We start from the raw sequence: 576,716 nt of genomic DNA, 5'->3' as shown, positions 1-576,716 counted from the left end.
CCAACCCTTAATAATTTTCCACACCTCTGTTAAGTTTCCTTTTAACATCCTTTGCTCCAATTAGAACAACTTCCCAACCCACCGTCTCCTCATTTAATATGTCCCTCTTCCCCTCTTGTCATTCTTATAAATGTCCTTTGAACCTTCAAGGCCTTGACCCTAAAAAGTGCTGCCCAGAATTGCCCATATTGTTCCTCACTGTTGTCTGTGAGATCCCTGGTATTATAACTAGTTTATTATCTGTCCAGTATGATAAATAAAATCAACCGACTCTACCCTAAAGACAATGCTATATCAAAAAAAAAGCTCCAGTGTTGATCTTGGATTGTTGGCTTCATGCATCACCTACACTTGTTTGTGTTTTTCAAATAAAGTTTATCTTGAGGGACAGAGTGCCAGCATAGCGGGTTGGCCACTTGTGAAGAAGGGAAATGTCTTCACTCAGAGGAATCCTTGGAATTCTCTGTCCTGGAGACGCTGTACAGGACCAGTTATTGCAGATATTCAAGACTGAGATCGCTAGATATTTTGTACTCTCACAGAATGGAAGGGAACAGGGATCGGGCAATAAAGCAGAGAATTGGCCATTATCTTATTGAATAGCAGAGTAGGATCGAGGGGCCAAGTGGCCTACTCCACCTTTATTTGCAGAATGATCTTAAATGTGACTTTCTTTGCTTTTCAGAAAAGAGAGTGCATTCTGTGATGGGGATTCATACGACCATATTAAACTGACTTTGGTGAGTAATCATTGTGTCATTTCTATAAATAAGATTACTACAGTAAGACTGAAAACAGAATATTGAATAATTCAGCAGTAACCCAAGCCACCACTGACTGTGTCACTGAGATTCTGCTCTACGGAGGCACATATTCCAATATCAAAATCAAATATTCCGATAGAACACAAACCCTGTTTCCAGCTCCGCAAATGATACCTGACCACCTGAGTATTTGAAGTAATTTTCGTTTTATTTTGGATTTCTACTAGTATTTTTCTTTGGTATGAAAGCAAAGAAGTGGTGTTGAAAATTTATAAACTTCTGGTTAAGTCTCGCCTCAGGTTTTTTGGCTAATTCAGATACTACACCGAAGGAAGGGCAGAAAAGCATGAGCCAGGGTGCGGAGTGTTACCACACTGGGTACAGAATATCTATAGAAATAGGTTACCGGTGATGGGTGGCGTGCAGTTGTTCTCCTTGGAAACTGAATTCCTCAATATTTGGAAGGGTTCTTATAAAAGTACCTAGGGAGAAACTGCTTACGACTGTGAAAGGAGTTGTTCCTTTATGAGTGAGTTGTTATGATCTGCTTGAAAAGACATTCTGAAGGGAACTGGATTTAAACTTTAAAAAAAGGAGGAAGTAAATTGCAAGGCCATGAGGAAAGAACAGGGGAGAGGTGCAAATTTGTATAACTGTCAAAGAGACAGCGCACATTCAGTGGTTGAATAATTTCTATCTGTGCCCTACACTGCTCTGCCATTTGAGCTTAGATTGTCATCAGAAACAAACCAGAGAGTGGTTTATTAGTGGAGTGAATCTTTAATTGAATCCAAACTAGAAAGAAGACTAACTCTAGAAATCCCCTGTCACAGAATGTAGACTGGAATATCAACCTCATCTGATTTGCGATTTTAGCACTTTTATTTCTGCCTGCACTTTAAACATGGGCTGTTGTTGTGAAGGGCTATTTGAGAAAGAGAGACTTAAATTACACAACAGCTTTCACAATCTCATACACCCAGATCATTAAACTGCTGGTGAAATAACTCCTAAGTTTAATACACCTCCAGAAGAATGTGAAAGATCCCACAATACTATTTGAAGAAGAGGAGTCTGCCTGGCACCCCAGCCAAGACTTATTCCCCAATCAATATCACTAAAGCAGATTCCTGGGCATGAGCTTGTTTTTCTTATAGGGTCATTGATTCATAGAGTTATACAGCACAGAAGCAGACCCTTTGGCCCACTGGGTCTGCATCGACCACTAATACCAATCCTACACTAATCCTTTTCATTCTCCCACATTCCCATCAACTCCCCGCAGATTCTACCACTCACCTACACAATAGGGGCAATTTACAGCAGCCAATTAATCTACCATCAATTACACGATCTTGATCAGCAAACAATCTGCTGGAGGAACTCAGCATTTGTGGGAGGAAAGGAATTGTCAATATTTCGGGTCAAAACCCTGCATCAGGACCCTGCTCATGTCAGGATCTTGCTGAATCTAAAGTGGCTACCACATTTCCGACATTAAATTGGTTTATTACGTACCACCAGGCTCAAGGACAGCTTCTATCCCACTGTGATAAGACTATTGAATGGTTCCCTTATATGATGAGATGGACTCTTGAGCTCACAATCTATCTTGTTTGACCTTGCACCTTATTGTCTACCTGCAATGCACATCCCTGTAGCTGTGACACTTTACTCTGTATTCTGTTATTGTTTTTACCCTGCACTACCTCAATGCACTCTGTACTAGCTCAATGTATCTGCACTGCGTAATGAATCGATCTGTAAGAACAGTATGCAAGACAAGTTTTTCACTGTACCTCGGGTACAAGTGACAATAATAAACCAATACTAAAACCAATATTGTCACTTTTCAAGGTACAGTCAAAAACTTTGTTTTGCATGCCATCCATACAGATCATTTCATACAACAGTGCATTGAGGTAGTACAAGGGAAAACAATAACAGAATGCAGAATAAAGTGTAACAGTTACAGAGAAAGTGCAGGCAGACAGTAAGGTGCAAGGCCATTACAATGTTGTCCCTGTTTAAAAAGGGCTTATTTTTCTGCAAAGTGGTTTGGAAGACCTGTCTTAAACGCAATGACGAATAAACATCAGCAAGAGATGCCATTGGTAAAGGAAACTAGTTCCAAATGGGGCTAGCCAATCAGCAACCAGAATAATTTTCTATTGTGGGATGTAAACTGGATTAACAACAAGCTATCTGCAATACTCCTGGTGACCAGCCTCACTCACTGGACATTACCTCTGGGCAGGATTTAAATCATTAATGAATTGACCAGTTTAAGAGACAATTAAGAGCAAATTGGTTTGAAGGTAATGATCTCAAGACGTTGCTGCACATCTACATCCTCAAACCATGTGGGAATGGAATTTGTTGCCAGGGACTTTCAGTGTTGCTAGGGCCCTTCAGGGTCCAATTATTACTCTCTTGAAAGAAGTGCAGGAAGAAAGCAAAATGCTGCATGTGCTACAAGACAAAAGGAAAATTAAGCTTTGGGTGCACTTGGCAGGTCTTTGAGTCTCTCCAGGGAGATTGCGTGGGTCAAAGTTTCAGGTATTCAGATTTCTGAATGTTCCATGAACACCACCTCGTTATTCCTTTTTATTTTGCACTATTTAATTATTTTTGTAACTTACAGTAGTTTTATGTCTTTGCAGTGTACTGCTGCCACCAAACAACAAATTTCACATCATCTGTCAGCAATAATAAATCTGATTCTGTCTGAACTCCAGTTAAACGTACCTACTGAATTTTAAATAGTTCTTCCCTCCACCCAAAGATACTGATGGATTGGCTTACTAATAGCACTTTTGCCTTACAGTCACTCAAAGCACTCGGGTATATATTGTAGACAACCCTGCCACACTTGCACAAGTACAGTTTATTTGATTGTGTATCTGATGCTCTGTACCTGCAATGCTGCTGCAAGTAAGTTTTTCATTGCACCTGTGCATGCATGTACTTGGTGCATGTAACAATAAACTTGACCTTGACCTTTTTTAAACAGACTTAAGGGATTGTTCACTGGATTTACATTGGTTGCAATGTTAAACTGAGGCCTCAACTCGCCTCTCAGACCAATGTAAAATTTCCCATTATGTTGTTGGGAGACAAGCAGTCTTCTCCATTTATCCAGATCAACCAAGTAGATTTATTCTTCTGCCTGTGGGAGCTTGCTATGCACAACTGGTGGCTGCATTTTCTGCACTGCAACAGTGATTATCATTCAAATGTATTTAATTGAGTCTCCAGTGGTTTGAATGGCACCATATGAATTTTATTTGTTCAAGTAGCAGTAGACAAGTGGCATCCCTGTAGCTTTATCCATAACCTCTGTTTTCTGACCGATGGCTCGGTAATTAGCAGCTGCAGACAATGAATTATTTAGGCTATGCCAGTCGTTGACCTGAGCTAAAAGTCTCTGCCACGGAATAACTGGAGCAACACAATTATGAATCATCGCATGAAGAAAACTTTTCTGGGTAGATTAAAAGCAAATTCAAGAATTCCCTTTTCTAAGTCCAGGCTGCTGAATCTGCCTTGTTTGTTGTTGAAAGAATTTGGCATAACTAGATTTCGGTTGGCAACATAAATTCAGTTGGCTGACCACAAATTTTGCAACAGCACTTTACACAGCTGCACATCCCACATTTACTCTGTAGGTTCCTTCAACATTGCTGTGAAAGTCGGGCGCAGATGTAGTACATTGCAGATCTTTGTGTTTTTGCCTGGTTGTGCTCTCCTCTCTGCGTCTGGTTAGAACAACATGGAGGGGGCCCGTCAGCTCATTGGACTGTGGGTGCTTTTTATAACAGCAGTCCAGTTAACCCTATTCCTTGGAGACACAAGAGCCTGCAGAATCTGGAGCGACACACAAAGCGCTGGAGGAACTCAGCGGGTCAGACAGCATCTGTGAAGGGAAATTGGGCAGTTGACGTTTCACGTTGAGACCATCACTGTGGCTGGCTGGATCTCCCGGTGGCCAGCTATTGTAATTCTCCTTCCCATTTCCACACCGACGTGTCTGTCCTCGGCCTCCTCTACTGCCAAGTTGAGGCTAAGTGCAAATTACAGGAACAGCACAATAGAGGCGTTCAAGAGGCTCTTAGATAAGCACGTGAATGTGCAGGAAATGGATATTGAGTAGGCAGAAATGATTAGTTTAGTTGGGTATTTGATTACTAATTTAGTTCGGCACAACATCGTGGGCTGAAGGGCCTGTACCTGTGCTGTACTGTTCTATGTTCTAACACCTCATATTCCACCTGGGCTGTCTCCAACCTGGCAGCATGAACATTGAATTCTCAAATGTCCACTAACCACTTCCCCTCGATCCCTTTTTCCTTCTCTTTCTCCTCCTGATTCACCTGGCCCCCATCAGCCTATCTTTCCCCTCCCCATCTGCCCATTACCCACACACTCCTCCCACTGGTTCCCCTCCCCACCTCCCTCCCTTTATTCCGTGCCCCACCATCCTCCCCTATCAGATCCCAGCCCTTTGTCACTTCCACCTATCATCTCCGAGCTTCTGACATCACTCCCACTCTCCTCTCTCCCTTATCTGCCACTCCCCCTCCCCCTCACCTGGATCCACCTGTTACCCTCCAGCTCTTGCTCCACCCCTTCCCTCCATCTCTTTATACTGGCCATTTCAGTCTGACTATCTCCCCTCTATCTATCAGTCCAAACGAAGGGGTCTGGACCCGAAATGTCGACTGTCCATTTCCCTCCATAGATGCTGCCTGACCTGCTGAGTTCCTCCAGCACTTTGTGTGTTGACCTTATTCCTTGGCTGTTTACCTATAACTCTGCAATATTTTTAATGTTCAGAATCCTTTTTCAAAGCCACTATTGAATCGGTTTCCATCCTTCTGGTTGTATATTCCAGATCTTACCTCCTGACTGCATGGTAAAGGCATTGGTTCTTTTGCCAGTCAACTTAAATCCACATCCTCTCGTACACAAATCTTCCCCATAGGAACAACTTTCTCTTTGTTTAGAATTTTCAGTTGCTTCATTTCTTTTGAATACTTCTATCAAATCCTCTCTCGATCTCAAAGCAGAGAAGAACAACTCCAGTCTGCAACATATCTGAAGTCCCTCTGGGTCAGTGACCCAGGTGTGATCCTGAGCTCCGGTGCTGTCTATGTGGAGTCTGCACATTCTACCTGTCACTGTGTGGGTTTCCTCTGAGTGCTCCAGTTCCCTCCCACATCCCAAAGATGTGCTGGGTGTTTAATTAGCCACTGTAAATTGCCCCACATATAGGCAGAGGGCAAAAGAACTTGGGGGAGATGATGGGTATGTGCAAGAGAGGACTACAGGGAAATCAGTGGGGGAATGGGACTGATGGGATTGCTCTGCGAGCTGGCATAGTCTCGATGGGCTGAATAGCCTCCTATTATACCATAAAGAAATATGAAATCCAGGAGCCTCTCTAATGAAGAATTTCTGCACCATCTCTCAGTCATTATCTTTTGGAATGGGAGACAGTGCCCCAGCTGTAGTCCACAGGTGCTTGATACAAATTTAATGTAACTCCCTTGCTTTTACACTCTACGCTTCTGTTGCAAAGACCAGGATCTTGTTTTTCAATCCGTACTGCTGCCTTCAAACATTTGTCCATCTGCAGGTCAAGATCTCTTGAAATCTCTCTCAAGTTTCTCTTTAGATTCTATTGTTCTTCCTGCACATGGTGGGTTTGAGTCCCACCCCAGATACCAGTACCAACATTTGGGTGAGCACTCCAGGGCAGGACTGAGGGGTTGCTACATGGTTCAAGGTGCCATTAAACCAAGGCCTTGTTTGTGGTCTCAGATGAACGTAAAAGAAATAAAAACGGAAAATGCTGGAAGCGTTCAGCAGATCAGGCAGTATGTCTGGTCGTTGGCTTTTGCTTCTCTTTCCACAGTTACTGTCTTAGCTGCTGAGTGTTTCTGATACGTTTTTGGGTCAGGTTACAGCATCTGTAGTTTTTATGACTTTGGATGTGAAAGAACGTGTCTTTCGTTCTATGAAGAAATAAATTCAGCGAAGAATGGAGAAGTTCTCCCCAGTGCCCTGGCTGGTGTTAATCACTGGATCAGATTATCTGGGCAGCTTGCTGCGTGCAAACTGCTTTTCTGCTTTACAGCTGAAAAGGAACTTTTAATTTCAAATACGTACTTTACTCATAAAATACAATTAATACATTGTAATCCAGCATTTTCCATCTTTATTTCTTTTACATTCATATGAGACCGCAAACAAGGTTTTGGTTTAAGGTTGCATCTGAAAAATGCCACGTGAATGATAGAGGAATGGAGGGCTATGTGGGAGGGAAGGGTTAGATAGATCTTAGAGCAGGATGAAATGTTGGCACAACATCGTGGGCTGAAGGGCCTGTACTGTGCTATGTACATGTCATTCCTTACATTCATTGTACCATCGAATCAATACCTTCCATTTACATGAATACCACCCATGATTTCTTTCTAAACAATAGCCCTACATAAAACATAGAACTCTACAGAATCAGAATACAGCACAGGAACAGGCCCTTCGGCCCACAATGTCTGTGCAAGCACAACGCCGAATTAAACTAAATCTCTTCTGCCTGCACAGAAGGTCCATATCCCTCCATTTCCTGCATATTCATGTGTCTTTCTTCAATAGGTGTAAAGCACATTAGAACATCAATGAATTGATCTGTATGAACGGTATGCAAGATAAGTTTTTTGGCACCTCAGTACGTGACAATAATAAACCAATACCAATTCCTGAAAAGAACTGAAAGGTGCCACTGAAGTTCAAATCTTCCTTTCCCTTTTAACACATTTAGTTTAAGAATTAACACAGTTTTAATTAGTTTAAGAATTTCACACATTCATTTAAGAATAATCCGTAAATCTCACAATGAAAAAAAACTGCACCTGCATTGGGCAGTATTGGTCATTAATTAGGTCTTCTTTAAAAGTTGCTCGATTTCCCTGCATGTTTAAGTTTCATTTGTGTTTAATTATTGAAGCAGTTTCATTAGCATTTGAATCTTGAAGGCAATTTAACAGCAGCAGCCAATAATATCCAGACTGATCGAAAAGTACTGCATGTGTGTTGGCACGGTGAGGTAGAATGGTGCCAGTGAGGCAGGACAAATGATCTGGAGAACATGCATTCAAATCCCGCTTTGGGAGTCTGTGGTTTTGAGATTAGCTTTTAAATATCTGGAAACGAGAAGCTAGTATCAGTAAAAGATGTGGGAATCTCATAAATCCCAATTGGTTCACTGTTGTCAGGTTTCCTTCCCTGAAGGACAACCGTCAATTCCAGGCCCACACCAATATGTTTCTTACTATCATTCAGGAAGGCTCCCCATGATATTACAAGGCAACAATAGATGGGCTTGTCAGAACTGCCCACGCCCCAAGAATGAAGACATAAAATGCTCTGTGGAGTTGGACTGATTAATTTAGTTGAATACCACCAAAGTAAGCATGTTATAAGACTATTGAACAGTTCCCTAGTACGATAACATGGACTCTTGACCTCACAATCCACCTGGTTATGACCTTGTGCCTTGCCTGCCTGCACTGCACTTTCTCTGTAACTGTAACACTTTATTCTGCATTCTGTTATTTTACCTGGTACTACCTCAATGCACTGTGTAATGAGTTGATCTGTACGAACGGTATGCAAGACAAGTTTTTCACTGTACCTCGGTACAAGTGACAATAATAAACCAATTCCAATTCTATGTTCTGAAGACAGAAGAGGCTGCAGATGCTGGAATCTGGAGGAAAAACTGAACTGCTGGAGGAACTCAATGGGCCAGGCAGTGTCTGTGGAGGAAAATGGACAGTCAACGTTTCAGGTCGAGACTCTTCAGCTGGTCTCCCGATCAAGACTGTGCATTTCCCTCCACAGATGCTGCCTGATCCATTTTAAGCAAGTTTTGAATCTTGGCACATTTAAAGAGCTAGTGACAAGATTTTCCTCAGCTTGCCCCCCACCACTGGTCAGGCAAGATTTGAGATTCCCACTGAGACCCCAGCCTTATTTCCTACATCAACGCCCTGAAGGAAAAAACATTGTGCGAGAAACGGCCTGAAGGATAATTAAAGGGGGCCACAAAGATCCAATGGAGAAAAGACTTGGGTTTGTAAAATGCCTTTCACAGCCTCAGTGTAAGAACATTAGGACCAGGAAAAGGAGCAGGCTGTACTGCCCCTCGCACCTCCTTTTGTCATTCAATGAGATCTTCTATATTAACCACTTCCCCACATTATCCTCATGTGCTAAATGCTCTATATATCCAAAAATCATGGCCTTGGTTATATCCACAGCTCGTAGAGAATTCCAAAGATTCACAGCACTCTGAGCAAATTTGTTTCCCTGTTCCAAACAACTGTCCGTTTATCCTAAGAACCTTATGGGAATTCAAGTCGTCCAGTTTATTGTCACTTGCACAAGTATGTGTATGCATGGGTGCAATGAAAAGCTTACTTGCAGCAGCATCACAGGCACAGAGCATTAGAGGCACAACATGCAGAAGAAAAACATAAATTATACATGAATTATACAAGAATTGTACAAGAAAGAACACAACTTGAACCAAAAACTAAACATAGTTTGTTGTAGTGATCAAAGTGGTCATTATGTCACTATACTGAGGGAGTGATTAGGGTTGTGCCAGTTAGTTCAAGAACCGAATGGTAGAAGGGAAGTAGCTGTTCCTGAACCTGGTGGTGTGGGACTTCGGGCTTCTGTACCTTCTGCCCGATGGTAGCTGCCAGAAGATGGCATGGCCTGGATGGTGGGGATCTTTGATGATGGATGTTGCCTTCTTGAGGCAGCGCCTCCTGTAGATGAAACCGATAGTGGGGAGGGATGTGCCCGTGATGTATCGGGGTGACTCCCCTACCCTCTGCAGCTTTATACATTCCTGCACATTCAAATTGCCTTACCAGACCATGATGCAACCAGTCAGGGTACTTTATATATTTTGTATATTTTCAGTAGGGTCACCCAACCTCCCATTCTACCCTGTCAAATCACTTTAGCACAGAGATTAATCTAACCAAGCTTTGTTACATCTTCTGTAAGGCATACTTATTTCTCCTTGGGTAAGAAGACCAAACGAGCAGGCAGGACTTCAGGTGTGGTATCACCAAGCCTTTACAAGTACAACTAAGATAAGATATCTTTATTAGTCACATGTTCATCGAAACACACAGTGAAATGCATCTTTTGCATAGGGTGTTCTGGGGGCAGCCCACAAGTGTCGCCACGCTTCCCGCGCCAACATAGCATGCCCACAACTTCCTAACCCGTATGTCTTTGGAATGTGGGAGGAAACCGGAGCACCCAGAGGAAACCCAAGCAGACACGGGGAGAATGTACAAACTCCTTACAGACAGCGGCCGGAATTGAACCTGGGTTGCTGGTGCTGTAATAGCGTTACACTAACCGCTACACTACCGTGCCTGCCCTAGATTCCCTCACTCAATGTACCAAACCCCTTTGAATAATGGGAAGCATACCATTTGCCTTTCTAATTCACAGTGAAGATTTCAGTTGCCGAATATCTTAATGGACTAATGTAACTACGGCTTTCCACTAATTTATTTATTGCTTCTGGTACGTCAAAAGGATTTGACAGTTGTATGTCTCCTCATGAAACACTACCAGCTGAGAGCAGGTCTAAGTGACTCACTGTCTTAAAAATAGATAATCAGCAACACTTGGAAGAGGCAGACTAATGCCAACACCAGCCGTCTGTTTCTGGCCTGGTCTGGCTCCCTGCCAGCACACGCAGTCCCAGAGTTGCAGACTGTTCTTTTGTTTGAAGGTGCCTGCGAGTCACGTAGTGCCTGTACTCTGAACGTGAGCTTCTGAAGAGAGGCTCTTCCCCTGCTCTATTAATAGAACTGCGTGTCTCACCCCACAACCCATTTATCCCCGCAAAAAAAATCCCTCCCCAGCTCACACTCAGCACAGGAAGTTACCCAATCTGGAGGCCTTAATCGTTCTGCATGGGTGTGTGCCTGCCTACTTGCACGCTTGTTTGATTTACTTTATTATTACCAGCGACAGCTAAGGGAGCGCTCCGTCTGTATCTGACTGTTCAGCTGTCTGCTGGGGAGAGCCGCGCCCAGCACAGAGAGAACGGCTTGCGATAGCAGCACACGGTGCTGGGATTCGTAAACAGGAGGGAGGGTGGGGAAAGGCTGCCTGTCACTCTAATGGCTGGATGATCAGCCAGGCAGATGGACCGCCTTCACATATCACAGCCCATCAGTTAATCACAATGGGAGGGTCAGGGAGCCGTGGATTAGAGGAAGCACATTTTTTTGTTGTTTTGCTTTGAACCCGAGCCAGAGAAGAGGAGTTTCTGCACTCCCTCTGTGTTTATTTCCAGATTCATTCCGCCGCCTATATAGATAATTTATTTTTTTGTGGGGGGCTATTCTAGAATTCGGCCATGAAGATCCAGGAACCTCCGAGCCAAAGCGACGTGGCCAGAACACCGAGGACTCCCGAAGCAGCCACGGCAGAAGGCAGCAGCGCACTGGAGATCCCTCGCCTGGATCTGACTGGCTTGTCAGAGGACAAGGAGCTGGGAGGTAACCTTTCCATGTGTGTGGCTCTAAGCCATAGGCAGATGCTTCCTGAACAGGGGGGTTTGCAAAATCGTTCGATTAGCTGCCTTCTAGAAGTAATAACAACTCGAGTGATATTTTGTGGGATTTATCTTGCTTCTTGCACTCGGGTTACTGTTCATTTCTCCTTGTCTAGTGAGTTGTTGGAAGGCATGCATGTACAATGGTGTGGCTAGAGCCTGCTTAACTGCTAGATTTGTTTAAATTAAGGGGCTGGAATTGCAGAATGCCTTAGCATTCCCGGCGTGCAGTAACTTCGGCTTTTTTAGAAACAATTTTTGAGTGGAAGATATTTTGATTGAGAGAGAGAGATCGGAGCTTCTTGCCTGGAAAATTGTATTGAATTATGAATGCTGGGGTGTACCTTTGAGAATTTTGCGTGCTGGATGTACTGTACCTGTGCTTCATTTCAATAAGTCTCTACATAGACTGAGGTGACAGTTAAATAATTGTATATTAATAGACACAAAACACCCAGGAAAACCCACCCGTTGCAGAGATATAAGCACAAGTAACTGGGGTAAATACAGTGTTATATTTATAGGGATAAACTTACAGATGTGGATATTACAAATGCACACATGTAAGCAAATACACAAAAACACAATAATATTCACATACAAAACCACGTACAGATAAACACAATATGAGCATGTATGCATTCAGAGGTAAACTTGCACGCACCATACACAAGCACTAAGCATGCAGTTAATCATGCACACAAACACACGTAATGTGAACAAACGGGTAAACCTATGTGTAGAAACACGAGCACATAAACACGCATATAAAAACAGCTAAACCTCAACCTTCACACAAAATGCTGGAGGAACTCAGCAGGTCAGGCAGCATCTATGGAGAGAAATAAACAGTCGACGTTTCAGGTCGAGACCCTTCATAGAGTCCTGATGAAGGGTCTCGACCCAAAACATGGACTGTTTATTTCCCTCCGTGGATGCTGCCTGACCTGAGTTCCCCCAGCATTTTGTGTGTGTTGCTCCAGATTCCAGCATCTGCAGAATCTCTCCTGCTGCTCTTTCCATCTCTTTCCCTTCTTTCCTCCCCTCTTTCTTCCTCTCCCTCTCACTACTCCCCTCTTCCCCTCCCCTTTCTCTCTTTTCTCCTCTCTCTGTCTCTCTCCCCCTCTTTCTCTCTTTTTTCTTTCTCTCTCTCTCATTTCCCTCGACATTTATCTTTCCATTTTTCCATCTGTCCATCCACACTTTCCTCGCTCTCCCTTTCTCTCCCATCTTTCAGCACCCACCATTTCTCTCTCTCACTATTTCTCTCCATCCTCCTCGTTCTCTCTCTCGCGCGCGCGCACACACACACGCGCCAGATCTTTCTCTAAGTGCTTTGGGATCTTGTGATCGGTGCTATATAAAGGCAGCTCTTTACCAAATAACATACATAAGCTAAAACGTCAGAGGCCTGGAGAGGCTGACATTGGGAAATGAGTCACACCACTCTGCATCCCTCCTTCCCTCCCACCACACTCACCTCATAAAGGAATGTGAATTTGGGGGCATGGGGGGCACTTTCGTGTCGTTGAGGAACTGCTGGCTCTGACTAGGCGTAGAAACGAGGAGACAGCATGGCGTCGGAGTCACTTCAGATTGGGAGAACTACCATTCCAGTTCTTCCTCTGTACGTTTACCAGCCCAGTTACACACTGGTTATACATAAGTGTAATCCCAACCCACCGACCACACTCTGGGGACCTACCTACTGTTACTACCAGACCAGCCTCACCTCCCTCCCATGCTGCCTTTTCACACACCTATATCCCAGGCACCTGCTGTTCCCGGGGTCCGTAGATTTGTAATACAGAAACACCTGTATTTTGGCAACTGGATTCCAGGGGCTTCACTACCAGAGGTCTGGCATGGAGGGAAACCAGGTCTAGCCCAGGGTGGATGTATGTGTTGAGCCTGCGTGAGGGACTACGGTTTCAGGCAAGGTGACAGGCAGTGGTCACGTGTTCTGCCGTGACAGCAGGAGCTTTAACCCTTGAAATATTATTTATTTATTTGTCACATGTACATCGAAACACACAGTGAAATGCGTCTTTTTGCGTTACTGAGAACGTGCTGGGGGGCAGCCCGCAAGTGCCGCCACTCTTCTGGCGCCAGCATAGCATGCCCACAGCTCCTAACCTGCACGTCTTTTTGGAATGTGGGAGGAAACTGGAGCACCCGGAGAAAACCCACGCAGACACGGGGAGAACGTACAAGCTCCTTACAGGCAGCGGCGGGAATTGAACCTGGGTCGCTGACACTGTAATAACGTTACGCTAACCGCTGCGCCACAAAACCAGATCAATTAAAACCTCACCTGGAAAAAAACGACATCAACTCAAGGCCCAACTGCAAGGCTCTAGAGTTCACCTGCCTCAAAAAGACGGACAGTTTTACAGAGGATCCCAAGTAACGTGACCAGTTCACCCATAGTGGCAAATCAAACCATCCCCAGACCATGAATGTGGAATCTGTTTCATTTAACGTAACTTTCTCACCTTTAAATTCAATGGACTTAAACTGGGTTGTTATCGTTGCAGAGCCTGTCCCGGCGCTCCAGATGTGGAAGAGCCCAGATGCAGAGTCTGAGGAAGCTCACCTGTCACCCCAGGCAGGCCGGTTAATCCGACAGCTCCTGGAGGAGGACTCCGACCCCATGCTGTCTCCTCGTTTCTACGCCTACGGTCAGAGCCAGCAGTTCCTCAACGACACAGAAGTGCCCCCCTCGCCCCCTAATTCACATTCCTTTATGAGGTGAGTGTGGTGGGAGGGAGAGATGCAGAGTGGTGTCACTCACTTCCCAGTGTCAGCCTCTCCCGGCCCCTGACATCTTGGCTTATGTACTTTATTTGGTAAAAAGCTGCCTTTGTATAGCACCGATCACTCGCTGCTAAGTGATTTGGGATCATGTAACAAGAACCCGAATCACTTAGATACATGAACCCGAATCACTTAGCAGCAGGTGCGGTGCTATAGACCTGTGGTCGCTGTAGGAATTTGTGCACAGCAAGCTTCCACAACTGGCCCTGTACTGATGACCAGATAGCGTTACCTCAGGAAGGTGGCATCTGTCATCGAGGATCCCCACCATCCGGGTCATGCCCTCTTCTCACCGCTGCTGTCGGGCAGGAGTTACAGAAACCTTAAGTTCCACACCACCAAGTTCAGAAACCTTCTTCAGTCCTGACCCGAAACGTTAACTGCCTGCTTTTCTCCATGGATGCCGCCTGGCCTGCTGAGTTCCTCCAGCATCATCGTGTCTTTCGTCTGGATTCCAGCATCTGCAGTCCTCTGTTTCTCAGGTTCAGAAACAGCTACTTTCCTACAACTATCTGGTTCTTGAACCAACTGGCACAACCCCAACTCTACCTCATCAATGGAACACTACGGACCACCTCTTGCACTACTATTAACTTGTCTCTGTGTCTTTTTTGCACTAACGTCTTATTTTTGCACAGTCTTTGTTTCTTCTCTTCGCTGTCTTGTATAATTTATACGATGTTAGAAACTGCTCAATGCCTTGCCTGTCAGCATTTAGGGTTGAGAAAATGTTTGTTTATTATTTTAGGTTAGTGATATTAGACTAAGCTTGGGGCACAGCAGTGCAGCTAGCAGAACAGAAAATGTTGGCAATGTTCAACAGGCCAGGCAGCATCCGTGGAGAGAGAAACAAGTTTGCGTATTAGTCAATGATTCTTCATCAGAACTGGATAAATAAGAAAGCAATCAAGTTTTAAGTTACAGAGAGTGGGGAGGGTTGGAGGGAACAGAAAGAATGTGTGAGATCGGGTAACTGTATATGCTCAATACAAGAGGGCATGGCTTTAAAGTAATGGGTGGGAAGTTCAAGGGAGATATCAGAGGTTTTTTACCCAGAGAGTGGTTGGGCATGGAATGCACTGCCTGGGGCGGTGGTGGAGGCAGGTACGTTGGTCGAATTCAAGAGATTACTAGATAAGCATATGGAGGAATTTAAAATAGAGGGATATGTGGGAGGACGGGGTTAGATAGTCTTAGGCGAGGAACCGTGGGTGACGAGAGAGGTGGAACGACTTGTTAGGGAGAAGAAGGTAGCGTACATGAGGTATAAGCAGCAAGGTTCAGACAGGGCCCGTGAGGAATATAGGGTAGCGAGGAAGTAACTTAAGAAAGGGCTGAGGAGAGCTAGAAGGGGACATGAAAAGGCTTTGGCTAGTAGGGTTAAGGAAAATCCCAAGGCCTTTTTCAAGTACGTGAAGGGTAGGAGGATGGCTAGGGTGAAGGTAGGTCCGATTAAGGACAAAGGTGGGAGAATTTGCCTGTAGGCGGCGGAAGTGGGAGAAGTTCTTAATGAGTACTTCTCTTCGGTATTCACCAGGGAGAGGGGTCTTGATGACGCGGAAGGGAGTGCTGGTAGGGGTAATGTTCTCAAGGTTGTAGATATCAAGAGAGAGTATCTGTTGAAGTTGTTAAATAATATTAAGGCAGATAAATCTCCGGGGCCTGACGGGATTTTCCCCAGGCTGCTTCGAGAGGCTAGGGAGGAGATTGCTGAACCACTGGTAAGGATCTTTGAGTCCTTGTTGTCCACGGGGATGGTGCCAGAGGATTGGAGGGTTGCGAATGTTGTCCCCTTGTTCAAAAAAGGTAATAAGGATAGGCCAGGGAATTATAGACCGGTGAGTCTCACGTCTGTGGTGGGTAAGCTGTTAGAAAGGATTCTAAGGGATAGGATTTATGAACACCTAGAGAATCATGGCTTTGTGAAGGGAAGATCTTGCCTCACAAGCCTGATAGAGTTCTTTGAGGAGGTGACCAGGAAGATTGATGAGGGCAGTGCGGTGGATGTGGCTTACATGGATTTTAGTAAGGCGTTTGATAAGGTTCCTCATGGTAGGCTTCTTCAGAAGGTCAGAGGCCAAGGTATCCAAGGAAGCTTGGCTGTGTGGATTAGGAATTGGCTTGCATGTAGAAAGGGTTGTGGTAGAAGGAGTGCCCTCGGATTGGAAGGCAGTGACTAGTGGTGTCCCGCAGGGATCGGTTCTGGGACCTCTACTTTTTGTGATATTTATAGATGACTTAGATGAGGGGGTGGAGGGCTGTCGGAGCTTACAGAGGGTTATTGATAGGATGCAGAGCTGGGCTGACAAGTGGCAGATGGAGTTCAATCCGGAGAAGTGTGAGGGCAAACTCCAGGGCAGAGTACTGGGTGAATGGCAAGGTACTTGGCAGTGTGGAGGAGCAGAGGGATCTGGGGGTTCATATTCACAGTTCATTGTAAGTTGCCTCACAGGTGGAAAGAGCAGTTAAGAAGGCCAATGGGATGTTGGCTTTCATAAATCGCGGGATTGAGTTTAAGAGCCGCGAGGTGATGATGCAGCTTTACAAAACTCTAGTTAGGCCACATTTAGAGTACTGTGTTCAGTTCTGGTCGCCTCATTATAGGAAGGATGTGGAGGCGTTGGAGAGGGTGCAGAGGAGATTTACCAGGATGCTGCCTGGATTAGAGAGTATTGAATATGAGGAGAGGCTTAAGGTGCTAGGGCTTTATTCACTGGAAAGGAGGAGGATGAGAGGAGACATGATAGAGGTATATAAAATATTGAGAGGAATAGATAGAGTAGACAGTCAGCGCCTCCTTCCCAGGGCACCAGTGCTCAAGACGAGAGGGCATGGTTTTAAGGTTATGGGTGGGAGGTTCAGGGGAGATGTGAGGGGGAGATTTTTCAGCCAGAGAATGGTTGGTGCATGGAATGCACTGCCTGGGGTGGTGGTGGAGGCAGATACATTGGACAGGTTCAAGAGCTTGTTGGATCGGCATATGGAGGAGTGTGGGATGGGGGGATATGCGGGAGGAAGGGGTTAGGTAGTGTGAGGGTGGTTTGATGGACGGCACAACATGGTGGGCCGAAGGGCCTGTTTTGTGCTGTATGGTTCTATGGTATTAAAGGTCGGCATGACATAGTGGGCCAAAGGGCCTGTATTGTGCTGTACTGTTCTATGTTCTCTGTGTTGTCTGAACCTACGTGTCTATGATGCTGCAGCAAGCAAGTTTTTCATTGTACCTGTACCTCACCGTACATGTGTGTATGACAATAAATGACATTGTCCAGGACCCTAAGCTAGCCCCTCTGTTATCCTCAAAATGTTGCCTGGGATCTTTACACCCTCAATTTAACACTTAACCGAAAGACAACACCTCCAACAGCACAGTGCTCCCTCCATACTGCAGTGGAGTGTGCACCTTGTATTTTGCGCACCTTTCATCAGGACTTGCTGTGTTTCCATCCCCATGTATGCTGTCTGGCCTGTGAATGTTTTGTAGTATCTTCTCTCTCCATTTCTGATTCCCAACATCCATGCTATTTTGCTCCTTGTGAGACTCCTCCTTTAAAAGGTCAATCCTATAATGTCCAGAGCTTCCCAACTGAAGTTGAGGAGAATCCATACTATCAAAGGCTGCACCAACAAGCCCAGCAGAACACTTCCAGAAGAAGTCACTGGAATGGCAAAGATTGCAGAAATGGGATTGAAATCCCCAAGGCTAATTCTGCCGGTGTGTACAGGATATACATACAGTGCTTAAAAATGGCTCAATGATGCTGAGTCTTACCAGTGGAACATCTGGCAGCTCCTGCTCTTTGACACTGCAGCAGGAGTCTTCTGATGTTGAATTTCTAGCACTGCAACAGGCCAGTCAATGCCTGTCATTACTTGTCCCAGGATCTTCTGCCGCACCCAATCCTGATTTCCTCACATTCACATCCACAGTTAAAGGAGAGTTAAATGTGAGGAAAGGACGTGCTAATCAGGATTGGGTGGGGCAGAAGATTCTGGGACAATTAATGACAGGCATTGACTGACCTGTTGCAGTGCTAGAAATTCCCACATATAACTATTCCGTGTTGTACACAGTTTCTCATGCTTTTCGTTCTCTTGGGTTTCTCCTGAATTTCCAATCAGATTTTAAAAGTCAAAAAGTCGAGTTTATTGCTACATGCACAGGTGCAATGAAAAACTTGTTTGCAGCAGCATCACAGGCACATAGCAGTAGAAACACAACATTCACAAAGAAAACATAAATTATACAAAGGAAAACACAATTAGGACAAAAAAAAAGCAAAGTCTATTATAGTGCACTTAAGTGACCATTTTGCGAGTTTTCACTAAACTGCACTGTAACATTACTTCATCTTTTGAATGCCTTCTGCTTACATCACCAGTGAATAGAGCTCCATCCTTCATAGCTGTCCCTGATGGTAATAATCCAGAATCCACTGATTTAATGCTTGCAGTGTGTGCATTTTGTTAGTCTTTATTCTCAGAGGTAGTTTTAACATATTTAACTAAATTGAGACCAAGAATTAAATCTGCACCCTTCATCAGCTTCACAGCCTGGTACCACTTAGGGCTTAACCCACAGAGACTAGTCCCTATTTTTATTCCCAAATCATGAACCTGTGGATAAACATCTGCCGTATCTTAAATCTTTCTTGTCTGATTAATGACCCTCCTGCCAATAGGGACAGCGTCTTCTCCTTTTGAAGATTTCCTGTTTCTGCTTCAGGGAGAGCACCAGCCCGTCCATGTCCATCATTTCATCCATCCTGCTTCCTCACCCTGGCCAATGACTTGCTTGGAGATAGAGCAACTGTGCTTAGTCAAGGCTGCTGGGAACTGGTCCTGATCACATACCTCGGGTCGACATTCCATTACGGAGCTATTTTTACCAGAGTGTTATAGACAAGCTATCTTAAGATAATTGATGAGTGAGCCAAAGGCAAGATGGGAAGATTTCTCTTTTTAACACAGCAAGTTGCGATGTCCTGTGGCAGCAGATTCAGTAGAGATATCCAAAAGAGAATTTGATAAATGCTTAAAGAGAAAAGAAAGTGCAGGACTTTGGGGATAAGGATAGAAAGTTGGACTGATTAGACAGCTCAATAAAAACAGGAAAAGTTGGAAATGTTTATTAAGGAAAAAGAAGCAGAAATAATATTTAAGGTTGGAGACCCTTCGATGGTTAGGTCTCTGACCTGAAGCATGAACTCTGTTTCTCTTTCCATAGATGCTGCCTGACCTGCTAACTATTCACACCATTTTCTGATTCTTGCTCATTTCAAGACGCTAGCACAGGCATAATGATCTCCTTCCTGACTCACCTGTTAAAAGCCGTTGGTAAATTGGTTTATTATTGTCACATGTACTGAGGTACAGTGAAAAACTTTGTTTTACATGCCATCCATACAGATCATTTCATTAGAACAGTGCATTGAGGTAGTACAAGGGAAAACAATAACAGAATGCAGAATATAATGTTATAGTTACAGAGGAAGTGCAGACATAAGGTGCAAGGCCATAATGAGGTAGATTGTGAGGTCAAGAGTCCATCTTATCATACAAGGGGACTGCTCAATCGTCTTATAAACATACCCTATTGAAATACTTAGTGAATATTTATTTGGTATATACATTTGTGGCAATGCTCTTTATCTGGTGGCTGGTTTAAATGCAGAGAGTCGGTGCCATGTAGCCAGATTTCTTGCTCTCTCATTGGCAGGCCTCGTAGCTCGTCCCTTGGTTCCTATGACGACGAGAGGGAAGAACTGACCCCAGCACAGATGACCCGGAGAATCCAGAACTTGAAGAAGAAAATCAGGAGGTTTGAGCAGAAATTCGAGGAAGAGAGGAGATATCGCGTAAGTCCTGTCAAAAGGCTGGAGAGAATGATGGAAGCCTTGTTCTGCTTTGTCTTGTCACAGAGTAGTACAGCATAGAAACAGGTCCTTTGGCCCATCGTATCCATGTCAACCATCAAATACCCATCCTGTTTAGCAGCAGTTGTCTTCCATGACCTTTTATACAGTCTTTCTTAGTTATTGTTGTGACGTAGGATACATGCATTCAATGGAGTGTTGACTGATGCTCCTCTTGGCATTTATTTTAGCAAGTGTGATAACACACTTCTGGATTTTTATTCATTTACATAATACAGTCAGCATTTGTTGTCCATTCCTTGAGTAGGAGGTAGAGCCAGCGCCTTGAACCGCTGGTGAAGGTGCTGTTGAGTTCCAGGATTTAGACAGCGGCAATAAAAGAACAGTGTTATATTTCCAAGAAGGCATGGTGTGTAACCTGGAGGGTACCCTGCAAGGAGTGGTGTTCCCATGTGTCTGCTGCCCTTGTCCTCAGAGCTGGTGGAGGTCACGGATTTGGAGGTGCTGTCGAAGAAGCCTTAGTTGTTTGCTGCAGTGCTCTTTAAAAATGGCACACACTGCGGCCACAGTGCAGAGAGAAAAATGTTGAATAGAGGTGGATGGGGTTTACCAAGCAAGGGGCTGCTATATCAAGCCTATGAATGAGTTGTATCAGACCAGGCGGGTGGAAAGTATCCTATCATGCTCCACACTTGCCTTGCAGATGGAAGGATGTTGGGGATCAGGAGGGTAATTGGTTTATTATTGTCACATGTACTGAGATACAGTGAAAAACTTTGTTTTGCATGCCATCCATACAGATCACTCCAAACGTAAGTACATTGAGGTAGTGCAAATGGAAAAGCAATAATGCAGAATATAGTGCTACAGTTACAGAGAAAGCGCAGTACAAGTAGACAAATAAGATGCAAGGGCCATGACGAGGTAGATTGAGAGATAAGGAGTTTTGTCCTGCGTGGTTTAAAATAAAAACAGAAAATGTCGGAAATATGACATAACTATTTCTCTTCCCAAAGAGCGGTCTGACCTGCTGAATATTTCCAGCATTTTCTGGTTTTAGTTTAGATTTCCAGCATTTCTGCTTGTTCACTTTTGTCCTTGGTGCCTTGATAAAATCAGCAGGTTCAGTGTGAGGTGTTGGGCCCGCTGATTGTGCAGGTCTCACTAAACCTCTCCTCTGGCTCCTTAAACTGCTGTCATTTTGCGTTCATTTGTCAGAGCCCAGGCTGATGGACTTCCAGCAAACAGTGAGGTGTTTCTTCTTGTCCTGACGTTTTCCCCAATCTCTAAACCAGCAATGTTTTATTCCTTCAACTCCTCAGCCTTCACACAGTGACAAAGCCACAAACCCCGAAGTGCTAAAATGGATGAATGAACTCGCCAAACTTCGCAAGCAACTGAAAGGTAATATGGCCTCCAGAGCCATTCCCCTCGATCTCTCTGCAACCAACCATTTTAACCGTGCCGTGTCCCCAAGACTCCTTTGGCTCAATTTATCGGGCACTCAGGGTAAGGCACCTTGGGACATTTTTCTCACATTGCAGGAGTGGAAGGTGATTTCTAAAATATTTCTCCACTGAAGCACCTGGAACCATTTCTTCACTTGCCCCAACCATCTCAAATAGCCATCCAGCACCTCAATTTTCCTTCCTCACCCTACCCCCTGCACCATCCTGTACTGTGGTCAGAAATACCTCTGTTAAGTAGCCTATTACGGAGACACCCAAATATTTTACACTCAGTCCACATTATCCACCAGTTTCTAATCCACAGATCCACATACGCATGAGGTCTGCTCCAGCCCCATCTTGAGATTTTTGAATATAGAGTCAAAGACATCATCATAGAATTGTACAGCATAGAAACAGGCCCTTTGGCCCACAGCATCTATGCACACCATCATGCCTCTCTATACCAATCCCACCTGCCTGCATTAATTCCATTTCCCTCTCTGCCTTGTCAGATGTGTCTCAAATGTTGTTATTGTTCCTGCTTCCTCCACCTCCTCTGGCAACTCAATATATATGAATGCATGTCCACATTGAGGAACCAATCATTGTCTGTATAAATATAATGATTAATGCCCATACCACTTGTGTCAAGTGACTCCCCACTGTGCACTGTTCTAATAGAGAGCAGTCTTTATTAAGACAACTTGCACCAGTGATTTCAAAACCCATCATTACTTGTCAGCTTCAATGGATATAGTTTGTGAGCTAATAACCTTTTTAAGTATTTAAAGTGTTTATTGATTTAATGCTTTTAGAACATTACAAGGGCATATTTATGTTTATTTGAGGGGTGTGTTGGATACAAAGAAGTGTCCATGTGTTTTCCTACCTGTGGGAAGTTCGTTCCCCTTTCTCTCATAGATAACGAGGACTTGATGTATTCTGCTGAATCCCATCAGGTTCCCTCCGCCATCAGATTTCTGAATGGTTTATGAACACTACCTCGTTATTCCTTTATTTTGCACTATTTATTTATTTTGTAATTTATAGTAATTTTATGTCCTTGCACTGTACTGCTGCCGCAAAACATCAAGTTTCACGTCAGGTAAGTCGGTGATAATAAGTCTGATTCTGATTTCCCCCTCCTCCCTCACTCACCAGAAACTGAATGGAGAGCAAGCCACTTTTGGTTTTCTGTTGGGCTAAAGAAGCTGGGGCTGTTCTCCTTGAAACAAAGCAGGAGAGAGGAGATTTGATCCGAGTGGACAAGCTTGTGATAGGTTTAGAGAAAGTGAACAGAGTGAAGCCACAAGACTCAAGAAGCATGGGGGCAGGTGTAAAATTTTGGGTAAAAAGGTCGAGGGATAATATGAGGAAAAATTCTAAGTGAAGAACAGTTATGATCTGGAACTCAATTCCCGTCTGGGTACTGGAAACAGAATCAAGTTGAGACTTCAAGGGGGAATTGGAGGGGAATTTGAAGACAAAATATTTTGCAGCAATATGTGGAAAGATAAGATATCTTTATTAGTCACATGTACACTGAAACACACAGTGAAATGCATCTTTTGCGTAGAGTGTTCTGGGGGCAGCCCGCAAGTTTCGCCACGCTTCCGGCACCAACATAGCATGCCCACAATTTCCTAACCTGTACACCTTTGAAATGTGGGAGGAAACCGGAGCACCCAGAGGAAACACACACAAGCACGGGGAGAACATACAAACTCCTTACAGCGGCGGGAACTGAACTTGGTCGCTGGCACTGTAAAGCGTTGCGCTAACCGCTACACTACTGTGCCTGCAAGGAATTGGCCTGGTGAAGTCGCTCTCGTCTGAGCTAGCATACACTCAATGGGATGAATGGTCTTCATCAGTCTGTAATGAACACATCGTGTTGCTTAGTTTGGTGAACCCCCTGCCCAATCACGTTCCCACTCTGCACCCGGGATTAATCAGCTGATTATTTCTCCAAAGCATATCCTTGTCCGAGATCTTCTGCACATTGGTCGCTGTTCAGTTTCAATCATTTTTCTTGTGTTGTGCGTCTGCGGCAGACACGAAGCTGAAGGTGTCCGAGGAAGACGTCATCCCCCAGATGAGGCAGCGCAGCAACACCCTGCCCAAGAGCTTCGGGTCGCAGCTGGAGAGGGGTCCGGAGAAGGAGCAGGACAAGAAGCAGGAGGTGGCGGAGAAGGTGCAGAGGCCCTCAGTGGAGACGACACTCGACACCATCCTGAAGAAGCTGCAGGAGAAACGTGCCGAGGTGAACCGCCCTGAAGATATAAAGGTAACCAATGAGTCATAACCATCTCCACAGTGCCCCGCTGCCAATAACAACCCAGTGTTGCACACTCCGTTTTTCATGATGGACTGGGCTGCGTTCACAACTCTCTGCAATTTCTTGCAGTCTTGGGCAGAGCAGTCGGCATACTGAGTTGTGATGCATTCGGATAGCTTTATTCCTCCTTTACTTTCATTCCTTCTGGTTACATTACAGCCAGTGAAATATGTTTGGCAGTACGGCCACTATAGGACACAAAAAAAGTGTTGTATAAATTGCAGGCTTGTTCTCCCTGACTTGTCGGATGGTCAGGGCAGGAGGCAATTACTGTGGCAACCAACATCGATAATGATCAGTTGACTAGAAAGTTTCCATGGTAACTTCTGACCCCATAGGAACGATTGTCCGAGTTAAAAGTTTTGTAACCATGTCTCCTTCCCTCTTTCTGTCTGCTACCTCACTACCCCAGCTGCTATGCTAGTCCCCTGTTCTACAGTAAGACTTGGTCTTCAATATTGTGCCAACGAGGAGGGGCATTAAAGTTGAGTTTCCACTGGGCAATGGGAAGCAGGTGCAGATAGTGAACTGACCACCATAGTGTTGGTAAATTGGTATATTATTGTCCCATGCACCGAGGTACAGTGAAAAGTTTGTCTTGCATACGTTCATACAGATCAATTCATTACACAGTGCACTGAGGTAGTACAGGGTAAAAACAATAACAGAATACAGAATAAACTGTAACAGCTTCAGAGAAAGTGCAGTGCAGGCAGGCAATAAGGTGCAAGGTCATAACGAGGTAGATTGTGAGGTCAAGGGTCCATCTTATCGTACTAGGGGACTGTTCAATAACAGTGGGATAGAAGCTGTCCTTGAGCCTGGTGGTACGTGCTTTCAGGCTTTTGTATCTTCTGCCTGATGGGAGAAGAGAGAATGTCTGGGGTGGGAGGGGTCTTTGATTATGCTGGCTGCTTTACCAAGGCAGCGAGAAATGTAGACAGAGTCCATGGAGGGGAGGAGAGGCCATTTAACACTACCGCAAGTTTCCTTTCCTGTTGAAATGTCAGCAGAACTGAAAACTGCAAACAGTGGACAATGGGGGAGCCATTTCTTCGTCACTGCTTTTGGCATTCCTCCCGTGTACTCAGCTCAGTCAGCTGGTTGGTGGTTCAGATAGGACGTTGCTCGTGTGCATTCACCAAGGTGTCTGTCTCCCTGAACAGGACATGACCCGAGACGAGATAGCTAACGAGAAGGTCGCCCTCCAGAAGGGGCTTCTGTACTACGAGAGCATCCACGGGAGACCGGTAGGTGTTTTCTGCACATTACTTGCCACATGGAGATGGGCCATTCAGCCCATCTGATCCCTACCTCTGCTTAAGCATTGTTCTTCCAGCCACACCTCACCTGACCCTGCTGACGTTCTTTCACCTCCAGCTTCCCCTTGCAAGTATCTTTGCCGGGCACTCCAACCCCCGCTGTGGGAGCGACTTCCATCTTCTCACCACCTTCTCCTGAATTCCCATTGCATTTATCCAAGATTAACAGCTCCTTGTTTTGGACTCAACAAATGGATATATTTTTACCTCTTCTCTGATGATCCCTTGATGACTTTCAAAAAGAAAAGTGCCCTAATGTCTCAACTCGAACTATTCAATTGTGGCATCGAGCTCTTAACAATGCTTTTTGCAACTTCAGCAGCCCTCGACATTGTATTCATCACGGGGCACCAGAGTTGGGTACAGTTTTCTTGACCAAGATTCTGTGCACCGTGCATTTAGCACCTCCCATGTCACACCAGATCAACAGGAAGCCAGGCTGGGGAGATGGCTCCAGGCCACACGGGCATATAGGTGGAAGAAGCTCAGCCCATGTTCCATCTCCTGCGATCTGCCGCAGGGCTCCTGACTTTCTAATTATGACAGGATTGGAGTCCGGAAGTATAAATGTCTCACTGCAGTTTTACAGGGACTTGCTGAGATTGCAGCTGGAGCCTTGTGCACAGTTTTGGTTTCCCTACCTAAAACAGGCTATTCCTGACATCGAGGGAAAGCAGTGATGTTTCACGAGACTGTTTCCAGGGACACGTGAGGAGAGATTGTGTGGATTAGGCCAGAATTTAGAAGAATGGGAAGAGATCTCACTGAAACTGTAATAATAAGAAAAATCTTAAAAGGGCTGAACAGGGTAGATGGAGAGAGACTTTCCCCTGACTGAGGAGCATGGAACACCAATCAAGGTATCAAGAGTAAGTGGTAGGTGTTCAGGACTGAGATGAGGAGAAATTTCTTCATTCGGAGGGCAGCGGATCTTTAAATTATCTAGTCTGCAGTCATTGAGTTAATTCAAAACAGATCGACAGATTTCTGTACATCAAAGGGAATCAAGAGATTTGGGGATTGTGCAGGAAAATGAAGCTGAGGTTAGATCAGCCAGGATTTTGGTGAATAGTGGAGTCGGCTCGAAGGACCAAACGGTCTCCTGCTCCTGTTTCCCATGTTCTTCGTCTGACACATGGCAACAGCTTCTCTGGTCTGCCCAAAACTTGTTGATCTTCCAACACAGCCAGATGTCCGTAAGGGAATGCCGCTGACTGGGGGATGCACTGGAGCTCGGTGCAGCCAACGCAAAGTTTCTGTGAGGAAGGACGACAGTCTAGGCTCCTTCCACTGATGGACACTGAGTGGCTGAATCCGGTGGAGAAGCCCCTTAAACAGCAGAAGGGTGTATCACCCCAGGGGGCCACATGAGTGGCAGTGGTGCTTTGTTTAAAAATGCGTTAACACGACTGAATGCATTGACCCAATGATACTAAGATTGTAAAGAGTTTTACACCATGTTTATTCTTTAGTATATTTTTTTTATTATTCATAAAGTTTATTTTTGAAATTTAAAAAAAACACCTCCGAGGTTGAAGGCTTTAGTTGGTGCTGATTCTATCACTCCCTGGAGCGTCAGAGGCTGAGGCATGACCTTACAGAGATTTATAAAATCATGAGGGGAATAGATAAGGTGGATGGTCACGTTTTTTTTCCCAGGGTGAGGAGAGTCTAAAACTAGAGGGCATAGGTTTAAGGTGAGAGGGGAAAGATTTAAAAGGGATCTCGGGCAACCTTTTCTACACATAAGGTGGTGGGTATATGGAATGAGCTGCCAGAGGAAGCTGTAGAGGCAGGTATGATTACAATATTTAAAAGACATTTAAATAGATACCTAGATTAGAGGGATATGGGCCAAATACAGGCAAATGGGACTAGCTTAGGTAGACAACTTGGTCGGCATGGACAAGTTGGGCCGAAGGACCTTTTCTCCGTGCTGTATAACTCTGACTCTAATTGGCTTTTGGCATCACAGCCCAACAATGTTTCTAATGATGCTATTTCCCATTGACACTAATCAGTTAATTCCCCAAAGTCTTTGCTCCTTTCTTTGAAGCATTTCCTGAATTCTGGAAGTTGAAAGTTTTTTGAACCATCTTTTGCATTTTAGTTAATCAGGTGATAAACTCACCAGATGACAGTTGCCTCTTGTTTGGTGTTTTGGTATTGGTTTATTATTGTCACTTGTACCGAGGTACAGTGAAAAACTTGTCTTGCATACCGATCGTACAGGTCAATTCATTACACAGTGCAGTTACATTGGGTTAGTACAGAGTGCATTGAGGTAGTACAGGTAAAAACAATAACAGTACAGAGTAAAGTGTCACAGCTACAGAGAAAGTGCAGTGCAATAAGGTGCAAGGTCACAACAAGGTAGACCGTGAGGTCATAGTCCATCTCATCGTATAGGGGAACTGTTCAATAGTCTTATCACAGTGGGGTGGAAGCTGTCCTTAAGCCTGGTGATTCATGCCCTCAGGCTCCTGTATCTTCTACCTGATGGGAGAGGAGAGAAGAGAGAATGTCCCAGGTGGGTGGGGTCTTTGATTATCCTGGCTGCTTCACCAAGACAGCGAGAGGTAAAGACAGAGTCCAAGGAGGGGAGGCTGGTGTCCATGAGGCTGGTTTGCTTGTCAAGTCCTGACTCGTGATGCAGTCCCGACTAGAAACCTGACATCCCGACTTATTTACAGGTCACAAAGGTGGAGAGACAGATAATGATGCCGCTTTACGATCGATACCGTCTGGTGAAGCAGATTCTGTCCCGGGCAAACACCATCCCTGTCATTGTAAGTAAACGTGTGAGGGTCGCAGAAGTTGCCGTGGGTGATGGGCCTGGCACTTAGCCCCGGACCAACGGACAGAAGTCTGGTCCAGAGGCTGACAGCCATGACATCTGGTTGGGAGAGGGGAGGGAGGGGGGTGACAGGTGTGGTATCAGGCCTCAGGAGTGGACTGGTGTGGAGTCCTTCCTAGGGACGACAGGTCTAGGAGCCAGTCTGTTTTTTTATTGAAGTTACAGCTATGAAATGAATTCAAACTACAGGTTGAATCTCTATAACAATGTGTTTTATAATTTTACCACGGTGTTTTGACAGTGATGTTATGTTTTGACTGTAAATCACAAATGAGGGATCCGTTCAGATTCTCCCCTGGTGTGACCTTGCCTCTTCCCATATCTGCTCCCAGAGACTCATTCTGTGACCTGTTGCTCCTTATAAGGATGAAACCTTGGAAAGTCCCTTCAGGAAGCCTGTAAACCTGCAGTTTTCCCGCCCCGCGATTTCACTGAGCAGGAATCCAGGGGTCTTATGATTGTCCCCAGAACACTCTTCAATCCCAGCTACTGGATTCCCAAGCTGATAATTCTGTGCCTTGCCTTGACATTTTTAGTTGGTGGAAGGATTAGGGGTGTGGCCAGATACCCATATTTGGACTGCTTGGACCAAGCGACAGAGTTTAGAACTGATCTCCTTCCATGCAATCTGGTCCTTGGATCCCAGTCAATGCAGAACCTTTTGTAACTTGTATTTGCTGTTGCATCCTGTTTGATTTTTGATGGCCCCATGAGCTTCCTGGTAAGTTGGATATTCTCGTCCCTATTGCCTGTGTACACAGGGACACTAGGTGGCCATTCTACCCATTAAGCCTATTCTACAACTGGATCATGGCATATCTGTATCTTAAGTCCATCTGTCTGCCTGGCTCGTAACCCAGTGTGTTATGCACGTTGGGTGCTTAAAGGATGTCTCGTACCTTGAGAAGTTGGCAAAATAGCTGGGGAATTGAAACGTGAAAAGAAGCTCCTCTCAAATCAAAGCTGGGATATCCTGATTCAGCATCGTAGGGTCTGAGGGCTGACAGTCTTATGGGTGTGGTGAGTGGGGTCTCGTGCCTGGTTATGGGTAACAAGTGCTTTCAGCAAATGGATTTACACTTCTTTCATTGCCACTCGCTTTGTTGTCTGTCAGGAGTGGGAGCTGACTGGGTGAGCAGAATTGCGAGGTTTCTAGAGGTGACCATGTAAAGCAAGAAATTATGCTCACTCCCTCCCTCCTCGACCCCCGCGCCCCCCAAAAGCAAACAGATGTTTCCTTTTGTTCTTTTCATACTACCATGTTTCCTTATGACAAAGTAGGAGACCATTTGGCCCATCGAGTCTATGCCAGCTGACAAGGCAATCCCATTCCCCCACTAATTTTTCCTGTAACCTATTCTCCTGATATTCCTATCAACTCCCACCCCCTCCGGATTTTACCACTTGCCTCTGCACGAGGGACAATTTACAGCGTCAGTTGACCTCCCAACCCACACAACTTGGCGACATGGGAAGAAACTAGAGCACCCGGAGGAAGCCCGCACTGTCACGGGGGAGCATGCAAACTCTACACAGGCAACACTGAAGGTCAGGATTGAACCCAAGTCGCTGGAGCTGTAAGGCAGCAACTCTTCTGGCTGCCGTCATTTCATCTCCCATCCCCTTCCCTTTTTACTTTTCCCTTCGTCTGTATCCATTTCACCTTGAACGTAAGCTGGTCCTGGTGAGGGCTTGCAGCAGACCCACTGCCCCTCCCTCTCTCTGCTGAGGCTGGTTGTGGTGTGACAAATGAGCTACAGATGGGACGGGCGCTAGGGTCTGGTGTCGACCTGAACAAATATAACCTGCCTGTTAACACCCACCACAGGGTTCCCCTTCGAGCAAGCGGCGAAGCCCTTTGCTGCAGCCAATAATCGAGGGCGAAACAGCTTCCTTCTTCGAGGACTTAAAGGTGAAACCCTCCCTCCCAACCCACCCCAACCGCTGACTAATCACTGATTTCTGCAGTTGCAATCCCGTTGATTTCCTTGATTGTTATCATGCTGAATGATTGTGTGTTCTGCCTGCCAGTAAATACTGAGAATCATTAATAGCGATGAGCAGGCTCTAACCTGATCTGATTTTGCGATGGCTTAATGACACCCTAATCAAAAGCACAGGCATGAAGTGATGCTGATTTGATGCTTCCTGAAAGGATGGTTTTGGACTGAAGATAGCAGGAAGAGATTGCTAGCTCCAGCAAGACTCCCACTCCCTTGCCCTCCTTATGCCTAGAAACTTATCTCTGGTAGACACAAGGGACTGCAGATGCTGGAATCCAGAGCAAAATATAAAATTCTGGATTAACTCAACGGATCAGGCAGCGTCCGTGGAGAGAAATGCACAGTTGATGAGCTTGAGTCGACATTCAGGAGCTCCTGGTTATCAGCCATTTTAATTCCCCTCCCTGTCCCCACACCGACCTGCCTGTCCTCGGCCTCCTCCACTGCCAGGGTGAGGCTAAACGTAAACTAGAGGAACAGCACCTCATATTCCACCTGGGTAGTCTACAACCCGACGGCATGAACATAGAATTCTCCAACTTTAGGTAACCTGTTCCCCCGCCTCCTGATCTATCCAGTTCTTCTTGCAGCCCCTCCCCCACTGTTCCCATCTGCCCTCCCCACCTCCCTTATTCGGTTCCATGCTCCACCTTCCTCTCCTACCAGATCCCATCATCTGTTGCCTCCCCCATCACCTCCCAGCTTCTGGCATTATTTCGACTCTTCCCTCTTCCATCTGCTTCGTCTGTCCCCCTCACCTGGATCCACCTATCACCCGCCAGCTCTTGCTACACTCCTTCCCCTCACCTCTTTGTACTGGCCATCTCTATTTCTCAATCCAGATGAAGGGTCTCGACCCGAAACGTCAACTGTCCGTTCCCCTTCACAGGGATATTTAAGAGACTCTTAGATAGACACATGAATGATAGAAAAATAAGGGGCTATGTGGGAGGGAAGGGTTAGATAGATCTTAGAGCAGGATAAAATGTCTGCACAACATTGTGGGCCGAAAGGCCTGTACTGTACTGTAGTGTTCTATGTCTATGTCTAGATGCTGCCTGACCCGCTGAGTTCCTCCAGCATCTTGTTTTTCGAACTTATCTCTAGTAGTCATGCTAAACACACTTTTTGATAGCAGTGTATTCTGCCTGGGAAATTTGGTTCTATTGAAGGATATTTAGCTCGAGTGACTAGCAATAAATTTCTAGGCACTTTGTTTTCAGAATAATTGGCAGTAGCTGCCATAGCACCCTATATGATATAAAGTTATTATTGCTGGAATATGTATAAACCTTTGGTTCTTTCAATTAATGTCAATGCTTGCTTAAGGACAGTGATTTTGCAATAAGAAACTGATGCTGTTGGCCATGTGACCAGCAGGATATCATCCCTAAGGTGAGGTAATCCAGACAATAGAGAAGAAAAAAACGTGTAGGAACTCCCAAAGCACCAGTGATGTACCTTTTTATGAAATGAAATTCTAATGTTGGACCATGCATACCATAACCTACCATGAAATATTTCAAGAGGTTTTTTATTTCTTGGTATAAAATAATAAATGTGTTGTAGTTGAGTAAAAAATTAATAATTTGGCACATTGACTGAATATTAAAGCCTTTGGAGAACAGAAGGAAACAGAATAGGGCACAAACCCCTCAAACCTACTCCACCATTCAATAAAGTGACACTGGCACTTGGTCCCTGCATCATTGCAAAGTGTAGGATTTCCCAGATATGCACCTGCCTGAAATCATCCTCGGTCTCCTCTATTTAACACACACTGCAGTAGCCCCTGCTCATCGCAGTTGCTGCCACAATTCAGTGCCACTAACTTAATGGAAGCCAATTTTGGGAGCAGAGTTCAGTGTCCATCTGCTTGACAGTATGTTTGGAACAAGTGACTGAGGACAAATAACTATCCAATACTTAAGAGCTGTCCCCTTCTGAGCTGTAATCATAGAGCCATACAGCACCAAAATAGGCTCTTCAGCCCATTATGTCCATGTTGACCAAGTATCTGTCTATTCTAATTCCATTTACTAGCACTTAGTCCACAGCGTCAATGCCTTGGAAATGCAAGTGTTCATGCAGATATGTTTTAAATGCCTCTAGCTGCCTCCACCACCACCTCAGCCAGTGCATATGAGATTCCAGCCATCCTCTTGGTGAAAAAAAATTCTTCTTCGGATCTACCCCTGTTGAACCACTGTTTCCTCAAACCTAAGCCCTCTTTAGACGTCTCTGCATTGGGAAACATTTCTCACTGTCCACCCTGTCTGTGCCCCTTGTAATTTTGTATATCACTGTCAGCTCTGCCTCCTCTGCTCCAAGGAAAACAAACCCAGCATCTCCAGTCTCACTAACACTACATCCCAGGCAACATCCTGGTGAATCTTCCCTGCACCCTCCCCAGTGCAATCACATCCATCTATAAGCAGAGTTGTTGGCACAGGACCTGACACGGTCAGTCGTCCAGATGTGGCTTGTAAGAGAGCAGAGTCTCTCATCTCCCCATTCATCCCACATACCCCAACCCCTCCACACAAATCCCACACAACTTTGCCAAGAGGGAGAATGTTGATTTTTGTTTTCCATTTTATCCTGCTTAATTTGCTTAGCCTGCTGCCCCTCCCCACCAAAAACACCTGCCAAGTCCAAACTTTTCTTGCCTTTCATTTGCGGTTGGTGATTCTGCAGGGAACAATGCACGGGCTCTGCTAAAACCAGTCTTAGGCAGTGTGCAGTGTTCTTGCCAGAGCAGCTTGCTGAAGCCCTTGTGTGTGCGGTTTGAAGATTTCCCGAACACGAGAGTGTTGCTGGTTACAGCCAACTAGATCAAGATCTTTATTAGTCACGTGTTCATCGAAACACACAGTTAAAACATCTTTTGCATAGAGTGTTCTAGGGGGCAGCCCGCAAGTGTCGCCACGCTTCCGGCGCCAACATAGCATGCCCACAACTTCCTAACCTGTACGTCTTTGGAACGTGGGAGGAAACTGGAGCACCCGGAGGAAACCCACGCGGTCACGGGGAGAACGTACAAACTCCTTGCAGACAGTGGCCGGAATTGAACCCGGGTCACTGGCACTGTAAAGCATTACGCTAACCACTACACTACCATGCCTGCCAGTCGAGCAGACGGTGACTTCAGTAACCACCGATACTCTCCAGTTAGCTACTGAGCGACAGGCAGAAGTACTGATCAGAATGCTGGCTCTAATCAACTAAATACAAGAGCAGAAAATGCTGGAAACACTCTGCAGGTCAGTCAGCAGCTGTGGAAAGAGAAACAAATTTAACATTCTGGCTTGGAGACTTGACCTGAAATGTTTCTCTTTCCACAGATGCTGCCTGACCTGCTGAGTGTTTCCAGCATTTTCTGTTTTTATTCTGGATTTTCACCATCTGCTGTCCTTTTGATTTTGAATAGCCTATCATCTCCTTTGTCAGGCTTACTAAATGCACTCTCGGTGTGGTTACCATGTGGTAATGATGTCAAGACCGTGAAGTTTCAATTAGCCAGCTGAATAATAGTTTTGACTAAATGCTAAATGTTGGTATCAAATAGGTTACTTATCTGTAAAAAAAAATACACATCCATTAATATCCACTCAATAAAATCACTTCATTGTGATTGCAGATGTGTGAACAGCACAAAGAAAAAGAATCATCAAGCTTTTTAAAGAGAATGCTCTATTTGGATATTGTTTCATCTGTTTTTAAACTACATTAGTAATGTCTGTAGCAGAAGCTCAAAGAGGGCCCTCCCCTCCGTCAAACTCTGAGGTAACAGCTGTGCCTCGGATCGCTTTTGAATCAGGAGGTCATGGGTGTGAGTGCTGCCCTGGGTCCTAAGGTCCGCACTGGCAGTGCCAGCACAGCGTGGAGGCTGGTGTGTCAACCATCAGATGAAACGGTAACCTGAGGCCTCATCTAGCTCTCTCACATGGATGTAAAAGACCTCCTGGTGCTTGGAGAAAAGAACAATGGGGGGATGATGCCATCTCAATTTTCATTCACTGAAGTCACCAAGACTGGTCATGTATCGCTTTGTCAAATGAATGTTGGAGCTGCCAGTATCTATCCTGATTCCCAGTCAAAGGTGATTCTCATTCCAGTAGCGAGTCAACTGGGCTGTGCCAAGATTTTCAGGTGCATCTGAACTGCCGAATGGTAGGAGGCCTTTAAAACCCATAATATCTATCATTATTTTTATCCATAAGAGTCGTACAGCACGGAAACACTCTCTTAGGCCCAACTGGTGCCCATCCAAGCTAGTTCCATTTGGACCATAACCTTCTAACCCTTTCCTATCCAAGTACCTGTGCAACTGTCTTTTAAAAGTTGTTATTGTACGTGCCTCAACCACTTCCTCTGGCAGCTCACTCCACATACGTTCTATGTGTTTTAAAAAAAAAGCTGCCCCTCAAGTTGCTCGGAAATCTCTCCTCTCACCTTAAACCTATGCCCTCTAGTTCTTGATTTCCCCAACCCTGGGAAAAAAGCCTGAGTGCACTCGCCCTATCTATGCCCCTCGTGATTTTATATATCTCTGTAAGGTCACCTCCTACACTCCAAGGAAAGTCCTAGCCTATCTAACCTCTCCCTATAACTCAATCCCTCGAGTCTTGACAACATCTATAGAACAGGGAAAATCAATACAAAGCAGCAAACATCATTTGTTGCTCCAGATTCCAGCATCTGCGGTCTCTTTTAACCTTGAGCTCTGAGCAGACAATTCAGGGAGTCAGGGACTCCAGTAGATGTGGATCAAAGGAGAAAGGTGATCCAAGTCTCAAAGCCTACATGGTGATGGGGAGTCCAGGCAAGGCTTGGGGCCTGGAGATAGTTTCCCCGATGAGGCAGAAACAAGGGTCTCCTGGTTACTAGGCTGGTCTTCCCCACAGTCACAACCCCACTCTCAGACCTTAACCCACTACCAGATCCATATTAGAGGGATCTGAATCTCATTTGCTTATCTGGAAACTTGGGACGGGGGGAATGATGGGCAGCTGACCTCGGGCCGATTTTACCGGACATGTCGAACTTGCAAACTAACTGCAGTGGAGAAGTTTGCCGCTTCTGGCAATTCAGCCAATTTGCATAGAGGTACGTGTAAAGTGACCACGTCTCCTTCTACTGATTTTTGTTGCTTTATAAGAATTGTACTAATTGGTTTTGTTTTGTTTTGTTCTTTCCCCGTGATTGGAGATTGCTCAGATTCCAAGAATCAGAATCAATTAAAAATTTGGGGGAGCGTGCCTTTAATGCTCGTGTCATCAGTGCGCGTGAGGGTTGGTCGTATGACCCAGCAATAAAACCAACATGTTGTGGAATTGGCCAGTGGGCGTTGCACCTACTCCCCTTGGGTCAACAGCCAGAGAACAGTGCTCCAGCCCCATGTTACATATCGACGCCTGATTGTCCCTTTGGAATGACAGCAGTGATGGCAACACAGGCCACTCAGCAGTCCTGCAGAAGTCCTGGCGGAATTCGACGACTCCCTCCAGCGAATCCCACCCCCTACTGGTCACATGATGCCCTCCACCCCCCCCCCCCCACCCCAATGCCACTGATGGCATCACACACCCCCCTGAAAACTGGCACTTCAGATTCATTGCAGAAAGCCAGGAGTACCCCAAGGAATTGCCTTTGTTGTGAATAAGGCTGGTTTATTTGGTAGTGGGAAGGGGGGGTGGTCTCAGGATGTAGTTGTGATGGTAACACCAGCATTTGTTTCACATCCCAAATCACCCTGGAACTAAGGGCCTTTCTGGGCCACTTGAGAGACAGGAGTCCCTCACACTCTTGTGGGCCACATACAGCTCAGATTTGGTAAGAAGTACAAATTCCTTCATGACTCTGATGGATTTTCCTTTGTAAATGAGATTTTTTTAAGTAGCAGTACCATAGTTTCTCTGATCATTACCAGCTTCTTATTCTGGATTTATCTAAGTTCCCCATGCTGTAGCGGGGTTTAAATTGATCACCCCCAGATCATTAGTTCAAGGACTTTGGATGGTTATCTTTATGGTCCCAGTTCCCTGTGGTTATCAGTATTCGTTTGATGTTTAGAATCAAATCTGCTGTGAAGTGGGACTTACAGGCTGCAACCTCTGGTGTCCCAGGAAGTTTTCAGTGAAAGGTTTTTCCAAGGTGAGAATTGAGCTCCAGGTCTCACAATGTAACATCGGAGGTTATTTGGAACACTGGGTCTGAGCCAGAGTGTTGTGCCCAGTCCTTAGGAGATGAGCACGCCTCAGCAGATCAAAAGGCAACCACGTTATACGCAGTGGGCACCAGAATGGCTGCCGAGACTCGTACTGATAAGATTGCCAATGTGTACTGTGGTGCTTCCAGTCTGTCGGAGTCAAGCTGCAAAGAAATTTCTATACACAGAGCATTGTGAGTCTTTTGAAATACTCTTGCCTGGGAGAATATCGGATGTTTAGTAGATGAGTAGATTGAAAGCTTTTGAACACTGAACGAATTGGAGGAATATAGGAATCTAGTGGGAAAGTGGATCGGGATGGGAATAGCCATGATGTTCAGTGGCAGAGCAGGCTCGAGGGGCCAAATGGCCTACTATTCTTTTTTTCTCTCATTATTGTCTCAGGCAAGAGCCTCATTCTAACCTCACTGTCTCTGCCAATCATCCTATTTTAGTTTTAGACCCTGTGGGATTTTTTTTGTCATATCTCTCTTCTTCACAGGCCTTTTCTCTTTCAGCGCACTCTTCGCCCCTGAGGGCTGTCACTCTCCCAGTTGTGGAAGACTCTGGTCACTTTGGCCCATGCCCTGCCTCTGGTCTCGGCCCTGGGTCGCAGACAGCAGCAAGCAGTGGGGCACTGCAGGGGAGCGCGCGGTGCTGCAGAAGAAGCCAGCCGTGCTAATAGATCCCCCGCCCCGCTGAGGCTTGTAGGGCCGGTTTGCGTTGTCGTAACCATAGCGATGTGCTTCTGCTGTTCAGGAGGAGGAAGATGGCACCGAAGATGATGGCAATCCCAAAATGGACTTCGCGGTGACAGCAAAGCCGGGTTTCACCATCCGCAGTTTCCTGGACCAACTGGACGACAGCAGTGATGGTTTCACGTCACCGATGGACGAAAGGACACCAACCCGATGCAGCCTTGATCTGCGGCTCTCAAACCTGCATTCTGCCTCCATGTGAGTATTACAGAAGAGCCTCTCCAGTAACACGTGACGCAGCGATCACCGTCTCACACATCAGCGCACTCACTACTACATGACAAGCAGTGGGGAGTTATGTCAGAGGTACTCCCTAATTATTAAGTAAGAAAGAGAAGACATGGAGCTTCGTTCAAGGGGAACTTGCATTGGTGATGCTTTCTGAGATGGAACATGGAACAGTACAGCACAAGAACAGGCCCTTCAGCCCACGATGTTGTGCTGAACTAATTAAACTCGTAATTAAATGCCTAACTAAACTAATCCCTTCTGCCTACTCAAGGTCCATATCCCTCCATTCCCTGCATGTTCATGTGCCTCTCTAAGAGTATCTCAAAAACCTCTATTGTATTTGCCTCTACCACACCCCTGGCAGTGCATTCCAGGCACCCACTACTCTCTGTGTATATAAAAAACTTGCCCTTGAACTTTCCCTCTCTTACCTTAAATGCATGCCCTCCAGTACTGGACATTTCGACACTGGGACAAAGGTACCTGCTGTCTACCCTACCTATGCCTCTCATAATCTTATAAACGTCTATCAGGTCTCCCCTCAGCCTCCGCTGCTCCAGAGAAAACAACCCAAGTTTGTCCAACCTCTCCTTGTACTATATGACCTCTAATCCAGGCTGCATCCTGGTAAACCTCTTCTGCACCCTCTCCAAAGCCTCCACATCCTTCCTATAAATGGGGCGACCAAAATTAAATGCAATACTCCAGATGAGGCCCAACCAGAGTTTTATAAAGTTGCAACTTAACTTCCTGACACTTGAACTCAATGCCTCGACTAGTAAAGGCAAGCATGTAATACGCCTTCTTTACCACTCTGTCAACTTCTGCAGCTCCTTATGGGGAGCTAGGAATCATCTCAGAAATATTTTTAAAAAATAATTTTCCTCCATTGGATGATCAGTATCTAAACCCCATTCAGTGGAAAATCAATGGCTTCTCAATCATCAGGCTCTATGCATTCCTGCTACCAATTCTTGGCAAATCCAGTCTTATCTTGGGTTCAGCTGGAGCTAACAGGCTTCAGCTACACCCTGAATCAAACACCCGACCCAAGGTCCACAGCTGCTCTCTCGATACAAATTCTCTCGGTGTTGTTTACTCCAAGTCAGAATGTCCTCCAGAGATTTGATCACAATATTCTTGGCTGATATTCCAGTGTATCTGGCAGTTAAAATTGTGTTTTTTTTTAAATATTTCAACACAATGTAATGATTCTGGACTGACACTTCTTTAACCTGCCATTCTAGGCCTGAACTGCTGGAGCAGCTGCAAGAAGCAAGAGCTGACAAAAAGCGGCTCCGCAAAACCCTGAGGGACTTCGAAGACACTTTTTTCCAGGAAAATGGAAGGTTGGTTAATTTTTCATTTGAACTTTATGGGGATGATATTTACAGGCTATGAATTGTTTGTTAAAACAAATTAACCTTGGTAGAATATTCATTTTTCTTTAGCTGTTTGTTGATCAAACGACAGCTAAAATCTCGGATCAGCTACTTGTAGGAATTTTAGGAGCCAATCATTGTGGCACTCCAGAAATAGATCAAGATCAAAACGAGAGGCTGGAACTCTGTTCAGTGAACCAGAATGTACTTGGGATTTCTTCTGATTTGATGCAACAGATACAATAAATTTACTGGGGCAAGAAACCAGCTGCTGGACGAACTCAGCGGGTCAGACTGCATCTGTGGAAGAAAGTGGACAGTCGGAATTTTGGGTCAGGACTATTTGGACTTGTTTTTTGCTCCAGATTCCAACATATTTGCTATCCCTTGTGTCTTCGATAAGGTCTATTAGGTCCCTAGTGCACTGTAGATGTCGTCAGTGCATCTGATGGCATGGATGCACTGTATCACTCAATATCACACTTATATGTATAGATATTGGTTCATTACTGTTACTTGTACCGAGGTACAGTGAAAAACTTGTCTTGCATACCGATCGTACAGGTCAGTTCATTACACGGTGCAGTTACATCGGGTTAGTACAGAGTGCATTGATGTAGTACAGGTAAAAACAATAACAGTACAGAGTAAAGTGTCACAGCTACAGAGAAAGTGCAGTGCAATAAGGTGCAAGGTCACAACAAGGTAGATCGTGAGGTCAGAGTCCATCTCATCGTATAAGGGTATGGGGTAGAAGCTGTCGTTAGGTCTGGTGGCACATGCCCTCGGGCTCCTGTATCTTCTACCTGATGGAAGAGGAGAGAATAGAGAATGACCCAGGTGGGTGGGGTCTTTGATTATGCTGGCTGCTTCACCAAGATAGCGAGAGGATAAGACAGAGTCCAAGGAGGGGAGGCTGGTTTCCGTGATACGCTGGGCTGTGTCCACAACTCTCTGCAGTTTCTTGCAGTCTTGGGCAGAGCAGTTGCCATACCAAGCCGTGATGCATCCAGATAGGATGCTTTCTATGGTGCATCAATAAAAGTTGGTAAGTGTCAAAAGGGACAAACCGAATTTCTTTAGCTTCCTGAGGAAGTAGAAGCGTTGGTGAGCTTTCTTGGCTGTGGCATCTACGTGATTTGACCAGGACAGGCTGTTGGTGATGTTCACTCCCAGGAACTTGAAGCTCTCAACCCTCTCGACCTCAGCACCATTGATGTAGACGGGTGCATGTACACCGCCCCCTTTCCTTGAAGTTAATGACCAGCTCTTTTGTTTTGCTGACATTGAGGGCAAGGTTGTTGTCATGACACCATGTCACTAAGCTCTCTATCTCCTTCCTGTCCTCTGACTCATTGCTGTTTGAGATACGGCCTTCAACAGTGGTATCATCTGCAAACTTGTATGCCTGGTGAAGCTCCAGACTAAGGGTCTTGGGGACAAATACTAACGTCCTCGTGTGTGTTTCAGCTCAAGGTGACTGGAGCCTTATTCACTGGTTTATTCACCTTGCGTCAGAGTTTAAAATAACTGACAGTACAAACGGAAGTTCACCTCGGTGCATCCTCTGAAAGAAAGTATATCTAATAGTGCAGTGGAAATAATGAGTAGATCATCTAGTGGTTAGTGATAGATAAAGGTTGGTGAGGACTTCCTCTTCAGATGGGGCTGGAGATTATTTATATCCACCTGACAGGCCAAGGCACCTTAATATCTCATCCTATATGCAGCACTCCCTCATTATTGCTCAGAGGGCATCAGCCGAGGTTTTGTTTTGAAGTGTCTGGAGTGGGTGTTGAACCTACCTCTTTCTGACTGAGGTGGACACACTGGACATTAAACCACAGCCAACGCATTGGTCATGAGTGTAGTAGAAATAAGCTAATGTCACCCTAACCGTCCTGGGAAATGGTTGCACCAGAAAAGGATTGGGTTTCCTCCATGATGAGGTTCCATAATGGAAGAACTGTCCACACGAACTCCTGGTTGTATTTGCATAGGGCTGGAGATCAGGTTCCTTAGAATGAATGCCAATTTAGTCATTACCTAGTGAAAATGAGCTTCAAAGTAGATGTTGTCAATTTCACTGATGGCCTTTATCTGCTTTAGAGAGAGAGAGGCCATACTCGTCCCAACTACCTGCACTCCCCACTGACCTCCATTTAAGATAGATAAGATATCTTTATTAGTCACATGTATCTCAAAGTACACAGTGAAGTACATCTTTTTGGGTAGTGTTCTGGGGGCAGCCCGCAAGTGTCGCCACACGTCTGGCACCAACATAGCATGCCTACAACTTCCTAACCCGTACGTCTTTGGAATGTGGGAGGAAACCCACGCAGACATGGGGAGAACGTACAAACTCCTTACAGACAGTGGCCAGATTTGAACCCACGTCGCTGGCGCCGTAAAGCGTTACGCTAACTGCTACACTACCGTTTCTTTGGTTGTGCAGGAAAAGATTATAGAAGATGGGTCCAGAAAACAAATGCTACCCTGTTGCAATTTCTCTGATCTGTAATTTCAACAGCCTCCATAGAAGGGGGCACAGGAGACTGCAGATGCTGGAATCTAAAGCAACAAACAAGATGCTGGAGGAACTCAGCGGGTCAGGCAGCATCTGCAGAGGGAAATGGACAGTCAAGGTTTTGGGCCAAGACCCTTTATCTGGACGTGTGGACATAGAAGCCCCCATTTACTGATGAAGGTCGTCAACCTGAAATGTTGACTGATTTCTCTTTCTGAGTTCTTCCAGAATTTCTGGTTTTATCTCAGATTCAAGCACTTGCAGTTGTTTCTGTCTCCCATTACCTCATGCTTTTTGCATCCCTGAGCATCCCAAAGCATTTTACAGCCAGCTTTTCAATCGCTGCTGTAATGTAGGAAATTTGCAGCTAACATACACACAAGAAGCTAGCACAAATGTCAATGTGATAACGACCTCAAGAGTGAAGGACTCTAGGTGAGCAATCATAGTATATGAAGGACCTCAACAAACATGATGTTTGGGGACCTCAGTATCAGGCTATTCAGCAGGGGACATTGATTGGTGGCATTCTTATGGGCTTGAACAGTGGGACTATTAAGAGACAGGGAGAATTGGAGTAATTGTACGAAATAGCACACTTCACTCGTGAGCCCATGCTCCTGCAATCTTATTCCCAGAAGCCAAATAACAGCTTGCACTTATGCAGAATATTTCCCCCTCAGATCTGATTCTCCTGTCATTCTTAACACAGGAAAATGTTCCAAGGTGATCCATTGAAGCAAAATATGACACAAGGGAAAGACAGAGAAAGTAAAAGGGGTACAGATTCCACTTTATAAATGAAAACTTCCATGCATTGCTGAGAACCTGGAAAAACAAACAAGTTAGCCTGAGGGGGTGGTGGAAGCCGAATGACTGATAGCATTTAGGAAGTGTCCAAGCGAGCATTCGAACCGGCTAGGCACAGAAGGCTACAGGCCAAGTGCTGGCAGATGGGGTTGATACAGAAGGGTGCCCGCTGGTTGGTGTGGATGTGATGGACAGAATGGCCTGTTTCCATGCTGTCTGACTCTAACTCACATTCAGAATAATGACCAGAAAGTGTCTGTGAAGCACTTTGGGCAGGTGTGAAGGATGAAGGATAAGCTCTTTTTGCCTACAGTGGCATCAGAATAGAAGAGGTAAGACGTGGGGAGTGCTAGAATTGTAAAATGTTCCCTTCCTGTTCCTTCAAACTACTCTTTTTATTTTGGATAGAAATGTGCAGAAGGAAGATCGAGCCCCCATGGCTGAGGAATATGGTGAATACAAGCACGTCAAGGCCAAATTGAGACTACTGGAAGTGCTCATAAGCAAGCAAGATTCGTCAAAGGTCATATGAATGTTCAAGGACGCCATGGTAACTCTTCATTGCCTCTGTTATCTAGCGGGAGGTCCTACCATGATATCAAGGGGATGTGCTGGCTTCTCTCCGGTTTTCACAGTGAAAGATGTCCAGAGGCAGCGAGACAGTGACCAAGAGGAACTGCCACACCACCACCACCTGTGCTTCTAGGGAAAGGTTTATCTGAAGGGATCCATCTCATCCTTCCTGGAGCATGAATAAAATCAATTCCCCAAACCATTGATCGCCCTTCTGTATTGCAAACCTCTAATCCCAGAATGAATTCTGACCTCCAGCTGATTATGTTAGACTGTGCCTATGCCTTGAGGCCAACAAAGTCGACTTTATGACCACACGGATTGAGCGTGGCCTGGATAAAGAATGATGCAAGAACCCAGCGGCTGGTTCCCAACGTCTTTAAAAGCATGAAAGAATTACGTGTGGCTGCAGGAACTGGACAGCTCTCAAGAGATATTATTGAACTGAATTTATAGGCGACATTTATCAAGTCTCCATTAAAAGGGGATTTTTTTTGCTCTGTGGGATGTTTTAATAACACTTACCAAAAAGACAATCAATTGAATGAATAGTGGATTGAGTCCCGATTTGTGTGTGCGGCTTTTATTTTGGAAGAAATGGCACCTGCATTCTTTGCTTTTTAGATACCAACTGATCGTGTGCGTTTGTGGAAATCATAGATTAAAGTGCTGGGGTTTGGGGTGGAGACAGGAGTTACATATTTTCCAGAGAACTTGGGTGTTTGATAATAATTGAAGGTAGGGAGCTTTAAGTTAACAACCTACCCTACAGGCGAAGCAGGGATAATTGTGAGATGCAGTGGCTTTTTAACCTGTTACTGACACAGAGAACTAAGTATGGAAGGTCCAAGCATCCATCTCATTGCCGATCCTCTGACAATATAAAATTGCCTCAGCTTAACACAGTTAACACTCTCAAAACTTTTCTTGTCGGTTAGAGGTAGAAATAATTTTTGAGACAATAACTACATTGTTCTCATTGTATTTTACTCATACACTAATCCCTCCAAAGAATGATTAAAATTGTTATGCATCCAGTGGACATCATCCTTTTTAGCCAAGAACTTACTCCCCATGTAACCACTGCTATCCACCTTCCAAGCTTATCAGTACCTAAAGCTTTGCAAAGAGGGCTGCTAAATTTGGTAAGAATCAGCTATCTTTAGAGTCAAGAGTGAAGAAGAGCATGTTGCCTGCTGAACCTGTCTCTCCAGTCAGTCTGGTTTTGTAATGTACACAAGAGAGTTCCACATCCAAAGCACAGAGGTAGAGACTTGCTCTTGATTCTTCCCGGTAGCAGCATTCCTCCGAAGCTAATGGAGCTGAATTTCAGAAGCAGAGTACCACGCTCGGTTACTGCTGGTTTGCATTTTAACAAGGGTGACTGAGTCCATGAATTTTCCATCTCGGGGCACTGGGGGAACATCGTACGCAAGTAACCACCTTGGGCTGACGGAGAGCACTGGGAGCCGCAATCTGAGAATACAAAATCTCAGGTGAGATTTTGGGTCGATGGAGAGCTCCGGGAGCCCCGATCTGAGGTGATTGTAGGAAGGTGAGTGAAGCCAAACACTGCAGTGTAGATGTGTTGAATCAGTACTCTGTTCACAGGGATCCAAGAAAGGGGTTGGAGAGCCCTTGGTTTTTCCCCACATTCTCTCAGTTAATTCCAATGCCCTTGGTCCTAAAATCTAACCCCTGTGTAATCTACATTGGGTAACACCCCAGTCCATCCAAAAACACATTGTTCTTCCCACTCGTGGTAGCCACAATATAGATACGTGTGTCAATACCTCAGCGGGTTTGCAGATGCTAATTGTGCTACGTAACTGAAAGCTGTTGCTTTTTCACACACGTTCAGCATCAGTTTACAAAAACTTTGGGTTACGTAGCAAATAAAAATAAAATTGAGGAGCTGCAGTCAGGAACATTGTACTTGCAGATCCTGGTTGAATTGTCTCCACTTGGCTCTCATTAATCTTCATTGACACATCTGACCATCCTCAACAGAGACATGAACATTGTCAGGTACCTGTAGCTGTCGCTGACTGAGAGACGTGGGAAGTGTCATTAGAAGCTCAGTGACATCAGAAATTTCCCTGTTGTCCTCCTGGCTATTTGAGATTGGAGCTTTGTGTGGCTCGCTGGAAGGTTTCAGACAGTCTAGGCAAGCCTGAATTCAGTGGAACAAGCATTTACTTGCATCGGTGTGCAGTAAGATGAGGGTTTGGGTTTTATTTAACATCAGAGAATCAGATCTGGTATTTTTGGTGCAATGTATCGAGCAAATCTCTTAAAGTAGTAAATGTTCGAAACCTTTAGCACATCAGGATGAAATTCCCCTTTCTGGTTGTTTTGTGGAAAATGCATCAGTGTCTATTGAAATGGTAGTAGGAACAATTTCATGTGCTTCTAAGTGTGAACTTGTATGAGTTTTCACAGACACAAGGGTTCGGTAATGGGAGCTCTAACAGTGCAGATCTTCTGTAGTTGCTACATGGTCAAAGCAGGCAATTTGGAATTCCTTTCCAGGCAAATCAGTTGATAAGTTCGTATTACTTGTATCTCAAGTTTATTAGTGCATTCCGAAAAAACCTAATTCTGTGAGATTAAAACACATAGTCAACCAGTATTTGAACTGGCCCATTCTGGGCAGGTTGGATAGCCTTTTGGTGACAACTCACAATGAACTAAGTCATTGATAAAGGAACCAGACATCCAAAGAGTTAAAGGGCGAGGGAAACACTTAGATATCCCACTGAAGTGAATGACAACGAACTGATGTACATCTGATCTCTGCAATGCACGTCTGGTGAGATTTCATTCGTAGGGTGTTGCACCTTCCCTCTCTATCCTCTCTGTGGCTAATTAAATAGATAGGGGACAGAGAATCTAATTCACTTCCAGTCGTAGGATTATAAACTCTGCTCAGTACAGCCTTGTATGACGTTTATCTCCGGACTAAAGCAGCACAAACCCTGCTGAGAGAACGTCCTTGTATAGGCTACTCAGTGCCAGACCTACTCATAATCAAAATTGCCACTTCTGGCATACAGAATAGAGAGCTGGGGTATGGGCATCTGACCTACCAATGCCCATACTTCTATGAACCTACCCACCATCTCTGCTAGGAGGGCACATTCACATATCCGTTCCCATCCCTGAATGAGGGACATGGACACATCTGACAATCCTCAACAGAGATGTGGGCAGTGTCAGGTATATAAAGCTGTACCTGACTGAGAGACCTGGACAGTCAGGTGTCTATAGATGTCTGTGAGAGATATGGACAGTGTCAGGTATCTGTAGATGTCCCTGAAAGACATGGATAGTCAGGTGTCCCTGACTGAGAGACATGGACAGTGTCAGGTATCTGTAGCGGTCTCTGAGGGACATCAACTCTGTCAGATACCTAACCATTCCCTGACAGAGGGACGTTGTTCAAGTTGTGGATGATTGGCTGAATTACCGATGCCCCGTCCTGTAAAGCTTTAAGAATGTTCTTAGGAAGAAAGCTTCTCAACCCCACCTCGTCCTAATGATCACCTTATTCTATAAGGTGCAACCTATCTTTTTTACAATTAATAGAGACAATTGCAACAGTGGTTTTAAAAGTTCTTTTTACATATGTGGAATCCTTTGAAATTACAGAAACATTGCTTATGTAGTGGGAATAGCTCATGTAGGCAACTTGGCTGGCATGCACGAGTTGGGCTAAAGGGCCTGTTGCCCTGCTGTATAACTCTTACGATTCTCGTGAAATCAGTAACTCTTCCTGTGCATGCTGGATCCTGGGGGAGTTTGGGGAGAACAACTGAAATTTTCTAAAGGGAGAATTTCACTGGTAAAATGACCAAGATGGAGAAAAGATGGATGGATGGAGGTGAGGTGCTGGTATCTGTGACCTAAGGAAGGTGGAACAGACTTGAAGGACCGAAGGGTCTCTTCTGACTTGTGCACAACTCTGTGAAGACATTAAAAGCTACTGCTCCCCACAGTAAGAAAATCCTTTCCCAAGCATGTACTTTCTATTCTCTTCCCCCCCCCCCCCCCCCTTTTATAATTTCCTGTGTCCGTTTATAACAGGAACTTCAGGTTACATCATGGTAATGTTTAACCCTTTCTGTACGCTGATGGGAGGTTGTAGTTTCAGTGTTTTACTAATGTAGTTTCAGTGTTTTACTAACAGTTTCAGTGATGCCTTGCAGTAATCGTAATTTTAATGAAAATATATTAAAGTTAGGGCAAAATGTGAAGCTTTAAATAGGGGACAGAATCACATTCACACTTTGGTCTAGATATCCACTCTCCCTAATCCCACCTTAAAATGATGCATGCGTTCACCCCCTCTCACTGGATAAGAACAAGTCTGCATAATGTTGCTGGGTACAACAGGGAGAGGCAAACCCTGCAGGAAATTCCACTAAAAAGTGCACATTCAGTCATTACTCCTCAGAGAGGTCTTCTGCTTCCAAGCCTGAAACCTTAGATTGTAATGGTTGACTTAAAGCTTGCAGTGTTCGAGGAGTTTCTGCAGGATCATTCTAAATAAACAGCACGTGACAAAGCAATCAAATTCAGCCCTGGGCTAAAATAAACTAGAGATGCCATAAAATTTTGGACCCAGCTGGCACTAAATGTAAGACTGTGTGGAATATGATTGTTAGCTTCCTTGTACTCTGCTTGTGTGAATAACATTAATGGCCTTTGCATGCTTCTGTTGGTCTCTCTGGCTCAACTTTGCTCACTTGAGCTGTTGTGTGTGTGTTCGTGCTCACTGCGACTCACAGAAAGACCGTCCCAGTCTGCAAGATGGCCTTGGCACTGGGTCAATGCTTATGGGAAGAAACATTAATAAAACAGACTTTGCTGGTGTTAATGTTGATCTTTGAATGTAGACACTGAGAATGGAAAACTATAGATATGTACATTTTTGTACATGAAAGTGATTGTATTTTATATAACACAGAAAATATAATATTTTTGCTGCAAGTAGTGGCATCATTTTATTTCTTTCTGACTTAGCAAGAACAGAATGTCAAAGAAAATTATATATTATAGCCCATGAGTGCTTAGAGCACTCGGGAATTGCCAATATGTTCTGTCGCTTCAGATTTCTGGTTCAACAGAGAAATCTTGTGTTTTTATCATGAAGTCATAAGGTCGTACATCACCAGGTACATCCCAACCTCCTTGCCCAACCTACACTAATCCCATTTGCCCCATCCTTCTATACCTTGCCTATTTCTATCTAAATCCCTCTTAATTGTGGCTCGAGTTTAGATCTGGATCAATTCCATGGTTTTAACCGTACCCCAATCCCTACTCCAACTAAGCAGTACTTGCAACAAGTCACCAAGGTAACTCGAGGCTTGCTACTCAGCTACATGGTGACTCAAAGCCTGATACTCAGCTACGTAGTCCTACCCTTATTCTGCATTCTCTGCCCAAACAAAATCCTTGTATTGAAAATAAAACTGCAGATGCTGGAAATCTGAAACGAGAAAGGAAAATGCAGGAAAAACTCAGCAGGTCAGGCAGCATCTGTGGAAAGAGAAGCCAGTGTTTTGGGGTCAGTGACCCGTTAAGTCAGAATTCACCGACTGAAGGGTGGTAGAAATGTTGGCTGTTTCTCCTTCCGCAGATGCTGCCTGACCCGCTGAGAAAATCCACACATTCATTTCCCAACAAAAGTCAGCAGAGTTGAAGCTTGGTGGAGCTTGCCTCTCCTGTGGTAGCAAGCCATGATTTGTTTCTGAATGTACTGATGGGATGGAATCTGTCAACTTAATGTAGCAGAGCAACTAGGAGTTGTACTATTTTGCTGAGAAAACACCCTCCAACCACGATGATGCTGGAGCAACTCAGCAGGCCAGGCAGCATCCGTGGAGAAAAGCAGGCAGTCAACCTTTCAGGTCAGTACCCTTCTTCAGGTCCTGACCCGAAATATTGACTGCCTGCTTTTCTCCACGGATGCTGCCTGACCTGCTGAGTTCCTCCAGCATCATTGTGTTTTTCATCTAGATTCCAGCATCTGCAGTCCTTTGTTTCTATAGTATTACCCTCCAACCACCACCATCAACAACTGTGGTCATGCTACCAGTAACCCAGATCTTTAGCCCAATGACATAGACATGCAAGTTCAAATCCCACCATGACACCTGCGCAATTTAAATTCAAGTAAACGAATGCATCAGAAAAGTGGTGCAGATAAGTAGATCTGCTGTCTCACCGCTCCAGTGGCCCAGGTTCAATGCTGATCTCCGGTGCTACCTGGGTGGAGTTTGCACATTCTCACTGTGACTGCGTGGGTTTCCCCTAGGTCCTCAGGTTTCCTCCCATATCTCAAAGATGTGCATGGCGGTAGGTTAAATGCTGCGGTGAATTGACCCTGGTGTGATGAAAGGTTGGATCTGGGGGTTGCAGTTGAGGGGAATGTGGAAAGAAAAAAATTGGGTTTGGTCGAAATGAATTCCTGATAGTTGGCACGGATTTGGTGGGCAGAAGGGCCAGTTCTCTTTTGTATGACTCAGTGAAACTACTGGATTGCTGCAGAGGACTGATCTAAGATATTTTTATTAGTCACATGTATATCCAAACACACAGTAAAATGCATTTTTTGCAAAGAGTGTGCTGGGGGCAGCCTGCAAGTGTCGCCACCCTTCTGGCACCAACATAGCATGCCCACAACTTCCTAACCCGTACGTCTTTGGAATGTGGGAGGAAACTGGAGCACCTGGAAGAAACCCACGCAGTCAATGGGGAGAACATGCAAACTCCTTACAGACAGCGGCCGGAATTGAACCTAGTTTGGAAGAGATCCATTGTTCTTATGTGAGCCCGCATATTTGTGACTTCAGACTCAGCACTGTCGTTGGCCCATAATTGCCTTCCAATTGGCAAAACATGCCGCTCAGTCTGGGGGAAATGGGGGGGGGGGGGGCAATAAATACAGTTCCCCACACTGAATTGTTGTTTAAAAAACTACCTCATGTTCTACAAGTGTGCCAACAAAACTTGCCTATCAGGAGGTCCTATAATACTTAACATCAAATAAGAGGCAGCCAACTTACACACAGCAAGTCCCCAGAAAAGGCACAGTGATAATGGTCTTACAGATGGTTAGGGACAAATATTTGTGCTCTCCTTACATCCTCCATCTGCAGTGCTGCCACAGTTCCCCCTCTGACAGGAGGCTGTAATTGCGGCGTGACATGTTTACATGAGCAGTTTCCATACTAAGAAGTTGACATAGACATGGAATCTCAAAACGTGCGACTTTGAACTGGGAACTGAATCACTTTCACTTAAATATACGATGAATTCTTGTGCCTTGACTTGTCAGTGAAACATTTCCCAGGAAAATAAAAATCCAACAGATGAAATATATGTAGAAAACCAAGCAATAAACCTTCTGGCTTTATTTATCTTTTAAAAAGTCTGACATCATTTTAAAAAAGTACACACAGACAGCCAGATTTTAATCAGGAGCTTTATCTTGTGGAAAATCAGAAAGTAGAAAGAAACAGTAACCGATCTGGCCATGAAGGTTAGAAAAAGGTCACAATTCTGCCCAGGTCCTCTCTAAATAGAAGATCTGTACAAGCACTGCACCATACTTTGGAAAGCATTCAGTGAGACCGTAATCAGATGCATCAGATATCATCTCATTTTAGAATAGGACAGAGTGTTCCCTACATGCTCTTAATGCAGCAGTTAGGTTGTGCCCAGCAAGCATTTGTTACACCATGAAAACAGAGTAAAGGCAGCTTATTATATTGTGATCACATTCAGATATTTTCCCTTTACAATTAAGTATTCCACAGCGCTTAGTTAAAAGCTGCACTTTAAATGCAACAGCTAGTAATCCTTAGATGGACAGTGCAGTACATGGGGAATGGAGTCTGTCTTTGGAGACTGAGTGCAGTGGATGATTGGAAATCACTGAGGCGATACTAGGGAGGGGAAGCCGACCTCTTTTCCTGGCAGATTTTCTTTATCGCTCTGTGCCCTGACACTGGGTGTGGTGCAGGGATGAGAAGTGGCAACTCCCTGAGACATCCCTGCACCACATTCCTGGGACCACCAATGCCCAAGTTCAGATTTCGTGTGGCTACAAATAAAAACACTCTCACCCTAAGGCGACCCTCCTACCCGGGCAGGTGAACCCAAGGTGCTCTCAAGACTGGGCCTGCAACTGAGCTGCACTCCCCTGAGATATCAGAGGCAGGAGTTGCATAAGTCAACAAAGGACTGGGAGCTCGAGGTGGTGAAGGTGCATGTTAGTGATGAACAGGGGTGTGGAAGTAGTCAGTGGGAATGCATGCAAGATCTATCCTGTATCCAGATGTATCCAGGATCTATCCTGGGCCCAACACATTGATGCAATCACGAAGAAGGCATGCCAGCGGCTCTACTTCGTTAGGAGTTTGAGGAGATTTGGTATGTCACCAAAGACTCTTATAAATTTCTATAGATGTACAGTGGAGAGCATCCTGACTGGTTGCATCACAGTCTGGTGTGAAGCCTCCAATGCACAGGATCACAAGAGGCTGCAAAGGGTCATAGACTCAGCCAACTCCATCATGGACACAACCCTCCCCACCATCAAGGACATCTTCAAGAGCTGGTGCCTCAAGAAGGCAGCATCTATCATTAAGGACCCTCAACATCGGGGACATGCCCTCTTCTCGCTACTACCATCAGGGAGGTGGTACAGGAACCTGAAGACCCACACTCAACAATCCAGGAACAGCTTCTTCCCCTCCGCCATCAGATTTCTGAACGGTCCATGAACCCATGAACACTACCTCATTATTCCCTTTTTTTTACACTATTTATTTAGTTTTGTAATTTGTAGATTTTATGTCTTTGCACTGTACTGCTGTCGCAGAACAACAAATTTCATGTCATCTAAGTCAGTGATAATAAATCTGATTCCGAGGGAGGGGCAGCTCAGTCCCGCTTCATGTTCAGTTCAGCATTTGTCTAACCAAGTTGTTGACAGCAGCCTCCAGTGATGGCTAAGGTCGGCCTCATTCCCTGCCCACTTCAAGACAACCCAATGTTGTTGAGCGGGAGGATCTCAAAAATGCATTTCAATCCATCTGCGTAGCGCCTAACTACCACTGGTTTTCAAGCACGGTCCCTGGACACCTATATTTTGGCCCATGGAGACACAAGAGACTGCAGATGCTGGAATCTGGAGCAACACACAAAAAGCTGGAGGGACTCAGCAGGTCAGGCAGCATCTAGGGTGGAAAATGGACAACGTTTCAGGTCGAATGGCTACTTCCCAAATCATTCAGTCCAAGTGAAGGGTCTCAATCCAAAACGTCGACTGTCCATTTCCCTCCATAGATACTGCCTGACCCGCTGGGTTCCTCCAGCGCTTTGTGTACTTTTGCCCATACCAAATGCATTTTTGACTTGTAACAAAGTGTTCAGAGCCCTGAAAAAGTAGACAAGTGCCAATAACATTCAAGGCCATTCTTTGGTTGCGTACCACTTTAGAGAGGCCGACAAGTCAAGGGAGCATCAGTAAAACCTGCAGGGACTGATAAGCCAAGCGTCCAATCAATTCTCCTCATTCAGAACACCGAGTAAGACCAGTAAGATTCCAGCTGAAACTAATGCAGAAAATATATTCTGCAGCAGTGAAAAAGAGGTGTTTAAAACATTCCCTATGGTTCAGACTTACTGCCAAATGATGATATAATAAAATAATCTTTTAAAACAAGAAGGAATGAGACTGAATTTTGCAAAATAGTCTCTAATAATAATAAAGTGCTTATTGAATCGATATATACCCTTGTACTGAAAAGGAAAATAAAGAGTTCATCTCATACCAAGCTAAAACCTTCATGATGGTCTATAGCCTGAGTGAGTTTGGTGCTCAGTATCGCTTTACTCTGGTACTTGGGGAGATCCAGGAGGTTGTAGCACGTATGAGCCACCGGTAGGTAGCGCTCCCCTCCGGCCGTTGGCTGAATGGTCATCCGGATACTTGCCATGCCATAAATGGGAATGCGGTCACTGCCGGTCAGAAACACTACAGGGAGAAAGAGAGAGATCCATAAGATATAGGAGCAGAATTAGGCCATTCGACCCATCGAGTCTGCTCCACCATTCAATCATGTCTGATTTTTTTTTCAACCATCCTCTCTCACCTTCTCCCCATAACCCTTAACCCCCCTCCCTTACCAATTGTTATGAGCCCAGGTTGCTACTTGATAAATGTTCCTTTAAGATGCCTGAATGGTAGGGTGTGTGGCTTTGTCTGACTGCTACAAGTGGGAGATTCTGCAACTGGAATGCTGCAGCTGTCTGAAGGAGGATTCACTGAAGTGCTGGCAACTGCAGGCACAGACAGACTGAGAGAGAGAGAGAGAGACGTGAGAGTTGGTAGCACTGACTGCCAGCCTCTATATCTAGGGGAGAAGCACAATCATTGTGACTGCCACTTTACAATCCATGTGTGGATTTTTGGAGCAATCTGTGGAGTCCACTTTGTCATTAACCTGTACTGGAACGCAGGTATATCTATGGGCGGCCACGTATCGAGTGCCCTCGGTGTGGCAGATACTTCGGAACAAAGCAAATGGAGATCTTCGGTGATTGTGGTGTCGTATTGGTTCCATCGTGGAACTTGTGGATTTCGTAAACTCCTTCTCTCTATATTCTACTCTGCATTCTACTGTGGTTTTCAGAAGCCTTTGCTCATCGTTCTACTTCATGACTTGCTGAACTGAACTGGTTTGCCATCATAAAACCTTGAGAACTATTCCTAGACTGGATGGTTTTGGAACTAGCCATACACACGCTTTGGTTTATTTTGATCAATATCTAATATCTAATGGTTTCTCTTCTCTTATTATTACAAGCAGTTATTAATAAATAGATTTTAACGTGGAAACCTGGCTCGTTGGGTTTCTACTGTTGTTGGTACATAACACAATCAAGAACCTATCAATCTCTGCCTTAAATACACCCAGTGACTTGGCCTCCACGGCCCTCTGTGGTAACAAATTCCACAGATTCACCACCCTCTGGCTGAAGAAATTCCTCCTCATCACAGTACTAAGGGCCGACCCTTTACTCTGAGGCTGTGCCCTCGGATCCTAGCCTCTCCTACTGATGGAAACATCGTCTCCACGTCCACTATATCCATGCCTTCAGCTATCTTGGTATCGTCCCTCCACCTATCTTGGTATTGTCTGCAAACTTGGCCACAATGCCATTAGTTCCTTCATCCAGATCATTAACAGATAAAAAAGTTCAGGTTAAAGCATATGAAATAGAAATCACAAAGGACCCCACCACCCCCCCCCCCCCCCCCCCAAGTACAGAAGCAGATGGACACTGGACAGCACAGTGGAACAGCTGGTGAAGTCATCACCTCACAGCTGCAGAGAGCCAGGTTCAATCCTGACCTCGGGTACTGTCTACGTGGACCTTGCTTGTTCTTCCTGTGACTGCATCATTTCCTCCCGCATCCCAAAGACGTGCGGGTTGGAAGGTTAATTAGCCATTGTAAATTGCCCCTAGTGTGTAGGTGAGGGGTAGAATCCAGGGTGAGTTGATGGGAATGTGGGAGAATAAAAGAAAGGATTAGTAATGGAAATGGGTTGGTTGACAGACTCAGTAGGTTGGTAATTGGTTCATTATTGTCAAATGTACCGAGATACAGTGAAAAACTTCTGTTTGCATGCTATCCAGACAGATCATTTCATATGCAAGTACTTCAAGGAAATACAAAAGAAAAAGAAAACAGAATGCAGAATATAGTGTTACAGTTACAGAAAAGGTGCAGTGCAGGTAGACAAATAAAGTGCAAGGGCCATGACGAGGTAGATAGAGAGATCAGGAGTTCATCTTTACCATATAAGAGGTCCGTTCAAGAGTCTTATAACAGTGGGATAGAAGCTGTCCTTGAGCCCATGCTGTGTCACCTTATGACTCTATGACTTTAAGTATTTTCCATAAAGACAATTGAGAAGACCAGCCAGAAGATCGAGAGCCAAAGTGTTAGCCTTGGCTCAGTTGTCATCAATCTCATCTCTGACTTATAAGGCTTTGGGATGAAATCCCATTTCAAAGACCTGAGCCCAGATATCCCGGCAGACCTGAACCTCCTACCATCCTCTCAGGTGGACCTAAAGATCTCACAGCACTAATGACCAGGTATCCAGGCCGACGCTCAATCAACACCATGGGAACAAAATCAGATCTCAGACTGCTGTTTGTGGGATATTGGTGATAACACTTCCAACTACCTCACTGACTGTAAAGTGCTTTAAGATATCCTGATGTGAGAGTTGAATGTTAAGAGATTACAAGGTTAAAACCATGATGTTTGGGAAAGACAAAATGAAGGTTATAAGGTTTTGGTAAGGAGGCAGATCTTTTTGAAGCCTTAACCAATATATTTTATCAGAAAGGTTCCCAAATGAGCACTCCAGGATTGAAGGATTGGTGATTAAAACATAGAACTAATACCAGGGGGCATGCATTTAAGATGAGAGGGGGTAAGTTCAAAGGAGATGTGTCGGGCAAATTTTTTACACAGAGTGGGGGGATGCCTGGAATGCAAGGCCAGGGTTGGTAGTGAAAGCAAATACGATAGAGGTGTTTAAGAGGCTCTTAGATGGGCACAATATGCAGAGAATGGATATGGTCTTGTGTAGGCTGAAGGCAATAGTTATTTAGGCTTTTAATTACTAGTTTAATTAGTTCGCCACAACATCGTAGGCTGAAGGGCCTGTTCCTGTGCTGTACTGTTCTATGTTCTATGTTCTACAAATCCACAGATGCCGGAGATCTGAAATACAAAGAAAAAGCACTCAGCAGATCAGGCGGCGTCTGTGAACAGGGGAACAAAGGAACCCATGCTCCTACACAGGGGTACTCAAAGACCCTACCAGAGATGATGGCCTGTAGCATGATGGTACCTTCCATTAGACCCTCAGCACTCAGGAGGCTATTTGGAGAGGTGGGGGGAAGGTGGCGGGAAAGAACTGGGCTGGGCTGTAGTGGTTCAGGACCTTCTACCTGATTCATACTGCAGTGGCCAAGGTGTTGGTGGTGAGCCTGTGCTCAGATGCCTCTCAGACCCTCACCGGTTAGGAGGAGGACTGAAGCTTCTGACTTTCTTCACCCATAAGCACAGAGTCACAGTCCACAACATAGAAACAGACCCTTCAGTCCATCTCATCCATGCTGACCATGGTGCCATCCTATTGCCAGCATATGGCCCATATCCCTTTAAGCCTTTCCTATACATGTAACAGTCCAAATGTCTTTTGAACTTTGTAATTGTACCTGCCTCTACCACTTCCTCTGGCAGCTCGTTCCACATACCACCTTCTGTGTGAAAAACTTGTCCCTCACGTTTCCATTAAGTTTTTCCCCCTCACCTTAAACCTATGCCCTCAAGTTTTAGACTCCCCTACCCTGAAAAAAAGACCTATGACCATTCACCTTATCTATCCCTCTCATGATTTTATATACCTCTATAAGGTCACCCCTTCATTTCCCATGCTCCAGGGAAAACAGCCCCAGTCTTATCCTATAACTTAAGCCCTCCAGTCCCAGTAACATCTTTGTGAATCTTTCCTGCACACTTTCCAGCTGTATGACATCCCTCCTACAGCTAGCTGACCAGAACTGCACACAATACCCCAGGTGTGGTCTCACCAACGTCTTATTACAGCTGTTACAAGACGCCCCAACCAGAGAGTCTCTGGGCCTCCCCACTGCTGATTGTGAACCCCGAGATTCCAAGGGCAGTGACCAGGCCTCAGAGACACATAAATAAAAATCACAAAAATGCAGATACTGAAAATCTGGAGTGAAAACAGAAAATACTGAAATAAGTTTTTCAATTCTGATGTAGAGTCCTGGACCTGGAAGACTAAATCTCTTTCTCTTTCCACAGATGCTGCCTGACCTGCTGAGTCTTCCCTGCATTTTCTGTTTTTATCTGGAAGCCCTGTACCTGCCTCAATAGTTTTGGAACTTGGCCCAGGTCACGTGAATGATTCAGCACACCAGAACTGACTGATCAGACATAATAAGTATATTTCAATGTGGGAAGAAAATCCCACCTTCCTAATCATTCAGCCATCAAAATGCCAATGTTGTAGTGAAATGGTTAATACTCAACAAGATCATGTTTACATCAGAAGATCCACACTTACACAGAAAAAGCTTCTTTTTTTCCAATGGAAACTCGTGGAAAACCTCCCAAAATATTTTTATAGTCGGATGTGCAGGATGGTAATCGGCTTTGTATATTGCACTCTGGCAAAAGAAAAACAATTTACTAAAACAAAATATTTCATGAGTAAATTGTAGACCTCAGAGATATCTCTCACGCACGCACACACACACACACACACACACTCACATACATACATACTGTACATACACACACTCATTAACACACGCATACATAATCACACACATATAGACACACCCACACCCACACATGCATACACACACTCAAAGACACACAATCACAAACATATAGACACACACACTCACTCACACACATACATACACACACTCATAGAAACACACACACACACACATACATACACACTCATAGACATACACACACACAATCACACACATATAGACACATACACACACATATAGGTACACACATACAGATATGTATCTGGTACTGCTGTTGAAACACTCATCCAAACCTTGACACCTTTAGACTTGCCCATCCAAATGTTCTCCAGACCCGCCTCCCTCGTTTCACCCTCTCTAATTTTGAGATCCCCCAAAACTAACACTGTCCCATTCATCTCACAGCCCTATGATTGGTGACCTCCACTGAGTCCTGGTTGACCAATACCTTGAGATTAAAATTCTCATCCTCCACAGTTCCCCACCTCTGCAACCTCCTCCCGCCCTCTAATTGTACCAGGTCTCAGCATTCCACCAATTTTAGTTGCCAATTCAAGGCAAAACCGCCAATAGTAGAACTCAAATTTTAACCATTCAACCAGCATTGATGGCTGTGCCTACAACGGCCAAGGCCCTAAACTCTGAAATTTAAATACTCTGCAAAGCCCCTGTAGTTCTCTGCACTAATAACTCCTTTTGCTTGACACATTTGTTTGTTAATAGCACTATGAAGTACCCTGAAACATCTGTCGCATTAAATGCATTATGGAAATACACGATGTTAATATTGTACACAGATACAAACAGCAATACACATACTTTGCTGGAGGAACTGGATAGTGGTTTGTGACTATTTGTTGCAGTTAAATAGACACGTTTATTATAAAGACAACTTTAAGAGTACATCACATAATAGGTGGTTTGGGACATCTGATTTGCATTTATCCCATTTCCCTTCATGGTCATTTCTCACCCTGGATACATTTTACTGTCAAGACTCAACATACCATAAAGCTTTCCATCACCATCTAGTGGTTGGCTGGTTAATAAAACCACTGGAAACAAGAGACCAAAACAGAATAAGCAGAACTGGCTTTTTATATAAAGCCCCTTTTAATTTTTCAGCAGATATAGGCAGTGGGCTTGGAGGCTGCTTTTCTCCCCAAGAGGTTGTAGACTTGGGCTTTTTGAACAGACTGCAAAATGACTGCCTGGTACCACTCTGTTTGACTTGAGGCTTTGCTGGAGCCTTTCCCTTGCTTGACCCATTTGATTAGGTTGTGTTCATGTACCTCTTCCTATGTAAAGGGACAGAGTTCCTGCCACATTGCCACAACATGTTGGTTTCCAGTTCCCGAAAGCATGAAGGTGAGCCACCTTCTTTGTGCTCGTTTTCGACGGAATTATGTTTCTCACTAGACCTAGCCATCTCTGAGCCGCCAATAACCTACATTTCCAAGGTGAACTTCTCCTTAATAAAATCTAAACCTCCCCTCTCTCCTTTCTGCTCCTGACCAGGGTTGGTGTTTGACACAGGGACACTCTATGAAATGCCAGAGAAGGAAGCTAACCTCTGTGGTCATTGAGAGTTCTTACCATCTCCAACTCCTTCCAGTTGTAGCTAGTGTTTCCCACCACCATGGCCATCAGCTCACTGGGCTGGAAGAGTTGTAGAACCTTCCCTCCACAGACCTTTAGGAAACCGCTGGAGAAAGCCGAGAACAGCTCCTGGACGGAGGTGTTGAAGATGTAGTCCACATAGGCCTGAACAAATTCCTTCCTGAGGACCAATAGGAGAAGTTACTAAGAAGGATTAAAAGTGAACAACAAACAATCTGCTGGAGGAACTCAGAGGGTCAAGCAGCGCTTGTGGGGGGGAAGGAACGGTCAATGTTTCGGGTCGAAACCCTGCATCAGGACTGAAATGTCCCAGCAAAAGTTGGCATAGAGCAGAGGGGCCTGATATAAAGTGCATCCAGATCCTCAACTCAGCATGTTACAGACCACCAGCTAAAAATCTGTCCCAGCAAAAGTTGGCACAGAGTAGAGGGGCCTGATATAAAGTGCATCCAGATCCTCAACTCAGCATGTTACAGACCACCAACTAAAAATCTGTACAATCCAGTCCAACACATAAGACCATAAGACAAAGGAGCAGAAGTCGGCCATTCGGCCCATCGAGTCTGCTCCGCCATTCTATCATGAGCTGATCCATTCTCCCATTTAGCCCTACTCCCCCGCCTTCTCACCATAACCTTTGATGCCCTGGCTACTCAGATACCTATCAATCTCTGTCTTAAATACACCCAATGACTTTGCCTCCACAGCCGCCCGTGGCAACAAATTCCACAGATTCACCACTCTCTGGCTAAAGAAATTTCTAAAGAAACATCCTTTCATTCCTTTCTCCTTAATATACTGGAATAGCTTCCCCGTAAATGTATCTATGTTGATCACTTTGACTACCCCATGCGATGGCATGTTACACATTCTCACCACACTGAGTGAATTCTGTACTGGAAAAATCATAAAATTGCAGATACTGGAAATCTAAAACAGAATCAGAAAATGGCAGGAACACTCATAGAGTCATAGAGCACACCATGTCCATGCCAACATTTTTGATAATCTACACTGGTCCCACTGTCATATCCTTCCAAGTCTTGCCTATTTAGTGTTTGTCTGAATGCATCTTAAGTGCAGTACTCATGTGGATTTTGCACTTGGCACCAGTACTCGTGGGAAGAGGTACGCGTGGATCTGGATGCACTTTAAATAGAACATAGAACATAGAAAAACTACAGCACAATTCAGGCTCTTCGGTCCACAAAGCTGTGCCAAACATGTCCCTACCCCTCCGCTTTTATCTGGCCCTCCGCTTTTATGCCAATATTCTGATGAAGGGTCCTGGACCAGAAATGTTAACTGTTTCTCTTTCCACAGACACTGCCTGACCCACTGAGTGTTTTCTGTTTGGATTTATTGTGACCATTTTGTATTTATGACGTATTCTTGGACTTTCCAACAAGTTCTCTGTGCCTCTCCCATCAAGCCCATCATTAGGTTAAAGACTTCAAGCAGGTCTTCCCTCACTGTCCTCACCTCCAGAACCTCCGCCCACTCAGCAAAAGCAGAGCCAGTATTTTCACCCAGTCAGTGTCAGTTCCATTTCCAGACTTTGGTCATTGAGGGAGGTGTGCTATATCAACCAGAAAAGTAAACAAGCTCCACAATTTATCGGTCCGACAGAACTCTCCAAAGACTGATGAAGACTCACCTGTTCTGTTTCTTCACAGGTAGCTCTTACCTCCTGGGACCAATTCCTGCAGCTCTGCTACTCCATAGTTTTCTCGAAGAATCTGACCATTTCAACAGGGAAAAAGAAGTTAGTTAAAACTGGTGTAGAGAGTGATGAGGCCACAGACAGTGATTCTCAGCCTGCTCCCTGTGTTTACAAGACATTGCCTAGAACATGTTTGTGACCCAATCTTATTTCTCAAAACCGAAAAAGAAGTGGGTGAGAGGACATTGTAATGAATCCATCCAGAAAAAATGGATACATTAACCTCTCAAACCAGGAGCCTCAAACGTCTAGATACAAGGAGAAACAAGGGAAGACTGCCACCTTCAAGTTCTCCTCCAAGTCAGACATAGAACATACAACAGTACAGCACAGGGACAGACCCTTTGGCCCACTATCTCTGTGCCGAACACGATGCCAAATTAAACTAAATCTCTTCTGCCTGCACGTGATCCATATCCCTCCATTCTCTGCATATTCATGACTCTACCTAACAGTCACTATTGTACTGCTGCCACCACTACCCCTGTCAGCCCGTTCCAGGCACCCACCACTCTCTGTGTAAAAAAACTTGCCCCACATATCTCCTTTAAACTTTCCCCCATCTCACCTTAAATGCCTCCCCTCTTTGGTCCACCTATCACCACTCTGTTTTTTCCTCCCTATATATTGGGCTTCCCCTTTTCCTATCTTCAGTCCTGAAGAAGAGTCCTGACCTGAAATGTTGACCATCTGTTTTTCTCCACGGATGCTGCCTGGCCTGCTGAGTTCCTCCAGCCTCTTGTTGTATTTTTCAACCTATAGGGTTCTATGAATTTGGACCCCAAGATCCCTCTGTCCCCTCCACACTGCTAAGAATCCTGCCATTAAACCTGTACTCTGCTTCAAGTTCGATCTTCCAAAGTGTATCACTTCACACTTTTCTGGATTGAACTCCATCTGCCACTTCTCCGCCTAACTCTTCATCCTGTCTATATCCCATTGTAACCTACGACAGACGACCTTCTACACTATCCACACCACCTCCAACCTTCGTGTCATCTGCCAACTTACTTTCTTCATTGTCACTGGGTCACTGGGTCAAAAAAGCTGCTCCCCAGTGGCCCTATGGAAGAACCTTCACCACTTGGACCACAGCACTTCAAGAGAACACTTTACCACCAGGACATTTAGGATGAGCTTTAAATGCTGGCTTTGTCTCTGAGTAAAAAAAGTTTCTAAGACCCTTATTCAAAAATTATAGCCTTCTATTCTTTATTAAATCACTGCATTGACTTTGCCTCCACTAGCCTAAATTGACATTCACTCTTGAGGTTGATCTCTTTAAGTTGTAAGGCTTCCTTACAATCAGTTCCAATCTTCAGTTTGAGCCCGTGGTCCACCTGTAAGCGCTGCACAATTTAATTTGAGGTAACACTCTGAATTACTGCTTCCCTTTCCCTCTCACAGTTCATCTCTCAAATGCACAGTTTTCTCACTGAGAAGCCCATGCCTTTTCAGTCTTTTCTCATTACTGTGACCAACACCTCTGGGATTAGCAAACTAGCCCTGCACTATCTCCAGCACTTCAATGCCTCATATTTTACAGAAGCCAAAAGGAGAATCTGTGAGCTGACCTCAGCACCACAAGGTTTGCATGTTATCTCCTCCGATTTGGCTGCTGAAGCTAATGACCAATTAGGTTTGGGCAATTGGATTTGCAACCTCCCAGATCTTGACTGGACTCACCAGGAATTAATATTAATCTCCAGGTCGGTGCTCTGGGAAAAAACTCAGGAGAAAAATCAGAGGAGCATTTTTTTACAACTCCATCACCCTCAACCCTCCAAAACCATGTTCTTTCAATACTTTTGATCATTAGTTGCAAAAGGATTGGAGATGGGCTGATAGTCAAGGATCACCCAACAGGTTACTGAAGAATCTTCTGGTTTTCCAATTGGTAAGGGCCTCTTTTGTCCAATGAGGATGTCCATGCTGGGCGACCAATAGCAGAGGTGACAGATTGGAAAGGGGGTGGTGGATGAAAGCCATTTGATAAAATCTCCAAAGATAGATGGAGACAGAGCGAAATTGTCTCTAGCATAATGCTTTACAGCGCCAGAGACCCAGGTTCAATTCCGGCCGCTGTCTGTAAGGAGTTTGTATGTTCTCCCGTGTCTGCATGGGTTTCCTCCGGGTGCTCCCACATTCTAAAGACATACGGATTATGAAGTTGTGGGCATGCTATGTTGGTGCCAGAAGCATGGTGACACTTGCGGGCTGCCCCCAGAGCATTCTACGCAAAATATGCATTTCACTGTGTGTTTTGATGTACATGTGACTAATGAAGATACCTTATCTCTTATCTTGGTGGAAGGGTTGGGAACCTGAGGACATAGACCCAAGATGATTGGCAAAAGAATCCCATGTGACATGAGGAAAAACTTCTCACATAGTGCAATCTGGAATTCACTGCCAGCCAGAGTGGTGAAAGCAAATTCAATAAATTGAAGAGGGAATTGGATAGATGACTGTGGGAGAAAATATCACAAGGCTATGGTGAAAAAGCTAGTAATGGGAAAGACTTGATTGCTCTTCAAAGACTCAGCAGGGCTCAATGGGGTACATATGCAATCCAACTGGCTGACTAAACCCAACAGAACCTGTTTTGGAAAGTAATGACGTGGTAAATTAAAGCAAACAGCCCCCCCAGTTACACTCCCACCGTTTAGCAAATCTTCCCAAGATAAGGTGTTGAGGCAACATAGCCCTTACCGCAAATGTAAGACAGAAAGTTTCTTCAACATCATCACCAGGGTAATCCAAAAGTTCTTGCAAGCTCCTTAAAGAGAAGTTTCCTGATCAGACAACTAAACTGAATAGATTTATGAAAATTATTACTCCATGTAAACTCTGCAATTGTATGTTTTGGTGCTTAGATCAAGTAAATGAAAGGCAGGAAGAGCTTGGTATGATCTGCTTTTAAAGTCGAATGTGTTGTTAGCAACCTTTCAGCCCTCATGCACTGGTCACATGGTTTATCTTTTCTCAGGACACCTAGGAGGACATTGACTAATTCTGAATAAGAAAACGTAAGAAGTAGGAGCAGGAAAACAGTATTTACCCCTTGTGCTTTCTCTACCATTCAATAAACCCATGGCTGATCATTTTCCTGCACTAACCCCATCTCTCTCGATTCTGTTAATCGTCAAAAATCTATTAATCTTTGCCTTGGGTATATTTAGCAAGTGAGCCTCCACAGTCCTTGGGAAACAAGTCACTACCCTCTGAGTGAAGAAATTTCTTCTCATCTCAGTCCAGAGTGGCCAACCCCCTTTCTATACGGTGATTAGGTTCTGACATTCTTCCTTTTCTGATATTCCCTCCCTCAAACCAAATCCCGGGTACGTGGCCATCTTACACTCCCCCCCCCCCCCCCCACCAGAGTTTCCGAAATTAAACTATGTTCCACATGGTAGGCTTCTTCAGAAGGTCAGAGGGCAAGGGATCCAGGGAGGCTTGGTCGTGTGGATTCAGAATTGGCTTGCCTGTTGAAAGCAGAGGATTGTGGTGGAGGGAGTGCATACCGATTGGAGGGCTGTGACTAGTGGTGTTCCACAGGGATCGGTTCTGGGACCTCTACTTTTCGTGATTTTTATTAATGACTTGGATGAGGGGGTGGAAGGGTGGGTTAGCAAGTTTGCAAATGACACAAAGGTCGGTGGTGTCGTGGATAGTGCAGAGGGCTGTCGAAGCTTACAGAGGGATATTGATAGGTTGCAGAGCTGGGCTGAGAAGTGGCAGATGGAGCTCAATCCAGAGAAGTGTGAGGTGGTACACTTTGGAAGGACAAACTCCAAGGCAGAGTACAAGGTTAATAGCAGGATTCTGGGTAGTGTGGAGGAGCAGAGGGATCTGGGGGTACATATCACAGGTGGATAGGGTAGTTAAGAAAGCTTAGGGGATGTCAGCTATCATAAATTGTGGGATTGAGTTTAAGAGCCGCGAGGTAATGATGCAGCTCTACAAAACTCTAGTTAGACCACACTTGGAGTACTGTGTCCAATTCTGGTCGCCTCATTATAGGAGGGATGTAGAAGCATTGGAAAGGGTGCAGACGAGATTTACCAGGATGCTGCCTGGATTAGAGAGTATGGATTATGAGGAGAGACTAAAGGAGCTAAGGCTTTACTCATTGGAGAGAAGGAGTATGAGGGGAGACATGATAGAGGTATACAAAATATTAAGAGGAATAGATAGAGTTGACAGCCAGCGCCTCTTTCCCAGGGCACCAATGCTCAATACAAGAGGGCATGGCTTTAAAGTGATGGGTGGGAAGTTCAAGGGAGATGTCAGAGGAAGGTTTTTTTACCCAGAGAGTGGTTGGGGCATGGAATGCGCTGCCTGGGGTGGTGGTGGAGGCTGATACGTTGGGCAAGTTCAAGAGATTGTTAGATAAGCATATGGAGGAATTTAAAATAGAGGGATATGTGGGAGGAAGGGGTTAGGTGTCTTAGGTGTGGTTTAAAGGTCGGCACAACATGGTGGGCCGAACGGCCTGCAATGTGCTGTATTGTTCTATGTTCTTAAAAAAAATATGCTAAAAGACAGTCCTGCACCTCTCTAACCTTTGTCCCCACCACCTCAAGACTGCTCTCTGAGGAGTTTCTGCTAAAATTTTGTTCATTTACAGAAAACCACAAGAAAATAGGAGCAGGAGTAGGCCACTCAGCCCCTCAAGACTGCCCTGCCACTCGATGTGATAGTGCCTGATCTACCCCATGCCTCAACTCCACTTTATAGGCCCACAATTCTCTCAAATTTAGACAGATCACTTGTTAACAAAGGAATAGATCAGCCTTTAAAAGTTTTATTTACTACGTACAAGTCGACCCCAGGTTATGGGCATCCAACTTATGGACACCCACACATATAATCGAGCTCCCAAAATATTATGAAATTCAGAAGTCCAACGTACAGTCCTATGTTCATTCCTATGTACATCAGAACTAGTTTCCTCCCTCTCTCCACTTTTAGTAATTGTTGTCTCTTATCAGTTTTATGTGCCTTTGACGCCATTCATTACAACGCTGTGGAGATATGGTTACCGTATCGAGTGATTTTTGTGTATTTTCCTACTTATGGACAAAATCGACTGTAAAAATGGAAAGCATTCATTACCTGGGGATGTCTTGTATCTGACTGTTGTCCACCATTACATTACCTGAAAATGCTCCTTCATAATGTACCAAATTCATCTGCATCAACTTTATATCAGCAATGATGAAACAAAAACCTTCTGGTGGTTTCCTCAAACTGCATTGTTAAATATAATCAAAAACATATGTCGAAGCAACATTTTATTCATTTAAACATTTGTTTTTAACAAGATGCCCAATTCCACTGGTTCATGCTGGATTTTACGTTTGGGCAAAAGAAAAAGTGAAACTTTCTTCCAAAGACCGCAACTGTACCCAAGGCGAAAATTCTACCCCGGGCCCCTTGCCACACCATGGGTTAGGAATGCAAGACTTAAGCATGAGACTCACCTGCCTTCTGTGGGGGAGAGCTCTTTAAGGTCCTCCAGGGAAGGTGGCACATTCAGCAGTTTTTTGTACAGCACAAGTGGAAAGTGAAGATCCACCACTGTGAAATTATATATGGCCAGGCCGCACAGGATCCCAATCAGGTGGAACCAGTTCAACTCCACAAACGTCTGGGGTTTGGGAAAGGGGAGGAATTGGTAATTGGTTTATTATTGTCATGTCCACTGAGATACAGTGAAAAGGTTTCGTTTGCATGCCATCTAGACAGATCATTCCACATACATAAGTAAATTGAGGTAGTACAAAATGAAAATAAAACAGAATGTAGAATATAGTGTTACAGTTACAGAGAAAGGGCAGTGCAGGGAGACAATAAGGTGCAAGGCCCATGACAAGGTAGATTCAGAGATAAAGAGTTCATTTTATCATATAAGAGATCCATTCAGGAGTCTTATAACTGATGAATGAACACAGATCAGTGATGAATTCAGCGAAAGGTAGAAAAGGTTTGAGAGACTGACTGCCAGAATGGATTTGAAGGGCTGAACAGCCTACATATGTTCCGACATTCCACAGGATCAGAACGTGAAAGAAAGGCTCAACACAGATCCAGGTGTCCTAAAAGGCAAGAGAGCAATGAAGTCACTCACTTTTTCTGAGAACCACAGAAGTCTGGACTGCTCGTAGTAGGTGAACATTCCATATTTGGGATCCAGCAGTTCCTTGAGGAGCAGCAGGAAGAATTCCTTTGTCACCCCTCCATCATCCACTGCTTCCTCACCCAGAAACACCACCTGCACCAGCAACAAGTCAACAGGATCAGATCCAGGCACATTCACTCTCCCTCCCCTGCCGTCCTTCCTAACTACCCCACCAAAAGGTCTGAAGGCAGAAGTTATATTTTAGGTTTCAGATTAATTTACTGTCATATACACCAGGGTGCAATGAAATTCCTTGCTCGTATGAAGCTCTTAGAGTAAACAGTGTACATGGTAATAAACATGAGTGCAAAAGAATAGAATGGTGCAAAGTACGGTAGTGCAAACTGAGATAATGCAAAAATACTAAAGGGACAATAATGGAAGAGGTAGAATTAAGGGTTCAAGAAAGTGGCAGCACCACTGAGAAGGGGATGTGAAAGAGAAGATTGGCTCAGAAGTCACAGCAGTGAGGGAGAAGCTGTTCCTGAGTCTGGTCATCTGGGCTTTTAACCTCCTGTATCCAACACATGACGGGCACATCTCACCCCACCATCGGAAGTATCTACAGGAGGCACTGCCTCAAGAAGGCAACATCTCTCATCAACTTAATAAAACTTTGGTTAGGCCATAGCCGGAGTATTGTGTGCAGTTCTAGTCACCACACTATGGATTGGACCTGACATCACTGGAGAGGGTGCAGAGGAGATTCACCAGGATGTTGCCTTCGATGGAGTGTTTCAGTTATGAGGAGAGACTCAGGATGAGAGTTTCAGTTATAGGCTGAGTTTGTTTTTCTTGGAGCAGAGGAGGTTGAAGGGAGACCTGATGGAGGTATACAAAATTATGAGAGACATAGATTGGGTGGATAGAGAGAAACTTTTCCCCATAGCAGAAGGATCTGTTGTAAATATCCTGACTGGTTGCATCATGGTCTGGTACGGCAATTCGAATGCACAGGAATGTTTGAAGCTTCAGAGAGTAGTGGACTCATCGCAATACATCACGGGCACATCCCTCCCCACCATCTGTAGTATCTACATGAGGCACTAGTCTCAAGAAGGCAACATCTATCATCAAAGATCCTCACCATCCAGGCCATGCCAGCTTCTCGCAGCTACCATTGGGCAGGAGGTACAGAAGCCTTCTAAGTCCCACACCACCAGGTTCAAGAACAGTTACTTCTCTTCAGCCATTCAGTTCTTGAACCAACCTGTACAACCCTAATCATTACCTCAGTACAGCAACACTATGACCACTTTGCACTACAATGGACTTTGTTATTTTTTTGTTCTAATTGTGTTCTTTTTTGAATAATTTTGTGTAATTTATGCTTAATTTATGTTTTTGAGTTTGTATGTTCTCCCCATGACTGCGTGGGTTTCCTCCGGATGCTCCAGTTTCCTCCTACATTCCAAAGACATACGGGTTAGTGGGTTAACATGGCTGTAGTTGGGAGGCGTGGGCTCGTTGGGCTGGAAGGGCCTGTTACCGTGCTGTATAAATAAAGTTTTAAAACAAGTTTTTCTTGTGAATGTTGAGTCTTTAATGCAATGTTCATGTGATGCTGCTGCAAATAAGTTTTTCAACGTACTTGTGCATATGACAACAAACTTGACTTTGACTTTTGACTTTGACTTCTCCTAGACAGTACAAGACAGAAGAGGAAATGGCTGGGGTGGCAGGCATACTTGATAATACTACAAGCTATCTTGATGCAACACACCATGAAGACAGACTGGATGGAAGTGACGAGCCTGTGATGGACTGGGCTGCGTTTACCACTCTCTGCAGGTTCCGATAGTCCACGGCAGAGCCATTGCCATATCAGGCTGAGATGCAACCTGTCAGGTTTACCTTTAAACACTTCCACTCTGACCTTTCTGTCCATGACCTCCTGCACTGTAGAGGTGAGGCTCAGCACAAACAGCATCTCATCCTCTGCATGGGCACATTGCAGCCTACAGGACTCAATATGCAATTCTCCAGCTTTCAGGTGACTCACACTCTCTTTCTGTCTGTGTCAGAACTGGCCATTTCTGCCTGTCATCCATCAGTGAGCTCAGCTCAGTTTTCCTCTCTCCATTAGTATAGCCTGACCTGTTGGGTATGCCCCACAGCCCTGCTATTAGCACCAGGTAACACAGACAAAGAAGCCTAATCTGCCTCTTAACCCACCACATTAACACGTTTGGTCTCATCCTATCAGAGATATTCCCTTTGTTCTACCCATCTCTCCCCCACCTTTCTACTGAAAGCTAACTCTCAGGGAGGCTGAAAGAACACAAGAACATGTGAATACAAGAAAATTGACCCAACAGGCCCCTCAACCTTGCCCCACCATTCAATATGACCTTGGCTGATCTATCCTTCTCTGTGCCAATTCCCCAGAACCCTCAATCTTTCAATCACTTATTTATCTCCACCTTAAATATTTCTGATGATCTGGACTCCACCAACCTCAAGGCAAACAATTCCAGACATTCACTACCCCACTGTGATAAGACTATTGAACGGTTCCCTTATACAATGAGATGGACTATGACCTCACGAGCTACCTTGTGACCTTGCACCTTATTGCATTGCACTTTCTCTGCAGCTGTGACACTTTACTCTGTATTGTTATTGTTTTTACCTGTACTACCTCAATGCACTCTGTACTAACTCAATGTAACTGCACTGTGTAATGAATTGACCTGTACGATCGGTATGCAAGACAAGTTTTTCCGCTGTACCTTGGTACAAGTGACAATAATAAACCAATACCAATACCCTCTGAGAGAAGAAGTTTCTATGCATCTCAGTCTTAAATGACCAACCCCTTCTGGTAACTACGTCCTGTCATTCACGTCTCTCCCAAGAGTTAAAACATGTCACAATCTTCTATGTTTGAGTGAGGTGATCCCTCATTCTTCTAACCTGCAGGAATACAGCCCCAAACTGTCGAGCCTTTCTTGACAGCACAGTTCAAATTTCTGTGTGGAGAACAACTAACAGTTAGCTGACTCTAGCTTCAGAGTCAGCGGTGCTGGAAGAAACATTGATATAACTCAGGTCAAGTCAGCCACACAGGAAAACATGAGGTGCTCCTTATTCTCTGTTGTTATGCAAATTGCTTTAAAGCTTATAAGAAAATAGACCATAGTTTTGCATCCAGTCCTATCTCTCCAAATATTTTTTTCAGTCCATCTTCACAAGCTATGAATGAATCCAAATCACCACAAGTACAATGTCTTGTGACTTGCACTCATGACCTTCTGCCTTGGAGGTGAGAGTGATAATGACTAAAGCTGCCGACAGGACACAAAGGAGCTGACAGATCACGTGCTACCAACCCAACTGCTTCAATAATAATTTAATGCGCAGTAATCCAAGCCCTTTGCTGTGCCAACAGCAGTAATCCTCTTACCTTTAAAGGCTTTTTCAAATCCACGTCTGAATGAATGCTCAGCTCCCTCAGTGCATCACTGACCAGGTTAGCCCGCTGAACATGCAGGACGAGGAAGGGGCTGCTAGTCAGGAATGGCCCCAGTGTGAGCAGCATGAAGATATTCTCCAGACTGGTCCTGTTCACTGCTATCTATAAGAAGAGGCACAGTTAGGATCCTTTACCATGATCCACCAAAGATACAAAAGCTTGAAAGCACTTACCACCAAACTCAAGGACAGCTTCTATCCCACTGTTAGCAGACTCTTAAACGGGCCTCTCATACGCTAAAGATGAATTCTTGATCTCCCAACCTACCTCGTCGTGGACCTTGCATTTTGTTTGTTTACCATCACGGCACTTCTTCTGTAGCTGCAACTCTATATTTTATGTTCTTTCTTTTACTACCTCAATATCATTACATGTGGCATGATCTGTCTGGATGGCACGCAAACCAAAGCTTTTCACTGTATCTTGGTACACATGACAATAATAAACCAATACCATCTTAACTCTCCACCAGCCCCACAACTTTCTAAAGGTTTTATATTTCTGTAACTCCGCTTGCTAAAGCATCTCTTGATCCTTCAGCCCATCACTCAGCCACACTTGCAGCCAGCAAGAAAGTTTCCTCCAAACTAACCCATTCCAAAATCAATGCACCCAACACTCAAGTACTTATTAATCTATATTGGTTCTTGATGTATCCATTTAAACATTCTATGTGAAGATTCAAATTCATGAGTCTCTCTGTAGCTGCCTCTGGCCTACAACCCTCCCAGAACTCTTTGTTTCTCTAACTTTAATCATCTGCCTATCTCCACACCAATCCACACCCGCACTGGCTGGCGCAGAGTTCCCACTAGAGATCCTGATGAAAAGGCAGACCTTTCAGCCCCTCTTATCTTGCTCCATCACTCAGTGCTGTACCCTCAATGACTACTTTTGTTCCATATTCCTTGATACTCATTACAAAAATCCATCAGCAAGACCTGAAAATTTCAAAGCTTCCTCTATCACAAGCTATTTGTGAGACAGAATTTTAGACATCAGGAGCAAAATGAGGAAACATCCTTTCAGATCTCCTGTCATCTGAAAGGATGTTTCCTCATTTTGCTCCTGAGTGGTCTGACTTAAATAATGAGATCAAGTTCAAATTCAAGTTTATTGTTGTCATAAGCATACATACCCAAGGTATAAGAGCCATGAGAATTAGCTTTTTGCAGCACCAGCACAGTGCATTACAAAACAAGGACAAACATAAGTTAATATAAACTTAAATTAACATTGCACTTCACTGGAGTCCTATTCTCAAAACCGCTCCAAACAGACAAAAAGCAAATAAGAATGCAACTGCAGGACATCTGAGATAAAGGTAACTGGTCCTGGGAACACTCAGGAAGAGGGAACAAGAAATGAAAATTTCATGTGCAGAACCTTCCCTAGAATGTTTCTATCACTTTCTGCCTCACTTCGAGAACTCCCTGGTGATATTCTATTTCCCATTCCCGTTCCATGCACTAATATGTAGGAAATACAACATTTACACCCAATGAGTTCTCAAAAGACAACCACAGGTGCACACTGTTCAGTTTTCAACAAGTACCTGGCCTGCATCCTGGACGTATGGAGCACAGGAGGGGGCCATTCATCTGTTGTGCCTGTGCAACCTCAATGAAAAGCCAACTTGCATGGCTCTGCAAATGTTTCCTTTTCAAATATTTATTCAATTCTCCACTGGAAGTCTCAAACCACATGCCGCACCACCTTCTCAGACCAGACACTCCGGATCAAAACAATTCACTGCGTATAAGCAATTCTCATCTGGATCTTATACGGATATCTTAACTGGTTGCCATTTCAGGTCAAGACCCTGCATCAGGCCCAGTAACTATCTACCTCTGACTTAAAAAGATTCAAAAACGCTGGTTCCATGACCCTCTGAGAGAAAAAAAAAGTGGTTCATCTGTGTCTTAAATAGGTGATTCCTTATTTTTAAACAGTGATCCCGCGTTCTAGATTCTCCCACAAGAAAAAACATCCTCTCCACACATATCCTGTCAAGATCTTACATATTTCAATCAAGTCACCTCTCACTCTTTCTAAACTCCAGTGGACCTGTCACTCACTTTCCTAAGCATCAGCCATCATCTCAGATTCCAGACTTGGAGAGCTGATACCACCTTTTACTGCTCAATCTCGGGGGATCAGGTTCTAGAACTTGGAAAGGGGATAAATAATCCAGGTGTGAAGGTTTGTATTCAAACGATTAACCCACTCACATCCAATAGTCTCGTCCAATATTTTAATGCTAAGTTAAAGGATTCTGCTGGAAAGGGGAACAAGTGGGTCGTCCACTTCAATATTAATTGGGCTGGCTCAACATGCAAGAGCAAGTTACTTGCCATGGAAGAAATGGAACTAAATGTGATGGTAACAAAGGGAGGATCTGGTTAGTAAAGGGCATCATGCAAAGGGATCGTTGACATGAGGCATTTGGGTGTGAGGCCGTAAATTGATCTATTTACATATTTCCATTCGACATAGGAGGAGGCCATTAAGCCCAACAAGTCTATGTCTGCACACAGAGTGATCCTATTCCCCCTTATTTCCCCCACATTCCCATTAATTCTGTCACCCAACGACACGAGGGGCAATTTCTAATGGTCTGTTAACCTACCCAAATGGACATTTTTGGGATGTGGGAGGAAACCAAAGCACCCAGAGGAAAAACGTGACACAGGCAGCACCAGAGCCAGGACCGAACCTGGGTCACTGGAGCCTTGAGGGAGCAGCTCTACTAGTTGCATCACTGTGCACCTCCTAACCGAGCAAAAACGTAGCTGAAGGCTTGGTTTGGTTTAGAGACCTGTGAAAATATTTTGGTAAATGTTGTACTGTGTTGTATGCAACACCCCATTACACTTCACCACCAATCTCCACACAACATACCTGCATCTGTAAGGCAGCATCAGTCTGTAACATCTTTGTCTTTGCTTGGGCGTTCAAAACGAAAGGATAGGTGCAGAAAGCAACAGGGACCTGGAACAGATCAGGCAACACACCTTAAGGCAAAACAGCAACCTTACAAACCCTCATGTGTCTTAAAAATGGGAGAAACATGAGCCTCAGCTTTAGTTCAGTGACGGCATTCTCCTTTCTGGGTGAGAAATCACAGGAACAAGACCCTACTTTGGCTCACAGTCTAACCTGATGCCTCACGTTATGTACAGAGATGCTAATTTGGGGTCTTGATCTGCTCTCTGGGGAAGATTCAAGTAACTCCATGACATGGGGCATAGTTAAGACAGTGGTTATGTTAATGTTTTACAGTCAAGACTTCTGGACCAATGATCTACAGATGAGAGTTTAAATCCCACCATGGCCAGATTGGAATTCATGTACATTCATGTAATTAGATTCATAGTCATGGAGTTATATAGCATGGAAACAGACCCTTTCAACCCAACTCCTCCATGTTGTCGACCTGAGCTAGTCCCATTTGCCCGTGTTTGGCCCATATCCCGCTAAACCCTTCCTATCCATAGAGCTGTCTAAATGACTCTTAAATGTTGTAAGTGTACCTGCCTCTACCACCTCCTCTGGCAGCTCATTCCACATACCCACCACCCTCTGTGTGAAAAACGTGTCCCCCAGATCCCCTTTAAATCCTTCCCCTCTCACCTTAAACCTATGCCCTCGAGTTTTAGACTCCCCTACCCTGGAGAAAACACTGTGTATAAATCTGGAATTAAAGCTTGCCTCAGTAATGATAACCAAGAAACTAGTGATTGTTTATAATAACCCAGCTGGTTCACTGCTGTCCTACAGGAGAGGAAACCTGTCCTTACCCAACCTGGCTTACACGTGACTCCAGTCTCACCAAAATGGTTGATTTTTAATGCCTCCATAGTTCGAGGGCAACTAGGGAACGGACCATAAATGCGGGCATTGCCAGTGACATCCGCGTCCCTTAAAGGAGTTAAAATGAACAAGGAACTCTCGGTTGGACAAACCACTGAACAAAGACTGGTCACTCACACGAGATCTTGCTCTGCACAAACTAGTCTGTACGAGTGTGGTGTACTGCAAGCAAGCTGCCACATCCTGGGAATGTGATTGGCTGCTTTATACAAATGCAAGGTTTTTGATTTAAATACCAACCAAGTTGACCAAAATTTAAAAAGAATTGTATGATGTTTGCCTACCTCTGCAATAGCTGGTTGGATTTTCTGTAAGATAAAAACAGTCATGTTAATCACCAAGAAGTAGGAAAGAGAATTAAGCACCTGCTCCAACCTACAAAAGGGTAGCAGATTCAAAAGTGGTGTACTTACAACTCCAGCATGTTGGGATGCCCAGTATAGATAATCCGATTCAATGTTGACCAAGTTGTTGAGTTCATGGATGTAAAACGCATCATAGTCAACGTGGTTAGCGATTGTATTAACCTGTGCAGTGACGAAGAGGGAGAGATTAGTTCAGATATGCAATTGCAACTAACAGGAGTATTGTGCACTGCTTATATTTATCCAAAGAATCGTTAGGAGTTTGAGGAGATTCGGTATGTCACCAAAGACTCCTACAAATTTCTATAGATGTATGGTGGAAAGCATTCTGACCAGTTACATCACCGCCTGGTACAGAGGCTCCAATGCACAGGATCGCAAGAGGCTGCAGAGGGCTGTAGACTCAGCCAGCTCCATCAAAGACACAACCCTCCCCACCTTTGAGGACATCTTCAAGAGGTGGTGCCTCAAGAAGGCGGCATCCATCACTATCCGGGACATGCCCTCTGCTCATTACTACCATCGGGGAGGAGGTACAGGAGCCTGAAGACTCACACTCAATGATTCAGAAACAGCTTCTTCCCCTCCACCATCAGATTTCTGAATGGTCCATGAACCCATGCATAACCTCGTTATGCCTTTTTGTTTTGCACTATTTATTTATTTTTGTAATTTATAGTAATTTTTTTCTTTGCACAGTACTGCTGCCACAAAACAACAAATTTCACATCATCTAAGTCAGTGATAATAAATCTGATTCTGATTCTGAAAATTAAAATGCAATGAGCAATAATTTCAACCCAACACATCTGAACTGCTGGGCTTGGAGTCAATTGGTTATTACTTTCATCTGTTTCCCGCACCAGGTGACCAGGACACCTTTCTAAGGCCAGCAGAGTCCTATTTAATATACTGTATATGTACACGTCAGGTCTGAATGTCATAATTGAGACCCAACTACATGTTAAATCCTAAAGCAGCTTTTTGTTTTAAATCGGTCAGGAATACCTACAAAGCACTTGGAAAGTTAATGTTATCTTGTTGCTTAATTTAGGGAGTCATATCCCTGAGTGTTCAGGTCTCCTTCTCCCAATTGCAAAGCCCACAAGCATCAACCACTGGGCTTTGCAATTTTCCAATGCTTTCCCACACAAAACAGACTGGGCTTCATTTTTTAAGAACAGTGCAAGTTTCTAACTCACGCTGGTGCTGACTCTGTGGGAGATTAACAAAATTGTCCCCACTATCATGTTCATTTTAACAGGTGGCCAAGATCCCTTCCATAACAACTTCAGAACTGACTACAGTTTGATTAACAGAAACAACTTGCACTTCACATAAAGAAATGCCAAAACATGACAAAAGCAACTAAATTTGGCTCTGAGGCACCTAAAGAGATATGAGGGATTGATGACCAAAGGCTTGGTTAAAAAGGTAGATTTTAAGGAGTATCTTAAAGGAGGGATAAAAAAGTTTAGGGAGGAAATTCTAGAACTTCGGGCCTAGGTAGCTAATGGAGCAATTAAAATCAAGAATGCACAACAGAATGGAATAGGAGGATCATAGGAATCTCCACTGAGTTGTGGTGAGGGATTACAGAGATAAGGAGGGGTAAGGCCAGGGAAGAATTTGGAAAGAAAAAAGGGTTTAAATAAAAACAGTACCTGATAGATAAATGACGATGTCAAGTGTTCTGTTGAGAGCAGAATACTGCGGGCACTGCCGAATTGAAATGTTAGAAAAACTGGGAAGGGTAGAAAGACAACTATTTTTTTCTGGTGAGGTGACTAGCTGGTCCAATATAAAACTGAGTGAGCCACACCATCAACACCAGGCAGGTCAAGAAGTTATGTTGCCAAACAGCAATTCTAACTATTCCCCATGCTATATTAGTGGTTCACATTTTATTAACTGGAAAGCACACCGGGAAAGAAAGATGTTATATAAATGCAAATTAATTTTTCTACTTTTAATGGCAAGGTGCAGCACTCCCAATAGAAAGCTGCATCCTTTAAATATTCCCTGGCTCCCACCACCTCCACTTTCGGAGACATAAATACTTCTCAAAGAGGACAGTAAATTTCTGCCGTCAGTCATTCCTGTCAGATACCTTGTGCAGCTTTTCCAAAACTCGAAGAGCGTCCTTGATGTAATGGCTGAATACAGGAGCCAACAGGGCAGTCTTCATTCTGGTCAGCAGGTACACCACCGCATCTTTATAAAGTTCTACCAATCGGCTAAAATAACCAGCACTCACCCAACACCACCAGTTATCTGGAAGGAGAAAAGACATGTTAGTTTATCCATGAGTTTGTCCAAAGAATATCAGGAATCCTTCCTCAGGGTGATCTGCTAGAGTGGATCGTCAGCCACTGTGGGACCTATCGCTGCACTCAATGACCCCTCATCCACAATTTTTCTCAGTCGCTCTGAGTTCACTTCTGCCCTCTTTAAATTGCTCCCTCTACATAAACACTTTCATCCAAGTGCATCTCACTAATCTTTAATACCTCACGGTAGTGTAGGGGCAGGCACGGTAGTGTAGGGCCAGACACGGTAGTGTAGCGGTTAGTGTCTATTACAGCGCCAGCAACCCGGGTTCAATTCCGGCCGCTGTCTGTAAGGAGTTTGTACGTTCTCCCCGTGTCTGCGTGGGTTTCCTCCGGGTGCTCCGGTTTTCTTCCACATTCCAAAGACGTACGGGTTAGGATGTTGTGGGCATTCTATGTTTGCGCCGGAAGAGTGGCGAAACTTGCAGGCTGCCCCCAGAACACTCTACGCAAAAGATGTATTTCACTGTGTGTTTCGATGTACACATGACTAATAAAGATACCTTATCTAAAAAAAAGATTTACTAGAATGTTGCCTGGACTTGGGGTCCTGAGTTACAAGGAGAGGTTGCCTAGACTAGGACTTTATTCCCTGGAACGTAAGAGATTGAGGGGTGACCTGATATACAGGATTGTGAGGGGCATAGACAGGGTTAAAGCACATAGTCTTTTCCCCAGGGAGGGGGTGCTAAAAACAAGAGGGCAGAGGTTTAAGATCAGAAGCGAGAGATTTAAAAGGGACATCAGGGGCAGCTTCTTCATGCAAAGGGTGGTGCATATTTGGAATGAGCTACAAGAAATAGTGGCTGAGGCAGGCACATTAGCAACATTTAAAAGCCATCTAGATAAGTACATGGATAGGAGAGGTTCAGAGAGATATGGGCCAAACGTGGGCAGATGGGACTAGCTCACTGGGCAGCACAGTCAGCATGGAAGAGTTGGGCAGAAGGGCCTGCTTCCATGCTATATGACTCTATGACTCGAGACACAGAGCCCTCCACCTGCCTCAGTCCACTGGCAGCGAGTTCCGTTCACCACAATACTTCTGCAACTTTTAACTCACTTCCATCTTGAATACAAAAGCTTGAGAGCAGGTAACACCAGACTCAAGGACAGCTTCTATCTCGCTGTTGTCAGACTCTTGAACAGACCTGTCACATGGTCAAAATGAACTCTTGATCTCCCAGTCTACCACGTTGTGGCCCTTGCACTTTCTCTGTAACTGTAACACTACATTCTGCATTCTGTTTTCCTTTTTACTATCTCAATGCACTTATGTATGCATGATCTGTCTGGATGGGACACAAACAAAAGCTTTTCACTGTATTTCAGTACATGTAACAATAATAAACCAATACGAATATCCTACGAGGTCTTTCCCATTGCTTTTCGTCTCATCACTCCCCAACCATGGTTTCTGGTTGACCTAGACAACTTGAACTTCCCCTTCCTAGTCACATAATTTCCTTCCATCACTAATGAGTTCCTCATCACAATATGGGTCACATCTGGTCTGAAGAGCAATACAAGATATTAACAACGGTACCAGATGATTAAATGTCAGGCACTGGGTTTACTGGAAAATTTATTATGTTACCGTGTAACATCTAACAAAAAGAATTAAAGCTGTGTTGGGATATCAATAGGAGTAAAATCCAATAATCCAGTAAATCTACCAGTCGCCACCCTCAAAGGATGACAGATTATCAGAGTTTTACTGTAGATTCGCTTTGTTATGGAGTCATAGCACAGAAACAGGCCCTTCAGCCCAACTCATCCATGCCAACAAAGATGTCTATCTGAGCTAGTCCCATTTTCCTGCATTTGCCCATATCCCTCTAGGCCTTTTCTATTCATGTACCTGTCTAAATGTCTTTTAAACATTGCAATTGTACCCACTACCACTTCCTCTGGCAGCTCGTTCCACATACCCACCACCCTCTGCATGAAAAAGTTGCCCTTCAGGTGCCTTTTAAATATTTCCCCCCTCACCTTAAATCTATGCCCTCTAGATTTAGACTCCCCTCACCCTGGGATAAAGACCGTGACCATCCACCTTATCTACTCCCCTCATGAGTTTATAAACCTCTGCAAGGTCACCCCTCAACTCCTACGTTCCAGGAGAAAAAAAAATCCTAACCTATCCAGCCTCTCCTTATAACTCAAGCCCTCCAGTCCCATCTTCTCTGCGCCCTTTCCAGCTTAATGACATCCTTCCTATAGCCAGACAATAACAGGCATGCATTATTTTTCTTTTGAACGTAATACACCAGCTCAAAAGACTTTTTTTTCCTACTGAACAGAGCAGGGCAATCAATGAAGGTGACAAAATTTTAGCCATCATTGTCAATTACTGGACTCTCCAATGCCCGCTGGACAATTAGAGATGGGCTCTGCCAGCGAATCCCAAACTCACAAAAAAGCAGTCGTGCTGGGAGTCTGCTTTACTGTTCAAGTTTTATCTTTAACATGCTACTAACCGACTAATTAATACCAAAACCGGGCTTGGTGCATTATCGGGCTGTCCCCAGAACATTCGACGCCAAAGATGCATTTCACTGTGTGTTTCGATGTACATGTGACGAATAAAGATATCATGGGCAGCATGGTAGTGCAACTAGTGGAAATGCTGCCTCACAGTTCAAGAGAAAGGGTTCAATCCTAATCTCCAGTGCTGTCACCATCGGGGAGGAGGTACAGGAGCCTGAAGATCCACACTCAAGGATTCAGAAACAGCTTCTTCCCCTCCGCCATCAGATTTCTCAACAGTCCACGAACCCGTAAGCACTACCTCATTATTCCTTTTTTTTTGCACTGTTTATTTTGTAATTTATAGTAAGTTTATGTCTCTGCACTGTATTGCTGCCACAAAACAACAAATTTCACGTCATAAGACAATGATAATAAACCTGATTCTGATTCTGTCTGTATGGAGTTTGCACATTCTCCCTGTGACTGCATGGGTTTCCTCTGGGTGCTCCAATCTCCTCCCACACCCAATGACATGTGGATTGGGAGGTTAATTGGCCGCTGTAAATTGCCCCTATAGCATAGTGAATCGAATTGATGGAAATGTGGGGAGAATATAATTGGTAATTGGTTTATTATTGTCACATGTACCAAGATGACTCTTTTCATCCCTCCCACGATCTATTTGTCCTACTGCCGTCTGGTAAGCAGTACCGGAGCATCCGGGCCAGAACTACTAGCCTGTACAACAGTTTTTTCCCCTCAGGCTGTCAGGCTCCTGAATACCCTGGAGACAGTTTCAGATAAATGCTGCATCAAAAGCCCTGGTTTGCACAACGGCGTATAAGAACTTTGGCTGCTGCTGAACATGTTTATACAATTAGTGCAACACACTGAGTTCTGTATTTTCTTCGTCCAACTCGGTTTGCACTAACTCTGCACTAAATTTGTATTCTGTATATACAGTTTTTTGCATTATTTATACGTGCACAATTTTTTGTCTGCGGTTACTATATGTCTTCTGTTTTATGTATGTCCTCTGTTAAGTGATCTGGGGGAAACGACATTTCGTTCCTCCATGTGTTTTCATAGCATATGGGTGAATGACAATAAAGTAACTTGAACTTGATACAGTGAAAAACTTTTGTTTGCATACCATCCTGACAGATCATTCAATACATCGAGGTAGTACAAAAGGAAAACAAAATGCAGAACGTTACAGTTAAAGAGAGGTGCAGTGCAGGTAGACAAATAAAGTGCAAGGACCATGAACAGGTAGATTGGGAGATCAAGAGTTAATCTTTGGGGTATAATGGGGAAATGGTTCTTAATGGTTGGTACGGATTTGGTGGGCCACAGGACTTATTTCCATGCAGTATGACTCTATGATTTCCAGACAAGCTCAGTACCTACCCAACACTTTGCTTGGGTTGGCATCCAGGTGGAGAATGGCAGCAGCAAAAGGCAGTGCAAAGGTCAAATAACTCTTGGAGTCTTGGAAAAGAGGAAATGCTGGTAATATCAAAAAGGCTCTCATAGCCTCAACATCAGGTGGTGAAGTCGGTAACTGGGAGATGAGATGATTCTCTACAGCCGCAGATGCCTGTAAAAAGTAAGGAAATCCCAGAGGACAGGTCAGTAGGGTTGCATTGATGAAACTTAACAGAGGAGTCTAAAACCAAGCGTCACAGTCCCAGAACAAGGGATGGATCACTGAGCAGTGAGGTGGGGAGAAATTGCTTCACTTGGGGAAGTTTATCTTTGGAATTTCCTACACTGGAGGGCAACAGAGACTCTGTTTTGACTTAACTCAATGACTAAGCGCACCTGATTTCTGGATATTAATTCAGAGATCTGAGGTTTGAGCAGGAAAATGGTGCTGAGATACAGAATGAGCCAAGACCTTGATGTTTGGAAGGGCAGACCAGAGGATCCAGGTGGCCTTCTCCTGCTTCTAATTCAAGTTCTAACCTCACGTCGGTGGCCTTACGCCAACTGGACCTGGAAAGTGTCCTTCTCAACCCAAAGATTAGGGAGAAACAGGTAATATCAGGGTTTTCTCACATTATAAATTATTTCAAATTTTTAATGATTTGTTTTTAATGTAATAATTTTTATAAAATAATATTTTTAATTATTTAAAGCAACATTGACCATTAAAAATGACTTACAAAAGCCTAACTGACAGGAGCTGTGGCTCCAACTTCAGCCTTGTCTCTTGTCAACATGTTCTGGGGGCAGGGGTTTGAGTGGGACACCAGCTGACACTGAGTTGTAGCTGAGGTTTCACTCCACCAAGCCCACTTCCCTCACTCCGGGATCAGGTTGCCCTGGGTGATCAGACCCATGCATCCGTACCAAGTTAGTACAGAGAGGAGGAGATGGGCAGATCAAATCAAACACCATTCAGCCCAAAGTAATGTTTGAGCCACAGCACCGAGACAATTCCAAATGTCTTATGTAAAAGTCTGACTTGCTCATTCTCTCAAAAGCAAAGCAGACAAGCTCCAAGCCCTGCAATGTTAATGGTTCACCTGTTGGAGTAACTTGCAATACGGAGACTTCACCATGTTCTCAAAAAATAACCTGACTGCATTCAAGTCAATGCCAGGGTTTCGAGGGCTGGTTTTGAAATGCTCATCATTTCTGCAGCAGGAAACAAGAAGTATACTTTTATTCATGTGTTACAATCTTTGCATTAGTCCCAAAAATAAATCCAATATTTTGGGTTCCTAGGTAGTGTAGAGGTTAGCATAATGCTTTACAGCGCCAGCGACCCGGGTTCAATTCCCTCCGCTGTCTGTAAGGAGTTTGTACATTCTCCCTGTGTCTGAGTGGGTTTCCTCCGGGTGCTCCGGTTTCCTCCCACATTCCAAAGATGTACGGGTTAGTAAGTTGTGGGCATGCTATGTTGGTGCCAGAAGCGTGGTGACACTTGCAGGCTGCCCCCAGAACACCCTACACAAAAGATGCATTTCACTGTGTGTTTCAAAGTACATGTGACTAATAAAGATATCTTATTTACAGAGATGGCATCAAATAGTTTGACAATACCCTCTTTGTGTGTTAGTATTCACATGGTTAGCAACTCAGAATTTATCCACACCTGATGTAGAACCAAATTTATGGGATTTGATAATCTGCTGATCATTGGAGATTTGGGAGGATGGAGAACAGGTTTTGAAAATGATTTGATTGGTCTAATCCAGCTGCAACCGGACTATCTAATCGCAAATTGCTTTACTGTACCTTGGCAGAATTTCCAACATATAGGCAGCAGCAGAAACTCGTCCTCTGTGCAGTGAACTCAGTGGATACGAAAGTCAGCAGGCAAACAGCCATCCATTCCAATAACCCCCCCCCAACCCCCCATATTGCCCACTCCCTCCTCCTATCACCCAAATTAGAAGCTCCATCATACTCTCAGGACAGGAAGAATGAGCAACAAACATAGACCTGACAGCATTGTCCACATCTTGAAATGGGTCTCAGAGTTACTAATATTCTCTGGGTGGTCTCTCTTCTCCCCCCTCCCATCGGGCAGAAAATACAAAAGCCTGAAAGCATGAAACATCATGCTCAAGGATAGTTTCTATCCTGCTGTTAGAGGATTATTGAATGGTCCCCTAGTACAATAAGATGGATTCTTGACCTCACAATCTACCTCATACCTTGTGCCTTATTGTTTGCCTGAAGTACACTTTCTCTGTAACTGTAACACTTTATTCTGCATTCTGTTATTGTTTTCCCTTGTACTACCTCAATGCACTGATGTAATGAAATGATCTGTATGGATGGCATGCAAAACAAAGTTTTTCACTGTATATTGGTACATGTGACAATAATAAACCAATTTACCAATTTACACTTCCATTGTGGCCTGGCTGTTGAGTTTAATGATGGTTTGTGCTCTAATGATGCGTCAGGGAATATAGAAGGGCTCAGTGATTCCAATCATTCTCTCATGCTGAAGTGAGCATTGATCATTTTGGAAGTTCACATTTTATCTCTGACCATTGTCTTATTGAAAAGTGGAGCAGGCTTCAAGGGGCCAAATCTCTGTAAACTCCATGGGACAAGGAATTTTCATTGCACACTGGTGTATATGACAATAAACTAATCTAATTTAGATAAATGGCCTAATCTTGATGTGTTTCTTCTGTGCTCTTAACTTCTTACTGTCAGGGTTACTCATTGTTTAGACGGAAGGTAATGGGCTCAAGTTTCACTTGAAGAGAAATATGCAGTGCACTACTGAGGGATAGCTGCACTGTCAGAGGTGTGGGCTTTAGATCAGATGTTAAACCAACACCACATCTACTCTTTCAGGCAAATGTAGAAGATCTCATGGCATTAGTTCAAAGACAACAGGGAAGAGATTCCCAGCGATTTGGTGGATTCCTATCCTTCAACCACATTGTTAATACAGGGCATCTCACTGCTGTATATTAAGCTTCTAGTGTACAAACTGGCTAAAGCTTTTCCCACATCACACAGTGATTACATTTCAGAAGTACTCCATTAGCTGTAAATGAAAAGCCCTTTGGATGACCATGAGGCTGTGACAGGCACTATAGAAATTTGAAGTCCTTCTTAGATTCACATTATAAGTAGATTAACTGCACTTACTGGTGGTTAAGAAAACAGCCATTCAAAACATCCAGGTGAAGAAAAATATCACGTTCAATTCACTGTAAAAAATATTGTGGACAAGGAAAATGAAAACAGGTAAATAGGTTAAATATACAATCTGCACTTGAAATACCTCTCCTCCTAATTAATCTAGCCACTGGCCTGCCTTTCAGTCAACAGTTTAATGAAAGTTCTGTATTCAACTAAATTATAAACCCATCCCAGATCTGGATATAATGGAATAAAAACAAGCAATGCTAGAAACACTCAGCAGGTCGGGCAGCATCTGTGGAGAAATGGAATTAACGTTTCAGGTCAAAGACCCTTCGACCTGAAAGACAAACTCTGTTTCTCTTTCCACAGCATTTTCTGCTTCAGATGTCCAACCTTTGCATTTTTTTTCAGTTTCTGGACATGATGGAACTGATATTTCAGTCGGTATCTGCGTGTGTTCAAGAATGTGTGTTCAAGGGCAGGCACGGTAGTGTAGCGGTTAGCGTAACGCTTTATAGCGCCAGCGACCCGGGTTCAATTCCGGCTGTTGTCTGTAAGGAGTTTGTACATTGTCCCCATGTCTGCGTGGGTTTCCTCCAAGTGCTCCGGTTTCCTCCCACATTCCAAAGACGTACTGGTTAGAAAGTTGTGGGCATGCTATGTTGGCACCGGAAGCGTGGTGACACTTGCAGGCTGCCCCCAGGACACTCTACACAAAAGATGCATTTTACTGTGTGTTTTGATGTACATGTGACCAATAAGATATCTTATTTCATGTTGCTGGAACAGCCAATCCCTGCCTCAGGGCTGTTCAGGGTGAACCTTGCAATCAGTCATCTATCTCTGCTTCCACCTGCCAATCAGGCTTCTGCAGCTAGTTATACAATCACATTTCCCAACCACAAATGGACCACATAGACTCCACCCACTCCTGAGTGCCCAATCAGTTCTTAAAAGTGCTGCACCTGAAGTAATGGTTTTTAGCCAGGGTAACTTTCTGGTAGTAGAATGCAGCTCTGGATGCTGACTACTACTGAGGTAGCCCCTGGGAAAATCTCCCCTTTACAAAGAAAAACTTTACACTGCCTGCTGATAACATAAGTGCAGCACATCATGAGGAAAGTTTTTTTTTATTTTACAAACATTTATTCGCAAAAGCACTACAAAAGGACATTCAGTGTCAGGACTACTACAACTACACAAGAAAGTAAAACTATGCAAACTGCATAACCACAGCAATAATGCTAAATAACACCCACTAAACGCACACACAATATGCGATGAGAATCACATTCACACCGTCCATGACACACGCGATCCCCTGAGAGGCCCACTGATCGCAGAACTCAACCAGGGTGGGAAATTTGTTTAACCATCAGTGCAAAATACAGAAATCTGACAGGTTTAATTCTTCATAGATGTTAACAGATCAGGATGGGGGAGGGGCAAGATGGGGAAGGGGTAAAAAGGGGGCAGGGATCAAAGTGGGGAGGGGGATGGAGTGTGGAAGGAGAGGTGGGGAAGTCCTGAGACACCAAGGATTTGAATGATGGCCCAACCAATGTTTCTTGAATGTAAACCCTCGTCTAGTATCTACATGAGGTGCTGCCTCAAGAAGACATCTATCACCAAAGATCCCCACCATCCGGGCCATGCCATCTTCTCACAGCTACCATCGGGCAGGAAGTACAGAAGCCTGAAGTCCCACACCACCAGGTCTTGAAGCAATGGAGACACAAGAGACTGCTGATGCTGGGTTTTGACCCGAAATATCGACAATTTCTTTCCTCTCACAGATGCTGCTTGACCCACTGAGTTCTTCCAGCGGTCTGTTTGTGGCTCTTGAACCAATCTGCACAACCCTAGTCACTACCTCAGTACAGCAACACTATGACCACTTTGACCACTTTGCACTACAACGGACTTTATTCTTTTTGTTTTAATTATGTTCTTGTAAAAATTTTGTTCAATTTGTGTTTTTCTTGTGAAATTTGCATATCGGATGCTATGTGCCTGTGACACTGCTTCACCGGGGACTGCAAGAAACTGCAGAGAGATGTGGACACAGCCCAGCACATCACGGAAACCTCCCCTCCGTGGACTCTGCCTATACTTCTCGCTGCCTCAGTAAAGCAGCCAGCATAATCAAAGACCCCACCCACCCTGGACATTCTCTCTTCTCCCCTCTCCCCTCTCCTGCAATATTAGTGATAGTGTGGGAGGGGGAGTTGAAGTGACTGGCAACGGGGAGATGCAGGTTGCGGTTACGGACGAAGCGCCGGTGTTCTGCGAAACAGTCACCTAGTTATGTCTCTTTCTTAATTATGTCTTCTTCTTAGGCAGTCCCTCAGGATCAAGGATGACTTGTTTCCAGTTCTGTGGGCCATGCAGTGGTTAATATGGCCAATGTGGGAACCACAATGGGTTAGGAGATAACTAACTGATGAGGCGGGAGGGTGGTTTGTGAAGTTGTATGCACCTTCCACTATTTAAACAGGGTTTCTGTGTGCTCCTGATAAAAGGGATCAAAGTTCTCTGGACCATCCTATATTTTCCTTCTCCACTGGGACTGGGCAAATGGGACTAGCTTAGACTGGCATCTTGGTTAACATGGATGAGTTGGGCCGAAGGGCCTGCTTTCAGGCTGTATTACATTATGACTCTATGGCATCGGTCAAAAATTCCCAAGAGTCACTGCGGAGATTGCTTTTTTTTCCCATCAGGCATCCTGGCATCTTTTCCTCCATCCACCTTTCTGTGCCAGAGTTTTGGTCCAGACGAAAGGGCCTTGAGCCGAAACGTTGACTGTCCATTTCCCTTACGCAGATGCTGCCTGACCCGCTGAATTCCTCCAGCATCATGTTTTTTGCTCCAGATTCCAGCGCCTGCAGTCTCCGTGTTCCCGGAGTGTCGGGAGCCTGGTGTCAGACATGCAGGTGAAGTGGTCTGCTCATGGGAGATGACTGAGTGTAATTAGGGCCTCCATAACAGACATGTTGGCCTGGCAGAGGAGGCGGACATTGGTTCCAGTGAATTGGGAGGATTTTGTGGAGACAACATCCGTCGGGACCAAATGCAGACTAGGTGACCGTTTCGCGGAACACCAGCTCTTCGTCCATAACAGCAATCTGCATCTCCCCGTTGCAAGTCACTTCAACTCCCCCTCCCACACTATCGCGTATGCCAGTCCTCGGCCACCTCCACTGCCAGGAGAATTCCAAGTGCAAACTGGAGGAACAGCACCTCATTTTCTGTCTTGGAACCTTACAGCCTAACGAGATGAATATTGAATTCTCCCACTTTAAGTAATCCCCACACCCTTCCACCACCGCCCCCCCCCCACAACCCCCCAACCCTGCCTCTTCTTTTCTTCCATTTCCTAGCCTCTCTTTTTTCTACCCCCCTTTTCTCATCCTTTCCAGTGACCCATCCCCCCGGGGGATCTGCTCTCCCCTCCTCCCCCACACCTGCCTATCACTGTCTCTTACCTGCATCTACCTATCACCACCCTGTGCCCACCCCACCTCCCCTCTTTTGTCCACCTATCACTGCTCTGCTTTTCCCTCTATATACTGGGCTTCCCACTTTTCCTATCTTCAATCCTGAAGAAGGGTCCCGACCCGAAACGTTGACCGCCTGCTTTTCTTCACGGATGCTGCCTGGCCTGCTGAGTTCCTCCAGCATCATCGTGTTTTTCATCCAGATTCCAGCATCTGCAGTCCTTTGTTTCTCTTTGCTCATATGTCTCCACTGCCTTGAGATGTTGTTCTAGGTGTGCAAAGACAAGCTTCTTATGTGAAGTATGATATTTGGAACAAGAAATTCAAGGGCAGAACACCGATTAAGTGACAGCGAACAATATCCTAAGAACCTTATCACTGAGACAAAGAGTGTGAAAGAATTAGTGTGTAAATCCAAGATAAAGTCTGTTTTGTCAGTGGGAACAAGGCTGATAACGAATAAAACATAAGAAGGAGGATTAAAATGACAAAGGGTGAGATACCTCAGGAGATTGTTAGTTACCACGTGAGATCAAAGAGAAAAAGCATAAAACATATGGTCAAGGAGAAGAATGAGGAAGAGAGAGAGAGAGAGACCGAGAAGAAGTAAACATTCATTTAAATGAACACAGGAGCAAAGAGACCACACCACAGTCACTTAGAAACCTACCAGTGACGCTTTGAGGAACAGATTGTAACTAGTGACACAAGAGATTCTACAGATGCTGGAATCTGGAGCAACACACACAACACACACATCCCTGATGAAGGGTCGCGACCCAAAATATTGACTGTTTATTTACCTCCATAGATGCTGCCTGACCTGCTGAGTTCTTCCAGCACTTTGTGTGAGATTGTAATTCGTGTCTTTATTAAATGTTATCTCTTTGTAATAGATGCAAATAATCTAATAAATATATGGTACTTATAACCAATTTACTGTATCCGCAGTAGATTTGTAGAACTCCTAAACAAATTCCTTGAGTTAGATAAAGTTGAATCCTGAAAGTAGAAAATTGACAAAGACTTACAAAGGAGCAGTTAAACCTGCAATCCTAGGCTTTGTCTCTTGGGATTGTCCCAAGGAATGTCACAAGTCTCCCATGGTGACAGGAGTATAGCAGTGACAGAAGCCTGGGGCAAGGTGAACTCAAGGTGATACAGAAAACCAGAGAAAAGGTCAAACCGACAGGACTTGGAAATGCTTCACAGCAGGAAGCAAGCTATACTCTTGGGCATCTGAGATTAGTGAGTCAAACCTAAAATTCAGATATTTGTCAACTGTAATCAAAGCTGGATCCATGACTTACTTAAGCACATCCTTTCCCGAAAGGCTGAGTAGCCACTTATTATTGCTATTGTTAATAATCCTGACACGCCTTAAAGGATCCAAGCAGCGGAAGTCATCAGGGATTTGCGAGTTCTGTGAAAGAGAAATAAAGCAGTTGAAGGGAGGTTCAGGGAGAATGTGGTTTAAATGACTGGCATTCAAAATAGGACAGAAATCTCCTGTTGTTTTATTGTGGATTTATCGGTTACCAAAAAGGGGAAATTAAGCGAAAACAAAAGAAATTTTTGAGATTTGGCAAAGATGGCAGGCAGTTGACCAATCTCATAAACACTGTGTGTCACACTCACTCTCACACCCACAAACAAACCCAGGCACACAACACTCATGGAGTAAATCAAACTCACACTCATGCAAACACACTCATGCATACTCTCATCATGGAGTAAATCAAACTCACACTCATGCAAACACACTCATGCATACTCTCAAACACACTCATACACTTCCATCCTCACACACACTCTCCCTCACACATAAACATTCACATACACAACACTCATCCATACAAGCAAACGTGGGCACACAGGCACAATCATACACACCTCCGCCCTCATACACACTCACACTACACACATAAACACACTCAAACACACACTCTCACACAATGAGGCAAACAAACACACACACACACACACACACACACACACACACACATGCCCAAACACACCAACACACACAGGTACACAAATGCACTCACACACATTCTCACACACTAAAACACACACACAAACATAGTAACAAACACACAACGCAGTCACACAACAATGATTATACCATTGAGGTCAATGGCACTTTTGGCATACTTGGATTATAATGAGTGGCAAAGTGAAAAGTGTCTATTCATCAGGAGGTCCACGTTTCATTTGCCAAGCTAAATATGAGTGTGCACAGTTCAGCTTTTGGATGTTCATTTGCTTAATATCATGGTCCCAAATAATGCCTGTGTCCATAACCTCATGTTAATCGCTGGGGTAGGGTGAGGGGTGGAGAGTCTCGTGGCTGCTTGCACACTCCCCTGAATCAATCCCTCCCCCACACAACTCTGCATCACAGCTCAGAGAACAGGCCCTTCAGCCCACAATGTCTGTGCTGACCATGATGCCAAATTAAACTAAACCTGTCCACCGACAAACAGACAAATCGGACACAAATTTATCTTACACCTTCAATGCATGATGATAACCCAATACATTTCACATTTAACAGAGCACATTTTTTTTTAAATTTGGTCACTGTTGTTACCTGGATGAGCATGCAAGTCAAATCTGTGCACAGCAAGATCCCACGAATAGCAAATTAGGTATGTTATCGATTAACCAGTCAGTGTTGCAAACAATGATCAAATCACCTAATAATCCACAGAAAGTGAATTCTAATCCCCACCACAAGCAATAGAGAAGTTTTATTGATTATAATATTAAAACATTACATTCGTAGATCCTCTAGAAATCCAAATAACATCGTTTAGGGAAGGAGACCTGCTTCCTTGCTCTGGCAACCTTGTACATGACCATGGCCCCCATCCTATTGTGCCCTGTGGTGTGGTTTAGCAAGCCACCTGGTCAAGGAGACATTGGAATGGGCCTTGACGGTGGTGTTTATTCAACATGCTCCCAAAATCCCCTCCAGCCCTTCTGCCTTCACATCACGGAGCAGCAACGCACTTGAAACATTTTGAAAGTATGCCTTTCCTGGGTCTGGCTCACCTCGTGGTGAAAGAAGAGGGCAAAGCTCTGATCGCCTCCACAGGAGACCTGTTTCAGTACGCAGTAACTTGACTGGTCTGCCAACAGAACAAAGCAAGTCTCAATGTACAATTCTGGTTGTGGTCTATAAAATTGACAGAATTACTAATGCCAGTAGTTTGCTGACTTTACAACTCGCACTCATCGCCTGCCAATAGGTCACTTCAATAGGTACCATGGATGCATTTGCCATTGTCATGGGAAGTTGTGAAAGTCAGGAGTACATCAGAAGGAGCTGTATATCAGAGCTAGCAATGTTCTAGAACACAGACAATCTCCTGGAGGAACTCAGGAGACTGTCGAATGCGGGGTTTCAACCCAAACGTTGACAATTCCTTTCCCCCCACAGATGCTGCTCGACCCACTGAGTTCCCCCAGCAGATTGTTTCTTGCTCCAGATTCCAGCATCTGCAGTCGCTTGTGACCTCTGAACAAATCTCCTGCCCACACAACCCTGCATCATAGCTGGATAGACAGATAGAAAGAACATGTATTCATATTGCACATGAAGTCACCCCAATGGCACTACACAGCTAAACGACAACATTTTTAAGCATGATCATTATTGTTATATGGGTGAGAAGTGCAGCTAGTTAGTGCAAAGCAAGTAATTCCTAGGTTTCTTCACTTGGTAAGGGACTGCGTCTCCAACGATCCCCCAAGTGTTGAGTGACTCCCATCTCCAAAGGTCTTCTCACTTCGTGAGGGACTCTTACCTCCAATCATCTCTTCGCAAAACCAATCTGTTTACTTGGTGAATGACTGTGACTTCCAGTGCTCTCTTTCCATGGCAAATGATTCCCACGTCCAACAGACCCTTCCCTTCCATATGGCCATTTCTCCTTGGGCTGAGACTTAGCAATAACTTCAAGTGAGTGAGCTGTACTGGAAGATACCTACAACACTTTGGTTTAGTAACCAAACACTGGTGTGTCAAAACACTTAAGTAAAAAGACCCAAGTTTATAAATCTGTCCTGATGAGTAATTCTATTTTTGCTTTATTTTCTCTCCTTTTTATTTTGAAGACCGTCACTCATTGAACATAGAACAGGGCGTCAAAGGAACAGCCCTTCAGCCAACAACGCTGCGGCGAACTCATTAAACTAGTAAGTTGGTCCTGCTGACCCAAGTCTTCCTTTCCAAATGTGATGTCAGCCACGGACAATTTAAGCCTCAGGCGTACAACGGCCAAATCAAAACCTGTCCTCACCTGACAATGGCAGGTGGCCACATCCAGCAGAGACTCACCATAGTAATTAGAATCAAGATTAATCCCTCTGGCACAACCCAAACCTCACTACTTATGGTGCTAACAGGTCCAACACAGGATTTTCCTGATTTGTTCAATTCAACCCATCAATGATGACCAAATGGGTCAAGCACTGAGGACTGCAACTGGGTACTAACTTATTAATTAATCATCTAAACTGATGACTAACAGAAGGAGAAATGACTTCTGCTAAAATTAGGCCAAAAATGAATCAAAGCTCACTCGTTGAGCACAGGCAGCATAGCACTCAAACAGAGCACAACTGTGAAGAGGTAGGCTTGCTGTTTGATACTCACCGTTAGGATGCACCTTGTGCTTATGAGTTACCCAGTTTCCAGCCACTCGATATGGAACCTGGGCATTAACCATGCGTCCAGATCCCAGTTGACCTCTGTTGCCACGTCCAAAAGCATAGATTAGCCCAGAAGAAGGGACAAAGGCGAGTGTGTGCTGCCTGAAAGAAGCAAAGGTATGTCAAATGTTATACGCCGAGTTTCATGTGACATTTAAACTAATAAGGTTTAAGCCAATAATTTGTGAAACTTTTTCTAAACTAGATTCATGGTTGAGTTTATCAAACACCCTCTCTTTGCTCGGAGTTTTTAAGACAGACCTGTGGGGATAATTCAGCCATCATTGCATTAAGTGGTTTTAAACATTGCCATTCCTCAGGCAGCAGCTACACCTGGTTCTTGTACAAGGGTGAAGGACAACACCTCAGGTGTGCCTTGAAATGGGTGCATTGTGTTCTGCTAACCAAGAGTTGAAGTCAAAGTCAAAGTTGAGTTTACTGTCATTTGCACAAGTACATTTATGCACAGCTGCAATGAAAAACTTACTTGCAGCAGTATCACAGGCACATAGCAGTAGAGACACAACATTCACAAGGGAAGGGAAGATCACGTCTCACAAGCCTGATAGAGTTCTTTGAGGAGGTGACCAGGAAGATTGATGAGGGTAGTGCAGTAGATGTGGTCTACATAGATTTTAGTAAGGTGTTTGACAAGGTTCCACATGGTAGGCTTCTTCAGAAGGTCAGAGGGCATGGGATTCAGGGAGGCTTAGCCGTGTGGCTTGCCTGTAGAAAGCAGAGGGTTGTGGTGGAGGGAGTGCATTCAGATTGGAGGGCTGAGACTAGTGGTGTCCCACAAGGATCGGTTCTGGGACCTCTACTTTTCGTGATATTTATAAATGACTTGGATGAGGGGGTAGAAGGGTGGGTTAGCAAGTTTGGTCGGTGGTGTTGTGGATAGTACGGAGTTCTGTCGAAGATTGCAAAGGGATATTGATAGGATGCAGAGCTGGGCTGAGAAGTGGCAGATGGAGTTCAATCCGGAGAACTGTGAGGTGGTACTCTTTGGAAGGACAAACTCCAAGGCGGAGTACAAGGTTAATGGCAGGATCCTGGGTAGTGTGGAGGAGCAGAGGGATCTGGGGGTTCATATCCACAGATCCCTGAAAGTTACCTCGCAGGTGGATAGGGTAGTTAAGAAAGCTTATGGAATGTTAGCTTTCATAAGTCGTAGGATCGAGTTTAAGAGCCGCGGGGTAATGATGCAGCTTTACAAAACTCTGGTTAGACCACACTTGGAGTACTGTGTCCATTTCTGGTCGCCTCATTATAAGAAGGATGTGGAAGCATTGGTGCAGAGGAGATTTACCTGGATGCTGCCTGGTTTGGAGAGTATGGATAATGAGGAGAGACTAAGGGAGCTAGGGCTTTACTCTTTGGAGAGAAGGAGGATGAGGGGAGACATGATAGAGGTGTACAAAATATTAAGAGGAATAGATAGAGCAGACAGCCAGCGCCTCTTTCCCAGGGCACCTATGCTCAATACGAGAGGGCATGGCTTTAAAATAATGGGTGGGAGTTCAAGGGAGCTATCAGAGGAAGGTTTTTCACCCAGAGAGTGGTTGGTGCATGCAATGTGCTGCCTGGGGTGGTGGTGGAGGCAGGTACGTTGGTCAAGTTCAAGAGATTGTTAGATAAGCACATGGAGGAATTTAAAATAGGGGGATGTGTGGGAGGAAGGGGTTAGATAGTCTTAGGCGTGGTTTAAAGGTCGGCACAACATGGTGGGCCAACATAGTGGGCCTAAGGGCCTGTATTGTGCTGTATTGTTCTGGGACTTTATTCCTTAGAGCGTAGGAGACTGGGAGGTGATCTTATGGAGGTGTATAAAATCATGAGAGGCATAGACAGGGTGAATGCACTCAGTCTTTTTCCCCCAGAGTTGGGGTATCAAGAATCAGAGGGCATAGGTTCAAGGTGAGAAGGGAAAGATTGAAGAGGAACTTGAAGGGCAACTTTTTTTTACAAAAAGGTGGTCTCTATGTGGAATCAGCTGCCAGAGGAAGTGGTTGAAGCAGATACAATAACTACTTTTAAAAGACAGTTGGACAGGTACATGGATTGGAAAGGTTTAGGTTATGGGCCAAATGCTAGCAAATGGGACTTACTTGGATGGGCATCTGCGTCGACATGAACCAGTTGGGCCAAAGGGTCTGTTTCCGTGCTGTATGGCTCTATGACTCTACCACTCACAAACAGCAATGTGATAAGCTGCTGTAGTGAATCTAACTGAGTAACAAATATTGGCTAGAATGCCAGGGATGCCTCCCTTGACCTTTCTTCAAAATAATGCCTCAGGACCTTTAATGCCTTCCTGAGAATGCAGACAGAAGCTCTGTTTACCACCTGATCTATTGGACATTCTCTCTTCTCCCCTCTCCCATCAGGCAGAAGATACAGAAGCCTGAGAGCACGAACCACCAGATAGCTTCCACCCCGCTGTTATCAGACTCTTGAACGGACCTCTTGTACGCTAAACGATGAACTCTTGATCTCCCAACCTACCTCATCATGGCCCTTGAACTTTATTTGACTGCACTTTCTCTGTAGCTGCAACACTATATTCTACATTCTGTTTTCTTTTTACCACCTTAATGTAACTACGTACGGCACGATCTGTCTGGATGGCACGCAAAACAAAAGCTTTTCACTGTATCTCGGTACATGTGACAATAATAAACCAATACTAATACCAATGATCTGAGAGACTGTACTTCTGACAGTACAGAACTCCCCTAGTACTGCACTGGAGCATCAACCTGGATTATAATGCCCAAACTTCTGGAGTGGGACTTGAACCTCTGACTCAAGGCAAGAGTGCTGCCAAGTGAACCGCAGCTGACATTAGAGGACTCCTTCAAGCAGAGAGTGTCTCAAGTTGGAGGTATTGCATGGCAGAAAAGTCATTGGGTCTCCTGGATTTTGAGCCCTGTGAGGTCATGGGTCACAGAGGCTTTTCCCCAGGTTAGGCATAAACTCTTTCAGGAGATGTTGAAGCACAGAAGAGATCAGACTTAATGGACTGGTTGCTTTTTTTTCCTTCTTTTATTGGATGCAAGTGACACAAAATGTACCACAAAGCATCGATATACAACTGTCATTGTACTATGCCTGCTCACATGGACACACACATCACATTGGAAAGAGAATAATTGGTAAATTGGTTTATTATTGTCACATGTAGCAAGGTACAGTAAAAAACTTGTCCTGCATGCTGTCCATACAGATCAATTCATTACAACAGTGGGACAGGAGTTAACCATTCAGCCCCTCTAGTCTAACCATGGTCAATCTGTACCTTGACTCCACTGATGCAACTTCACTCTGCATCTATTGAACCCATAATTAGTGAAAATACTGCAGTCTTCGCCTTGGGAATTTCAGATACGTTTGCAATTACAGTCTTTAGGGAAGGAGTCCCAGATTGCACTTGCTGGAATCATTCCTTGAACAATTTTGCAGTTATGTTCTCTTGTTCTGAGTTCAATTGCTAGATCTTCTCTCTGCCTCATCTCCCAAGCCCCTTCAACACCATGAACATTAATTAGACCAGCCTGGACCTTCTAAATTTAAGGCAGGATTACGCAACATCATTATTTGACCTTTTAGTTGCTGCTATTTAAACAGGAATCAAAGAAGCATAAAATAAGCAGGGTTACAGTAAGGAATATACCAGCCCCATTTCACAGTTTCTAGACAGTTGACATCAGATCCATGCCCCCAATAATGAACAGAGAAAGTTGACAAATGAAGACAGACTCCTGTGATGGTCAATTTGCATCGTGGACCGCTAACTCAGGATACCAGGTTTCTCAGTCAGTAAGTTAGCATGATAGGAACCAGGCTTGAAATCATCCAGCTCCTTAAATGGACTGATCAGACCTTTACACAATCATCTTTACAATATCAGCTCACTCTTGTCTATACCAACCACCACCCTGAAACCACTGGTGGCAAAGGCGGACTCCTGTTGTACCTGTCAGCAGAATAAAAGTGTAAAATAACAAGTTGTTGGAGAAACTCAATGGGTCAGGGGGCATCTGTGGAGGCAAAGGAATGGTCGACATTTCAGGCGGAGACCCTCCATCAGGACTGAGCGTGCAAGTGGGAGATAGCCAGTATAAAGAGGAGAGGGGGAGGGGGGAAGGGGAAGCCGGCAAGCAATAGGTGGATCCAGGTGAGGAGGGGTTGTTGGGCAGGTGAAGCCATTTGAAGGAGGGAAGAGTGGCGATTGCAACAGAAGCTACACTTGAGGCAACAAAGGACTGTAGATTATGGAATCTGACAAGGAAGGAATGTGATGATTGGAACCAGATAAGGGAGGGGTGGTGGGCAGATGGGAACAGGAGTGCAAGGGGATGGGGGACCCAGTGGGTTGAGTACGTGGGTGATTGGCAGATGGAGCCGGGTGGGGGAGGGGAAAGAAACTCGATAACAGGGGGCTGGGGGCAGAGGATTTGGAAAGAAGGGGGTGTGTTAGAGGACCTGGGAGGATCAGAAGGAAGAGGAGGGGAGCGGGTTACCTGAAATTGGAGAATTCAATGTTCATGCCGTCGGGTTGTAGATTCCCCAGACGGAATATGAGGAGTCGCTCTTCCCATTCCCTCTTCCCTTCCGCCATCAGATTTCTGAACGGTCCATGAACCCATGAACACTGCCTCGTTATTCCTCTTTTGCTCTATTTATTTATTTTTGCAACTTACAGTAACTTTTGTGCATTGCACTGTACTGCTGCCACAAAACAACAAACTTCACGACACATGGCAGTGATAATAAACCTGACTGATTCTAGTTCACATTTAGCCTCACCCTGGCAGTGGAGGAGGCAGTGGAGAAGGTTGAGAGCTTCAAGTTCCAAGGAGCAAACATCACCAATAGCCTGTCCTGGTCCAACCACATAGATGTCATGGCCAAGAAAGCTCACCAGCACCTCTACTTCCTCAGGAGGCTAAAGAAATTTGGCATGACCCCTTTGACACTCACCAACTTTTATTGATGCACTATAGAAAGTATCCTATCTGGATGCATCACGGTTTGGTACGGCAACTGCTCTGCCCAGGACCGCAAGAAACTGCAGAGAGTTGTGGACACAGCTCAGTGCATCACGGAAACCAGCCTCCCCTCCATGGACTCTGTCTATACCTCCTGCTGCCTTGGTGAAGCAGCCAACATAATCAAAGACCCCACCCACCCAGGTCATTCTCTCTTCTCCCCTCTCCCATCAGGCAGAAGATACAGGAGCCTGAGGGCACATACCACCAGGCTCAAGGACAGCTTCTATCCCACTGTTATAATACTATTGAACAGTTCCCTTATAGGATGAGAGGGACTCTTGACCTCACAATCTACCTTGTTATGACCTTGCACCTTATTGTCCACCTGCACTGCACTTCCTCTGTAGCTGTGACACTTTACTCTGTATTCTGTTATTGTTTTTACCCTGCACTACCTCAATGCACTGTGTAATGAATTGATCTGTATGAATGCAAGACAAGTTTTTCACTGTACCTCGATACAAGTGACAATAATAAACCAATACCAATACAGACAGGTCAGTGTGGGAGTGGGGAAGGAAGTTAAAATGGCTGGCAACCGGGACTCAAGATAACCATTGTGGACAGAGTGCAGGTGCTTGGTAAAGCAGTTGCCTGGTCTATGCCTGGTATCACCGATGTAGAGGAGGCCACATCGAGAGCACCGGATTCAGTAGATTTTGGAGGAGGTGAATCTCTGCATCACCTGATTAGGTCCCTGGAGGGTGGTGAGGGAGGAGGTGTAGGGACAGGCGTTGCAGGACGGAAGTGTAGGGGGTTTCCAGCATGCTCACTCACCTGCCGCAGCTTATTTGGGAGACTTCGCTTCCCATCAACTCTTGGACTCTGCGGGGGTTGACCTCATTGTTCCTGAAGTTGTGGCCCAGTTGTCCACAGAGACCAGCTCCGAAAGTAAAAACACCTCCATTCTGAGGAGAGTTTACACACCGCACAGTATTAGCAATCCAGTCACAGAACAACAAGACCTTTCGCCCCCATGGACACCGTACGAGCCAGAAAAGAGCTCGTCCCACCTCCCAGCTCCCAGACCACAGCCCTGCAAGTTATTCAGGCTCTCATCCTGCTGCTTTATGAAGAGGATGAAGGATTCTGCCTTCTCAGGCAGTGAGTTCCAGACCCCCACTGTTCTGCAAGACATTTTGCCGGCTGCATTGCAAGCAAGACATCACTGATGGGTATCAACACGTGATGCACAATTGAAGAGGAATCTGATGTCATATATGCAGTCAGTGCAAAATGAAAAGTTTGGTTTAAAGCTTTGTTAACCACTGGGATGCTGGGCCCAGTTCTGAGGAGCGTAACTCAGGGAGGCCTTGAAGCAGAGAGGAAGAATCGTACCAGGAATGCAGGGATTTCTGTTCTGGGAGGGCTCAGGAGAAGCTGAGGTTACTCTCCTTCGACCAAAGATGATTGACCAGAGATATAACGGAAGTGTTGAGAATACAGAGGGGTCTTCACAGAGTAACCACCATCAGGTAGGCAACAGTAGGAAACAGATCTAAATATTGTTTAAAGGCATTTGCTCTTAGTTTGGTTCATGTGATTGTATTCTCCATTTTCATTTACCTCACCCACTATATTCACTGATAACTTAATTCATTGTTTTAAAATAAGAGGTCACACACATAAAGGCAGAAATAAAGAATTTTTTTTCTCTCTCAGAGGGCGAGACCCTTTGGTACTCTAATTCAGTGGAAACACAGTCTTGGAAGCAGAATTTTTACAACAGGGCTAGCTTGATTCTTGAGGAGCAAGGGGTGAAAGGTTAATGAAGGTAGACAGAAGTGTAGAGTTGAGGTAACAACCACATCAGACATAATGTCATGAAAGGAAGGAGCAGGCTCAAGAGACTGAATTCACCTGTTCATAATGGAACCACTTTCTTTAAAAGATGCACCAGACCCAACTTTCACACAGAATAGTGCTGGAATCTGGAGCAACAAACAAATCTCTGGAGGAACTCAGCAGGTTGAGCAGCATCTGTGGTGGGGCACGGAGGGAGAGGAACTGTCAACGTTTTGGGGAGTCCTGATGCAGGGTTCCTTCCCCCCCCCCCGCCCCCACAGATGCTGCTCAACCCACTGATTTCCTTCAGCAGATTGCTTTGTGCCTAACTAATCATAGTGTCACGGACTCAGTGAAAGTCCCTTTAAGATAGAGAGTGTGTGTGTATGTGTGTGTGGGGCGTGCTTACGTCAATAGAAGATAAAGGACGTAATGACGTTGTTGAAGAAGTTAGAAGAAGAAGAAGGAGAGAGAGAGAGAAGGGAGAGAGACACCAGCCTGCTTGTTTTCTCTATCGATGGATGAGAAACAATAACTGTGTTTGCCACTGAAATCCATGTATGGGAGTTGGAAGTAATCCGGTGGAGTTCACTTTGTTGCTGACCTGTAGAAGGAAACAGGTATTTGTATGTGGACGACCACGGTTCGGATGCTTTTCGGGGTGAGGAAGTCACTACCGAGTAAACACTGGAGTGTCGTTTGGGTTCCATCATGGAACATTTGGATTTCATATGTACTCTCTCTATGTTTTTCTACATCTACATCTTATCTTCAGACAACGGTGGTTGTTGAAGAAGCCCTTGTTCATGTTTCACCTTATGGCTTGCGGAACTGAACTTTAGGAACCATTCTGGAACTGGGAGTTTTGGACTTTGTCACACACACACACAAAGAGTTTAGTTTTTGGGTTAACGTTCGAGGTTTAACATTTTTGAATTCTAACATAATAACATTTTTACTTTTATTTTACGTATTATCATAAGTAGTGATTAATAAAATAGTTTTTAACACTGAATCATGCTCAGTGTGTTTCTTTTGTTGCTGGTTTGTGACAAAATTGGGGGCTCGTCCGGGATAGTTCCCAAGGTTAACGAGTGTCGTCTGGGATCGTTCCCCAGATTGACGAGATTTGTTCGAGATTCAATCCAAAGATTTTTGAGGGAGGTCTGATAAATTCTTTTTAATTGGCTTGTGTGTGTGGAAACCAGCAGCAATGGATATTAAGGCATTTTTGGAGTCACCAACCCAAAAGGGATTGGAGGTGGCGAAAAAGGATGATCTGATAAAGATTGCTACAAGGTTAAACCTTACAGAAGTAAAGCAGTCTATGAGAAAGGCAGATATTCAGAGACTGATAGCTGGCCGTTATGTGGAAAAGAAGGAGAAACAGAGGCAGCATGAGTTACAAATGAAGCGTAAGAGTTTGGAATCTGATTCTGATGATGGTTTTTTCAGCCAGCAGGGAGGTTCGATTAGTCCCTCCGTTTGAGGAAGATCAGGTTGATCAGTATTTCCAACATTTTGAAAAGGTTGCTGTGAGTTCAAACTGGCCAAGGAAAGGATGGGCTCTTATGTTACAGAGTGTAATTAAAGGTAAAGCTCAAAAAAACTTATTCTGCTTTGTCTGCTGAGGATGCAGCTGATTATACCAAGGTAAAACAAGCTATTTTGAAGGCCTATGAATTGGTCCCTGAGGCTTATAGACAAAAATTCAGAGACTTGAGGAAATCTGCAGATCAGACTTATATGGAATTTGCCAATGGAAAGAGAATATGTTTTGAACGATGGTGCCTGGCTAAAAATGTAGATGGGGATTATGATAAATTGACAGAATTGATACTGGTGGAAGACTTTAAAAGATGTGTTCCAGCTGAATTAACAACATATTTAAATGAAAAGGGAGTGGAAACTTTACAAGAAACTGCGAGGTTGGCAGATGATTATGCTTTAACCCATAAATCCAAATGGGGACAACCTAAAACTTTTCAAAAGAGTTACAAAGACAATCCAGGTAAACCGGAGATTAAATTGGGAGGTTATCAAAAAGGGAAGGATGAAAAGAAGCCAGGGCTGGAGAAACCTGTTGAGCGTACTTGTTATTACTGTAGGAAACCTGGCCATGTGATATCTAATTGTGCCCTTTTGAAGAAAAAGAAGGAAGCTGGGCCCAATGCTTGCTTTCAGGCAATTAAAAATCAAAAAGGTTTAGGAGATGCTGTTAAAGACCAGTCCTTGCAAGAGGTAAAAGCGGAAAAGTTGGAGGAGGTGAGAAAAGAATTCCGTTCGTATGTATCAGAGGGTTTCGTTTCACTGAATGATGAGTCACCCCAGGTGCCAGTGAAAATTCTTAGAGATACTGGGGCTAGTCAATCTCTCTTGCTGGACAGTGTTTTAAATTTTGGTGAAGAAAGTGACACTGGTGAGGTAAATCTAGTGCAAGGCATTACAGATGACCCCATGTCTGTCCCTTTTCACAGGGTGATTTTAAAGTCAAAGTTCGTAGAAGGACCAGTCGAGATAGGGATAAGACCTAGTTTGCCAGTGGAAGGAGTTTCTTTGTTATTGGGAAATGACCTTGCAGATGGAGAAAGTGATCCTGTGGTACGGTTAACAACCAAACCAAGGATTGATGAGTCTGAGAATGATCCAGATGTTTACCCATCATGTGTGGTGACTCGAGCTAGAGCTAAAGAATTAGCAAAGACAGACAGTCCGGTGCAGTCTGATGTAGTTCCTTGTGACAGTCCTAAACAGGAAGAAAATTATGATGCCTTATCTGAGACTTTTCTGTCTTCACTGGAGGATCAACATCCTTACAGTGAGCCTGAATTTAAAGATTTGTCTTTGTCGAGGAAGGATTTTATGGTGGAACAGACAAAGGACCCTGAGTTGACAGAATTGAAAGAAAAAGCTCTCTCATGTGAGGAGATTGAAAAAGTGCCAATTGGATACTATGTCAAAAATGGAGTGTTAATGAGGAAATGGAGACCTCCTCATGTTCCTGTTAATGAGGAATGGGAAGTTATTCATCAGGTTTTTGTTCCAAAAGTTTATAGGGATGAGATTTTAAACCTGGCCCACAGTATGCCTTTGGGTGGTCATTTTGGTGTGAATAAAACTGTAGGGAAGATCTTGAAACAATTCTATTGGCCTGGTTTGAGAAAAGATGTGGTGATGTTTTGTCGAACCTGCCACACATGTCAGATGGTAGGTAAACCAAATCAAAAACCCCCTGTGGCTCCTTTGAAGCCAATTCCTGCTTTTGGTGAACCCTTTTCGAAGGTGATTGTGGACTGTGTTGGCCCCTTACCAAAGTCTAAGACTGGAAATCAGTATTTGTTAACCATCATGTGTGCCACTTCTAGATTTCCAGAGGCAATACCCCTTAGAAATATTAAGGCCAAGACGGTGTCAAAGGCTCTTGTAAAATTTTTTACCTTGTTTGGTTTGCCAAAAGAAATCCAATCTGATCAAGGTAGTAATTTAATGTCAAAAATTTTTCAACAAATAGTCTATGAGCTGGGAGCAAAGCAGATTGTATCATCTGCATATCACCCAGAATCTCAAGGAGCTCTGGAGAGATTTCATTCTACTCTCAAAAATATGCTGAAGACTTATTGCTTTGAAAACACAAAGGATTGGGACGAAGGTATCCATTTACTTTTGTTTGCCGTTAGAGAATCGATCCAGGAGTCAATAGGATTTAGTCCGTTTGAGCTTGTATTTGGACAGAGGGTGAGAGGACCTTTGGAATTGTTAAAAGAGCAATGGGTTAATGAGGAAGTTCACTTGAGTCTGTTGGACTATGTCCAAAAATTTAAAACTCGGTTGGAGAGAGTCTGCCAGCTAGCGAGAGAGAATTTGAAAACCAGCCAGATAAGAATGAAGACATATTTTGATAGACGTGCTCGGCCTAGGACATTCGCAGTGGGGCAAAAGGTGTTGGTATTTTTCCCTAGCCAAAATAATCCCTTGCAATCTCGTTTTTCTGGACCCTATGTTATTGAATCTCGAGTGACTGATCTAACATATATAATCAAAACACCAGATAGATGCAAGAAAACACAACTCTGTCATGTAAACATGCTAAAACCTTATTATGAGAGGGATTCAGTTGTGGCCTTGGTGGATGATGTAAAGGTTGTTTCTAGAATGCCTGATGTTGATGTTGAGGAAGGCCAATTTAGACCAAATATTGTTCCATCGAAACTAAAAAACCAAAATATCATGGAGAACCTTGAAACGAAGTTGGACCATTTACAAGTTTCACAAAAACAACAGATGAGAGAATTAATTTTAAAATTTAAAAATTTGTTCCCAGATGTTCCAAACAGAACATCGATAATTACCCATGATGTTGATGTTGGGGATGCAAAACCAATCAAACAACACCCATATCGAATGAATGTGGAAAAAAGTAAACTTGTTGATCAGGGATAAAATACATGTTGGAAAATGATATTATTAGACATTCTACTTCAAATTGGAGTTCGCCCTGTGTTATTGTACCTAAACCTGATGGAACTGTTAGATTTTGCACAGATTACAGGAAAGTGAATGCTGTAACAAAGTCAGATGCTTACCCTATTCCTAGGGTGGATGATTGCATAGACAGAGTGGGAAAGGAAAAATTTCTTACAAAGATTGACCTATTAAAAGGGTACTGGTGTGTTCCATTAACAGATAGAGGAAGGGAGATTTCAGCCTTTGTAACCCCTTCTGGATTGTATGAATACAATGTTTTGCCATTTGGAATGAAAAATGCTCCGGCAACATTTCAGAGAATGATTAATTCAGTGATTCATGGGTTAAAACATACAGATGCCTACATTGACGACTTAGTGACTGGGAATGATACTTGGGAAGATCACATCTCTGCGTTAGAAAGGTTGTTCGAAAGACTTTCCAAGGCTAACCTTACAGTTAACTTGGCTAAAAGTGAATTTGGCCATGCCACTGTGACGTATCTTGGTTATGTTGTAGGTCAAGGCAAGCAAGCTCCTGTTCAGGCAAAAGTTCAAGCAATATCTGAGTTCCCTATTCCCACAGGTATGAGGACTGTTAGAAGATTTTTGGGAATGGTTGGATATTATCGAAAATTTTGTAAAAATTTTGCTGATATTGCTCTTCCCCTAACTAATCTTCTGAAGAAGGGAGTAAAGTTTGTTTGGACAGATTCTTGTCAAGAAGCATTTGATAAGCTGAAAGCCATTTTATGCTACCATCCTGTGCTCAAACCACCTGACTTTGAAAAGCCATTTTCATTAGCAGTAGATGCCAGTGATGAAGCTGCAGGAGCTGTGTTGTTGCAGAAGGGTGACCTTGATGATATTGACCATCCTGTAGCTTACTTTTCAAAAAAATTTAATGAGCATCAAAAGAATTATTCCACCATAGAGAAAGAATTACTGTCGCTTGTTTTAGCCTTGCAACATTTCAGTGTATATGTTTGCACCACTCAGAAACCATTGACTGTATATACAGATCATAACCCATTGGTGTTTCTGAGCCGAGTCAAAAACAAGAACAGAAGGCTGTTAAACTGGAGTTTAATTTTGCAAGAGTTTGATCTCATGATAACTCACATTAAAGGCAAAGATAATGTGATTGCTGATTGTCTTTCCCGATGTTAAATGGGAAACATGTATCTGTACTAATCTGATAGTCTGTAGTTGTGTAGCATGATAATTATTAACATTACTAACTGTATGCGCGGTTAAAATTTTCTTGGGAAAAATTTTTTTTAGGTGGGAGGTGTTACGGACTCAGTGAAAGTCCCTTTAAGATAGAGAGTGTGTGTGTATGTGTGTGTGGGGCGTGCTTACGTCAATAGAAGATAAAGGACGTAATGACGTTGTTGAAGAAGTTAGAAGAAGGAGAGAGAGAGAGAGAAGGGAGAGAGACACCAGCCTGCTTGTTTTCTCTATCGATGGATGAGAAACAATAACTGTGTTTGCCACTGAAATCCATGTATGGAAGTTGGAAGTAATCCGGTGGAGTTCACTTTGTTGCTGACCTGTAGAAGGAAACAGGTATTTGTATGTGGACGACCACGGTTCGGATGCTTTTCGGGGTGAGGAAGTCACTACCGAGTAAGCACTGAAGTGTCGTTTGGGTTCCATCGTGGAACATTTGGATTTCATATGTACTCTCTCTATGTTTTTCTACATCTACATCTTATCTTCAGACAACGGTGGTTGTTGAAGAAGCCCTTGTTCATGTTTCACCTTATGGCTTGCGGAACTGAACTTTAGGAACCATTCTGGAACTGGGAGTTTTGGACTTTGTCACACACACACACAAAGAGTTTAGTTTTTGGGTTAACGTTCGAGGTTTAACATTTTTGAATTCTAACATACTAACATTTTTACTTTTATTTTACGTATTATCATAAGTAGTGATTAATAAAATAGTTTTTAACACTGAATCATGCTCAGTGTGTTTCTTTTGTTGCTGGTTTGTGACAATAGAACATAGAACAGTACAGCACAATACAGGCCCTTTGGCCCACAGTGTCGACCTTTAAACCTCGCCTAAAACTATCTAACCCCTTCCTCCCACATATCCCCCTATTTTAAATTCCTCCATATGCTTATCTAGCAATCTCTTGAATTTGACCAATGTACCTGCCTCCACCACTGCCCCAGACAGCGCATTCCATGCCCCAATCACTCTCTGGGTGAAAAACCTCCCTCTGATGTCTCCCTTGAACTTCCCACCCATTACTTTAAAGCCATGCCCTCTTGTATTGAGTATTGGTGCCCTGGGAAAGAGGCGCTGGCTGTCAACTCTATCTATTCCTTTTAATATTTTGCACACCTCTATCATGTCTCCCCTCATCCTCCTTCTCTCCAATGATTAAAGCCCTAGCTCCCTTAGTCTCTAATATGATTGATTAATTACTAGATTACTGAAGAAGTCAAAATACCTTCACTCATTTCCCCAAACTGAAAGCAGAATTTGCACACGTGGTTGTAAAATATTATTACCTTGGTTAGAGCTGCTGTGTGTTCTTCGCCACAACTAATGTAAACTATTTTCTGGCTCCGCAGGAACTTCACGTGATTGGGGACATCTCGATCTACAAAGACAAATGGCGACCATCAACAGTAGCTTCCAGTACTTCACACAGGCCTCTCACGGATGGAAATACGAAGGCTGAGAAATTCAACATATGAGAAGGATGTGCTTGTTGGAATACAAGCACCAGGAGTGAAATGAAGAAAAAACATTCCAATTTGGGAAGAATACATTAGAATTTCAATTGGAATCTGGGCCAGTTGGTGCCTGTTTTGAGAGACTGACTCATACAGAAGGTCTGACACAAACATATGATCTCTATGATCATAGAACAGTCTCTATGATCTTTGCTCTGGCTTTGATTGTCTGAAAACGATGGAGAGGAATTTTCCAGTGGTTTTTCTTCCTGTTTTTTTCCCTTTTATTCTGCTTTTTCCCTGCTTGAATTATGAGAAGGATGGAAGTGTCTGTTTGATAATCTAGTGGGCTTGGTGCACCAGATGGGCTTTGCCTGTCAATACTCACACAGAGAAGAGACTGCCAGCCTTGAATTAACTGGCTCAAAGTTTGGTTCCCAACTGCACCCCGAGCTCCCCTGCAAACTCGCGCTGCCCTGTTAGGCATCTACCTTTGTCATCACTGAGTCCAAGCTGACCACAGTTGTTCCTGCCCCAACTGAACACAGCACCGGAGAGCGACAGGGTGAAGCTGTGTGTTCCTCCTGTAGCGATCTGAGCCAGGGGAATCCCGGAGAGAGACTTCACACACTGGGGGCTGGACTGGGAGGGAAATCCCTTCCCAAGACCTAGTTGGCCATGGGAGTTCTGGCCCCAGGAAAATAGCTGACTGTCTGGAAAAGAAAACAGGCAAAATTAGCAACCCCATGGAGCTTCTTTTTGTATTAACTGTAAGCTACGAAACAAATACAAAGGCATTAATTATCCAACAGTATGGAAAGATAATATTGACCTTCTAACAATCAGCTGTAAACTATCACTGCACTCAATGTGAGCCTTCTGCCTTTGAAAAGAATGCTTTCTATCTTAACATGTTCAATGTAAAGTCAATGGCCCTGGTGTACAGAATGACTTTTCCTGAAAGTGGCGCCACAGGTAGACAGGGTGGTGAAGAAGACGTTTGGCACGCTGGCCTTCATCAGTCAGGACATTGATTTTAGGAGTTGGGACGTTATGCTGCAGTTGGACAAGATGTTGGTGAGGTTGCACCTGGAGTATTGTGTACAGTTTTGGTCACCCTGTTATGGGAAAGAGGACATTAAGCTGGAAAGAGTGCAAAGAAGATTTACAAGAATGTTACCAGGACTCCAGGGCCTGAGTTATATGAGAGGTTGGGCTGGCTAGGACTTCATTCATTGGAGCGTAGGAGACTGAAGGGTGACCTTATAGAGGTCGATAAAACTATGAGGGGCATAGATAGGGTGAATGTAGACAGTCTTTTTCTCAGGGACAGGAAAACAAAAACTATAGAGCATAGGTGTAAGGTGAGAGGGAAAAGATTTGAAAGGTACCTGAGGGGCAACTTGAGGGCGGTGTGTATATGGAACGAACATAAGAGTACATAGAAGACTACAGCACAGTACAGGCCCTTCGGCCCATGGTGTTGTGCCAACATTTTATCCTGCTCTAAGATCTATCTAATCCTTCCCTCCCACATAGCCCTCCATTTTTCTATCATTCATGTGGCTATCTAAGAGTCTCTTAAATGTCCCTAATGTATCTGTCCCCACAACCTCTGCCGGCAGTGCGTTCCACTCTATTCCAAGCTCTTTCATGAGAAGAGGTCATCATATGGGCAGAGGAAAAGATTTAAGGATATGCTCGAACTCTTCTTGAAAAAAAAATGCAAGCTGGGAATTCCTGGCCATGATCACATAAAGCAGAAAAGAAAGATTTGGGACGGTATGAAGAATCTCACGCCCGTGCATCAGGAGCACACAGTAAAGCCCAGTGTAAACAGCAGAAGGAGCACACCACCTCACGGGCTACCTAATCACCTGCCCTGTCAGGCACCTTCTGCCCCACGTATGGAAGAATCTGCATCATCAGTCACCTCAGAAGCCACAAAACTGGAGAGGAAGCAAACCATCTTTAGCGTCACTATAAGGACAGCTTGTGTTGTTTTCTCTGGAGCGTCGGAGGCTGAGGGGAAACCTGACAGAAGTTTGTAAAATTATGTAAGGAACAGAGAAACAGTCGGAATCTCTTTCCCAGGGTGGAAATGTAAAAAATTAGAGGGCACAACTGTAAATTGAGAGGAGGGCAGCTTAAAGGAGATGTGTGGGGCAAGTTTGTTTTACACAGAGAGTGGCAGGTGCTTGGAATGTACTGCCAGGGGTGGTGGTGGAAGCAGATAGGATGGTGTTGTTTAAGAGGCATTTAGATAGACACATGAACATGAACCGAATGGAGGGATATGGCTTATGTGCAGGCATATGGAATGAGTTTCATTTGGGATCATGGCTGGCACAGACATCATGGGCCGAAGGGCCTGACCCTGTACTGTACTGTCCTATGTGCTATATCTATCCTCGATCCCAAGGGACTGCCCATGAGACTCTGAAAGTTCATAAGAAATGGCCTCACTCTGCCATTTTCCCAGAGACATAATCCCACCAAGTTTACATGTCAATGCCCCCATTAAAAATACTGAAGTAAGAAAGTGTCTGCTCAGAATCTGAACATTCACATAGGGAATTCATGGTCTCAGTGTTTATTTGTGTCATCAATAACCTCATCCACCTTTTAAAGTGCATCAAATAACAGGAGCTGAAGAATTTTCCCTGTTTTTGTGCTTTACAGTGGGAGGAGGAGAACCTCCCACCTCAACCACGACCATCCAAGACCATTCATTCCCAGGTTGCAGAGGAACTTGGGAGCTGGTGGTGTTCCCATGCGCCTCCTGCCCTTTGAGGTGGTGCAGGTCATCGATTGGGGAGGTGCTGATCGAGAGAAGTGGGTGGAAGTAACGCACACATGAGAAGAACTGACGATAGGTTCCTGAGATCACAACTTGTCCGAGACAGGTCAGCAGAATGGGACAAGATCAATGGGAGAAAGAGAAGGGGAGAGAGCAGAAATAAAGAGAACAAGGGGAAGAGAGAGAGAGGAGAGAGAGAGAGAGAGATGCAGAGAAAATTGAATGAAGTTCCTTCCCTTATCTCTACTAACTGAGTTGGGGAATAAAACATAATTCCAATCAAACCAAGCTGGCCAAATTGAAGTGTTCTATCTCCATGAATTGTTACTTTTGGAGCTGCTCAAATGGCAAATCATTTTTTTGTAAATGGAAGAGATCTGTTCAATCATTGTGTCTGAAGTCCTCTGCCATTAACTTCATCAGAAACAGAAGGGTGTTTAACAAATAGCCAAGCTGACATCAGACACACAGAGCATATTAACATAATGGCAGCACTGCATAATAAAGTTTTCATAAAGGTTCGTAAAGAGCCGCTGGCTACACTTTTTACCTGCACAATTTATGTACTAGAATGGCATAGAGGATTGCCACCTTATTACCAAAAACTCTGCGGTATGTCTATCACAGTGGAGTTAAACATACCACCCCCATCACTTCATGCTCCTCCCCATGCATCTCCCAAGCCTGGTTAAGGGTGGGTTACGGGAAGGACAGAGGCTGTGAGAGTTCAGTGCTGCAGCAGGATCAGCATGTTCAGATTATGCTTTCCTACCTTTGGTAAGAGCCAGGCAGTGCCAGCTTCCACAGGTGACCTGGATGACAACGTGTCCACTCAGTGTCCGGACTAACCTGCAACACCAAAGCTCAGGTAAGAATGTGAAAGAGAAAGTGAACAAAATATTGCAAATTTGCCCAGATTCTGCAAAAGAAATGGGAGTGAAGCTAACAGACCACATTCCTGTTCTGGAGTAAATCAGCATTCAAACACACCCTGTTAAGACCGCAAGAAGCTACAGAGAGTTGTGGACACAGCCCAGCGCATCACGGACACCAGCCTCCCCTCCATGGACTCTGTCTTTACCTCTCGTTGTCTTGGCAAAGCAGCCAGCATAATCAAAGACCCCACCCACCGGGCCATTCTCTCTTCTCTCCTCTTCCATCAGGTAGAAGATACAGGAGCCTGAGGGCACGTACCACCAGACTTAAGGACAGCTTCTATCCCACTGTGATAAGACTATTGAACGGTTCCCTTATACAATGAGATGGACTATGACCTCACGAGCTACCTTGTTGTGACCTTGCACCTTATTGCACTGCACTTTCTCTGTAGCTGTGACACCTAACTCTGTACTGTTATTGTTTTTACCTGTACTACATCAATGCACTCTGTACTAACTCAATGTAACTGCACTGTGTAATGAATTGACCTGTACGATCGGTTTGTAAGACAAGCTTTTCACTGTACCTCCGTACAAGTGGCAATAATAAACAAATACCAATACCAATAAACATGGAAGTCCAGAAGTTCTTGTCCAATCTCTATCTACTCCTCCACAAGCTGTGTTACACCAGTATCTCACAAGGATAATTCAAACACATGTAAGGGAGTAAATGTGTTACTTGTTCACTCAACAGCCAGAAATAGTTCAGGTTTGTCCAGTCATAAATCTTTAATTGTAAATTTCTTTTGCACAGTTTTTTTTCCTTCACTGTCTTGTATAATTTATACATAACTTATGTTCTATGTGTTGTCTGAGTCTAAGTGTCTGTGATGGTGCTGCAAGCAAGGTTTTCATTGTAACTGTACCTCGCCGTATTTGTGCAGATAACTATAAACACAACTTGACTGAAAATTCTCTGTTCTCATATTTTTATTTCTTTGGATTTTAATTACTAATAGAGCTTCTATTTTTTTTCTTTTTCTAAAATTGATTTCCAGAATGGGCCATGCATAACGTATAATGGAACTATTCAATAGTCTTATCACAGTGGTGTAGAAGCTGTCCTTAAGTCTGGTGGTACGTGCCCTCAGGCTCCTGTATCTTCTACCTGATGGAAGAGGAGAGAAGAGAGTATGTCCCGGGTGGGTGGGGTCTTTGAATATGCTGGCTGCTTCACAAAGACAGCGAGAGGTAAAGACAGAGTCCAAGGAGGGGAGGCTGGTGTCCATGATGCACTGGGCTGTGTCCACAACTCTCTGCAGCTTCTTGCAGTTCTGGGCGGAGCAGTTGCCATACCAAGCCGCGATACATCCAGATAGGATGCTTTCCATGGTGCATCGGTAAAAATTGGTGAGAGTCAAAGGGGACAAACCAAATTTCTTTAGCCTCCTGAGGAAGCAGAGGCACTGGTGAGCTTAAACTGCAAAGGGTATATAAAGGATTTACGAGGATATTACCGGGACTGGAGGGTTTGAGGTATAAGGAGAGGCCGGGAACATTTTTCCCCTGGAACATAGGAGGCTGAGGAGTGACCTTAACTCTGTTTTATAAAATCATGAGGGGCATAAATAAGGTGAATAGAAAAAGTCTTTTTCCCCAGGGTAGGGAAGTCCAAAACTAGAGGGCATAGGTTTAAAGTGGAAGGGGAAAGATTTAAAAGGGACCTCAGGGGCAGCTTTTTCACACAGAGGGTGGTGAGTATGTGAGACGAGCTGCTGGAGGAAGCAGTAGAAGTGGGTACATTTACGTTTAAGAGACGTTTGGACAGGTATATGGATAGGAAAGGTTTAGAGGGATATGGGCCAAATGCAGGCAAATGGGATTAGCTTAATTAGCATGGACAAGTTGGGCCGAAGGGCCTGTTTCCATGCTGTATAACTTTATAACTCCTGTGAACATCATCATGGGAGAACCCCCACCATATGCACCCATTCTGGGGACAATTACAGATGGGTAAAAAATGCTGACCTCATCAGTAATGCTGACACCCAATATATGAAAAGAATGTTGCATTAAACCCGCCACAGGAAGTTTCTGAATTTCACAATTTCATTTTGAAGACGGTACCTCGGTATCCGGATAGTCTCTTCTGTAGAATTGATCCCCAGCTGACCGTCTTTTCCTGCTCCCCATGCAAAGACCTGACCCTGGTCATTGATAGCCACAGTGTGAGCTTCTCCACAGGCTGTGTGGACGATCGTCTGGGCATCCAGAGCGGTAACCTGTTCTAATAAACAGAGAGGAAAGAGTAAGTGGTGTCATGGCAACAGCTCAATATTAGCGTGGAAACAGTGAAAAGTTCACAAAATTAATGAGCAATAGAGAGGACTCCACTTAAAAACAATTCAAGTCAAGTCAAATCGAGTTTATTGTCATGTACACAAGTACGGTGAGGTACAGGTACAATGAAAAACTTGCTTGCAACAGCATCACAGGCACGTAGGTGCAGACAACACACAGAACATAAATTATACACAAATTTTACATAACTTATACAAGACAATGAAGAAAAAAGACATCAGTGCAAAACAAAAATACAGAGACAAGTGCAAGAGGTAGTCTGTAGTGTTCCACTGCACAATGCAGTGTGCCAAAATGCCTCTGGACACCTCGTGTTAACTCTTTACCCCATTAGAAATTCCTGAATCTACATGTCACCCTGTATTTATTCTTCCTACCACTTATGGCTCTCCACCAGTGCCACAGGATTTGCCACAGGACAGATTTTAGGTTGGCAGTTTCTAGTATAAATTTGGATCTGGGCATTGTAAATGGAAATAGATAACCGAAGGATGGAATAGATGACGTTACAAGGATGACAGAATGGCATTTGCATGACAAGGGCAAGTGAGCCAAGTTTTACATCAGGAGTACAATGGATGGCAAGGACTGATCTTAAATTAACACCCCCCACCCACCCCCCAAGACAGAGAACTGTTGAGGAGCTTAGTTCACCAATTTAACATGTCAACTTGACAATGGAAACTAAAAATCAGCAGTATGTAGAGTAACCAGTTGATTCAGCATACAGTTCAGGTTAATGTTACCTATGTGAATTTAACAGGACCACATAGACTGACCAATATAGTTAAGAGTCTTTATAAGTTCCTGGTTGTGGCTTTTATGTTGTAAGCTTATACAGCAGTTCATTGGAAGGTCAAGCTCAACAGACTGACAGCACAAGGATTTGAAACATCAAATCTTCAACTTTTTCTGAGAGGATCTCAGAACAGAGACCAAAACAAGAACTGGTCTCAAGCTAATAAATATCATACACTAAGGCCAAACACTTCAGATCCCACTAAATGCAGTACAGCCCCATTGTAGGTGTAGAGAACATGGACTCAGTCTCTAAAATCTACACCTTACCATCTCCTAACCTGGCCTATTAGCCACCTAAAACAAATCTATAATAATAGAATATGCTGGAAATATTCAGCAGGTCAGGCAGCATCTATGGAAACAGAAACAGAGTTCACATTTCAGGTCAAAGACCCCTTGCCAGACTTGGGAGAGAATGAAAAAAAATTAGTTTTAAGATGCATAGGGGGTTAAAGAAGGGGAGGACAAAGAGAACATTTTTAATATGTTTACCCTTGCCTTACCCTAAGTTTATTTGGCAATCTCTTCACCCCGTCCCCAACCCACCCCTACAGCTGTGACAGCAATCAGGTATTTTCCTGGAAATCTCATCCCAGGACATCCAGCCAACAGCTCTGCTCCTACTGCCCATGACAACCTGACATGTCCGCCTTCCTATTCCAGTTTGAAAGTCAACAGACTCTTCATTGATTGACTGGGTGGACTTTGTCAAAAACTGAAGATTGACCAAAGCGTGTTTAAGAGAGTCAACAGATTTGATAAAGCCAATGTTTGCTGTGTAAATACTGACTGCTGAAATTGGTTTATTATGGTTATCTCTACTTCAATGTACTTCACAGATTATAAAGCATTTTGGAACAATCTGAAATTAAATAAAGTAGAAATTCAAGCTGTTGATTTCTTATTCCACAAGATGTATTAGCACTATAGCACTATGCACATTGATTTTAGCAAAGAAGACCATCCAAGATATTAGTGCAAATATGCTCAAGTGACATATGTTCAATACATAAATGAGTACAGGAGCTGGGACATCATGTTGCAACTATACAAGATGCTAGTGAGATCACACTTGGAGTATTGTGCTCAGTTCTGGTCGCCTAGCTATAAGAAAGATGTCATTAAGCTGGAAAAGGTGCAGAAAAGATTCACAAGGATGTCACCAAAAATGGAGGGCTTGAGTTATAAGGAGAGGATGGATAGGCTGGGACGTTTTTCCCTGGAGCCTAGGAGGCTGATGAATGACCTTATAGATGTATGTAACATAGAACATAGAACATTACAGCACAATACAGGCCCTTTGGCCCACGATGTTGTGCCAACATTTTATCCTGCTCTGAGATCTATCTAACTCTTCCCTCTCACATAGCCCTCCACTTCTCTATCATTCATGTGTCTATCTAAGAGTCTCTTAAATGTCCCTAATGTATCTGCCCCCACAACCTCTGCCGGCAGTGCGTTCCACGTACCTGCCACTCTCTGTGTAAAAAACTTACCCCTGACATCCCTCTTATATCTTCCACCAATCAACTTAAAATTATGTCCCCTCGTGTTAGCTATTTTCACCCTGGGAAAAAGTCTCTGACTGTCCACTCGATCTATGCCTCATCACCTTGTACACCTCTATCAAGTCACCTCTCATCTTCCTTCTCTCCAAAGAGAAAAGCCCTAGCTCACTCAACCTATCCTCAAAAGACATGTTCTCCAATCCAGGTAGCATCCTGGGAAATCTCCTCTGCATCCTCTCTAAAGCTTCCACATCTTTCCTATAATGAGGCGACCAGAACTGAACACAATACTTCAAGTGTGGTCTGACCAGAGTTCCATAGAGCTGCAACATTACCTTGTGGCTCATGAACTCAATACCCTGACTAGTGAAGGCCAACACACCATACGCCTTCTTAACAACCCTATCAACCTGTGCGGCAACCTTGAGGGATCTATGGACGTGGACCCCAAGATCCCTCTGTTCCTCCACACTGCTGAGAGTCCTGCCATTAACCTTGTATTCTGCCTTCAAATTCGATCTCCCGAAGTGTATCACTTCACACTTGTCCAGGTTGAATTCCATCTGCCATTTCTCAGCCCAGCTCTGCATTCTATCAATATCCTGTTGTAATCTACAGCAACCTTCTACACTATCCACAACACCACCAACCTTTTTATCAGCAGCAAACTTGCTAATCCACCCTTCCACATCCTCATCCAAATCATTTATAAAAATCACAAAGAGCAGGAGTCCCAGAACAGATCCCTGCAGAACATCACTGGTCACCGACCTCCAAGCAAAATACGCTCCATCTACCTTCGCCCTCTGTCTTCTATGAGCGAGCCAATTCTCCAAATGCCCATAAATCCTGTCTCTAAGAATCTTCTCCAGTAATTTGCCCACCACTGAAGTAAGGATCACTGGTCTGTAATTAGCAGGGTTATCCTTACTACCTTTCTTAAACTAAGCAACAAATTTGCCACCCTCCAATCATCTGGCACCACTCCTGTGGCAAGTGAGGATGCAAAGATCATCGCCAAAGGCACAGCAATCTCTTCCCTCGCTTCCTGTAATTAAGCTTCCTGTAATTGTTACAGCATGCCCACAATCTCTGAATCCTCCTACAGCTTTGGTTCAGGTAATGCCTTTCAGGTAATGCCCTCAAATTAGTCTCAGAGTAACTGAAGTTTTCCCAAGGGATACTTCTATTTCTCTGCAATTCCATCTTGAATGCAGCTTAGACAATGGAGAAACTAGATGCAGTGAATGGTTCAAGGACTCCCAAAGATCTCCCATATCAAGACTTTCAGGTAATGCCCTCAAATTAGTCTCAGAGTAACTGAAGTTTTCCCAAGGGATACTTCTATTTCTCTGCAATTCCATCTTGAATGCAGCTTAGACAATGGAGAAACTAGATGCAGTGAATGGTTCAAGGACTCCCAAAGATCTCCCATATCAAGATGAGCACAGATCACTTCCTACCGCTGTAGTGATCATGTTTTAGTTCTAGTTGTTATCACATTTCAACTGGCCTGTCCTGTTTGTGACAGAACTGATTATCCATGTAACAGAAAATGCTGGAAACACTCAGCAGGTCAGGCCACATCCGTGGGAAGAGAAACTGAGTCAACGTTTCAGGGCAAAGACCTTTTGTCAGAACTCGGGTTTTTTAAGGACGGAATTTCAGTTGGAATCCACGTGGGACGAGTTGGAGCCGGAGATAGGTGCCAAGGAAAGAGAGGTGGCCGTGAATGAGGATTATGGTCAACACCTTATCACAGACACGAAGGGAAAGAAACACCATGTAGGGTGAACAAGGCAAGGGACAGAAGGAAATGCCGCCGGAGAGTAGAATAGAACTCCTTCATGTTCAGCATTCCTGGAAGAGAAACGGCAGCGAATTCAACAGATGAAAATCAAACAAAAACTGCAGATCTGACGAAGGATCTCCGATCTGAAATGTTAACTTGTTTCTCTTCCCAGAGATGCAGCCTGACCTGCTATTTCCAGAACTTTCTGTTTTCAGCATCAGCAGTTTTTATGATTCTTGGAATCAGAATCAAAATCAGTATTATCACTGACTTAGATGACGTGAAATGTGTTGCTTTGTGGCAGCAGTACAGTGCAAAGACATAAATTTACTATAAATTACAAAATAAATAAATAGTGCCAAAAATAAATAAGGAAACGAGGTGGTGTTCATGGGTTCATGGACCGTCCAGAAATCTGATGGTGGAGGGGAAGAAGCTGTTTCTGAATCATTGAGTGTGGGTCTTCAGCCTCCCGTACCTCCTCCCCGATGCTAGTAACACAAAGAGGGCATGTCCCGGGTGTAACATTAACTCAGTTTATCACTTTGCACAGACGTTATCTGCTGGATATTCTTAGCATTCTATTTCGTTTTAGAATTCCCGTAACTACCATGTCTACATCTTTCTGCTCCAGTACGTTGTTTTCTCTCTCTCTCTCCTTCCAATGCTCTCATTCATGTCCCACTATTTACACTCCTCCAAGCAGATCAAACACTCATCATCATCACTTAGACAACAACAAAAGCACTTTGATCTCCACCCTATCACAGACATTCCAGTCATTTCTTCACCACCTCTGCCCCTCCTCTCCCTGCAACTTAAACACACTTGTTTTCTCACTTTTCCAGTTACGATGAAAGGTCATCAGCCTGAAATGTAAACCTTGTTTCCTTCTCCACGGATACTGCCTGACCTACTAAGTGTTTCCAGCATTGGGTGTTTTTAATTTCAGAGTTCCAGAATCCAAAGTTTTTACTTTTGCTTTTCCATTACAGACTTTGTTGGGATGTATTTTCGGAATCTTTGAGCAAAAGCCTGTATAGAGGGAGGAAATAAGAAAAACACAATAAGCTTGAAGAAAAGAGGCAAAAGAACATGATGGGGAGGAGGAATGGATTGATGGGATTGGAGACACAAGTGGCTGCAGATGCTGGAATCTAGAGCAATCAAGAGTGACGGGATAGCTCTGAGAGCTGGCACAAACTCAGTGGGCTGAATGGCCTTTTCTATATTGGTTCACCGCATGGATTGTTCTGGTCGCCTCATCATAGAGAGGATGTGGAAGCTTTAGAGAGGGTGCAGAGGAGATTTATCAGGATGTTGCCTGGATTGGAGAGCATGTCTTATGAGGATAGGTTGAGCGAGCTAGGGCTTTTCTCTTTGGAGAGAAGGAGGATGAGAGGTGACTTGATAGAGGTGTACAAGATGATAAGAGGCATAGATCGAGTGGACAGTCAGAGACTTTTTCCCAGGGCGAAAATGGCTAACACGAGGGGGCGTAATTTTAAGGTGATTGGAGGAAGGTATAAGGGGGATGTCAGGGGTAAGTTTTTTTACACAGAGAGCGATGGGTGCGTGGAACGCACTGCCGGCAGAGGTTGTGGGGGCAGATACATTAGGGACATTTAAGAGGCTCTTAGATAGACACATGAATGATAGAAAAATAGGGGCCTATGTGGGAGGGAAGGGTTAGATAGACCTTAGAGCAGGATAAAATGTCGGCACAACATTGTGGGCCGAAGGACCTGTACTGTGCTGTAGTGTTCTATGTTCTATTGTTGCGGCTTAGAATCCTGTGGCTGAAAGGATGGTGGAAGCAGATTCAATAGAAACTTTGAAAAGGGAACATGCAATAGGAAAAGTGATTAGGGGAATGGGGAAATTATACAGAAGTGGAATTAAGTGGATGCCCCTTTCAGAGCTGGTGTAGCTACAATGAACCAAACAGACGCTTTCAGTAGCATATCCATGATATCAAAAATGGAATCTGGACATGTTAATGTTATCAGAATTTCAAACACTGCAACTATAATATACAGCCCTAAAATCCAGAATAACTCCAGGAACTTTCAGCCCACGTGGGAGCAAAGGTAAGGTTCCTGCTCATGCTTGGAGACACAAGAGACTGCAGATACTGGAATCTGGAGCAAAAAACAAACTGCTGAAGGAACTCAGTGGGTCGAGCAGCATCTGTGGAGGGGGAAGGAATTGTCTACGTTTCAAATTGAGATACTGGTATTGGTATTGGTTTATTATTATCACTTGTACAGAGGTACTGTGAAAAACTTGTCTTGGATACCATCCGTACAGATCAATTCATTACACAGTGCATTGAGGTAGTAAGATAAGATATCTTTAATAGTCACATGTACATCGAAACACAGTGAAATGCATCTTTTTGCATGGAGTGTTCCGGGGGCAGCCGCAAGTGTCGCCACACTTCCGGCGCCAACATAGCACGCCCACAACTTCCTAACCTGTATGTCTTTGGAATGTGGGAGGAAACCGGAGCACCCGGAGGAAACCCACGCAGACACAGAGAGAACATACGAACTCCTTACAGACAGTGGCCGGATTTGAACCCAGGTCGCTGGTGCTGTAAAGCGTTACGCCAACCGCTACACTAGAGTCCTGAGGTAATACAAGGTAAAAACAATAACGGAATATAGAGTAAAATGTCATAGCTACAGGGAAGTGCATTGCAGGTAGACAACAAGGTGCAAGGTTAAACATGATACTGCATCAGAACTGATGCAGGGTCTTGACCTGAAATGTCGACAATTCATTTCATTTCCCCACACTGCTCGACCTGCTGAGTTCCTCCAGCAGTTTGTTTGTTGTTCCTGTGCATGCTTGCAGTTTTAAAGGCAAGAGCCATAAATGGGCACTGACCCAGTGTCTGGGCTTTGAATGACATCAGATTGTGAACTGATGCCATTATCGACTGCGTCAGGCTAACAGAATATGGAAGTTCAGCATTACAAAGGAGCCGTGCCAAGGTGATAATTTCATATAGAACGACTGACTTCAAAAGAAAACAAAGGCCATTAAGCAAAGGATATTTCACAAAGGACTTTGTCGGTGGTTTAAATTATTTGCAGTAACTTAGAAGGTGGAAAAGGGCAATTTTGAGAACTGGTAGCAGAAGTGCTGGTTAAAGAAGCTACGAAATTTTCCATCTGAATTGGAATATCAAACACCAAGCGTGATCCCTCCCAATGAGATAGTACATGGATGCACTGAGATACACCAAATGATGTGAATCAATACAGGAAGTACAAAATTAATTTCCAGGCAAGTAGTCTGTCTCAAGAATGAAAAGAGTGGAAGGAAGAATGGCAAATAAATCAGAGCAGACAAAAGTAAAGACGTTCTTGTATCTCATTTGTTGTACAGGGAGAGTTGAAACAAATTGCAATGCCCTCAAAAGAGAACCTGCAGAATGTATCAGAGGATGGTGGGTGCATGGAACGAGCTGCCAGAGGAAGTGGTATAGGTGGGGACAATTAAAAGACATTTAGACAGGTACATGGATAGGAAGGGTTAAGAGATATGTAGGCCAAATGGAGGCAGATAAGGCAGGCAACTTGCACAGCATGGACAAGTTGGGTCAAAGGGCCTGTTTCCGTGCTGTATATTTCCATGCTCTATGACTCTATGACTGATCTCCCTCATTTTTACTGCTATAGTTTCTTTACACACACTGTCAATAGGAGGGGTTTGCTCTAAAAATCAGCTACATGTTGAGGGAGCCCAAACCCAGCAGCCATATATGTGACAGTTGATAGCAATTAGCTATAGGTCTTCAATTTTTAAGTTTAATCTAATCAGAAGCACACAGACCTACTTATAAAACATGTTGTGTTATTACACTGCTAAAATGCTGTGTTGGCAATGTCAGCTGCACATTTTTAAGAACGTAGCTTGCAAAGTGCAGATGTTTGCAAAGACTACTAACTAATCAAATTTGTTTGTGGATAGAGCCGCAAGTCAGTGACGTGATTGAGAACTCAGGGGTGTGGGGGAGAGATGGGAGGTAGTGGTAGTAGAGGGTGGTGGGGAGAAGCAAGCCCAGATGTGTGAAGAACTATACAGCAATGGATGTCGTTGAACGTGCAAGTATTATTTATTGCCATTGCAAATTTAGTTGTGGTTTATTACAGAAACCAAAAGTTGATGTATTTGCCTAAAGGTTTTTTACATAATCAAAAACATTTCTGAGGGACCTGCAAAAGGTCCATTTAAATAGCACAAAGTGGTAAAATCACTCAAAGGCACAAGGCTACTTATAATCTTACATCACTCATTTTGGCTTTACTGGTCCAAACATCTGCATTATGAACGATCCAGGTGTTGGAAACCTTCCAAGGTCAAAATCTTATTGCACAAATTTCCATCAATTAAACAAGTCAGGTACAAACCATGTACCCATAAAGGCAGTTTATTATGGAAACTAAAAGTTAACGTATTTGTCAAAAGACCTCTTACATAAACAAAAATATTTCTTAGGGACCGATGACAGATCCATTTAAATAGTACCTTGAAGTTGTAAAATCATTCAAAAGCAAAAGGCTACTTATATCACTCATATTTACTTCACTGGTCCAAATATCTGCATGACAAATGATCCAGGCATTGTAAACCTTCTAAAATCAAAATCTCATTGCAAAAAATTCCATCAATTAAACAACTGATGTACAAAACAGGTACCCATAAAGATAGTTTATCATGGAAACCAAAAGTTAATGTATTTTCATTACCGGAAATAATGGGTTTTGACCATGCCATGATAACCAAAAACTCATCCCATAAATTAAACAACAATAAAATAATCGAGCTGTAAAGACAGTTAATAATAAATCCAATAAAAACTTATGAAGAAGCTTCTTTACCTAGAGAGTGTTGAGAATGTGGAACTTGGTGCCAGAGGGAGTGGTTGAGGGGATTGATGGCATTAAAGAGAAGCAATGAAGTACATGAGGGAGAAAGGTTCTGTTGAGTGAGATGAGGGACAGGATATATAAGTATTTGGATAGACAGGGTCTGATTAGAGATAGTCAACATGGCTTTGTGCGTGGTACGTCATGTCTAACCAATCTTATAGAGTTTCTTGATGAGTTTACTAAGAAGGTTGATAAAGGAAAGACAGTGAACGTTGTCTACATGGACATTAGCACAGCCTTTGACAAAGCCCCGCATGGGAGTGTGGTCCAGAAGGTTAAGTCACTTGGCATTCAGGATGAAGTAGTCAATTGGATTCAACACTAGCTTAGTCGGAGAAGCCAGAGAGTGGTAGTAGATAGTTGTCTGACTGGAGGCCTGTGACTATTGGTGTGCCACAGGGATCGGTGCTGGGTCTATTGTTTATCATCTATATTAATGACTTAGATGATAATGTGGCAAACTGGATCAGTAAATTTGCAGATGACACCAAGATTGGGGGCATAGTGGACAGTGAGGAAGGCTATCAAAGCTTGCAGCGTGATCTTGACCAGTTAAGTAAATGAGCTGAAAAATGGCAGATGGAATTTAATGCAGACAATTGTGAGGCGTTGCACTTTGAGAGGACAAACCAGGGTAAAACTTTCACAGTGAATGGTAGGGCTCTGAGGTGTGTGGTAGAACAAAGGGACCTGGGAATACAGATCCATAGTTTCTTGAAAGTGGCATCACAGGTAGATTGGGTTGTAAAGAGAGCTTTCGATACTTTGGCCTTCATAAGTCAAGGCATTGAGTACAGGAGTTGGGATGTTACATTGAAGTTGCACAAGGTGTTGGTGAGGCCGAATTTAGAGTATTGTGAGCAGTTCTGGTCACCTACCTACAAGAAAGATATCAATAAGCTTGAAAGAGTGCAGAGAAAATTTACAAGGATGTTGCTGGGACTTGAAGACCTGAGTTATAGGGAAAGGTTAAATAGGTTAGGACTTTATTCCCTGGAGCACAGGAGAATGAGGGGAGATCTTATAGACGTATACAAAATTATGAAGGGTATAGATAGGGTGAATGTATGCAGGCTTTTTCCCCTCAGGTTGGGTGAGACTAGAACGAGAGGTCATAGGTTTAGGGTGAAAGGTGAAATATTTAAGGGGAATCTGAGGGGAAACATCTTCACAGAGTGTGGAACGAACTGCCAGCGGAAGTGGTAGATACAGGTTCAATTGTAACATTTAAGAGAAGTTTGGGTAGGTGCATGGATGGGACGGGTTTGGAGGGATATGGTCTGGGTGCAGGTAGATGGGACTAAGCAGAAGATCAGGTCAGCATGGACTAGGTGGGCTGAAGGGCCTTTTTCTGTGCTGTAGTACTCTATGACTATGAAGTAGGATGGGATTTAGCTCATGAAGCATAAAACAGTGAACACATATAAAAGCAGAAACCATATATTCCAATATAAAAGCTTTCTTAGGGCTACTATCAGAATTTTTTTGCAGCAAGCTATTTTTTGAGAAACTACAAATGGTCCATTCATATAGCACCTTAAAGTAGAAAAACCACTCAAATGCACAAGTCCTACAATCAGATATCTCTCAAGTGCTGGTCAAATAATCCAGTTGTTGCAAACTAAATGCATTCAAATTCACACTGAAACATTGCAGAAACTGCCATGAATTAAACAGTTGAGCTGCAAGTTGGCTACTCAGAATGGACACGGTCACACTGTAATTCATTAAGAAGGCAAACATCTCTCGATAACCTTTGACCCTTTCTATAAAGATTAGTGTGCTCAACGTTTAGGCAGGTTTCTGACTGAGAGGTGTTCAATCAAAATCTCGCGGATGGTAGCCTTGCACCACTGGCTCCTAAGCCAAGCACATACAACTCATTCCACATACTCACCATACTGCGTGAAAAAGTTGCCCCTCAGGTCCTATTAAATTTTTCCCCTCTAACCCTAAATCTATGCCCCCTAGTTTTGGACTCCCCTACCCTGGGGAAAAGGCTGTTACCGTCCATGTTACCTATGCCTCTCCTAATTTTAAACATTTCCATAAGGTTGTCCCTCATTCTCCTACATTCCAAGGATTAAAGACCTAGCCTGGCCAACCTCTCCCTGTAACTCAGGCCCTCTAGTCCTGACAAAATCCTCATAAATCTTTTCTGCACTCTTTCCAGTTTAACTACATCTTTCCTATAACAGGGTGACCAAAACTGTACACAGGACTCCAAGCGTGGCCTCACCAACGACTTATACAACTACAACATAATGTCCCAACTCCTATACTCAATTGCCCTGACTGATGAAGGTCGGCATGCTAAACGCCTTTTTCACCACCCCATCTACCTGTGAGGCCGCTTTCAATGAGCTATGCACTTGTACTCCTAGATCCTTCTGTTTGTACAACACTCCCCTGGGGCCCTACCGTTCACTGTGAAAGTCTTACCCTCATTTGTCTTCGCAAAATGCAACACCTTGCACTTATCCAAGTCGTAGAGTCATACAGAGTGGAAATAGGCCATTCGGCCTACCACGTCCTTGCTGACCAGTGGGCACCTCTCCATTTTAATCCATCTTCCACCATTTGGCCTTCAATGCCTAGGCAATTCAAGTGCATGTTTACACACTTATTAAACACTGTCAGTGTCTCTGCTTCCACCTGTCTCTCAGGCAGTATGTTCCAGGTACTCACCACTCCCTGGGTGAAGAAGATCCCCCTCAGATCCCCTCTAAACCCCTTCCCCTTTACATAAGATGAAGCCAGCTCAGAGTAGGTCTAGAGATGGAATACCCACCCACAAGGCACCCACAGTAATTCCAGGAGCACAGCGCGTGGACTTGAGCGGTCCTTACCTGGACTGTACCCTGACTTCTCATGGCCCAGCTGTCCCCAGATGTTGGAGCCACATGTGTAGACACTTCCGTCTTGCAAAACGAAAGCCGTATGGTATCGCCCGCAGGCCACTTCCCGCACGGTTTTACTGCTGAAGAACGAGGAGGTCCTGGGCTGGGCGACTATGTTTTCATGTCCCTCACCCAAGCCAAGCTGTCCCAAACTAGCATGGCCCCAGCACAACACCTGCACTTTTGAAGCCATGGTGTTCACAGTTCTCCTGCAACGTAGAGAGGAGGGAGAGAAAAGTTAGACATATGTGATACACACAGTCAGTTTTGGAATAAAATTCAAACCCAGGCTGGGGATCAGCCAACTTAAAGCAGCTAACGTCATCAAGGACCCCTCCCACCCCGGACATTCTCTCTCCTCCCCTCTCCTGTTGGGCAGAAGATACAAAGGCTTGGGAACACGTACCACCAGACTGAAACACATCTTCTATCTCGGTGTTATCAGACTCTTGAATGGACCTCTCATATGCTAAATGATGAACTCTTGATTTCCCAATCTACCTTGTTGTGGCCCTTGCACTTTATTTGTCTACCAGTACCGCACTTTCTCTGTAACTGTAGCACGATATTCTGCATTCTGTTTTCTTTTGTACTAGCTCAATGCACTATGTATGGCACGATCTGTCTGACCGGCATGCAAACAAGAGCTTTTCACTGTATTTCAATGCGACAATAATAAACCAATACCAATACCACGTGCAGACTTTCCCTGATAACTACCCAAAGCTGAACCAGACAGATCACAATGGAGACACAAGAGATTGCAGATGCTGGAATCTGGAGCAACAATCTGCTGGAGGAACTCAGCGGGTTCTGATGCAAGGTTTCAACCCGAAACGTCGACAATTCCTTTCCTCCCACAGATGCTGCTCGACCTGCTGAGTCCCTCCAGCAGATCGTTGCTCCAGAGAGATCACAACTTTGGTGTTTGATACCAAGGTGAGTAGCTTACCACCAACAAATCCTCTTTCCATCCAGTGGCAATGCCCAGCTTCACATTGCCTTAGCTCAGCTGCTGCTGAAGCCAGTAGACTTCACTATTCCAATGCTCTCCTAGCTGATGTCTACCCACATGAAACTTGGGCTCATCCAGAGCTTTGCTGCCCATATCCTTTGTCACACATAGTTCCATTCATCCATTAGCCCTTGCTGACCTTCACTGGCTCCTAAATAAGCAATGCCTCAGTTTTAAAGTTCTAGCATTTGTTTTCAAATCTGTCCATGGTCTCAAAGTTCCATATTATCCTGTAGCCCTACAACTCCCCAAGAACTCCAGCTAATACTAGCCTCTTGGGCGTCCCTGATTTTCGTGACCTTGCTTTTAGTTACATTAACCTTAATATGTGAAATTAGTTCAATTTTCATGGCATTTATGTCCTGGCCATGACAATAAATTTTAACTAAATTTTGTACCCAACCAGCTGATGCTTCTTAAAATCCACCTCTTTATCCAGACTTTGAGCCTCAACTAACTTGGTCTCAAATTTTTGTTTGATAACATTGTTGTTAAGAGCATTGTGATATTTTATCTTGTTAAGGTCACTGTATAAGTCCAAATTACTGTTATAACAATTTCATCAGGGATTTCAATGTGTTCTGAAAATATATTGTGCATTACTTAACAGACATTTGAATGGAATCTTGTTCTTTTAAAAATAATTGTACATTGAGACCAGGAAAGAGGAATCTGCATTTACAAAGTTTTTTTTACTAGCATCAGGACATCTCAAAATGACTTATAGCCAACATATAATTTTCAACAGTCTTTTTCCTATTGGGATCAAGAATAACATATCAATTCCAGTTTTATGGGGTCAGTGCTGACTGCGACTGATGAGACCAATTTGGGAACCAGGGAGTCTTGCACAGATGGGACAGGGGGCACCTGATGTTTGGTGGGTGGGGGTTGCAGAGGCAGGTGGGTGGTTTGTGAGATAGTGTGCTCCTTCCCTCACTTATAAAGGGTTTCTGTGTGCTCCTGATCCATGGACTCAATAATATCCCACATAATCCTTCTCTACTTTTTTCAAGGAAACTTTTGAGGACATCCTTGAATCTTTCCCTCCGCCCATTTAGTAATCCTGTCATGTGACAGGGCTCGGAATAGAGCGTCTGTTTTGGAAGTCCAGTGTCGGCCACGATAAAATCAAAAAGGCCAAATCTCAACCAAAAATATCAAGGCCTCAGAAGCAGACGGTTTCCCTAATGAAGTTACAAAACTTGGGGGAGGAATCCACAATCTCATCATCCACATCTGGGAAACCTTAGAGAAACCATGATCATGACAACCTACAAGGAAGGAGGCAAGTCTAGAACATAGAACTACAGTATAGTACAGGCCCTTCAGCCCACAATGTTGTGCCAACATTTTATCCTGCTCTAAGATCTATCGAACCCTTCCCTCCCACATGGCCCCATATCTTTCTATCATTCATGTGCCTATCTAAGAGCCTCTTAAATGTCCCTAATGTATCTGCCCCCACAACCTCTGCAGGCAGTGTGTTCCACGCACCCACCACTCTCTGTGTAAAAAACTTACCCCTGTCATGCCCCTTATACCTTCCTCCAATCACCTTAAAATTATGTCCCCTCGTGTTAGCCATTGTCGCCCTGGGAAAAAGTCTCTGACTGTCCACTCGATGGTGGTAAGTCTGATAAGTGGTAAGTGGTAAGTCCACCAGTCTGATGGTAGTAACCACAGAGAGGCCTCACATGAGGGAAAGTCATCAACATGGTTCTCCTCAACTGCCTCCTCCCAGTATTCAAAGAGCCACTCATCATTCTGTCCGTCTAGAGGCACAGTGAAAGTGATCTTCACCATGCAACAATGCCAAGAGAAATGCAGGGAGCAGCACCTGCCATTATACATGGCCTTTGTCGACTTAAAGCCTTTTGACTCCACCAACTGTGTAGCACTCTCCTTAAATGTGGTTGCCGCCAAAAATTCGCCTCCATCTTACATTGCGCAAGTCATATCATAACTAACTGGGCTACAAAACAGAAGTAATCTCAGTGAAGCCTGGGGTCAAACAAGGCTGAGTCAGTCCCCCAACACTTTCTCCCAGCAATGCTGCACTTCACCTGAAACAGACTTTCCATGAAAGTGCAGCTCAAAAGTAATAGTTCAACCTATGGCCACTATATTACAGAAACAGGGCCATCAGAACCTCAGCAGTTGCGCCGAAGTACGCAGATGACTCTTGCTTTTGCACATGCTCGGAAGGCAATCTCCAAACCAATATCAACTCATTGAGTGAAGCATATGAGAGGACAGATGCTGCTCTTGTGAAGAGCTTCTGTAACTCGATATTGCTCTACATACTTCTCCACTTTGAGCCGTCTTGGGCCAGAGATACGGACCACCTCTTGCACTACCATAGACTTGTCTCTGTTTTTTTTGCACCAATGTCTTGTTTCGCACAATCTTTTTCTTCACTGTCATGTATAGTTTATGTTCTGTTGTCTGACTCTATGTGCGTGTAATGCTACTGCAAGCAAGTTTTTCATTGTACCTGTACCTCACCATACTTGTGCATAATAAACTCAGTGACTTGACTTGATCCCAACGTTCAGGTTCTCGATCAGCCTGCTCCCAATACTTAACATCACCCTCCGCAATAAAGGTTCCTTGCGAGACTCTGGAAAACAAGGACCACCTTTCATATCTTGGGAGCCACCTCCCAGCAAAGGCAGACATCGGTGATGAAACTTAACATCACCTTCAATGTACCAGCACAGTCCTCAGTTGATTGAAGAAAAGGATATTTGAAGATCAAGACCTTGGATCTCAGATCTGTCACAAACCTCATGGTGTACCAGGCCGCAGTGATCCCTGCTTTCTGAGTGCTTCTGATTACCTACATCAGGCACCTCAAGACACCAGAAAGACACTGCCAACACTGTCTCCACAAAACCCTTTCAGTTCACTGGAAGGATAAGCAAACATCATAGTCAATATTGCAGTGTTGGAAACGTGTCTGGGTTATATAGGCGATTTCTAGGGATTGAGTAAGTGAAAAATACTGAGCAAAATACCAGGGTGAAAATCTTTTACATTCACTTGAGAGGGCAGACTATATAAAATATCCAAAACTTTGGCATAAAGCTCATTTTGGAGGATTCTTCATCAAAGATTAGATGCAGGAAAGCACTCATTTTGTTTTAACTATGAGAGGAAATAGGAGTTTGATTCTGCTGAATGGGGTTCGTGTCCTATAGTTCACTAGCCAGGCAATAACTATGAAGCTTGTCCTCTCCTCCCACCAAATGCCTATCCTCCCAACCTAAGCTTCTCGTCATTTGCAGCACTTGACATAGAATGGACCAAACAAGAAAATTATTCCAATTCACTAACTGATTGAGTCCCAATAAAATACTTTTGAGACACAAACCACATAAAAGCGACATTTTAATATCTGCCTTTCCAAGCTTTCCCCAGTTATAACAACTTGTGCTTAAATGGCATTTTACATACAAAGGACAGCACAGTGTTGCAGCAGTTGGACTAACAATCCTTCCTACTGAGAAACAACTCCTTATCATTCTTCCCAAAAATCATTAAAGGCAATGCACTCACACTATTCTTCTCAATTAGGGAAGGCCCCCCTCAAAATTCCAAAATGCAGAATACAAAATACATAGATCCCTCCAAATTAACAGTGCATGCCCTCTGTCACTCTGTACAGTCAGTGCTGAGATCAGTAGACATTGAGGGAGTCAGAAAGTATATGGATTAGGCAGGAACAGGGAGTTGAGACCCAGGATCAGCCATGATCTTACTGCAGTATCAAGCACTGTATCACCCTGAAAAATATCCATTTTTAAAAAAGTTTCTTTACGTTAGCTTTCACCTTAAACATGTGGATGTTCACGTCCTTATCCAGCATGCATTAACATATTTAAAAGTTGTGCTCCTTCCTTCTCTTCCTTGAGTACCTGTTAACGGGATTGGCTGCTCGGCTCGCTGAGGTCATCACAGCCACAGGTGATAGGGACAGGCTTGAATTGATGCCTGACAGCACCAGACATTGGAAAAGAGTGAGATCTCAACACAGACCACTAGATTTTTGTGGCCCACTTTTTTTAAGGTCTAAGCCACTTCACCTCTGTTAAATTCCCAGCTATTTTTTTTCTGTATTTCATTCATCAGTGAAGATAAAGAAAAATAAAAGACACAAAACAAGAAAAAGACTTGCCATTAGATAATGCCATTCATTATCTCAGACTCCATCAGAAAACAGAACACCCAAATTAAATACCCTTAAACACTCGAGAAGCTCAGTACCACACAGGACATAGCAGCCTGCTTGATAGGCACCCCATCCACAACCATTCACTCACTCCACCTCTGACGCACAGCAAGAGCAGCTTGTACCATCTACACTGCAGCAACTCACCAAGACTTCTTAGACAGCAGCTTCTAAACTCACAGGATCTACCAGCCAGAAGGACAAGGGAAGCAAAAGCACGGGGAACAACCACCAGCTGGAAGTCACCCTCCAAGCCACACACCGTCGTGACTTGGAAATATGTTGCCGTTCCTTCACCGTTGCTGGGTCAAAATCCTGGAACATCCCCCCTAACAGTATTGTGTGTATACCCACACCTCAAGGACTGCAGCAGTTTAAGAAGGCAGCTCACCACCACCTTATCAAGGGCAACAAGGGATGGGCAACAAATGCTGGCTTGTCCATTGAATGAATATGAAAAAAAAAGGTCAATCATTGTTGTAAAGTGGCTTTCTTACACCGAACAAGGTCCCATAATGACCAGATATCCCACCTGATGGATTTCCACATCGCAGGATCTAAAGCAAATTTGGTGGGTTGGGATTGCAGAGAGGTGGTGAAAGTGATGAGCAGAAGGTAAAGCTTCCAACTCATTTTAAAAAAATCCTCCTTAGATCACTGCATTAAAACAAATGTGTATCTGATTTAGTGATCCTGGCAATTTCCGTGAACTAGAGAACGTTCTGTTCAGACTGTATGCCAGCTGTGCTTCGGTGAGTCACACTCTTGTTTCTTGAATCAGGAGGTTGTGAGCTTGGGTATTGCTCCTGAGACTTGAGCACAAAGAGCTAAACCAGCACTTCAGTGCAGTGTTGGGGATGCACCACTCTGCCAGAAGTGCTGCCCTTCAGATAAAACCTTCAACCCAGTCTCTGTTTGCTGTCTGAGACAGACATTAAAGACTCCATGGCACTTTCTCACGCATCCCCAATACCGATCCCTCAGACAATACCATTGAAAATATGTTATCTTGTCAACATCACATTGCTCTTTAGGAGAGCTTTCTGTGTCTAAATTGACTGATAGGTTTCCGACATTATACAACAGTGACTTCAGAGTACCTCAGGACCCATATTAATGAAGGTCTTTAACTCAACCATTGGGTCAATCACACTCTAGATGTTGTGCTACAATTGGTGACATGTCAACTGAGACTCTTTCACCAATGAAACACAACTACAAGGAGTGAGGCACATCATGAAGGAGTCATGTAATGAGGCGCAGTAGTGTTTGTGTTATTGAACTCAAGGACACCCAGAGAGATAGTTCAAATCCCACCACAGAAGCAGCCAAGTAAGTAAAATTCAATTAAATAAATCTGGAATAAAAAGCTCAACGTTTCAGAAACAGCTTCTTCCCCTCCATCAGATCTCTGAATGGTCCATGAACCCATGAACACTACCCCATTATTCCTCTTTTGCACTGTTTGTTTACTTTTGCAACTTATAGTATTTTTTATGTTTTTATGTCTTGCATTGTACTGCTGCTGACAAAACAACAAATTTCATGAGATATGTCAGTGACAATAAATCTGATTCTGATTCTGATTCTGATTCTGATCCTGATCAGCAGTGGTGACTGTGACAAAGTCAGATCTGATTCACCACTGTCCCTTAAAGATGGAAATTGGCCCATCCTTTTCACATCTGGTCTCTATGTGATTCCAGACACACAATGATGCAGCTGATTCTTCCAACAGCCACTTAATTCATGAGTCAGCATAAGCAACAAACACTGGCCTTCCAGAGGTACTTACATCCCGTGAATGGACGTGTAAAGATAGGGGTGAGGGTGTCCACTTGTCCCTAACTGGGACACAGCAGTTCTCAGGCCACCAGTCCTGATGTAGGGGTTTTGACCCAAAATGCCAACAATTCCTCCACAGTATGGCATACCTCATTACAGCAACATTATGACCACTTTGCACCTCAATGGACTTCGGGTTTTTTTTTGTTCTAATTTGTGTTCTTTCTTGGATAATTTTGTATAATTTACATTTAATTTGTTTTTCTTGTGAATGTTATGTCTCTGGTGCTATGTGCCTGTGATGCCGCTGCAAGTAAGTTGCTCATTGCACCTGTGCATTCACATACTTGCACAGATGACAATAAACTCAACTTTGACTTTGAGATACACACACAAAATGCTAGAGGAACTCAACGGGTAAGGCAGCATCTATGGAGGGAGGTGAACAGTCAACGTTTCGGGTCGGGAGCCTTCATCAGGACAGAGCATGAGCTGGCGGGTGATAGGTGAATCCAGAAGAGGGGGGAAGGTAGGTCAGTGGGGAACGGTGGGGGCGGGGGAATGAGAATGATGTAAGAAGCCGGGAGGTGATAGGTGGAAGAGGCAAAGGGCTGAAGAAGATGGAACCTGATAGAGGAGAGGACAGTAGACCATGGAATGAGGGAAGGAGGTGGGCAATCTGAGGGAGGGTGATGGGTGATGGGCAGGTCGTGAGGGCAGGTAAGGGGAAAGAAAAGGGGTAAATGGGCCAGATAGATAAGGAAAAACAAAGGGGGGGCTGTTGTTCCTCTAATCTGCGTCTAGCCTTAACTTGGCAGTAGAGGAGGCCATAGACAGACATGTCAGTGTGTAGGAATGGGAAGTGGAATTAAAATGGCTGGCCACTGGGACATCATGGCTGTTATGACAGACGGAGCGAAGGTGCTCTTTGAGATGCTGCCCAACCCACTGAGTTCGTAGCACTATTACAGCGCCAGTAACCCGGGTTCAATTCCAGCCACTGTCTGTAAGGAGTTTGTACATTCTCCCCGTTTCTGCATGGGTTTCCTCCGGGTGCTCCGGTTTCCTCCCACATTCCAAAGACATACAGGCTAGGAAGTTGTGGGCATGCTATGTTGGCGCTGGAAGCATGGCAACACTTGTGGGCTGCCCCCAGAACATTCTACGCAAAAAGATGCATTCACTGTGTGTTTCGATGTACATGTGACTAATAAAGATATCTGATCTTGTCTTACCTGCAGTCTCGTGTCTCAAACTTATCCTGTACTTACTGCTACAGTGAGAATGTGACATGATTATGATATTAAATATTTGCCTCAAATATGTGCTGGATTAAAATTGTGACCCAAGTGAAGATTATTTTGCATTAACTGACGTGTGCCTTCCATTGCCAGGGCTTGAGGGACTGAGTTATAGGGAGAGGTGAGACAGGCTAGGCCTTTACTCTTTAGCATGTAGGAGATTGAGGGGTGATCTCATAGAGGTATATAAAATCATGAGGGGCATAGGTGGGGTGAACACTCTTTTTTCCAGGTTTGGGAAATCTAAAACTAGAGGACATAGTTTTAAGGTTGGAGGTGGAAGGTTTAATAAGAACCTGAGGGACAAACTTTTTTTACACAGCGGGTGGTAGATATATGGAACCAGCTGCCAGAGGAAGTGGGTGAGGCAGGTAGACACATTTAAGAAGTAAGTGGACAGGTCTATGGATGACAGGAGTTTAGAGGGATATGGGCCAAGTGCTGGGAAATGGGATTAAGCTTGTATATACATCTTGGTTGGCGTGGACAAGAATGGACTGAAGGGCCTTTTTCCATGCTCTACGAGGATGAAGTTCTGGCCACAGCTCTGGAAAACAAATTAAAACAGCAATATAATATGCAAGCCTACATTACCCAAGATGTGACTCAGGAAAATTCAGTGAGACCTGCTCTTACATGTTACCTCCACAACCTCAGGACATAGTGACGTAAGAAAAAGGAGTCAGTCATTCAGCTGTTCCAACTTTCAGTGTAATCATGGCTAACCACCTTTCTCAACACCACCTGTCCTATCCCCATATCCAATGATCTCTCCCGTTTGAATTAAATCAACAATTGAGCCTTCACAGCCCTCCAAGGTAGAGAATGCCAAAGGCCCATCACCCTTGAGTGAAGAAATTTCTCCCCATTTGTCCTAAGTGGCCTATGTAGGGGCACCTCAAGGCTGCGTGCTCAGACCCCTGCTCTACTCCCTATACCCACATGACTGTGTGGCTAAGCACAGCTCCTATGCCATATATAAATTCGCCAATAACACCACTGTTGTTGGATGAATCACAGGTGGTGATGGATCAGCATATCGAAGCAAGATAGGACATCTGCTTGAGTGGTGTCACAACAACAACGTCAGTAAAACTAAGGAAATGATTGCTGGCTTCGGGAGGGGAAGAAGGGCAAACAATCGCCAGTCTACATTGGGGGATTGGCGGTGGAGAGGGTCAGCAGCTTTAAATTCCTGGGCGTTAATATATCGGATGACCTGTCCTGGACCAAACACATAGATGCAAACACAAGGAAGGTTGCCAGCATCTTTACTTTCTTAGAAGGTTTCGGAGTTTTGGCATGTCACCAAACATTCCAACAAATTTCAACAGATGTACTGCTGAAAGTATCCTGACTGGTTGCACCATGGTGTGGTATACCAATTCGAATGCACAGGAGTGTAAGAAGCTGCAGAGGCTAGTGGACTCAGCCCAACACATCACAGGAACATCCCTCCCCACCATCAGTAATACTTACATGAGACACTGCCTCAAGGCAGCAAAAATCCATCATTAAAGATTCCCACCATCTGGAACTTCTCAAACCAGGGGACACAGCCTCCCCATATTTATCCTGACAAGCCCGCTAACAATTTTCAATGAGCTTGCCTCTCATTCTTCTACTCTCAGTACAGATTGACTCTATTCAGTCTCTCTGCATATGACAAGAGCTGCCATCACAGGAACCAGTCTGGTGATGTTTGTTGCACTCCTTCTCTAGAACGTAAGGAGTCCAAATTACTCTGGTGTGGTCCGACCAAGGATCTACATAATTGTAGTAAGTTGTACTCTTGTACTCAAATCTTCTGTCAATAAAGGCCAATGTACCACTTATCTCCTAATTGTCTTCTGCAGCAATATTTCCACGCAGTAAGACTCCTATAATCTGTTATCCGATTGTTCGGAAATCCTGATTGTTTGTCATCTGGCTCACTTGGTCCCATGCTTCCTTTGAACTCACAGGGACCCAGACCAATTCACCTTTTAAACTCACCAGTGCTATATTCCCGCACTCCCTTTGAACTCACCAGGTTTTGTTTCCTGCACTCCCGTTAAACTCACCGGGTTGTTCACCGAAAAATTTATTACACTACCGTGTAACATCTGACAAAAAGAATTAAAAGTGTGTTGGGATATCAATAGGAGCAAAATCCAAGAATCTGGAAAATCTACCAGTCACCACCATCAAAGCCCCAATGATGCCAGAATATCAGGGTTTATTGTAGAATAGCATTGTTGTAGAGACATAGAATATCTACAGCACAGAGACAGGTCCTTTGGCCCAACTTTCCCATGCCAACCGAGATGTCTATCCGAGCTAGTCCCATTTGCTTGTGTTTGGCTCATATCCCTGTAAAGCTTTCTTATCCATGTACCTGTCCAAACATCTTTTAAACATTGTAATTATACCCGCTTCTACAGCTTCCTCTGGCAGCTTGTTCCATATACCCACCACCCTCTGTGTGAAAAACTTGCCCCTCAAGTCCCGTTTAAATCTTTCCCCTCTCACCTTAAACTTATGTCCTCTAGTTTCAGACTCCCCTGCCCTGGGGAAAAGAATGTGACCATCCATCTTATCTATGCCCCTGATGACTTTATATAACCCGATAAGATCACCCCTCAGCATCCTAAGCTCCAGGGAAAAAAGTGCCAGTCTCTCCCTATAGCTCAAGTCCTCCAATCTGGGTAATATCCTCGTGGATCTTTTCTGCACCTTTTCCAGCTTAATGATGTCCTTCCTATAGCTGGGTGACCAGAACTGCATGCAATACTCCAAGTGTAGCCTCACCAAAGACTTGTACAAGACGTCCCAACTCCTGACCCATGAAGGCCAGCGTGCCAAACGCCCTCTTCACCATTCTGTCTACCTGTGTCCTCACCTTCAGGGAACTATGTAACTGTACCCCTCAGTCTCTCTGTTCTACAAGAGTCTCCAGGGCTCTACTATTTACTGTGTAATCCCTGCCTGAGTTTAACTTATCAAAGGGCAACACCTCGCACTTGTCCGAGCTAAATTCTATCTGCTATTCTTTGGCCTGCTTCCCCAGATCATCAAGGTCCTGTTGTAATCTCAGACAATCTTGTTCACTGTTAGAAACCTCGAAGATGTTACACCTAGTCCCCTCATTCAAATTGTTTAGATTAATTGTGAATACCTTGGGACCCAAGCAGCGATCATTGTGGCACCCAACTTGCCACTGCCTGCCAACCAAAGAAGGACACATCAACTCCTGCTCTGTCTCTCTGAACGGTTCCCTTATACAATGAGATGGCCTCTGACCTCACGATCTACGTTGTTGTGACCTTGCACCTTATTGCACTGCACTTTCTCTGTAGCTGTGACACTTTACTCTGCACTGTTATTGTTTTTACCTGCACTACCTCAATGCACTCTGTACTAAACCAATGTAACTGCACCGTGTAATGAATTGACCTGTCCGATGGGTATGCAAGACAAGCTTTTCACTGTGCCTCAGTACAATTGACCAATACCAATACCAATCCAACTCCCAATCTACATTAGATTTCTTCTAATTCCAAGTGTTCTAACTTGGTTCAGCAATCTCTGTGCGATCTTAATGACAGCTTTCCAAAAATCCCAATACACCATATCTACTAGTTTCCCCTCACCTCAAATACCTCATCAGTCCCTGTCGGCTCATATTATGACTTTAGATCACCTCCTTCACAATAGATTTCAGCATTTTGCTCACTACTGATGTTAGATGGCAGCTAACTGCCTGTTTTCTCTCTCCTTTTCTTAAGTTGCGAGTCACGGTACGTAACCATCTGACAGCCGGTTTCTTATCAAGTGCTGTCAAGTAGGAAGTGAGGCAGCAATTCGTGGACAGTAATGTCCTACAAACGGCAGTGACACAGTCGACCAGATCGTCTGTTTACAATGTCAGTCGGGGACTGAGTTTTTGATAGGACTTTGGGAAGAGGCCTCTCTTCTTCAGGCACAGGATCTTTCACATACAAATAGGGCCCTCATTTAAAAGGTGGCCCCTCTGACAATGCAGCCCTCCCTCAATGATGCCTTTGGGAGTATCAAACTGCATCAGGGAGCTCGATTTTCTGGAGGGCCGGAATCATCATCCCAGGATCTCCCGACTCGAGGAGTGTTCAGACCCATGACCTTCCAAGAGAAGGCGTTGGTGATGAACGTGTGGCAGAAAATAGAGATTGAACAAGCAGAGCACGCCCTGTATTGTGACAACTTTGCTGCCCCGAAAGCACTGTGTGAGAAAGCAGAGCAGGAAGTGGGTCTGATCATTGCTACAAAGTTACCTGAATGTTGCTGTTTTCTGGTGGCGAATTGTTACCAGCGGGGAGAGCCCGGAGGTGTTTGCAAACACTGCGCCCGCTTCGGAGACGGTGGGCAAAGCTGCCGCCAGCGGCTGCCGGCCGCCTTTGATCCCCGGGGATGAGTGACAGCCCGCACCTGTCAATCACTCGCCCTCGCCCCCCCCCCCTCCCCTCCCCTCCTCGGACGGTCCGTGGGCAACTTTTCGCTTCCAGGTTGGTAGCCTGGCGCCGTGATCGACAGCCTCCCTCCGCCAATCGCAGCCGCCGCTCCCCGCACGGCGCCCAGGCAACGCGGATGTAAGAGGCAGACGTAGGCCTTAAAGGGGCATCCTCCCAAAAAAATCGGGGCAGGAGCAATGCATTCTGTTAAAGGGGCATGCAACTTCCTTGCATGAGCAGGGAATGCATGATGCATTAGCTTGAAGGACGCACCCACTTTCAATTAGCAGGGGCACTGAGTAGTTTTAGAGGGGCATGCACCCACTTCAATGAACAACAAGTGTTGTCTTAAAGGGGCCTGCACTCCAAGGAGCAGAAGCAATGCATTCTCTTTAAGAGACACTAACCCACTTTCAATAGCAGTGTCAATGCATTGCCTTGAGGAGCGAAGCACACCTTCACTGAGTAAAGGCAATGTTTTGTTAATCAAATTCATCCCCATCCCACTTCACATACAGGTTCCCCCATCTGGTTCCAACTGCCATTCACCTCTCCCCTAATGGTTCCCATTCTCTCCTCCTGCACTGATAGCGCTTCGTGTTCCTGCTTATCTCCCTCCAGCAGCTGTCTCCAATCACACTCCCCTCCTCCTACCTTGCTCCATCTTTTTTCCCTTTTTTCCTCTCTCTCTCTTTGTCTGCCTCCATCTATCATTCACCTGCCACTGTCTCCCAACTCCACCCCTGCTCCCCTCCCCCTATCTGGCACCACGTGCCTGTCATCTTACACCCCTCCTCAGTCCACCAATCACCTCGGACTCCTGTCTCACCACTCTCCTCTTTATTCTGGCCAACTCGCCTCTCCACTCTCAGTCCTGATGCGGGGTTTTGATCCGAAATGACAATTCATTCCCTCCCACAGCTGCTGCTCGACCCACTAAGTTCTTCCAGCAGATTGTTTGTTGCTCCAGATTCCAGCATCTGCAGTCTCTTGTGTCTCCAATGCACATACCCTCAATGAACAGTAGCAATGCATTATCCTATGGGGAAAAAATGCTTTCATTAGCCTGGACTCATTTAAGAGCAGGGAGATCATGGTACAACTTAATAAAACTTTGGTTAGCCATAGCTGGAGTATTGTGTGCAGTTCTAGTCACCACACTATGGATTGGACCTGACATCACTGGAGAGGGTGCAGAGGAGAGTCACCAGGATGTTGCCTGGGATGGAATGTTTCAGTTATGAGGAGAGACTGAATAGGCTGAGTTTGTTTTTCTTGGAGCAGAGGAGGCTGAAGGGGGACCTGATGGAGGTATATAAAATGATGAGAGACAGTGAGAAACTTTTCCCCATAGCAGAAGTATCTGTTGTAAATACCCTGACTGGTTGCATCATGGTCTGGTATGGCAATTCGATGTACAGGAACGTAAGAAGCTGCAGACAGTAGTGGACTCAGCCCAATACATCACGGGCACATCCCTCCCCACCATCAGTAGTATGTACACGAGGCACTGCATTGTATATAGTACATGCTGTACATGTGGTTCACTCTCACATGATCATTTTCTTTTCATTCCAAACAAATCCTAATGTAAATACAAATATTTTTCCAGAATTCTAATTTAAAAATCATAAAATGCTGGAAATACTGACCAGGTCAAGCAGAATCGATGAGAGTGAAACAACATTAGTTTTTCGGGTCAATGAGTTTTCACATCAAATAGTGTTTTGTTAATTCCGGTCTTCCTTCCACAGAATGTAGAGACAACAAACTGCCTTGGACATTTTTCATCTTCCTTCATTATCACTGGGATAAGCTCCTTAAAATTTCAACTTTGGAAGCACCAAGGGATATCAGCAGTTCAAAGTAGTCCAATATCACCTTCTCAGGACTTCTAGGGATGGACAGCAAGGGTTGCCTGTCAGATCCAGTTTCTGTGATCAATTTCTGGAGTATTTTTCAGAACAGCAAGTTGTGGGCATGGCTGTCTCTGGTCCACTTCTTATCTCTAGCACAAGCTTTTCCTGAACCCTGACTTTTGATTAAACAAAATAATGCTTTAGCATACGTTTTCCTAGTTCTGACAGATGGGGAATAAAACTACATTAATGATGCTAGCATAATTAATATTAAATTACAGTTAAGTAAAGCTTGGTAATACTGAGATATAATTTTGATCACTTTGCACTAAAATTGGTTTTGTTTTATCTTGTTCCAATTGTGTTCCTTCTTGTAAAAATTGTGTTTATGTTTTTCTTGTGAATGCTGCTTATATGATGCTATGTGCCTGTGATGCTGCTGCAAGTAAGTTTTTCGTTGCACTTGTGCATACCATAGAACCATAGAACACTACAGCACAGAAAACAGGCCATTCAGCCCTTCTAGTCTGTGCCGAAATTTAATTCCGCTAGTCCCATTGACCTGCACCCAGTCCATAACCCTCCAGACCTCTCCCGTCCATGTATCGATCCAATTTATTCTTAAAACTTAAGAGTGAGCCCACATTTACCACGTCAGATGGCAGCCCGTTCCATACTCCCACCAATCTCTGAGTGAAGAAGTTCCCCCTAATGTTCCCCCTAAACCTTTCCCCTTTCACCCTAAAGCCATGTCCTCTCGTACTTATCTCTCCTAATCTAGGTGGAAAGAGCCTACTCGCATTTACTCTGTCTATACCCCTCATAATTTTGTAAAGCTCTATCTCCCCTGTCTGTCTCCCCTCATTCTTCTACGCTCCAAGGAATAAAGTCCTAACCTGTTCAATCTTTCCCTGTAACTCAACTCCTGAAGACTTGGCAACATTCCAGTAAATCTCCTCTGCACTCTTTCAATCTTACTGATATCCTTCCTATAGTTAGGTGACCAGAACTGCACACAATACTCCAAATTTGGCCTCACCAATGTCCTATACAACCTCACCATAACATCCAAACTCCTATACTCAATACTTTGATTTATGAATGCCAGGATGCCAAATGCCTTCTTTACAACCCTGTCTACCTGTGACGCGACTTTCAGGGAATTATGTATCTAAACTCCCAGATCCCTTTGTTCCTCTGCACTCCTCAGTGCCCTGCCATTTACTGTGTATGTCCTGCCTTGATTTGTCCTTCCAAAATGCAATACCTCAGACTTGTCTGCATTAAATTCCATCTGCCATTTTCTGGCCCATTTTTCCAATTGGTCCAAATCCCTCTGCAAGCTTTGAAAGCCTTCCTCGCTGTCTACAATGCCTCCAATCTTAGTGTCATCAGCAAACTTGCTGATCCAATTTACCACATTATCATCTAGATTATTGATATAGACAACAAACAACAATGGACCCAGCACAGATCCCTGAGGCACACCACTAGTCACAGGCCTCCAGTCTGAGAAACAATCATCCACTACCACTCTCTGTCTTCTCCCACACAGCCATGTGCTTGGTGCATATGACAATAAACTCAACTTTGACTTTGAACTGTTTTTTTTAATAGCTTGCAAATGTTTAGACATATCTACAGACATTAAAAAAGGTGAATTTTAAGATCTCAGAGAGCTCTCTGTCTCTCCCTGTTCTTTCTTTTATCAATAATGGTCAGGTTACTTTGTGCATAAACAAGGCTGCTTGTGAACCAGTACCTGACCTCACAAAAGTTTTATCAAACAGTGGCTTTAGAATCATAACTCTTACGAAGCCTAATTCCTCAAAATATCTCAAACAGGTCTCATATTCCTCCAATACCTATAGACCAGGCCCAATATGATGGCAAATATCCCTCAGGAAATGATAGTAGTGAAACAGGCAGAATTTCCTTACAATCTCATATCTAATCGGAACACTTTTGCTGATACTAAATTTTAAGAAATGAATTTATGTTCTCAAAATGTCATGGCAAGATTTAAATTTACTGCTCTCTGTTATCATAGCTGTCTGGATAGGTTTGTCCCATTGAGGCAGGGTAAGGATGGTAGAGTGAAGGAACTGTGGTTGACAAGAGACGTAGAATATCTTGTCAAGAGGAAGAAAGAAGCTTACCTGAGGTTTAGAAAGCATGGATTAGACAGGGCTCTGGAGAGTTACAAGGTAGCCAGGAGGGAGCTTAAGAATGGACTTAGGAGAGCTAGAAGGGGGCATGAGAATTCCTTAGTGAGTAGGATCAAGGAAAACCCCAAGGCATTCTACACATATGTGAAGAATAAGAGGATGACTGGAGTGAGGGTAGGACCGATCAGGGATAAAAGAGGAAACATGTGCCTGGAGTCGGAAGAGGTAGGGGAGGTCCTTAATGAATACTTTGCATCAGTGTTCACCAGTGAGAGGGACCTTGACTCTCGTGAACATGGCGTACAACAGGCATGCTAGGGCATGTTGATGTGAGGAAAAAGGTTATGCTGGAACTTTTGAAAAACATTAGGATAGATAAGTCACCAGAGCCTGCCAGGATATATCCAAGGTTATTAGGGGAAGCGAGGGAAGAGATTGCTGTGCCTTTGGCAGTGATCTTTGCGAACTCACTGGCCACAGGAGTAGTGCCAGATGATTGGAGGGTGGCAAATGTTGTTCCTTTGTTTAAGAAAGGGAGTAGGGATAACCCTGGGAATTACAGACCAGTGAGTCTTACTTTAGTGGTGGGCAAATTACTGGAGAAGATTCTTAGACGCAGGATTTATGGGCACTTGGAGAAGCATAGGCTGATTAGAGACAGTCAGCATGGCTTTGTAAGGGTCAGGTCATGCCTCACGAGCCTGATTGAATTCTCTGAGTATGTGACAAAGCACATTGATGAAGGTAGAGCAGTGGATGTGGTGTACATGGATTTTAGTAAGGCATTTGATAAGGTTCCTCATGGAAGGCTCATTCAGAAAGTCAGGAGGCATGGGATGCAGGGAAACTTGACAGTGTGGATTCAGAATTGACTCGCTCATAGGACACAGAGGGTGGTGGTAGATGGAGTGTATTCTGCCTGGAGGTCAGTGACCAGTGGTGTTCCTCAGGGATCTGTTCTGGGACCCCTGCTCTTTGTTAGACCACACTTGGAGTATTGTGTTCAGTTATGGTTGCTTCATTATAGGAAGGACGTGGAAGCTTTAGAGAGGGTGCAGAGGAGATTTACCAGGATGCTGCCCGGATTGGAGAGCATGTCTTATGAGGATAGGTTGAGCGAGCTAGGGCTTTTCTCTGGAGAGAAGGAGGATGAGAGGTGACTTGATAGAGGTGTACAAGATGATAAGAGGCATAGAATGAGTGGACAGTCAGAGACTTTTTCCCAGGGCGAAAATGGCTAACGCGAGGGGACATCGTTTTAAGGTGATTGGAGGAAGGTATAAGGGGGATGTCAGAGGTAAGTTTTTTACACAGAGAGTGGTGGGTGGGTGGAACACATTGCCGGCAGAGGTTTTGGGGGCAGATACATTAGGGACATTTAAGAGACTCTTAGATAGACACATGAATGATAGAGAAATGGAGGGCTATGTGAGAGGGAAGGGTTAGATAGATCTTAGTGCAGGATAAAGCATCGGCACAACATTGTGGGCCGAAGGGCCTGTTCTGTGCTGTAATGTTCTATGTTCCATGTACTCATCCAGTAAAATAATCAGAGTGCAACAGCACTTCCTTAACTATTCACTTGAGCTGGTAAAAGCCAAATTTTGCAGTGCCTTAAGTTTCAAAAAGTACATAACAAAATTGGCAGGCTATAAAATGATGCCTTTAAGACAAGCAAGGAAGGCACCTTTAGCTATAATGAATGGCCTATTGCTCTCTGCTCCATATTTGCAGGCACTGGGCACATTTAAATAGGGTGGTAATCCATCAGTTGTGACAGGATAATAGAATACAGAACATAGAACAGGACAGCACTGGAACAGGCCCTTCAGCCCACAATATCTGTGCTGAAAATGCAAATTAAACTAAACCTCTTCTGCCTGCACAGGATCCATATCCCTCTATTCCCTGCATACTCATGTGTCTGTCTAAGGGCCTCTTAAACGCCACTATCGTATCTGCTTCCACCCCTACCCCAGCATCCCATTCCAGGAACCCACCACTCTCTGTGTAAAATACTTGCCCCGCACATTTCTTTGAAACTATCCCCCTCTCACCTTAAGTGCATGTCCTCCAGTATTTGACAGTTTATCCTGCAAAAAAAGATACAATGCTATTATATTTTCTGTTTCTTTTGCTTAATTACAGATCCCACATCTGGAATCACTCCTATCCTGGATCTCATCCCCCAAATTTCTGGAAGATCCAATCTTTGCTTTGAAGATGACAAGTCTCAAGTACAGCAAGTCTTCTATTAATCACTCAATCTCACTTCAGATTTTGGGCCATCACCTCAGCCTTTGTTTCACATTTATATAATGAAGTAAATTTATTGAACAATAAATAAGCAAATGATTAACAAAGCAACACAACAATATTTTTACAGACGAAGATTATTCGCTTATGTCTGAGTGGGATATACTAGTGGAAAGTGATGTAAAAAAGTTGCACCTATTTAGGGTAACATCCTAATATCACTCTGATAAAGGTCTTTTCCAATCCATACCTCCAAAGATACCAAAACTGATAAAGGAATAAAGTGCATTCCTTTCCATTTGTTAAGATCACAAGACAAGGGATCAGAAGTAGGTCATTCGGCCCATCGAGTCTGCTCCATGAGCTAAAGAAAAAGAAAAAAAAAGAAAAAGAAAAAAAGCTATTCCTTTCTAGCCCCAATTTCCCGGCCTTATCCCCATATCCCTTGATACCTTGACTAATTAGATACCTATCTATCTCCTCCTTAAATGCCTCCAATGATCGGGCCTCCACTGCTGTACGTGGCAAAGAATTCCATAAATTCACTACCCTCTGGCTAAAGATATTAAACTATGATAATTTTAGATCCAGTGTGGTGGACTCACTACCTTACACACAATCACACACACACATAATTGGTAGTTTTCCCTCTCAAAGGTGAAAGAAAATTGGAGATTGTGATTGCTGTCCATTGTTTTTGGGTTCCAGATTGTTCGTTCTGTTCACGGAAATTCCGTCCAGGGAGTGCATGTCGGGATGTGGGGAGGTTATGAAGGGAAGTACTGGTCGGGACTGATGTCACTTGATTGTCTGATATACAAAGTGAACGTCAAGTTTATTGTCATATGCACAAGTACATGTGTGCACAGGTGCAATGAAAAACCTACTTGCAGCTGCATCACAGGCACATCGCATCAGATAAGCAGCATGTACAAGACAAACATGAGTTAAACATAAACACAATTTTTACAAGAAAGAACACAATCACAGTGGTCATAGTGTTGCTAAACTCTGGTAATTAGGGTTTGCAGGTTGGTTCAAGAACTGAATGATTGAGGAGAAGTAGCTGTTCTTGAACCTGATGGTGTGGGACTTCAGGCTTCTGTACCTCCTGCCCGATGGTAGCTGCGAGAAGATTGTATGGCCCGGATGGTGGGGATCTTTGCTGATGGATGTTGCCTTTACCCATTACCCATATAAATGAAAATTGCCCACCTTCCCTAAACACCCCCCCCCCCACAAACACACACACACACAAACACACACACACACACATAAACACACACACAAAGACACACACACATAAACACACACACACACACACATAAACACACACACAAACACACCCACAAAAACATAAACACACACACAGAAACAGACAGACAGACACACACAAACACACACACATCAACGAGAATCAGAGGGCTGTAACCAACTGCACAGACCCCTACTGATCACACACATCCTCTCCTTTCTCTCTGCTTTAATACCGTAGTGCTGTCAACCCCACTGTGGTCTCTAATGCTCCACCCACTTCACCTATAGATCAGCCATGACTCAGTGGTCGTGCTCTCACATCTGAGTCAGGTGGCTGTGGGCTGAAGTCCTTCTCCAGTCATTCTGAGGAGCTACCTTCCAGATATAACATTACTGCAGCTCCTTCTGTCCTCTCAAACAGATGTGAAAGATGCCACAACACTGTTGAAAGAAGAGTCAACGTCGAGTTTATTGTCATATGCATAAGTACACGTATGCACAGGTGCAATGAACATGCAGAAGCATCACAGGCACAGAGCATCACATTAGCAGCATTCACAAGAAAAAAATAAATTATGCACAATTTTTACAAGAAAAACCACAAACAAAAAAAAGTCCATCTTAGTACAAGGATGCACTCTCCCTTGCTCCCCATGCAGTGGCAGATTATCTGACCATTTTCACATTGACTGCCCTTTTTTACCATATCATCATTTTGACCACATTTCAAATATTTCCTATTGGTTGCAAAGTGCCACATGAACATCCACCAGAAGCACAGAGAGGACCCGCATAAGCAGCAAAAGGAACAAACCATCTCAATAACTATCTAGCCACCCTATCAGGGACTTCTTACCGTATCTATGAAAGATCCTGCAGTTCCCCTGTTGGACTCATTGGTCAACTGAGAACCCAGGGTGGAAGCAAGTCCACAAGTTATCGATGCACCATAGAAAGCATCCTATCTGGATGCATTACGGCTTGGTATGGCAACTGCTCTGCCCAGGACCGCAAGAAACTGCAGAGAGTTATGGACACAGCCCAGCACATCACAGAAACCAGCCTCCCCTCCATGGACTCTTGTCTATACCTCTCGCTGCCTTTGTGAAGCTGCCAGCATAATCAAAGACCCCACCCACCCGTTCATTCTCTCTTCTCCCCTCTCCCATCAGGCAGAAGATACAGGAGCCTGAGGGCATCTACCACCAGGCTCAAGGACAGCTTCTATCCCATGGTGATGACTATCAAACAGTTCCCTTATATGATGAGATGGACTCTTGACCTCACAATCTACCTTGTTATGACCTTGCACCTTATCGTCTACCTGCAATGCACTTCCCTGTAGTTGCGACACTTTACTCTGTACTCTGTTATTGTTTTTACCCTGTACTACCTCAATGCACTGTGTAATGAATTGATCTGTACGATCGGTATGCAAGACAAGTTTTTCACTGTACCTCGGTACGCGACAATAATAAACCAATACCAATACCAAGTCCATAGCTCCCTGAAAGTGGCAACACAAGTGGATAGGGTGGTAAAGAAGGTGTGCCACACACTTGCCTTCATCGGTCAGGACAACAAGTAGAAAAGTCAGGAGGTCATGTTGCAGCTGTATAAAGTTTTGACTATGCCATATTTAGACTATTGTGTGCAGTTCTGGTGGCCACACTGCAGGAAGGATGTGGAGGCTTTGGAGGGGCTGCAGAAGAGGTTCACCGGGATGCTGCCTAGATTGGAGAGTATCAGCAATAAGGAGATGTTAGACAAATTTGGATCATTCTCTCTAGAGCGTCAGAGGGGCAGGCCTGATAGAAGTGTATATAATTATGAGAGGCATAGATAGGGTAGATAGCAGAGTCTTTTTTCCCAGAGTGGAAGTGTCAAATACTAGAGGGCGTAGGTTTAAGGTAAGAGGAAGAAGTTTTAAAGGAGATTTACAAGGCAAGATTTTGGCAGAGGGTGGTAGCTGTCTGGAATGTGGTGGAAGCAGACAGGATGGCAACCTTTGAACAGGCGGGGAATGGAGGGACATAGACCATGTGCAGACAGATCAGATTAGTTTAGATCGGCATCATGGTCAGCACAGACATGCTGGGCCGAAGGGCCTGTTCGTACTGTTCTATATTCTATGGTCAAGTCATCTTAACCCCAAGGAGGGCAACCTGAAGTTGTGAAACGCAAACTGGTCTCAGATGGTCCCAAATGAATTCATGTGGTGAATGATTATTGCCCAGCGTGTGAAGGATCCAATGCTGACCTCTTGCTCCACCCTGATTTTAATTGCGACGGTGCCCACAGCCGCCAAAACCCTAAGCAACACACTCCCCGCCCTGCTCTCTCTACCTCCAGCATACTCCTTCAGAGTTCACTCTCAGACCAAGTGCCCTGCGTTGCGTCAAATTGCGAGCGTTCCTTTGGGACGTTTCGCCACAGTGGGAGGGGCTGCTGACATATAGTAAGGCGGAGACGTGGAGTCAAGTCCGGTACGTCTGATAATGAGACTAGTTCCTTGACTAGATCCCTGTTTCCCAGCGCATTCCCTGAGGCGGAGATAGAGATAACACGCCGGGAGTTAGCAGAGCTCGGGACACACGATGCTGTTCTGCTGGGGAGACGGTGTGCCTGTCCAGGTACCCTTGTTGGACAAGGGGGAACGCGGACTCATTGCAGCGCCGCGTGAGATCCAATGTCTGCGGGACCGGCCGGTGAAAGAAGTTTCATGCGGGGCAGAGCACTCGGTGTTCCTACTGACCGACGGCACCGTGTATAGCTTCGGGAAGAACGATAGCGGGCAACTCGGGAGGAAAACGGGCACGTCTGCCTTGGGTAAGCATTCAAACTGAGCCTAGCGCAGTGTGCAGTGCCAACCAAACACACTGGACAATGAGATCCAGAGTGGACAGTGAGGCGAGAGACCCCGACCTCCCAATGGAGTTTATGTACTTTCAGTCCCAACAGATGCTTTACTAACTCAAACCTCTCCCTTCCCCAGTTCTGACGAAGGGTCGCAGACCCAAACCCTTGACTGTATCCCCATCTACAGATGCTGTCTGACCTGCTGAGTTTTTCCAGCATTTTCTGTTTTTTATTTCAGATTTCCAGCATCTGTTTTATTTTTCCGATGTTGAACATCTTTCCAAGGTGGAGACTCCCGGTGTAACCCAATGACAATTTAATTTAATGCAAAGAAACTGCATTGGTAATTTAATGCACTGTTTTGTTTTAATCTTGCAGACCGCCTCTATCCTCTCTACCCAGCCTGAACGACGCGGTGAAAACAGAAGTTTCGTTTCTCTCTTATCGCTTACAGTGACTTCATGCACAATAGTTTCGATTTCCAGCGTGCGTCAAACGATCTTCACGGTGTTTACTTGAAGCGAGCTTCCAGCTGTACCATCCAGTCACACCCGGGATCCTCTGTAACTGTCATCCTCCGCCTTTCACTTCTCACCACGGACCACGGGAATGGTCATCCCACCCCATCTAATGCCATCAGATGCTATCCCCACACTTTGGTGTGTTCACTCAACATTTCCTTCCAGTTCGCCTCAACTATCCTAGTGTTCAACTGGAAGTTCAAGTCAAGTCAGAGTCTTTTTCCGGGGGGAGGAGGGGTGGGGGGGGGGGGAAGGGGCTGCTAAAAACAAGGGCATAGGTTTAAGATCAGAGGCAAGAGATTTGAAAGGGACATCAGGGGCAACTTCTTCACGCAGAGGATGGTACGTATTTGGAATGAGCTACCAGAAACAGTGGTTGAGGCGGGCACATTTAGATAAGTACGTGGATAGGAGTAGTTTAGAGGGATATGGGCCAAACGCGGGCAAATGGGACTGGCCAACTGGGCAACACAGTCACATGGATGAGTTGGGCTGAAGGGTCTGTTTCCATGCTGTAAGACTATGACTCTATAACTCTCTGACTCTAAGTCAAGTTTATCGTCATGTGCACAAGTACGGTGAGGTACAGGTACAATGAAAAACTTGCAGCAGCATCACAGGCACATAAGTACAGACAACACACAGAATATAAATTATACATAAATTATACAAGACAGCAAAGAGAGAGAGAGAAAAAGACTGTACAAAAACAAGACATTAGTGCAAAAGATACAATCAGAAACTAGTCCAAGATGGTCTGTAGTGTTCTATTGCTGTGGTAGGGTTAGAGTTGTGCAGGTTGGTTTAAGAATCTGATAGTTGTAAAAAATAGCTGTTCATGAACCTGGTGGTGTGGGTTATATTCTCTCTTTGATGGATAAAGCTTCCATTCAGCCAGCGCAGTCCCTTCCCCACCCAGTGCTTCGGTTTCCTCACCGATTGTAATGGACACGTCAATGACATCGTGCACACTGAACCTTGACAAAAGGAGATTTTAGTGCATATTATATGGCTCTCCAGCTGAAGAGGTCTCACTGTGAACAGCAGCATCACAAATATTTTTCATTTTAAAGGCATGAAAGGGGAATCTAACAATGCATGTAAAACATGGGTTGGCCTGCCTCGAGAGGCAATGAAAGCAGAGAATATGGAATTAATTAAGTCTCTGGAGCAACCAGTAACCTTCTGTCTTAGAGTACTACCAACTAAGTCACAGCTAACACAGACTTGACTTGGAGCAAGTGCCCATTGTTGAGAAGGCAGCAGGCATGTGTGAAATTTGGAACTAATCCAATCCCAGTTGCACAGCTACCAAATTATGTCAGTTTGATTTTAATTTGTTCTTTGTTCCACAGTCAATGTAATTTTCGTAGTGAATAATGTTTGCATGTGCTGTTATTTTACAGATGAGGTAATGGCTCTGAATACAGAGACAATTGTCAATGTGGCCTGTGGAAAGCACCATACATTGGCTCTTTGTGAAAATGGATCTGTCTTTGCCTGGGGAGCTGGAACCTATGGTCAACTGGGTAGAGGGGAATACCCAACCGCTGTTTCTCAACCAAGGTATTGACTCTACTACCCAAAGGCAATGTGAATGGCACTTGCTCCATGCTAGCCAAACGTTAGATGGCCTCCTGATGTGTGTTATCACTTTGCACCAATTAAATATCTCTTGTATTATATCATAGTTCTTTGGATATCCTAAGTGCCCATATTACCACATATTTAATCTGATGTAGTATGGTCAAGTTTGCGTATTCAGCATGGTAGTGTAGCGGTTAGCGTAACACTATTACAGCGCCAGCAACCCGGGTTCAATTCCCGCCGCTGTCTATAAGGAGTTTGTACGTTCTCCCATGTCTGCTTGGGTTTCCCCCGGGTGCTCCAGTTTCCTCCCACATTCCAAGGACGTACGGATTAGGAGCTGTGGGCATGTTATGTTGGTGCCGGAAGAGTGGCGACACTTGCGGGCTGCCCCCAGCACGTTCTCAGTAATGCAAAAAGATGCATTTCATTGTGTGTTTCGATGTACATGTGACTAATAAATAAACGTCTTATATTCCATCACTAAATAATAATGCTGATATTTCAAGTGGTATTTTATAATTCCCACATCACTGAGCAGTTAATAATCTTCCCTCTGTGAAACTTGGTGATATCAGGTTGGTACTGGATGGTGAATCAGTCAGTCTTCCTATATGGAGGCTGGCATTTCGGGCCTTGCTTCCCAGTCACAAGGTCCAGGCCAAAAGTGGCCCTTGGAAAGAGCACTAGTTCGGGATTTAAGTTCAGATCTAGTCTCTGAGCATCTGTTCAAGAAATGAAATGGAGTCGCTCAGATATAATGGAAAATCATTCATATGCAAGTTAGTAGAATTTCTAACAGAAACTATAGATAATGTATCCAATGTATGACTAATCTGAGACAGAGTATGTGTTAAGTGTAGCATGTTTGGAGGGCACAGGTAGTTTTGTAAATGATGTATCCAGAGGTTTCCATCTTTGGGGTTTCCTTGCATTATGTCTGTATGTGTTGCAGGCTCATTAATAGTGAATCGTTGGACAGCCATTATCATTGGTAAATACAGATCGTAAATTGGTTTATTATTGTCACATGTACCAAGGTACAGTGAATAACCTTGTTTTGCATACCATCCATACAGATCATTTCATCACATCAGTGCATTGAGGTAGTGCAGGGCAAAAACCATAACAAAATCCAGAATAAAGTGTTAAAGGTACAGAGAAAGTCTAGTGCAGGCAGGCAATAAGGTGCAAAGCCATGACAAGGTAGTTCATGAGGTCAGGAGTCAATCTTATCATACTAGGGACCGTTCAATAGTCATAACAGCAGGATAGAAGCTGTCCTTGAGCCTGGTGGTACGTGCTTTCAGAATTTTGCATCTTCTGCCTGATGGGAGGGGGGAGAAGAGAGAATGTTCGAGGTGGGTGGGATCTTGTATTATGTTGGCTGCTTTACTGAGATAGCGAAAAGTGTAGACAGGCTCCATGGAGGGGAGGCTGGTTTCTGTAATGAGCTGAGCTGTGTCCACAACTGGCAGAATGGTAAAAACCAAATAGCTCCTGTTTTCTTTTTCATCTAACCACTGCACATCTGTGGAGATAAGAAATGGCAGCACAAGACTTACTGCTGACCATTAATAAATCTCAGCTTAGTGGTGGTAAACAGTCAGAACTGGAATAAGTGAAGACTGCTTTCTCCTGTAAAGCCAGCCGAGCCCTTGAAACATCAGCTTTTATGATCCCGGGTGTATTATTAAATCTGATTCTTCCACTACCCTTAATTGATGGAATCTATCATGTGCACACACGCGCACATGCACATGCACACTCATTTTATCGGAGAGTTGGAAAAAATGTTTGTCTTTCACTTGCAGGAAAGTGAATCATCTTGAAGTTCCTACTGTGCAGATTAGATGTGGCCACTACCATTCACTGGCTCTTTCTCGAGGTAACATATTATTACCTGCATAGTTGTTTATTATCTTGTCTGTTCTTGGAATTTCCAAATGAAAACTTTGTTCAATCTCTTTAGATGGGACTGTCTATTCTTGGGGACAGAACACTTACGGGCAACTGGGAAATGGAAAAGACTTGGAAAAGCAGCAACATCCACAGAGAGTGAGAAGTCTGACTGGGATACCAGTGGCTCAGATTGCTGCTGGGGAAAGCCACAGCTTTGCCCTTTCTCTATCAGGGGCAGTGTATGGATGGGGAAGAAATAATCATGGACAACTGGGGCTCAAGGACAGGGAAGGTAAGAACACATTAGAATGGTTTTTTTGCAGATCCAGCAAAGCATGAATGATAACAGAATGGACTTTATGAACAGTAGGGCTGCCACTTTGAATTTGTGTGTGGAAGAAATAGAAGTCAATAGAACTTCAGTCTCCCTGTATGCAAGGATAAAGGAGAGAAAGGGATCAGCATTCCTCCTTTCCTGGTACCAGGTTAGTGGAACTTCACCTGGTGGGACCAAACTTGTGAATGCAGCAGATGCAGCCTAGACTGAACCGCGTAGAGGAGGAATGTTCCAACTATTCCACTTTGTCTGACATCCCAAATTCTAAGTGTTCAAAGAATGTAACTTGCCTTCAAACTCCACCAACCAGAATACTTGCAAGGTTCCAGGGCCAGGACGAAGTGTAGTATGTGTAGAGGTTAGCGTAACGCGATTACAGCGCCAGCGACCCAGGTTCAAATCTGGCTACTGTCTGTAAAGAGTTTGTATGTTTTCCCTGTGTCTGTGTGGGTTTCCTCTGGGTGCTCCAGTTTCCTCCCACATTCCAAAGATGTACGGGTTAGGAAGTTGTGGGCATGCTATGCTGGCACCGGCAGCGTGGCGACACTTGCGGGCTGCCCCCAGAACACTCTACGCAAAAGATGCATTTCACTGTGTGTTTCAATGTACATGAGACTAATAGAGATATCTTACTTTATTTTATCTTATGTGAACTTGCCTTTGGCTTTAGAATTCAACAAAAGATATCAAAAGCAAAGATTCCTGGGGGTGCCCATCTCTATCAGACAGTGGAAGCATTTGCTGTCTGGATACAGTAAAACTCTGATAATCCGGCAGGCTCAGGAACTTAGTGATGCTGGATTAGCATGTTTTCCAGACTATTGGAAGTTACTTCTGTTAATACCTCAACAATTTCCTAATTCACTTTTTAAAGATGTAAGATATCCTGATGAATTTTCCCGTGAGCCTGATAAGTTGAAAGGGAGTGCAGGAACCAGAGCCCCAATGAGTGAAGAGGGAATGAGGCAAACGTTATCCGGTGAACCAGATGCTGAATCATTGGGATTTCTAAATAGTCTGAAAGAGTATTATCGGAGTTTTACTGAGGAACAGCCCCACCATCAGTCAGGCTGCATCTTCAGCAGCCTGGTGCAAGAAATCTGGGAGGTCCTTGGATCACCCTGGATTCATTGCTTCAACCACAACCCATTTGATACATTCATCTGCAGCGGGCTGCTTCTAAATGATATGCCAGTCCTCGGCCTCCTCCACTGCCAGGAGAATTCCAAGTGCAAACTGAAGGAACAGCACCTCATTTTCTGTCTTGGAACCTTGTAGCCTAACGACATGAATATTGAATTTTCCCACTTCAGATAATCCCTACCTCCCCTTCCCCACGAACCCCCCCCCCCCCCCCCCCCCCCCCATGTTTCTTCTCTTCTTCCCTTTCCTGGCCTTTTTTTCCTCTCTCTTCTTACCTTTGACCCATCGCCCAGTGGATCTGCTCTCCCCTCCTCCCCCACACCTGCCCATCACTATCTCTTACCTGTATCTACCTATCACCACCCTGTGCCCACCCCACCTCCCCTCTTTTGTCCACCTATCACTGCTCTGCTTTTCTCTCCTATATATTGGGCTTCCCCTTTTCCTATCTTCAGTCCTGAAGAAGGGCCCTGACCTGGAATGTTGACTGACAGCTTTTCTTCACGGATGCTGCCTGGCCTGCTGAGTTCCTCCAGAATCATCATGTTTTTCATTTGCTTCTAAATCCGTCCGGTCAAGGTGGAGTCTCTGAAAAATCCTTATTGATCTGTTGGTTGTAACTACACCAAATTTCACTCACTATTACACACTTCACCGATGATGAATATACAGTCACTATTTATACCAGTTAAGGGACAATGTAATTGATTCAAAATTAACAATGAATAATATTTAACAAGGTTTATTTCCCCTCCAATCTTTGGATCGCCAGAAAAGTATGACTACTTTCCGCTGGTTGCATGTGAAAAAAAGGTGTGTTTAAAAAATGTATCCCAATTGGCAAATTAAGTACTTAAAACTTCCTTCCTCGTCTCTCTTGTGTTCTGGTGGTTTAATGGGGAAATGACACTATTGTTGTGATTGAAGCATGTTGCTGAGAAGTTTCCCATCTATAGATGGCACAACACACCTCCAGTGCTGAAGCAAGTTCTTTTTTCAATAGATCGAGAAATCCCATGTCATGTGAATCCACTGAAGAGGCTCAATGTTAGTTACATCTCGTGCGGCAACCAGCATTCTGTTGTTCTAACTCAGGTATGTTTTTGGTCATTCTTGTGGTCTACTCCATAGTATATGACTAATTAGAGAGTTTAGAAGTGAAGTGATAAGTTGGCTGCTAATTTATTTTAAAATAGGCAAAGGGTCGTTGATATGTTAGGTAAGGATTCCAGCAATGTTCTTGGATTATAACTTTACCTTTGGCAGTGCAGAGGGGATACTGGTAGAGTGGATGGGGATAATGTTAAAACACAACAGGTGAGGTTAATTGACCTTTTCATTGAAAAGAAATTGTTCCAACACTTCCAGGTAACTGTTGGGAGTTTGGTTTCCTCTTGGAGTTAAGAGACGGGATCCAAGAGGCCTCCACAATTTTTCGTTATCATCTCCCCTCCCATGATGATCACAGTTGCAAGTAGGAATATTGGCACAAAGGAGCAGATGATACTTAAACGAGGCTGACTTGGAGAAATGTTTTGAGGTTGGTACCTGAATGATTTGGGCAATCCCAACTTTCACTTTACCATAAACCCCAACAACAGAGATTAACATCTCCGCCAGGTGCCCCAATGTCTCATAATATTTGCCATGATAATCCACAACATGCTAACATTGTATGAATCATAAAATGCCTCATTGAAGATCTAGTGCATATTTTACCTTGTGCATAAAGAACATTTCTGACACTAAACTATCAATCTTTCCCTTGAGAATATTGGGATGTTCCTCTACCTTAAAGGCATTATTTGTATGTAAATTACATATGTTGTTGGCAGTTTAAGAACATAAGAATAGGAGCAGGAGTAGGCCATTTGGCCCTTGGAGCCTGCACCATCACTCACCAAAGCTGATCTTCTGCTTCCGCACCATTTTCCTGCACTATCCCCAGATGCTTTTGAGTCCCTTAATGTTCAGTTCCCTTAATGTAGTTTAACTGCATATAGTGGAAAGATTCAGTTTCAATGGTGACATGCATAAGATGTTTTCGTCCAGCTGCTGTGTCTTGATGACGTAGTGTCACAAAGTCATGCAGCACGGAAGCAGACCCTTCGGCCCAACTGGCTGACCAAAATGCCCATCTAAGCTAGTCCCATTTGCCTGCATTTGGCCCATATATCTCTAAGCATTTCCTATCCATGTACCTGTCCGAGTGCTTTTTAAATGTTGTTGATGTACCTGCCTTAACCACTTCTTCTGGCAGCTCATTCCATGTATGGACCAGCCTCTGAGTGAGAAAGTTGCCCTTCAGGTTCTTATTAAATCTCTCTCCTCTCACCTTAAACCTATGGCCTCTAGTTCTTGATTTCCCAACCCTGGGAAAAAGACTGCATGCATTCACCCTATCTATGCCCCTCAAGATTATATACACCTCTGTAAGATCACCCCTCATTCTCCTATGCTCCAAGTAATAATATAACTCTGAGAACATCTAATCCTGGGAACTTTTCCCGGGGTCGAAATGTCTAATACTAGAGGGCATGCATTTAAGATGAGAGGGGGTAAGTTCAAAGGAGATGTGTGGGGCAAATTTTTTACACAGAGTGGTGGGTGCCTGGAATGCGCTGCCTGGGGTGGTGGTGGAGGCAGAAATGATATAGAGGTGTTTAAGATCCTCTTAGATAGGCACATGAATGTGCAGAGAATGGAGGGATATGGACATTGTGTAGGCAGAAGGGATTAGTTTAGTTAGGCATTTAATTAGTTCAGCACAATATTGTGGGCCAAAGGGCCAGTTCCTGTGCTGTACTGTTCTATGTTCCAAGTTCAGTGGAGACACAAGAGACTGCAGGTGCTGGGATCTGGAGCAACACACAAGATGCTGGAGGAACTCTGTAGTACAGCCCCACTGTGAAAGGAGTGGTCCCAAAGTACTCTATGGAGTAGTGTTGTGGTGTTTGTATATTAACGTTTCTAATCCAAATCTAATCTGAAGAGCTGGTACATAACATAAGGGATAAATATTTCATGCTTGCAAGTTTCAAATCAGTGAGGATACATAGTTTTGTGAAGGGTGTTGGGAAGGAGCAAGAGGTTCAGAATTCCCTACCTTTTGTGTGAAGATTTCATTCCCAGGATGACCCATTCTAATTTTAACATTGTGTTCCCCCCCTCCCCATTGCAGGATGGAGCTGTATTCACATGTGGAGACGGGAGCTCCGGACAACTGGGCAGGACGGGCAATGTGACTTCTTTTCAAAAGGTGGCGAATATCAAGGACGAGGTTTCCCAGATAGCTTGTGGGAGGTGAGTAACCTCAAGGTTTGAAGTGTGGTCAGCCTTGTTCTTTTCCTTAAAGCTAGAATTGATTCCAGTGCATTCCAATAACTTTGTGTTCAGTTCTGGTCACCTCACTATAGGAAGGATGTAGAAGCTTTAGAGAGGGTGCAGAGGAGATTTCCCAGGATGCTACCTGGATTGGAGAACATGTCTTTTGAGGATAGGTTGAGTGAGCTAGGGCTTTTCTCTTTGGAGAGAAGGAGGATGAGAGGGGACTTGTTAGAGGTGTACAAGATGATAAGAGGCATAGATTGAGTGGACAGTCAGAGACCTTTTCCCAGGATGACATAATTTTAAGGTGATTGGAGGAAGGTATGAGGGGAATGTAAGGGGTAAGTTTTTTTACACAGAGAGTGGTGGGTGCATGGAATGCACTGCTGGCAGAGGTTGTGGGGGCAGATACATTAGGGACATTTAAGAGACTCTTAGATAGACACATGAATGATAGAAAAATAAGGGGCTATGTGGGAGGGAAGGGTTAGATAGATCTTAGAGCAGGATCAAATGTACTGTGTACTGTACTGTGCTGCAGTGTTCTACGTTCTATGTTTAATGATTCATCAACATAGTATGCAACACACTAGTGGAGGAGAAATCCGTCTATAGTTGCTGCTTATGTAATAATTGGCCACCAGTTGTAGTTGCCTCTGCATGCTTGGATCCATAGAAGTTAACTAGGGGCTCAACAGTGTGGTTACTAAGTTACTGGAATGGGAACTAGAGTTCTGAGCCATTGAGAGAAATACATACATTCATATCCTATTAAAGCAGCTGGTGAATTCAAACAGATCTGGAATTTAAAAAATAAGGCTGGTCTCAGTATTGGCAGCTGGGAAACATCTGGAATGTTTAAAAACCCATCTGCTTCCCTCCTTGATAAACACAGTCATTGCATTATTTCATAGATAACACTGGCTTCTTTTTCATTTTACTTTCTGTGGGCAACTGTGGAAAGATGAGCAGAGAGTTCTCTGCTTGTGTTGCTCACTGGACCTCAGTTTCACCATATTTTCCCACTGACCCTTCCTAAACTCATCCAAAACTCACCCTAACCTCCGCTCACTTGAGTTCTCCTGTCAGCCTGTGCTCAGTAACCAACATGGTCTCCTGGGTCAACTGTCTCTCAGATTTTTATCCTTCTGTTCAAATCCCTCCATGGCTTCACCTCTTCCTGTCTCCGTTACCTCCTCCAGGCATTTGTGTTCGTTCAACTCTGAACTCTCCTTTGCATTCCCACCTCCTTCACCTGACCATTGACAGCCAAGCTTATCTCAGAGACTAGGTGGCAGCTCCCAGGGACCTCCTCATGCCTAATCCTTGACCATAACCCCACCAATGATCATCAGGTCACTGTCCCCCATACCATCATAAATCTCTTCACCAGGAGATCTACCCTTCGTCCTGATAGTTCCCCAGTCCCGTACCTCCCGTTCCTATCTCCTACCCAACATTCACAAACAGGACTATCCTGGTAGGCCCATTGTTTCTGCTTGCTCTTGTCCCACTGAACTCACCTTGACTCTGCCTTGTCCAGTCCTTCCGACCTACATCCGGAGCACCTGGCATGCCCTCCACCATTTTAACAACTTCCAATTCCCCGGCCCCTGCCGCCTCATTTCAGATGAAGAGTCTCGACCTGAAACACCGACTGTCCATTTCCCTTCACAGATGCTGCCTGACCCGCTGAGTTCCTCAAGAAGTTTGTTTTTTGCCTTTAACCATCTCAGCCATAAATACCAATCCTGAATCTCTCCACTACCCCTCATATCCTTCTTACTCTCCTCTACGGTGCTTCCTAGAATGGACCTCTTTGGCCAAGTTCTTGGTCACTTGTGCTAGTATGGCCATTTTAGGTTGTGTACCAACTTAGATTGGCTGTGTTCCTGTGGTGCTCCTTGGGGCATTTTTCCAAATTAAAACTATTGAAGAAATTCTCCCTGTTAACTCTCTCATCAGCAGTCAGAGATGCAATAGAAGGGACTAATTCATATGTGCTGCTTCATGGTTTGTCTTTTTGCCACTAACTGGTGTTCCTCCACAGACCAATATAAGTCCAAAGGAGGGGGTGTTGTTGATATTCTTTTTCAACAGTTATGATTACATTTATGGAAATTCTTAAAAATACTATTACAAATCGTATCTTCATGTTTTATGTATCTTTAAATCCAAATCATAGTAAAAGTTATCGTGACGTATAGTTATTCTCAAAACACAGTAACTAACATACCAGATCTTGTAGTGCATGGGATAATCTCCCATTTAAATCCAAGCTCGGAGGTAGCAAAGTTGATTGCATAACACGCACAAGGTGATTTCCATTCCCAGTGGTGCTGCCATGTTCTCGGACTCTTAATCCTAGCCCTCTAAGTTATTCCTTTATAGTTACTTGAGCATTTCTTTTTGCATTACTTCAGATTGCATGACAATCTTTGCACCATTCTGCTACGTTGTGCTTGTCATTGTAGTTATTGCTGTAGGTTATTATTACCATGTTTACTCTGAGCTTCATGCAAACAAGGAATTTGTCAGCAACATACAAAACGCTGGAGGAACTCAGCAGGTCAGGCAGCATCTATGGAGGGAAATGGGCAGTCAATGTTTCAGATTGAGACCCTTCACTGGACCAGAATTTCATTGCACACTGGTGTATATGACAATAAATTAATCTAATCTATTTGTTGACTTGTGTTTTCTAGTTATCACACACTCGCCTACATCCCCTCCTCTGATCTCGTGGTCTCCTTTGGCTTGGCAAACCGGGAAAAAACAGAGAGAGCTTCAACAAGAAACCAAGTTCATTGCGGTAATCAAATGGCAACAACTCACTCCTGACTTTGCGTTTAGTTTTCATCCTGTAATATTTTAACAAATCTGACAAGAACAGATCACTTTTTTCTTCAAGTGAAATTGGCAATCATACAAACATTATTTCTTTGGTTCCTTCTAAGTTCATTCCACACCATTGACAGTGAAATGATTTTAAGTCAGCAGGACTTTGCAGCTGGAAAGTCCTGAAGATGTCAGTTCAATATTGTAATATCTGATTTTCATTCAATTTTTTGGTATCAGTCATGCAGATTCTCAACAGTCCAAATTCCCCAGGGTGCATTTGAGCCCCAGAAAGTGTTGGTACGGGGATCATCAGCTCCAGGGGCTATTACAACTCCAGATACTGGTGAAAGTATGCAAGTGTGAATGTGGCAGGAAAGGTCAAATTCAAGTTTATTATCATCTGCACAAGTACATGTGTGCACAGATGCAACGAAAAACTTACTTGCAGCAGCATCACAGGCATATAAATTGGTTTATTATTGTCATATGTACTGAGGTACAGTGAAAAACTTTGTTTTGCATGCCATCCAAAAGATCATTTCATCACATCAGTGCATTGAGGTAGTAAAAAGGAAAACAATAACAAAATGCAGAATAAAGTGGTACAGATACAGAGAAAGTGCAGTGCAGGCAGGTAATAAGGTGCACGGCCATAACAAGGCAGATTGTGAGGTCAAGAATCCATCTTATCGTACTAGGGAACCATTCAGTAGTCTTATACCCGTGAGATAGAAACTGCCCTTGAGCCTGGTGGTAAGCAGTATTCACAAGAAAAACCTAAACTAAATATTAAATAAATTTAATAATCCTACTTTTGAAGCAAGGGATAATAATGTAGAATGCAGAGCAAAGTTAATATACATGTTTTCATTTAGTAGTCTTGTAGCAGAAGTTTCTTCATTTCATTAAAATCGTTAAAGCAAGGCTCTACCTGGTCTCTCAGGTGGTCAGAATAGACGCCTTTGCAAAATTTTTTGGAAGAGCACAAGAATTATCCATGGCCTTCCAGCTTTCAATAAACCTCACAACAGCAACTTATTTGGTCATTATTACGTTGTTCTATGTGGGAGCTTGCTATGTGCAGTGTGGACACAGTGCACACATCATTAAAGCAGATTTATTTCAGACCTGTTTCAACAAAGTTGACAGCATCATCCCTCTTCCTTTGATTAGAATTGACATAGTTTGCTCCAAAACGATTTCATTGGCTACAAAGTGTTTTGCAATGTGGCAGAAGGGATTTGAAAGGTGCTATAAAAATGCAACTCTTTCTTTTTCCAGTTGAACTTCTTGGGGTATCTCTGGTTTACAAGGTGTGGCACAGTGATGTAGTAGATAATTCTGGAGATACAAGAGACTACAGATTCTGGAATCTAGAGCAACACACAAATAGCTGGAGGAACTCAACAGGTCAGGCAACATCTATGGAGGGAAATGGGCAAAAAAAATTCCAGATGAAGTGTCCCGACCTGAAACGTCGACTGTTAATTTCCCTCCATAGATGCTGCCTAACCCACTGAGTTCCTCCAGCTTTTTATGTGTTGTAGCAGATGGTGCTGTTGTCTCAATGCTTCAGCGACCCAGGTTTGACACTGACCTCTGGAGTCTGCATGCTGTCCCTGTGAACAGGTGCTCTGGTTTCCTCCCACATCCCAAAGACGTGCTGATTGGTTGGTTAACAAGCCGATGAGTGGCAGGAGAATCAAGGGGACGTTGATGGGCATGTGAGCGAGAAAGATTACAGAGAACTAAGTAGGAAAACAGGACCAATGGGATTACTCTGTGAGCTAGCATTGACTAGATGGGGCAAATGGCCTCCTATGTCATGAGGAAACATGAAAAATATGGCTGCATGTGCAAAATGCCAAACGAGACATTGTTTTACCAAATGTGTGTTTCTTTCAGAGTCACAAAGTGCCAAGGTTCACAAGATTTTTGCAGGAGCAAACATCAATTTTATTCAGACTCAGGTAAGCTTCTAGTGGTCTGCAACAGTAGATATCCAAAAACTTCATAGAAAAACTGGACTGATATTTCTTCAATTAAAAAAAAACATTATTATGTCGTCAACTCCGCTCCTCTGCATTCAAGGGTTATTGAAAGGGATCTGAAAAAGGTCAACGACAGTAGATATCAAGTCATGTGGAGTTTATTGCCATGTGCACAAGTACGGCGAGGAGCAGTTACAATGAAAAACTTGCTTGCAGCAGCATCACAGGCACGTAGGTTCAGACAACACACGGAACGTAAGTTATATATAAATTGTACAAGAGAGTGAAGGTAAAATAACTGTGCAAACAAAACAATAGTAGAAGAAAAAATATAATCATAGATAAGTCCATGGTAGTGCAAGGGGTGATCCATAATGTTTTGTTACTGAAGCAGGACTAGGGTTGTGCAGATCAATCCAAGAACCTGAAGGTTGCAGGAGAGTAGCTGTTCCTGAACCTGGTGGTGTGGGACTTCTGTACCTCCAGCCCCATGGTAGCGGACATCCTGAGAGATTGTGACCAACGTATGAAGGAAGTCTGTACCAAGATCTTACTGAACATCAGAAAACCACCATACCAGCAAACTGCATATTTAGAATAAGTAAGTTTATCTCAGAAGTAAAACTAAAACTTCATTAGTGCTAAAACCTGCATGGCACCACTGTGGTTTAGTTGCATTTCCAAACACCCCAAACTTCCTGAGGGTGTTTGCTGGTGATCATGCAAATCAGGGGCACAATGCTGTTGCCAGCATAACCAATCTATTCATGAGAATATCACACTTGGAGTATTGTGTTCAGTTCTGGTCGCCTCATTATAGGAAGGATGTGGAAACTTTAGGGTGGGCATAGAACATAGAACAATCGCAGCACAATTCAGGCCCTTTGGCCCACAAAGCTGTGCCAAACATGTCCCTACCCTAGAAATTACTAGGCTTACCCATAGCCCTCTATTTTACTCAGCTCCATGTAACTATCTAACAGTCTCTTGAAAGACCCTATCGTATCAGCCTCCACCACCGTTTCCGGCAGCCCATTCCATGCACTCACCACTCTCTGAGTAAAAAAACTTACCCCGACACCTCCTCTATACCTACTCCCCCAGCACCTTAAACCTATGTCCTCCTGTGGCCACCAATTCAGCCCTGGGGAAAAGCCTCTGTCTCTGACTCAGAGGAGATTTACCAGGATGCTGCCTGGATTGGTGAACATGTCTTATGAGGATAGGTCGAGAAAGCTAGGGCTTTTCTCTTTGGAGAGAAGGAGGATGAGAGGTGACTTGATAGAGGTGTACAAGATGATAAGAGGCATATTTCGAGTGGACAGTCAGAGATTTTTTCCCAGGGCGAAAATGGCTAACAAAAGGGGGCATAATTTCAAGGTGATTGGAGGAAGGTATAAGGCGTCAGAGGTAAGTTTTTTACACAGAGAGTGGTGGGTGTGTGGAACACACTGCTGGCAGAGGTTGTTGGGGCAGATACATTAGGGCCATTTAAGAGACTCTCAGATAGCCACATGAATGACAGAGAAATGGCAGGGAAGGGTTAACATTTGGGAGGGAAGGGTTAGATAGATAGTAGAGCAGGATAAAATGTCGGCACAGCATTGTGGGCCAAAGGGCCTGTACTGTGCTGTAGTGTTCTGTGTTCTATGAGAATTTGGTCAACAAGTTAGAACAGGGAAACAGTCACTTCCAGGCAGCTGGAATAATGCTTTATATTCATCGGAGCTTGACTTATTTTGCTAGCAGCAACAGACAAGGAAGTAATCTTCTTGGAGACCTTCTTGGAGCTCTGTATGTTTCCATCCATGTGCATTGGTTTTCCTGTTACATTACTGACAAAATCAATGCACAGACAGGGCACGCAGTTGGTACTTTGAAACAGTAGTCTGACACCTCGTGACACCGAGTGGAGATGTGCTGGCAAGAGTCTCCATGACCTGCTGCATGACCTTCTTCTATGTAGTAACGGAAATCTGGATAAAAGGTAGGGAGTTACCATAGAACCAATGTCAAAGCATGATGCTGTAGTTAAAAATTTATAAAGCTTTTGCAGTTCTTTACATTGCTGCAAAAATATTGGAAATCCATCCACGTCCACACTTCAGCGAGGTACACATTAAGGCTGTAGCTTACAAGTAACATTCACAAAGTACTTAAAGCCAGCAGAGCTTCACACAGATCATTCCCACCTATCGTAGCCACAGGGTGTCTGACCAGTTGCTCAGGCACCTTCTGGAACGCAGGCTGACAATTGGATGTCACCTGTAACGTTCCGATAGGGGAAGGATTCCAAGCCAGAACAGACATCTCCAAGGGCCTTGGCTAGGTTATGGTCCATTTGCACAGCCCAAAGCGTGGTCTTCTCACAATTGACAGAACACCATGCAAGACTGAATCACAGTAGAAATCACTGCTGCCATTTATTATTTGGTGGATCAACGTCTTGATGTAAAATACCTCTCTGTTATTTTTTTGAAAGATTAACTATCAAATAAGTTCATCAACTAGAACTTTAAGCCTTGGACTTGCAGGAACCCCGCTTGCACATGTTGGGTTAAAATACCAATAAAAGTACGTTACACTTGTGGTTGAAGTAGAATACTTGGTTATGACACTTGAAAGCAGATTAATCACATGTATGATCAAGATCCCTTCCATTCTGGATCTCATTCATGACAAGAATGTTAGAAATAAAAGCAAAAGACTGCTGAACCATTCAATGAAAATGTGGCCCATACCTCTTCCACTTCTCTGCATTATCCTCCAATCCCTCAGTGTTCAAAAAACTGTCTCGGTCTTGACTATTCTTAATGACTGAGCATCCAAAGTCATCCTGAAGCAGAGAATTCCAAAGTTTCCCTGCCCTCCAAGTACAGAAATTTCTTGTTATCTCTGGGTTGAATTGCGATCCCTCCTCCTGAGACAATATCCCCTTGATCTAGACTCTCCTGGAGGTGGAAATGACCTGTTGCTATTGGTATTGGTTCATTATTGTCACTTGTACTGAGGTACAGTGAAAAACTTGTCTTGCATACCGATTGTACAGGTCAATTCATTACACAGTGCAGTTACATTGGGTTGTCATCTCTCAATTCCCTTGAGAATCTTGTGTTTCAAAGGGACCTTCTAGAATTAGCCCCTTGTTCCAGATCTTCCTGTTAATGGCTTGCTATTACATCTTCTCTCCATTTAAGTAAGGTCTCTCAGTTGAATTAACTTGCAGAAGTTTGATGTCTGATTCATTTATTTACCTTATTTTTCTTTCAGCTCCCAATACCTGCAGTTGACCTTCGCCACAGAGACAGTAAAGAGCAGATGCTCACATTTGATGCAACCGTTGTTAAGAAATGGATCAGCACTGATGAATGCAGCAATGAAAGAATTAATGCAAAAAAGTTAGCACTGTTTATATCAGTTATTTGATTTCTGTCCAATGCCTTAAGATAAGTCTTTGCACCCATTGCAACTGAGAATATTTGTGATCTTGTGTGAATTCTCATCAGTGAGTCACACCAGCCAAAGTTTGTTGGAGAACCTACCACTTGTGCCATGGGGAAGCAATATAATAGACCTATAATGTACAGATGATAACTACTCAATTTATTGAACCTATGCCAGCCCAGTCTTTGATCTGTTCAATTAGTCCTACTTCCATCCCCATTAATTAATAACATTTTCCTCTTCAAGTACACCGATTTGTAAATCAATGCTGTTTCTATCAACCTGTGATAATGGAACTAGGAGTGCACCTCTTTAGCTGGGATATCCCGACGTAGTGACTTTGCAATCTTGGTGGTAGTAATGGAGCTAATTTGCCAATAAGGAAGAAGATGTAGTTCAATCCATACAACCACATCAGATTTCGAGCAGTGCTGGTTCCTGGAAGTCTCCTAGTTGGATAAAGAGATGGCTCATAATCATCTGTGGAAGTGATTAACTGAATGTTCCCATCACTGAATTACTTTCAACCAAAAACTTTGATTGATCCATGTTATATTTTTTATGTTTAATTCCCTGTTTAAATTACAATATTGTGGACCTCTTGATAGCAGGCCTCTACCCCAATGGGTTTGACCATTCATCCCACACTCTGGAAGCTCAGCATTTTTCCTGCTCCCAGGGTCTCTGTTGACTTTTGCAAATTACTGCAGTCGACAAGAAGTAAAAGCACTTTTCCACAATTTTGTCTGGGTGGCCTGCAATTCAGCTGCAGTTCTTTGAAGGAAGAAGAGAATGCAGATCCCAGAATCTGCAGGCCTACAAACACTGTGCCGGAGGAACTCAGCATGTCCCGCAGCAAATGTGGGGGCAAAGGAATTGTCGACCTTTTAGGTTGAAACCCTGCATCAAGACTGGTCAACAACTCCTCCCCCCTCCCCAAAGATGCTACTTGAGCCACTGAGTTCCTCCAGCAGATTGGTTGTTTCAATTCTTTGAATTTCATTCCAAAATTTAGAAAAAAGCATTATTTATGTCAGATTTTTCTTTGCTAGAAATTTGTAAGAAGGTATCATAGTATTAATTGAGCAATTTAACACTTTTTGTCTTTCATACCCTAGTGAAATTGGTTTAATATTTTCATCCTCATCCTGCCTCGTTGGGAGTTTCCTCAAGAAAAGGTGAGCAAAATAAAATCTTTGCAATTATATCAATCTGGATTCCTTACACGAAAAATGAAAAGCTGCAGATGTAGGAAATCCAAAATAAAAACAGAAACTGCTGAAACTACTCAGCAGGACTGGCAGCGTTTCTGGGGAGAGAGAACGAGTTAATGTTTCATGTTGATGACAATGATCTAATGAAAGGTAGTCAACCTGGGAAGTTAATTCTCTTCCTCTCTCTCCATAGATGCTGCCCAAGTATTGCCAGCATTTTTTTTTGATTTTAACAAAAGCGAAATTGCTGGAGGAACTCAGTTGGGGGAAAGGAATTGTCTCCAGCTGTGTTCAGCAAAGGATACTTTGAAGGCTAAATGTTTGTTTAACATGTTGATGAGTAAGCGAAACTAATTTGTGATCTTGTACTTTTTTTCGGATATTTTTGAACTTGTTCTTGACAGAAAGAAATAATGTTTACTAACTTCACACCCCACCAAATGAGATCACAGCTCTTTATTAATAGGAGGCATTGGGTAAAAACACAGATTCAGGCAAGATTGTAAACAAACCATAATGCCATGTATTTGGAGACATTTGGAGAGGAGGATGGAGGGATATGTGCATTCTGTAGTTAGGAGGGATTAGCTATGTTGGCACAACATTGTGGGCCGAAGGGCCTGTTCTGTGCTGTACTGTTCTATGTTCTATGCTAAAATGTAGGGTTTAGAAGAACTTTAGGTGGTCAATTGAGTTATGCTATGAAGTATTATGTTGCGGGTGTTTTAGAAATGTCAATGTTTGCCTTATAGTGATGGAGACCAGTGCAAAACAGGAGGCAACCTTTTGAGTGTTGATATGGAAGCAGCCAGAGAAATGTTTCAGAAGATTAGTGAAAAAGACTGGATTGTCAACAAGGTAAATATCTGCACCATTTCATTGGGATGGCCTGCTCATGCTTTTCACCTTATGAATACTGGATATCTATTACAATGCAAAATACATAACTATTTAATACTGTGAATTACTTACACTAAATTAGATTATTAAAATTGGACTCATTAAGCCAGATAGAGCTACCTAATACTCAAAATTAAAAGTGGAGGTAAAAGTTTCCAATATTACTTATAATAAAATGAGAGAAATTAACCAAGCATGCTATCCCCTCGCTGCACACCTCGTCTATGTGGACTCTATTGGACACCTTGAGCTAATCACTCAAGATGCTTTTCCAGATGCCATGTTACCTTTCTCACTATCCTGTAAAGCTGTTTACGTTAGGGCTTTCTGACGTCTGTGATAAACATTTATTGTGAATTGGGGTGATGAATGGTAGCATATTCAATAAGCTCTAAGATGGTATGGTGGTGTAGCAGTCAGTGCTGCCTCACAGCTTCAGGGACCCAGGTTCGATCCTGACCTTGTATGTTGCCCGTCCTCACTCTTCCAATGACTGTTTAGATTTCTGCTGGTATTCTGGTCACCCTACATCCAACATAATTGGTTGCTGTAAATTACCCCTTAGTGTATGTAAGTGGCAAAACAATCAAAGGCGAATTGCTAGGCTTGTAGGAGTGGCAGGGAAGTGAGGAGACTGGGTGCTGGCATAAGCTGAAATGCTCCACTGTAGTAAGCATTTGTTTTACAGATAACATCAAGCCTGGCATCGAAATTAATTCCACATCTTAAGATGATGTGCTCTGATGAAGAAGCATTGATGATTTACCTGATTCTGCCAGAGTGCCCTGTAATGCAGCACAAGAACAACATCAGCACTCTGCTTACTGACTTTGTAAAAGCCATTGCACATCTGGATCCTGCCTCAAAAGATACACTGGGTAAGAGAACCAAGCCAAGCATGGCTCTTTGCATGCATTCATTTACAGAACAGGCTGGAGAAAGGAAAAGGAGGAGTTTCAATACTGCTCTGCAAGAACTGAATCTCAAGTGAATGAGAAATCAGCAGTTGTCTGCTATAGTGGACATGCTTTAGGGCAGAAATTTATTCTCAGTCTCTTGCACAAAATATGCATATAGGGTTTGTACTTGTCATATAGTAGAAGATCTCCAGTTTAAATTTCTTAGGACTTTGCATTATTTGAATTACATATGTATTTGGATTATAGATCAGTGATGGTTTTGTATAATCAGTGTAATGTTATTTTTAAATACATCTATGAAATGAATCAAAACTTTTAAAAGATACTTATTTATTAGATTTGTTCATGTTCGTAAATATTTCTAAGAGTCATGTGCTTCAAGAAGGAGACACAAGAGACAGCAGATACTGGAAATCTGGAGCAACACACAAAGGTTTTGGAGGAACTCAGTAGGTCAGGCAGCATCTATGGAGGGAAACGGACAGTCGACGTTTTGGGTCGAAACCTTTCATCTGGACTCAAAAGACTGAAGGATCAAGATGAAGGGTCTCGACCCGAAACGTTGATTGTCCATTTCCCTCCCTAGATTGCCGCACGTGCTTCAAGAAGTTTGGATGTTTTCCAATCAATGGCATTTGTACCAGAAATCTTCAACTGAACTCAACTTCCAAATTCAGTTCTGGTGACTGAGAACAAATTTCTAACCATTTTTGCTTTGCTTATCAGTCAGGTGTAGTTTGAGTTGCATTGTTGTGATACCCATCTGAATCTCACTACAACTAGCACTCATTTCTCTAAGAGAAGTTAGTTTATTTGCATGCCTTCATCATTGCTGCAGCCTTGTGAGAATATCTTTACCAAAAGACTGCATCTCTTTCCTCAAGAAAAGGGTATTAAATGCTGGCTCGACCAGTTTTGCCCTGAAAAATAATGTCATTATTGAAAGCTCTAGATTCAACTCCTGCAGTCATGGTAGACAAGGATGTTCCTATCTTTCAACATTGTAAATAGTAAGTTCTATACATATCTTCTGTTATTATTCTAGTGCTTTGATTATTTCAGAGTAGCCAATTTTGTGCTTTTTTTTGACAATTAGGAAAATATTGGTCAACCCTGGAATCATCCTACCTGAATACGATTGTCGAGATGATTAAGAATCTGTTGACCCAGCTGGTAATAGACCTCCATTCCTTATATCAATCATTGCCACAGTCACAGTATCTCCTGTTAAATCAAATGCAAACTGATTTAAAAGAAGGTCTGGATGTACTGGAACTAGTCTACAAAGTAAGTATCACAGAAACCTGCTATAAATATATCATTTCAGGCACCACCTGAAGCACAAAACAACAAGGTACTAAGATCATTTTTTCCTGTATTTCACCTTTAGGCAAATACCAAGTCAAAACATAGAATTCCACAGAGCAATTTCTACATCAGTGAACTTCAACGGCTTCCACTCAACATCCTCACACCTAGCGAAGGACAATGGGTAAGTTTCAAGCAACATCCTTAGAAGTGTTGGCCTGGAACTAAGATCGATGTCTGTGCTTGTTTGGTAGCCTATTGTAGGCAACTTCTCTGCCTCATTGTACTATCGTGCTACCACCTTGTTTTGATGCTTTAGTTACAGATGATTCCATCAGTGTTTCTTCCTGAGAAATAGAACAATTATTGAGAACTTCCATACTATTTAAATGATATTCTAATAGTGAATTTGGTGAGTTAAAGCTGAGCCTGTTGGCCAGAGATTTCTAAAACCAGAAAGTACGATCATCTCTAACAGTTGACGAACAGTTTATGGTGTCTTTATTTTAAACAAGGAAGTTTACTGGGACAGAATGAAATATCCATTATAGCGTTGAAAAGACAAATATTTTTACCAGTGAATCAATGCAAATAATAGCCAATTTTTCTTTACCCAGTTCAAGTGGCTTCTATAAAATTGGCCAGTCAGCACAACGTCACCATCTCACAGGTCAAGCGACCCAGGTTTGATGCTGTCTGCGTGGAGTTTTCACATTCTCCCTGTGACCATGTGGGTTTCGCCCGGCTCACCAGTTTCCCCCAACATCCCAAAAACATGCTGGTTTGCAGGTCAGTTGAATGCTGCCAGTTGTCCCCAGTGTGTGGGGAATTGATGGGTGTCTGAGAGAGAATCAGTTCCAGGGAAATAAGTGGGGGAATGGGATTGTTTTGAGAGTCAGCATAGACTCTCCATCGAGAACTACCTGTCTACATCTTCCTCACAGCACAGTTTATCATAGACTTGATGGGCTGAATGGCTTGCTACTATGTATTGGTATTGGTTTATTATTGTCACTAGAACCAAGGTACAGTGAAAAACTTGCCTTGCATACCATTCGTACAGATCAATTCATTACACAGTGCAGTTACATTGAGTTAGTACAAAGTGCATTGATGTAGTACAGGTAAAAACAATAACAGTACAGAGTAAAGTGTCACAGCTACAGAGAAAGTGCAGTGCAATAAGGTGCAAGGTCACAACAAGGTAGATTGTGAGGTCATAGTCCATCTCATCGTATAAGGGAACCGTTCAATAGTCTTATCACAGTGGGGTAGAAGCTGTCCTTAAGTCTGGTGGTATGTGCCCTCAGGCTCCTGTATCTTCTACCTGATGGGAGAGGAGAGAAGAGAGAATGACCCGGGTGGGTGGGGTCTTTGATTATGCTGGCTGCTTCACAAAGACAGCGAGAGATAAAGACAGAGTCCAAGGAGGGGAGGCTGGTGTCCGTGATGCGCTGGGCTGTGCCCACAACTCTCTGCAGTTTCTTGCAGTCCTGCGCAGAGCAGTTGCCGTACCAAGCCGTGATGCATCCAGATAGGATGCTTTCTATGGTGCACTGATAAAAGTTGGTGAGTGTCAAAGGGGACAAACCGAATTTCTTTAACCTCCTGAAGAAGTTGAGGCGCTGGTGAGCTTTCTTGGCCGTGGCAACTACGTGATTTGACCAGGACAGGCTGTTGGTGATGTTCACTCCCAGGAACAAATGTCATAATAGTCATCTTTGTCTGTGAATATCATAATAACACTACTTGTGCTTTTTTACTCTTACATGGCAATCAAATGGAAAAGGCCGACATTATCCTGATGATTCTTTCCTACCCATTTATCTTTGATTTAATCGTCAAGGCTCAGTTACTTCGTGTGGATTCAACTTTGAAGAAGCAGGTAAAGAACTAAATGTATGATTCCAAAGTGATTTTAAGTTTCACTGCCTCTCTTCTTCAAAGTTGTTCCTGAAAACCTATCTCTTTGTCCAAGATTGTGGTTCCCAGTACCAATGTCCCCAGTCCTAAATATTCGTGCCAACGGTTGTTTGATGATAATCCTGTGAAGGGACATTTAATTAAAGAAGGAAATGTTGCTATCACAGCAAAACTTTCCCTTTGCTCCCTGCACTCACTCATCTCCCTAAATCAGTTGTGCAAAGAGATGAGTGAAGAGGATGCCAGTCTTTACTGCCTTCCTCGTTGCCCGAGCCACTGCCCCTTCACTGGTCCTCACTGTCCCGCTCACTGCCCCATCAATGCCTCTGTTGCTCCACTTGCTTCCTGCACACTGTCCCTTCCTGCCCCAGTCACTACCGCTCAGTGCAATGCTCATTCACTGTATCATTGGCACATCTTAGTGTTCCTTTAGACTCTGCAAGCTCTGTACTCATATTATGTATCCCAGTGTAATACAGTAAGATTTGTCCCGACTAATACTGTACCCCAATGTTATACAGAGACACAGCTGTCCCCACCAGTACTGTACCCTAATGTAATACAGTAGCAAACCTGTCCCCTCCAGTACTGTATCCCAGTGTAATAGTGACACACCCATCCCCACCAGTACTGTATCCCACTGTAATACACAGACGTCCCCACTAGTACTGTAGCCCAGTGTAATACAGTGACACACCCATCCCCACCAGTACTGTATCCCAGTGTAATACACAGACGTCCCCACCAGTACTGTAGCCCAGTGTAATACAGTGACACACCCATCCCCACCAGTACCGTATCCCAGTGTAATACAGTGACAGACGTCCCCACCAATACTGTACTCCAGTGTTATACAGAGACAGACCCATCGCCACCAGTACTGTAGCCCGGTGTAATACAGTGACACACTTATCCCCACCAGTACTGTATCCCAGTGTAATACAGTGACACACTTATCCCCACCAGTACTGTATCCCAGTGTAATACAGTGACAGACTTCCCCACCAATACTGTACTCCAGTGTTATATAGAGACAGACCCATCGCCACCAGTACTGTAGCCCGGTGTAATACAGTGACACACTTATCCCCACCGGTACTGCATCCCAGTGTAATACAGTGATACACTTATCCCCACCAGTACTGTATCCCAGTGTAATACAGTGACACACTTATCCCCACCAGTACTGTAGCCCAGTGTAATACAGTGACAGACGTCCCCACCAGTACTGTAGCCCAGTGTAATACAGTGACAGACGTCCCCACCAGTACTGTACCCCAGTGTTATACAGAGACAAACTTGTCCCCACCAGTACTGCAGCCCAGTGTTATAGAGACAGACCTGTCCACACCAGTACTGTATCCCAGTGTTATACAGGTGTAACTCTTCTGATCTTTTTTAAATCTTTTTTGTCTATCAGACAGCTGGCAGAACCTCAGTTCTAGACGCCTTATCCAATGTTCAGCAACATGATACTTCTTCCATGGAGCCTCAGAATAGTTTTTTATGCTTGAGTTTCAGTGGGAATTGAACCTAGTCCCTCTGACTCAAGGGAGGGAAAGAGACCGACCAAGCCAGGACAGATGCCCAGCAATCAGTGGATGAAAGTGAAAACAAAACTGAAATCTGAGATAAAGACAGAAAATGCTGGAAATACTCAGCAGGTCAGGCAGCGTCTGTAAAGAGAGAAACTAAGTTAATGTTCCAGGTCAAAGACTCTTTGTCTGAACGGGAAAAGAAAGAAAACAAGTTAGTTTTAAGTTGCTGAGAAGTTGTTGGGACAGGTGGGTAAAACAAAGGGAATATCTCCAATAGGTTATCTCACGTGAGTTTATGTAGCAATTAGAAGCAGGTTATACTTCTTTGTCTGTGTGATCTGTTGCTGATATCAGGTCTAAGGAACATGCAGTCAGCTAGCCTATACCAATGGAGAGAGAAAAACTGAATTTCCCAGTTCTGACGAAGGGTCCCAGATGGAAAACATTAATTCTGTTGCTGTTTCCACAGATGCTGCCTAACCTGCTATGTGTTTCCAGCAGCTCCCGCCTGGAACTGAAATCTTTCATCTCTGGCTTCTCGTAAATCTCATCTGTGTCATCCCAAGGACATTGCCATGTTTCCTAAAATTAGGTGACCAGAAGCAGATGCCATTTTCCATTTACAGCCTAATTAACACTTTGGACAGACTTCACGTAACTTCCCTGCTCTTGTAGTCAATTTATGAAGGACAGGACCTTAAATACTTTACTAACAATCCTCTCGACATGCCTGTGTCTTTCAAGGATTTATGCACATATAAACCAGAACCCTTTGTTACTGCACACCTTTAGAACTTTTCATTGAGTTTGAGTGAGTAACTTTTCATCTGCTATGTCTTCCCTTTCAACCAGCCAATTCCTTCTTGACTACAACTATCTTCCTCCCTCTTTATCATTCCCAAGCTTTGTTATAAGCAATTTGGAATTGGTACCCCGTATACCCACCTATAAATCATTATATGTATATAAAAGTGGTGGTCCCAGTACTGACCCTGAAGGACATCAGCTCTCACTGAAAATCAAACATTTACCACCATCCCCTGCCCTTCTGCCTTTAAGCCTTTTTTTGATGCCTGTTGCCTGACCCCTTAATTCCATGGGCTAATGATTATAGTTTAAGCATCAGTATATTCAATGCTTTATTTAATGTCATGACAATGTGTATTATCTATCTCTTTCCACTTCTGTTGGTAGAAAGCATTTTTTGAAGCTGCTCACTTCATGTTACACAACTCACTCGCAAGAAGCCCAGAACCTCCCAGATGCGGCAGGTTCATGTTAAAGGTTAATCACCGGAGCTTGGTTGCTGATACATTTAATACATTGAAGAACATGGCTAAGGCGGATCTACAGAAGGAACTTGTGGTAAAACAAAATCTATTTATTACTATAAGAATCATGATTGTCTTGGATGAACCAGTATCGTAGTTATGTTTTTGGACAAAAATCATAATGGACAGAAATCATAAAATATGAGTTCATGTCCCAAAGAATTTGCACTCATTTTAAAACATCTGTAAATACTGTGGCTGGTGTCAGTAGAAAAAAAATAGGAACTGTCAGATGCGAAAACAGAAAATGATAGAAACACTCAGGTCAAACAGCATCCATAGAAAGAGAGACAGAGTGAACATTTTAGGTAAAAGACCCTTCATCTTGTCATATGGTGTATAGCAGCATGGATTCAGAAGGTGTACGGAAATATATTGTTTAAGTTACTAGCCTGGCATCCAGTTAAGGTTGAGTTAGTGATACGTTTTATTTATACCATAGCTGCTGAGAAATTTAAACCCAAACTTTTAAATGCATTCAGAATTTTTAAAAAAGTTGGATTTGGATTGTATTAGTTTATTATTGTCACATGTAACAAGTTACAGTGAAAAGCTTTTGTTTTGCGTGCTATCCAGACAGATCTTGCCATACATAATTGCATCAAGATAGTAAAAAGAAAAAACAATTGCAGAATATAGTGTTGCAGTTACACAGAAAGTATAGTGCAGATAGACAAATAATGTGCAAGGGCCACAACGAGGTAGATTAGGAGATCAAAGTTCAAGAGTTCAAGTTTTAGCGTATGGGAGGTCCGTTCAAGGGTCTGATAACAGCCGGATAGAAGCTGTCCTTGAGTCTAGTGGTACGTACTGTCAAGCTTTTGTATCTTCTGCCCAATGGGAGAGGGGAGGAGAGAGAATGACTGGGTGGGAGGGGTCCTTGATTACGTTGGCTGCTTTCCCTAGGCAGTGGGAAGTTTAGACTGAGTCAATGGAGGGGAGGTTGGTTTGCATAATGGACAGGCCTGTGTTCACAACTCTCTGTGATTTCTTGTGGTCTTGGGCAGAGCAGTTGCCATACAAGCTGTGATGCATCTGGACAGGATGCTTTCTATGGTACATCTGTAAAAATTTGCAAGAGTTATCGGGGACATGCCAAATTTCCTTAAGAGTTCTGAGGAAGTAGAGGTGCTAGTGTGCTTTCTTGGCCACAGTATCCATATGGCTGGACCAGGAGAAATAGTTGGTGATATTTACACCTAGGAACTTGAAGCTCTCAACCATCATTAAATTAAAACATTTGGTTCAGAAATATTGCCATGTAGAAGCATACTGTCAAGAGGAAAGGTGGCTCTATTTATTGCCTATGGGGATCTACTTGAGTTGGATTTATTGTGTTGGTCTGGACCTGTTATGGATACTCATGCAAAACCAGGCTTCAAAGCAATGATAGCCTCACAGTGGTGCAGTGGTTAATGCTGCTTATGTCACAGCTGCAGAGACCTCGGTTCCATCCTGGATGCTGTCGATGTGGAGTTTGCATGTTCTCCCTGTGACCACATGGGTTTCCTACTTGTGATTCGGGTTCCTCCCAAATCCCAAAGATATGCAGGTTGGTATCAGAATCAGGTTTATTATGAAATTTGTTGTTTTGCAGCAGCAGTACAGTGCAAAGACATAAAATCTATAAATTACAAAATAAATAAATAGTGCAAAAAAAGGAATAATAAGGTAGTGTTCATGTGTTCAACAATTTGATGGCGGAGGGAAAGAAGCTGTCCTGAATCATTGAGTTTGGGTCTTCAGGCTCCTGTACCTCCTCCCTGATGGTAGTAACGAGAAGAGGGCATGTCCCAGATGGTGAAGGTCCTTAATGATAGATGCCACCTTCTTGAGGCACTGTCTCTTGAAGATGTCCTTGATGGTGGGGAGGGTTGTGTCTGTAATGGGGCTGGCTTAGTCTATAACCCTCTGCAGCCTCTGTGCATTGGAGCCTCCATACCAGACTGTGATGAGCTGGTGTGCCTTCTTCATGATCACATCAATGTGTTGGGCTCAGGATAGATCCTCCGAGATGTTGCCCAGGAGCTTGAAGCTGCTCACCCTTTCCACTGCTGACCCCTCAATGAGGACTGGTGTATGTTCTCCTGACTTCCCCTTCCTGAAGTCCACAATCAGTTCCTTGGTCTTGCTGACATTGAGTGCGAGGTTGTTGTTGCGAACCACTCAACCAGCCGATCTATTTCACTCCTGTACACCTCCTCGTCGCCATCTGAGATTCTGCCAACAACAGTGGTGTCATCGAGGAATTTATAGATGGTGTTTGAGTTGTGCTTAGCCACACAGTCATGAGTGTAGGGAGAGTAGAGCAGTGGGCTCAGCACGCATCCTTGAGGTGCGCCTGTGTTGATTATCAGTGATGAGATGTTATTACCGATCCGCGCTGACTGTGGTCTCCCTATCAGGAAATCCAGTTGCAGAGGGAGGTACAGAGGCCCAGGTTTTGAAGCTTGGTGATTAGTACTGAGGGGATGATGGTGTTAAGAGCAGGATCAATCTATTCAAAAACATTCCTGGGGAAGCAGTAAACACATGGCAGCAATGCATTCTGATATGAATTATTTTTTTCCAGAAGTATGTATATTATGTATCTGAGATGGATTTCAGTACAACAGTGGGGATGCCCTGCTCTATTTACATAGGGCCCTGGAGAAGCAGCATCAGGAATATTTTGTGCAGTTACAATTCATCCCGAGTCACCTGCAACAAACATAGAACATAACACAGGAACAGGCCCTTCAGCCCACATTGTCTGTGCCAAACACGATGCCAAATTAAACTAATCCTTTCTGCCCGCACATGATCCATCTTCCTCCATTCCCTGGGTATCCATGTACCTGTCTAAAACCCTCTTAAACACCACTGTTGTATCTGCTTCCATCACCCCCTGGCAGTGTACTCCTGGCATCCACCACTCTGTGTATAAAAACAAAAGAACTTGCCTCGCACGTCTCCTTTAAGCATTCTTCCTCTCACCTTAAAGCTATTCCATCTAGTATTTGACATTTCTACTCTGGGGAGAAAGATTCTGACTATTTCCCCTATCTATGCCTCTCATAATTGTGTAAACTTCTATCGGGTCTCCCCTCAGCCTCCGACGCTCCAGAGAAAACAACCCAAGTTTGTCCAACCTCTCCTTATAGTTAATACCCTCTAATCCAGGCAGCATCATGGTAAACCTCCTCTGTACCTTCTCCAAAGCCTCCACATCTTCCCTGTAAAAATGTGGACTATTGCAATGGTCATGTAGTGTACTTTGCTTCCAAGGGAACCAAGTAATTTTTATGTCTTTGCACTGTACTGCTGCCGCAGAACAAAAAATGTTACGTCATATAAGTCAGTGATAGTAAACCTAATTCTGAAGTTCCTGAGCCACAGCACAATGCACAGCCACTTCCATAGATCCAAGCACTGGCGATGACCACTTTTTGGACGTGGGTGTTGCTTGGGAGGAGCATATACTATGACCTAAGCTCTCAGACACTGGAGTTGACATCTGAGTCCATTGTAGATTGGTTGCTCGAGATTGGCAGCAGTGATTGTTCAGATAACACCCTCAGGGCTGCCTGATACACTTCACAGGATGGCACAAAGCTGGCTAGGCAGAGCTTGATCATCCAGCAGTTCACACACCTATTGTCTTGATCTTCAAACATAAATTTCAGGAATTAACTCTGTTACCTTTTCTTCTGTACAAACATTTGCACCTTTTCTTTAGGTGGAATTTGCAGAAGAGCCTGGCATTGACCTGGAAACTGTCAAAAAGAAATTCTTCGTGTCTGTTTTTGAAAAGCTGGTTCATCCAAGTTCAAAGATGTTTATTTATTTTCAGAACTTCAGAACTATCTGGTTTCCTTCTCAGGTGAGTAAGTTGATGAATGAAGTGCAACAGTACTGATAGACCTTGGACACCCAAAAATCCATACTGATCCTCTCCTATGTCTTCTACATACCTCCATCATAAACCATTTATGTTCCATAAGATCTCAAACACTGCAGCTTTATTAAGCTCTGGTTTGGCCACACCTGCATTCATTCTGGTTGCCCCATTATAGAAAGGATGTGGGGGCTTTGGAGAAGATGCAGAAGAGGTTTACCAGGGTGCTGCCTAGATTAGACGGCATGAGCTATAAGGAGAGGTTGGACAAACCTGGGTTGTTTACTCTGGAGCGACGGAGGCTGAGGGGAGACCTGATAGAAGTTTGTAAGATTATGAGAGGCATAGATAGCGTAGACAGCCAGTAAGTTTTTCCCAGGATCAAAATGTCTAATACTAGAGGGCATGCACAAGGTGAGGAGGGAAAGTTTAAGGGAGATCTCCAGGGCACAGAGAGTGGTGGGTGCCTGGAATGCGCTGCCAGGAGTGGTAGTGGAGACAGGTGCAATAGTGTTTAAGAGGCACTTAGATAGATGCATAAATGTGCAGGAATTGGAGGGATATGGACATTGTGCAGGCAGAAGGGATTAGTTTAGTTCGTCATTTAATTACTAGTTTAATTAGTTTAGCACAACATCGTGGGCCGAAGGACCTGTCCCTGTGCTGTACTGTTCTACGTTCTAAGATCATAATACCACCATCTCTAGGACCCCTGCATTTTTTTGTAAACTGTCAATCTGCTTAAACGGCATCTAATCCTGGATAAACAAGAATCTCTTCCAACCATATTTTGTAAAGCCAAAACCATTGTCTGTGGTTGCACTCACTATCTCCATTCCCAAGCTAAGCCCAGCTGGTACCTGTCTGAAGCTGGAAGAGACTAGATCTAAAAAATTTTCAGTCAACACCTGCACACAGTATTCCCAATGCTGTTACACCAGGGCTCTATGTACTTGGAGCAAGAGGTCCCCGCTTCTGTATTGAAATCTTCTTGCAATAAAGGCCTACGTACCTCCTGATTGCTTGATGCACCTGCATGTTAGCTTTCAGTGATTCATATGCCGGGGTCCCTCTGACTACCAACACTTCTTAATCTCTCACAATAGCAACTGTGGCTTCATATCTGATCATGAGATGGGATTCCGACCAACCAGCTGCAACATAAACAAACAAATTTCCATTTCTGTAACATTGCCACTGACTATCAGTTACTCAGTTCATCTGGTCGCTGCTTTGAGTTCCATCTTACAGGAGAGACAACATAGCCCTGGCTGAATAATATCCATAATTTAGGACAAGGAAGACCCTGTTTTATAATTCAGGGAAATCTAAATGATGTGCATCCTTACTGCTGTGTGAACCTGCCTTCAATGTCAGGCAATGAGGAGATGAGCTCCAAGATGCAAATCCTCCATTATGCTCTTGTATTTCTAGACTTGACTGCACAGTGCATTCCTGTCTGAAATTCTTACTTATTACAATAACAAAGGAATATTCAGCATTCCCACTAACCCTGAAACTTACTCCCTCCCACGTGCCCATGAACTACCTTCTTATTCTTTGGCCACTTACCAATAAGCAAGATAGCCTCATGACATCATTTAATGTTTCCATGTTGGAATTTTTTTCGGATATTACCTTGGATTTGCAATAAACTGGGAAAATGGGTTGAAGATTGTAACATGAGAATAGCATTAAAAAATTTAAACTAACCAATATATGTGTTCAAAAGGTGTCAGATACTTTCTGTTGTGTCATTGCCTCTCTGGGGATCCTATAGCTTAAAGCCTTATATGTTTTGGCAATCAACTGTTATGTTTTTTGGCTCTGTTGTCATCGTTATAGGTCTCAGTGCCAATTAAGGACTACTTCCTACTTGGAGTATTGTGTGGTCTTGTTGTGTACCATGCGTGTCTGGTCTCTATGCCTTTACCACTCGCACTGTTTAAGAAGCTACTGGCCATCAAGCCATCTTTGGAGGATCTGTTAGAAGTGGAACCTGATTTGCACAAGTAAGTTCCTACATCGAAGGGTAAATGTATGCTGAAAGATGCTAGGGTCTACCAGCCCACAGTGTTTGGGTACAATGTGGAAAATATTGATACAGAGAGAAGAATAAGGAAATCAAATTGGAGAGAGACCAAGTTGCAAGAAGAAAAGATATTAAGATCAATTCAGGTCTCTGTTCAGCTGCTAATCATTTGAATGTCGTACAAAGAAACAAGAAAAAAATACACTAATATAGTCCCTTTCACATCCCTGTTAGGATGACTCAAAGAGCTTTACAACCAGTGAGATACGACAGCATCTGATGTTCCCAAAGCCTCTGTGAAGAACTGTAAAGCTGTTACATTTGGGGAGTTGGGGAGAGGCAAAGGGAAGAGGAAGGGAAGTCAGGGGATGGGGACATCTACAGGCAGTGAGTCTAAGCAGAAGACCCAATCCAGGTGGATTTTTCCAAATCTGTAGAGTACTATAAACTGCCAGCACATTCTGAAAAATTGCATCTTGGAGCTACGTAGAAGGCAGGTACATACAACAAGAAGGATGTGATTCATTTAGATTTCCCTGAGGTTTGGAACAGGGTATTCCTTGTTCTAAGGTATGTGCATAAATCAGCCGGGGCTATGTTGTCTCTGCTGTAAGATGGAACTTAAAGCTTTGACCAGCTTTATGCTTGTCCCTGCAATCAACAGCAGAAAAGACTCCAGTTTTACTTAGTCCAATTTTATTTCTGTCCACAATCATTTTAAATACGAACTCACTCAGCAACTCTGCAGTTTCAATCCAATTTACAATTTACGTAATGAATTTATTAAGCACTTTCCTTTCCTGGTTGTTTCCAGTGTCTTGCAAAACATTTTGAAATATGACGAGGTTGAAGATCTGGAATTCTACTTTATGGTGAGTACAAAAGAATGAGTTTAAGCCAGGGTGCAGTGGAGCACAAATGGGAAAATCTCTTTACTTATCGATGCCACATATTCTGCTTCAAGAATTAGGTCCAACTGTAGTCAGTGGAATCATGTCTCAGCAGCAGAGTAAAGTACATGTCAACAACAACACTGTGCTTTTAACTCAGGCAATTGAGAACTATTTTCATATTCCAGCTATCAACCACCGTCTTGTGTAGAAGAACCCCTCAATTCTCCTTCAAAACACCTTCCTCTCACCTTAAGCCTATGCCCTCTTGTTTTTGATACCTGTATCCAAATTTTTCATCATCTGAGCAAATTTCCCCTTATGTAGCTCAGTGTCAATCCTCCATTTGATACTCTCCCACAATGTCCTGAGGAACACTTTGCAAATTCAAGGCACAACATGAATGGAAACTTTTGTCATTCAGGTCTCTCCCCTTCCCAACCTGAGAGTTGTCCACTCAGCTTTGCATCTGATGGATTGGTTTTAATAGGCCTATTTTCAAAGTTTTGAATTGTGCATTTTGTATAAGATGCTTAGATAGATAAATATTTGAAGCAAAAAAAACACGGATGTTGAAAATCTCAAACAAAAAGATAAAGTGCTGGGAACATCCAGCAGGTCAGAATAAAAATGTTTCAGGGTAATGATCTATTCTGATAAAAGGCCATTGGCTTGTTTCTTTCTGCACAGATGCTGCCTGACCTGCTGAGTATTTCTGGCATTTTCTCTTTTTGTTTCTGATAAATAATTACATTTTCATAATTACATTTCACTTCTCGTGTCATCGTGAATTCCTTTCCAGAAGAGTGCAACAGAATCTTCAAACAATACAATACAGACCTATCATCATGCTGGCACTTTAATAGAGCCTTTAATTATCCTCTTTCCACTGCCCTTGCCTCAAAGTTCTGTGGGCAATTCATCTTCAACCATTTATACAACTTTAAACGTTAGGGAAAAATTTTCCTCACTGCACTTTCAATCAGCACATTATTGATAAGAATTATCTGTGTGTGTATTTTTTTAATGCCGCCTTGCTCCCTTCTGCCAGATGTATCCTCTCTGGTTACTGGCCTGTCTGCCACTGTGAACATTTTCTCCTTATTTCCTCTCTCCCTTATAAAATTCCTCAACACCTTCTTTAAAGCTGTGTTATCCTTACTGAAATCAACCATGATACACACTGCAGCCTAATCAGTGTTTATGAATGTATATCCCCAATATTTCTGTTCCTGCACATCTTCGAAATTAGTCTTCCTATACACTTTTGGAATTACTAATTATTAGCTGAAGATTAAATAAGCTTGGTAATCATTAGGACTGAGAACTAGCAATACTCATAACCAGCCCTTTTTATGTAGATTTATTGGGAAGGACGGGATGTCGAAATCATTCCAAATGGCAAAAGACAACTTGTGACCAAGGAGAACCGGTGAGTTATAACTCAGCAATAGAGCTACAATCAGGTCATTTTTTTAGAGCCTTAGAACTGCCAGTATTTCCACCACAAATTCATCCCATTACCATCTCCTTGGAACCACTCCTGACTCCATCCCATGTCTCAGCTCATCCACTGCTGAAACCCTCATCCATGCCTTTGTTTATCCACATTGAACTGTTCCTACTGTGCCCTGGCTGGCCTCCATTGTTCTGCTCAAAGTAAACATCAGCCAGGGCTGTGCTGACCTGACCCAACTCATACCAAGATACCCCCTTCACCCCTGTGCCTATTGATCTACATTGGCTCCCCATTGAGAAACTCTCATCCTCGCTTTCAAAGCTCTCATGGCCCTTCCTGCTCACCTCGCCTTACCTTTGTCGTTCCCTCCATCTCAGCAAGATCCCTGCATCTCAGCAAGATCAGCAAGATCCCTGCATATCTCTGGTTTATCTCTGTTGACATCCGCAAACTTAAGCCATTGGCAGGCACCCCTTCTGTGGTCAAGGCCATCCAATCCCACCACCCTAAACTCCTCTACCTCTCTTTGGTCTGTTAATACCCTCCTTAAATACTATCTCATAGAGTCATTCAGCACAGGCCCTTGGCCCATCATGTCCAGAACAATATTTTTGCCCGTCTGCACTATTCCCATTTGCCCATATTTGGACCATATCCTTCAATGCCTTGCCTATTCAAGTGCTTGTCTAAATGCCTCTTAAATGTAGTCATTGTATCTGATTCCACCACCGCCTCTGGCAGCACATTCCAGATATCAACCTCTCTTATGTCGAAGAACTTATCCCTCAGATCCCCTCCAAAATACCTTCCTCTCACCTGAAGCCTATCCCCTCTTGTTTTTGATACCTCTGTCCAAGTTTTTCATCATCTGAGAAAATTCCCCCTCATGTGGCTCAGTGTCAATCTTTCATCTGATACTCTCCCACAATGTCCTTAGAGCACTTTGCAACATTCAAGGCACAACATAAACAGAAACTTTTGTCATTCAGCTCTCTTCCCTTCCAAACCTGAGAGTTGTCCACTCAGATTTTACACCCTCTTGTGATCTGATGAATTGGTCTTAATAGGCCTTAGGGAGATAATCCAGAGATTCCAGGCACAAAGACAAACTGCTGGGTGAACTCAGCGGGTCAGGCAGCATCTGTGGAAAGAAATGGACAGTCAACCTTTCAGGTAGAGACCCTTCATCTGCACTGAAAGATAGAGGGAGATAGTCAGTATAAAGAGGTGAGGGGAAGGGGTGGAGCAAGAGCTGGCAAATTTAATTCCTGCACCAGTTCTGGGAACACTTTGACTCTTTCGGAAGTACGTGTAATTGCTGGAGTGCAGGGGATGTACTGTGGTTGCAAGTTTCACGTGTGTGGGGAGCAGTCTCAACAGATCAGCTGGTCCTTTCTTGCTCTTTATTTGCATTTGCATTGGTTCTGTAGTGTATTGGTTAAGTTAATGGACCGGCAGCCAAAGACACAAGTTCGAATCCCACCATACCAGTTAAGGAAGTTAAATTGAATTAATTAAACCTGAAATTGATACTAGTCTCAGCAGTGGTCCACCACCAAAATACTGGATTGATATTGATGGATATGACAGGTGAGAGATTTAAAAGGGACATCAGGGGCAGCTTCTTCATGCAAAAAGTGGTGCATATTTGGAATGAGCTGCTATAAATAGTGGCATATAAAAGCCATCTAGATGAATACATGGATAGGAAAGGTTTCGAGGGCTGTGGGCCAAATGCTGGCAGATGGGACTAGCTCGCTGGGCAACACAGTTGACATGGACAAGTTGGGCTAAAAGACCTGTTTCTGTGCTGTATGACTCTAATATATCCATTTTGTTCTGCCTGCCTATTAGCCTTCTTTACCCTCTGTAGAAAACAATGGGAAGGGAGCTCTGGTGAACAAAGGGTTACTCTCTCTCTCTACTGGTAAACAGCTTGAGCCATGTGGGTATGCTTATGGGTATGCTTGTCCAGTAGGTGGACACCCACCAGAGAACAAGTAAAGTTTGTTAGCACCCTGCATTCCTTGAGTCGGGCCACGTGCAGGGAAGAGCAGCACTGACTGCTCCTCCATGTACCCCTACTCCCACTAGTGTTAAACTAATAAAGCATTAATTGTAAGTTCTTTGGTTCTGCTGTTGTCTGATTTATTACAGAGCGCGGGTCGACTTTCACACCTCTGTAGACTGGATGTAATGCCAGATTTACCTGTGTGGCTGGCTCTTAATTGTCTCCTCAATTCAGAACCAGTTAGGGGTGGAGAAAAAATGCTGGCATTCCCAGTGGTGTCCACATCCAGTGAATGACTAATGTAAAAAGTCTGTTTCACTGAACATTCTCATTGCATTTTATTTTGTTTTCTATTTGTAATCAAGGGAGAAATTTGTCGAAGCCTGCTTGAATTATGTATTCAAAACTTCAATCAAGAAACCCTTTGAGGAATTTAAAAAAGGATTCTACCATATTTTGGATGAAAAAATGATAAAATTATTCCAACCTCAAGAGCTGAAGGACATCTTGATTGGAAGCACTGACTATGACTGGCAAATGTTGGAAGAGGTTTGAAAATCATCTACTTTGCTTTTCAAGAGCATTTAGTATTGTAACATAAGGAAAAGTGGCAGGCAATTTGTACACATCAAGCTCCCAGAAATAGCACTGAGACAACAATACTGCATAGAAAGACCTCTCTCAATGCATTCAGTTATCAACTTACATATAGAAAGTGGTCTTCAGTGTTGTGTGACACAATAGATGATCCACTAACACAAATTAAGAGAATTAATGTTGCAACCTTAGGAATTGAATAATAAAAGGTCTGTATTTTTATAACCACTGTTATTTCACCTTTGGGACATCTCAGAACAATTTACAACTGTTGAAATATTTTTGTAGTATTGTCACTATTGTAATTTTGTAAATGTTACTGTGCGTAGCAAGCCCCCACAAAACTACTGTGCTGATAATGACCAGCAAATGAGTTTTAGAAATGTTAAGCAAGGAATCTATATTGGCCATGATATCAAGGATAAATCTTCTGCTCTTCTTTGGAGCTGGGTCTTGTGAACTTCTGTGTCCACTTGAGCAACCAGAAGGGGCCTTGATTTATTGTCCCATCCAACAGTGCAGCACTGCCTCAGTAATGCATTGGAGTGTCAGCCTAGATCTTGGTGCTTGAGTCTCTTAACCCACAGCCTTCTGGCTGAGTCTATAATGCCCATCCACTGAGCCTTTGCTAACATGGACATATCCTGAAGTCCTTGCTTGTGGTTCCAACACCTCCTCTGACAGCACATTCCAGATAACCACCACTCTCTGTGTAAAAGAACCTACCTCTCAGATTCCCTTCAAAGCTCCTTCCTCTCACCTTGGGCCAATGCCCTCTTGTTTTTGTCCAAATTTTTGATCATCTGAATAAACCTGGCTCAGTGTCAATCTTTCATTTGATACTCTCCCACAATGTCCATAGGAGCAATTTGCAACATTAAAGGCAGAACATACAGTAAGTGGAACTTTGTTGTTGTTCACCTTTCTCCCTGTGTCCGCCTGTAAGCACTAATGATGTTTTCCACACAGAATACAGTCTATCAAGGAAAGTACCACAAATTGCACCCAACCATCAGGATGTTCTGGGAAGTTTTCCATCAGCTGGTTCTTGATGAGAAAAAACTTTTTCTCTGTAAGTATCTCACTGAGCTTTTACAATATCTCGGAGTTAAAGTTAGTTCAAGTAATTCCAATAGGGTGTACACTTCCATTGTGATCTAGTCACCCAGGGCTTCTCTACTATTCTGGTACAAAAGACCACAATCCCCCTCCTTTCCAATTGTTCAATCAAGTTTAGATACACCAACTTAGAGTGATTCAACAGATTTGACAGAGAGAAGCCAATTCTTTTAGTGGGAAATCCAGAACAAGGTGGTTCAATCATAAAATTAAACCTAAACTATACTAGGATGAAATTACCAACACTGTCCATACAAACAGAAAGACTTATGTTCATATAACATATTTCACATTCCTTTAAGTATGTTCCTTACAATCAATGAAGTGTTTTTGAAACACAGTCACATGTAGCAGTCATATAGTACACAGTAAGCTGCCAGAAATTATAATGCCATAATAATCAAGTAGTGTGTTTCAATAATGTTATGGTGGGGAAAATGTTGTCCAGGACACTGAATGTTATTCCCTGCTCTTCAAAATAACCCACAGGAATAAAGAGGCTGGAGTCTCATCTTGGTTTAATGTTTCATTTGAAAGATGGCACCACCAGCAATGTAGTGCTCTCTCAGCACGGCACTGGGGTGCCCATCTATATCTTTGCACTCAAATATTTGGAGTTGGTCTCGAATTTACTTCCATGAAAATGGTGGATCCTGGAGTTCAGTTGGAGTTATCCAGTTGGAGGGCAATCTCTGCATTTTAGTTGATAACGCATTAAGGGAAAAAGAGGAAAGGCAGCTAACTGAGATGAGACACAATTGACCATGATCCAGTTAAGAGCTGGAGTATGCTCAAAGGATAGAATGGCCGATACAGATATAGTAACATAATGAGCAACCAATGATATGAGTTTAAATCCCATCATGCAGCTGTGGAATATATGTTCAAGTCATTAAATAATCTGGAGTTTGTATCAGTATCAGTAATGATAACCAGATTGTTGTAAAACCCTTCTTGTTCACTAATGTGCTCCTGAGAAGGTAATCTCCAATTTTTACCTAATTGGGCCCACATGAGACTTCCATAGAACCATAGAACACTACAGCACAATACAGGCCCTTCAGCCCACCATGTTGTGCCGACCTTTAAACCACGCCTAAGACTATCTAACCCCTTCCTCCCACATATCCCCCTTTTTTAAATTCCTCCATATGCTTATCTAACAATCTCTTGAATTCGACCAACATATCTGCCTCCACCACTACCCCAGGCAGCGCATTCCATGCACCAACCACTCTCTGGGTGAAAAACCTCCCTCTGATGTCTCCCTTGAACTTCCCACCCATTACTTTAAAGCTATACCCTCTTGTATTGAGCATAGGTGCCCTGGGAAAGAGGCGCTGGCTGTCAACTCTATCTATTCCCCTCAATATTTTGTACACCTCTATCATGTCTCCCCTCATCCTCCTTCTCTCCAAAGACTAAAGCCCCAGTTCCCTTAGTCTCTCCTCATAATCCATACCCTCCAATCCAGGCAGCTTCAGACCCACTGTTGTGATTGATCCTGACTGTCTCTTCAGTTTAAGGCCAATTGGAAATGGACAATAAAATTCAACGAATGAATGCCTTTTTTAAATATTATTTTTGGCATTTATTGCACATCCTGATTAGCTTGAGAAGGTGGTGGTGAGCTGCCGCCTTAAATCGCTGTGTTCCTCTTGGTGATAGCGCTCCCATAGTGTTGTTGTGGAGGGACTTCCAGGATTTAGGCACAATGACAATGAAAGACCAGGTCTCTAATTAACTCACCCAGGCAATCAAACCATGTACTGGTCCCCATCTGTACAGGCTGATGAGGTCTGTCTGACATTTTTTTTGCAAGCCCCCAAACCACCCCCCGCCCTTTTACAATACAATTGAATAATGCTTGCCTCACTCACTTAATTGAAACCTCTTGCTTTATGATCATCCCCACTGTGCCCAAATTATTCCTTATAAGTGCATGAATTAACATCAGTGGAGAGACAGTCAGTGACACAGGGCACTGGGGGAGACAGGTTACTGAGGGAGCTAGATTAACATCAGTGGGGGTGAACGGGTGAGTGCACTCAGTCTTCTTCCCAGGGTTGGGGAATCAAGAACTAGAGGGCATAGGTTTAAGATGAGTGGGGAAAGATTTAATAGGAACTTGAGGGGCAACATTTTCACACAAAGGGTGGTATCTATGTGGAATCAGTTGCCAGAGGAAGTGGTTTAGGCAGGTACAATAACAACTTTTAAAAGACAGTTGGACAGGTACATGGATTGGAAAGGTTTAGAAGGTTATGGGCCAAACACTGGCAAATGGGACTGGCTTGGATGGAGCATCTTGGTTGGCATGGACCAGTTGGGCCGAAGGGCCTGTTTCCAGGCTGTATAACTCTGACTCTATTTGTTCAATTTTCAATTAGTCCTTCCTGACAGGAAGGTTGCTTTGATGAGGAAGAGCTCTGAGACTATCAGCGCTTGGAAAATGTCTTTTGCTCTACATAACTCTGCAGACAGGCAGACTGTAGACTCTCCGTAGAGAAAACAGTGAATGTGAATTGTGTTCTCGGGTTAATCATGTTTGTTGAAAACAAAACTGCTTTCTCTCACAGATTTGTAAGCTCACACCCTGCTATTTAAAAGATGCATTGAAAAGGACTTGTGGTTTCCCAGAACCTGCTGGGTAGAGTTTTTGGTCATTGCTGTTCAATCAGGAGTTAAGGGGCAGAGGTGGATCTGCTGCCTCATAGTTTGAGTGACGGGTTCAATCCCAACCTCAGGTGCTGTTACTGCGGACTTTGTAATTTCTCCCTGTGATCTCATAGGTTTCCTCTGGGTGCTCCAGTTTCCACCTACATAGAGTCATACAATAATACAGCACAGAAACAGGCCCTTCAGTCCTACTCATCCATGCCAACCAAGATGCCCATCTAAGCTAGTCCCGTTTGCCTGTGCTTGACATCCCAAAGATGTTGGTCGATTGGTTAATTGGCCACTGGAAATTGTCCCCTGTGTGTCGGTGAGTGGTAGAATCCGGAGGGAGCTGATGAGAATGTGCAGAGATCACAACAGAATTAGTGTTAGTGCAGGCTCAGTGGGCTAAAGGGTCTGATTCCTTGCCAAAAACTCTGTCTCGTTTCTTCCTGCCCGCACTTCATGGGGAGAGAAAGCAAAGAGGGGATTTGATGGAGGTGTATATGAGTCTGGGTAAGGTAAACAAAGAGTAATTGCTTTCAGGGGGTGAAGGCAAGATAGCCAGAGAGGGGTTGGCAAAAGAAGCAAAAGGCACATAAAGAAAAAACTTAATTTTTGCAACACAATTCAGAATTTACGAGAATGTTGCCAGGACCATAGAACAGTACAGCACAATACAGGCCCTTCGGCCCACCATGTTGAGCCGACTTTTAAACCTCGTTTAAGACTATCTAACCCCTTCCTCCCACATATCCTCTATTTTAAATTCCTCCATATGCTTATCTAACAATCTCTTGAACTTGACCAGTGTACCTGCCTCCACCACTACCCCAGGCAGTGCATTCCATGCCCCAACCACTCTCTGGGTGAAAAACCTTCCTCTGATATCTCCCTTGAACCTCCCACCCATTACTTTAAAGCCATGCCCTCTTGTATTGAGCATTGGTGCCCTGGGAAAGAGGCGCTGGCTGTCTGCTCTATCTATTCCTCTTAATATTTTGTACACCTCTATCATGTCTCCCCTCATCCTCCTTCTCGCCAAAGAGTAAAGCCCTAGTTCCCTTAGTCTCTCCTCATAATCCATACCCTCCAAACCAGGCAGCATCCTGGTAAATCTCCTCTGCACCTTTTCCAACGCTTCCACATCCTTCCTATAATGAGGCGACCAGAACTGGACAGAGTACTCCAAGTGTGGTCTAACCAAAGTTTTGTAGAGCTGCATCATCACCTCGCGGCTCGATCCCCCGACTTATGAAAGCTAACATCCCATAAGCTTTCTTAACTACCCTATCCACCTGCGAGGCAACTTTCAGGGATCTGTGGATATGAACCCCCAGATCCCTCTGCTCCTCCACACTGCCCAGAATCCTGCCATTCACCCAGTACTCTGCCTTGGAGTTTGTCCTTCCAAAGTGTACCACCTCGCACTTCTCCGGATTGAACTCCATCTCCCACTTCTCAGCCCAGCTCTGCATCCTGTCAATATCCCTCTGCAGTCTCTTACAGTCCTCCACACTATCCACAACACCTCTGACCTTTGTGTCGTCTGGAAACTTGCTAACCCACCCATCCACCCCCTCATCCAAGTCATTTATAAAAATCACAAAAGGTAGAGGTCCCATAACCGACCCTTGTGGGACACCACTAGTCACAGCCCTCCAAGCCAAATGCACCCCCTCCACCACAACCCTCTGCTTTCTACAGGCAAGCCGATTCTGAATCCACTCGCCCAAGCGTCCCTGGATTCCATGCCCTCTGACCTTCTGAAGAAGCCTACCATGTGGAACCTTGTCAAACGCCTTACTAAAATCCATGTAGACCACACCTACTGCACTACCCTCATAAATCTTTCTGGTCACCTCCTCAACGAATCCTATCAGGCTTGTGAGACATGATCTTCCCTTCACAAAGCCATGCTGGCTGTCCCTACTCAGTCCATGATTCTCTAAATGCTCATAGATCCTATCTCTCAGAATTCCTTCCAACAGCTTGCCCACCACAGACGTAAGGATCACTGGTCTGTAATCCCCTGGACTATCCCTACTACCTTTTTTGAATAAGGGGACAACATTTGCCACCCTCCAATCCTCCGGTACTATTCCCATGGACAACGAGGACTCAAAGATCCTAGCCAACGGTTCAGCAATCTCCTCCCTCACCTCACGGAGCAGCCTGGGGAATATCCTGTCAGGCCCTGGGGACTTACCTGTCCTAATATTTTCTAACAGCTCCAACATATCCTCTCTCTTGATATCTACATGCTCTGGAACATTACCCTTACCAACATAGTCCTCTGCGTCATCAAGGCCCCTCTCCTTTGGTAAATACTGAAGAGAAGTATTCATTGAGAACCTCACCGACTTCCACAGCTTCCAGGCACATCCTCCCACCTTTGTCTCTAATCGGTCCTACCTTTACTCTCGTCATCTTTCTGCTCTTCACATACGTGAAAAAAGCCTTGGGATTTTCCTAAACCCTACTCGCCAAGGCCTTTTCATGTCCCCTTCTTGCTCTCCTCAGCCCCTTCTTAAGTTCCTTCCTTGCTGCCCTATATTCCTCCTGATCCCTTTCTGATCCTTGTTGCTTACACCTTATGTATGCTGCCTTCTTCCTCCTAACTAGTTGTTCCACCTCTCTTGTCACCCACGGTTCCCTCACCCTGCCATTCTTTCTCTACCTCACCTGGACAAATTTATCCCTAACATCTTGCAAGAGATCCTTGAACAACGACCACATCTCCATAGTGCATTTCCCTTCAAAAGTGTCATTCCAATTTACACTCCCAAGTTCTAGCCTTATAGCCTCATAATTTGCCCTTCCCCAATTAAATATCTTCCTGTCCTCTTTGCTCCTATCTTTGTTCATGACAATGCTAAAGGTTAGGGAGCAGCGGTCACTGTCCCCCAAATGCTCACCCACCGAGAGATCTGTCACCTGACCCGGTTCATTACCTAAAACTAGATCTAATATGGCATTCCCTCTAGTCGGCATGGTAGCGTAGCGGTTAGCGCAACGCTATTACAGCGCCAGCGATCGGAGTTCGATTCCCGCCGCTGTCTGTATGGAGTTTGTACACTCTCCCGTGTCTGCGTGGGTTTTCTCCGGGTGCTCCGGTTTCCTCCCACATTACAAAGACATATGGGTAGGTTAATTTAGGTTTAAAATGGGCAGCGCGGACTCGTTGGGCCGGAAGGGCCTGTTACCACGCTGTAAATAAAAGTTAAAAAATTTTTAAAAAATTCTGTGACAGGAATCCGTCCTCTACACACTTAACAAACTCTGCCCTGTCTACACCTTTGGCACTAAGCAGCTGCCAATCAATATTTTGGAAGTTGAAGTCTCCCATGATAACAACCCTGTTATTCTTGCACCTTTCCAAAATCTGCCTCGCAATCTGCTCAGTGTCCCTGCTGCTACCAGGGGGCCTATAGAATATTCCCAGTAGAGTAACTGCTCCTTTCTTGTTCCTAACTTCCACCCATACTGACTCTAGAGAGGATCCTTCTACATTATCCACCCTTTCTGCAGCTGTAATAGTTTCCCTGACCAGTAGCACCACTCCTCCTCCCCTTCTGCCCCCCTCCCCGTCCCTTTTAAAACACTGAAATCCAGGAATATTCAGTATCCATTCCTGCCCTGGTGACAGCCAAGTCTCTGCAAGAGCCACAATATCATAGTCCCATGTGTTTATCCATGACTCAAGGGCCTGAGTTATAGGGAGAGGTTAGGGAGGCTGGGACTTGGCGTATAGGAGACTGAGGGGAGAGGAGAGTGGAAACAGATTTAAAAGGAGATCGATAGCACCTGGAAGTAGAAAAATTTGCAGTGGGAAAGAAATTGAGAATGGGACAATTGATTGCAAAGACTCAGAATGCCAATTAATCTTCACTGAGATAATGTCCTAAGTTACCATCTGTAAGCGTATTGCAGAATCATTTACCAGTTGTGGCCCAGCGCTTGATTTGTAAAGTGAATGAGTCATAGAGTCATCGAGTAATACAGAACGGAGGTGGGGCCTTCAGCTCAACTCCTTCATACTGACCAAGATCCCCTTGTAAGCTTGTCCTATTTGCCCACATTTGACCCATATCCCTCTAAACCTTTCCTATCCGTGTACCTGTCCAAATGTCTTTCAAAAGCTGTTATTGTACCTGCCTCAATCACTTCCTCTGGCAGCTCGTTCCATGTATGCACCACCCTCTGTGTGAAGAAGTGCCCATTTAAAATTTTTCCGCTCTCACCTTAAACCTATGCCTTCTTGTTTTTCATTCCCTTTCCCTGGGAAAAAGACTGTGTGCATTCACCCTTTCTAAGCCCCTCTTGATTTTATAAGGTCACCCCTCGGTCTCCTAGGAATAAAGTCCCAGCCTCCCTAACCTCTCCCTTTAACTCAGGTCCTTGAGTCCTGGAAACATTCTCGTAAATCTTTGCAGATTTTCCTTTAATGAGGTTGTCATTGTCTATTTTCATCAGCCTGATGTTGTGTCAAAAGATGTTACAACCTTGGGTTCATGTAGATAATTATATTTGTAAATTGGTTTATTATTGACGTGTGTACCGAGGCACAGTGAAAAACTTTGTTTTGCCTGCCATTCATACAGATCATTTCATTACACAGTGCATTGAGGTAGTACAAGGGAAAACAATAACAATGCAGAATAAAGTGTTCCGGTTACAGAGAAAGTGCAGTGCAGGCAGACAATAAGGTGCAAGGCCATAATGGAGTAGATTGTGAGGTCAAGAGTCCATCTTATCGTACTAGGAGACCGTTCAATAGTCTTATAACAACAGGATAGAAGCTGTACTAACATTTGCTTGCTTTATTCATACTATCCCAAGTTTGGGAATTAGTAGAAATTCCAGCTTGTGGGAGGCATGGCACTGACTTTTTCAATGCACTCCCATTTGGGTTTCAGAATGGAGCAGAAAATGGACCTCTTTCCAGCAGTTTTATCCGGGAAATTGATTTAAACATATAAGATCTTGAGTGGTTGAGAGGGTGGACAAGGAGAGAGTGTTTCTTCCTGTGGGAGAATCTAGAACCAGGGGTCATATTTAAAAGGAAAGGTGTTGCCCACTGAAGACAAAGGTGAATCAAAATAAAAAAAAAGCAAAAAGGCTCAGTGTTGTGAGTTTTTGGATCGTTTGTCATCAAAGAATAGTGGAAGCAAGATCTTTGGATATGATTAAGTCAGAGGAAGAAAGATTCTTGATATGCAAGGGGGTAAAAAGTTACCCGGGGTGGAGCATTGAGGTTACAGTCAGATCAGCCATGACCTTATGAAATGGCAGAGCATGCTTGAGTGACCCACTGTTACTCCTAATTTGTGTGTTCTTATGTAAAATGAGCACAACCGTAGCCAACTTTGTAAAACAAAGTCCATCTGGAAAAGCATTCCAGTTGTTATTGGACTGAGCCAATTAACAGATATTAAATCCTTTGCATCTATCAGTGAGGGTTAAGGAAGTGTTTAAGGAGTGCAGCTAGTAGAACTGCTGTCTCACAGCTCCAGCGACCCGGATTCATTCCTGACCTCTGGTGCTGTCTGTGTAGAGTTTGCACCTTCTCCTTATGACTGCGTGGGTTTCCTCCGGGTGCTCGGGTTTCCTCTCATGTCACAAAGGTATGCAGGTTGGTAATTGGCCACTTAAATTGACCTCAGAGTGTAGTCAATGGTAGAACTTGGGGGGAGTTGGGAATGTGGGGAGAATAAAATGGGCTCAGTGTAAAGGGATGTTTGGCATTGGTATTGGTTTATTCTTGTCACATGTACCAAAATACAGAGAAAAACTTCCGTTTGCATGCCATCCAGATAGAGCATTCCATACGTAAGTACATCAAGGTCATAAAAAGGAAAACAGAATGCAGAATATAGTGTTACAGTTACAGAGAAAGTGTAGTGCAGGTAGACAAATAAAGTGCAAGGGTCACAACAAGGTGGATTGAGAGATCAAGAGTTCACCTTTTACCGTGTGAGAGATCCGTTCAAGAGACTGATAACAGTAGGATAGAAGCTGCCCTTGAGCCTGGTGGTGCATGATCTTAAGTTTTTGTATCTTCTGTCTGACAGAGAGAGGAGAAGAGAGAATGAGTGGGCTGAGAGGGGTCCTTGATTATGTTGGCTGCTTTCCAAGGGCAGAGAGAAGTGTCAATGGAGGGGAGGCTGATTTGCGTGATGGACTGGGCTGCGTTCACAGCTCTCTGCAATACTTGCAGTCTGGGGCAGAATTGTTGGATTGTTTGGTTGTTGGCACAGACTCATTGGGCTGAAGGGCCTGTTTCTGTGCTGTATGATTCTATGACTCTTTGTTTGATTGTGATGTAGTAGTCATCTTGATTTTTATTTGTTGCCTGTTTTTTCAAATGCTGACTTGTAACAAGGCTACACATGTGGAATATAGAGTTTTACAAATCATGGCAGCATAACTTTTTATGTATTCTTTTCTTAGTGTTTGTCACAGGATTTTCTCAAGTTCCGGTGATGGGAATGAAGTGCGTGAATATAGTTATCTCCTCAAGCAGTTTGACTGAAGGTGATTATCCAGAGACAAAGTTTTGTTATAACATCCTGTATCTTCCAGAGTACACCAGTTCAGAAGCTCTTAGAACGAAACTGGTGACCGCTATCAAACATGAAAAAAGACTTTAAAGAGCATGAAGCTCATTAGCAAAGGAAATGTCAGCTTTTAATGGAACAGACATCACCAGCTGGATCTGGCCTGCTCATCCAGGCACCTATATCAGACAAGAGGACTGAACATTTACCGTTACCATTGTTTTCAATGACTAAATCATACTGTATATAGTTACCTTAGACAGCTGTGGGCACATTGCTAAAATGAGTTACCAGTATCTTCAGGTGAAACAGGCTAGACTGCCGCAAATTTCATTCAGCTCTCCAACACTATAGGTGCAGCTGAACTACCCAACACCCTCCCTGTTTTGTCTAGATCACTGTTGGGATGTGTATAAAGAGTCTGGTGAAAATTTTAAATATGGAGACCCTCTCTATTCCACTTTACACTGGGATATTAGGCTGTCAAATATTAATGGGCAAGCATACTCCCATTAATAAAGCATGTGATAATGGCTGACTAATTTGTTTTTATAGCAATGAGTATAGTCCAGGATACCAGAGTGAACTCCCTCTTCTTCAAAATAGTGCAATGGGCTCTTTTATGCTTTCCTATGGAGGCAAGTCGAATCTCCATGACACACCTTATTCCTTCTGGCAGTGTAGCAGACCTTCTGTACTGCATTGAACTCTCAGTCTAATTTTAGCCCGAGAGTGGGATTTGAACCCATGAACTTCTGACCCAGACGCAAGGGTGTGACACTATACCTCATCGATGACTCAGTTCCTTTTGGGTATGACAGCTTGGTTTCCATTTCCAAACATTGTCACTGGAATTCTGCCAGAATGATGCAAGGAAACTGAAACTGAATCTGAAAACATGAAAAGAATGAAGGAAAACACTGGGTGGAATCAGAAAGGGAACTTTAATTACAGAGTAGGTCACATATGAAGAGGAAACACTGAAATTTAAGGAAATCATGCTTAGCTCCATCATTTATGAATCATCAGTTACATGCTTTGTTTACAATGGGCTTGATCTACCAGTGTTCTTGCACCCATAGAATCTTACAGTGCAGAAGGAGGCTGTTCAACTGACCGTTATGTATATCAGCTATTTCAGAGTTATCTGATGATTCCCACTTCCTTTCTTGCGTATTGTATGGTAAAGACAGGGTTAACATGGGGAAAGGTCCTAGCAATATACTTCTGAATTACAATGAGAATGGTGTGTGGGAATGATGGTGTAGTGGTGTAATGGTTAAGTTACCAATGCGTGCAACGTAATTAACAGGCCTGGATTATTATCCAGAAATGTGAGTTCCAAATCCAACATGTAAACTGAAAATATAAATTCAATAAATTACATTAATCTGTATGTGTATATATTTTTTAAAAAATAGTCTCAGCACTGTGGCCATAAAATAACCAGACTGCCATAAAAACACAACTGGTTCACTGATGTATTTCAGGGAAAAAAACATGTTCATGTTAACACGCACCTGGGTAACACACACCTTGACCATCGATAGCAGTACAATCACTGAACCCCACCATCAATATCCTGGACTGGATTCCTAACTAAACCAGCCACATGAATGGTATGGCTACAAAAGCAGGTCAGAGGCTGGTGACTTATGCCCTGACATCCCAAACCTTTCCATCACCTATGTAATGGAGTGTCCACTTGCCCAGATGACTGCAGCTCCAACAGCACTCAAGAAGCTTGATACCATCCAGCCTGTTTGATTGTCACCCCATCCGCCACCATAAACATTTGCAACCTCCACCGCTGGCTGGAGTGGTGTCATCTACAAAATGACTTACTCGGCTAGGGCAGTCTGACAGCACCTTCCAGACCTGTGTCCTCTCCCACCAAGAAGGACAAAGGCAACAGGTGCATGGGAACACCACCGCTTGTTCCCCTCCAGATCGCTCGTATTGTGGGTGCTTCATCATCATTGGGTCTAAGTCCTGGAATTCCCTCTGCCGAGCATACCTTCACCAGAAAGAATGCAGTGGTCCATGAAGGTGGCACAGGACCACTCTCTCAAGGATGTTCAATACTTTGCAACACAAACAGAACATATTTGTTTACTGCACCACTGATTCTGCATTATTACACTTGCAGAGACTGTCATAGTCCATGACTCTTGAGGACCCCATGGAGAATCAGTGATATTTCCATATTTGGCTGTGCTAGAAGATGCAATCAGTTTCACTGAAATTAGACAACTTTTTTGAACCTCAACAGCACATCAGTTAGAAATAGATTTGTTTCTTTTCAGTGAGTGAGTGGTGGAACTGCTGTGAATCACCGCCATCCGAACACATAACGCTTCGCTGCAGCCACCATCAGCCACCTTTATTAAACACATTAACATTATATTGATGGGGTATTTTAAAGATAAAGCAGGAAAAGAGTTCGATGACGGCCCTTTTCCGTCATGCGATGGATACAAAATGGCGACCGTCCACTTGTTGGCTGCAATCCAAGTAAAATCAGAGCCATCCTGTTTGTTCATCCTCTGGGATTTTATCACAACACTGTTGGGATGATCCAGTTTCACATTAAAACTGATCTTTCCCGTGTTAAATCACGGCAGGCACGGTGGTGTAGCGGTTAGCGTAATGCTATTACAGCGCCAGCGACCCGGGTTCAATTCTGGCCACTCTCTGTAAGGAGTTTGCACATTCTCCCCGTGTCTGTGTGGGTTTCCTCTGGGTGCTCAGGTTTTCTCTCACATTCCAAAGACATATGGGTTAGGAAGTTGTGAGCATGCTATGTTGGCGCCAGAAGCGTGGTGACACTTGCGGGCTGCCCCCCAGAATACTCTACGCAAAAGATGCATTTCACTGTGTGTTTTGATGTACATGTGACTAATAAAGAAATCTGATCTCATATCTTAATAAAATGAGAGGTGATAATTGCACTGGACCTCTTCACTCCAAACTTCAGGCCAACATGTCCTGAAAAAGGAAATGAAACTGAAATCATTAAGTGCAGGTATCTTCCGGTTAATGAAGGGGCTGGGTTTCTAAGGAATCCTTCACTGTATGAGATAGGGTAAGAATTCTTTATTAGTCACATGTACATCAAAACACACAGTGAAATGCATCTTTCACGTAGAGTGTTCTGGGGGCAGCCCGCAAGTGTCGCCACACTTCCAGCGCCAACATATCATGCCCACAACTCCCTAACCCGTACGTCTTTGGAATGTGGGAGGAAACCGGAGCACCTGGAGGAAACCCATGCAGACACAGGGAGAGCGTGCAAACTCCTTACAGACAGTGGCCGGATTTGAACCCGGATCGCTGGTGCTGTAATAAGGTTACGCTAACCGCTACACTACAGTGCAGGGGCAGTGGACAGTAAACCCTTAACCTTCACAGGGGATACCAGTTGCCAGGGATGTTAGGAAGTCAGAAGTTAGTCAATCTCCCAGACAAGCCATGACAATGAATGGCCACTGTTCCCACACGGAAGCGAGAGAGGTTTTTGTCACCACAGCTTGTTTACTTCATTGACACAAGAGATTCTGCATACACTGGAATCTGGAGCAACACACACAAAACACTGGAGGAACTCAGCAGGTCAGGCAGAATCTATTGGGGGGGGGGGGAATAAACAGTCAACGTTTCCGGTCGAGACCCTTCATCAGGACAAAGGTCCGTTCATTTTCCCTCCATAGATGCTGCCTGACCTGCTGAGTTCCTCCAACATTTTGTGCGTGTTATTTTTTTCAGTGACTCCTTCCCATTAACCCGATACGAACCAAAACCGTTCAATGTAAATGTCACTGTTGTTGAACAGATCTGTGTTCGAAACGCAGTCTGTGCTCCATGCTCTGCTTCGCAGCGAATGAAACCTTCTTCGAGTGACAAATCACAGTCAATAAACCCCCCTCCGTTGTAAAACGGAGGCAGAAAAGAGGCGGAAGCCGGAACATGGATCAAAAGAACAAACTGCTGGGGTGGGGGGGGGGGGGCTCAGCGGGTCAGGCAGCGTCTGTGGAGTGGACAGTCGACCCTTCATCTAGATTCTGGGGTTCCTCTCGCAGTTAGTTTCTCTGCTCCCTTTCTGTTGTAAGATTGGTACATATTCGTAAATAGAGAAAGAACCTGCATGATCTTAACTTTTATTATAAGATAACGTGAGGGACAAGTTTTTTACACAGGGAGTAGTAGGTGCCTGGAATGGTAGTGGTGGAAGCAGGCAGTTTGGTGGAGTTTGAGGGGCTTTGGATCTGGATGATACACAGGAGGAGGACATTTAGTATAAATTGGCATCATGGTGGGCCGAATGGCCTGTTCCGTGCTGGACTGTTCTATGTTCTACATGATTGCAGCTGAGACGGAGCGACAGATCACTAAGTAAACACTCGAGGAGGGGGGGGTTTCCCCATTCTCTCAATTCTATTGGTCGGCGGTGGAGGTTTGGAGGCGGGGCTAGAGGACGGGGTTTCCCACATGACAGTCCTTTATAATCCGACGCTAGGATTTCAGGTGATTTTAGACTCTTGGTGTATTATCAGGAGTAGTGAAGAGCAGGAGAACATGTTGTACTGCTGGGAGCCAGGCTCGCAGCCTGAAGCTCGCCCCGAGTTGGAGGATGTTCTCAAAGGCGAACAGATCCAACACCTTTGCAGACGGGATGGATTTACCATCTTTGTGCTGGCGAACGGGAAAGTTTATAAGAAAGTCGACGGAGGGAAACCGCGACCTGGTAAGGAAAACACGGCGGTAACGTCCTTATTACAGGAGGCAGGCTGATGAGATGTCTGAAACTGGCATGCAATTCATTCTATGACACATTGAGATATCGTCAACGTATGTAGGGGTTTAAGAGTAAACTATGCAGTCGATAGATATTTTGGGATTATGGACGTAAGGTTTTGGGCAAAAGTTGTCAATTTTGAAGTATGAAGATATTAAATGTTGGGATCTGGAACAATAAAGAACATTATGCTGGGGGAACTCAGCGGGACAAGACCCTAACCCTAAAGCGGATTAGGGTCCCGACCCCAAACGTCGATTTACACCTTTTGCCTCCACGGATGCCGTTTGACCCGCTGAGTTCCTCCGGCGTCTGTTTTTATTTTGTTTTTATTTTAAAAGGCGTGGCGTTTGATTCATGCAACATTTCAGCAGAAATCGAGAAAATGCTTGAATCAGATCTCCCCACCTCCCGCCGCCTCTACGCCGCGTTACGTATCGATTACAATTAGGATTTGTGCTTCGGATACAGCGCCGAGGGCGTACTCGGGGAGTTAATGCTGGTACCGCACTTCAGCTGACGCTGGTCGGTTTCGGTTTCGTTTTCGCTTCTTACCCACAGTGACAGCCGCACAGATCCTGGTTCTAAACAGAAAGGCAGTGACGTTTCAGATTGGGCGAAGCAAAACGAAACTCCCTTTTTTTAAATATAAATGTTTACTAACTAAAAGCACTACAAAAGGACAACCAGTGACAATACACTACAACTAATTGGTATTGGTTTATTATTGTCACTTATGCCGAGGTACAGTGAAAAACGTGTTGCACACGGATCGTACAGGTCAATTCATTACACAGTGCAGTTACATTGGGTTAGTACAGAGGGCATTGATGTACGACAGGTAAAAACAATAACAGTAAAGTGTCACAGCTACAGAGAAAGTGCAGTGCAATAAGGTGCAAGGTCACAACAAGGTAGAGCGTGAGATCGGAATCCATCTCATCATATAAGGGAACCCTTCAGTAGTCTTATCAGGGTGGGATAGAAGCTGTCCTTAAGCCTGGTGGTACGTGCCCTCAGGCTCCTGTATCTTCTACCCGATGGAAGGGGAGAGAAGAGGGAATGACCCGGGTGGGTGGGGTCTTTGATTATGCTGGCTGCTTCACCAAGACAGCACAGAAAGAGAAGATAACAAACCAAACAGTGACAGAACTACAGCAAAATAACGCTAACTAAACACCCGCGAAACGCACACGCAATAAGACACCCACGAAACGCACACGCAACACTTCAGAGAAGAATCGCACTCTCACCGTCCACAACACACGCGATCCCCTGAGGGGCCCACCGAGCACGGAACTCAACCAGGCTGACTAAACTCCCCTCAGACAGGAGCTCCACCTTTGGTGAGAGCCTTTTATTGCGGTTGACTGCCAGCGAAAAGAATATTAAACAATTTCGAAGGAATTATTATGTGGATTAAACTATAGGAGTTGATAAGTAGGAAAAGATTGATAAAGTTAATACAGTGCATGCAAAGTGCTTGGGGAACTCAGCGGGTCGGGCAGCATCTGTCGATACGAGAGAAGCAAAGGACTGCAGATGCTGGAATCTCGATGAAAGACACGATGATGCTGGAGGAACTCAGCAGGCCAGGCAGCGTCTGTGGAGAAAAGCAGGCGGTCAACTTTTCGGGTCAGGACCCTTCTTCAGGACTGAAGATAGGAAAAGGGGAAGCCCAATAGGAGGGCAAAGCAGAGCAGTGATAGGTGGACAAAAGAGGGGAGGCGGGGTGGGCACAAGGTGGTGATAGGTGGATGCTGGTAAGAGATAGTGATCGGCAGGTGTGGGGGAGGAGGGGAGAGCAGATCCACGGGGGGATGGGTCAAAGGTAAGGAGAGAGAGGGAAGAAAGGTAGAAAAAGAGGCTAGGAAAGGGAAGAAGAGAAGAAGCGTGGTGCAGGGGGGTGTTGGGGAGAAGGGGGGGGTGGGGATTACCGACAGTGGGAGAATTCAATGTTCATGCCATTAGGCTGCAAGGTTCCAAGACGGAAAATGAGGTGCTGCTCCTCCAGTTTGCGCTTGGAATCCTCCTGGCAGTGGAGGAGGCCGAGGACTGACATATCAGTGATAGTGTGGGAGAGGGAGTTGAAGTGACTGGCAATGGGGAGATGCAGGTCGCGGTTACGGACAGAGCGCGGGTGTTCTGCGAAACGGTCAAGGTTTCGGGTCAGGACCCTTTATTTGGACACTCTCCAATGAACATCCTCACTGAAACCACTTAAAACTTCTGATGTGGGGTCTCAACCTGAAATGTGGGCCATCCTTCTGCCCCCACAGATGCTGCCCGACCTGCTGAGTTCCTCCAGCAGCTCGTTTTCTTTTCTGCTCCAGGTTCCAGCATCTGCAGTTCCAGGTGTCTCCAGTGTTGTCAGTGGCAATAGTAAGAAGCTTCAAAATCAGTAAAAAACAAAACTCTGAATGCAATTTCTGTAAGAAGAGAAAATGCTAGAAACACTCAGCAGGTCAGGCAGCATCTGGGGAGTTAATGCTTCAGGCCCGAGATCCTTCAGCAGAAGTTTCAAGTGGTTTCAGTGACAGTGTTCATTGGAAGAGTAGAACATCTAGCCTTTGAACTCTTGACCTCACAGTCTACCTAGTCATTGCCTTGCACCTTATTGCCTGCCTGCACTGCACTTTTTCTGTAACTGTGACACTTTATTCTGCATTTTGTATTGTTTTACCTTGTACTACTTCAATGCATTGTTGTAATGAATTGATCTGTATGAATGGTATGCAAGACAAGTTTTTCACTGTACCTCAGTACATGTGACAATAATAAACCATCAAGTTACATCCTACAAACTTTTGCTCCATTAAAGGACATCACCTCCAAATCACTCTCCTAATAACAATCAATGAATTTCTCACCTTGAACATTGCAAGTTTAGGGGAGAGATTTTCCGATTTCCACTGGAGGGAAAAAGTGACACAAGAGACTGCAGATGCTGGAATCTGAAGCTGCTGGAGGAACTCAGTGGGTCAGGCAGCGTCTGTGGAGGGAAATGGACAGTTAACATTTCAAGTCAAGACCCTTCATCTGAGCTGAACGAGTAGCGGGGCGATAACCAGTGCAAAGAATACTTTACATTGGCTGTGTCCCTTGTATCTTTCAGTCCAGATGAAGGGTCTTGACCCAAGATGTTGGCTGTCCATTTCCCTCCACAGATGCTGCCTGACCCCATCCCCCAATAAAAGTGCTTCCTATATGGCTGTGTGTGATCACAACACAAGCATTTAAATTTATGATCATAAGACCATAAGACATAGGAGCAGAATTAGGCCATTCGGCCTATCAAGTCTACTCTGCCATTCGGTCATGGCTGATTTAATTTTCTCTCTCAGCCCCACTTTCCTGCCTTCACCCTGTAACCTTTGACACCCTCACTAATCAAGAACCTATTGACCTCTGCTCTAAATATACCCAATGACTTGGCCTCCACAGCTGTCTGTGGCAATGGATTCCACAGATTCACCACCCTCATCTCTGTTCTAAAGGGATGTCTTTCTATTCTGAGGGTGTGCTCCTTGACCCCTTTGGAGGGGCTCTTTAAACAGATGCCCACCTCACTTGGTGTGTGGGATGCATTCCCAGGAATGAGAACACTGACACATTTTATATGCAGGGAGTGAGTGATTTGCTACTGACGACACTGCTGGGCTGGGAATCTGCTCCCGACCTCCACTATCTCCATGTGGACCTACTTCAGAACCTTGGGACGCTGCTCATCAGGTCATAGGGACATACTGCCTTTCGGTCGCTATGCCGGTGGGACTTGAACTTGCGTTTTATACATGCGGGTTAGTAGGTTAATTGGCCACTGTGAATTGCTCCAGTGTGTGAGTGGTAGAATCTGGGGGGAATAAAAAATGGGATTGTTGCAGGATTGTGTAAATGGGCGCGTGATGGTCCACTCAGATTCAGTGGGCCAAAGAGCCTGTTTCCATCCTTTATCTCCCTGTGACTCCATGAGTTTGTTGGTCCAATTGGAGGACCACATTACTACAGTACCTCAGCATTAATAACTTGTTTTATTTTCACACAGGGCAGTTTAATTATTTCAAGGAACAGAAGATTCACTTTGCCGATTGTGGGAGATCCCATATCCTGTTTCTTTCTGAAACAGGAAGCGTTTTTCACAGTGAAGTCAAGCTAAAGGGATCTGCAGATAAGCCAAGAGAGACCTTCATAACGAAACCACAGTAAGAATTGCGTATTTCCTGATCTTTCAAGTTTGAACAAGTTTGGTGATTTCAGTTTTTCTGTGCTACTGTGTTGTTATCTAAACCATAGAGTGAGAGGCCACCAACAATTGCAAGGAGAAAAGTGTCAAGATTTTGGTTTATTTGCTTTTCCAATTAAATAGACATTGAAAGGACCTGCTGATTGTTCAAGATTGAAAGTTCCATCCAGTGGACAGCAATTATTGACAGTACAGCACCACAGTGAGATAGAATCTTTGATTACATATCCAGCTTTTTTTGGAGGATTTTCTAACTTAGACGGATGATTGCTGCCAGCTGAGCCAAGACTGAATCACTTGGGTGGACTTGGCAAATATAATCCCAGAGAAATACATCTATTCTCCCCATGACCATGTGGGTCTCCCCTGGGCGATCCTATTTCCTCCCACATCCCAAAGACATGCTGGTAGTTTAATTGGCCACTGTAAATTGCCCTGTGTGTAGGTAAGGTTTAAGGTCTATATTTAAGATAAGATAAGATCTTTATTAGTCACATGTACATCGAAACACACAGTGAAATACATCCGTTGTGTAGTGATTTTTTTTTTGGGGGGGCAGCCCACAAGTGTCGCCACGTTTCCAGCGCCAACATAGCATGCCCATAACTTCCTGACCTGTACGTCTTTGGAATGTGGGTGGAAACCGGAGTATCCGGAGGAAACCCACACAGACACGGGGAGAACGTACGAACTCCTTACAGACAGTGGCCGGATTTGAACCCGGGTGGCTGGTGCTGTAAAGCATTATGCTAACCACTATGTACAAGGATAGCAGAAAGATCCTCATTATGTTGGTGTTCTTATTTTGAAGTGGCTTCCAATGTTGAGATGATTTTCCGGATTTTCTCATGACATAGAAGGAGACCACTTGGCCTATTTAGATTATGTTGGCTCTCAAAGCAATCTCATCAGTCCCATTGCCCAAGTTTTTTCCCGGTAACTTTTCCTCTCTCACACCTCCGTTGACTCCACCTGACTTTCTTGCTTCCAACTACACTAAAGGGCAATTTACAGGGGACAATTAACCTACCAGCATGTCTTTAGGATGTAAGATGAAAGCAGAGCAGCCAGGAATACCCACAGCGAGAACATGCAAGCTCCACACAGAGCACTGAAGGTCAGGAATGATCCCTGGTCGCTGGAGCTGTGCGGCAGCAGCACTACCTGCTGCAGTGTGGCAGCTGCAGCAAGGGGAGGGTTAAGATAGTGTGCAGGCTGAGATTGTTTTCAGACACTGTGCAGTCACCCGTGCTTAGCAAGGTCCTTGAGAGCATCGCTCCTCTTTGTACAGCGTGGGAGCTGAGGTCAGCAGGCACACCAAGAGGATGTCAACGAAGGATTGCAAGGCACACACTAACTATTAGATAATTACTAACACTAAGGTACTATTGGCCATTAACATGTAGTTTCTATTGGTCATTAACACCTATATTAATGGAACATGATTTTATGTACGCAAATGAAGGATTCTAAGGTGCGCAAGATTTTAATTGGTCAATATCCGTTTAAAAGGACAACTCTTTGTTGAAACCTTAAAATAGTTTGGTGACAGTTAAAATAGTTTGGTTCTCCTTATGCACGTGAATAAAGTGTGATTGAGAAATGAGTGCAGGTTGTCAGAGTCCAGTTAATCAGAGGTGACAGCAACACTCTGCCATCCAATATCATATGAAAAGAAACATTAAAGCAGTCTCAGATGAAATGTGGCAAATTAGAGATATGTAAACGACTTAGTCACTGTACATCATTATGTTCATTTTTTTTAATATTCAGGTTACTTAAGAGTCTGAGTGAAAACAATATAATCCAAGTGACCTGTGGAAATAATCACTCACTGGCGCTCTCCAAAGGTAAAACCAAAAAAAGTATCTTCATTGTAACTTAATCAGAAAGATTATTGCAATAAGAAACTATACATCCTCTCTAGGAATGAACAAATCAAAGTTTGTCACAAATTGGCACATGGTTCCATTAAGTTAAAAGTTGAAATGCCATTCGGTGCAGCAAAGATCAAGTTACTGGACTAGGAACCCAGAGGCTGAGACTAATGGAATGGAGAATTCAAACCCCACCAGGGCAACTGAGGAATGTAAATGCAATAGTTATATAAACCTGTGAAATGAAATGCAAAAAACAAACTGCTGGAGGAAGTTTGTGGAGGGAAAGGAATGGTTGATGTTTTTAATGCAGAGTCTGGACCTGAAATGCCGACAATAACTTTCCTTCCACAGATGCAGTGCAATCTTCTTGAGTTCCTCCAGCAGATTGTATTTTGCCCCAGATTCCAGCAAGTATAGTCCCTTGTGTCTCGTGTGAAATTAACTACCTAGAATTAATAACAATCACAATGAAATTACTGAAATGCCATAAAAACCCATTTGATTCACTGGCATCCTTCAGTGAAAGAAATCTGCCATCCTCCGTGTGAGTCCAATGAATAATAAAAACTTGAATTCGCCTCTTTCACACAAGTGAACAAATGTCCCTGAGTTGGATATCCATTCGTTTTGCCTTCTGTGCCCTCAGTTTGAGAAGGTTCCTTCTCGGGATGGGGACAACACAGGCAAGCCCTACATTTATTATCTGGTCCTAGCTGCAGAAGACAGATAAACAGAGTAGAGACACAAGAGGCTGCCGATGCTGGAATCTGGAGCAACACACACAAGATGCTGGAGGAACTCAGTGGGTCAGGCAGCATCTGTGGAGGAAATGGACAGGTGACGTTTCAGGTCGAAACCCTTCATCTGGACTGTTCCAGACCCGAAACGTCGACTGTTCATTTTCCTCCATAGATGCTGCCTGACCCGCTGAGTTCCTCCAGCACCTTGTGTGTTGCTCCAGATGACAGTCTGGTGTGTTGTAGCTCCTTACTGAATGTGAGATTCCTCATTCACTTTGGAAGTGGAGCTGTCACAATTTCCAATTATCATCTTCATCATTTTAGTGTTGAGAGTATCTTCTCCTGGTTGGCTAAAGAGCTGCACTTGCCCATTAATAATGGAGGGGACCATTCACAACCAGTAACCACTCATTTCCCTCCACTGAGTGCCCACCAATTGCTTGGAGTTGGTTCATTGGTCTTCAATCACCAGGGCTCTCTGAAGAGGTGTCCACTCTCAAACCTCTGACGTAGAGGCAAGAATACTGCCTCTGAGCCAGTGGTCACTGCAACTGGGTTGTGAGTACTTGCTGGATATCACTGTAGCATTTCAAAACCTTGTGGGTGAAATCTGCCCTCCTTCACTTGTGCTAAAGTCAATAATGGTGACCTTCACCTTCTGACTTAAGATCAAGAGTGAAACCTTGGAATGGAACAACGTATTGTGTGGTCCTTGTGCTGCAGGAGAAATTGTTCGCTCATTATTTATAAAAGGATATTTGATGCTCTGACCATTATTTATGCTCAATACTTTATAGAAAGGTTAAAGTAGAAATACTTTTCCTATGTATCTATTTTCTTGTGCAAGATCAATATATCAGACTATGTTTGTTGGAACCCAAAAGCTAATACTTTACCTCATTTGACTTCTCTCGCAAGATGGCCAAGTGTTTGCCTGGGGACAGAACACCTTTGGTCAGCTGGGTCTCGGTAAAAAGGATCCCTCCCCTTGCAACCCCGAGACTGTGAAAAGATTTTCTGGGATCCCAGTGGCTCAGATTGCAGCCGGAGGAGAGCACAGCTGTGCCCTGACCGTCTCAGGGGCAGTACTTGCCTGGGGAAGAAACAATCACGGACAGCTGGGGCTCAAGGACACAGAGGGTAAGAACATTGGCAACAGTATCAGTTCCATTTCCTTTCTGTGGTCTTCATTTCCAAGCCAGGTCTTGTACCCTGGTTTTCCTTTATTGACAATGGGCCATACTCACCAATCACGTCATTAGTTCTACACTTAATTAGGGATAATCCTCTGGTGAAAATAACCTGAAGGAAACCATTTTTAACCTGACCAACAAATCACTGCATAGGGCAGGGCCTTCCAATCTTGTACAACCATGCCCTTTGACAAATGGCTTTGATCATGCAACATTGCCAAACATCTTGAATGTTTGGGAATATAATAACAGACATTCAAAAAATAATCATAATGTTAAAATGTTTTGATTTTCTTTAGAAAGTTAGAGAAATTAAAATGTTTAAAAGTGGTTAAATATCTTAAGTCAATTAATGTCAATTATCTGTAACGTCAGAGAACCTGAGGCAGATCTAAGCTGACACAGTGCAGAGGGCAGAATTCCCAGTGCATGTGTGAGGAAACAGCAGGAACCGTTACTCTGTTGCTGGTCTCCAATGCCAGAGCAAAGTCAGAAGGATAGAAACTAGGACCTCTCCAGGAAGCATAGGACTTCTGCAATCATGCATGCTTCCTCAGGAGTCTGACTTTCCTGAAAGTTGGCATTTCCTCATTGATGAACATTCAGTCAACAGACTGAACCTGAAGCTCAGTAAATAACTGAGCATAACAAGAGAGCACTAAATTCCATTGATAAGATGGCTGAATTCATAGAAGTGACTGTTGTTGGAAAATCAGACCACAGTTTACAGAATTTGACAGAGTGCCAACTATCCTTCGATTTCTGAATGTTGAATCATTCATTTGGCCTCTTTTCAGACTCTTGAACAAAATGAACTCATTACCCAGAGCATTTTACAACAGAGAAAACATTATTGCATTATGACAGTCCCGAATCAAGCATCCTTTGTTAGAGGATGCTTGTGTTTGGGACTGTCATAATGCAATCTTCAGGATAGAAGTTTACAACTATATCAAGTGCATTCAATGATTATAATATATTTTACTTTTAATTATTCAATCAGTTTTAGTTTGAACCTTCATGGTTAATTACCATTTGGTCAAAATACATTCGAAGGGGCTATCATGGTGGAAACAGGAGGCAGAGTGTGGGCTGATTACTTTCATTCTATCTTGCAGATATTCTTATTCCCACACATGTGCAACTCTTAGCGTGCAAGAGGACCATCTATATTTCTTGTGGAGAAGAGCACACGGCTGTTCTGACAAAGGTTTGCTCTGAGAAAATTTAAAACCTTAATGGTTTGCTCTGCATTTTTGAAGTGGGGGAAATTTGCAGTCTGTGGGGGAAATGTGACGGACTTTGCAGTCTGGCTAAGTGATGGCAGTTTGATGATTAAAATCCCTGAGGAAGACAGTGATACCTCAATGAATCTCCTCTAGTGATTAACTCAGGAATTTCAAGTGTGAGGTGTAATTAAATCCTGTGGAAGGGAGATCACAGTGGAGAGACTATCCCTTGGGTTTACACAAAGATAGATTCCTTGGATTAAATAGCTGGGGCTTGAATGTTTTGGTTTTACTTTTTGTTCAGGAGAAACAAAGGACTGCAGATGCTGGAATCTAGATTAAAAACACGATGATGCTGGAGGAACTCAACAGGCCAGGCAGCACCTGTGGAGAAAAGCTAGTGGTCAATGTTTTGGGTCAGGACCCTTCTTCAGCACTGACAATAGGAAAAGGGGAAGCCCAATATATAGGGGGGAAAAGCAGAGCAGTGATAGGTGGACAAAAGAGGGGAGGTGGGTTGGGCACAAGGTGATGATGGGCAGACGCAGGTAAGAGATAGTAATAGGTGTGGGGGAGGAGGGGAGAGCAGATCCACCGGGGGATGGGTCAAAGGTAAGGAGAGAGAGAAAAAGGTAGAAAAAAAGAGGCTAGGAAAGGGAAGAAGAGAAGAAGCGTGGTGGGGGGGGGGTGTTGTGGGGAAGGGGGTTGGGGATTACCTTCAGTGGGAGAATTCAATGTTCGTGCCGTTAGGCTGCAAGGTTCCAAGACGGAAAATGAGGTGCTGTTCCTCCAGTTTGTACTTGGAATTCTCCTGGCAGTGGAGGAGGCCGAGGACTGACATATCAGTGATAGTGTGGGAGGGGGAGCTGAAGTGACTGGCAATGGGGAGATGCAGATTGCAGTTACGGACAGAGCGTAGGTGTTCTGTGAAGTGGTTCGGTTTGCTGATGATTTTTTCACTATTTTTGGTGTTCAGCAAATTGGGATATTTTCAGTCACTAAAACATACTTCAGTCAGTTCATAGAGACAAGTAGCACAGAGACAGGCCCATCGGCCCACAGAGTCTGTGCCAACTATCAAATACCCATTTACACAAATCCCACTTTATTCACCCCACTTTCTCATCAGATCCTATTACTCACTGAAACACTCTGGACAATTTACAAAGGCTAACTAACCTACCAACTCACATATATTTTGGGATGTGAGAGGAAACCGAAGTATCCACTGGAGATCCACATGGTCACAGGAGGAACATTCAAACTCTGCACAGGCAGCATGGAGGTCAGGATGGAACCTAGGTCACTGGAGCTGTGAGGCAGAAGCTCTCCTAGTTACTTCTGTTGTCCCTATACATGAACTTACAGTCTCCATAAAATGTAGCTAAATCAAAGTCATTAGCAATTAATGACAGTAATTAAAGACAATTTTGTTTTATCTTCATTACTTCTTCAACAGGATCCTAATGCTCTTTCTTGTAATCACAGAGACTTTTGCCTTTCACTCCATCCCATTCCCTTCTGCTTTTTCTCACCACTGTCACACCACTGACATCCCACAGACAGTGGGATTGGCCTGAAGTCTTCACCAACATTTCGACAGCTGCTTGCAGCATTATGAAAGCTTAATAAATGAGAATGTAAATTTTGCATGGGTGGCACTTATTACAGGGCCAGAGTGAAAATAAAACAATTTTCCAGTTGGTCTTTGCGGGTTTTATGTGTCTTTATCAATGAAAACTGGAAAATTCAAGCTCTTACATTATAATTACAGGTATGTGAGATAGAACATAGAACATTGAACATTACAGCACAGTACAGGCCCTTCAGCCCACGGTGTTATGCCGACATCCTTTCCTACCCATGTATCTGCCCAAATATCTTATAAACATTGTAATGGTATCCATTTCTATCACCTCCTCTGGCAGCTCATTCCACATACCCACCACTCTGTGTGAAAATCTTGCCCCTCAGGTCTCCTTTAAATCTTTTCCCTCTCACCTTAAACCCATGCCCTCTAGTTTTAGACTCCCTTACCCTGGAAAAAAGACTGTGACCATCCATCTTATCCAATGTATTTTCAAGCTGTAGGTTTTTTGTGCATTTAATTAATTTGCTCAAAATTTCTCTGAAAGAAGAGTATGAACATAACCAACATTCAGGAGGTGTTGGTTAATTCAGGGTAGGTTCAGCTCAAATTACAATTCTCAGCTGCTAGATGCCACTCTCATGTTTGGTAACTGTTATAACATGCACTGGTTGATGATAAAAGATGCACTCGAGCAAAGTCATGTACGTAAGTGCCTCGGGCTTTTCTTCAGGAAGTGAAGACACCGATAAATGATCACTTTTTCCTCTAGGATGGATTTGTTTTCACTTTTGGAGCTGGGGCATACGGACAACTTGGACACAACTCGACGAAGGATGAGATCAAACCTCGTCTGGTTAGCGGACTCTTTGGAAAAAAAGTCTCTCAGATTGCATGTGGGAGGTGAGGTGGTAATAAACTAACAAAAGTATACTGTCAGTTTCATTCCATTTTATGTTTCAAGCGGAAGATTTAAATTTACACAACTCTTCAGCTAAGCTACTGACATTGATTGTCTGCTTGGTCAAATATTTCTTACCTGTGGAGTTCAATGACTTATTTATGGTGCTCATCAATTCTTAGTCCTCACTGGAATAAGAAGTAGCCCATTGTCTGGTATGTGAGGGGTGACTTGATAGAGGTGTATAAGATGATGAGAGGCATTGATCGTGTGGATAGTCAGAGGCTTTTTCCCAGGGCTGAAGTGGTAGCCACAAGAGGACACAGGTTTAAGGTGCTAGGGAGTAGGTACAGAGGAGATGTCAGGGGTAAGTTTTTTCCTCAAAGAGTGGTGAGTGCATGGAATGGGCTGCCGGCAACGGTGGTGGAGGCGGATACGATAGGATCTTTTAAGAGACTTTTGGATAGGTACATGGAGCTTAGAAAAATAGAGGGCTATGGGTAAGCCTAGTAATTTCTAAGGTAGGGACATGTTGGGCACAGCTTTGTGGGCTGAAGGGCCTGAATTGTTCTGTAGGTTTTCTATGTTTCTATGTAAGTGAGAAGCAGGCAAGTGGTCTTTGGGGTTGGGTAGATGGAGAGAAGTGTGCTGAAAATGTCCTGGGTCTTTACTTGAGCCAATGTAAACTCTGATAATTTAGTTCTTGTATTAGTGATTAAAATACACACATCACTGTTCTGTAAAATTGCTGCCTCTTTATTGCCTGTCTACAGCACATATGCACAACCATATGCAATGTTTGTAAGAGGGAAACATACACATGAAGGTCTTGAACTGGGTGCAATAACGTAATCAAAACATAACAATGACACAGCGACACTACAGCCAGGAGCAGTGATCCTACTCTGAGTGGCAGCCCATAGGAAGTTTCTTTCTGACTAAGGTTAGAATAACACTGACTTTTCCAAGAAGGGGCAGTCTCAGCAGACGCACTCCTGTGGAGGTCAGTGGTCAGTGGCATAGTTTTAGTCTACGCCGGGGCCTGATCTGCAACCAAAATCAATGGCATTAAATTATGGAAATTGGCAGACAATGGAGTTGTTCTGTTTTAACTGCCCCTTACCTACAACCAGGGGAAATTAACATTTCTTCCTCTACTGAAGTAGTACAAATCAAAGTTCAATATCCAGGATAATTGGGGAACCAAAGACTTTTGTCTTGTTTGTCCCTGACCATAAAACTGGCCAAAGGCATCTAAAGCAACACGCACAAAATGCTGGAGGAACTCAGTGGGTCAGGCAGCATCTGTGGAGGCTGAGACCCTTCATCAGGACTGGAAAGGAAGAAGGCAGAAGCCAGAATAAAAGGGTGAGGTGGTGGGGGGGGAGGTGAGAGGAGCTGCTGAGACTGCCTCTTCTTGGAAAAGTCAGTGTTATTCTAACCTTAGTCAAAAAGAAACTTTCTGTGGTGCTGCCATTCAGAGTAGGATCACTGCTCCTGACTGCAGTGCTGCTGCTCCTCCCCTTCCCCCCCACCCTTTTATTCTGGCTTCTGCCCTCTTTCTTTCCAGTCCTGATGAAGGGTCTCGGCCTGAAACATCGACTGTTAATTTCCCTCCACAGATGCTGCCTGACCTGTTGAGTTCCTCCAGCATTTTGTGTGTTGCTCCAGATTTCTGACATCTGCAGTCTCTCTTGTGCCTCCAAAGGAATATAAAATTAGCTCCATTTGTACATTTTAAACAGGTATCACACATTGGTCCTCACTCCATCATCTGGCACCATCTATTCCTTTGGTTGCGGAGAGATGGGACAGCTGAGAAATATCCAAAGTGAACACGCAGCACCTTTTCCCATCAAACTAATGGACGCATCTGGCAATGGTGGAGCTGAGGACGGTAAGCAAAACAAAATCTTAAAGCTACACCAGAGGGCAAAACTGGAACTGGAATGATACTTAACTTGTGAATGCAATAATTGGAATTTCGTCACATTTATTATTTAATATCTAATAATAAATTAGTCAATATTACACTCAGGGTCAAGAGGTGATAACTAAATGTTTACACATTGGTCAAGAGAATGCTAATCTGATATGTAACTTTAGAATTGGATGATACAGGTCACATTAACCATAACACAGTTTATTTATCACTGTAAGATTTGTGGTTCTCAACTTTGTATCTTGGTGACTTCCTTGCATTTGCAAATGGAAAATGGGATGTATAGATGGGCATCTTGGTTGGCATGGATGAGTTGGGCTGAAGGGCCTGTTTCCATGCTGTATAACTCAATGAATCTCTTTTTTTAAAAAAAAGCAGTGAACAAAGGAACTTGATTCTTGACTGATCACTGCAGGCGTGGAAAGTGATGAACTCCCACAACAATTCCAGCAAATCCATGCCAGCCATCTGCAGAGAAATTTATTTAATCCCCTTTCCCTGTGGGGTGTGGCCTTATAAATTATTTTCCAATGTGTCTTGAACCATTTGCTAATGGGAACAGTTTGTCTCTATTCATCAACTGAAACCCGTTATGTCAACCTAACAGAACGCTATGTTAGGAAATGCACAAAGCTATAAAATAAATATAGAGATGTTGACACATAGTTTAAGCAACAGTGCTGTTCATCTGATCTGAATTCTCGGTATTTCACAGGCTGTTCAATTAAACGAGGTGTCAGAAGAATATTTGCTGGGGCAAACCAAAGCTTTGCAGTCTGCTATGATGAAGAGGTAAGAAGATAAGTAAACATTAGGACAGCGATGAGAAAATGATGGTGGTGTAACTTTGTAGCGGAATAGGAGTTTATTTGGTTTGCCTAACATTTCATGCAATCATGCCTGATATTTTTAAAACCATATTTAAAATGTTTAGACTTAATGAGTTTCAAAAGGCTGGTAGCGTTCAAAAGGTACAAATGTGAAGGAGAGGGAATTATAGGACTATGAGGAGGTAACAGAGGAATGGGACGAATAGGCATAATGGGCCAAAATGGCCTCTTTCTCCGCTATAGACTCCATAAAACTAATTTTGTTTCAGTACAGATGCTGAGTGTTTCTCCTTGGAATTGGTGTTGTTTGACCATATACTGTATGCTGCAATCAAGAGAGATTTCTCGCTGACATTTACAATGTAATTGCCTAGGCAGCTGATAGGACATGCACTGTGCCAACACTGGGGGGATTGTGCCAGTGATCATAACCCTTCCCTGTCAGGACCCCAGTAGAACCAATGGAATCAGATCCATATCCCTCTGCACTGCTGTTCAAGCTTTTCTTTGTATTTATTCATGCAAATATAAATGAGACTTTTGCAAAATGCAGCAGGTTGTGTGATCACTTTGTGGGGCACCTGTGCTTTGTCCGCAGAGACGATCCTGAGGTCCCTGTTCCATACAATTCTCAGCCCCAATCCTATTCTGACCTATCCGTCTGTGTCTTCCTCCACTGCCACAGTGAGGCCCAAAATAACCTAAAGGAACAACATCTTATCTTAAGTCAAGGCACTTTGCAGCCTCAGGAATGAACATTAAATGTTTCAACTTCAGCTAAACCACCCTCTCATTGTTTCTCATTATCATGCTTGTCCCTTTCTCATCTTGTTTCTATAAATTACTTCCCTATAATGGTCAGTACTCATGCTGATCTGTCCTAACCAATCTCCATATAATCTTTAGAGACACAAGAGACTGCAGATGCTGGAATCTGGAGCAAAAAATAATCTGCAGCAAAAAATAATCTGCTGGAGGAACTCAGCGGGTCAAGCAGCATCTGTGGAGGCAAAGGGATAGTCGTAATTTTGGGTCCTGAAATGTTGACCATCCCTTTGCCTCCACAGATGCTGTTTGATCCGCTGAATTCCTCCAACACTTTGTTTTGTGCTTCAGATAATCTTTACCCTTGTACCTCACTCCTCCTCCCCAGCTCTGCTTTGAAATCTGTGAAGCCTCCACTCCTCCCTCAGTTCTGAGAAAGGATCGCTGACCCAAAACCTTAACTGGTCCACTTTCCACAGATGTTGATTGACTGGCTGAGTTCTTCAGCATTTCTCTCTTTTTCAAAATGCAGCAACTGAACTTATTTTTCTGGCATTGATCTCACTTAATTGAACTTCAACTATACAAATTGAGAACTTAATTACACAGAAGAATGCCATTGGCTTTCTTTTGCAAGTATTGGCTTCGAACGTACTTCTAGCTTGGTCCCATTTCCCTGCTCTTTCCCCACCACTTCAAAAAACCATAAGCCATCACGTCACACAACACGGAAACAGCCCTTCGGTTCATTGGGTCCACGCTAACAGTCAACGCCCATTGACGCTAATCCGACACTAATCCCATTCTCATTCTCCCCAAATCCAACTCAATCCACACTAAGGGCAATTTACAGTGGCCAATTACCTCCCAAATACATGTCCTTGGGACATGGGAGGAGACTGGAGCATCCAGAGGAAACCCACACAGTCACAGGGAGAATGTGTAAAATCCACACAGACAGTATGGAGGTCAGGACTGAACCCACGTCTCTAGAGCTGACAGGCAGCAGCTTCATTAGCTTTGCCACTGAGCCACCCCTACTTTTTATTTCAAATATTTCTCATTTTTCCTTTTCTAAATAGTGATTCATTTGGGTGAATGTCTCCTAAGTGGCTTTAGCTCTAGGGCAGTGACTGTAAGACAGGTGCAGATGGAAATCTGCCTCAAATTTGGTTACTTCAGTGCAGAAAGTAGACCCATAGTTTTGGCTGTTCCATTTACCTAGTATTACTGGAATTTCCAATGCTGCTTTTATTTGTTCATCGTGCATCTTGTTTTATAGCTTCCTCCTCTGCTATGAAGACGGTGATCAATATTATTTGTGCAACTTTACATATGCTTTTATCATCACAGTAGTTAACCTGAACCATCCCAAAATATTGCAGTTAATCCATCGATATCAAGAGGGCTTTGTCTCTACCATCAAAACCTGAAGTTTGTTTTTGGTGTACAGGTGATCATTTAATGCTCTTATTTCTTCCCTCCAGAATTTGGTATCATCCAGGGACCAGTCTTTGCTCATTCCTTTGAAGAGAATCATGAGAGCGGACAATTTACTGGAGAAGGAACTGCGCAAGAACACAAGAAAGTAAGTTTTCTTCCGTTGAAGTCTAGTTTAATGCTCACAATTTCTTTTGAAATGTTCATCAGTCTCTGGGCCAACACTCAGAAAGGGAAATGGTTAAATTTTACCCTTGGATTCAAACCTGGCACTAAAAAATTTCATCGCTGATGGCAAGGTTGATGTGGAGTACTTTGCACAATTTTGATCTCCTTAAGGATATACTATTAACATCAGTGCGAGGTTTGGTGTTGGAGTCCAAAGGGAAGGGCTTGAACCAGAATCTTCTAGCATGAAAGGTAGGAGGCCAAGCAGCTACAGTGGATGTCACTCGAAGTCTATACCTGTATCATTTTGGCAGTGCATCCGAGATGCCTGCTACAGGTAGTCCAGACCCAAAGCACGTCAAAGGGCAGGGATCACTGCTGCTCAGTCGACTTTGAGTTTTGTCTAGATCTTCAAACACCCTTTTCCTTAATTGACCAAAGGCTGTACTGGTGCAGGGAAGGTGGTGGTGAACTTCACTGTTGACGTCTGCCTTCCCTGAGCGGTCCCTCCTGAAATACGGGAAGTGGTCCACATTTATAGGGCTCATTGTGAACCTTCATTGTTGGAATTCAGTGTGGCGCCGTGGGGACAGGTCGGTAGAGGACATTGGTCATGCAGATGTTGGGTGTAAGGCCCATCCTCTCATATGCGTCAGCTAACAAGTTGGCAACATCTTGGGGCTTGGCCTCTGTGTGTGCGCAAACACGTGCAGTCTGCGCACTGGAGCTTGACGACTGAGGTTTGGGTGACTGGAGTAATTGTCACTGTAGGTTGAAGAGTTTTCTATTAGTTATGAAGATTAGTTCCAGAATCCTCCAAATTCACTGGAAGTATAAGCAAACTAATGTCAGTGGCCTCTCCCAGGCCAACAGCCCCAGCACTGTGGCCAAACTTACTCTCAGTTGGTTATGTTGGGCTGACAATGTCATTCCCATGCCCAATATCAGACTCCTGAAACAGAGAGTCTGTTCTGAGCTTTGCCATGGAAGGAACAGAGGAAAAGATTCAAGGATGAGCAGAGAGCCGCCTTGAAGAAGTATGTCATCCTCGCTGACTCCTGGGAACCTGTGGCCCGTAATCTCAAAGTGGAGAAGGAGCATTCCGGGTGGTATTGAGTACCTCAAGGCCATGCACTGAAAGCACATAGGAGCCCTGTGATAGTGGTGGAAAGAATGCACCATCTGACAAACTACCCACATCTTCTGTGGAAGAGTCTACGGTTCCCACATAACCCTCATCAGACACCTCAATAGCCACAAAACTAGAGTGGAAGTAAATCAAAGTCGATCCTGAGGCTCTGCCTAAGAAGATGGAAAAGATACTTGTATTTGATCCCAGTACAGGCTTCAAGTGCAGGGTAGCAGTTTGTTCTTCTACGGCTGTGTAAACTTGCCTTTAATGTAATATCCTGCTGTATAGTTTATGAATGTCTGAACTGTCTGCAAATTGGTAGAAGTAATTGTTTTTCTAAAGAATAATCTAACAATCTGCATTAAATCTGTATTAATTGCATTCTCAGGGCAATCATTCGGGCATATTCATCTTCTCAGATTATTAATGCAAGCTTCCTGGATGTGAGGTAAAGCAAAGTGCTGTTGCAATTATCATTATAATATCCTAATTAGACAATGCAGATCCTATCTGAGTCTGTTGTTCCATCCTTAGGCCTAACCAAAATCAAATCCTTTTGCCTTTGATTAAGGGGAAACTATTTTCTATTCTCTGCATTTAGTTTTTCCACACTTAAGGTGATTCATCCAATTAAACAAGAGTCAGGGAAGGGGAAAATATGTGCAGAAATGTTGAAGGAATTTACAGAACCTGTTCCTTTATTGTGAGTCTCTGTTCCATAAATGGCAGAGTTTCAAGCTACGTTCCTGATCTCTCCCCACTGCCTGTGCATGGTCAAGTTGTGTTTGGGTGTCCATTGCCCAGGTTTCCCTCATGACAAATTCTGCACATCCAAGAGTTCTACCTCCAAACTCACTTCCTGGGAGTCAGGGTACAACAACAACAATAACAACTTGTATTCATACAGCACCTGTTTAAAGCTGGATATCCCAAGGAACTTTGAGCAGAGGGGTGGTCTTATGTCTGCTGCATTGACTGTGTTACAGTGGGATTGTAGCCAGATTTGTGAGGTCCAGTGACACCTTACTTATTGCCAGCTGATTCTACTCTGATTTGTTTTGGCTGGACATGGTCAATTTGAAGTTTGACAAGGCAGGAAGCCTTTTTAACTGGGCAGATGTAGCTTTCTCATGGCTCCATCAGCTGTGCATTGACTGAGTACACCTGACAACATTTCAGTTGAAGTACAGTGAGCATATGTTACATCTCCATTCAGTGCATGCAATGAGCTTGCATTCTACTCCTGAATGTGTGAAAGTCGACCCATGCTCTGTAATAAATCAGACAGCAGCAGAACCAAAGAACTTACGATTCATGCTTTATTAGTTTAATGCTAGCGGGAGTAGGGGTACATGGAGGAGCAAACAGTCAGTGCTGCTCTTCCCTGCATGTGGCCCGACTCAAGCAATACAGGGTGCTAACAAACTTAAATACATTGTTTCCCGGTGGGTGTCCACCTACTGCGCAGGCATACCCATATTTGGGTATGCTTGACCAGCCCACGCTACCATTGGTCAAGCCAAGGCTTCTGTGTGCACAAACAACCCTGTTCCTGGTGGCCTTGAAGCTCAGCAACTCCTTATCACACCAAGCAGAGACATCACAAGCAGACATGACTCAAGCTGTTTACCAGTCGAGAGAGAGTAACCCTTTGTTCACCAGAGCTCCCTTCCCATTGTCTTCTACAAATGCACTCCTGCACATTGTACAATTTTGCTGTCTTTCATACTAGGATTGGTGATTGGTTTATTATTGTCACATGTACCAAGATACAGCGAGAAACTCTATTTTGCATGCCATCCATACAGATCATTTCAAAACATAAGATACAGATTTGTGTCATCTTTGAAAGCCCTTACTTAAAATGAATCTCATAACCATGACAGTGAATATAGTATCTTTTTTTTCTTTTGCTTTAACCATCCTTTGTGATATATTCAAAACAGGAAGGATAACCATTTCAAAACAAACAGAAGGCTGTCTGGTCTGGATATGTCCTCAGTGAATCAGAACTTTGAGAATTTGGCAAAAAACATCTCAATGTTATCAAAGGTAATGTTAGCAACCAAACGCTCCAGCATACCTACAGCATCTCACACATTAAAACACTATGATATATCCCGATAGATGTTGAATATACACGTTCACATTAATGGCTGTTTAGATGCCTTGGGCATATGTATGTCAAGTCATTGCCCATTTGGAAATTCAATTTCATGATAGTTTTCCATTTAGTACTTGTAAATTAATTGGGGAGTTCTGCAAATGTGGGCACATGTGTACTGGGGTATTTGTTATGAAAGATTTATGCAAAGGCTTTGTGCTGTCAAATTTCTATCTTTGCTCGGTGTAGAAGAATGTTACTGTTTGCTGTTGATGAATGGAGATGGGATCAAATATTGAGTTACAACCAAAGGTTAATCTCTCCCAAATTTCTTATTCTACAACATGCCTGGTAGATACATTCTGATCAGTCGTATTACACCTCCAGCCCTTCAGACAAAAGTGAATTGTTCAAAATGAATAAACTTAGTTTGCAAATACATTTAAATCAGAAATATGCAGAAAAAGGGCTTCTCAAAATATATTTTATTGTAAAACAAAGAATAAATAGCAAAGGCCTTTTCATCAGTCTTTTCTGAAAGTATGTAAATTGCTTTGGGAATTTTTTACATGGTGATCTAAATTACTTCTTTCACATTTGCAATTATTTAGCAAAGAATGAATAAATCTCAGCATTGCTTCGTATTCCTGCAATCTCTATTACCCCTTTCAACACATGAACATCAATGCTGAAATCAGCGATGCATTGATTATATGAATTAATCTGTAAAATATAATTTTTTTTACTGAGGTCGATCAGGAGGATATAGATAAAGTATTGACAATGCTGTGTCAGGCAATGGTGTGTAGTGGGGTAAAGCTTATGTCACACTGCAAACTGTCTACTGTACAGTTGTCAAATTCAACTTATTCAGCAAGCAGACTGTTTAAAGAGTGGAGAAAACAAAACCTACAACACCATCTCCAAATAAAGGCAAGGTCATTTAACTGGATAAATGCAGTGAATGGAGGACAATTATAAAAATTAGTATGTCATTAATAGCGGTATGACCACCAAACTTAATCTAATCATATGCATTCTGGCTCACTATATTAAAAAAAATAACATATTATTGAATTAAATGGGTAGAATGTACTTTGAATACTAAAAAAATTGTTCCTCTCCTGATGCTAACTGTTTTACAGGTGACAAATGCAATCTTGAGAAACCTGATCCCTTCATTACCTTGTTCTCCTGCTTGTGTGGAAGCTCTGCGAGTTTACCTTGTTCTGCCAGAGCTCGTTGCTGTACTTGAAGAACCAATGAACTCCAAATTGACAGAATCCCTGACCAGAGCCATTCTTTCCCTTGAAGAAAGCTACTTTGAAGTTCTTGGTAAGGGATTTCTTTCTTAACATTTAAATATCATCGAAATCTCCACTGTTTGCCATTAAATGAAGAATTGTTGCATAGTTCTCAATTTTGAGATGCAATGTAAAACTTTAATAACTTCTAATAAGGAGAAGTTTGTGTCACGAGTCCACATAAGAAAATCAGAATGATCCAGCTGCAGTGGCTTCAATCTACAGTCCAAAGAACTGGGCACATAATCTAGGTAGGCATATTAGTACTGTACTAAGGCAATGCTGCAGATGGAGGTGGCATCTTTAGAATGAGATGTTAACCCAGTGTCCCATCTACTTCTTAGATCCTATGACCTGATTTCAAAGACTGGCAAGGGATTTTTCTTGGATATCCAAACCAATACTTATCCTTCAGCCAACATCATTAAATCATGTTCTGTCTATGACCTCTTTGGGACTTATGGGATCTGGTTGTGGCTTCCATTTTTCCTATGTTACAACAGTGACTACATTCCATGGAAGTACATAATTGATTGTAAAATACTTTGCCTCTTTCCTGAAACAAATTGTTTACTTTCTTTTCAGCTCTAACTTTGGAGCCCGAATATGTTGCATGGTCAGAATTGACCAGATGCTCTACCAGGGTACTCTTTGGGATCTCTTAAATAAAAACAGAAAGTGCTTGGAACACTCAGCAAGTCAGGCAGCATCTGTGGAAAGAGAATAGAGCTATTATTTCAGGTTGGAGAACCTTCATCAGAACTTGAAAGAGAGAGAGTAAAGTTGGTTTTAAGTTGCAGAGAGGGTAGTGGGAAAGATTAATAGGACAAAGGGAATATCTGTGACAGGGTGACGCCAAGTAAAATAGGGTAATAAAACCAGAAGATAAAGGAGCAGAATTAGGCCATTCAGTCCGCTCCACCATTCAATCATGGCTGATTTTTTTTTTCAACCCCATTCTCCTGCCTTCTCCCCGTAAGCCTTAATCCCCTTACCAATCAAGAACCTATCAATCTCTGACTTAAATACACCCTATACCTTGGCCTCCACAGCCCTCTGTGGTAACAAATTCCACAGATTCATCACCTTCTGACTGAATAAATCCCCCCACATCTCAGTTCTAAAGTGACGCCCCTTTATTCTGAGGCTGTGCTATTCTGGGACCATCAGTTCACCTGGATCTGCTGGGCACATCTCACAGCCCTGCTATTAGCAACACATAACTCTGACAAAGAAGCATGATCATCCTCTAACGTCACCTGGATCTGCTGGGCACATCCCACAGCCCTGCTATTAGCAACACATAACTCTGACAAAGAAGCATGATCATCCTCTAACGGTTCTCATTAAACTGGTCTCGCCCTATCACAGATATTCCCTTTGTCCTATGCACTCTACCTACCATCTTTGCAACTTAAAATCTCCTTTTTTAAATCTCTCTTTCCCAGTTCTGACAAAGGGTCTCCAACCTGAAACATCAACTCTGTTTCTTGTTCCATAGATACTTCCTGATCCACTGAGTGTTTCCTACATTTTCTGTTTTTATTTCCAGTATCTGCAGTTTTTTGTAAGTTTCCTTAGGCCCTTTAGATCTCTGCTAAAGCTAAGGGAGCCAACCAGAAGAACTCCTGTATCATTTGCAACTGTGTGGCACAGGTTATGCTTATCACCCGCTTTTGTATTCAACATTCAGTTTGCTTTTTTGACTGTTGACTAGCCTGGTAGTTTATGCTTTATTTCACCTGACTATTAATGGACCCTCTCTTGATCAGAATGTTGGTGGAGGGCAATGCCTTTCTACTTCTTCAAGCGTCTTGTGAAGATTTATCGTGAAAAATCAGAGCAACTTCTCAGGCTCACTATGGCGGTCATCCCAGAAGATACCTCTGATCTTCAGAACTCATTAAAAATTTTACAAGCACTTAACAAGGTTGGTGAGAACTTCTTGCTGTGAGCTTTTATTTTGAGTGTTCCCTCAGATGTTCTTGCTACCACACTGTGGGTCTCTTCTCCCTCTTCAGTTGTCCTTAAGAGTTCTGCAGAATTATCACCTTTACTAGTCACCTCGCAAACTTCTTGTCCAACTGCCTGCATAGTTTTTTTGCTATAAAACACTTTGAGATGTTTAACAGCATAGAGAAGAAATGTAAATGTAATATTAGTGCTTTAAATGTGGAATACAACTAGTCAGGGCTGAGTAATGGAGGTTTTGCCATTAGACTTGTGTCTACAAGAAAAAGATTAAGACTATGTATTGTGCATTTATTTTAAACTTCTGCTTTTTCTGGGATGTGGATGTCACTGGTAAGGCCAGCATTTATTCCCAATCCTTAAATGCCTTTGAGAAGCTAGCAGTGAGCTGTCCTGTTGAATCATTGCAGCCCTTCTAATGAAGGGGCTCTCACAGTGCTGTTGAGTAGAGAGATCCAGGGACATGCATGTGGTACTGTGTCTATGTGCCTGCCATCCTTAACATGAGTTGTTGAGGTTCGAGCTGTAGACTTAAGCCACATGTTGGGAGTCTAATGGAATACTCTCCACTCCCTTGGATTTCTGCAGCTCCAACGATGCTCAAGAAGCTGGACACACTGGCATCACCTTAAATATTCATTTTGTTTAATATCATGGTGGCGATGTTGCCTGTAGTTATGCACCTAATGTCTTCCTGAACCCATAACCTTACCACCTGAAAGCACAATGCCAGCAGGTGCATGGAAACACCACCACTTCCAAATTCATAGAACGTAGAATGTATAGCACGGGACAGGCCATTTGGCCTATGATGTTGTGCTGATGATGTATGTTCTCTGTATGTTCTGTATATATCTATATGTATACAGATTTCTGTATTTCTCTATGTATATCTGATGTATGTTCTATGATCTTGACGCCAATTTATACTAAATGTCTTCCTGTGTATTATCCATATCCCTCCATTCCCTTCATATTCACGTGTCTATCTAAAAGCCTCTTAAACTCCACCAAACTGTCTGCTTCCACTACTACCCCTGGTAACCCATTCCAGGCACCAACCACTCTCTGCGTAAAAAAAAAACTTGCCCCTCACATTGCCTTTAAACTTCCCTCCACTGACCTTAATAGCATGTTCTCTGGTATGTGGCGTTTCTACCATGGGGAAAAGATTCTGACTGTCTAATTTTAAAAACCTTTAATTGTTAATAAACTTTTAACTGTTAATTTCCAAGCCACACATCAACTTAACTTAGAAATCAGTCATAATTCCTCCACTGTTACATGTTCCAGGACCTTTCACTGTAAGAGCATTGTTGGAACACCTTTATTATACTGATAACGGTGGTTCACCATCATCTCAATTAAGGATGGGCATTAAATGCTTGTCTAGCTGCCGTGATGTCCACATCCCAGAAATCAAAAACAAATGATATCATAGCCTTGATTTTAACCTAAGCCACACAGAGGGTTCAGATCTGATGCTTATTTTAACTCCATCTTGATTTTAATATTCATTGAAAAGAAGTAGTAAAATCAGACAGTGTACAAAATACGTTTCTGGCTGGGGCTGTTGTATGAAGAGAGATTAAGTCAGTTAATTCTGTATTCACATGAGCTTAGAAAAATGAGAGGGGATTTAATAGAAACTTAGAAATTTCTGACAGAGCTAGACAGACAGGATGTGAGGAGAATGTTTCTCCTGGCTGGGGTGTTTAGAACTAAGTCACAATCTCAGGATAGAGGGTAAGGCATTTAGGACAGGCAAAGGTGGAATTTCTTCACTTAGAGCAGGGTGAACCTGTGGAATTTGCTACCATGGAGGGGTATGGCCAAGGCACTTAATATATTTAAGGAGACAGATAAATTTCTAAATGAAAAAGGCATCGAGAGGTAGGGGGAGAGAGTGGGATTATGGTGTTGATCAGCCACGTTTGTATTGATTGGCGAAGCAGGCTTGAAGAGCTGAATGGCCCACATCTGCTCCTATTTCTCTGCCTCTGTGTTTCTATAACCCACATCTGACAGCGTAGGTTAAATTCTGAGAACAAAGGAGCCATTTTAATTGTTTTTATTGTCGGAAAATCATGTGTAGGCTGTCAATAATTGAGGTCGATCAATGAGTGAGCTGACTGCATTTGCAGGATAACCATCTTTTTACCTGTCATTATTTATTTCTCTTGGATTGATCTAGACAATGCAGATGAATATTATACATGGACAACTGGAATGAATAGGAACTGCTTACTTTTCTCATGCTATTTCTTCTTAAATTGGGAAAAGAACAAAGAGCACTTTGTTAGCTATAGGTCCAAACTTGTGTCTCTTAAATATGCAGTGTCATGTCTCATAGTATTCATGTTTTTTATCTCAAACTGATGATTAATGTTTGATTATATGTTTGCAGGTAAATTCTACCAGAGATGATCAGATTCGACAGAGAAACTTCAAAATTCCTGTAATGGAAATACTTGATAAGTCGGTTAAGGTAAGTGATAGAATATTTCCATTAAAGGCTGTGCTGAAAATGATCCCAGTTGTATTTACATTCAAGTGCTCATATCCCTCAGCTTTCTAGCTTATTCTCACTGCAACTTCAGCTGAAGGAACTGAAAATAGACTTAAAGTTTTTTAATACTGTCTTTGCATTGAGAGTTTTCCAAAAGGAAAAGAAAGCCAAACTTATGGTGATGCACAAACTCTGCAGGCTACAGAGATGGGAGAGAACCACCATTCCCAATACAAATGTAAACACAGCAATTTACAATGGTAAAATTGAAATGGTATAATAGTAAAATTTAATACAATATTGTAGCAAAAATGTAACAATAGGAAGTAAGCTTTTGCAAACTTTGTATCCAAAATTGACTTTAAAGGTACTATATAAATTATTCATAAAGGTTTTATAACAACATTCATGGGACATATATATTCAGCTTGAGGGTTTGTCAATCTAATCATGAAAATTGTTGCATAGAACAATATTTATCAAAGGTAGAATTTTAAAATTTGACAGCACAAGAGGCCATTCGGCCCATTATTGTTTGTTGGCCCTATGACAGAGTTTGGCAGTTAGTTCCAATCTCTTGTTCTATCCAGCACATCCTTCCATGCATTTCCTTTCCAAGCATAATAGCAATTCCCTTTTGAAAATTATTTCTGAACCTGTTTCCATTCATTATTTTGGGTAGTTCATTCCAGATCACAGTAACAACCTAAAAACAGATTCTTCTGGTTCTTTTACCAATTATTCTTGCTCATTACTGCAAACGTTTCTTTCTTTTCATTCAATTTCAGTCCAGGTTAGCTGCTGGTCCTAAAATGTAGAGTAAGGAAATTTCATGTTATAAAGTAACTTGCTATACATTGGGTGTAATTTCTAATGTATCTGATTTACAATGCAGAGCATCTTCATGCTACTTTGGAAGAATGATCTTTACCGTGGTCTATTTTATTGGTCATAGAACAAAGTCAAAATTAAAGTGTGTCTCTTTGAAGCTCACATTTTCCTCGCTCTGCACTTAAGTAAATATCTGTAGTAACACCAGACAAGATACTGGAGGAACTCAACGGGTCAGGCAGCATCTGTGGGGGGAAATGGACAATCGAATTTTGGGTTGAGAAGTCCAGATGAAGGGTTTGACCACTGCCCTCCTCTGATGCTGCCTGACCCACTGAGTTCCTCCAGCATCTTGTTTGTTGCTCTAGCTTCCAGCATTTGCAGTCTCTTGTGTTTCATTCTGTAGTAGCAAGCCCAAGTAGAACATTTGTAAAATAATGCTGGTATATTTTCATGTTATTGTTTGCAGGTATTTTTCAAGAATTGCTTTCCCAATGTTCTTCAAACAGATATGAATCAATTCATAAATGAGGTATTTTATTTAGAAACAAAGTTAAAATGTATGAATGCCACTGTTAATCTTCTTTAAGTGAATGTTGATAGTTTAATGTTACCTGCAAGTGAAAAGAGAATAGAATTACCAAACTTTTCCTGCAAAAATCATTTATTTCATTCCTTATAATTAAGGAATGGTTTATTTTATGGGTACATGTATCTTGGTTAGAGGCACAACAAATTTATTACTAGTTGCAACCGGTACAAAGGATCAATACTTAACAATGACAACAGTCACAGACTGTTCCTTGGAATCTCCAAGGCTCAACCTCTGACTGACTGCATCATGGGCTCCTTACCTCCTGTCAGGCAGCATCTATGGAGGGAAATGGACAGTCGACATTTTGGGTTGAGACCCTCATCTGGTCCAGATGAAGGATCTCAGTCCAAAATGTTGACTGTCCATTTCCCTCCACAGATGCTGCCTGACCTGCTGAACTCCTCCAGCAGTAGGTTTTGTGCTCCAGATTCCACCATCTGCGGTCTCCTGTGTCTCCTCTTTTCTCCTCTGTCCTGTTGACTGCTGATTCTCTTCCTCTTGGTCATGATTGCTTGTTCTCTCAAACCCCGTATTTTATACTCGTTTCCACTTTGATCATACATTGGTAACTAACCATTTGAGTTATTGCACCCCTTGTCACACCTCTTCCTCGATGATTTAACCCTTTTTCCTCCTTTTGGATCCTGACCTATTTTCTTGGTTTTTCAATCACCAGTTTTGTACCCTGGTCTTTTATTCTGGTACATTTTTACTGATGTCTTCCTTTCCGCTGTTCTCTGTTCCTTAATCGATACTCTGCCCCTAAACCCACCTTCTTTAACAACCATCATATATTAGCACACACCTGGTTGAGATGATTCATGTCCCATTTGGAGAACTGTATCTCATTAATAGTTTCATTGCAAACTTAATTGACGTTTTCGATTATACAAGCATCCCTGGTTAAATGATGTTTTGTTCCTGGTTATCTCTTTTTCACACTGTTGTAGCTCACCCCAGATCTGGCCTCCTGACCTTTGCAGTGCAGTAAATGTTAAATTAGACAATAAATTGGTTTATTATTGTCACATGTACCGAGGCACAGTGAAACCTTCGTTTTAGAACATAGAACAATTACAGCACAATTCAGGCCCTTCAGCCCACACAGCTGTGCCGAACATGTCCCTACCCTAGAAATTACTAGGCTTACCCATAGCCCTCTATTTTACTCAGCTCCATATACCTATCTAACAGTCTCTTAAAAGACCCTATCATATCAGCCTCCACCACCATTTCCGGCAGCCCATTCCACACACTCACCACACTCTGAGTAAAAAAATTACCCCTGACATCTGCTCTATATCTACTCCCCAGCACCTTAAACCTATGTCCTCTTGTGGCCACCAATTCAGCCCTGGGGAAAGGCCTCTGACCATCTACCCTATCAATACCTCTCATCATCTTATACATCTCAATCAGGTCCCCCCCATCCTCTGTCTCTCCAAGGAAAAAAGACTGAGTTCCCTCAACCTGCTGTCATAAGGCATGCTCCGCATTCCAGGCAGCATCCTTGTAAATCTCCTCTGCACCCTCTCTATGGCTTCCACATCTTTCCTGTAGTGAGGCAACCAGAACTGAGCACAGTACTCCAAGTGGGGTCTGACCAGGGACCTATATAGCTGCAACAATACCTCACGGCTCCTAAATTCAATTCCCCGATTGAAGGACAATACACCATATGCCTTCTTAACCACAGAGTCAACCTGTGCAGCAGCTTTGAGCATCCTGTGGACTCAGACCCCAAGATCCCTCTGATCCTCCACACTGCCAAGAGTCCTACCATTAATACTATATTCCACCAACATATTTGACCTACCAAAATGAACCACTTCACACTTATCTGGGTTGAACTGCATCTGCCACTTCTCAGCCCAACTCTGCATCCTATCTATGTCCCTCTGTAACCTCTGACAGCCCTCCAAACTATCCACAACACCCCCAACCTTCGTGTCATCCGCAAACTTACTAACCCACCCCTCCACTTCCTCATCCAGGTCGTTTATAAAAATCACAAAGAGTAAGGGTCCCAGTACAGATCCCTGAGGTACACCACTGGTCACCGACCTCCATTCAGAATACGACCCTTCAACAACCACTCTTTGCCTTCTGTGGGCCAACCAGTTCTGGATCCACACTGCAATGTCCCCTTGGATCCCATGTCTCCTCACCTTCTCCATAAGCCTCGCATGGGGTACCTTATCAAACGCCTTGCTGAAATCCATATACACTACATCTACTGCTCTCCCTTCATCGATGTGCTTAGTCACATCCTCAAAAAATTCAATCAGGCTCGTAAGGCAGGACCTGCCCTTAACAAAGCCATGCTGACTATTCCTAATCATATTTTCACTGTACCTCGGTACAAGTGACAATAATAAACCAATCCAATCCAAATGTTCATAAATCCTTCCTCTCAGGATCTTCTCCATCAGCTTACCAACCACTGAGGTAAGACTCACTGGTCTATAATTCCCTGGGCTATCCCTACTCCCCTTCTTGAATAAGGGAAAAACATCCGCAACCCTCCAATCTTCCAGAACCTCTCCCGTCTCCATGGACGACATCCATGGAGTTTTGTGTGCCATCCATACAGATCATTTCATTACAACAGTGCATTGAGGTGGTACAAGTGAGAACATCAACAGAATGCAGAATAAAGTGTTACAGTTACAGAGAAAGTGCAGTGAAGCCAGACGATAAGGTGCAAGGCTATAACGAGGTAGATGGTGAGATCAAGAGTCCACCTTATCGTACTAGAGGACCATTCAATAGTCTTACAATAGTGGGACAGAAGCTGTTCTTGAGCCTGGTGGTATATGCATTGATGCTCGCTCCTTGACCTCACACTGTGTTTATAGAGAGCAGTGTTGTAATTGCTTTAACAATCTTTAAAACAATATTCCGTAACAGAAGGGCAGCTCTGTGTTGTCTGTGTGGAGCTTTCATGTTCTCTCCATGTGGCTTCCCCCCAGATGCTCTGGTTTCCTTCCCATTCCAAAAGAGGTGTGGGACGACGTGTGTATCAACCATTCGAATTTGCCCCTTGTGTATGAATGAGTGGTAGAATCTGGGATGAGTTGATGGAAATGGAGGGAGATAAAACAGGATTAGTGTAAATGGGCACGGACTCTGCGCCTAAAGGCTCGTTTCTGTGCTGGATGATTCAATGAGTCTAACAGTAGTGATACTAAAATACTAAGACCTGTTTGAAACACTTTTAAGTACATTGAAAACATTGCTTCACCAACTCTTACAGCATTGCTGCCTAGGATCCAGAGGCTTGGACCATTGATCTGGAGTCTGAGTCCCACCAGAGAAGTTGGGGAATTTAAATTCAAGTAATTCAGTAAATCTGGAATAAAAAGTTAGTTTCAGCAATGGTAACTATGAAACTACCAGATTATTGTTAAAATCCCACAGTTTACCAATATTACTTAGAGATGAAAATCTGCCATCCTTACCTGGTTTGGCCGATATGTGACTCTGTACCTACTGATGTGATTGATTCTTAATTGCCTTGGTATGGCAACATTTGGGAAGATGTTTGAATGATTAAAAGACAGGGATATCTCACTTGAATTGCCAAGGCAAGGAATGCTACAGACCAAATGCGGTAAATAGGATTAGTGTAGATAAGCACAATGGTTGGCATGGAGATGATAAGCTGAAGGGCCTGTTTCTGTACAACTCTATGACTCTATGAAATACAAGGCAAAGTGATATCAAGAACTTACTTAAAACCACTGCAAATAAGAATATTTATTGTGTTAAATACATACAAGGAGTAAACTATTACTATTCAGTGAGAAGTATGAGCTTGCTTGCTGTGAAATGGCCAGGGGCATTTTGCTGTATTAAGGGTGGTATATAACCGTTGTTGTTCCAGCATGGAAGATTTCATGGGGGCAAACCATGCTATTCAAGGAAGGAGATCTTTTTGTAGGAATGTTAATAGGGGATGCAACAAATATCCCTATCAGCAAAAAGGAACTCCAGTACTGACCTTGAGCTTTCTTCACAGGTGATGATGGGAAATTGTATACCTCAGTTCAATCGAGTGAGGCAATATCTCTCAGCACTTCACGAGGTAGATTACCTATGTTGTGTGTTTGCTTCTTAAATTAACAATCGCTTCATTGCTTTTACCTGTTTCTATGAAACAGCCAGATATACAGCTTCAGGGTGCATCAAATCTTGCCACCCACAGACAATTCAGAATAAGAATTATTATCACTGACTTATATGACGTGAAATCTGTTGTTCTGCGGCAGCAGTACAGCTCAAAGACATAAAATTAGGATAAATTACAAAAATACATAAAATCGTGCAAAAAAGAAAGGAATAATGAGATCATGTTTATGTGTTCATGGACCATTCAGAAATCTGATGGTGGAGGGGAAGAAGCTGTTTCTGAATCATTGAGTGTGGGTCTTCAGGCTCTTGTACCTCCTCCCTGATGGTAGTAACGAAAAGAGGGCGTGTCCCGGATAGTGATGGATGCTGCCTTCCTGAGGCACCGTCTCTTGAAGATGTCCTTGATGGTGGGGAGGGTTGTGCCTGTGAATGGCCAGATAATCCATTTTAGGAACATTGACTGAGAGATAAATATTGACCAGACAATAGGGGTAACTCCTTTGGGCAATATTAGGTGGCAGACAGATTACTGTTTCATGTGACAGACAAATCTCTGTCAGTTCTGTACTCAGTACTAGACTGAGGCATTAGCCTGGGTTTTGAACTTTAAGTCTCCAGAAAGGAACTTGAATCCAGAACATGTTGACCTGCAGGCAAGAATTCTACCCATTGAGACACAGAAGACAATCTCCGTACATTAAGACTGATGCCCAAACCTAAATTTCACCACCTTTTGTTTTTATTTTGTCCATGGATTTTCAGGTGATCCTGCAGGGAAATGCAAGAATTATCACTGTCAGATTTATCACTGTTACTGATACTAACATTGTACTTCAGATATTTAATAATCAGAATTTAAATTCCTCAGCTGTTGTCAGGCATTTGAACATGCATCTGCATGCTCATCATTAGTCCCAGCCACTGGGTTACTATCCCAAGAGCACAAACACAGCCCTATGTTATTACTGTGCACTGACATGAGGTACATGTAGCGGTTAGCGTAACGCTATTACAGCGCCAGCGACCTGGGTTCAATTCCCGTCGCTGTCTGTAAGGAGTTTGTACGTTCTCCCTGTGTCTTCGTGGGTTTCCTCCGGGTGCTCCGGTTTCCTCCCACATTCCAAAGATGTACGGGTTAGAAAATTGTGGGCATGCTATGTTGGCGTCGGAAGTGTGGCAACACTTGCAGGCTGCCCCCAGAACACTCTATGCAAAAGATGCATATCACTGTGTGTTTCGATGTACATGTGACTAATAAAGGTATCTTATTTTATTTTATTACCAGCTCTAGAAAAGCAAAGCAATCAAGCAGCATAGAGTCCATACCAATGAAAGGCCATTGACTGAAACATTACCTCTGTTTCTCTTTCCACAGATGATGCCTGATCTGCTAAGTGTTTCTAGCATTTTCTGATTTTATTTCAGATTCCAGCGTCTGCATCTTTTGCTTTTTGAGTCCACACTGCTCCGTTTGCTGGAGCAAAGACACCATCAACTGGGTGACATGATGTCAAATAGAGATCATTTGTTATCTTGCTGAAATATCTAAAGCACATAAACTTTCATTAATATAAAGTGTGTAGACTTATTGCATTTTTTTCTTTCACAGATCACTCAGCAATTAATTCCATATCCTTGCATCTTTGATATGGATACAAAGCTTAACTTTTTAAAGATAGAATCCCAAATACTTCAAAGCGTAAGTGTGACTTCCAAGAAATCATCCATGAACCTTTTTCAATGCATGCACTATGTAGCTGACTTTAGAATTCACTTTCACCTCCCTGGCTCTCTAATCCTTTCCCATTCTTCCTCACTTTCCCTCCCTGAAGCCCTCCCCCACCTTTCTGGGCTCACCTCCCCATGCACCTGGCCGCAACCTGACGCCCACTCTCAGTCCTGCCCCCCCACTAGGCCCCCTATCCAGGCTACACTCTGGGCTCTCCACTCCAGGCTGCCCACTTGCCCATGCTCAGAGTATCATCCTCCTGCATGTGGCTCCCACTGCAGGTAGTGCAGGGTATTCGGCTCAGCCATTTACTAAAGAGTAGATGGTTAAGACAGAAGCAGGTAAATGCAGTTATTAAAAGCAGCCATCTTACCTACAGACAGGAAATGACAAAGAGATTATGGGACAGGATGAGGTGGATCAAGGAGAGACTGGGTGAGGAGGAGGCAATGGGCAAAGGCATCTGTATCTGAACCCACTGATGTGTGTGTGTATATGTCTGTGTGTATGTGCGTGTTTGTACGTGCCTACATTTGTGCACACAATGTGTGAGAATTAGTATTTATGCAGCAGAGCCTGGTCTCCTGTCATCTTGGTCCTCTTGCTACTGGATCAAGGCTCAATCAGTCAAGTCTACAATGGTAGCTGGTGTGCCATAGCTGCCCTGCATTAGAAGAAATGATACACAGACAACTTCCTCTCCTCATTGGGGAGTTCAGTAGGTGGAATGTAAGAGCTTTCACTGCCTCCACAGTGAAAGATCTGAACTGCACCATTCTGCTGCCTTAGCTTGGGAACTAAGATGCTTTGGTATGACATTGTCACCTGCAGACCAAATACCCAAGTCCCTACCCACTGCATCTCTCTGAACAGGGATATCAACACCAGATCCTGGGCCCTGCTTAGGCAAGTCTTCTTAAAGTTACGCTGAAGCAGGCCTCATATACTGTATGTTGCTTCTTCTGCGTGAATGGCCCACACTCTCTGCAGACTCTGCTTGAGGGTACGATGGTTACAGAAGTGGGGTCCAAACATGCATTACCCCACCCATTGGATGTCACTGTGCATGTCCAAGCACCAGTGTATCAGGTAAACTGAAAAAAAAATCATAGCTTGTTGGGATACAATCAGCCCTGCAGTACTTTGTGAATGATTTACCAATTAAAAGTTATAAAGCAGCACTTACAAAGGTTGCAGCATCCAAGGTTGTGATGTGGGCGATGGGCTTGCCATCACACAACAAAGGCTTAAACACAGAATAAAAAGTGACTCTTCATAATGTACAAATGCTTTACACTCAGATAGGGATGTAAGTGTGTATTGGCAGGTTATATATTGGTATTGGTTTATTATTGTCACTTGTACCGAGGTACAGTGAAAAACTTGTCTTACAAACCGATCATACAGGTCAATTCATTACACAGTGCAGTTACATTGGGTTACTATAGAGTACATTGATGTAGTACAGGTATAAACAATAACAGTACAGAGTAAAGTGTCACAGCTATAGAGGAAGTGCAGCACAATAAGGTGCAAGGTCACAACAAGGTAGATCGTGAAGTCATAGTCCATCTCATTGTATAAGGGAACTGTTCAATAGTCTTATCACCCTGGGGTAGAAGCTGCCACGGGAAGGGAAATTGTGGGTCTATAGAGGACTGCTCTAACATCCATTTTATATCTCCACTAGTCGATTGGAATATTGTATTGGAGAATAACTTTTTTTCCCTCATTTATCAGGTAGTTACATCACAAATATTTTACTATCAAATGTGTGCTGGTCTTCTTGATTTACTTTGTCTTTCATTTACTATCTGTATTTGCAAGCCTTCTCTCAGGATTGAACTCATTTATTTCAGAATGCCATTCAACTTCAGGTGAATGTTTCAAGGACAGCAGTTCTTCAAGACTTAATAAAATGGTACAGATCTCACAATGGACTCGTGTATTTTAGAGCACTTAAGGTATGGAACTGGCGCATGGAAATGTTTTCCCTACTGTAATATTTCTAAAAACCTAATCATCAAAGACTCGTAGAGTTGTACAGCACAGAAAATGCCTCTTTGTCCACCACATCTATGTTGACCCTCATGCCTATATATACTAATCCCACTTGCCTGCATTAATTCCATATCCTTTTATGCCTTATATGCCAGGAACATCTTCCCCTCACCCCCTCTCTCTGCTTTCCGCAGGGACCGCTCTCTCCTCGACTCCCTTGTCCACTCGTCCCTCTCCACTGATAACCCTCCGGGCACTTATGTCTGCAACCGCACCAAGTGCTACACCTGTCCCTACACCTTCTCCCTCACCACCATTCAGGGCCCCAGACAATCCTTCCAGGTGAGGCAGCACTGTACATCGGTGAGACTCGACACAGATTGGGTGACCGCTTCGGCAGGCATCTTTGTTCCGTCTGCCACAACAGCCAGGACCTCCCGGTGGCCACCCACTTCAAGTCCACATCCCACTCCTGTACTGTCATGTCTATCCATGGCCTCCTCTACTGCCACGTTGTGGCCAGACGCAGGTTGGAGGAGCAACACCTCATATTCCACCTTGGAAGACTCCAACCTGATGGCCTCAACATCGATTTACCTAACTTCAGTAACCCCACCCCTTTTTCTCCCCCCCCCCCAACCCCTTATTCTTGTGGCTCCCTTCCCCCACCTTGATGACCTGCCCTTGTCCTCTCCTCCCCTCCTCCATCCTTTATTCCATGGTCCACTGCCCTCTCCGACCAGATTCCTCCTCCTTCAGCCCTTTGCCTCTTCTACCTCTCACCTTTCATCTTATTACATCTTCTCCCCCTCCCCCACCCACCTACCTTCCCCCTCTCACCTGGACTCGCCTATCACCTGAACTCACCTATCACCTGCCTGCATGTGCTCCTCCCCCTCCCCCCACCTTCTTATTCTGGCTTCTGCCCTCATCCCTTCCAGTTCTGATGAAGGGTCTCGGCCAAAACGGCGACTGTTTATTTCCCTCCATGGATGCTGCCTGACCTGCTGAGTTCCTCCAGCACTTTTCGTGTGTTGCTCCAGATTCCAGCATCTGCAGAACTTCTTGTGTCTCCTTCTATGCCTTGCTCATTCAAGTACCTGTCCAGGTGCTTAAATGTTGTTACTGTTCCTGCCTCCACCACTTCCTCTGGTAGCTTATTCCAGATACTAACTACCCCTCAGATCCCCTTTAAACCTCCTCTCTCCCACTTTAAACCTATGTCCTCTAGTTTTAGACATGGCTATCTATCTCTCTCTCCTCATAACTCAAGCCCTCCAATTTAGGCAACATCCTCGTGGATTTTTTCTGCACCCTCTCTAGCTTAGTCACATCTTTCCTGTAGTGCGGTAAGTACCCACAAGTACATTAAAATAGAATTACATATTAATGAATGTAGATGCAACTCTACTGCAACATTGGGGTGGGAGGAAGGGTGTCATTACAGCTCATATAAGGAATCCCATTTGAAATGCAGATGAGAAAGTGACAACAGAAAGTCAAGCTACCATGCAGTCTACCATGCAGGATCTTGTCAAAAGTCTTACTGAAATCCATGTAGACATTATCTACTGCCTTGCCTTCATTTTTTTTTGGTTACCTCCTCAAAAAAGTCAATCAGTTTTGTGAGAACTGATCTCCCCTGCACAAAATCATGCTGATTCCCACTAATCAGTCCCTGCCTTTCCAAGTAAACATAAATCCTGTCCCTCAGGATCTTCTCCAACAACTTCTACCCCTGATGCAAGACTCACTGCATGTGGTTTCCAGGCTTATCGCTACTCCCTTTTTGAATAATTAAAAAGACATCCCCACTGCCCTTCTTGAATAATTAAGATGCACAAGATCCATGGTGACTTGGCCATTTGGGTTCAGCATTGGCTTGCCCACAAAAGACAGAGGGTAGTGGTTGATGGGTCTTATTCTGGTTGGAGGACTGTGACGAGTGGTGCTCAGCAGGGATCTGTACTGGGACCTCTGCTGTGACTTGCATGAAAATGTGGATGGGTGGGTTAGTAAGCTTGCAGATGACACTAAGATTAGTGGCATTGTGGATAGTGTAGAAGTGTACCAAAGAATACAGTGGGATATAGATCAGTTACAGATATGGGCAGAAAAATAGCAGATGAAGTTTAAGTCGAGCAAGTGTGAGGTGTTGCACTTTGGAAGATCAAATGTAAGGGGAAAGTACACAGTTAATGGCAGGACTCCTAACAGTGTTCATGTACAGAGTAGTCTTGGGGTTCAAGTCCATAGCCCCCTGAAACTGGCTTCACAAGTTGACAGGGTAGTAAAGAAGGCATATGGCATGCTTGCCTTCATTAGTCAAGGCAGTGAATTCAAGAGTCAGGAAGTTATGTTGCAGCTTTATAGAACTCTGGTTAGGTCGCATCTGGAGTTTTGCATTCAATTCTGGTCGCCCCATTATGGGAAGGATGTGGAAGCTTTGGAGAGGGTGCAGAAGAGGTTTGCTGCCCGGATTAGAGGGCATGTGCTATAAGGAGAATTGGACAAACTAGGGTTGTTTTCTCTGGAGTGGGAGTGGCTGAGGGAAGATCTGGTAGAAAGTTTATAAAATTATGACATAGATATAAAGGCATAGATAGACAGTCAGTATCTTTTTCCCAGGGTCAAAATGTCTAATACTAGAGGACATGCATTTAAGGTGAGGGGGGAAAAGTTCAAAGGTTTAGAGAATGGTTCTGAAATGCGCTGCCAGGGGTGGTGGTGGAGGCAGATACGATAGAGGTGTTTAAGATGTTCTTAGATAGGCACATGAATATGCAGAGAACAGAGGGATATGGACCATGTGCAGACAGAAGGGATTAGTGTAATTAGGTATCATTAGTTTAATTTGTTTGGCACAACATTGTGGGCCAAAGGACCTGTTCCTGTGCTGTACTATGTTCTAATTAGAGGACGTTAGCTATCCTCCAGTCTTCTGGTATAGTGAAGGTGCAAAAACCTCTGTCAAAATCCCAGCAATCTCCTCCCTTGCTTTCCTTAGCATCCTGGGATAGATCTACCCTAATGTACACTAATACTTACAAGACTTCCTCCTTCCTGAGTCAGACATGCTCCGGAATATCAGTGTCCCACTCCTTTAATTCTTCAGCCTCCACATCCTCTTGCCTGGTGAATAATGTTGAAAAGCATTCCCTTACGACATTGCTTATATCCCTTGGCTCCACATATAGATTATCCCTTTGGTCCTTGAGGGAACCTACTCTTTCCTTAGCTACCCTCTTGCTTCTACTACATATATGTAAAAGGTTTTAGGATTCTCCTTACTTCTACTTGCCAAGGACATAAACTAGCAATAAATTGTAGTTAGGATCTATAGGGTTTTATATATAATGAACAATGTGTATGAGGAGAGATACAAAATGATATCAGAAGATAAACATGCAAAATGTTAATACTTCATTCTTGTTCCTGTTATTTCAGGTTACATTTAATAATGAACCATGTTTTGGTCCTGGGGTGACACAGGAATTCTTCACTCTTTTCAGCGAGGAGCTCCAGAATGATGAAAGGATATTTACAAACGATGATGAATCTAACTTGCTGTGGTTCCCCAACAGGGTAAGAAATACAATACTGACCAACCCTGAAATATCAAAAATCCCAATCTCATTATTTTTCCTTTTTTTTTACATATACTTCTAACACCTAGATAAGTGTGAATTTTTATAGATGAGAGATCAAATCAAAATATAGGCACCAATGCCCTCATGCCATTTAAGTTATTAGCACTTTTAAAAAGCTTAATAAAGGGGCTCTGTTCTGAGCATGCTTTCTATTGTTGACCTAGCCATCTTGTTTCCAGTTGGTATGTGATTAGCTTGCTAAATTTGATGCCTTGAGGATGTTGGGTAGAAGGCGAAGTTGAGTATGCTTCAGTGAAGGCATCAACAATGGTTTGGAACTTGGCCGCTGAACATGTGCAGATGCAAGTGTCATCTGAGAATGCAGCTTGACTTATGTGGGTTGGTTAACCTCTCTCCCAGGCCAACATCCCTGGTATTAAGGCCCTTGTTACACTTAGATCGCTACATTGGACAGGCTACGTCATTTGGATTCCTGACATCAGACTTCCAAAATGGATGTTTTATTTCGAGCTCTGCAGTGGGAAGAGATTACCATGACAGAGCTCGGGCAGAGGAAAACACTCAAGGATGTGCCCAAAGCCTGAGTAATGAGTAAAGAGTAATGAGGCCATGTATTAGAAGCAAACAAGTGGGCCTGCAGAAGTGGTGAAAGGAGCATACCACTTACCCACCCTGCCTACTCCGTCAGCTGTCCCCTGCCCCATCTGTGGAAAAGTCTGCAGTTTGCAAATTGACCTCATCAGCCAGCTCAGAACTGACAAAAATGGAGTCTTGAGGGTCCACTTGACCTCAATGATGGAGCAAGCCCCTTTACCATCGGCTTTCTCTCTCAGCCTCATAGAAGCCAAGAATGAGCAACAAGTGTCACCTTTCCCAGCTTTGCCCACACCCTCTGGCTGAATGTTAAATTTTAAAAACTGCCACTCTATAGCGATCCAGCAGAGCTATACAATTATTGTTTCATGTTTAAATACCCCAAGAGTAATGAAATACCAACATTGTAGAATAAATCTTACTGGTCTATGTTCCCACAGTTTAGACTTATTCAACTAACAATTTAGATTTCTTAAAATTTGTGGCAGGATCACTAATTCAACCCAAGATTACCTGTCCAATAACATAACCATTGTGCTACCGGACCCAATTATGATAGTTTTGTATTATTTTAATATTCACAGGAAACAGAAATGGAAGATATATTTCACCTGGTGGGAATTCTTTGTGGAATTGCTCTATCCAATAATTTTGTTTGCAACTTTCACTTCCCTTTGGCTTTGTACAAAAAGTTGCTCCATGTGCAAACAACACTGGAAGATCTGAAGGAACTCTTGCCAACAATAGGAGCGTGAGTGAAATTCAAATCTATTCACTTTTTAATCCCTAAATCACCTAATCTTTGTAAAGCAAATTTCCCATCTGTGGTGCCTGTGGAAAAGCTATCATCTTGTTCAAGGTTCTACAAAGAGTGATGATGAATTGCCCATAAAAATGGGAATTTAAAATATGAAGTCAGCAGTCTATTTCAACAGTTAGCTTCTGATCAATGTAAAATGATCAATTTACAAAATGTACTTTCATAATCTTGTACATCTTGCATTGAAACTAGCAATACAGTGGCAACTCTAACTTTCAATGACTGTATTTTTATTCTGGATTGCAGGTCACTCCAAGATATGCTTAACTATGAGTATGATGACATTGAAGAAGAGTATTGCCAAAATTTTGTGGTAGGTTTACTCTTATCTTGTATCACCAATGAACATGTTAATTTAAAACGATTAACAAATTGAATGGAAAGACTATAGTTCAAGCTAGAAGGTACTTTGGGGTGTAAATCTCCCATCCTTATTCAGTTTGCCCTGTATGTGATGCCAGACAGATTTGATTGACACCGAAACTGCCCAACTCAGAATGAAACCAGATGGACATCCCATCAGCAACCCTGGCACTGAATTACTGGATTTAGATGTGGAAATGTCACTTCCAGTCCAGAAAATCTTAAGTCCTCCTCACAAATGTCTGGGGACTGGTGTGTGGACTTTGGATGAACTGCCCCACAGATTGGTCAAGCCACAGCCTGACATAGTCATATTCACAGAATCATTTCTTAACAGATGTGTCAGATTCCTTCATCTCAATCCTGGAGTCCATTCCTGTCCCACCAGCAGGACTGACTTACCAGAGGTTGTGGTATAGTCTGTTTGAACCCTGTGTGTGCTCAACATTGTTGGTAAGGAAGGAGTGATCCCTGTTGCTTCTTCTCAGTGGTCTCAGCATACTTAGACCTTTCTTGAAAAATAACATTTCTTCAATCTCTTCTGTGCCTTTTAATTACACCTCTCTTCTATTGAAGTCCTGTTCCATTGCAGTACTTCACAGAAGTGAGCTGCATCTTAGACTGTAGGGATCCTGCCCTACAAGTTAGATTGCGCTTTTACCCAGGAAGAGGCCATGGCAAGGTTAGAATAACAGGCCTGTCATGTTCTGAATTCCAGAGACAGACCTATTCAGGAACAGAAATTCAGTGCTATATGAATTAAATGGATTCATGTGAATTTTGTTACTAAAGGAAGAGAAAATCATGATGAAATCTGAAGGTTTTGAACTTTGTTTAGTGTTGTGGAAAAACTAGGAGAAAATTGAACCATGCGAGGTGTTTTGCAGGTAGCCAAAGAGACAGAGGACGGGAGAGTTGCACATGAACTAATTGCTGATGGTGCCAACATACCAGTTCAAAAGCATAACAGGTAAATGTTCTTCATTAATGGAAAATGTTCAGGTCATAAGCGGAGCTGGTGGATGTGGGCTTAGGGTGGCAGTCTCCTACACATCCAAACCCAGGTGCTAAAATAGGGTGGGCGGGCACCTCCCAGCTACCTGGTTATAAGACTACTTTGTAACAGTGAGCCACCGGAGTAAAGTACACCTCCCCACCCCTATATGAAATGTCATTGCTTCAGGTGGGTTGCTAAATTAATTTGTGTTTTGGAAGCAACACCACAGCTGCATTTACAGTAATGTAAGATCAAATGTGGGTGCCTGGGCCACATTTATTTCATGCATAGTTGGGTATTAGCCAAGGGTGGCTACTTAATTCAGTAGTGTGCAGAGCTTGTAATTAGAACTCTCCTCTCTCATCCAGTTTTCTGCTATGTCTTGTTGCGTGACCTGATTTGATGACAGTTAATAGTCCTACCAATTATTGGCTCACCTATTCAACCACTCCTTGTTATGTCCAGCAGACAGCACCCTTAGAGGTTTCTCTCATGAGAACCTTCTTATGAGGAAGGGTTATTCACTTTACTCAATTCCCTACCAAAAGAACTTGATTGTTGAACTGATGGGGTTGGTGGGGTTGTGGGTGTATGTCAGAACCCTTGTATAGCTCAACAAAGTTCAAAGGCTGACTTAGCTACCCCATTTACACAGGGAATGACCTGCAATCTGCCTGATCTATATTGAGTGAACCACATTACAATGGATTTGGAATCACACAGATCAACTGGTGATAAAGGGACAGTCCAATAGTTTCAAGGTCCCCAACAGCTATTTATTATTTAATTAACTGAATTTAAATTCCATGTTTTTGACAGGATTTGAATGAAATGTCCCATATTGTTGGTCCTGGGCTCTAGACTACTGGTTCAGTAGCAGGACCACACAATACCAATAGCAGATTTGCCTCTATGAGCCTGAATGGATCAGGACAGCAGATTCTTTTCTAGTGGATGTTCCCAAATCTGCTGGATTGACACAACAACCTTTTCACTGAGGCCAGCTTTTTGTTAAGATCAGCTTCTAAACTTCAAACTACCATTTGAACTCAATACCTTGGCATTACATCACCATTAAACTACTTGGTTGACTGAAGGAAGAGCCGCTATTTTAAATGGAACATGTTCCTAGATTATCATTAGTGATTGATGCAGTACTATACGATAGTAACACCAAGGATTTGATGATGAACATTATGCAATTGAAACTAAATTTGTGACTTTATTCTTCACTTTCACTATCCCATTGGAGCTTCTTATTCGAAATATTTATGTAAATGTGTTGTCCATGGCAGTCTAACAAAAAAATTCAATGGCAGCATTTTAAACACTGAGTTGAATGTGAAATTCGATACAATTTTTTGAACACTTTGCACCTGCCTAAGTTATGCGTTTTAAAGAAAGTCTATTTTCTTTTAAAATAGGAAACAGTTTGTTGATGCCTTTGTGGACTATAAGTTTAACGTTGCGGTGGAGAAACAATTCAAAGCCTTTTCTGAGGGTTTTAGGAGAGCTTTCCCACTACCCATTGTGGATTTATTCCTACCAGAAGAACTGATGGCCATTATCCATGGAAACACCAACTACAATTGGAAACTTCTGGAACAGGTATGCTCTGCGTTCCACATTTACTATTGAATGTTTGTGACAGTTCCTGTCCTCTATGTTTACAAGAAGCGAAGGCAGGGATTAGAATGTATTAGGAATAGTCCAAAAACGTTACATCATTATTAAGCTTTCATCCTAATCCTTGAGGGTATTTCATGACTTAACCCACTAAATGGGAATGAGTTCATCTTCCTAAAGCACAGGCAGGCAGGAATATAACAGAAGCAGGTCATTCAGTTGCTCATCCCTGTTCACTATTGAACTAGATCATATCTTTTCAGTGCATCAATTCCCACTGACCCATCCATGATCCAAATCCCTGGAAACATGCACTAAATAAAAATCTGTTAACTTGGTTGAAGATTATCACAGTCAAGCGATCAGTCTGGACTGTTGAGCACAACAGTCTGGGCTTATTCTCCACACAAAATTTAGATTCGAAAGGTATTGAGTATATGAGGCGAGAGTGGGATATGGGCATTGAGATAGGGAATCTGCCATTATTGTATTGGATGACAAAGCAGGGTTGAAGGACTAAATGGCTTACTCCTGATACTGTTTTGTCTTCTGTTTGCTCTTTAAGGTGAACAGAAAAAATTGCATGACATTATTCTAACATGGAACAGCTGAGTTATCCCTGATGTCATGATGAATGTTAATCCCTCAATCTTTTTCTTCTTCAGCAGTCCCTCAGGACTGCTTCCACTCCAGTTTTGTGGATTCTGAGGTGTCTGATGAGGCCAATGTGGGAACCAGACCACCTCACAGATAGGTCAAGAGGTGGCTTATGGAACAGAAGGGTGGTGGATAGTATGTGGCCACTTACACAGGGCTTCTGTGCACTTCTGACGTGTGATCTTGAGGTTCTCAGTATCATCTCCAATGTTCCTTCCCCACCCAAATGGTTCCGGGTCCTGATGCAGGGTCTCAACCCAAAACATCAACTACCCCTTTGCCTCCACAGATGCTGCTTGACCTGCTGAGTTCGTCCAGCAGTTTGCTTTTTGCTCCAGGTTCCAGCATCTGCAATCCCTTGCATTTCCATTTTACTACTTCACTGTGAAGTCTCTGCGTGGTACACTGACTTTGAAGAAGTTTTCCTCCACTCTTCGATGGGAGTTCTGTGATTCCCTTTCTCACTGCTCCATGTGGTTCCTACTGCTTTCCTGCTCTTTGACTACAGTCTTCCTAAGGCTCGCTACTACAGCCATGTGTCCTCCTTCAGTGCTTGTCTTCGCCTTGTTCTGCGTGGGTTCCAGCTCCATTTTCAGGCCTCTCAGTTTAGTCTTGGTCAGGATCTCAGGTATGTACATTTAATTCACTGCTTCTCTCCATGGTTTTCCCTCCAGATCCCATGCTCTATCATCTCTGCCCTCTGTCTCTTGCCCGCTCTCTCCCCCAGCTCCGGGCCTCGCTTTCCGAAATATGCCGGGGTCCGCAATTCTTCTTCGTCCTCTGATGGATCCACTCTTTCAACCAGCAGTTCTCTGTGTTTCTGACTTCCACAATCATAATTGGATCATAAACTCACCCTATCCAGGCCCCTGATGCTGTGTGGGGGACTCCTCGCTCTTCTGCCTGTCCTGATACAGGGCTTCGACCTGAAACGCCAGCTATCCCTTTGCCTCCACGGATGCTGCCTGATCCACTGAGTTCCTCCAGCAGTTTGTTTTTTTTGCTCCAGATTCTAACATCTGCAGTCTCCTGTGTCTCTACTGGCCAGGATTCCAAGGAGTCAATGGGGATGTTGCACTTTTTCAGGGAAGTTTTGAGCACATCCTTGAATCTTTTCCTCTGTCTTTTTTCATAAACACTATCGATGAAACAGATTACTATCACATTACTGCTGGTTACTGCTGTGTTTTCTACATTACAAAATTGACCCTACTTCAAACAAATGCACTGGGTGTAAAGCTCTTTGGAACATATTGAATAGGACCTTAAGAATGCTATCAGTTTTTTTTTAAAAATCAATTGATGAGCATCTATTTTCTTATGGCAGACAAGAAGTGATGCAGATTTTCGCTACCAATTATGTCTAAAAGTACTATCTAATCTTACTTCAATATAAAAGTATACCCTTATATTTAGAAAAACAGAAACTTTAAACATTTTAACATCTCATCATCCGGTCTCAAGCCAATCTTTGTTTTCTATCTGCAGAATACCACCTACTATGGTTATCAAGCAACTGACAGAATAATTAGAGATTTTTGGGAAGTTTTTGAAAGCCTGCTAGGAGAGGAGAAAAAGCAATTTATTGGTAAATATGCTCAAATGTGTATTAATAGTCATATGTGTCTTAGCATGAATCATTTCTAACACAGGATTTAGATGCAACTGAGATTCATATTGTAATCAAGCAGAATGGATAGATTTTAAGATAGAATAAAATGGTGGAAGCACTCAGCAGGTCCAGAAGAACCTGTAGAATGTGAAACAGAGTCATGTTTGAGGTCCTAGTCCGTTCATTGGATCTTAAGATGCCAAATTCATGGTGGCTTAAGTGTACAACTTGTTACCACAAAGAGCTGTTAAGAGAAAGCAAGATAAACATCAAGGGAAACAGGAATAAGGAACGCTGATAGTATATGGTGAGAAAACCTGAGAGGAGGCTCAAACCTGGCACACCACATACGCCTGTAGAAAACATCTGTACTCAGTGAGATCTTAGCTTTAAGCAAAATCTGTTTCAGAGTGTACAGACTGAGACACGAGGAGGTCAAACAAAGGGCGTGCAGTTTATTCCAGGGTTTTTCAGAGACGTTCTTTGGAAGTTTCTATGCAGCTCAGAGTTAGTCACATGGCATCCAAAAAGGGTGTCGGCCTCAAGGAAACAATTATTGCTCACAACCTATAAACATATTATAGTCGACATTGACTGGTTGGACCAAGTGGCCAGCTTCTGTGCTGTATATTAGAAATATGATAGCTGGTTCTTTGTGAGTCATAGTCATACAGCACAGAAACAGACCCTTTGGCCCATCATTTCCATTCATTTTTGTTTTATATGGACCCCCTACTGTGGAATTCCCAAGGAATTGGAATTGGTTGGAATTGGTTTATTATTGTCCCATGTACCGAGGTACAGTGAACGACTTGTCTTACATACTGTTCATACAGATCAATTCATTACATAGTGCATTGAGGTAGTACAAGGTAAAACAATATAAAATGTAGAATATAATGTAACAGCTAGAGAGAAAGTGCAGTGCAGGCAGTTATTAGGGTAGATTGTGAGGTCAGGAGTCTATCTTATCGTACTGGGGGACCGTTCAATGGTCTTATAACAGCAGGATAGAAGCTGTCCTTGAGCCTGGTAGTACGTGTTTTCAGGCTTTTGTATCTTCTGCCTGATCGGAGAGGGGAGAAGAGAGAATGTCCTAGGTGGGTGGGATCTTTGATTATGCTGGCTGCTTTACCGAGGCAGCGAGAAGGAAGGCATTGAGTAGGCCATTGATTTTTGTTTCAGTGACATTCCAATAATTCACTTTTTTTTTCAAAATCTTGAATTTTAAAAAAAAATTTGAATTTAAGTTTCCTAATTCCTGTGGTGGAATTCACTCTCATCCTTCCAGATCTCTGAATACTAATGACTTTGTTACTGTAGCCTTACTATATAGCAATTTTTTCAAGCTATCAGTTGGTGCAGGGATGCACAAAGAACCAGCTATCATATTTCAGATGCAGCGGACAAATTTATATATCAAAGGAAAAATGCTCTATGAAGGCGGCACAGTAATGCAGCTAGTCAAGTTGCTGCCTCAGTGCCAGAGAACTGGGTTCAATCCTGACCTCCAGTGCTGTCTGCGTGGAGCCTGTACGTTCTCCCTGTGACTGCATGGGTTTCCTCTGGGTGCTCCAGTTTTCTCCCACATCCCAAAGAAAGCAGGTTGGCAGGTGAATTGGCCACTGTAAGTTGCCCCTAATGTGTAAGTGAATTGGAAAATTTGGGGGTGAGGGATGGGGATTAATGTAGGATTCATGTAAAATGTGTGGTTGATGTTCGGTGCACTGGATAGGCTGAAGGGCCTTATTCCCAGCTATATCTCTCTATGATTCTATTTTAACTGGTCTACATAATTCTGACTGTGACTTTTATTTCAATGTTCTTCTTTTCCCATTTTTAGCTTTTTTGTCAGGAAGTGAGAGACTCCCAGCAGGTGGGATTGGAAGAATTAGCATTAAAATATGCAGACCTAGGACCAATTTCGAACCGGATTTATCGTACCCTCGTGCATACACCTGCACCAGGAGCCTGGAACTCCCCAATTACAGCACAAAAGAACTACTGAGAGAGAGGTTACTTCACGCAATTGAACACACTGAATTCTGTGCAGAACCACCCTAATATCTGCAGTTGATCTAAAACTATGTAGTTAATCTAAGATGTCTTAATTGATCAAAATAAGTTATGGCAGAACATCTGTTTGATAACAATGCAGAAATTTTCCATGGTGTTGCTGCAGTTCTTTAAAACTCTCTCTATTGAAACCAGTAATGCACACCGATACTATTGAGTAATGTATTCCACCTTTGCTAAAATGGATGGTTGTGAAGGAGCCATATTATTTGCATTTAGGAAGTACATTTTGAACTATTATTGGCATAACAAGTATTTTATCATGTACAAAGCAAAATCACTGTGGAAAGTGAAAATCTTAAAAAAAAACCCAGAAAATGTGAGTTTACTTCTGTATTTATGTTGAATTAAAATAAATAACTATTTTTTTATTCCTCATTGTTCCAGAGACTGTTATTGAATTCTAAAAACTTCTTTGGGTTCGGCTTGGTTTTGGAAGTGGACAGATTAGGACTGGTACAGGAAAAATTAGTAGGGGAATAGGATTGCTCTGTGAGCAAGTAGAGACCCAATGGGCTGAAATGGCCTCCTATATGATCATCAGTCATTGTTTTTTTTTCCCCCACTGGACTGCTGCCTCAGATGTTGGTTTGATAGGTTGCTGTGAGTGTTTACGAGTTCTCTTGAAGAATGAGCCAAATGTTTCACTTGATAAATTGGACAGATACGTGATATCTTTGCATGTTAACATGAACTCAATGACCTTGCTAATACGGCTTCAATGAGGATGATGCAATTAGGGTGAAGTTCCTGGATGCAACCAAAACTGGTCATGGCTGCCCCCGTGTGGGGAGTGACGGTACAGCAGCTTCATTTATATTCATCTTAACTGCACCTATCCCAAAATGATGAGAGGAAAAATCAATCTTGCCCCAAATAATTGCTGCAATTCCTAATCAAATTCCATCTGGAATTTGAGCTCAAATTGTCAATGCCTCAATAACAGAATTAACCTGGGTACTTTTTATTTCAAGGATGAAGCTGGGTACAGGGTAAAGTGCTGATTCTCAAATCAGGATTAAGATAGATATATAGCTATTTATTTATTAGTCATATGTACATCGAAACACACAGTGAAATGTGTCTTTTTGCGTTACTGAGAATGTGCTGGGAGCAGCCCGCAAGTGTCACCACTCTTCCGGCACCAACATAGCATGCCACAGCTCCTAACCTGTCCGCCTCTGGAATGCGGGAGGAAACTGGAGCACATGGAGGAAACCCACGCAGTCACGGGGAGAATGTACAAACTCCTTACAGACAGTGGCCAGAATTGAAGCTGGATTGCTGGTACTGTAATAGTGTTATGCTAACCGCTACACTACTGTGAAGGAAGATGTCTTGCACACGGCTAAGTACGCCTCGACCATGCTGAGTGACCAGCTGGCTGGCATCCTGAATTCCCGCTGTATTGGCGACATCCCTACCAGTCGTTCTGGCTGGAAACTTCAACTGCATTGTTGATGCAGCTGGACAATCCGGCAGTGCCGACAGGAGACTGGACAGCTGCTCTAGACTCCTGATGAAAACTGGTAAAGATGCAAAGCTGTGCAATGCCTTCAGCACCCCTGCAGGTGGAGCACAGCCACAATACACTTGGACCAGTCCAGGCAGCTCAATATGGCCCAGGATAGACTTCCTCTTTGTGTCAAAGGCAGTCAAGGTCAGATCCACCGACGTCACGCCGGTGTTCTTTTCCAACCACTGCCTCTGTTGTGCCTCCTGTCACCTACAGGAGGACCAGAAGGCAGGCAGGGGGACGTGGAAGTTGAATGTCAAGCTGCTGACCCCAGAGAACATCAAGGAGCTAAAGAGAGAGTACACAGGTTGGAGAACCCTGAAGCCCCTCTTTCATTCTCCTATTCATCGGTGGGAAACAACCAAGGAGAACATCAAGAAGTTCTTCATCTTCAAAGGTGTTCAGAAAGCAAGACAGATTCAAAGGGAATTGTGCCAACTCCAGACTTGGAGCAACTTCTCCTGCAGTCGAGGGGGATGGCTATGAGAGAAGAAATCCCAGAGGTGAAGAGCCAGCAAGCTGTGCTCTTTACCTCCGAATCCTCCAAGGTCATCTTCAGATTCAGAGTACACTTAGTGGAGCTTCTTCTTCCAAAAGGTTCACAGGAGGACCTCTGTGATTCACAGCCTTAAGGAAGAGGATGGCTCAGCAACATCCTCATAGACAAACATACTGAGGATCTGCAGATCCTTTTATGCCAGTTTGTATGACAGTAAGACCACAGACAGCACAGCCTCCCAAAATTTCCTATCCTCTTATCACAGAAGTGCTAGATGACAGCAAGAGGGCGAGTCTGGATCAGCCACTGTCTCTGGGGGAGCTGACTGGCTCCATTCATTCCCTTTGCTTGAATAAAACTCCCAGAAGCGACAGCTCATTGGCAGAATTGTACTCGGCTCTGTGGGAATGGATGGGCCTGGTCCTGGACCTGCTGGAAGTGAACAATGCTATGCTTCTGGCTGGCAGCATGTCAGACTACATGAGGAAGGGCATCATTACCCTCATCAACAAGCAGAAGAGGGAGAGGGAGGACATCAGGAATTGGAGACCCATCTCACTGTTGAATGTAGATTATAAAATCCTGTCCAAGGCCATCGCCAACCAGGTCAAGACTGCTCTGGGACAGGTGATCCACCAGACCAAACCGGTGCTATACCTGGCAGAAAAATCTTTGGCAGCCTTGCGCTACTCAGGGATACCATTGCCTATGTGCAGAACAGAGGGGTGGACAGCAGCCTGGTCAGCTTGGATGATGAATGTGCTCTCCAAAATGGCTTTTAGGGAGGGAATCAGAAACTGGATCCAGCTGCTCTACACAGATATCCATAGTGCAGTCTAAATCAATGGTGGGAGACAGATAGTTTCCCCATCAAATCTGGAGTCGGGCAAGGTTGTCCACTCTCCCATCTTGTTTGTGTGCTATATAGAACCCTTTCCCAAATCCATCAGGAAGGACGAGAGCATAAACAGGAGAGACATTGCCAGGCAGTGGAGGCACACAAGTCAAAACCTCCCTGTACATGGACAACGTCGCCATTGTCTGCTCAGACCCACGGTCAGTTTGCAGATTGATCAGCATCTGCAACCAGTTTGAGTTGGCATCAGGGGCCAGAGTCAATCGCAGGTAGAGCGACGCCATGCTCTTCGGCAAATGGATCGACTGTTCCAACATCCCCTTCACAGTCAGGTCAGACTACCTGAAGGTGCTGGGGATCTGGTTTGGAGGGGCTGAGGTGTGTAACAAGAATTGGCTGGAGTGGATTGGGAAGGTAAAACAAAATTGGGTCTGTGGAAATGGTGCTATCTGTCAATAACTGGGAAGAACTTGGTCATTAGGTGTGATATGCTCTCAGGGCGACTGTACTTGGCACAGGTGTGGCCTATTCCTCGCTCCTCTGTCTTGGTAATCACCCGGGACATTTTCCAGTTTATCTGGGGGTCCAAAATGGAGTGTGTCCGATGGGTCACGATGCAAAAGTCTCCAGAGAACGGGGGTAGAAGTGCACCAAACGTTGCCCTCATCCTGATGACCACCTTGGTGTGGGGTTGTATCAGATGGTGTATGGACCAAGTGTCACTACATGCTAAGGTTCTACCTGTCCCTGGTGTTGCGGAAGATAGGCCTGCTCCCTTTACCTCGCAAAGTCTCAGTCAGCTGGATATTGCCGCTCTACCTGTCCTTTGTAGAAGATTTTTTCCAAGTAAACACCTTTGACCATCAGACAGCGGTCAGCGCGGAATGTACTGCAGACGCTGCGGGATTCTGTAAGTCTGTTCCCTGAGCAATTGGTCCAAACCATCTGGCAGAACGCCTCATCGCTAGATCTGACCAACAAGCATTCCGACCTCACTTGTCTGGCGGTAAGAGGTGCCCTCCCAGTCAGAGCCTTCCTCTACAGATGACCTATCACCCCCAATGTACACTGCCTTCGGCACGGCTGCTGTGGGGAAGAAACAGTTACCCACCTCTATGCATACTGTGGATTTGCTGAGAGGGTGTGGAGACGGATGCAAGGGTCCGTGTCCCGGTTCATCCTCAGCAGCTGTGTAACAGAGGACTCTCTGATCTACGGGCTGTTCCCAGAGACACACACCAAGACAGACATCAAGTGCTACCGGAAGGTGATCAACTCGGTGAAGGGCGCGCTTTGGTCTGCCCGAAACCTGTTGGTCTTCCAGTACAGCAAGATGTCTGTAAGGGAATGTTGCAGACTGGCACAGTCCAGGCTACAGGAGTACATGCTGAGGGATGCACTGAAATTCTGTGCAGCCAATGCTAAGTCTCTGTGAGGAAGGACCACAGTATAGGCTCCTTCTCCTACCGCACATGGAGGGGCAGATTTGGGTGGGTAAGCCCCTCGAACAATGAAAGGGGCATATCACCCCAAGGGGCCACACGAGTGGTATGGTTCCATGTTTGTTTTTCATTTTTAAAAAAGTTTACACTACTGAATGTAATGACCATGAATGTAAACATTTTTTGCACTGTTTCTCCCGTTGTATGTATTTTTGTATTAAGAATAAAGTTTATTTTTGAAATAAAAAAAAACTCAGAACTCCATCTACCTCAATGTTTCTCTTCCTACAGTACAACGGTTCACTTTTGCTGCAAAATGCTTTTGGACACCCTGAGATACTATATAAATGCAAGTCTTTCTTCATGAACTTGGCTTTTTAAGAGTGATCCAAAGATAGAAATCCTTTCCTCAATATGGTCTCCACCTTGTTATAGGCGATAATCCATTGATAACTACAAAGAAGTAAACAATGCAATGGGATCAGGTAACCCTGAAGAATTAACAAAACTGGAAAATTGCAAGACAGTGGAGTAGGGTGGGAAAGAGACAATGGATTACTGGACTACCTTTCAACAAAGCCAGGATAGGGAGGGCAATGCTAATTTTGCAAATGGAAAGGTTCAGACAAGGTCTGATGATTTCAATGATGGAACCTGTCAGAAAGACCTAGAAATGAGACACATCAGGTTGGGACAAAATTCAAGATGGGTAAGACACACACTGGTTTAAGGATGGACTATGTATAGTTTAAGAAAGGGAGGTCTAGATATGGAACAATAAAGGTATGTGCCAGAATAGAGATGATTGCATAGTTTACCTGTCAATCATTCTTGAAGTAAGTAACTCAGATTAATGTCATAGACTGAACATATTATACAACTATCTATCATTCCCTGTCTTTTGTTGGAAAGATAATCCTGTTATATTTGGAACATTCTGCTTTAGTTTAGCTCATGAGTTCAAAGACGCTAAATTGAAGTCCTGCCTCCATCCCGACTTTGAACTAATTGGCAAGTCCTATGGGTTCAGTCACCCTGATTGGAATTTTATCTTAGGCTTCAAAACTTAGGCGCAAAGCCAAATAAATGATCAATGATCTAAAGTTTACAGTCTGAAATGAGTTCCCAGCATTATCATTTCTGAACAGAAACCTGCCAAATCATCCAGCTGGTTTGCATTGGTAACAACTTAACCCTGTCTTAAGCAGTTTCCCGTCCATTTTCAATAGTATCATTCCTTTGTTGTATTGTATTACAAAGATTTTCAACTGATACCTCATTTGCTACTCAGTAAGAGATTACACATAACATTATTCAAATTGATAGCAGGAAATTTTCCCAGTATCCTCTTCATATAATATCACACGAAAACTAACTATATGTTTAATTAAATAATAAAATGTTGGAAATATTAAGCAGGTTAGACAACATCTATGGAGGGGGAACTTTCACTTCTCCATAACTGCTAATCAAAATTAGAAAAAGTTGCAATTAAAAGTTTTAAGCAGCCAGAGAGGCAGGGATAGGGGAGAAGAGGACAAAATGGGAGGTCTGTGACAGGATGGAAGGTCTGTTGATATAGGAGGATGAATATAGAGGTCAAGTGCAAGTGGGGTGCAGAATTGAAATGGTACAGGAACACTTTGAGCTTTTCAAACAAATTTATGGAAAGCACTGGAGTAATAGGACAGCAATACAGGTCTATGGGAATTCAGGTCATAATATAATCATTGTACAGTTTATAGTTTTGAATAGTCCAGTGATATTCCCCTTACAGTAACCATATAGTTACCCTGTCATTGCCACGTGCAAGTAAAAGGTGTCCGTGTTTTAAACATGCACAAATTATAAAAAACTTACCACAAAACCAAACAGAACTTATAAACTTAAAGTGTTAATAGTCATAGCATTATTTTTGAACTCCAACCCGTCCAGTGTCCTCCAGTCATAGAATAGGAAATGGGGCATGTCCCACTAGCTAACAACACACAGACAAATGATGGGCTTCTAACTGCTACTCTGCTACATTAACTCACTAGATCTTACCTTACCAAAGATATTTCCTTTGTTCTACCCATCCCTTCCCCCATCATCTCTGCTACTGAAAACTATCTTGTTTCCTTTTGCTGTTTTCATGAAGGATTTTGAACTTGAATTATTAACTGTTTCGCTTTCCACAGATGCTGCTTAACATGCTGAGTGTGTCCAGCATTTTCTGTTTTTATTACTAGAATAAATCATAAGTATGTATAATTACATCCTCATGGCAGTAGAGTATAAACCCATTTTGTGGTAGCAGGTCATACTCAGTCTTAGTATCAGAGTATGACCTGCTACTACAAATGGGTTTATACCCTACTGCCTTCATACTGGACTATACTCCAGCACCATCCCATTGATCTTGATCCATCAGGAGTATTTCCTACATTACAACATTACAAAAGCCATTAACTGATTGCACATTACTTTGCAGTGTACTGGGGTTGCGAAAGGCTTTTTATGTGTGCAAGAATTTCTTGTGTTCTTAGCAGCAAGATGACCAAACACTACCAAAGCATCGTGACCACCAAGCTCTACTCCCTTGGCAAATAAGTTCTGTCCAATGCATGACAACTTCTACCTCCAGCTCCATAGAATTTGCTGGCCACTGTTCTTCAAAAGTGTTCAGTTAGGTTCACTGATAGAACAGATGATTGGAAGTCCAGTTGAAAGCTTGGAGCTCTAGCAGCAAGGAAATTAGAAGTTAATCGATCTCACAGATTCCAACCCTTAAACATTTTCTTCTTGATCCTACCCCCCACCCACCCATAAAACATCTTCAAATAAGCCCAAAGCACAAGGGAAATAAGCAGTGTGCCTGTCATGTCATTATAGACATAAACTTTAGTTGCAGTCAATTTAAGAAAATAATGCAAAAAATCATTGGTAGCAGTAAATACCATACTTGTGACTTTGTAAAGGGTTATATGTTTGAAGAACAACCCTTATTTCCTGAAAGAATGACAGCATGATTACATAGCTAGTACAGCCGCTGCCTCACAGCTCCAATCCTGATCTCCCGTGCTGTCTGTGTGGGGTCTGCACATTCTCTCTGTGTCCATATAGGATTCCTCCAGGTGCTCCAGTTTCCTCCCATGTCATGAAGAAGTGCAGGTTGTTGGGTTAACTGGCCACTGTAAATTGCCCATAATGTGTAGCTGAGTGGTAGAATCTGGAGGAATTTTTGGGAACGTGGGGAGAATGAAATGGGTTAGGGGAGGATTAGTGCAAAAATGGATGCTTGATGGCCGTTTCGGGCTCAATGGGCTGTAGGGTCCGTTTCTGTGTTGTATCTCTCCATGACTATGAAAACAAAACAAGGTCTTTTTGGTTATAACATGCTCCCCCATGGTGCATGGTGTTTAATTCCGTCTCTTGGCTGTAGAATTTGCCTAGGTAGGGCAGATAGGGCTCTTCCCATGATTGGAAAGATCATCTAGCATTAAGATTCCATGTTACAGAATCATCCAACCTAATGCAGGATCATCTTCCAGAAAAGCTGCTTTATATTCCAGACCCATTTAAAGCAAGTGAATATGCTAAATATAGCAATAGTTTACAATATTTAACTAAAGCAAATATTGTACCTTTTTGTAATTTACCCAGAGGAAAGGTGTGAAGTGTGCATTTCTGCTTCCTGATAGCTTCCAAATGGTATCCAGGTACTTAGTGAGCCTCCACAATCAACACCAAAGCATGCATTAACCAGAAGGCCTTGCAATAAATGATTGCTCAAGAGCTGTACAGCTATGATAATTCATAAATGAGCTTAGAGTAAGAAGGATAGAAATAAACATCCTCTCATGGCAATGAAACATGGGTAATAAACACCAGTCACAGCAGGCTCAAATGCAGAGATTGGATAGAAAGACAATTTGCTATGTCTTGGCTCAATGCCAAAAAGTTAGCTGTGGCTAACACCTTCACTGAGGCCTGTGCTAATTCAAACTGTGCGAGCTGCTTTACTGCCTAGCATTTACCCTTCCCCTGTTACGAGCCAGGTTGCTATTTGATGAATGTCCCTTTACGGCACCTGAACAGTAGAATAGCTGTGTGTGTGTGTGTGTGTGTGTGTGTGTGTGTGTGTGTGTGTGTGTGTGTGTGTGTGTGTGTGTGTGTGTGTGTGTGTGTGTGTGTGTGTGTGTGTGTGTGTGGTGTCATCAAGACAGCAAGATAACAATGTGCTTAGTGTTTTGCTCAGTGAATCAAAATGAATCAGGGGAGAGAGAGAGAGAGAGAGAGAGAGAGAGAGACTGACTGACTGACTGCTGGTCTCCGTAACAATGGATGAAGAACAATAGCTGTGTCTGTCACTGCAATCCATGTACGGAATTTTGGAGCAAACAAGTGGAGTTGACTTTGTCGTTAACCTGTAGTGGGAAACAGGTATTTCTGTGGGCAGCCATGTATCGAATGCCTTCGGGGTGGCAGATACTTCGGAAGAAAGCAAAGGAGATCATCAGTGATTGAGGTGTCGTATGGATTCCATCGTGGAACATGTGGATTTTGTAGTTTTCTCTATATTCTACATTTTCTCTTCAGTCAACGGTAGTTTTGCAAAAGCTTTTGCTTACGTTTCACCTTATGACTTGCTGAACTGAACTTTGAGAACTATTCCTAGACTTGGGGTTTGGGAATCTGCCACACACACACTTTGTTTAGTTTTGGGGTTTAATGTTTGATATCTAACGTTTTTACTTTTTTTAATCATTACAGTAGTTATTAATAAAATAGCTTTTAACACTTGTACATGTGTCGATGTGTTTCTATTGTTGCTGGTACATAACAAAATTGGGGGCTCGTCTGGGATCCATCCCAAGATTGACGAGAGTGTTCTGAAATCGAGCTCAAGACTGGTACAAGAGGTCTGGGTTTGAACAAATTGGAGTTTAGTGGACGACTGATTGTTGGTCGGCCTGCTAAATTTCTTTGAAAATTGGTTTGTGTGTGTGGAAACCAGCAACAATGGATACATTTTTGAAAAAACCAACCTCTGTGGGATTGCAGGGGATAAAGAAGGATGATTTGTTGAACCTTGCTACAGAGCTAAACCTTGAAACAGTAAAGCGGTCAATGAGAAAGGCAGATATTCAGAGATTGATAGCTGTCCGTTATGTGGAGTTGAAGATGTTTGGGGAGGATGTGTTAGAACAGTTTCCTGGGAGTGAATCAGAGATTTCTAAGGCCCAGGTGCAGCTAGCAAAGATAGAGGCTGAACGAGAACAAAAGAAACTAGAGCTAGAACAAAGAAGATTAGTCGCTGAGCAGAACAAAGGAGGTTAAATGCCCAGATAGAGCTAAAGAGGATGGAGGATGAGGACAAGGAGAGACAGAGGTGGCATGAGTTAGCAATGAAGCAAAGGAGTTTGGAATCTGATTCTGATGATGGTTTTTTTAGCCAGTAGGGAGGTTCGATTAGTCCCTCCTTTTGAGGAAGATCAGGTTGATCAGTATTTCCAACATTTTGAAAAAGTTGCTGAGAGTTCAAAGTGGCCAAAGTAAAGATGGGCTCTTATGTTACAGAGTGTGATTAAAGGTAAAGCTCAACAAGCTTATTCTGCTTTGTCTTTTGTGGATGCAGCTGATTGTACAAAGGTTAACCAAGCTGTGCTTAAAGCTTATGAATTAGTACCTGAAGCTTACAGACAGACATTTAGAAGCCTGAAGAAGTCTGCAGACCAGACGTACATGGAATTTGCCAATGGAAAGAGAATATGTTTTGAACGATGGTGCACGTCTAAAAATATAGATGGGGATTATGATAGATTGAGAGAATTAATTTTAGTGGAGGACTTTAAGAAGTGTGTCCCAGTTGAAATAACAACATATCTTAATGAGAAGGAGGTGGAAACTTTGCAAGAAACTGCTAGGTTGGCAGATGAGTATGCTTTAACCCATAAATCCAAATGGGGACAAACTAAGACTTTTCAAAAGTGTTATAAGGACAATCCAGGTAAACTGGAGATGAAATTGGGAAGTAATCAAAAGGGGAAGAATGATCGAAAGCCAGTGCTGGAGAAACCTGCTGAGCGTATTTGTTATTACTGTAAGAAACCTGGTCATGTGATAGCTAATTGTTCCCTCTTGAAGAAAAAGAAAGGAGGCCATGCCAAATGCTTGTTTTCAAGTAGTTAAACCCAAAAATCAAAAGGATTTTGGACATGTTGTTAAAGATCAGTCTTTGCCAGAGGTAAAGGCTGAAATGTTGGATGAGGTTAGGGAGGAATTCCGTTCTTCCCCAGTCTCAACTTCAGATATCCTCGGGTCAACACCCACATTATCAGCCATGGCCACAGCTGTATTTCTCTCGTAATAAGGGAGTGTGTAGGAGTGAAGAGATTACAGAATGGAAGCAAAAACAAAGTTGATGCAGATCACATAAAATTGACTAAACATCCCAAACAAGGTCCTGCATCCAACCCATCCCCACTCTGACCATACTTGAGCTATAATAACATCCCTTTACCACACAATATTGCAATTATAACAGTGGTATCTCCCATGTTTTTTGTTTAATAAATGCACATGCAGATAAAGCTAACATCCCCAAGAATACAAGAGCTCAATATTTTACATTGGTATCACATATGTCAGAATGCAGCTGAATCCATTTATCTCCTGATATAATTAATCTTCTTTAGATACACTCATGGGTTGGTTAGGTTGGTTACACCCGACAGCTTCCACCTATAATTTGTGGAGTCATATGTAATTCCTGGTAGTTTCATTATGGAATCATTATCTCCAACTGAGCAAATCTGTCAAACAACCTTTGCTCATCAATCCACAATATCTTCAATACTAATAAGCATGGAAAATAAAAAGAGAATGCCAATTTTCTTAATGTCTCAGGTAATCTTCAATTCTTGGACAATATCTTGGTTGACATACTCAATGCAGTACTGGTGGAATATTGCAATGTCACAGGTGCCATCTTTCAGATAATACAATAAACTAGCACCCTATATGCCTTCAACAGTGCTCTCAAAAGAATTTGACATTACTTGAAGAAGCACAGGGCTCTCCCTGGTGTCTTGTCCAATACTTCTCACTCAGCCAAGACCTACAAATTAGCTGCACATTATCTCATTGCTGTTTATGTGCAGATTGGCTGCTGTGTTTCCTACAGTACACAGAACCTATCATTAATTGCCGGTTACTTGAGATAAAAAGAGAAAAGGATGTAAATACTGAGACGCCAAGAAGTCGCAAATGCTGGAATCTGGAGCCAAAAGAACAAACCGTTAGAGGAAGTCGATGGGTCAGGCAGCATCTGTGGTGGTAAACATATAACCTAAATGTATAAACATTTCAGGCTGAGACCCTGCATCATCTGGAAATACTAAGCAGTCCAGGCAACATCCATGGAAAGAGAAACAGTTAGCATTTCAGAGCATTAGCCTGAAATGTTAATTTTGTTTCTATCCCCAAAGATGCTGGCTAACCTTCTGGGTACTTTCAGTATTTTGTTTTTATTTCTGATATCCAATTTCTGCAGTTTTTTTCTGATTTTCTAAGTAAGTACAAGTTCCTTTATTGTTAAATATCTGGAGTTTCCTTGTGGACTAAGAGTTTTCTATTACTTCACTAAGTTGAATCCACTCATAATATATATGCTAATACCAACACTTTAACAGAGATGGTCTTTCCTAATCAGAGAGACTCAGTCCTCTGTTGCATTTTATGCTGCCAATCTCATTGTCATAGAGTTTTACAGCACAGAAACAGGCCCTTCAGCTCACCTGTACTCTTCCCATTTACTAGCATTTGGTCTGTGGCCTTTAAACTCGAAAATGAATGAAAATAATTTGCTGCATAATGGCTCAACACCAAACAGTTTGCTGCTGTTGAACCTAAAAAACTGGATTAAGCCAAGACTGTGGGAGTTGCTTTAATACCTAGCATTTCCCTATCCCCCCATTCTGAATAAGTGAAGAAATTATAGACTGAAAGTAAAAACAAAATTGACAGTGATATGAAATTGACTCAACACCCCAAATAATGTCCTACATGTAATCCATTCTCACCCTGTGCATTGTTGCTTTGTTGCTACAATAACAATCTCCACTGGCTTCTCTGAATATGCCCTTATTGCATATATACTTCATTCCTCCAAGAAAACAGCTCTGATGAAGTGTTGTAATTTTCCTTGCAGATGCTGCCTGATCTGCGGAGTATTTCCACTATTTTGTCACAACATGAATAAACTTGTTTATCTCATTCAGCTGAGATAAACACCCCAAGGTACTTTCCAAGAGCATTACCAAACAAAAATTAATGATGAATCACATGGGACATTAGGCCAGCAGGCCAAGAACTTGGTCAAAGAAGCAAGTTTTAAGATGCATTTCTTTTAAGAGGTAGAAAGGTTTAGGGAAGGAACTCCAGCCAGATCTTAGGCCCATGTTAGCCAAAGACATGGCTGCCAATAGTGGAGCAACTAACTTCAGCTGTAATGAAGAGACCAGAATTAAAGGAATGCGGGTATCTTGGTTGGTTCTGGGCTGGAGATTACAAAGGGGAGGAACAAACTACTGAAGGGATTGTAATCAAGGGGTGACTGTTTTAGAATCAAAACAGTGGTTAATCAGGAATGTGGATCAGCAAGCATAGTGTGATGGGTGAATAGGATGGTAAAAGTTAAGAAAAGGGTAGCAGAGTTTTGGATGATGGAGCAGAAGTACTGGAGCAGGATGGTGTAGTCAAAGGCTGCTGACAGAAAACAACAAAGAAGCACAAAACGTCTGCGTCATCTGTGATGTTGGCGACCAGGCAAAAGCTTGATTGAAGGGTTTCAAACAAAAACTTTTGTGAAAGCCATGCATGTGTTTCAGAGGCTACACCATCAAGGACTTTGGAGAGGTTAGTAATGGTATAATAGTTGTAAAGGCAGTAGGAACGTAGCTTCTTTATAGGGATAAGGATGTTGCCAGCACATCAGGAGACGGGATGCCTACCTGGGAGGGCCATTAAGAATAGTAATTAACATGGAGCCCAGGAAGGGCAGTTGGGTGGTCAAAAGTTTGATGATAATAGGGTTGAGAAAGCAAAAGGTCATTCTCATGAAAACAATAAACTCAGACAAGGCATGAAAGGAGATAGCAAAGAAACTAGTGAAACATGCAAGTTTGAATCAGAATTCTTAGAAGTTTTTGCTTACTTGACTGAGATGGGCAATGAGAGGATGCGGGTGTGTTATATGCAGGACATTATTTGGGGTGTTTAGTCAATTTCATGTCATTATCATCTTGGTTTTTGCTTCCAGTCTATGATCTCTTCACTCCTACAGAATGAGGGAAGGGCAAATGCTAGGCATTAAAGTGACTCCCACAGTCTGAGTTAACCCAGCTTCTCTTGGGTCAGACAGCAGCAGCTGGCCAGATGACTCAATCTTACCGGCAAAGTCCATAAGATGAGAATCGTCTCATGGGAGGGGAAAGGTTCTATTTCTTAGGCAGTCCCTTCGGATTGAAGATGACTTGCTTCCACACTGGTTTTGTGAGTTCTGAGGCAACTAATCAGATCAATGCGGAACTGCAGTCTCTTCTACAGATGGGGCGGTTTATGAGGTAATGCGGTACTTCTACCACTTACACAAGGCTTCCGTGTGCTCCTGTTGCAATACCATCCTGAATACTCCTTCTCCACTTTGAGCAGTCAGGAGGCAGAGGCTCCTAGGAGTCAGTGGAGTTGTTGCATTTCTTTAAGGAGGCATTTAGCATATCCTTGATTTTCTTCTTCTCTGTCCATCTGGTTGTAAAGAAGTCAGAGCTACCTTTGCAACTCAGGATGATCTCAATGAGTAGTTTGGCAGGTGACAGCAGAGCCCTTTAAGATGTTATGTGGTTCAGCCAGCTAGATCTGGCAGTAAGTGACTAAACTAAGTTGTCCAGCATAATACTTGTCAGATTACAGTTGCAACCCCGAATTTGTGATGGAATATTAAGCGTAGGATCACCTGAACAGTTGCATCAGAAAACTGTTCAGACCAGCCCTGTGGATCAGGAAGGGTTTGGGTCATTGCTGGAGGGTAGTCATGATTGACATTGGCTCCTTAGATCTGAGGTTGAGGAGTAAGTGAGGGGCAGTGTCGGTCTGTCAATAATGAACAATGTCGAGGACTCAGCCAGTGGGCCCACTTCCCATGGGAGACAAGCCCCTGTCGGGATCCAAGGCTTGGAGGCTTCATGAGCAAGAAGCTTTTGTGAATGTTGAGCCCAATCATTTAGCCATAGAGAGATACAGCACGGAAACAGGCTCTTCAGCCCACCAAGTCCACACTGACCATCAACCACCCACTTACATGAATCCTACCCTAACCCACTTTATTCTCCCCACATTCTTATCAGCCCCCCCACTGAAGATTCTACCACTTAGCTACACACTAGGGGCAATTCAGAGTTACCAATTAACCTACAACCCACACTCTTTGGGATGTGGGTTAAACCCACATGGTCACAGGGAGAATATGCAAACTCCACGCAGGCAACACTGGAGGTTGGGTTTGAACTGAAGTTGCTGGAGCTCTGAAGCAATAGCTCTACTACTGCAATGACTGCACCACCCCCATCAGATGGCCCCTGTTCCCATGCTGCAGAGTGGTACGACATCAAGCCAATTTAAAGCAGCTATCTCGGGCTGGGCCAGTGAGGAGAGGGATGACAATAGGTTGCTTAATTATTTCCATTTCCCCTTGACAGATTACATTCTTACATTGAGTGAGCAGGTTACTGATCAATGGCTTTAACTTCAAGTTGAATCCCAACCTAATCATCCATTTATATGAAAATATTTTATCAGTAACACTCATGTCTAAATGTGGTTAATTATTAAAATAATATGCTTAAAGCTGGCATTCACTACCGCATGAGTAGTAGGTTTTTTTCCATGGTCATACAAAAAAAATGTGAAAAATGAACGTTCAAAATTTGCATGGAAGTCTTCCTTACACTTAGGGGAATAGAAATGAAGTCTGCATTTGGAGAAGTAATAGATTTAACAGAGGCTAGGATGTCATAGGAGGCAGGTGGGGTGTGATGTAGCAGATTAATCATATATAGAGGATCAAGGCCAGACATTAAGGAGCATTCTGCATTCTCCGTGCAAACTGTCAGGTGAGGCAAATTGAATTTTGTGCTGTTACTTTTATACTATAGCCTCTAATTTTAAGGATTTCAGTATAGCAGACTTCATTAGATTGCTGCTGTTCATTTTTTAATAAAAGACAATGTTGTAAATTGATTTTAAGAGAGAATCCAAACATTACGCAAAATTGACCTATAAGGCCTCACATGAAGGTTACCCTTTCGTTGAAGTGTAAGGTATGATGATGCAGTGCAGGCATCGTTTGCAGGCATGGCTATGTTATTGGTTGCAAAGTTGACGAATTGGATTGAGAGCATGGTACAACGCCCCATTGAAAGCGAGGAAGACAAGAGAACAACCGTGTCATGTAATCACAACATAGCTTTCGCCGTCGCGTTTGGGTCATGACGTTTCTCTCAGTAGTCTGGTACGAATCGCTCCCGTACGAATAAACGACATCGAGCAAGGGGAGCAGAGGTAGGCTGCAAAGTCCGCACAAGGTGAGTGCAAATGCAGACGCTTTTGAAAAATCCCCGTGGAAGGGGAAATGAGAAAAGAGGCGGGGGGGGGGGGGGAAAGGTTTGTTCGACTTGCAAGGTATGGCTGCAATGCATCTGATTGCAGCAGCAGGCTGGAAATTCGCGCGGAATGGCAGTGTAGCTACCGTTTATCAATTAATTTTTCAGTTTGCAGCAGTGGCGTTCCCCCCCCCCCCCCCGGAAATGCTATTCCCGTTGTCTTATGCTGAATAATCAGCGCGTTTTGGAGTTGCTACGGAATGCATGTCTTTCTGCGGGCGCCCTTCGCGCCGACGGTGCCCAGTTTGCAGCATCGTCTGGCGCTCGCTGTCTCCACGGACAACCGCTGCCCGCTCTTCCATTGATGGAGGAGGCGAGCCACGCAGCACCGAGCGGTTGGCCCATTTCACCGTCAATCACGGCTAATTCGGAGACGATCGCATTTCAGAATAAATACTTTTCTATATAAGAATCACGTTAGAAGCATCATTACTTGCGCTGTTTTTCTTACATTCGGAGGTCGGTAATCTTTATCCTCCAGGTTACCACAGAGCTCCCTTGGGGGTGGCGTCGTGTGGGGGGGGGGGGGAGTGAAGGCGGGGAAAGTTACGCCTACTGCAGGTTCTCATTGGCTGTCGTGGCGGTTTGGCGCTGCTATTGGATGGGGTGGGTGTCAGTCAGCGCGGGGCGGGGGAGCTGCCGTCGCCGTTGTGAAGGAGGCGGGAGGGGGACGACGCTTGGGTGAGAGGCAGCGCGGCCCGAGCAAAGAGGTCTCGCAGGAAGGGGGCAGATTGCCCCGGTTCCCCTGGGGGCGGACGCGGCAGCTGTATAAACATTTATGTCAGCACCTTCCGCTCAGCCCCCTCCTTGGGCCTTCGACCCGCAGCTCCTTTGCCCACCTTGGTGTACTCTCTGCTACCCCTTTGCCCCCATGTCGGCTTCTCGACGTCCTGTTTTCTCCCCCTCCCCCTCCCCCTCCCCCTCCCCCTCCCCCTCCCCCTCCCCCTCCCCCTCCCCGCAACCTCCCCAATCTTGATCCTTTCAACTCCTTCTGTTTCTGCAGCCCCCCTTCCCCCCCCTTGTACTTCCACCCCCCTTCCCCCCCCCTTGTACTTCCACCCCCCTTCTGCCTCTGCAGACTCCCCTTTACCACCAGCCCCCCCCCCAAATCCTGGTCCTTTCAACCCCTTTTCCTGCTCTTAGCCTTTACCCCCCATCTTGGTCCTTTTGCCTCTTCCTCCTGCCTCTCACCCCCTTCTGTTTATGTAGCATCTCCTCTGTTCCTCCCCTTTGGCTCCCTGGATACCCCCCTCCCCAAAGTAAAAAAAAAGCTTTTTCCTTATAGCCACCTCTCCCCTCCCCTTTTGCTTGCCAGTAGGCCTTCATTATTTTCAGTCCAAGTTCACTTTTGAACAATGTCATTCCAGAGTATTGGAGTACACAGAACCTGTGAACTCTGGCAAGGTTGCTTGCATGTTGTGGGATAGAGTGCACGGAGTTTGAACTGATGATACAATTTATTTATTGTAATTTTGTAATTTGGAGAATAAGCCCCAGATTTGATGGTTAACCACAGTTGTACTGAACATTGTAGCCAAACCACAGCGTAAGCTTATTTGGCTCCCTTGTGATAAGTTTACATTGTGCACACACTTTTTAAATTTTAAGACTTGGGGAGTAATCTTTTTGTGCTGCTTAAAGTGAGCGATGTTGGCCTGTAAGAATAGAACCAATTGACTTCTTTATTGTCCAAATGTCAGCACCAGGCATGATTCCTGAATTGGCTCTTGAGGAGTTAGGTGGTGGACTTTGTCTGTATTTATGCCATTTAATTATACCTTTTCAAAATTGTATTGAGAAATGTTTAATTTAAAACTGACACACAGCTTTGTTTTAATGTTTACTTTTGCTTCTTATTGCAGCAAACCTCTGGATTCTTCCAATATTTGAAATTGGTCATCCACACTGAAAGAAATCTTCATTTTTTTTCATCTCGAGCTTTATTCCTGGGTGATCTCTGTGCATTGAGTTATGTCAACAGCTGCACTAATAACCTTGTGTAGATCTGGTGGCTTTCAAGTGCGAAGACGAGGACTGTTGACCTTCAAGCTGCTTCAAGGCGAAAGGCGCCTGGTGGTTCTTTACCATACTACATCAAGTGATCGAAGGTCTTCTCGGTTTGATGTAGATGGTGGTGGCCGTCTAACACCTTGGGATTCTTTTGGTATCTGGGACAACCGCATCGATGAACCAATTCTGCTTCCACCTAGTATAAAATATGGCAAACCCATTCCAAATATCAGCCTGGGGAAAGTTGGATGTGTCACTCAAATAGGCCAACGCAAAGAAAATGAGGACCGTTTCAATATTGGAATGCTGACTGATAACGTGATGTATTTTGCAGTGTACGATGGACATGGTGGAACAGCAGCAGCTGACTTTTGTGACAAGTACATGGCAAAGTATATTGCGTATGTATCCCTTCACAATTTTTAGCTTGTAAGGCACTAATTTGGGATCATCATGAAATTTATAGTTAAATATTTTACTTTTAAATATTCATAATTTAAACTTACAAGTGATCATGCCTATACTTCAAAGTTAAATGTTATTTTGTTAAAAGTAACGTGATGTCTTTATCCTCTTAATCAAGCTAGTTCTTAGTGTTTGAGGTGCCCTTTATCCCAACTCTCTCTCCTTGAATCTCCATGCAAGGCAGAAAAATGCACAGTGTATGCTACTAATAGTGGATTTGTATGTGCCAATCTAACTTGTCTTGTTTATGAGGTGGAATGGGGTGAAACCCATCCTCTGGGGTAATTCTGCTGGTCCCCACCAGTCTTACACAGTACATACTAACGGCAAGCAGTTCGACTGAACATCCTGGAATTTTTCACTTGCTTCCAGGCAAATCAGTAATCCATCTTGTATCTTCTCTAAAATTATGGATATATTCTATTGCTGCTTTTCTGTGGAGTCGGATGTTTCTGAAATCAACATTGCTACCTTTCTAGCACATATTATTCTAAAAGTCTCAGGAAAAAGTAGCTGAAAAAATCTTGTATTTCAATTATACAAAGTCTTAATCAGACCTTGGTTGGATTATTCTTCAATTCTGGATAATTGAACATGAGAGAGAGATGAAATTCTGGTTTTGGAGAAGTTGAGGCATAGAAAAATGGAACAAACTAAATTATTTATACCAATTGGATAGACAATGCTTGTTTACTTTTGAGCATAGAAAATTGAGTGATCTAATTAAGGTATTCATAATAAAGGATTTGGTAGATAGGAAAAACCAACTTTGCTGATGGGGAATGAAGAACTAGTGGGCCTAATTTTCAAATTAGATATAGACTATTCGGAAGCATATTGAGTAATACAGGGACATGGAACAAAGGCAGATAAATGGAATTGATACTGGATTAATGAATGACGTAGAATGGCTTCCTCTGGTTCTTGAAGATTTTCTTTGGTACCTCCCTGATTCATATGTCTGAATTGTTAATTGGTCTGTTGTTTTTGTTTGTGTGCAGGGTGACTACCTTTCATTCTACAATCAGTCATGCCTCAGTTCAATTTTTGTTTCCTTGCCTGACCAACTATCTACATTATTTTTAGTGACTATCTCATTGTTTCAGGTTTTTAAATGCATGCCTAAATATTTCTCTAGCAAGCCTTTATTGAAAATATTAACTGCTGTTATTTATCATATTTAAGGAAACACAACTTCCTTGAAAAAATACTTTGCAACATTTTGGTTTGAAGGCAATGTTTATTATTTTAAGGTTCCAATATAGTGTCTCACTACTACTGGATCTTTTCTTTGAGTAGTTAGTTTTTCCCTGGCAACTACTGATCTTGCTTTGGACAATTTATCATTTTTTTTAAAACTTGTCCTTTCTTCTTAAAGTTTCTACTGTGATAACGACTCTGCCTTTCTGCTTGTTTTGCTTGATTGAGGGCTTTGGTTTTTAATTTGATCTTCTAATGACTTGCTTCCTAATGGGTTTTTGAAGAACCTTGATGTCTGTTCACTGTCATAAACTCCTGAGTAGGTGTGTCAGATCTGAGACTCAGCTGGTAACATTTTGTGTCTGAGTCAAAAATGTAATGGATTCAATTGTTCCATTTCCTTGCATATAAACCTAGACTGATTAGTCCAATGAATTCTGAGAAGGTTCTGCACAAGGAAGTACATCTCTCAGGGAAAAAAAACTATTAAACTTTGGGTCTGTTGTAAAGGATCCCAATGTGTTACTTAGGAGAAAAACATTCTACCTAAAGTTCTGGCTAATATATCTCTGCCAACATTAAAAGATTGTTTTGGCATTGTCATTGTTGTCTGCAGTAACTCTGTGCGCAAAATAACTTGTGTTTCTAACATTACAACAGTGACTACTAAATTATGTTACTGCCTTAAAATATTTGGGATGTTTTCAAAGTGATGGAAAGTGCTTTATAATTGTAAGTTGTTATTGAAGGCTTAATATTCCACTTAATTTGACTTGTAGCATTCTCATTTTCTTGGTTTCTTTCTTCATTTATTTTGGCAGTAGTCTACTTGCTAACTGCAACTTCACTTTGGTATGTCACTGGAGATCAATGGATTATGTGGCTGATTGTCCAAAAAGTAGAGGTTTGATTTTACTTCTATTTGGAATGCATTTCATTTTTAATCATCTCCACCTACATTTCTGTGGCTTCCTTCAGAATATTCATACAGTTGGGACAATTTGAGAATGGTGGGTTGGTTCTGATTTCAGTCAAAAATAGTGCTTTGCTGCACAGAGCAATGTGATAAGTTATGACATTTAAGTTAGGTTTATTACGTCATCCAATTTTCTGTGGTATGAATTGTATCAACACAACTATTATTGAAGTGCATTTAGAATAATGGACATTCAATACCTTCATAATTCCTTGACAATAAGTGGAATACATTCCATTTTGTAATTTTATTTAGGAGGTAGATTTAATTTTAAACTGTGTATTGTCATGTGTACTTCAATGTATGTCTAAAAGTCCAGAAGTGGCTTTCTTGTCCTCAGGCAACCCATTGCATATTCACTGCCAGTAAAAAATATTTTTCATTGTTGCTAATGTAATGTGGGCAAACAAAGCAGTTAATTTGTATACATCAAGGTCCTACGGACAGGAATGACCTTGCTGTATGTAATGAGATACAAATGGTGGCCAGAATACACAAGGACATCTCTAATGCATATAATTTATATGGGGGAATGTGTTTTTTTGGGGGGGGGGGGGTGGAGGACAAGGAAAGGAAAGATTTTTTTAATCTGTTTTTTCAAAAAAAAATACCAGGCTTGTTTGGCAAGCAAACAAACTTGTGAGTGCTGGAATCGGAAAGAAAAACAGTTCTGAAGGGTCTTTGACCTGATACATTAACTGTTTTCTCCTTCTACAGATTCTGCTTCACGGGCTGAGTTCTTCCAGCATTTCTATGCTACCAGGCTTGGGTTAATATCTTATCCATAAAATGGCACTGTTGTACTATGCTGTGGCATTCTTGATTATATTGCCAAGTGTGGAGTGGACTTAATCCCATAACCTTTTGACTTTGAGGCAAGTGTTTGCACTGAGTCAAGCTACCAATTAATGCTTTCTGTGGGTGGCATAACATCTCCTATAACATGCACAGACTAGAGCACTTATGAAATTCAGTATTTTTTTTAAATGACCTATTTGGTGTTTATAACCTATTTTGCAACATAAGAGGTTGTGTAGGCTTGCAGTCATGCTTTTTTTTCCAAGTTTCAACATCATTTCTAAAAGAAGTGAGTCTTGGGACTTTTCAGTTTCACTTAGCAGGAGCCTATATGAGGCATATTTCCAAATTGTTGTTTGATTTGTTAATTAGCTAATTAACCATAGCTAATAATAAAGTTAGGGTCAAGTGGAATGGTCAGTGTTAAAGTGGAGAGCTGAGACTTTGGCTCAAGGGACTCTGCTTCTTCATGCTGAAGCAAGTGGCCCAAGTGTAGGGAGTGAGAGCAGCTCTTTAGGAAAAAAGGCTTTAGTGAGAAGGCATAGGTAAGAACAGGTGAGGTTTCATTTTGTTGCTTTCATTGATTCAGCTTTGATTTGAAGCTCCAGTGAGCAGAGGCTAAGGTGAGGTTCAGGTAAGGTCTCTTTCTTATTGAGCAGTGGTGTGCTCCTCTTGGAGGATGTGGGAAGTCAGGGAGACCTCCAGTGTCGCTGATGACTACATCTGCAAGAAGTGCATCTGACTGCAGCTCCTTACAGACCATATTAGGGAACTGGATCTGGATGAACTCTGGATCATTCAGGAGGCTGAGGGGTTGATAGAGAGGACTTGCAGGGAGGCAGTCATACCTAGGTTGCAGGATACAGGTAGCTGGGTGACTGTCAGGAGAGGGAAAGGGAATAGGCAGTTGGTGCAGGGTACCACCTTGGCAATTCCCCTCAATAACAAGTATACTGCTTTGGATACTTTTTTTGGGGGGGGGGGGGGTGGAAACGACCTACCAGAGGAAAGCCACTGTGGCTCAGAAGGGGTTAAAGAGGGGAGTGATAACGATAGGGGATCCATTGGTTAGGGGAACAGGCAGGAGATTCTGTGGATGAGAACGAGACTCCCAGATGGTATGTTGCCTCCCAGGTGCCAGGGTTAGTGACGTCTGTGATCAAGCATTCTTGAGGGGGAGGGGGAGCAGCCAGAATTCATGATGCACTTTGGTACCAGAGACTTAGATAGGATGAGGTCCTGAAGAGAGAATATGAGGAGTTGAGAAGGAAGTGAAGAAGCAGGACCTTGAGGGTAGTGATCTCTGAATTGCTGCCTGTGCCACACGCCAGTGACAGTAAGAATAGGAAGATGTGGCTGAAGAGTTGGGGCAGGGTTTCAGATTTGTGGATCATTGGGATATCTTCTGGGGGAAGGTATGACTGGTACAAAAGGGATGGGTTGCACCTAAGCTCAAGAGGGACCAATGTCCTTGCTGGCAGGTTTGTGAGAGTTGTTGGGGAGGGTTTAAACCAGGTTGACAGGGGGATGGGAACCAGACTGTTGGGTCAGATAATGGACCATTGTGCAGACAGACTGAGGAAGGATAGGCAGTGGATAGGGCATAAATGTAGTCAGTTGGATGGGTTAAAATGTGTTTACTTTAATGTGAGGAAATATTAAGAATAAGGATGATGAACTTGGAGCATGGGACAGTACATAGAATTAAGATGTGGCCATTAGAGATTTGGTTGTTGCAAGGCCAGGATTGGCTGCTTGACGTTCCAGGGTTTAGATGATTCAAAGGGATAGGGAGGGAGGTAAAAGGCTGGGGAGGGGGGTGTTGGAGGGAGTGGTATGCTAATCTGGGAAAGTAGCACAGCTGCAGAAAGGGAGGATGTTGTGGAGGGATCATCTATTGAGTCATTGTGGGTGGAAGTCAAACAAGAAGGGAGAAATTGCCCTGTTGGAAGTATTCTATAGGCCCCCACCCCCAAAATAGCAACCAGGACACTGAGGAGCAGATAAGTAGGCAGATTTTGGAAAGGTGCATAAATAAGGTTATTGTCATGGGTGACTTCATCTTCCCTAATATTGATTGGCACCTCCTTAGTGCAAAGGGTTTAGATGGGGCCGAATTTGTTGGGTGTGTCAAGGAAGGATTCCTAGCATATTATGTGGAGAGGCCATACTGGATCTAGTACAAGGTAATTAACCTGGTCAGGTGACAGACCTTTGTGGGTGAGCATTTTGGAGATGGTGACCACAAATCCCTGAACTTTAGCATAGCCATGGACAAGGATAGGAGCAGATGATATGGGAGTGCTTTTAATTGGGAGAGGGCTAATTATGATGGTATTAGGCAGGAACTTGGGAGTGTAAATTGGGAACAGATGTTCTCAGGGAAATGCACAGCAGAAATGTGGAGGTTGTTTAGGGACCACTTATATGGAGTTCTGGATAGGTTTGTGCCACTGAGATGGGGAAAAAATGGTAGGGTGAAGGAACCATAGTTGACGAGAGGTGGAACATTTGGTCAAGAAGAAAGAAGCATGCTTGAGGTTTAGGAAGCAAAAATCAGGTGGGGCTCTTGAGAATCGTAGGGAAGGAGCTTAAGAAGGGACTTGGGAGAGCTAGAAGACTACACGAGAAAGCCTTGGTGAGTAGGATTCAGGAAAACCGCAAGGCATTCTGCGTGTATATGAAGAATAGGAGGATGACTGAAGTGAGAGTAGGACTGCTCGGGGATAAAGGGGGAAACGTGCCTGGAGGCAAAGGAGGTAGGGGAGGTCCTTAATGAATACTTTGCTTCAGTGTTCACCAGGGAGTGGGACTTTGATAATTGTGAGGTCAGTGTAGAACAGGCTAATGTGCTGGAGCATCTTGAGGGTAAGGAGGAGGGAGTGTTGGAGCTTCTTTCTTTTTAAAAAAAAAACACTTAGGCTAGGTAAGTCCCCAGGGATGGATGGGATGTACCCCAGATTACTACAGGGAGCGAGGGAGGAGATTGCTAGGGCATTGATAATGAACTTTGCATTCTCCCTGGCCACAGGAGTGGTACCAGAGGATGGCAAATGCTGTTCAAGAAAGGTAATAGGGATAATCCTGGGAATTATAGACCAGTGAGTCTTGCATCAGTGGTGGGCAAACTATTGGAGAGGATTCTTAGGGATAGGATTTATGAAACAGTCTTATTAGGAATAGTCAGCATGTCTTGGTGAGGGGCAGGTCCTGCCTCACAAGCAGAGTTGAGTTTTTCAAGGAGGTGACAAAACAAATTGAAGGTAGACTGGTGGATGTGGTGTGCATAGATCTTAGTAAGGCACTTCACGAGGCTTGGAAGTAGGTTTTACACAGTGGTGGGTGCCTGGATCGCACTGCTGGGGGTGGTGGTGGTAGGGGCTGATGCAATAGGGACATTTAAAAAGCTCTTAGATAGGCACATGGATGTAAGAAAAATGGAGGGTTATGGGCTGTGTAGGAGGGAAGGGTTAGATTGATCATGGAGTCAGTTTATATAGGTCAGCACAACATTGTGAGCCGAAGGGACCGTACTCTGCTGTACTGTTGTATGTTCTGATTAATTTTCCACTTTTTGAACCAATGCTACATTTTAGTTGAAGATGATTCTGATTCTGAAGATGCACCTACCGTTGGACTACATTAGTATAAAATTGGTACATCTGGTTTTGGTTAGTTATTTTAAGGTTTTAAATTGTGTATGGTACTTTGCTATTATACAATACATTATTAGTTATATTTAAAATAAAATGGTTTAAGCAAGCTTGTGTACAAATTGGCAACTGAATTTCTTAAATTTTAAACTATTCCACAGCAATATGTTTTGAAAGTGTTTTGAAATGTTCTGAACTAACAAAAGACTTAAATTTTTTCATTGCACTGTGCAAATTTGTATTTCCCAACTTTGTGCTCAAAGGTCTTTGAATGTGCTGAAGTTGAAAAAAGTTGCATATAATTCCATAATTTAATATCAAATTAAACATTGCTATTTTTTTCTTTTTAGTTATTGCTTTACTACTGTGTACTGAAATGTGCCATATGTTCATATTCTTATTGAAGTACAATTGAGACAGTTTCTTTTTCTTTATTTCTCATTCAGACAATGCCTTTCACAGGAGGAGGATCTGGAAATTGTGTTGACAAAAGCATTTTATGAGACGGACAAGGAATTTGCAAGACAAGTTCATTTATCTAAAAATAGTAGGTATCTTTTTATTGAAAGTTTTTCCTCCAGTAAGAAAACTGAGTTAGAGTAGCTGTAGCATAAATATTAGTAGCATTTATTTTAGCCATCTGTTGATATACTGAAGCATAAATTATTTCAAAAAATAAATAGTATTAAAATTGAGATCTGTGATGTTTGTATTTCCCAGGGGAAGGACTACACTAGACTATATGTGTATGATTAGTTGACCAGTGTTACTTGACAGTTTAGGGTTACTGTTTGTTATTTATAATAAGTATTAATGTTGGTTATGAAAATAAGATTATGCAAGTAAACTGAAAGATTTAATCCATTATAACTAAGTTGAATAGTTGTGCTGCTGGATTGAAATGTCATTATATACTTTTGCTTTTGACCGAATCCCATTCTTATAATTTTAATACAGTAACAATGCCTTGATACCAATTCCCTGGGTAATTGTATTCTTTATTGCCACATACAACCTTTTTTGTTTCTAAATTTCTAATGGCCTATTTAAACTAGGACCAGAGAAATACAAAAAATACTTAAACTTTTAAAGAGGTTCTGTATTTCATTTAATGTTGATTTGAAATCTTGCCTTATGGTATTTAAAATGAATAGAAGATTATTTCCTGGGTGTTGCTGCAGTATTTGCTTTTTTTTCTTTTACTTGGAAAAGCAGTTTGATTTATAACAAACACCTTTGGGAAGTTTTATTCTTATATGCTAGAGTTTGTCATAGTAATAATGAGTTAATTATTCAGTATACATCAAAGTAATCTATTTCCTTGTTACTAAATGTGAATTAATTTTAATATTGAATTTCAATACCATATCTACTGAAATTCTAATCATTTAATTCACGTCACTCTTGTATTTGAAGTTAATGCCCATTGCTTAACTTTGGATTTTCTGTGTCATGAAATCTGCAGAGAAATGAAAAATGGTTGAATGATCAGGAGACAAATAAATGGCAATCTAAAGATTCTGCTGTGAGTTAGAGTTGATGTTAATTAGGAAAGCAGTATAACTTAATGGCTGCATTTTCATTTGTGTATTGGTAGATTTGTAGAAATTTATCACAAGGCTCTTGAACTTGCCATACCCATTCCAGCTCTTAAAAAAGAAAACAAGTGGTTACTGTGACTAATTCCACTTTCCAGCACTTGGTCTATAGTGTTGTAGGTTGTGATTATATCTGTTCGTATCCAGGTACCACTAAAAATGCGGCAAGGGTTTCTACTCTTTATCACCCTTACAGGCTGAGTTCCAGTACTGTTAATCTATGTATGTTTAAATTAAAAAATTTCTCCACTGTGCACTGTATCCCTCTTACCCCAACCCAATTCAACCACTTGTCTATTACAGGTCTGCCCCAGGTTATGAATGCCTGAGTTATGGACAACCTGTACATACGAGCAAGTGTTTGGGAAACCAGTGGGATGGATGGGGATGGATTTGCCAACTGCTGTGGAGCTGCAGGTGCCTCTTCTCTCTCCCCAAGCCACAACAATTTGGGCTGGATTGAGCAGAGCTGGGAGTGCTGAGCAGACTTGGTCATTGAGTCAGTGAGGCTGGCTGGCAGCTGCTCTTCCCATGCCTGCTCCCTCTCCTATCACAGCTGTTTCTGTGATCTCCAACACTGTTTTTGTTCATTTCCGACTTGTGACAATTTGAATTACAAACCATTTTAGGAATGGAACCCTGTCATAACCTGGGGACTACTTGTACCTTTTAAATTTGTTATTCCTGGTAAATAACTTGGCTGTTTTGGTTCTCTATTCACCCTTTTTATGACTTTTTAAAATATAATTCATCTTGACAAAATCACTCAGCTTCCTGTTACAAAAAAAAGTCTGACCCTATCTTTCTTTCTTAACTAAACTTTTTTTTATATACTTGGCAACTTCTGGTTAAGTCTCATTCAAATCCTGTCGAATGCTACACATTGTGGTGACTAGAATTCTGCACATCTATTTAATACAGTGCTCATTTGACTTCTCGACTGTTCTGCCTTCTCATCCACATTACATACCTGTATTGCTATATTAGCTGTATTGTCTGACCAACTTTGTTTCCAGTTGGAAGGTGGCCACATTAGCAAGTTGTTTGAACTGTTTACCTTCAACTGCCTACCCACAAGCAAAACTGGCTCCTCACTGCACAAGTGGAACTAAAATTTCCTGCCCTCTTGCATTGGCAGATTGCCCTACCAATTGGCAATCTAGCTTTGAGATTTGAAAGGTACAGCTGGACCCCTGAATAGATGGAGACCTCTGGCAGAGTGAAATCCCAAGAAGAAGCTGAATCTTTGGCTCAATCTTGCTCTCTAGCATGAAGTGAAAACTGTGCCCATATAATCTCTTGCCCAAAATATCAGCCAGCAAGGTATTTTGGGGCAAACCATGAAATGAAAACGCCAACTGGCCCTCATTTTATTATATTAACTTTCTTAATTCAAATTCCCACTCCCTTACAGAAGATTGACATTACACCATTGTGACGTTTCTTAGTAGTGCCATTTTTGGGGGTGGGGGTGGGGGTAGGGATGTAGGTATGATGCTGTTGCACATCCCAAAAAGGTCCAAGAAACATCACCCAAGGTCTCCAGGTCTGACCTGTAAAATAAAGGTAGATTATCAGTGCACAATATGGCCAGTTATATGATGTTCACACACCACTGCAACCACTGTGATGCAGAATGTGCCATGTGGCAGCCTGAGTCTCTGATAAGTGTGTCCATTTTATATTCTCTTTCCTTGTTTGCCTTCCCTGTATGCATTACCTTGAACCTTGTTTTGGCCTAATATACAGATAGGTTCCACTGAGGGCATATCTTCTGTCAATTTTGGTCCAGCTTTAATGGGCAAGGCTCAATGTACAATTTGAAATTCCCAGACTCTTGTCTGAGAAATCAAATGTCAACAGTATTAGAAGTTAGTCTATCTACAACACTTGTAATAGAGAATGATAATTACCTGCCTTGCAAGTGTTTTAACTCCATATGCTTTAGTAAGTCACTTCTTTCAACAGTACTGCTCTCCCACTGTACTTAGAAATGACATTAGGCTTGAATAATATTAAAAGGATTAACTGAGAGGGCACATGTCATTTGTTTCAAGCAATTCTATATGCTCTAGTTAAATGAGCTGGTTGTGCTTAGATTCCATGAAGATGTTTTCATGGTTGAGTATTTTTCATGAACTGTTTCACTTGCTTGCATGTGGCTTATTTGTACATAGCTCATTCAGAAAGAATGCTAGCACTAGACTATAAATGGAATGTATCAGGCTGCTAGAAGTCAGAGAGTTCATAGTTCTTTAATTTGTTATAGTTGGTCAGCTGCTTTTGTCATCAAGTTTCTTGTGAATATTTTTCCTTACTTGTAAAGCACTCTTATGCAGCCCTATGCATTGAGGGACAGTTGATGTCTTGGCTTTAAGCCCAAGTCTGCATTTGAATTCCAATGTTGGTGCTTTTTGTATCTTTTCATAGAGAAATTCCTTTTTTAAAGAAGTACATTTGAGCCATTATAGAGCATCTTGCAGAAAAGTAGAATAAAGTCGGGCCAGAAACACAACAAATATAGCTTTGGAAGAAAATGTGTGTGTGGGGGGGGGGGGGGGAGTGGGGGTTGGTGGGGGGAAATGGGGGGGGAAAATGTCATTTATATTTTCTTCATTTATTGCTATTTTCAGTGGTCATTTTTGTCACATTTAACCATGCTTTCCCCCCCCCCCCCCCCCCCCCCCCCCCCCCCCAATTGTTGACCTGAGCTGGAGGACAGATGAAGAGTTGAATCATAGTTGGCCATATGTGGGATGGTTGCATCTAGTCTATCTGTGCTCCCTCCTCGACCATCCTTTTTATCTGGACAAAGTTCCAGATCAGAAGATCCTGTGCAGTGCCACTCTAGTGACAGGCCCTATCCCTGTAATAAATTGACAACTGGTTAAACTAGCCCAAGGCTTGCCTCTGCTCACAGTATTAAGTTGATGGTGGTTTTGTGATTTGATTTTTTTTTTGCATTTCCAAAAGGGATCTCAATTTAATTTTACTTTTCTGCCAGCTGCAGATAATCCCTGGGGGTAGGAAACTTCTGGAAGAGTTGGAGGCATTGGTTTTTAGTTTGTGATCCTTGCCTTAAATTGCTCAGTAGAATGAATGTGTACTTCTATATCATTAATACTAGTTAGTATCTTTTAATCTTTCTTGACAGCCTGTATTTCAGTCAGTGCCACCAGATAAAACTCAGATAACGTAATGTTGTTATATCCTTGTGTGCTTCAGTCAAAAACAATTTGGGTATATATGGTGCACCCACTAATTACAGTACTTTGAATCTGGCAATATCTGAACTGAGTTTGGATTATTGCATTTGTTCTGAAAAATGAAGCTTTATGCAAAAGACAATGTCTATTAAACTCATCTATGGAGGTTTGATGGATTGGATTCAAAATTGGCTTGGCCATAGAAGACGGGGTAGTGGTGGAAGGGTCTTATTCTGATTGGAGGTCTGTGACCAGTGGTGTTCAGCAAGGATCAGTGGTGGGACCTTTGTTTGTTTCTTGTATATTGTGTGTGTGTATATCAACAAATGAATGATTTGGACAAAAGTGTAGGTGGCCTGATTGTTGTCTGCAAACTTACCAGAAATATTATCAGAGTTGTAGATAGTGAGGAAGGTTGTCAAAGGATTAAGCAGGATATAGACCAGTTGGAAATGTGGGCAGAGAAATGGCAATGGAGTTTAATCTGAACAAGTGTGAGGTGTTGCACTTTAGGAGGTCAATTGCAAGAGGAAAGCAGGACCTTTGGGGAGCATTGACGCACAAAGGGATATTGGGTGCAAGCCCATAGCTCCCTGACAGTGGCAGAATGAGGGTAATAAAGTGTATGACAAGGATATGGACCATGTGCAGACAGATGGGATTCGTTTGGATTGGCATCATGGTTGCCACAGACATTGTGGGCTGAAGGGCCTGTTCCTGTGCTGTACTGTTCTATGTAAACTAGTGTGATTATTGAAGATTGGCTATATTGGTTGAATATATTGCACCCCAGCTCCTTTGTTTTGCTTTAATACCTGTGATCTTTTGTATCCATTTGGGGGGTGGTGGGGGCATTACTTCACTTTAAAATACATGGTATTTAAGGTGGAGGATTGGTCATGATCGTGTTAAATGGTCAAGTGGCTCGAGGGCTGAACTGTTTGCTCCTGCTCTACTTGTATTTCATGCCTTAAGCACTAAAGCATGGCTCTCATTGAAGTCAGGTGTATTACCATGAGTCAAGGCATCTGTTGGGTTGTTTCTCTTGGCTTTCATATCCAGTTCATTCCTTGATCAGTGCAAATATGGAAGTTCATATTTTTCTGTGTAATGCAGATTGTTTCCTTCATGCCCAATGGACTTTTCAGAACAGATTAGTTGTCTACTTTGGATGTGATTGGTGTAGTAAGACATCTGGTAGAAGATGATTTCATACTCAAATTGGTCAGTTTTAAGTGTGGAAATAGCAGTTATTGTTGCCTGAAAGGGTAGTAGAAATAGCAATTCTCATTGCATTTATAAAGTACTTAAGTGTGTAGTTGAAAAAACTGTGACTACAGGACTATACGCCTCGTGCTGGAAGATGGGATTAGACTGGTTAGTTTCTCAACTGACAAGCATGAAGAGCCTTGCTCTTTGTTATAAGTTTTCCCCAATTCTATGAACAAGACTGAGGGAGGGTCAATTAAGTTTTCTATCTATGGCTGTTGTCCTTGGTAAAAGATTGTTTGTGTTTATAATGATGTCAGGATTGACCTTTAGTGATATTTCATGTAGTCAAACAACGTAGTGACACATGGACCTCACAAAAACTAAAACTGGAGTGGGATGTAAAGAGTGGTGTTTTGAAATTGTGTGTATGATTGCTTATACCACCTCTGCTTGAAACATGAAAGCCCCCAGATAATTTAAATAGTAAAAGTTGACCAGTTTGAGGGCCATTTGATTGGTTACAATTAATGTAATAAGTCCGGGTGCAGGGTCTCGCTCCAAAACATTGACGCACCTTTTGCTCCATAGATGCTGATTGACCCATTGAGTTCTTCCAGCGTTCTGTTTTATTATTCCAGATGTCAGCATCGTCTCTTTTGTCTTCATACGATAAATGTTTAGTACTTGTTCAGTACCCTTAAAGTTTTCTGTTATGCAATTACGGTAGTAAAATTGGGAATACTTTTCAAAAAGACTTGAACTTTATCCCTAAAGTTTAACACTTTTTAAAATCTTACATTCTCTAACTATAGCAGCCTTACCCCACCTCCCCCACACATATCCCCGGCCCTACAAGCAATTGACAATTGTAATACAGCAATATACAGCTCTCCAATGAATAATGTATTGCTTGCATGAATACAAGATTTGCATTAGTGACAAATCTTGTAATGGGTAGTCTGCCAGTTCACTGCTATATAGATTAAAAAAGAATGCATATTACTTCAAAAATTCATTAACACAAACCTAACTAGTAATTGTGAGTTGCAAACCCTATTGAAATAACCACAGAACATTACCTGATGACTGCAGTTAATGGGAGTTTGATTAGTGTTCTACTTCAAATGATAAACTTGTAAAATTAAACAGAAGGAAAGAACATTTTAATCCTGCAGCATAATTTTAAAGCTGTTACAAATGTGCTTTCAGTATTCAAATTTGTGTAACTGAGTTATTTATGTATTAATATATTGAATACAAGGCATTGCATTAATGTAGGTCTTAAACATGTCACCTTCATTCACTATTGTGTGCAACATTTTTCTCTGTTTTAATGTTTGTTATGAGATGTGTAGTTGCTATGCCAAGAACAGGCTACTCCAGAACATGTAATCAGTAGAGGGATAATTGGATAATTCTGCTTTCACTTTGCAACTGAAGTTTCTTCAGTGAAACACTCCATGTGCAAGTCTGTAGTTTAAAGCTTTTCTGTATCTGTGAAACTTCAGAAGTTATTTAATTTGCAGGTCAGCAAATGATACTAGTTTAATTTTTTTTTAGAGTAGATGCCTGTTACACAGGCCAAACGTGATATGAGGAAACACTTGTTCATACTAATGTGTGGAAATCTAAAACTTGATTTTTTTTTATTTCCCCTTTCTATTTCCCTGTCCAAACAACTTGAGGATAGGCCCGTAGAGAATGTAAACAGGCCCTTACGGCCCAACTTGTTCATGCCAACCATGTTGATCTATGCTAATTCCATAATACCTCTCCTTCTCCAACTACTTTTGTACCGCTATAAGGCTTAGTGGCCCATAGGCTTATCCCTATTGCCTTTTTTTAATAATGGGACAACATTAACTATCTTCCAGTCTCCTGGTCTCTTGCCCATGGCTAACGAAGATGCAAAAATCTGAGCCCCAGCAATATCCTCCCTTGCTTCCTTTAGCATCCTGGGATAGATCCTGTCCAGCCCTGGGGGTTTATCCATCCTAAAGTGCTCCAATACTTCAAGCATATCCTCCTGTCTGATAGTGTACCCCTGCCTTAACTCTCCAGTCTCAATGTCTTTTTTCCTGCTGCATACCAATTGGAAGTATTCATTTAGTATCTTGCTCATATTCCTTGGCTTTACACATAGATTACCTCTCTGCTCTCTGAGGGGACACATTCCTTCCTTAACTACCCTCTTGTTTCTAATATACTTGTAAAAGATTTTTGGATTCTCCTTAATTCTACTTGCCAAAGTCATTTCATGGCCCCTTTTGACCTCCCAATTTCTTTCATTTCTCCTAGGTTGCCTGTAAACCTCAAGTCATAGAGTAATACAGCATGAAAACGGGCCCTTTGGCCCAATTTATCCATGGTGCCCACCAAGCTAGTCCCACTTGGCCCATATCCCTCTTAAACCCCTTCTATCCATGCACTTGTCCAAATATTGTTTTTGTACCTTCCTCAACCACTTCCCCTGGCAGCTCATTCCATATACACACCACCCTCTGCATGAAGTTGCCCCTTGGGTCCCTTTTAAATATTTCGCCTCTCTCCTTAAACCCATGCCCTCTAGTTTTTACTTCCCCTTCCCTGGGAAAACTGTGTGCATTCACCCTATCTATACCCCTCATGATTTTGTACACCTCTATAAGGTCACCCCTCAATCTCCTACCTTCCAAAGAATAAAGTCCTTGTCTGCCAACCTCTCCCTATAACTCAGGCCATGGAGTCCTGGCAGCATCCTCAAATTTTCTCTGCATTCTTTTCAATTTAATGATGTCTTTTCTATAACGGATGACTAAAACTGTGCAGTGTGGTCTTGCCAATGTCTTGTACAACTGCACATAATGTCCCAACTCAATGGCCTGACTGAAGGCCAGCATGTTAAGCACCTTGTTGACCACCCTGTCTACCTGTGACGCTGCTCTCAGCGAACTAGGTACTCCTTAGTCCTTCTGTTCCACAACACTCACCAGGGCTTGACCATCCACTGTACTACCATTATTTGACTTCCCAAAATGCAACACTTAGCACTTCACTGAATTGAAAGCCATTTGCAAATGTTTGCCTGCCTGTAATTTTTTTGTATCGACCTTCACTATCTATGATACCACATGTTTTAGTATAGTTTGCAAACTTACTAACCATGCCTTGTACATGCGGCATACCACTAGTCACTGGCCTCCAGTCTGAGAAATAACCTTTGACCATCCCTCTCTGCTTCCTACTATCAAGTCAATTATGAATCCAATTAACTATCTCTCCCTGGATTCCATGCGATCTAACCGTCCAGACTAGCCTACCATGTGGGACCTTGTCAAAGGCCTTGCTAATATCCATAAAGATGACATCCACTGCCCTATCCTCATCTATCCTCTTGATTACTACTTTGAAGGGACTCATTTGATAACGATTTTTTATACTTGGCATATCTTTGCTTTCTTTTCCCTGATTAACCCTTCAAGATTCATTAACCAAGGTTCCCTAACTTGCCACCTTTGCCTCTTGCCCTTAAGTTTTCTTAAACATGAGATTTTCGCATTTGTGTGGTGACATGATACAGGTGTTGGGAAGTGGAGGGGATGAGTAATACTGGTTTTCAGATGGTATTGATTGTCTCCCTCCAGCATTGTGAGATGCCATGCTTGTGTATCAAAGGGTGGCATTGTTCTGTGGGGCAAGTTGTAGAGGATCTTTTGCAGAAGTTGAGTGCAAGGCCAATTCCTTTAGGTTTCAGTGGAAAAAATCAGCAATGACTTGGATCATGGCCTCCACGATTCTGTATGTGAAAATGTCATCTGCAGCTTAACCACTCTGATCAGAGTATTATAGTCATAAGAACCTATTTCTGTGGTGTAGGATTCTTCAGCTTCAAATATATGTAATCCACACTGTTTAAGCAGCAGCTCTTTGCTCAATGTGGTTTGGATGTTTGAGTCAGACTAGAAGTCCTCCATGGCTTCGTCTGTACCTTCCAGGATTCGGCCATATGCACTGATGACCATAGCTTGCTGGTTCCAAGTTGGGTTGCGCTTGAGGTGGTTCTGACCTCTGCTGTCTCTGTGGAGTTTGCACATTCTCCCTTGGGTGCTCAGGTTTCCTTGCACGTCACAAAGATGTGGGTTGGTAGGCTAATTGGTTACTATAAATTGACTCTTTAGGCGTGTGCTAGAATCTAGGGGAGTTGATTTGAATGTGGGGAGAATAAAAAGTGGGATTAACTCGGGTGCTTGATGGTCTGCATGGATGTGGTGGGCCAAAGGGCCTGTTTCATGCTGTAGATGGTAGTTAAAGGGCACGTGAGTGAGGAAAATAAGCAAATGGGGCTGATATGTTCTGAGAACCAGTATAGACTGAAGAGGGTGAATGGCCTCCTGTATGGTAAGGTAACATACAAAAAAAAATTCATTGTCCCATATAGAGAGTTACTGAAACATCAAACTAGCTCATTCTTGATGGGAAAACTCTGAAGACAGTATTCCTCTTTCAGTTTGCTGTTTTAGAAGAGGTACTCAGTACCTTGTACTTTGAGTTGGCTATTCTCTATTTACTGTACTTTCAATGCAGCTATATCAAAGCATCTGAGTTTCTGTCAGTGGTGGAGCTACGTACAGATCTGTTTTTGTTGGGGCTGCCCATAATGGTCCAGACACTCCCATCTTCATATTGAGGAGTGGAAGTTGCCTATGTTTGATAACGATTGCACATCAGGTGTCACACAGGCTTGACAGAACATGGTCTTGGTCCAGTGGCAAGAAGTTTCCAAATGAATTCAACCATGGACATTTACACACAAATGCATGTTGGTAAATGCACTTGTGGCTGAGCTCTGATGCAGAAGCCTTTGCTCATTGCTGCCACCTCATTTCCAACCTTGACCTTCCCTGTCTCTGAATTTTTTTTTGTCCTTCTGTGTTCCCCTTAGGCCCTGGCCAATTCCTATTTTCTCTCTCATTCCCCCATGCAGCCTTTTGATCCTAATCTTGCTCTGTTGTTTCCTCCTCTTTGTCTTGCTACTATGTCTTGCACTGGCAACCCCCTTCTAAGTCTTACCTGTGCCTCCCTGCTTCTAGCCCAGAGAACACCTTCAGCTTCCCTGTATCCACTTCTCCCATGCGCCATTACTGAGCAATCCCTCAGCAACTTACAGTAACATCCTTGGGCCTACTATGCACCTTGATCTTGTATCTGCCCCTGCCGTCAGTGCTGGGCTTGCACCTTCTGGCTGCACTCCTGCCTTGCCCCTCCCACTCCATATTGAATTTGTACCCGTGATATGATCAATCTAAATTCTCTTATTCTAAATTATAAGAATTAAAACTTTGTATACTGAGCAGCTAGTTTCATGATTTTGTGCTGTAAAGATTCACTCTTGTTTGTTCAAATCCTAATTTTGCTGGTGAATTTAATTCTAAGTAACAGCAAGTTTTCAGATGACTTTTCATTTTGTTTCTTGAAACAATCTGCCTTTCTTTCCATAAACTGTTTTCTGGAAACCTTTGAAACTTGGGCTCATTGGAATCTCAATTTTAGATAATGTGCTAAAATGAAGATGATAAATTACTTTGTGATATGAGCCTCTGTTTTAAAAATAATGCACAAGTACATTAAAAATGTGTTCTTTTCATGGGTTTAATTCCCAATGACTTTGTTCTGGAATAGCCTGTACTTTAAACCTAATGCTCAAAATCCGCACTAAACTACATTGCTAAAATCGTACGAAATATCTTCTGGCATTATGTACAATGTACTTGTTAGACCTTGCAATTATAATGTATGTTTCCAAATTTTTAGAGGATATTATTCTGGTATTTTGTATAGTAGTGTAAATCGGAAATCTTCAGATACTGCAAAGACATTTTTGGCAATTTTAACATTTGCCTTTTTGGTTCTACCATGATCTATTGTTGCTCTGTAACACTGGGTAATATTTTTAAGAGCTACAGATGAAATTTAGATGAATAAAAGTTGCTTTAGTATCTTAAGATGTAAAGGATTGGGAAGTGGAAATCAAAATTTAGTATTTAAGAATTGACACCATTTTTGATCTTGTACAACCCTCTTCTATGTGGCTACAGGTACGCATCAGTGAGATATTAGTAAATGTTAAGCATGATTTCACATTGCAAACAAATTTTCATCCAGCTCCAGTTATTATATTTCCAGTGTTGCAGGTATTGTTTGGACATCCCTGCGTAAATTTCCTATTTGCCTCTGTGTACATGTTATCTATAGCAGTGTCTGTACCTGGTCTGTTGCGCAGCACCAGCGGCTCTAGAACTGGAGGCCCTGGACACTGTTGGGCTTCAGTGGAAGGAGAACTGCTCCCTTTTACTCCCAGGTGAAGGAGTCCAGCGGTTCCTAGCCTGGACTACTGGAAGGTCCCTTACATCCTCTTTGTCCCATTAGTAGAGATGACATGCAATAAAATCTGCTCCAGTGAGTGTTCAGTCCTGTTGAAGAAATTAGTAATGTAGTAATGTTAATGAGGAAAATTTGTAATGAATGCTTTTTTTATTTTTAGAATTTCTAACTTGTGTAGTTAGATACACAATTGCATTTTAATCCTTGCAGCTAGTAAATTTAATTCTCTATCAAAGTCTGCAGGAATTATGAATTTAAAAGCAGGTAAAGGAGTTTAGCTAGTGTTCTTGGAGTAAATTTTTGTATACTATATCAAGCAGGTATTTTTCCTTTTTGAACTAAAGAGTAGCTGTTTGGAAACAAGTTGTGTGAAACTTTTATAAACAAAGTAATGCACAAACTACTAGAGCAGGCCAGTTGGTATCAGAAATGAGCTAACATTTTGGGTTAAATCCTTCATGTTAATTGTATCTAAAAATCCTTGCAAAGTACCAATGCATCACAGCCTCTGTCAACTTTGATCTTGATTTCTGTTGGTCTTTGATTTCTCCTTATTCACTGCTTGCACTCTCCTAACACCTTCCCATGGAGGGACACTTTAGCACACCCCTTCATTCTGCTGACTGCTTTCACCATGCAATAGTAGTATATTCTGTGATTTTTGAATCTTTTAATAGCATGAAATACTTCATAGATTTAAGGGGAAAAAATTAGATCATCGTAAAGGATTTCTTTCAGCTGTTCTGAAGAAAGTTTGGCACAGACTTTGCAGAAGTTGTAATCTGGTTATTTGCTGTATATTTTATGAAATCCTGGAATCTCTATGCATGCATTATTTAAAACAAATTCCAAAGTTGCAGCCAGTGACTTGTCTTCTGGCAATGTTTGCCACCTTGTCTTATGGGATCAAAGGATCACTAGAATCTACATGAATTTTGAACTATTTATGAACTAATCCCACTGTAAAATACCTTGGGGAAAATCTTGTACTTTGCATGAGGTTTAAATAAATTCTAATGGTGCAGTAAGCCCCATTATTAATCAAAATTAGAAAGTAATTAATGTATGTGTAGAACCTGGTTCAATAAGTAGTGGGGTCAGATGCTTAAAATAAGGTGCCTATCTGGTGAAGCTGCAGCACAAATGTGCAATATATGGTGCTAAGTGATCCCACAACCAACTGATCAGATCACAGCTTTGCAGCTGTAGCCCATCTAGCCATGAATAGTGGTAGACAAACAACTAATGAGAGGAGATGTCTCCAGGAACATTCCCATTTATGGTAATGTAGCGGTTAGCATAACGCTTTACAGTGCCAGTGACCTGGGTTCAAATCCGACCACTGTCTGTAAGGAGTTTGTAGATTGTCCCCGTGTCTGCCTGGGTTTCCTCCGGGTGCTCCGGTTTCCTCCCACATTCCAAAGACGTACAGGTTAGGAAGTTGTGGGCATGCTATGTCGGCACCGGAAACGTGGCGACACTTGCAGGCTGCCCCCAGATCACTACGCAAAAAGATGCCTTTCACTGTGTTTCGATGTACATGTGACTAATAAAGAAATCTTATCCCATTTGTGATGGTGGGGCCCAGGATGCAACTGTTAAACCAAAGTGAAGCTTCTCTATCCTATTCAACTGAAAGTGCTGAATGGATCACTTCAGCTATTTCGATTCACAGTGTGTGAAAGTACTAGATGCAAAAGTTATGGGACCAGAAGGGTGGCATGGTGGCACACAGTGCTGTTGCCTGGCAGTTCCAGTGCCTTGGGATCAGTCCTGACTGTGGGTGCCATCATGCCTGTGGGTTAATTGGCTACTGTAAATTATCCCTTGGTATGGAGCTAAGTAGCAAAAGAATTAAAGGGGAGTACTACAGGACTGGAGGGAAATAAGGAGAGGGGAATGGGACTGATGGGATTCTGCTACTGGGTGCTGGCATTGGGCCAAGTGGCAGCCTCCATTGTTTTTCATACTTGGAACATTGTGTTTCAATTGTTGTTTAGCATTCAGTAAAACTTCAATATTTGCTATAGCAAAAACTGCAAATCCTGGAAACAAAATGCTTGAAGCAGGTTGAGCAGCATCAATGGGGAGAGAACTGAAGTCAGTGCTTCAGGTCATCAGAACTGAAAGCGAGGAGATAAGCAAATGTCTTAGGTTGCAGAGAGGAGAGAACAGAATATTTAGTGGGATGTAGACCCAAGTTGTCAAGGTGACAGTAGCTTTAATGAGCAGCATTTGAAGATAAAGAAAAATAAATTAAAACTGAAAGAAACAGCAACGTCCATGGAGATGGGCAGGGGTAAAAAGGGGGTTATCTGAAATTGTAAAATTCTGTAAGTCCCAGGGCTTGTAATGTACCCAGGTGAAAGATGAGGTGCTGGTCCTTCAGCATGGGTTGGGCATTGTTCTTGTTTAATTATTATTTGCTTCCTGGTGTACTATCTGAAACCTCTTCCATGGTCTAAATGTTGAGGGAAAATATTGCTAGTTTCCTGCATATCTGTTGATACTACTATGTGTAACTGAGAGAGACTTTGAGGATATCCAGTTTAGTACAGAAATCCTAAGGTGCTATCAGTATTTTTCAAGAACTGGCTCAAACTGAACTCATTGTAGAGTCTAGTGGATTCATGCAAGTGTGCAATTAATCCCCAGAAGTAAAGGAAATTTGTTACAGGGCATGCAGCTAGTTTAATATATATTTATTTAATTCGGCTTGAATATTTTGATTGACCTTTAGGCTTTTAAATTTTAAATTTGTTGTTCTGGTTCTTGCATTTTAAATGCTGATAAGAGCCATATCTAGTGTTGACTAGATTAAACCCAGGTGGCGTGGCTCAGCTGATGTGTTTTCTCAGCCTATTACAGTTGTGGGCTCGTATCCCATGAGCTTGTTTACCTGATGCCTCACCATTAAGGATCAGATCTCTTTGGGAGTTCAAGTTTGTATTGAGACAGTCACTGAAAGTAAATCGCAAGCTGCCACTTGGATCAGAGACAAGTATTGATGGCTCACTATTGGCAGGAAATTCTGGGCCAAAGTGATTGGCTGCTCAGCCTACTAAATGAAATAACAATTGTTGGATACCTGGGATCTCCTTGAAATGGTATCTAAGCAGGAGTTGTTGATAAAAGAAAATTTACAATGTAGAACTAGGTATTTGAGGGAAATTTTCTTAAGTCTGTGGCTAGCACTTCTGCATTATTAATTGCATGTTCTGAGCTAGTGAGAATACTGTCCCATGTATTTTCAAAAAATCTAATTTCTTATAGTTGAATATTTTAACAAGGATGAGGAGATCAGCGTTAATCAAAATAGTTAACTTCAGTTTAAATTGGTAATGGCACTAATTTAAGCAGTACAGACTAATCATTTGAGGTATATTTTTCTGCTTTCTGAGAAACATTTTCAAGTTTACATTTAAGGGGGAAATGAAGTCAAAGATCTTAAATCAAAATTTGGAGACTATAATAAAAATTGGCATCTGATGCATGGACAGGTACAATGAATATTTCCCTATCTGTACAGGGAAAGCTGCTCTACATAGTTCATTTACTAGGCAGGTTTTTGCAGCAAACACACCATATGAGTGCAAGTTGTTCTTAATGAGTCAAATATTGGAAGTCATTTCATATTGATCAGGTTCTCGTCTTAGAGACGTCTTCATTTCTGTCTGGGTTTCACTTAGACTCATTCCTAAAAGAACTAGGAAAGTGTGTGGGGAGACAAGTTTCTGTATAACTATCATACTTGTTACTGTTACCCTTAACTTGTAAAAACAACTTTGAAAGGCCTTGGTTAGTGAAAGAGTTTCCTAGGCTCCTGTCACTTGCAGTGTCCTCTGTTTCCCTTTGATTGATATGACTTGCTTAAAGCACAGGACTGAGTGTCAAACAAAGTTTCAGTACCAGCTATTATTGAGAATATGCATAACTTGAGTTTTCTGAGCCAGCATGGATTTTGGTCTGTCTTTCCAAGTGGTAAATTGGTTTATTATTGTCACATGTATTGAGGTACAGTGAAAAACTTGTCTTGCATACCATTCATACAGATCAATTCATTACACAGTGCACTGAGATAGTACAAGGGATAAACAATAACAGAATACAGAATGAAGTGTCTCCGTTACAGAGAATGCAGGTAGACAATAAGATGCAAGGTCCTAATGAGATGGATTGTGAGGTCAAGAGTCCATCTTATTGTACTAGGGAACCATTCAATAGTCTTATAACAGCAGGATAGAATCTGACCTTGAGCCTGGTGGTACATTCTTTCAGGCTTTTGTATTTTCTGCCCGATGGGAAGAGGGCAGAAGAGAAAATGTCTGGAGTGGGTGGGGTTTTTGATTATGCTGGCTGCTTTACTGGGGCAGTGAGAAGTGTAGGCAGAGTCCATGGAGGGGATGCTGGTTTCCGTGATGTGCTGAGCTGTGTTCACAACTCTGCAGTTTCTTACAGTCATGGACAGAGCAGTTGCCATACCAAACAGTGATGCATCCAGATAGGAAAGTGGTGCCTGACTCTGCTGTGATAGTGAAGGGGAAAAATGATTAACGATTTGATAGGTTTTTGGGAAGGAAAAGAGCCCCAAATTGAGAGAATTTAGTTTGAAAATTGAGGGCAGATTTCTCAAGTCTGTTGTTTTTAAATCAATGAGGAAAAGCATTTTTCATTTTCAAGCTTGGGGTATTATGGTTCATGAAGTTGTATTTTGAAACTGAAGTTTTACAAGGGATCCCCCTCTAAAATGTGTAGATAGCAAAAAAAAAATACCTGCTATATAGTATACAATTTTAATTGAGCACTTGGTGTTAATCTTACTATCTAGTTGTATAGATTTATCCTTTTAGTAATTGTTTCTGCATAATTGTTACAACAGGGCTTGATGCTAACTGGAAACTAATCCAAATGATAATGGTATCCTCAAACTGTTGATAAGCTAAAGTTTAGTGCCTTGTACGCATCTCTTGTTTATAAGCTTAAAAATAAGCTGCTATTTTGTCATCTTTGCATGATCTAAGTTGAGCATTGAGCCCTGTTAACAAAAATAAAATATCCATTTTCTAGCTTAATTGCATTTTAATGCCTGCATGCTACAACCTTTTTATGTTGACATTTCTGCTTATTTAGCAATAATTTTGACCACTTAAAAGTACTGATTTTCAATGCTTTCAAATTAGATAGCATACTCCATACTTTCAAAGGCTAATTTAAAATGTTTCTGATGATTTTAGCCTCCTTCCTTACCTCTGGAACAACTGCCACTGTGGCTCTGTTACGTGATAGCATTGAGCTTGTGGTGGCAAGTGTGGGTGATAGCCGGGCAATTCTTTGTCGTAAAGGAAAACATAAGCGACTGACTGAGGACCACACTCCAGAAAGAAAGGATGAGAGGGAAAGGTAATCCTTGATGAAAATAATGTAGAGTAGAATTTGTTGTAAATCCATGTGGTTCAGTATACATTGATAAATTTGGATGTAGTTCACATGATAATGTCTCACTTTAAGTTTTATTTGTACTTGTTTTGATAGGATTAAGAAATGTGGTGGATTTGTTTCATGGAACAGTCTGGGACAACCACATGTAAATGGGAGATTGGCTATGACACGCAGTATAGGAGATCTAGCTTTAAAATCTGTTGGAGTCATTGCTGAGCCAGAAACCAGGCGAATTAAGGTGAGCTTGCACACCTTTTTAGACCACTGCTTAACATACCATCTTTTGGAATCCATATTATTTCTAACTGCTCCTCTAATTATAGTTGAAAACAAGATGACCATGTATTTGGCTATTTGAAGTAATTATAGGGGCCTTCCCTGGCCATTTTGAATATACTGTACAGTTCTGTAATTGTGCCAATGTCTGCAAAAGCAGGGGATGGGGTTCTGGCTGGTGGTGTTTTGCTTGGGGTTGTCAGTGATTGGGGTGCAGTTGCAGCACATATTGAGCTTGAAGGGGCTTATAGAGTCAGGATTGCAAACTGCCATTTGAATGCGTACTGTCCTAAAGAAAAGTGAATTTATTACCTGAGGGGATCTGCTTGAGTTGGGTTTCCTGTGCAGGCCTGGGACCTATTAAGGAGGTTGCCTTAATTCATGCAAAAGTAGGCTTCAGAAGTACCTTGGAAGTTGATTATACATGCAGGAGGGATGGGCCAAAAATGCCACTGAAAACCCCAGATAGGCATTGCATATAATTGGAAACCAGTGTGCGTGCAGGGTCTTGAGTAGGTATTGGGCAAATGGAAAACCACAAAATAAAATTGTGGATTTCCTGCAATTTTAATTTTCTCTAGTGGTCCCTAATTTTCATCAACATAAGAATTGAGTTGCATTGTGCAATACATAATCCTTTTCCTAGGAAATGGTATTTTTTTAAATTTTAATTAGCTATATTTTTATATTAAATCTGTAGTTAATCACTTTTTAAAACAAATTATTTTCCAAGTAAGCTGTAGGTTAGTAACTAACGTTTGGCCAGTCTTGCATACAGATAAAACATGTATTACCTATTGGATGTGTATGGTGAAATGTTTTTGATTTTTAGGTGTTTTGCTGGTTCAATGATCAAGACATGCCATGGTATTAAGCCACACGACCCAAAAGGTCCTAGTATCAACTCCCAAGCTGTGGTTAGTTTAATAGTTTCAGCCAGATTGCTACATTTGTTGATATTCCAAGTGAGAGGCGATCAGCCTCTCTGGGTGACGGGTAAGTTTATTTATAGATGTTGGTACTAATGGGATCAGATTTTCCACAATGGAAAAAATCCTATTTTCACTATCATGCTCACAAATGGAAAGTAAGGGGGAAAGATTAGAAGTATTAATATACATCTTGGAGTAAAGAAATGTATGCTGAGATGTTTTATTGTGGAAGAAGGAAACTGCATTAAAATTAAACCAACCATTTATGTCTGTCTTCACAGAAGACAAAAAAAACCCACCAGGAAATAGAGAACAACGGTCAATGGGGTGGTGAAAGAAATTAAGTTCCTTAAAGGCTTGGAGAGAAAGTAATTGGACTGAAAGCCAATTAAATCCCAGGACCTGATGACTTGCATGACAACCTTGACTTTGTTTAAAGAAATGACCTAGAGATGTCTGGTTGTTACCTTCCAAAATTCTATGAATTCTAAAAATAATTCTTGCAGAATGGAAGCTTGCAAATATAACGCTACTATTTAATAAAGAAAATGTGGAAATTACAAACAAGTTAGCCTGACATCAGTTGCAGAGAAATGCTAGAATCTATTATGGAAATAATAGAGCATTGAGGAAAATTATAGGTATGAGCAGAGTCAGTGCAGATTTATGAAAAGGAAAGTGTTTGAGAAATCTGTTAAAATGAGGTTGTAACTAGCAGAGTGGATGGGGTTGGAGAGTAAACCAGTGGATGTGGTGCGCTTGGATGAGGGGACCAAGTGTCATATCTGGATAGCGGCATGAGTTGTGTAGAGGATGCATAGGTGACATGAATGGGTGAAAACGTGATGATGGGATATATGGGGGAAAAATGTGAGGTCATCAAGTTGGTAGAGAAAGTAGAAGCACAATGTCTTCTAATCAGTGAGAGATTAGCAGTATTGAGGGTCCTGGTGTCTTGCCAAGAAAATTAATATGCAAGTACAGCAAGCAATTAGGCAAAATAATATGTTGGCCTTTATTGTGAGAGGATAAGAGTCCAAGAGTAAAGATATCTTGCTATCATATAGGATCCTGCAGCATTGTGTACAGGTAATGTATTCCTACCTAAGAAAGGATATGCTTACAAATGTTTACTATTTTGATTTTGGGGTGGTTGTCCTACAGGGAAAGATTGAGCAGACTTTGGAGTGAGAGGATACCTCATTGAAACAGACAAAATTCTTATGGAGCTTGAGCAGGTGGATGAGGGATGATATTTCCCTGGACTGGGGTGTCTGGAACCAGGGTCAGTCTCAAAACAAGGGTTGCCCAATTAGAACAGATGAGGAGAAAAGTGTAGTAAACATTTAGAATTCCCTAACCAAGAGGGTAATGGAAGCTCTGTAGATGAGTATATTCTAGACATTGGTAGATTTTTGGATATTAGGCGAATATAGAGATATGGGGTAAGCACATAAGAGTAGCCATTGAAGAATAGCCATGATCTTGTATTGAATGGTGGAGCAGGTATAAGGAAACAAATGGTGTATTCCTGTTTTTATACATGTAGTTCTTCCAGTATTTCTGGTAGAACTATCTAGGAAGAATCAGCAATCCTTTTAGAAAAGGAAAATGTGGGGTGTTAGTTTTTTTTGGTATTATAGAAAGCAATTACTTCTGTTGGATTTGGGTCCAGATTGTTTGTTTTATTTTTTTTCTGTGTAGTTTTAGCTTTCTTTATACTTGTTTGTATAATCACCTGTTTATCTGTAAACTTTTGGTAACTTGTAGTACATTTGGTTCCATAAGTCTGTAGTTTCTTTGTCTGTAAAGCTGAATTGTGACACGGTTCAGACCAGTTTGCAATATTAAAGGAAAACGTGCTCAAGTTATTTTGCTACTCTTTGCCTTGCTTACTGGTACAGCCTGACCCTTGTCTGACCTGTACTATGAACATCTAATAAAATGGCTGTAACAATAAGACTTGCACCTCATTCTTGACTTTCAAAGAACCTTCCAGACATCTCCAGATCTAACACTTCATTCAGCTAATCTTCATTCTGTTTGCAGCTACAACATGGAGATGATGCTTTCTTAGTTTTAACAACAGATGGGATCAACTTTATCATGAACAGCCAAGAAATTTGTGACCATATCAGTCAATGCCATGATCCAATCGAAGCTGCCCAGGTTATTGTTGAACAGGTAAATGGAATTTGATATAAACACCATTCAACCATTTGCCAGTTTACTGTTTGTGCTAGAATGCCCTTTTATCCACCTGCCTTAAAATCAAGATTGTCTAATTTGTTTGCTCTTATGCTTCACCTGTTATTGCAAAAACGTGTTTACTTTGAGACAGCAATAACCAGTCTCTATGCCCCTTTTGTCAGCTTATAGTTTAGAAATGAAAGAAAACAAGTTGAATTTTAAGTGACTGTTACTCCAGCAGAACTAAGAATCTTGGCTTAGAAATTAATTTTGCCAGGGAACAATGTATTTGCCTTCAATAAAGATGTCATTTAACTTTTTTCAAAACTGTTTGAAATTTTGTACAGTAAACCCCCCAAAATAAATGTGGGCATTAACTGGTGTCAGATGGTAGAGATTGAGAGCACATTATTGGGTGGGAACAGATGAGGCATTGGCAACAATGGGCTGAAGATTATATTTTGTCATTAAGGATTAAGTAATTTGATTTTGATTAGGTAATTCAAATAGTCCTCTTGATACTATCTTTGTATTCTGTTGCCTGAATGTCAGTCTCCAACTGCTAGTGAATTGGGTTATTTTGACTGCAGGTTTTCACAGCTGGCTGATATGTTGCTCCTACTTTCAAAAATACTGAGAATTGAGTTCTGAGGCCTGTTTACTTTTAGTGAATATTTTTAAAACCTCCTGCCACATAACACACTTTTATTTAAAATAACATTATTTACCCAGAGAAGCTTTTCACTTTGACTTTGAAATGCTACTAGTTCTCCCTTTGTTTCAGGCCTTGCAGTATGGTGCAGAAGATAACAGTACTGCCGTTGTGGTTCCATTTGGTGCTTGGGGGAAACATAAGAACTCCGGCATCAGCTTTTCATTCAGCCGAAGCTTCGTCTCCAGTGGAAGATGGGCATGAAGTTGCGATGATGGAAAGACTATCATCTAAACACTGCACATGATCCAGTTTTTAAAATATTATCCATTTTAAAGACCACTTTCGAAGATTATATACTTGATGTTTTCATTTGGGGAATGTCAGTCATGTTAAGACTTGTAATGTGAATAAAGGCAGCTAGCTAGATGTATAATTAAAGCTTTGCTGTGTCATTTGGAAAACGAGAAAATTAGTAACTGGATGGAATTGTCGACCATTGGCGCAGAGTAGGCAGCAGTACTGAAATTCACTATTTAGTCATTTTAGATGTCACACTGTATGAAAATAGTCATCTCATACAACTTCTCAGATTTTAGGGTTGTGTGTCAAAATTGTTGGTTATTTTCAACTTGGTGTAATGTTACAAAGAACATTTGTACTAATTTTGATGAATTTTCAGTTCTGACACCAAAATAGATTTGATTCCTGTCCAACATTAGATGTTGTATCTGCTGCAGGGAATGTGGGGTAAATTGTTCATTTGTGCTGGGACCCAATTACCTCTACAGTAACACTATTTATAGTAATACTAACATGTGCTTGAAAGAACACCTGTCTCATGAACAACTTAAATATGTTTTTCACAAAAAAAAGTTTGCCCATGTTAAACTTTAGCTTGCTTTATTGCTATATTTTTAGCCAGATAGATGGCTTTTCAAGTACAAAAGCATTTTTGCATTTCCCTATTTTAATTCTGTCTACTTGAAGCATGGCACCATGGAGTAAGCTTGGGGTAAGAGATTATTTTCCCCCTCATTTCTTATTATAAACTAAATGTGGTTGATGGTTGTAGCTTTAAACCTAACTCCTAACGTTAGATCTGTGGGCAATTTTCCTGTTGCTAACAGGCTTGATTCCTGGCATTTGATTGGTTTGGGGCCATCACAAAAATTTTTACCACGTGTTGGTGCCTTTCCAAGTCTGCCAGAAAGGTAGTGTGGAATATGACCAGAATAAATGTATTGTGATGCCTTCCTAGCCTTATCTACTTTTTCCAGCATTAATTTCTGGATTTGAGAAGCTTGAAATTCAACTGTGCTTGGATCTGTGAGAGTGTCAATAGAGGGGTATGTTGGCTTGATTAGAAAGAGATTGACTAAGTTTTTCAGTGCTGCTGAAGTATTAGAATCTGAGTACCCTGGGTCAGGTTTCTGTTTAACTGCATCACATACATGCGGGTTGTTGTAAGAGACATGGAATAAGATAGGCAGAATATCCTTGTCACTTCTGTTGTTGAAAAGCATACAATCTGCTGGAGGAACTCGGTGGGTCAAGCAGCATCTGTGGGGTGGGAAAGGAATTGTCAATGTTTCTGGCTGAAACCCTGTATCAGGATTGCTTTTGAATTTGAATCAGGACTCTTGAATTTGGCCAAATTCTAAAAGCGCAAATCAATTTGGGAGGTTGGGTGGTATTGTGGGGGTGGAGTTTATGGGAACAAGAACAATTCTTACCTTGGCTCTGACTAGATGGTGGTAATCTTTTAGAGCCTGAGGGAGTTGTGCATGAATTATTTCCTCCTGTATTTTCGGTTTTTTTTACTCTGCAAGTGGAATTTTGTCTAAATTCAATAATGGATTGGATACCCAAACTCAGAAGATGTGCTTTGAGAAAGGGGGGGGAGAAAAAAGTGAATTGGAAAAGTTCTGCCACAAATAAATCAGAACACTTTTTGAGAATATTTGTGTGATGTCTGAATGACAGAAATGTATTTAGAAGCTATTGATTCCTTCTTTTTGCAGAGCAGAAGGATAATGGGATTAGTAGATTAGCAAACCATCATTTATTTTTGCTGTTTCTCTCGTTCCTGCCCCCAATTTTTAAAAAAAAAACCATAACATGAAAGATTGAATTAGGGCACTTAATTACCTGTCTTTTTATAGCTGAAAAGCCTGGAGGCAGAGTTTGCTTGCATTTTGAAGGAAGCTAATATTGATTTGGATTAATATTAGGTTTAGAGCATGAGTATTTTGGGTTATTCATTGAGATTAATTCCTTTAGTTGTAATGTACAACTATTTGACTCTTGGACTGCTTTGAGTTATTAAACAGAATGATCAGAGATGGGAAGTGATTATTGGTTTCATTCATCTAGTATATTATCAATTATTTTTAAAAGTAGTTTCTGAATTTCTGAAAAATCCATGTGTTCAACAACAGTTCAGTGTTAAGCTTGCCTATGATTGCTAATGCAGCCCTCCATTTTGGTGCAAGAAAAGCTTGTTCATTACCTCAGTTACATAAGCTCTAGCACAACTCATTTTGGTAGATAACTGTGCAGATAAATTAGTGGGCTACCCAATCTCTGGTAATACTGTTTAGTATATAGTTTGATTTGCATTCATGCATGTAATTTAGAAGCTGAATCCTTGGAATGGTGGATGATGGGGATCACTTGCAATGTAGAAATATTTACAAATATAGCACTGCTGTATAAGTGGCTTTAATTTAATTCATCATGAATTATTCTGTTTTCATGTTGTTGATGCCCAGAAATTTTGTAACCCAGTTTTGTGCATGCAGTTGCTTCTGCTAATTGTATTATAATGTGCATAGTGTGTGTAAATACTTGTGTATATAGTATTAATCAGTAAATATACAGTAGATATATTTACCTTGGTAGTAAATATGTATTATGATTTGAACTGAATTTGTTTATACAGATTTTGCACTTGTATTTGAACAGTGTCTTTTTATAACCTGTAGTACCCCAGCAGTCTATAAATGGGATTTGATTACATTGTAGAGACTAGTACCAGAAGACAAATATTGTATACATCCAAAGAACTGCTAACATGACTACCGATACAAATTCAATTCTTGGGTTTTTTGCAAATTTAAGTCTATTTGAGATGAAACAAAATGAATAGGTTACACTATCTGCTTTTTGTGTAGTCACTGGATGGTTTTCAACATATGTACTGTGATGAGAACAGACTGTTACTGTGCTTTGAGTGCCCAAATCCCTGATGGATTCTTTTGTTCATCCCTCAAAGCACTAATGTTCACCATTTATATGGTGCAAGAAGGAGATTGGATAATTAAACCCAAAGCTGTGAACAAACTGTAACCATGTTCAGTATAATGTATACTTCAGTGCAGTGCTGTAAATTAATGTGCTTGTTTGAATTGGTACCCAGATGTGCTGCTCTATCACTTGAATAAGTGAGTACAGTTAGACAAATGTGAATTAACGCTAAATTCAATGAAAACAGTAATTTGAGTGGCACCTGTCAGCATTGTGGTGGTAATAAAATTTCTTGCTGGCCATCTAATGCTGCATTGATGGTAGTGGAATAGGGATACATTTTAATTGTGCGGCTCTTAGTATTGTGTAATATCCACTAATAATAAATCATAGGTTCAAAGTACAACACTTCCTTTTAACTATTGTCATCAATGGATATGGTGGTATAGTGACTGTTATTAGACTGGTAATCCAGACACCGCATGCCAGTTTGCTAACATTTCAATTCCTTTACCTTGAATATAGTGTTTATCTTAAAGAGAAACAGGTTTTCTTTCAGAGTGGACACCAGTTATGCTGATCTGGATGTGACTGGTGTCACAGAAATATAATTAACTATTTCCTGAAGTGGAGTGCTTTCTGCCCTTGAGCCATTCACTTGCCCCACTTTTGATGATAAATCAGTACTAGAAATAACTTTTTGCTGTGAATTAACAAAAGTAATTTTGATTGGTGCAGATGCCTTTTGATTAAATTTGGATATCAGTTCAGTTATTTGTTCCATGTAGAACCACAAGTGAACAACTAGATGCTTGAAATGGAATGTGAAAGCAACAGTGTACAAGTTCTTGTTTAAAAGAAATAAGAATCATAATCTTTTAATAGTCATTTAAAATAGAGCAATTCTTGACATGGTTTTCTCAAGTATGAGGTTTTTCCTCCAATTAGATTTGGTACAGACAACCATTGAAGTTTGCCTTAATATTAAGACTTTGAGTGTGTATTTCTGGTTTTAATTTTTTAAACAAGCTGTAGTTTACATAGAATTCCTTCCCCACCACTTCCACCCCCCCGGTGTCACAGTTGGATTCACAGTATGGAAGTGTTGCTTGTATGATGTTGTATACAATGCATTTTAAAACAAAATTATGTGTAGATGTTTTGGGTAATGCATGATGAAACCAGCATGTAATGCTATTGTACAGTAACTGAAACTATGTATTCTTTCAAAATACTAAATAAAACTATTTACATAACTTTGTATGTTCTACTGGGATGATTCTGCTCATTCTCCATCCCCTTCATCCAGTAAACCTTTTAATGCACAACATTAAGCTGGGTGTCAGATTGAACAGACAATCCAACCTATGCTCATTAATGGGCAAAGCAATAGAAATTTTGTGCAAAACATAGTCTTTATCTAATTAAGGAAAGTTGCATTTGAAATGGCAATTGTTAATGTTTTGCTATGGGCATCATGTTTTTCACTTTTAAATTCTTGTATAGCATTGCACAATGTGTTTAAATTGTTTTTAAAAAGTAAATTAATAGATGCACGGAAAGGGAATCCACAATCAAAAGAACAGACAAATTTAGAGCTAAGCAATTGAGGGTCTGAGATTGGAGTGATTTGTGAAATTTAAAATGTGGGGTTAAAGGGGATCTAATTGCCCAATATTCACATTATTCTGCTTGTTAATGAAGAGCAATTAAATTGCCTTTGCCTTTTCCATTTGGCAATTATTACCCCCCCCCCCCCCCAGCAGTAGAAATTTTGAATACACTCTGCAAATGCCAAGTCATAAAGATTCCAATTGACCAATTTAAACAGACTTGTGAACCAATCACTTCTTTCACATTCCCTTCCCAGTGATGCTGCCATGTTTCTTGTACTCATTTCTACCCCTCTGTTATTCCATTATTGTCACTTTAGCACTTTTTGCACTGCTCCAAATTGCACTACAATCTTTGCACCATGCTGCTGTTTTACGTTCATTGTTGTATTTATTATTGCCATGCATACAGTTTACTGAGCTTCATAACAATCAGATGGAGTTGAGATATAGATCTGCCATGGAAAACATTGATGCTGGAGGAACTCAGCAGGCCAGGCAGCATCCATGGAGAAAAGCAGGCAGTCAGTGTTTCAGGTCAGGACCCTTCTTCAGGACTGAAGATGGGAGAAGGGGAAGCCCAATATATAGGAGGGAAAAGTAGAGCAGTGATAGATGGACAAAAGAGGGGAGGGGGGTGGGGTGGGCACAGGTAAGAGATAGGGATAGGCAGGTGTGGGGGAGGAGGGGAGAGCAGATCCACTGGGGGATAGGTCAAAGTTAAGGAGGAAAAAGGGGGTAGAGAATCTGTTATTTCCCACAACTCTGCTCTCACCCGTCCCAGACCCAATAGGGATAAGGTCTCGCATTTCATCCTACCAGCCTATGTATCCAACACATCATTCTCTGCCACTTCAGCCATCTCCAACAGGATCTCACTTCTTTCTGTATTTTGCAGGGAATGCTCTTTCCATGACTCCCTAGTTCACTCCTCCCTCCCCATCCATCCCACTCCCACCCAGGAACTTTCTACTGCCCCCGCCGTAGGTGCAACACCTGCCCCTACATCACTTCCATCCAGGGACCCAAACAGTCCTTTCAGGTGAGACAGAGATTCACCTGCACCTCCCTTAATATCATCTACTGCATTCGGTGCTCCAAGTGTGGCCTCCTCTACGTTTAGTGAGACCGAACGTAGATTAGGTGACTGTTTTGCAGAACACCTGCACTCTGTCCATAACCATGATCTGCATCTCCCCATTGCCAGTCACTTCAACTCCCACTCCCACTCCATCACATATGTCAGTCCTCTGCTGCCTCCACTGCCAGGAGAAGTCCAAGTACAAACTGGAGGAATGGCATGGCATGAACATTTGAAGTAATCCCCACACTTTCTCCCCCCCCCCCCCCCCCAACACCCCAAACCATGTCTCTTCCCTTTCCTAGACTCTACCCCTTTTTTTTCCTCCTCACCTTTGACCCATCCCCTGGTGAATCTGCTCTCCCCTCCTCCCCTGCACCTGCCTATCACTATCTCTGACCTGCATCTACCTCTCACCATCCTGTGCCCACCTCCCCTCCCCTCTTTTGTCCAACTATCACTGCTCTGCTTTTCCCTCCTATATATCGGGCTTCCCCTTTTCCTATCTTCAGCCCTGAAGAAGGGTCCTGACCCAAAACGTTGACCGCCTGCTTTTCTCCACGGATGCTCCCTGGCCTGTTGAGTTCCTCCAGCATCGTAGTATTTTTTATCTAGATATTCCAGCATCTGCAGTCCTTTGTTTCTCTTACAGATCTGCCATGATCCAAACAAATGGCTAAGCAAATTTTGGTTGAGATGTCTACTCCTGTTTCCTAAAGATTTATTATGCAGAGTCTTATTTAAAATCCACAGGAGTTGCCTTTTTCAAAAACAAAATGTACTTGCACCACCTCTCAACCACCATAATTACCACCTGTGGTCAGTTTTTTATCAATTGCACCCATAAGATATTCTGCTTCCCTACATTGGTCCAATGATGGCAATGTAAGTTTGAGGAGTAGCAACTCATTGTCTCTCTAGGTTTGTTGAAGCTTGTGAGTTTTAATATAGAATTCAACAATTTTGGGTAACTGTTTATCCACAGATGTGCATCTACCTTTTTCTTTTCTGTCTTCAACTACTAATTTTTAAAGTAATTGTTACCTTGACAATTTTGATCTGCACCTTGCCATTGGTATCCTCTCCCCCTCCAACTTCACACACATTCCTAACTCTTCCAGTTTCAAAGTGTCTTTGGCCCAAAGTGATGACTGTTTTTCTCTCTCTGCTGCTGCTGCCTAACCTCCTGAGTGCTTCTGGCACTTCGTGTTTCATGTCCAGTATGTTGTCTGAAAGGGTGCCAAAATCATGGTGTTTTAAAAGACAGCAGAACATTGAAATGGCAAACTATTCTAGATTAACTCAAGTTGCATCATTTAGACAAACACTGGCTTGGCTGGTGTTTGGTTACACCAAATAATTTGTTCATTTACTGGAATTCCTTTCTTTCTTTCTCTAAAATAAGCTCATCTTACCTGGAACCTTCTCCGATTATCAACCCAATTAGCAATTCTGGAATTCAAATGGCTACATTTTGGCAGATATCAACTACTGGAGTCATTGCATTTAAACTCATCTACAAACGTGTGCTTTCCAGTGGGTATCAGCAGACTTCTGATTTGATCATTATTTCTTTACTTCATTCAAGGCAATACATTGAAACTTGAAGGCAGGGAGTATGAATTGGTGCTATGCCACTTGGCCTATGATCCTGGTCTTCCACTTAAGATAATCCTGGTCTTCCACATCAGTTCTGACTGATCCTGGTCTTCCACTTAAGATAATTAATCGTAACCTCAACTCTACATTCCTAGCACCTGCAGTCACCTTTCACCTCCTTGCTTATCCAGTATCTATCTACCTCTACCTTAACAATATTTAAGGACACTGCTTCTGCTGCCCTTTGAAGAAGAGTTCCAAAGATTCTTGACCCTCGGGGGAAGAGAGCCTTATTTCTGCTTTAAATGGGTGACCCCTTGTTTTTAAACTGTGGTTTCCAGTTTGAGTTTTCTAGATTCTCCTACAAGAGGAAACATTCTCTCTACATCCACCCTGTTAAGACCTCTCAGGATCTAACATATTTCAATCAAGTCATCTTTCACTTTTCTAAATACCTAATCTGTCTAATCTTTCTTCATGAAATAACTCGCTATTCCAGATATTAGTCCAATAAACATCACTGAACTCCTACCACATGCATTACTCCAGCTGTGGTCTTGCTAATGCCATACAGCTGAAACCTAACCTCCTTACTTGTTTTATTTGATTCCCCTTGCAGTAAACAATCATATTGTTAGCTATCCTAATCACTTGCTGTTCCTGCATACTTTTTTGCCAATCATGCACAAAGACACCCAGATCCTTCTGTGTCTCAGATTCTGCAATCTCTCACCATTTAAATGATAGGCTGTTCTATTTTCTGCCAAAATGTACAATTTCACATTTTCCCACATTTGCCTGATGTCCATCCACTGGTCTAACCCATCACTATTCCTTTATAACCTCCCTATGTCCTCTTCACAACTTTTTTTTAAAATCTATCTTTGTGTCATCAGCAAATTTAGCGACTATATTTTTGCTGCCTTCATCCAAATCATTTATTTAAATTATCAAAAGGTTGAGGCTCCAACACTGATCCGTATGGCACATCACTTATTAGATCTTGCCGACCAGAAAAAGAGAATTTAAGCCTGATCTTCCTGTTAGCCAGCCGATCTTAATCCATGTCAATGTGATGGAAGCTGTGCATGGGTGAGGAGGTTCATTGTAGAACAAATTGGACATTGTTTGTGCAATGAAGGGGTTTGATACATTCACCTTTTCTTATTCCCTATAAATGACGTTGAAACTAAATGACCCATTATGTAATGTTTCAGTATAATCTTAATTTGCTAAGGAAAATAGTGACACCTCTCCTATCCTGGCTGAGTTGCTCAGTATCTAATGGTATCTCAGTACTGGAAAATGTAAGTAGGCAGTTCAGAATCTATTGAAGTGTATTCCCATAACCATGTTTTAATGCCTGTTCAAGCAATTTGTTTCAGTTTGGGTTAACTTTTATTTATTACTGAGCATGAGAAAAATGCTTAATGTTACCCCTGAGCTATGACAAACTTTTCATTTTGGTATAAGGAGTTTAAACAGCAACCTTGGTCATGATGTTAGCTGAAATTCACAATACGTAGAAGTCAGTCTTAGCTGATTCTCCTTTTCCTAATTCAACATGGGCTATTTAACATCTTTACCCCAATAGTGATTAAAATTATGATGAGATGGACTATGACCTCACGATCTACCTTGTAGTGACCTTGCACTGCACTTTCTCTGTAGCTGTGACACTTTACTCTGTACTGTTATTGTTTTTACCTGTACTACATCAATGCACTCTGTACTAACCCAATGTAACTGCACTGTGTAGTGAATTGACCTGTACGATCGGTATGCAAGACAAGTTTTTCGCTGTAGCTCGGTACAAGTGACAATAATAAACCAATACCAAAATTAGAAAATGCTGGAAAAAATCAGCAAGTCAGACAATATCTGTTGAAAAGAGAAACAATCTAATGTGACCCTTTATCAGAAATGGGAAAGAGAGAGACTCATATTTACTGTCAGTAGGAGAGAAGCTGGCAAAGAATGTGTAGAACAAAGGGAGTGTCTGTAATAGGATGAGTTAAAATGGCTTAATTGCAGTGTTTATTGGCCCATTAAGTTTCTTGGTCTATGTAATAAGTTGTTAATAGTATGTGGTGGGACTTGTCAGACAGCCTTAACCAATGCCTGTAGGATAAGAAAAACTGAGCCAACATGATGTAAAATCAGAAATGGAAAATGCTAGTTAAAAGTAGTTCCCTTGACATAGGTCAGGAATGTCCCAGGACCATCCTTGTCCATGAACCTGGCAAAGTGTCACCTTGGCTCAGTGGTAGCACTCTTTGAATCATAAATTGGTGAAGTCAGCAGAACTTCAGAGAATAAGGAACACAATCTCATCTGACACTTTTGTATAGTTTTGACACCTACTTTTGAATGAACTCTTAAACAGGTAAGGTGTAGCTTCCTAAGTGAACATAAAAGGGAGTTTTCTGCAAAGCATAGGAAATATTTGCCTCCCACTGATGAATGGACATATATCACAATGTAGTTTGTGAGGGTTGGCAAGTTGGATGCTATACATCCTACATCACAACAGTGGCCGCACTTCAAGAGTATTTCTTTGGCTATAAGTTGCCTTTGGATCTCCTGAAACTGAAAAGTGTTAAGAAAATCCTGATGTTGGGTCTCGGCCCGAAACGCCAACTGTTTATTTCCCTCCATGGATGCTGCCTGACCTGCTGAGTTCCTCCAGCACTTTTTGTGTGTTGCTCCAGATTCCAGCATCTGCAGAATTTCTTGTGTCTCTAAGAAAATCCAAGCTATTTCCACCTGTTTAGTTCCAAACATGAATCTGCAAGGAGGATGGGGTCTGTTGGATGGGACAATTAAAATGATTGTACGTAGGGATAATTGGAATGTAAAACAAATTAGATGTATGAACCTGCTTACGCATAGGATTACATGAAATCATTGAACACTTGTGGAGCCAAAGAGAGAAATATGGGCTAAGGCAATGCAGAAAGGGTTGCCAATATTTCAGGAATATAAGCATGGAATAAGACCAGGTGATTCAAAGCACTAAATGCCTTCATTTCATAGACTATCTATAGTCTATTGTGTGGCAAACTCAGCCCCACCGGATGAAATGTTTTAGAAAATTCCTCTGTCTTTTAATTTCAAATTTTTTTTCCTTATAATTTCTCCTTAACTGTTGGCTCGCAGCAATTTTACAGATGTTATGCTAATTTTCATAACATTTAATTCATCGGCAAATTATCTGATAATTGAAAAAAGTTTGCATTTATATATGGTTTCATGTCCTCAAGAACTTTCAATGCCAATGATTTTTTTCAAGTTTTTTTCGATGAAACATGACAGCCAATGTGCGCACAAATTCCCGCTAACATTGTGGGATGAAAACTGTTGCACTGTTCATCACTTCATGATTTCCCAAAGTACTAACTAAGTTCAGTCATTGTCGTAACATCATAAACGTGGCGGCTATTTTCACACATCATGGTGCTAGGAACAGCAATGTTCTAGCGAGGTTAATTGAAGGGTAAATATATATTGTACAGGATGTATTTGGGAGAAAACAAAATAACATCATGGGACCTTTACATCCACCTGGGGAAGAAGACTGGATTTTGTTGCTGACACTTCCAATAGTGAATGACCTCAATAAAAGATGAGATGATCTGATTTGGTGGTGATTATGGATAGGTTCTTGGCTGGTTATTTTTAAAGAATAGCAAGATATTTAATGCCATTACATGTGGATGATTTTAAATTGCAGAATGAATTATGTGTAGTTTACTAATCCCTGAAGACCGGCCAAGGCCTTGACTCCATGCGTCTTATGCTGTGGGAAATCAACTAGCAAGAACAAAATACAAACTCCGAACACTTTATCATGAATTGTACATTTCAGTTAAACTAATATAAAAGTCACGCAAGCTGTACAGGATAATAACTGTATCCAATGCATAACTATCAGACCTGGACTAAATCCAAACTGTAACAATTTTTTCCTGTATCTCCAGCAGGTTCAACTGTCCAATGCGCAATTCAGACTTGCTTATTTCATGGTTTCCCTTCATTTCTAGTGTCCTGTTACCATTACCTAAATCTGCAGAGTTGGAAACACCCATTGCTAATCTGGCCTTTAAGAAATGATTAACAGGTGCTTAGTATTCTCAGACAAAGGGACTGCAGTGACATAACAAAAACCATCTGGAAGTCTGAGAATTGTGATTATATCTGAATCTCACAATGTTTCCAAGAAATCTTTGCCAAGGTTGGTGCAAGCCTGAGAACCACACATGTAACCTGTTTGCAATACAAATTAATTACATTTAAAATCCCGAGGGTTGGTGAAGAAGATAATTTTTTCTCTCCTCTCCCCCACTTTGTTTTCCCTCATTCCTGTGGCCCCCTCACCTCTTTTCTTTCCCCTTCACCTGCCTTCATGACCTGCCCACCTATTCCCCACCTCCTTCCCTTTATTCTATGGTCCACTGCCCTCTCCCAGATTCTTTCTTTGCCTCTTCTACCTATCGCCTCTCAGCTTCTTACATCTCCCCCCTCCCTCACCCACCTACCTTCCACCTCCCACCTGGAATCACCTATCACCTGCCAGCCTGTGCTCCTCCCCCTCCCCTGGCCTTCTTATTCTGGCTTCTGCCCTCTTCCTTTCCCGTCCTGATGAAGGGTCTCAGCCCAAAATGTCGACTGTTTATTTCCCTCCATAGATGCTGCCTGACCTGCTGAGTTCCTCCAGCACTTTGTGTATGTTGCTCCAGATTCCAGTACCTGCATAATATAATCTACAATATGTTTCTTTCTAGATAAATGTAAAACCTCTTATAACAAAGGCCAAGTGAAAAGCATATTTAGAAAGAACCAAAGATGATGTGAGGAAATATTTACATAACCAGTGAGTTACTGTGATCTGGAAAACGCCACCTGAGACCAAATAGCTGAAGGAAAAATTTGCTTTAGGGTAAGTGGAATTAAATGGGATGCTCCACCAAAGATCTGGGACAGACCCAATAAGCCAGGTGAAAGTTATGCCTCAAGTATATTTAAAGGACAGCTCAGACTGTATCAGAATACTGCATTCAGTTTTGGGTACTGGACCTTACTTCAGATCTGGAGGTGTTGCAAATTCATCATGGGATTTGGAATCATAAGAGCATGAGGACTGGATATATCCAGCCATATTGCATGGCAGTTTGAAGATCTGCTTGTAAGGGAGAGGTATACTAGGTCTTATTGTTTGCCCTGAATTATAGACGACCGATCTGATCTCTTTGTTCAAAGGAGGGACAGATCGCTACCAACATTTAAAAGAAGCTCCCTTGGATATGATATGCATATAACGCCTCAGAAAAGAAGCAATTTTGATTCTTTCACTAATGATGTACCTCTAACACAGGAAAGGGGTTCAGAAAAAGGGGAGCAGAAAACACCATCTCTCAGAGTTAGAGAAACCATTTCCTTTTTCTGGATGCAAGGTCCAACTCCCATGTCATCGTCCACCGTCGAACAAATGTGTCTCTGGGAACATTTTATTGTTTTTGGGATGGATCACAGGCAAGACCCTAATTTCCCTTGGGAAGATGGTACAGTTATTGTACATTGCTTGCCAGGGATTCTCCAGAACTGTTTCCTTAATTATAAAAGTATCTCCCTTTAAATACCTAAAGAGATTGGTTGGATGATAGTACCTCTGACTCAAAAATCTTATTGCCCCAATCCAAGTGCTTAATGGTATAATCTAGGCTGACACTTTAATGCAGTGTTGAAGGAGTGCTGTACTGTCTGGAGTGCTTCCTTCTTGGTATAAAATCTTCCTTTTTAGGCAATTATGCAAGATCTATGACGGGATTTGAAAATGTCGGGCAGTTCTTCCACCACCAAATGCTTCATTCCTCTGCCGAGGCTCTGCTTTACTCTACCATCACCTGTCTTTCTTCCTCCAGTACTCTCCCTTGCAAGCACAGGACATCTAATACCTGCCCATTCTCATCCTTGCAGTCCATTGTTTGGGGTTCTAGATGTTTCAACACAAAGCCATTCAATCCATTGGGTCCAAGCCGGCACCCAACAGAACAATCCCATCTTTCTCAGCCCTCCACCTTATTTCCCTGTAGCCCTGCAATTTATTCTCTCTCACATGCCCATTAATCCCCCCTTGGTTCATTTCCCACTTACAAACCATATGCAGCAGCCAGTTAACCTACCAGCACATCTTTGGGAAACCAGAGAGAACCCACACTGTCACAGGGAGAACCTGCAAACTCTCCACAGACAGCATGGGGGTCAGGATTGAACCCAGGTTACTGGAGACAGCAGCATCTGAAGCAGTCTTTGACATTCTTTCTTTGTTTGGAATGCTTTAGATTCTGGTTACATGTGGGATGTGATGCAGAACTGTACATTCCATTCGCCTCCAAAGTTTTCCAATCTCACATTTACTGGAGGAACAAACAAAGTGCTCGAAGAACTCGGTGGGTTGAGCAGCATCTGTCTCACATTTACCTTTTTATTTTCAGTTTGTGGCCAGTTCTTACTAAGCTTTACCACATTTCTGTAGATGAATATTAATTGACATTGACATCTCATGGATTGTCAACTACCAAATACTTAACCTTCTAACAACATCACAGACTGTGAGAGCCTACTGCGGAAACACTGTTGTTTAGCTGTATCACTGAACTCTATAAACTGCTCTTTTAATTAATTAAGATATGTAACTGTAAGATATCAGTAATTAGGATGAGATTGAATAAGCATTCTGACAAGAATAACGATACTTATTCAACAAATGACAAAGGACTCTGACAAGGAATTTCTAAAAGTTAATGTTGTATGTTCCTACATGTTTTGAGCTTTAAACGGCTTCATTTTGGTTTATTCAAATGAATATTCTGTAAAACTGTTACCTATACAGCGATATAAGGAGCAAGGTAATATGTGGTTATATCCAGAGATGTGTCAAAAGCCTGGAAATAGAGTCACAGAGAGACACAGCACAGAAAGAGGCCCTATAGCCCACCATGCTGACAATCAAGCACCCATTTACACTAATCCTACCCTATCACAATTTATTCTCTCCACATTCCTATCAACTCCGCCTCAGATTCTATCACTAGCGGCAATTTACAGTGGCCAATTAACCTACCGACCCGCACATTTTTGGGGTGTGGGAGGAAACCTGTGCAGTCACAGGGAGAAGGTACAGACTCCATGCAGACAGGAAGTTGGGATTGAACCTGGGTCACTGGAGCTGTCAGACAGCAGCTCTACTGGCTGCATTACTGTGCTGCCCGTATATGTGAGTTCAAATTCCAGCTCATGAGATTGAACTCAATTATTTAAATAAACTTGGATTTCAAAGGTTTGTATCAGCATTGGCCATTAAAGTGCTGGATTGTTATTAATACCTCACCTAGTTCACTAATGGACTTTAGAGTCTGTCTTTTGCTACCCTTACCTGATCTGGTCAGATCCTCAGGCAACATAACTGACTCTTAACTGCCCTCTGAATTGATTTAGTAGGCGACTGTGTTGTATCAAGTCATTCCCCATGTACATTGCAATGGTTCAAAGAAACTGAGAAGTGGCAGATGCAGTTCAACCCAGATAAGCATGAAGTGGTTCATTTTGGTAGGTCAAATATGATGGCAGAATATAGTATTAATGGTAGGACTCTTGGCAGTGTGGAGGATCAGAGGGATCTTGGGGTCCGAGTCCATAGGACGCTCAAGGCGGCTGCGCAGGTTGACTCTGTGGTTAAGAAGGCATATGGTGTATTGTCCTTCATCAATCGGGGAATTGAATTTAGGAGCTGAGAGGTATTGTTGCAGCTATATAGGTCCCTGGTCAGACCCCACTTGGAGTACTGTGCTCAGTTCTGGGCACCTCACTACAGGAAAGACGTGGAAGCCATAGAAAGGGTGCAGAGGAGATTTACAAGGATGCTGCCTGGAATGCGGAGCATGCCTTATGAAAGCAGGTTGAGGGAACTCGGCCTTTTCTCCTTGGAGCGACAGAGGATGAGGGGGGACCTGACAGAGGTATATAAGATGATGAGAGGTATTGATCGGGTAAATAGTCAGAGGCTTTTCCCCAGGGCTGAAATGGTGGCCACAAGAGGACATAGGTTTAAGGTGCTGGGGAGTAGGTATAGAGGAGATGTCAGGGGTAAGTTTTTTACTCAGAGAGTGGTGAGTGCGTGGAATGAGCTGCCGGCAATGGTGGTGGAGGCGGATACGATAGGGTCTTTTAAGAGACTGTTGGATAGGTACATGGAGCTGAGAAAAATAGAGGGCTATGGGTAAGCCTAGTAATTTCTAGGGTAGAGACATGTTTGGCACAGCTTTGTGGGCTGAAGGGCCTGAATTGTGCTGTAGTTTTTCTATGTTTCTATGTTTCTAAAACTGGATAAATGAAATAAATGTTGGTCTTACCAATGATGTTTAGATCCCACCAATGAGTTTATTTTAAATATGTTTCAAGTTTTTCTTTTCCTCATAGTGTAAGGATAAGAGGCGAGCCACTTAAGATAGACATGAGCAGAAATTGCTTCTCGCAGAGAGTGATGAACCTGTAGAATTCTCCACCACGGAAAGCAGTTGAAGCATTCATTGTTCAAATCATTAGGTGCAGGTTGAAACTCTCTAGTCTGGCACCTTTGGGACGTGACTGGTGCCAGACCACAGAAACTGCCCCGATAATCATGCTCTGAGCAGGAGAACTGTCCTTTTTTAAGTACAGGACACTCCACAGGTTCCGTGAGGACTCCATTCCTGAGAACTGCTGGTAAACCAAAGTTTCACTAAGTCGGAAATGCTGTTGGCTGAGATTGCAAAAATTGCACTGATAGCTTAATTAGGTACAGATTAGAACAGATCTTAGTTAATTTCAGTTAGATCTCACTTAGAATTAGTTAATTAGTACAGATCTGTGCTACAGATCCAAAACATGCAGACCACAGAATTTCAACCTGTATATTCAAGGTGAGTTAGATGTTGTTCTTAGGGACACAGGGATCAAAGGATATGGGGAAAAAGCTGGAACAAGGCATTGAATTTGGGTGATCAACCACGATCATATTGAATGGTGAAGAAGGCCAAGTGGCCTCCTCCTACTCCTATATTCTATGTTTCAACATTAACATTGCACCATGGTCTGGTATGGCAACTCAAACGTGCAGGAATGTAAGAAGTTGCAGAGTAGTGGACTCAACCTAATACATCACGGGCACATCCCTCCCCACTATCGGTAGTATCTACGGGAAGCGCTGCCTCAAGAAGGCAACAACCATTGTCAAAAATCCCCACCATCCGGGCCATGTCATCTTCTCGCAGCTACCATCGGGCAGGAGGTACAGAAGCCTGAAGTCCCACACCAACAGGTTCAAGAACAGCTAATTCCCTTCAGCCATTCAGTTCTTGAACCAACCTGCACAACCCTAATCACTACCTCAGTATAGCAACACCATGACCACTTTGCACTACATGGACTTTGTTTTGTTTTTGTTCTGTGTTCTTTCTTGTAAAAATTGTGTATAATTTATTTTTGTGAATGCTGATTATCTGATGCTATGTGCCTGTGATGCTGCTGCAAGTAAGTTTTTCATTGCACCTGTGCACACATGCACTTGTGCATATGACAATAAACTCAACCTTGACTTTGAGTATTAGGTCAGAACAATGGCTTTTGTGATTTCACCCTACAAATTCATAATGTACTCTGCACTGACTCACTGAAGCATACATGGTGTATTTGCTTTATTCTCGAGTCAGTACAGCAATTCTATTTACCTTTATTGTTTTTCAACTGATACCAAACATTGATTACTGTCAAAATCTGCAATGAACGCATCGCATTTCATGCCCTTAAAGCACTTCCGGCTGATTAAATACATTGTTTGGTGCACTTGATTAAATTTAGGTTTCATTAATGAAAATTAGCACTCCATTATAAATTTGGAAGCACATACTCTCAGCAAATACTGGCATGAGTGCCTCTGATCCCTGAGGAGATCTATGAACCATAACCTGACACTTCTTGTGAAGTCAAAGACCTATAAACTATGGGAATTCCTCCAAAAGCATGGTACAGTAGCATGGCTAGTTGAGCTGCTGCCTTACAACACCAGAGACTTGGGTTCAATCCTGATCTCGGGTGCTGTTTATGTGGAGCTTACACATTCACCCTGTGACTGTGTGGGTATTCCCAGGGTGCTCCAGTTTCCTCCCACATCTCAAAGACACACAGGTTTTTAGGTTAATTGGCCACTGTAAATTGCGCCTTGTGTGCTGTTGAGTGATAGAATCTAGGTGGGTTGAAAAGAATGTGGGAAAAATAAAAGGTGGAATTAGCATAGGATTAGTGTAAGCAGGTGGTTGGAAGGCGGCATGGATGTGATGGGCCGAAGAGTCTGTTTCTATGTTGCATGTCTCTATAACTATGGGAAATTGAATTCAGTCTTGCAGTCAAGATAAAGCTCCAATCTCAGCCTTTACACAACTTTAATGATTAGTTTAATGATCCTTACCAAGTCAATGCACGTGTAAAAGTATATGAATTTGGTTAATTTGATCCTGCTGTAAAGCAACTGTATGATCTATAGTCAATATGGTAAATTGGTTTATTATTGTTACATTTACTGAAGTACAGTGAAAAACTTTGTTTTGCATGCCATTCATACTGATCGTTTCAACAGTGCATTGAGATAGTACAAGGGAAAACAATAACAGAATAAAGTGTTACAGTTACAGAGAGAGTGCTGTGCAAGTAGACAATAAGATGCAAGGTCATAACAAGGTAGATTGTGAGGTCAAGAGTCCACCTTATCGTACTAGGGGACCATTCAATAGTTCTATAACAGCAGGATAGAAGCTGTCCTTGAGCCTGGTGGTACGTGCTTTCAGGCTTTTATATTCTTCTGCCCGGTGGGGGGGGGGGGGGGTGGTTGGAGAAGAGAGAATGTCCGGGGTGGGTGGGGTCTTTGATTATGTTGGCTGCTTTACTGAGGCAGTGAGAATTGCAGACAGAGTACATGGAGGAGAGACTGGTTTCCTTGATGTGCTGAGCTGTGTCCACAACACTCTGCAGTTTCTTGCAGTCTTGGGCAGAGCAGTTGCCATACCAAGCCGTGATGCATCTGAATGGGATGCTTTCTATGGTGCATCAATAAAAATTGGTGAGGGTCAAAGGCAACAGGCCAAATTTCTTATGTTGATTTTCTTAACAATTGATTCAATGATTAGAATTTCAATCTCTGGGCCATTGTAATTTCAGTGAAAATATGAATGAATCAAGGTGGTGTAATATTGGTGGAAAACTTTCACAAAAAATCCTTTCACGTCCATTGTTCCCACCTCCTGCCTGATTGTAGCAGCGAGAAGAGGGCATGGCCCTAATGTTGGGGATCCTTGATGATAGATGCCGCCTTCTTGAGGCAAAGCCTCCTGTAATGCTGTCAATGGCGGGGAAGGCTGTGTCCACTACTCTCTGAAGCCTCTTGAGTTCCTGTGGCATGATACCTGCCATTTGATGATGTGGTCTTGTCGTAAGTGTGCCCCAGCGATATTAGTAACTTGCATTCCCACTCTGCCTGCAGTGCAGCAAAACTTTCCAAGGTGCTTCACAAGAGGGTTCTCAATATTTGAAACTATGTTGCAGGAGGAAATATGGTGACTGAGAGGTTGGTCTTAAGATGCATCTTGAAGAAGAGGAGGGGGACATTTTGCAAGGGAATCCTCAAGTCTGAGGCTGAGACGTGACAGATGAAGGTGGAGAAAATAAAATCAAGATTATGCGAGAGAATTCGAGGAATCCTGAGACCGTGAAGATTGTAAGGCTGGAGGCGATCATGGAGATATGAATGGATTTAGGGAAGGAAGGATTTGAAAACAATCAAGGAGATATGGCTGCATGATCAACTGATGTGTTGCTGAGGTCGAGAAGGCTCATAAGTATTGATCATAAATGGGAACATAAATAGGAAATAAGCAAAAAGCAGCATCTTTAAAGCTCTGTCTGGATTCATTTATTTATATCTGCTATTTATTCTTCAACAACCTGGATGTTGACGGAAGGAGTATGCAAGAGGGTGGCTTACATGTGCAGAGTTCACTCTTAAAATCAGATGAGGCAGGGCTTGGATACAATGTAGACCAGTGATATGGGAGAAGAGGAATCGGGGTGAGTTACAATACAAATATCAGAGCTCAGACTTAAGGAACAGATTGCCAAAAATAGACAGTAATTGACACCGGCAGAAATGAAAGGTAGTTAAAGCTACTTTCCCAATTGAATTGCAGATGAAGCAAATGGTGTGGTCTGTACTATATCAGTATTAATGGCTTGTTTTTGTAATGGACTGAGTTGAATCTACTAGGAGTATATGAATGGTACAGAACTTCTGCTGGTGCGAATGCCAGCTGGCTCCTCTGCAGGACTCCATGGTTTTCAGCACCAGCTTCTACCACGTCCATGGGTGACTGGGAGACCAGAGCAGTCCCATCCCTGAAATTCCACAACTTCACCATTGCAATTGACTGCCGATGCATATGCACACACTTGGATCAGTAAATGTTGAAAATGTTCAACATTAAGTTGAGAATTCCGCAACACTGCTGCTTCTTGTTTCAGACTTAGAGCAATTTCTACCTTCTGGGACATTCGACATGCTAGCCGCTTGTGCGATTAAATTAGGAGACCCTTTAAATCCATTAATGACTCTTGGCTGTTCTTTGTGCAGTGACAGATGATGCATACGGTTCAGGAGCTAGATCCAATCATTCTGTGTACATGAGCCGTGCTGAGTCACCTTGTGATTGCTACCTCATTGCCAAGCGACAGTCACACTTTTTTTTAACCTCTACTCAAAGGGCTTCATAAAAAACAAATATTTGACTTTTGTCCACATGCCATCCACTATATTATCATACTGCGTCACTCTTCCATTTCTCAACAGATTCAAAACATAACTATGCTGCTCTGAACCTGTCCAGTTGCTGTAATTTCATACTTGTGTCTTCTTTTCTAACATTCTAACTCCTTGTATTACATTAGTTTATTAATTAAGTTTATAACTAATTAGAAGAAAATGTTGAACCCTTCACTGCGTCAACATTGCATTTATGACACTGGTGATACATTGGTGAAGAAACAATCACTCCAAATCTTCTGGTGATGCTATTTCTTGGTAAGGTCATGGTTATCAAGACCATGAGTCTTCCATGAGGCTACCAAGGACAGAAAGGTTTTTTTATATTTATATATGCTCAGGAAATGAATGTTATTGACAAAGCCGTATTTATTGTTCATCTTTAGTTAGCCTTACAATACTGCATGTAAGGAGGCCACTCAGGCTGCTTTACCTGTGCTGGCCCTTTGAGAGTTACCTAATCAGTATCACACCCCAGTCTTTCCCCATGACCTTGCAACTGTTTCCAAATATTCCCTTTTGAATGTTATTTCTGAATCTGCATTTGTCAGACATTCAGGAAGTTTGTTGCAGATCACAACAACTTGCTTTGTAAAAGTTTTTTTTAGTCTCCAAGATTCTTCCTAACATGGGTGGCCAGAACTGCTCTTGGTCTAACATGGCTCCATATAAGTGTGGCACAATGTCTATTCTTATTGCATTCTAGTCCTCCAGTTAGAAAGACCAGAATTCCATCAGCTGTTTGATTACTTTCTCTACCTGTCCATGACATTGTAATGATCCACTTACAGGGGCCCTTAGTTCTCTTCGGACCTCCAGTTTTTCTGGTTTTATACCATTTAGAAGTTAATCTCTTTTAACTTCTGCAGGTCCAAAGTAGACGACCTCTACATTTTGAAGAACATAAATGGATTACGAATAACATTATAAAATAGAACATTATTTCTTCTTCGCGATGCGGTTTCATAGAAGTATACAGCACAGGAGTAGGCCCTTTGGCTCACGATGTTGTGCCAAACTAATTAAGCTAATGACAGTTAACCCCTTCTGCCTGCACATGGTCCATATCCCTCCATTCTCTGCAAATTCATGTGGCTGTTTAATTGCTTCTTAAATGCCACTATCACATCTGTTTCCACCACCGCCCCTGGCAGCGCATTCAAGGCACCCATCACTGTGTAAAGAAACTTGCCTCGCACATCTCCTTTGAATATCTTGCCTTGCACATCTTCCCCTCTCACCTTAAATGCATGTCCTCTAGTATTAGACAGTTCAACCCCGGAAACAAGACACCAGCTGTCTACTCTGTCTTTGCCTTTCATAATTATATAAACTTCTATCAGGTCTCCCCTCAGCCTACGCTGTTCCAGAGAAAACAACCCTAGTTTGTCCAATCTCTCCTGATAGCAGATGCCTTCTAATCCAGGCAGCACCCTGATAAACCTCTTCTGAACCCTCTCCATAGCCTTCACATCCTTCCTTTAATTGGGTGACCAGAATTGTATGCAATACTCCTGGAAGAAAAGGACTGGATGGCGCTGGAATTGAACTATGATTATACAGGGAGGTACAAGAAGTTGTGAAGTAAGTGATACTGCAGAGACAAGATAAAGAAATAAATAGGTCACTTAAAACAAGAATCAATTCCAGCTCTCAACCTGTCTTAAGTGAATCTTTCGATATTGCATTAAATAGCTTCTGCTACAGGGAGTTCCCTCACCTCAGCACCTGTGGAACCAGTCAGTAGAGTGGAAAATCAGTGAGAGGGACACAAATTTGGCAAATTGCCTCAATAACATTTGTAATAGTGTCAGAGTCATAGTGTAATACAGCACAGAAACAGGCCCTTCAGCCCAACTCATCCATGCCAACCAAGATGTCCATCTAAGCTAGTCCCATTTGCCTCCATTTGGCCCATATCCCTCTAAACTTTTCCTATCCACATACCTGTCCAAATGTCTTTTAAACATTGTAATTGTACCTACCTCAACCACTTCCTCTGGCAGCTTGTTCACCCTCTGTGAGAAGAAGTTGCCCCTCAGGTCCCTTTTAAATCGTGACAGGATAATGACATGATTATTTTTAGTCAGAGTCAAAGAATCATATAGCATGGAAACAAGCCTGCAGTGAGACTGCTTTGAATATCAAGCACCCTTTTACACTAATCCCATTTTATTCAACCCACATTCTCATCAACTCCCCCCAGATTCTACGACTCATCTGCACACTAGGAGCAATTTACAGTGGCCAATTAACCTACCAACCTGCACGTCTTTGGGATGTGGGAGGGAACCAGAGGAAATCCACGCAGTCACAGGGAGAACGTGCAACATCCACACAGACAACACCGGAAGTCTGAAATGAACCTTGGTAGCTGGAGCTGTTAAGCAGCAGTTGGGCAACTGTGCTCCTCTTTAAAAACAATAAACAAATACGTGTTTGCATTAAACATCTCTTTTGCAGGAAGCATTTGACTGCAAAAGGTTCAGTGAGTTCCATGTCAGGGGATTGACTTTCATGGAAAATATTTGTCTGACCTTTTCTTGTTCGTTAATAAACGTGAAGGTAAACCCAGATGCCATGTTTGCTGGGTCTTTGCTTTCCTCTCCAAAGTTCAAGGATGTCCAGGCACTTCACAAACTTTTTGCCCAACTCCATTTTTGACCTTGATTCTAGCACCAGAATGGTAACAACTGATCACAGACGGCAACTCCAGCTTTGTGACCAGGGTGCATTATCCTCAGCTTTGTGTGTTTCCTCTCTGCTGCCCTTCATGTGGTCGACTATACCATTCTTCTTCGAGGTCTAACTCAGTGAAGCTGCACTTACTTTGCTGTGCTTTTTCCCACCCAGCCATAACCAGAGTATCTCCATCAACAGCTTCTCTTTCTGTCTCCACACTCAGATGGGTGTGAGGGAGAAAGCAGCAGGGTATGCACTCCTCCCAGTAAATCATTGTGCACATCTGCCTATCTATACTTTATGTGAGACGCATAACAATTGTAGATGCTGTAGGTCTAAAATAAGACCAGAAATGCTGGAAAAGCTTAGCAGGTCAGGTAACCTCTGTGGAGAGAGAAACAGAATGCTAGGCAGCAGAGAGACAAAGTCAGAGGGTATACGGTTAATACATCAAGAATCAGCCTTAAAACTACTTCCATTGAACCATACTTATATTGAAACTTACAATCTGTGATTGGCTTTGAACTCACGTGGTGTAGCTGTGTAATCAGAGATCACTCTCTATTAGGATAGCAGCTGTAATGTTTACACAGAGGGCAGCCACTTGACACAAGTGGTTCCAGAGTGGATGTTTATGCAGACAATGATTCTTTGCTCAACATGTAAATTTTTTACATCTTTGTTCAATATTGGGACAGGGCAAATGCCACGTGACCATGTGGCCAAATGTGCGGGACACTTAATGAGGCAGATGAGACTAAGGGCTATTGATTGGATTTTAATTAACCCCTTGAGAGTCCCAACTAAGCCCACACACTGACGAGATCAGGATAAGCGGGAACAATAGATGAATGTATAGTAAATATATTAGATGGCGGAAAACAGCCATTTGCAGAAAGCAGATAAGAATGGACCAGATATCAGGACTACTAAACATCTTAGAATTGGCATCATTGAAACAGTAATACCAAGGGGGCCTCTGTCCCAAATTTATGCAGAGGCCTTTGGGAGGTCCCAACTATCTACCCAACTACCAAATTTGCCATAAGCACGTTTGATGTCAATCACTGTCATATAGTATTGCATCTAGGAGGTATAGACTGAATGTATTCTTGCCAAGACTCTTACATCTTATCTCATCTATATGTATGTTTATACTGAGATTGATAAAGGCTTGTTACATCTATAGCTTCGGTCTCCGAATGACATTTCAACCACAACACAAGAGTTAATGTATCAGGATGGTGAACATTCATCTAAATGCCCGGTGTAAAGTCATCAACCTGAAATATTAACTTGTTTCTCCCTGCACAGATGCTGCCTGACTCACTGTGTATTTTATGTGTCCATTCAACTGCCCTGCCAAAAGTACTAAATTTCTACCCCCTCACTCCATTGCTTTACATAAAAAATCTATTCCGAGAATACTAAGAGCAGATCTGCTGTACAAAAAAATGTATTGCATCAATGAACTTGCAATTAAGACTCCCTTTAATCTTAGCACCTTCATATCCAATATGGCCAAAGTCAAGGCGTTGTTCCCAAGGCCCACATTATGAGCCTGTTATTTAATGCAGAAGTAACCAATTGCCATTTGCAGTATAAATGGCAACTCCAGAATTCTGACCAAGGTGCATTATGCACAACTTTACGTTATCCATGTATGAAGATGAGGATAATGCACCTTGGTCACAGTGTTGGAGTTGCCATTTGTGGTCAGTCACAGCGACTGTGGCACGAGGGGAGAGGTTGGATATGGAGTTGGTCAAAAAGTTTATGAAGTCATAGTGCATCTTTGAACTATGGAGAGGAAAGCAAGGATCCAATGAATGTGGCATCTAGATTTACCCTCACACTTATAAACAAGCAAGGAAACATTGGACAAATATTTTCCATGAAAACTGTTGCCCATTCCCCATAGATGTTTCATGGTTTATGTGGGAGACATGGTGACTATGTGTTTAAGACCAGTGATGGGACTTGAGTATATAATCCAGGCCAACTCTCCCACCGTAGCACTGAGAGTGTGTTGGAGGTGTGATTTGCTGTTTGAAGACATGGGTGAGGTTTCAGATGCTGACACTATTTTGCTGACATTGCCTTCTTCAGCAGTCCTGCAGGGTCAGTGAAGACTTGTTTCTATTCCACTCTATGGGTTCTGAGGTGGAATCCATAGACTATGTCACAGGGGAGGCAGCTGCTGCTCTATGAAGCAGGTGAATGGGTAGTTACGGATGTTGTATGCTCCTTCAGCTGTTTGTGCATGGCCTCCATGTACTACTGTTGGAGAAACTCAAAATGCTTAGTGCCTTCCTGGATGCTATTCCTCTTCTTTAAGTCATGGGACTGGGATTCTGGTGAATCAGTTACATTCCACAAGGAGACTTTGAAAATGTCCTTGAAGCATTTTCTCCATCCTCCAGAACATTTCTTGACATAACGCACTATAACATCACCCATGGCTGAATATAATAACAACCTTTTTCAGATTAAAAGTTTAGAACAAGTTTTGCATACAAAGTTGGTCAGCTAGTCCATCAAACCTTACCCTCACTTACTGCTGACAAAGGCTCTTTGCCCTGAAACATTAACTTGCTTCCCTTTCCAGATCCTGTCCGTGACCTGCTGAACGATCCCAGCATTTTCTGTTTTTATTCCTTACTTATTGTAGCTGTTGTATCCTGACCAGACACTTCCTTCAGCACCTTCTCACTCTCATACAGTCTCCCAGGAGAGGCAAAAGCCAGAAAACCCAGGACCCGTTAGCAAAAATTCCTCTCCAACCCATTAATGTGTGTCATTTACATGGAGCAGCTTTTACCTACAAAAGCAGACAACATTTATATGATGTGATTTCTGCTTCAGTTGAAGGTGACACAGAATTAGCACTCATCATATCAGCTGGTAGTCCAGAAGCCTCTCCTCCTACATCTTGCTCACCAGCTAAAATATTTCAGCAGCAGGAATGATTCAGACTGCAGGTATTAGCACACACCATCTGTAGATTGCATTCCAGGGACTTGACAAGGCTTTTTTGATAGCACCTCTCAAACCTGCAACCTCCACCATTTAGGACAAGGAAACAACAGAATTTACACGATCTGTTCCAAGCAGCACATAATGCTACTGGAAATACAATACATTCCTTTATCGCCGCTGTTGGAGCTTTGTGGGAGGCTCTCGTTTGAGATGGTGACTCACTCAACCGCATCTCAAGAATATTTGAGATGGGCACAAATGACAGCCTTGCTAGCGATGCTAGCATTCCGTTTCAGGAATAAAAATAAAAAATTGGCTGTGCTGTTAAACACTGACAGAAATTCAGGATACCACATTTACACTGTTGGGGAGGTACAAGGAACATTTGCCCTGTCTGCAAAAGTCTTCTTCTTCACAGTCTTGCATAAGTTATGTTCCGTGTTTTGTTTGAATCCACATGCCTGTAATGCCGCTGAAAGTTTTTCATTGTACCCATACGTTACTGTACTTGTGCACGTGACAATAAACTCAACTTGATTTGACTCATGCTGATGGATTCCATTAATTTCCTGAGACCCAAGAAACATACCCACTAATTCACTGTCTGAGATTTAAGGTAGACTTTTATCTTTCTTTTCTCATTCCTTTCGGGGATCATAAAATACTTTAAAAGCCATGAAATTATTTTGAAGTGTAGTCACTGATGTAATGGTTGGAAATGTGGCATCCAATTTGCATAGAGCAGCAAGCTGATAGACCCCTAAATCTACAGTTTCGCTGGAGTGAGTGTATACTGGACAAGACTTCAGGAATAACTCAACAGGCCAGCCAGCATCTGGAGAATGTTTCAGATCCAAGGCCCTTTGTCGGAACCTTAACTTTTTCTCTTACCACAGATGCTGCCTGACCTGATGAGTGTTTCCAGCATTTTCTGTGCTTATTTCAGATATTCAGCATCTGCAGCTGTTTGATTTTCATCTACCAGGGATAAATCCTCTGCTCTTCAGTAGGGACATCGGATCTTTTGTGTTCACCTGAGGGGGCAGACAGGGCCTCAGTTTAATATTTCACCTAAAAGCTGCCTCTGGCATTGCAGAAATCCTTCAGTATACACGAGTATCAAATTACACTTTTGAGAAACAAAACATACAGGAAATAAACCAATGCATGACCAACCCACATTGGTTAAAAAGGCAGGTCTTGAAAAGGAGTCAAACCCAGAAATATTTGAGGAAACATTATGGAAAATTTGAGATTTCTGATCAGAAAGGAGATTCAACTTACAGTGAGATACCAGAACGTAAGGGAATGCAATAAATCCAGAACATTGTTATTAATTACAACAATTGGTTGTAGAATTGAGTGTAGAAGTGGGAAGCTAGGTTTAAACCAGTGAAAGGTCATTTCAGGATGGTGTCAGGAAGTATGTCAGGAAGTATGCAAAAATAGAAGAGTGAATGCAAAATCCCAGAAGGTTTAAAACTATCTTCTGTTTATTTGAAATATTAATGTTGATCTTCTCACATGTTAAGACAATAATCAAAGGAGACTGCTGTTCACCTGTGAAGAAGTCAAATGATGATGTAACTGAAAAAGTTCTGATAAGGGTCAACAGATCAGAATCCATTTCACCAGCCTTTGTTGGAAAAAGAGGCCTTGACTGGTTTATTATCACTTTCCAGCAGTTTTCACCTTTTAACACAAAATTCTGCAGTGGTTCCTACTCTCAATTGCTAACTTACAAAACTTACCAAAAAGAGGGATAGAATCCTGTTCTATCCCTATTTTTTTGGTAAGTTTTGTAAGTTAGCAATTGAGAGTAGGAACAGTTTAATAGCAACCAACCAAACCTCTTGGTTCTGGATTGCACTGGGGCAAGATGATGGAAAGCTGCTGTCATGGTGTGGCTGAAAATTAGAAAAAAAAAAACTGTAAATGCTGGAAATTTGAAATAAAAAGGAAATGTTGGGAATACTCAGTAGGTCAGGCAGCACGAGTGGAAAGAAAACAACTAATATTTGAGGTTGAAGATCCTTCATCAGAACTCAGTGAGGTGATACTACACTGATGGAGGAATCTACTTTAAAATGACGTATTAAGCTGAGGTATTAAGCTGAGGTATGCTTGCTCTTAGGCAAACATGAAGAATCCAGGGCACTACTACAAAGAGTAGGGGAGATCTGACTGGCATTTTATCCAACAATCCCTTCTTTTTCAATAAGTTCTGACAAAGGTCTTTCACCCAAAACATTAACTGTTTCTCTTTCCACAGATACTGCCTGACTTGCTGAGTATTTCCAGCAATGTGTAACTTCGGCAGTTGGGAACCAAGGGAGAAGGCAAATGATTGCTGATCAGGCAGTTTTTAATGTACAAAGAGACAACAATTCAGACCTTTCTTCAGCACTAGTCAGAATTTTCTCTCCACTGATGCTGCCTGACCTGCTGATTATTTCCTTGCATTTTCTGCTTCATTTCAGATTTCTACCATCAGCAGGTTTTTTGTTTCTCCATCGTTAATAGCAGCTCCTGAAAGCAGTGAATTCTTGTTGGGACAATGTTCCTGCTGGCATGACTCCTAACATCTGTGGACTACTCAAACACAGTGTCCACATCACAGCTGGTCCTGATCTGGTTTTCACCTTGCAGTTTCAAAAGGGGCCAGTGGATGGCAATCAAGAGCCAAATCAATGAGCTATTCTGTCAAATCCACTGCTAGACAATTTGATCAGCCAATTCAGGTTCAAACCAAGACCTTCCTACACATCAGCCTTAAATTGCACCATCAAGGTAGACATTGGTTAACATTTGCATATATTGGCACCCTCTCCTCCTGAAACAGAGTCATCTGCTCCAAGTCCCTCTCCAATTACATTAATATGAAACGGCACTGCAGCACTGAAGAGATGCTATACAGATGGAGGTGTCTTCATTTAGGCAAAATGTTAGACTGTAGACCTGGTTGTTCTTAGGTGGAGGTTCAATTATGCAGGCCCTACAAAGAGTACAGGAGATCCTGTTGGGATTTTGTTCAATAGTCATCCTTCATTTTGACATTAAGATATTATCTGATCATTATTCTCGGGATTGTTTTGTACAATTTAGCTTTCATGCTTCCTACAATATAACAGTGTACACACATCAGCTGCAAGATCCTATGGGACAATGGGAAAGATGCAATATAAATGCAAGTCATTAAATGGATTCCGTAGATCAGGGACAAAGACTTTATTTTCTCCTGTGCAGAAATCTAGAAGAGGGAATAATCAGAAAATTAGAGCCAAGTCATTCAGGGTTAAAAGATGGAAGCACTAATTCCTACAGACAAAAGTTAATGAATTGTGTATAATGTTGATACTGAGTTATATGGAGCAAAGGCAGATGAACGTTAATAGGCCATATTTAAATAAATATTAGAATGGGATGCAGAGGATGAATAATCACTTACATTTGTCAGTGTTGCATTTATAGGTTTATTCCTTGAAATTCACATTTGGGTTTTACCTACTGATCATCACTTAAAAATTAAAACAATTCAAGAAGAGGCCATGAAAATATGTAATGGGACTAATAAGAAAGGTGCTCCATGAATTGAAGTTACAAGGTTTGACTTTAATTCTTTTTCAATACCAGTGCAACACACCAAATGGAGATGCCATCTCCATTAACAGTAATATATACACAAGACAACATATGTGAACAGGTCCATTTGACACAGAATTCAAACCTCCCTGGTTTTTGAATGTCACAGTAAACTGGTCTCTCACTCAACATTTTTTTGAGATTTGTTTTGAGAAGTGCAGAGCATTTTTGGCCTGTTGAGAATTTTTGCTAAATCTTTTAAAGGAAAGGTTTTCTGTGGCTGCAAGGAAACTAGAACAAGCTTAGAAAGAAGACTTCTGTTACTTTGTTCTGCATGCCACATAAAGGACATTGTCTCCTGTAAGTTAACGAATGACCAAGATCTGTGGCTGCTGGTATCAGAATTGGGTCTCTAATTAAGCTCCTTTCAGATTGCTTGAAAGTGTACGAGACAGAACCTGAATCAGTGATCTACGAAAGATTTTTTTTTAAAAATGGAAAAGGCCAGCAAGTCAATTTTGTTAAAAATGGCAAGTTATAAAATTAATTGAATTATAAACTTATTGAAGTTTTCTGCCATGTAACAGTGTAATCTCTTAATTTCCTCAGCCTTGTGCTCATAAGCCTTTTAATGCTGCAGCTCTTGATCAAGGCCACTGAGACCAACATAAATCTTCTCTCAATAACATAACACTAAGTGTGTTTCATGGGGCCTTTTGAGGCAAGAGAAAGATCTGTGCTCTTCTCACAAATGAAAATCTTAGAAAATGTGTAAATCCAAGGGCAAGTTTGTTGGCCTCCTTGGCAAGGATGAGGTGCCTGCTTTCCTCTGTAGAAAGACAACAGAGAACCACAACCGTTCAGGCCCATTTGCATTCACTTTTTAAGCTTCTTCTGTGCAGCTTTCTTCTTAACCATCTGGAGCCTTTTCATAGCATTAAGCTGAGACTCTTGAGATGTCGGCAACTTAACGACAGAAGAGTTGCTGGCATCAGACGGTGCTTTGGCCCCATTGTTACCACCACTGTTGGTAGAAGTGCTCCCTCCATTCCCACTGCTAGCCTGGCCAGCACTATTGCCTGGCCCTGTTAAACCCACTTTGCTGACATTGTCAGTGCTAGATGATCGGTTAAGACTCGGTTTCCCCAGTGTTAGGGGTGGAGGTGGCTTTATAGGTCCAGTGCCAGAGTTAGTGCCCGTGGCCGTTTTAGACCCCAGGCTTGCCTTGGAAGGTGCCAGTCCAGACAGACCCACTGCTTTCTGATTTGAGGAGGGTGCAGTAGGTTTCCCACTGGCAGTTTGTACAGTTGACCCCAGTTTAGCTGTGGAAGGTGCTGCAGTAGATGTTTTAGCTCCAAAGGCAGCCCATCCTGTGAGACCACTAACAGAAGAAGAGGTGGTGTTAGAATTGGTGGAATTCCCAGAAGCAGATGAGGAAGTCTGAAAAATAATGAAAAGTAAAATTGCCTTAAACTATAAAAGAGCAGTATTGGGCAGGATGAAAATATAACACTTGCAGCTGAGACTTTTTATACAGAGAACATTTTAAACTTCACCCCTGACAAATTGGTTACATTAGTTACAGTTTATAAAGGACCATTAGTAAAACAAAATGCCTCAAGGTTCTTTATGGAAGTGTAATAAGATTAAACTAACACACAGGGCCAAAAGCAGCAGAATTAGGATAGGTAAGACAAAGCTTAGTGAAAGGTAATAGGTTTGAAGATGGGTATTAAAATTTGAGAGAAAGTGGGAGCAGGAATTCCAGAAATTGTAACCTAGATCCTTACAGGTATGACCACCTGTTGGGCAATGAACAGAAAGCACAAGAAGCCAGAATTGGAAGTAGGCAAAAATTTTGAAGAGTTATAAAATGGAGGTGTTACAGAGATATGGTGGAGTGAGGCAATGGAGTGACTTGAACTAAAGAATGAGAATTTTAAAAACTGAGATGTTAAGAGACTAGGGCCCAATATAGGTCAACAGGTACTAGAGAGAAGGATAAATACTGTTTTGTCCTTGATCATTGTTTGAAAAGCAAATATTTTAACTATTCTTTCAGCCATAGCCCAAAACAAAAAGCGATCAACCTGTGATCAAAGAATCACAACAACACACAAGGTCATTTGACCCATTGAGCCCATGTTGATCATCTGTGGAAAAGTTTCCTGCTCTTTCCCTGTAATCCTGCCTATTATCTTCCCTCAGTTACATAGACAATTCTTTTTGAAGATCCTGACTGAATGCTTCAAACACATACAAGCAGTGAGTTCCAGACCATAACCATTGAGGTTAGCTCCATCTTTTGCTCAACGCAATGAAATACAATTGAAAGTTTCTAACAATGGTCCATTTGAAGGAAAAATTTAAATAAGTATTGAAAACAAGTAACATATGTAATAGGAGACTTCAGTTTGATACAAACTGAGAAGTTGGTGAGTGTGATGTTTCGACAGCGACATAAACTGATCCAAATATACTCAAATCATTTTGTCTGACTGGATCTTTCATTGTGGTGAGCAATCAATTTTAGAAATGTAATGAAATGGACCATATTAAAGCTGAAGCTCTTAACTAGAGGTGCATTCCACAGACCTTTAGGAACCAGAGGTAAAGATTAAATTCCTGTCTCCACAAACCTTAAGCTACAGAAACCAATTGAACTTGGTTTTGTCCAGGTCCACAAAATACAAACAGGACAAAACAGCAATAAAGAAACACACACCAACATTAGCTTTCAATGTTTAACTGACAAGGCTCTGTTACAAGGGACACTGGAGTTGTGGATTTCTTTTTACAACGTGTGTGTGTAATTTAAATGTTCTTTATTATTTTCTCAATGGATCCTTGTAAGAAACTTCTAACTGCCTTTGAGGAGGAAAAGAAAATCAAGGGCAGAGGTAACGCTGGGCTATGAGGAGACAGCAGGAATGCAAGAGTGATTTTAAGATTCCTTTAGGAACAAGCTAGCATGAGCACCAAGCTGAATGGCCCTCACTATGTGGCATGTAGAACAATATGCAAATATCATGGGTGACTTGAATATTCCATATTGAATATTTCTTTACCTACTTTCTCATTTTAATTAAAACAGGGGTTAGAAACAAATAAAAAGTTGTTAAAGAGTAGTGCTCAGTTCCCATCTCGAACAGCTCAACAAACCCTTCTCTCTGAGAATTACCATTCAAGTCCTCCAAACACTGAATATATGCTGGATAGCTCTATGGAAGGGATTTTTAAACCCCTCCAAAGCAGCATCTTTCCCTTTTCACCCATTTAGCCCCAAGGGTCTTCTCCACTTCTTCCTAAATTTCATGGTGCAGGTTTATCTATCTGACCGTATAATGTTTCCTTGAGCCCTTCCCCACAATAAACAAGTACCGTCACCAGCAACAATATCAAAAGAATTACTCAATAAAACAATGTGGTGTTTTCACTCTCAACTATAGCATACTAGAGTTAGCTATGCTCTATTGCCTGGTAATGAATGCACAAGTTATCAGAGGAGATTTTTTTTAGGACAGCATGTGATATGCAAGAACCCTAATTTCTTCTAAATCACAATTCCAATATCCACATGTAGCAGCTCTATATGGGATACAATAATCTGTAATGCATTTTCAAATAAATCAATCACATTTGTACCTTGCTAGGTATCAAATCAACTTTAAAGCAGTTGAGGGTATGAATTAGGCCCACAATTTAGAGGTTTTGGCTTTGATAACTAATGTAATAATTGTCTTCCACATTTTGATAGCAAGGCTTTGAAGATTCTCAGGAAATATACCTAACATCCTTTAAGTATTGCTTTAAAAGTACCTCTCTGAACTGCAAATTTTACACAATTACAAATAAAATTACTGGGAATAATCTCATTTCTTACAAATCTGGTTCCCTCAATCCTGCTTTATCTGGAGACCACTGTTAGGGTGCAACTTTCTGGAAGATTGACTGCTACAATATTACTTCTCTCTTACAGCCAGCCCCTGATGACTCCAAGTTAATTCTGCACTAAATAAAGGAATCCTCTACTATCATGAATTAAGAGTAACTGTATGAAAAGGCCCATCTAATTTACCTCCTTGGCACATACAACATATACTTCCTTTAATGGAAATGAAACAGGGTACAAGTTGAAACAGCAATAATTTTAGCTGGCCATCCAATACAAGAGGCTGTTACTGTACCTTTACTTCAGCTCTTTTGAAAGCCTGAAATGTGGTCATTTCTTGTTTCAGCTTCAAGTCAGGCTTTTTCACTGATGGATCTTTAACTGATGGAGTGGTGTTAGCAACTGAACTGGAAGCTTTTGGAGCAGCCTTTTGTGTCTTCTGTGCCTATATAATAAGAAAAGATTCTTTAATGAACATACATGTTAGAGAAGTTATTTTTGTGCAAAAACAAACAGGAGGGGAACACTTGGATTGCCTTCAATGTTTAAATATCCAATCAAAAATTTCCAACTGTTCCAATTTGCACCATCATATTGACCTGGAATTCTGGACAATTTTATTTCACTAAACCCATAGACAACATTTTGAAAGGTCCATTTTTCTGTGTTTTCTTTTTATTCAAGGAGTTGTCAGCCTCAGTTAGCTTATTTTTAGGAAAAGAAAGGAATCTGCATCTCCGATCATCCCACTAGATGGGTTAATGACCAGCTAATTTAAAGATAGACATCTGTTTTCCATTTTCTCCCCTTCCCCTCAACAACAGACAGCAGAGTAGAGCATTCAGCATGCCTGTATGAGAATATTTCATCGAAGTCCAAATTTCTCACCTAATTTTCATATAACCCCTTTTTTTCTCTTTCATATGTTTGCACATTTTACCCTTAAATCCATATATGCTTCTTGTCAGAACTATTTCTTCTATCTATGAGTTCCACATTCTAATCGCCTAAGTAATAACCTAGGTAAAAGTTCTCCCAAGCTCCTTCCTGGATAGTTTGTATTTGATTTCACCCACAAGTGAAAATATCTTCTTTGGGTTGAGCATATTTTCACAATCTTAAAAACCTCTAATCAGGATAATCCTTAGTTTTCAGACCTGGTTCGCAAGTCCCCCCCCCCCCCCCCCCCCCGAGACTCTTGCATCACTTTTGAATTTTCTTTTTGACATTTCGCCAGTGCCTCTATACTGCTTTTCAAAAAAAAAAGTAAATTCATTATGTCCCTCCCAACCTGAAGCTGGCCAGACAAACAATTTGTCTTACCCATCAGTATATCATTCGGAAACAACTTGACTTCAGCTCACCATAATTGTTGGGGTTACTTATGAATAGAATTGGGTACTTTTCCCTCCAGTTTTTCATTTTTTCCCCACACTGTTGAAAATGTCAAATTGAGATGTTTCTGATTCATAAAGTTCAGGAGTAAAATCATCCTCTCATCTCCTCGTGTGGTGAAATTACAAATTCAAAACACTCAAATTTTTGACTCCAAAATGTTCCACACCTCATCAAAATCACCTAAAAGATGACATATCTGCCAAGATCAATACTAAGACATTCTGGTGCATTTACATGTGCCAATTGGAAGAGAAGGTCTTACCATTTTCTTCATCTGCCTTGTACAGCGGGCACAATACCATACCAGCCGTGGATCATTCACATCCTTGTCCGTCACTTGGGGTTTATGACAGTCCTGGTGGTAGAGGTTATGACATTCTTGACATTCAACCAGCTGATTACCCGATGTAACAGTCATCTGGCTAAAAGCAAGTTATTTTACCAATGATTAGTTTCACTAAAAAAAAGACAAAGTATCTTATTCTATAAAAGTGTATCCTCCTATCACTGATGTATTTCATTATGTACAAGTTATTTCCTTACTTTGCATCCTCACATTAGAGTCACTGAATATTTGCACTTGACTCTCAGAAGTAGAAATGAAGTGGATCATCTGGCTACAGAATAGATTAATCAAATGCTGAGTATTTTATTCCAACTGCAAAACTGTGAAAGATGCCAACTAAGAGAAGTGCCTGAGAATGTGTCTTAATTGACAGGCATAGTAAAAGCCAAAAGGAGCTCATCAGAAACATCTGAAGATACCATGCACCTTGAAATTTGATTACTGGCCAGTGTGACATGCTGAATATTTTCTGCACTTCATATTTAGATAAACTTGTTATCATTGATATTGCAAGCTTAGTAATGAAGCAAGTCCACTTGTTTTACACAGAGCTGTTACAGCATCCAGATAAAAATTCCATCAATGAAGGCAGCAAAAAAAGGACTATATCTGCACCTTGCAACTTGTTGCATTGAACTTTACCAGCTTTCTATACCTTCCTTTGTCATCGGGCATCAGAGCCCAACTAAAATTACTGAGCTGACGTTCAAAGATTAGTTGGGGAAGATGTTGAAACTAGACTTTGTAAAGAGGCTAGTCTATAATTAGCTTTGAAATTATGTTTAGCATCAGTTATGAAATATCCACAATGTTATTCTATAATTTACCATGCATTGCACGCACAGTTGTTTATTTTATTGTTCCAGAAACCATACAGACACACATGTGGAAGGGTGGTTGAAACAGAGTCAATCAGGACCGTCATTTGTGGGAAAATAAATGACATGGCTATAGGAGAGTTGCAGGAATGGGTCTTACTCATTTGCTCTTTAAGGAATCAGCACAGCTACATCAAATGGTCTACTTCAGAGTTGTACCGATTTCATACTTTTAATTCTATGTACATTTTGTATTTTTCGATCACTTATCAAATGTTTTATCTTCTCACTAGCTTCCGAACTTTGGTTGAGAACAAAGGCTTTTTTTTGCAAATAATTTGATGTTGTGAGGAAAATCATTGATTTTGTATGTCTGTCTCGGAAACACTGGTATGTCAGGCAAGTATGAGAGAGATATTCATCTCATTTTATCTGCCCTGACATGGTAACCCACAATTACCTCAGCACAAAATAAAATTGCTTCAAATAATTCCAACAATTTTACTTGTGTTATCATTGCATAACATGGGAACATACAAATGGGTGAAACACTTACATAGGCACTTTCATTATAAAGCATGCATACAAAAATTAAAATTGTAAAGACCGAGAACAAGAATAAAACACGTGACTGTAAAAAGATAAATGAATCACTTCTCTGAGCCCTAGTCCAAATTTCCCATCTTTCTTCTAAACTTGCATCACCTGAGTAATATGCTTGGTTTTGCAATCCTATGTCCAACACTTTGGGGAAATGATTTACAATGAAAAATCTCTCATACCGGCACACCACACACGCCAATCCCATTTCCATGGCAAAGTCCTCTGCACTCTCAAAGCCAGGCAGGTCAGGCATTGGCAGGTCTTTGCTGGATTGAACAGTGATTGGGGAAGATCGATTCTCTGGCTTCTCCAGCCTGGACTTTTTCTGGGGGTCGATTCCTTCCTGAGTGTCCAGTTTAACCTTTCAAAATTGGAAACATTTAGAGTTAATTTATTAGAATTATTTTTTAAAGACTTGCTATGTTTGACAGAAAATACCAATTTAGAATCAAATCCAATTATGACTCAAGTTAATGTTTTTTTAACTATTTTGTTAACAAAGTTACTTCAGGGCAAACTGTACATTTAATGGTTCACATATGTGCCAGATCAAATTTCAGTCATAATACTCCAACATTTCAACTGCTTCAAGTGATAAATAAGCTGAACTCCCTCTTGTATACACAAATCATTTACTATACAAAGACCTAAAGCTCCAGATACAAGTTAGCAATCTTTACCTTTTCAGCTGGCCTCTTCTCAGTTTCCTTCTTGGTTTTCTCACTGGAACTGGACTTTCCATTATTGCCAGATGTCAGAGATGAGGACACTTTAGACTCCTGCTTGGCTGAACTGGATTTGGAACCAGCAGTTACCTTGGGTGTTTCAACTTCCTATGCAAGGGGGGATACACACATTTAAAAAAATCATAGGTTTGACACTGTTTCAAAAACCAAGTTGTAAAGGAGAATTAGGGAGGCTACAAAAGAATATAGATGTTAATTTAGGGGGAAAATATCCAGCAGATATAGGATAGTACTATATAGGAAAGTGTGAAACTGCCCACTTTGGCAGGAAGTATAAAAAAATGCACTTTATCTACATGGTAAGATTGTAGAACTCTGGGAATGCAGGGGTATCTGTGTCCCCCAGTGCATGATTCGCAAAAATCTAGCACGCACGTACAGCAAATATGCAGGAAGAACACCAGTGGCTCTACAAGATTAGGAGTTTGAGGAGATTTGGTATGTCACCAAAGGCTCTTACAAGTTTCTATAGATGTACAATGGACAGCATTCTGACTGGTTGCATCACAGCCCGGTAGGGTTCCAATGCACAGAATCGCAAGAGGCTGCAGAGGGTTATAAAATCAGCCACTCCATCATGGACACAACCCTCCCCACACTGAGGATATCTTCAAGAGGCAGTGTCGCAAGAAGGCAGCATCTATCATCAAGGACCCTCACCATCCAAGGACATGCCCTCTTCTCGTTACTACCATCAGGGAGGAGGTACAGGAGCCTGAAGACCCACACTCAATGATTCAGGAACAACTTCTTCCCCTCTGTCATCAATTTCAGAACGATCCATGAACACTACCTCATTATTCTTTTTTTGCACTATTTATTTTTGTAACTTATAGATTTTATGTCTTTGCATTGTACTGCTGCTGCAAAACAAATTTCAAGTCATATGTCAGTGATAATAAATCTGATTCTGAAGACTAACAGAAAGTTAATGTTTGTTGAGGAGAATTGAGCACACAGGTGTGGATGTTTTGCTTCAGTTATGCAGGGCACACCTGGAGTACTGCATACAGTACTGATTCCTTTGTTTAAGGTTGTCAATGCATTGGAAGCAATTCAGGAAAGGTTTAACAAGAACAATTTCAGGAATGGATGGGTTGTCTTATGAGGAAAGGACAAATCTGCTAGATTAGTATCTGCTGGAGTTTAGAACAAAGGGGACTTTTGTTTAGAACATGGGGATCTTGACAAGGTGGATGTAGAGAGGACATTTTCTCTTATGGGAAATCTAACATAGGGGGCCACTATTTAAAAATAAAGGGCCTTCAACTTTACTCCTCTCCTTTCTGTTCAATCTCTGATGCAGTGACTTTTTTGGGACAAACTTTTCAGATCACTACATCCAAATGTTTGAATGTGTATGCCCAAATGTTTGGTTGTTGTCATATGACAGTTGAATTGAAGTTCAGTTGAGATCATAAAGAATCATGTTTGCGAAGAAGGAAGCTATTCAGCCCACTGAATCCCCACCAGTTCTTACTACAGCAATACCAATTTGGACCCAACTCCTAGAAAGTTACTGCACAAAATGAGGCTATTTGGTTTACGGCATCTATATTGGTCCTTTGTCAGAAATCCAAAATTTATTCCACTGTCCATAATTTCCATACAACATAGGAAGTGGCCATTTTGGCCCATTCTCTGCCAGCTCACAGAGCAATCCCACTCCTCCACTTATTTTCCTTGTAACCAAGCCTCCCTACATTCCCATCAACCTCCTGCAGATTCTACTACCAACCTACATTAGGGGGCAACTTACAGTGGTTAATTAGCCTACCAACCAAGATATCTGGGATGTGGGTGGATACTGAAGCACCCAGAGGGAATCCACATTGTCACAGGGAGAACATGAAAATTCCTCACAGACAGCTCCCGATCTGCGTCATCAGAGCTCTACTAGCTGTGCCACTGTGTGCTGTGTTTACTCCCCCTATATCCAGCTTCCAGTATTTATCCAATTTTTGCTTGGCTGGTCTGTGTCTCAATGATTATTTTTGTGGAAAAGCATTATATGATATGAAGACCACCTGAACAAAGAAGCTTAGCCTAAGTTTGCCCTTTCAGTGAAGTTAGAAATTAATGACCCCCTCCAACCGGAGGAAATCTTCACCCCCTCCCCATTCATTTTAACAAAAGCTTACGGGTGATCGATCTGAATCTCTTCTCCCCAGTGGCTTGAGGCAGGTACAATAACAACATTTAAAAGACAGCTGGACAGGTACATGGATAGGAAACAGTTTAGAGGCCAAATGGGATTAGCTTAGATGGGCATCTTGGCCAGCATGGACGAGTTGAGGCGAAGGGCCTGTTTCCGCGCTGTATGACTCTGTGACTCTCCATAGATGCTAACTGACCTGCTGTGAATTTCCAGCAATACACAAAGCGCTGGAGGAACCTTGCTGCCAACTTCAACACCGCCCTCAAATTCACTTGGTCAATCTCGGACACCAAAAGGTGTAGCCATGAGCACTCACATGGGCCCCAGTTATGCCTGCCTTTTTGTTGGCTATGGGGAGCAATCCATGTTCCAAACCTACCTGGCACTGCTCCTTAACTCTTTCTCTGCTACATCGATGACTGCACTGACGCCGCTTCCTGCGCCCATGCAGAGCTCGTAAACCTCATCAACTTTGCTATCAGCTTCTACTGTCAAGAAGATTGAGAGTTCCTAGGAGTGAACATCAACAAAAGCCTATCCTGATCCAAACACGAAGACACCATGGCTAAGAAAGCACACCAGTGCCTCTACTTCCTCAGAAGACTAAAGAAATTTGACATGTCCCCTTTGAACCTCGTCAATTTTTATACATGCACCATAGAAAGCATCCTATCTGAATGCATCACGACTTGGTAAAGCAACTGCTCTACCCATGACCATAAGAAACTGCAGAGAGTTGTGGACACAGCTCAGGACATCATGGAAACCAGCCTCACTTCCATGGACTCTGTCTACACTGCCTTGGTAAAGCAGCCAACATAATCAAAGACCCCACCCACCCTGGACATTCTCTCTTCTCCTCTGTCCCCTCCCATCAGGCAGATCCCACATCCCAGAGGCTAATTGACCACTGTAAATTGCTGCTAATGTAGGTTGGCAGTAGAATCCAGAGAAAGTTGATGGGAATGTAGGGAGGCTAGGTTACAAGGAAAATAAGTGAGGAATGGGATTGCTCTGTGAACTGGCATGGACTCAATGGGCCAAAATGGCCACTTCCAATGTTGTATGGAAATCATAGACAGGGGAATAAATTTTGGATTTCTCTGGCAAAAGCCTGAAAGCATGTACCACCAGGCTCAAGGACAGCTTCTATCCTGCTGTTATAAAACTACTGAACAGTTCCCTAGTACAATAAGATGGACTCTTGATCTCACAATCTACCTCCTTATGATCTTGAACCTTATTGTCTGCCTACACTGCACTTTCTCTGTTACTGTAACACTTTATTCTGCATTTTGTTGTTTTACCTTGTACTATCTCAATACACTGTGTAATGAATTGATCTGTACAAATAGTACATCAGACAGGTCTTTCACTGTACTCAGTACATGTGACAATAATAAATCGATCTACCAACACAGACACCAGCCTCCCCTCCTTGGACTCTGTCTTCACTTCTCGTTGTCTTGGTGAAGCAGCCAGCATAATCAAAGACCCCACCCACCCGGGACATTCTCTCTTCTCTCCATCGGGTAGAAGATACAGGGGCCTGAGGGCACGTACCACCAGACTTAAGGACAGCTTCTACCCCACTGTGATAAGACTATTGAACGGTTCCCTTACACAATGAGATGGACTCTGACCTCATGATCTACCTTGTTGTGACCTTGCACCTTATTGCACTGCACTTTCTCTGTAGCTGTGACACTTTACTCTGTACTGTTATTGTTTTTACCTGTACTACATCAATGCACTTTGTACTAACTCAATGTAACTGCACTGTGTAATGAGTTGACCTGTACGATCAGTTTGTAAGACAAGCTTTTCACTGTACCTCGGTACAAGTGACAATAATAAACCAATACTAAATCCACCACCCCACCCTCAAATTCATTTGGTTCATCTTCGACCCCAGACTCTACAAATTTACACTTTCTGTTCTTTTTGAAAAGCCAGCAGTTATTGTTGTTTCCAATGTACCTTCTGCTGCTGCCGAAAGCTGCACTCGCCGCCTCTGGCCAAGGCCTCGTCCAGCAGCGCCTTCAGCTTCTCCGCCGAGTCCTTGCTCTTCGAATGCAGGTATCCCAGGGCTTTCAGGAAGAGCGGGTCCAGCTCCAGACCGGGAGCAGCCATGTCCTGCAGAGGTGAAGGGGGATCAGCACAGGGGTATAATTAACGAGCCCAGCCCCAGCTCCGGCCCCATCGACCCAGATTCCCGGGAGTTTACGGCTTCGTGTCACCCTTCCCCACCTCAGCATCTGCGGTACACGCCTTCCGGTCCCACTTCCTACACCTTCCCCCGCCCCTCTTAGCAACGGGTAACATCCGGTCCGTCTACTTTTGGGTTCCCCCCTCTCATTCGTGCTGCATGCGTTCAGGTAACTGATTGATCTTTACACTGCTCCTGACTCCTGTATCACCTTCTCCCCCCTCCCCCCCTCCCCCCTCTTCCCCCTCCCCCCCTCCCCCCTCTTCCCCCTCCCCCCTCTTCCCCCTCCCCCCCTCCCCCCTCTTCCCCCTCCCCCCTCCCCCCCTCCCCCCTCTTCCCCCTCCCCCCCTCCCCCCTCTTCCCCCTCCCCCTCCCCCCCTCCCCCCTCTTCCCCCTCCCCCTCCCCCTCTTCCCCCTCCCCCCCTCCCCCCTCTTCCCCCTCCCCCCCTCCCCCCTCTTCCCCCTCCCCCCTCCCCCCTCTTCCCCCTCCTCCCCCCTCTTCCCCCTCTTCCCCCTCCCCCCTCTTCCCCCTCCCCCCTCTTCCCCCTCCCCCCCTCCCCCCTCTTCCCCCTCCCCCCCTCCCCCCTCTTCCCCCTCCCCCCTCCCCCCCTCCCCCCTCCCCCCTCCCCCCTCTTCCCCCTCCCCCCCTCCCCCCTCTTCCCCCTCCCCCCCTCCCCCCTCTTCCCCCTCCCCCCTCTTCCCCCTCCCCCCCTCCCCCCCTCCCCCCTCTTCCCCCTCCCCCCCTCCCCCCTCTTCCCCCTCCTCCCCACTCTTCCCCCTCCTCCCCCCTCTTCCCCCTCCTCCCCCTCCCCCCTTCCACCCCCTCCCCCCTTCCCCCCTCCCCCCTCCCCCCTCCCCCACTCCCACTCCCCCCCTCCCCCTCCCCCCTCCCCCTTCCCCTCCCCCCTCCCCCTCCCCCTCCCCCCTCCCCTCTCCCCTCCCCCCCCTCCCCCCTCCCCTCCCCCCCCTCCCCCTCCCCCCTCCCCCTCCCCCCTCCCCCTCCCCCTCCCCTCCCCCTCCCCTCCCCCTCCCCTCCCCCCCCCTCCCCCTTCCCCCCTCCCCCCTCCCCTCCCCCCCTCCCCCTCCCCCCTCCCCCTCCCCCCCCTCCCCTTCCCCTCTCCCCCCCTCCCCTTCCCCTCTCCCCCCATCCCCCTTCCCCTCTCCCCCCCATCCCCCGTCCCCTCTCCCCCCCATCCCCCTTCCCCTCTCCCCCTTCCCCCTCCCCCTTCCCCCTCCCCCTTCCCCCCTTCCCCCTCCCCCTTCCCCCTTCCCCCCTCCCCCCTCCCCCTCCCCCCCTCCCCCTCCCCCCTCCCCCTCCCCCCTCCCCCTCCCCCTCCCCTTCCCCCTCCCCTTCCCCTTCCTTCCTCCACCCCGTCTCCTCCCCCTCCCCTCCACCCCCCCACTTCTCCCTCCCCCTCCACCCCTTTCCCCCTGCTCCACTCCCCCTCCCTTCTCTACACTCCCCTCCTCCCTCCCATTACCCCCCCCCCCCTCAAAGTGAGTGAAGTGTTGGTAACTACAGTCACCAGCCCGTCAGCACTGGGCACTACCCAGGTTCTGTGTGAAGGGTCTGAACCTGAAATGTTGACTGTTTATTTCCCTCCATAGATGCTACCTTAACTACTGAGTTCCTCCAGCATGTGTGTGTGTTGCTGCAGATTCCAGCATCTGGGAATCTCTTGTGTCTCTGGGTTCTGCATGATTCCTCAGGCCTGGAGTCCCGGGCCGAAGATAACATCAGACTCCGCACCTTTGGGCAAGGGTAGTGAAGGTGGAACAGAGAGAGAGAGAACAGCTGAAAGCTGCTCCCATTAGTTTTTATACTATCAACGTAAAGAATGGTTGCCCCTTGCTGTAACGAGATCCCATTTAAGATGAGAGGGAGTAAATTCAAAGGAGATGTGCAGGACAAGTTTTTTTACGCAGAGAGTGGTGGGCACCTGGAATGCACTGCCAGGGGTGGTAATGGAGGCAAATACTGTAGAGTCATTCAAGAGGCTCTTACATAGGCACATGAATGTGCAGGAAAAGGAGGGATATGGACATTGTGTAGGCAGAAGGGATTAATTTTGTTGGGCATTTGATTACTAATTTAGTTCAGCACAACATCGTGGGCTGAAGGGCCTATTCCTGTGCTGTACTGTTCTATGTTCCATTTCTAAAGCTCCTGTGACTCTTCTATCACAAATACCAGGACACCACTGATGCTGTATTATTTTCATTTTCCTGTTGGTGAAATGTTGAAAACTTATTAAGACTTACAAAATATTTTTCAGTGTTTCAATATCTTAAGTGCTTTCTAATTCCACTCTCCCTCCAGGTAGTTGCAAAAATGAAGAAAGAGGGTATGAACGATGAGTGCTTGTATCTGGAGTTTTCCCACTACTTGGAAGATAGGATTTTTCCTCTGCACACATCCATTGTTTTATTTCTAATGTCCTACTGTGACACTACATCTATAAGGGTGTTCCTCATGCCAAATAAGGATGCTGCTGATAGTACATTATGGAAGAAAAAGGTACCGGCCAACATTCCTGTGACTATCGTTTCAAAGCAGGAACTGCCTCCCGTGGTTCGAAGTTGTCGTTTACCAGCTCTGGTGGAAAGGAATGGGAATTTTTGTCGAGCAGGCCTTGCTGTGGTTTTGAGATACATTATTCAAAGAACTTGTGAAGTTGACTGCAATCGCAGGGATGTCTCAGAGCTGCTTGGATTTAAAAAGACATGCTTAAAGGCTTGTGCTGAGGTGAGTATTTAGGAAAAAGTCAAGGCTTTCCTGATCTGTATTTTAACTTTGTGCTATCTGTCACTTGGGGCTTAGGTGGTGTGACCCTTTTCACAGAAGATTGTGGGTTCAAGTCCAACTGCAGGATTAATAACAAAATCTTGGTTGATGCTTCAGTGAGGTACTGAGAGAGCACTGCACAGGTTGGGGTGGTGGGTTGTCTTTTGGGATGCAATGTTAAATCAAGTCCTTTTGGCCCCCTTATCAAGAGGGCATAAAAGATCCCATGTCACTTTTTTATCAAAGAGGAGTTATTCCTGGAGTTCTGGTCAGTACTAATCTTTCTGTAACCATTTCCAAAGCATATTAAGGAACCATTGTCAGTAATATTTGAGGGAGCTTGGTGAATGCAAATTGGCTGCTGCGTTTACAACAACAGCCACACTTCACAAGAACTTCATTGGCTATAAAGCAGTTTAAGGTGTCCTGACAGGGACATGAAAGCATCTTATAAATGCATGTCTTTCTTTTGCATATCTCTTGATATCTTTACACCATAGAATTATTGACTACCCATGAATATGTCTAATTACTAGAGCAGGATTCTGCATTAAAAGTGCTTCTCAATTTCACTTCTAAATGTTCTACTTCCTATTTCCAATTATTCACTCACCTGAGGAAATTGTTTCTCTGTATCTATATTTTGATTGTCTGTACTCAGGTTTTATAATTCAGTTAAGGGAACACCCTGTGGTGGGATTTCCTTGTTTCCCAGATTATATTAATTTTAACAGACTCCCATGGTCTGGCACACCGAGTGATGTGCACCAGTCTTCTAAAAATTATTGCCTAGAAATCCATCTCCTGTAGCATTAAACACACTATATCAACAGCACATGGTGCTCTGCCCCAAAGTTCAGTTCTATTGACTTCAATTATATATTTCATTACCGCAACCTAATAGAATGTTAAGCAACACTGGCCAGAGTTGAACACCTATGCATGATGCTTTGCCAGACGAACAAATGACATAAAACACATTGCATCCTTTAAGGAAAATGTATCTAAATTGGTAAATTAGTTTATAATTGTCAAATGTACCAAGGTACAGTGAAAAACTTGTCCTGCATATCGTTCACACAGATCAATCCATTACGCAGTGCATTGAAGTAGTACAAGGTAAAATAATAACAGGATGCAGAATAAAGTGTTACAGTTACAGAGAAAGTGCAGTGCAGGTAGACAATAAGGTTCAAGGTCATGACGAGGTAGATTGTGAGGTTCAGAGTCCATCTTATTGTACTGGGGAACCATTCAATAGTATTATAACAACTGCCTGTAAAGACTGCTTCTGGGAAGATATAGGGCTTTGGGGAGAGAGTAGTAAAGTTGATGTTATTTTATAATTACTCTAGCAAAGAACTGGCACAGATGAGATGATTTAAGTGACATTCTTCCCTACTGTAAACTGGCATGGTTCTGTGGAATTACAATGATTAGTGTTAAATGGGTGATGTAAAATTGGATGAACTACTTTTGAAGGTGTTAAATGTGGGAGGAATGTTGACCAGAACAGTAGGAGAACTCCCTGTTCTTCAAATAGTGCTATGGGATCTTTAACATTTTCCTGAACTTATAGACTGACAGTTACTTGCTTCAGTATCTCGTGGAAGGATTACATTTCCCCTGGTGCAGGCTCTCTGTCCTACTCAAGCTTTGTGAACTGGGGCATGAATCCATAACCTTGTAACTCATAGGTGAGACTGTACACTAAACAAACCCCCTTTCCTTTGTTTTATCATTATGAATTTGTTCTTTTTTTGTCAGCAGTGACCTATTTATTCTACACCATATAGGGTTAAACTGATGAGAAAGCTTTAAAAAAATCAAGAGGGAAAACAACACTTGAGACCATGCTTGCCTGGGTTTAATTCTAATCTAGTAATCGCTTATATATTGCAAAACATATTTTTAGTTTATGTTAATCTTAAAAGAAAATTACTTACTTTAACAGTTTAGAGTGTAAGAAATAGAAACTGGATAATGCCATTTGGCTACAGACTTGGTGCTGAAAGACAGGAAGACTTTTATGGTGCCATTGTTTAAATCACTAGGGCAAAACTAGAGTTCTGGTCATCACACTGCAAGAAAGATGTGATGGCATGAGTGAGGGTGGAGAAGGGTGTGAAGAGGGATGGAGAATCTAGTTATTTTTAGGTTTTGATTTTGATTTTTTAAAAATGATTTTGACAGATAAAATCAATAATTAATTTTAGGCATTCGTATCAATTTTTATTGATTTGACTTTTCAGGACTGACCAGAATTAGGGGTGTGGAGATAGACAATTTATCAATGAAGGTATGACATTTAAAAGCTTTAGATAGTCACTTGTAAAAATATTTAAAATAAATGTGCATAAATCAGTAATCTAGATTTAAATCATTGTGCTTATTTAATAGTTACAATACATTCCTAAAATAATTTGACAAATACAAATATGACCACTTCAGACTCTGCTCCATTTTAATTTATAATGAAAATAATGATGGAAAAGTGCTTTCATTAATCTATGTAGTTAACATCTATCAATATTTACTGATTTGAAAAATCATGTACTGGTATGCTTATATATGAGGAAAGATTGTATAGGCCTAGGCTGTTCTCTTTAGAACAAAAGTAGTTGAGGAGAGATTTAACTGAGGTACGTAATGTTGTGAGAGGTCAGGAATGGGTGAAAAGGAAGGACCCTTTTCCTTTAACAGAGAGGTCAGTAATAGGGGATTTTAGATTTGAGGGGAGTTGAACAACATTTTCAATCAGTTGAATGTATGTGGTGTAGAACTTATTACCTGAAAGAATGATGCAGGCTAAAACCCTCAAAAGCACTAACAGCCTTAACCTACATGGCTACAGTTCGAGAGCTGGAATGTGGGAATTGTCCAGTTTATGGTCTACTTCTGTCCCATGAATTTCTGTGATATGCAGTGTGATGTTTGTACAAGCTACTTCCATATTTAATATGGTCATAGTTTATGATGGAATACCTTGACAATAAATGGGCCTTATCATGGAAGCAAAAGCTAATTGCATAGTGTATAGCGCAGAGATGTGCTAAAAGTCGCACTGATCCATACATTTAAACTCTACGTGAGCTTCTTTCCATTTTGTTTCATATAGCCCCTTTGGAAAATATTGTGAATAAAGTACAGTAATATAGCATTGGATATTTATGCCTTGACTGCTAATAATGTGCGATCACTGTTTTAATGAATGGAAGGGATAAGGCAATAGGGTAAGATTTGCCAGATTTGTTAAGGTGAAGGACGTGTATAAATTGCTGCTGCGAACTGTAAAGAGAAATTCTGAGTTGATGTAAATTGTATTTTTTTAACAAACAATAACAATTTGCATTTGTGCAGTGTCTTTGAAGTAATAAAACATCCCAAGGTGTTTCAAAGGATCGTAATGAAAATTTAACAGTGAGATACATCAGAAGATATTGGGCCATGTGACTAAAGGTTGGACACAATGGTAGATTTTAAGAGAGACACAAGAGACTGCAGATGCTGGAATCGATGCAGGGTTTTGACCTGAAACGCTGACAATTCCTTTCCCCCCACAGATGCTGCTAAACCGGCTGTGTTCCTCCAGCAGATTGTTTGTTGCGAGACACGAGACAGCAGATGCTAGAAATCTGGAGCAATACACCAAGATGCTGGAGGAACTCAGCAGGTCAGGCAGCATCTATGGATGGAAATGGACAGTCAATATTCAGGTTGAGACCCTTCATTGTTTGTTGCGGTAGATTTTATGAAGTAACTTCAGGAAGAGACTGAGTTAGAGAGGTTAAAAGAAGGATCTCCAGAGCTTAGGGAGCAAACTATTGAAGGAAATCAGGGATGCACTTCAGGCCAGAATTGGAGGAATGATCTCAGAAACTTTTAATTCTGGAGGAGGTTACAGTTAGGAGTTAGGCACAAAATTATTGGGAATTTAAAAGGATGGCATCTTATTGCCAAAACATAAGCACTATACATATAGTAAACTACTTTAGAAGTGCATTGATTGTTATTTATGCAGGTGAGTGCCATTGTCAGTTTTACTAGTAAGATCTCACAAGCATTCATGTCACAAATGACTGGTTATTCTGTTTTGGAGTTGTGCAAAAGCATGTTATGAAGCGTCAACTTTCTGTATGTGTGGCCTGTGGGCTATTTTACACATCACAGAACACAACTGCATATCCTCAGGGTCCCCTGTAGTTAATAAATCAGATGTAGAGAGAACTGCGGTGCAAAAGTTGTACATTTTACTATCCACATAATAAGTCCCCAAATTTGCACTCAGATTTTTATAGCGTTTTTAAGAGAGAAATCTTAGCAATCAGTCATTCTCTAAGTAGCAGTGTAAAAAGTTTAACATTCTATTGGCAAAACATAATTTGAGAAGAATGTGGCCTTTTTGGATGTTAATCTGTCTTTCCTTACAACTGTGCATAGGCTTACAATGACATCAATCAGTAATTTTGGATCTTAAGATTCCATGTACTATTATCTTCTATTCTGAATGTTAAGTTTTTTTTTGAATTAACTTTAGTGCTATTTATAGATGGTTTTTAAAGGACAGCATAAACTCTATTTTACACTTGGAAAGAATTTCAGTCAAATCAGTTCTCCCTTACTGGAAGCAATCCAGCACAAAATAGCCTCAAAAAAAAACTTGGAGAACAATTTATTTTTCCTATGCTGTATTTCAATTCCATATTTGGTGTTTCCCAGTGTAAAAATGCAACTTGCGCCATTGTTCAGTCATCAGATCTTTGAAAGTATGTTTGAACTTTGTTTTTTAATACTGATTTATTAAGGAATGCTGATGCATTATTGCAGATAGGAACTGTTAAATATTTTTCCTGTAATCCACTTTCTGAAGAATTGCACATGGGCAGTGGACCAAGTTTAATCTTCAGATAAAGCAGGTTTGACAATAAGGGATATGTGGATCAGAACAATTTAGATGATTTCCATTTTAAAGTATTGTATTGCATTCTTTATTTTATGCTTCTGTTATCAGTAAATTTATTTATAGTGGAAGCAGTCTCTGTTAATTTGTCACCTTTTCTGCCAGTTGCTCCTAGAGTGCTGCTATTGACCATTGGGTAAAGAAACAGTGACAGATTTACATTCGATCTTTAGTGATGACCAGTAAAGTACTTTTGAAGTGAAGGTCTATTCTCTCAGAAATAATCACATGATCTTTTGAGTTCATTGAATTAAACAGTTAGGGTTTCAGCTTAAGTTTTCATCTGAATACTTTGTTATTCCTTTTCTTGTACTTATTTTGTAATTTATAGTAATTTTATGTCTTTGCACTGTACTGCTGCCACAAAACAATAAATTTCACGACATATAATTCAGGGATAATAAACCTGATTCTGATTCTGATTCTGATTCTGGGCACCTTTGACAATGGAGTTTTTCCTCAGTGCTGTAGTGGAACTGCAGTCTCTATTCACACTGGAATTTAAAATGGAGAACGTTGACAAGAATTGAACTTGGACATAAGATTTCATCCTATTGTGTGCAGATTGTATTTAAAAGCCTTTACATTTCCATTTAGATTTTAAGACCCGATTACTTTGTATTTTGAGTGCATGTATCTTTTGGGGTGGTACAATACTAGCATTAAGCTTTTTTGGCATGTTTGCTGGGAAAGGTTTGTGTTTAATAGCTGAGGCATGTTTTCTTTGGTTTCTGGCAGTGTGGTTGGGGAAAGAGACATAGTTCCCTTTGGCGGCTGGTGGGCAAATGGAGTTGAATTTTCTATATTTTTATGCCACCGCACCATTTTGCAAGTTGCCTACAGATTCTAATACCAAGGTAGTGGGGGAAATCTATTCAAGCTCTGTGGTCTCAGGCTACAAAGGATTAAATTCGCACAAATGATGGATTAAGTTCTGCCGAGGTTCTTCTTTGTTTGTTGTCTTTCCATTTTTGTTGGAAAAATTCTGAATGGAAGAATGGATCAGTGCTTGGCATTGCTGCCCCACACCAAAATGGAATTGTTTTAAAATTCATTCTTTTAGGATCTTGGCATTTCTGAGAGGCCAGCATTTATTGCGTCTTGAAAAGGTAGTTGTGAGAGCTGAGTGCCTTGTTAGTTCATTTCAGGAGTCACATTATAGGCTAGCCTAACCTTTTTTTTCAGGAAAGAAAGCCAGTAAACACACAGAAATACATTGAACATGATGCATTTGTTTTAGTTTTTAGATTTCTAAATGACCCTAGTTATTTAACCTCAAATAAGTGTGCATTACTGCCAGATTAAGATAGTGCAGGATGTTGCCCCTGTTCTGTTGATTCTTTTGCAGTTTTGCACTTTAGCTTAAATGTTGCACTTCTATTCATGGATATATCAAGACTATTAAAGAGGTGACGCTGAGCCAAACTTCTGTCTCGTCTCATCTATTGTGTGGATATAAAAGACCCTGCAGCACTCTTTTGTAGAAGTGCAGAGAAATAATCTGTGTTTTGGCCAATATTTATTAATGTGCGAACATCACTAAATTAGATTATTTGGTTATTGTCACATTGATATTTGTGGGACTTGGGTGTGAGCAAATGAGCTGCTATGTTAAACAGTGACTATACTTCAGCAAAGGTATACGAGCTCATGAAAGGAACTAGATAAGGGAATGTTTTCCTTTCAACATCCTTTCTGCTGTCTGCCCAGTGGAGTTGCTACCATACGGCAAATTTAAATGTGTGTGTTTTTTTAAAATTAAAGTGTTGTCATTAAAATTTACAACGAAAAACCGAAAGTGAGGGAAGGAGGCATATTTTTAGCATGGGGATTGAACTACATGCAAGCACTAACTCAAATTCATCTGAAGGCTACACTTGGCATTGCACATAGATGTCAAAACAATGAAATAGTGTATTAAAGGATTCCAGTGCCCATCACTGAGATGCTGTGCTGTAATCATGTATTAGTTGACAAATAATACAAGCAATTGACTGGAACAATATGTATGTGTTTTTATTCGGCAGGTGAGCCAGTGGACCAAGCTATGTGAGATTAGCATTCCGCTAGCTGTGGAGAGCTTCCCTAGGAATAGCCATGGCCATCGAGCCATTCCACCCGAGATAGAACACCTGGAGCAAAAACTTGGAGAACCTGTCCGTGTTCACAATGATGACAAGATTCGTAGGCAGAAACTGCAACAGTGGGCCAAGGACAAAAATAAAGACCCAATCAAAATGGGATCCGATAAAGGAGCTGGCTGCTGTGATGAAGGAGTGGACATAATTAAAGGTTTAAGTGAGGAAAACATGGATACCGAGAAGGAAAGCCTGGAGCTGAGGACAGCACTTTCTAAGCTAGCAGTGGAGCAGATACCAGCTGTGACCAGCAGGGAGCAGGCCTGTATTAGAAAAGTGAAAACCGCTGATCTTCCACCACTGGACCATGTGTTTGCTGAGGGGCTTTACTTCACTCTCACAGATGTAGTCCTATTTCCTTGCCTACACTACTTTTTTGTAAGTTTCTCATTATTTGGTTTGTTAACTGCTTTATTAAGTTACGAACATGATTTTTTTCAGTTTGAGAGTGGTTCCTATTGGGTCGTCTTTTATTGTCTGTGTTGATGTTATTTAAAATCTTTATCCAAAATTACTTTTACAGAATTAGAGGACTGGTGCAGACTGCTTTAACATTTTTTTTTGCTCCGTATTCCAACATCTGCAGTCTCTTGTATCTGGAGCAGATAATTTTTTTTGAAAAGTGCTTCACAACACTTCAATGTTATAAAGTTCAATGCCAGTGTTCTGTCAGTGTTTTGGATTTATAAAACTAAAACAGAAAATCAGGCATCAGATGTAGAAAGAGAAACAGTTAATATTTAGGATCTGAGACCCTCTGTTGGAACATACTGATAAAGGGTCTTGGACCCAACATGTTCAATCTGTTTCTTACCCCACAGATGCTGCCTGACCTGCTGAGTGTTCCCAACATTTTCTGTTTTTATTTCAGATTTCTGGGATCTGCAGTTTTTTAGATTTTCATTTACTTTCGGATAATTGTTTTGCTAGTGTTCTTGTTCTCACTTAGTTTAAGGGGCTAAATAGACAACTGCTGGCTCTACAAATAGTAGACCAAGAAGTTGTCTATTTAGATAGTATGTAGTGAAGATGGTAAGAAGGATAGACAGGTGAAAAGTCAGGATAATCTGCTGAACAATAGAAGTACAACAAAATCAATAGCAGATACCGGACTAAATGTACTATATTTAAATGCACGTAGCATTAGGAATAAAGTAGATGACCTAGTGGCACAACTACAGGTTAATAAATACGACGTTGTGGCAATCACCAAGTCGTGGCTTCACGATGGATGTGATTGGGAACTGAATGTCCAGGGGTACACAGTGTATAGGAAGGATAGGCGGGTAGGCAGAGGGGGAGGTGTGGCCATGATGGTTAGTAGCAATATAAAATCAATAGAAAGGAGGGACATTGGGTCAGAGGAGGTGGAATCCTTATGGGTGGAGCTAAGAAATAGCAAGGGTAAAAAGACAATAGTAGCAGTCATATATAGGCCCCCTAATAGCAGTCAGGAAGTGGACGATAAGTTGCAGTTTAGAAAAAGCATGCCAGAGTGACAATGTGAAGATAATTATGGGGGATTTTAACATGAAGGTGGACTGGGAAATCCAGCAAGGCGGTAGGACTCAGGAGAGTGAGTTTGTGGAATGTCTAAGGGACGTTTTTCTGGAGCAACTTGTTGAAGAGCCCACCAGGGGATCAGCTGTTTTGGATTGGGTGCTGTGTAATGAACCGGAGGTGATTAGGGAACTAAAGGTAAAGGAACCACTGGGAACCAGTGATCACAATATGATTGAGTTCAGTTTCAAGTTTGAGAAGGAGAAGCTGATAACTGGTGTATCGATATTTCAGTGGAACAAAGGAAATTACAATGGTATGAGAGATGAGTTGGCCCAAATTGATTGGAAGAGTAAGCTAGCTGGAGGGACGGCGGAGGAGAAATGGGAGGAATTTCTACAGGAAATAAGGAAAATACGGGATAGATATATTCCAAGAAAAAAGGTTTTGAATGGAAAAAAGGCACAAATGTGGATAACGAGAGAGATGAAGGCTAAAATAAAAGCAAAAGGGGCGGCGTACAAAGAAGCAAAAATTAGTGGGAAAACAGAAGACAGGGAAGCTTTTAAAAACCTGCAGAGAGAAACTAAGAAGGTCATTAGGAAGGAAAAGATGAATTATGAAAGGAAGTTGGCGGATAACATTCGAAAGGATACTAAGAGTTTTTTTAAATACATAAGGAGTAAAAGAGAGACACGGGTTGATATAGGACCAATTGATAATGGAGCAGGAGATATTATAATGGACGATAAAGAGATGGCAGAGGAATTGAATGAATATTTTGCATCGGTCTTCACCGTGGAGGACATCAGCAATGTGCCGGTTAGTCAGGAGTCTCACGAAATGGAACTGAGTTCAGTTAAGATTCCTAGGGAGAAGGTGCTAGGAAAACTAAATGGGCTAAAGACTGATAAGTCTCCCGGACCGGATGAGGTGCATCCCCGGGTTCTGAAGGAGGTGGCTTTAGAGATAGTGGAGGCATTGGTGATAATTTTCCAGGAATTGATAGATTCCGGCATGGTTCCGGAGGACTGGAGGGTCGCAAATGTAGTTCCGCTGTAAAGAAAGGAAGGAGGCAGCATAAAGGAAATTACAGACCTATTAGTCTGACGTCAGTGGTGGGGAAGTTATTGGAATCTATCCTCAAGGATGGGGTTACGGAATACCTAGAGGCGCAAGGCAAGATAGGTCCTAGCCAACATGGTTTTGTGAAGGGAAGATCCTGCCTGACCAACCTATTGGAGTTTTTTGAAGAAATCACAGGTAAGGTGGATAAGGGAGAGGCGGTAGATGTTGTGTATTTAGACTTTCAAAAGGCCTTCGATAAGGTGCCTCACAAGAGACTGATTAATAAGATGAGAAGTCATGGAATTACGGGCAGGATAACAGAATGGGTGGAGCATTGGCTGGTTGGCAGGAAGCAAAGAGTGGAAATAAAAGGATCTAGTTCTGGTTGGCTACCGGTTACTAGTGGTGTGCCGCAGGGGTTGGTGTTGGGGCCGCTCCTTTTTACCTTGTACATTAACGATTTGGATAATGGAATAAATTGTTTCGTGGCTAAGTTTGCGGATGACACCAAGATAGGTGGAGGAGTAGGGAGTATTGAGGAGATAGGAAGGTTGCAGAGAGACCTAGACAGTTTAGGAGAATGGGCAAGGAAATGGCAGATGAGATTCAATGTTGAGAAATGTGCAGTTGTACACTTTGGAAGCAGAAATAAGCGGGCAGATTATTATCTAGAAGGAGAGAAAATTCAAAGTACGGAAGTACAAAGGGACTTGGGGGTACTCGTGCAGGATACCTTAAAGGTTAACCACTAGGTCGGATCAGTGGTATAGTGTATAAAAGTAAGGAAGTGTTGATGAGGCTCTACGGGGCACTAGTGAGGCCTCATTTGGAATATTGTGCACAGTTTTGGGCCCCACATCTTAGGAAGGATGTGCTGACGTTGGAGAGGGTTCAGAGGAGATTTACGAGGATGATTCCAGGAATGAAAGGGCTTACGTATGAGGAGCGTTTGTCGGCTTTTGGACTGTACTCACTGGAGTACAGAAGAATGAGAGGGGACCTCATAGCGACATTTAAAATGTTGATAGGAAAGGAAAGAGTAGATGTGGCTAGGCTGTTTCCCTTGGTGGGTGAGTCCAGGACCAGAGGGCACAATCTTAGAATTAGAGGGTACAGTTTCAAAACAGAGATGAGGAGAAATTTCTTTAGCCAGAGGGTGGTGAATTTGTGGAACTCCTTGCCACGTACAGCAGTGGAGGCCAGATCAGTGGGGGCGTTCAAGGAGGAGATAGATAGATATCTAAATAGTCAGGGTATCAAGGGATATGGGGATAAGGCCGGAAATTGGGATTAGAATAGGTTTTTTTGTTCCCCCCCCCCATTCCCCATTTCTCATTTCTTTTTTTCCCTTTTCCTTGGAGTGGACTCAATGGGCCAAATGGCCTGCTTCTGCTCCCTTGTCTTGTGATCTTGTGAAACTTCCCATTCAATCATTGCTAATCTGTACCTGAACCCATCATTATTTCATATTCACTGATTCTATGCTTAAAGATCTCTATATTGTAGAAAAGGTTTCTGCTCCAGTTCCATGGTGCCTTTGCTGTTCTATCTGGTTTTCTTCCCATTAGATCATATCATAGAGAGATGGCTAAAACAGTCAACTTTGGTACAAAACTAACAGGAAATTTCACCTATCACCTAGCACCATCCACCACATTTTAAGGGGAAGAGAGTTACATAATTGTTAGTTTTTTGTTTGTGAATAAATGCTTCCCGAATGATCTAACTTTTAAGATTGGTGACAAATCCAGGCTCATACCTAGGAGACAAACATGGTGCCTTGCACCTTGTATGAGCTTGGGACATTCCAAAACCAATTTATTATTTTTATGACATTGCCACTGGTGTAAAGTAGGAAGCATAGAACAGCAAGGTGGGCAGACAGGTAAATAATGATAACCAGGTCATTGTTACAGAAATACTAATTGATGGATAGTCGGGGTAACTCCCCCCACCACCACCTCGTTGAAGAAGTGGGGTCTTTTGTGTCCATCTGTGAGGGCAGATGGCCTCTTGGTTTTAGAAGTTGCATTTGAGCCCAGCACTGTCTGACTCAGAGACAAAAGTGCTACTGATTGAGCTGCAATAAACCCAGAATGCTTCCGTAAATTGCTTAACTGGGGGAAAAGTTAGAAAGTGAATTTCACAGTTGAGCCCAATCCTATCTTCTCCTGACATGGCTCGGAAATTGGGGACTGGCTTTTTGGAACACATCAGTCCTACCTCTCATCCCTTGTGATATTGCTCAGCTTGAAGCTCAGACCTGGGTTATCCCCCTTTAGGTGCACTTGGACCTTCAGTTGAGCTTCCTTCAAACTCTTGTTGAAACACTGGTAGAAGAACAGTGGTAATAGCCCTTTCAATGGTCTTCAAGTTTTCTGCTGATCATTTGCTGGAATTAAGGCATGTCCTTGAAATTTACTCTTCTCCAACTATGATAATTGCACAAAGAGCAGCAAGGTAACAGTTTGTTTTAATTTGTGGGACTTATGTAACACCTGTCATGGAGCTGTCAGATAAAATGACAGAGGGACATATTTCACAAAGAACCCTATTATTGAAATCAAAATGTACTTTGAGTATTGTTTTTTTGACCATCTATCTTCTCTATTCATACTCAACACTGACATTAAAAGGCAAATTGATAGAATTGTGAATCTACTCTCCCCTTTCACACACTCCAGGAAAACTACACTGCATAGATTGAAGGGTAGGGAAAACAATTTTCAAATGCTGTGAGAATATTGAGTGAGTTTTTGTTAAACAATGATCTCAGACTGCCAAGACACTGTGTGGTACCTTGTAACACCTTTTCAACTTTCTTTTACTTTTAACTAGCCTTAACCTAAAGCACTTACAAGTTTAGAGGCTGAAATTAATAAAAGAAAGCTTTTGCAGTGTGTTTTTTTTGTTGTGTAATGTCAATTCATTTCGTGAATTGGAAGAAAAATCATTTCTGCAAAGCTTTTCTTGTAGTATTATGACCTAGAAGAGATTGCTTCCTCTCATTATGCTGACCTTTTTGAGAAGATTGATTCCCTTAAAGAAATGTGAAAGCTGTGATCCATGTTTCTGATAGTGTTGCATACTAGTTAAACTTCTTGTTTAGTTTTAAATGTGGGTGCAAGTTTAGAACCAAGGGAAACTTGCTGATCCCAATCAAGAAGGTTCTATTCTCACAGCAGATTACAACCTATTTGCTTTCTGACCAAATTCTTCACACTTTACAGTGCTGAAACCATTAAAAGCACTCATTTGGCTACATCTGGAATATTATGTCCAGTTTTGTGCACTACATTTTAGGAAAAACGTGGAGGCTTCGGAGGTGGTACAGAAGAATGTATGCTCAAGGATGTGTGATTAGCCCACTACTCTACCCTCTCTACACTCATGACTGTGTGACTAGGCACAGCTCAAACGCCATCTATAAATTCGCTGACGACACGTCTGTTGGCAGAATTTCAGATGGTGATGAGGTGGCGTACAGGAGTGAGATGGTTGAGTGGTGTGGCAACAACAACCTCGCACTCAACATCAGCAAGACCAAGGAATTGATTGTGGACTTCAGGAAGGGAAAGTCGGGAGAACATACACCAGTCCTCATTAAGGGGGTCAGCGGTGGAAAGGTTGAACAGCTTCAAGTTTCTAGGTGTCAACATTGCTGAGGATCTATCTTGGGCCCAACATATTGATGCAATCACAAAGAAGGCACGCCTGCGGCTCTACTTCATTAGGAGTTTGGGGAGGTTTGGTATGTCACCAAAGACTCTTGCAAATTTCCACAGATGTACGGTGGAGAGCATTCTGACTGGTTGCATCACAGCCTGGTATGGAGGCTCCAATGCGCAGGATTGAAAGAGGCTGCAGAGGGTTGTAGATTCAGCCAGCTCTATCATGGGCACAACCCTCCCTGCCATTGAGGACATATTCAAGAGGCTCTGCCTCAAGAGGTGGCAGCCACCATTAAGGACCCTCACCATCTGGGATGTGCCCTCTTCATGTTACTACCCAGTGAGGAGGTGGTACAGGAGCCTGAAGACCCACACTCTACATTTTTGGAACAGCTTCTTCTTCTCCACCAAGAGATTTCTAAATGGTCCATGAACACTACTTCGTTATTCCACTTTTGCACTATTTATTTATTTTTGTAACTTATAGTAATTTTTATGTCTTGTACTGTATGCCTGATTCTGATTCTGAAATTTACCAAAATTATTTCAGGATTGAGGTATTTTATTTATGTGGATTTTGGAGAAGCTGGGATTGTTCTCCTTTGAACAGAGCTGGTTCTGAGGAGATCTGACAGTGATATATCGTGCCGGCTATATTCAGAGTAGATAGAAAGAAACTGTTTGGCAAAGGGATTGAGAATCAGGAGGTCTAGAATGATGGGCAACAGAGCCAAAAGTGATGTGAGAAAAAATTCTTTTACACTGTGAGAGATTAGGCTGTGGAATACACTGCCAGGAGTAGTAATAGAGGCAGATTCAGTTGTAGCATTCAAAGGGGAGCTGGCTAAGTATCTGAAAGGAAAGAATGTGCAGGACATTGAGGAAAACATAACAAATAGAAATATGAGTGGATCATTTGACTTGCACGCTCTTGAATTTAGAAGAATGAGAGGTGATCTCATTGAAAGGTATAAGATACATGGTTGATTTTTCTTATCTTAGCACCACTTTTCCACATCAATCTCCTGGTTTCCTTGCATCTAAAAATCTATTCCTCATTGTCTTGAATATATTCAGCAACTGAGCCTCCATGGCCCTCTTGGATACAGAATTCCAAAGAGGAGGTACAGGAGCCTGAAGACCCAAGCTCAATGATTCAGGAACAGCTTCTTCCCCTCCGCCATCAGATTTCTGACTGATCCATGAACTCATGAACACTACCTGATTATTCCTTTCTTTTTGCACTATTTATTTATTTTTGTAATTTATAGATTTTTGTGTTTGCACTGTACTGCTGCTGAAAAGCAACATATTTCACATCGGATGTTAGTGATAATAAATCTGATTCTGTGAGTGAAGAAATTTCTTCTCACCTCAGTCCTGATTGGACTAACCTCTTACTTAGTATTTCTGCCTCCTATTTCTGGATGCCCCATCCAGGGATTGAATCTACCCTCGCAAGCCTGTTAAGAATGTTGTGCCTTTCAATGAGATCACCTCTTACTCTTCGAAACTTGAGATAGTAATCAGCTTAATCTCTCCCCATGTGAAAACTCACCATGCCAGGAGACAGTCAGGTAAACCTTCACTGCATTCCCTTTAGTATATCCTTTCTTAGGTGGGGAGACCAAACCTGCATACATTGGTCTCACTAAGGCCATACATAATTGAAACAACATGTCTGTGGTGGGTGCATGTGTCCTACTGCAATAAAACCTTTTACCTACCTACCCGCTTGCTGTTCTGCATATCAGCCTTTGGTGATTCATTTGTGAGGATGCACATGTCCCTCTATATACCAACACCTTTCAATTTCTCACCACGTAAAAAGCAATTTGTATTTCTAATTGTTCTACCAATATGGATGACTTCACATTTTTCATTTGCCGTATCTTCACCCATTCATAATCTGTCTGTGTCCTTCCTGAAGACTCTCTATCCTTCTCAGAGCCTACACTGCCACCCAGTTATGTATCATCAGCAAATGTGCATGTGTTACACATGACTTCCTCATCCATATTACTGAGAAGGTAAGGGTGAGGTATTGGGGCTAGCTGGATTGCTGTTGCAGAGACCAATGCATTTTTGGTGAGGGGACCATGAATTATTAGGCATGGAGATTGGCTACGCACTTCACGTCCAGGATGTTTGCTTTGTTTTGCTGAGAGAATGCATTATGAGCTTGCATGGAATCCATGAAAAGGCAATAGTAAAATCTGTTAGGAAAAGGGGGGAGAGTGTAGGAGGCTTCTTGTAACGTGAGTCCCTGCCGAGTGCACATTCCAAATAGGTGCTTCAAGGGGGAGGCTCACCAAAAAAATGTTTATGGCTATCTCTGTGCTGTAACATTCTCTGTACTGTAACACTATATTCTGTGCTCTGTTATTGTGTTACCTTGTACTACCTCAATGTACTGTTGTAATGAATTGATCTGTATGGACGGTATGCAAGACAAGTGATATGTGACAATAGTAAACTAATTTACCAATCTTCCTTTGAAGCTCTTATCTGGAATTGACTCCAAAAGTCCCTTCTTCAAAGGGGTATCTTGTATCCCAAGTATATTTTTTTTACAAATGCAGTTTGGCAGCCCATTACTGTGGGTATCTGGTATTTGACCTCCCTGATCTGTGTGATGATCCGAAGCATATAATTTGTTGGGAGCCCAGCAAAATAAATTGATCCTCCATATTATTGTGCAAAGTCAGCTCATCTGAGCACAGTGCTAGGATTGTTTTTTTTTTCCCCTCCATCTTTTCGTCCTTTTACAGCTTTCATAGATTCCAGACTAGCTGAGTATTCAATAATGGAATGCACAAGACTCTTAAACATCCTGAGCATGGTTTTTACTGATAACAGTGCAGTAAGATAATGTAAAAGGAAAGGTAAACCTTTTAAATGGAAGCAATTTGAAACAAAATTAAAAGGTTATCACCTCCTTCTAAAGTTTTGGTGGAATTTAGTAAATGTGGGGGGAGAAAGGTATATGTGTAGTCCCTGGTTGCAGGGAGAAGAGTTGGGGAGAAACTGCAGCTGTCATGCAAACAGAACTGGAAAATAAGAAAGAATGTGTAGAATAATTGATGATCGTTCCAGGGAAATTTACTGTATTTACTCTGTAGTATCAGGGGCATGTTGAACTGCACCTGCTATGGACTGGACATATCTCTGTTGGATACTGTTCATACTTGCCAATTTTCCTGTGTTGTATAAACTGAATGTATCACTGTCTGAGGGTTTTAATCTGTTGACAGCATTGCATCTTTCTGGTGTGTCTTAAATTTGTTCCATTAAAATGATGTCATGAGACAGAAGGTCTATTGTGAGCTTTCTTGTAGACACCATGCAACTAGTGACAAAGACGCAACTGCATTAATACACAAATTCACCAGCAGCCATGAACTCTTCTGTTAATAATGTGAAAATTAAGTTATTTTATAACTTTAAATTGGGTTTTCAAAAGTTTTAATTAGTGTCCTTTCTGAAGCCTCTGTGCACTCTTCATTTGTTGAGTACCTGAAGGATAAATACAAGGAACAAAAGAAAATATCACCAGCATTTATACAGAGCAAATTATATGTGATGTACTTCTGAGTGTTTTGCTAATATCCCAGTGAACATTAGTTTCACAACCAACACTTTCAAAGACACATTATATAATTGTTATTCTGTGGAACTCTGCTGAGTGTAAATTGACCCGCAGTGGTCATTAAATCATCGATGAAACTTCATTGCCATTAGTTCTTATGTAAGGGAGAGAAAGATCTTGTATTTAGACTACACATTTCATAACCTCAAGATATCCCAGAGGAATTTGTATCCAAATGAACGCTTTTAAAATGAAACCAATGTTGTAAATTAGTGATAAATGGCTGCCAACTTTTGCACAGGGAGGTCTGATGACTGAGCTCTCCTCAGTAGTGTACTCTGATGTCAGCCTCGATTATGTGCTTGAGTTCCAGGATTTTGGGCTTGAAACCACCATCTGATGTAGAGGTTAGCAGAGATACACCCTTGGGTATAGCTGGGGATGTGGAAGGTACTATTTAAATGCAATTTTTTAACTACTTTAAAAGTTGTACTGATTTCACACTTTTCAACTTGACTGAGTTAGCCTGTGCCATTGTGAGCTTAATACTAGATGCAAAAGTAACGGCAGCTTAAGCAATTATTGAACTCATTTTCATTTGAATCTGAGAGCAGTGTAAAAAATTGTAGCTTAGTGAATATTTTGCACCCAGGTGTCCCATAATTGCAAAGACCAGGATATGGAATGCGTATTAGTTTGTCATTGACAGTTGAGCACTTTTCATGACACCATGAGCTGTTGGACAATAAGAGTCTCATTGATGAATGTTTTGTATGATCTCTGCTCGGCCCACATCAGGTAAGTGTTGCGTCTGCGGGCAGATTTTGTTACCTACTTTGTGTTTAACAAGCATTTCACTTTTGGTCAAAGAGGAAGTGAGTTAAAATCTGGCTCAGAGGTGGAATTTTCAGGGTCAATTAATACAGGGCCCTTTTCCTTGGTTTTGGGTTTCACACACTTTAGCAAATGCATACCTCACTGTGTAAATCCAGAGGTGATAGAAATAGGAACTGAATGTTTCTATGATTGCAATAGGATTGTTCACAACACAGCTGTTGAGGAGAGTAGGTGTCCAGTTTATCACTATCAATATTTGGGCCTGAGAGAGCTCTTAACAAAGAAAAAAGTCACACCACTACTAGAGAAGACATCTTTGATTTATGGGCAAAGTCACATTCTTTTCTTTTGAATTTTTCCCGATCAGGTTTCTCTTGGGGACTGTCAAGAACAGATGCTGAAAGCTTTGCCCTTGCTCTCCCGTTGGTACCAACGTGTGCAGGAAGTATCTGGAGTGAAGAAAGCCGCTGTTAGCTGTGGCATTCATCTTCTCAACCTTCCTGCTCCTCTGCCTTCTTCCAATGTGCTGACTCCAAGCTCCATTGACCATAAGGACAAGAAGACTGAAACCACAGACCCCCATTTCCGAGGTGGCCCAAGACCCACCATGAAGAAGCTTGAAGTAACTCAATATTTTTATGGTTTTGGGATGTCCTTGCTGCCATATTTTACATTGTAGGCATAGACATAAGCAATAATATTTATTACCCTGTAAACCCGCTCTGCATGAAAAAATTCTTTCACGATCAGTCTAACAACTGAGCTCTGGATGGTTGCCAGTGACTGCTTACAGGCTGACATTGATACAGATCCCAGAGGGAATATTGGAAGGATTTGAGATGTAACACACAAATAATATACATCAGCTACACCATTTTAATGTATGATGAGAATTTAATGTTTTCTAGTTGCAGGAGACCGCTGTATACAGAAATAGGTTATGGAAGGTGTGGATATAATTCTGGAGAGGAGACACCATTGTAGAAGGATCCATCTCTCATGATGGAGATGAGGAGATGGTGTAGAGACGATAATCCAGAGTTAGAAGATCCAGGCATGAGTATTTAGTAGGACAGTATTGCCTCTACATAGAGGGAGGAGGGATTTGAAAATGATTAGAATTTTGTGATTAATAATAATTTGAATGACAAATTAATGTTTTGTATGCATATAGACGATCCTTAACTACCATCCATTTAATATTTATGAGATGCCCTCAAACACAAATGCTAAAATCATATTCCAGATATGTGCCATTATTATCCAACACCATTATGCAAAATTAAGGTGCGAGTGAATGGAGGTTATAATTTTTTTGTGGAAGTGCACAGGACACTGGATCAGATGAATTCAAAGAAGCGAGTGTTTGAAGGTTAGAAAGCTGGTAAGGAGCATTCATTCATCAAGATGATGAAGGTGCGAAGTGGGATTTCAGTGGCTATGGAGGAGGGAGAAATGTGTAAGTGGGCAGCTTTCCTGAGAGACAAAAATGCAGTAACTTCACAGTCGTGAAGGAATTCAGCTTTGGGATCCAGCTGTTGTACATTGTTGAATTCAAACTGAAAGGCAGCTGGGAGAAGTGATGAGGCAACTGCTGTATATAGATTGGTGAAAGCTAGAAATACATGCAATGATTTTGCCAATATTCAGCTGTAGAAAACATTGAGCTCATTAAGAGTTTCCTGTTGGATCAATAATCTGATACCCTTTTTCGAGTTGAGCTTGCTGGCACAGTTGGTACATGCTGGTATTGCAGTCAATGTACTCCATTCACTTGTACTTTAATTCTATTTCATTAAAAAAATATAGAAACTGTAATTGTTGTTCAGAACTAGACTGTAAACATTGACTAGGTAATGGTCCTGGACTCAGCACACTAGAAGTTAATTTGTAGTCTGTAGAGATATGCATACTTCAATTTTAATTGGTATTTAGCTTCTTCAACATTTTTTGAATGCCTATAAACTGGAAAAATAGGGACTCACATCTTTTGGTTCCTGGTAAAGAAGTTGAGAACAGAATGGAAGAATATGTTAGGTGCTGTCTATAGCTGAGAAGGAACAAGAAAGAAAACTTGAACAACAGTGGCCAAAGTGATAAACACAGAGAGAGAGAGAGAGAGAGATTCCTTATTGTCAGTGACTAACCCAAAGTACAATCCTAACTTTCTCTGTGCGTTTGTTTTGCAATTCTTTTAAAATGTTATGTTATGCTCCTCAGGGTTTTTTAGTAGCCTTGTCCTTGAAAGAGAAATTTAACTCTGCTAGTTATTTTTCATTTAGACTGCTGTCAAAATTTGAGCAGGCTTTCCCTATAAGAAGAAATTCAGGGTTGAATGTCAAAAAGTTAGCAGCATCATTTGAGAATTTCTCTTACAAATGTTGTTCCAGACATTTCAAGTGATCAATTCTCCCTATTTTAATCTGATTTCATTTTTGAAACCCCTTTTCTGATGGCACATTATGTGTTGTGCTGCAATATTGGTGCACAGTCCTGTTCGTCATTGAATCTTCCAGGTGTTTGATTGTGCTTCCCACTGTTTAGAAATCATAGAAAATTTATGACTCCAATGGGAGGCCATTTAACCCATCATGTCTTTGCCAGTCAAGAAAGAGGTACCCAGTCTAATCCCATTCCTCAGCACTTGATCTATCATCTTCGAGGTATCAATTCCTGAAGTACACATCCAAGAATTTTTAAAATGTAAGAAAGGTTCTTCCCTATCACCATTCAGGCAGTGAGTTCCAAACCTCTATCGCCCTTTGGGTGATTTATTTTTCCTCATCTCCTCCCTCAGTCCTTCCACCAATTATTTTTTTTCTCTCACTGCACCCTGTTTTTGACTCCTATGCTCAGGGAAATAGATCTTTCCTCTTTACTAAATTGGCCTCTCATAGTTTTATATACCTCAATTAAATCCCCATTAGTCACCTCTTCTAAAGAAAACGACCACAGTTTATCCAATCTTTAAATTTAGAGTCTGAGAATGAAAGTGCTGGTAAGTGCCATAGGCATTGTGTTAATCTGTAAGACCAACTGGCTGCTTTGACAGCTGGTGTAACAATCAATGTGTCTCCGGTTCTACTCCATTCACAGGTTACTTCAGTTCGTATTCTAATTTTAAATAGTGCCAGAGTGTAGAGGAGCTCACTTGCGAACTGTAAGACCAACTGTTTATTGTACCAGCTGCAAAAATCCTTCACTGGTGACTGGGTGGAAGGAGGGGAATCATTGGTACTAATCTATTAGAAGGTATTGATGAGAAGAAGAACTAACAGAGGATATTGTTGGGTAAAAGTTATGGGAAATCTGTTTCTGGAGATCATTTTCCCATGGCTACATGGAAATTTAAGGTCAATGTGTCTGAAATGAATTGATAAATAAATAGTAAAGCTGGTTTTGGAGTCTCACAGAGGCCTTCAGCTTTGGAATGAAAACCTGCCTATGGTAGGTGGAGGGTGTACATTTGAGATTCTCAACTCTCTATCTGATGGTTTTGTAGTAAAATTGTTTCTCCATTGTCACTTTTACCCAGTAGGTAATACTCTGCTTCAGAAGGCTGTGAGTTCAAGCCTCCTTGCAGGGCTTCCAATCCCATCAAACATACCAGTGCAATACTGAGAGATTGCTGCATTGTCAGAGTCCTTTTGGTTCAGATTCTTATCTGAGGTTTGTCCAGTGAATATAAAAGATCCCATTTTACTCTTCTCAGAAAATATGTGAATTCCCTTAATGAGTTGATCACTGCTTATCCCATTTATTTCATTGCTGTTTATGGTACATTTCTTTACAGTAGTTACACCATATAAAGTATTTTGTTTGCTGTGATCCGCTTCAGAGTTTATGGATCCCAAGAGACACTTTATAATGGAAGTTCTTTAGGGGTGGAAATAAGCATTGCTAAGATAGAGGGATGTGATCTGTGTAAAGTGGCAGCTAAATGGTCTGATTATGAAACCTTAACCCAAGTCAGCTCCTCTGCTTATTTCACCATTGAGGAAGTTCAGCCTATTCTCAGCTGCGATTATTAAGATTTAACAGTGCTAAAGGGTACTCTTCTGTGTTGGCTCTTTCTTTGCACAATCCAAACCTAATTTTTCCCTGCTTCAATCATTTTCCAACTTTCAAATAAAAAGTAAAGCTCTCTTTGCAACATGAAAAAATTGAGATGTGTCATTTATTTGATAAGAAGCTAATGAATATCTCCTCTCTAAATACAGGAGAATGGAATTTCTGCAAGATTCATCCCACACCCTTGTCCCTCGCTGAGTCAGGATTGGAGCAACTTTCCCTTATCTGCCCATCCCATAGAAGGTAAGAGCAGACCTTGTGCTTCTCTTTTCATTTCAGCATTGTTTGAACACTCTGGCTTCTGATGGTAAGTGCTTTGACCTAGTCCAGGTCATGTTATTGTCACTGTTGATTTCTTTCACTGTTGCTGGCCTTATCAGAGAATTGGAACTTCTCCAATAATATTAAGAGAGTTGTTATCAAATAAAAATACAAAATCATGGTGATTTTAGAAAGTCTTCTAAGTTTTGGAAGCATCCTCAGAGTATGTAAATTCTCAGTTAATTTTTAGCAATATTTGGATTTGCTTTTAACTGCATCATGTCCCTGCAGACACTTATGCAGGTGAAGGGTTGATTTTTATTCTTGCTATTAGCCTACTGACATTTTCTTCCCCAAGTAATAGTAGACAGCTTACAGTTTGCATCATGGTCTGTAAATTGGTCTCATAGCAATAAATAATATATTGTAGTGACTCACCGTCCGAGCAAGCGAACCGGCTCGGCGGTCGGGTCACGCGTCGTTGAAGCGGCGGGGCCCAAGATGGCGGTGGGCCTTCGTCTTCCCCGAGCAACAGGGAGAACCCGCGCGCGGGAAAGGTTTGATGACGTGGCGTATACGTCATTGCTGTTTTGAGTGGGCAGGAACAGGCTCTCTTAAAAGGCCTGCACAAGGTGGGAAAATAAACCAGTTCTGTTCTGAAACTCTACGACTAGTGTCTTGTGTTCATTCCGCGGTAGAAACCGCTACATTGGTGACCCCGATGGGCCAAACGGATTTTGGACCTGCACAATGGACGACAACGCAGCATCCAACGCAGTGGCACTCAAGCTGCCCACCTCTTGGACGTTTTGTCCCAGCGTCTGGTTTCACCAGGCCGAAGCGCAATTCCACCTTCGGCGGATCACCTCCGACTCCACAAAGTACTACCATGTGGTCAGCTCTCTGGACCAGGAGACAGCCGCCCAGGTTAGTGACTTCATCCAGTTTCCTCCAGAGGGGGATAAGTACCCGCCTTTCAAAGACCTTCTGATTCGGACCTTCGGCCTCTCCCGTCATGAGCACGCCGCCCGCCTGCTTCATTTCGATGGCCTGGGGGACAGATCCCCATCCGCCCTAATGAATGAGATGCTGGCATTGACCGAGGGACACAAGCCCTGCCTAATGTTTGAACAGGCCTTCCTCGAACCCGATGACATTCACCTGCTGTTGGCCGACGCTGATTTCAGCAACCCGTGTGAGGTGGCTGCCTGGGCAGACATCCTGTGGAAGGCCAAATGCGAGCGCGGTTCGTCCGTCGGCCAAGTCGCCAGGCCGTGAGCCCAACGCCTGCCTAAACTAGGCCCAGCAACCGGGCGACCACACCCCAGAAACACAGACGATGACAATGGCAACCAACAGAGGTGGGGCGCGGAAGTCCGTCGATGCCGCCCACCCTGCAAGTCAGGGAAACGCCAGCGCCAGCCGCCGCTAACAGCTACAGCGGCTAGCCGCCGACAAAGCCTCCTATTTGCTTGGGACAAGCAGTCTGGGCGGTGTTTCCTCGTCGATACTGGAGCAGAGGTCAGTATTTTGCCCCTGACCGGCCATGACACTCGTAACAGGCAACAAGGTCCGGTACTCAATGCCGCAAATGGCACAACGATACGGACTTTCGGTACCCGTACACTTCAGTTACAATTCAGTGGCAGCCGTTTCACCTGGACCTTCACCCTTGCCACTGTCGCCTGACCACTCCTAGGAGCCGATTTCCTTCGGGCCCACAACCTGTTAGTCAACCTGCGGGGGAAGCGGCTAGTCCACTCCAGAACCTTCCAGACCTACCCCCTGGGAGAAACAAGCCTGCCAGCCCCGCGCTTGGACTCCATCTTCCTGTCCGGCAATGAGTTCACCAAGCTCCTAGCCGAATTCCCATCAGTTTTGGCACCTCAGTTTACGAATTCTATGCCCAAACACGGGGTGTAACACCACATCACTTCAGACAGAGGCACCCAATTTACCTCTGGCCTCTGGTCTGCATTAGCAAACATGCTGGGGACGCAGCTGCACACCACCACGGCCTACCACCCTCAATCAAACGGGTTAGTGGAACGTTTCCACCGCCATCTGAAATCCGCCCTGATGGCCTGCCTGCAGGGTCCTAATTGGGTCGACGAACTGCCTTGGGTCCTGCTCAGCATATGCACTGCCCCCAAAGAAGACCTCCACGCTTCATCAGCTGAACTCGTGTACGGAGCGCCCCTGGTCATCCCAGGGGATTTCATACCCTCCCTTCGGGACCAAGGGGAACAACCCATTGCAGTCCTGCAAAGACTGCGCGAGAGGCTCGGCAACTTGGCTCCGATTCCCACTTCACGGCAAGGTCAAGCCCCGTCCTGTAAGCCCAAAGAATTACGAGACTGTAAGTTTGTTTTCGTTCGCAGGGGCACACCTCGGGCACTGTTGCAACGACCATATGAGGGGCTGTTCCGAGTCGTCAGGAATAATGGGTCCACCTTTACTTTGGACATTGGGGGCAAGGAGCAGGTCTTCACGACGGACCGCCTCAAACCGGCCAGTTTAGATCTACAAGTCGAGGTTCCCGCACCGCGACGCAGAGGCCGATCTCCTAAGCAGCGGCTAACACAGCCCACGGACCTTGGGGACCGTATCGCTGGTTCTGGGGGAGGGTTGTGTAGCGACTCACCGTCCGAGCAAGCGAACCGGCTCGGCGGTCGGGTCGCGTGTCGTTGGAGCAGTGAGGCCCAAGATGGCGGTGGACCTACGTCTTCCCCGAGCGACAGGGAGAACCCGCGCGCGGGAAAGGTTTGATGACGTGGCGTATGCATCATTGCCGTTTTGAGTGGGCGGGAACAGCCTCTCTTAAAAGGCCCGTGCAAGGTGGGAAAATAAACCAATTCTGTTCTGAAACTTTACGACTAGTGTCTTGTGTTCATTCCGCGGTAGCAACCGCTACAATATCAGTTTTTCTCTGTAATGAATGTGCTACCAGTGAAATTTCATGAGGATAGGTTTCTACTATTTTGGTCATTATTTGTGAAAGATCAGGTAATTCGTCCATCTTTTCTTTTGAGTTTCACTTGTGAGAATATTGGACTCCAGGTTAAATATTAATAAGATCCAACTGCTCGCCTGCTCATGACTTGTGGCCACCAATGTTAGCCAGCAGCTAAAATGGCAGAAGTGGCAAACATGCTGGGGATGCGGAAAAGAGTGTTTGCTGTCATTTTGAACCACCTGCACTGCACAGATCTGGGGTATTAAAATCTACCTAAGAAAGTTAATTTACGGTGCGCAGTTCACTTTAGCCTGAAATGCCAGTTTTTTTTATCTGACGAAGGGTTAAATGGTTTGCTTGTATAACATGTTTGGAGGCATCCCTGATTTATACTTCCTTGGTTGTGCATAGCTCAGCCAGCTGTAGACCCTGAGGAGTGGTATGGTGGGGTTTTGACCTGCTGACCTCCATAGATATTTTATTACTACAGTTGAATTCCACTGAGAGACGTTTACATTATGTGCTGGGGTACAAAGAACCTGCTTCACTTGCTGCAGGCTCTGATACCATCTGAAAATGGAAAAAAGCTCCTTCCTACCTCCAAACTTCACCTGCTGTTTAATTCTCTCCAGTTCCATGCTGTGTGTGGTCAGTGGTTGTGGGGGGGGGAGAGATTGTGGACATAGGGTCAGTTCCTGTACTTTTTAGTGATTATTGATTTTAGTAGCAATATGATAGCCATCAAGAAGAGAGATAGCTGATGGACACAAGAATGCAGCTGACACACACCTTTTTTGGTTTCTCCACACTCTCCATGCCTTAAAACATGTTGAGTGGTATGAATGCAGGTAGAGTGTTAGCATAATCAGAATGAAGAACATTTAACTAAGATATAGAACATTCAGCTAAAAAGAACTTTATACTAAACCTCTTCCTTCCCTGCTAATCACATCTATCTCTCCTAGATATGGTTAGACCTGTTCTGTCAGAATGTGTTAGATTGATGTCATATACTTAAGCATCTTTGTTACTTTAGCTACCATATTTGGGGTACCGTGAAACCAAGTATTATTAAGTGCAGAAATATGGTGGTTTGATTTGTCATCCTGAGGGCTGAACTAATTCATGTTCTCTCCCTCCACCAGGGCCTTATTTCTGTTGAGTGCACCAACGACAAGATGTTCTTCATAAGGGAACATAAGAGCAAGAGTATGCCATATTGCCCTATAAGCTTGTACAACAAAGCTTCAGCAGCACTTCCTAAAACCTCAACCTCTATTGCCTGAAAGAGCAGCAAGTGCAGGAGAATGCTACAGTTAGCAGGTTCCCTTCCTCTCAAGGAACTGTATCACTGCTCTTTCATCATGAGTCAAAATATTGGAACTCCCTACCTAACAGTATTTGTAATTCAGGAAGGTGGCTCACCCCCATCTTCTTGAGAATAACCAGGGATGATTAGTAAATGCTGTCTTTGCAGATGAGGTGCACATTCTATGATGGAATGTGAAAGAAATCAAGCTAATGCAAGTTCAAATCTCACCATGGTAGATGAAAAACTTAAATTAATTTTTATTTTAAATTCCTTGAAATTAAGGACAGGTATAAGTCAAGATCATGAAGCTGTTGGATTGTCCTAAAATTCATATTCTGCACTAATGTCCTTTTAAGGAAGGAAATTTGCTGTTTATCTCTGTTTAATCTTGATCTACCTTGTTTAATCTGTGAAGTAAGCTGTTCAGTTGTAAATGGCTGCTAGTGATGGATAGCAAATATTGGCCTTATTAGTGATGCCCAAATTGAGAATAAATTAAAAAAAATGAGATAATATTACAGCACTGAATGCTGATTGTCAAAGAAGGAGCATGCATGAACTTTGTCATCCTGCAATAATGAAGATCATTGCAAATACTGAACTCTCAATATACTCAGGGAGCCCCTGGTAAACCACCTACTTCCTGGCCCAAGTAACTCCAAGGCACTGTAATTAAATTGTCAAAGCCTCTGTACCATTCCATAAATATATATCTATATTAAAAATAAGTGGCATGAGAGAGTCAGTCTAGTAGGCAGAGCAGACAAGGACATGATAAGACACCTGGGAGGAATGCAAAGTTAATTTGCATCCATTTTAATGCAAGGAGTCTGACTAGTAAGGCAAGTGATCTAAGAGTGTTCATCAGTACTTGGGAATATGATATTATTGCTATCATAGAGATATGGTTGTAAGAAAGGCAAGACTGGCAATTCCAAAGAATGGAAGCTTCAGACATGAGGTGGAGGATGTAAAGCAGGAGCTGGCACTGCAGTATTGATTAAGGAGTCCGTTATTGTAGTAATGAGGAAGGATATCCTTGAAGGTTCTTGAAATGAGGGTCCATATGGGTAGAACTTGGAAACAAAGGTATACCACAGCCTCCTAGGGGGAAGATAAAGGAGAAGACATATAGGCAAAGCAAAGAAAGGTATAAGAATCGTATGATTATATTAGTAGGGGGATTTCAAATTCCCCAGTATTAACTGGGATTGTCTTAGCTGAAAGACAGAGGGGATGAAATATTAAAGTGTGTTCAAGAAACCTTTTTGAGTCAGTACGTAGGCAGTCCTGTGAGAGAAGCGGCAGTATTGGATTGAATCTTTAGGGAATGAAGCAGGGTCAGTGGTTGGGAGTGTCAATGGGAGAGCATTTTGGAGAAAATGACCATAACTCTAAGTTTCAAGGTAGTTCGTGAAAGGGATAAGGATGGTCTGGAAATTAAGCTCTTGAATTGGCTGAAGACAGGACCAGGCAAAAGTAGATTGAGCAACGACTTGCATGTAACTCTACATCTGACAAGTAGGAGTCATTTACAAGCTGAAGCTCACTGCGTTCTCTTTCTTGCACTACCTTTAAACTCACTGAGTTTCCAGCTCCCTTTAAACTCAATGGGTTCATCTGAAAGTTTATTATACTACTGCGTAACATGTAAAAAAATAAAATTGCTTTGGGCTAATAGGCGTAACATCCAATCGTCCAGAAAATCTGGTACCACCAAAGTCCCGCTGGATAATCAGAACTTTACTGTAATAAAGGTAGGACATACGCAATGAATGGTAGAGCCCTAGGGAGTATTGAGGAACAACAGGGTCTTAGTGTACTAGGATCCCTGAAGATGGTAGCACAGGTAGATAAGGTAGTGAAGAAGGCATAAGGTATACTTGCCTTCATTAGCTGGGGCATAGAATATAAGAGATTAAGGTACAACCATATTGGTTAGGCTACTGCTAGAGTAATGTGTGCAGTTCTGGTCGCCACATCATAGGGTTGAGACTAGATGAAGGGTCTCAACCCGAAACATTGACTCTCCATTTCCCTCCACAGATGCTGCCTGACTTGCTGAGTTCCTATAGCATTTTGTTTTTTCACCAGGATGTTGCCTGGGATGGAGAGTTTTAGTTATGAGGAGAGCCTGGATAGGCTGGGTTTGTTTTCCTTAGAGTAGGGAAAGCTGAGGGTGAACCTGATTGAGGTATCCAAAATTGAGAGGCACAAGAAAGGTAGATATCAAGAAACTTTTCCCCTTAGCAGAGCTGTCTAACACTAGATGGCATAGGTTTAGGGAAAGGGTTAAGTGGTTTAAGAGGGGATCTGAGGAAGATCTTTCTCACCTGGAGGTTGGTTGGGATCTGGAAGGCACTGACTAATGGGTGGTGGAAGCAGACATTGTCAGAACCTTTATTGGCTATGGACCAAGTGCTTGTATGTAGATTAGAACGGAATGGGTATTTCCTGGTTGGCATGGACATGGTGGGCCAAAGGTCCTATTTCTGTGCTGTATGAGTCTATGAGGGAAAATAATGCCCTTGTTTCTCTGATGGATGCATTTGTGATTTACCCTTCCTTTGTCCTGAGCTTGCACACCAATGTCAGATCTTTTTTCACCCCACAACTTTGTATTCATTTTTCAAGTGTTAGTGATTTCCAGAGCATGTGGCATTTGAATTGAGAAATCATTAAGCCTGTTCTGCTTGTCTCACAGATCCTTCTTCTTAGTTTATGACCATGTAGCAGATTGACTGATTTATTGATATAAAGCAGAAATATACCAATAAGCTGCAGTTTTCTTCTGGTCTTTTTATATTACTGGCTGCGCCAAAAGATCTTGATATTCTTTGATTTCAATTCCCAAATGGCTCAGCGTAGGTAAACAGTGAATTATAGATTCCAGAATTAATTTGGTGCATTCTTAAGAACCATAATTACCAAGCAGGAATGCAATAAAAGAATTACTCTTCTGTACGAGTAAATCTTTTGCTATTTTCCCTACTGAACATTCTATTAGTAGTTTAAATGAATGTATTTTGTAAAATAGGTGAAGCATTTCAATGGAAAGGTATATTTTGAAGGGAACATGAACCCTCAATAGATTGTGGGCATGCCTGTCATCGTCCTTTGGTAACCAGTTGACAAACAAGTACTTGTCAGTTGGAAAATAACTTGTATTTCCTGTGCAATTCCAAGCACAGTAGCAAGGTTATAGCAAACAAAGCTGTTTTGATGTTCCCTCCTCCCTATGGTGCTCTACAGTGGCTCCACACAGAACTTTTCCACTACGGTATCACAAAATGACTACAGAATAAAAGCGGCCACTTGGCCTCTCAAATCTGTACCAGCTCTTTGTAAGAGCAATCCAGCTAGTCCCACTCCCCTACTCTCCCGTTCCATAGCTATGCAAATTTTTTCAGTTCAGATAATCATTTCACTCCCTTTTGAAAGATGCAATGAATTTGCTTCTACTGCAACCTCTGATAGTGCACTCCAGATCCTACCCACTCACTACATAAGTGTTTGGATAAGCTGTGATGAGCTATCAGTTTAAGCTTGCTTCACTTCATGATACGTTAAACGTTGGTGGTTTCTTCATACAGCTGTGGTCTTTGCCCTTTTAAAATAGAAGGTAACATTAAGAGGAAATGCAGTGAATTGTAAGTGTTTCCAGGTTGTTTTTCTTAACTTTTCCAGTTTTACCCTTAATTCTTTGCTTACATCAACAATCCTGAAGATAGTTCAACTGGACTATGCGCTGTCAGCTACCTGGCTTCTGACAAATACCCATTCTTTATATGTAGTTCTGGTTGGTTAATGTTGATCACATGCTGTTCAATTGTACCTGAGTTTGTCTTAAGCAAAGGTAACAGATAAACGCACACAACCGTGCAGGCATGCACCCATCCTATTTTTATTTGTTTCTTTCCTTGCACTTCATCACATCTTTGCTGCTTATGTCAAGATAGTAGCAGCAAAAGCAGCAACTCTTTGTATTTACACAGCACATTTAACAGCATCATGACCAAATCTGCTTCCTCAGAGCATTATTAAAGAAAAATTGACACCTGGTCATAGGAGATATTAAGGCAAATTTTGCCTGAAGTTTGGTCAAGGAAGCAGATTTTTAGGAGTGACTCAAACAGGGAAAGAGTAGAGAGTTGGAAAGGTTTAGGGAGGGCACTTAGGAGCCTAGGAGCTTCACAGCTGAAGACACGCTGATGTGATGGTGATTACAGTCAGGGATGACTAGGAGTCCAGAGCATTGTGAAGAGTGAAGAGATCCCAGAGCATTGTGAGGCTGGAGTTTGCGGAGAGGGGAACGTGGTAGGGGGAGTGCAGGTGGTTAAAGCTACGACAGTGATTTGAAAACAAGGATAAGAGTTTTAATTGAGGCATTGCTTCACTGGGAACTAACGTAACTCTGAAAGCTCATGGGGGAAATAAATCCTATGTCTAGTTCAGGCATGACAAGACTGACAATTTATCTAATAGCTGCTTTTATCTGGCTATGAATTGATAGGATTTCTTATGTTATTATCTCCAGCTCCATTCATTATCTACACAGAAGAAATGTTAAGTTTATACCTTTTATTTTAAGTGAGAAGCTGGAACCATATTTTCCAGGTTACGCACTTGAATACCATCATCTCAGACATTAACCGAGTGATAAATTACAAGTTGGGGAATGCAGAGGAAACTCCACTTGGGGAATGTATACACCCAGATGCTGCTATCTGGGACCAGGGTAATAATCAAAAATGTAGTTTCTGACCTAAAGTTTACATCTGTTCCATTTTAAGTTAACATCTGTTTCACTAGTTTTATACTCTCTCAGAAATTTGCACACTGGTGTAAGATACTTGAGTTCCCATGCGCTATGCCATGCCATGCCATTGATGGATTGTGTCCTGCTGTTCATGATAGGAAAGACAAGCTTTCACTTATATGCTGCAGTCTGCATTATGAAGTATTTGTAAAGTAAAGGACATTCAAGGTAGCTTCTGAAAAATTATACTAGGCAATTCAAAAGCACTGTTTCCGTTTTTATTTTTTGAATTGTGGTATTTGTCTGTAACAAGATCCAGAAATTAGCTAATTAGATAAATGGACAGTTAAACTGTTTATGTGCAGTTTGGTGAAGGGCAAATGTTGGGATGTTCTTCATATAAAGTCTCTTGATCTTTAAAGTCCATCTCAGAGGGCAGACTGAAATTTAGTTTGAAAGATAATACTTACAACAGTGCAACATCCCCTTAATACTGAAATGAAGCATCAGCCTCATGATAATGTGCTCAGACAAGAGTGCGATTCATTTGGATTTGAGAGTAGAAACACTAACTCAAAATGACATTCTGTAAAGGAGGGAGAGGGACCTAAGGTTTTTATTGAACCATCTAAAAATGCAGGGATTTACATATTGAAAGTGTTCAAAAGTGAACTGTGCCCATAAATCCATTGGATACATGTTAATGTTAAAATATAGAATGAAATCTATTGTGATATGAACGGAAAATATATACAAAAGCATGCAATAAAAATAGTTTCATATAATTATGTAACAATCTTGGGCAACTAAATATGACAATTCAACAATACAGACTGGCAATTATAAAATGTTTTTGGTTTTCAACCCTGATTATTAGCTTTGATCACGATTCTTCTGTGAATGAATCTCCCAACTGACTCAGTTAACTATGGATCTCGCCTGTCTGTCTGCGTGTGAGTACATGTGTTAGTGGGGGTGGTGTGAGCAGGTGCAAGGTAAGGGAATGTGCAAGTGGTAGTAATAAGGACATCATCCATCTTGTAGGATGGAAAATGTTCCAATTGGAGCCCATGGGTTTTAGATGGATTTTGAGCATGCAGTCTCTGCACTGTGGCCACTTGACTGTTCCTTCGGGTGACATAATGTACTAGCATGGAAACTGAAGACTTTTAATAGTATATTTAAAAATGTTGAATTTGTTGATGGTTTTCTGAAAGAAATAACGATGTAGTCATTTGAAATGCTCCAGCTGAATTAGCCCCCTTGATTTCCAATCGTTTCTAATTCAGTTCCCTATCCTGCACCTAGTCTAACCTCTTTCTTCCCACCCCTAACTCCACTTCCACACGCACACTTTGCTATTCTCCATCCTATGTACTAGATCTGCTGTCACAACTCTCAAGCATGTGCCAATGAGTTGCTGTTAGGCTTCCCAGTAGATGCTTGTAGTATCCTGTTCTCCTTCTCAATCTGTATCCTGGGTTAAGCTCAACCTATTTTCCTTTATTACCTATATGTACAGCATCTGTTGTTATCATTTCCTCTTTTTACTTTGTATGTCAACATTGCTCCCAACCTTTTTGTTTTTTGTGCTGTGGGCTGAGCAGGTATCCACTCTTCCTTCAGCTCCTGGGAGTTCTTTTTGTTTATTTTTACTCTCTTGAACTTCCCCTATTCTCCCCTTATTCTGGATATTGGCTTAAGATGAGACATCAGTCTGGAAGTTACCCCTGACTTTGAGCCAGTTTGTTAAAAGTTTGAGAAAATTCTATGTTAGTAGGTTATCATGGCAGTGTTGGAAGAGAAGGAGTTACTTTCATTAGGCAATGAATACTCTGAGAATGGACAATGAAAAGGTCAGACAGGTCACCTGGGTCCTGAGCTGTTAGATCAGAGTTGCCAAAGTCAGAGAGTAATGGAGCTTGCAGTGTTAAAATGGAGACACAGAACATTGGAGTATGGAATGAGTTGTACATGAATAGCACAAATAAATAGTGATTAAAACGTATGTGGTTATCACTGATAGACACGAGACTTATGGTTGTTTATATTTTACGTCTCTTTTCCCCGCCTACCTCCACCTGTGATAATAGGGCAATGATTCTGGGTCTCTGCCAATACTACTTTGTAGCTGACTGCCAAGAGCGATAAACTGGAGCCCATTCTTTTAATGTTCCCCTCTGTCAAAAACTTGTGACCTTCATTTGTTACATTCCCACAGCAGGCATGATTGAGATCTATGATCTAATCACTGGTCTGCCTTTTCACAAGTGCTTTTTGATCAGTGGATGCCAACACAGCTTTGAGAAACAGTCATCAAAAGTTGGGAGATTTTAAAATGAATAATTGCAACATGTTGTTCACAGTATTCACCTTCGAAATAATGTCTTTTGCATGAACATAAAACCCTAGCAGGACAGATAGATCTACTTAACATGGACACACTAGAGTGAATCAACTGTAATTGTAATTCAATAACAAATTTACAAAGAAAGAATAAGAATGAACATGGGGAGAAAAGAACTAAGCACAGATACTGAATTGGTTGATTCTCCAATGCATTTACATGTTCTCTGGACCAATCTTTTGTTTCTGTTTGTTTCCATTGTCATTATCTTTTGCATTGCACCATCAACCCCTCTGTCCTTCATTTCTTTCCTGCCTTTCACTCCAGCACACACCTTTCTTCCTTCCTCTATTATCTCCTTTTTTATGTAACGTCTGACTGTAAACCTGAAATGTCAACTTTTTTTTCTCTCCCAACAGGAGTTACCTGATTTTGAGTATTTGAAGCATGCTTTGTTTTTATTTCAGACTTTCAGCAGTGATTTTGCTTTTGCTTTTAATTCCTTTCCTTTATTTCACACTGGGCAAAGTGAGGCAGAATTCAAACTGCCATAGGATAGGCATGGACACACTCTTGGTCTGGGCATAGCAGATGGTGAAGTCTCAAGTAAAAGCTGTGGGTGGAAGATGAATCAGAGGAATACACTTTCCCTTGATGCCCTACCATCTCCTAGTGACTGTGTTACAGATTGTACATGTTCACTTTAAGTTGCAAAATGCAGGCTAAACCTCTACAAAGAATGAATATTGCCATGCATTTCATTATTCCTTTTTGCTTGGATAAATATGGTCCAAGAAACACCAGCGATCCTGATCTGTCTTTATAACAGGTGGGTATGAACTGTGATTCAGGTTATTTACTATTCAGCTAGTTTACTACACAGTTAGCACTGTTAGCAGGTTATGAGTTGAATCAGATGTCACGTTTACAAGAATTGATTAAATAGGCTGGGGCTCTTTGAGAAAGCAAGAGGAGACATTATAGATACCATTCTGATTATGAAAGGGTTTGATAGGGTGGATGAGGAGAAATTTTTCCCATGAGACTTCCCAGAACAGTGAGCCACTAATCGAAAACAGTTACTCACAGATCAACTAATGAAGAAAAAATTCCACAGAGGCTAGGGGAATGTGAAATTTGGTGTCACGTGAAGTGGTTAAATCAGTTAACATTGATGTGATTTTATCTGAAAGAGAAGAGAATGAAGGGATGCAATGGTTTGAGATATAAAGAATTAACTGGAGTGGGAAAAAAAGCTCATGTAGAACATGAACACCAGCAAAATCAGTTGTCCAAATTTTGGATTAGATGTCAATTACAAACTATTGCATTAAATTTTCCCAGTTTATTTCAATCGACTGCAGTAGATTTCATTGATGAATGTAGGACCATGATGAAATTCGATAGGATAAGTGGAAGGAAGCTGATTCCTGTAGTGAATGGCTTAAGTCCAGGGAACAGAGGTTGTTTTGTTTTTACGCAGAAAATAGTTATGATCTGTAAAGGGGTAGAAGCAGAGTCAGTCAAAGCTTTTGAAAGGAAATTGGAAAGATCCTTGAATGAAAATAATTTGCTGAGTTACAGGGAAAGAGCAGGGAGATAATACTCACTTGATTGCTCAACAGGGCTGACATGGAATTGATGGGCCGAGTGGCAGCCTCGTGTGCTGTGACAATTTTATAATTCTTCTCCTGAGACGACAGTTTTATTTACTGTTTGAGATGAGCATTTGTTTAGGACAACATGAACTGGACGTTTGCCAAGTCCAAAGAGCTGATGGACAGTGATCTCTATGTTAACAAATTAATAATCTGGAAACAATCTTAAAAGGTTCCGTTTGAACTGTGGAAATAAACATCTTAGGAAGTGGATATTTAGTGGATGTCCCACTCCCCTGCTTGTTTCTACATCCCTAAAAATTTTTCATTTTTATTCTGCCCTTCAAATCTATGCGGCTGTATTGAGCAACCACGTCAGTCCCATTCTCCTGTTCTTCCTTGGTATACCTGCAAATTATTTTCCCTTAATGGTGTGTCTCACTCCTTTTGAAAGGTCTGAATGACTCTGCTTCCACTGCTCTTGTACGTAGTAAATTCCAGATCATAACCACCTGTGTGTTTTTTAAAAAAAAGCTTTCCTTCTACCCACCCTAAGCATTCTTTGCCTATCTCTTTAAGTCTGCCAGTTAAAACTATATTTAGGTGTTTTCTACATCAAAACGCTCACTGTTTTGAACACTTTTGTGAAATGTCATGTATTACTGCACAAAGGCCACAAATCCTAGTTTCTCTGGTATATCTGTACAACCAACATCCCACATCTTGATGTTATTGCTGATACTTCGGTGGCTGTGTCTTCAGCTGTCAAAGCCCTGAGCTGTGGGATTCCCTTTTTAAACCTCACTATTTCTCGCTCCTCTATATCCCTTAACGCTCACCCCTCTGCACATTTGGCTCAGCATGTTTGACAACGCTCCTGTAAAGCACCTTGGCATATTTTGTAATGTTAAAATACTATATAAATGGAAGTTGGTGTACATCTGATTGGCACTCGAGCCAAGGTCTTAATGTCCTTTGCACGGTGTGGCTCTCAGAGTCAAACAGAACACTCCAGCTGTAGCACAACCAGTGATTTATAATGGTTAAAGCTCAGTTCACAACAGTTGTTCCAATGCAACAGCTGTGAATCTAAAGTGGTGTAAACCTACTTCAAAAAATCATCTTACTTCTTCCTGAAATTCAATTATTCATCAGTGTGAAACTGCATCATGCATTTTACAATCAAGTTTTGTTTTTAAATGTACTGAAATTGTACATTAAAACTGGTCAAAATTGTGAATGATTCAGATTTGTTTAACAGGCATTGTGTTCTAATTCAAGCTGTTGTTTAGTTGGTTGTCATAATAAATAAATCAGATTAACATTTTGAACAAAATTTTTTAAATACCCTAATGTTAGCTTTGTGTATGTCTTTTGTATTTATTAAAAACTGTTCTAAAGTATGTGCAATTTTTGACTGTTTCAAAGCAAAAACCTAATACTTTGGAATGTTACAATTAACTATAATAATCTTTCAAATATATGCCTCAGGCACTCACACAATTATTTATCCGAAATCCTCAGCGAAGGTGTGGCACCTCCTTCATAAGTCTCCAAATATTATTTCTGATTGTTCACTAAGATTGCATGGAAATTGAGCCGATTTGGGTTTCTTCTGGTGTGTTATTTAATGCTTTCATGACTAAATACCATAGTAATTTGACAATGATAGGCTTGTTTAGAATTTGGCTCCTAGCATACTGAAATTATCTGGGCATCTCAAGAATAAACAGCATGTGCTACTTTTCTTGATTAGCACCACAAATTTGGTCTGCCTATGTTCAGTAGCTTATTTATACTGCATTTAAGAGTCCTGTACTGGTTAGCACAACCACGGGTCCATGCTAACTTGATATGTGTGAATTTAATCATAACATTTTGCCTTAAAGTTTCAGAATGAGATTAGTGCAATGCCTACAGAAAAATGCAAACTGAATTGTATGAATCCTCATCCCTAAGGTAGTCACCATTCCGACCTTGGTATGTCACAGATTTCCTCACATGCTCACAAGATGATAAGAGGCATAGATCGAATGGACAGTCAGAGACTTTTTCCCAGAGCGACAATGGCTAACACGAGGGGACATAATTTTAAGGTGATTGGAGGAAGGTATAAGGGGGATATCAGGGGTAAGTTTTTTACACAGAGAGTGGTGGGTTCATGGAATGCACTGCTGGCAGAAGTTGTGGGGGCAGATACATTAGGGACATTTAAGAGACTCTTAGATAGACACATGAATGATGGAAAAATAGGGGGCTATGTGGGAGGGAAGGGTTAGATAGATCTTAGAGCAGGATAAAATGTCGGCACAACATTGTGGGCCGAAGGGCCTGTGCTGTGCTGTAGTGTTCTATGTTCTATATGCTTGATCAAGTCCAAGTTGAGCTGGTAGTCAACATCAGTGCATTTGATCTCCAGCTCTGGATTCGGCACTGAGTTGAGCGGCAGAGCAATGTTGTGTTGAGGAGAGGGTCCTGGTTCTCCTTAACAGACTTACTTACATTCCTCTTATATGTATTTATGCTGCTGGCCTCAACCACTCCATGTGGTAGTGCTTTCTAAATTCTCATCACTTTCTAAGTAGTCCCTCTTGAATTCCTTTTTGAATTTGTTAGCTATCCAAATTTGGATTTGTCACCATCCGGGACATGCCCTCTTCTCGTTACTACCATTGGGGAGGAGGTATAGGAGCCTGAAGACCCACACTCAATGATTTAGGAACAGCTTCTTCCCCTCTGCCATCAGATTTCTGAACGGTCCATGAACACTGCCTTGTTATTCCTTTTGTTTTTGCACTATTTATTTATTTTGTAATTTATAGCAATTTTTAATGACTTTGCACTGTACTGTTGCCGTAAAACAACAAATTTCACGTCATATAAGTCAATGATAATAAACCTGATTCTGATTTTGATCTATGTCCCATAGTTTTACAATCATCTTTTTCTTGCCTGATAGCAGACATCATTTCCCATCAAACTGTTTTCTAGGGAAAAGAACCCATTTGCTTGCTCTCTTGTCCATTCCGCCATTCACTTGTTTCCTTCATCAAACCATCATTTACTTATTCCTGCTTCAAACTCCTCAATAGTTGGTGCCCTCTTCTATTTCCACATTTACATGTCTCTTCCCCATTTCCCCATTTATTCCTGTAGTCTAACAATTTTCTCATTTACTTTGAGATGAAATTATAATTGCAAAGATAATGGCCCTTTCCACAGTAAATGAAATAATTGCCCGGTAGTTCTAGTACTCCAATGGTGCAAAATTTCCTCTTGTGGTTATTTTCCGATGTTTTAATATGTTACCAAAGACCGATGCACTTGTTAACAGCAAAAAGTTAACTGGAAGGTATTGAAGTGTGATTGTAATTGGAACCTGTATTTGCTCATGAGATCTGTTAAGCCACAGTTTTATTGATTCATTTTATGAAAAAGAGAATGAAATAAGTGCCTCCTTGACCTTTCATGGTGACATTTATGAACATTCAGAAAATTCTAAAAACACAGTAGGAACAACAGTGTAGGAGCTAGTTCTGTAAGAACATAGTGAATGCTACAAGGCAATTCTAGCTTAACTAACAACCCAAATTCAGTCTTCAATTATAATGAGTTATTTATTGGATAACTACACCTGGTATTCGGATACTCTAGTGTAACGGCATCTTTTGTCTGTGATTCCAGTGCATCTGTGCACGCACTGTAAGTGAATTGGCTACCTGATGACTGCAATTTGATAGTAATAGTTTGAAGTGCTTTGGGACAGTACCTAGAGATGTGATTGGACACTAATTAACTGCAGGAATTAGGGCAGGGCAAGAATAAATAAAGGAATTTGGAGAGGTCACCATAAATGTGAGATTTGCAGAACACTTGTAAGTGCAGATCTTATTACCTCTGAAAGGTATGAAAGCAACCACCTTATAGTCCAAAATGATAGTCATCATTAGATTATTTCAATCCATTCCTCCATGACAAATTTCATATCTGTATGTTAATAATGCTTGATTTACATCATATTTCATTAATAGTATCTTAAATCAGTAAAAGATTCTTTCTGCATTTTATACGACAATACGTGTGTTAGATTCCATTGGTCATGTAGTCGTAAATTTTTTAGCACAAGACACTGGCTAAATCCTTTTCATAAATATCATGGTCTGACTTGTTACGTATTATGTTTGACACTGAGAATTAGTACCACCTAACCGTGATAACATTGGTGATATCCGTAATGTTAGGGGTTGTAAAGTGATGCCAACAAAGAATGACAATCTAAACACAGTTGTAGAACTTACCCCACAGTTTTGGGCTTGTATATGTACATGACCTCAGTTTTTGTTAATAAGCTTTTATGGTCAGGGTCAAAGGTTTAGTGGCAGTATTGTCCATTCTGGAGGCTCCATGCATATTTAAAGGGTCATTCCCAGCTGCATTTATTTCTCCTCACGGTAAAGGGGCACAGGTGGTATTAAACTGCTTCTGCAGTACTGCAGCAAGTTCTCAGTTTACTGGAATGTACAGAATCAAAACTTATCTTAGTTTCATATTTCCTGTAGTTGAGAGGGAAAGAAACTAAGTGTCATTAGCTTAACCAGTGCTTGTGTTCCTTCTTCATGGTCTACTGTTGACTTTTAAGATCAAGTTCCTTCCTGATTTTCTTTTCAGTGCTTCATAAATTAATTTTTTGAGCAGATTGTTGCTATCTGTAGAGTCCCAGATTCTAATCATGGTGAATAAACATGAGTGTAAGAATAAATATTACATTGGTGATTTTAACAATCGGACCAATTTTACAAAAACTTTTGTATCCTAATGGAAAAGTATGCGATTTTAAATCCTTTTATAGTCTACATGTCACAAGTTCAACTTATCAAAGTCTTCTGAACTTGCAAAGCTTTTTCGTCCTACATCAACGTATTTAGTGATGCTGTGGAAAGGTTACCTGGAACACTTAGGGGAAAAAGAGTCTCATAAACTAACTTAATACTTAGAATGAGTTTTAGGTTCATCATTTACTGGCATCTCACTCAGCAATATGGTTGAGACCAAAGGCACAGGTTGAACATGAGGCGTTTGACCACATGGAATACCTGGAAAGCATCGTGCATAACAGCTCCATTGCTAGCTATCAGCAAATGTGGGGAAACAGGTTGTTCTCTGATTTAGTTTATAAACTGAAATCCTTCCACGGGAAGTTGCAGCTTCAAATTCATTAAACAAGGTCATTTTTCATCTTGGTTTCAGAGCAAAAGTGACTATGGTGGCTATCATTCTGTTTCTAAAATTAAGCTGATTTAATGTCTTTCACAATGGGGAATCAGTTCATCCCTGGTCCGTTCAATATACAACTCAGTCTACACTAGGGAATCATTTCTTCATGGCTCTTGAAGGGGGTTAAGGATTACAGGGAGAAGGTGGGAGAATGGGGTTGAAAAAAATTCAGCCATGATTGAATGGTGGAGCAGACTCAATGGGCTGAATGGCCTAATTTTTGCTCCTATATCTTATGGTCTCTTGCAGCAGCTAGGAGCAGGCAAAGTGACTGCTTTCCTACTGTCACCTCATTACAAGAATAACTAACAAATATAACATTTTCAGTGTTTCCTCTGATGAGTCAATGAGTCAATTATTGATTCCTTTTATAACTTGAAACTTACACCAATTGAAAATCATCATGGTTTGTTTCTGATTCCAGTTTGTGTCCATGTTCTCTCAGCTGTAAGTCAGAAGGTTGCAGGTCCAGAACCTACTCCACGACCTAGGTTCCTAATTTAGGAAATTCTGCAGTTTGAGTCTTTAGGATGAGATGTTAAACAAGACGCTCTTCTGCCCTCTCAGATGGTGTATGTGAAAGGACACCTGAAGAAGAGCTGGAGCATTCTTCCCTCAGTACTGGCCAATTTCTATCCCTCAAATAATGCCAGTCAAACAGAGTATCAGGTCATTTGTCTCGTTGCTATTTGTCAGATCATGCAGTGTGGAAGTTTGCTCCATTACAAGGTGCCTACTTTTTAGAAATACTTCAGTGGCTACAAAATTTTCTTGACTGTTCTTAGAACATGAAAACTGCAATGTAAGACTTGCACAGTAAATGACAGGGCCCTGGGGAGTGTTGTAGAACAGAGTGACCTAGGGGTGCAAGTACACAGTTCCCTGAAAGAAACAACTCAAGTAGACAAGGTAGTGAAGAAGGCATATGGCATGCTTGCCTTCACTGGGCGGGGCACTGAGTACAAGAGTTGGGACGTCATGTTACAGCTGTATCTGATGTTGGTGAGACTGCATCTGGAGTATTGTGTGCAGCTTTGGTCACCATACTGTAGGAAGGATGTGATTAAGATAGAGAGGGTGCGGAAAAGATTCACAAGGATGTTGCCACCACTGGAGGGCTTGAGCTATGACTGGATAGGCTTAGGACTGTTTTCCCTGCAGTGAAGAAGGCATGACCTTATGGAGTTATATAAAATCATGAGGGGTATAGTCAAGGTGGATGGCCAGTCCTTTTCTAAGGGTAGGGGAGTTACAATGCATATGTTTAAGGTGAGAGAGGGAAGGATTTAAAGGGGACCTGAGGGGCAAGTTTTTCACACAGAGAGTGGTGGGTATGTGGAACGAGCTGCCATAGAAAGTAGTAGAGGCGGGTACAATTATGATGTTTAAAAGACATTTGGTGAGGTTCATGGATAGAAAAGGATTAGAGGCATTTCGGCCAAATGTAGGCAAATGGGACTAGTTCAGGAAGGCACCTTGGTCGGCATGGACGAGTTGGGCTGAAGGGCCTGTTTCTGTGCTGTATAACTCTGTGACTCTAAGTGTGAATGTTTTCAATGTTCAAGGGTCCTATTTTCCCATAGTTGATCTGTTGGTCTGGGAGTGTTTTGGAATGTGTGAAAGCTGCAGAATGTTGTATGTGTGTAGGAGCTGTCACTTAATTAGTTTGTTCCCATCCTACATCCAGAGATAGCTAGGAAAGATTGTAAAAATGTAGGAGTTAACATGATAAAGAAAACCTTTAAACCATTCAGGTACAGAACTAAGCAAAGGCTGCTCGTCCAGTTGCTGCAAATCAAGATTTTCTTTATTTATTGACATTTATTTTTATTTATTGTAGGATTTGTTTTATTTTAAGTATAGTGATACTTTCATAGAACATAGAACAGTACAGCACAATACAGGCCCTTTGGCCCACAATGTTGTGCCGACCTTTAAACTTCGCCTAAGACTATCTAACCCCTTCCTCCCACATATCCCTCTATTTTAAATTCGTCCATATGCTTATCTACTAATCTCTTGAATTTGACCAATGTACCTGCCTCCACAACCGCCCCCGGCAGTGTATTCCATGCCCCAACCACTCTCTGGGTAAAAAGCCTTCCTCTGATATCTCCCTTGAACTTCCTACCCATTACTTCAATGCCTATATTTCATTACAGTAACCAAGTAAACTAAAACGATTAGAGCTGAATACGCTATGTGTTGAAGGTTTACAGGAATGGGAGGACAACTCCTGTATTAACTTGTAAAACTAATGCATTTCTGCAGCTTGGATGATTCTGACACATAGTTAACATAATTTCATAATCATGATAATTGATCACTCAACAGTTGTGACACAGTACTCTGTTTCTGAAGGTGAAGCATTTGGTATCTAGTCAGAGATCAATCACGTAATCTTTCCTGACTGGAACATTAAGGAACATTTCAATTGATGCAAAATTGCTAACTTGGTAACTCCTCACAAGAGACTGCAGATGCTGGAATCTGGAGCAACGAACAATCTGCTGGCGGAACTCAGCAGGTCAACCAGCATCTGCAGGGAGTGGAAGGAATTTTCAGTTTTGAATCAAAACCCTGCATCAGCGTGAGGGGAGAGGGGGAGTGGTGTGACGGGCCAGAGTTGATTGGTGGATCGAGGGTGGGTGGGTTAAAGAGGAGAGGGGGAATGGTGAGGCAGGAGCCAGAGGTGGACTGAGGGAGAGGTGGGTCCATAGAGCACTCCCATTGGTCCATCAATCACCTCTGACCCCTGTTTCAACCTCCCCCCCACTTTTTTTCCCTTTTATACTGACCATCTCAACCCGAAACATCGACAATTCCTTTCTTCCCCACCCACCACACAGATGCTGCTCGACCTGCTGAGTTCCTCCAGCAGATGGTTTATCACACACTTGGATCCGGTTTGTATGACAGCTGATGATGTGAATTGGAATTTAAATTTGCCCATTTTCAGAGGGGGAAATGCTTGTGGCCTTAATTTTGGGTGTTTAATCTGTTAATGTTTGTGTCCAGTACTGCATATTAATATATTTTTTAGATCACTGTTGGGAAGGAGGAGGGTGAGGTGCAGAATGTGCCCCTGTTTGCCTGTCACCCGCTTGCATGCACCCAATAGTAGTTAATCCCCAAAATCCATGTTGGATGAAGATGAAAATCAAAAACTTGCAGATGTTAGAAATCTGAAATAAAAAGCAAAGAATGCCTGGGAAGCAATCGGCAGGTCAAGCAGCATCTGTGGAAAAAAGTAAGAGTTAAAGTTTTGGGTCCGTGACCCTCTGCAGGAGTGACCCTGTGCTTCTGATTACCTGCCAGTTTAATTCACCATCCCAGTACCACTCGGATCTTCTAAATGTGGGTATGCACTGTTACAATGAGGCCCAAAGCAAGTAGAAAAACAGTGCCTCACCTTCCATTTGGGCATATTGCAGCCTTCTGGACTCGCTATAGAGTTCTCCCAAGTTTAGATGAGTTACTTTTTCATCCTGTCAGTGTTAAAACTGGCCTTTCCTGTTTGTTATCATTTTGGCTCAGTTTTTTTCCTGTCCTATTTGTATAGTCTGGCCTGCTGGACACGTTCCACAGCCTCACCATTAACAACTCCTTACACAGCCAAAGTGGAATGTGCACGCTTTAACCCATTTGGTCTCATCCTATCAGAAATACTCCCATCCCTCCCCCATCTTCTCTCCTCCTGAAAACGAACTTGTTTTTCTCTCTTTCCCAGTTCTGATGAAGGGTCCTGGACCTAAACATTAACAGTTTCTCTTTCCACAGATGCTACCTGATCAGCTGAGTGTTTCCATCATTTTCTGTTTTTATATGGGTGAAGGCGAGTGGCTACATATACTTCTGGAGGTGGGAATTTCAGCTGAAGAGGAATTTGCTCCCCCTCTCAAGGACCACAATGAATGGTGAAAGTTCTTGGCATGTGATGCATGCTGTTGGATATGTAATTCAAGTCTAGTATAGTTCCAAACAGTCTGAGCTCTTTGTTACAGGCGTTTAATGTGACTTTGATGCTGGCATGAATGGACTAGATGGCCTGCATTCAACATTCAAGCTGAACTTCGGAACATGAACCTTGGCAGGAGAAGTGAGAGGTCACAGGGAATTAAGGAGATTATTAGATTTTTATCTGGAGATGAGCTCACTGTGCACTGAAAACAAAGTGAGATGAATTTTCAACCTTCCTCCACCTAACCCCACACCCACCCCCCCACCCCCGTGAAACAGGTGATGTGTTTTGCCAATTGAAAATTACAGGTTTCTGTAAAGAGTGATGCCTGTATAACACAGGGCAGTAGTTTGAAATTCTAGAATTCCACACACTTTTCAAGTATCTCTGTTGTCTTGTGCTGTTGTTGTTTTCTACAGTGACAGCAGTGTTTCACTGATAACTATTAATCAGGAGCCCACATGAACTTGTCAATATTTGCAGCCTACTCTATAGAGAAAAATTTGCAGGTCATTGTTTTAAGCTGCTGAGTGTTGTTCTATTATCTCAGCGTGCACCCTATGTTTGCTAGGATTTGGCGGTTCAGTAGAAGACTGGTTTTAAGTCCCAGTCTCGAGAGCTTTTCATGGAATTGTTGTGGGTGCTTTCTGACCTGATTGTAAGCATGTCCTCAATGGTAGTGAGGGTTGTGCCCATGATGGAGTTGGCTGAGTCTACAACCCTCTGTAGCCTCTTGCAATCCTGTGTATTGGAGCCTCCATACCAGGCGGTGATGCAACCAGTCAGAATGCTCTCCACCGTACATCTATAGAAATTTGTAAGAGTCTTTGGTGACATACCAAATCTCCTCAAACTCCAACGAAGTAGAGTCGCTGGCGTGTCTTCTTTGTGATAGCATCAATGGTGTTGGGCCTGGGATAGATCCTCCTTCAGGAACTTGAAGCTGCTCACCCTTTCCACGCTGACCCCTTAATGAGGACTTGTGTGTGTTCTCCCGACTCCCCCTTCCTGAAGTCCACAATCAGTTCTTTGGTCTTGCTGATGTTGTGTGTGAGATTATTGTTGTTGCACCACTGAACCAGCCGACCTATCTCACTCCTGTACGCTGCCTCATGCCCATCTGAGATGTACCAACAACAGTGGTGTCATCTGCGAATTTATAGATGGCATTTGAGCTGTGCTTAGCCACCACAGTCATGAGTGTAGGGAGAGTAGAGCAGTGGGTTAAGCACACATGTAATTTACAGTAATTTTTATGTCTTTGCACTCCACTGCTGCTGCAGAACAACAACTTTCATGTCATGTAAGTTAGCGATAAATAAACCTGATTCTGATTCTTTTCAGAGTAAAGGTTGGAGCTTTCAAAAGTATGCCACTCAATATAGTTAGAACTAAATCAACCTTGGATGCTGGAAATCTGAAATAGGAAAGTGTTTGTGGCATCTGTCATGACCTTATCCTCTTTCTCTGCAGCTTTAAACTTTTTTTCATTTCTAACTTTTCCCAGCTTTGTCAAAAGGTCATCACTTTAAAGGCTATTTCTGTTTCTCTCCCCACAGATTGTGCCTGACCTGATGAATATTTCCAGCAGTTTCTGTTTTGTGTTTATTATAAAGTCTATCTCCTTGACAAAGGAGATATTTGAGTTTTCTGCTTTTTATAGTTTATTGTCAAATTTTGTCAAACCCCGTGGAGTGCCTTAGGACATTTTGCTACATTAAAGATACATTACACAGTGCAGTTACATTGAGTTAGTACAGAGTGCATTGATGTAGTACAGGTTAAAAACAATAACACTACAGAGTAAAGTGTCACAGTTACAGAGAAAGTGCAGTGCAATAAGGTGCAAGGTCACAACAAGGTAGATCGTGAGGTCAGAGTCCATCTCTTCGTATGAGGGAACCGTTCAATAGTCTTATCACAGTGGGGTAGAAGCTGTCCTTAAGTCTGGTAGTATGTGCCCTCAGGCTCCTGTATCTTCTACCTGATGGAAGAGGAGAGAAGAGAGAATGATCTGGGTGGGTGGGGTCTTTGATTATGCTGGCTGCTTTGCCAAGGCAGCGAGAGGTAAAGACAGAGTCCAAGGAGGGGAGGCTGGTTTCCGTGACACGCTGGGCTGTGTCCACAACTCTCTGCAGTTTCTTGCGGTCCTGGGCAGAGCAGTTGCTGTACCAAGCAGTGATGCATCCAGATAGGATGCTTTCTATGGTGCATCAATAAAAGTTGGTGAGTGTCAAAGGGGACAAACCGAATTTCTATCTAATTTGGCCAGCAGAGTGGTAACAAGAAATTAGTTCAAAAAAACATTCATGTCAGATGGGTTGGAGAAGAATGGTGGTGGCAAATATTAACAGGAAAATACTTGATGTTTTAGTTATGATTGAATGCAAAATAGATACCAATCCTTTCTGTACAGACCATGTGTGTCTGACAAACTTTTTACTTCATACTTCCAGCCTTTATTTCTGGAGAAAAACAAAGTAATAGTTGTTGCAACGACCTCTAGTAGCTTGAAGTTTCTTTCCATTTTTCAGCTTTGCTGAGGGAAAATGACTAATCTGCTGGCAATTCCAGAGAAATACTTTTTTTTTTATGTTGTTTTAAATCAGGCATACATGAGGGATTTTGTTCTGTAAAAAAAATGTTTTCCATCAGCAGAAGTGCATGTCTCCTCACAAAAATATCCATTTGAAGATTAATGGTTTCTCAGCAGTATCATTTAATATAATGGTTTCCTAACATCTGCCTTAAGGTTTTCAATAAGCACAATTCTTGCATCTAATCCCATAATCTTAACAATAAATGCCTATGTAGATTTTGATATACCAATATAGTGATTGTTTTACTTAGATCTCCTGATTACATGATAACTGATACTTCAAAAAAAAGAGTTAAACTTTCTCTAAACAGCTGGAAGGAATTTGGGATATAATTTTGCAAATCAATAGAGATTGTAATGATTTCAAACTATCAAAAGCCTGGGCCTTTCTTTGGCCATTTATGAGCATTCGGTTGTGGAATATTATCCAATTTCCTCCCATGAATCATTATATGTCCTATTGCATCTTAATACTCTTAAATCACTCCTGTTTTATACAGGCAAAATGTCACCCTCCACATAACTTTAGAGACTCCCACTGAAAGAGAACGAGGAACTGGTAAATTATTACAGTACAGAAGGTGCCAGGTACTATGTTTGATCTGTCCTGAGTTATACCCTCTGGTCTGTATGATTTAATAACAAGTTGAGTAGGAGTTGCCATCAGCAGAAATTGTTGTGCTCAAACTGGTCTGAGCCAGGAAAGGGAAAACTCATACAAGCTTCGTTTTGCTGATTGGTAACAAGTGACATTTCTATGGGAAACTGCATGTGCATGGATATCATCTGAGGAATGCATTGGGTATTTCATAGTCAGATATCCTGTTGCATGTGGTGTCCAGTCTCATTTCTGAAGAATATCAACCTTGGGTTAAAAAAGACAAAAAGCCTTAACGTTGGCACAAGTCACTATCTTTTAACGAAAAGTCAAGTTATTGTCATCTGCACAAGTACATGTCTGCACAGGTGCAATGAAAAATTTACTTGCAGCAGCATGTAAGGAAGTAAAAGTACAGATAACAATACCCACTCTCTCTACATTTACTGTCTGTGTCAACTCGTGGATTTAGTGAAGTGGCAATGGAAGAAATTCTGTTGCAGATGATGTGCCTTTATGCTTCCATTGTAAGTCCTCACATCCAAATAATAATGGAAAGTGCCTTGATAAAGTTCTTGTGCTATAAATTCTTCTTTCTACTTATAATCATGGGAAATTGCAGTGTAATAGGTTTCACTCAAGAAGAAATTTGTAATAGGAAGTTTACAGGAAGTGGATTTAGCTGTACGATTAAAACATTATACAAAGCACCATAAGACCAACTGAACATGAACAATCTGCTTTATAACAAAAAAAGGGTTTTAGGATCAGAATGAACAATTTTTTTTAATATTCAGCAAATGATGTGAAGATTGGGATGGATATGCAAGTTTCCACTTGTGTTTATCAAGAATTGTAACAAAGCTTTTATCTCCAAGAACATTCCCACCTCAAAACGGTGGGGGTGGAGGGGCGTGGAGGGGTACGGGGGGCTGAAGCAGCAGGTGAAACATTCACAATGATTTTCAGTGAAAAGTGCCAAGTTGAAAATCCACTTCAGTATCCTCCTGAGATCCCCATTATCACAGAGGCCAGTCTTTACTCAGATCATTTCACTCCACATGATAACAAGAAGTGGCTTAAGACACTTGATTCGGCAATAGCTATGGTCCAGGATGACACTCCAGCTACAGTACTGATGGCCATAACCCCAAAACTAGTTGTACCAAACTGTTTCACTACAGTCACCACTGGCATCTAGCCAGCAATGGTGGAAAGTTCCTCAGCTATGTCCTGTCATAAAATGCAGGACCAATCCAATTTTACTAATTGGAGCCATTCAATCTACTCTCAATCATCAGTGAAGTAATGGAAAGTGTGTCATTGACTGTGCTAATAGGTGGCACTTACACATCAATAACCTGTTCACTGATGGCCAGTTTGGGTTTTGCTAGGAACACAACACTCCAACTCTTTGGTCCAGTAGTGAGGTGAGAGTAACCACCCTTGTCATCAAGGCAGACTGCATGTTACATCAAGGGGTCCTGGTAAAACTGAAGTCAGTGGACATCAAAGGGAAAATGCTCCAGTGGTTGGAGTCATAATTCTCACAAAGAAAAATAGTTGTGGTAGTTGGAGGTCAGTCATTCCAAGCCTAGAATATCTCTGCAGGAGTTCCTCAGGGCAGTGTTCTAGGCTCAACCTGGATCAAGGATCTTTCTTCCATCGTAGGGACAGAAGAGCGGTTATTCATTGATTGCACAATGTTCAATTCTATTCAGAATTCCTCAGCAAATGGAACAGTCTATTCCTGTATGTGGCAAGACCCAGACAATATAATAAGAGATGAGTAACATTTATGCCATTAAAGTCCTGTCCAATAACCATTTCTAATGAGATTCTAATCCCCTATCCATGGTATTCAATGGCATTACTATCACTGAGTTTCCATCATTGATATGTGGGGGTGTTCAGCGTTACCCCAGAATCAGAATCAGGTTTATTATCACTGACTTCTATGTCGTGAAATCTGTTGTTTTGCAGCAGCAGTACAGTGCAAAGACATAAAGTCACTATAAATTACAAAATAAATAGTGCATTAAAAAAAGGAATAATGAGGTGGGGTTCATGGGCTCATAGACCGTTCAGAAATCTGATAGCAGAGGGTAAGAAGCTGTTCCTAAATCACTGAGTGTGGGTCTTCAGGCTCCTGTACCTCTTCTCTGATGGTAGTAACGAGAAGAGGGCATGTCCTGGATGGTGAGGGTCCTTGGAGATGGATGCTGCCTTCTTGAGGCACCACCTCTTGAAGATGACTTCGATGGTGGGGAAGGTTGTGCCCATGATGGAGCTGGCTAAGCCTACAACCCTCTGCAGCCTTTTGTGGTCCCGTGCATTGGAACCTCTGTACCAGGCTGATGCAGCCAGTCAGAATGCTCTCCACTGTACATCTATAGAAATTTGCAAGAGTCTTCGGTGATGTACCAAATCTCCTCAAACCCAAACGAAGTAGAGCCGCTGGCGTGCCTTCCTTGTGATTACAACAATGTGTTGGGCCCAGGATAGATCCTCTGAGATGTTGACACTCAGGAACTTGAAGCTGCTCACCCTTTCCACCACTGACCCCTCAGTGAGGACTGGTGTGTGTTCTCCTGACTTCCCCTTCCTGAAGTCCACAATCAATTCCTTGGTCTTGCTGACGTTGAGTGCGAGGTTGTTGTTGCCACACCACTCAACCAGCCGATCTATCTCACTCCTGTACGCCTTCTCGTATCAGAAACGTAACTGGACCAGTTACTTAAGTACCTTGGTTACAAGAGCAGCCTCAGGATTTGTATGAAAATCAGATAAAACTGCAGATGCTGCAAAATGAAATAAAAACAGAAAATGTTGAAAACTCTCAGCATATCAGGTAGCATCTATGGAAAGATTAACAAAGACCCTTTGTGGTGAAATGTTAACTCTGTCCCTCTTTCTATAGATACTGCCCAACCTACTGACTGTTTCTAGCATTTTTTGTTTTCATCAGGAAGCAATCCTGTAGTAATTTGCTTCCTGTCACCTGAAAGCCTTTCCATTGATGAAGTACAAGTCAGGAGTGTAATGGACTACTTTCCACTTTCTGGATGAGTGCATTTGAAAGAAGCTTAAAATAAACTAGCCTGTTTGGTTAGTACCTCATCGCCACCCCAACATTTATTCCCTCAACCACCAACGCATGGTGGCTTCAGTATGCACCATCTACTAAATATACTGCAGTTACTCATCAAGGCTACTCTGACAGCACGTCCTAAATCTGCCAGGTCTACCAACAAGATCATATGCTTTATTGTATACAGTTTTGGTCACCCTGCTATAGGAAAGATGTTATTAAACTAGAAAGAGTGCAGAAAAGATTTACCGGCAGATTGGCGAGACTTGAGGGCCTGAGTTATAAGGAGAGGTTGCATAGACTAGGACTTTATTCCCTGGAATGTAGGAGATTGAGGTGGTGACCTGATAGAGGTGTACAAGATCATGAGGGGCGTAGACAGGGTGAAAGCACATGTCTTTTCCCCAGGGAGGGGGTGCTAAAAACAAGAGGGCATAGGTTTAAGATCAGAGGCAAGCGATTTCAAATGGACATCACGCAAAGGGTGGTACATATTTGGAATGAGCTGCCAGAGATAGTGGTTGAGACAGGCACATTAACAACACTTAAAAGCCATTGAGGTAAGTACACGGATAGGAGGGGTTTCGAGGGCTATGGGCAGATGGAGCTAGCTTGCTGGGCAACACAGTCGACATGGATGAGTTGGGGCTGAAGGGCCTGTTTCCATGCTGTATAACTCTAAGATGGACAAGGGCTTCAAGTTTATGGGAACACCAGCATCTGCCAAATCCCATACAAGTCACACACTATCCTGGCTTGGAAATATATTGTCTTTCATCATTTCTGGGTCTAAATCCAGTAACTCCCTCCTTAGTAGGATTGTATGAGTACTTTCACTAGAATGATATCAGCTGTTCAAGAAGGCTACCACCTTCACAATTTAGAGAGGGGCAATAGATATTGCCATTGCCAGTGATGCATGGATCCTGAAAAATGAATTAAAATATGTGCACAATTTGGAAGAATCTCACAGCCACTGTCACTTGAAGCCATGGAAGTTCTCTCACTGAGCACAGGATTGTGGTGCACCAGCATTGGCAATACAAAATAATATAGGCAATTCACTCTGCAAAGTGGAATTGTTAAAAAAGTTTAAGTTTGGTGATGGTTTAAGTTCTGTATATGTTAAAAGTAATCTAATGCGTTGTTGTCTGAATCTATGTGTCTGTGATGCTGCCGCAAGCAAGTTTTTCATTGTACCTGTGCCTCACCATGCTTGTGCACATGACAATAAACTCAACTTGACTTTCTTCAGAAGCTGTCTCAATAACTGACCTTTAATAATATGCATAATTGTGCATGAGCAGATGTGCACAGGCACATTCAGAAAATGTTAATTAATAGTGCTGCTTCTTCACTCTGCCATATAATTCCTTATGAAGTGGTCTACAAGAATCTGACAATTCACCCTACTTTCCACTTGTGAGAAAATTACATGGGCTTTGCTTGCCGGTTTTCTTACAGTGAATACTTGGTTTTAATTGGAATTCATGGTTCAAGGCATTTTCAGCCATTTTTCACATCTAGCTATTTAATAGCACACTTGTTGAAGCCCCATTGTGTTGCTGTCCTCTCCATTAACATTTTTAATTCTCTAACCGCACAAAGGCCTGTGCATGCAGCATTATATAAATTAAAATTATTTTTGATTAGGATCCTCATATATGTGATCAGTATGATATTGTGTGTGTGTGTGTGTGTCTGTGTGTGTGTGTGTGTGTGTGTGTGTGTGTGTGTGTGTGTTGACTCTTTTAATAAATTTAAAACCTTATTACTGAACTTCAATTAACTGGATAAATGCTTAATATTTGCACTGTTAATAGTTTGCAAGAGGTCAAAATATTATGGATAATACTGGTCATTATATTTTTAATCTTATCCTACAAAATTAGATGATGAATAGGTTCAAGCAAATACTCCAGTCAAAATGTTATAAAGAATTATTCTAACTTAAGCTTTAAAAATCAATTTATAAAGCACCTTTAGTCCTCTTTTCGGGGTGCAGAGTACCAGGATAGGACATAGGATTTGAACCTAGGATTCAGTGCTTTTTGAAATTTAAAATCTGAACTGTGCAGAATGGCCAACTGGCTAGATGATAGAACTCTCAACTTTCAAAAGATTGGTAGGTTCCAGTCTCACCTCCAGAAGTGCTCTTGGAATACTGTGCTGGCACTCCAGTATTGTATTGAAAGAATATTGCACTGAAGTTCATTGCCGTCTTTTTGATAGACATTGAACCAAGACCTTGTTCTGTCCTCGAGTAGATGTATTACTCAAAAAATAGTCAAGGAATTCTGTCAATTTCCTGTAGCCAAGTTTCCATACCTAGCATCACTATGAGTAATTATTATATTATATACTATTCCTGTTCTGAGAGCTTGTTCTGTGCAAAATGGTGGCTATAATTCTTGGATTACTCCAGTCCCTTTCTCCATTTGCCCTGGGAAAGGTGTGGGGTAAAAAAGAGAGAGAGAGAGAAAATATGTACATAGGACAACATATCATAAAGAACAAAATGCCTGATATCACGCAATCAATGTTTTTCTTTACTAATGACTTCCACACATAAGTATTTTGGCTGATCTTGAAATGCCATGCACAGATTTTTGCAAAGGAAGCAGTGAAGTTGTACTATCTCCCATCAGCTAGTTCCTAACCTTATTGTTTCTAACTTTTCATAATCATTTCAATCTGCTCCGCCTTCTCCCTCGGTATTTTCTTCGAATTATGAAAGAGGAAACAAACTCTTGGATTTGTTGAGGTTACTGTAAGTGGTTGTTTGATGATTGGTGGATGAATGGTTTGTGTCTGCAGGCTTTGACATGTTGGATTCTCTTCACCCCTGAGGTGAAACACTGAGCTGACACTGATTTCTTTATCAACCAGACTTGTCAGGACTGCCAGAAGCTACCTAATGTGTTTGAATATCAGTTTTACAGATTTCAAGACTAGCCATCCGAAAAGTTGAGCTACTAAACTGCTTGTTATAAGGCTGGTAGACCAAGCCAGGTGTAGATTAACTTAAAACATGATTAAAAATCTTACTCAATGTTCATAATATCAACAATTACATTTATATTTGTGCACTTAATATGACAAAGCTTCCCGCTTGAAGGAAGTGTAATTTGACATAATTGTTGTATTTGCGCAACATCTTACTAATGACACTAACTTGGCAGCCCAGCCGTTGATAAAATTACTAGCTCAACAGTACATAAGGGACATTATTCTCAATAGGGAATTCCCTATTAATGATAATGCATCTCATGTACTGAGGAGCTATTAATTTCAGTGGCCTTTATTAATTTTCATCTGTTATGATTGAAAGAACTTAATTAGAAATTTCACATTCTTTACCATGACTGAGCAAGTTTTAAACATTTCTTGGGTACCTAACAGCCATCTAGAATGCACTATTATTGTACTTGTGAGAGTTCTTCCTGAATGAAGAGACTTGTCAATTTAATTTCTGCTGGTTTTAAATTAACAGCAAATTCAGATGGGCATCAACCTGAAAGTAGAGATAAGTTGTAAGTCTATGTGTAGATCACAATCAGGGAGCAGTGAATACTTAATTTAAATACGTTATCACATTGGTTTGAATCAAACTAGTTTCACGGTGTTTGTATAATCCACCTTGGTTGCAATATAGCATTTATTTTGACTTTGGATCTGGTGATATGATTCCAGTCTTGCCATGAGTAGGCTAGATCACAGGGAGAAGGAAATAGTACATAACTTTATATATTTGGCAAGATAAACAAGGCTTAATGTCGAATTGAAAGAGTGTGCAGAGTATCTCATTGCTCGGAGGAAAATATTTATATTGTTTGAAGGCCCATCCTTCCCATTTGTTAACAACAACAACTTGTATTTACATTGTGTCTTTACTGTAACATAGTTTAATCCCCAATGTACTTACAAGGAGTGTAATCCTACAAAAATTCACACTGAACCAAAAATGTAGGATCTTGCTGTAGAAGTAACAGTGAGGTGAGAAGTCCATGGTGTTATTCAAGTGTCAATTAGACAGCAACATCTGGTAACCCAACAAATGTGGAGCAGGGTAGTGGGACTGATGGGATGAATCTTGCTTAGAACCTGGCAATTATCAAAGGGTTGAATGGCCTCCATCACCACTGTAACTTTTCTGTGATTCTGTAAATGTATAACTCTGAGTTGTGCTCCTTCAGAAGCTGTGCAGGTATCCTGTCGAGATGCTCTGAATTCAAACGCGTAGAACTGGATGAAGTTGTTGTATGAATATGATATGGTATGCTAAACTTCCCAGAAAATATTTGGACGGCCATTCTAGTGTGAACAAATTCTGAACAGCATGGTAATTCTTAATTGCTCACAAGTAGTCTAACTAGCACTGAGATTAACTTTTACAGGAGTGGAGTCAAACTTATTATTGTCGGAGATTTATTTTTTCTTACGTATAGTTTCTATCCTGCTGTTATAAACAGATGGACCTCTTGTACAACAAGATATAGTCTCTTGACCTCACAATCTACCTTGTCGTTGCTTTGCACCTTATTGTCTGCCTGCACTGCACTTTCTCCGTAATCGTAACACTATATTCTGCATTCTGTTATTGCTTTTCCCTTGTACTACCCCGATGCACTATATGGATGGCATGCAAAACAAAGTTTTTCACTGTACCTTGGTACATTTGACAATAATAAACCAATTTATCAATTTCTTTATATATCATCTTTCCATACCACTATATCTTGTTTTTTCTACCTGATATGATATTAGCATCTGTTCTAACTCGGACTTCCTACTTCAGACTGGAGACATGCTTGGATATAATATTAAAACCCAACCTGAACTTGACCCAATCCCGAGGACATCATTTTTTGGTATTCAATTCAATGCATGTATTGGTAGTCAGGCTGCAGAGGGAGCACCAAATGTTGTGCATTTATTTATGAAGAGTTGGCTCAACCCAACCCAACTCATTATTTTTTTGGTAACCAACCCAAAGTTAATTGGGTTCTATCAGGGTTCAGATCAGGTAGCCTGGTTTTAATTCAGTCTCTGTCCTTTTTATCAAAGATTATTTAATTTGATTGGCTCAGGCAATATGTGGTTACATGCCCTATTTACCTAGATTCTCTGTAGAGGGTTGCTTGCCATTTCTGAGAAGTGTGATGAATTGCTGGCAGAGTATGTTTGCCATACACCGATCCATTAAAACAGTGATCAAAGGCTTGGTGAAAGAGCTAACATTTAAGGAGTGTCTTCAAGGAAGAAAGCAGCAGAGAGTTTTAGGGAGGGCCTTCCAGAGAAGAACGTTCCAACAGCTGAAGGCAGTGGAAAATTGTTATTTTTATAGTGGATTAGCACTTTGTGCTATCAGTTTCAAGATCCCTGTTTAAATCCAAGCCAGCCTTTTGGAATATCAGCAAAACTGAAAGAAGGCAATGAGAGGTTTCCAGAATTGGAACCACAGATCGAACTCTCTTAGTTGTTCATGGAAAGGTCTTTCAGTGTTTTTGAAAGCTGCAAGTGAAATTAATTTTGATAATCTCTGTCAAGTTCCTGCATGAGCATACAGCACAAATAATTTGGCACTCATTGGCAGTCATACAAAACTCATAAATATAACTGTTGTTGGAAATAGAAGGCCACACTAGCATAGTAAAAGGTCTGATATAGCGATACTATTGTGAAAATGCAAAGGAGTCATGCTGTATGTTTTCTCAACTTGAAATCAAAACAGAGTGCATAAAGTGGGTAAGACATTCTGTGTTTTAATGATAACATCCACTTCTTGGAATAACATACAATTATACACCAGTTTAAAAAAAATCTGTTTGCATGTCCCTCAGCGATTATGAAGGCAATTTTAGCCATTTTAACAACTTTGTACCAATCTCAAAAAATTGCACAGCTGTACCCTGTAATTATTTCTGTTACTGTAATGTATTTTTATTGTTCTCAGCACTGGCCCAATGTTGTGAAGGAACATAGAACATAGAGCAGCAGAGGAACAGGCCCTTTGGCTCAGGATTTCTATGCCAACCATGATGCCAATTTAAACTATCGTACTAGTGGTCTATATCCTTCCATTCCCTGTTGTTCATGTGCCTGTCTAAACAGCTCTTAAATATTGCTATCATATCAGCTTCCACCACTTCCCCCAATACTCTTTGTGTAAAAAAAATTGTATTTAAATCTCCCTTAAACTTTCCCCCTTTCACTTTAAACCTATGCTCTCTAGTATTCATAATTTTATATACTTCTGTCAGGTCACCCCTCAGCCTCCAACACACCAGAGGCCAACCTCTTCTTATAGCTAATACACTCTAATCCTGGAATATTCTGGTGAAATTCTTCTGTACCCTCTCCAAAGCCTCTGTATCCTTCCTGTAATGTGGTCAACAGGACTACACACAATTCTCCAAATGTGGCCTAACCGAAGTTTTATATAGCTGCAACATAACTTCCGAACTTTTATACTCAAAGGCCCGACTTATAAAGGCAAGTATGCTCTATGCCTTCTTTACCACCTTAACTACTTGTGTTGCCACTTTCATGGAGCTGGGGACTTGCACCTCAAGATCCCTGTGTACATCAATGCTCCTCAGGGTCCTACCATTCACTGTATAATTTCCCTTTACACCTAAACTCTCAAATTGTAACATCTCACACTTGTCTGGATTAAACTCTATCTACAAATCTCTGCCCACATTTCCAACTGGTCTATATCCTGCTGATTCCTTTGACAACAATTAATGATGAGGGCTTACTTCAATTAAAAGTAGTGCAATTTTTGTTTCTCTCAACTTTCCTGAGAGGAGGTACAAAAAGAAAGTAACAGTGCTTAAAACCAGAACCCAGTTCTTGCCTTAATATTAGTATTTCACAAACCAAAGAAAGTACAAGCAAGTTTTATAAAGCACAAAATGTTCTGCCAAAACCAGGCTGCAGTGTAGTTCAAAATAAACCAGAAAAACAAAACTGCATTCAGGGAATTTATGGACATTTCATAGGGATGAAACAGTGTGAGTACAGCTCCACCCATTGAAAATAAGACCCATGATCTCTTTTGCATCCAGTAACAATAGCATGAGATTGTTGAATTATTTTTGCAAACAGATCTACTGCTGCAGTTGTTAGAAAGAGGTTGGAGCTGACAAACTGAGGCTTTGTTGAAACCACTGGTACTTTTAAAGATGAGTATCATTCTATGCATTATTGAAAACTCTTCCTTTTGGATCACAAGGCATGATATCTTTTTTTCTTAACATTCTTAGAAAATAAATAGAGGCTTCCAGTGCTGGATTTAACTTTCAACAATTGTGCAGCGAGTAGCAGTAAAGAGAGGTGCTTATTTCCATCTGTACCTTCACCTTCGCATGGTCCATCTCTGACTACCCTTCCCTTTCTGGATGTCTCTGTTTCTGTCTCTATCTCAAAGGGTGTTTTTCAGCCATATTTCCCAGGGCGACAATGGCTAACACAAGGGGACATAATTTTAAGGTGACTGGAGGAAGGTATAGGGGGATGTTAGGGGTAAGTTTCTTACACAGAGAGTGGTGGGTGCATGGAATGCACTGCCGGCAGAGGTTGTGGGGGCAGATACATTAGGGACATTTAAGAGACTTTTAGATAGACACATGAACGATAGAACAATAGGGAGCTATGTGGGAGGGAAGGGTTAGATAGATCTTAGAGCAGGATAAAATGTCAGTACAACATTGTGGGCCGAAGGGCCTGTACTGTGCTGTAGTGTTCTATGTTCTATATAACATCCAATACAAGCTTACAGACTCCCAATACAAGCTTACAGACTCCCACAGCAATCTGGACTATACTTCCTTCCATCCTATCTCCTGTAAGTTATTCTATTCTCCCATTTCCTCCATCTCTGTCATATTTGCTCTGACGATGAGACTTTCCTCAGAGGTATCTCTTCTTCCTGAACCGTTGCTCCTCCTCTGCCATGGTTGACACAGCTCCCGACCACATCTCATCTATTTCCTACACCTCTTGCCTAGGCAGAGCCAGGATAGTACCATAGGACCATAGAACCATACAGCACAAAACAGGCCCTTCGGCCCACCATGTGCCATCCATCAAACCACCCTCACACTATCTAAACCTCTCCTCCCACATATCCCCCTATCTCACATTCCTCCATGTGCCTATCCAACAAACTCTTGAACCTGTCCAATGTATCTGCCTCCACCACCACCCCAGGCAGTGCATTCCATGCACCAACCACTCTCTGGGTGAAAAACCTCCCCCTGACATCTCCCCTGAACCTCCCACCCATAACCTTAAAGCCATGCCCTCTCGTCTTGAGCATTGGTGCCCTGGGAAGGAGGCGCTGGCTGTCTACTCTGTCTATTCCTCTCAATATGTTATATACCTCTATCATGTCTCCTCTCATCCTCCTCCTTTCCAGTGCATAGTGTTCCCATGATTCTCACCTTCCATCCCACCATACTCCCATGCAATTTCCACCAGCTTCAACAAGATTCCACTGCCAGACACATCCTCCTCTCCCCTCTGCCTTCAGCACTTTGTAGGGGCAGTGTCCCTTCAACACACTGGTCTGCTCTTCTGTCCCGACCAAACACTCCCCGTTTTTTTTGGCACTTCCCCTTGCAAGTGCAGGAAATTCAATGTCTGTCCTTTTACTGCTTCCCTTCCCATCTAGGGATCCAAACAATCTTTCCACGAGAAACAGTGATTTACTTGCACTTCTTCCAATCTAGTGTATTGCATTTGGTGTTCATAGTGTAGTCTTTATATTGGAGAAACCTAATGCTAATTGGGTGACTGCTTTGCACTGCACCTGCTTTCAGTCCACAGGCATGACACGCAGCTCTCTGTTGCCTACCACTTTAATTCTCCATCCCATTCCCATTCTGACCGATCTATGCATGGAATTCTGCACTGTTTTAACAATAACAACATAAGCTTGAGCAGCAGCATCTCATCTTCCATCTGGGCACATTGCAGCCTCTTCCACTCGATATCTGCATCTTCAGGTAACTGGCTTTCTTGGTACTATTTGTGCTGTAAGTCATTCATCTGTGATATTGCCACAATTTTTCCTCAGCTGCTGGATATGTCCCACAATCCTGCATTTCTCATCCCTTCACATTCCTTCTCTTCTATTCCCATCCCCTATCTCCTCTGAACTCAGAATTTTTGTTCCAATTTTCTGCAACTGCTCCTATTAACCCATCGGCTGGTTGACCTCTACAACTTATTCCCATCGTAACCCTAGCCTCACCATTTTAGAGATATTCCTTTTATCCAAACCATCTCTCCTCCATTTTTTCTGTATTGGTATTGGTATTGGTTTATTATTGTTACTTGTACCCGAGGTACAGTGAAAAACTTGTCTTGCATACTGATCGTACGGGTCAATTCATTACACAGGGCAGTTACATTGAGTTAGTACAGAGTGCATTGAGATAGTACAGGTAAAAACAATAACAGTACAGAGTAAAGTGTCACAGCTACAGAGAAATAAGGTGCAAGGTCACAGCAAGGTAGCTCGTGAGGTCAGAGTCCATCTCATTGTACAAGGGAACCGTTCAATAGTCTTATCACAGTGGGGTAGAAGCTGTCTTTAAGTCTGGTGGTACGTGCCTTCAGGCTCCTGTATCTTCTACCTGATGGAAGAGGAGAGAAGAGAGGATGACTCCGGGTGGGTGGGGTCTTTGATTTTCTCTCTTTCCTGGTTCTCTTTGACTTGAAATGTTAACTCTGTTTCCCTTTCCCCAAATGCAGCCTAACCTGCTGAATATTTCCAGCAAAATACATGAATGATAGAAAAATAGGGGGCTATATGGGAGGGAAGGGTTAGATAGATCTTAGGGCAGGATAAAATGTCGGCACAGCATTGTAGGCCGAAGGGCCTGTACTGTGCTGTAGTGTTCAATGTTCTATTTCTGTTTTTGTTTCAGATTTCCAACAACTACATTTTTTTTTCATCTTCTGTCTATATCTTGCATCATTTTTCACCACCATTTCTTTATCATTGTGCTAACCAGCACCAATATTTAACAGCTGACTCTAGAAAAAAAGTTGCATTCTCATCCCCATGCCTTTCTTCAGCAGGAGCTCATATGTAATTCTTGAAAGATTGTTATTGTTCTTTGGAAACGTTCTTAGGCGCGGTGTGGGCAGTTTAAAAAGCAAACCGCCATATCCAGCGGGCAGCGTCGGAGCGGGCAGTGGAATGAGAGGGAGCAGAGTGGTCGGGCTTTGGCTTAAGGGCCTTCGGTGTAAAGGGGCAAGGCAGGAGAGTAGCTGGTAGGTAGGTAAAGGTAAGGTTTACCTGTTATCTGTTACAAATTTTTGAGTAGGAAAAACTAGGGGGGAAGAAAAAGGAATTAGTTCAGATGGAGGACAGGGTGGTGCGCTGCAGTTGCTTGATGTGGGAACTCGTGGACTTTGCTGCGGTCCAAGATGGCCACATCTGCAGTAAGTGCTTGAGGCTGGAGGAACTTCAGCTCAAAATCGATGAGCTGAAGTTACAGCTTCAAACACTGAGCAGCATCAGGGAGGGGGAGAGTTTTGTAGATACTGTACATAAGGAGACGGTCACCCCCCTTAGAACAGGTAATTCTGGAGGCCAGGAAGTAGATAGAATGGTGAGTGTCAGGGGAGGGAAAAGGAAAAAGAAAACAAACAGGCAGATAGAGCAGAGGACCCCGGAGGCTGTTCCCCTCAGTTACAGGTTCTCTGCTTTGGAGGCTGTTGAGGGAGATGACCTGCCAGGACCTAGCAGCAGTAGCCAGGTCTGTGGCACTGGGACCAGTCCTGCTGCTCAGAAGGGAAGGGAGGAGAAGAGGAAGGCAGTAGTGATAGGGGACTCGATAGTCAGGGAAACAGATAGGAGGTTCTGTGGCAGTGAGCATGAATCCCGGATGGTATGTTGCCTCCCAGGTGCCAGGGTCCGGGATGTCACTGATCGGGTCCATAGGATTCTAGAGCGGGAGGGAGAACAGCCAGAAGTCATGGTTCATGTTGGTACCAACGACATAGGTGGGAAGAGGGATGAGGTCCTGAAAAGTGAGTTTAGCGAGCTAGGCAGAAGGCTGAAGGACAGGACCTTGAGGGTAGTGATCTCGGGATTGCTGCCAGTGCCACACAATAGTGAAGGTAGGAATAGGAGGAGATAGCAGATAAATGCGTGGCTGAGAAGTTGGTGCAGGAGGGAGGGTTTTAGATTTTTGGATCATTGGGATCTCTTCTGGGGAAGGTGGGACCTGTACAGAGAGGACGGGTTACACCCGAACCAGAGGGGGGCCAATATCCTTGCGGCCAGGTTTGCTAGGGTGGTTCAGGAGGGTTTAAACTAGATTGTGAGGGGGAAGGGAACCGGAGGAGTAGGTCAGAGGAAGAAGGGGATGGGGAAAAGGCAGATCTGACAGGTAGAGAGGCTTTGAGGGAGAAGCAGAGTACAGGCTATAAAGGTAGTAAGGTGGATGGGCTAAAGTGCATTTACTTGAATGCGAGAAGCATCAGGAATAAGGGAGATGAACTGAGAGTTTGGATTAGTACTTGGGACTATGATATTGTGGCTATTACAGAGGCATGGCTGACATCGGGGCAGGAATAGATATTGAATATTCCTGGTTTTCAGTGTTTTAAAAGGGATAGGGAGGGGGAGAAGAGGAGGAGGGGTGGTGATACTGGTCAGGGACACTGTTACAGCTGCAGAAAGGGTAGATAATGTAGAAGGATCCTCTCTAGAGTCAATATGGGTAGAAGTTAGGAACAAGAAAGGGGCAGTTACCTTCCTGGGAGTATTCTATAGGCCCCCCGGTAGCAGTAGGGATACTGAGGAGCAGATGGGAGGCAGTTTTTGGAGAGATGCGAAAATAACAGGGTTATTATAATGGGAGACTTCAACTATCCAAATATTGATTGGCACCTACTTAGTGCCAAAGGTTTAGACGGGGCGCGGTTTGTTAAGTGTGTCCAGGACGGATTCCTGACACAGTAGGTCCCCTCCTTGGACTCTGTCTTTACCTCTCGTTGTCTTGGTGTAGCAGCCAGCATAGTCAAAGACCCCACCCACCCGGGACATTCTCTCTTCTCTCCTCTTCCATCGGGTAGAAGATACAGGAGCCTGAGGGCATGTACCACCAGACTTAAGGACAGCTTCTACCCCACAGTGATAAGACTATTGAACAGTTCCCTTATACAATGAGATGGACTATGACCTATGACCTCATGACCTACCTTGTTGTGACCTTGCACCTTATTGCACTGCACTTTCTCCGTAGCTATGACACTCTACTCTGTACTGTTATTGTTTTTTTTACCTGTACTACATCAATGCACTCTGCACTAACTTAATGTAACTGCACTGTGTAATGAATTGACCTGTAAGATTGGTTTGTAAGACAAGTTTTTCACTGTACCTCAGTACAAGTGACAATAATAAAATAATACCAATACCAATGTTGACAGGCCGACTAGAGGGAATGCCATATTAGATCTAGTTTTAGGTAATGAACTGGGTCAGGTGACAGATCTATCGGTGGGTGAGCATTTGGGGGACAGTGACCATTGCTCTATAACTTTTAGAATTGTCATGGACAGGGATAGGAGCAAAGAGGATGGGAAGATATTTAATTGGGGAAAGGCGAATTATGAGGCTATAAGGCGAGAACTTGGGAGTGTAAATTGGGACAACATTTTTGAAGAGAACTGTACTATGGAGATGTGGTCAATGTTCAGGGATCTTTTGCAGGATGTTAGGGATAAATTTGTCCCAGTGAGGCAGAGAAGGAATGGTAGGGTGAAGGAACCATGGGTGATGAGAGAGGTGGAACAACTAGTTAGGAAGAAGGCAGCAGCATACATAAGGTGTAAGCAGCAAGGATCGGACAGGGCTCGTGAGGAATATAGAGTAGCAAGGAAGGAACTTAAGAAAGGACTGAGAAGAGCGAGAAGGGGACATGAAAAGGCTTTGGCGAGTAGGGTTAAGGAGAATCCCAAGGCTTTTTTCTCGTAGGTAAAGAGCAGAAGGATGGCTAGGGTAAAGGTAGGTCTGATTAAAGACAAAGGTGGGAGGATGTGCCTGGAAGCTGTGGAGGTGGGTGAGGTTCTCAATGAATACTTCTCTTCAGTATTCACCAAGGAGAGGGGTCTTGATGATGCTGTGAACAGGGTAGGTGAGGGTAATGTTCCAGAGTATGTAGATATTAAGAGAGAAGATGTGTTGGAGTTGTTAGAAAATATTAGGACAGATAAGTCCCCGGGGCCTGACGGAATATTCCCCAGGCCGCTTCATGAGGCGAGGGAGGAGATTGCTGAACCGTTGGTTAGGATCTTTGAGTCCTCATTGTCAACAGGGATGGTACCGGAGGATTGGAGGGTGGCGAGTGTTGTCCCCTTATTCAAAAAAGGTAATAGGGATAGTCCAGGGAATTACAGACTGGTGAGCCTTACGTCTGTGGTGGGTGAGCTGTTAAAAAGGATTCTAAGAGATAGGATCTTTGAGCATTTGGAGAAGCATGGACTGATTAGGGACAGCCAGCATGGCTTTGTGAAGGGAAGATCTTGCCTCACAAGCCTAATAGGGTTCTTTGAGGTGGTGACCAGGAAGATTGATGAGGGTAGTACAGTGGATGTGGTCTACATGGATTTTAGTAAGGCATTTGACAAGGTTCCGCATGGTAGGCTTCTTCAGAAGGTCAGAGGCCAAGGGATCCGGGCAAGCTTGGCCGTGTGGATTCAAAATTGGCTTGTCTGTAGAAAGCAGAGGGTTGTGGTGGAGGGAGTACATTTGGCTTGGAGGGCTGTGACTAGTGGTGTCCCGCAGGGATCGGTTCTGGGACCTCTATTTTTTGTGATATTTATTAACGACTTAGATGAGGGGGTGGAAGGCTGGGTTAGCAAGTTTGCAGATGATTGGTGGTGTTGTGGATAGTGTGGAGGGCTGTCGAAGCTTGCAGAACGATATTGATAGGATGCAGAGCTGGGCTGACAAGTGGCAGATGGAGTTCAATCCAGAGAAGTGTGAGGTAGTACACTTTGGAAGGACAAACTCCAAGGCGGAGTACAAGGTAAATGGCAGGATTCTGGGTAGTGTGGAGGAGCAGAGGGATCTGGGGGTTCATATCCACAGATCACTAAAAGTTGCCTCGCAGGTGGATAGGGTAGTTAAGAAAGCTTATGGGATGCTAGCTTTTATAAGTCAAGGGATCAAGTTTAAGAGCTGTGAAGTGATGGTGCAGCTTTACAAAACTCTGGTTAGGCCACACTTGGAGTACTGTGTCCAGTTCTGGTCGCCTCATTATAGGAAGGATGTGGAGGCATTGGAAAGGGTGCAGAGTAGATTTACCAGGATGCTGCCTGGATTAGAGAGTATGGATTATGAGGAGAGACTAAAGGAGCTAGGGCTGTTCTCATTTGAGAGGAGGATGAGGGGAGACATGATAGAGGTATACAAGATATTGAGAAGAATAAGTAGAGTGGACAGCCAGCGCCTCTTTCCCAGGGCGCCAATGCTCAAAACAAGAGGACATGGCTATAAGGTATTGGGTGGGAAGTTCAAGGGTGATGTCAGAGGGAGGTTTTTCACCCAGAGGGTGGTTGGTGCATGGAATGCACTGCCTGGGGTGGTGGTGGAGGCTGATACATTGGGCAAGTTCAAGAGATTGTTAGATAAGCATATGGAGGAATTTAAGTTAGGGGGATATGTGGGAGGAAGGGGTTAGGTAGTCTTAGGTATGGTTTGAAGGGCGGCACAACATGGTGGGCCGAAGGGCCTGTATTGTGCTGTATTGTTCTATGGTTCTATGGAAACATTATTGGATGGGATGTGATCATGATGCACCTATTGTGGAAATTTGACTGCAGCACCAAACATGTTGCTCCTCTCCTGCCCTTCTTTCTCCAGTGCATCATGTCAACAGCAAGTTTATGAGCAGCATCTACAGAAGCAGAAATGGATGCATTGCATTTTAATAAAACTTCAGTTCAGCAACATAAAATGCAACTGCAAATTTATGTTTAATAAACCTGGTATAAATGGCTTTCAATGAGCTCGGCTGTGAGAAAACTGTCTCCTTAAAGCCCAAATGTCATGTTTCAGGATCCATACAGTCATTTTTCACAGAAGTGGTTTATTCTAGATATAAGAGTTTGATATAAAAGAGTTTGTTCTAGTTTTATTTTTAAAAGGCCGGTGTGTTAAGATAAGTGAGAAGAAGGGACTGAGATAGCAGGTAATTGATTCTAGCCTTAATTTTGTCCCCTCAGAGATTGTAAATAAACAGAAATTTCATGGATTTTCTCTGTAGCAGAAAAGGTTTTTGCACACATTGTTTGGAACTTTTTTTTTTAACCGTGAGCATCCTGAAAGTAAAACATGTAACTTAAAAAGCTAGAAGCTGGTTGAGGTGGGAAGATTCCATTAAATGTAGCTTATACAAAGTCCTTTGCTGAAATGGTGTACAGTAGCATTTATATCATTGTATGAATAAAAGTTGGGCTGGATAAATCCAGTTTTAACTTTGGTTGTGGAATAAAGGAGCTAAAAAATAAAAAATTTTTATCTGGAGTCAACTTAGTTGTAAATTAAGTATGTGTGTAAAGGACATGGTTATCATAAAGGTGTTTTATTATTACAATCCCAGCAATAATTTGATTATATTGAGCAAGGAATTTGAGTCAGGTAAATTCATTGCAGCCACTTCATAAATATGAATCTTCTCTTGTATGGCATTTGAGAAGCTTGCCATTTTTGTGGTTAGTATCCTGCACTATTTTTTCGGAGATGAATATTGTTGACCACAGTACTTCCTTGCCTCGGGGACAGTTCTGTACAAATACCTGTATAATTATTCTTGGATATCTACCAATATTTTCTATTATCATTTGTTTTCTTTACTCCGTTACTGCTGGTCTATCATGTAATAAGTAGTGCAATATACTGGAGAATTTGACAGATTGGTCTCCATAAACAGCACTCTGGAATTTGATAGACTACCCTGCTTAAAAGTTACTCCAGCAGCTTGCCTATGTGTCTTTAAATCTCAAATGATAGAGGCCAACAAATCCCCATCAGCTTTTCTCTATTTGAAATTCCCTGAGTGAAATAGAGCTCAGTATATATGATTAAATAGGTGTGGGCATTACTCCCCTTCTAAAAGGGTGTGTACAAGCATTGATGCCTGACGACAGTAGTCTGGGAAATACTCTATAGCTGTAATACTTGGTGCAACATAATAGGGACCCTATAATTAAAGCTAATGTGTAGGTGCAGGTTCTTGTGATTGTGCCTAATGTGGAACTGAACCAGGAGGCATTTGAGTTTGATTTGTGAAATAGGAAGTCTGTTGAAATTTTTGAATGCCTAAATTCATGTTTATGCTGGTGCTTTGACCATTCCAGATGGATCAAACGCTTCTTTTCTACAGTACACAGAGCAACACAGAACTGTTACCATGGGGCTGCATTGACTCATACAACATTCTAGGGGGCCTCCAGAGGCAGTGCTATCAGGTGTGAAGGTATACTCTCTTTTTTTCTCTGAAAGAACTCCTTAAATCTACACATAGAGCATTTGCATTGATTAATGTCAGACGCAAATTGCTATATGAGATAAAGTGAATGTTCTTAAAGGCTGATGTTTGCACTGATTAAAACTTTGTAGCAAGCCTTGCTGACAAAGTAATGAATTACTGCTGTAATTTACTGGTCTTATCCTGAGAAAGGGCTGTAAAGTTGCTTCAGACCAGAACAGAACAACTACTGCTGAGGTTTCCAGTAAGAAATGTCAATTTTGTAAAGCTGGAAGTGTTTTTCATTTGTAAATTCCCATCAAATGTCATTATAGTTTTAAAAGTATTCCTTGGCACAACCTAAGACTGCAAATTGTCGCAAGACTTTTACTATAATAATCAAACTAAACTTCTTCAATAACCTCATTGGCTAAAGGCAGCCCTTAATTAAAATTGAGCCACAAGAATCAATGCCCAGGCTCCTGTTAGTTTATGTCAACTGGAGAAACAGTTGGGAATTACAGTTGCCAACCACATCTCCAAGCAAGGAGATCAAGCAAGTATTACTTCTTATTGCTAATCATTGCCTACTACTGGAAAGGCCACATGTCTGGATATTAGATGAGGTCTGAATCAAACTAGCTTGTTTTACCTGAAAATATTTTTGTGGAGTTTAATGCAAGATAGACCACTTAGATTCAGTGACTACCCCTGCAAGTACACCTGGTATCCCTTAGAAACCAGACTGTATCTTTATTTGCTATTTGCTTGGTGTCCAGGCAAGTATAAGGGGAATCATTGCCACTATATTCTAGCTGACTAGAATGCATCATGCTCCCACAAGAGTCTCTTATATTCAATATGAGATGAATATATGCTGTATGCAATGTTTAAAATATGTTTATTGAAAATTAAAGAGGCAAAGAAACACCATTTAAGTACGAACAATGCACTAATAATACACATGGCTTTGTTCTCATGAAAATATCACACCTCCTTCTCCTCTCCTTTCAGTTTAACACTGACCACAATTTATGGCTCGTGCCTTATATGACCTCACAAGACTATAGAACCTGACTTTGTTTGGCCCCTCTGCTGATTTCAAACTGATTGACTGGAATTGAGAACAACCTGGCAAATGGAAAATTCGTGGTCATAGACCTATCCTTCAAAGGTCCAACAATAATATCACTGACTCTGCTTCTCCTTCAACCCATACATCACTGTCAATCAAACCTGCTAACCCAGGAATGGCAATTAATTAAAATATTTGGAAATGAATGAGATGGCTTAATTCATTGGTCACATAACGCTATTACAGCGCTAGCGACCTGGGTTCAATTCCCACCGCTGTCTGTAAGGAGTTTGTACGTTCTCCCCATGTCTGCATGGCTTTCCTCCGTGTGCTCCGATTTCCTCCCACATTCCAAAGGTGTACAGGTTAGTAGCTGTGGGCATGCTATGTTGGTGCTGGAAGAGTGGTGACACTTGTGGGCTGACCCCAGCACATTCTCAGTAACGCAAAAAGACGCATTTCATTGTGTGTTTCGATGTACGTGTGACTAATAAATAAATATCTTAATTACTTAGTAATCAGTCCCTGTATACATATATTATGGAAAATCAATTGACAATTTCCTGAACTATGGAAATCTTCGACCTTTCTGTGAAACTTTATGTGGAAAAAAAGCATTCTTTCATTGTTCAATTCCGTGTGAATTTTGGCCAGCAAAAAAAATACATTAAATAATTGAACAAAGACTGAAATGTTTAATTTGTGTCACAGTGCTCTTGCATGGTTGAATAGCATGCCTACATCCAGCGTAATAAATTACTTATGAGAGGCTGCTGCAGGATTGTTGGATCTTTTACCATTGAATCCAGAATGAGGCTCCTGCGGAAAGGAATTGAGAAAAGTGAGGAGGACAAATGGGAAAGACATTGTGATGAATTCTCTTTTATCTGCAGGAACTTTTTGCCAAGCAAATCAACAAACTACTGGATGTAAAAACACAAGATGCTGCTGCGCTTGTGACATTTAAATTTTGGAGCAGTAGTTTTATTTATTAAGATTTGATTGCTATTATTATCAGACCCACTGTAACAAAACTGTGTCTGCCTGAAAAATTATATTTGCAGTATGCTCTTTGAAAAATGTTTCATTCTGAGGGTGTTAGGACAAAACTTATTGAATTGCCAAGGGCTGCGCAAATGCAATTAATACATATTTCTGTCTTTTAATAGTTGTTTCTGTATCTTCATGCTCTCCCCTTGGGGAGTCATATGGAGGAATAGTTTGAAGACTATTTAACATCCTGACAGTCATGACGTGGGCAATGGAACTGTTAATGTGTTAGTATCCTGAAAACCTGTCAGTTTAAAGTTAATTTAAAATAGCAGAGAGAAAACATGAGTTTATCTTGCAGCAGAATGGGATTCACACAGCCTTGCCATTTGCAATGTAGGCATGAATAGCAGTAAAATATTAGCTGCATGCCTCTGTCTCACTGCAATCTTACCTTAGTTCACAGATTGCCCATGGGCAAGATGACAAATGTGATGGAGATTAAGGTACATTGCACCCTCATCTAGAAGATAGGTGAAATCAGTTGTACTTGTGCACCCTGTGTGAAAAGAAAAGGCAAAACATGAAAGCATTGGTTTTTTGGTTAAGGGCAGTGCTGTTACAGACATAGAAACATAGAAAATGGGAGCAAAAGGAAACCATTCAGCCCTTTAAGTGTGCTCTACCATTTAATATGATCATGGCTGATCATTTATCTTAAAACCATATTTCTGCACACTTCCCTAACACTTTGATGCCTTTTGTGTCTAGAAGTCTACATCCTTAAAATATATTCAACAACTTGCCCTCCACAGTTTTCTATGATAGAGAATTCCACAGGTTCACCACCCTTTGAATGAAGAAATTTCATCTTTACTCAGTTGTAAATGTCTTAACCCATGCCTGAGATTGTGGTCCCTCATTCTAGACCCTTCCCACATTGATTTTGTCTAGTCTTGTCAGAATTTCGTACATTTCAATGAGATCCACAATTGGAATAGAGGCCTGGTTCATCCAGTTTCTCCTTTTATGACAGTTCTGCCTCCCTAGGTGTCAGTCTGGTGAACTTTTGCTGCACTTCTTTTATGGCAAGCAGACCAAAACTGGGTATAATACTCTGGGTGTGGTGTAACCAAGGCCCTGTATAATTGTTGTAAGACAGCCTTTTTCTTGCACTGAAACCTCTTGCAATGAAGGCCAACATACCATTTCCTTCTTAACTGCAAACATGCGTACCGGCATGTTTTCTTCCAGTGGCTAGTGCACCAGAGCACCCAGGTCCCTTTGTACACCAATACCTCCCAATCTATCACCATCTAAATAATACTCTGCCATCTCATTTTTCCTACCAAAGTGGAAAATGTCACATTTATCCATGTTACTCTGCTTGTGTATTTGCCCACTCACCCAAATGGTCCAAATCACATTGAATTCTCTTTGCATTCTTTTCACAGTGCACATCACGCCCAGTTTCATGTTGCCATGGGGACAAACTCCACTCATTACCCAAGCTTTAAGCTGCTCAGAAACAATGCACAATAACTCTTGTGCTGGTTCCTGCAACCTCAGAGCTAAGCCAGGTGCTGACCCAAACTACCTGTTAAAGTGGAGTACACCTACAGAGGCTATTGCTTCATGTGAGGTGGTTCACGTCTTCAGAATGAGTTTACCTAAATTTGTGTGCTCCTTCTGGGGGGAAACAACTTACCCCCATATTTAAAGAGTTGAATTATAAGTGCAATGAATTTTTTTTAGGTGCATTTTATTTTGAAACAAGTCACAAAACATCTATAGAGAATTATATCTGCAGCACTCATATCCTCATTGCCAATGTTCTTTTGTTATTTTAGTACATACTGATTTATGAGGATAGAAAGGAGAAATACATTTATTTGATCAATAGTTATTGATCAATCAATTAACCATTAATGAACATTTGAGGTTGATACTGTTGAAATCATCTTAATTGTCAAATGAAGCAGCTATAACATTGACAAATTGGATTGTCCTCTATAAGGCCAAAAGCATAAAAAGAGTGGAATGAAGCAGTTGGGCCAACTATCTTTTTCTGCACAGAGTCCCATTTTCTACCCCCACTGAGACCTCTGCCTCTAGCCCACCTTCTGGTGTAAATGTTGACAAGCTTGGAATCATTTTTCTTCAACCACCCCCTCCCCCATTTCTTGCTCTATCCTGGGATCACTTAGTGAACAATGGTGTTAGGTCTGCATTAACAGTAATAATTCCCCAAATTTTCTATTATTTAATGGAAGGGAGCCCAATAGAAGTTTCTCTCAGGCAGGTGGAGCTGTAGTTACCATCTTCATTCAAAGAAAATGATTCCAATTATGGTTGTAAATTGTGCATTAGTGCTTGAACCCATAATCTCTGGCACAAAGGTGATTTCCTAGGAAACTCAAATTAAGACAATAGCTAATCAATTCATTTCTGAAGTGTGTTTATCTCTAGTTTAAATGTCACTTGCTTCCCTTAGTTTCACTTTAACATTGCATTTGCATTTAAAATCTTCCTCGTTGCAATGGGCTTCATAAATTTCCAGTTAACAAACTTTATTTTCTCAGTGCTGTCTACATTTTGAAAGCTCCATCAGCATACCATAGTTCACACTCAGAGGCTTATCATATCCCACTCATATCATATCCTTATATTGGGCTCAAGATCCCAATCATATAGACTAGAGGTGGAGTCACACGTCACTCAGACCAAGGATGGCAATTATGTTTTAGCAATTTTAAAAGTCACTTTCTGTACCTTATCCTTGAATTATCAGATGGTATTTGAATTTGTGACCTTTGTGCAGTACAATTCTGATTAGACTACTACCCCACAAGGTAAACATATCCAAAGATGGGCTAATAATTAGCATGATCTGTCAGCTGTTCTGGAGTTGTGTGGTTTAATCTCAATTGTTAATATTAACTATAAAGCCATTGCTTACATGCTGAAAATATAAATACTTTAAATATTTTATGTCCTCCCCAGGTTACAAACACCTAACTTATGTGCAGCCCATACATATGAACGAGCATTTGGGAGACTGGCTGATGGATTTGCTGGCTGCTGCGGGGCTGCAGGAATATCCTGCTGTGTGGGAACTTGGTTCATGGCAATATCTGAGTGGTTGAGTTAAATGCCTAGGTTCAACTACACCTTGCCCTTGTTTGGCCGATGTCTTTATTTAAATATATTGTCGGGTGCCCACATTTCCAACTTGTGAACTGTTCAGGTTACGAACAGTTCTCAGGGATTGAACCCTGTTGTAACCTGGGGAGAACCAGTCATTCATTTTCTTAACTTTTGGCTTAATTCACTCATCACTTTTAAAGGTCTTTAGCTGCTAAATGATAATCAGTCCCTATGTCATTCCATAATTTAACATAATTTTTGTCATTTCTGCGGTTGTTGGGCAATTCAATAGAATGTGTTTCCACTCAAATGCCAAACCTTAGAAAACTGCTCCCCACGACACCTGTGCAGCATTGCCATTTCCCAAACTCCTTTGCCTATTTCTTGACAGTAGGTAGTATTTATGGTCAGCATTTTGTTTACAGTAGGAAGTAGGTTGAAACAAGCCAAAGCTCTTGTTATGTGAGATCCTACCAATTAGCTGAGGAAGTCAGTCCAGCAGTCAAAGTTACATAGGTTGCAGAGGTGAAAGGACTAATGTTTAATCTATTCTGGTGCCTCCTCTAAACATTTTTCTCCTTGCTTGAATTCTCTGCAACATTCTTTGTGATCTGCAACATATAAATGCACATGAACCAATTATTTAGCATGTTGAGAAGTCCTGGAACCTGTCTGATTACAGCCATCCGTGCCCCTGAGTTTTAAAGATACTGCCTTTCATCCAATCACTGGGAGTTCTGAGATATCTGTTGGTGAAGTTTTCTCTCAATAAACAAGCCAGTTAAGTGTAAGATTTACTGCACATAACAGATCCATGGTAACTGATTATGTTTCTACCCAAGTACAGGTTGAAACTCTCTGGTCTGGCAACTCCTGTGGTCCAGCATGTTTTGAATCTGTAGTACAGATATATTACTAATTAACTAATTCTAACAAAGACCTAACTGACATCTAAAATTAACTGAGATCTGTACTAATCTGTAGCTAATTAACCTACCAGTGCAACTTCTGTGATCTCAGACGACAGCGTTTCTGACTTGGGGAAACTTTGGGTTACGGACAGTTCTTGGAACCCACATGTAACTCAGGGAGTGTTTAAAGTGACTGTACTTAAAGAGAACAGTTCTGCTCAGAGAAAGATGGTCGGGGAAAATTTCTGTGGTCAAAGTGGTACTGGTTAGATCCTAAGGGTGCCAGACTAAGTTTCTACCTGTTTTGGACTGGCTCACATGGTGAAACTCTTGTTTCAGAAACATTGCATACTTTACCAGTTAGTACAAATGGCCACTTGGGGAGGTACCTGAGAACTACTAGCACCAGTGGAACCAAAAGAGTTATAGAGCAGTACAGCATGGATACAGGCCCTTCAGCCCAACCAGTCCATGGCGATCACGGTGCCCATGCAACTAGTCGCAATTTCCTGCGTTTGGCTCATCTCCCACCAAGCCCCACCCCTCCATGTACCTACCTAAGTGCTTCTTAAATGATGCTATGCTACATCTGCAAGTGCCAAAAATGTATTGAAAATAAAAATAACACTATCGCTCCAGGGTTATGCTATTTCCAACAAAATCAAAATCTGATACAACCAGTTGTGCATTAAAACTCACAGAAGGCAAAATGGATCATCTTAAGCAAAGTATTTTTATTCAAGGATGTGTCTCAGGCTAATAGATATTGAACTAATTAAAGGTACAGGGGGATTTGGATTGCTTGAAAGGTAGACCTGACAAATAGTGTTTCACTGGTTAAGAGTAGCTTTTGGATGCTTTCAAGATCTTGAACTAATAAGCTGCTGCTTACATTTGCATTTTTAGAAGCAGCCTTTCAAGCTGTCAGTACCAGTTTATCACAGGAATTCCTTGTGAAAGAGTTTTATTCAAAGATTAACTGCAATTTAAAGAAGGGGTGTGCATGCCACTTACTCTGTCAGCTGCTCACCACCTCATTTGGAATCTCCTGAACCAATTATGGGGCCTCGGGATTTATATCAAAGGCTTGGGAACCAGGAGAAGCTTAGGATCTTACACGGAAAGGTCTGTCTGCTTTGAGTTAGTTACTCATGTTATTTCTTGCTTAAAACTGTGGCAAAGTTCTACTTCTCGTATGGTGTTGACAGAAGTGACAGCAGCTGCAATTCTATCTGACAGTATGTTAACTCAGACCACACATTAGCTATTTCAAAACTGACAGACAATTTACTGCAACAGTTCAGTCAATAATTCTTCCCACTCAAATATGCTTATCCCCTGTTTCACCCACCCATATACATTGTTACAATTAACAATTTTAATGCTTTAAAGGGGAATATTTTTATTTTCTTTATGATGTTTCTCTCAGTATTGTCCAGAAGTTTGTACTTCAGTTGCTCAAGACCACAGGAATAAAACAGCAGGAAGAAATGACGGTCTTTTAAGCTCCTTCCCCCCTTCACACCCCTGCCCCCAATATCAGGAATTCAGCAACAAGACATTTTGTACCAAGCAGCCTATATTGTTCCTATGCCAGAGGTTCTGCTGTTTATTTATGCAACATTAGAAATAACTTTTCTATTTGTCATTGGTCTTGAACGAGCAGTTATGTGGGAAGCATGATTTTCCAGAATGATTAAAGATATTGTGAGTGGGCAGTTCATTTATGCTGTTCTCTGCCACCTCCACCTTTCTCAGTATTCTACGAAAGAGATGTGTTTTAGATTGATTGGGATTAAAAGCCATGTATTTGCCTTGAAGCCAAAATGTATTTATGGCTTCAAATGTTGCACAAACATATATTTGGTATGATGCAAGTTGAATAAAGTTTGGACCATTGTTTGAAATGAGCCCCCAGCTGCTGAAATAATTTGCTGGCCTAAATCTGCATCAGAACCAAAGATCATGTGAATATTGACTTGGAGGTGAAAATATTGCCACAGATTCAGAGTAAAGTTTCTTTTGTTTTTGTGGATTAAGAAAGAAATCATCAAACTTCTGTCCTGCTTTTTGTAAGCACAGTTAGATCCCCTGTGTCAATATCTATGGAAGGACAACTAAAGTCTTAAATGAAGAGTGGATTTCTCCTGTGTTTGAATATGGAGCTAGTGCACATCTTCCAAAGGTTTTTCTAAAATTCTAGAGGAATTTTAGTCCTCTGAGGTGTGGAAGGTGGAAGAAGTTGCTATTGATTAGGGCGAAGCTGACCAAATAAAACATCATGTCTATGGTGCTAACATTTATAAGTAGAACCTTTTTTTTCCTGGTGATGCAAAAAAAATTACAAAAGATGTCTTTTACCCAGGTATGATAATATACAGATCTGTCAGTTTTCTTGCAGGCTTGTTGTGTGGTGAGTTCAATTTGTTAACTCAATTAGTGTATTGTCAGAACTAGGGAAACAATCTCAACAACACTTAACTGACTGTTTCTTGGAGATAAGCCCAAATTAAAACATGGCAGCTTCTGTGGCTGGTCAGGTGCATGGTGACGATGATAAAGTGCACAATGGCTTTGTTGAGACAAGCCTGTGAATGGTCATATTATCTCATAGTTAAAGTGAACCCATTTTTTGCATTAATCCTTGTTGTTACAGCAGTTTATTCACAATTTGCATTCTGCACACTGCGTGAAACCAAATGTAGTGCCAGTTCACAGCACTATTATACACTTAATTGACATTTTTTACAGTAACAAACTGCTTTTAGTCCAAAATAATTTACTTAGATTCTGAGGGTCCAGTCATTTACTTTTACTTTAAAGATCTTGTTCCCTTTCACTTCCAGATAAGAACGGCCCTGAATTTCAATGTCGGACCTGTGATGTTGTTGCTGCTGTTATGTTAGTATGTTCCCTCTTAAAAACTGGTGCATAGTTCTGAGCATGTCTGGTATCTTGGGTGTGATAGTAAAGAAAGCAGACTTTATTCCACATCATGGAGCAGTGAGTGTGTCTATCATATCAAAGGCTTACCAATTGCCTTTTTCACTGGCAATGAGGATGGAAAAACCAGAAGTACAGTTGTTGTCTTTTTGAATGTTTTGTGTGGGAGTACCACCCAGAAAGTTCCTTTGCTGTAGATTTACAATCCAGTGTGGAATTCCTCTGCATGCACCAACCTGTCAGTTAACCCTGCAGCTGCCAATGGAAAAGGTCCAATCTACCATCTAATCCATTTAATTAGAGTCTGTGCAAGCCCACTAGTGTCGAAGAATAAACAGTGATGTAGTGCTGTATTTGCATACCAGTTTGATGACGACACATTCCTAATGTCCATCCTTGGTTTGTCCTGCTGGGAAAAGTGGCTTTGAATGTTTGAAGGACAATGAAGGAATTTGGAATCACTCATGATGTAAGTAAAACTTCACTCTTGCTACAATATGAAGATGAAGAATTACAGGATATTTATGACTGCTGATTACAGCACAGTGGTGCAGTTCCAGTGATCAGGGCTAAATGCAGATCTCCAGTGCTATCTGTGTGGAGTTTGCACATTCTCCCTGTGATTGCATGGGTTCCTCTGGGTGCTCTGGTTTCCTCTCATAAACCAAAAAAAACGTGCAGGTTGGTTGGTTAATTGGCCGCTGTAAGTTATTTCAAGTGTTGGTGTACATTAGAAGAATGAGGGAGATGATAGGCATGTGAGAAAGAATAGGTTACAGGAAAATAAGTGGATGAATGGGATTAATGGGATTGCTCCAGAGCAAGCATTGACTGGATGGACTGAATGGCCTACTCACATATAAGAGAATATGAGATTATGAATGTGAGAAAACACAAGCAAAGCCTGCATTGAATGCATAATTAATTCCACAGCAGAATGTGATATATGAGCCAATTATATTTAGCCACATAAGGCAAGAAGCAGACAAAACAATTGATCAACATTACACATGCCTGAGACAACTTGCTGTAAAATGTAAATTTTCCAATCTTGATCGAGAACTGAAAATACAGATCTTTGAAGAATGCGTATCGAAGCATCTTTGATGGAAAACCCTTGAGAAAAGATATCGAACTACCCAAGTTGCTGCAGATACCAAGATCATTATCATTTTCAGACAACTTGCGCTATGAGGTAGAAAGGTGCTACTGTGAATAGAATCAGGGAAAAAATAAACACCAAGGCAGAACATTTCGCTTGAAACTATCAGAAAGAAGAATTGCCAGCATCATTAGCTTTTAGTACATTGGCAGCAACCTTCACAAAGTAGAATGCCTTGCTCTGGGGCAACATGGCAAACTTGTAGGAATTTGTCATTCAGCAAACCCAGTGCATCAGAACTCATTAGACTATGAAGCAAATATTGAAGCCAATGCAGAAAGCAATAACAATTCTGATGGCTGGAATGTGTATTTGTTATTCATCGCACTCCTCAAAGCTCTCAGACGTGAACAGAAGTATTTAAACTTGTGATGCAGAGTGCTGATGCATACATCTGTCAACCTGGTGAATGAACAAATCCTTAACAATCTTCATTGTCACCCTACTCAGTAAGGACATACTGAGTACAGCACAGTGGTGCAGTTCCAGTGATCAGGGCTCGATGCAGATCTCCAGTGCTATCTGTGTGGAGTTTGCCTTAGAATGATAGTGTAACTGTGTAAACCTTTCCATTAGAAATGACATTCAAATCCGAGAATGCTAACGTAACATTTAATGTAATCTCAGGCGATTGACATTCTGAGTTTAGACATCTCTTCATATGCATATATTCTTACGGCATATGTGACCTCGAATGCTCTTTGTAGCACAGAGGACACAAATGCCATGCCTCAATTAACCCTGCCGGTCATGATAAAACAGTAGCTAAACAATATATCATGATTTATGAGTATGAACACAGTGCTCAAAACAATCACAGTCAATAAGATTGAAGCTGCATCGAAGCATGATTTTTTTTAGTCATGCATATGACAACAAATCTGCCATAAAGATAGAAACTGGTTGTAAAAGAGGTGTCTGCTGGTGATGTTGCACATACCGTGCAATATTTGCACAAACTGCCTCCTCCGATCTTGTTCTACAAGAACTTTCTTAAGAAATAAAAGGCCATTTGGCCCTTCAAGCTTGCCCTGTTACACATCATGATTATTGCTAATCTACCTCAGTGCCATTTTCCTGCACTATCTTTTGATTCCCTTAATATCCAGGAGTCCATCGATCTCTGTTTTAAATTAACTCAATGGCTTATACTCCATAGCCTCCAGGATAGAGAATTCTGTCCAATGAGTGAGGAGTTTCTCCTCACCTCACTCCTTAAAGGGTCTATTCCTTATTCTGAGACTGACCCAGTACTAGAATCCTCAGCCAGAGAAACCTGTTACCTGCTTCCAGCCTGTCAGGCTCTGTAAGATCTTTGTTAGTTTCAATGAGATTCTTATTCTTCTGAACTCTAGAAACTGCAGGCAGGTCAGCACAGTCTCTCCTCGTGATAAACTTGTCTTCCCTGCAACCAGTGTGGTGAATCTTCACTGCACTCCTGCTATAACAAGTGCATATTTTTATTTGATCGGGAGACCAAAACTGCAAACAATACTCCAGTTGCAGCCTCAACAAGCCCCATATATTGCAGTAAGACAAAGTAATCGCATTGTCAATGCACAGTCAATGGATTGTTTAGTTGAAACAAAATCAACAAATGCCTATAATGTCAAACAACCACAATGAGAAATTTACAGGAACTAGTACAGATGTCAGAGGTACCCAGAGGGCTGTGGGCGAAGGTTAATGTTGATTTTGCCTTTCCATATTCTGGTGATCATTCACTTGTGATGTCAACTATAGTAGATTCACTGTCATGGTAATTGTCAGCTCTACTTCTGAGAAAGCTACCCTTCCAAAGTGTGAACTTGTCGTTTGCACTGTTTAATGATTGGAAAATAGTGACGATAGATGGTGGACCACATTCAGCAGTGGTGACATCGGGAAGTTTGCAAATTACCTAGGTTTTACACATTGAAAAATCACACCCCACAGGCCACACGCCATTGGAAAAGTAATTTATGTGAATGCTGAAGAAAATCATCTATATTGCTTGTGGCAAAGGGAAATTGAGGAAGCAAGAACCTTATAGGTATTTCTGGAACAGCAGTGGAACACCACATTCAAGCATGGGGATACTACCAGCTCCATTTGTCTTTGCACAACCCATACATGTACATCTTCTGCCTTGAGGTATATGTTCAACATCTATATGGATGTGACAAACCTCATAAGATTATGAAAGCTGATACAGGAAAACATGTGAACTTTGCCATTATGGCCTGGGGACACAGTTCTTGTGAAACGCGATAACCGTAAGGAGAAGCAAGTAATTCCATATGAAATGCAGCTATTTGAAGTTACCATGAAAGGTTCCACATTTGCAGCATTGCATGGTTTACAAAGCATCATACAAAACTTGTCACTATGCACAAAGTACCATCCATCGCTGGTGAAACCAAAATGAATAATCTTAAGGCTGAATATAAAAACCGAGCAACTTCATTTTGGTGCATCAACCAATGCTCTCCCATCTGGAAATCACTAAGTGCTATCCATCAAATGAACAGAAATGTTATATCTGTGAGAGCTTTTTATTCCCTTGTTGCAGAGTCTGAGAGGATTAGAATGGTTCTTCTCAGAAGCCTAGGGAAGAATGTAGTGCAGTTTTTGTAATATTAGTGCAGTTCCTGTAAGGCCGTGTATATATCTTGAGTGTGAGCAAAGTATGTTCTACATAGTGCAGCAGTGAGTTGATTTAACTCATCATATTAATTGAAAAGCTTACCCTTTGTAATTGACAGCACTGATATCTAAAAAAATTCAGATCACTACCACTTTCAAAATATATGGAAATCAACCCATTGACATGTTTTTTTTAATCAATTGGGCAGTTTTTTCCCCCATAGAATAAGACTGGTAAAACTGTCCCACATAGGTATTATAAAATCTCAAACTCAGCTTGTAGGTTGCCTTATTTACAGCATAGTCATACAAAAGAGATTTTACTCCAGGCTGCAATAGCACAGTTAAGAGCATTACTTAAAAATGTAAACTAGGGAAAGGGATGGTCATACAGTGCATCATTAGTAAGATCACGATAAATTTTCAAGCTCAAATCCACATTCTGACTTGATTCTTTACAGTCAAGAGCTATGAGAATGTTCAACTAGTACATAGATTTCAAATTCCAAACATTCCTGAATGATACTGCTCCCTTGATTCTCCAGCTATGGGGAAATAACCTCTCAACATCTACCCTGCCTCTAGGACAGGCCATTGGAAGTGGAAACCAAAAATGCACCCAGGTCTTACTAAACAGTAATGAGATCTTTATTGGCAAAGTCAGGGTACTAATGCCTTCATTACTATTTATAAAGAGTTGTGAACTATGCTAAAATTCACTGTATATGTATGTGGTGACATGAATACTTTGTTTTCAGGACATAAGGCTAGAAATTGTTACTGCATATCTTGTGAACACAAAAAAAAGTACCAACATTTTTATTTCATTCAAAATTCAGGCATTCTGCTTCCTCTGAAAGACTTGGTGAAATGTTAAAAACATTGTTGTGATGTGAAAGGAAGCCATGCTCACCCAGTACACTGAAGGACACATGCTTGCTTTTATTTCCTCTACCATTCAGCCGTGTAGTAAATGGTGCCTAAAACAAACCATGAGGCAATGACAAAAGTTTTAGTTTAGTAGCATCCTAAACAGGAGCTACTATTCGAGCAAGATTTGACCCAGAGAAAGAGGTCAGCATGAAGGATCAATTGTTGTGTGAAATCCAAGTAGTGATGTTAGATTTGCACACTGTCCTTTCAAATTTTTCTTCTGAATAGTCCAAAAACCCCCATATCTTCCTTAAGAGTCATCCTTCCCTTCACAGATGCAGAGGAGTTGCATTCATGGGGCAATTTTAACATCTCAAGGAGTTACGAATGTGCTTTAGATCCAGTGAACATTCACTCCCATGTTAAATAAGTTAGAGGCTGAAACAAATATTATAAAAGTAGATCATTCCATTTAGAAACATTCAGAGATCACCAGATGCATTGCATTTCCGATAACAACTTGTCCAGTCTTTCTGTTTTCTTCTTCCCTTCACAGTTAACAATTATTGTCCTTACTTTAACAGAATCACCCTTCACAGTCCCACTTTTCCTCTTTCTCCACCGTAGTCAATCTTTCCCTGTTTTGTTCAGTCATTCATACTCTGTTATTCTCCTCTTCTTCCCTTCAGTTACCTTTTTCCTTTCATATAATGTTCTCCCTTTTCTCTACAAGGGTTATTCTTCCCTTCATCAACTCCATGTCTTAAAGATGTCCTAATGTGCTAAATATCCAATTAATTTTTAAAATATAGGCTTTGTCATTTTGTACTTAATTAAAGCAGAAAATTTACATACAATTTTTCAGTAATTTCCCCTGTTTACCTGTCAGTTCATGAGAAGAATTTAAAAAAATTAGTAAATCACAGTTATTAATTGCAAATCCTAGTGGTACCTTCTGCTGCAAGCTGTCATTCTATCAGCAGACTGCTGATACTGAGATGTTAAACAGATGCCTTTTTGCAGATCAGTCTTGTTTCTGAGATTAAGAATCGATAAAATTCCTTTAATGAAGAAATCTGTCATATTTTACTGATGAATATAAATCCTTAATTTCTATCTGTGGCTTAATAAACTACACCCAATTGTGAGTGCGCACAGATTGTTTGCACTCTTCTGAGCCTGTGCATAGTCAGCTTTTATAAAATTAATTTCTTTGCAAAAGTGTATAACGATTCACACAAAAGAGATTTTCAGTGAGGGGCATGCCATTTTTCCATTACTTATTGTGTATTTCTTGAGCATTTTTAAAAAAACTCTTACTCTCATCTTCAAATTCCTCCTCCACAGTTTCCTGCAGAGACGAGGGGGAAAGCCCGATATTCCTCCAACCCTCGACTCCTCTAACTCCTCTGCCCACAAAAAGTAGCAATACTTTTAGCCAACAAGTCACTCCTTTAGCTTTCTCTCCTCTAAGGTCTTCCTTAAAATTGCATACTTCATCTACTTTTGTCTTGCTGTCGTCTTTTATCTGTGATATGCACTAGAATTTCCCTTTCTAAAGGCAATATGTAAATTCAAGTTATTGTCACTGTTGACATATTCTCTTCCACATGAAGTACAATTGCTATGTTATTTAAATGATTGAGGGAAATTGGTGATATAATGGATTATTGTTCCCTCACTTCTGGATGTAGATCTGACAAAGGCTAATGAGTGGAAGATCCTGTTGCTTTCTGGCTGTAAAACCTCAGAGCTAGTTGAATCAAATCTGGTTTCTCAGATTATTCTGGTTAAACTTGTTTATTAGGAACTTATTTTTCCCATTTAAGAGCACACAATTCATGAACTGGAAATGGAGAGGGTAGATACAAATACTCTGGAATTAATGGTTTCTGCAGTTTGAGTTCATTAAGATGGTTGAACGCTGATGGGTTTTCTCATCTGTAACTATCTTGTGATTGTATACCAGTTTGATGATGAGTTGTTCTGACCTTGTACTGTACTTCGATATCCTGTCAATGATAAATTGAGCCTCAGTTGATTAATAAGTACAGAACGCTGATCTAATTTGTTTCTCAGAGCATTGATCTTTGTCTTACAAGTACTGAATGGAAAGTGATGAATGGGCTTTTGTTATTGCCACAATATAAAAAAAATGTCATGGAAGCATTGCCTTTGAGCTTTAGATGAAAGAACTTGTCATTACTGCTGACAGCTGAACTGTACCTAATAGATTAAACTGTCAGGTTTTATTTACCACCTGGGCCTGAGCATTTTCTCCCATCAAATTTTCTCATCTTGTAGGCACGTGGATCAATATCTTTATCTGATGAGGAAGGCTATTCTCAATTCATGACTCCTGAACTCTGGATACACCAGCTTCACAGTAGTGCTGACAGCCAGTGTACCCACCAAGGGAACTTTTTGAAATGAATTCCATCCTGGATGTGCATAATCTTAAGTCGAACATCAGGTTTTGTTTGCTTTCTTACCCGAAAGAAAATTGGGGAAGTTGAGGGTAGGTGGGAGTAAGAGGAATGAACAATAAAATCACAGATAAATAGTCCTTGGTGACAAGCTGTAAGTACTGTTTGTGTAATAGCCTGACAAGAGGCTGTGTAACTGCTCTATCTCGTGTCAGACCAAATAGATAAAAAGGATACAGTGTCCGAAGGGAGAAAAACATTGCATTTAAAAACTGGACATGCTGATTTTATTTGATTTTATACAGTTAATTATTTTTATGTTTTCTATTTGTTCGTGTTAGCATTGTGTTGCACAATACTTCAACATCTTGTATTAGAACCAGCTGTTTAAATATATGTCTTATGTCTATGGTATTAGTATTGGTTTATTATTGTCACGTACTGAGGTACAGTGAAAAACTTGTCTTGCATACCGATTGTACAGATCAATTCATTACACAGTGCAGTTACATTGAGTTAGTACAGAGTGCATTGATGTAGTACAGGTAAAAACAATAACAGTGCAGAGTAAAGTGTCACAGCTTCAGAGAAAGTGCAGTGCAATAAGGTGCAAGGTCACAACAAGGTAGATCATGAGGTCATAGTCCATCTCATCGTATAAAGGAACCATTCAATAATCTTATCACAGTGGGGTAGAAGCTGTCCTTGAGTCTGGTGGTACGTGCCCTCAGGGTCCTGTATCTTCTACTCGATGGAAGAGAAGAGACGAGAGAATGACCCAGGTGGGTGGGGTCTTTGATTATGCTGGCTGCTTCACCAAGACAGCGAAAGATAAAGACAGAGTCCAAGGAGGGGAGGCTGGTGTTGTGATGTGCTGGGCTGGGCCGTGTCCACAACTCTCTGCAGTTTCTTGAGGTCCTGGGCAGAGCAGTTGCCCTACCAAGCCGTGATACATCCAGATAAGATGCTTTCTATGGTGCATTGATAAAAGTTGGTGAGAGTCAAAGGGGAAAAACTGAATTTCTTTAGCTTCCTGAGGAAGTAGAGGCGCTGGTGAGCTTTCTTGGCTGTGGCATCTACGTGATTTGACCAGGACAGGCTGTTGGTGATGTTCACTCCCAGGAACTTGAAGCTCTTAACCCTCTTGACCTCAGCACTGTTGATGTAGACAGGTGCATGTATGCCCCCTTTCCTGAAGTCAATGAAGGACAGTAGTGAGGATGCCTTTATTTATTTGTTCAATATGGAAAGATGATATTATTTTCCAGAGCAGCAAAGGTCTGAGGGGAGATTGATAGAGAATCAAAAAGAGCTTTGATAAGTAGGAAGAAATTGGAGTTGGAATTTGTTTATTATTGTCACTTGTACCGAATTACACTGAAAAACTTCATGTGCATACTATTCATATAGATCAATTCATTACACAGCGCATTGAGGTTAGTACAAGGTAAAACAATCCAAAATGCAGAGTGAAGTGTCACAGCTACAGAGAAAGTGCAGCGCAGATAGACAATATGGTGCAACGTCATACCGAGGTAGACTGTGAGGTCAAGAGTCCACCTTATCGTACTAGGGAATCGTTCAATAGTCTTATAACAGCGGGATAGAGGCTGTCCTTGAGCCTGGTGGTATGACATGGGGATTAATTACCTGAGGAAATATTTTAACATATTGCAGATGAACATGAGGAGAATTACTTTTGCTATGATGGTTTGGTTTGTATTGCCTGAACAGATAATGAGTTGGATAACAACTTGATGGGCAAAGTTTGAAGGAAAAGGCAGAAGAGTGGATCTATTTGGATAGCCTTTTCAAAGGACTGGTACAGTTATGATTGGCAGAATGACCACTTTCTGATAGAATCATTGATAGAAGCACAGAAACAATTCTGATGCAGGGTCTCGACCCAAAACGTCTCCATCTCCCCTCTGCCTCTACAGATGCCGCCTGACCCACTGTTTTTTTTTGCTCCAGAAACAGGCCCTTTGGCTCACTTAGTCCAAGCCAATGATCAATCTTGTACTTTTAACCTTATGATAGAAGGGAGGTCACTGATGAAGCAGCTGAAGGTGGTTAGGCCAAGGAACTTTTCAGGCGATGTCTTGGGCCTAGGATGTTTGGCCTTTACCAATCACACCCATCTTCTCTTGTACAAGGAATGACTTCAGCCACTAGAGTATTTCCCTTTGGTGCCCATTGACTATAGTTTTACCAGGGCTCTTTGATGCCATACTTGGTCAAATGCTGCCTTGACATCAATGGTAGTTACTCTTACCCCACCTCTGGAATTCAGTTCCTTGGTCCATGTTTGGGCGAAGGTTGTGATGAGGGCTGGAGCAGAGTGGTCTTAGAGGAACCCAACTTGGGCATCGGTGAGGACATGCTGTTTGATAGTACTGTCAATGACAGGCTCTATCACTTTACTGATGATTGAGAATAAACTAATTCAGTGGTGATTAACTGGATTGGATTTATCTTGCTTTTTGTGAACATGGCTGGGCAATTGTATAGAAAGAGCTTGGCTAGAGGCACAACTAGTTCCTAACCACAGGTCTTCAGTACTGTAGCCAGCATGTTGTCCAATTCCATGGCTTTTGCTCTGTCCAGTGGTTTCAGCCTTCGATATCATATGAAGTGAATCAGATAGTCCAGAGACTGGCTTCTGTGATGGTGGGGATCTCAAAAGGAAGCTGAAGTGGATCACCTATTTGCCACTTCTGGGTGAACGTAGTTGTGCATGTTTCAGCCTTGTCTTTAGGAGTCACAAGCTGGACCCTGCTATCAGTGAGGATGGGAATGTTTTTGGAGCCAACATCTCATGTTAGCTGTTTAATTGTCCACGACCAATCTTGACTAGAAGTGCCACGAGTGCAGAGCTTGGACCTAATTCCTTACTTGTGAGATTGCTCAGCTCTGTCTATTGCTTGCTGAATTTGTAACTTGCTGCACATGGTCCTGTGGTGTAGCTTTGCTAGGCTGGTATCTTGTCACTTTATGTATGCCTGGTGTTGCATTTAACATGTCCTTCTGCACCTCACTGAACTAGGGTTGCTCCTCTGGCTTCATAGTTAAATAATGGTAGAGTGAGGGATCTGATGGGCAATCGGGTGTGAAGCGTCATAGATGAAAACACTGTGATGCTGGAGGAACTCAGCAGGCTAGAACAATCAGGCCACGGGACTGTTTCTATAGTGTCATTAAGTTGTACAGTACAGAAACAGGCCATTCGGCCTACCATGTACATGCCGACCAGTTGTCCAACTACACCAATCCTATTTGCCCACGTTAGGACTGTATTCTTCTAAGCTTTGCTTATTTAATTATCTAAATGTCTCTTAAATGTAGTTATTGTATCCAATTCCACCACCTTCTCTGGCAACACATTCCAGATATCAACTAGTCTCTGTGTCAAATAAAACTTACTTCTCATCCTCTTTTAAAACTCTCCTTGCCTTTTAAACCTATGCCCTCTTGTTTTTGTTACCCCTACCATGGGTAAAATATTTTGACTATCTACCCTTTCTATGCCTCTCAATATCTTATATACTTCTATCAGGCCACCCCTTAGCCTCCATTGCTTTGGGGAAAGCAAGCCCAGCCTATCCAATCTCTCCTCTTAATTAAAGTCCTGCAATCCAGGCAACATTCTGGTGAACCTCCTCTGCACTGTCTCCGGAGCAATCACATCCTTCTCATAGTATGGTGACCAGAACTGCACACAATATTCCAAGTGAGGTCTAACCAGTGGTTGGTAAAGTTGCAACATAATGCCTCAACTCTTATAATCTGTGCCCTGACCAATGAAGGCAAGCATGGTATATGCCTCCTTTACCACCCTATTGACCTGTGTTGCAATTTTCAGGGAACTGTGGACTTGGACCCCTAGGTCTTACTGTTCATTAACTTTCCTTAGTGCACTACCATTTACTGTATGTGTTGTACCCCTATTTAACTCCCCAAAACACATCACCTCAACTTAGCAGGACTGGATACTGGACTATGTCTTCATGAGGATTGTGTAGTGTGCACCTCTACCAATGCTGTCATGGATAGATGCATCTGCCAGAGGTAGACTGGTGACGATGAGGTTGCATAGATTCATTCCTCATGTTAGTGTAGCGGTTAGCGTAATGCTATTACAGCGCCAGCAACCCGGGTTCAATTCCGGCTGTTGTCTGTAAGGAGTTTGTACGTTCTTCCTGTGTCTCTGGGTGCTCCGGTTTCCTCCCACGTTCCAAAGACATACGGGCTAGGAAGTTGTAGGCATGCTATGTTGCGCCGGAAGCGTGGCGACACTTGTGGGCTCCCCCAGAACACTCTACGCAAAAGTTGCATTTCACTGTGTGTTTTGATGTACATATGACCAATAAAGAAATCTTAAATATTAAAAAAATTTCTTTCCTGCCTGTCACTGGGCCAGTCTGGCAGCTATGAACTCAGGCCTTGGCCAACTTGGTCAGTAGTGATGCTACCAAGCCACTCTTGGCAATGGATATTGAAGTCCCCCACTCAGAGTATACTCTGTGCTCAAACTACTTTCAGTGCTTCTTCCAAGTGTTGTTCATCATGGAAGATCACTGATTTATCAGCTGACAGAAGATGGTAGATGATAATCAGGAGATTTCTCTGGCCATGTTTGACCTGATGCCATAAGACTTAAAGGGATCTAGAGTTTGGTGGGTCTAAAGTCACATCAGATCAGGTTAGGCTGGCAGATTTACCTTCCTGACCCCAAATCAACCTCTTGGGCTGTTGATTCTAGTACAGAAACTTGCCCACTGATTTAATTAACTAATTTGCGATTGTATTGACAATTACTTAGTTGTATTTCACTGCCTGCTACAAAATTCACAGAACATAGAACAGTACAGCATAGGAACAGGCCCTTCGGCCCACAATGTCTGTACTGACCATGATGCCAAATTAAACTAAACCTATCTGCCTGTGCATGATCCAAGTTCCCCACATGTTCATGTGCCTGTCTAAATGCTTCTTAAATGCCACTATCATGACTGTTTCCACCACCACCCCCGGCAGCGCATTCCAGACACCTACCACTCTGTATTTAAAAGAAAACTTACCTGCATATCTCCTTTAAACTTTCCCCCTCTCACCTTAAAGCTATGTCCTCTAGTATTTGACATTTCTACCCTGTGAAAAAGAGGTGACCCTGCATTCCAGATGTATCCTCAAACCAGTCACTGTAAAATAAGACATCAATCAATGACTGACAGTTATTCTACTTTTTTCCCCCAAACATTAAGTCAAAGGCTGTTTTGAAACTGAAGTTAGTTTTCCTGAATCAGTCACAACTGTTACACCCAAGACCACACAAATCAGCCAAATTATTACTGTTTTTCACTTAACCATTTTACTTTGGAAAAAAACAGTAAATTACTGCAAAAATTAGAAAAGTGCAGCCCAGCAATTAATTTAGGAGCAGAATATGCTAAATTCTGCATTAAAAATCTTGTCAAAAATATATGTGTAGAAATCAAGGTTATAATTTACCAAACATAAGGTGCTGTTATGCATGCAAACATTTCTTTATGCTCATCTGTCTCTGCAAAACCTGTTGACAGATGAGCATAAAGAAATGTTTGCATGCATAACAGCACCTTATTACAGAATGTTTAATGTTGTTTTGTAACCAATTGCCAGGAACAGTTTATGCAGAGCAAGGCTCAACATACAATATTGAGAGAAATCATCATTTTTTTTTCCTGTGGGATTGATAAAGGGATATACTTAGTGGCCATGGCACTAGGAGAACTCCCAATATCGTCTTTGAATAGTGTCAGGAATTTAACATGTTTTATTCATTTTTGGCATCTGGGTGTTGGTGGCCAGGTAAGTGCTAATTGTCCATCCCTAAGTGCCTTGAGAAGATGGTGGTGAGCTGCCTTTGTGAACGACTACAGTCCTTCTGGTGAAGGTGTTCCAACAGTGCTGTTGGGGTGAAAGTCCCAGGATTTAGATCCAGCAGCAATGACGGTCTGGCCATACGTTTTCAAGTCAGGATTGCATGTGACCTGAAGGGGAATCTGCAGTTGTTGTTTCCAAGCACTTATTGCCCTTGTCCTTCTTGGTGGTAGAGGATGTGGGTTTGGGAGGTTTGTTGGAGGAACCTAGATGAGTAACTGTAGTACATTTTGAAGATGGTACATACTGTAGCCCCTGTGCCAGTAGTGGAGAGAATGAATGTTTAGCGAGGAGTATTGGGTGCCAATCAAGTGGGCTGCTTTTTTCTGGATGGTTTTGAGCCTCGTGAGAGTTGTTGGGTCTGCGCTCATTCAGGCAAGTGGAGAATAATCCTAACTGGTCCCTTGTAGATGGGGGAAAGGCCTTGGGGTGTCAGAGGGGCAGTCACCCACTGCAAGATGCCCAGTCTGTGACATACACTTGTAACCATGGTATTTATGTGGCTAGTCCAACTGAGTTTCTTGTCGGTAATGACCCCCAGAATGGTGGACTGACCAAGCAGGTAGAAATGAAAATGAAAATCAAAAGATCTTCAGATGCTTGAAATCGGAAACAAAAATACAAAATGCTGGAAAAACTCAGCAGGTCAGGCAGCATATTTGGAAAGAGAAAAAGAATTAATGTTTCAGGTCAAAGACATTTCGCATCTGTTGGAAGAGAAACAGAATTTATGTTTCAGGTTGAAGACCTTTCATCGGGTCACAGACGCTTCATTCTGATAAGAGGATCTTTGACCTGAAACAATGACTCTATTTCACTTTCCTCAGGTGCTGCCTGACCTGCTGAGTTTTCCACTATTTTTATTTCAGATAGAACTGTGGTTTAACATCTTGTTTGAAAGGTGAAAATACCCTCTTCCCCTACCTCCTACTGCAGCTTAGAATGTGATCCTGCCCTGGATTGGTGCTTGACCTCAACAGTCCACTGACTCACATAAGAGAGCTACCACTCTGGCATAGTTGGCTCTTCTTGAGATGTACACGTCATGCAAAGTTGTCAATATCTGGCAGTACTACGTAAATAAGCTCACTGAGTTATACTTTGTGGGCAAGTGATGATTAGCAACAGTGGAGACGCGTTATATTTAGCTTCAATGTTCCTGGGCTAAGAAAGAAAAACTCAGCCCAATTTCCCTTTCTTGACTTCTGGAAGGTAGATCGATGTGGAGATCAGATGGGAATGGTTTAGTTCATCTGAGAAAGAGAAGGGAAAGACATCAAGGTAACCCTAATTCTGCTGTTATCCAGCAACATGTGTCTCTACTTTCTTAGAAGTTTAAGGAAATTCGGCATGTCATTGAAGACACTGATAAACTTCTACAGATGAACAGTGGAAAGCATTCTGACTAGTTGCATCATGGCCTGGTATGGGAACTCCACTGCACAGGACTGTATGGGGCCACAGAGGGTAGTGGACTTAGTCAGTTCCATCAAGAGTACAGCTCTCTCCACCATCAAGGACATCTACAAGAGGTGATGTCTCAGGAAAGTGATGTCCCAGGAAAGTGATGTCCATCATCAGGGACCCCCACCATCCGGGCTATGCCCCTTCTCGATGTTGCCATCAGGCAGGAGGTACAGGAGCATGAAGACCCACACCTTAAGGTTCAACATCAGCTTCTTCCCCACTGCTGTCAGGTTCTTGAACCAACCTGAAAAACCCCCAACACTACTTCGGACTATTTCTTTGTCTCTCTCAATCTTGCACTAGTGTTGTTATGTTTATTCTGTTGTTTATTTTTGTGTATGTGTAAGTTATGTATCATTTATGTTAATTTAAGTTTATGTTAACTTATGTTTGTAATGTACTGTGATGCTGCTGCAAAAGGCTAATTTTCATGGCATTTATACTCTGTATGTATGCCGATGACAGCAATAAACTTGAACTCTTTAACCATGGTGGCAAGGAACAGGTATCTTGATTAATTTGAAAATGCCAGCCTGAAATCTAGCTATAACAGTATTTTTAAGAAAAACAGCTTAGTTTAAATGTCATGAAGTAAGGCTCGAATCAGAGCAAGTCTTCTACTTGAAATAATGACTTTAACAGTATTTAACTCTGTACTGGGGATGGAAAGGGAATGCATGCAGAAGCAACTTTGAATTCAGGCACTGGGATCTTGGGTCAAGTTGACCTGAATCTCCAAAGTAAAAGTTCATTGTTTAATAAATATTCCCCATCGTTATTTTTAATAACCAAGTTACATTCCTTGATTAAGGTGACAGACAGAGCTAAAGTACAGAGGACATCTTAGGTCAGCAACAATTGCTAACCACAAATCATTTTTTTATTCTTGAGTACCACTAAGTTGTACATTTTCAGATATTATCACTGCCTGCTGCTGACTGTGGTGCACTCAATACCACATGTTGAAACTATTACTTTAATTAATTTATTTTTTGCAACATTACAAGTGTGAGGCAATGAAATAGGATTCAGAGTATAATTATTTAAATCTGATTTCCGCTTTGATCCGGTGTTTCATGCCAGGAATGTAATACTCTTGATGGAAAGATGTTTGTGGCCAGTGTATCAGTTTCTACAGCTTAAAAGTGTTCTGGTGTCACTATATTCTTGGACTTAGCTGTGTTTTTAAGAAATGGGGCCACAGTGGTATGGAGATTTCATCAAAGTTAAAGATAATAAAATTTATTAAAATTCCCCAAGGCATCACCACAGGATACACTTTGACCACGATGGTCAGCCTAACTTCTGAGACAGGAAGCTTAGGCTTGTTTTTAAGCTACAAATTTGATTTAGATAGACCAACTCGAGTACCAATAATCTGGACAGGTTTATTTACCCCTCCTTAGTGATTTAAAGGAAATTACTTGCTCTTCTCCATTAAATGGAAATTAAAACAAAAACTGCAGATGCTGGAAATCCAAAATAAAAACACAAAATGCTAGAAACACTCAGAGAAGGCTCTTGGTCCTGAAACATTAACTCTGATTAACTTGAACAAAGTTGCTGCCTGACCTTCTGAGTGTTTCCAGCATTTTCTGTTTTTATTTGCCCTTCTTGGTGCATTACAGCTGGTTAATTTCTATCACGTTAATAATAGTGAAGATTTTAAGGAATGGTGCAATTTTGAAGAAAGATATTTCTTTCTTCTCTGCTCCCTTTTATCATCTTCTTCCTAGAAAACTGGATACCTCATTCTTGAATGCAACTTGGTCAGAAATATGGGTTATCATCTGCAGTAAGAATCCCAGCTGATCTTCCAGTAGGCTAGCGGTTATGGAGGCATTTATTAGTGTCCCTGATGATGCCATGACTTAAATCCACAAACTCAACCCAGGCTGGGAATCCAATATGGAATTCAGTACCTGAAAGTGTGGTGGAGACAGAAGCAATTCTTGCATTTAATAGGTACCTGGATAAGTACTTGAAGAGCTGTAACCTGTAGGGCTGGCGCAGACATGATAGGCTGAATGAACTCCTGTGCTGTGAATTTCTATGAAACTTAGTGGTAGCCAACTGCATTTGGAAACAAAGAACGTCAGTAAACCTCACCATTAATTTAGATTATGGTTTATCTACACCACAACTCTGTTTACTTGCATTTGTTGTATAATCCCTAGATACCCTCACCTAATTATAATCTATCAATGCTAGTCTTGAAGGTATAAATCGACTTAATAGCTACCCACTTTTTAAGGTGAAAATACAAGATTGATGAGAAAGGTGTTGCTGCATTTCATTCCTAAGCTTTTGTTTTTCGAATATGCCATTAGTTCTGGAATGCACCACTAATGGAAATAGTTTTTCTCGATCTACCTACTTGAATTCTCAGCCACGGCCCAGTTGGTGGAACTCTCACCTGAGTTAGAAGGTTGCGGAACCATATCTCAGTTAGAGACAGGAGCTAAATATCGAAGATGATAATCTGTACAGCAAGCTTCTTTAGTCAGCTATGTGACACATGTGTACTTGGGAGGGGTAGATGCATTGCCAGAAGTGCTGTACTTCCATTGAGACACTAAGCTGGAGCCCCTTCTGTTCAACTGGATATTAAATATTCCACCACTTTGTACTGAAGAGGCAAGGGAGTTATCCCTAGTGTTCTGGCAAATACTTATTCCTCAGTCAATAACATTTAAAACAGTGATATTATCTGGACAGTTTCACATGGCTGTTTAAGAGAGCCTTCTGTGTGCAATTGACTGTAATGTTTCTTGCATTATGACATTCTGATGTTTCTTATATCAAAAATATTTCAGTGGTGTGATGTACCTTGGGCCTGAGCATTTTGTCATTTCACAGAGCTCCATTAGAAATCTGATGTCCAGTTAATTTACAACTTGCCAAATAAGGCCTGCTATTTTGAAGCATTTGTTAAACCATCAATTTCTGAACATGTTAGAAAGCTGGGCTAAGTCAATTAAGCATGTAGATTATAAATTCAACAGGGAGGCAAAGGGTTGTAATTGTCACTCAGAAAAATTGTCACTTAGAAAAATGGTCAAGTGTAATTGCATCTGGAAGTTTTGGAGAAAGAAAAATTATGCTCATAAACATTTAATATTTTTCATTTCTATTCATGTCTAATAACAAAGGTGCAATCATGTGCATACAAGTAATTATTTACAGTCTGATCTCACAGTATGTAGATCTTGACTTGTACATTGTGCTTTGCATGTGCCTGGCCAAACTAATTAAAAGAAATCTGGAGGATGAAAAATCTCTACCCGTGTCTCTATCTGGCTCTCTAGTTTGGCTTCATAGAAGTGAGTAATTAGAAATGTTTATATTTTCTGTCAGTAAAACACAAGCTAGAACTTTTTTTGTATGCTCTGATATGCAAATTGTGGTCTTTATTGGAATATTAACTAATATTAAGATGAGCAAAGTCACTCAATCGCTTTTTCTTAACGGATGATTACAATTTCTAAAATTTATAGAAAACAGGCTGTTAAACCTACTTTTTCTTATGCAAGTAAATATTCAAAATAACATTCTTGAAATTTCTCCTTTAGTTTCACAAGTTAAGAATGATTTATAAGTTGTACTTGTAGTAAAATATTGCTGAGATGCAGTTCTTAAATGAAACACATTAATGCTTACTTTGTTTACTTGGGGCCAGACTACATTTTATGGCTGAAGATCTGATTATTCAGGAAGCATGCCTTGGAATGCGTATACAGACAATCTCTGCATAACAGGGAGGGGATTGCGCTCCTAGAAAATGGGACGTATTGAGATTTTCCTTAACACAAAGTCGCATCATCTGTGCACGTGTCAAGAAAATGCGTGTTAAAAAAATTGTGTTGATTTATTGACCTTTGTTTCACATAAATTCCATGAGAGCGAATTTTATTCTGTATTTCAAATTTTTGGGTAGTGGTTTGTGAATTCTGTAAGGGCAAATTTCTGTAACTCAAACAGGTGTAACACAAGGGTTGCCTGTATTACTGTTATTAATTATTTTGTTTGTAAAAAATAGTAATGCAGCTGAATTTGTTCTGGTTGAAAACTATTTAAATACTGATATTTGTTTGTTGGAATGTATTATAGAATCGTGGGTTTTAATACCATTGGAAGATTGTGTTGTATTTACTCATCTTAGTTCAGAAGTTTTTCTAAGCAAAATTTGCATGGTTAATGGAACAGTTAACTGTTCCAACACAAAGCTGGCCTTCCAATAGAAACAATGTTTACTTCCACTGTTTTGTTCAGTAGATAGAAGGTCATGTTTTGGATCAAAGGTCCCCTTCCTGTTATGTGCTCTGACTCAAAGTCCATTGCCTTAAGATTGAGTATCTAATCTCTGTCTTGACGTGATGAGTAATCATGAAAATACGTGCCAAAAATCTTACCACCTCAAGAATTCTTTGAATGCTTCCAGTAACTGGGAAAAGCTCTTCTGATATATTTTTCTGGACAAAATTACAAAATTCTGTTGTTTAATAGTGATCAAAGGATCTTCTATCTTGTTTATTTTTCTGTTATAGCATTTCTTTTTTCTCCATCCTGCCAATTCTATTATGGTCTTTGTATCTCTGAACTTCCTTTATTTTGTTCTATATAGGCTTTTTACAAACTTTTCCCCCTCTTCTCATCTTCATTGAGTTAAATTGAGCACTAATTGCAGTTTCCTATTTTAATCAGTTCTTTCTCAGTAACTGTCCAAATCTTTATGTCTCAATGAATCATTTTCATCCAACAATCCCCAGGCTTGGACTTTTGAAATACAAACTTGGGCTTATTACCATTACCACCTGATCCACATTATTTACTTCCTGCATTTTTCAGACTTGCTCCATGGGCCTGTTTTAGAACCCTGGAGAAAGTGAATAACCACTTGTCTGATCTTTTGTCACCTTCCCTGTCTTTGTATATTGCCTGTCTTATAGTGAGTTTCAAATAGATGACTATGAATGAAAAATAAATGGGGAGAGTATTCTAAGGCCAAGGGCCCCAACAATTGCCTATTAGGCAGGGATCAGAGTACATATTCTAACACAATGATGTCATAGACACTGGTCAAATTGAATGCCATTTTGTATACCTATTTTATGGTAAGATAACCATCCACCCATTTATACATTAACGACTGTTGGCCAGATTCTGCTTATACACTCATGACTGTGTGGCCAGGCTCTGCTGATACATTCATGACTGTGTGGCCAGATTCTACTCTAACTCCATCTACAAGTTTGCAGATGATATCACTACAGTAGGCCGTATCTTAAATAATGATGAGTCGGAGTACAGGAAGGAGATAGAGCCTAGTAACATGGTGTCATGACAACCTCCTTTCCCTCAATGTCAGCAAAACAAGAGAGCTGGTCATTGAGAGAGGGTACTACACATGCTCTTGTTTACATCAATGGTTTTGAGGTCGAGAGGGTTAAGAGTTTCAAGTTCCAAGGAGTGAACATCACCAATAGCCTGTCCTGGTCCAAACACATTGACACATGGCCAAGAAAGTTCACCAGTGCCTCTACTTCCTCAGGAGGCTAAAGAAATTTGGCATGTCCCCTTTGACCCTCACCAATTTTTATTGAAGCACCACAGAAAACATCCTATCCAAATGCATCACAGCTTGGTATGGTAACTGCTCAGCTCATGACCGCAAGAAACTGCGGAGAGTTGTGAACACAGCTCAGCACATCACGGAAACCAGCCTCCCCTCCAGGGACTGTCTACATATCTTGCTGCCCTGGTAAAGCAGCCAACATAATCAAAGATCCCACCCACCGTGGACATTTTCTCTTCTACCCCCTCCCATTGGACAGAAGATGCAAAAGCCTGAAAGCACGCATGATCAAGCTCAAGGACAGCTTTTATTCTGCTGTGAAAAGACTATTAAATGGTTCCCAAGTATGATTAGATGGACTCTTGACCTCAATCTCTCGTTATGACCTTGCACCTTACTGTCTACCTGCACTGCACTCTGTACTGTAACACTTTATTCTGCACTTGTTATTGTTTTTACTTTGTACTACCTCAATGCACTGTTGTAATGAATTGATCTGTATGGACAGTATGCAAGATAAGTTTTTCCACTATCTCAGTACATGTGAAAATAATAAAACAATTTACAAGATTGTTTACTGTTGCATAGAACAGAACACATTGAATCTGAGTTCTCTCTCACACACACCCCTCTTAATTGAGTGTGCAGTCTACTGTATCAGGACCTAACAGAGGCCATTGACCTGATTCAGCTCATCAACAGTTGTTGAACTGTTCATTATGCAGCCAGTTTATGTGCACACATGATAGTCTGGAAATTCTTTGGTGTAATTAAGATAAAATCTCTTTATTAGTCACATGTACATCAAAACAATGAAATGTATCTTTGCATAGAATATTCTGGGGGCAGCCTGCAAGTGTCACCATGCTTCTGGTGCCAACATAGCATGCCAAAAGGACAGCATAGCAAAAGGGCACTAAAGGGTCATTGCACAGCAGGCCAATGCCCACTTCAGTTTTGCACCCACCTCTAACATTCAGTGTGGTGACTGACACCATGTTGCTGGTTACTGAGCACTCACCTGAAAATACAGCGAGTGTGGAGGGGACTGGTAGATCATGGGAAAGAGGCTGGCAGGCAGAAGACTGATCAGAAACTGTTGGAGGTTGGAGGTGGCTGATAAAATGGGGCCTGGTTGGAGAGGTGGGGACTGGAGCCTGAGTTTGGTGGAAAGGGCAGTGGGTGGCATGGTTGTGTTTGGAGATCAGGGCCTTGGTGCAGATCAGCAGACAAGAGCCCAGAGCTCAAAGTTGTCTTTGGGAAGGCAGGACAAATGGTTAACACAGTATTACATGGATGAGGACCCAAGGAGAACAAGAAAATTACAATTAAAGGGAACATAACTGGCTAGAGTTCTGAATTGCTCCTTGGAACAAGTAATTGCAGTCGCATTCCACGCTGGAAGATTTACAATCACATAGTGGTAATAAAAGCAGTAATAGGTGACTAAATTTTTATGGCAATGTTTCAAGAACATAGATTCTAATCTCTAAAATTAGGCATAGGTATTAATTTAAATGAAATCTAAACTGAAGTACAAATTTCAGAGTGATTCCACTGACATCACTAGCAATGTAGTGGCATGTGTTCATTGGTGACAGAAATATAATGCATTTAATGTAGAATTTTGTAAGGATGTCTGAATAAATAAAAATGGAATTTAAGGTGACCAATTTATTTATATTGATAAGTTGATAAATCTGTCACATATTACAGTAGTAATGTATTGGGAAACAAGCAATCTGCTGGAGGAATTTAGCAGGTCAAGTAGCATCTGTGGGAGGAAAGGGATTGTCAATGATTCAGGTCAAAACCCTGCATCAGGACCAGTAGAAATGCATTAATGTTACTTGTGAAATCTGCTATGAGGCACTTGGTGCAGGAGAGGATCTATGGCTTGTGGATGTTTAAGATCCAGAAGGAGTTGAGACCATGGAAGGTTTCAATGGCTTAAACTGTTGAAAATACTTCCACACAGTCTACTAGGTCAATTTCTTTAACCAAGACCATTTCTATCATCATGTTTCTATTTTGGAATAACAATGCCAGCTTCTGACACATGCAATCTTCGTGGCCTGCTGCAATTCAGAAGTAGGCTTAGCAAGAATGGGAGAATTTGCTAAAAATGGGTCTTGCTGGCTGACAACCAGTGAGCCCCAGCAAGCTTTCTTTTGACTTTAGGTCAGTTAATCAAACCCCACATGAATTTTAACTTAATGTTGCAATGAATATGGACTTAATCCTCTCTGGGGCTTGGAGAAAGGATAACTTTCAATCTTGTTCTTGACCACATTAACTTTCCAAACAAGTTATTCATTACATTACTGTGCACTCTCAGCTATCTGGTATCCATGGGGAACAGGGGTGGGTGAGGGGTTGTCGCCAGTTACCTGAATATGATGATTGCATGAGAATTGCTAAAAAAAATTTACTGTATATCTCACACTAGTTTTCTATGCATAAACCTTTAAATGCTGCTGAAGTTTCACCTCATTACCCTTTTAAATGACAATGTTTTACACTGCAATTCTATTTCTTAAGGCTTACAGCTTTAATGTAAAGTACAGCAAAAATAAATCAAATGAATTACTGTACTCACCATCATATGAAATGTCAAGTCTTCAGCCTACATCTGAACTCCAATTGATACCTTTTCTGGGAGTATTCACATCTGACATAGTGGATAGATGGGAGAAATACATTATGAAGCATGATTGAAACCAACCCACACACTTCTGTTCTGCAGGCTGATGGAAGATGAACATGTCGCATTGGAACCTGGTGCGCCAAATTCAGATTTCTGCTTTTGCAAAGTTTAATGAAGTTGTATAATGTTCTTAGAAATTTTTGCAAGTTGCATGAGAATTATGAATACCAAAATACTGGATTAATGAGAGTTATTCTACCTATGTTTAGAGAGATTCTGGGTTGTTTTGTTTAACAAAGTCTTGGGTAATGCTCATTTGACGGGAGAGCCAAACAAAGGCATCAGCATTCCCAATTTTCAGCACTCTTGATAGTATTACTAGGAAGCAGAAAGCACTGAAAATTGTGTCCTAAACTTCACTTAGTTCTTTGAACTCTCCTGGCAAGCGTGGAGCTCTAAAGCATGAGCAGAGACTGTTAGAAAATTTAAGTTATGCTAGTTCATCTCCCCTGACTTTGGTCGTACAGCCAGTTCTTGTGCCAAGAATTTTATCTTTTATATATCCATTTTAAGTTATTTATTGATTTATTATAGAATGTTGTTATTCTTTTTTGCAATGATAGAACCAGGGAATGAAGAATAAATTATAGTGTGGCAAGCTTGGAGTGACAGGTTTCTTTGTAAATGGGACAGGAAAGGAATATATAATACAAAAATAGATGGGAAGTACTCTCAGGTGAAACTTTTTAAAACACATTCTACAAACAACCTACTCTGGAGTAGGTAATTCTAACTAGTAATCTGATTTCAGACACACTTATTTTCTAGTAATTGATATACTGTAGATGCTAGAATTCTGAAATAAAGACAATGACAGTAGGTCAGGCAGCAACTATGGTGAGAGAAACAGTTAACTTTTCAGGTTGCTGACCTTTCATCAGAGCCCTCAAATTTAAGTTTATTGTTGTCATAGGCTTACATATACAGGATATAAATGCAATGAAAATTACCTTTTTGCAGCAGCAGCACAGTACAATACAAGGCGAGGACAAACATAAGTTAACATAAACTTAAATTAACATGACCTGCTGAGTGCCTTCTGCATTTTCTGTTTTTATTGCAAATTTTCAAGGTGTTCTGCATGTTTCTGGTTGTGTTGCAAATGAAAAAATCAGCCAGGCTTGTGGCTAGCTACAAAGAGGTGACACCTTTCACCTTCCAATTTCCCAGGTGACAGAAGCAAGGGGAGCAGAACTGAAGAGCAGGAAATCTCTACAATTGGGAGTTGAGGAAGAGGAGGAACAGAAGCCTAGAACTGAGATTGGAAGCACTTATGAAGCAGGCACACAGCTTTGGCAATAGTTTTCTGAAATAGCTTCTTTCTTCCTCTTGATAAGATATTCTATGTCAACCATGGTTCCTTCACTCTGCCATCCTTACCCTGCCACAATGGGACAAACTTATTCAGAACCCTATGCAAGTACTCCCTAAACAACCTCCACATTGCCCAAGAACATCTGTTCCTAGTTTACACTCCCAATTTCCTGCCTAATAGCATCATAATTACCCCTCCCTCAATTAAATACTTTTCCATATTGTCTGCTCCTATCCCTCTCCAAGGCTATGGTAAAAGTCAAGGAGTTATTGTCACTGTCTCCAAAATGCTCTCCGACCAAGAGACGTGGAACCTGATTAGGCTCATTGCCTGGTACCAGGTCCAGTATGGCCTCTCCTCCAATCAGCCTGTCCACATACTGTGTCAGGAATCTTTCCTGGACGCACCTAACAAACTCTGCCCCATCTATCCCCTTTACAATAAGGTGGTGCCAATCAATATTAGGGAAGTTGAAATCACCCATGACAACAACCCTGTTATTTTTGTACCTTTCCAAAGTCTGCTTTCCAATCTGCTCCTCAGTGTCTCTGTTGCTATTGGGTGGTCTGTAGAATACCCCCAATAGAGTGATCACTCCCTTCCTGTTTCTGACCCACCCACACTGGCTCAGTAGACAATCCCTCCAGGATGTCCTCCTTTCTATAGCTGTGATATTGTCCCTGATCAGCAAAACCACTCCCACACCTCTTACCTCAGTCCCTGTCCTCTTGAAACATCTAAACTTCAGAATATCCAGCAGCCATTCCTGCCCTTGTGACAGCCAAGCCTCTGTAATGGCCACAACGTCATAGTTCCTTGTACTTACCCATGCTCTAGGTTCATCAGCCTTGTTCCTGATACTTGTCACTTCAGCCCATCCAGCTGACTGCAATTTTGCCCTTTCAACTGCCTATCCTTCCAGTCTTTCTACATGCTGCATCTACTTGTACACTAAATGCACCAACCTCTGACCTGTCACTGGTTCTCATCCCCCTGCTAAACTAGTTTAACCCCCCCCCCACCCCACCCCAACAGCTCTAGCAAACCTGCCCTCAAGAATATTGGTCCCCCTCCAGTTCAGGTGTAACCCGTTCCTTTTGTACAGGTCATACCTTCCCCAGAAGAGATCCCATTGATCCACAAACCTGAAACCCTGCCCCCTGCACCAACTCCTCGACCACACATTCATCTGCCAAATCATCCTATTCTTACCCTCACTGGCACATGGCACAGGCAGCAATCCAGAGCTTACTACCCATTAGGTCCTGCTTTTCTCTTTTCCTACCCATGTCATTGGTACTGATGTGTACCACAACCTCTGGCTGTTCACCCTCCCCCTTCAGAATGCTGCAGACCTGATCCAAGATGTCCCTGACCCTGGCACCCAGGAGGCAACATACTATCCAGGAGTCTCTTTCATGGCCACAAAATCTCCTATCTGCACCCCTTACTATTGAATCCTCAATCATTACCACTCTCCTTTTCTCCCCCCCTTCCCTTCTGCACCACACAACCAGGCTCAGTGCTAGAGACCTGGTCACTACAGCTTTCCCCTGATAGGTTGTACCCCCAACAATATCCAAAGCATTATACCAGTTTCTGAGGGGAACAGCCACAGGGGTACTCTGCACTACTTGACTATTCTCCTTCCTTCTCCTGACAGTCACCCAGCTACCTACCTCCTACAGCTTAGGAGTGACTGCCTTCCTGTAGCTCTTATCTATGAACTCATCATTCTTGTGTAGGAGCTGAAGGTCATCCAGCTGCATCTTCAGTTCCCTAACACAGTCTGTAAGGAGCTGCAACTGGATGCACCTCATGCAGATGTAGCTATCAGGGAGATTAGTAGTCTCCCAGAACTCCCACATCTCACAAGATGAACACACCACTGACTCTGGAGCTATTTCTAACTACTCCGGCCTGCCACTAAAGGAAAAACCAAAGAAAGAAAGAAACTTACCAGATATTTACCTTAGCCGCTGCCTCCGCTTGCTGAAGCCCCTTGAGCCAAAGCCTCAGTTCCCCCACTCTAACACTGGTCCAATCCACTTATGCCTACCTTCCTTTTATTTGCTGCTGTTAATTAGCCAATCAACTAGTAACAATTTGCAAATGTGCCTCGTTTAGACTCATGCAAGGTGAAACTCAGAAGCACATGCACAGAGACTCACCTCTTTTCAAAGCTCCCACTTCAAATCACGGTCCAGCTCCCAACTCTGTAAGGTGAAACTCAAGAAGTGGCAGATGGAGTTCAACCCGGAAAAATGTGAAGTGATACACTTTGGAAGATCGAATTTGAAGGCAGAATACAACATTACTGGCAGGACTCTTAGCACTGTGAAGGAACAGGAGGATCTTGGGGTCCACATCCATAGATCCCTCAAGGTTGCCACACAGGTTGATAGGGTTGTTAAGAAGGTCTGTGGTGTGTTTGCCTTCAATAGTCAGGGTATTGAGTTCAAGAGCTGCGAGTCAATGTCACAGCTCTATAGAACTCTGGTTAGATCACACTTGGAGTATTGTGTTCAGTTCTGGTTGCCTCATTATGGGAAGGATGTGGAAGCTTTAGAGAGGATGCAGAGGAAAATATCCAGGATGCTGCCTGGATTGGAGAGCAGGTCTTATGAGGATAGGTTGAGTGAGCTAGGGCTTTTCTCTTTGGAGAGAAGGAGGATGAGAGGTGACAATAGAGGTGTACAAGATGATAAGAGGCATAGATCGAGTGGACAGTCAGAGACTTTTTCCCAGGGGGAAAATGGCTAACACGAGGGGGCATAATTTTAAGGTGATTGGAGGAAGGTGTGAGGGGGATGTCAGAGGTAAGTTTTTTACACAGAGAGTGGTGGGTGCATGGAACGCACTGCTGGCAGAGGTTGTGGAGGCAGATACATTAGGGACATTTAAGAGACTCTTAGATAGGCACATGAATGATAGAAAAATGGAGGGCTATGTGGGAGGGAAGAGTTAGATAGATCTTAGAGCACGATAAAATGTTGGCACAACATCGTGGGCCAAAGGGCCTGTACTGTGCTTTAATGTTCTGTGTTCTAAGTAATTGCTCCTGCAATGTTTTTATGTTAATTCAGAAAATTCCTGTTAAAGTCAAACCACCCAATGTGCCAGCAATGCTGCCATTGCCACCCTATTTCTGGGAGTTAATGTCTCACTGGAAAAGTCATTGTACCAAGCACATATGGGCACTTACAGAACTCTGTATGCTTCCAAACATTTAACTTAGCCCCTACTTAGCACTGGAAGCATATCAATCACTTTCTAATAATTAATTTGTATTCATCAAGGTGAGGATTTAACAAGGAATAGCCTTCCAGATATAATCTGAAACAGAGGCAGAGAACAGGGCATTTTACAAACAAAGAGATGCATTATGGAGTGACTTCAAACAGTGATACCTCCGATTTAAGTAACTCAAAATTGCTATTGCTATGTTGGATAGTATCAAATTTTGTAATGAAAATATTGACAGGAGTTTACTTTAAGGTCATGATGGCATAGAGCCACCAGGAGATCCCAACATATACCTGTGTGTGTGTGTGTGTGTGTGTGTGTGTTTGTGTGTAACTATATATATATATATATATATATATATACTGACTTGTTTTTCTAGCATTTTGCTTAAAATCAATGGGATGGAGGTTCTAGATAGTATGATGCATTAATTCATAACATCTGGTCTGTGTTTTTTTTTGCCAGTGTAGTCTGGTTGATGCTTTTTGCACTGCTGGCTGCTATTTCTGCTCCATTGCCACTTGTACACCTGCACTACGATGCCCCATTTGAATTCAATTTTCTGTCTGTAATGAAGCTGACAGCCAGACCGGTACTAATAGAGCATTTGGCCTAAATGCATGCTCTGTCTGACCTGAATTACATGGTAGCAGATGATGCAGTTGTGTCAACATTTTATGGAAGAATAGGGGGGGGGGGGGGGGAGTAATAAGAACTGCTTATTAAGGTGTTCAGAGGGTTGTTGCCTAAGTAACATGCTTTGAACAAATAAATATTGATGCCACCTAAGTGTTTCTACATATTATGTTTGAAATTACATTTGGTCTTTTATGAATAAATTGCTTGATCATCTCAATCTGGACATGCTGAAAATCACCATTTTTAGCCAGAGAAAAGTTTCTTGGCCAAACCTGAGAAATTGTCATGGGTGATATGTTGAGTCTGTGCTGAAGTGTTGTGTGAGGGATCAATTCAACAAGGGTTGATAACCTTTCACCAGATCCAAAGTCAGCCAAAGGCTCGTATAGGGGCAATAATCAAAATGTGGCTTGAGTTTTGAAGTTTGTTTTGCTGTTTGAAAATTAAATAAGAATCCAAGTTATTTTTATAACCAGGATCACAGAGATCAGACAGAAATTCCTTTAATGCACATGAATGAGATTTGCATTGAAACTTGGCCAACGGTGTAGCAGTCCGAAGAAAACTCCTAGTTCATATATTTTTGTTAATGACATCTTGTCATTTTGTAATGACTAAAGATCTGGCTGGAGTATTTACGGACATATTCAACCTTTCACTTTTGCGGTCTGAGGTTCCCACCTGCTTCAAAAAGGCACCTATTGTATCAGTGCCCAAGAAGAGCGTGGTGACCTGCCTCAATGACTACCGTCTGGTAGCGCTTACATCAACCGTAATGAAGTGCTTTGAGAGGTTGGTTATGATGCGAATCAACTCCTGCCTCGGAGATAACCTGGATCTGCCACAGTTCGCCTACCGCCACAACAGGTCAATAGTAGATGTGATTTCTCTGGGTCATCCGTCTTCTCTGGACCATCTGGACAACAGGGACTTGTATGTCAGACTGTTGTTCATCAACTGCAGCTCAGCGTTCAACACAATCATCCCGTCCAAGCTCACCATCAAGCTTCAAGACCCTCTGCAACTGGATACTCAACTTGCTCACTGGCAAACCTCAATCAGTGAGGATTGGTAACATCTCCTCTTCGCTGATCAGCAACACAGGTGCACCTCAAGGCTGCATGCTCAGCCCCTTGCTCTACTCCCTATACACACATTATTGTGTGGATAAGCAGAGCTCCAGTGCCATCTTCAAATTTGCCAACGACATTAATGTTGTCAGACAAATCACAGGTGGCGATGAGTCAGATTACCGGAGTGAGATAGGACACCTGGTTGAGTGGTGCCGCAACAACAACCTCTCGCTCAACTTCAGCAAAACTAAAAAGCTGATTGTTGACTTCAGGAAGGGGAAGGAGGGTGAACGTGTGCCAGTCTACATTGGGGGATCGGCAGTAGAGAGAGTCAGCAGCTTTAAATTCCTGGGCGTCAACATATCGGATGACCTGTGCTTAGCCCAGCACGTAGATGCAATCACAAGGAAAGCGTGCCAGCATGCTTTACTTTCTTAGGTTAAGGAGGTTCGGCATGTCACTAACGAACTTCTACAGATGTACTGTTGAAAGTACCTTGACTGGTTGCATCATGGTCTGGTACAGCAATTTGAATGTGCAGGAATGTAAGAAGCTGCAGAGATTAGTGGACTCTGCCCAATATGTCACGGGCACATCTCTCCCCACCACTGGTAGTATATACAGGAGGCGCTGCCTCAAGAAGGCAACATCCATCATCAAAGATCCCCACCATCTGGTCCATGCCACCTTTTCGGAGCTACCAACTGGCAGGAGGTACAGAAGCCTGAAGTCCCGCACCACCAGGTTCAAGAACAGCTACTTCCCTTCAACCAGTCAGTTCTTGAACCAATCGGCAAAACCCTAATCACTACAATTTAGCAACGCTATGACAACTTTGATCACTTTGCACTAAAATGGATTTTGATTTTTTTGTTCTGAATGTGTTCTTTCTTGTAAAAATTGTGTATAATTTATGTTCAATTTATGTTTTTCTTGTGAATGCTGCTTACATGATGCTATGTGCCTGTGATGCTGCTGCAAGTTTTTCATTGCACCTGTGCATACATGTACTTGTGCATGTGACAATAAACTCGACTTTGACTTTGATCTAATGATGCATGATGTACGTTTTGCTGAGACACATCAAAAGTTCATACATTTGATAGAGTAAAATTGTTTCATGTGACCACAAGTGGCCAAAGCTTCTAAACAATGGACTCATCACAATTATTTCCTAGAACTGTAATATCACTGTTATAATTAGATTGACCAACCTTCCTTCAATCAGATTGCAGTTGTGTTTTCCCTGAATTAGTACAGTAATCATGTAATTGAGAAAATGCCCTGGACAGATATAAATACAGCAGATGGATTTGGTGAATCAAACAATGTACAATGTAAGTTGTGACACACAAACAATGAAGGGTGTGCAATTGGTGCAGCTCACTAACTTCAAGAGCATTTTAACTATAGAACCAGCAGAGCATGAAAAGGATCATGGAATTTCTTGGCATTGAAAATTATGGCAATGTCATAGTAATGAGAATGAATCAGTTGTGTTTCTAGGCATGAGAATTGTGTAGGTGAAGAAATGGAAGCTTACTAAAGATTCAAATGGACCATCTCATTGGGCTTAGATCCATCTCTTCCGTGTCCAAAAACCCATAGGTCAAAATTCTAAATTGTGCAGTTTTCACTTGCATTTAATGCAGAAGTCTCAGAAAGGAGGAAGTGATCTGTAGATTTTGGAAAGTCCCTGAAAGAATGAAGAAAATGAGAGTACTGCAAAATGCCAAATTGAGAGTTAATATTGTTGTACTTTATAAAGTGTGTTCACATCAAACAACCAAAATAAGCCATATGCTATCAATATGTTCATAGCTACATTGTGCTAAAATGAGTTTTATAGTGAAAGTATCTTTAATGGTACATTATCCTGTTCAGTTATTTTAGATAGACATTGGTGTTGCATGTTTCAACCATGAAGATCACCTGGATCTCTATCTGTCCACTCTGGAAATTTTCTGATGCTAGCAAAGTCAGTTTTGTTACAAATGCAAAACAGGCTTGTAGTGAATGAACTTCCCATCTTGTTGTACCCCTGACTTTCTAAATTATTAGGCAATAGAACAGGCTCTGATCCACCAAGGGTTTGTTTTCTGGCAGAGACTTATTTCCATCCTCACCCTGATAAAGAAACAAAAAGTCACTCAACCCTATCTTTAGTTCTGCAGGATTGCCTCCACCTAATGCCAATGTCCTTCTGGAATTGTGAATTCTAGGAAGTTGATTACTCACAACTGGACAGCTTACTTTCATCCTCTAAGTCTGAGGTGGCAGTTCTCCAGGAGTTGCAGACAAGGAGGATTGAAAAATAGCATAACGTGGTATGGCACTGAGCCACATAGACTGGAGAATCCCAGGTATGGTTTCCAGTTTATACCAAGTTACTTAATAGAACTCAGCACAGGAAGGAAATATACCAGAGATTCCCACTGCTGATTGCTGTCTCCTGACCCCTGACCAGAGAGTACGTGTGGGTAAAGATAGATTTGGGCTGCTTTGGTTGAATGTTGGCAGAAACTCACTGTCGATGATAATGCATTGAATGCAAATTTGATTGAAGAAGAAAAGGATTTTTTTTGCTTGTGAGCAGCTCAGCATTCAGCTCTGAGTGTTTGTATGAATGTGAGTTTGTGTGTGTGTGTGTGTGTTTGTGTGTGTGTGTGTCGGAGGAGGGCGAGATAATCATCAATAAAAATACCACACGTGGAAGTAAATGTTTATGCCTGTTTTAATATCTTGACAACAACAAAGCAATATGTGAGGTTGGGTATCCAGTGGCAGAGCTGTATTACTGGGACATGTTTTCAATTTTAGTATGAAATAGAACAGTCAAAGCAATTTAAAAATTAACTGGAAGTTAATTACATTGTTAAAAAGTTATAGAACACCAATCTTTTTAAATGGTTCAATGATTGGCCTCTGTAACCTCTAATGATAGAATTTCATATCCTGGGAGCTTGCCCCACCCTATCTCTGTGACCCTTTCCAGTCTAAAACCCTCAGATATCTACATTCCTCCAGTTCTGGCTGGCATCTTGCAAATCCCAGATTTCCTTCACCAGTCATTGGTGAAATGGTAGGATTGTAGACTTTTCAGCACTGAAGGAGGCCATTTGGCTGGGTGTATGACCCATTATTGAACAGCTTGTTTACACTTAATACTAAACTTGATTGCTAAGAATGTGTCTTTTAAACTTCTATCCCAAGATTGTGTTCTTTTTTGGGGGATGAGATAACTGCAAGGGGAAATAAATGAGGAACCTGTCGGGGCGGGTCCACCTGATTTGGTTGTGGTAATCAAGCTAGACTGAGACGAACCAGATTCAGTGCAATGCAAAGGGTGTGAGTCAAAACAGGAGCAAATCTGGATGTGAGTGTAGACCCACCAGTCCCAGAGCCACACACTTGATCTTGATGCTGCCCCAAGCTAGTGGTGAATTAAACTGAGCCTCAGCTTTCAATCAACAGAGTTGTCCAGCTCCATGGCTGGGATCGGTTAGGCCTTTGCTACATCTGCCTTTGTGCTCTCTCTCTCTCTCCCTCTCTCCTACTCGCGCTCCTCCATCTTCCCTTCCCTCTGACATTGCCTCTATCTGTCTCTTCATTGCCTCACACCCATTTGTTTCCCTTTCCCCCTCCCTTCCAGACCAATTCCTGTGAACCTCCTTCCTTGGCTACCTCAGGAATTACCGCTCCCCTTCAGATTCCACGGCATTAGCAGGGTGAACAGCTCAGTAGCTGAGCATTCCTTATCTGGCGTCCATGCCGCAGGATGAATTAGGCTGGAGGTTCTTGCCTTGTTTCTGCCTTCACTCCCACAATCCAAGGTAGACGTGCGATCTGGAGTCAGTATTGGAAAGGGTGGAAAATGGCAATAGTGGGACGTGGGGCAGCAGTGAGGGTGTGAACTGATGCTGTGGGGGGGTTGGTGTTGAGTGCGGTGTTGGTGATGGGTTGGGGTTGGGTGAGGGTCTGAAGCACATGGGAGCTGGTGGTGATTGGGGGCTGATATGGTCCATTGTAATGGTGAGGGGGAGGGTTTCTGGTGAATAGAAGAAAATGAGGTGGTGCTGAGGGTAAAGTCCAAGACAACTTGATGAACCCTCAGGTGGTATTGTGGAACACTTGTTTTGAAACTGTAAAACATTTTGAATTCTTTTCCCACTAATGTGCATGATCAGTGCATTAAAATAGTTATGGGTTAATTTGTAATCATGTTAATCATGCATGTTAGTGCTACCTGATTCATAGCCTTAATATCCAGCTATTGATTAATTGGCTCAGGGAGTGCTAGTGTGTACTCAGTGTTGATTTCCTCTAATAAAGGCAATTGGCAACAAGAATAAAAGCATAGATTAGCATAGCTGCTTGTTAAAAGTTCACAGCTGTTCCATTGCCATTATTGCTCCAGCATTTTGCTTTCTAATATTCCGTCAGTTTTTGTTTTGTTGCCAGTTGTGACATGGTTAATGAAAGTAAAAAGGTTTGCCAAGATGGACCGATGTTTGTAGAAGCAGGTTTCATTCCCCATCCACCCACCTTCCAGTATTCTATCAATTTCTAATACTTGTGAAAGCTGCTTCGACAAATTGAACATTTTATTCAGAATCTAATTTATATGGAAAATGTTGCAGTCCTATAGAGAGAGCGTAGGGAAATGGAAATAGCTGTTGGGTACTTCAAAGAGCTGGTATGGGGCAATGGACCAAATAATTGCCTGATTCTAGCAGAGCAATAAAAAGTCAGCTCAGGAGAGCATTTGGCAAAGACCAATCAATTGACCTTTCTTGTACTTGGGCCAAGCACTGTGTGTGACTGTGTTTCAATCCATTACAGAGGAATCCTCTACATCCTGAGTATGTCATGGGAGTTTTTCCACAATTCCAACAAAGCTGTGTTTCAAGGACACTAAATGGAAAAACTTTTAACAAGAGGCGGCTACTATATTTAAGATGCACTTGAGTATCATAATAAGCTCATTTTCAGTCACCACACATGATGCAAGCAGTTGGATGATGGATAAATGAACTTAAGTAGTTTCTACTGGAGTTCCTTGTGTTAGCAATTCATAAAAGCAGTCAAGAAAAATCATCAAAGTCTACAAAATGTTCCTTGATTAGCTTATGAGTAAGTTGCACTCTTGGTGTTTGACAGATTATGCTTTCTTTTTAGTGGCATGCAGAAAGAATAGTATCGAACATTTGGTCAGCATGGACGGGTTGGGCCGAAGGGCCTGTTTACGTGCTGTATAACTCTATGAATCTATTAATAATGTAAGGTATATTGCCTGTCAGCTAGTATCAGTGTAAGAGCGCTCTAAATAGCAAGTAAGTCCACTACACGTGTCAAATAGAAAGTTTGAAAGAAAAAGCTTGGTACTTTAAAGTGATTTAGAACAGTGATTCAACTGATGGTTAAAACCATTTATACTTTGTTCTTATGCTTATAATCTGTGGGCCTCAGTTTTCTGTAAAGAGGAAACCCACACAATGAGAGTGAGTGAAATTCAGAAGTGTTTCATTGGCTTTAAGCATTTTGTCTGCACCTTTATTCATTCTAAAGTATTTAAACCCTTTTGTTGTCCCCCTGTCCTCCAATCACTCCCAGATATTCTCTTTGTACATAATGAATTCCAAAACCCCATGATCTCACATACTTAATTATCCCAGAAACCACTGGAGTTTTAATATACTAATGAAAGCAAGAAGATAATGTTCAGATTTGAACATTTATTTTGAATTATTAATAGAAACCCTTTAAGGTAAGGGATTCTTTGTGATTGATCAGCAAAAGTTAAAGTGGTTGGAACTAGAAGTAAGCTGTTGACATGGGAGACTGAGGGTAGTAATGAAGACTGTCCTTGCTGGCAATGCTTGTATCCAGAGAATGAATACAACTCAGCATTGCATGGAATTGTGAAGGATTCGCAGCACAGGGGCAGGCTGTTCAGAAAGGTCTAGCATACATAACCTTAGCCTTCTCGCGCTTTCTTATCTTTTCTGACCTTCACCCCCATAATAGAACACAACTATGTGTGTGTGAATGTCCATGCATGGTCATATGCATAGACACACACACGCATGCTGTATCCCTTTACCCTTATGAATGCTTATAAAGCCTCCTTTTATTTACTAATGATAACTGCTTTAAGCACTCCACGTGATAGTGTACCCCATTGCCACTTCTCTCAAAGTAAAAGAAAACTGCTTAACTCTTGATTTGACCTGTTGCAGGCTATTTTGAATTCATGCCATCTTTTTCTGAACTCATCCACAAAGGGAAATCTGTTTTCCTCATCTACTCTATTGAACTTTACGTTGTGTTAAGGATCAGCATGAGGTATTATGGCATTTTTGCTCACCAAGCAATCCATGTGTCTTGCATTGTGTAGATGGTTTAGATTCAAGTCTTGGTACAGGGTTTAGACCTAAAACTTTGACAATTCCTTTCCCTTCACTGATGCTGCTTGACCCACTGAGTTCTATTGTTGCTTTAGATTCAAGTATTGTGGGCCTAATAAAATAGACTGTCAAATAAAGCAAATGTACCAGGAAATTGAAGAGAGAATTGAATGGACATTTGGAGAAAAATAACTCTTAGAATAGTTGGAGATGTTCATTGAGATGGAATCATTTCTAGATGGCTTCTGATGCTATATTTCTGAGTAAAATGCAAAAATAGATTTTTAAAATCCCTCAGTTTTATTCTCTTTTGTTTAGTAGTTCTGGCATCTTCATGATTTTGTTGAAGTGTGCAATTAGATAGTCTCCAAGGCTCTGTGTACAGCAGACTCCCCATCTTTGTACAATTCCAAAGTGACATTATCCTGTCAACATGTTTTATGTAACTCAGAGCTGAAGTGAATGCAGAACCAATGGATTACTTGGTTGTGTATTTTATTTCAAAAACTCAGATCCATCATCACTGTTTTCACATGTCAGGAGCATAGATATGACAGGTTTTGGATGTACAGACTTTGTCTTGTCTTGGCAAAAACAGAAGGCACAACAAAGCTTGTCATTGATTGGACAAGGTGTACCGCATGGTTGCATTAGGTTATAAGGCTGGAATCATTGCTTTTTAACCATTTCCTCAGTGTAGTTTTATAATTTTTATTTTACTGCATTGCAGAAAGTAGTAAACAGTTAGGGGCAATTCACATGTCCTCTGTGAGACAAAGATCCTAATCCCCCATGACAACTGTACAGTGCTGTTGAACAATTCAGCATTGATTTTGAACTGTTGCTGGGAATCTCATGCTACGGAACAATATCTATTTTGATTGAGAGTGAAGGCCTGGGAAGTAATTCCACATTTTAGACAAACCTTTCAGTGAAGCAGTCTAAATTCATCTTTTATTTATGTTGTATCTAGCCAACCTATAACTCCAGAAAATACTAAAAGAAGAAAGACCATTGGTGCATGGAAATTGAAATAGATAGTGCTGCAAATATAGGACACATCTAAGAAAATCTAAGAAGATACAGTCTAAAAAAATTCCTCTGCTGTTCAGTTGAAAATTAGCTTAATCTAGAGTAGAGCAATTTTACACACTTTGCTGGATGTGGTGTCACCATTCAGGAAATTTGACTCCTGACCTTTCAGTAGGACTGCTGTTATCCCTAGCATATTTTTTCTCTAGTATTGAACTCCCCCAAATGATGTCAGGAGTAGTACAACAATTAAAATTCATCTGCAGAGAGACTTTCAACTTCACTGGTCTGAATAACAGAGTGTACAGAATAACCAGGTATTACTAATGCCATATTCCCTGAAATTGGTAATTGGTTAATTATTGTCACATGTACCAAGACAGAGTGAAGAGCTTTTGTTTGCATGCCATGCAGACAGATCATTCTCTACGTAAGTACATGAGGTAGGACTAAAAGGAAAAATAGAATGCAGAATATAGTTTTACGGTTGCAGTGAAAGTGCAGTGCAGGTAGACAAATATAGTGCAAGGGCCTTGACTGAGTTGACTGAGAGATCAAGAGTTCATCTTTAGCATATAAAAGGTCCACTCAAGAGTCTGATAACAGCAGGATAGAAGCTATCCTTGAGTCTGGTGCTACCTGTTCACAAGCTTTTGTATCTTCTGCCCGACGGGTGGGAGGGCTGCTTGATCACGTTGGCTGCATTCCTGAGACAGCGAAAGTGTAGACAGAGTCAGTGGAGGGGAGGCTGGTTTGTGTGATGGACTGGGCTGTGTTCATAACTCTCTGCAATTTCTTGCAGTCTTGGGCAGAGCAGTTGCCGTACCAAGCTGTGATGCGTCTGGATAGGATACTTTCTATGGTGCATCTGTAAAAGTTGGTAAAATTGTGCTATTTAACAGGCCAACATTCAAGTTTGGTTGTCACTGAGATCTTTGACCTCCTGCAACTTCAACCTCATATGGTCCTGGAGCAACAAACAAAATGCTGGAAGAACTTAGCAGGTTGAGTGGCATCTGGGCAGTCCACATGAAGGGTCTCAAACCAAAATGTCAACTGTCCATTTCCCTCCACAGATGCTGCCTCACCTGCTGTGTTTCTCCAGCATTCTGTTTGCTTCTCTAGATTCCAGCATCTGTAGTCTCTTGTGTCTCACATGGTCCTGGACTGCTTTGCCTCTGATGATCACAGTCACTTTCATTGTCCAAGCCTCAGGATCAGTCTATGCTGGTGCTGTGGATCTGGGGCAAGTCTCAGTTTTCTGCTCACTGCTGAATGAGAGGAGATACCCAAATTCTATACTTAAGGTGAGAAGACTTCATTTACTTTTTCTTCAGCCCACATGAGCAAGCAGAGTGGGCACAGGTAGGCTCCATTGCAGGATTCCCCATAGGTACAGTGCACTCAATATCTTTACAGAGAATTTCCAGGCAACCTTCAATCAGGAGTGTTTGGCTATAACCCTGGATCCCATGTATTTAGAACATGCCTTCTGCAGGCACTATTCTTCCCCAGCCTCACCAACATCCATTCATTCAGCAGCAGCAGAAAGTATGTTGCTTGCATTGTGGTCTATGTCTTTAAGGGCTGGCTTCAGAGGTCACACCTGCTGAGCCAATGCTGACAGCTGCAAGAACTGGCAACACATCAGTAGAGAATGAGGCACTGATATTGGCATTGTCAGCTTCAGCGTGACCTTACACAGGGAGACCTGACAATGCTGTTGTGTGAGTTTTGCATCTGAAGAACATGATCTTTAAGCAACCTTCACAAGGAATAGTAACCTACAATCCTGCTTTAACACCATTAAAAGCTAGTAATACAATATTTAGCCCCAAAGCTGTTTTAACATTTGTCCTTTATCATACAATTATAATATATTTTTAAAAAATGCTTTAAATGATGTAGTAGTTATCCTTTATATAGACTATTGTACATTTCCCACATTTTCCATTATTATATCCAAATCTTGCTTCATCTTTATGGTTAAAGTCTCAGTCCCTGTGTGCCATTGTTCCAGATCTATAAGAACTGAGCGTAAACTTCCTATCCGTAGAGTTGTGAACCCCTGTCTCCAGGGTTGCCAACCCAGGGATAGTAGATTGGCAATGAATGTATTTGCATTCCTTGAAATTTAGTCACATGACCTCCATCCTCCAACTATCCAGCATCTCAGGCTCCCTACCAAAAGCTGCCAGGCACATTCAGTCCTACTCGAACTGGACAACGAATGAGAGTCTCTTTAACCCCATATAACCTCAATTAAACTGTCCTTTACTCAATTATTTACACTATTTTTATTGCCCCCAGCAACAAAAATAGTTGTTCCCAGCAACATCATAGGAACTAGTTCAAAAACAAGGTGTTGGAGGAACTCAGCAAGTCAGGCAGCATTGGTGGAAGGAAATGGACAGTCAGTGTTTTGGGTTGAGACTTTTAATCTGGACTGAAAGATAGAAGAAGGGAGATAACTGGAATAAAGAGGTGAGGGGAAGGGGTGGAGCAAGAGCTGGCAGCTGATAGGCAGACAGAGGAAGGAAGAGTGGAAATAGTGACAGAAGCTGGTGGACAGAGTGCCATGACCTTCTGGAGCTCCCGGTTGCTAGCCATTTTAATTCTCCTTCCCATTTCCACACCAACCTGCCTGTCCTCGGCCTCCTCTACTGCCAGGGTGAGGCTAAACGAAAACTAGAGCAACAGCACCTCATATTCTGCCTGGGTAGTCTACAACCCAACTGCATGAACATTGAATTCTCCAATTTCGGGTAACTTGCTCCCCCTCTGTCCCTTTTCTCTCTCCTCCTGATCTACCCAGTTCTTCCTGCACTCACCCCAGCCCCCCATCACCTTGTTTCTTTCTTCTCCTCCACCCTCTCCATCTGCCCCCACACCCACACACTACCCCCACTGGCTCGCCTCCCCACCATTCCCATCTGCCCTCCCCATTTCCCTTATTCGATTCCATGCTCCACCTTCCTTTCCTGTCAGATTCCATCATCATCTGCAGCCCTCTGTTGCCTCCTTCTATCACCTCCCGCCTTCTGTCACTATTTCCACTCTGCCCTCCTCCATCTGACTATCACCCCTCCTCACCTGGATCCACCTATCGGGTCTTACTCCACCCCTTCCCCTCGCCACTTTATAACTGGCTATTTTCTCTCTATCTTTCAGTTCTGATGAAGGGCCTCGGCCCAAAAGATTGACTGTCCATCTCCCTCCACAGATGCTGCCTGACCTGCTGAGTTCCTCCAGCAGATTGTGTTTTGCTGGAAATTAGTGTTCAATCCCTTGTGACTTAGGCCAGAGCTGGACTCTTGAAGCTGGACTAATGAAAGGCAAAAAAAAATATGAAGAGCCTGATAAAGAAAAAATGCAGGAATGAGAATATCCAGATCTGCTTGCCTCAAGCTTTGTAAACTTCATTTGTCATGTGACATGTGTAAAAAAAAAAATCCCCAATGCCTGCCTGAGTGTAGGAGTGCCACAGCCTTTGGGAGCTGTCTGTAAATGCCCAACACACACAACATGCTGGAGGAACTCAGCAGGTCAGGCAGCATCTATGAAGGGAAATAAAACAGTCGGCGTTCCGGGTCGAGACCCTTCATCAGGACTGGTAAGGAAGAGGGCAGAAGCCGGAATAAGAAGGTCAGGGGAGGGGGAGGAGCACAGGCTGGCAGGTGATAAGTGAGTTCAGGTGATAGGTGAGTCCAGGTGTGAGGGGGAAGGTAGGAAGGTGGGGGAGGGGGGAGAAGTAAGAAGCTGAGAGATGATAGGCAGAAGAGGGCTGAAGAAGAAGGAATCCGGTAGGAGGGGGCAGTGGACCATGGAATAAAGGGAAGGAGGTGGGGAATAGCTAGGCAGGTCATGAGGGTAGGGGAAGGGGAAAGAGAAGAGGGCCACAGGAATGAGGGAAGACAAAGGGGGAAATAAAGGGGGCGAGAAGAGGGGAGGGGTTACCGGAAGTTAGAGAAATCGATGTTGAGGCTGCCAGGTTGGAGACTACCGAGGCAAAATATGAGAAGAAGAGTCTAAGCTCCACCCCCACCCTCCTCCATACCTGGATGTACTCCTCCCCCTCCCCCGACCTTCTTATTCCGGCTTCTGCCTTCTTTCTTTCCAGTCCTGATGAAGAGTCTTGACCTGAAGTGTCGACTGTTTATTTCCCTCCACAGATGCTGCCTGACCTGCTGAGTTCCTCCAGCATTTTGTGTGTTGTTCCAGATTCCAGCATCTGCAGAATCTCTTGTGTCTCTGTGAATGCCCAATTCACTTGTAATGTTAATTTTAAAGCCTGTGTAGACCAGATTCAATAATAGGCTAGAGCTGCAAGATTCTGACAACAGTAAATATTTCCTCATTGGATATATTGCCACTCTGTCAACAGACACTGTCACAGCCTGATGAATTTAGCGTGATTAACCTTTAATCTCCTGGTGGAAATGGAGGTGTTATAACTGCTGTTGCATTTACTTTATCACCTTCTCAGCTCCGTAATGTCTGCCTGTCAGGTTTATTGACCAGGCAGACAGTGTGAGTGAAAATGAACTGATAGTAATTTAAGCTTAAACCATGTATTTGTTCGAAAGAATCCTTTGAAGTTGTGAGTCAGTCTTCAAGTGCAGTTACTGATCTGTGTATAGGTACTCAACAATTTTTTTGAATGCACAGTTTCTTTTCTAATGTTGCAGTGAACTACTGGTGATCTTTTAATCAGGGCATCTCTCCATCTAAGCTTCATTCCTGATTGAATAGAATTGAACCAAATAAAAGCTGGTGACTTCACATGCCAGCTAAATTTGGCTTGTAGCTCATGCATATTCTGACATGACCAGAGCACTCCTGAGTCACTCTGATCGCAGAGGATTGATTTGTTGACCTGTCATATAGCCAACAGGTTACTGAAATGGGGAACTGTTCAACCTATGGCAACAGGACTACAGAACCCAGGTCACCTGAACATCAGAAGTTGAGCTGCATTATGAAGATAATGCTTGTATTTGCACATGCTCAGATGCCAAGCTTGAAGTCTTTGTCAATTCATTCACCAAAACATTTGAGAGGAGGGCCCTTACACTCAACATCCACAAGACCAAGTCTTCCACCAATATGCCCCTGCTACATCACACTGCCTTCTGACAATAAGGGTTCACGGCAAGACCCTGGAAAGTGTGGTCCCCTTCCCTTTTCTTGAGAGACATTTCTCAGCAAAGGCAGATATCAATGATGAAATTCAGCACCATCTTCAATGCACCAAGCAGAACGTTTGGTCAACTGAAGACCAAGATATCTGAAGACCAGGACCCCAGATCTGGCACCAAGCACATGGTCTTCCAGGCAAAAGTGAAATAGTGATCCCTGTCCTCCTATATGTTCCTGAGATCTGAACTAACCATAGCAGGCATCTCAAGGCACTGCCAAAATGCCATTAATGCTGCCTCCACAAAATCCTCTTTGAAGAGCGAACCAATGTCAATGCTCTCTCCTGGGATATTATGCCCAACTTTGTGGCTCTGGTTTGCCTCAGTGTTGGACTGGCCAAGTCATTTGCATACCTGACACCTGAGAACCACTGACCCATGGAACCAAACTCAGGCTGCACAATCAGTGTTTGCAATTTACTTCTTGCTTTTTAATATCAATTGTTTTAATTTTATTTGTCTTATATTTTAATTGTCTGCTATTCATTATCAGGATATATGTCTTTGCATCTTAAGATAAATTAACATTTAAAAACAAAGTTAAAAAATGAAACTGAAAAATTACAGGACTAATGAAAGGGAAAAGAAAAAAATGAAGAACCTGATAAAGAAAAAATGCAGGAATGAGAACATCCAGATCTGCTTCCGTCAAACAATCTGTGCTGAGAGCGCGGGAGAGGCAGAGAGAAATACAAAGCAGCTTAAACAGAGATATTGTAAAGAAGAATGAGTGTTCATTGTCTGAATAAGGCCAGAAATTCATTGTCAAGAGAGACTGAGTGATGAGCACAAAGCCATCCAGAGCCAAAGGAGCCTGTTACAGTACTGGAAGGGTCCTCTGAGTGAGTGGGTAACAGCATGCTTTCTTCTGGGAGCAAGTCTCCATTCTATGGAAACCTTAGTGCCTGATACTAGACTAGCAACGGGTGCATTTGCCATAAATTGGAATTGGTTTATTATTGTCACTTGTACTGGGGTACACTGGAAAATTTTTCTTGCATACTGTTCATACAGATCAATTCATTACACAATGCATTGAGGTAGTAAAAGGTAAAACAATACAGAATGCAGAGTAAAGTGGCACAGCTACAGAGAAAGTGCAGTGCAGGTAGACAAATAATAGGGATGGAAATGAGGCAAAAAGAGACAAGGTGACTGCCAGACTCATCTTTTTTGTCTTTCTACCAGTGGTCAGATGACAGAGCAGGGGTAGGCCAGTTAACCTTTTGAGTCAACTCTACAGTTAATCCTGGCTGATCTGATTATAATCTCAGCTCACATTCTTGTCTACCTTTTACCCCTTGCTTATGATGTATATGTATGCCTTAAAAATATACAAAGACCATGCTTCTACTGCCCCTTGAAGAAGAGATTTCCAAAGATTCATGGCCCTCAGAGAGAAAAAAAAATGCCTTATCTCAGAGGTAAATTGGTGAACCCATTAGTAAGTTGAAGACCAAGTGAATATGCAGAAGTCCACACATTGCTTTGGTGCCAGTCATATACTGAAGAACCTGCTTGTTTCACTTAATGACTCTTTTATAGTTTTGAAAGGTGGCATAACTGGTCTCTTGCAGGTTGCATTTAAGAGGGAAAAGTACAGATCTTTTATTCAGCTGGAGATGTTCATCAGTGAAAAACAAGCTGCTGGAGGAACTCAGTGTGTCAGGCAGCATCTGTGGAGACAAAGAGATACTCAATGTTTCTGGTGGTCACCTTATATCAGGACTGAAAGTTCATCATTTGTTTTTTCCCCAAGGGGGTGGAGAACAAACTACTTCACTCCGGAATTGTATCTTTAATAACTTGTGACATCATACATTGGAACAGTTTAAATCCTGGTTTTTCATCTAAGAGAATAATCACTATTGGAAAGGCATATCTTGAATCTTATATTTCAGCAGTGACTTTACTTTAAAAACACTTCACTGGCTGTAAAGCATTTAGGGACTTTATAACTAGCAGTAGAGGTAATAAAGCACTTGTGGTCATTCTGCTGGGATCAAAAAGACTTGATTTAGATGCCAGCTGTAGCTCAATTGTTAGCACACTCGGCTCATATATTCTGGGTTCAAGTCCCACTTCAAGTAACAAGAATGTAAGTTGATTCCCCAATGCAATGCTATGGGATTGCTGTACAGTCGGAGGTGCTGCATTTCATAAAATTGTGAAAACTGCTATCAAAAAGAAATAAATTTTTCCATTTAGAAAGGGCCTTTCATATGCATCTCAGAATGCCACAAAGAGCTTTACAGCCATTTAAGTCCTTTGTAAGTGTAGCCATGGTTGTAATTAGGGTTCGTGGTAACCTACTTGGTTATCCAGCAATGTGTAAATGACCCCATAACCTATCTTATTGTTGATCGAGGGGTAAATATTGGCTAGGATACCAAGAATAACATCTCTCCTCCCTGAAGGAATGCCTTTGGATTTTTTACAGCCACCCGAATAAGCGATTGGCCTCAATTTAATCTCAGCTATGAGGACAGTATTTCTGACAGTATAGAACTCCCTCAGCGCTGCATTGGAGTGTCAGCTTATACTCTTGTTAGTTGAAGTGGGGTTTGAACCCAGAACACAAGAGGTGAGAGTGCTACCAACTAAGCCATGGCTGATACCTAATGCAAGCCTCTCTTGATCCAATCAGAATGGCCAAAAAGTCTTCACTTCAGTATCCACTTCCACTACTGCATCAAGGAGCCTATTCGTCTGCTGATTGTTCTTTGTGTGAAAAAAAACAGACAACATTGCACCTGAGGTTGCCTTTTGTAAGTTTCCACCTGTGTCCATTTTGTTTTAATTTGAAGTAATTTCCTTTTACCTTTTTCTGAACCCTGTACAATCATATTTGCCACTGTATGTGATCTCTGCTTGGAATTCTCCTTTTGAGGCTGAATGTCTCAAGATTTGCAATCTGTTCTAACCAATGTGATCTTAAAGATGAGAGGTCAACTATTTTGGTTTTCTTTATTCTACCATCAGTTCTTTAATGGCCACGAACAAAGCACTGTACAGTCGATCATCCCGGGACATGTCCTCTTCATGTTACTACCATTGGGGAGGAGGTACAGGAGCCTGAAGACCCACACTCATCGTTTCAGGAACAGCTTCTTCCCCTCTGCCATCAGATTTCTGAACGGTCCATGAACCCATGAACCTCATTATTCCTCTTTTGCACTACTTATTTATTTTTGTACCTTATAGTAATTTTTATGTCTTTATGTCTTGCACTGTACTGCTGCTGCAAAACAACAAATTTCATGACGTTTGTCAGTGATCACAAACCTGATTCTGATTCTGTATTCTACTCTTTTAATTATAGGGTTCAACATTCTGTTGGGTTCATTGATTGGTACTCAGTACTGATTGGACATTGAATGAAAAGTCCAATAATGGATTCTGGTTCTTTCCAATTTTATCTGCAGCTCTCTCAATATTTTTTACAATTTAATGTAGTACTTATTTTTGATAGACTTTGGTTTTGACAGAATCCCAGCTTGATGGACTGAAAGTCCTTCCTATTCTCAGCTGATAGGCTTGGGCAGTCTTGATGCAAAATTGCAATGAATAGTATGGCTCATATCTTCCAAAAAATCCTAAATTTGACACCAAATTGTCCATCTTAAATAAAAACAGAAAATGCTGGAAATGCTCACTCTTTGACCCGAAATGTTAGCTCTGCTTCTCTTCCCACATACACAGTCTGACCTGCTGAGTGTTTCTGGCAATTTATGTCTTTGTTTTAGATTTTACAGTATCTGCATTTTTATTGATTTTTTTGCTGATCGTCTTAAGTAGAGGCCACTTCATAGATTCTGTGAGAAGTGGAAACTTTTGGTGGCTTCTGTGGTTCATTTATGGTCTGTGTGTGATTTAGGAGTGCTTGACACTAACGCATGCTGCTGGAGGAGGACTATCTGGTGTTAGCATAAGCTTTCCTCGTCTGATTTGTAGAAAATTCATACACAAGAAAAGTCAGCAATGTAAACATAAGCCTTTGGCAGTTTTGTATTGTTATTATATCTTAACATGAAAATTATGGCTCAGTTACCGTTTTGATTACTGAAAGAAAATCATATTAAGCTTCCCATTTTTGGCATGTTGATACAACTTCAGTTTTCTACATGGTGTGTTCACTATGGATTGCTTCAGAGCAGACATGAGGAGCCAAATGGCCTACTGCTGCTCCTATGTCTAAAGTGCTCATGCCACATTGGTAATGTTAGGACACATAAAGAGTTGAGAGTTGAAGAGGGATATGCTGCTCAAATTCTTCATTCATCCCACTTATAACACGAGCTCATTGCATGAGATTGTAATCTTACCCCCATACTCTCAACAGTAGACAACGAAAAGCTAGATGATTAGAGCATGGAGACTGGAATGAGAAGTGTTATGCTGAAAAATCCCATGGGAACTGTCCTGTGCATCTATACTTTTGTAGGGGAACCGAAATTAGTCTGTGACCCACATTGTGCGCGGTCTTTAGTGCAGCAAAATAGCGTTATGTTCTGTTCTCTGTCTCCATTCAAACCCGTCTCTTAAAAAGTTTTGAAATTTAAAATTCTCTAATAGTACTAGCTGTGTCAGGTACGTACATTGCCTGCCTATTTGACTACAGAAAGGATGAGAGGTGAAAAGGAAATATTCAGCTCCTACTACCCGTCAGAAAGTCTCTCCTCTATTTAAAGTGAGCCAGCTTTACAAAATAATATGGGTTGCTTCTCGTTCCTTCACTAACCAAGTGCTGCAGTTATGTACTCACTAGTGCATGCTGGAAAACTGTTTTATCTGAATGATCCAGACAATAACTTACATTTCCATAATTCCATTAATGTCCTAGAAAATGCCAAGATCCTTCATGGGACTTTTAGTAGGCATAATGATGTGATTAAGCTAGAAGAGATGTGGTTAAACTTGAAAGAGTGCAGAAAATATTCACAGGAATGTTGCCTGGACTGGAGGGCTTGAATTATAAGGAGAAATTGGATAGGCTGGGACTGTTTTTAAGATATCTTTATTAGTCACATGTACATCAAAACACACAGCGAAATGCATCTTCTTGCATTGAGTGTTCTGGGGGCAGCCCGCAAGTGTCACCACATTTCCCTCGCCAACATAGCATGCCCACAACTTCCTAACCCGTACGTCTTTGGAACGTGGGAGGAAACTGGAGCACCCAGAGGAAACCCACGCAGACACGGGGAGAACGTATAAACTCCTTACAGATTGTGGCCGGAATTGAACCCGGGTGTCTGATGCTGTAATAGCATTATGCTAACCGCTATACCACCATGCCTGCCCCTTCCCTGGAGAGGAGGAGGCTGAGGGGTGATCTTATGGAGATTTATAAAATTATGAAGAGCATAGATAGGGTAGATAGTCACAGGACTTTTCCCAGGATAGGGGAGTTTGAAACCAGAGGGCATAGGTTTAAGATGAAAGACAAGTTTTTTTTATACAGAGAGTGGTGGGTACATGGAATGAGCTGCCAGAGGAGGTGGTAGAGGCAGGTACAATGCAATGATTAAAAGACATTTGGGCAGGTATATGGATAGGGAAGGTGTAGAGGGATATGGGCCAAATGGAGGCCAATGGGATTAGTGTAGCTAGACATCTTGGTTGGTATGGACAAGTTGGGCCAAAGGGCCTGTTTTTGTGCTGTTTAGCTCTATGAATCTCTATGAATCTGTAATTTTGCAAACGAAAGGATTTTAGGACAGATGAAAAATAGCATGTTTAAAAGGCAGAGTTTAAGTCTTAAGATGAGGGAAGAGAAATAAGAAGAGATTTAGAGAGGGTTTGTCAGAGCTGAAGGCGCAGGCAGCTGAAGGTAGGGCCACAAATGTCAGTGCATCGATAATTGGAGATGAGAATAGGAGGAATGTAGAGATCTCGGAGGGCTACAGGGCTGGAGGTGTTTGCAGCACTAGTGAGACCATGGAGGGATCTGAAATGAAGGATGGGAATTTTAAAATCAAGGACCAAGACCTGATGCAGGTCAACATGGCAGAGGTGATGGGTGTACAATATGGTGCAAGTTAAGAACAGTATTTGGGTGTTTGCAAATGATGCAAGGTGTGAAGCTAACCAGTGTCTTTTATAGCTTATATGTCTTCCTTCATTAAGCATTATAACAATAAAAGACATCTAACAGGTCAAGTATTTTTAACTTCATGTCATTGGCTGCTATACTAATCTTGAAACTACTCCTTGAGTTTCCACATTGGTTCTGACATTACCTGAATCAGTTTGATTCAGTCAGAATAGAATTATAGATTTTGCACTGAAGTTGGACAAAAAAACATGAATTATTACTGCAAACCTTCTCAGATGTCTGGTCCAGACAAATTACATGAATCTCTGCTCATCAATAAGATACGTTTTGTGTAACTCCTAAAACCAGCACATGCACTTGCTTATTGAAAGGTGCAGAATCTGAATCGTGACCTGAGGGTTCCCTCCCCAGGAAATGTTTCTTTTCCAAGCTGGTTATCATTTTCCTGTAATGGAGCTGATGCTATTAGTGTATAAATATCTATTCTCCAAAATATATGCAATGTCATTACTTTGCTCAGTTGTGACAATTTAACTGTGACTAGGCTAGCTTCCTGGGTATGGCTTTAATTGTTGGTTTGGATAGTAGTTGTTGGTTGTACGTGTGCACGTCTTTGTCAGCCAGACAGGGTCACTAGTTCCTACACAGCATGAAGTGCAGAGAGATGTTCAGAATGAGTCTTTTCCCCCATTTTCTCAACCAAATTGAAACCAATGGGACAAGTTCATGCAGTGGGTGATGCGTATATGGAATGAGCAGCCAGAGGAAGTGGTTGAGGCAGGTACAATAACAATATTCGAAAGACATTTGGATAAGTACATGGATAGGAGAAGTTTAGAGGGATATGGGCCAAACACGGCCAAATGGACTTAGCTTGGTGGGCACCATGGTCGGCATGGACAAATTGAGCCGAAGGGCCTGTGTCTGTACTATATTATTCTGTGACTCTATGACTCTCAGTTTCCCAATGTGTCATTTCACCCTCTACTTTATTGTCAGGTCCGAGCTTTGTTCGTAGTTCACAGTTGAATTTGATGCATTTCAAAAATCAATGACAATTAAAACCACGTTGTTGCATCCTCCAGGAAGATACTGGTCTAGCTATTAGTTGCAGCTGGTCTATTCCTGTAATCATCATTAGGAAAGTTAAGGATCCAGAAGTTTATCACTTGCCAATGTAAAGTTATGTTGATAGGGTTGGATTGTAATAGGAATCTCATGTTGAGTAGAAATAGTATCATGGGCTGCTGGTTCAGAGTATCAAAATGCCTCCAGTGTTTAAAACTTATTTTTGTAGAAATACTGAGAAATGAGGACAGATACTCGTACAATTATCATTTCAAGTAAAGATTGAATATAGTAGCAGTTATGTACTGCTTTTCAATTCCAAAATTCAGAAACAGTGAGCAATAAGCACCCTGTATCATTCTGCACATTCTGATCAAATAATCCAGACCATTTCTATCCCATAATTCGTAGCAAAAATTAGGGACAAGAACTCATTTTAAAATGCCTGATTAGCTCCTTCCCCTTTATGTTTGACTTAAGCGTTGGGATCAAATTCGGTCTTCACCATCTCCCTGTTCCTGCCATTAGTTTGACGGGTTGTGCTTCTCAGCTGTCAGGAGTGAAACTAGGTGTGACTGGAGTCAAGGGCTCCAGTTACTCTGATGCCCTGTGTTATGCACTGTTGTCAAACCTCAATGAGAGGTTTACATTTCTCTTTGCTTCTTAAAAGCTCAGCTTAAAAGTTTAGATCTGTCTGATCCAGTGAATTCTATTCTTTGCCAAGCCTACTGAAAACACAATGAAGAAAAGGAGTTCAGTCCAGACACAATAAAATACAGGATATCAGATTCATTGATGTTGATTTTCCAGTCCAACCCCCATATAATTAGTTGTAGAATTTGTGTGAATAAATGTAATTGAGCATTGCCTCGTTGTGCACAGTGTTATACCTTTGGCTTCTTAGTCTACTTTTATCTCTATTAAAAGAAGAGAAACACCATAGTTAAGCCTTTAGATAGCATGTATTGACTTCTTGTTATATCGATAGACTGGAATCTAAATAAACCTCTTTTGAGATCTAGGGTTTAGTTTTACTCATCGCCTTCTGGAAGTAACACTTCAAGATCTCCTCAATGCAACTCTGTCCTTGATATGAGTGCACTGGACTGTATCTCCAGCAACCTATTTGGGTTGAACTCCATATCCCAACTTTAAAGTCACAAGGCCTTGGGAGCAGACATTAGTTCTTTGCCTCGAATTTGGAAGGTATTATCGGCGAGGAAAAGGCATCATTTCCAGAATAATACGGCAATAACATCCAGCTTAATCATGTCAAAATAACATGCAAGAATATTTTCTGCCACTTTACTGCATGTCAATCCTATAATCCAATCTCTATAACCAAATATTGGCTTGAGAGACATAATATATATTAAAATAAAAGCAGAAGATGCTGGAAGCACTTAACAGGTCAAACAGATCTGCAGAGAAAGAGTTAATGTTTCAGATCAAAGATACTTCATCAGAGCTGTCCATTTTCAGTGGTTTCTCTTTCCAGTTCTGATGACATATCTTTTACTTGAAACAGTAACTCTGTTTTGCTTTTCACTGATGCTGCCTGACGTTATGAGTGTTTCCGACATTTTCTGTTTTTCTTTCAGATTTCCTGCATCAGTATTTTTTTGATTTTCGACTAATGTGGTTTGGTGTCAAATTTCATTTGATAATATCCCTACCTAACGCAATGCAACCTATTACTGAGTTTGAAATGCTATGTAAATGGAAGCTGTTCATGTTGAGTGTAACAATATATGGTGCAATATTGATAATGGACTGATTGATTGTTAATCAAGGAAATAGCTTGTTTCACACTGCCAGACATATCTGTCAAATCATCTTTAACATGGTTAAAAACTCATAACTTTGCTCGACTACCTACAACTTTCTCCTCCCACTCCTTCCTGTCTCACCATTGCCCCCTCTCCACTCTGCAATCATTTCACCATGCAGGTGAAGTTGAATTTTGGGGGGGATCTTTTGGAAAGGGACAGCTGACATTTAATGGCTGGTTGACCAGCCATTTTTGTTTTTGTTTTGCATCCCTTCCAACATCATATGGTCACTTCCCCACCACCCCACCACCCCCACGCAATCATCTTTTGGATTATGTGCATGTAAAGCAAATTACTGAATGAGGACTGTGATAACTAGACTGGAGGGCAAAATCAACGCATTTCAAGTGAACTCTAACAGCAGAAGAATTCCTCCACAGGGTAATTCAAGTGCATAAGAGACTCCAATGGAAGGTAGAATCACTTTTAAAAGATACTGGATAGGATTATTAGGGTGTGGAATTGGCAGGGTGTGAGTTGGTGGGGTGTGGAAAAGATTGGTGGGTGGTGATCACACACTGAACAATAGCATTAGTTAGGCTGCTGTTGGTTTGGGAATTTGCCATCAGTGGAATGTTGAAAAATGCAAGTTGTAATAGTTCATAATTTGTGCATTTGGGTCCTTTAACGTAAGAGTTAAGAAGACATTTCCCAGACCAATTTAGTGCTTCAGCATGAAAATGAACACAGCAGGGAAGATATAATCTGATTAAGCTAGGGAGGGTGCAGAAAAGATTCACAAGGATGTTGCCAGGATTGGAGGGCTTGAGCTATAAGGAGAGATTGGATAGGCTGGAGCTGTTTTCACTGGACCAAAGGAGACTGAGAGGTGACATGCTACAGGTGTCTATGAGAGGCATAGATAGGGTACATAGCCTGTTATAGGATACATTGTTTCCCATGGAAAGGGTGTCTAAAACTAGAGGGCACAGGTTTAAAGTGAGAGGGAGGAGGTTTAAAGGGGATCTGAGGGGTAAATTTTTCACAGAAAGAGTAGTTAGTATCTGGAATGAGCTGCCAGAGGAGGTGCTGGAAGCAGGAACAGTAACAACATTTAAGAGGCACCTGGACAGGTACTTAAATAAGCAGGGCATAGAAGGATATCGAATTAATGCAGGTAAGTGGGACTAGTATAGATAGACATGATGATCAGCATAAACACAGTGGGCTGAAGAGGCAGTTTCCATGCTGTACAACTCTATGACATAAAATCTTTGATCAATATGTCACCAACAGTACTGAGCTATTTGCATTATGCTCGATTTTAAAGATTGAATAAATTGTTCAATAAAATTGCAGGAGTTAAGGTTTTTGTGATTTTTATTAGGTTTGTGAGTATCCAGAGATGTGAAGGAAAGCAGGTAGATGGAGTTGAGGAACAGATATTGGTATTAGTATTGGTTTATTATTGTTACTTCTACCGAGGTACAGTGAAAAACTTGTCTTGCATACCAATTGCACAGGTCAATTCATTACACAGTGCAGTTACATTGAGTTAGTACAGAGTGCATTGATGTAATACAGGTAAAAACAATAACAGTACAGAGTAAAGTGTCACAGCTACAGAGAAAGTGTAGTGCAATAAGGTGCAAGGTCACAACAAGGTAGATTGTGAGGTCATAGTCCATCTCATCGTATAAGGAAACCGTTCAATAGTCTATCAGAGTGGGGTAGAAGCTGTCCTTAAGTCTGGTAGTGCCTACCCTCAGGCTCCTGTATCTTCTACCTGATGGAAGAGGAGAGAAGAAAGAATGACCCGGGTGGGTGGGGTCTTTGATTATGCTGGCTGCTTCACCAAGACAGCAAGAGGTAAAGACAGAGTCCAAGGAGGGGAGGCTGGTGTCTGTGATGCACTGGGCTCTGTCCACAACTCTCTGCAGCTTCTTGCCGTCCTGGGCAGAGCAGTTGCTGTACCAAGCCATGATGCATCCAGATAGGATGCTTTCTATGGTGCATCGATAAAAGTTGGTGAGAGTCAAAGGGGACAAACCGAATTTCTTTAGCCTGAGGAAGTAGAGGCACTGGTGAGCTTTCTTGTCCGTGGCATCTACGTGATTTGACCAGGACAGGCTATTGGTGATGTTCACTCCCAGGAGCTTGAAGCTCTCAACTCTCTCGACCTCAGCACCGTTGATGTAGACAGGTGCATATACACCGCCCCTTTTCCTGAAGTCAATGACCAGATCTTTTGTTTTTTTGACATTGAGGGAAAGGTTGTTGTCATGACACCATTCCACTCAGCTTTTCTCTCCTTCCTGTACTCCGAGTCATCACTGTTTGAGATACAGCCTACAACGGTGGTATCATCTGCACACTTGTAGATGGAGTTAGAGCAGAATCTGGCCATGCAGTCATGTGTGTATAGGGAGTAGAGTAGAGGGCTGAGGATGCAGCCTTGTGGGGCACCAGTGTTGAGAATAATCATGCTGGAGGTATTGCTGCCTATCCTCACTGATTGCGGTCTGTTGGTTAGAAAGTCAAGGATCCAGTTTCAGAGGAGGTGTGAGTCCCAGGTCTAATGCCAGATGTGGCTCAAGAGCCTACCCCTGTTGTTATGCTGCTACAATAAATGCACAGACCAACTCAACAATTAATTTGCTTTTAACCCAACATTTAGCACTTTATTGTTCTCTATTTAATGAACTTATGGGAATGGATGTGTGATTTTATTTTGCTAGCCATTAATTATGACTATCACACATTTCTTAAAAAGAAAAAATGCTGGCTCAAAGTTATAATTGAATATCCTAATTTTATTACATGAGAGATTTTTTGAAACAATTTGCTGTAAACTTGGCATTTTTAAATACAATACCCGCTGAGATTGGAAGTGTAATATACTAGAAGGTATAAGGTAACTCTCCTTTATCATCCTATCTGTACAGTACAACAATGACTGCACAGCTGGAAATGTATGGCACCTGTTGACTGAAAGTATGTCTGATTTTGCACTGATAGATTTTTATTCTTATGTTGATCTGTTCTTACAGGAAAACTCTCCTCTGAGCGTGCCCTAAGGAAGCAGCAACAGTTAGACAACATAATCTCCATTGTGACAAAATTGGCCAAACCTGGTGATACAATTGTTGATTTCTGCAGTGGTGGGGTATGTAATTTTAAAATCTTTACTAACTTCAAATTATCATTGAGTTATAGAGTTATACAGATTGGAACAGGCCATTTGGCCCAGCATGTCCATGCCAAGTTGTGGGAACCCATCCAAATTAATCCATCTTCCAGCACATGGCCCAGAGCTTTCAATATTAAGGCGATGCAAGTGCTCATCCAGACACCTCTTAAATGTTGTTAGCGAATCTGCTTCCACCACTTTCTCTGGCAGTGCATTCCAGGTACTCACAACTCTCTGGGTGAAAAAGGACCAATCAGATCCCTCTAAATCTCTTACCCCTTTCCCTAAATCTATGTCCTCTAGTTTTATTCATCTCTGATAAGGGGAAAACATTCCACCAGTCTCCCCTATCTGTACCCCTTATAATTTTATGTACCTCACCATGTCCCCTCATGACCCCCTCTGATCCAGGGAAAACAGACCGAGCCTCTCTAACTAAAATGTTCCATCCCAGGCAACATCCTGGTGAATCCCCTCTGAACCTCTGCAGCGCTATCACATCTTTCCTATAGTGTGGTGACCAGAACTGCAGACCGTATTCCAGCTGAGGTCTAACCAATATTTTATAAATTTGGAGCATAACCTCCCTGCTCTTGTATTCAATGCCTGAACATTAAAGATCAGCACCCCACATGCCTTCTTAACCATGTTATCTACCTGCACTGTCATCTTCAAGGATCTTTAGATTTGCACACCCTCTGTTCCTCAATACTCCTTAGGACCTTACAATTCATAATATACGGTATGTTCTAGCCTCATCAGTACTGCCAAAATGCATCACGCCACATTTATCCATCTTATATTCCATCTGCCACTTCTTAGTCCACTTCACCATCTCATTGATATCACCCTGTAGCCTAAGACTACCCTCCGCACTGTCAACAACTCTACCAATCTTAGTGTTAGCTGCAAACTCACTGATCATGTCACCTGAGTACTGATGAAGGCTCTCGACCTGAAATGTCGACTGTTTATTTCCCTCCATAGATGCTGCCTGACTGCTGAATTTTTCCAGCATTTTGTGTGTATTGATCATGCCACCTACATCCACATCTCAATCATATATCGTAAACAGCAAGGGTCCCAGCACCAGTCCGTCGCTTGTCACAGGTGTCCAATCACAAAAACAATCCTCTGCCATCACCCTCTGTCTCCTCTAGCCAAGCCAGTTTTGGATCCATTTTGCCAACTTGCCCTGGATCCCATGGGCCCTAACCTTTTTGGACCAATCTCCCACTTGGGACCTTGTTGAAGGCCTTACTGTAAACCACATCTATTGCGCTACCCTTGTCAACATAATTTGTTACCTCCTCAAAAAATTGACTGCGCAGAAGGTGGGTTTTTGTTTTCACAGCTAATTATTATTTTCATTTGTATCTTCAATAAATTCCAGAATTTTGTTGAAACTACTTAAGCTACAGATCTTCCCACATTAATTTGCAAGTTCTATAAGAGATGAAGTGAGTAATGTTTGACAAGAGTAAAATTTTTAAGGAACAAGATGCTTTTATACAAATAAATGTATAAAGTCATCCAGCTCTTTTGAAATAAATATAGTATTAGTGGTAACATATAAGTCAGGTGTAAGTCCGTCTCTCAACCTTTGAGCATAAAATCAAGGCTGAATTTTCAGTGCACGACTGAAGATGTATTGTGTTATTGGAGGAGCTGCCTTATGGGTGTCATATTAAACTAAGGTCCTGTGTTCCTGGGTGGAAATAAAAAAAAATCTGTAACACTTTAGATCAAGACTAGGAGTTTGTACATTCTTCTGTGTCTGTGTGGGTTTCCTCCAGGTACTCCGGTTTCCTCCCACATTCTAAAGATGAATGGGTAGGTTAATTTGGGGTTTAAAATGGGCGGCGTGGACTTGTTGGGCCGAAAGGGCCTGTTACCATGCTGTAAATAAAATTTAAATTTAAAATTTAAAGTTATTATCATTGTGGGAGCTTGCTATGTGCAGATTTGCTGCAGCATTTTCTGCATTGCAGCAGGAGCTGCACGGTAGTGTACCAGTTAGCATCACACTATTACAGTGCCAGCGACCCGGGTTCAATTCCTGCCGCTGTCTGTAAGGACTTTGTACGTTCTCCCTGTGTCTGCGTGGGTTTCCTCCAGTTTCCTCCCACATTCCAAAGACGTATGGGTTAGGAAGTTGTGGCCATGCTATGTTGGCGCCGGAAGCATGGTGACACTTGCGGGCTGCCCCCAGAACACTCTACGCAAAGATGCATTTCACTGTGTGTTTCGATGTACATGTGACTAATAAAGATCTCATCTCATCATCATCTTAGGAAATGGCCAATTAGAGGTTTTAGAAGAATTTATATTTGTAGGTTCTTTATTTTATTTTCATATTCGAGGTTATATATTTTATGCAAAAAGCAAACTGCTGGGGGAACTCAACAGGTTGAGCAATATCTGTGGGGAGAAAAGATTTGCTGACATTTCAGGTCAAGACCCTATATCAGGACTGAGATCGGAGAGGAAGGATTGCTAGTGTAAAGAGGAGAGGGAAAGGATGAGTCATGGGCCGGTAGGTGATAGTTGGACGAAGGAGGGGTGAGGGATGATGGGCAGAAGGAGGCAGGTGGGGGAGGGGGTGGAGCTGGGAGACAAGAGGCAGGTGGGTGATAGATGGAAGCAGACACAGAAAACAAAAGGCAGATGGGGAGGAGAGGGTGAAGATGGAGACAAGAGGCTGGAGAATGATAAGCGGGTCCACAGTGGCTACAAGTGCTGGAATCTGATAAGTAAAGAAAGTGATAATGGGAACCATTGAGGGAGAGACGCAGGGCAGATGGAACCAGATGGGGCAGGAGATGTTGTGGGTGAAGTGTGTGGGTAGTAGCTGGATGGGAAGATGATGGGGAGGGGACAGAAATGAGTGATGGGGTGACTGAAGGAGGGGAGAACTAAAGGTTCAGCGAAGGAGAGAGAGAGAAGGGAACACAGTAGGTACAGCAAGTGTTACCTGAAATTGAAAAATTCATTGGAATTGGTTTATTATTGTCACCTGTACCGAGGTACAGTGAAAATCTTGTCTTGCATACTGGAGCAAAGATAGGTGGAGTCAAGGAACAGACCAGCTATGATGTGATTGAACTGAGGAGTATTTTCAAGGGGCAGAATAGTCTACTCAAGAAGCGATGCTTTTGCGGAAAGGATTTTTCTACAGTTAATTAAGTTCACAGATGGTGAAGTTGTGGGAATGTTTGTCTTCGACTAGTGTGGTTTCGGGGAATACAATTTTATTTAGAGTTCATTAATTGTGGAGAAAATGTATCCCCTAATCTTTATTTGAAATAATAAATTATTGTCCTGATTTGTATTGACAATTCCAGTTTGACAGCAGACAAAAAACAAATTACAAACTTGATATTTTTGAAGTTACAACTTCTGAGAGTAGAGGCTTGAAATACCGTATCTTGCAAAGCATAAGTTCTCAAGGGTTCATCTAGCAGGCAGATAAATAAAGGTGTTTGTCTTCACAAATTTCTGCATGTCTGATATTGAAATGAGACCATGGTCCTCTGATTAACTCAGCTGCATGTTCTGTGTTTGCAGGGCCACCTTGGGATTGTCCTAGCTCACACCTTGTCGTCCTGTCAGGTATGTAATTTTTAAATTTTTAAATTATTCTGCTTACTCTGGAATGAACTTTGCAACTGGAGATGAGAGTTCTGTGATGGGATGTGAGATAAGCATGTAGCAGAAAACAGGCCAGACACACACACACACTGGTTTGCCGGGAGCAGCTAGATCTGCATTGTGAAATCCTGCCAACATTTTCTTTTTAACCTGCTGACCATCTGATCAGTTGTTTCATATGTTGGGCTTTGGGCCAAATTTGTATGCTGGTCTCTTTCATCAAAATCTCAAGTAACAATCATCTTCCTCCTTCTGTGTTCCATCCCGCATCGTCAGCAAGAGATTTAGTGGATGATACCTGCGGCTGGCTGCGTAGCCTGATCTTGAAATCCATCAAGCTCACTGTTGCCTGCATGCTTGCCAACTTACAAGACTCAGAAACGCTTACAAAAAAACTTACAAAAAAGGTTGTGAAAGCACCCAAAAGCTCACAAATTCAACATATAATTTAACAAAAAGGACGCTGAACTGGTCTATGACTAAGGTCACCAGCTCAACAAGCCAAAATAAATTAAGTTCTTTTTCTTTTAATCTATTTGGATTTCAGGATTGTTTATGTTATGGGATCACATTCCGTAGCGTAATTTGTTTTTCTATGAAAACTACAACTCAGTGACATGTGGAAAGAAATAGTTACAGTGGAGTGCTGTGGGACATGAGGCAGCTAATGCTTCATCTTATTCAAAGGGGAAATTTCACCTACAGAGTGGTAATGGGTTTAGAAGCTTTCAACTGGGAATGAAGTCTGATAATGCAATATTTATGTACTAGAAGAGGAAGAGTTGGGGAATTGGATACATATATCCTGGGAAATTTGATTTTTGACCTTTCAAGCATTTTGAAACATGCTGTGATTCAGCATTTGAAGCTAAAAAAAAATTGAATTATTTTACTTATTTTATTCTGTAGTGGTTACAAATGTCAGTTTCCTTGATCTTGCACCATCAAAAAAGTGAATGCAACACAGTATGGCAGAAATTTAATACATGCCAGCTGTTTGATTTTTGTTCATTGCATCTGTGTTACACTCTGCAAATGAGTAATTGTGGCCTATTTCTTAGCAATGTGGCAATAAGCATTGCATGTTTCCACAGCCATTATCTCACTGTAAATCTCCCAGGCCCCGACTATAAATGACCAAGATCACTATTGTAATCATGTGCAGGCTATTCTATTATTGTCTGTTTGCTCTACCTCTATTTTATAGACTATAGGGTATCATTTAGAAAACATAATTTTCTTTTATATATATATATATATATATATATATATATATATATATATATAGCAATCCTCTACAAAACTTGAAATATAAACATAAAATGCTGGAAACACTCAGCAGGTTAGGCAGTATCTGTCGAAAGAGAAACAGGTCAAAGACCCCTCCTCTGACAAAAGGTCCCTGACCTGAAATGGTAACTGTTTCTTGCTCCACAGACGCTGGCTGACTAGCTGAGTTTTTCCAGCAATTTTAAGTTTTTATTTCAGATTTCCATAATTTGTATTTCCTTGATTTTTATTTTCCACAAAATGTGTACAGTTATATGAATTATACTGAACTTCCATGTTACAAAAGAATTCTTGGTACCTTTAGCAAACTTAAGATAGAATGTCCCATTCAATCCTATTGCAATTCCTCCACTTCTTTTGCCATCCCTTCCCCTTCCTTGTAGAATCACTGTAGAGTCTTCACTTTCTGGCTTGAATTCAAAATATCATTATTGCTATTTCTGACACTTTAAGTGTGGTGCCATGATGAAATGCATCTTACCCACAGCTCTCCTTTAAGCATGCTGAAAGTCTGGCTCCACGCAAGCAAGGAATTTCATTGCATCCTGGTATATATGACAATAAACTGATCTGATCTGAACTCTGGGATGATTGCAGCAACTGACATACCGTCCCCTTCTCATTAAATAACAGGAATACAATACATAGCTTCCCTCCTTCCAGCTCTCCAGGATCCCAAATACTCTGTTAAGCTGAAATAATAATGTATTTCATTCAACGTACTATAGCATATTCACGGCTCACAATGCGGTTTCCTCTACACTGGGGAGACCAAATGCAGATTGGACCATCCCTTGATGGAGGTCCACCACAAAGTCCACAAGTATCATTCTAAGCCTCTAGTCATGATTCACTTCAAATCTCTCACTCAGACCTCACCATCCTACATTGTTGTAATGATCTTCTGATGAATGCTCAGCAATGAGTTCAACTATTTAGATAATGCTACTCAAGCTTGTATTCCTAAACTAATCGTTTGTTTCTTTACCTCCTATTGCTGTCCTCTCTCATCTTGCAGATAAGGTAAAAGGCTATACATTGCGTTCCTGTTGCTTAGTGGGAAGGGGAGGTTATTGTCTGTCACTGCCGTTGTCCCAGAGGTAACCATCTCTTCACAATCTGAAAGGAGAGCTCTGGGGAATATGTACTTCAGAGTGGTGTCACACTTAAGCCATAAGAAGTTCCCGTCGCTGTCTGTGAGGAGTTTGTACGTTCTCCCCGTGTCTGCGTGGGTTTCCTCCGGGTGCTCCAGTTTCCTCCCACATTCGGGTAGGTTAATTTGGGTTTAAAATGGGTGGCGTGGACTCGTTGGGCCGGAAGGGCCTGTTACTGCACTGTAAATAAAATTTTAAAAATGTGGCAGCAACGATTCACTTAATCTCTCCTCCCTTCTGCCCTATCACTGATCTTCCCTTTTGTTCTCTCTGTCATTTTCTCTCTTCTCTGCATCTTACAAATGTTGTTCTCTCTCTGCCTTTTTCCAATTCCGATGAAAGGTCTTTATCTTGGACATTAACTCTGTTTGCCTGTCCACAGATGCTGCCTGCTGAACTTTTCCAGCATTTTCTGGTTTTAATGCTGATTAGATTTGATCTGTGTTCCAGGTGATTTTAGTGGAAAACAAGGAAGAATCATTGGTGCGTGCTAAAGGCAGATGTGACGACCTCGGATTACAAAACATCTGGTTTCTGCAGACAAATCTGGATTATTTCACAGGACCTTTTCAAATCGGTGTAAGTGAACAGCACAAAGCTATTAAGGCAGAAGTTGTAATGTTACTTAATTTGTTGTTGTCTCTTCCGGAACTGATTAAAGTGGTGAAGTACAGATTCATAAATACTGGTAGAATACTCCCCTTGAGAAACTCTTGGCCAGGTGACTTGCTGTTTATATCACAGGCTCAATGGTGTCACCTGTGAATCTGATCCTATACTCATCTGATGCCCAGATGTGCATCTGCCAGCAGGGGTCATTAGATCATGACTATGAGTGAGTTCTCTGGTTTATTAATTTACAATGAAAGCAGATATTATATATACTGCATGAACTGTTTTACAAACCATATCCTGTAATATCAGTTTTAATATTCCATAGGATGAATACATTAAGACCACCAACCAGAGGAAAATATCTAACGTGTAAATGAAAGTCATAAAGTTCTGAAGAAAGAGAAACAGAGTTAACGTTTAAGGTTGGCGACCCCTCATTAGACACGTCCCTGACCTGAACCATTAACTCTGTTTCCCTATCCACAGATTCTGTCTGACTTGCTGAATGTTTCCAGCATTTTGTTTTTATCTCAGATTTCCAACATTTGTGGTTCCTTGATTTTCATTTTCCACAAAATTTGTACGGTTGTATAAATTATGATGAAAAAGGAAAAGGAGTTAAATTTCTATGCTGCAAAAAATTCTTGGTGCCTTAAACTTGAGATGATCTCACCGATTCATTAAAATCCATTCCATTCTAGCATTTTCTGCTTTTATTTATGTTTATATTAAATTATTTATATTAAGTTAATTTGATGTTCAGGGTGACGTTACTTTGAGATATCTGGCCACTTGTGGCTTGGTGTTAAATTTTGTTTGGTAATGTATTTGTGAAGTATGCTGATAGAAACAGAAAACTGCAGGTCAGGCAGCATCTGTGGAGGGAGAAACTGAATTGTCACCTTTTTATAGTTATTTATGAAACAAAGGGTTGTCTCTGAAGTGCTGAATCTACTAGGTGGCATTGAAGTGTTTCTCTTGAAGTGATGAATCTGTTAGATTGTATTGATATGGTTGCTTTGATTTTTGTCTTATGCTTCAAGTTGTGCACACCTTTCCACATATGCCCCTTTATCGGCTAAGAGTAACTAGAAATTTTCATGGACTTCAATCCTTATAATCAGTTCAAGTAAGTTTATTTATATTAATTCATGGGATGTGGACATTGCTGGCAATGTCAGCATTTATCGAGCATCCATCATTGTCCTTGAATGAGTAGGTAGTTAAGTAGAGTCAAATGTAAGCCAGATAAGTAATTATGACAATCCAGTAGTTCTACTCTGATTTATACCTGCTGATGGTCACTATTAGTGAGAATAGTTTTTTGTTTAAATTCCAGATTACTTTACAACTGCCAAGGTGGGATTTGAACTCCCGTCTCTAAATTGTTAGTCCAAGCCTCTGGGTTACTACTCTGGGAGCTTAACCGCTACACGACCCCAGCATGTGGTGTTGTCCAATATACAGCCTCTGGATATGTATGTGTAATTAGGATGCAGATTAAATAACTGTACTTGTGAATGAGAAAAAATAAGTAACTGAGACTGTTGTTGGTCATGTGATAGTGTTCAATTGTGCAGAGTTTATATGTGAACTTTAATCATTTTGTGTTTTGCTAGAATGATAAGGGAGGAAGCAAACCGTGTTTTTATAAGAGTTTTAGCTCCTTGTGGAGTAGTGATAGATGTTACGTAAATATAAATAATTGAGATCTATTTACTGGATGCGGTGAGTGACAGGTCTTTTCTATTAAAATTGGTATATGTGGCTAATTGTAATTTCCATAGCCTTACCGGTGACCTGTCAGCAACTTCTCATGGTCAATATTGGCTTAAAGAGACTGCTATTATCCTTAAAAAATGTTTTCTTTTATTATTTATGTGATGAGTAATATAATTTAGTATTGGGGAACAAGAAGAAAAAGTGAAATGGGAGACAAATCCCAAGACCGGAGCCAGAATGATCAAGCTCTGTTAAGTGCACAAGTAGGTGTCAGGCACCTTTGGTACTTTGTAATGCAAGTTGTGTTTGACAGTGTGTTTTGGAGCCAGCATTCCAACACTGGTCCCTTTTCTGTCATGGTTGACTTGCGAAAACAATCTGCCAGCTCTGTCAGTGACCTAGAACAAGAAAGTGGCTCACAGCCCTCTGCACCATTGTTAGTACAATGACAGACTTCCCATAAGCCACAGTCAGTGGGCCTGCGGGTGAGTTGTTGTTCATCTACGATTAGGATCTTATGAGGGAGCAGGAACCTGTCTGGCTATCAAAGAGCCATGTAATGAAACATCAGTTTGGGAGCTGCAATAATGCTGTGAAAGTGGGCAGTCAGTGAGAAGGGAAATGAAAGTGATGACTGATGCATCAGTCACTTGCTTGGTGGATGTAGGGTAATTATTGCCATATAATGCATCAACCCCTATGATAGTCTGGAAATGGGGAAATAAAATTGACAAAGGAATACTAATGAGGTAAAAATTGACTCCAGATAATGTCAGAGCAGATGGTACGGCCCTGCGAATGTGCTCTGTATGAGGCTATTGGCAACAGAAGCACTGTTCACAGGTAAGGTGAGATAAGTGTAGCAGAGCTAGTGGCAGTGGTTGGTGGTAGAACACCGGTAATATGCCTCTAGTGCCTAATACTCTTCATGGCATTCCATATTTCTCATACTTCTACTTGTAGCATGAAGTGATGCACTTGGTCACTTCAGGACTGATGTATTTAGTTAACTTTAACTTGAATCACCAACCATCGTGGCTTGCATTTGATGCTTGCTTCCCAGAGAGTGGTGAAAGTCTACACCTGAAGGCTCCTATTTTGTTCAGCTTCACACTTTTGCTCCCAACTATCATTTGCATGCCATCCAGCAAATTAGCAGACAGAATGCAGCGATTGAAGTTCACATATAGCTGAGTGTTCCAACAAAAAAACCTGCATATGTTCATAAAACGTTAAAGAAAGATTGTCCAAGGGCTCCATTATATGTGGAGATTCCCATGTGCATGTCACAAAACAGAAAAATCTTGCCCCAGTAGATTTAAATGTATAGTAACATTCAAAAGCTGCTTTTGTGTATGAACACCTTATATCATCCTGAGACACTGACAGGGAGATTGAAGGCAGCTCCAAGATGGTAAGACTGGGTGATTTGAATCATCATACCCATTTCTGATGCCCACCCAGCGCTGATGCTGGCAGCATTGACAATAAGATAGTGAAGGGAAGTTGGCAAGAGTTTTTCAATGGCAGAACAGATTGTCTTGTACAAAGAAGCAAAGAATAGAGAAAAGTAAAAACATCATGAACTGAAAGGTTATAAATCAGAGTCGGGACAAAATAAAACATTGTAGGAATGTAGGAAGCAGGGGTAGACTATTCAGTTCTTCGAACCTGTACAACCTTTCAATAAGATCATAGCTGATTATGTACCTTGTTCATATTCCCGTCTGAAGCCCATTTTTCCCGATTCCCTTAGTTGTCAGAAAATCTGTCGATCTCAATTTACTTGGTGACTGGGCATCCACAGCCCTCTGAGATAAGAATTCTCAAGAGACACGCCCTCATTGTAAAGCAGAGTACTCTCATCCTGACTGCAACATTCACCCTTGTACTCCATCCAGAGGATGCATTCTTTCACTATCTATTTGGTTAATCCCTCTTGGAAACATTCATGTTTCAATAAGATCATCTTTAATTTTTCTAAATTCCAGAGTAAAGGGCAATTTCTCCTCAGAGTCTAATCCATCAAATCAGGAATACATCCAACAAATCTCCACTGCACCATCTCCAGGGTAAGTATATCCTTCCATGGTTATAGAGGCCAAAACTACATACAATATTCCAAGTGCTATCTCACTAAGGCCCTATGGAGTTACAGCAAGATTTTGTTACCTTTGCACTTCAACACTACACATGTCCTCATCTTTCCAATAAAGATAAGGGAAGAGTATAAGTAAAACAAAAAGAGCTCCTAGTACTTCTATACCAATGTTGATATAAGCAGCCCCTCAATATGATTTAACTATATGTCATACATATATTGGCACTTGATAATCTGGACCCAGACAGTGTACTACTGCAGATATTGAAGTTAGCTGTTCGTGAGTATCAATATTAGCATTTTCAATTAACTATCATGCTCGCAATAGCAATTCCACCTATCTTTAGATGAGTGATATCATTTTGTAGCTTTATAAATATCACTTTCCTTTACGTTTGAGACACAGCACTATTTAATAATAGTATGTCAAGTTGGGTCCTATTTATGTCAAAGTGTGAACCCAGTTTAGGACAGTGAATGAAATTTGGAAGCAGTCTTCCAACTTAACTTCCCAAATATGGATTGTGAGTTAATTAATGGGTCAGGTTGCACTGAGAGGTAGCCAACAATCTTGTGTAGAACTACTAGCTAGCTGCCTCATGTTCTGGACTTCTGTGTCCATGTATTGAAGCTCAGAAGTGCAGAAAGTGCTAGAGTTAGATGCCTGTGAATCTTACCTCTTGCTTCTCTTCTTGATTCAGTATTGGGTCCAGTGGTATTCTGTAATGTACTGAACTGAGGGGCTGGACACACTCTATATCTGTCTCCTTAGGTTTATGTCAGCCATGGCTGGTACATCTTGTGCATCCCCTTAATTTTGAATATGCACCAACCTTTATGAGCAAGGTGAACGAAGCTTTGTTTTTTTCCACATTATTGTAAGTAATAGTTTTAGTATATTTACTAAATACTGTTTTTTAAATTTTTTTTAATCCCTTGTGATCCTCAGAGACATTTAAAAAGTGGAAAAGGCCTACTGACAGCAGGAACTGTCAGAAGGTCATCAAGGTGGACCCCGGGCAAGGCCCTGGTCTCCACAGCCTATGGCCTGGCCAGTGCTCATGGACTGCTCTCCTACATGGAATCCTGGGAGAATGTTAGGAGCTGAGTGGGAAAAGAAAAGTGTGGCCCCAGAGAGATTTGGGGTGTATGTAAGTTGGGGCTTAGTTCAGACGATCCTGCTTATTTCCATAGATTTATATTTGGTAGAAAAGTTAAGAAAAATAAAGAAAAGCAGAATGGTGGCATGGATCAGTCATTGAATCAGTAATTGAATATTAGAACAGGCTCAATATGCTGAATCAACAAACAATCTTCTGCATGAACTCAGCGGTTCGAGCAGCATCTATGGGGGAAAGGAATTGTCAATTGCCACAGATGCTCCTTGACCCGCTGAGTTCATCCAGAAGATTGTGTGTTGCTCCAAATTTCAGCATCTGCAGTGTCTTTTATCACAAAATGCTGAACGACCTATTCCTATAAGCAAATTTCAATTTAATAGCTTAAATAACCAGCAACAGAGATGTGAGGTTTCTCAAGTTGCGTTATTTAATTTATAACTTTGTTGTCTTCAATTGTTTGATCTTTCCAACTTTAAACTTGCAGTTATTTTCTTTATTGCTTCTGAATATTCATCTGGATGTTAAATAGAAAGTGTGAATAGACTGAACAATTGTAGCCTTTTCAAACTTGTATATTTTTAATAATCAAAATAAATCCAGTTTTTTTAACATTATGAATTTCACAATGGAAGCACTGACATAAACCTCAAAGATTTTATCAAATGCTGCCAAATGGCTTTGAACAAAAAAAACTATATTGGCCTTTTTCTGTTGAGGAGATTGCAGAACAATATAGATATACTTGTTCATCACAGTGTCCTATAATTATTATTGTTAATAAAATGAGTTTACTGATTTAATATGATTAATTAAACTGGAGTCAGTTTTGTTTGAACATCAGTTAAGCCTTTTGAGAGTCATAATTTTCTGCAGCATTCTTATTGCTGTTAAAAATTAGACCGTGGCAAAGCCCATGAACTGAAACATAACATATAAATGTAACAAATCAAAAACTTGGAATTAATCAGAAAATTTTATGTATCTTATATTTAAGTGAACCATAATATATCTAAAATCTTACTTCTGCAAATACTGTGTGTCCATTAAAAAAGAATGCAGCCTCACCAGTATTGGGCGGTATAACAAGTTAGCACAGGCCGTTCCTATTAGAACAGTAGTAAAAGCGATAGAAATGTATGATGGTGATAGAATGAGTTTAAATTGAATTATGTGCCAGTTATCCTCCAGCAACTGTAGGCTATACTCTTGTGTGTAATCGAGGCATTAGGTAAGACATTAGTAGTAAAGTTGTCATTGGTTGTGAGCATTAGTATATTTGTTTTCCACAGAATGGAAAGAAAATTAACGTGGTAATTTATCGCAGCTTCGCAATGAAGATTAGGTCTTTATGACTGATTTCAATAAAGAAATTGAATTTTTTTGCACTCTTCATTACCTCAGGGCACTCCAAAGAAGTTTGCAGCCAGTGAGGCATTTTCTTTTAAAGTGTAGCCATCACGATAGTGTACGGAAGCATAGCAGACAATTTGTGGACTATAAAATTCCACAGACAGCAAGGTATTATGTTTTAATTGTTAATTGAGGGATAAATATTGGCCAGGATATCAGGGAGAACTCATTAATTGTCCAGTAGGACATTTTAAGTTCCCTTGTTTTACACTACTGCCCAAAGGCAAAATTCCTCCCATTCTTATCAACCATCTGAGGTTCAACTTACTTTTGTCTGGCACCCTACCTTTGCTACTTACAGACATACTGAAGAGAAATGTTTGAATGCTAAGGTGCTCCTGATTTGTTTTCATACTTCCCTACGAGTTATTGGGAAAACTTGGCCACTTTATCTCATACCGTGTTCAAAATAAGTTTGTTCTTAATGACATTATGAAAGTTGTCGGAATGATTAACATCAGTTTTATTGAGGATAGTGAGAATGAGCGACAGAGTGCATTAACGTTCTCCCTCTCACACACTCACACAGGACTGCTGACAGCTGTTGACATGGGGAAATGCAACACCAGTATCACACTGCACCACATTAAAGTTTAAAAATAGGCGCCACTTACTGAAGGCATCTGTTGATTTGAATTTGATGAAGTGAATATGTATAGATCATATTGTCCTTTAAAATGATAGTTAATATTAGATGATCCTCCAGAGTACAGAGACACAACTGTAAATCTGAATAGCCCAGAAAAAGATAGAATTCTGATTATGAAATCACTTGCTATTTTTGTATATGTTGGAAAATTCATGTCAAAATCTGGATGCAGTGTGTACGTCGGTTGAGATGGAGCCTAGAAAACTGTCATCGAGCACACCTGCCTTTCAATTTGACAGGAATGTACCAAAAAGGAAAACAGCTGTGCTGGATCAGATTAGTTGCCAAGTACTGGGGATATTCGGCTTCACTCAATGACAGTCCACAGCCTGTCTCTGTGTAGTTTAATCTGCACCCAGAGTTGCACTGTGTTTTCGGGCCAATCCAAAAGCAGGCTTTAACTTGCAGGGAGAAGGGCAAATTTGCTCATGATCAGTACCCTGATACCTTGTACGAAGTGAACTTCATACATGTTGGGGCAGGAATCATTTGAAGGAATCCATATAGGCTACAAAGGAAAATAAAACTGAGTCTATTCTGTTCCTAGAAGTGGCAGGAATGATTAAAGTAGCCTAAATAAAGAAAATATGCAATCTAGTTTAATGAGTTTGAGATTTTGTTTTAAATCACCAGCCTCCTATATCCAAGCAGCCAAATGAAGTAAAGAATACATAAGTGAAAACAAACTTAGTGCCTTGCTTATACCCCATGAACTACAGCACAGTATATTGCCCCTAGTGTGTGGGCAGTGGTGGAATCTGGGGGAAATTGATGAAGATAAAATGGGATTAGAGTAAATGGGTTGACATGGTTGACATGGACTCAGTGGGGCCTGTTTCTGTGCTGTATCACTCTATGGCTCCATAAATCTTTCAGTGGATCTTATTCCCTACTTGGAGAAGCAGGATGCATGAATTAAATTTATAAGTGCACACACTCTTTTTTATATCTCTATCATTTTCTTCTGCTCCATGCACTGGTAAAATAACTCCACATTGACTTCAATGCATCTCAGATCAAAGTATTACATCAGTCATTAAACCTCAACTTCCAAAGGGTGGAAACAGTTAAAGAAAAACCACAAATGAGAAGCTGCATTCTTTTTGAATGAATTCCTTTGATGAGTTGTAAGGTTTGCAAAACTGTCAATAAATTCACACAACATTTTCTTGTGATGTGTCTGAGGCGCCAAATTTGAGGAAGGTTGAAGCTGAAAAAATTATTTTTAAGAAGGCAAAAATACCCTTAGCTCAAGTTAACTATGTTAGATTTACCTTTGAATTACTTTTATATTTATATTAACCTGCTGTAATCACTAAGGAGTCACATTAAATGTTAAAATGCAAACAGCACAATCCCCTTCCATTCAGAATAGGTGTGCACAATTTATGTATCATTAGCCCGAAAGCAGTATTCAGTTAATACCTGAGGGCTATACCTATTTGTTCATTAACACTTTATATCAATGCAAATTGAGGAGGTATACAATGTTAGCAAAACCTGTGCTTTCCACCTTTATTTTTTATTCATGGGATGTGGGCAATGCTGACAGGACCAGCACTTATTGCCAATTCCTCACTAACCCTTGAACTGCATGGCTTGTTGGGCTGTTTCAAAGATAGTTACAAACCAACCACATTGCCATGGGTCTGGGGACACATGTGAACCAGACCATGTATAGATGATAGATTTCCTTCCATAAAGAAGTGAATTTGTAAGAGATTTCAATAGTTACATAGAGATCATTACCAATAATGTCTTATTATTTCAGCTAACTTGCTTGACTGAATTTAAATTCCCCAACTCTGGTCCAATCTAACTGTCATTGCAAGACTTCTGATCTACCTCACCTCAAGTCAAATAATTTTTTTTTCACTAGTTCCAATGTTTTCATTATAACTAATAGTATTTGAAGAAATTAATAAATAACACATTTGTTTGAAGCACCTGATGATTTTTCACCTGAATCATTCACAGCATCCTTCTAAAAATTTATCCTCAAACCTTGGAGACTTCAGAGTAATTCTAGAGGGTTGGTAAACTAAGCCAAGGTCAACAGATTAGTCTAGGCTTCAATACAGGAAGAAGATACAGGTTGGAGAAATGAGAAGAGAAAATTCAAATTATCTTTCTAATACTACTCTGTTTACCTTCTTAAATGAGTAGCAGAATCTGCCAAACAGAGAGGTGAGGAATAAGAAAACATTGAAGAAAATGAATGCGAGGAAAAAGAAAAGAATTGGAATTAGAATTGGTTTATTATTGTCAAATGCACTGAGGTACAGTGAAAAACTTGTCTTGCATACCGTTCATACAGATCAATTCATTACACAGTGCATTGACGTAGTACAAGGTAAAGCAATAACAGAACGCAGAATAAAGTGTAACAGCTACAGGGAAAGCGCAGTGCAGATGGACAATAAGGTGCAAGGTCATAGTGAGGTAGATTGTGAGGTCAAGAGTCCATCGTATTGTACTTGGGAACCACTCAGTAGTCTTATAAAGGCTGGATAGAAGCTGTCTTTGAACCTGGTGGTACCTGCTTGCAGGCTTTTGTATCTTTTGCCTGATCATAGAGGGGAGAAGAGAGAATGTCCGGGGTGGGTTGGGTCATTGATTATGCTGGCTGCATTACCAAGGCAGCGAAAAGTACAGACAGAGCCCATAGAGGGGAGGTTGGTTTCCATGATGTACTGAGCTGTGTCCACAACTCTCTGCAGTTTCTTGCAGTCGTGGGCAGAGCAGTTGCCATGCCAAGCCATGATGCATCCAGATAGGATGCTTTCTATGGTGCATTGATAAAAATTGGTGACGGTCGACGGGGACATGCCAAATTTCTTTAGTCTCCTGAGGAAGTAGGAGTGCTGGTGAGATTTCTTGGCTGTGGCGTCTATGTGGTTGGATCAGAACAAAATGTAGTGATTCATTGAATTTTGCTTTTTAAGGTGCAGCTGAGGTAGCCACGCACATCAGTGTCACGTGTCAACCTTCCCTCCTGCGTGGATTTGGTTGGATTAATGGAGTAGAGTTTCACAGAGCCCTCAATTGTGTATGAAAACAAAATATCTACTGTAGTACGTACCAGATGAAAACAAGTTGACTAAGCAATATTAGGGCAGATAACAAAAAACTTGGCAAGGAACGTTGGTTATAAGAAACATTTTAAAGGAGGAAATAGGGGAAGAAAGGCAAAATGATTTGGGAGGTTATTCCCAAATGTTTGGGACCTGGGAGTTAAAGGCAGAACTCCTTGTGCCAGAGCAACTAAATTCAGGGACATAAAAGTCCCTGAGGATTTTTGTATCATTGCAATAGATTTCAGAATTATGCTTCAACAAAGAGACAGGATTTGGGAAGTGTCCAAGACCCGGCTGCCTTATTGAGATGAGACATGGTGCAGTCACTCCAAATGCTTTCTTGGCACCTGGTTACACAATTGCACACGCGAAGATTCAATGCAGAAAAGAGCAGGAAATTAGTGTTTTGGAATGTTGTGGTAATCAGTGATTAACTTAAAATAGAGTAACAAAACATATCTTAATTAAATCAAAAAATGTTACCTATGCTCCATAAAGTTTAAAGAGCTTGGATAAGTGAACTTCCTTGTGTAGCAAATCCTGTTGATCAGGGGTGGCCCCGGAATCAATGCCTGATCTATGTTGAGAAAGCAGACCTCAGCCAGGTTGGCAGCAGAGTGATAGAGTGAGAAAGATATCCAGGTTTTCTGCTATCGGTCATCATCTGGAAGGCATATGAACAGACAATATCATGTGCTACACTTGGATTGGCTCTTGTATGGGCTCTCTATGCTTACACAGGACAAATGGGATTTAGATTGCTGTCAACATGTACAGATGTGGAACACATCATCCTGAAGAGTGAAGGAGAAAGAAATGATTGAAGCTTAAAATCAGAGAGTGGAATTTCATCATAGACTTTCAAATGCCAAGATTTGTAAAGGTGGGAACATTTAGCCTCTTGATCTTTCTAGTTATTCTCGGAGTTCAGTTTAAGGACACAAATTTTCAAGCATATCCATTTTAACACTCTGGTAACTGATGCTTTGTGAAGTCTTCACACCTGTGTGAATGTTCTTCTTCACTCCCACTTTTCCTTTACAGGTGGCACTTCATGCATGCGGGGTAGCAACAGACATGGTGATTGATCACTGTATCATGGCACAGGCGGCATTTGTTATCTGCCCTTGCTGTTATGGCTTCATACAGAACACGGTCAAGTACACATTCCCAAGAAGGTAGGGTCTGACCCTTGACTGGTAATACAACCTTGCGATTTAATTTCATGTCTTCTTTGAGAATTGTCTCCATATATATGTAAATCTTTAGGGCATCTTTTTTCAGTACCCATTCATTCTTATTGTAGCTTTACCCTGCATAGCTAAGTTAAAACACAAAATGCTGGATGAACTGAGCAGGTCAGGCAGCATCTACGTAGGTCTACTCTCTTTGCTGCTTTGTTCTATGGTCCCTAAGTCATTCCATTCTCCTTCCATCAGTTGCCTGACCTGCTGAGTTCCTCCAGCATTTTGTGTGCGTTGCTCCAGATTTCCAGCATCCGCAATCTCTCTTGTGTCTTTACATAGATGCTTGCATGTGTTATTATGCTATCAAGGGACCTCCAAAGTTTCCTTCAAGTACTCATTAATTTAAATGCAAACAGCACCTATTCATTATAAAATGAAAAATTAATTGATATAGCAAATATATTTTCTTTTTTTTAATAATACCACAGACCAATATATTGTGTAGTTTCCATGTCCACTCACCTGTGCAACTTGGCAATTAAGCTGTTTGGAAGTCTGTTCCTTCCATCTACCTTCTCCTATCTCCTTTGTCTTCCCCCTCTCCCTCCTCTTACTCAGTTATGCCACTTTTCATTTTCCTCTTCCTAAACCTCTTCCCAACTCCACATGGTTTTGTTTCTTTCCTGAAGTTTTACCAAGCTTTCTCTAACCCAGAACCCTCCGAAATTGTGCATCTCTCCAACCCTGGCCCTTCACTTCCTTGGTTCCAACAGGAGAGTTGTTTCTTCTATGTGTCTCTATTTCTCTCTTAAAATTTACTCTTTGTCTATATTTTTAGTCAGTTGTCCTAATGTTTTCTTCTTTGGCTTGTTGCCAGCTTTTGTGTAATAACTCACTCCTGTGAATTGTCTTGGGAAATTTTACAGTGTGAAAGCAGAAATAAAACTGCAAATCTTTATTATTTTTCTTTGGTTTTCTTAGTGTAGTAATGCAGAATGCTAAATGACTACATGGAAGGGACCGCTCCATTCCAATCTATTCCCAGCATGAATAGCACCATCCAAGCAGAGCATTGGATGAGCCAAAGTTTGGGTGGAGAGAGTCAACTTTCATCAAGAAAGTCATGGTCAATGTAGCAACAATTACTACACTTAAAAGCTGATAACACCCTGCTTCTCGAGATATTCAATTTAAACCAATTGTGGCAATCCAAATTTGGTATATTGAGGTCTCGAAATACTTTTTGATCAACCTTTGCTTCTGTACTGCTGAGGGTTGCTGTAGAGACCGTTTATGTTGTACTGACAGGGCAGCTCACAGCAAATTGAACGCTATCACCTAACAAAGTAAAAACAGTACTTGTGAACATTGAGGAGTGTCGTCATGATTTATAAACACACTCTAAACCTCTCAACAGCCCCCTCCCCCTCCCCCCATCACTTATAATGTTATTATTAGAAGATCAAACTGTGGCTCCTATCTAAAGAGGTGAATGCTTGCACTTACAAAAGCCATTATAGATTCCGAGCCTTTTATAGCTGTAATTGTATTTCCCACAGGCACTCACAAAACAGTGAAAGAAATTGCTTTTTGGAATCAAATGGAAAATTCCAAAGGGTTTAACTTCATCAATTTACATATTACTTTTCAAACATTCTCATTCTGTTAAAGTAATGCATTTTATATGTTAACTAATACTCTGGAAACAGGTGTGTGAAAATGTCTTTGGTCTCCATGTTAGCTGAATGTTGGTGTCGTTAATAAAATTATCATGCAAAAACTGCCCTGCAGTATTCTGACTGTTGTCTTCTACGAGAAGCAATGAGGGTATATCACCACGAGACACTTCAGTGATGGCTATAGTCTGCAGGTAAACAGAGAAATCTGTTTCCCTTCATGCTAATTTAGCATGTTAAAAATATTAAATAAATTGCAAGTTATTTTTGGTTGCTGGACGACCCTATTGAAATGAAATGGTAGACAGAGCTGTTCCTTTGCTATTAGCACAATGGCACGGATTCAGAATAGCTGGAAAGAGGTCAGGAGTAGATCACTCATCCACCATTTGGTTGCTTGATCTGATTGGATCATTTTTAGAATGTGGGTGTTGTCAAGAAGTTGTTAGAAGTAATTGTGTCATTTTGTTTTTGACTTGTTAGTTAAGTTTGCTTCCAATAAAGATTTTTTTTCTTACAGATGCACACAGACATGAAGTTTTGATAAATATTTTTGTATTCACTGTCAACGAAGGCATGCACACTTACATGCATTTGGAATATATATAACTGTCCATGAGCACTTTTGCAAAAGTATTCTCAAGAAATAGTGAAATGAGTGTCACTGCTTGTGTTAAATGTTAGTATCAGATGTAAAAACTAATAGTTATATTTAATTTCCATTTTTTAGCCAAAAATTCAAGAATGTTTTGTCATATAAGGTACGTAGCATTTTACTCAATGGTTTGCATGTAACCGGAGAAGAACATTGTGCTGGCAGACATTAATGACCTTGCCATTCAGTGATATAACAGTGTACAAGCTATAAACAAAAATGGTTCTTCAGACTGACAGATGTCTGAAGTAATATGGGTCCTGAGGCAGTCAGACAGTTTGGATCTCATTGCTTTCTGTCTGTTCATCCCTAATCGTCATTGATTAGCACAACCTCCTTTCATTTCGCACAACATACAATGCATGCATTCATTCATTTTATAAGAAAAAGAAGCTGGAGAAGGCCCAAGCCTGCTCTGCCATTAAATAAGATCACGGTTGACCCTCCATCTCATCCACCTTCTAGCCCTCATATCCCTTGATTTCGTAGGTGTCCAAAAAAAATCGATCTCAGCTGCGGATATACCCAGTGATTGAACCCTTTTGGATGGAGAATTCCACGTATTCAAAACCCCTGAGTGAAAAAGAATCTCATTCCTATTGGCCAATCCTTATCCTGAGAAAATGCTTCTTCCCCGCCCCCCCACCCACAACCACCACACCGCCCCCAGTTCTAGCCTCTCCAGCTAGTGGAACTAGCCTCTTAGCACCTAGCCTAACCTCAGGACCTTATGTGTTTCAGTGAGTTTTCATTCTTATAAAGCACGGTGAGTATAGGCAGTTCCTACAAAATCTTTCCTTATAGGACAACCACCTTGCCCCAGGAATCAGTTTAGTAAATCACTGCACTTCTTAAAGTAGACAAGATAAGATCAGATTTCTTTATTAGTCACATGTACATCGAAACACACAGTGAAATGCATCTTTTGCGTAGAGAATTCTGGGGGGCAGCCCGCAAGTGTCGCCACTCTTCCAGTGCCAACGTAGCATGCCCACGACTTCCTAACCCGTACGTCTTTGGAATGTGGGAGGAAACCGGGGCACCCAGAGGAAACCCACACAGACACGGGGAGAACGTACAAACTCCTTACAGACAGCGGCTGGAATTGAACCCAGGTCTCTGGCACTGTAATAGCGTTATGCTAACCGCTACACTACTGTGCCTACCCTTAGGAATAGTAAAGGGAAAAAATAACTGGGGGGAGTTGTCTATAGGCCACCAAATAATAACATTACAGGCAAAAGTCATACACTGTACTCCACCTGTGATCTCACTAAAGCCCTATATAATTGCAACAAGCCTTTTATCACTTACCATTGATCCCCTAGTTTCTTATTGTACCCGCATGTAAAGTTTATCCAATTCATGTACCAACACAAGACACCAATATTTCAACAATACTATTTCACTACTTACCAAATTTCATGTGATTCTCCATCTACCCACTTACTTAATCTCTATATCTCTTTGCAAAATCTTTGTCCCCATCAGAGTTCACTTTTCCACAACATGTGTATTGTTCACAAGCTTGTTACAAGTGTTTCGACCTGCAACATCGACAATTTCTCTCTTCCTACAGATGCTGCTCAACCTGTTGAGTTCCTCCAGCAGATTGTTGCTCCAGATTCCAGTATCTGCAGTCTCTTGTATCTCCTTGTTACATTAATATTAATCATTAATATCAGATTGTAAATAACTGATTTTCGTAGCATCGTGTTTTCTTTTACTCCAAAAGTATTTGATTAACATAATACTTTAGAATACCCTGGATTGTGGAAGGTGTTATATGAATGCAATTTCTTTTTAATTGGTGATCTGATGAAAAAGGGCCCATAGCCCAGACACTAGCAAGGCTAAAAGGAGAAGATACAATAAGTCAGCAAGCCCTGGTAAGAGCAGATTTTTAAAAGTTTATAATCTGTAGGAGGAAGGGAGTCCAAATATAGCCAGCATCTATTATTTTATTGTGGTTATCATTTTTATAAATATTTCCTGTTATCATGTTCTTACTGTAAAAGATCACCTTTTGTATAGATTTCTGAAGAAAGATATTGTTATTTCTGTTTGTGGTCGACCAAGCTTACATTACTCATTAGGTGAATTGAGTAAAATAGGTTCTAGTCACTTAAGGAATCTTCAGGTATTGACTCATTTTCATTAATTGGGGAAAAAGAACCCAAAAAGTTATATTTATTGGGATAATTTTACTTCTGTTATTGATCACAAAGAGTTGGGCATGCTGTATAACTCTATGACTCTATAAAGAAAACTATTGAACTATTCCAGCAAGGCAGAATCTTGTGGAATTTGTCAAAGTTGCTATTCATGTGCATTATGAATTTCATACATTATAAACAAAAGGAATGTTATTAATGGGTGTATATCTGCATGGAGACCACTTACCAATGTTGTTGCAGGTGATTGGTGTTGGGGGCCATTATTCTTAACCATTTTCATAAATGGTGTTGGGGAATTGATTTGTAGATCACCATTGATCCAAGAATCTCTGCAAGTCTAATGCTGTGGAAACATATTAAGATCAACTGGGAGGATAAGTGTAAACTCTAACAAATGATAGCTAACCTAGAGAAATGCAATGTTATGTGTTTGACTGGGAGCAGCACCAAGTATACTTGCACTTCGCATAGAACAAAAATTGGTTCAGAAAAATTACTGTTGGCATTTAGTTCATTAACTTAGTGACACTGCTGAGAAGGTACAACTAATACAACTAGTATTAAATGTTAACAGGACTATTTGATTTAGAAAATCTGAAACAAAAGCAAGCACTTTCTCTTTTTAACATGGTTTGCAGACATTTAACACTTAAGCCTTCAATTTAGTATTACTGCTTCCAACTTGCAAAGAAAGTAGCAATTCAAATAAGCTTAAAAAAATCACCCAAATTAACCTGGTGGAACAATATAATTATGTCTGTGCAATACTATTTTCTTGGCAAGTGTAGACAGATAGGTATGGAAGTAGCCTAATTAGATTGGTGAAAGCACCCCATTTCCGCTAATGCAGTCATTGGTAATTTCAGTCACTGAACACACTGTTTCAGGTTCAAGATATTGTCTGCTTTAATTAAAAATTGGCCAGAATAAAAATTGTCAGCGCATTCATGAATAACTCTTTAAAAATTCAGATTGGAAGTGAAATGGATTTTTAGCCACAAGGCATGTGGATTCACGAATAGGTGTTCTATTTTGAGTTGCCCTGCTGTTAATGCTTTGCTGAAGTATTGTCCAATTCCCCATTGCATCTAGTCAGATACTAAATCTTTTTGTCTGCTTTTGTTTTTAATTTACTCTTGCATGTGCTTTATCTTTGAAGTCTTTAAGTAGCTATTCATTGACAATTAAGTAAGATTAGTTCATCGTTCTGAAATCTCTTGGATTGTGCTTCTTTTTGTTGCAGGAACACATGGTTCTGTGCAGGTTTGCAGATCAGACAGCTGTTCAACTCCCTGCAGAGCGCCGGCTAATAGGTATGAGGACAGATATATAGATGCTTCCATCTCATAGAATGGTGGAAGAAAATGACTGAATGTACTTCAAAGCATAGAGGCTAGTAATCTCTTAGTATTAACAAATCATCGTGACGTGGACACCAAGCTCAATGTAAAAATGTAATTCTTGGAAATGACTATTGAAGGTTGCCATTAGGTTCACCGTGCCTTTGGCATGTTACAATGAGCTATCCAGGTTGTCCCATTTTCTCTGTTCCTTCTCTATAGACCTGCAAGTTTTTCTTCTGCAGTTATACACAATGCCAATTTAAAAGATACAACTGAATCTGCTTCCATCATCCTTTCACCTTTCAGTTTCTTCCTATGTTTAACAAATAATTGTTAAATTTGTGGGCTCTAGTTGTTGGCACTCATGCTGGTGGAATTGTTCCCAACTAATTAATCTTTCAAAGCCATTTGTGATCCTGGATATAGTTTTTCACGTTTTTCTTTAATGATTGATGTTTTAGGAACAAATCAGCTCCGATCCTGCTTGTTTACCACTGCATTAATGGCTGGTTTAATTTTCAGATTGAGATGTAGCCGGAGCTGATTGAATTAATTGGGAGTCTCACAAATACATGTAAATAGGAGTCCAGTGACATCATTTAGAACCTTGCCCCATTTTCTGCCCACACCACCTGTTAACAACTATGTGTACCACCAGTAGGGGGGTGGCAACTTTCACCAAAGAGTACTTGAGCTCCTCTTGCAGATATCTGTCTAGAACTTCTGAAGACATTTTGTTTGCAGTCAATTGTGGGGATTGTCCTATTAAAATATTTGAAAATGCTCACTCATGTTGCCTACTGTTCCTTCACTGTGTCTGCCTGTTTATCTTGTCAACTGAAAATACAAATCTCCCCACCCATTTCCTAAACTTCTGTCCTAAGCCTTTAGGAAGCAGCAGTACCTGCTAATTTCCAACCTGTGAACTGCTGGCAAGGTACATTTATTGCACTGGCAGTTCTCCTATCAAATGTTAGTAGTGGCACGACCTGGGATGTTGCACTGTTTATCTGTTGGAAGACCACAGTCTTGTCTTGTCTTATCTTATTTTATCTTATCTTTTCTTACAGTCTGGTCCCCTTTCTTTTGCATCTTCATCATGTTTATTTGATGTTAGCAAGATTACAGCCTTAATGTCTCTCAGTGCAGTGATACAAAAGGAATTTTCATCTTTTTGTAAGCCTCATAAAATAATGGGATAGTACAGCACAGAAGGATGCTACTTGTCTCATCTAGTCTCTGCTGGCTAACTATGTAATGAACTTGATGGTTCCAGGTGAAGCTCAGTTGAGACAAATACAGGAGTTTAAATCTAACACTAAAGAATTGCTGAAGTTGGGGACTATTTTAGTGGCTGTATTATTGGAAATTATCAGAGGTTAATTCCTTTCTGTAATCAGTAACGGCTGGGAGCTAAGAAGGTTCTCTGCTCCAGCAATATGTCAGTATCCACCTCCCCTTAGTTCATCCTAAAGCTGTCCCTTAAGTTTAATTACAAAGGAGCATCCATGTTGCAATTTTAGTTCCTTAAACCTTTTTAAACCTTTGTAAGAGAAGGTTGAATCTACGCAGACATATTTTACTAAGGATCTTCACAGAGAGGAGACCACCAAAGAAAGGAGACTTCTATACCATCATTCAGGGCTCATCCAAAACCCAGATCCCAGAGAGAGAATGACTTTGATTCACTTTGCCAAGCATTCTTTTACCGGATTCATGTTCTGTTGGCCTTAGTTAATCCATTTTCTTTCAGGTAACTAAAAAGGCATTTAGACAAGTACATGGATAGGAAGGTTTAGAGGGATATGGGCCAAACGCAAATGGGATTAGCTCAGGTAGGCAACTTGGTTGGAATGGACAAGTTGGGTCTGTGCTATATAACTCTATGACTCTATTTATTTTCATTGAACTGCACAATCTAAGATCCCAAACCAATGCAGGTTCATTGTGAGTTTCCAGTCTCAGTCATAGCTGCAAGGAGGCTGGAACCACTTGAGGGACAAGAGGAGGGTTAATAGAGCCCTGGTCAGTTGTACAGTTGCCCTTTGAGGCATAAAATGACTCATAATCTGGGGTGCCCTGGGGAGGATGCTGAGCAGGATAACTTAAATTTTATAATAAAGTATTTTAAACCAGTAATTTCATTTTAAGCAGAAAACTCACTGTAACTGAGCTGTGTACTTTCTGATGCATGCTTGGTTCGTATTCAGGTCAAAGTGAATATTAAAGTGCAGTTAAAGCATGACGTTATTAGCTGGAGCAGTCATCAAACCACATGGGAAAATTACTTCAATAAACATAATGAATGGTTATCAATTTCAAGAACAGTTAGTTAATTACCACCAGGGTTGCTACAGTGTCAAGTAATAAATAGCAGAACCTGCTTACTCTCTTGGATTATTAGATATTCAGTAGACTAAAACAAAATTAATTTTACCAGTTTTTTTGTAGTCTGTATTTGCCACTTTTTGTCAAATGTGGGTTAGCAAAGCTTCACATGTATTTAATTTGGGAATATGTTTATTAAACACTTTAAGCAATTTAAATTGTGAAATACCCTGAATGCAGTTCCAATAGATTCTATTTGTGACTCACTGTGTAAGATTATACAAAGAGAATTTCTCAGGGAATTAACGTTTCCTTATATAGATAATAATCTCTGTTATAATTAAAATGTTCCAAAAAGTGGCAGACCCAAAGACCAGTCTTCCTATTTGCCTATTAAACAAATAATTTTAAATAGTTGTTTCTTGGTGTTTTGGGATCAACAATTGATGAACAGCATTATTAAATGATTTTTGTTTGACTAGCAATATATATAAGTTGGGTAAATCTCTCAACTATCCATTAAGATAGATGTCGAAAACCCCTGGTAAAATTCAGAATAACTTGTACAATAAAGGGAAGCATAAAGTTAATTATTCCAATCTTTACCCTGCAGATAACTAGGCCATAGATAGATTAAATATTCAAGTATCTTAGTGGTATCTGGCAATCCATCAAAATAAAATGTGATTGCTATGTTTGCCTATACTTAATGAAACATTCATTGGCTCTGGAGTTTTGGGACATTTTGAGAATATCAAAATGCTATACAAATGGCTGAGGATCCTTTTAAAATGGCCAGTGCTTGAAACCTTGAAGCTGGTGTCAATGGACTGACCAATATTGCTCTTTGTAAATTTTCCCTGCATTAAATTAAATCTGTAAATGTACTGTTTATAGAAATCTAAGAGGAGAGAACATTTTACTTTCTTTATTTGACTCTCAACCAAGTTTTCAGTGTACAACTACCCATAGTTGGACACTGGAGTACAGTGGTTACATTACTTGTTGATTGATCCAGAGGCATGAGTTTGAATCCAAGCGTGACAACTGGGGAATTTCTATTCAAGGTATTAAATAAATCTGGAATAAAAACCTTGGATCAAAAATGGTGTCCATGAAGTGACTAGGTTGTAATAAGACTCCATGAAAAACACGATGTTGCTGGAGGAACTCAGCAGGCCAGGCAGCATCCGTGGAGAAAAGCAGGCGGTCAACATTTTGGGTCAGGACCCTTCTTCAGGACCTAAGATAGGAAAAGGGGGAGCCCAATACATAGAGGGAAAAGCAGAGCAGTGATAGGTGGACAAAAGAGAGGACGTGGGGTGGGCACGAGGTGGTGATAGGTAGATGCAGGTAAGAGATAGTGATAGGTAGGTGGGGGGGAGGAGGGGAGAGCAGATCCACTGGGGGATGGATCAAAGTTAAAGAGGAGAAAAGTGGGGGGGGGGGGTAGAAAAAAGAGAGAGAGGCTAGGAAAGGGAAGAAAAGAAGAGGCAGGGTTGGGGTGTGGGGTGGGGGGGGGGCCAGGTTGTGGGGATAACTTAAAGTGGGAGAATTCAGTGTTCATGCCATTAGGCTGCAAGTTTCCAAGACGGAAAATGAAGTGCTGTTCCTCCAGTTTACACTTGGACTTCTGGCAGTGGAGGAGGCCGAGGACTGACCATTAACTATGTTTCTCTTTCTATAGTTAATTGGCCACTGTGAATTGCCCCTTGCGTGCAAGTGAGTGGTAGAATCTGGTGGGATGGGAGGGTGGTTGATGGGAATGTGGGGAGAATAAAATGGGATTTGTGCAGGATTCGTGTGAATTGATGCTTCACGGACTTTCTGTGCTATATAGATGCTGTGTGACCTGCTGAGTGTTTCCAATGTTTTAATTTTTAATTTCAGATTTTTAACATCTGCAGCAACAAACAATCTGCTGGAGGTAGAGCAGCATCTGTGGGAAGGAAGGAATTGTCAACGTTTCGGGTAGACAAGGGTTTCCACCCGAAACGTTGACAATTCCTTTCCCCCACAGATGCTGCTCGATCCCCTGAGTTACTCCAGCAGATTGTTTGTTGCTCCAGATTCCAGCATCTGCAGTCTGTTGTGTCTCCATTTTAACGTATGCAGTTGGTTTTGATTTTCAAGTAACATGTAGGGTTATAGCTTACTGATCAATATGTCATTGTCGTCAAAAATATTAATGGGATTTCTTTATTTACAGGGAAGAATTGCATGGGTCTAGTGGATCTGGACCGAGCTTGGTCTGCAGAGGAACATGGGTACACAGTCTATGTGACATCCATGGAACCAGACAGCTGTTCGCCAAAAAACAACCTGATAGTGGGAAGTTGTGCAGCCCAAGATCTCGGTTTAATTGCATAATGTCCCAAGGACAACATTCAGACTGCTCTGACATCAAGAAAGATGAGCTGATTCATTGTGTGCTACTTGATGTCAGTCAACTTCTTACCGTAAAAACAGAAAATGCTGGAGGAGTCAGATCAGGCAGCATCTGAGGAGAGAACAGCAGAGTTAATGTTTCATCAGTTCTGATGTAAGATTATCAACCTGAAATTTGCCTCCTGAAGTTTCTCTCTCCACACGTGCTGCCCGACCTGCTGAGTGTTTTTCTGATTTCTGGCATCAATGCTGCTTTTAGTTCTTCCTGTTTTCATACTCAGCAGCAGCAGAATGGTGAGGTCATGGGTCAATGTTTTCTGACAGAGTCTCCCTATTCCCACGGTATATCCCTATTCCCACAGTTTTCTGCAATAACTTCAGTGTTGGAATGGGAAACTATCTTCAGTTTCACAATTTGACTTATTTTAACAAATGGCAGCACCCCCTGCACTCCATTGCCTTTTAAACTCCATTTCCTATGAATTGTTCTACTGATGAATGGAAGTGACTGAACCATCAAGTATAATTGGGAATTTTTAGATATTTTTCCTGATTTATTTCATATTGTAATGCATTTGGATTATAAAATTCACTCTCTTCCAGTGTGTTTCAACCAGCAAAATAACAACCAGAAAATAAGACCTGATACAAATTAGGAATATGATATTGTGCTTGAGAAGGGTGCTACTGATAGATGATTGTGGGCAAGTTTCTGTTTCCTCAGTAAGTTGTATGCTTAATGCTGTGGAAGAGTCTATGAAATTTTCCCATCTCAATATTTCAACTTTTTTTTACAGAGAGAAGAATAAGTGGTAAAAGCAGAGTGTTATTGTTCTTGCAATTTATTTTTTTTCTGGATTTTTTCTTTTGTAAAATAATGATTTTTCAGCACAGGCAAGCATTTGTAATCAGCGCTAGGTAAGTAAAGTTAACATATTTTTATGGAGTTTTAAGAAAGTAATACAGCTGTAATATAGATACAGTTGTAATACAGTATTCAATTAATTAGTGATATTCCTGATATTTCTGGGATTGTTCTGATATTGTGGAATTTGATTAAAAGCCAACTGCTAAGTATCATTGACAACCTGGATGTTTAAAGTGAATATGTAATTACTTTGTCATAATGTCAATTAAAAACACCAGCTATTAAAATTAGTTGTTTTCCCTGGGATCACTAGTTCCTACTTTGAAGGTTTTAAAAACCAGGATAAACATTTTGATTGAAAAGTCACTTGGGAGGTGTCAGAAGAAAAGGGACATTGCAAATTGTTTCAATTTATTGAATGGGTATAGGTGCATTAACCCCAATAATGATAAAGTCAAAATTTAATATTTATATTTAAAATGAATAGCCTGCTACATTATGTAATACATTACACACCAATAAAATATCACATTCATGTGTTTCACATGAGGTGCACATTAGACTTGAACCACCTGTATATAATCATGCCCAAAAGATTACAACCAAAATTTTGTTTCAGAAGTTGCACGAGATAGTCTGAGAAAATATTAAGTATCCCAGATACCAAACAATCTTCTTTTCTTTTATTAAAAAATGGTTAAGCTTTAATAAGCTTTTAATATTTTAATACTATCATTATTACACTATACCCATGACAGATCGTTGAGATACACATCTTTATGCCACTGTAGGTAATAGTCTCCAACCTCCGCCACTTTGGGACCTTGGGAGTGTCTTGAGTTACATGGTTCTAGTCCACTGCTCAATGCTTTCTAACCAAGTCCTTTTTGTCTCCTGCTCTTTCTTCTCTCTTTGGTCCTACAGTATTATTTCCAAGAGGCAGCATCCCCTCGTGATAATTGCTGTATTCTTATCAGTTGCCCATGGCTGCAATTCCTATTGCCATTTTGATTTTTATTTCAACACTTGATGGTCTGCCTGAGGTGTTAATGGAGCCCATGCATTTGCAGAGGAGACAGGCACCATGGAGTCTTTTTGCCCACACCAATCCCAAACTATTCATTTCATCATTACTTGCCCATATCCTCAGTTGCTTCATCAAACATGCCTTTATTAGTAAATTGGTTTACTATCATCACATGTACCGAGGTACAGTGAAAAACTTTATTTTGCATGCCATCCATACAGATCATTTCATTACAACAGTGCATTGAGGTAGTACAAGGGAAAACAATAACAGAATGCAGAATAAAGTGTTACAGTTACAGAGAAAGTGCAATGCAGGCAGGCAATAAGGTGCGAGGCCATAATGAGGTAGATTGTGAGGTCAAGGATCCATTTTGTCATTCTGGGGACTGTTCAATAGTTTTATAATGGGATAGAAGCTGTCCTTGAGCCTGATGGTACGTGCTTTCAGGCATACATGTTATAAAGTTAGAACTTGCAGCAGAAGAATTGGAATTCAATTTGCAGTAGGAACATTGACTGTGGAAATGCAACATCCTTTTATCCCTTTTCAGAATACATGACAATTTAGAAATGTCACTTATTAGACTAGGCACATACTCTTATGAATACCTGTAAAGATGACGACTGACTAGATATAGCTGATGGTGGTTATGACAGATCATATTTCTCATATCTCAATGTTTTTAACAACATAGAAGGATGCCATTCAGCCCATTGTGTCTATGCCAGCTCTCAGAGCAATCCCATTAGTCCTGTTCCTCCACTTATTTCTCAATAACTTGTTCTCTCTCACATTCCCATCAACCCTGATTCTCCCGTCACCGACCTTCACTAGCGATAATTTACAGCAACCAATTAACCCACCATCCATGTAGTTTGGATAGTGAAGGGTGCAATTTTCATGTTGAAAGATGCCACATATTTTGGTTGACGTTGCATTTCACAGCCTTATTTCATTTGATCAATATTCCACTTAAAACTTACATCTACTTGGCAGATTTAATGAATCCTAATATTAAACCATTATAATTTTAAACTCATAGATTATTTCATTCAAGTTGGGCATTCCTATTGTAATGTACATGATAGTTATGCATCAGCATTGGCCAAAACCAATATAATTCAACAAAAGAGTAATTGTTCATTCATTTTTACTTCTTCATTCTCCTTAAGCAATGCTTGCAGTAAATTACTATCCATGTAACATTGAGAATTTGCAATGAGCAAAGAATAGCATTAGCCAAACTAGTCAATAAAAGGTCAGTGTGTTCCCAAGGGTTCTTCTGTAATTATTTTGTTTGTTCATACCAAAGATTTCTGTATCCAGTATCTAAGAAGTTATTTAATAATAGTCTCAGTCAACTCTCCAAGGATGTTATCACTGAAAAGGCAGAAAAGATGCCAAGCATTATTTTAAAAGGCATTCTTCTCTTGAATTGTAAGGTGCGTATGCATGAAAATCTTTAAAGCTAATCAGCTCTGCATATCTAATCTGGTTCGCTTTCTTTGCCAATTGTTGATTTTTTTTATTATTGAGACCATGAATCATAATGCCAGATTTCAACATGTAAGCCAACTGGGAAGTAACTAAAAATGGAAGAGTTAGTTAGGCTACTCACTAAGTATTTCGTGATTCAGCTTAGCTGGTGCCACTTATTACTTCATTGCTTTGATTGGTGATTGTTATGAGAGGAATAGATAAAGTAGATTGCCAGAGCCTTTTTCCCAGGGTGGAAATGTTAGATAGACAAGGGCATAGTTTTAAGGTGAAAGGGGGAAAGTTTAAGGGAGATTTGTGAGGCAAGTTTTTTTTTATACAAAGAGTGGTTGGTGCCAGGAGTGCGCTGCCAGGGGAGGTGGTGAAAGCAGATACTACAACAGTGCTTAAGAGGCATTTAGACAAGACACATGAATGGGCAGTCAATAGAGGGATACAGACCATGTGCAAGCAGGTGGGATTAAATTGGCTTCATGGTCAGTACAGACATGGTGGGCTGAAGGGCCTGTTTCTGTGCTGTACTATGTCCTGTTGCTGAGAGCTTGTCCAACTTTTTCATTAACATAAAAATGCCATGGATTAAATTACATACAGATCAACCTTAATATGGGTCAGTGAATTCTTTCGTGCACCGAATTCACTACCTACTCACTCTCACATCTCAAGCGTTGTGATTCTCCCCCTATGGGATCAATGTTTTACCTGATAGAGATTAAGAATGATTTGGATAATACAAATATGGAGTGTTGCAAAACAACATCATTTCAAAGGGCGCAGGTAATATCAGAAGCTGCAAGATCACTTCAGCTCCCTTGAAATGTAGTTCTAAACATTTATTATGTTGATGAATTAAAATGCTTTCTTATGCTGGTTTTCGTGGACAACACCAAATCATATTGAGACATAAGACACTGCAGATGCTGGAACATGGAAGATCTCAGTGGGCCAAGCAGTATCTGTGGAAGCAAAGGGATGATCGACATTTCAGGTCAAAATCCTGCATCAGGACTGAGAGTGTAGGGAGAAGATAGCCAGTATATCGCTGTGAGAGAGAGGAATGAGACAGAGGCTGGTAGGTGGCAGGTGATAGGTGGGGTGGGGTGGGGTCGGGGGAGGAATGACAGGCAGATGGAACCAGGCAGGGGAAGGGGAGGTAGAGTGTTGAGACAGAGGTTGATAGCTGAGAGGTGAAAACAGAAACAAGAAGTAGTTAAATGGAACCAGGTGGAGGATAGAAGGGAGAAGGGTAGAGGCAGAGACTCTCAGGTGAAAGATGGAACCAGATTAGGGATGGATGATGGGCAGATGGTACCAGGTAGGGGAGGGTGATGAGTCTAGGTGATGAGGTGGGGGGGGGTGAAGGGATGGGAAAGGGAGGGAGACTCTGGATGGACTGGTGGAAATGGGAAAAAGACTACACAAAACTGGAAAATTCAATGTTCGTGCCATTAGCTTGTAAGCTACCAGTGGAATATGAGGTACAGTTCTTCTAGTTTGCATTTGCCCTCCACGTTGCAGTGGAGAAGACCAAGGACAGACAGGTTGGTGTGGGAATGGGAGGGGGAGCTGAAGTGACAAGCTCAAGATGGCTATTGTGGACAGAGCTCGGCTGCTCTGCAAAATTGTTGCCTCGTCTATGCTTGGTCTCGCCAATGTAGAGGAGGGCACATCACGAGCATTGAATGTGATAGACCAACTGGAAGGGCTGTTTAGATCCCTGGATGGTGGTGAGGGAGGAAGTGTAGAGACAAGTGTTGCACCTTCTGTGGTTGCAAGGGAAAGTGTGGGGGGACAGGGAGAGGGTGGGTGGGAAAGGATGAGCAGACAGGGAATCACGGAGAGAGTAGTTCCTATGGAGTGCAGAAAGGGGGGTGGTGGGGAGAGGGAAAGATGTGGCTGGTGGTGGGATCCCGTTGGAGTTGGCGGAAGTGGTGAAGGATGATGTGCTGGATGCATAGGCTAGTGGGGTGAAAGGTGAGGACCAGGGGAACCCTATCTCCATTCTCTCTGGGGAAGGGGGAGGTGTGAGAGCAAATATGTGGGAAATGGAGGAAAACAAATGGACTGCAACATGTTACTGAATTCTCCATGGGTCTCAGTGTTCCATGATAACATGGCTCAGGGTGCCACTTTGAAAACTCTAATTTCACAAATACAGGAGCTTATTCTTTGCTAGTTTCAGTGTTAGTAGTTGGTCTCCCCTTCACTGTGGTGTCAAATCCCAATTCAGTCTTAAGGTGAAATGGTGTTATGGGAGGGGATCCCAGGGATCAGGATATATAAATGTAATTCAGTTCCCACTTCAGAGTTGTGCATTCTGTCTTCTTATATTCCCATTGTAAATTGTTGTGTCCACATTATAACTGAAAATTGGACAGATCATGGATACAAACATAAATGTATCTGTGGTATTTTATCGTATTGCGCAACAGTACAGTTAAAGAAATGAATTTGAAATGTAATAACTTCTATTAGCAAATTTGGCAACCAGTTTGTACGCTGTAAAATCTCACGGACAATGAAATGAATGATCAATTAATGTGTTGGTTATGATTGAGCTTGGACCATGGACAAACACAAGAAAACATGCTGCTCTTCTTCAAAAGTTGCCATAGGAACTTTAAATTTTATCTCAGCAACCCAAGGGAGTGTATGTCACTTCTGAAGATCACTATGTATGGAGCAATCCCTCAGTACTAAACTGGAGCACCAGCCTGGATTAAACAGGGGAAGGAATACCATGCTGACCCTGAAACACACCAAATGACTGAATCAGCTGAGTTCAACTTTGAGATTTGTTATAGTACTGTACATACACCTCTGTTGCTACTGTCCATTGAATATGTTCATTATCTCTCAGTTCATTATTCGGCGGGCAGGGAGATGATGGGCATGTGAGGGAGAATAAGCTTCTGAGAAAACAAGGAGAAGGGTGATGGGAGGGTTTGCTGGAAGCTGGCGTAAAGCCAATAGGCAGAATAGCATCCTGCAGTGTAATAAATATGTAATGATTTATGTCATTGTGTTAAACCAGTTAGTAAGGTCAAATGAAGTAAATACAACTGGTTTTAGAACATAGAACATTACAGTACTCACTGGCCTCTAATTCCCAGGGTTATCCCTACTCCCTTTCTTGAACAAGCAAGGAGACAAAAACAATAGCGTTATAACACATAACAAAGAACAATATTCTTCCACACCATGAATCCACATCAAAATCACGTCAGTGTTATTTAAATGTGTTCTGAGTTTCACCTAGCAGAGTCGGGTTTTGAAAAGAGGTGAGTCTCTGTCCTTGTGCTTGTGAATTTCACCTTGCAGGAGCCTAAAAGAGGCACATTTGCAAATTGTTAATGGTTGATTGGCTAATTAACAGCAGCCAATAAAAAGAAGGTAGGGTCAAGCAGAGTGGCCATCGTTGGAGTAGACCGGTATTAGAGTAGGGGACTGAGGCTGTGGCTCAAGATGTTTCAGTGGGAGGAGGTGGAGGTAAGTTTCTTTCTTTCTAGTGCTGGGCTAGAGTAGGTAGAATGGCTCCAGGGTCAGTGGTGTGTTCATCCAGTCTCCCTGATAGCTACATCTGCACGAGGTACATTCAGCTGCAGCTCCTTACAGCCTGTGTTAGGGAACTGGAGATGCAGCTGGATGACCTTCGGCTCCTACGGGAGAATGAACAGTTCATAGATAAGAGCTACAGAAAGGCAGTCACTCCTAAGCTGCAGGAGGCAGGTAGCTGGGTGACTGTCAGGAGAAGGAAGGAGAATAGGCAGGTAGTGCAGAGTACCCGTGTGGTTGTTCCCCTCACCAACAGGTATACTACTGTTGGGGGGATGACCTACCAGGAGAAAGCTGCAGTGATCAGGTCTTTCACACTGAGCCTTGTGTGCAGTAGAAGGGAAGGGGGGAAGAAGTGGAGAGCGGTAGTGATAGGGGATTCCATAGTAAAGGGGGGCAAATAGGAGACTATATGGACATTAAAGAGACTCCTGGATGGTATGTTGCCTCCCAGGTGCTAGGGTCAGGGATGTCTTGGATCGGGTCCACAGCATTTGGAAGGGGGAGGGCAAACAGCCAGAGGTCATAGTACATATTGGTACCAATGACATAGGTAAGAAAAGAGTTGAGGTCCTGAAGAGGGAATATATGGAGCTTAGTAGGAAGCTGAAGAGCAGGACTCTAAGGGTAGTGATCTCTGGATTGCTGCCTGTGCTACGCACCTGTGAGGGTAAGAATAGGATGACTTGGCAGATGAATGCATGGCTGAGGAGTTGGTGCAGGGGGCAGGGTTTCAGATTTGTAGATCAATGGGATCTCTTCAGGGGAAGGTATGACCTGTACAAAAGGAACAGGTTACACCTGAACTGGAGGGGGACCAACATTCTTACAGGCAGGTTTGCTAGAACTGTTGGGGAGGGTTTAAACTAGTTTGGCAGGGGGGATGCAGCATGTAGAAAGACTGTGAGGAAGGATAGGCAGTTGAAAGGGCAAAATTGCAGTCAGTTGGATGGGCTGAAGTGTGTCTACTTTAATGTGAGAAGTATCAGGAATAAGGCTGATGACCTTAGAGCATTGAAGGGAACTATAATGCTGTGGCCATTACAGACGACTTGGCTGTCACAAGGGCAGGAATGGCTGCTGGATATTCTGGAGTTTAGATGTTTCAAGAGGGACAGAGATGGAGGTAAGAGGTGCGGGAGTGGCTTTGCTGATTAGGGACAGGTTCACAGCTGTAGAAAGGGAGGACATCCTGGAGGAATCATCTACTGAGCCAGTGTGGGTGGAAGTCAGAAATGGAAAGGGAGTGATCACTCTACTGGGGGTATTCTACAGAGCCCCCCAGTAGTAGCAGAGACACTGAGGAGCAGATTGGGAGGCAGATTTTGGAAAGGTGCAAAAATAACAGGGTTGTTGTCATGGGTGATTTCAACTTCCCTAATATTGATTGGTACCTCCTTAGTGTAAAGGGGACAGATGGGGCAGAGTTTGTTAGGTGTGTCCAGGAAGGATTCCTGGCACAGTATGTGGACAGGCTGATTGGAGGAGAGGCCATACTGGACCTGGTACGAGGCAATGAGCCTGGTCAGGTTCCAGATCTCTCAGTGGGAGAGCATTTTGGAGACAGTGACCAAAACTCCTTGACCTTTACCATAGCCTTGGAGAAGGATAGGAGCAGATGATATGGGAAAGTATTTAATTAGGGGAGGGGGATTTATGATGCTATTAGGCAGGAACGGGAGCATAAATTGGGAACGGATGTTCTTGGGGAAGTGCACAATGGAAATGTGGAGGTTGTTTAGGGAGTTCTTGCATGGGGTTCTGGATAGGTTTGTCCCATTGAGGTAGGGTAAGGATGGTAGAGTGACTGAACCATGGTTGACAAGAGATGTAGAATATCTTGTCGAGAGGAAGTAAGAAGCTTAGGTTAGAAAACAAGGATCAGACAGGGCTCTGAAGAGTTACAAGGTAGCCAAGAGGGAGCTTAAGAATGGACTTGGGAAAGCTAGAAGGGGTCCTGCAAAGGTCTTGGCGAGTAGGATTAAGGAAAACCTCAAGGCATTCTACATGTATGTGAAGAATAGGAGGATAATTAGAGTGAGAGTGGGGATAAAAGAGGAAACGTGCCTGGAGTCGGAAGAGGTAGGCGAGGTTTGCTTCAGTATTCACCAATGAGAGAGACCTTAATGGTTGTGACGATGGTATACAACTGGCTGATACACTAGGGCATGTTGATGTGAGGAAAGAGGTTTGCTAGAACTTTTGATAAACATTAGGATAGATAAGTCACCTGGGCCAGACCGGATATATCCAAGGTTATTACGGGAAGCAAGGAAAGAGACTGCTGTGCCTTTGGCAATGATCCTTGCATCCTCACTGGCCACAGGAGTAGTGCCAGATGATTGGAGGGTGGCAGATGTTGTTCCTTTGTTCAAGAAAGGGAGCAGGGTTAACTCTGGGAATTACAGACCAGTGAGTCTTACTTCAGTGATGGGCAAATTACTGGAGAAGATTCTTGGAGACAGAATTTATGAGCATTTCGAGAAGCATAGGCTGATTAGGGACAGTCAGCATGGCTTTGCGAGGGGCAGGTTGTTCCTCACAAGCCTGATTGAATTCTTTGAGGATGTGACAAAGCACGTTGATGAAGGTAGAGCAGTGGATGTGGTATACATGTATTTTAGTAAGGCATTTGGTAAGGTTCCTCATGGAAGGCTCATTCAGAAAGTCAGGAGGCATGGGATCCAGGGAAACTTGGCTGTATGGATTCAAAATTCTCACCCACAGAAGACAGAGGGTGGTTGTAGATGGAGCATATTCTGCCTGGAGTTTGGTGACTAGTGGTGTTTCGCAGGAATCTGTTCTGGGACCCCTGCTGTTTGTGATTTTTATAAATGACTTGGATGAGGATGTGGAAGGTGAGTTAGTAAGTTTGCAGATGATACAAAGGTTGGTGGTATTGTGGATAGTGTTGAAGGTTGCTATAGGTTACAACATGACATTGATAGAATGCAGGGCTGGGCTGAGAAGTGGCAGATGGAGTTCAACCCAGAAAAGTGTGGAGTGTTATACTTTGGAAGATCGAATTTGAAGGCAGAATACGAGGTTAATGGCAAGACTCTTAGTGTGGAGGAACAGGGATCTTGGGGTCCATGTCCATAGATCCCTCAGGGTTGCCACGCAGGTCAATAGGGTTGTTAAGAAGGCGTATGGTGTATTGGTCTTCATTAGTCGGGGTATTGCGTTCAAGAGCCGCAAGGTAATGTTGCAGACTCTAGTTGGACCACACTTGGAGTATTGTGTTCAGTTCTGGTTGCCTCATTATAGGAAGGATGTGGAAGCTTTAGGGTGCAGAGGAGATTTACCAGGATGCTGCCTGGATTGGAGAGCATGTCTTATAAGGATAGGTTGTGCGAGCTGGGGCTTTTCTCTTTGGCGAGAAGGAGGATGAGAGGTGACTTGATAGAGGTGTACAAGATAAGAGGCATAGATCGAGTGGACAGTCAGAGACTTTTTCCCAGTACGAAAATGGCTAACGTGAGGGGGCATAATTTTAAGGTGATTGGAGGAAGGTATCAGGGGGATGTCAGAGGCAAGTTTTTTTTTTAGTGGTAGGTGTGTGGAACACACTGCTGGCAGAGGTGGTGGGTAGATACATTCGGGACATTTAAGAAACTCATAGATAGCCCTCCACTTTTCTATCATTCATATGGCTATGTGGGAGGGAAAGGTTAGATAGATCTCAGAGCAGGATAAAATGTCAGCACAACATTGTGGGCTGTAGGGCCTGTACAGTGCTGTAATGTTCTATGTTCCAAATGTTCACTTAGAAAGATGTCAGAGGCTGATTTGTCATGAAATGCATTTCAATTGTTATGAAAAGCCAAGCAGAAGTTCATAACCTTGCACTCAGCAAGTTTTTTTTTTGTAACATTGAGTGCTCTTTATATAAAATATTAATCCATCTCACTGAGGACTGCACACTGGGGAGTCAGAGTTGAGACCAATTACAGCTTTTGGGTGAAACAGGATTATTATCTATGAATATTTGGACTGTGGCATACTGATGTAACTCAGTCCTATTTTATAATTGCATTCTGTTCTTACTTTCATATTTAATCATAAATTTCAATATCCACATGGATAATTGAATTATCTATGTAAACGTCACACTGTAATTGCATATTCTTGCAAGTGGCGGGGCTGTTGTGCCTCTCTTGGCATAAGGGTATTATTACAGTGTGTTGTGTGCACTGACCTAGTTTTTATTTATAAGTGCAGACATAGAAATTTATAGAATTTGACCCATCACGCCTGTGCTGCCTCTGAAACAGTAAACCAATTAGGCCCCGTCCTCTGCTCCTTGTCTTTTGCTTTGCATATATATTAGAAAAACTTGATTACAAAAACATGCAGATGTAAGATTTTTAAGAAATATATTGTGTATGTTAAATAACAAACACCTGGCATTGAACTAAACCTTGTCATTTGATACTGGGGATTGGATGACCCTCAAACTGTTCCAGCAACACCATCTGAAGCAGTTGATTGAATTACAATATTAACAACCATCTCAGGTATCTATTATTCTATATTTATCTCAGACATTTGGTATATTTGACTAAAATACCTGAGCTGTAACATTAGAACTAATAAGAGACCATTTAAGAACAGTACTTTAATTGAAATGCCTCCATGTCTGTCTCTGGTACTTGCAAAGTTTGTGTTCAGGGCTGTACATAAGTTGATGCTTATACATAGTTTGCAATCTTATGAGCTCTAGTAGTTTCTTTTTACATAAATTGGCCTAAATATTGTGTGTTCAAAGTCCCACGCTGGGGACTTAAATTGCAATGTCTAAATTGAGACTCTAATGTAAAATTGAGGTACTGTCTATTAGGTGAGAAATTAACCAAGGCACAATATGCTTTCTGGGTAGATGTAAATGATCTAATGGCACTATTTTTATGATAAACATATGTTTTCCCCAACGTGTTCAATATTTATCTCTTAACCAAACCACAAAAGCAGATTATCTGTTCATTACTTTGTGGAACCTTCCATCCCTAAATTTGGTGTCATTCATCAATATGACAATGATGATACAAAGGAGTAATTTATTGACTGTAAAGCATTTTGGGCAATCCTGAATTCATGAAAGGTATTAGACAAATGCAGGGGTTTATTGTGACTCTGGTTAAATAAAAGGCCCAAAATTTAGCATTTTCTGCACTGAATCCCCTCTCATGGGAGAGACCAATACTTAGGAACATTCAAGTTTATGGTCATCGTCATGGGTATCCAGGGTATAAATGCCATGAAAATTAGCTTTTTGCAACAGCTGCACATTACAAGCATGACAAACATAAGTTAATGTGAATTTAACATATAAATTATACATAACTTACATGACAAAATAAACATTTCTTTTATCCCTCTCTCAACTTGCACTAATGCAAGTTGAGAGAAGGATAAAAGAAATATAGTCTGAGGTAGTGTTGGGGGTTTTTCAGGTCGGTTCAAGAACCTGATGGCAGTGGGGAAGAAGCTGTTGTTGCACCTTGAGGTGTGGGTTTTGTACCTCCTGTCTGATGGTAGCATTGAGAAGAGCATGGCCCAGATGATGGAGCTCCTTAATGATGGATGTCGCCTTCCTAAGACACTCTCTTGTAGATGTCCTTGATGGTGTGGAGAGCTGTACCCATGATGGAGCTGGTTGAGTCGACCAATATCTGTAGCCTCTTGCATTCCTGATGTATAAAACCAGAGGAGAGAGTTGCAGTCTACCTGTTACGTGGTCAGTTTCAGTTATAGAAATATCATTCCACTGTACCTACTAACTCCCTCCACTGTTTTTATCAGGCAGTTAGCATAGAAGAATGATGTGTAAGTATTTCTATGTTGACTTTACCAAGGTTGGGTCATTTATGTTCAGGGGTCCTACAATCAGTAAGTGTGATATCCTGGTAAGTAACCAGAGTTAGCAAAAAAGAAGATATGGTTACTTTTGTTACTAAATACAATACTAAATTATACATTGTAAACTAATCAGTATTCTTCCATAAAACATAAAAGCCTTGCAATATTATGTCAGGTCTGTTGGTTCACTCATTGGCTTCCTAAGTTGCCGAGTACAGAAATATGTACCTCTGCAACAGAATTTAATGGGCAAGTTGATGTGATATGCTCCGTAGTTTGGGTTTATGGTTGGAATAGCACTTTAGATCATCTTGCACCTTCCATTTGTGGAGCAGCTAGTCATATTGTCCATGACCTGTGTAGACTGGGCTTTTCACTGATCTTCTGGGGTTGGTTAAACCAGGGATCTCTCCTATTGGATCAGTTATGAAGTTTGTTTCATCTGTTGGATGAGTCCCAGAGTTCTTTTCATCTTATTATGTTGTAGGTTTGTGCCTACAACATGGATATTGGCTGTTATTTTCCAAAATGATAGCTTAGTGATATTCCAATTATAATAAAAGGTTTGCATTGCTTGGGACGATCAAGCACACACTCAATTTGATTTTTTAAAAATTCTGCTTCGATTGTTTAAATAAACTTAGAGAGCTTCATCTAATTTCAACACTTATCAGGACTGTGTTCAGATAATCAGACAAGTCCCTGATTTTCAGACCATTCATTTTACATTGTAAAGGCAGGAATTGACACATTGGTTTTACATTGAGAAATGTCAGTATGTATTAGAACAACTTTTCATTAAGATTGTGTACTAAGAGGTTTAAAAAAATTGTTTATAAATATCTATATAATGAAAAGTGTAGATGGAGAATGGTTGGCTGTATTCACACTCAGTGGTTTCATGTGGTACCATCTTTCACAATTCAGCTTAATATTTATAATTCAGACTTATAAATGAGAGGCTTTAGCTCACCACAAGAAATTTAAAACACTCATTGCACAATCAGTGTAATTCGCCCCTATCTATCAACATCTCTATGTTCCAAGGAAATTTTTTTAATTAGACATTGGGCTGCAAGAATACTTTGGAAACTATTTTTAGTTTTTTTAAAAAAAAATTTCTGTAAAAAGCTGCATTTCAGTGTCACTTCACAGAAGGATTCAATTAAACAGCACCAAGCATTGGCACCCATCATCAAATGACTAAGTTCGAAGTAATGAAATCTTTCCCAAGACCCCTCCATCTTCCCATCTTTTTGAGCTCTCCTTTGACTGACCCCTGATTAACTGATTCTTTTTATCTGATTACACTTCTGTGACGCATCTTGGGATGCTTCTATTTAAACACATTCTACATCTGAATGTTTTGATGGCATTAAGCCTGAACTCTGTTGTTGGAATCATGTGGTAACTTGGAAACTAAATTTATCCAGATCTTCATTTACAGTGAAGCGTGCACATTTCACTCCTCAGACAGCTTCTGTGGAGAAAGAAACTGATACCACCTGACCTGCTGAGTATTTCCAGCATTTTCTGGCTTTTGTCAGATTTCCAGTATCTACAATAGTTTTCTTTCCTCAATCTCCTCCCACCAGTAGTCTTTTGTAATTGCCATTTGTTCACCAGGTTGTCCAATGTTACCTATTCTTCAGTTAATGTAAGCACCACTTCTCAGCAAGTACCCTGTTTCAATCCTGCTGGTAAATGCTCATTCCACTGCAGTTCTACTGATAAACTCTGGTCCCATTCCAATCCTGATAAGTGCCAGTCACACCCAATCTGTAAAGTAACTGGCCACACCACTACTGTTAATTGCCCATCCCAACCAGCCCTAATCACTTCCTTGCATTGCACTCCATTGACCTCCCTACATTCTTCCCCATCTACATCTGGAGAAAAATCTCTCCTAATTTACTTAAATTTACACAAATCTTTTGCCTTCCATTTCTGCAGCCAGCAGTCTGCTCAGCCAGACTCCTTTGAGCATTTGATATTTCTGGGCCTGTACTCGAAGTAGTTTAGAAGGATGAGGGAGGATAGCATTGAAACCTACTGAATACTGAAAGGCCTGGATAGAGTGGATGTGGAAAGGATGTTTCCATTAGTAGGTGAGTCTAGGATCCAAGGGCACAGCCTCAGAATAAAGGGCCCTCCCTTTAGAACTGAGATGAAGAGGAATTTCTTCAGCCAGAGGGTGAAGAATCTGTAGAATCCATTGCCACAGAGGGCTGTGGAAGCCAAGTCATTGGGTGTATTTAAGGCAAGGAATGACAAGCTCTTGACTGGTAAGGGGGTTAAGGATTACAGGGAGTAGGCAGAAGAATGGGGTTTAAAAAAAAATCAGCCATGATTGAATGGTGGAGCAGACTCAATGGGCCAAATGGCCTAATTCTGCTCCTATATCTTATGGTCTTATGGTCCTTCTCCACCTTTGATGGCTGAGTCTACACTAAAACCATTAACCTGTATTCCTTGGCCAATTTCCCTGGTGCAACCTTCGTCTCTGCCTTCTAAAGGGGTACAGAGTTAACTCGGTATAGTAAAAGTGAGAAATTTAAAATCAAATGGGAGTAAATATAAGTGAGCAAATACAGGGAAGAGTGGGGTTTGGTGGAAGGACACAGACATTTGTTTCAAATTATGTTAAGTTTATGAAGGATAGAACAAAGCTGAGCAGAAGTGCAATGGAATTGCAAAAACTACAAGTAACAAAGACATGATTGAGCTGAGGTTGGGAGGAGTTGGCTAATGTAACAGGTTTATATAGAATACAATGCATTTTCAGCCTCAAATAGGTTGCCAGTGTTGTGAACATTCTGGTTCAGATTCAGACTAATTCTGTGGCTCTGACAAAATGTTTGTCCATCTCCCCTATTTTTTTTGTGACCCAGTGTCTGACAAGGACTCATTGTCCAGGGGGTCATCCTAGAACATTTTGCTGCATTAAGATGCAATACCACCCAGATAATTATTTTAATAAATATTCCAGCCCTGCTGAAAATTGCACATCTAACTTAACAGTGCAAGTGCAGAAGTAATGATTTCCTCTATTTGATCATGAGGCCAACTCTGTGCAGGGGAGGTAATCCAACTAATCACAGTTGAATTGATAAATGTTCATGCCACTGCAGTCCAACTGCTTCATTTTACTCCAGTCCAGCTGGTAAACCCTTCCTTTATGCTACTGTTCAGGTGGTAAATGCTGGGTCTGATCCATATTGACAGGTGGACCAGCTCTCACTAAAACTGCCCACATAAACTCCCTTCTCTAAAGGCAGAGCTGGTGCCTGCTGCATTGTCTGGTCAGAAACAGGGGCTGTTATCAATTGAGTGGAAAGGTCTAAGAACATCATGTTAACCACAACGGCTGAGCAGATTTGAATGGCTCAGTACTTTGCAGTAGGTCATAGTCTGATAGTATAAATACCAATCTCAAGAAACAAAGGACTGCAGATGCTGGAAAGGCCCTGAAGAAGGGTCCTGACTCGAAACATTGACCGCCTGCTTTTCTCCACAGATGCTGCCTGGCCTGCTGAGTTTCTCCAGCATCATTGTGTTTTCCTTTAAATACCAACCTCTCCACCCAATACTGCCTTAAAGATTCTTGGGCAGGTTCCCTGAGCTCTAATCCTGCCCCAATTGACCATTCCATTCCACTCTTTATGCTGGAACCTGAATGCCAGTGAACTATTTTGCCATGGGCACCATCACAACAGGTATCCAAACCTGTTATCACAAACCCAACCAGCATGAGGCAATGTATGGCATTCAGGCAAAGGTCTTCTCAGTTCTTCCCTGCTTCCCCAGGAGACCGATGACAATTGTACTTCCCACATCCAGATGAGTCAGAACTCAGTAGCTCCTACTGCCTGAAAAACGAACCCTGGATCAAACTGATCTCTTGCTTACAGATGTATAGTTGTGCATTGGTTGGAGGTTTGGGTGGCAAGCAGATGGTGTGATTTCAAACAGGATACAATCTATTTCAGCATGCTACTGGACAACTGTTCTAAGAACACGTGTGTTTAATGCATTACAAGCAGTACTGTACACACCATGAATATCCACCATCTGTTTCCATGAAAGCAAGTTCTATGCATATCCTACTGTATTTAATTGAATCCCAAGTGTACGGTACTGATCTGCAAATTACCTTACTGTAACTCTCCAACAGACAGTGTACACATTCATACCGGTCTCCTAACATTTCAAGTGGGACTGAAATCTCTCCACACAACCACATTGGACCAACTACCTCCCCCATCAAAATCCATCCTTGAAGCTCATATTAATATTAAGTTTTCTTGTACCCATGCAGACTGCTTTGGTTTCTGACAGCTGAACCTCAAGTTAACTCTGAAATGGTTGTCATGTTTCTTCATAGCCTGAACTGTAAGAGTTAAATTATTGGAAATAGATTCTGAAGAAGTCCCAGGGATTGGAACAAGTACAGCAAGTAACTGGGAAGGCAAATGCAGTGTTGGAATGCTGAAAATGTAACACCACTGTTCTAGAGAGGAGCAGGACAGAAAGCAAGAAATGACAAGCTATCTGTCTTTGGAAAAATATTGAGGAGGTGGCAGCAAACATTTAGAAGACCATAAGATGATCAAGCAGAGTTAACAAGGTTTTATGAAAAGGAAATCGTGTTTGACGAGACTGCTGGTGTTCTGTGGAGTGGATGAAGGGGAATCAGAAGGTATGATGTATTTGGACTTCCAGAAGGCATTTGATAAAGTGCCACATAAAAGGGTAATGCACACAGATGCATAGGTTAGGGGTTTACAAAGGGAGCTGGCTAACTACAGAAAACAGGATATTTATCCTGTATTTAACCAGGTCATTTATCAATTAGCTAATGGGGTGCCACAAGGATCAGTGCTAGGGCTTCAATTACTTACAATCTATATTAGATGAAGGAATCAAACTGTAGCCAAATTTACTGATGATATAAAAATAGCTGGATTAGCAAGTTGTGTGGAACACATGTAAGGGCTGCAAAGAGATATAGATAGGCTAAGTAAGTGGGCATAGGTATTAGCAGATGGAGTATAATATGGGAAAACATGAGGTTATCCATTCTGGAAAGAAGAATGAATAAGGAAATTATTTTTTAAATGAAATGAGACTATGAAATGTTGCTGTAAAAGGGATTGGGCATGCATGAAATACAAAATACTAGCATGCAAGTTCAGCAAGTAATTAGGAAGGCTAATGGAATATTGGCCTTTATTGCAAGAGGTATGGAATAAAATGCAGGAAAGCACTTTATAAGGTGCTGATGAAACCACACTTGGCAATACTGCATCCAGTTTTCATCTCCATATTTAAGGAATTGCATTGGAGGCAGTACAGAGAAGGTTCATTAGGTTGACTCTTGGGATGAAGAGGTTGGTGTATGAACAAAGATTGAACAGGTTGGGCCTGGCTCATTGGAGTACAGAAGAATGAAAGGTGACCTTATTGAAACATTTAGGATCCTGAGGTGGATTGGCAGGGTGGATGCTAAGAGAATGTTTAACCCAATGGGGTGTCTAGAACTAGGGAGCATAGTTTCAGAATAAGGGGTCACCCACTTTAGACTGAGAAGAATTTATGCTCTTTGGAATCCTCCACTCGTGAGAGTTGTGGAGGTGGAGTCATTGAATATATTTAAGGCAGACCTTGACAGACATTTAAACTACAAAAGATTCAAAGTGTGTGGCATGAGAGCAGGAAAGTGGGCAGGCACAGTAGTGTAGTGGTTAGCATAATGCTTTACAGCGCCAGTAACCCGGGTTCAATTCCAGCTAATGTCTGTAAGGAGTTTGTACGTTCTCCCTGTGACTGCATGGCCTTCCTCCGGGTGCTCCGGTTTCCTCCCATATTGCAAAGACGTACAGGTTAGGAAGTTGTGGGCATGCTATTTTGGTGCCAGAAGCATGGTGACACTTGCAGGCTGCCCCCAGAACACTCTACGCAAAAGATGCATTTCACTGTGTGTTTTGATGTACATGTGACTAATAAAGATGTCTTATTTTATCTTGAGGCAATGAACAGACCAGCCATGATCTTACAATGGCAGAGCGTGCTTTGGGGTCTGATCAGTCTACTATTGTTACTGCTTATGTTATATCAAATGTCAGCAAAAGAACACACATTGAGCTGTGTGGAATAGAGAGAGAGCAAGAAAATAGGTATAGAAAGTTGTTGGACACCTGTCTGAAAACTGAAGGAAGGGATTCCAAACATGAGCAAAAGTAGGAATGTCAAAAGACTGGAAATGGGAAAGGAACAGAGAAGCAGTTACAAGAAGGAAAAAGTTTTTATATTTTGTCTCTAAACTGATCTGTTTGTTTCCTTTTTGTAGTTCAGATCATCCAATCACACAAATCAATGAAATGTTTTTTTAAATCAAAGTAGATGTGAAATAGTCCAGGGGTTCTGCCAACAACAGAAGTTACCATTTGTTCTTTTCTGGATTAAGACATTCTGAAAACCCTTCTTCAGGAGAAGCCCAAGAGGTTCCTGGAACTTGCAAGAGCTGCTAACACTCCCATTCCCAGCCTGGAACTTGTTGAGCATTGACAGGGTGATTTGTTGCCTTTGCCTGGGAATACATCCCATATAGTAAACTGTGCATGCTCTAGGGCATTTCTGTTGTGGTATTTATTGGTGCACTGATGTTTGCTCTGGGGCATCAAGGCACATGAGGAATGGATTGCCAGTCAAGAATATGCCCTCTCCTCTGTCAGTGTCTGAACTTGAGCTGGACACTGAATCCAAATATATTGATTTGTTCTTTAATTTCCCCATTTTCTATAAACTATCTCTGGTCCTCAGCCAGTTCCAGATTTAAAAAGAAAATGCAAAAGAAGAACGTGCTGTTCGGAAATCCGCAAACACTGTGTAAAGTAAGAGGACTTTAGTTTGCTGGCTGCTGTGCACTTTCTCAGCAAGATTGAGAATAATGCAGGGCTAAGGGCGCTTTGCTCTCTGTTGTCCCTTAGAATGTAACACATGAGGTCGCATCACCCGTACCCAGCTGTTGACTTGTTCAGAGAGATGAACTATTCAATCTGGTGCAGAGTGCCCACATACTGTATGTGCCCACCTGCCCAGGACCTGATTGGAATTGGTTTATTATTGTCACATGTGCAAAGCTACAGTGAAAAGCTTTTGTTTGTGCCATCCATACAGATCATTCCCTACATAAGAACATCAAGTTAGTAAAAAGGAAAACCGATTGCAGAATATAGTGTTACAGTGACAGAGAAAGTGCTGTGCAGGTAGACAAATAAACTGCAAGGGTCACAATGAGGTAGAATGGGAGATCAAGAGTTCATCTTTTAACCCCAATGTGTTGAGTCCTGGCTCTTTTCTATTGAGTGAAATCTTCCATGTGACTGGTTACAACATTTCAGCCGTTACACTCCCCGCCGTCCAGTGCAACATGTTCTCATCCCTCTCATTTTCGATTTCCTTTGCAGTTCTGGATTGATCGTCGCTCACCTCCCCCGATGGCGTCCTGTGCGTGCTGCACCCTACACTGATCAACTCCCTTCTCTCTCACACACTCGCTGCATCTTTTTTTGTTCTAATTTACCTCGGCCTCCTTTACCTTTGCATCATCTCAGACGCCAGGACAGCTTCTACTCTGCTGTTATCGGACTCTGGAACAGACCCCTCACACACTGAAGATGGGCCCTTGCACTTTATTTGTCTACCTGCACTGCACTTTCTCTGTAACTGCAACACTATTTTGCATTGTTTTTCTTTTTACTACCTGGATGTATTTATGGAATGATCTGTAAGGATGGCACGTAAACAAAGCTTTTCACTGTATCTCGGTACATGTGACAATAATAAACCATTTCCAACACCAATATTACTCTACCTTCCTTTTTTCCCTTCTCGCCATCCCGTTGGCTCTCTATTTTTCTTTTCATCCAAGGTTCTCTCGCTCCCCGACCACGTTATGTTTTATTCCCGTTTTTATCCTCGTTTCCCTCTCTAGTTATCGTTGCTTCTCATTAGCGCCCTCCCTCTCTCTCTCTCTCTCTCTCTCCCTCCTTCCCTCCCTCCCTCAGGAGTGATAGCAGCTGTGGCTCGGGACGGGAGAGTGGGAAGGGCTGGGTTAAGGGGTGTGAGAATCGCCCACCTCCCGCGCACCCTGCTCCAACCTACACACCAGAACAGACCCAACCTGTCCCACTCACACCTCCCGCTCTCTGCGGTCTTGTCAGAGCGAAAGCAAAACCGTCCTCCGCCAGGGGATCTAATCTTCGGCAGAGCGAGAAAGGCAGGGGTCGAAATAGAGGGAGAGGGGCACAGTCCGCACTGAGTGCACTCGCCACCGAATCTCTGCAACCGCTGGGTCACTTTTTACACGATTTCTCGGTGGACTCGAAATTCTCCAGCAAGCCCTGGGAGAGAGCGGTGGAGAGATTAGCGTGCTCCCAACAGACCAAACTCAACCGCGCCGACCCAGAGAGGGTCGTTCCCTACATCGAGAAACAGCTGCCGTTGGGACTCGTTTTGTTTTGCCGGGAGAGGGATTGCAAGGGGAAGACCATGAGGGGATTCGTGGGACACTTGCTGGCCGTGTCCACATTGTATCTGTGTGCCATAGCTGAAGAAAGCGGCAGAAGCAGGTAAGACTAGGCAAAGGAACTTGGGAGAAACACTTCTTTCTGTGATAGAGCGACATAAATTGGAGTCTGTCACCGACGATTATATATTGTCTTGCAATTAAATTCGAAGTGATATCATTCTTTGTCCACAGATTATATTCAATTTTAACATCACTAATGCGGTATAACACCTGCTACGTTTGACACTGGAGTGTTTGTAAAGCTGTGCCATGGTGTTTAATTTAGTTTCAAAGCATTTTCTGTATTTATTTTTAAATCAAAGTTCAGAGCCTGGGATTACAAAAAGGAGAAAAAACGTGCGCCTAATCTCAGATCATTGCGATTAAAGCTCGTCAGACACACAGGCACCGGTTCGCTGTCAAGTTAGGGCTTGTGTAGTAACGTGGAGCCTTTGCTGGGGTGTGCAGGAATGCAACAATTCGCCCGCATGATCTGCACCTCAGTGAGCGCGTCTGCCTCGTGTATGTGTGTGTGTGTGGGGTGGGGGCAAGGATCCCGAGGAATCTGCCTTCCCCTGATGCTGATTTGGAGCAAATGTAAAGAATTGCTACAAATATGACCTGGAATGGAAAATCGTAGAAGACCACTTTACCTGGGTTAGATCTACGATTGGTCCATCCACTTGGTCCCATGCATGGCAGCAAGATGAGTTGGCCATTCAAGACTGTTCTGAAAGAAATAGAAAGCCTTTTGTGCCCCTGTTCAGTAAGAAATAGAAAGCCTTTTGTGCCCCTGTTCAGTACATTCCAAAGTGCTTTACAGTCAATGAAGTACTTCTGAAATGTAGGTCCTGTTGGAAAACAAACCTGCACCCAGTATGTTAACTCCATCTACCAACCTTGATTTAAAAGCCATAGTCCACATCCTTTCTCCCTTATCTCTGCAAATTACTCCTCTTTTTAGATGGAGGTCCAATTCTTTTTTGACTAATGAATTTACTTCTGCCAGTCTTGTGTAACAACTCAATGCATGAAAGAAATTCTCCTGTCTGCAACTAGACCTCCTACACACTCACCCCTGCTCACCAATACAATGTGGTTCCTTTGCTAACAATCTTAGATCCGCATCCTCTGATCATCACCCTCCTGTCAATGGAAACAGTTTCTAATTTACTTCATTCTAACTCAAGATGTTTGAAGGAAGTACCTAGATTGGCACTTGAGGTGAGTGGTTGCAATCTGGAGTGCACTACCTGAGAAGATGGTGGATGCAAATACTCTCTCAACACTTAAGTATCTGGATGAGCACTTGAATCATCTAGGGATGGAAAGCTATGGGCCAAGCCTTGGAAAATGAGACTAGGACAGTCTCTTGATGGTTGGCATGGACATGGTGGGACAAAGGGGCTGTTTATGTGCTGTAGAACATACAGCATAGAACAGTACAGCACAGGAGCAGGCCCTTCGGCACACCATGTCTGTGCTGACCGTGATGTCAATCTAAACTAATCCTATCTTCCCTTCCCCCATCAGATTTCTGAATGGCCCATGAACACTACCTCGTTATTCCTTTCCTTGGCACTATTTATTTTTGTAATTTATAGTAATTTTATGTCTTTGCACTGTACTGCTGCTGCAAAACAACAAATTTCACATCACGTAAGTCAGTGATAATGAATCTGATTCTGGTATCTGCCTGCACGTGGTCCACATCACTACATTCCCTGTCTGTTCACGTGTCTCTTAAATGAATCTATCATGTCTGCTGCCAGCTCCCTCGGTAGCATGTTCCAGGCACCTGCCAGTTGCTGCATTAAAAACTTGTCTCGCAAATCTCCTTTAAACTTTCCCCTTCTCAGCTTAAACCTATGCTCTTTAGTATCTGACATTTCCACCCTGGGAAAAAGACCCTGACTCTCTACCCTACCTACGCCTCTCATAATTTTAAATACTTCTATCATGTCCAATGCTCCAGAGAAAACAACCAAGTTTGGCCAACTTTTCCTTTTTGCTAATACAGTCTAATGTCCTATGGCTCTAATTGGTGGAGGATGGACCCCTCTTTCAGCCTCGGTACACACAGCTCTTTGGTTGGTGATTTCCCTCTCTCAGCCTTGGGTCACTGACCAATGCACTCTGTACTAATTCAATGTAACTGCACTGTGTAATGAATTGACCTGTACGATCGGTATGCAAGACAAGTTTTTTCACTGTACCTCGGTACAAGTGACAATAATATACCAATACCCCGTTCTGACCTTTGTTTTCTGTTCAGGGTCCGCAAGCAGCGTTCTCTTGTGGGCATGTGTCGCTATGGGCTTCGGATGGACTGCTGTTGGGGCTGGAACCGCAGACCCTGGGGACAGTGCCAACGTGAGTACCCCAACCTGCCAGCATGGGCTTCTGCACACAGCTGGGGCTTTTATAACAGGGAGCTGGGGCTTTTGCGCACATGCATCTGGGGCTTTTGCGCACATGCATCTGGGGCTTTACCCACACAGCTGGGACACTTACAAACACATAACAGGGACTTTTGCACGCAATTAATTGAGGCCTTTTAGACGTTTGGGTGTTTATACATACTGGTTGTTTCTACACACAGTTGTTGGGTATTTTGCATCAGGAACTTCTAAGCAGCATTACAGAGCAATTACGTGTAGCTGGAGCTTCAAAACACCAGAAGAGATGGGCATTGAAGGGTATTTATTGTGAAGCTTGCAACCATTTATCTGCGCTGGAGATGAGGCTTTTATGCAGTTGGGCCATTTAGATGCTATCAAGGGATAGGACATAGGTTGCACATCAATGGACTCTAAAGCAAAGCTTATTGAAAGTCACACGACATTCATACTGTCTACCCTCAGGAGTATGTACACGAGTAGGTCATTAAGATGATTTTTAGGTAGAGAGTTCTAATTTTTAATGTAGCTCTGGGAGACTTTGTGCAGAGCTTTGCTTTTACATAGATCCAGAACCCTGAAGAGCTGGATGCCTGGACACAGATATTGGACCTTTGGCAACAATTCATCCCTTAGGACCCATGGCTAATCTCCACTGTAACACAATTTTCCTATTTTTGTTCCATATTTACCCAACAACAAAAAAATTCTGAGATGGCTTGAAAGCTTTAATGGGTCCCGCAGGATGCACAGCCCTTTGGGAACACATATTCCAAATTTCTACCACTATTTGTGTGTGAAGTGTTTCTCGATTTAACCCAGAAAGAGCCAGCTTTAATATTATGAGCATTTCCTCCCACTGCTACCATTCTCAATCACAATATCAGAGATATAACAGTTTTAACAGACACTTAGATCAGGTCACCCCTCAGTCATCTACAGTTAAGGGATTACAGGACAAGTGTATCGTTTAGTCTCCATAGTACCCCTGCAAATGGCCATCCATTGAGGCATTAAAAAAATCCAATCTTTCAAACACAGCCATTTAAACCAAAACCCCAAACATTTATTTATTACCTAAGGCTGTTTCTGTATCTGTACTGAGGAGCTGGTTGATTGGTAGGGTAGTATTTTACTCATTATTCAGTATAGGTTTACATATTGCTTCAGAAGCTTCTAATGTGTTTGGCAAATGGCTGCTCATCCTTACTCCTGAAGTCCAGGTGAACTTTACTTTTGCACTTGCTTGCCTGGTGTTGAGTAAGGTTGCTGAGGGCACTGACATCCTACTGGGATTTTACATGCAAGGGGCTGCTTGGACCTGTGCAATCTTGCAAAACCTTCCTGCTCTTATTTCACTCTAAAATGCATACTGTGTCACCTTGAATAGATGGCAGATACATTTTTTTTGAAAGAGGAACATGTTCCTGGTGTACTTGAAGACTGCATGCTGCAATGTTCTAGAGGTCATTTTCAAAGTGGCAGCATTGAATGTTGGTTCAGTTCCACTGATCACAATCACCTGCAATTTTATCCAAATAAATCAGAGCCATTCCTTAGTGCCCTGCAGCCAGCACACAACCTCTCCCTTACACTCATTCCTGCCAGTGAGTTTTGACTGTAATTTATTTGTTCGACAGCAGGTGGCGCAGTCTTCATGACTGCTCCTTGTGACCAAGGGATGGCCTTTAATCTTGTTACATTTGTCCAGCTATGACCTGAACTTTTCAACAAAAATATTAAAAGCTGCCATGTCTTCAGGCGTCCTGTTCTCCTGTTCTAACGATAATTTTCTAAAATGTCCTGGGAATAGATGTATGCACAAGGAGGGATGCAGATCCCTGAAATAATCATTTAAAAAATGTGTAGAGTGTGAGATTATTGACCTTGGTCATGTTCACCCTGTAATGTTTTAGACTCTTGCATCTGTCCCCTCAAAAAAAACCCAGCAAATTTAAATTCACCTGCATCTCCCTTGCACAGCCCTTATGCCCCATAGTACCAATGGCAACATTTGATAAAAGGATTTCAGTTAGTCCCAGTCCCTGTTCCACCCCATTGCCCTTTGTTTTTTCCAGTATATATCTGATTCATTGAATCATTTTCCATTACATTTTGAGAATGAATTCCAGCTCACTACATAAAACTTTCTCTTCAATGACATTCTGATTCATACGCCAGTTGAGTTAAACCTGTGTCCTCTGATTACCAATCCTTCCATGAATGGAACCAGTTTGCCCTTATTTACACTATGAAAACACTTCATTATTCTGAATTTTACTATTAAATCCCTCAACATTCTCTATTCCAAGTAAAATATTTCCAGCTCTTATACTATTTCCACATACTGGAATTCCCTCAGTTCTGTACACATTCTTGAAATCCTTTCTAAAGTGTGGTCTCCAGAATTGGACACAATATTCTAGCTAGCTAGCTAAACCCAGATTTAGAAAAGTTTAGCATTGCTTTTGTAGTCTTTTGCCTTTATTTATTAATCTAAAGATCCTGCATGCTTTCTTAACAACCTTATCCACTTGTCCTGCCACCCATCTATATATTCAAACCCTAATTTTTCAACCTCAGGAATGAGAGTACCCTGCAGTTGAAAACTGTGTGTAGATTTGTTAGATAGTGTACACTATTGATACTCCTACAGCAACCAGTTAGAGATAAAACAATCATAGCCACGGCCAAGTGGTTGGTGGTCAGGCTGGAGAAAGGTGTTGTGGGTCATATCTTTAACATTCTCAACCTTTGAACTTAATTGCAAATAATCCTACGTCAATGTTTCAGTAAACAGGGTCTCCTCATTCATGTTCTCTGGAGACAGTTGAAAGTGCATCATAAAATCATACAGCAAAGGTCATTTGGTTCAACAAGTTGCACCTGTTTTGGAAGAGCTATCCAGTTAGTCCCAATCCCCTGCTCAATTACCACAACCTTTATCTCAGGGACATCACTGGTGGCAGTTTATTGCCCTTATTGCACAGGAGACAGACATCCTAAAGAAGTTTTTATATGCTGCCACTGAGAAAAGCATCTCTGAGACTTTGCATGCAGAAAGGTTTGCCCAGTCACTTAACTGCAGTGATAACAAGTGCACTAATTCTGGAACCAATTCATTTGATACTGGCATTCTACTTTCAGACACAGAACTTCTTTTGCTACTGATTTCAAGGTTGGGTATCCTTAATTAATTGAAAAAACCAAATTCTTCCTTTTATAGCCCAATAAACAAAAAATTTATGATAAATTATTGCAGTGGGTTGTTCCAAAAGATTCTTTTGATATTTTACAAGATACAGAATCATCAGGTGCTATCAAATAACAATGCCTGTAAGAGCATGTGTCAGTAAATGGCATGACTGCTGCAGCCACAGGATGAATAATGCTGATACTGTTTGCAGTACGTACTTATTCTAACAGACCTGCTTTGGATTGGACGATTGTCACTGATCACCAGAGATGAAGCTGCAGTCTTGGCAAATGCTAATTGACCTGCCCTTGTAACCAGATTAAGAAGGCAACATAAATGGAGAGAAACATTTATATTTCTCACCCTTGTATCTCTCACTCATTAATGTCAACAATTGCTACTGAGTAAATAGTGTGGTCTTGACCAGCACCAAAAAATTTGTGACCCATGTTATGTGTTTTAGAGAACTTTTAATAGTGGTACATTATATATGTGTGTCTGGGCGAGTGTGTGTGTATTTGTGTGTCTGTGTGAACCAGAATGTGGCTTATTGACAAACTCAAGTCCAACCTCCTTAAAAAGGCTCTGGAATTCTCTGGATATTTGTTTTCCAGCTTTCATCCCGTTATTGCAGAGAATATGTCAAGTAACGTACCCTCTGAAAGGTTAGCTTAACATATTTCTTACAATAATCTTGTTAATTTGTGGCTTAAAGACAGGGTATGTGAAGCACAGAGTAATCTCAATGACAGTTGTCGGCTTTGGCTCAGCAATAGTTCTCCCACCTCTGAGTCAGAGGATTGTGGATTCATGTCCCACTCCTGAGACTTGAGAACATAATCTAGCTTGACGCTGCTTAATAGTGTTGAGGAGTGCTGCACTGCTGGGGATGCTAACTTCTGGCTGTTACACTGAGGCCCTGTCTACTTTCTTAGGTGGACATAAAAGATTCCTCAGAACACTTTCAAAGAAGAGCAAGGCATTCTGGCCAACATTTAACCCTCAACTAACCTTATCAAATCAAATAGTCTAGTTCACTGTTTGTGGGACCTTGTTGTACACAAATTGTCTACTGTGTTTCCTACAAAATACATCATAACTTTACTGGGGCTAAAGTATTCTTTTTTTATATCCTGACATTCAATGTAAGATGCTTTCTTTTTGACCTAGAGATGTGGAGATTTCCTGAAAGATAATGGTGGGCAGTAAATTCCAGCAACATTGTATTGCTTATGTTGTGTTAATGTTTGTTCTGCAATCCTAGAAAAAGCAGCACCACCCATGCTCTCTCCCTTGGTAATATTCATAAAGGCAAGCTGTCATAAAGGAGTTGTAAAGGTCCTTGTTTTTAAGAGATGACCATTTATTACAACAGTGATGATTTAATATGAATGCTGGCATCTCAACAGTGGGATGTTCTTTGTAGCTGTTCTGTCAACACCGCTCTTAATCCCTGGCCCCAGCTGTTGCCCCCTGAAAGCTACTGGGATTCAAGATGCAATGTTACGGTAACTGGGACGGGGGAAATGAAAACTGTCTTGATAAAATCTTAAAAAATACATTTTACTGCAAAAAATTATGAACAATTCAGTTGAACAATAATATGCAGTCACTTAATTACTCACCATTTATCTCCACTGATATGTGATATTGGAAGAACTGTAGTTGAAGGGTTGTATTCTGAGTGGAGGTCAGTGACCAGTAGTGTACCTCAGGGATCTGTACTGGGACCTTTGCTCTTTGTGATTTATAAACGACCTGGATGAAGAAGTGGAGGGGTGGGTGAGTAAGTTTGCGGATGACACGGAGGTTGGGGGTGTTGTGGATAGTTTGGAGGGCTGTCAGAGGTTACAGAGGGACAGAGATAGGATGCAAAGTTGGGCTGAGAAGTGGTAGATGCAGTTCAACCCAGATGTGTGAAGTGGTTCATTTTGGTAGGTCAAATATGTTGGCGGAATATAGTCTTAATTGTAGGACTCTTGGCAGTGTGGAGGATCAGCAGGATCTTGGGGTCCGAGTCCACAGGACACTCAAAGCTGCTGCGCAGGTTGACTGTGGTTAAGAAGGCATATGGTGTATTATCCTTCATCAACTGGGGAATTGAATTTAGGAGCTGAGAGGTATTGTTGCAGCTATATAGGGTCCCTGGTCAGACCCCACTTGGAGTATTGTGCTCAGTTCTGGTCACCTCACTACAGGAAAGGTGGAAGCCATAGAGAGGGTGCAGAGGAGATTTACAAGGATGCTGCCTGGAATGTGGAGCATGCCTTATAAAAGCAGGTTGAGGGAACTCCTTGGAGAGACAGAGGATGAGGGGGGACCTGATAGAGGTGTATAAGATGATGAGAGGTATTGATAGGGTAGATAGTCAGAGGCTTTTCCCCAGGGCTGAATTGGTGGCCACAAGAGGACATAGGTTTAAGGTGCTGGGGAGTAGATATAGAGGAGATGTCAGGGGTAAGTTTTTTATTCAGAGAGTGGTGAGTGCGTGGAATGAGCTGCCGGAAATGGTGGTGGAGGCGGATACGATAGGGTCTTTCAAGAGACTGTTAGATAGGTACATGGAGCTGAGAAAAATAGAGGGCTATGGGTAAGCCTAGTAATTTCTAGGGTAGGGACATGTTGGGCACAGCTTTGTGGGCTGAAGGGCCTGAATTGTTCTGTAGGTTTTCTATGTTCTATGGATGACTATGATATATGCCTATGAGTGCTGGGGATTTGTACATAGTCAGAACCATGCATTAAAAGGTCAGGGTATCTTTAGCCTGTGAGAGTTCTAATAATTTCTGTCAGGGCAAGTTACTGGTGTACATATGGAGAGAAGTGGAGAGCATTGCCTACCATCTTCATCTATTCAGCTTGGTCAAATCACAAGGAAATGAAAAGTTTCTCAATAATTTCCTTTTTCATTCATGTGTTAGGAGTGGGGGACATGGGAACTAATTTTCTTCGGGGATCTAGCTCCTTCCTTTCGTAGACAAGTGCAAAGATTTAGTGGGGCATGAATAAGAAAGGATTAACAGCAAGCATTTGTTTGAATTCATGTGGTGTTGTTAACATTGTCGAGTTATTTTAAAAAGGAAACAAAACCACACAAAATAGAGATCAGGAGTAAAAACAGGTTAGATGCAGAGTAAAACTTCCTTTCCACTATCTCTTCAAATGTTCCCAGGAGAGTGGAAAAAATGACTTAGTTTCCCAAATGAGCCTTTAATAGTAAAGGGATATCTGTATTCAGTCACTTGAATGGGTGCTTCAGGAGACACTTCACCATTCATGGTGAGGTACCTGCTTAACATATGCAATGCACACAAACCAAATGTGAGAATAATCCAAGAGAAACTGCTGTGAGAATGTTCCAATTTGTAAATGAAAACCTGTCATTAGTTTGAGGTCTATTTGTTCAATTTCGGTAATTCAGGCACAAGATACTGAATAAACATTAGACCAGACCACCATGAAGTAAATCCTCTGTATAATAGATAGCTTTCAAAGTGATGAATTAAAACGCTGTCCAATTCTCCCAACCAACCCCTCCCAATCTCTGATAAATCCATCCTTGGGAGCTATAAACGAAGGGTGTTCTGGTGGAAACATAATTATCTGATTTCTTAACCTAGTTTTACCATTGAATCTTACCCTTTTGGGAATTCATTTTCACAGGGAAAGGTAGTGTGGTGTTTCATAGCTGTTTACCTGGATCATAAATATTAACAAACATTCAACTGCAGGAAGAGTTGTTCCCCCGTCTTGGCTGCCCTTGTCCATTTATGATCACTTCCAGCCCGTGTGATTGGATAGCAATCAAAGGCTAGAAACACTGTCCCCAATTCAATGGTACTGAGGTGCACCTACCAGAACTCCAGGTAAAAATCAATGAACCCCACACAAATGGGTTTTCCAGTGGTGAAGGACCAGAAGTAATTCGGAATTCCAGTCTGAGTTCATTGATGAACTTGCATGTCCTCTGATACAAGAGGACAAGGATGTGTGTTAATTATTATTACTACACATCCCATGTCCATGATTGGGGGTCACTGTTAGAGGTGCCATCTTCCTGTAACAAATCCCATGGTACTTGTGGAGTTGCAGTGTCATACAGAACAGAAACAGGCCTTCAGCCCACTGAGTCCACACCAATCGCTAAGTGCCCATTTACAGTAATCCTACAGCAACAATCTACTGGAGGAACTCAGCAGGTAAAGTAGCATCTGTGGAGGGAAAGGAATTGTCAATAGAACATCAACAGTTCCTTTCCCCCACCGATGCCGCTCAACCCGCTAAGTTCCTCCAGCAGCTTGTTTGTTGCTCCAGATTCCAGCAGCTGCAGTCTCTCCTGTCCACAGTAATCCTAAACTGATCCCATTTTACTCTCCCCACATTCCCATCAACCCCTGCCGGATTCTACCACTCACCTACACACTAGGGGTAATTTTACAGTGTCCGATTAACCTACCAGCATGTCTTTGGGATGTCTGAGGAAACGAGCACCTGGGGGATACCCCTGGGATCGCAGGGAGAAAGTGCAAACTCCACACAGACACTGCCTGAGGCTAAGATCAAACCTATATCACTGCAGCTGTGCCACTGTACCATACAGCCCAGTACTAGATGTTAAGGATATTCAGCATCTCGACCAACACTCATCCCTTGTCAACATCATTGAAACAGATTATCTGATCCTGTCTAAAGGACCTTGCTGTGTACAAATTGGCAGTTACCTTTCCTACACTGTAGTTCAGAAGGATTTCATTGATTTTGAACTATTTGGGGATGCCTGTGGGAATAAATGTGTTATACAAATGCACATATTTTCTTTCTTTAACTTTATATGCTGTTGAGGTTGAGAAGAGCTTCAGCAAAAGCTCATCAGACCAATTACTTTCAAGACAAGTATAATTTGCATAGTAGACTCATAACATCAGGATGTTTTACCCTTTTGTAAACTATTTGTTTAATCTCATCTTTTGATGCCCCCCCCACCCCTCAATTCTAATAAGAGAAACAGGGCACTGCTCTTGGTGAAGTGCCTTGGGGACATTTTTGCAACCTTAAAAGTGCTCTATATAAAGGAGAGTTTTTGTTTCTCTCTCTTGTAGATTGTTAGGCAGATTCTTTTCATGTGTTTGCACTTGCCTCCTGCCATATTATTCCATTATTATGAAATCATTAACACTCACTGAAGTGTGGTTTCCAGCAACTCTGAAAGTCCTCTTGTATACCTACAAGTGACTGTTCTTCAATAGTCAAATGGATTGGAAGTTTATTATGGAGGTAATAGAGTCAAGGCCAATCCAATGTAAACCTAAGTCCTGAGATCCTTCCACATTGTGTGACTGGCAACATCCATCCATTAACCTTTTCACACAAATTCTGGCAAAATAAATTTAAAGATTTCCCCTTCAGCAAAAGATGTTTTATTTCTGGAGAGTGGTGATGGGTAGGAGGGGGAAGCAGAGCCGGAGAGACTTACCCAATTCTTTGACAAAAATTCTGATTTAATAATGAGCTTGGTAAGAGCAATTTTCCAAAGAAGAGAGAGACATTTATGTAGTGCCTTTCACAGCCCAGGATGTCCTCAAGTACTTTGCAGCCAGAGAATACCTTTGAAATCCAGCCATGGTTATAATGTTGGAAATTCAGTAGCCAAACTGTATGCAGCAAACTCCAGCTAGATAATCTGTTTCCGTGATAAATGTGGCCGTCACATTGGAGAGAATCCCCTGCGCTTTTCCAGAGACTACAATCCATCTCAAAGAACAGACAGGGCTCCAGGCCAAAGTCTCTTCTGGGCTGCATTGTTAGTCTGAATCATCTATTGGAAACTTTCACCTACACTGATGAGAGTCGGAGACCAGGTGGTATCAATGAAGCCACTTCTGCTTCCTGAAGAAGTTTAAGATGTAGGTGTGCCATGTAAGTTGTACACAAATGTTTTAATGGTTTAGTACCAGTGCAGTACAATGCAAGCCTACCAAGATAATATATCTTTATTAGTCACATGTACATCGAAACACACAGTGAAATGCATCTTTTTGCATAGAGTGTTCTGGGGGCAGCCCCTCACTTCTGGCAGATTCCATTCAGTTGCCTCAGGTATCACACAGTCAGCTCCCAACACAAACTAAAATGCAATTATTTCCCCATCTTATCAAAATAAACTAAATATGTTTTGAGTTGAAGTTGTTCTGGTTGTTATTAGAGTTCTTTCACTCTCACTGATAGACACTGCACTACTACAAAAGAGCAAATTGTAGAATTGTTCAAGGATTCCAAACTTTTGATTCTCGTTGGTCCCGTTCTGAGGAAACATGGTACTACAATGTTGAGTATTTCTCTAAAAATGCTCATAGTTTATCTACCCTGGCTCTTGCTATCCCCTGTCACCCCCATCCCCCTGTCCCACTCTGAACACTACCTCACTCTGCTTGCTGCCCCCTCCAATTTCTGCCCTCCTTGCCTCCCACTTGGCTTTAAAGTTTTCCCCTTTGGCAAAGCAAAGTGAGATGAACTAAAGTGGAGGCACATCATTGTAGTTACCAGTGTCTATGTTTCCTTTCTCTGTTCCTGCTTTGTATTCACACTGCATTGCTCAATCTTAGCCCTATGTAAACCCACATCTCTTATAGGCTTTTCTCCCTTCCATGGGTGGAAGGGTGTCCTTTATATCCAATCCACAATGAAAGTCACCAACTTTCAATCAGCTTCCTCCACAGGAACAATTAAAACTAACAAAAATACAGTTAATCAAAACAGAAAACGCTGGAACTACTCTGTAGGTCAGGCAGCATCCGTGGAGAGAGAAACAGAGTGAATGTTTCAAGTCAATGATCCTTCATTAATAAATGAAGTACAGTTAACAATACTACAGAGTGCACAGCTCATAAATTCTACCTCTGGCTGGCTATTGGATGGAACAATTAAAAAAAAGGCTACTTTTTTTTGAATTAACACTACAAATGGATGAAAACATTGCTCACTTACTTCCTCTCTGCTGTAGAACACATAATTGGAAAGGATGGCTGTAACTTCAAAGAAAATTACTGATATCATGGGAGAAGCAAATAGTTAATAGACATTCATTAACTTCTGTTGCGGGAAAATTTTTACAATCACAGAATCTTACAGCATAGAAGAAAGTTATTTGTCCCTTTGATGACGCTTGGAAGGAGCTATCTGATTAGTCTCACTCCCCTGCTCTTTCCCCATGGTTCTGTAAACGTTTTCCTTTTCAGCTACAAATCCAATTCTGAACATTACTATATAGTTTCTTTCCTTCTCTCCTTCAGCAGTGCATTTCTTATCAGAAAATCACCTCCTCTCCCTCTGCTTCTTTTGCCAGATAAAGTATAAGATTGATATCCGATCTTAGTCTCTACGTGGTATCCTATAATCAATGAGCCTCTTTTGATCTTTTATTTCTACGATTGGAAACATTTCCTTTCGGTTCTTTCCCCTCTGTGGTCTGCCATTGGAAAATAAAATATAAGAAATAAGACCAGAATAAGTCTTCTCCACCATTCAGTAAGATTATAGAATTAAAGATCTGCATTTCTGCCGCCGCCTTCTTCAAAGGCAATCCCTTGAAATCAAGAACGACGTTTCTCTCCTCCATTTTTGTGGGTTCTGAGGTGGCTGATGTGGGATCCGCAAACTCTTCCACAGATGGGGCAGCTGGTGGGCATCGGGATGGGTGGTTTGTGAGGTTGTCCATTCCTTCTGACGCTGAAGTTGGAAATGTCTATCATAACCTCAGGGTGACCCAAAGCATACTGCAGTTAAAGAAGTATTGGTATTGGTTTATTATTGTCACTTGTACCAAGGTACAGTGAAAAACTTGTCTTGCATACGGATCGTACAGATCAATTCATTACACAGTGCAGTTACATTGGATTAGTACAGAGTGCATTGATGTAGTACAGGTAAAAACAATAACAGTACAGAGTGAAGTGTCACAGCTACAGAGAAAGTGCAGTGCAATAAGGTGCAAGGTCACAACAAGGTAGCTCGTGAGGTCAGAGTCCATCTTATTGTATAAGGGAACCATTCAATAGTCTTATCACAGTGGGGTAGAAGCTGTCCTTAAGTCTGGTGATACGTGCCCTCAGGCTCCTGAATCTTCTACCCGATGGAAGATGAGAGAAGAGAGAATGACCCGAGTGGGTGGGGTTTTTGATTATGCTGGCTGCTCCACCAAGGCAACGAGGGGTAAAGACAAGAGTCCAAGGAGGGGAGGCTGGTGTCCGTGACGCGCTGGGCTGTGTTCACAACTCTCTGAAGTTTCTTGCGGTCCTGGGCAGAGCAGTTGCCGTACCAAGCCATGATACATCCAGATAGGATGCTTTCTATGGTGCATCGATAGAAGTTGGTGAGAGTCGAAGGGGACAAACAAAGGGGAGAAAGTACTTTCTGAAAGGCAGTATTTTAGCCAACCCAGCAGGAATCAACTTGTGCACCACAAGCTCCCACAACTGGCAACGACTAGGTCATGGTTAATCTTCCACCCCAACTCCACTTTCCTCATCTGTCCCTTGATTCCCTTAGTACTCCTCACTTTCCCATTCCCATATTCTCCATGGAGACTCTCACCCATTCTGGCTTCACTAGGAATCTCAGTCAACCATCACCTCACCAGTACCACGTGGCTGGTGTTAGCAAGTTATTTGGCCATGGAATGCGTTGTCAACTTGCCCAGTAGGAGATCATTGGAAAGTGATCAACAGTGCAAAACTGCCTGTTTCACTTTGCACGGTACTGACCCCAGGCTCACCCAGTGTGAGGGGCACTGGAGCCAATTGCCATCTCTGCTGCAGCTGAGGCTGGCTAACTTTGGCACTGATCAAGGACCAAACCTTTCTTGCTCCATGTGGTCCTGGACCACTCCCAACCATGCACCGTTTGCAGGAACTCTTCACCCTGGTGACATTGTCAGAAACTTATCTATCAAGGTAAGTCAGTCAAAGCAGAAAAGGAACAATGTTCTGAGGGTAAGACAGAGCAAAGTTACCATACTGGAAATTGCTCTAACACTGTAAGTACTAGATTGTCCCATCACCGGGAACATCAAACCCAAATTTACCATTTTTCCAGTTCGAGGTGAATCCCGAGTTTTATATTACAGATGCAGTTGGCAGCCCTACACTCGACCCTTGTCATCTGTGGGACCTGTGGCTGGCTGTTGTAACACTTCAAAGGTGCATGTGTTATCAACTGAGCAGGAAGCAGATGCCCATTTTGAAGTGAACAGCCCTTTGTAACACATTCCTTTCGAAGGTGGGTGAAACAAATCTCAGGGGAAGAGACGTGATATCTCAGACAGAACATATTTCATGTTCAAATCAAATATGGAAAGAGTGTGTTTGATTTTGGATGAATAACAATCCTGGTGCTTGTCATTTTGAAAACAGTCTTTTATTATGTTCTTATTTATTCATGGATATTGCTGATAGGGCCAGCATTTATTGCTTGTCCCTGATTGCTCTAGAAATAGAGTGGTGAGCTCCCTTCCTGAAAACAAATGGCTCACTAGGTTAATTCAAAGGAGAATCAATTCAACCACACTGGCATCAGTCTGGAGTTAAATATAGACCAGACTAGGTAAGGCCTTAAAGCACAAGATGTATTTTTTTTAATGAGAATCCAGTGGTTTCATTGTCATTTCTGATGTATGTGTATGTTTTGAATAATCTTTCATGGACAAACATTCCCTATCAAAGGCAATGTCCTTGTGAATAAAGTGATAAATGAGTGAGAAATCTACTCCCAATGATGTCTTGTTAAGCTAGAATTGTGGTGTGCTGGATTGGACTTTCGAATTTAATTTACTGAAACAGAATCCTTCTTGATCGGGAAAGGCTAACTTGACAGCAAAGAGCTTGCTGGGCTAGCAAAGCTGCTGCTTGATCTGTTTTAAGCATTAACTTGTTTGTTCTGCTTCTGCCAGCTGTGTGCCAACATGGATGCAAACATGGAGAGTGTGTGGGACCAAATAAATGCAAGTGCTACCCAGGGTACACAGGCAAGACATGCAATCAAGGTAAGAACAAGATGAAAACAATAGTCTTATCTATTTTTATTAGATGCCTCTTAAATCACCTTGGTTACCTTGGAAATGATGCAAAGAACCAGTGTTCAGATCACATCAGAATGGACCATTACTTTCCCATCGTCAAACTGCATACACAGTTAGCAATAGTTTGTTCTGTCTGATAATAAAAATAGGCCTGAGTGTATACAATATAGGCAAAAATCTTAGATATACTAAACAATAGCCACATATATAGTGGAGCATATATGTTCTTATTGTATATCTTGAATACACATGCTGGTGATGTAAGTATGTTCTTATTCATATTTTCATATTTTATGAAGAGCCATCAAGTTAATGCCAGCTCTCAGGGCAGCCCCATTCTCTCCCTTATTTTCATGTAATTCTCTCAGCCATGATCATCAACTCCCCCCTGATTTTCCTACTACTCATCTCCAGATAACTATTATAGGTAATTTACTGGAACCAATTAACCTAGATGTCGTTAGATGTGGAAGGAAACCAGAGTACCAAGAAGAAACCCATATGGTCATAAGGAGATCGTGCAAACTCCGCACAAACAGCATCAGAGGTCAGGACTAAACCATGGTTACTGGAGCTGTGAGGCAGCAGCAGTATCTTCTCTACCACTGCGCTGCCTCTTACAGAAACAAAAGTGTAAATATACTGCCAGTGGTCATACTATTCTTCAAAAGATGTATATAAACTTGTATATTTGAGTTCCATGGCTTTTATTGACGTACCAGTTTTAAATTGTTCAGGAAGGAAAAAAGCTGAAGATCTGAAACAAAAACAGAGAATGCTGGAAACACTCAGCAGGTCAGGCAGCATCTATGGATGGAGAAACACCAGACATTTCAGGTCTAGGACTCTGTGTCAGAACTGGGAACAATAGTTATATTGTTCCGAATCTACAGGTTAAATCTTTCAATGTCCTGTGCCCATTTCCTGCATTAATTACAACAATGACTAAAGCACTTCAATGTCAACATCTTGGGACATCTTAAGATTGCACTAACAAACAATTAGCTGGAGGAACTCAGACGGTTGAGCAGCATCTGTGGGAGGAAAGGAATTGTCAATGTTTCAGGTCGGAACCCTGCATCAGGGCCCTGCATCACTACGATTGCACGACATATGTTCGCAAAATTCTTTTTTTCTTTTTAGCACTAATACACCCTGGATCACTAAAATTAAAAATGTTATAACTTCTTCCTTCACTGCATCAACTTAAATGCCATGTTGTTGGTGAGAAGCCTAAATATCTTCTTCCCAGCAGGATTTGAAAGTGGACTAAGATCTTTTCTCATAATACTTGGAAACTTAGATACTTAGACAATTTACAGGATGTACAGAACTAACAATAACTTTTCCTTTTGACCTGGATGTGTATAAAGCTAGGAATTAAATAGTAGGGATTCTCTCCAGAGTTCTGTTACAGCCTGTCCTGTACAGTAGACCATGAGGTCATCTAAAGGCGGATATCAGATTCATAACAGAAAGCCAAACCAGCTGGTTGGATATGTGAGTATAAAGCTGTCAGGGACTTAAACCCCACCCATTGGAGAAATAAGCTGTTTGTCCCTAACTTCCTTCCTCAGTAGAAGATGCAACTAGTTTCCAGCAAGCATCAAGAAAGAGACCTTCATTGTGAGGTTTGATGATATATGAGAGTTGAATAAAACACTACCAGTTGGATTGTAAGATACTGCTTTTTTGTCTTTAACATTTATTATTAAAAACATAAGAAGCAATAAGGGAACTGGATGTTCCAGGAAGGCTAGATAAGGTTTTGCTTTTTGCCTTTGTTATTAAGGTTCAAATCCAACTTGGATGAAATGGGAATTTCTTTAACTGTTTTCTTCCCTGTAGAAGACTATTGGGTATTTTTTTTCTTCATGGTCACATAACGTGCTGAAACTTTTCCACTCCCTGTGTCATTTCCGGGCCTGTGCCCATCCCATTCCATATCCGTGACATCATAAACAGGGTAAAGAGTAGGGAAGCAATTAGTTTATACAAAACTTTTTTAAGGTTAGAGAGGTGGATGTAGTTTTGAATGTTAAGTTACTGTGAGGGACATTTAATTTGTAATTATGTTCAGTGTATATACACCAGAATTATGCATTGAATTTCTTGATGAAACTGTAATTGAGGATTAAGGGTCATCAGTTCAGAATTATCGCTGAGAGTAAGGGGATTATGTTTGGAATAAAGGAGGATTCCTTGCTCTGGAGAGTAGGGCAGTAAGATTCTATGCGGGTTGATCTACATAAAAAAAGATCTAGCATGAATGCAATGGCCCGAATGGCACCTCACTGCAGTGTGAACCATGATTCCAATTGTAGTTGGCAATTGGAGCTGGAGATCTACTCATTGAAACCCGACTTGAACCCAGCTGGACCAGTCTGAACCTGACCCGAGCCTGAGGTTTTATATTTTCCTTGACTCCCAACCCTGCCCGAATCCATTGTGTACATTTGGACCGCATTGGGCTTGGGTTGGGTAACCAGACTGTATTGCGAGAGGAGTGGGAAGTGAAGCACTTTGCTGAAGAGCTTTGGGGTGAGATGTTTGGGGAGGTGGGGAAATTGGACTTGAAATAGAAAACTTAATGACCACAACTTTTTATAATGAAAAAGGAATTCAGTCATTATTTATTTTACTAACATTGCAGTATCTAGATCAGGAATGAATGAAGCTGTGTTTAATGCAAATTTTTTCACTGCTGATCAGATCTCTTTTTAAGTATTTATAACAAAGTTGATGAATTGTGATTAAATGAGATTAATCATTGGCTTTGTGAAATGTGCAGCCATTAGTTAAATGAGCTAATTCAGACCTATTCAATGTAACCAAAGAAGGAAAAACACTATTTGCAATTTAACACAAAGTAAAATGTAAACATAATATTGAACTTGTTTAGTCTGCACGTACTCTGCGTTCCTTTTGTGTATACGGGGCACTGAGTGAACAGGAGAATTTTCTACTCTATAAAATGAAACAAGTCACTGACTTCAATGTTCATGTTCAGTAAGTAAATGAAAAGGAAGTAAATTCTGACCAGTGACCAAGTTAACACCTTGTAGTTACATGTGGTGGAAGTGTGATGATTATAACACTTGGCTGGAAACCATCAGGTCACTAGTTCAAATCCCGCAATAGCAAATTGCACCCACAGACTTACATGGGTAATGTGAGCTCACTCGAACCAGGATAGAATTGTTTTGATTCCTGGCCAGTGCTAAATCGGTTCATCACACCAGGGATCACCGTAATGTGGTTGGGTTGTTGGCCAGTGGACAGAGAGCTCACCACTGCCAACTAAACCCTACTGTTATTTTTACTACTTTGTGCTGGATCCCCAAATTAAAACTATCTACGGTAGTATTAAGCTTATGTATATCAAGGAAAACAGGACCAGCAAGGCGTGTGGTGGTGAATGGGCATTTTATCCATTCCCTCATTCATCCACATCCTCACCTGCAGATTTAGGGAACAGTTTGTAACCTGTGACAGTGCAAAACACTCCACCTGAAGCGTTTATACTGCAGACACAAGAGACTGCAGGAGCTGGAAAACTGGAACAAGATGCTGGAGGAACTCAGCGGGTCAGGCAGCATCTATGGAGGGAAAATGGACAGTTGACGTTTCAGGTCCATTTCCCTCCATAGATGCTGCCTGACCCGCTGGGTTCCTCTAGTATCTTGAGTGTTGCATTTCTACTGCATCCTGTCCATATATTCCTATCCAGAAACTTCACTTCTTTTCCTGTCCGCTGCTTGGATGTCCAACAGAAATGCCTGTACTGCCATGTCATCAAGGGTATCAAGCTGAAAAGTTAACACTTTTTCTCTCTCTATTTCTAGCATTCCTTGTTTAATTCTAAAAAGGAGTTGGATAGCCATGGGGATTATGATCAGATTGCTAGGAATAAGGATGACTAATTTTCATTAAAAGTCAACATGGGAAAAATTAAACTGAATAGGCTGTAAGCTTATATGATTCAATGAAACAACCATAATAACCTCATGCAGCAACATGCCACTACATAGTCTAACTGATAATGCACTATTATTGGATCATTCCAAACACTCCAGCACTAATGCTGCAATGTACTTAGCCATTATGCTTTAAGTACTATTGATCCAGTGAGCTACCTTACCAGACCACCCCAGCTACCAGTCATTGCTTCCTTGCACAGAGTCCTTCCACCTTTAATTGAATCAGAATGGTTAACCACTTCGAACTTATAATAACCTTTTAACTCTTACAACTTACAGAACTCCATAGACTCACCTTTGTACACTAAAGTATTGAGATCTGTTAGCATTAATTGTGGATCTTATTTTTCCGAACAGATTTTAACGAGTGTGGAATGAAGCCTCGCCCATGCAAGCACCGATGTATGAATACATATGGCAGCTACAAGTGCTACTGCCTGAATGGCTACATGCTCATGTCTGATGGATCATGCGCAAGTGAGTGACTTGCTTTTGACTAAATAAAACCTCATGCCTTACTTTAGGCACCTCCAGTAATAATCACAAGACAAGGGAGCAGAAGTAGGCCATTCGGCCCATCGAGTCTGCTCCAAGGAAAAGGGTCATAGAGTCAGACAGCATGGAAACAAGCCCTTTGCTCCATTGAGTCTGCACTGACCATCAACTCTCATTTACATTAATCATACACTAATCCCATTTTATTCTCCCTACATTCCCAGTAACTTCCAGGTTCTACCGTTTGCCTGCAAACTAGGAGCAAGTTAGAGTGGCCAATCAATTTACCAGCCCTCATATCTTTGGGATGTGAAAGGAAATGGGAACAGCTGGGGAAAACCCATGGTAGAACGTGGAGGTGCTGGAACTGTGAGGCAGCAGCCCTACCAGGATGGAGATGAGGAGGAACTGCTTTTCCTAGAGAGTAGTGAATCTGTGGAATTCTCTGCCCAGGGAAGCAGTGGAGGCTACCTCATTTAAGACAAAACTAGAGGTCACAGATACAAGATAAGAGGGGAGAGATTTAAAAGAGACAGAGAGTGGTGAGTACCCAGAATGAGCTGCCAGAGGAAGTGGTCGAGGTGGGTACAATTGCAACATTTAAGAGGCATTTGGAAAGGCACATGGAGGGGAGGGGATTGGAGGGTTATGGGCTGAAGGTGGGCAACTGGGACTGACAGGGAGGATGCTGGGGTCGGCATGGACCAGTTGGGCCGAAGGGCCTGTTTCCATTCTGTACTACTCTATATCTCTCTGCTTAATGCCTTCTGCAACTGAAGTGAATCGGTCAGCGTGGTGGATACCTGCTGTGCATGTCTAGTGGGTCAGTACTGTTGGTACTTGCAATACCATTCTTTATCCAGTAGGAACTTTGCAATCATCACTCACAAAATTTTCATGAAGGTATCAGAGATTTGTCTAATGGCTTCAAGCTCAACAGATAGTATTTTGTTTTTTGATGAAGTGGTGACTGGGTCCATGATGAGCCTACCCCCTGTATGAACAGAACTCAAACAACAGACCTGTGACATGTAATGGGGGGGCTAGGGGTTTGTGAGGAGAGAGGGCTCAATGTCAGTCCAACTGCAATGTGGCATGTTAATACAATGGATGTTTCCATTCACACCTTTATATTCTCATCTGGTGCTGAAAGGAATATGTGCAAGGAATATAATGCACACACTCAGAGCCACACAAATAACTAGTGCAAATGCTAATACCATCTCATTTGCTGGTCTATTGTATGTCCTATGACAGGGCTATCCCATATCAACCGCTCTGTGTAACAAACTTTCCCCTCAGACTCCCTTTAAAATTTCTTCCTCTCACCCTAAATGTATGCCCTCTTGTACCACGGGAAAACGACTGACTATCTACCTCTCATAGCCTTGAACTCACTGCCAGAGGAGGTGATGGAATCAGATACAACCTTAAACATTATGTTTAAGAGGCATTTAGACAGGCACTTGAATAGGCAAGGCATAGAAGGTTTACGGATATATTGTGGGCAAATTGGTACTAGTGCAGATGGACAAGATGGTTGGCATGGATGGGATGGGATGGAATGAGAGTTCATTTCTGTGCTGTATGACTCAATAATTCTTTCTCTAAGGCAGCTCCACAGGATCAAGAATAACTTGTTCCCGCACTGGTTTTTTGGGCTCTGAGTTACCTGACGAGGTTAGGGTGGGAATTGTAGACTTTTCCACAGCTGGGGTAGGAGGTGGTTGAGTGGGTAAGTAGCTTGTGAGGTGGTGCACTTCTTCTGTGAATTATGTGGGGTTTCTCCTAACTTCAGGTGTATGGACTTGAAGTCCTCGATACCATTCCAAATGCTCCTTCTCCGCTTTGAGCATTCATTGGTCAGAGATTCCCAGAGGTGTTGCATTATTTTCAAGGAGGTTTTGAGTACATCCTTGAACCTTATCCTCTGTCTGCCTGTTAATCTCTTCCCATGGCAGATTTGGATTAGGATGTCTGTATCAGGGGTGTGATGTTGGGCACGTGAATGACTTAGCCTTCCAACTGAATGTAATTTGGGTCTCAATGCTGGCCTGTCTGACGTTGGTTTGTTTATCCTTATTGTGAATTTGGAGGTTTTTGCAGAGTCAATATTGGTGGTATCTTTCTAGTGCTTTGAAGTGCAGATTTTGGTAGTAGAAGTCTCTGAAGTGGATCAGAGGGCAGGGACCACTGTTACCTGAGAGACCATGAGTTGCGTACCAGGTCTAAAGTCTTGATCTTCAAACATCCTTTTCCTAAATCATCTGAGGGCCATGGTAGTGTTTTGAAATTTGGTGAATTGCATCATGGCTGTCTGCCTTCACTGAGAGGTGGCTCTTGAGGTACGAGAAGTGATCGATATTTTCCAGGGTCTTATCATGCCCTTTCATTGTTGGAGGGTTGTGTGGCGCACCAGGGTAGGCTGGTAGAGGAGCAACACACACAAAATGCTGGAGGAACACAGCAGGTCAGGCAGCATCTATGGACGGAAATAAACAGACCCACCATCAGGACTGGAAAGGAAGGGGGCAGAAGCCTGAATAAAAAGGTAGGGGGAGAGGGAGGAGCACAAGCTGGCAGGTGATAGGTGAGTCCAGGTGAGGGGAGGAAGGTAGGTGGGTGGGGGAGGGGGCGATGAAAGGGAGTGATGTAAGAAGCTGAAAGGTGGAAGAGGCAAAGGGCTGAAGGAGGAGGAATCTGGTAGGAGAGGACAGTAGACCATGGAATAAAGGGAAGGAGGTGACCTTTCTCTTGTTGGTAGGAGACTGAGAGAGGTCAGAATAGGAGTGGGATGTATATTAAAGTGAGGTGATCCACCTGAATCATTAACCATTCTGTCTGTTCAAGGTTAACGGAGCAGGGCCCACATTGCCAATATTAGCTGCCTGTATGATTGGTGGGTTTGGTGAAGATAATGGCTGACTTGCACTGTTGTGTGAGCTTACTTGTTCGTATGCTTTGACAGATACGCGGTCATGCGCTATGGCAAACTGCCAGTACGGCTGCGATGAGGTGAAAGGAGAGATCCGCTGCCGCTGTCCATCTCCTGGGCTGCAGCTTGCTCCAGACCACAGGACCTGCGTAGGTGAGTATGTCAGGTCCTCTTCATAAGGGGCAGACTTTCCAGACTCTGTTCTGGTTGAAGGATCAGGAGGCAGCAGTAGAACTTGATTAAATGTAAATTGAAGTAGAGCTCAGCCACGGAGACACAAGAGACTGCAGATGCTGGAATCTGGAGCAACAAACAATCTGCTGGAGGATCTCAGTGGGTCGAGCAGCATCTGTGGGGGGAGAGGAATTGATGATGTTTCTGGTCGAAACCCTCTTATCAGGATTAATGAATGGTTTCAAACTGAAATGTTGACAATCACTCTCCCCCCCCCCCCCCCCCCCCCCCCCCACCCCCCAACAGATACTGCTCAACCCACTGAGTTCCTCCAGCAGATTGTTTGTTGCTGGAGATCAGCCATGATGTGATAAAATTATAGAAGGCCTGAATGACCTTCCCTGTTCCTTCATTTGGTAGAGTGCATCATTTACCCAAAGGTGGGCTCCTAATTCCATGTTGGCTTGGCCCAAGCTGCTTGCCTCCATTACCGCATTAGTACACAGACACCTTTATATTTCCAGAGCTTACTCACCAGTAGAAATTGCATGAAAATTAAAAGAACCACAGATTCTGGAAACCTGAGGCAAAAGTAAAAAAGACTAGAAACACTCAGCATGTCAGGCAGCATCCGTGGGAAGAGAAACAGGGTTAACTGTTCAGGTTGTAGCCTCTTGGTCAAAATGTCTTGTTGAGTAGGATGTTATTCCTGATGATGGGAGCCGCCTAACTGATGTTGGTGCATAACAACCAGACACCTCTGTCCTGAACTCGGTAATACTCTGGAGTGGGGAATCTGTTTATCTTTTTTCCTCACTTCTTGGGGTTGGGCTTTTTAGGTCTAATTTGAAATCAGCTCTTACCTTGTTAGAAATGTGCAGAATTGCTTCTATTTGTCTAAAACTGTGGAATTGGCTTCTTTAACTGTCAACTTCCAAAGCAATGGAGGTGATAAAAATAATGTCCTCATGCTGAGTAGTGGCCCATGTCAGAGAGAGAAGAACTTGATGCTCTCACACTGAGCCCAGTTTATGCAGACCTGACTCCACATCACAAATCACATTGTTTTCCTGAGTGTTCCGTGCAAGGGGTAGGATTGACACCTGACTATATTAACATTTCTTTTGGGTCTTCAACCTGAAATATTGACTCTGTTTCTCTTCTCACAGATGAAGCCTGACCTGCTGGGTATTTACAGCATTTTTTTGTTTTTTAATTTTATACTTCCAGCATCTGCAGTTGTTTTAATTTTCACTTCCCAGATACCTGCTGCCCACTGATCCTGGTCTCTTGCTCTCTCCTGCATTTACTCACTCCACCACTGGTGACCCTGCCCTCAGCAGTCAAGCCCCTAAACCATCCAACTTGCTCCCCTTCTCTTTCCCCCTTCAAGACACTCCCGAAAATTTTCTCCCTTGGCCAGGCCTTTGGTCGATGCTCTATTTGCTGCTTAATGTATTTCAACATCAGTTTATTTAGAGACGTTACTGTGTGAAATAGTTTGGGATGTCTGTGCTTTATTATGCACTGTAAATAGAAGTTGCTGTTGAACTGATTTGACCACCTCCTGTAACTTCCTTCTAGATGTCGACGAGTGTGCTTCTGGCAGAGCTGTGTGCCCTCGATTCCGGAAATGCATTAATACTTTTGGAAGTTACTTCTGCAAGTGCTATGATGGCTTTGATCTCCGATACTACGATGGGAAGTATCGGTGTCTAGGTGAGTGGTAAAGACAAACAACAATGGCCATAATAGTGGTCCAACAATGGCCATAATAGTTACTTACTTCTTGGGCATTGGGGTGTCCCTGATGGGAACTTTAACTGTCCATTCACAATATCTTCCCTCCCTCCAGATTGTGGGATCACCTCTATCAAGACAATCAAGCATATTGAGTTTTTTCTTGTTTTATAATATTACACCCCTCATTGCTCCCCCGTTCATACTTAACACATAATTGTGAATTCCTGGGACGCTAAAACTGCAACTGAAGCTTCTTGCAGATGAAACAACTATTTGTACATCTTTCAGCTTAGTGTGAGACGGGTCTTTTCTACAGTGTGGAGACCAAACGCAGGTAGTGCGGTTGATCATCTCCATTCAGTCCCCAAGCACGATTCTGCTCTTCCAGCTGCTCACCATTTTAATTCACTGTCATGTTCCCACTCTGACTGCTGCTGGTGAGTGTGAAGGGACTAAGTGATTGGCCTCAGCTAACACTCCTACCCCATGGTAGAAGTCAGGGTGGAGGGGACACTTTTTGTACTTCGAGTCATGGAAACAGGCCCTTCAGCCCAAACACATCCAGACTGACCAAGGTGCCTGAGCTAGTCCCATTTGCCTGCATTTGGCCCTTGTCCCTCTACACTTTTCCTAGCCATGTACCTGTCCAAATGTCTTTTAAACGCCTTTACCATTTCCTCTGGCAGCTCATTCCAAATAACCACCACCCTCTGTGTGAAAAACTTGCCCTTTAAATCCTTCCCTTCTTACCTTAAACCTGTGCACTCTAGTTTTAGACTCCTCTCTCCTGGGAGAAAGACTGTGACCTTATCTATGCCCCTCATGATTTTTAGAAGACTACTGCTAAGCCTTTTTTGCTGCAGGGAAAATAGTCCCAGCCTATCCAATCTCTTCGTACAACTCAAGCCAGAAACATACTTGTAAAACTTTTCTACACCCTCTCTAGCTTATTCACATCTTTCCTTTAGTTGGGCGACCAAAACTGCACACAATATCCCAAATGTGGTCTCACCAATGTCTTGAACTGCTGTAGTATGACATCCCAACTCCTGTACTCAATGCCCCGACCGATGAAGGCAAGCAAGCTATATGCCTTCTTCTCCACCCCATCTATCTATGTTGCTACTTGCAGGGAAAAATGTACTTGTACCCCTAGGTCTCTCTGTTCCACAACACTGCCCAGGGCCCTGCTGTTCACTGTGTGTGTCCTGCCCTGCTTTAACTTCCTAAAATGCATCACTTTGTACTTGTGTGATGAGATTCTTCTCAAATCTCACTTTTCCATCCCATTTCTCAGTTTTGCTCATCTCTGAAGAGTAATCATATAAAAAATTCAAATAAAAAATTCAGCAGCTTATTTTATTATAAGAAGTGCTTAAAGCGGATAGCATGATGCAAAACTTGATACGTGCATCAAGGAGGAAGGAATAGAAGGATAAGTTGATGGGGTTGGAGGAAATAGATTGGGGGGAGGCTCACATGGAGAATAGACATTGGTTCTGTCCCTTTGATGTGATTGGCAAACTTGTAGCCATGATAAGAATGGGAAGCTACATTGACCAATTTGTTCTCCTCTGTCCTAGATGTTGACGAGTGTACAAGGAGGACACATAAATGCAGTGCCTTTGCTACCTGTCAAAATATACCAGGCTTTTATAAATGCAAGTGTATGAAAGGCTACAGGGGCAATGGTTACAGCTGCACAGGTATGTATGTCAGCTCAAGCAAAGCACCCGAGTACCCACCTCATCTCCTAGAATAGTTGTTACATCCCAAATAGGCCTTTCTTGTTAAGCGCTTGCATGGAGAGAGAATGGGGTAGCAGTACTAGGATTGGCCTTTCAAAGCATAATGAGCTGAATGGCCTCCTTCAGCCCCTTATTGATTCTATGAATCCAACATCAAATTTGAAAGGGACGACATGTTCTCACGTTAGTGAGTTCCTTTCCTAAGATGACTGAAATATTCGCAATAACGTTTAGCTGAACCTAGGTCACCTTACAGTCTGAAGTCAGCCTGACATTTCCGTGTCTGAAAGCAAAAAACTGCCTTTGCATGTTCGAAACAAAGTGCAATGTTGTAACCTTGCTAGATTATAAAATCTTTAGGACACATGAAACATTGTAATATTATTTTTTGCTGTCAAAATATTCACATTTCTTTAAACTTTGGATTCTTATGAAGATTTTAGAAATAATTATCTACATTTTAAAAAAAAATCTAATGCTTGTATACACTTCTTGTAAACTTTTTCCATAACAAATTTGTATGTCAGATTTCACGCCAGGAATTGTTTATGTTAACTGGTCACACTGCAGTTACGTCCTCCCCTCAGCAGAGAATGTAATTGTAATGTGGTAAGTTTACATAGGCAATTTTCATTCTGAGTGTTGACATTGGAATTTATCATGACAGTTTATGATTAGAAACAGAATAAAATGGGAACTCAATTGTATCTCAGCACCTTGGCAAGAATACCCATAGTGGCTCAACCCAGCACCTGAAGACAACTCAACCTTGTCCTCTTTTTGTGTTTAACATAATGGATGATGACTTAGCAGTTGAAATTTCCCGTGACATAGTGGTGCAGCAGTTCTTGTTGCTACTACACAGCTTCAGTGAACCATGTTCGATCCTGACCCAGGGTGATGTCCGTGTGCAGTTTGCATGTTCTCCTTGTGACCATGTGGGTTTCCCCTGGATGCTCTGGTTTATCCACATCCCACAAATGTGCTGGTTGGTAGGTTAATTGACTGCCAAAATTGCCCCTGGTGTAGGTAGGTGGTTGGAAAATAATGGGCACTTGATGGGCATTTGAGACTGAATAGACTAAAATAAGTGGGGAATGGGACTAGAGGGATTAATTATAGTCACCATGGGCTGAATGGCCTTCCGTTTTATAACAAAATATGACTAATATAAGTAAAGCACAACTAATAATAAACTGGATAAGCCATTTAAAACTAACTTTCTCCCTTTTTCTCTCTACATTGTTTCTTAGTCCAAAGGTCACACTTGTCAGCTGTCTAAGGCCTTTGGGAATGTCTTGAGTGTGTGCTTGGTGTGTAAGACCAAACCAAACTGACTCCCTTCCATATCTGTGTTCATTGCCTCAGAGCCAAGATCGTCCTGAGTGGGTGCAAAGCTACCAACAAATAGTATGTTGGCTGGCTGTGTCTTTGTACCACTGTAATCAATGAACAGTGTGATTTACTTAAATGTTTGCAAAGCAGTCACTAATCAATGGCACCGACACTTTGTTTTTCAGTTGACAAAAACTTCCCCGTGTTTACAGTTCCACCCAGAGGCAGAAACAATGGAACTGTGAATGGTATTTATGTGGACAACACCACCCCTGCAATGAGTAGAAGGAAAACAACCACAATGACCCCGCCAATCATTAGTAAGAACCCAGAGGTCAAAACAGAAAGTCCCGCCCTGACCACAAACCCAACCCTAATCACAACAGCGGCAACAACAACAACAATTGCAACAACAACCAGAACCTCAGCTGCAACCACAACCTTAGCCCCGCCTGTGGACAACAGGATCCCTAATGAGGTCCCACGCCAAAGAGGAGATGTTTTCAGTAAGTACCCAAACTATTACAGTACTGTACTGCCATGATGATGGATGATACCTTATTGACCTGGGGGTTAAGGACACTGTTCCATCAGTGACCTGGAAACTATGAAACAAAGCACGGTGATGGGCAAGGCAGGGAATATTGGGAAATTTTCCAAAGTTCAAGCACATGAATTAATTCCTTTTTCTACATTAAAGTACTTTACTCACACATTAAAACTATAAATACACGGTAGCAGGTAGCATAGTGGCAGGCACATTAGTGTAGTGCTTAGTGTAACGTTTACAGTGCCAGCGACCCGGGTTCAATTCCAGTCACTGTCTGTAAGGAGTTTATACATTCTCCCCGTGTTTGCGTGGGTTTCCTCCTGATGCTCTGGTTTCCTCCCACACTCCAAAGACATACGGGTTAGGAAATTGTGGGCATGCTATGTTGGTGCCAGAAGCAAGGTGAAACTTGCAGGCTGTCCCCAGAACTCTCTACGCAAAAGATGCATTTCACTATGTGCTTCGATGTACATGTGACTAATAAAGACATCTTAAATAACATAGTGAATTCTACATTTTTTCCATTCTATTACAGGTCCTATATTTAGCAGGTTGTAATTTTGAAAAGATGAACTTTCTAACTTGCATTATAGTTCAACAAACTATCTGTTGGTGGATCTCCCGATGCAGAGTTTTGACCTGAAACGTTGACAATTCCTATCCCCCCACAGATGCTGCTCGAACCATTGAGTTCCTCCATCAGATTGTGTGTTGCTCCAGATTCCAGCATCTGCAGTCTCTTGTGTCTGTATTATAGTTCAGTTGGTTGTAATTAGAGGTACATATAAGACAAATGGAAGGTCCTTTTATAAAGCATTTTTAACATTTTTGGAACATCTCAAAGTGCTTACAAGCAACAAAATACTATTGTGTGGACATCTGTTTGCAGGTTCCTAATACTTCTTAAAAGAAAATTCTTTACATGGGCATGGCTCTTTAAAATGGGAACAATGTTAACATTTTCATTATAAAGCTGGAGTAAATTTGGTGATGGTCTATTCCAATTGCAGAATCACCTCTCAAGAGGTCTTTATATCAGTCTGATTGTCTCATTAGACAGTATGAAATTCCTGTGGTAGAGTTACAGAGTCATACAGCATGGAAACAGGCCCTTCGGCCCAACTGGTCCATGCCAACCAAGATTCCCATCTAAGCTAGTCCCATTTGCCCGTGTTTGGTCCATATCCCTCTAAACCTTTCCTATCCATGTACCTGTCTAAGTACCTTTTAAATGTTGTTAATGTACCTGCCTCAACTACTTCCTCTGGCAGCTCATTCCACATACTGACCACCCTCTGGGTGAAAAAGTTGTCCCTCAGGTTCCTATAAAATCTCTCCCTTCTCACGTTAAACCTATGCTTTCTGGTTCTTGATTCCCCGACCCTGGGGAAAAGACTGTGTGCATTCACCCTATCTATGCTCCTCATGTTTTTATACACCTCTATAAGATCACCCCTCATTCTCCTATGCTCCAGTGAAAAAAAGTCCCAACCTGCTCAACCTCTCGAAACCAGTCGAAAACAAAATGTGGAATAAAGATATTCAAAATATATATAAAGTGTTAATCTTCTTCCTCCTATTTTGTATCTTCATTCTTGCCTCTCATGTCTCAGTCTCTGACAAGGTGAAGGCACCCATATGCTGCAACAAGTTCTCCTCTTTATATAGCCATTCATATTCCAATTCTCCCATCTTCCTTCTGGGATAGTACTAACCTCTGCTTGCACATTTCCTTGGCCCTCAACAGGGAAGAGGAGAGGGGAGGTGGAGTGACCATGCTGCTCTTCTTCAGGACACTATGGCGAGGCACATACATATCCCACAACTCCAAGCCAATGCACACGTCCCATTCTTATTTAAAGCCGAACGTTCCACTAACCCAGTGAAGTAAGGCTTTGGCCTGAGGCTAGATCCCTTGCCTGTTGACTAAGATTAGGAAGGTATTGGCCTGTTTCCTCCTGTCAGTTTAGTTCCAGTGCTCTGGATCCAAGTCTGCGTCTGGTAGCTAACTGTTCCTCCTACACTGTGCCAGCTTCCTGATAGTAATGAGCCAAAACCTAAGTCTATTTTAGGCAACAGTTATGATAAATAGAAAGCAAAAGGCCAAGGAATGAATTTCAAAAACCTTGCAAAATTTCTTGGAACTCTGGAGTGTCAAGACAAGGAGGTACAGAGAGGCATTGCTACAGTGCAGAGATGGTGTTGGTACAATTGCCTAGTTTTGCAAGATTAAAGGAGAGTGGTTGCTGTTAAGGCAATTGTGAATCTATAAGAACAAAGGGATTATAGGACTACTTATGTCTGTTACCATATTCCCTTGTATCTTTTAGGTACTTTTATAACAATGTTTTTTTTTAAGTTACCAAGATGTGGTGCTAAGTAGGGAAAGAATTTATCATCGGGGGGACCATTTTAGAACAGTGTCCTTTGGGAGAATGGAACATTTTTGAGATGAGTAAGGCAGGCCAGTTGGTGACAGTCTTGTATTAAGTGCAGTTTTACATCATGGACTAGATTTTGAGGTCATCACCATAAAAGGAAGAGCTTGGATGTAAATGTATAGCCAATCAGTGGTCAGCTTGCTAACCTATCTAGTCACCAGGTGTCTTAAAATCATTTGATATGAAATAGTTGAACTCTTACGATGCCACAGGGAAGTTTAGTCACTAATTAAAATGGAAAATTAAGACATTACCCTATGAAGGGAGAGGGTAACAGAAGGACAAAAGGAGTTTCAGTAAAGACAACATAGTATTTGTTGGTTTTACATCTATTTCCCCCTTTTATTTGCACTAAAGCCAATGTTAATTATAAGTTCAGTGGAATGTCAAATGTGCTCCTGACTGGGTAGTTTCACTTTTACACATCATTTGCTTCAGTGGCATGTAATCTTTCGAAAAGATTCAACTCTACTTCCCCCTGGAACCCAGATTAAAAAACCTTTCATCAACTCAATTAGGCTCATTCTATCCCAGTGACATTCCAAACATTACTGTCATATTTAGTATTCATCTCACACAGTGATATGCTTGCTCCTGGTTTGTCTAGGCTCAAGCCCATCCCTGGAGCAGCATTCCCATGGGTGTACCTCAGTAATGTTAGCAAACTTTGCAGAGACTGTTTTAAACTACAAAGCAAAATCTCCTCAATAGATTATCCTCTAGGTGTGTCCCACGAATTATTCATAAATCTGTCTTGATATTTATACATATATACCCTGACTGAAGAAGTTGTCATTTTCCTTCACAGACTTGATTTAAAGTCATAGAGTCATCCAGCATGAAAATTGCCCCTTTTGGTCACCAAATCTGTGCTGAGCAGCAAGTACTCACTTACATTAATCCTACAGTCATCCCATTTTATTCTCCTCACATTCCCATCAATTTCCCCAGGATTCTGTCATTCATCTACACATTAGGTGCAATTTGTTGTGGCCAATTAATTCACCAATCTGCATAACCTTGGGATCTGAGAGCAAACCGGAGCACCCAGAGGAAGCTCACAGGGAGAGTGTGCAAACCCCACACAGACAGCGTCTGAGGTGTGGATTAAACCCAGATCACTGGAGCTATGAGGCTGGGGCTCTAACACCATACCACTGTGCTGCTCAGTTCTCAGTCTGTCGTGTTTATCACCAGGTGCACACGTCTAGAAATTGGATCCTTTTTGTTTGTGAAATGTGATCTTTGTAGATAGCTGTCATTCAAAATCTTGCAAATTGCATTTTATTGCAACAAAATGGGGAAATCATAATGGTAAATGTCACCATTTCCACAATTTTTAAGGGGCCAATGACTGTATATTAAAACAAATTTCAACAGCCATATAGTGTGCAATTATGGGTAAAATCCAGGTTCTGGGCTGTGGTTTCATCCTTCTGTTTCCCACTGGGAGTGGACAGCTCCTGGATTTTCATATCACCCTTATCTCCACGGAGAGCTAGTCATGGTTTCCGGAAGCCATAAAGGTAATTTTGAACTCTGTCGTTGTTGTAGGACGTAGAGTCTGGAAACAGACCTTTCTGCCCAACTCGTCCATACCCACGGTTAATGACTGGGTTAGTGACCCAAAATGCTTTGAATAAGGTTACAGTGTTTTGTTTTTAATATAAACACTTGGATATATCATTAGCATGATAAAAAGCAAACATAAATTTGCTTTGATACTGGTTGTAGTCATCACCACCAGGACTACTTGGCTGTATCTTCAAGCCAGAACTGATGAATGTTCGAACCTGGGAATATAAAGTCATTGGGTCCTTATCACGTTGTTCTTTGTGGGCGATTGTTGTGTACAAATTGACTGCTGCAATAAAACGATACCCACACATTACATAAAGGTGCTAAATAACATGTGGCATTCAATTTGTGCACACCTAGATCCTACAAACAGTAACCACAAGATAATCTGCTGAGTTTTGGTTGAGTGAATGGTTCGATGCCAGGAAGAACTCTTCTTCTCGTTTCTGAAGTAGGGCTATGAGATTTATTCTGCTCACCAGGACTTTACTCATTAACCAGTCCTGGAACAGACGGGGTGGCATTCTGCAATCCACCTTTTAAATTCAGAAATGATATAGAAATGAGGGCAGGGTACACCTTTCATTGTCAGATTTTGACACAAATATCACTTTGCCTATGATTGGTGAATGGGGTCTTGAATCAGTGATTTGCATTTGACAGGATATTGGGGGTTGGAGAAGTGGGATGGGCTATAGTCATTAATGAACTGGCAGGGGGTTTTTACATTCTACCCAATGCCCCATTGCAGGTCAGATGTTAGAGTCATTCAACACAGAAACAGACCCTTTGGCCCACCCTGACCATGCTATCCACCACGTACACCTCTGACCTATTCTCCTATCCCTGTATGGCACCAGAAGTAATCCAGAGATAACAAGCTTATGAGATCCTGTTTGTTAACCTGCTACCTAAATCCCAAAATTCATGTTGCTGCATCTCATCCCTTTTTCTACCATTTATGTTGCTGCCAACATATACCACGGCCACTGGCTGTTAACCCTTCCCCTTCAGAATATCCTGCAGCTGCTCTGAGACATCCCAGACCATGGCACCAGGAAGGCAACAGACCACCCGAGACAAAAGAGAGCGCAGATGCTGGAATCTGGAACAAAAGATGTTGAACCTTTACGTTACACCTTTGTGGTGAATAAGTTCAGAGAGTGCCTGTAGAAACCTACATAGTGGATTGATCCACCTCACTGTTCTCAAGGTCACTCCCACTCAGTCACTTTACTCTGATAATTTGACATTAATTTGATCACCCCATATTTAATTTGGTCTTTTGTGGTGAAAGGGAGTCACTGAAAATGCAGAAAAATATAAAGTGAGAAATAAGTCATAGACAATCTGATTGGTGGTTGGATTGTGTTGGTATTGGTATTGGTTTATTATTGTCACTTGTACCGAGGTACAGTGACAAGCTTGTCTTACAAACCGATCGTACAGGTCAATTAATTACAGTGCAGTCATATTGAGTTAGTACAGAGTGCATTGATGTAGTACAGGTAAAAACAATAACAGTACAGAGTAAAGTGTCACAGCTACAGAGAAAGTGCAGTGCAATAAGGTGCAAGGTCACAACAAGGTAGATCGTGAGGTCATAGTCCATCTCATTGTATAAGGGAACCGTTCAGTAGTCTTATCACAGTGGGGTAGAAGCTGTCCTTAAGTCTGGTGGTACGTGCCCTCAGGCTCCTGTATCTTCTACCCAATGGAAGAGGAGAGAAGAGAGAGTGTCCCGGGTGGGTGGGGTCTTTGATGATGCTGGCTGCTTCACCAAGACAGCATGAGGTAAAGACAGAGTCCAAGGAGGGGAGGCTGGTGTCCATGATGGGCTGGGCTGCGTCCACAACTCTCTGCAGCTTCTTGCGGTCTTGGGTAGAGCAGTTGCCGTGCCAAGCCATGATACATCCAGATAGGATGCTTTCTATGGTGCATCTGTAAAAGTTGGTGAGAGTCAAAGGGGACAAACCAAATTTCTTTAGCCTCCAGTGTCAGTGCTGAGGAACAGACTAGTTGTTTACTGTTCTCCTTTGACTGATTTTACCTTCCTCACTCTGTCCCAACCAAGCCCTGCTCACTCATTGCTTTTGGCCTCACTTGCTTCCATTGGCTTTGCATCTTTTGGTATTAACAGTTCAAAGCCCTTGACCTTCTAATTCTGGAGAAGGATGAAAAGCTTCAGCAGTGAACCTGAGCTATGTTGGCGCATTAACTTATTTTTAAACTACTTTCCAGGAAGCACTCTTAACTTATAGTGGCTGAATACATCAACAGAGACTGAAGGATTTTTACTGGTGTTTTGTTGAACAAGTACTACCACTGTTGGAGTTATTCATGACTGAAGAAGACAAATTCTGTCATCAATTATGTTTTTAAATGTTGCACTGGAAGAGCAGATGTCAGGAAGGGTGGGATCAATTAAAGCATTGACATTCATCCTACTGCTTAAAACCAGTCTAGCAGCTGACTTGTACTAACTGCCAGACATGAGTATGACACCGTACATCTCACTCCACTGGCATTTACTAAAGATAATTCAGGGGGCTTCAACAGCATGTGGTGTGATTCCAAAAAGAGAAGTGCCTGAAGTGATATTTAGAATATCGTAATATCACAAAGAGGAACGATACTCTCCCATAGCTACAGTATTCTACCCTGGCCACTAACCTTCATTACAGCTACTGGAATCTTGGCACTGACTGCATTCTGCTCAGGGAATGTTTCAACACTGAAACCAGCGACACAAATAGCAACAGAATTGCATAGGTAGCTTAACTCAAGGGACGTGACAAGGCTGCATTTTATTCTGTAAAATGGCAGCATCCAATTACTGGAGCTGCAACAACTTTATTCTTAATTCGCTCGATATCCTTGAGGATGAGGTGTCAGGAGTTCAAGTCCAAGTCAAGTCAAGTTTATTGTCATATGCACAAGTACGGTGAGGTACCGGTACAATGAAAAACTTGCTTCCAGCAGCATCACAGGCACATAGATTCAGACAACACACAGAATATAAATTATACAAGACAGTGAAGAAAGACTGTGTAAAACAAGACATTAGTGCTAACACAACAGAAAAGAAATGCAGATCATATTTGTTTTATCCGTTTTTAACTGGTTCATCCTTTTCCCATAAGAGGTTCTTGATGCCCTGTCCAGTCACCCATCTTGTCCATATGTACAGGTTTGGATCAGTGTGACAGAAGATTTGATATCCAAGTCCCATTACAGAGATCTGGAGCACAGAATTTAACCTGACGGTTCAGTGGACTACTCATTCAGATGCTGTCAAAGTTCCTATGTCATTATCCCAAACGATGGTTCCAAACTCTGGGTACACCACCCTCCTGGAGTGCCAAATATTACAGAGGGTCCATGAGACTTTGATAATCTTGAGGTAATTTACTTAGAAAATTTGCAAAGAAAAAGAAGGTAAAAATATACTTAGTATGCCAGCTGGCCTCACTTGTGAGTCTGCTTGCAGTACCTGGGTCATTCCCAACACTTTTAAAGGGTTGGTGAGTGACCAGGAGTTTAAAGGGTGGGGGGGGGGGGGGGGGGGGGAGGTAGGGAGTGCATTTTACAATTGGGAATAAGTGAGGTTTTCATTCAAAATAGTTGGGAACTGTTGATCCAAAAGATGGGATGAATACGGATGGATGCCCCCTGGATGTGGTGAGCCAAATAACCTGTTCCCACGCTGTATGACTCTATAAGCAGAGATTTCCTAATATCTTTGTTAGCGGTGAAATGTTTTGTGATGTCCTGAGGTTGTGAAAAATGCTATATAATTTCAATTTTTTTTAAAATATAATTTTGGGTGGTCAGTGGTGTGGCTGGTAGAGTTGCTGCCTCACGGTTCCAGAGACCCAGGTTCAATCCTGACCTCGGGTGCTGTCTGTGCGGAGTTTGCACATTCTCCCTGCGACTGCTCAGGCTTCTTCCGTGTACTCCGTTCTCCTCCCACATCCCAAAGATGTGCAGGTTGGTGGGTTAAGTGGCCACTGTAAATTGCCCCTAGTGTGTAGGTGAGTGCCAGAATGTTGGGGGCACTTGATGGGAACATGAGGAAGAATAGATTACAGGGAAAATTAGTGGGGAGTGGGATTGCTCTGTGAGCCGGCATGGACTCAATGGGCCGAAATGGCTCCTTCTCTGTTGTAAGGAAATGTGAAAATGAATCTTGTCACTTATCTACGTGGTTTCATGCAGAGTAGAAGTTAATGTTATTCTCAGACACATATTTACAATAGAGATCGTTGGCTAGTGACTGGGATTCAAGGCTCAAGCCAATGCTTGTATCTTTACTCCTAGCAAGTCAGGGATTGAACCAGAGATCTTGCAAATTTGCAGAAAGCTATTACTGTCTGGACAAAACAATCAATGAAGGGAGAGGCCAGGACAAAAGACAAGAAACTTCATATAAAAAGAAAGAGGCATAAAACCAGAAATCTGAAGTAAAAACAAAAAGTGTTGGAAATACTGGATAGGTTCATCAGTTTTGGAGAGAGAGAGAAAAAGAAATATTTCGATGGCATCTTTCACATTACTTTCAGGTCATGCCAGAGTTCTTTTCAAAATTACTTCATTAGCTGAAAAACATAGCCACTATTATCTGCTCTCTGAGGTGAGCATAAGAGTTCCTATAGTGCTATTTTGATTATTACTAGAGAATCAATCAACATCACTAAAATAGATTATCTGGTTGTTAAGAACTTTCTGTTTCTGTGGGTTTGTTAATCATTCACAAGAAGTGGGCATTGTTCGAGAACAAGATTAACATGTTTCCGCCCATCCTATTCCACCCTCAAACCCAGTCTTTAAACAGTATAGACATTTTCTACAGATGGAGAATTGCAGGATGTACCAGCGCACACACAGTAACCTAACAGGGGCTTATTGAAAGGGATGTTTTGCCGATTTGCTTTCCTTAGCCTGTCATTGTTTGGATGGTAAAAGAATCAAGTATGTGCAGGACAGTGAAAAGTGCTTTAGTTTATACCTCTCACCAGTGATGTAATTGTAGGAGTATGTGAACGTGATTGGTCTTGAGTTGCACCTAACAGTTCTTCATACATTTTGCAGTCCCACGTCAGCCTGGAGGGAATGGGGCTTTACTTGGCCTTCTTGACATTGAAAAGGGGATTACTGCAGAAGAAAATGATGCAGCGGACGACCAAGGTATTTATTTAAGTCCTGTCACTCACTCTTTTTGGACCTGGCTGGTCTCTCCAACTGTGTGAAATAATAGCTCACACCCTTAGTTTGCTGAAAGTAGGAGGGCTTTATCAGAATAACCTTGTGAGGGCCTCAGCTGAGATGTGACTCACTTAAGGATGGGCAGTGGATGTTACAGAAATGTTCATAGTGCCTTTACTTATTGCAAATAATGTCACAAAAATATCAGTCATACCAAGGTGAATTGTGCTCGGAGAACTGGTTAACTTTCCAATGGAAATGGACGATATCACATTAAAATACTCACAAAACAGCTGCATGCATAAAAGACTGGTTCTAATGACTGCAATTGCTCAGCTACGGTTACATCTGGAATTTATTATTTAGGACCAAGATCATGGTTATCTTTTTTTAAATCTAAAAGAACTGGTGGTCAGGGTAGAAGAGAAGGATAATTGTGGTGTGAAAATAATTACAGGTTTCCTGTGCAATTGGAGAAGCCTCAAAAAGGGCAAATTAAATTCTTAGAAAAGCAAAGAGATAACCAATGCAAAGCTTGGGTTAGGTTGCACTTGGAGTACTGAGGGTACCCCATCTGAATATCTCCATGATTTATTAAATCAGTAATAAGTTCATTTATTGTCAAAGGCAAACATGCCCAGGGTATAAATACCATGAAAATTTAGCTTTTTGCAGCATGACAAACATGTTAACGTAAACTTAAATTAACATAAATTATACATAATTTACATACAAAATATACAAAACGACATCAATGCAAGTTGAAGTAGTAAGAAGGTACAATCATGTATTTTTATTGTAGCATGTCCTTCCCTTGAGAGTATGGATTTAATTGACCAGAAGGTCATTTTTCAACTCAACTGTAATAATTTTCTATTATACCATTAAAGAGTACAGAACATGTTTCACACACACAGAAAATGCTGGAAATACTCAGCAGGTCAGGCAGCATCTGAGGAAAGAGAAACAGGCAAGATTTTGGGTCTGTGACTCTTCCTCAGAACTGGTAAAGAAAGAGATGCAAGTAAGTTTTCAGTAGGAGAGAAGGTGGGGTGGGATATGCAGAACAAAGAGATTCTCTGTGATCATTGCTGATCCTGAACAATCAGTCCTCAGCAGAGGTCCCAGCCTCATCCCCGTACATCCCACCTTAACTATTTCAACTCATTCTGTCATAGACATTCGCTCTGTCCTCCCAATACCTCCCCAACTTCCCTTTTGCTGAAAACCTACTGGCATCTCTTTATTTCCCAGTTTTGATGAAGGGTCTCAGACCCGAAATGTTTCCTGTTTTTCCTTTCCACAATGCTACCTGACCTGTTGTGTTTTTCCAGCATTTTCTGCTTTTGGTTCTGCAGTTCTTTTGATTTTCAGAACTTGTTTCACATTGTGGGCATCACACTTTAGGAAGGATGGCAGTGCCTGGGAGCAGGTGTCGAGGAGGTTTACCTGCAATAGGTTTACAGGTTCAGAATTGGGTGACATTGATAGATGGGGAGAAATTGTTTGCATTGTCAGGAGGGCTGGTTATTGTAAGACACAGACTTAAGACAATTGGCAAATATCTAAGGGGAAAAAATAAGATTTTTCATCCATGAGTTATCAAGATCTGGAATGCAAGGCCCAGAAAGTTGGAGGAACCAGATTCAATAGGAACTTCCAGAAAGAAAACTTAAAGCAAAATTTGCATGGAAAAAAACTCAGGACAAGAGTACTTAGATAGTCCATTTAAAGAGTGGTCACAGGCATGGTGTGTTGAATGGCTTTCTGTACTAGAAGAATCAGTGATCTAAGGAATCCAGGAGTCATCTCCATGGAGAAGCTGTTGTAAAGAAATAAGGAATTATGTAACACAACAGAATTGACTGCTAGGATTACCAAGATAAATCATTGACAGAGTATCCAGGGGCGAGGGTGTCTGACATAACCGGAACCTGCTTTGGGTTTTGGCATGGACATCGACAGAAATTCATCCTTGGTCGCTTGTGCTAAATGCAGCACCGGAAAGTCTTATTAATTTAATCCCAACGTAAGCAGCATATTTTGTATTTGAACATAGCGGATCTGAAGTTCCTGATATGTTTCAAGGGAGGAGAAATGGTGGAACTTGAGGTGGTACCTTGTTCTGCTAGGATCGACCTGCTTCTTAGTAATCCTTGTTTTTCAGGAAGCTGGAAGGTGGTTCAATGTGCCTGACATTCCTTTCTGTCAGAACCTTCTGGAAATGTCCGGGCTGGAACTTTGTCTGGAATCTCCCTGGCAACCGATCATTACACCTTGTTAAGGCAGTAGAGCCATGAAGGTGGAAATCATTCTCAATTGCACGGAAACAGGCCCTTCTGCCCACCAAGTCCATGCTGACCATCAACCATGCACTTTTATACTAATTCTACCTTAACCCATTTTTATTTCACCAACATTCCCATCAACCATCCCCTAGATTCTACCCCTCACTTACACAGTAGGGGCAATTTACAGTGGCCAATTAACATACCAACTTGCACGTCTTTGGGTTGTGGGAGGCAAACTGGAGGACCCAGAGAAAACCCGCAGTCACAAACTCCAGACAACACCCGAGGTCAGGATTAAACCTGGGTCTGTGGCGCTGTGAGGCAGCAGATCTACTAGCTGCGCCACGGTGCTGCATTTAGCACCAGTGATCGAAGATGAATTTCTCTGAGCAGATCTGTAAATGTCCATTCCAAAACCCAAAGCTATACTGTTGCAGGTTCCAATTAGGTCAGACAAGTTTGCCCCTGGATACTCTATCAATGATTTATCTTGGTAATCCTAGCTGAGATTTGGTATTTGCACCTTACAAGGCTTCATTGTAACACAATAGAACATGCATGTACAGTATTTAAATAACAGATTGTGCTGGAGAATGGTGCAGTTTGCAAAGCCTTGTTCAAAAATCTGTAGAGCCTCATTCAGTATGTGCTCAGAGTCCTCGAGTGGGTGAATATTCAGACAAAACTTGCTGCTCCCGCTCTGAACAATTTCAACCATCATTCTCTTGGATAGACTGTGTCCTTGTTTGCCTAGCATTAGCTGAGACAGCCCCCTAGTTAACCATTGAGGTGTGCAGTTGATTACAAATGGTGAAGGCGATCTGACACTTAAGGAAATATTATACGATCCTGATTGGTTTCACCCTGCCTAATTTCAAGCATTAAATAGTTAGCAATGTTACCTAGAAGAACCAAATGATTGCAAATACCAGCGGGATCTTTAACCTGAAATGGTTAGAGGATGAGATTATTTTAAGATACTAGTTCCTTTAAATTTGTTTATTATTGTCACATGTACCAAAGTACAGTGAAAAGCTTGTCTTGCATATCCATACAGATCAATTCATTACACAGTACATTGAGGTAGTACAAGGTAAAACAATAACAAAATGCAGAATAAAGTGTTACAGTTAGCAAAAGTGCAGTGCAGGTAGACAATAAGGTGCAAGGTCACAATGAGGTAGATTGCAAGGTCAAGAGTCCATTTTATCGTACTAGCGAACTGTTCAATAGTCTTATAACAGTGGGATAGAAGCTGTCCTTGAGCCTGGTGGTACATGCTTTCAGGCTTTTGTATCTTCTGCCCGATGGGAGGGGGGAGAAGAGAGAATGACCTGTGTGGGTGGGGCCTTTGATTATGCTGGCTGCTTTACTGAGGCAGCGAGAAGTATAGACAGAGCCCATGGCATTAGGATCTCAGTGACCAATAGATCTTTGCTCATACAAGGCTGAAGTCGTCCTGTAGATGGCAAAGGCCCTGCCTCACCCACCCCTCCTTGCCAACAAGCTCACAGCCTAAGTTGGACATCCCAATGTTCCCTCCCACAGGACACTTACACCTGGAACCACCAATGAACCAATGTTCTCCTTTAGCTGCCTGAAGTAAATGGTTGTGTGTTTGGTTTGTTGGCAGATATTTTGGTGAACAGCTGTAACTTTGACCATGGAATGTGTGGATGGACGCAGGAGAAACATGCAGGACTTCACTGGGAGCGAGTCCCTGAACCATCAGGTAATCAAAACCCCTTAAATCGTTTGTTGCTCAAGCCTTCAAATATATGGCAGTGGAACAAAACATGTAGCAAATTATCCCAATCGTCAGGCCAAAAATTGGCCTTATCTGTAGCCGTGGCCCAAGTAGAAAATGAAGCTCTGTGATTAAAGTAATTAAAGGGAAATTAAATGGATCACTTCCATGCAATCTCAAGCAGTGGGTTATCAGTGGTAGGCTCCACTAGGCCTGTGTTGGTGCTGACTGCATCCTCAGTCCTAGCTCACAGAATGCAAGATAAACATTGATCTTTTAAAGGTACCTGTTTTTATTTAGGAGTTTTCATTAGAAAGGATCCCATTTATTTAAAAAAAATACTTGCTGCAAGCCTGTCTGACCCATTTCCAGCACAGTTATTGACAGCAAAACCTCCTAAGAGGGACTTTCCTACCAATGGAAACATCCTCTCCACATCCACTCTATCCAGGCCTTTCACTATCGGGTAGGTTTCAATGAGATTCCCCCTCATCCTTCTGAACCCCATCAAGCACAGGCCCAGAGACATCAAATGCTCCTCATACGTTAAACCTTTCATTCGTGGGATCATTTGTGTGAACCTCTTCTGGACCCTCTCCAGGGCCAGCGCATCTTTCCTTGTACCCAAATCCTGTTCCACACACAATATGGTTGATTCTTAAATGTCAGTGAGTCAGATCATATGTCAATAGTGACGGGAATAAATACCAGTCCCATTCCGGGATTTGGACAGAGTATCCAGGCTGTCATTTCCATGCAATACTGGGGAGCGCTGCATTGTTGAAGGTTCCCTCTTGGATCAGACTCTCAAGCAGACGTGGCAGTGTTTGAAAAGCAAGCGAGTCCTTCATGTGTCCGTGTCGATATTTAATCCTCAGGAAAATTAGCTTTAAACAGATTCTGCTGTGGATAAATGTGGCTGCCATGTGTCCCTACATTATGACAATGACTGCACTTCAAAAGTATTTAAAGTGCTTTAGGAAATCCCTTGTCATCAAAAATGACTATAAATCTAAGTGTCCTTCTTACCTGCATTCTCTTGGAATTAAAGTTGCTGTTTGAAGAGCAGCTTATCCGAATTTCACTGCAGTTGCTGAGCTGGAATAACTTTTGACACATAAACTCTGGGTGATAACAGTGGTGTGTTAGTATGACCCTGACAGAACAGTACTGGAGGGAAGCTATTACTTAAATAGGTATGCAGAACAAATTAAGAGAGACAGCAGGAGGCCAGTGAGGGCAGACACTGAGGTCAGTGAGATTCAGGGACGAATCAGAATGATGGACGCCCTTGTCCAGCTTCTGAGCATCCAGCTATGTACGTACTCCACCGGGTGGCACAGAGCATGATATATGGGGACCAAGGAAAGGCCAACACACCCTGATTGGTGAGTGTTGCTTGGATAATAGCTTCAATGGCTCCCAAATGCTTCAACATTCTCACAGAAGCACAGCAGACAGGGGATCAGTTCAGGGCAAGGATTGGTTTGAAAGAGCTATTTATTATTATTGATTAGAGTAACAACTATTGCATAGTGATCTCAACAGAGGTCCCCTTTCAACTAATTGCCTTTATAGTTAATAGATCAACTCTAAGCACATGCAAATGGTGTAGGCTTCCTTCCCATGTGTTGATCGAGGTGAAGGGATTCCAGTTTTGTGTCCTTATGTTATAGTGTGAACAGAAATCCCTCAGTTTACAAACACAGCTTAGCTTCAGCTCTAAATTTCCCTCTGCATTGCTATTCCAGCCTGTTACAACCCCAGGATGTCCTGAAGTACATTGCAGCCAGTGAAGCATAAAAAGTACAATCTCTGATGTAATATAGGAAGCACTAACCATACCAGGATAAAACCCCAACTTAATTTGCAGACACCAAAATCTTGCAAGCAGCAGTGAGATAATGACAGGATCATTGGTATGTGGGTATAGGGAAAGATAAAGAATTCTTACAATTTTTATCCACTCCCACAATAATCTTGATAGATCTTAACTGTGCGAGCAAGCCCCTTGAATGGCCAGCATAGATGGGCCAAATGGCGTCTTTCTCTATCGAGAAAACATACAGAAGGAGAAGCTGAGAAGTATCCTGACAGAGATCTGTAGTTTGATAGGTGTAGTAATAATTCCGTTTTATACTCCGTCCAAAACTAGGGACAATATAAGAGTCACCAAAAAAAATACAATAAAAATTCCAAAGAACACTTCGATAGAAGAGGGTCCACCACTATCTTCTCGGAATAATTGGAAGCAAGGAAGAAGATAGCACATTTCTTGACAGGAAGACCTCCTAAAATGTTCAGTAGGCAATTTTGGAAGAGGAGTAACTGTTGTACAGTAAATGTCCATCTTGTCAGTGACGCCCACATCTCAAGGGTGAACAACAACCCATGGCATGCATGGAAGCCTTGCAGGAAATCTGTGGAAGACTAAATATGAACGTTTCCAAGGGGAATAGTTCCTTAAACCTCATCAGAGTGAAGAATTCTCCATAAGTACAAGTCCAAAGCCCAGCAGGAAATCAGTGGAAGACTCTATATGAACGTTTCCAGTGGGAATGGTTCATTCTGTTCCTTAAACCCCGTCAGAGCCAAGAATTCTCTATACATACAAGAACCCAGGTGGGATTACAACTGGAATGTGGGAGTGGAGGTGGTTGGGCAACTCCCTACTTTTAAAGAAGCAATCAGCTGCTCACAACAGCCTGAATCCACCCATGACAAGGGTGTTTGATAATGGAGTGTGTTTATGGTGACACCTTCCTGCTGTAGGTAGAGCTGCTGTACAGCTCCAATGACCTGGGTTTGATCCTGACCTCAGGCGCTGTCTGTGTGGAGTTTGCACGCTCTCATGGTGGCTGCATGGGTTTCTCTTGAGCACTCCACTTCCTCCCTGCCTCCTAAAGACATGCTGGTTGGTAGGTTAATGGCTGCTTTGGTGTAGATGGCTGGTGGGGAGGTTAAGTTGGTTTATTATTGTCACATGTACTGAGGTACAGTGAAAAACTTTGTTTTGCATGTCATCCATGCAGATCATTTCATCACATCAGTGCATTGAGGTAGTACAAGGGAAAACAATAACAGAATGTAAAATAAAGTGTTACAGTTACAGAGAAAGTGCAGTGCAGGCAGACAATAAGGTTCAAGGCCATAACAAGGTAGATTGTGAGGTCAAGAGTCCATCTTATTGTATAGGGAACCGCTTAATAGCCTTATAACAGTGGGATAGAAGCTGTCCTTGAGCCCGGTGGTACGTGCTTTCAGGCTTTTGTATCTCTTGCCCGATGGGAGGGAGAAGAGAGGATGTCCAGGGTGGGTGGGGTCTTTGATTATGCTGGCTGCTTTGCTGAGGCAGTGAGAAGTGATTAATAGACATGTGAGAGAGTAGAGGTAACAAGGAAATACGTTGGGGGATGGGACTGATGGGATTGCTCTGAGGGCCACACAGACTTGATGGGCTGAGCGATCTCTCTCTATATGAGAAAAAACATGAAAATATGAGAAAGGTGAAGTTGAGGATTCATAGAAATGATAGGCATAGAAATGATAGGCATAGAAATAATGTACTTTCTGTACCTGAGACTGACAGGAGGATGGGGCAGGATCACTTTCACTGCCTGCTTTGACTACACCCAGATGGCTTTGGGGTGCCACCAGATACATTCAATGCCTGACTTTTGTTTTTCCTGCACTCAGCTGGGATGCATTGTGGGATATTTCCTCAACTTTAAGATGCTATATAAATGCAAATTGTTCTTGTGGATGTAAATTACCTTGCAGATGAGAGGAACAAAATCCTAATTTAGTTTATGTTAATTAAGTGCTATATAGATCTTATAGTCCAAAACTAGGGACCGTAAATATAGTCACCAATAAATTCAATGGAAATGCAGAAGGAATGCTACTTGCTACCACTAGGAATAGTTCAAGTGACAGCATTAATGTATGTAATGGAAGTTAGAGAAGCACTTGAGAGAGAAAGGAATAGAAGCATATGTTGATAAGATGCCATGGGGATACATATGGAGTATAAACACCATCATAGACCATTTAGTCTGATTACTCTGTGTGTGTGTGTGTGTGTGTGTGTGTGTGTGTGTGTGTGTGTGTGTGTAAATCATGTGTAGTTACACTTAAATGAAAACAGCCATTAGTTCCTGCAAACTGAATATTTAGTGTCTTTAAATTACAAATTCAAACCCTGTGCTCTATTCTGGAATGTTGTGACGTACTGGCTGTTGTACATGAGGAACAAAGACATGGTGAGCCATGGTAACAATTATCTTGTTAGCTATGGACATTTGTGCCAAAACTGCAAAAGTGAATTTGCAGCAATCAAAAACAATTCCATTGCTGACTAGTTGTTGTCAATAAGTATTTGGCATTGGTTACTTTTATATTAGGCATAGAATCACAGGATCATAATGCACAGGCCACTTGGTCTATTGTATCCCTGCCAACTTTTTGAAAGAGCTCTCCAATTATTCCATTCACTCCTCTTTCTTCTTTGAAAGCTACTATTGATTCTGCCTCCATCACCCTTCCAGACAGTGCATTTCAAGTCATAATAACTCACCACACAAGGCAAAGTTCTCCTTATCTTCCCTGGTTCTTATGCCAATCTTTGCAACATGACTGGATTTCAAGATTGTTGATTGTAAAGCACTCTGCAGAGGTCCTGAGGATGTGGAAGGTGCTGTATAAATCTTAATTTATCTTAAATCTGTGTCCTCTGTTTACCTGCCAGCTCATGTGGATTTTCCAAAGCTCTTTGTTCTAGTACCCATTTGTGATGGTGGGTGATGTTGCTGTTGTAAAAAAAGCAGCACCAAAGCTTGCTTCCCCACTTTAGCAAGGAGAAGGCAGGCTTTTCCACCCAAGCCTGTTTGAAAGTGACTCAATATTCTGGTTTCAGGGCTTTAATGTATGATGCATCATTGCAAGTAATCTCCTGAGATGAGGGCACCATGAATAAAACACAAACACAGGGAGCTCAGCATGTAAACTAAATTAGAATATTGTTCCTCTCATCCGAAAGGTAATGTACGTCTGCAAGAACAATTTGCAATTATATAGCAACTTAAGGTGGAGAAAATCCCCCTCCCCTCACCAATGCTTCCCAGTTGAGTCCAGGGGAAACAAAAGACAGGCATTGAATGTATCTGGTGGCACCCCAGAGCCATCTGGGTGCATTCAAGCTAGGTAGTGAAAGTGATCACTGGCTCATCCTCGTGTTAGTCTCAGGTATACAGGACATAAGGATAATTCATGCCTAAGCGTTCAGTCCCAAGGTTTCCATTAGGTCCAAACATTTGATAGCTTTCATCCTGACAGCATTCATGTCTTATTCCAGAAACTCAAAGTACCTGATCTAGGCTTAAAGTACCTCATCCAGGGCAGTAATGCACTTCTTGCAGCCAGAATATTAAATCTCAGCCCTATCTTAAGTGAACATAAAATATTCCTTGAACCTATCTAACGAAGAACAAGAAAGTTCTCCCAGGTGTTATGGCCAATCTGTGAAGCATCATAACTCAGATTACCATGCTACTAATCACATTAGCTCTTGTGGACCTTGCTCAGCACAAATTGTCAATAGTACAAAGTGACGACCTTTCAAAAGCACTTCATTGGCAGAAAAATGCTTTGGGACATCAACAGAATATGAGAGGCTCTATATAAATCCAAGTTTGTACTTTCTTTCTGAGATTTGGCTGGTGATGCCCACTTGTTACACTCCCATTTTAATGGCAACCCTTGTACATGCCAAGTCCAATTCTCTCCTGGTTGTGTTTCTAGGTCACGGTTGGTATCTGACTCTTCCTGTGTCTAACTACAAACGGAGGGAAGCTGCCCATCTTCTCCTGGCGCTGGGACGAATGACACACGCAGGCAACCTCTGTCTGACCTTCAGGCACAAGTTGTCTGGAGACTCCCCTGGAAAGATCCAGGTGTTTGTGAAGAGGAATGGTAGTTATGGGCATGCACTGTGGGAGAGGAACAGAGGGCACGGCTGGAGGACGAGTCGGTTCACACTAAGAGGACCAGGTCTCGAGAGTGTGAGTACTGTTAAATTTAAAATAGCAGGACTTTTAAAAAATCTAAGGACTAGTACAGGTCCTCCCCAGCTTACGAACGGCAGATTCATGAGCAGCTCCTACATACGAACGAGCGTTTGGGAGACTTGGTATTGGTATTGGTTTATTATTGTCACTTGTGCCGAGGTACAGTGAAAAACTTGTCTTGCATACCGATTGTAGTGGTCAATTCATTACATAATGCAAGTTACATTGAGTTAGTACAGAGTGCATTGAGGTAGTACAGGTAAAAACAATAACAGTACAGAGTAAAGTGTCACAGCTACAGAGAAAGTGCAGTGCAATAAGGTGCAAGGTCACAACAAGGTAGATCGTGAGGTCAGAGTCCATCTCATCGTATAAGGGAACCGTTTAATACTGGCGTTTAGGAAGGATTTGCCAGCTGTTGTGGGGCTGCAGGAATCTTCTGCTGGGTGGAAACTTGGGTTTGCAACTGCATTTCCGAATTGCGAACTGTTCAGGTTATGAATAGTTCCCAGAGACAGAACCCTGGCATAACCTGGGGACGGCCTGTATTGTAGTAGGTACACAGCAAATAGCACACATTCAGACATCTCAGAGTGCGCTCAGCCAACACAAGTACTTCAGAGCACCAGCTTTATCTGCTCCACTTTCAGAGTTAACGGTCATTTGCATATCTGGAATGGGTATCAATGTGCAAGAGGCACCTTATCATCCCCAAACCACCAACAAGAGAGACAGGGTGGCTACTGTTATCTTGGCGTTGGGACAAAAACATTCTTCCCTTCTCTTGCTCCCAGTGAAACAATCACGTCTCCTCAGCAAGATAATCAATCCCTGCAGCAATTTATCCCAGAGCTTCAAGGCTTCTTAAGCACTTGGTGAGAAGCACAGCAGTCTTTAGTTATGGTCATTTTCACAGGAGACATTAAGTGATGGTTTTTCAGGATAGCCTAATGGCTCCCTGTTCTTCCAGATGTGCCCCATTTACATGGGGGGGGGGTGAGGTGGAGCATAATGGGGACAGGCAGACGTTCCACCTACCCTTTCTCTAGGTTTAAAGAACTATTGAAAATAGGGTAAAATTCTTTATGTTCCAAATCCCATCCCCAGAACTTTGTAGCCCCTGGAATATCTCCGTCATCTTGACCAAGTTGTGGAGGACAGAACTGGTGAGTGAGCACATTGCTGCCCTTAATTATCCTGAAATATTGATGCTCAGCTCCATTTATCTTACAGAATTGCAAACTTGCAACAGTCCCTCTTATACAACAGACAGGGAATGATGGAAAACGAGGCTTTTGCAAGGATAGTTTTTTATGTGTATGTAAGAGCGTTCAGTCATACTGTGTGTAATCAGACTCAAAATGCCACATGCACTATGTGCACAGAAACAGCTGTCCGTATGTGTCACTGCCAACACTCAGTCTGAGAAACTCTCATTAAGATGTGCCTTTGATGGCTGCAGAAAACTTATTTACCATGCACTGGGTTGCATCTGCTAAAGGTGTTGTGGTTAGAAATAACCCTGTACATTGCAGAATTACAAGGGACAGTTTTGGAAAAAAAAAGGTAAAAAAGAGACTTCCCAAGTCCTTCTCTGAGAGCTGCTGGACACTCCTCTCCAGTACTGAGCCAAGATCTTATCTTTTATAATAAAATAAACAGTTCAAGTTTAGTACTGCACATAAAGGACTATCACCATACATAACTTGAACAGAAAACACATGATTACAAGGACAGATGTTTGGCAAGAGAGGGGTTCTGAGGGCTGTGTTAAAGGAGAAAAAGTAAATAGGAAAATCAAAATGTTATGACCAAGACACGTACAAGCTCGGAGATAATTGGGGATGCAGTAGAGCACAGATTTGTAGGAATGCATCAAGATTGTTTACAGAAATCAAAGGGGTTAAAACCATGGATGATTTACACAAGATGGTCTGCCCTCCAAAGATCTGATGGTTTTATTGAAGAATATTGGAGTGGTTTCTTAAGTCTGACGTTTCTCTCTCAACCCATTATCTAAAATCTAATTCTTGGTTCAAGAATCTACCTGTGCACATATTAGCTCTAATGTATTCCTCCATAAAATTCAAGGCTAACTTCAGAAGTAAGTCATTGGCGGGTTGGAAGTTTTGGAATGGTCCAAGGGCGTGGGAATTGCTGTAGGATGTTTATCTTTTCAGGAAAATCAGATGATATGGAGTGACAAAAAAAGGCAAGCCACCGATCGTGGAGATGGGCAGATCTCCAGGCGACACATGTTGATAGGCATTGTTTATTTATCAAAAATTCCACAGGAATTTTCACACTGTTAACGTGCATGCTCTGAGAAAATAGTCTTGCGCAAATTTGATAAACCCTTTTGTTCCCTTATCTTGATCCTAACTTACTGCAGTCAGGTGAAATATCAAAGCGGCGTGCTTTGACAAGAAATAGATAATATTGAAAATTGGCTTCTGCACGATTTTCCTGGCAATGTACTCTCACTGATCATGTTGTCTATGTGCCATCTTGCTAACTAACCCTGCATTCATATATATTTACCTGTTCTTGGCAGATGTGTTATCCATTCTGTTTCTGACCATTTGACTCCAAGGTGCTTAATTATGTTAACCAGCCTCTTATTGGGACTTTACCAAATTAACCTTCTCTATTATCCCAACAAAAAATTCAGTCAGGTTAGTTAAACATGATTTGCCTTGAAGAAATCTGTAGTTCTCCTTTATCAATTCAATCTGCTGTTATTTTTTTCCGCTGAATATTGCTTCTAAAGGTTTCCCCACCACTGAGGTTAATCCAACCAACCTGTCGTTGCTGTGCATGTCCTTGCACTCTCTTTGAACAAAGGTATCAGAAATGCCATTTTCTAGTTCCCTGGAACCTCTCCAGTATTTAGGGAGTATCAAAAGATTGTGACAGGCCCTCGCCAGATCGTGGTGACTCATTGCAAGCTGCTCTCTGCAGATCCACTCATTACTTCTATTATAATTGTTCTACTCTTTTAAATCTAAATTCTATGTCTCTATGAATTACTAATAATTTTCCCCAGTACCATAAGATGGACTCTTGACCTCACAATCTACCTGTTATGACCTTGCACTTTATTGTCTACCTGCTCTGTAACTGTAACACTTTGTTCTGCATTCTGTTTTACCTTGTACTATCTCAATGCACTGTGTAATGAATTGATCTGTATGAACAGCATGCAAGACAAGTTTTTCACTGTACCTCAGTACATGGGACAATAACAAACCAATTCCAATCTCCACTTCCTTCAAGGTCCCATGTGGGGACTAGATGACATATTTCCTTTAAGCATAACCAGTGTTTCTAGCACCCTCTTAATTTTCATACCATCATCTCTGCTACCTCCCTTTCTTACTCATTCTTGAGAATAGAACACCTCAAGAATTGGGTGTTCCTAACACAGAAGCAAACTTATAATAATCAATTAAGACTGGATCAAGTAGAGCAGACTAGTCATAATTCCCCACTACCAAAGAGAACTGCCCACCCTCTCTTATTGCTTTGATTGATCTACCAGATGTATTTGATGCCAAAAGGTCAATAATATCTACTCCGGCATAATTTAGCACCAAAAAAATGACTTCATATACACATTACTTTTGCACATGGCCCTGGAATAACTGCACAATTCAGCAATCAAAGTATTAATGGGTAATAGAACAGTACAGCACAGAACAGGCCCTTCGGCCCACAATGTTGTGCTGACATAGCTAATCCCTCCTACTTACAGAATGCCCATATTCTTCTATTTTCCTCTCATTTACGTGTCCATCCAAGCCCCTCTTAAAAGCCCCCAATGAATTTGCCTCCACCACCCTATCAGGCAACACATTCCAGGTATCCACCACTCTCTCAGTAAAAAATGTACCCCTCATGTCTGTTCTGAACCTACCCCCTCTCACTTTAAATGCATGCTCTCTGGTATTGGATCACTCAATAATGGGAAAAAGATATTGCTTGTCCATCCTATCTATGCCCCTCGTAATTTTATACACTTCCAACAGATCACCCCTCAGCCTCCGTCATTCCAGAGAAAAGAGCCCAAGTTTGTCCAGCCTCTCCTGATAGCACATGCCCTCCAATCTAGGCAGCATCCTAGCAAATCTCCTCTGCATCCTCTCTAAAGCCTTGACATCCTTCCTATAGTGAGGTGACCAGAAATGCACACAATACTCTAAATGCGGCCTAACCAGAGTTCTATAGAGATGCATCATAACTTCTTGACTCCTGTACTCAATACCCCGATTAATAAATGCAAGCATTGAGGGCACATACCACCAGACATAAGGACAGCTTCTACCCCACTGTGATAAGACTATTGAACAGTTCCCTTATACGATGAGGTGGACTCTGACCTCACGATCTACCTTGTTGTGACTTTGCACCTTATTGCACTGCACTTTCTCTGTAGCTTTGACACTTTACTCTGTACTGTTATTGTTTTTAACCTGTACTACCTCAATGCACTCTGTACTAACCCAATGTAACTGCACTGTGTAATGAATTGACCTGTACGATCGGTATGCAAGACAAGTTTTTCACTGTACCTCGGTACAAGTGACAATAATAACCCAATACCAATAAGCCTTCTTAACCACCTTATCTACCTGTGTAATACTGCTTAGCTTTTTAAAGAATAAATAGAACGAACAACTACGCTTTGGTAAGTTTAGGCACATTTTTTTGGAGATCTGTGCAAGGTAAAACATGCTTCATTTGGTGAAGTAATCACAAACCTTTGCAGATTAGCTGCAAAGTGGCTCAGCATCAATGAGGATCAAAGGCCCAGATCGTGGCACTGACCAGCAGGGAAGAAGAGATGGATCCTTTCTGTCAGACAAGTTTCTCACCTGCTTTCTCTCTCCCTCTCTCTCTAGGTCATCTTCAAAGGGGTGCAAGAGAAGAAGAGAGGAGTCATCAGCCTGGATGATATCAGTTTGCAAAAAGGCCACTGCTCTGGAAAGCCTCGAGGGCAATAGAAAGAGAGTGGGTTCCACATCTGAAAGGACACCACCTCATCCCCTCTATCTGTGTGAGGACTGAATGCGAGGGGAGAGGCAGCTGACTACCATTCTATTTGGCTCCTGGGTACAAGTTGTACAAACAATTTACCCTGGACACGGCCCTCCAAGGGCACAAGAGTTCAAACAATCTCCGCATTTCTAATAAACCCTGTCTTGCGATTAGTCTGCGGTCCAGTAATGCCGAGGAGTGTGTCTGTGAAATCTCCATAAATAGAGGGGTGTTGGTTTGAACAGCAGTTCTAAGTGAAATGACTCATCAATTGACTTGCTATCACATTAGGCAGGATTGTAGCACAAACCTAGTTGGATGCCAACTCTATCAACGTCCCATTGATTCATTTCTGTGTAATTCTTACCCAGGCATAGTACTGCTTCCTGGAAACTTCCTGCAGAATCACCTTGATGAGTCTTCCCCCTCAGATGGGAAATTTCTCATGTAACCTGAAACTTGAGCCCAACATTGCTATGTTAGAAATTTTCACTTCTGAAGTTAACCTGATCCCTCTGACGTATATGTAGTAATGTGTGGGATGTAACCCCTTTGCTTCATGAGACTCCTGTCAGCAGTCAAATCAAATGATCCCGGCCCTCTCTCATTCTCTCCTTCCACTCTTGCCCTTTCACTTTGCAGGACTTTTTTGTAGCTGCTCGATATTTTAGTGCCCTCTGCCTCATTACAGGTGTCTATCTGAGGACCTATTAAAGTTGCTGTCATTACCGTCTCAGCTTAAAGCTGATTGGTGACTCTCCTTGCTCCCTATCCCATATGAAGCACGTTGTACAGTGGGAAACCACTCTTCACTGTGGGTGGTCTCCTGTATCGTCCAGGATCTCACCCAGCTGCGCTTTCATACAGACTGTGGTTTAATAATCATATGACTGTGTTTCTCCCTCACATTTTAGTCACTTAATAGCTTGCAAGTGGGGATGTCAATGTGGTCTATCCATGAATACGTTCCTACAATGTGCTTTTGCTTTTAATCGTTTGTTTAGTAACTGACACTGAACAACAACTATAACCATTCAAAAATGTACTTAATTGTAAACGAACTCATTATTATTTTGAATGATTGTCTCACTCTATTTAAAATGAGTTTCACATTTACTTGAGCATGTACTTACTAAATCTATTTGTATTTGTCAAGGCACTCCATAGTACTGTATATAACACTGCAGGGAAATACACAGTTGTACTTTTACAAGCTTATCAGGCAGCTATTGAGAAAGTTTGTAGCAGTGATTTAGGATTGCAGTGTAAACTAATGGGGATATCAGAACGCACAGCTCATTTCCTCATTTACCAGAACACTGCTACAAACCCCGCAAATTAAATGGTAAGTATGCTCATTTTTTTTATATATTGCAATATTTAAATAAAAGTTTTCTTTCAGGAGGAGTAAAGCAAGCTGTCCAAATCACAGTAGCCCTTGTTTAGTAGCCAGGGTGCAGCAACCTAGCCCAGTGTGAATGGGTGGGATCTCTTGTCTTGGCTACGTTCACACTTACTGTTAAGTAGCCTTCATCACAACAGGGTTATGGTAGTAAGACTGCAGCTGTGCTCTTCTCTATACTATAGCCACCAGTTAGGATAATACCTTGACAGTGGGAATATTCAGATCAATATGGTCAGTCCTTGAATATGTGTTGTGTGTGGCATTTATTGGTTTGTTTAGTAATCCTGTTAAACAACACCCATGAACAGTACTGGGTGGCAGTAAAGCTCAGAGCTTACGTTGTGATTCCTATGGCACTATGTTTACAATGGTGGTTATATTTTCTCGAGTTTTCACTTGTTATTTCTAGGTCACATATTCTATTAGTAAACATTTGGTCTGAATATACTTTTTGTCCCCACTTACTTTGCCTGTCATTCTGATTACTTGGCATCATCAGATCCACGAGGTGTGACTGTCTCCAGTTAAGGGCAGTCAGAGGATCCAAAGCATAGGCCATTAGTGGGTGATGATGGAATATTTATTATAGAATATTTAACACAGGCATTTCTTTATGGTTAATGACAGCAAGTCAACTTTTGTTTTAAACTGGTCACCGTTCAATTGAAGCTACCCATTCACTGGAAGGGATTTCAAGGCTTTAAAAAGTGCTGATTTTGTAATAAAAATTGACTTGTATACAAGTGCCTGTTCTTATTAGTGGTAGCTAATACCAATCCTTGAATAATAATGTCCATGATGGTTCACCATAGGAGGAATCATTGCGAAAGAGAAGTAATTCTCATGCCTGACCACTATGCGACCCTGAGGCAGCTGGAGATACCTAGGGTCAGGCTGTTATACAGAACTTGAGCTGGTGATGTTTCTGACACTATTAAGATCCACTTAGACATGTGGATAGTTAGACTGGGAAGAGGTATGGGTGGGGGTCAGTGGGTGCATGGATGGCAAGAAATTGACATCTGAAAGCCCATGGGTTTTAGAAAGCAACAACACTTTAAGATGGAAATGAATGCTCCAAAACCATTATGGATACAAGCCACTGAATATTTGAACTCTCCCTGCTCTACCAACACTGGGCATCTGAGCAACCGCCCTTGTGCTTTTTGAAACAAAAGTCACTAGTCACTGGTAGGGCCAGCATTAATTTCCAGCTGCCAGGAGGTGATGGTGGTGGGTTTGATATTACTGAGTTGCCTTGGGTTACTGCAGAGGGCTATTACGAGTTGGTTACAGGCGCCCGACTTATGGACATTCCGTACATACGAACGAGCGTTTCGGAGACTGGCATTTGGGACGGATTTGCCGGCTGCTGCAGGGCTGCAGGAACCTTCTCCTGGGTGGGAGCAGGGCAGTTCCCCATGCCTTCTCTTCCTAATCGCAGCCCCTCTTCCCCCAAAAGCTGTAACAATCAGGGGCTGGGTGGAGCCGAACAGAGCTGGGAGGTTAAGCAGACTCACTCACTCACTGACTTGAGTCAGTGAGGCTGGCTGGCGGCCACTCTCCCCGTGCCTGCTCTCTCTCCCCTCACACCTGTTTATGTGATCCTCTCCCACACACTGTTGTTTATTTCCGACTTATGAACAGTTTGGGTTACTAACAATTCTCAGGAACGGAACCCTATCGTAACCCAGGAACGGAACCCTATCATAACCCAGGGACTGGCTGTACAGGAGAGATGAGGTAAGGATGTTAGATTTCCTTCTTTGGCAGACACTAGTTGACCAATTGGCCTTCTGACAGAGTATTTGAGAACAAAATGAATTTCTCGGGCTGCCATGATGGGATGTTACATTGGACACAATACAGTTTGTGAATATCAGAATCCAAAACTGCATTCCAAATGCAGGGCTCCAAACTTTCAGCTCTCTTGCTTGCTTTTTTATAGAACTTCAGAGTGCAGAACAAGGTGCTGTGGCTCACCCGTTTGTAAAAACTAGCCAATTAATCCCACACCCACCTCCTGCTTTTGCCCCAAAGCCTGCACGGATTGAGTGAATAGTTTGGAACAACAGCAAATCACTTAAAGCCAGGGAGTGTGACTGAATAACTTTTTTTGTGGAATTAAATGATTGAATCAGCTCAGGAACATCTATATTATGCTCAAGCCAAATAATTGTCTATCACATTAACTGATGATTAATTAAAAAAAAAGTTACTGTGTAATCACCAGCATGTAAACTCATCTGCTCCTAAACAAGAACAGAGATTTGAAACTGTTTTGTATGTACCAACAGCAACGTGTATTTATGTTGTTTTGTTAATATACTAAGCCATCCCAAGGCACGTCACAGGAATATCGACCAAACTTTGACACAAGCCACATCAGGAGGTTTTAAGACAGCTGATCAAAAGTTTAAATTAGAAGTTCTAAAGATGACATAAAGGATCAGAAATGGAAAGGCTTCTGAAGGGAAGTCTAGCATGCTGTGCTACCAATATTCCAATGGTTTTGCAGTAAAAGTTGGTGCAATAAAAGTTTAAGGCAATTATTCAGTTAGCTTTGTTTTATATTTAAGTGGGCACAATGAGATCAAAGGACTTCATTAAGCTCAAGTTCTCTAGTAAATTGATTAGACAATTAGGACTTTATGGTTTGATTCCCTTTTAATGGGTGGGAACAGCTAGTCTTGGGGCTATATAGTTCCTGGTGAATAGGAACAGCCCTAATATGATATTGCTTGAGTTTGAGCAGCTTTAAAGATAAATACAATAAAAATGAAGTATCATTGTTTAATTTAGGATATAGAGGTTATGAATTATTTTGCTAATAAAGAATGTTTGCATTTACTTTATAAAGGTAAGGATTAGAAATCTGCCACTTCATCTGATTAATGTGTCACTTTTGCGGGTGTATTTAGAATGGTGCAGAGACTCAAAAGCTAGCAGTCATTTAATAGCAGTTTGTTCTCTATGTTGCCAATAGCTCTACATTTATTGTACAAAATGTGGGTGGGAACACCCATCAAGCACGTTGTCCAGGAACAAGAGACGATCAAACACTTGAGATGATTCTGGGTTAAGAGGAATAACTGGAGACACCTTGTCAATTTAGTTAGGCGTCTAAGAAGTGAGTCTTAGTCTTGGTGGCACAGCAGCGCAGCTAGTAGAGCTGCTCCCTCACAGCTCCAGAGACCTGGATTCAATCCTGACCTCTGGTGCTGTCTGTGCGGAGTTTGCACGTTCTCTCTGTGACTGCGTGGGTTTCCCGATGGTGCTTTGGTTTCCTCTCACATCCCCAATATGTGCTGGTTGGTAGGTTAATTGGACTCTCTAAATTGCCCGTAAAGAAGTGTAATTGAGTGGAAGAATATGGGGGAGTTGATGAAAATGTGGGGAGAATAAAATGATTAATGTAAAAATGAGTGCTTGTTGATCAAGAGGAACACTTTGTTTCCATGTTGTATCTCTCTCTGACTCCATGCCTCTATGCATCTATGTGATCTCACAGCAACATGAATAATGGTATCAGAAAAATTAACCAAGAATACTCCTTCAAATTGGGTGGTGGGAGTATAAATTGTGGACCCAGGTAATCTGAGGCCTGATAAGTAGAAATTCTTCATACAAAGGGTGAGGTGCAGAAACATTTAGCACTAACAATTCAGCCTTAATGCCCAATAAACCTCCATACTGAACAATGGTGACAACCACCCCTGGAATAATTCATGTCTGTCTGGTAATCCAATTATCTTGCCATTGCATGACTTAGGGAATTCTATCAAGTACACTGTTACACAGGACTTACACGTAACTGCTGTGTTACCACATTGTCACGTTACCTGATTAGTATTCCAGAGACGGAAGTTCATATTCCGTTGTGGCAGCTGTGAAATTTGAATTCCGTTTCAATCTAGATTTTGTAAAACTAGTCATTAGTAATGATGACCACTAAAACTACCAGATTGTCGTAAAA

General features: G+C 42.1%; 7 protein-coding genes and 1 long non-coding RNA gene across 22 annotated transcripts in view; 5 read left to right on the top strand and 3 right to left on the bottom strand.

The window, feature by feature from the left end:
• Positions 1-47,575, top strand: part of fam13a (family with sequence similarity 13 member A) — a 252,848-nt gene extending 205,273 nt beyond the window's left edge. For 8 of the 9 annotated variants that reach the window (XM_052009895.1, XM_052009890.1, XM_052009901.1 and 5 more), the window contains 12 exons: positions 686-740; positions 11,221-11,371; positions 13,965-14,178; positions 19,964-20,102; positions 21,443-21,524; positions 23,626-23,858; positions 25,076-25,159; positions 27,925-28,020; positions 29,917-30,000; positions 37,062-37,258; positions 38,539-38,640; positions 42,419-47,575. In XM_052009895.1, the coding sequence (XP_051865855.1) occupies positions 686-740; positions 11,221-11,371; positions 13,965-14,178; positions 19,964-20,102; positions 21,443-21,524; positions 23,626-23,858; positions 25,076-25,159; positions 27,925-28,020; positions 29,917-30,000; positions 37,062-37,258; positions 38,539-38,640; positions 42,419-42,542 (1,561 nt within the window). In that variant the 3' untranslated portion in view covers positions 42,543-47,575. The remainder of the gene's footprint in view (positions 1-685; positions 741-11,220; positions 11,372-13,964; positions 14,179-19,963; positions 20,103-21,442; positions 21,525-23,625; positions 23,859-25,075; positions 25,160-27,924; positions 28,021-29,916; positions 30,001-37,061; positions 37,259-38,538; positions 38,641-42,418) is intronic. The other variant, XM_052009913.1, reaches the window with a different exon arrangement.
• A 33,998-nt stretch (positions 47,576-81,573) lies between these two features.
• Positions 81,574-136,663, bottom strand: LOC127567262 (probable E3 ubiquitin-protein ligase HERC3). Its single transcript, XM_052009945.1, has 12 exons — positions 136,495-136,663; positions 123,817-124,076; positions 111,690-111,849; positions 109,454-109,530; positions 106,373-106,594; positions 105,714-105,805; positions 97,717-97,847; positions 91,830-91,987; positions 90,224-90,300; positions 88,477-88,589; positions 83,670-83,731; positions 81,574-81,686 (listed from the first exon to the last, which is right to left on the bottom strand). Exons 2-11 carry the CDS (start codon positions 124,058-124,060, stop codon positions 83,692-83,694), a joined length of 1,314 nt encoding a protein of 437 aa, XP_051865905.1. The 5' UTR covers positions 124,061-124,076; positions 136,495-136,663; the 3' UTR covers positions 81,574-81,686; positions 83,670-83,691.
• Positions 136,664-146,703: 10,040 nt separating this feature from the next.
• On the top strand, positions 146,704-247,186 carry herc56.1 (HECT and RLD domain containing E3 ubiquitin protein ligase 56.1). The gene is made up of 48 exons (XM_052041017.1): positions 146,704-147,040; positions 148,998-149,157; positions 150,993-151,066; positions 151,151-151,372; positions 153,564-153,655; positions 155,742-155,863; positions 158,593-158,699; positions 160,634-160,698; positions 163,990-164,117; positions 165,282-165,341; positions 166,130-166,235; positions 166,966-167,155; positions 168,294-168,484; positions 168,588-168,689; positions 170,295-170,390; positions 173,161-173,331; positions 177,016-177,159; positions 179,020-179,186; positions 180,021-180,078; positions 181,458-181,528; positions 183,932-184,115; positions 185,133-185,235; positions 194,394-194,570; positions 199,017-199,244; positions 203,341-203,497; positions 205,312-205,388; positions 207,077-207,298; positions 208,470-208,561; positions 210,941-211,071; positions 212,815-212,966; positions 213,727-213,803; positions 216,094-216,194; positions 217,735-217,794; positions 219,293-219,398; positions 220,596-220,785; positions 222,527-222,684; positions 225,133-225,213; positions 226,535-226,597; positions 230,682-230,747; positions 232,404-232,493; positions 234,383-234,487; positions 237,972-238,109; positions 239,314-239,480; positions 239,796-239,866; positions 240,804-240,882; positions 242,334-242,517; positions 244,681-244,780; positions 246,648-247,186. The coding sequence occupies exons 1-48, from the start codon at positions 146,809-146,811 to the stop codon at positions 246,866-246,868; spliced, it is 6,138 nt and encodes a 2,045-aa protein (XP_051896977.1). The 5' UTR covers positions 146,704-146,808; the 3' UTR covers positions 246,869-247,186.
• Positions 247,187-262,449: 15,263 nt separating this feature from the next.
• Positions 262,450-298,372, top strand: ppm1kb (protein phosphatase, Mg2+/Mn2+ dependent 1Kb). 3 transcript variants are annotated; one of them, XM_052031847.1, is made up of 7 exons: positions 262,450-262,817; positions 264,758-265,306; positions 272,444-272,544; positions 289,608-289,773; positions 289,906-290,050; positions 293,070-293,204; positions 293,995-298,372. In XM_052031847.1, the coding sequence occupies exons 2-7, from the start codon at positions 264,867-264,869 to the stop codon at positions 294,124-294,126; spliced, it is 1,119 nt and encodes a 372-aa protein (XP_051887807.1). In that variant the 5' UTR covers positions 262,450-262,817; positions 264,758-264,866; the 3' UTR covers positions 294,127-298,372. The 3 variants fall into 3 exon arrangements, with proteins under 3 accessions (XP_051887807.1, XP_051887824.1, XP_051887815.1); XM_052031864.1 differs by having other exon boundaries at positions 262,676-262,817; positions 265,240-265,306; positions 293,995-294,673; XM_052031855.1 differs by lacking the exon at positions 262,450-262,817 and adding an exon at positions 263,539-263,576 and having other exon boundaries at positions 293,995-294,673.
• LOC127579241 (uncharacterized) lies at positions 274,524-316,645 on the bottom strand. Of its 2 annotated transcripts, XR_007957650.1 has the most exons (5): positions 316,573-316,645; positions 316,294-316,354; positions 284,257-284,462; positions 278,588-278,720; positions 274,524-275,148 (listed from the first exon to the last, which is right to left on the bottom strand). It is a non-coding gene; the product is annotated as an uncharacterized LOC127579241 (long non-coding RNA). The 2 variants fall into 2 exon arrangements; XR_007957649.1 differs by lacking the exon at positions 316,573-316,645 and having other exon boundaries at positions 316,294-316,536.
• A 6,546-nt stretch (positions 316,646-323,191) lies between these two features.
• ints12 (integrator complex subunit 12) lies at positions 323,192-335,794 on the bottom strand. Its single transcript, XM_052010055.1, has 6 exons — positions 335,493-335,794; positions 331,289-331,441; positions 330,788-330,969; positions 329,104-329,263; positions 327,739-327,888; positions 323,192-324,991 (listed from the first exon to the last, which is right to left on the bottom strand). The coding sequence occupies exons 1-6, from the start codon at positions 335,643-335,645 to the stop codon at positions 324,428-324,430; spliced, it is 1,362 nt and encodes a 453-aa protein (XP_051866015.1). The 5' UTR covers positions 335,646-335,794; the 3' UTR covers positions 323,192-324,427.
• A 61-nt stretch (positions 335,795-335,855) lies between these two features.
• On the top strand, positions 335,856-498,118 carry gstcd (glutathione S-transferase, C-terminal domain containing). 3 transcript variants are annotated; one of them, XM_052010052.1, is made up of 12 exons: positions 335,856-335,890; positions 338,042-338,467; positions 345,494-345,982; positions 356,637-356,891; positions 360,490-360,583; positions 468,280-468,395; positions 471,987-472,031; positions 474,965-475,093; positions 486,254-486,387; positions 488,803-488,833; positions 492,148-492,217; positions 496,785-498,118. In XM_052010052.1, exons 2-12 carry the CDS (start codon positions 338,054-338,056, stop codon positions 496,943-496,945), a joined length of 1,938 nt encoding a protein of 645 aa, XP_051866012.1. In that variant the 5' UTR covers positions 335,856-335,890; positions 338,042-338,053; the 3' UTR covers positions 496,946-498,118. The 3 variants fall into 3 exon arrangements, with proteins under 3 accessions (XP_051866012.1, XP_051866013.1, XP_051866014.1); XM_052010053.1 differs by lacking the exon at positions 488,803-488,833 and having other exon boundaries at positions 496,785-496,924; XM_052010054.1 differs by lacking the exons at positions 486,254-486,387; positions 488,803-488,833; positions 492,148-492,217; positions 496,785-498,118 and adding an exon at positions 478,843-478,908.
• A 19,272-nt stretch (positions 498,119-517,390) lies between these two features.
• npnta (nephronectin a) lies at positions 517,391-573,481 on the top strand. 2 transcript variants are annotated; one of them, XM_052037008.1, is made up of 13 exons: positions 517,391-518,405; positions 520,620-520,717; positions 524,554-524,604; positions 533,883-533,975; positions 538,349-538,468; positions 541,455-541,574; positions 543,180-543,314; positions 544,922-545,044; positions 546,607-546,927; positions 556,082-556,177; positions 560,120-560,218; positions 566,033-566,292; positions 571,200-573,429. In XM_052037008.1, the coding sequence occupies exons 1-13, from the start codon at positions 518,326-518,328 to the stop codon at positions 571,299-571,301; spliced, it is 1,698 nt and encodes a 565-aa protein (XP_051892968.1). In that variant the 5' UTR covers positions 517,391-518,325; the 3' UTR covers positions 571,302-573,429. The 2 variants fall into 2 exon arrangements, with proteins under 2 accessions (XP_051892968.1, XP_051892978.1); XM_052037018.1 differs by lacking the exon at positions 524,554-524,604 and having other exon boundaries at positions 517,398-518,405; positions 571,200-573,481.
• Positions 573,482-576,716: the final 3,235 nt, after the last annotated feature.

This window comes from Pristis pectinata, chromosome 2 (genome assembly GCF_009764475.1).
Source record: "Pristis pectinata isolate sPriPec2 chromosome 2, sPriPec2.1.pri, whole genome shotgun sequence".
NCBI lineage: Eukaryota > Metazoa > Chordata > Chondrichthyes > Rhinopristiformes > Pristidae > Pristis > Pristis pectinata.
The sequence above is the reverse complement of the archived record's forward strand: the minus strand, read 5'-3'. Positions and strand labels throughout refer to the sequence as shown.

Excerpts from the sequence above, each read along its gene's own strand:
- LOC127567262 (XM_052009945.1), bottom strand. The coding sequence starts at position 124,060 with ATGGCTTCAAAAGTGCAGGTGTTGTGCTGGGGCCATGCTAGTTTGGGA. Across the intron at positions 109,531-111,689 it reads GAGACTATCCGGATACCGAG|GTTAGTCCGGACACTGAGTG; the intron begins GTACCGTCTTCA and ends TTGGTGTTGCAG. Across the intron at positions 91,988-97,716 it reads TCCCAAATAAGCTGCGGCAG|GCAGCACACACTCGCCTTTG; the intron begins GTGAGTGAGCAT and ends TGCTTCTTTCAG.
- herc56.1 (XM_052041017.1), top strand. The coding sequence starts at position 146,809 with ATGCTGTTCTGCTGGGGAGACGGTGTGCCTGTCCAGGTACCCTTGTTG. Across the intron at positions 160,699-163,989 it reads TCAATTTTATTCAGACTCAG|CTCCCAATACCTGCAGTTGA; the intron begins GTAAGCTTCTAG and ends TTTTTCTTTCAG. Across the intron at positions 194,571-199,016 it reads AACGAAACTGGTGACCGCTA|GATTTCAGGTGATTTTAGAC; the intron begins TCAAACATGAAA and ends ATCCGACGCTAG.
- ppm1kb (XM_052031847.1), top strand. The coding sequence starts at position 264,867 with ATGTCAACAGCTGCACTAATAACCTTGTGTAGATCTGGTGGCTTTCAA. Across the intron at positions 272,545-289,607 it reads AGTTCATTTATCTAAAAATA|CCTCCTTCCTTACCTCTGGA; the intron begins GTAGGTATCTTT and ends TGATGATTTTAG. Across the intron at positions 293,205-293,994 it reads CCCAGGTTATTGTTGAACAG|GCCTTGCAGTATGGTGCAGA; the intron begins GTAAATGGAATT and ends CCTTTGTTTCAG.
- ints12 (XM_052010055.1), bottom strand. The coding sequence starts at position 335,645 with ATGGCTGCTCCCGGTCTGGAGCTGGACCCGCTCTTCCTGAAAGCCCTG. Across the intron at positions 330,970-331,288 it reads AGAAGAGGCCAGCTGAAAAG|GTTAAACTGGACACTCAGGA; the intron begins GTAAAGATTGCT and ends CAATTTTGAAAG. Across the intron at positions 327,889-329,103 it reads CAAGGCAGATGAAGAAAATG|GCACAGAAGACACAAAAGGC; the intron begins GTAAGACCTTCT and ends CTTATTATATAG.
- gstcd (XM_052010052.1), top strand. The coding sequence starts at position 338,054 with ATGAAGAAAGAGGGTATGAACGATGAGTGCTTGTATCTGGAGTTTTCC. Across the intron at positions 356,892-360,489 it reads CCACCATGAAGAAGCTTGAA|GAGAATGGAATTTCTGCAAG; the intron begins GTAACTCAATAT and ends CTCTAAATACAG. Across the intron at positions 486,388-488,802 it reads AAGTACACATTCCCAAGAAG|CCAAAAATTCAAGAATGTTT; the intron begins GTAGGGTCTGAC and ends TCCATTTTTTAG.
- npnta (XM_052037008.1), top strand. The coding sequence starts at position 518,326 with ATGAGGGGATTCGTGGGACACTTGCTGGCCGTGTCCACATTGTATCTG. Across the intron at positions 556,178-560,119 it reads TGATGCAGCGGACGACCAAG|ATATTTTGGTGAACAGCTGT; the intron begins GTATTTATTTAA and ends GTTTGTTGGCAG. Across the intron at positions 566,293-571,199 it reads GAGGACCAGGTCTCGAGAGT|GTCATCTTCAAAGGGGTGCA; the intron begins GTGAGTACTGTT and ends CTCTCTCTCTAG.